This window comes from Danio rerio, chromosome 24 (genome assembly GCF_049306965.1).
Source record: "Danio rerio strain Tuebingen ecotype United States chromosome 24, GRCz12tu, whole genome shotgun sequence".
Taxonomy (NCBI): domain Eukaryota; kingdom Metazoa; phylum Chordata; class Actinopteri; order Cypriniformes; family Danionidae; genus Danio; species Danio rerio.
Window position 1 is genome coordinate 25,513,276 of NC_133199.1, and position 576,716 is coordinate 26,089,991.

At 35.1% G+C, this 576,716-nt stretch overlaps 25 protein-coding genes and 6 long non-coding RNA genes across 87 annotated transcripts in view; 10 read left to right on the top strand and 21 right to left on the bottom strand.

The window, feature by feature from the left end:
• Positions 1–7,948: 7,948 nt before the first annotated feature.
• On the top strand, positions 7,949–10,172 carry gtf3ab (general transcription factor IIIA, b). Its single transcript, NM_001089544.2, has 9 exons — positions 7,949–8,194; positions 8,341–8,435; positions 8,777–8,873; positions 8,957–9,045; positions 9,176–9,249; positions 9,319–9,402; positions 9,481–9,713; positions 9,805–9,858; positions 9,930–10,172. Exons 1-9 carry the CDS (start codon positions 8,078–8,080, stop codon positions 10,041–10,043), a joined length of 957 nt encoding a protein of 318 aa, NP_001083013.2. The 5' UTR covers positions 7,949–8,077; the 3' UTR covers positions 10,044–10,172.
• Positions 10,173–13,627: 3,455 nt separating this feature from the next.
• lnx2a (ligand of numb-protein X 2a) lies at positions 13,628–42,310 on the bottom strand. Of its 5 annotated transcripts, none has more exons than NM_001113225.2 (11): positions 42,173–42,310; positions 38,402–38,910; positions 29,602–29,825; positions 27,054–27,191; positions 26,769–26,968; positions 24,818–25,186; positions 22,642–22,821; positions 22,132–22,309; positions 17,322–17,547; positions 15,839–15,997; positions 13,628–14,179 (listed from the first exon to the last, which is right to left on the bottom strand). In NM_001113225.2, exons 2-11 carry the CDS (start codon positions 38,803–38,805, stop codon positions 14,044–14,046), a joined length of 2,214 nt encoding a protein of 737 aa, NP_001106696.2. In that variant the 5' UTR covers positions 38,806–38,910; positions 42,173–42,310; the 3' UTR covers positions 13,628–14,043. The 5 variants fall into 5 exon arrangements, with proteins under 5 accessions (NP_001106696.2, XP_073796486.1, XP_021325844.1 ...); XM_073940385.1 differs by lacking the exons at positions 38,402–38,910; positions 42,173–42,310 and adding exons at positions 29,960–30,004; positions 32,715–32,844; XM_021470169.3 differs by lacking the exons at positions 38,402–38,910; positions 42,173–42,310 and adding an exon at positions 32,715–32,844.
• On the top strand, positions 15,844–17,966 carry LOC141380678 (uncharacterized). Its single transcript, XR_012399318.1, has 2 exons — positions 15,844–16,020; positions 16,170–17,966. It is a non-coding gene; the product is annotated as an uncharacterized lncRNA (long non-coding RNA).
• A 2,102-nt stretch (positions 42,311–44,412) lies between the features above and the next one.
• si:ch211-140b10.6 lies at positions 44,413–48,739 on the top strand. The gene is made up of 3 exons (NM_001386556.1): positions 44,413–44,522; positions 44,816–44,890; positions 47,179–48,739. Exons 1-3 carry the CDS (start codon positions 44,500–44,502, stop codon positions 47,552–47,554), a joined length of 474 nt encoding a protein of 157 aa, NP_001373485.1. The 5' UTR covers positions 44,413–44,499; the 3' UTR covers positions 47,555–48,739.
• Positions 48,740–51,509: 2,770 nt separating this feature from the next.
• Positions 51,510–54,018, top strand: pdx1 (pancreatic and duodenal homeobox 1). Its single transcript, NM_131443.3, is given in 2 exon segments — positions 51,510–51,981; positions 53,383–54,018. Coding segments are annotated over 2 exon segments (741 nt in total). The 5' UTR covers positions 51,510–51,599; the 3' UTR covers positions 53,742–54,018.
• A 572-nt stretch (positions 54,019–54,590) lies between these two features.
• On the bottom strand, positions 54,591–56,497 carry urad (ureidoimidazoline (2-oxo-4-hydroxy-4-carboxy-5-) decarboxylase). The gene is made up of 2 exons (NM_001080172.1): positions 56,269–56,497; positions 54,591–55,120 (listed from the first exon to the last, which is right to left on the bottom strand). Exons 1-2 carry the CDS (start codon positions 56,441–56,443, stop codon positions 54,771–54,773), a joined length of 525 nt encoding a protein of 174 aa, NP_001073641.1. The 5' UTR covers positions 56,444–56,497; the 3' UTR covers positions 54,591–54,770.
• Positions 56,498–57,141: 644 nt separating this feature from the next.
• Positions 57,142–59,053, bottom strand: LOC141380679 (uncharacterized). Its single transcript, XR_012399319.1, has 2 exons — positions 58,151–59,053; positions 57,142–57,795 (listed from the first exon to the last, which is right to left on the bottom strand). It is a non-coding gene; the product is annotated as an uncharacterized lncRNA (long non-coding RNA).
• Positions 59,054–82,077: 23,024 nt separating this feature from the next.
• On the bottom strand, positions 82,078–88,448 carry LOC141380680 (uncharacterized). Its single transcript, XR_012399320.1, has 3 exons — positions 87,639–88,448; positions 82,890–83,035; positions 82,078–82,715 (listed from the first exon to the last, which is right to left on the bottom strand). It is a non-coding gene; the product is annotated as an uncharacterized lncRNA (long non-coding RNA).
• pan3 (poly(A) specific ribonuclease subunit PAN3) lies at positions 87,767–116,192 on the top strand. Of its 2 annotated transcripts, XR_012399053.1 has the most exons (19): positions 87,773–88,391; positions 91,473–91,594; positions 91,710–91,782; positions 91,869–91,939; positions 94,306–94,450; positions 96,617–96,852; positions 96,932–97,036; positions 97,126–97,183; positions 97,489–97,650; positions 97,881–97,997; positions 100,390–100,491; positions 102,827–102,992; positions 103,387–103,474; positions 105,878–106,017; positions 106,170–106,299; positions 111,463–111,527; positions 111,629–111,767; positions 114,333–115,182; positions 115,332–116,186. XR_012399053.1 is itself a non-coding variant. In NM_001105692.2 (18 exons), exons 1-18 carry the CDS (start codon positions 88,052–88,054, stop codon positions 114,471–114,473), a joined length of 2,400 nt encoding a protein of 799 aa, NP_001099162.2. In that variant the 5' UTR covers positions 87,767–88,051; the 3' UTR covers positions 114,474–116,192. The 2 variants fall into 2 exon arrangements, 1 of the variants encoding a protein (NP_001099162.2); NM_001105692.2 differs by having other exon boundaries at positions 87,767–88,391; positions 114,333–116,192.
• A 1,248-nt stretch (positions 116,193–117,440) lies between these two features.
• flt1 (fms related receptor tyrosine kinase 1) lies at positions 117,441–176,359 on the bottom strand. Of its 3 annotated transcripts, XM_073940364.1 has the most exons (31): positions 176,076–176,359; positions 172,144–172,240; positions 170,669–170,880; positions 167,134–167,258; positions 160,341–160,503; positions 160,114–160,250; positions 157,543–157,714; positions 156,384–156,501; positions 156,130–156,299; positions 155,584–155,731; positions 145,884–146,004; positions 142,975–143,083; positions 142,122–142,427; positions 136,510–136,656; positions 136,299–136,430; positions 133,488–133,594; positions 133,269–133,404; positions 133,079–133,183; positions 131,573–131,686; positions 130,943–131,031; positions 128,975–129,104; positions 127,118–127,215; positions 126,922–127,044; positions 126,726–126,837; positions 123,991–124,090; positions 123,644–123,749; positions 120,576–120,685; positions 120,405–120,471; positions 120,236–120,327; positions 118,520–118,678; positions 117,441–117,540 (listed from the first exon to the last, which is right to left on the bottom strand). In XM_073940364.1, the coding sequence occupies exons 1-30, from the start codon at positions 176,131–176,133 to the stop codon at positions 118,564–118,566; spliced, it is 3,819 nt and encodes a 1,272-aa protein (XP_073796465.1). In that variant the 5' UTR covers positions 176,134–176,359; the 3' UTR covers positions 117,441–117,540; positions 118,520–118,563. The 3 variants fall into 3 exon arrangements, with proteins under 3 accessions (XP_073796465.1, NP_001014829.3, NP_001244082.1); NM_001014829.3 differs by lacking the exon at positions 117,441–117,540 and having other exon boundaries at positions 118,342–118,678; positions 176,076–176,346; NM_001257153.1 differs by lacking the exons at positions 117,441–117,540; positions 118,520–118,678; positions 120,236–120,327; ... (16 more) ...; positions 142,975–143,083; positions 145,884–146,004 and adding an exon at positions 148,076–149,318 and having other exon boundaries at positions 176,076–176,346.
• Positions 176,360–179,861: 3,502 nt separating this feature from the next.
• Positions 179,862–209,803, bottom strand: LOC100331291 (suppressor of tumorigenicity 14 protein homolog). Of its 7 annotated transcripts, none has more exons than XR_012399324.1 (20): positions 209,039–209,803; positions 205,401–205,572; positions 201,711–201,838; positions 200,495–200,562; positions 195,322–195,512; positions 195,123–195,245; positions 194,555–194,774; positions 193,296–193,438; positions 193,102–193,199; positions 192,814–192,923; positions 191,819–191,952; positions 188,337–188,441; positions 188,161–188,259; positions 188,046–188,065; positions 187,849–187,962; positions 186,408–186,527; positions 186,140–186,323; positions 183,969–184,240; positions 180,914–181,050; positions 179,862–180,821 (listed from the first exon to the last, which is right to left on the bottom strand). XR_012399324.1 is itself a non-coding variant. In XM_073940672.1 (19 exons), exons 1-19 carry the CDS (start codon positions 209,246–209,248, stop codon positions 180,654–180,656), a joined length of 2,772 nt encoding a protein of 923 aa, XP_073796773.1. In that variant the 5' UTR covers positions 209,249–209,803; the 3' UTR covers positions 179,862–180,653. The 7 variants fall into 7 exon arrangements, 4 of the variants coding, with proteins under 4 accessions (XP_073796773.1, XP_068073301.1, XP_073796772.1 ...); XR_012399325.1 differs by having other exon boundaries at positions 195,147–195,245; positions 205,401–205,575; XR_012399323.1 differs by having other exon boundaries at positions 205,401–205,575.
• A 211-nt stretch (positions 209,804–210,014) lies between these two features.
• On the bottom strand, positions 210,015–232,942 carry tmprss7 (transmembrane serine protease 7). 4 transcript variants are annotated; one of them, XR_012399326.1, is made up of 19 exons: positions 231,997–232,942; positions 227,730–227,931; positions 226,022–226,152; positions 225,868–225,935; positions 223,751–223,944; positions 223,479–223,514; positions 221,920–222,148; positions 219,501–219,625; positions 219,310–219,422; positions 219,108–219,214; positions 216,360–216,496; positions 216,113–216,220; positions 215,304–215,411; positions 215,111–215,227; positions 213,292–213,395; positions 213,197–213,218; positions 212,829–213,097; positions 211,066–211,202; positions 210,015–210,911 (listed from the first exon to the last, which is right to left on the bottom strand). XR_012399326.1 is itself a non-coding variant. In XM_073940673.1 (18 exons), exons 1-18 carry the CDS (start codon positions 232,063–232,065, stop codon positions 210,738–210,740), a joined length of 2,286 nt encoding a protein of 761 aa, XP_073796774.1. In that variant the 5' UTR covers positions 232,066–232,942; the 3' UTR covers positions 210,015–210,737. The 4 variants fall into 4 exon arrangements, 2 of the variants coding, with proteins under 2 accessions (XP_073796774.1, XP_002666699.2); XM_073940673.1 differs by lacking the exon at positions 213,197–213,218 and having other exon boundaries at positions 212,829–212,955; XM_002666653.8 differs by having other exon boundaries at positions 213,197–213,395; positions 231,997–232,328.
• spata13 (spermatogenesis associated 13) lies at positions 232,371–271,035 on the bottom strand. Of its 5 annotated transcripts, none has more exons than XM_021473778.3 (14): positions 270,622–271,035; positions 255,442–256,887; positions 253,137–253,175; positions 251,112–251,570; positions 246,848–246,992; positions 246,624–246,742; positions 244,541–244,720; positions 242,121–242,306; positions 239,555–239,734; positions 239,241–239,473; positions 236,749–236,878; positions 234,812–235,184; positions 234,623–234,697; positions 232,371–232,942 (listed from the first exon to the last, which is right to left on the bottom strand). In XM_021473778.3, exons 1-14 carry the CDS (start codon positions 270,628–270,630, stop codon positions 232,761–232,763), a joined length of 3,756 nt encoding a protein of 1,251 aa, XP_021329453.1. In that variant the 5' UTR covers positions 270,631–271,035; the 3' UTR covers positions 232,371–232,760. The 5 variants fall into 5 exon arrangements, 3 of the variants coding, with proteins under 3 accessions (XP_021329453.1, XP_073796770.1, XP_021329454.1); XM_073940669.1 differs by having other exon boundaries at positions 246,848–249,132; positions 250,855–251,570; XM_021473779.2 differs by lacking the exon at positions 270,622–271,035 and adding an exon at positions 262,848–262,887.
• Positions 271,036–274,413: 3,378 nt separating this feature from the next.
• c1qtnf9 (C1q and TNF related 9) lies at positions 274,414–281,082 on the bottom strand. Of its 2 annotated transcripts, NM_001114462.1 has the most exon segments (5): positions 274,414–274,908; positions 274,967–276,062; positions 276,251–277,177; positions 280,329–280,382; positions 280,855–281,061. In NM_001114462.1, coding segments are annotated over 3 exon segments (1,011 nt in total). In that variant the 5' UTR covers positions 281,042–281,061; the 3' UTR covers positions 274,414–274,908; positions 274,967–276,062; positions 276,251–276,407.
• Positions 281,083–284,845: 3,763 nt separating this feature from the next.
• On the bottom strand, positions 284,846–291,508 carry tagln3b (transgelin 3b). The gene is given in 5 exon segments (NM_199720.1): positions 284,846–285,815; positions 285,929–286,031; positions 288,456–288,630; positions 288,718–288,924; positions 291,499–291,508. Coding segments are annotated over 4 exon segments (600 nt in total). The 5' UTR covers positions 288,898–288,924; positions 291,499–291,508; the 3' UTR covers positions 284,846–285,673.
• Positions 291,509–294,825: 3,317 nt separating this feature from the next.
• On the bottom strand, positions 294,826–301,859 carry abhd10b (abhydrolase domain containing 10, depalmitoylase b). Its single transcript, NM_001386473.1, has 5 exons — positions 301,725–301,859; positions 299,391–299,574; positions 296,682–296,793; positions 295,847–295,984; positions 294,826–295,431 (listed from the first exon to the last, which is right to left on the bottom strand). The coding sequence occupies exons 1-5, from the start codon at positions 301,816–301,818 to the stop codon at positions 295,090–295,092; spliced, it is 870 nt and encodes a 289-aa protein (NP_001373402.1). The 5' UTR covers positions 301,819–301,859; the 3' UTR covers positions 294,826–295,089.
• Positions 301,860–303,308: 1,449 nt separating this feature from the next.
• LOC137489237 (uncharacterized) lies at positions 303,309–306,124 on the top strand. The gene is made up of 6 exons (XR_011008631.2): positions 303,309–303,368; positions 303,689–303,801; positions 304,765–304,891; positions 305,068–305,153; positions 305,488–305,530; positions 305,628–306,124. It is a non-coding gene; the product is annotated as an uncharacterized lncRNA (long non-coding RNA).
• On the bottom strand, positions 305,534–321,445 carry acot9.2 (acyl-CoA thioesterase 9, tandem duplicate 2). 2 transcript variants are annotated; one of them, XM_073940574.1, is made up of 15 exons: positions 320,928–321,445; positions 319,278–319,366; positions 314,102–314,147; positions 313,835–314,005; positions 313,679–313,716; positions 312,052–312,135; positions 311,850–311,953; positions 311,687–311,760; positions 311,546–311,613; positions 310,378–310,489; positions 310,204–310,294; positions 310,036–310,121; positions 309,866–309,953; positions 306,834–306,984; positions 305,534–306,725 (listed from the first exon to the last, which is right to left on the bottom strand). In XM_073940574.1, the coding sequence occupies exons 2-15, from the start codon at positions 319,321–319,323 to the stop codon at positions 306,664–306,666; spliced, it is 1,221 nt and encodes a 406-aa protein (XP_073796675.1). In that variant the 5' UTR covers positions 319,324–319,366; positions 320,928–321,445; the 3' UTR covers positions 305,534–306,663. The 2 variants fall into 2 exon arrangements, with proteins under 2 accessions (XP_073796675.1, NP_001032476.2); NM_001037399.2 differs by lacking the exon at positions 320,928–321,445 and adding an exon at positions 319,495–319,817 and having other exon boundaries at positions 306,385–306,725.
• Positions 321,446–327,641: 6,196 nt separating this feature from the next.
• acot9.1 (acyl-CoA thioesterase 9, tandem duplicate 1) lies at positions 327,642–341,111 on the bottom strand. Of its 7 annotated transcripts, XR_012399231.1 has the most exons (18): positions 341,003–341,111; positions 340,726–340,814; positions 337,752–337,778; positions 337,415–337,460; positions 337,157–337,327; positions 336,983–337,020; positions 336,031–336,114; positions 335,842–335,945; positions 335,694–335,767; positions 335,547–335,614; positions 335,355–335,466; positions 335,184–335,274; positions 331,811–331,896; positions 331,639–331,726; positions 331,402–331,552; positions 328,574–328,709; positions 328,440–328,470; positions 327,642–328,330 (listed from the first exon to the last, which is right to left on the bottom strand). XR_012399231.1 is itself a non-coding variant. In XM_005162711.5 (16 exons), the coding sequence occupies exons 1-16, from the start codon at positions 341,014–341,016 to the stop codon at positions 328,648–328,650; spliced, it is 1,305 nt and encodes a 434-aa protein (XP_005162768.1). In that variant the 5' UTR covers positions 341,017–341,111; the 3' UTR covers positions 327,642–328,647.
• A 453-nt stretch (positions 341,112–341,564) lies between these two features.
• On the top strand, positions 341,565–346,091 carry sat1b (spermidine/spermine N1-acetyltransferase 1b). Its single transcript, NM_001093748.2, is given in 6 exon segments — positions 341,565–341,807; positions 342,085–342,136; positions 342,214–342,297; positions 344,583–344,684; positions 344,760–344,800; positions 345,663–346,091. Coding segments are annotated over 6 exon segments (516 nt in total). The 5' UTR covers positions 341,565–341,741; the 3' UTR covers positions 345,834–346,091.
• On the bottom strand, positions 345,881–357,022 carry apoob (apolipoprotein O, b). Of its 2 annotated transcripts, none has more exons than XR_012399107.1 (9): positions 356,959–357,022; positions 354,363–354,467; positions 354,155–354,274; positions 353,926–353,958; positions 353,744–353,798; positions 351,843–351,938; positions 351,616–351,744; positions 350,544–351,499; positions 345,881–346,667 (listed from the first exon to the last, which is right to left on the bottom strand). XR_012399107.1 is itself a non-coding variant. In NM_001005777.1 (9 exon segments), coding segments are annotated over 9 exon segments (660 nt in total). In that variant the 5' UTR covers positions 356,986–357,002; the 3' UTR covers positions 345,885–346,625.
• Positions 347,850–399,116, top strand: ropn1l (rhophilin associated tail protein 1-like). Of its 10 annotated transcripts, none has more exons than XM_073940579.1 (8): positions 384,136–384,415; positions 385,041–385,115; positions 387,466–387,651; positions 389,674–389,844; positions 389,963–390,086; positions 390,155–390,316; positions 392,171–392,346; positions 398,326–399,116. In XM_073940579.1, the coding sequence occupies exons 4-8, from the start codon at positions 389,714–389,716 to the stop codon at positions 398,387–398,389; spliced, it is 657 nt and encodes a 218-aa protein (XP_073796680.1). In that variant the 5' UTR covers positions 384,136–384,415; positions 385,041–385,115; positions 387,466–387,651; positions 389,674–389,713; the 3' UTR covers positions 398,390–399,116.
• si:rp71-1f1.4 lies at positions 358,602–359,408 on the bottom strand. The gene has a single exon (NM_001030221.1). The coding sequence runs from the start codon at positions 359,406–359,408 to the stop codon at positions 358,602–358,604; it is 807 nt and encodes a 268-aa protein (NP_001025392.1).
• si:rp71-1f1.5 lies at positions 366,750–372,970 on the bottom strand. Its single transcript, XM_073940686.1, has one exon. The coding sequence runs from the start codon at positions 370,544–370,546 to the stop codon at positions 369,713–369,715; it is 834 nt and encodes a 277-aa protein (XP_073796787.1). The 5' UTR covers positions 370,547–372,970; the 3' UTR covers positions 366,750–369,712.
• Positions 382,202–383,433, bottom strand: si:rp71-1f1.6. Its single transcript, NM_001245034.1, has one exon. The coding sequence runs from the start codon at positions 383,264–383,266 to the stop codon at positions 382,433–382,435; it is 834 nt and encodes a 277-aa protein (NP_001231963.1). The 5' UTR covers positions 383,267–383,433; the 3' UTR covers positions 382,202–382,432.
• Positions 399,117–407,066: 7,950 nt separating the features above from the next.
• ankrd33ba (ankyrin repeat domain 33ba) lies at positions 407,067–429,654 on the top strand. 2 transcript variants are annotated; one of them, XM_691590.9, is made up of 4 exons: positions 407,067–408,032; positions 424,035–424,164; positions 424,329–424,469; positions 426,152–429,654. In XM_691590.9, the coding sequence occupies exons 1-4, from the start codon at positions 407,613–407,615 to the stop codon at positions 426,991–426,993; spliced, it is 1,533 nt and encodes a 510-aa protein (XP_696682.1). In that variant the 5' UTR covers positions 407,067–407,612; the 3' UTR covers positions 426,994–429,654. The 2 variants fall into 2 exon arrangements, with proteins under 2 accessions (XP_696682.1, XP_073796781.1); XM_073940680.1 differs by having other exon boundaries at positions 424,035–424,160.
• LOC141380682 (uncharacterized) lies at positions 412,565–424,200 on the bottom strand. 2 transcript variants are annotated; one of them, XR_012399332.1, is made up of 5 exons: positions 424,028–424,200; positions 421,660–421,816; positions 420,732–420,787; positions 418,231–418,382; positions 412,565–413,626 (listed from the first exon to the last, which is right to left on the bottom strand). It is a non-coding gene; the product is annotated as an uncharacterized lncRNA (long non-coding RNA). The 2 variants fall into 2 exon arrangements; XR_012399331.1 differs by lacking the exons at positions 412,565–413,626; positions 420,732–420,787 and having other exon boundaries at positions 416,897–418,382.
• A 5,903-nt stretch (positions 429,655–435,557) lies between the features above and the next one.
• On the bottom strand, positions 435,558–449,570 carry LOC103911615 (uncharacterized). Of its 3 annotated transcripts, none has more exons than XR_012399328.1 (6): positions 449,480–449,570; positions 445,921–446,125; positions 442,860–443,042; positions 442,671–442,752; positions 435,963–437,289; positions 435,558–435,743 (listed from the first exon to the last, which is right to left on the bottom strand). It is a non-coding gene; the product is annotated as an uncharacterized lncRNA (long non-coding RNA). The 3 variants fall into 3 exon arrangements; XR_012399330.1 differs by lacking the exon at positions 435,558–435,743 and adding an exon at positions 441,329–441,393 and having other exon boundaries at positions 436,726–437,289; XR_012399329.1 differs by lacking the exon at positions 435,558–435,743 and having other exon boundaries at positions 436,726–437,286.
• On the top strand, positions 446,695–461,137 carry LOC141380681 (uncharacterized). 5 transcript variants are annotated; one of them, XM_073940681.1, is made up of 15 exons: positions 446,695–447,130; positions 447,862–447,882; positions 448,015–448,059; positions 450,221–450,241; positions 452,411–452,445; positions 455,209–455,406; positions 455,528–455,642; positions 455,717–455,817; positions 456,000–456,053; positions 457,286–457,350; positions 458,149–458,410; positions 458,565–458,618; positions 459,287–459,498; positions 460,543–460,702; positions 460,823–461,137. In XM_073940681.1, coding segments are annotated over exons 5-15 (1,338 nt in total). In that variant the 5' UTR covers positions 446,695–447,130; positions 447,862–447,882; positions 448,015–448,059; positions 450,221–450,241; positions 452,411–452,444; the 3' UTR covers positions 460,939–461,137. The 5 variants fall into 5 exon arrangements, with proteins under 5 accessions (XP_073796782.1, XP_073796784.1, XP_073796786.1 ...); XM_073940683.1 differs by having other exon boundaries at positions 446,915–447,130; positions 450,218–450,241; XM_073940685.1 differs by lacking the exons at positions 455,209–455,406; positions 455,528–455,642 and having other exon boundaries at positions 447,022–447,130.
• Positions 461,138–473,605: 12,468 nt separating this feature from the next.
• On the bottom strand, positions 473,606–505,942 carry dap (death-associated protein). The gene is given in 4 exon segments (NM_131572.2): positions 473,606–474,187; positions 479,551–479,593; positions 503,190–503,289; positions 505,765–505,942. Coding segments are annotated over 4 exon segments (318 nt in total). The 5' UTR covers positions 505,820–505,942; the 3' UTR covers positions 473,606–474,067.
• A 19,206-nt stretch (positions 505,943–525,148) lies between these two features.
• ctnnd2a (catenin (cadherin-associated protein), delta 2a) overlaps positions 525,149–576,716 on the bottom strand; it is a 579,694-nt gene continuing 528,126 nt past the window's right edge. For all 11 annotated transcript variants that reach the window (XM_073940674.1, XM_068217203.2, XM_073940678.1 and 8 more), the window contains 5 exons: positions 569,131–569,215; positions 552,519–552,645; positions 533,628–533,759; positions 530,854–530,930; positions 525,149–526,924 (listed from right to left, as the gene is read on the bottom strand). In XM_073940674.1, the coding sequence (XP_073796775.1) occupies positions 526,664–526,924; positions 530,854–530,930; positions 533,628–533,759; positions 552,519–552,645; positions 569,131–569,215 (682 nt within the window). In that variant the 3' untranslated portion in view covers positions 525,149–526,663. The remainder of the gene's footprint in view (positions 526,925–530,853; positions 530,931–533,627; positions 533,760–552,518; positions 552,646–569,130; positions 569,216–576,716) is intronic.

A 576,716-nucleotide genomic window follows, 5' to 3' on the forward strand; every position in this document is an offset into this window, starting at 1 on the left:
ATCATCAGATTAATTATGTAAAATCAAATGGTTCATATGTTCCTCACTTTCATATGCAATGCTAGCTCACATTCAAATGAGGACAATCACTGGACAGTTAAATTCCTTTAGACCGTCTTCTCGCATCTGCGACATTTGCACAGTCTAATAGATGGTCATCATTGTCATATTTAATGGTAGATAGTCTACTGATATAAGTGAATCAGTTTTAAACATTATTGTTTAGTATAGTTTGAACAGTTAATAAACAGCAATTCACCAGTTTGAATCTCTACAATACATAGTCTTGCTCACATAAGGCTCAGATAAAAATATAAATTGTGTAAATGGATACTGTTTTTTTTTTATTAATTTAATTTCCTAATCTATCTTTATGTAGCCTGTCATGTATATCGAGTAGCTTCCGCAACATTGCTGCAAGGCTCTGACTCACAGATTGAATTAACCAAAGCAAACAGAGGAGAGGTAAAAAGGAAAAAGGGATAGAGCAGAGTGGGCAGAGGCAAGTCCTGAGGTCCTTAATCATACCTGTTTGACACTCAGAGATTTAGGCCATCAAGCAGCACAGCAGCCGTATCGACTACCCGTGTTACACATTAACTTTCCTCTCTCAACCCGGGGGAGACGAGCAAACATGGCATTCTGAGATAGTACAACCAGACATCATGCTGTCTTCTCCCACCACAGTCTCAGACTCTTTCTAAAACCCCTCTGAATGTTGTGAAAGAACTGAGATTGGCTGAAATGGAGACTGAATGCATGACTATCCAATCGCCATCAACTCTGCGTCTTGGCTGTGAGCTGGTGTTTGACTTTTTTTACTTGCTACTGCTTATCAGGACAGATCATGGCCATTGAGATACAGAGAGGCAGCTTTATTGATCAGTCCCAAACACAGGAGGGTTGACCGGATGATGTGAGGACAGGAATGTCCGCTATAAGTCTGGATGAGATTGATAGAACTTCTATGCTGTTTTTAATGATCAGTTTCACATTTGATTGTTTACTTCTGAATTGTTGAAAAACAGGAACCATTGACTTTCATTGTAGCCCCTTTAGTATTTTGGATGTATTTTAGCTGTCAGTATGTTTCCAACAAAAGATGCAAATTAAACTTATATGCAAAACTGGAATATTGTATAAAACATTTGCGCATTAAGATATTTTTTTCATCCAGTGAGCCAAAGAGAACAAAATTGCCACTTCCTGATGAACTGCCATGAAATGTAAAATAAGGATGCATTTGGTGTAAAATGAGAGGTCACTTTGGGCCATTTTTCTTATATAATAAATTACCTGCACCTCAAAAGATGTAGACAAAACACAATGAACACAGTCGTAACTGGTTTTGGAGGCTCAAGACAGTTCTGGGAGGTAATAAAAACCGCTTTTATGACAGATTTTGGCTAATGGATTTTAGAATGACCAAAACAACATTTCTGAGGATGTTAAATATCTTAAAGGGCAACTATTTTACCCCCTTTTCAAGATTTAAGATAATTCTTTTATGTCTCCAGAATGTGTCTGCAAAGTTTCAGCTCAAAACACCCATCAGATTATTTATTATACCTTTCAGAAAACTGGAATGTTTTGCTTTGAACACAAGGTATCTGTTTTTGTGGCCTGTGCCTTTAATGCTAATTCTCCCTGCCCACTGTTCCCACGTGCTGGTCAGAGTGTGCCTCAATCTCTGCCTTGACTGGGTCAGATGAACAGCACAGTGACACACATTAAGAAAGCAGATCTCATGTAACGTTTGTGAGAAATACTACTGTAAGAACTTTCTCAATGATTATTTGATGTATTTGTTGTGGAGTTAATGAGTCGATGAGTCAACCACAACTTCATTACAAAGTTCACGCGCACACACACACACAGCGTGCGTGTTTAACTTTGCACTGTTTTTGCACGCAAATTTGACTGGATATGTGTTATTGTACACTGTATGGATATCCATTATGTTAATGTACAAAATAAACCTGATTTAACTGATTTAGGGATTGAAGCATCTTCTTTTATAATTGTATTGAAATGCGGCTGTGCTGATAAAGTAAAGATGGTAAAATTGCTGTAATTCATTACAAACATCCAAAATGTTTTAAACTTGTAAAACTCATTCTTGATCATATTTGATGATTATTGATGATCACAGTGAGCTGAAAAGATCTTTGATTCCAATTGCTTTGTGCACGTCCTGTCTTGTTGATATGACTATACGTGTTACTACAGAGACATGCTAGTAAGCGGCTGTCAATTAATTCAGTGGGCGGGGAAACCTCACTACTACGTCACGTTGTGGTGGGCCTCAAAATGGGAGGAATTTCGATCCTATTTTAACGTCAGGAAATTTTAAAAAAGATACTTTTTGTGTTTATATCACCCAGATATGACTGTGGACACACTATACACAGTTCTATCCAAACAGATGCCAAAAGATGATTTTCATTATAGGTACCCTTTAAAACATTGGTTTATCCATTAATGTCATCCCATTGCATTGATTTTTGTATTCACATGATCTGTTAAAACAAAATCACGTGTCTTTTTTGATGTGTATACACTCAAAATATATCACGATGACATTATCATAGATTTTTTTAATCATCAGTTTTTTTAAATGTTTGTTGTAAGATTCCTTAGAATCAATCTAAATCTGTTAAAATATTGAATCATTTAAAAGAAATGTATATGGTTTTAATAATGAAAGCGAGATCTAATTATTTAAATTCTATGAGATTGGTTTACTTAACATTTGGAGGCAAAATTGACGCAGCTTCATACTCCACACAATACCCAAATTAATGAAAAGCATTTAAAACACATTGGATTTATTGACATAATAAATCTTGTTCTTATGTGTTTCATCTATGTTTATATATCAAATATCAATTACAAAGTTTATTTGTTAAATTATGTTAAAAGAACGTAATTCAAATGAATAGAAATTTAAGATGCAATCAGAATACATAAGTCTTATCTTTTAATAGGCCTAAATATTTTTTGAGTGTAGAATTTATTTGATAAATGGGTTTCCAGTGTAATTTATCCACTATTGTTTCTTATTGGATATTTTTTTTACCCTACTCAGTTGTGTGCATGCTTTGTTATACCATATTCCAAATTGTGGATAAAAAATAGGTTTTCGGAAAGTTTCCAACTGCTTGAAATATCTTCTTTTGTGTTCTGTAGAAAAATAGAAACTAATTGTGGGCCAGTAAATAAGTGAATGGTCCCTTTAAATGTGAGGACCCTGTGAAAAATGTAAAAGCTCTGCATCAGGTAATTTCAAGATGCAGAAAAAAACAAAACCTGCTTTACCTCCAGGCAAAGTGCAGCAAGGAGGAAATGAGAAATAGTTTACAGTATGCAAGTTTTGAAATAAAGTATGATCACCTTAGGACACATATGAGCAATCATGACTGTAGTAAATCATACATATCAGAGGACTGTTCTCGGGGCTGATAAACTACAATTAGGGCAGTAATTTCCACGTACGTGTGTGTGTGTGTGTGTGTGTGTGTGTGTGTGTGATGGATGGAGCCAGGCGGTCTTTTAAACACCCTAGACAGACACATTCATACACAGACTTGAATGGAGCCACTTGACAGTTTAATATCCACATTAATCTCTGTCAGACAATTCCAAAGACCTTCAGTCTCGATCACAAGTCTGTGAAGGTGAACAGTTGCTTAGTGTTTATGAGGTGTTGTATCACTTATCAATCACCATGGAAAATAAACACAACTGGTATGATGGTTTGATTATTGAAACAATCAGATGGGATATATTGACCTAGTGTTTATTTATTCATTGTTAATTTACTTGTTTTCTATTGTCATGGTTGTTTTCTAAAAGAAAATTATGTATTTTAAAGTTTAACTATATTTAATTAATTCATTCTTTTTTTTGTCAGCTTAGTCCATTTATTAATCCGGGGTCAACACAGTGGAATGAACCGCCAACTTATCTAGCACGTTTTTATGCAGCGCATAAAATTTTATCCAGCCGCAACCATCTCTGGGAAACATCAACACACACATACACACACACACACACACACACACACACACACACACAAACACACACTCATACACTATGTACAATTTAGTCTACCAAATTCACCTGCACTGCATGTCTTTGGACTGTGGGAGAAACCGGAGCTACCGGAGGAAACCCACGCGAACACAGGGAGAACATGCAAACTCCACACAGAAACTGAGCCGAGGTTCAAACCAGCGACCCAGTGACCTTCTTGCTGTGAGGCGACAGGACTACCTACTATGCCATTGCATCGCCCCAGTTTAAATATTAAAAAAAAGAGTCTATATACAGTTGAAGTCAGAATTATTAGCCCCCCTGAATTATTAGCCCCTCTGTTTATTTTTTCCTTCAATTTCTGTTTAACGGAGAGAAGATTTTTTCAACACATTTCTAAACGTAATAGTTTTAATAACTCATCTTTAATAAGTGATTTATTTTATCTTTGCCATGATGACAGAATAATATTTGACTAGACATTTTTCAAGACACTTCTTTACAGCTTAAAGTGATATTTAAAGGCTCAACTAGTTTAATTATGGTAACTGTGCAGGTTAGGGTAATCAGGGAAGTAATTGTATAATGATGGTTTGTTCTGTATAAAGTGTATAATAATTTTGATCTTTAAAATGGTTTTTAAAACATTAAAATCTGCTTTCATTCTAGTCGAAATAAAACAAATAAGACAAATAAAAAATATTATCAGACATACTGTGAAAATTTCTTCTCTCTGTTAAACATAATTTGGGAAATATTTAAATAATAATAATAATTAAAAGGGGGGCTAATCTTTTTTAAATTCCCAAATAGTTTTACATTTACATCAGATACATGTCTGAGATGATACATCTGAATTCACTCACATGTTCAAGCACAAATTCTGTATATCCACTTTCTCTTTAAGCAATTTGCTCTTGTTTTTGTACACATGTAAACTAACAATATACATAATTAAAAAAATAAAAAATAATCGGTCAAACTTTACTTTGATGGTCCGTTTGTTGAATTTAAGTTGTATTGCATCTACATGCCAACTAATTCTTATTAGATTATACTGTTAGACTGGAGTTAGGGTTGGGGTTGGGGTTAATGTAAGTTGACATGTACTGCAAAGTTTCTTATTGATTAAATGTCTGCTGAAGGAGCAGTATCAACAGACATTAAGCAGACAGTCTACTAATACTCAAATGGACCATCAAAATAAAGTGTTACCAATTAATTAATAAAATAAAGTAAATTTCAGAGTTAAAGTTAATTTTCAAAAGTTCAGGTCTATGGGATGTTGCATAATTGGTCCATTTTTCTTGTAATGAAATAAATGTTTCAATTTTCTGATGTACAAATGCAGTAATTTGCTCCATTTTTATAAATTTCTATAGCAATTTTCAATAATGCATTTATAGGACTTTCTTGTGACAACCATTTTGACAGCCACCAACAGGATATTCATTAAATATTGATCTCTTTTTAACCATTCCTCAGATATATGTCTAAAAATTTAATTTTACAATTAAAGGGTATGGCAGATTTAAAAACATTTTGTAAAGCATTATGTATTTCTTTCCAATATTTCTTAATAACAGAGCAGTCCTAGAAAATGTGATAGTGATCGCCTTTTGATTTCCAGATTTTCTCCAGCATTTAGACACATTTCCAGCATGATGTGGCTTCTGGGAGGGTGTGATACAAAAAAAATCCTATTAAACTTTTCCCGCCAAATTCCCCTCATTTCTGTGATTTAGAACATTTCCATTATTGCCTCCATATTTTTGTCCATTCATCATCAGTTATAACAATTCCTCCCACTTCTAATGTAAGTAGGTCAATGTGTTTTAAGATTTAGCAAACATTTATATATATAGTTGAATTAAGAATTAATAAACCCTCTTTGATTTTTTTCTTTTTTTTTAATATTTCCCAAATGATGTTTAACAGAGCAAGGAAATGTTTAATTTTTTTTCTTCTGGAGAAAGTCTTATTTGTTTTATTTCGGCTAGAATAAAAGGAGTTTTTAATTTTTTAAACACAATTTTAAGGTCAGAATGATTAGCCCCTTTAAGCTATATAGTCTACAAAACAAACCATCATTATATAACAACTTGCCTAATTACCCTAACCTGCCTAGTTACCCTATTAACCTAGTTATGCTTTTAAATGTCACTTTATGCTGTATAGAAGTGTCTTGTAAAATATCTAGTCAAATATTATGTACTGTCATCATGGCAAAGATTAAATAAATCAGTTATTAGAAATGAGTTACTAAAACTATTATGTTTAGAAATGTGTTGAAAAAAATTTCTATATGTTAAACAGAAATTCGAAAAAAATAAAAAATAAACAGGGGGGCTAATAATTCAGGGGGGTTAATAATTTTGACTTCAACTGTATATTTGAGATCATTTTACTTTGAAAATCTGATTTATATGCTTTCCTAAACAGTTCCATTAAACCGGTGCTTTTCTCAGCCATTTTCCATCTTATTAACACAATGTTTCTCTTTAAGTCTCTGTCTTTAAGTCTTTAAGCTGTCTAGTATACCATCTTCCAATATGTCATCCCTTTACTCATCCAGTCTTTAAATCGAGTGTCTAATTTATTTGGTGTCAATTCTTAGTATGCAAACCATTAAAGTAATGCAATTTTGCAAAAATAGAGTTTGAATGTGTTTTTAAAATTTAGTTATAATTATTATTAACAAAACCAACAAAAAAGAATTATACAGTAATATACAAAAACATGCCAAAGTGCAAATAAAAAACATTCAGTCCTGAAGAATATTATAAGTCTTCTTTGGTTTATGCTTACGCTCTTCTGTTTTTTTTTATTAACAACAATTACAGAGTTATACAGTAATGTATAAAATTATTTGTCAGAGTGTGAATAAAAAACACATTCAGTATTTAAAGATCTTGAATTCCTTAAGAATTCTTTTAAAGGTAATGAACAAAATTTGTCTTTAATCCAGTCAATTTGTTTTTTATGTATATATGAAACAAAAATAATAAGTTCCCAAAATAATAAAAAGTTAGGCATGTAAATTTGTTGCGGGTATTGATATAATCAATGCATCAAAATTCTCTAACTTGAATACAATATTTGTTTTCCTTCTAGGACAGTTTTCCATATCCACCCAGAAAATCCATTATGGACAACATATTCCTTTTATATGCAACACAAATCACAGGAATAATCAATATCCAAATTAAAACCTCTTTATATATACAATGTAAAATTTAAAATGTAACTTATTTTACTTTGTTATTTATATGATATGATTAATAAGAATGCCAAGCTTTTTTCAGTTTCTATATATGAATACATTTGTCCATTTTTAAATGATTATATGTTACTGTATCACCTATTATAATATTTGTAATATATTAGTATAACTTTGTTTAATAATATCAATATCTCATAAAAAGGTTTTCTTTAACGTATTTTCCTTCTAAAGATTAATTTCCATACCCTGTTATAAAATGAAGAAGCTGTTGAGATATGGCATCAAATACAATAACATATTCAATAGCATATTCCTTTGGAGTAACTGGAAAACCAAATTTATCTAAAAATTCACTGTAAGATAATAAATTACTATTTAAATTCAGAAGTTGTTTAATTCATAAAATGTTATTTTCATACCAATTTAGAAGATTTTGAATGCGTTATGGTATGGCGATCAATAAATAAACCATCGACGCCATGCTTGACGTTCACAGGTAGTTCGATTCAAATCAGGAACACGCTATTTCTGCTGTGTGTGAGACTGTGATAACGTCTAAAACAAATAGTTAAAACAATAGACCAATTCGAGATGAATATTTCATTATGATCCTAATAAAAATACATCATGAAATGCCATGTAAGAAAATACATGATAACTCCACTGTGGCATTTTGTCGCGAATATGTAAAACACAAACTACCCGGCGCACTCAGATGGTACGGTCCAATCACAATAAAACGTAGCTCAAGTGAAAATCGTTTGTGGGCCAAAAAGCGACCTGCCACCCTCTGAAATCAGCAGTTTATGTTCAGTTAGAATGGGAGAAAGAATCCAAGACCCGAATAAACACTTCACTTGTACTTTCGCTGACTGTAAAGCCACGTTTTCAAAGCTGTGGAAGTTGGAGGTGCATTACTGCAGACACACGGGGCTGGTGAGTGACGTCAATCAATAACTTAATCTTGTGTGGATTTTAGGTGCTCATTTAGTGTCCAATATTAGCGTCTGAAGATTTGTGATGTTATTTACTTCGTGCTTCTATTCACAGCGTACTGTTTTATGTATTGTTGAATTAAATAGAAACCATTTGCATGTGGAGACTGTGAGAAGACATTTTGCACCCGTTATCAGCTCACCCGTCATCAGCTGAGCCACAGTGGAGAGAAGCCTTACCTGTGAGTCTGCACACTTCCATCACAAGTACTATATGTATAATTTTGGATTTATTTCTAATATTTTTATGTGTGTTTCTGTGATGTGGTTTACTGCGTTTTGCTGTTGCCCCAATAGGTGGCGACAAATTAGTTAAGAGATCCTAATCATAATTGAATCCTTAAGCAACCGATTCATTGACCAATTTCTCAGGTTGAATAACATTGCTCTTGACCAAACTTCTGAAGCTGCCAGTGTAGACCGCATTTATTTACAGGTTGTTTAGATAAGGCGCACTCTTGGTTTATATGGGAGTCACAAATTATGATATTTATGCCTCGTTTGTGCACCTTTGCTGATCAAGGTGTTCAGTCAGCGGGTGTTCAGCTGCGTTCTCCACTCCTGGTAGCTTGAGGAACCACATTGCTCAGGTTCACGACAACAAAGTCCGGCATTATGTAGTGAGTCTGGATTTGTTTTATTCGTTCAGTTATTTTTGTTTTTAATTCTACTTGGCAGAAATGTCTTTGTAATATTTTGTCAGTGCAACTATCAAGGATGTGCAAAGGAATTCCATAAAAAGAAGCAACTAAAGACTCACTTGTGTGAGCACACCAATGAGTTGTCTTTTAAGTGAGTATTTCTTTACTACTACTTATTATTATTATTATTATTATTATTATTATTATTATTATTATTATTATTATATTTTAAGTTTCCCCCTCCCTCTATATGACTGGTTACTCGTGCTTTATTCTGACAGATGTGACCATGAGAAATGCAACAACAAATTTGCTTCCCCTAAAGCTCTTAAACGGCATAGGAAGCTGCATGAAGGTAAAGATTGAAAAGCATTTTTGAAATGATTGTTTACCATTTATTTTATTTACTCATTCAAATTTTCAGGTTACCCATGTGGTGAGGAAAACTGTAACTTCAAAGGAAACACTTGGTCCGAGTATCTGAAGCATCGAAGGACTGCACACAGAGGTGCTTGGTCATTTTACTTATCTGTTTAAAAATGAGTTCCAACTTTCCCCCCATGCTAATATTTGCTTTTGTTTACAGTAAACCTTCCATGTAATCAATGCAAGAAGGTTTTCCACAAAGTCTGCTTTTTGCAAATGCATAAAAAGTTTGTTCACTCTGGAGAGCGGCGCATGTTTAAATGCACTCGAGAGGGTTGCCAAAAAAGTTACACAAGAAGATTTAACCTTGAGAATCACGTTCTAGACTTTCATGAAGGAAAGCGTGATTTCACCTGCCATTTTACAGGTTGTGATAAAGCCTTTGCTATGGAGGTCAGAATTTCACTTTTATTTGAAGCAGAATAATTAGAATTGTTTTAGTTGGGTTATTTATTACTGAACCACAAATTTTTCCTTCTGACAGGAAAGTTTAAAGAGGCATTTTGTGGTGCATATGCCACAGAAAACAAAACCACAGGTAAACTGAAGTGTTATGCATTTTGTGCACATCAATTGGAGACGCTGATCTAAATTTGATTTTTCTTGCAGAAGCCAAAAGTCAAGCCGAAACGCAAGAAGACCTCCAAAGCTAAAACGTCTGATGCAGCCAAACTGTCTGAGCATCTGCAAAAAGTCTCCTTGACCAAGACGCCATTGCCTTAATTTCCACAAGAAACCCTTTCATTTTTGTCCCATTATTTACGCAGTTTAATTTATTTTATTTTTTTAATTTAATTTTTATAAACCAATTTCAGTTCAGATCACTTTATGAAATAAACGATCACTGCTGCATCTCTTGTGGTTTCTCAATTTTCATGATTGTCTTTCTAAATGGTAGTTGGTTGGCATTTTATAATGCCTATTATTATTATTATTATTATTATTTTATTTATTTATTTATTTTTTTTAAATGGTCTCTCATCTGCGGAAGTATAAATCAGCCTTATTCCCACCTCGAAATTTGCATTACTTGGATTTCCTTGACAAACATTGTATGTTTTCGATTGGTGGTTTGCAAAAAGCATTCACCTTTTTAATATAATGGTTTAACTAATGAACATTCATTTCCTGAAAGTCTGTACTGGAATGTTAGCTGATAAGTAGGGCTGCATGATATAGAATTTCAGCATCGATATTGCTAGATATGCAATATTAAGTCAAGTTTATAGACCAGTTTGAGTGATTTATAAATGATAAAAAGGGTCAAAACATACTTCCTGTTTAACTTTTTTTTTTTTTTTTTTTTTTTTTAATTTTATAGCTTCTAAGAATCTGAAAAGAGCCACATTGATAACTAATATTATTTAATTTTGACAATTTATAATTGAGTTGCCTCCTTTATAATAGTTATGAAAATTGTCAAGCAGAAAATGTTAATGGGCCAATTATATGACCATATTAAAATGGTCTATAGTTGACGAGGGGACTGTTTCATAAAAGTGTTTAAGAAAAGTGGGGATTAAAGTCAAACCTGACTTCAATGAGCTGAACTAAATGTCCACACTTAAGTTGGTTTCATAAGTTAAAGATCATTTGATGCAACCAATCTGAGTTTAGTTTAAATAATCAAGATAAAGCTGCGGTCACACTTAACTTTTCTCGCCATAGATATCCATTCATACGCAATCGAATGCGTCAGACTGGAAATGCAGGGTGATGCGATAAGTTTTGCAGTTTGCTACAGATCAAAGTTTAAGCTTGGTGAACTCTGACCTGCGAAATCACATCACTTGACTGCGTGAATCCAATCGAGGATCAAAACATGACCTCTCTGTAAAGAAAATTAAAACATGGAGCAATCGCTCGCTTTTTTAATGTCTAATAATCTTGTTTAATCCCGCCCCTTTTACAGCGCTGTATGACAGAATTTCGCACACAAACTCGAGTGTGACCGCAGCTTAACAGCTCGTGTACGTTACTGTCGTGAAACCCTGAAGGTCGAGCATATTAATTATGTTTTGATGATTATGCCACATTCATTTACTGAAAGAGGTCTGAAATGAGACACAGCTGTTCATAGTGAGCTGCGTTTGTTTTAAACGTTATAATTCAAACATAATAAAATCTATGGCGTGCAACAAGGCTAAAGAGAATCTGACATGAAATTGCAGATCATCTCAATTAAAAAAAATACTTATCTAGGCTTATTTACCTTAAATTAAATATTTGTTGCAATACATTGAAATCGTGCTTGACTGCGCGCGAAAAAGCTAGAACACAGGTGTCAAACTCGGTTCCAAAAGTTCCAACCCTATTTAAACACACCTGTTCAAACTAATTGAGTCCTTCAGGCTTGTTTGAAACCTACAGATAAGTGTGTTGGAGCAGGGTTGGAACTAAACTGTGCAGGGCTTCGGCCCTCCAGGAATTGAGTTTGACACCCCTGAGCTAGAAGGAATACGCGCTTACTGCCAATTATTGCTTGCAAGGAAAAGTTTTAATGTATTACATACAAAATGTGCTTAACGTCAGCACATTAGATATAAAGTAATGGCAAGAAAGAGCCGTGCACGCACAAGTGGTGGGATTTTTTATTTGGTACCAAAACTGCTGCAGAATGCTGCTTTTCTTTTGACACGTGTGTTTCCCGTGGCCAGTGGGAAAATATATTTTTATTAAAGTGAGACTACTGCTCAGCCCGCATCCATCTTCCTATTATTCCACTAAGGGTTTGCAGCTTTAAAGTCATTCTTTAGGAAATGTAGCCTACTTCTTCATATCAGTCAGTGCTTTCTTAATATATTTTCTTTATTAAATTTTGTAATGCATACTAAATATATTTATATATATATATATAGCTAACTACACCCCTCACAGATCCATATTTTAAATTAATATGTTCTACAGAATGCTTTATAATAATATGTTTGTGCATATACATTGGATTATTCATCACTAAAGCAAAATTTACCAAAGTGATCCTGACTTTTTCTCTAAGCTTGGTTTATGAAACAACCCCCAAGAGCCACAGAATTGTATTTAATTTTTTTTCTTATGGAATTCTATATAATTTATGAAAAAAAAAAGTTTTTCGCACCTTAAACTTTGTCTTGATTTAAGTCCAAATATCTACATTTCAAAGTAAAAACTAAATTATTTTACTCCACTGGGAGATAAATTTGCATGTTTTAAGGGGGGAAAAAATCTTAATTTTGTCTTATTTTTTTATATTTTTACTTGATCTAAGATTTTTTTTTTAGTTATTTGGACTAGAGACAAGTCAAGGCAAAGTAAGAACTTTCTTTTAAATTGTGGTTATTTAATTTCTGTACCTGAATAGTGTTAGACTTCCAAGAAAACAGTAAAAAAGTGCTATTCCAACATCTTGTGAAACCATATATATCGCAATATTTATCGCAGAAAAATTCAATATTGCAATATCAGATTTTTCCATTATTATGCAGCCCTATTGACAACTTTGTGAATGAGTAGATGAGTTTTACCTGTTAGGTGAAATTATATTTAATATCTATGCTGACATGTTTTGCAATCTAAAATTGAAAAAAAGGGACCAAGATAATGCAAACTTTTAGCTTTACCCCCACCCCCTAGTACAAATAAAAAAATAAATAAAACATTGGATTTTGATATAAAACGACAACATTTTGAACATGTTTAAAGCACAGACCTTCTTTCAACTATACAGTGTGCAAAAATACCTCATTCTTTCAGCGCATATGGAAATGCTACATTTGATATGCTGTGGAAGTTTGTGTTATATAGATATATAGAATTTAGGATATGTTTTACATCTCACAATTTTCATGATCACATTTTTTAATAATTAACACAGGGAAGTTTTATTTTCAAACACTTGAGCTTTAAAAACAGTTTTAAATAGTCTGCGCTTTTATTACTAAAAGTGTCATGCAAAAGCCTTTATTCTATGTACTGACACCTTTTTTTTAGGTTACCTTCCTTTTTTCCAGCCAGATGGTGTAGCTATGGCATTTACCAGCAGGAGCTAACAGGGACACGCTTAATCAGCCAAACCCTGAACACTTGCCCAAAGATAGAGGCTAAAATCCTCTAAGAGAGCTTTCTGCTAATCGTTTCAAAGATTTTGAAAAAAGCTGATGTATCTATCCTATATTTCTATCTCTAGAGAGTTGAAATGTTTTAAAATCTGACTTGTCATTAGAGAGTAATCTACTAGTAGATTACTAAACGTATAGTAAAAAAGAGTCGGATCAAATCGGACTATAAGTGTATTTGGAATCATTTTTACACATCAACTGAGGCTTAACTCTGGTGTCCTCACTGGGAAAGATTTATTAAACAGCTGTGCACATTCATCCATTCATACTTGCACGCATACATACACTGTTTGTTCTGTCTCTCTTTTTCACAAACATTCACAAACGTAGATCACATTTAGAGATAACATGAATATAAAACCTCCGGTAGAGTGGACTGCTGATCGGCATGGTGAGGGGAGACCTTAAGGCTGCTCTCCAGAGGGGGAAAAGCCTCATGGGCGTGGCAGGTTTTCTAAGGCCTGGTTTGTTCAGCATCAAGTAAAAGCATTCGTTGTTGTTGTTTTTTTTTCGAGACTCTGGCTTTGACAGTATGGTGCCTCCGTGGCAGAGAGTAGAACACATAGGACCATTAGAAGACACAGATATGAGTGTTGTCTGGGGTGTGGCATGGTGTCCTGGTTGAGTTAGATCAGACTTCCTGGCCAGGACACAACCGTAAGCGCCACCCTGCTCCGCTGCTCCTTAAGCATGGGCACAAGCGCGGAATGACTCATGCCAGCTGTGGACAGACCGTTTACAGCAACTATCATGTCACCACACCTGGATGGAAAAAGAAATTGTTTGATTATGTGAACGGCACGCAGTATAAGTACAATGTCAGTGCTAGAGATGTGACGCCAAATTGATTGTTAACAAATTTAAGTGGCTTGGACATTAAACAATTAAGTTGTCCCCAAAAAAATCCCATGAATTGTGTTGTTTCAGCTCATTTAAAATAAGTAGTTTGAACAAGCACAAACATAATGTGAGTGTTGGCAGCTTGTACACGAATCCCTCAGAGGCATGAAACAGAACATTTCAAATTGTGAATCGATTGTACATAGCCTAGAAAGTGTGCTCCTTTATGATCACTAAAAAGCTGTCACTCATAGTTCATCTCAAGTTCAGTTAAAATCAGTGAATCTCAATGCTTAAATGATACATTTACATGAGAAGATTACATTGAGAGGATTTGAAAATGCACTGAACTCAGCATTGAGTATAAACTCTGACAGAACCTGGAGGACTAATTCGCTGTGTAATGGGGTACTATAGGGGTACAATTGGTTAGTAAAATAACATTCATAAACACAACTTGATGATTCTTTTGTGTTTAATTCTACAACATAGACACCCCAACCATTCTTGTCCAGTATTTTTTAAAATACATTTCTTTACATACAGCAGCTTAAAAAGATCCTGTTTTTAACATGTGTAAACATTGTAGAGCAAAATGTTCAAGTGTTGTCATGTTATGTTAAAGGGCTATTTTACCCAGAAATTAACGTTGTTTTCGTTCTCGTGGCGTGTGCACAAGCTAGTGATGTATCTCTGTAGAGCAAAAGCGTTCAGCTGCGTGTCTGGCTCTGTCTTTTGGTACCCTTTTGTTGTGCTAGGTACCCTTCGAAAGGGCACCCAAAAAGTGGTACTGTTTGCTTTTTGGTACCTTTTGACAGTAAAAATGGCCATAAAAGTGTACCGAACTGTACCCTTCCATACCACCAAGTGGAAACATCCTTAATGGTTTCAAACCTTGCAAACACTAAAGAAGATATTTTGAAGATAGAAAACCTGTAACCATTTACTTCCATAGTAGGTATGGAAAAACAAATAATATGAAACTATGGTTACAGGTTTCAAACATTCGTCAAAATATCTTCCTTTGGGTCAGAAGAAAGATCAAGTGAAGGGTAAGTAAATGATGACAGGATTTTTATTTTAAGGTTATCTATACCCTTAACCTCAGATGCTTTCTCATAAAACCCCATAGGAAAATCTAGGGTACAGTTGTCCAACTCAGTTCCTAGAGGGTCGCAGTTCTGCACAGTTTAGTTCAAACCCGAATTAAACAAACCTGATCAAGGCTTGTTTAAAACCTACAGGTAAGTGTGTTAAAGCAGGGTTGAAATTAAACTGTGCAGGGCTGCGGCCCTCCAGAAAGTGAGTTTGACAGCTTGGATCAAGGGAATTACCTTTCAAATTACTCTACTCAATGTGCCCAGGTCAAATCAACAGATATGACTGCGATTGGCTTTGCTCAGTGACTGTTGACATTCCACAAAGTGCTTTTGCCAAATCTGTTTTGCAGCTATCTATTGTTTTAGCTTAAACACTCTTTTGTTTTTTGACATTTTAATAGAGAGCATTTGAAAGCGCTGTTTCATCTAGCCATAAAACATTAGGTCATTGTTTATTGTTTGTTTTGTTGTGCTTGCTTACTTTAGACGACCATCGTAGTATGCGGGAGTTCCAAGGACGATAGTCTTGATAAAGAATGCCTGGTTGCTGTGGTTCTCCTCATAACCTCCAACAATGCTGAAGCCCCAGCTGCCAGGGTGACTCCTGCGGAGGACGATCTCATGACTGCTATGCAGGTAGCTGCGACAAAGAACCAATGAAATGTAAGTGAACATCGTTATCAAGTTTTATCACCAATGTGAAGAAAAAAAAAGTCAATTAGCTCTGAAAACTAGGAAAAACAATGAGATATTGAGATGGAGAAACACAGAAAAACTGATGCTTGTTGTTTGTCAATGTACTGGCCTGGCAGAAATGGAGAATTTGGCACAATGACGGGAAGGGAGAAGGAAACACAAGGGCGCCAAAACAAAGGGGATAGATTGTGAAGGGCAGACGTGAAGGCACACTAAAAAGCAAGGAATGAGATTGGACTGAATGACCTGCGACTGGACTGAAATGGGCTAGGAGCAAGTTATCTCCACATGTATGCTTCATCTGATAATCTGCAGCTGTTGATGTTTACATCACAACACAGCCATAATCCTCTCATGGGTTAGCGCTGCATAAAGCTGCTGATCCAAAACACATGAACACTACAGATATTTCTGTAAGTCACCAGAATAACAGTATTTCATCCTTCAAAAGCTGTTTCTGTTCAAGTTCGGATTGAAAACAGTAGGTGAACCGAAACTGAGCATGATGGTAAGTCCTGGCCAGATTGCATCGACTATTTTAGGGTTATTTGGATCAGTGCTCAGCAAAGTGAGGATGCTATTTTTAGCCTCCCAGTGGAGTTCAAAGAGAGTCTGGAAAACTAAAGGTACATCCACTATAAAGGCCGGGACACACCAAGCCGGCAGTCGACCGTTGGGCTCTCGCACAGCATTTTCTCAGCTAATTTGTTTGGTGTGTTTCATACATCGCCTCTTGTTGGGTCAAAGTGTAACTTTGCAAGTAAAGTCGGCATTGGCAAAAGAAAGTATTCTGATTGGTTGTTTAGCAGCAAATTAGAGATTGAGAACTAAAATGGAAGTGACAAAACCAAGCGAACGATTCAAGTCAAGAGGCAACACAAAAAAGTCAGCTGTAACTTTGTAGCACTTCCCAATTTTTTGCAAACTATGTGAACTATTAGGCTATCAGAAATATTTGAGCAATGAAATCCATCTGTCGTACTGTAAAAATGGTACTCAAATGCTGCTTTATTTATGGCGTGTCTGTGTGCCTCTCAAGTTCCGGTTTCTCTTAGTGGAATGAGAAAACAGACTACTGCCACATATGGATGTGCCACCATGCTTTTGTTTCAGTATGTTTTTAGTCCAGTTGGGAGCAGATTCAGCCGACGCAAAGGACAACACAGTTTATTTGGCGTAGGCTTGGTGTGTCCTGGGCTTAATAGTCCTGTGTCATTTGTTTCATTCATAAAATACGCTATGTGTATAGCTCTAAAAATCTGATTTACCTGGGAAGCCCAAGCCACAAGACCCATGATGGCGACCAGCTTGCATCGTAGTCATTTTCGTGTGGAGGGAGAAGCTCTTCGTCCAGGCCTGGCTCTTCCACCATGGTGACTTCTAGTGCTTTCAGCTGAACAGAGCAGGACGTGGCGCTGGACTTCAGGGTGCCAACTGCTTCGCTGTGGCTCAGGTAGGTCAAATCCTGACCGTTAATACTTAACAGTACATCCCCTAAGCAATTAGAGACCACAGAGACACTTCAAGCTTCTAAAGAGAGAGGATTGCAAAAGGGCTGAAGCCACATGGAGAGATATCGTTTCAGTGCACTTTCCTTTTTTCTTTTTGTCTGTTTATTATAGATAGGGGAGACAAAGTACAGAAAAGCCTTTCAGGCCTTTCTGTAGCTGAAATGGAGTAGAGCATTATGCTTGAAACAGCAAGGTTTTGGACTTATATCCCAAAAAAGCAAAAGCTGAACAAATTGCAATTTAAGTCACCTTTGGATAAAAAAAGTCAAATGCGTAAATATTAATTTTAAAGAAATTACCAAACTTTGTGATGTCATGTAACTCTACAGCATGAAAGACCAGTTTGTCCAATTACAGAACAAAATATTCTGTTTCTGTTCTATTTAATAAAACAAACATTTACAGCACAGCCAGTCTAATTCCCCCTAAAACAAGTTTTAAGAGTTCACACTTAGCTGATGATTGATAATAAAGCTTGTTTGGCATGCTGTCCCGGGAGAGAGCCCTGAGCTTATGAGTTCCTCAAGCCCTGGGCTCCCTCCCGTTTGCAGGGCGAGAGGGTTGTTTGAGCACAGGTAGATCTCGATGAACTCCCCCCGCTTAATTCTAGCTAAGTGATGCATATGGATGACTGAGGAGAGTTTTAAGAGCTTGACTATGGTATCAATTTTGTGTGTTCAATTTACTTGGGGTGCGTGTTATTTGGACTGTGGGAGGAAACCAGGGAACCCAGGGAAAACCCACGCGTGCATGGGAAGGACAAGCAAAACTCCGCACAGAAATGTTGGCTGGTTTAGTAGGGACTTAAACCAGAGGCATTCTTGCTGTGAGTCAACAGTGCTAATCACTGGGCCTTCGTGTCGCCCGTCTGGAAAGGAGGGAAAGTAAGGGTGGATGAGGGGGTTCTTCAAGACGAAGATAATGAGATAAGAAAACTCTGGTTATTTATAGTGAGTTAGGAATCATCTGATTGGATAATCGATCATGAGCTGCTGCTGGAACAGTTGAGAATAATCATAATCACGGGATCCTCTCGAAATTTATTTATAAAAAAACTTCACTTAATTTATACAAATACACACATACAGTACAACCAGTATAATCTGATTTCTGTACAAATTATTTTGAGTCAAGTGTTTTTTAGTGAATCAAACACATATTGCACAGTCAGTATATTTTGATTTGGAGTGAAAGATTCTAATTACCCCTTCAAGTACACACACAGTGCAGCCAGGATAGTCTTATTCATAAATAAATTACTTTAATAAGCGAGCGCACTTTGAAGTGGTCCTGGTATATTTTTTACAAGATGTAATATAAGCCCCAGGTGTTCCCAGTATGTGTCTATGACGTTTTATTTTAAAACACTTCATGGATCATTTATTATGCCTTGCTGTAAATGTCCCTTTTATTGGTCAAAGCAAAAACACTATTTTAGTGTACTGTATGTACCTTTTAAAAAGGTTTATTTTTGCCTTTATTATGATGGGACAGACTATAATGGCCCAGTTCCAATTCCATTTTATACATCTATGTCTACACCTACAGCATGCCTATGCCTTCCCATTGCCCCTTGAAACAGATTGTGAAGGGATAGAAATAAAAAAATATTGCCCTAAGATACGGGACATCACTTCTTCAACTAGCTGTCACTAGTTTATACGTCACACAAGCACAGTAACATTTAACAGATTACCTACTCCCAAAGTTGTTTTGCGCTGTATTTGGATTTGTTAAAAACTTTTTTTTAGAGATTATTTTAAACTTCAAAGCATATAAGCTTATGTGTTTACTCTGGTATCCTGGTAAAGGAAAGGGCTAAAGGCTTATTTATACTTCTGCGTTAAGCGTACGCGTATGCTCCGACGCTGACGTGCCCCTCTCAAAAAAATGTAACTACATGTCCTAATTTGCAACGATGCGTAACGCAAGCTTTTTGATAGGTCAGCTTGGTAGCTGTGCCGAGTGTGGTCGGTGCTGAGAGTCATGAGCCCGATGGAGCGAGTATTTACAAGTGGGGAGCCCCTTGAAGAAGCTCCTAATGGAAATTTTTGTTTTGTGTTTACCTTTATGATTAAAGTTGTTGCATGACCGCCAGTCCCCACCTCTAATTGAGTGAGTTTTAGCTACTTGTACATTAAGGTAGCGCAACAAACAGAGCAACAAAAACAAAGCTCTGAAGTATAAATGTATGAATATGCAAAGGTAGGCGCGGTGTATAAACCAGCTTTAGGGGCTGATCACACCAAACGCATTTTTTTGCTTTGAGAGGTGCCTTTTTTTAATAATTTACTAACGACTTTGATCGTTTTGTGCGCTGCTCATGCACCCTGCACGCCTCATGTTTTAACCGCCTGTTGCGCCTTGTGTTTTTGCCATTGCACGCTCTGTGCTAGCATTTGAAAAAAGTCAACTCTGCGAAAAAAATTGCATTATATCAGTCACATGTGTTTCATTCTACAATAAATTTCTTTGTCAAAAAAAAAAAGGCAGTGCGATGCACCTTGCGTTTTTAGAATGGAAAAGTGCGTTCAGTGTGGTCGGCCTTTTAAGGGGTAGAAATCGGATTATGTCTATATATTGAAAGGAAGCAAAGTTGCTGAGAAATAGAAGGGGACGGGATTGTGCAAGGTCCATATGCCAAGGCTCAAACTCAGGACGGCCACAGCACACTTGTGCTATATGTTAGTACACTACCCACTAGGCTAGTGTATGTGTTTTTAAATGTAATTGAGCCGTTTCTCCAGAAACAACAAAAACATCTGCATCTCTTTAAAAGGGCACCTAGTTTACCCCTTTTTTAAAGATTTATTATTAAAATAATGGTTTATATAATATGGTTATTATATAATATCATGGAGTGTGCCAGTTTAGGTTCAGTTCAAAACACAATTTAAATATTTTTATTATAATGTGTAAAGTTTCATTTTGGGCGTGTACACAAGTCATTGTTTTAGGGGTGTGTTGCTTCACATGAAAATTTGTTTCGACTTCCCGCCCAACTTAACAAGGGGGCAGAGCCAAGAGCTCCCCTGCTTCGTGTATGGCAACAGACAGGCAGACAGACAGAAGCAACATGAGTGAGAAGACCAGCATTCAGCCGTACATGTATGACCCAAACTCGGACACAGACCAAGCAGAGACTAAAAAATCATTTATGTCTTTGTATAGTTTTACAGTCAAATGTGTGTGCTAGTTTAAGGTTCCAAGCTTGTACACCGAGATTACCGAGATCACCGAGATTGTACAAGCGAGTACACACCGGATGCGCCGCTCAGAGCCGCAACACAGCACACCAGAAGCGTACATTTGCATGTTATTCGCGGCAAAAATATGAACAGTGTCCTGAGTTGTGGCTGGGCGCCGAAGACAGCTGCCGGCTTGCAGCGCCGGTGTGTGTACCCTGATTGAAACCTATGTTTAGAATTCTAAAATGCATGGCACTGCGTGGCGGACACTGCGCATCGCTGAGCGGAGCTTCTGGTTTGCGACCTGCTTAAGGCAAGTTCGTTATTTCCAATGGAGGGAGGTGCACGTGAGACAAAGTGCTTACACTTTACAGCCGCACCTAGTTGAGATGACAGGCAGCTTCTGTGTCCAAGGGAAATGCAAACGGCTGAAGTTTAGGGAGAACGTAATAAAAAGTACACGTTTGCAAAACCACCTAAGGTTTCAAACAATAGCTCCGATGAGAGCGATCATGTGGTAAATGTTGATCTTGTGTTGAGCCCAATGAGCCTTACATCTAAAAATAGAGCAAGCGTGTTCCTTTGGTGACATTACTTTAACTCACCTGCTGAAAAAGGCGGACGTGAAACAATAAACTGAGGATATGATAATGCGCGCATGTCAATCAATCAATATTGGCGGGCGGGGAAACTGCACTCCAACGTCATGTTGTGGTCGATCTCAAAACTGCTCCAATTGGTCCACCTTTTTATGTTGTTAAATTGAAAAAAAAGGACTGGGTGTGTTCATATCACCCCAATGTGACGGTCTATACACTATACTTACACATATGTCTGTCCAAACAGACATCCAAAGATTTTTCACCATTGGTGCCCTTTAAAGTCCAGGGCACTCGAAAAATGTGGATTTTTTTAACACACTGAAAATTGACAAGTTTTTTTAAGTGCCTTAGACTTACTTTTGCTGTTTATTCTAATAAATCCCTTACCCAAATAGCACTGACACATTAATTAAGCTACCCTCTGAGCACTTTTTGTTTTATTTTGGATCCAAATAAAGGGTTTTATGAGGTGACTGAAAGCTGGCTGTCAGATAATATTTAAAGTCCTCCTTTTAAGTTTGTCAGATCACACACACACACACACACACAAAAAAACAAGTTCACATTATTCGGTCATGTCTGTGAACATAAACAGTAGCATATGTATCAGTATTTTAGATCTTGTTTTTTTCAAAGTTTGAAACTCTTCATAACAACACAGAGCTAAAACAACTCAACAAGATCTTGCGGTTTTAATTGGAATTATTTAAATTAAGAAATTGTAACATGATCTCTTCAATAAGGTAAACAGGCTTGATGCCTATAAATGTCACTCACCACGTTTGATTCGTCCGTCACGTGACAGGCAGCCATGGGGCTGGACGCTCGTCACAAATATGGGCAGTTCCCCACTTTTGCTGCCCCGTCCTCCTGCCACAGTCATTCCCAGAGACTCATGAGGCTCCTTCTTCACAGTGATGTGTTTCTCTTTACAGTTCACACACTGGGAGAGATCCTGCAACACACACTCATATTAGAAAAGCATCAGAGCATCAAGTCTAAACGTGTCTCAAAGGTATGGATAAAGAAAAAGGAAGCCCGTTTCTAAACTGACACTCTGATCGGCTCTCTGTAGAGTGCTGTTCGTCATCCCAACGGGATCAGCTGTACTTCCGAATTGATCTCATAATAGATCCGACAAGGAGTAATTAAGGTTGTGGTCTGAACTCATGGAAAACTGGAGGCTACCCAGATGCTTCGTAAATAGGGCTCCCTAATTACGTCTCCACAATGCTAAAATAGATTCTGCAACACAAACAGACTTGGCCGCAAGGCGTGTGTACTCACTCTCTGGGTGGAAGACCTGGCAAGGTGCAGACTGGGGACGGGACTTGGGGTCGCAGTACTGGGAAGTGGCGGGATGTGATCATGGCTCCAAATGTCCCTGGTCAAGGTGGAGCCTGTGTGCACCGCCATAGTCTGCTTGCTGGACCGGCTAATCAGCAGATTGACTCTTTCTCCGCTAGCCTATAAAGATGACAGTAGGCGGTCGTATAAATACCTAATACTCTTATAGAGGTGGCACTGCATCCAACAAAGACGGTCTGCTATCTGCCAGTGCTATTCTTAATAACACTTTAGTTGCCCTTTCTCTGTGATCGGGGCAGCCAGATGGGGAAAAAGCAGCTCACGTAGACATAAAGATACTATCAATCACATTACCCTCTGAGCAGGGCAGCAGAGTGTGTCCTAATGTCCTAAACAGGCACTGAGATTTGACACCAGCTGTTTTATAAGAGGAATATTTAGTAGAAGGAAATATTTATCATTTTAAAAAGAAAATATGTGTTATGCTATTGGTGGGTAAAGTGGTTGCCCAAAAAAGATGCTGTGTGATCGCTAGGGAGTTGCTAGGTCGTTTATTGGTTTTCCAGGCTGTAGATATGGCCTTTAATTTAGATATATGGATGTTTTTTGTTTAAGATTTTGAATATATTGATAATCTTACTGTTAAATTGCTGATATTATTGATTTTTTAAAGTATATATTTTTATCTATTTTTGCCATCTCAAATTGTTAAAAATTATTTTTCATTAAAAAATATAAATAATCACTAACAGAATTTAGAAACATAGCCTTAAAAATTATCTGTAAAAGTGTATAAATTTCTAAAACAAAAACTGGAAAAAAAAAAAAATATATATATATATATATATTATAGGAAAATACACATATACACACCCGCACATATCAAAAACACACACACTTATTACTTTAGGTTACCTTTCCTACAATCTCTGCTCACTTGATATATAAAAATCCAAATATTTAACCAATTGCAAAATGAATATCCATTTTTTACGGTACATTATAAACTCACCGGTCCCTTTATTAGGTACATATTACTAGTACCGGGTTGGACCCCCTTTTGCCTTTAAAACTGCCTTAATTCATCATGGCATAGATTCAACAAGGTACTGGAAATATTTTGGTCCATATTGACATGATAGCCTCACACAGTACTGCAGATTTGTCGGCTGCACATCCATGATGCGAATCTCCCATTCCACCGCATCCCAAAGGTGCTTTATTCTATTGAAATCTGGTGACTGTGGAGGCCATTTGAGTACAGTGAATTCATTGTCATGTTTAAGAAACCAGTCTGAGATGATTCACATTTTATGACATGGCGCATTATCCTGCTGCAAGTAGCCATCAGAAGATGGGTACACTGTGGTCATAAAGGGATGGACATGGTCAGCAACAATACTCAGGTAGGCTGTGGTGTTGACACCATGGTCAAATGGTGCTAATGGGCCCAAAGTGTGCCAAGAAAATATCCCCCACACCATTACACCACCACAACGAGCCTGAATTGTTGATACAAGGCAGGATGGATCCATGCTTTCATGGTGTCGATGCCAAATTCTAACCCTACCATCCAAATGTCGCAGCAGAAATCGACTCATCAGACCAGTCAACGTTTTTCCAATCTTCTATTGTCCAATTTTGGTGAGCCTGTATGAATTGTAGCCTCAGTTTACATTTTTAGCTGACAAGAGTGGCACCCAGTGTTGTCTTCTGCTGCTCTAGTCCATCTGCTTCAATGTTGGATGTGTTGTGTGTTCAGAGATGCTCTTCTGCAGACCTCAGTTGTAACGAGTGATTATTTGAGTTACCGTTGCCTTTCTATCAGCTCGAAACCAGTCTGGCCATGCTCTTCTGACCTCTGGCATCAATAAAGGCATTTGAGCCCACAGAACTGCCGCTGGATATTTTCTCTTTTTCAGACCATTTTTTAGAGCCATGTGATTGGCTGATAAGAAATCTGTATACTTTATAAAGTGGCTGGTGAGTGTACATCTGTAATGTCTAAATTCACTTAGAGCACTTTAGCTTTTAGTATTCTTTTGACCTCAAAAACACAAACCTCTATACACATTTAATAATGGCTATTAAGAAGTTAGTTAAAAAGGTTTCTTTGACCTGACCTCTCCCCCACACACATGCTTTTTCTCTTTACCTGTATAATCTGAGCTGCCAGCTCTGGCGTGCCATGTCTCAGGTCATGCTCATTGACAGCCAGCACCCTGTCGTTGCTGCAGAGTCGCCCATCTTTCGCAGCTAAGCCTCCCTCCAGCAGATCCAGAATAAAAACGCCGGCTTCATCTGTACGCCGCACAAGCTTGATGCCCAGCTGCTCTGATGATTCCCTCTTGTGCAGGGTGATGCGTATGCTGGCAGGGCTGCCCTTGGGTGATGCAGTTGCTGCAGGTGGCCTGGCAGAGCAGCGGCGCTCTCTTAAAACCGTCAGCTGAAGGGTAGCACAGGGACGGGCCAGTGTAGAGCGAGCAAAGTTATGGGGCACGTTACTGATGTCTACATTGTTCACCTGCACACAGAAGAGTAACATTAGGCTAAGAGTAAATGAGTTTCATCTATGTGGAATGCTTAAACGGAAGTTTTGTTCATTTATTTTCTTTTTGGTTTAGTCCCTATATTAATCAAGGGTCACCACAGTGGAATTAATCACCAACTTATCCAGCATATGTTTAACGCAGCAAAAGCCCTTCCAGCCCCAACCCAGCACTGGGAAACACCCTTATACTCTTGCATTCACACACATATACTACGGAAAATTAGCGTATTCAATTCACCTATAGTGCACGTCTTTGACTGTGGGGGAAACCAGAGCACCTGGAGGAAACCAAGCTAACATGGGGAGAACATGCAAACTCCACACAGAAATGCCAACTGGTCCAGCCAGGACTCGAACCAGCGACCTTCTTGCTGTGAGGCAACAGTGCTAACCACTGAGCCATTGTGTCGCTCTTCGGCAGTTTTTAATCGCTTTTAATTTTATCTTTTAAAGTTTGAGCATTTATATTGAAATAGTGAACCAAAAATAGTGTAAAGAAATGTTAAATTTTTTTTATATATTATAAAATGTAATCCATTCCAGTTATATAATAATTTTTTCAGCTATTACAACAGTAGTAAATCATTCTAATAAGCAGAATCAAATTACTTATCGTAGTTGAAACCAGTTTCTTAATATTTTTGTGGACACTCATGATTCATCCCCCCTCGCCTGCCAAATAAATATAAATAAAAGAACATCAATTTGAAATACAACTCTGCTGAAAAAACTATTTATGTAACTTTAATTGAATTACTTTCATAAATTTTTACAGATTAGTATTTTCGAACAAATCTTCTAATTCTATTCAGTCAAAAAATGTCTTAAATGCATTTATTCTCTTTAGAAAACAAGACCCATCACTAGGCCCACACAGAATCTGCAGATTTCCAGCCCATCATTGAGTCCATTTATTTAGTTGTGTGTAAATTTATATTTAGTCAGTTTTTAAATTAATTTCAGCAATATTACTGACTAATATGAAAACATCCATATGATTTATTTACAATACAGTTTGTAAAGTAATAATTTCTGTTTTTAGTAGATATATGGTAGATGTATTATATGAGAGACTTGCTTTGTTTACTAAATAAATGGATCTAAAAAGATTTGCACTGTAAACATTAAATAAAAGTAAAAATGTATATTAAGTTTTTAGTTACGATACTCTGAAAATAATTCCACATAAATCCACAGATTTTTTTACTATATTCTGCCCAGAAATAGCAAAAAATGTCCACAGATTCTGTCTGGTCCTACCTATCACCACCAATCACCATTCAAAACAACATGCAACTTAAATTTACTGGTCAGACTGACTCAGACTGATGTGAGTAGGTCGCATATTTTAGTGAATGGCAGTTTAAAGAATGCTGTTTTGTATTTGAGGTAAAAAAAAAAAAAAAAGCTGCATCTATTCATGCAGATAGTGATCCTGCCATCAGTATTCATTAGAGCTTTTTAGAGATTGATTAAAGTATCAAGGCTGATCTGTAAATAGCAGTGAAAATGCCTGTTTTAATCAGACACTTCTTTTGGAGCATAGCGGCAGTACCTGAAGTATTTGGTCTCCGGCCAGCAGCCTTCCGTCTCGGGCTATAACACCGTCACGGTACACCTCCTGTATTACCACATTTATCAGGGGAGTCTCATTTCCACCCACAATACTTATGCCCATCTCCGAGTAGGGGTTTGTACGGTGAACCTCAATAGTAGTGATTTCTCCCTCAGGTAGAGAAGGAAGTTTTACACAACCTGAAGGAAAAGGCACATAGAAAAGATATAAAGGGCATTTCATCCTATAGAAAGAGGTGTAGTGTAGAGCAGGATGAAATGATACCTTCTTCAGCAGAAAGAGGAAGAGTTTCAACAAAGTCCCATCCTGAAGAAGCCGAACTGCCAGTGCGAAGAAGATGAATGCATGGGTTGCTGAGAGGACGCTTCACACGTGGAAGAGCACACTCAAGACCATGAACACCTTTGAGGAAAAAAATATAGGTCAATTTCATTCCCTCGCAAAAAAAGGAATTTTAGTGTATTGTGTTAGCTTAGCAACATGTCTATCATATACATTTCCACTGGAATCAACTCTTTAAATAATAATCATTTTGGGCATTTTTGTAATTTCTAACATCTAACACTATTGTTGCAGAAGAAAAATCCCATTTATTCTCTCCATAGGATTACTTATTTTTTATGCTGACTAATAAATCGTTAAAAAGATATTGAAAAGATATTGTTATTTGGTTTTTGCATATATTTTTTTTTATCTTTTGTGAATCTTCCAGAACATCCCAGTGGGATTCTGTTGGATTGAGTTCAAGTGATTCTGGAGGCCATTTTAGTTTAGTCAACTCAGTTTGCGGTTATTTGAGCTTGTCTTGCTGGGAGTAGCAATCACTAGATGGGTGCACTGTGGTCGTAAACGAATAGACATGGTCAGCAACAATACTCTGGGGGTCTGTGGCATTTAAAACTATGCTCAGCTGATAATAAGTGGCACAATGTGGCAAGAAATGATCCATCATACTGTTACAGCACCAACAGAAGCCTGCACTATTGTTAATACAGCACCAAGCGAGGATTTTCCCATCCATTCATGTTGTTTACACAAAATTCTGACCTTGCCGTGTGAATACTGCAGAAAAGATTGAGACTTGGCAACCCTTTTCAATCATCTATTGTCCAGTTTTTGCAAGCTCTTGTGAATTGTAGCATTGGTTTTCTTATCTGACAACAGTGGTATATGTGTGATTTTCTTCTGTTGTAGCTCATCTGCTTCAAGGTCAAGGTTTTGAGCACTCAGAGAATTCTCTTCTGTGAATCCTTGATTTTAAAGGGCTTTCTTATCTGACAACAGTGGTATATGTGTGATTTTCTTCTGTTGTAGCTCATCTGCTTCAAGGTCAAGGTTTTGAGCACTCAGAGAATTCTCTTCTGTGAATCCTTGATTTTAAAGGGCTTTGAACCCCCCCCACTTACTACTGACGATACTAACTAACTTTGCCATCTAAATAAACATAAACATAGCACATTGATCGCCCACTTACCAAATCTGTAGAGACAGGACAATCAACACGAACTGGACTGCGTCTTTTTTAAAAGAAGACGAGTGGCTAATCTGGATTTTGCCATTTCCAGATGCAAAAAGCTCTCAGGTAAAAAACGTTCCTTTCAAATGTATTTTGTCGCATGTTAGCAGACCACTGTAATCCACACGTGAGTCCAGCTGTGCTCTCATAGCAGGAAATAAAAAAAAAACATTGTTGCAGCACATTTGTAAACGCAACACTGACGACTCATGTCTCCAAATAATTCTTCTTCTTCCACTTTATTTTAATTCCGGTTGGCAACACTACGTGGTGTCTCTCTGCCGTCTTTGAAGCTACCATGCATATTAATGAAGTTGCACCTCATTCACAATAGAGCACGCTGATTGGTTCAAACCAAGTCTATCTCTTGAATTAATGATAAAAACTTAAAGACGTCATCTCAAAACATCAACAAGGCTTTTTACACACACAACTGATGCTCGCTGGATGTTTTCACTTTTCAATGCATTCTCTAAAAACTCTTCAGATAGTTATGCATATAAATCCCAACAGATTAGCAATTTCAGAATTACTCAAACCAGCATTTCTGACACCATCAATCATGCCACATTCAAACCCAATTAAACCACCTTCTTAACCATTCTGATGCCCGGTTTGAACTTAAACAGATCATCTTGAGCAAGTCTACATTTCTAAATGGTCTGAGCTGCAGCTATGTGACTTGCTGATTGGAAAAACACTTCCAGAAGGAATTGATTAGGTTCATCGGAGTAAAGTGTACTATTATATCGCCCTGCATTTGTTTGTATTTTTTGTTTTGTCAATTACAGTGGTGTAAAAAGAACACTCCACTGTTGAAAATAGGCTAATTTTACAAGTCATCTAGAGTTAAACAGTTGAGATTCTGGTGGAAGTTGAGTTCCAGGTCTAGTGGAAGTACTGTTAGCTTAGCTTAGCATAAATCAATAAATCGAATTAGACCATTAGCATCCTGCTAAAAAAAATCCAAAATTTGTTTTGAAAATTTTCCTATTTAAAGCTTGATTTTTCTGTAGCTGCATCATGTATGTACTAAGACTGAAGGAAAATGAAAGGTTTTTATTTTCCAGGCCGATATGGCTAGGAACTTTAGCCAAATCTCTTTGGCTAAAGAGATTTAACAATGATAAAACTCAACTTTTTACCTCTAGTTAGGGGTAAAGAATGAGCCTGTTTCATTAAAAAGCCTATTTAAAAAAAATTGAGTGTTTCTATAACTAACAACACATGCTAATGCAAGTCTATAAACAATAACTGTGGATTTCAAATGATGAAAGTTATACTTAGGCTACTAACTGTCTTCTTCTGTGCTTTCTTCAAAGGCAGGGTTGTCTATACCAGGCTCTTCTGTCCATGTAGGAACATTGTTGCATGCATTGGATCCAGCAGGTGGTGATGGCGTGTCTTCCTTTATCTCAGTCTGGGGGGATTTGGGGGGATTGGTCGCTGTGACCCTGTCCTCACTTCCCTCCATCTGCGTCCGCTCTAGCTTTGTTCGCTGACTCTGTGTTCCAGGACACCTAGACCCGCACAAATAGACACAAGTATATAAACACAGTAACTTTTAACCTAAAATATTCTGAAGGCTAGGTACACAGAGGTCTAGTTGACATGGAATGGAGGACAAGGGGAAGAAAAAAAGGAAGCAAATTACCGAAACCTTGCTCTACATCCTCTGGGCAGATGCTATTCCAGGAATCTACAGTATGGTAAAATGTTATATTGTCAAACCCAGTATACTGCAGTGTTATGTTACATATATTAGTGGAAACCAGGAGCAATTGCAATTGGGGAATTCACAATCAATTCCTCCTATCACAAACAAACAGAAATCTTTTTTTTTTTTTTTAATAATATTATATTGATCTAATTGGTTATTCTGTTATGTCTATTTGACACTATTTCAGTTCAGTGTGGTTAAAAACCTGTTTTAAACTTGATACTAATTGATCAGTTGATTAATGTATCAAGTTAAAAATATATTTAAATAACTAAAATGTATTTTACTGCCTAGCCAAAATATAAATAGACTTTTGCTGATTAAATGGATCTGATGCTGGAGATCTAAAGGAATATGAAACAAATACAAAAACAATCTTAAGTAACATTATTAGATACTACAGCAGTAAGGAGTTTACTTAGAGGTAAGTGTTTATTTGAAATACTGTGGGTTAATATTACTAATATTTAGTGTTGCAACTGACCCCTAAAGCCTCATTTACAGTGCACAGTTCGCCCCATAGACTTCAATTCATACGCATGCGATTGTGGCAAACCGGAAACGCAAACTTGTGCGGCCAGTTTTGCAATTCGCTGTGTTGCAAAGATCAAGCTTGGTGAACTCTGACCTGCAAAATCACATCATGTGATTGCATGAGATCAAAAGAAGATCAAAAGATGAGTCTCTGTATAGAAATTTTAAATATGGACCAATCGCTTGCTTATTTTAATGTCTAATCAACTTGCTTAATCCTGCCTGTTTTTGCTGGACCAGAATTTCGCATTCTCAAACTCTAGTGTGACTGCGGCATAACACTGCAATTTTAGCATTATGATTTCTTGCGTTCAGTTTAACTGCTTAATCTCTCCAGAACTTGAAGGAACACATTGACATGTTATTCCGGATATGTATCTGTGTCTGCAGAGTTTAATATTATAGTATTGTCCTTATATATAATGAAATGAAACAGTGGCTCAGTGGTTGGCATTGACGACTCACAGCAAGAGGGTAGCTGGTTTGAGTCTCGGCTGGGTAAGTTGGCTTTTCAGTGTGGAGTTTGAATGTTCTCCCAGTGTTTGTGTGGGTTTTCTCTGGGTTTCCCCCACAGTTCAAAGGCATGCGCTATACTGTACAGTAGGTGAATTAATTAAACTAAATTGGTCATAGTAATGTGTGTGAATGAGTGTGTATCGATGTTTCCCAGTACTGGGTTGCTGCTGTGAAGAGTGTCCACTGCGTAAAACATAAGTTGGCGGTTCATTCCGCGGAAGGAAAATTATTAAATGAATATAATACAAACTTGTATAGTATTATCAATGAATACACCTACTGTATATTTGTATAAAGATGACTGGTAAATTTCAAGTAGTCAGTCAGTTATGAAAGAATGTTAAAATAAATTGTAAAGTTGACCCTTGTTTTACTATTAAAGTGCTATGATTAGCATTAAGATTAATAAATAAAGAATTCAAATGCAAAAACCTCTTAAGTGCCGTCTGAAATTTCTGTTGAAAATGAATATTTTTCTCAGCCTCATGTTTATGTTGAGATGTTTCACTTTTAAGACCAGGAAATTAGCTTATTCTTTGCCATAAAAGTGATTACTGAACATACACACAGGAGCCTGGTAAAAACGCTCATTTTAGAGGACAATTTCAGACAGCATTTTAAGGGTTTTGCAATCAAACTCTTCAAATGTTATAGAAGTATTTATTGTAGTTCACTTGAACTTTACTGTACAGTCTGGCAATAATACATTTTGTAATTTTGTGATTCAACTGTATGTACATTCATTTACTCTTTTGAATTAGGTTATTGACCTTAATCTCTGCTCTGAATGTTTTTGTTGTTGATAAATTGTATTGTTCTTATAGTAGTTTGAAACTAAGTACACGTACAAAAACCTGGTAATGAGCTGCCAAAATGTTGTTTTCTACATTTTTTAACAAATGTATTTCTATTAATATTACTTGTACAATTTATTGTTCTAGCTACTACAAATGTTAGTAAACGTGACTTAGTTAAATTGTTCATTTTCAGGTCCCATAATCCAATCCGAAAGCAAACCCTTAACAGTCTTTGTTGTGAGATATCTCTTTGCCTTAGAGCTGGGAGCATTTCATCATCTCACTAACATGACTGTCACACAATTAGCAGCTCTAATTAATTACTCTACGCATCGGTGAGAACAAAGACTAGTAGCATGGCATTACATGCGGTCTCGGAGAATAACAAGAAAGCACCGGATTGTCAGCACAGCTAAGAAGACGGCTAATGCTGGCAATAACCCACAGTCTTCCCTTAGGAAGGTGTTAGCACCTTGTTAAGGTTAATCTCCTCGGGTGTTCTTCCATGGAGCTATAAATAAAACATTCCAGCAAAAAAGCAAATCATCTGTGGAGTAGAGATGGCCTGACAAACTTTGATAAGATCCACCTTTCTGTTGCTTTTTGACAAATATAGACAATTCTTTCAAGAATTTGTCCTGTAATTTTTTTACTAACTCAACCCTGAACTATTCAGACTCTCTAAACCAAACCCTTAGTAGGCCAAGACCTTCAGCTTCTCCAAAGGAACTGTCCAATTCAATCTTTTCCACCAGAACTAATCTCAAAATTTATACCACTCTCCCAAAGCAAACAGTTCTGCAAACTCCTAGTACAAAATGCCATGCTGGACTCTAACTCACCATAGCTCTGGGTTACCCTTGGCAGTTTCACAGAAGAAGTGGTTGAAAAGGTTTCTTGAGTTGAAGTTTCCCAGCATAGCTGAAGAGAATATGAAACTGCTGCTGTCCAGTGCATTGCACACGACAGACTAATCTCCCATCACATGACGAAGGGGCAAATAATCCCCAGATGGGAAGTCAGATCAAGCCCAGCAGGCTCCACTAACAAGAAAAGTGTCTGCAAAAGTCACTGGTCTGCGAAGCATCATTGTCTGACTCTAAAATACATGCGAATGATATTTATTCTGACTCAAGAGCCCCTGCAGACATGTGGTTATGCTCAAGTTGAACTATTTAGTTACATGTGTTCTGCATGTTGAGCAGGTTTACTTGGGATTTACTGGTCAGGGTACAACACAACAGTTTGTGGAATATTATGTCCAGCATTTAGATGTGAGCAGTACATCTCAGCTGGGAATTTAAAAACTTGTCTTGTAACACATGTAATATTTTGGTTTAATTGAATTTGAGATTATCAATCGGTAAAGGGGTTTTCTGTAAGAAACTAACAAAGACTTGTTATTAGCGATAGTGGTGGCCGTTACATGAACTGCAGTCAGCAACTTGTTGCACATAAATTAGAACAGCGGTTCCTAACAGGGGGGTTGCAGCCCACAAGGGGGACTCAGTAAGCTCTGTGGGGGGTTGCGTTATATTTTAAAAAATTTTTTAGCAGAGGACAATTAGGAGAACGATTATTTTATCCCCTGGCTGGCCAAAAACAGACACATTTGTAATTCGTCCTCCACATAAAAGATAGAGTCTCACTTATTCACCTTCAGCAGCTAATAGTAATGACCCAAGCATACTGGACCCAGGTGAAGTAGCTCCAAACATTTCGGGTCGCAGCGCTAGCAATATTGAAAACAAAAATTACAGGAAATACCGAGATACTTACCTAACCTATGGTTGTATTTCATTTTCTTGAATCAAAGAGTTTCGGACCCAATCATAGTGCATTATCTGTGCCAAAGTTCTTGCCAACGAGTGCACGAGGCCATCTAAATTGAGACATTTGCAGACGACTCATCCCTGATATCATGACAAGCCCAGAGCATTTTTTGATCACAAGGCAAAAGAATTGACACACACCCAAAATGAGATGAAGGACGTCACAGCTACTGACAAGAAACCTCTAAAAATATTGTACACAGTTGCTAATGTGCTACAGAGGAATTATTTGGAGAGGAAAAATTAAAACAACTAACCAAGATACCATTGTCAATTAATATGGTTAAATGTTGCATTGCAACAATGTCAGAAGACGTGAGGGATCAGCTTTGCGTGCGATTTAAGGATGATATGTGTCTTGCCCTGTAAAAGATCTTTTCACGTATTGACCAAATTATTACTCCCTGCCGGAATCAATCCTTACAATGACTGAAAAAGCATAACAAATAGCATGCAAGTATTAAATTGTAATGGTCTATATTATATTTTTCCTTTATACACCAGTGTGTATACTGATATTTTTGTCAATGAATTTCAAATAAAGCCAATTTAAAGGCCAAAGTTTTATGTTTTTTTCAGTTACAAATGGCCTACTGATGTTTGGCTTTTTAAAAAGTGGGTCTTAGGCAACAAAAAAAAAGTTGGGAACCTCTGACTTAGATGATAAGTGATTCAGTGCCGTTCTTTTTAAATTATTTTTTTTTAAGTAGAGGATTTAAAAGTATTGTTTCAATGACAAACATTCAGACATTGTCGACGCTGCATGAAATGTTTTGATGAGTATGTAAATTGGTGTGGTAAAGGCAATATGGCAGCGAAAACAGCAGTTAAGAAAGCATCTGATCATAGTAATAAGGATTATGCACAAGCTGCAATTTCATAGCATCATGTCGACAGATCTACTTGGATATTAAATCATATTTAAGACTGTTTTCAAACTATGTCAGACTAGTTTGAATAAATACCTTTTCTTCGCATGACACGTTGATGTAACTGTAAAAAATAGCTCCTTCTGCAATAACTTGAACTTTGTAAAAGCATTCATTTCACGTGTCATAAAACAGAAGAGAGACTGCCTGTAAATTTGACATCCTTTCAATCGTTTTTCACACGCTCAAAGTCTAGAGTGACCACCTCTTTAGCCGAGCAACAATATTTGATGTATAACTCACACAAAAATGTCAGAATATGATCTCCAGCCTAACTCAAATGCATTTCCCTGAGGTTGTGTTTTTTTATCAGTCTGCCTGAAAACTAATTTTGCTGCAGCCTGGTACAATGAAGGGTTCTGGTTTATGTCTGTCAGGGCACCTATATGTACTAGTATAATTCCAAACATTCACAGTATGTCAAGACAAGTAATAAAACGGCATCCAACGTGAAATTTCAGTGTCTTTAAAAAAAGATTATTGTACATGTGAAGGTGATTCCTTCATTTAACTGTGTGTTTCTAAGGCAACAAAAGCTTTTGTTTACAGTAACCATTATATATACACATTAGGTTACATTCAGGATATACATTTTTGAAGTTCTTGCATTCCCTGAGTATCAAACAGATGATTTATGCATTTTAGAGCAATGTTTTACTGTTTTGAGCTGCATAAATGCAGCCATAAAGTGAATCTTTCAACCAGAGACCTCACTGGATCTTTTTACAAGAGGATAAGCATACCACTGTGCTAAATATTACTGATGAAACCCAATGTTTCAGTGAGGATTATTGTGTACTGAGCTGAAAATCAGTTTCTTTGATAAGGTCATTCTAATTGTATGTTTTTGATCAGATGTTTATTATCAAAACAAGCATTGTCAGATTTGTAAATGTATTACTCTTTTGAATCAATCAGGTTTAACAGGTTAACAAAATGGTCTGATTTTATTCAATTATTTACTTTTTTATCCATTAGGACCCTTCACACACATGCACATGCAATTCGATTGAAACTGTTTCGAACACTGAAAGAGTAATGGAACATTTTACAAGACAAAAAAAAATGTATATATATATATATATATATATATATATATATATATATATATATATATATATATATATATATATATATATATATATATATATATATATATATCCAATGGACAAAATCCTGCCGCAATTTTTTTGTCTAATTTGAGAAACTATTTCACTTAAATAGGCCGGTCTTGGCATTGTTTTTAGACGTTGTGGGATCTCATTCCTGGCTTTTGTGACTACATAAAAGAAATATCTCTGTTCATAACAGTTTTTAAAATCTGGTAATGGAAAACATTCAATATGCATTGCAGTTTAGCAGAAAAGACTGATTTCGGCTTTTGTTTTATGCCAATTTTAAACATAGGAGTGAGCAATCCCAGCGTTATGGATGTGACATTTGCAGTAAAACTCAAAACATAAATTCACAGAAAGTATACGTCCACATTATATTGAAACATCTGTTTATATTTTCCAAAACAACTAACCACAGAGTTATGGGATCAGAAAAAATGTTATTCTGTAAACATTTTAATAGTTTAATTGAGGGAAATAAACATGCGTTATAAGTATGCAAGTTTACAGTACTGTACTTTGAATTAAACCGCACAACACAAAAGAAATATTGCTAATTAAAAGGATATGGAGTCAATCTTGGGCCATATTTACTTTAATAATAAAACAAAGCTTTGCAAACAGAAAATAAAATATTGGGCAAAAAATCACATGGCAAAAATTAATTTTTGAAAAATAAAAATTAACAAGAAAAAGAACTGCAAATAAAAATCAAGAAGTGAAAAAAACTGAAATATTTGCAGTTTTAAAAAAACTATATTAATTTACAAAAATTTAATAGCATTGCCTTATTTCCCTTTGCAGTTCTTTATTTTTGTTAGCAAAATTATTTTTTATTTCTCAAAAATGTATTTTTGCTTTGCGATTTTTGGAGATTTGCATTTATTTATTTTTTGGCTCAATACTTTTTTTTATTGTTTGCAAAACTTTATTTTATTTTGCAAGTATATATGGCTCTAGATTGACTCCACAAAAGGATATGCATTGGCTCTCTAAAGAATAAAAATTATTTATTTTATTTGACATTTTTGCATTTATTAGGAAAAAGCTTTTTTATGGATGTAACCGATGTCAAATTGCCACTTGTGTGACTTTGGTTAATCAAATGTAATACTTTGAAAACATTGACAGAGCCATTTTTGAGAATTTTTTTGACAGTTCTGTAAAATACAATCCTACACAAAGGGTTTCACTATTTTTGTAAAAGATTAATTCTTGTCATGGCAAGGTTGGCATTTGCATGGGATAGGTTGTTTTCAATTATGTGTTTCTGGTGAAACTCAAAATTCAGATGGAGTGCAGAAAGTAAAAAACTGAATGAGAGACATAGGGGAAGTCCATATTTTTTAGATTTATACCATATTTCGAGGGAGATATAAATAGAAAATTACCACATATGTTGGGCATGATTCTTACATAATGAAGAGAGCTGAGTTTTCTACTGAACTAAAAGATTTTTGCCTGTCATCGAGGCGGTATATACTGTATAAGCTATTACAATACATGAAAAAAAAATGCTATACTAAATACTAAAGTGTTTGGAAGCATACTATAGATAATTACTTGAATTAAACTGTTGTAGTAATTGTATTGTTGCTGTGGTACAACACAACTGTTGTAATAAACAAATTATTCAGCAGGCTTCAGTTTTCTACGCTATAATTATACACCATAACAATGCACCACAGTTTACACTAACGTTACAGTATTCATTACAGTTTATCGGTTTACTGTGCTACAGTATTCAGTAGCATTTATTAATAAAGAGTTGTTCACATTTTACTATCTGGTTTGATACTTTCTACTATCTGGTTCGAAAACATGCTTGTTATAAGTTACTATATTTTTCCCCATGCGGATATCTTTCAGACATCATTAAATAACAGATGAAAGCATCTAAAAGCGTGGACGCAAAGTTAACATTATTATTACTTATTCTTGTAAAAGGGAGTAATAAGAGCTCCACAATAATACAAGTCTAGTTTTTTGTCCCAAGGGTTGAATAATCTATTTTGTTCTGTCGATCTTACCATTCACTCCTGCACATATAGACGTTAATTTTACAGTGGTTTATTCTGTCGAAACGACAGTAAAGGCATGGATCATTGCAAAACAATACAGAGATTTCATTATAGCGGTTGCATGGCAAGGCTATTTATATTCTCCTGGATTTATTATAAATATGGAGGTGTTTGTATCTGAATTTTATTAAGCACACTTTATACACATAGCTAGGCCTGTATATAAGGTTTATTGGTGCTGTTAAATTAATTATCACGTTCAAAAAAAAAAGTTTGTACACATGGATGTATTGATTAAATGTTGATAACATGCCTCCTTTTCTTCTGCTTTTCAGACATTTTCATAAACTTTCCCCCCTTTTTGACTTTTTGAGCAAAAAATTTTGGCAGTCTATAAAAAGCTGTTCGCCATTTCTTATTTTGGCCAATCTAAACAATTATAAACAACATAAAATATACACATTTTGATGTTCTGATTGCAGTTCCTATGTAAAAGAACCACTTCCTGCCCTCTATCTGAATTTCATGCAACATCAATGGCATCAGATAAAAATAACCTAATGCTCGAGTACCAAAACATTGACATCAAATAGTGCTTATTTGAGTCTGAATATTTGTCTTGAGAACTTTACCTGTGTTTGAGATGTGCCTCCAGGTCGCAGCGAGGCATGCTGAGCGAGCAGGAGGGCGTGAGCGGACAGGTGACCGACAACTTGTCCAGCAGCTTGTGCACCAGAATGCTGGAGCGCCGGCAGACCTGCAGCTGCAGATGCGCACGGTCCAGTGGACAGAAGTCCCGTTCCTGCAGGAAGCTGCGCAGACAGCGGGCACAGAAGGTGTGGCCACATGGTGTATCCAGGGGCTGAACTAACGGCTGAAGGCAGATGTGGCACACCAAATCATCATCCACTTCCAAACGATAGTTATAAAGGTGGTTCTCCCAGGTGCGGTGAATCTGTCCACATTCAGAGCAAAGGGCCTCCAGAAGAGCTTCGCTCACCATGCCCGGGTCCACTCCCTCTCCCAGACTGCCCATTGCTCTCGGCTTTGGCTACACTCACTCAGTCCATCCCGCGGGCGTCAGAGGCTGTGCGACTCCGGCAGGGGACGACCACCCCCTGGCAGGCACAGTGACATCACTCTGAAGGGTGGCAGAGAAACAGTGAGGTAACTATTGTGAATGAGAGACAGTGTTTGTGTGTGCCAGGATGAGATTATGTTGCAGAGCAGTGTGGGTTTACTCCTGCACATTAATCTGGCAGTGTAATCTCATGCTCTCTCGCCTAGAGAAATCTTTCAATCCCGCAGAGAGAGAATTATCCAGGATTGAGGCAGGGAGCACCGAGTCAAGAGGTTTTCATGTGAAAGTGAGAAAAGGAGGGGCAAGAGAAGACGACGAAAAACAGATGCTGTGTAAGATTCCAATGGAGAGCACTTGTTCATAAAAACCAGAGCGGAAGCCCTCTGAGTCATTAAATATAAATATTAATCAAAAACCTACTATGTTATAATTAAAATCTTTCCTCCGAAGGCTGTTTCTGATTTTGATACTGTGTAGATTTAAAGGAATACGGCTTACATTATGTCTTTCTTTTCTTTTTCATTCTTTTAAGACCTGTTTTAACACATTTTAATCTGTTTTTAATCACTGTTATTGTTTGTTTATATTTTCTTATACTTGTCTCTTTTATTCCTGTTCATGTAAAGCACTTTGAGTTGCCACTGTGTAATAAATGTGCTTTATAAATAAACTTGCCTTGGCTTTGTGTTTACTCACCATCACCATTTATTCAGAACTTTTTTCTAAAAATGAACATTTGCTGTTAACTTACTCTAAGGCCATCTAAGATGTAGTTGGCTTTTTATTTAGTAGAATAGTAAAGAAGATTTATGTTGCGATTTATGCATTGAGTAAATTAATTCAGCATTTTTTCTAATATTTCACGATCTATTCCTTTAATATTTCCTTAGATCAAGGAAAAAAGTAATGGAAATATGAGGGAGATAAATTATGAGGCAATTGTAGTTTTGAGAGAACTTGAACTGGAGTTTTTAAACTTTGAGGGAATAATAAGTGAAAGAATTGTAAAATGACAGATATGATTTAGCAAATGCATACATTTCACAAAAAAATACATCTAAGAGTGCAGAACTATAGTAGTATACTCGAATATTTACATTTTAGAAATTGGCGTAGAAACTAATTTTACTCTGAAAATGAGTAATGTTAATATTGGATGTCATTTTCTTGCAAATTATACTGTAATAGTCTACTTACACAGTAAACGTTTTAAGATGGTGGTTCCTTTTCTCAGTAGTATTATGGTATAAATTCTGACGGTATGATAACCTTGGAAACAAATATCACGGTTTCACAGTATTGTGATTACTGCTCTAAAAAAAAACAATCATTTTTTCCCCTTTAAACAAAATATATTTTATTTTGAGAAACATGTAAAGTATTTTGGAGCAGTAAACATGTCAGGCTAAAGAATTTAAATGAATCATTGACTTCTGCTGTCTTTATCAGTTTCAAAAACACAGATTCCTTTACAATTTAAAATGGCATCTTTTGATATCTTCTCTGCTGGAGATACTGTTGTCCTAAAAAAATGTAAATAAAAAAATCTTACACACCTTAGGAATGATTATAACAGAAAATTTTGGCGGTTTTAAAACCTTGACTTTTCCAAACCGCGGTATACCTTGAAAACGGTTATCGCCCTATGCCTAATGGAGTCCATGCCCAGCAAACAATTTTGTGATTAATAGACGTCTAATAGACATCTAAACTAAGACAGTTTGGCTAAAACAAGGCTGAACTTGGGCTGTCAGTAAAAATCTAAAAGACATCTAAGAATAGCCCAAAACTAGACAGATTAGACAGACTTTACATCTGTAGTCAGTTATTTCTGTTAATTTGATTACTAGTTTTGGCTTGTTCTTAGACGCAAGGGCGTAGCGGACGTTTTAAAACTGGGGGGGACAGCTGTATGAGATCCAAAAGTTTACATTCATATAATTATTAATCACCTATTTCTAAATGGTCTGTCTCTAAAATAGCCTCTGCTAGACGGCTATTCGATTTATTACTAGACAGTCCAAATGTAGCCTTGTTTTAGCCAAGACGACTATGTTTAGACGTCTTTTAGACATCTTTTTAAAACAAAAAAATGCTTACTATGTGGCTTCTAGAAAGAGAAAACTCCTGAACTATTCCTTGATAATTGCCTATTTAATGCCACCAAACAGCAGGGGACAGTCTATTGGGCCAACAATAACGACACTTATCGTCTATATGCACGTTATCCGACAGCTGTGCGTCCATGACCGGCCTCACGCCTGCTCTGTGGACGGCATCTCCGTGACTACCTGCCTCTGTGTTTATCTCGCAGCTGGACATGAATAAAACATGAGGACACAAGGCTCCTCTGTTCCCACTACAAAGCCCTGTCAACGTCTCATCACACACACACATACCCATGCTCACACTGTAAATGTCTTAATGTGGACAGTCTGAACCAAAAGAAGCAGCTCGTGCCTTGATAGCGAAGATGTGGGACTTCATTACATAAAGGCTGGGATGCTTAATGGTCATTGGGCGGCTGCCATTAGTGTTTCCATCCTATGTTCATTCTCCTCAGACTTTTAATCACAAGGGAGTGTTTAGATATTGACCGCAAGTGCTGTTCAAGGCCACTCACTTGTTGTATCCTTGTATCTTTATCTGACTGTCACAGTTGTGTTCTCACTGGCAAAATGGCACATTCGCCTCTTATCTGGCTGCCTGGCGGATGAAGAATTAAATGTTTGTTCAGCTGAACTGACACGACAAAACAATACAACTAACGGCTGATCTGTAAACATCTCGGCTACAGGGAAAGCTTGCAACATCTGACATATTTCCATAGCTTTGAATTGATTGTGCACAGTCTGTATTTACTGAGCAAACGGCGTTCGGGAGCAGTGACATGTTTCCATTCTGCAGATCTATCCACAAACCACCATTTCTGACACCCATCACCTTTCCCCAATCAATACATTGACCTTAATGTTGTTCAGAGAGGTTGTACATCCACAAACAGGTAGGCAACAAAAAATAAATTAATGGAGGGAGGGGGGGGGGAGGAGAAATAACGGCGCTTTCTCTGTTGAATTAAAATGTCTGTGGAGGCCACCTGCATGAATTGTCTCGTTAATTAGGCGTATCCAATCCGGATCTATGACACGCACAAATATCGATACCTCATTATTCCTGGTTTAGAGCGGCTCGCTGTAAATTTTTCGTTTGCTGTCTGTCTCTCTCTCTGTGCCGTCGCCAGTACAATGGGCGACAATGACATCTAAGAAAATACGAAATAAAAGACCAGCGAGTGATTATATGAATATCTGAATAACATTACCTATTCGCGTTCTTCTCGGATGCTGTGAACTCTGGCCCCGAGAGGGGAGAATCATGGAGCTCAATCACATCCACCGCAGCTTCCCCGAGCCGCATCCGCACGTCAAAACACCCCCGTATCTTTCTTGGAGCGGTGTTTGATTCGTGAGCGGATGATTCATTTGAGTCGACTCTGTTGAACAAATCAGATGGATCGAATATTATAACTGGTCTGCACAATTCGGTCATGAGTCCGTCCGAGCGACTCTCGTAGCACAGACTGCCCGACTCACTGAACGGAGAACCGAGAGTCCTTGTCGGGATTTTTCCATTAGGATCCATTTAGAGGGAACATTTAATTTTAGCTCGTGAGTGTGCAAGTAATGTAACTTGACTAATGACTTTTGTCAACAACAGCAGCAGTGGTCACGTTTATTTTTAAAGCATGTGATTGTAAATAGTTATTTTATTCATTTATTTATTTAGTTTTTTATTGGTCTGTTTATTATAAATACAAATTATCTTTAGGGTACAATTATGGACCTTGAAATAAAAACTGTTTATTACAGCCAATAACAGCTAATAATACACTACTTATAATACATGAATTTATATATATATATACAGCGGAATGAACCACCAACTTCTCTAGCCACAACCCATCACTGAAAAACACACACCCTCATTCACTATGGTTAATTTTAGCATACCATTTCACCTGTACAGCATGCCTTTGGACTGTGGGGGAAGCCGGAGCACCCAGAGCAAACGCAACATGAAGAGAACATGCAAACTCCGCACAGAAATGCCATCTGACCCAGCTGAAGCTCGAACCAGCAAACTTCTTGCTGTGGGGTGAACGTGCAACCCACTGCGCCACCCAGTGACTTCTCAACAACAACCAAATATAAGTAACTTGGGAAAACAAATATAATTTTTTTCCTCTGAATGCATTTCTGTTTTTAGTGAATCTAAACTTATATTTAAATACATTTAATTTAAATAAATATCTAAAGAAAAAAAACATTAATTAAATAGTAATTATTGCTCACAAGTGACTTAGAATTAAGATATTTGATCAAGTTTTTTTTAATTATAAGCATTAAAACATAACACTATGTATTAATAAAAATTCAGACACAAACTATATCCAAGACCATTACAATAAGTGCAAAAAGCCACATCCAGAAATAATATTAAAACAAAAACATAACAAGTAAAAATATTAAATTAAATATAACTAGTAATAAAAAAAAAAGATTGGCACACAATCAGACTACAGTGAGGGATCAGTACCAGAAAAAAAAACTTCATGAAATCTAACATCAAGTCATTTTTTTGTTATTAATTTGCATTAGAAACTTTTTCAAAGTTTCCATTTCTAATAAAAATTAATAGCATTTTGGTATACACTTCGCAAACTTCTGTTTATGAATAAAATATTAACCTTGTAGCATGTAAAAATTAACAACATACCAACATACTCTAATGAGTGTGTGTGTGTGTGTGTGTGTGTGTGTGTGCGTGCGTGCGTGCGTGCGTGCGTGTGTGTGTGTGTAAAGAGCAAATACAATCTTTTAACATGTATTTGCCCAAATAACACGTCACTAACATCATACTAAAATGTAAGAGACATCACAGTTATAGAAAAGATGTGATAAGTGTGCAAGTATTGTCAACATTCATGTATTTAGATAAGATAAAAAGAGATTAATTGATTTATTTATTATTTTATTTATTATTTTTTTATTATTATTAAACAGCAGCAAATATACAATTTAAACATGACATCCAAAACTACAAATGTAACCTATAACATAAAATAAACTAAAATATAAATTACATAAGTTAAATAAATAAAAAGACTGTAAAGATATTATGTCATGTAATGCGCTTTGGGATCATGTAATGACGTAAAGAACCGTCGGAACATGTTGAACTGTTCCATTCAGAGCTGCTGTTCAAATGAACCATTTGATGAAATGACTCTGATTTTTTCACTACCGTTCGTTTGACAGGCTGCAGACGGCGCTGTTAGTCGAATATCAGTTGTGACCATCGAGATGCCTGATTAAAGTGCGATCGTAAAACCTATTATTAAGTCAAATAATAAACTAAAATAGACTGTTTAAATGTACGTACTTTTTGTTCCAAGTGCAGATAGTTTCTACATTTTTAGTTTGAATTTTACTGTCTGCTCACTTCCGCAAATTTAGTCAAAACTAAGATGGTCAAGCGGACCGGGGTCCTAAATTGGGTCCTCGAGAATAGTAAACACTAACGTTACTGGTTAGCAAGCTGGAACAAGCTATAAATTAACAGTGACTGCGGTTTAAGGTTAATTAGATCATGGAAGACAGTGAACTGGAAAGGTATGATATTTCTAAATGTCAATTTTCCCCCTTTTGACCAGTTTATTGGACTAGTTTACGATGCAGAATATGCTAACGCCCTCGGCTTCGTGCAAATTGGTCAGTAAATTTGTGTAAACCAAAACCTGAGACGAAGCACCATACTTTTGTTATATAGCAAACATTTCGGTATCCTAGAAAAGTCTATTTTGCACCGTCAGAGATTTAAACGTGCTATTTAATTTGGGGTCACGGTAATACATAAATTAACCCGTTTCTGTCGTCAAATGTCTCACTGTAAATAATTTCCCCAGAAAAGCAGTGGAGGAGCTCCTTAAAGAAGCGAACAGAGCAAAAGCCCGTGTCGAGACAATGGGTCCTGCTGGATGGTAAGTTTGGATCACTAAATTGATAAATTACAGATATTTAAAGTGACCAATTTGAAGTCTTTTTCTATTATTAGTAACCACTATTGCCCCCACTCTTTTACACACACGCGCACACACACAAGGGTGTAACTTTGGTTTTCGGATGTGAACTTAAACCTGTGTATGTATATATACAGTACTGAGTACACCCCTTAAAGATCTGTATTTTAAATTAATATGTAGTATAAAATGCTTTACAGTAATGCATTTTGCACAAACTCTTTAGATTTTAAGGTACAAAAGCCAAAACTGTGACTAATCAAATATGCTTTTCACAATAATCAATATATCGACTTATCGCACAACACATTGACATGACATCTATCATTTTTGGTGATGTAATATATATTGCCCATATATAAAAGTCAATTCTAGCAACATTTTAGCTGATGGTGCAACCTCTTTATGTTACTGTAGTATATTTTCATGCAGGTGTCTGACAACTGAAAATAGATCTGGTAGCAGATCTTGCAGCCTCTGTTACTTTTTACATTGCACTTTTTACTACTATTTATTCAGGATATGTGTTTTCACATGCTGATTCCCCTGCCTCATTATTAAAGTTAAAATGACTATAAATTAAATGAAACATCCTTAAGAATAAAATATTATGTGGTCTTTAGAAGAGTGTACTTGCATTTTGATGTTATTATATTGTCATTTTGGCATTATATAATAAGTGGCATAAAATGGTCTCAAAATGACAATATTGTTCATCATAATATATGTTGGTGCAATATATCATACAAGAAAAAATAGATATTATGACAAGCTTATAATTAAAAAAAACTATTTAAGATCACAGTGCAAAAATCAGTACACCTTAATTAATATACTGGGGGAAAATATTAAATAATATATTAATAAACGGGAAAAATACTTTTTTTTTTTTTTTTTTGCAAAAACTTGTTTGATTGTAAGTGTATTATTTTCTATCCTCGAAGGTGTTAAATGACTGAACCATATAACTGTTCTGTTTAAATAAACCAAAGATGATTGGCTGTATTCATTGGAAAATGGCTAGAAGAAATATTTATTTTTAATTGGGTGTAATCGTTTTTACTGGTGTTTTTACGGGAGAATCTTGTGGGAGTGCGGTAACAAAAGTGTCAAATGACTAATAATTGTAGAACATTTGAGCTGGCTTCAGTCCTTAGTTCTTTCATTTTCCTTTTCATTTTATTAAAATATATGTATTTAACTTGTTTGTTAATTAAATACAGTTCTGTCATTTAACCTATTATTTTTATGCAACAGTCAAGTTGCATGCTAATTTGCTCTGTGAAGGTTACGCGATTTATGTTTAAAATGTTGGTTATCGTCCTCCAAATCAAAAGATGTATGTACAGTATGTATGTATGTATAGACATTTACATTAGATGTTGCCTACGCTTTTTTCATCTATTGAAAGGAATTTGTCGATAGAGTCGCCATTTTAGTACAGGGTAGCGCTTCTTTAAAATGAATGTGGGTTCAAGGTGCAGCGGAGGACTGGCCATCCATATATACACATATACACATTTATTTACGATCGGGGGGTTTTCCATTGGTCAGTATGCAAATATTTTATGAAATTACAAAAATTATAAGTTTACATCACTTTTCTATATTGATGGATAAATGATTGCATGGGCATTCCTGGCAAAGAGTGTGTGATTGTGTGCATGGAAATGTATTATCTACCCTCCCTGTTTAATTTGATCTAATTCATGTCCTTAAACACACCCCCTCTCCTGCTTTCACTTTTCATTCCAACGGAGGGAGGGATTCGTTTGTGAATGAATCTCTGTTAAGAAGGACTTGATCACTTAGTTGACAATAATACAAGTTTTCACAGCAGCACCTTCTTGTTATATTTCATTTACATTGTTATCTCATTTTATTCAACAAAACTAGCATAAGTCTAGAATTGAGTGCCAGTTTGTAACATACAAAAACATAAAAAACGAAATCTTACCTATGAAATGTTCTGCCTTTGTGCTTGGTTTTCTTTGTTTGCTTGTTACTACACCCGTAAGCAGTGCTAAAGTCCAGCATCTTCACATTGGCTTTAGTCTTGATTAGTGCAGTTGAATGATGTCCTGGGAGCACTGTACAAATGTGGCGGCGCAATTGACGCATGCTCAGGAACCATATGCGATAGTGTATATATCTATGGAATGTATGTATGTATGTATGTATGTATGTATGTGTGTAATTAACTACTATATATGTCTCCTAAAGCTGCTTAAATTGCCGTTTTGTTTTAGGATGAAATGTCCACTGGGAAGCACAAACAAGCGCTTTCTCCTCAACACTCTTCGTTCCTCTGCCCTGACGCGCCAACCAACAAATCCACGCACATCTGAAAGAGGAGGAGATGAACATAGGTACAACAGAGCTTGTGAAAAACATCGTAACACAGACTGTGAAAAATGCAAACACAAAAAAGACAGCTCACACAGAAGACACTACTCTGATTCCCATTCTCACACTTCAAAACGCCACTCTTCCTCACGCAGTCATTCATCATCCCGAAGCCACTCCCCTTCCATCTCTCGGACGTCAAATAGGACTCGATCTCGCTCACCAGCGAGGGACAGTTCTCCAGATGTCAAAAAATACACTGACAAAAGAAAAAAATGAGGCACCTTTGGGGATTTTTATTTTTTTTATTTGTTAGCATATCAGTCTAAATAGTTTCATTATCTAAAATGAAGCCATTATTCTAATGTCAATTTTCTTTTATTTTGCTGAACAAGTCAAATTAAAACTGCTGTGTAAAATCGATATTTTATAAACCCGGTTACTGGAGCGTTTTCATACAATCAAAATAATAACTTAAACTTAATTTAATAGAGGGCACAATTTCCCTCCAATAAATTTGTTTAGCACCAACTAAAAATAAAACTTTTTACACAGTTTAATGTAGTTGAGTTGGTCCAATATGATTTGACCAAATAAAAGTTTAAATACATTTGTATTTTTATTTAATTTGAACTCAAAGGTCTAATAAGACTATGTATATCTTTTATGTGTCATACATTTTGAAGTCTCTTAGTTTTTTTTACAGTTATCCTAAATTAATTAAAAGAGCCATTTTAAGCACATTTCATGAGTTACATATACAGTTGATTGAGACTGATCTCAGAACTAATTTTAGGACAGTTATTACTCACTGAGCAAAGCAACAAACTGCATTTTTGATTATTAAGCTCCCAACACCCAAAGCATGGGTGCTTTTTGTGTTAATCTCAAACCTTAAAGCATTACATGAAAATCTTCTAAATCTTCAAACTAAAGTAAAGATTAAACTCTAAAAAGTATTTCTATTAACTTTAAACATCTACTTTTATTGTCAACATTTCCCACTCTTAATTCAATCCCATGCACGCAAAGCATGCTGGAAACTACAAATACCCTAACCATGTAGTTGGACCAACACAATTCCTTTATTTTGTCCCAAGGCAAAACGCTCAAGTTAACTTAATGGTTTACAAATTAAGTGCACTGAACATTAAACAAATAAATTGGCCAAAGAAATTACAGGAATTGTGTTGTTTCAGCTCATTTTAAACTGGTAGTTTGGACAAGCAGCAGTAATAATTTTTTGTGTACATTGTTTTGTGAATGGTGACATTTCTTTGTCTGTCGGTATAAATATGTAGATGGATGGATAAATCAATTTTAAACGTAATCAGCAATAAACGTAATTATCATACAGTAATTACTTCGGCATATGTGAGCAATATATTCTAGTTTGTCAGTCTTTATTATGGAATATCTGTTTCAAATTAACGTTTGTGCAATAAACACTAGTGTCTGTCTGTGGGCGATGTTTCTGTCATTTTCTTTCCAGTCTGTGGTGCCAAAATAGGCTACTTGATTTATTGCTTCTGAAGTTTTCCACAATGGCCGACTTTGCTTTAAGTTAAAAATCCATTATTAGTCTTTTGACGTGTTTGCCCAAGCTTTGCTGTCGCCACTAAGCAAGCACTTTTTATCATGCTTTGTTCTCTGTCATAACTCGTTTTTTACTGTAGAATCTGAAAGTAAAAAGCTATATGTTTCCAATTATACTTCTTAAAAAACTATTAAAACTCGTTTTTTAACGATGCATCTTGTGGGTGTATGCCACTGGGTTTATCAACAATCTGATTACGTGTGGTTTTACATAACGCAATTTTATGATTTATCTCCATTATCGAGACGCACTTGGACGTTTATAGCCACACATTACTCCTACTCAAACACACAAGTGGTTTCAGAACGCTTTTGCGTGTCTTTTAACTGGTTTATTGCATTTTATCTGAAGTCTCGAAATGCATTTTAATTGCCAGCCGATTTTATGTACCAGTGCTTTAAGTTGTGCATTTCCTCTATGCCATGGCAAATCTACATTACATATCACTTTACACCATTATTCCTCTCAAAACCTTCCATGGATATGCTTCTAAATTGCGTCGTCTCACTCATGCTTCATAAAACCTTTTGTGCTCTTTCAACATTGTAAAAATAGTCGCGGATAACGGTTTCCTTTTCTTTTCAAGCGAGGTCATATATAAACACCATTAACAGTCGTTACGAGGCTTGATTTGCGAGGAATGGATTTGCCTGAACTTTATGATGGCGCATGAGAGCCCCATTAAGATAGGAGAGAACGTGCTGTTATTGTCATTTGAAGAGGTTCGTGCAAACACAACGCTATGTCATAATCTGGATTACTTGAATTTGGCGTGAATGTATTGCATTTTTAAAAATATTTTGTAAAAAAAAAAAGAAGAAGAAGAAAACGCTAAGCTTTTTGGATTCGTTCCAAGCTCCAGATTCCATTTATTTTACATGTAAATGTGGATGACTGGAGAGTTGGGTCTAATGTTCAAAATATGTGTTTCCCGTTTTGAAGAAGCTAAATTCAACATTCTTAAGCTTGAGGAAAATATAAAAAGCTTTATTTTGAATATTTCTAAAATGAATGATTGTATTTTATAAGCATTTAATACTGAGGGAACTTTTCAAACTGACATTTTCACCCTGTCCTCTCGAGCTTGCATGGTGCCGCACACGTTGTACACACATCTCAAACTAATTGAGTTTTGTTGAACTCTCCATGTTAATTCGGTTACACCGAACAGCTTGTTTTTATTTAACCACGAGGACTTTAGTTTAATGGACCGTAGATGGGTGTGCTTAATGGCAAGTGAGCTTAGTTGAAGCAAAAGACGGACAACATGTTAGGTGTTCATAGATTTTACGTAACAGTGAGTTAATGGGAACTCTTAACAAGATAAATATCACAATTTTGGCGCCACGTGATGTTGGGTTAACGCAATTTGATAATATACTTTTTTTGACCAACAAAAACTGATTTGTGCATGTATAGTGTGAAAATTGGCTATATAATAAAGAGATAATACAAATTTTAAAAATCCCATTTTATTGCCACCTTCCCTTTCCTACGCAAAATGACGCAAATTGTGTGCGCACCTTCCGTTAAATTGCGTATTCAGTGAAATGTTTTTGAGACGAGGTGGCTTCATCCAGTTTTAAAATAAATGCATTAGAATCTATTACTTTCAGCAGCAATATTACAGACGTGGTAAATATCACCATGAAAGAATGATAATCTAAAGGAGCAGAACACTGAACTCGAAGAACTGTTGCTGCAGTTTTATGAAGTTTTACCATGACAGCAATGCCAAAAATACCAAGTTATTTATTTTTTTTTTTTTAAATTGGCGTTTCTCAAACTGAAAGTGCAACACATAATTCTAAAGCCAGTAGGCACTAAATATAACCTGTTGAATGAATTGGCTCGTATATTTTCTGATAAGTGCAAATACGCGATCAGAATGATTTTGCTATTTTTTCTTTTCTTTAGGGAAAAAACACTCAAACTGGACCGTGTATCTTGCTATCACTGGCTTTGTCTTAATCTGCTTTACCAATCAAAACTCAAATCGGTCTGAATAACGTTTTAAAATCCTCCAAATACAAAAGAAAAGTAATGCCAAAAATGTGTTTCCAAAGAACCTTCAACTGATCTATTCTTAATTCTAATAAAATATTGTTTCTTAGTGTAAACTTTTTTTGTTATTAAAACCTTATAATGAATCGTGTTTAACGAAACTGTTCCAATGTTAGTCTTCTTGAGCTATTTAATTCATTTATTTTTTAGGAGTCATGTTGAGAAGAAGACAATTTAAAACACTCACGTAAACCTTATTTTATTTGCTTTTTATATTTAATATGTCGAAGCACCTTGGTTTTTTCTTTTGTTTTGCCGTTTAAGTGGTCAATAGTGACAGCGTTTCCCCCGGAGAGTCAAGAGACTATTCCGATTCACCTGTCTTTGCAGTACCCAAGAACTGCAGGTGTAGCACATACAGTCGCAGGTAAACAGAACATGTTTGCCAAGGGCATTGATTTGAGCGTGGTCAGTTCTGTTCAATTATTGTCAAAGCGCGGAGCAGTCGAAAGGAAACATGAACAGAATCTACTGCCAGTTGACAGCTTTGTGTAAACAGTGAAACCAATGGTGCGGCAGGGTCACATGGTCACGATGGCACACCTATGAGGCCCCGAGCGGCGCCAGACGCTCAGACTGCAGGTAGAGCAGAGGTCCTGATCAGGGGCAGGGCGCTGGCTCATGTGCTCGTGTACGGCACGGTTTCCCCGGTCTATGGCAATCATGAATCGGGAAGAGCATTACTATCCGCCTAACCACCTGTACAAGGACTCTTGTGCCTTCCAGAGACACCCCAACGAAGACTACAGCCAAAACCCTCCACCGTGTCTTTATATGAGACAGGCACATTCAGTATACGCCTCACCATTGGGCGCACAGGACCAGCCAAATCTTACCGACATTACTTCTTATAACATGTCGAGCCGGTATGATCTGGCAGGGCCTCATCTTCACCTTCCCCAAACTTCACAGACATCTCTACAGTCGCTCGGGGGTTACGGAGACTCTCTGGACCTCTGCGGGGATCGGAACAGATACCATCTCCCATTTCCGTGGATGAAGTCAACCAAATCTCACACGCACGCATGGAAAGGACAGTGGACAGGTAACTCGTACTTTGGCCATTAATCTTTGTTCACCAAATAACTCCTGATTGCAGGCCATCAAGTCAAATTCATGCCTATGATGTTCCAAATCAATCTAAACATTTGTTCCGTTTCAAGAGGTACAGGTTAGTTGATTAAAGTTAAAAATGCCAGTCCACTGATGCTTAGTAAAAACTAAATCTTTGACTACCTGTTGTATTGCCTGTTGTATATGAACAGTTGTGTTGCCGTAAACATTATTGCAGCAGAAATTATGTCCCATTTTAGAGTTTGTTTGTACGGTCGTTTAGTGACTCTTATCCAGTTATGAAAATATAAATAGGGGTATGAATAGTTTCGGTCTTGAGTGTGTTGATATAGGCCTATATCAAAAATCTTCAAGCTCTACTTATCGAAAAATAAAGTTTTCTGATTATTTTTATTAGCCTACGATAAAATAAAAAATGTGTAGAGAGTAGTGTTATACTCATTGTAATTTTTTTTAATGAATAATTATGATTAGACTATAAGAAAACAAATACAATATTAATAATAACATAATTAACATCGTAAATTCATAACCTACACATTTTTCCTTATGAATATTGCAATTATGAGTATTTATAGAGTTTCGTAGCTTATAGCTAAAGTGTTTTTAAATGATATGGTTACCTGTTATTTAACATTAAATATAATTGCGAGAATTTTTTTTAGATAAATAAAAACGTACAACTTACTTTCGTATATTAATGTATTTAAATATAATAATGTGTATATAAAGGCTGGAAACAAAATAGAAAACGATTGCCATTGAGAATTTGGAATGTATTTTGATCAAAATTATTTAATTAATTAATATTAATTACGCTAATTATTTTCTACTGTCTCGAGACAGAATTACGTATGCTTTCTTTCCTCCTTTCTGTTTTCTTTTTCTTTTCTTTTCTTTTTTTTTTTTTTTTTTTTTTTAGAAAAATCACCAGACATGAGATAAAACAGTTACAAGCATTTTAGCGGTGAAATAAACGTCAAGTTTCACCAGAAAGCTCTATGTGATATAAAAAAATATCCAGGGAGACAGCCTATAAGGCCTATATAAAAACCTTTATTCGAGAAAGTGCTAGCTTTTTATTTCATATAGCCTAATTGAGTCTAACGACCTCAAACGCTGATTTTAAAATCAATCAGAACCTTCAATAATTTGATCAAAAGATACAAATTTCAGTTTTAAACATCTGGTTTCGGTGATAAATCTGGAATTTGCCCATAATTGGTGTAGCTCTACAAAATTAATTGAATAAGTGCTTGAGTTTAATTTTATGAAGAGATAATTTTGTGGTATCCTCAGAAATAGACTGTGTGCGATTGGGATGTCTAAAACACGACTTTACTGAAGTTTCACTCCTATAATTCTGTTTTAGGCCCTTATATGGTCGAGGCCGAGGAGAACAAGCGCACGCGCACAGCTTACACCAGAGCGCAGCTGCTCGAGCTCGAGAAAGAGTTTCTCTTCAACAAATACATCTCGCGCCCGCGCCGCGTTGAACTCGCACTCACCCTCAGCCTCACCGAGAGACACATCAAGATCTGGTTTCAGAACCGACGCATGAAGTGGAAAAAAGAGGAGGACAAGAGGAGAGCCAGGGGAGTGGATCCCGAACAGGACTCCTCCATCACGTCCGGGGATCTTAAGGATGAATCTTGCGTCGGCACGGCAACACTTGCGGGACCCCCTTCCCCCCTGCACCCGCATGCACCTTCAGTCCAACAAGACTCTTAAACATAAGACTGTGACACGAGTTGAACTATGTATGCAACGGCAACCAGTGGCAAAAGACTGACAGCAGTTGTAAAACTCCAATATGTACAGTGCTAGCAAACAGATTGGCAAAAGGGGGCGCTCTCGATTGCCGCATTTTGGACATTGTTTGAAGGTTATGAATTTTATAGATGAAGTATGAATAAATTCTTAATTTAAAAAAAGAAATGGGTAAATACAACAACATCTCAACATTTATCATATTTATATAGTTACCACGAACATTAAAGTGATGTGAGAAGTGTGGCGTCATGTCATTTGTTTCTACATGTGCTGCTGGTCAAAAATGGCTAGAGTTTGTATTTGAATAAAATTAACATTTTAGTCCACACGTTTTTTTATTTTATACTTGGTTTTATAATTTTCATTATGCTAAATGTATATTTATGTAGTAGTTTGCTTTATGCTTCTGAATTGTTATCCCGTTTAAGCACAGACCTGAAACATGTAGGCTACTATTCCAATTTAAACTGCTTCCATTATGCTTTGAAGCTCATACTTTGCTAATGAGCTATTATGGGTGGAGGTAGCATGCTTTTATTTTATTTTAATCCTACCCACAAAGGTTACAAAATGCTATAAAACTGCAACAGTAGCCATAGTCTTGCTGAAGTGTGTCTGTCTAATAGATACATTGTATCTCAATATGTGTTGGAATATTAGACATTCGGTTCATTAACCACTATCTGAAGAATAATAACAAAGTAGCAAACAGAAAATTAGAAACAGAAAACTATTGTGTTTAAAATGCTATAGCTGTTTGCAAACAAAAACAAAAATATATATTAGTTACACAATCAAGTGCTGCCGTTTGTTATCACTTCAACTTTATTGTAAATGTACAGAGAACGTATAGCCTACAGGCCCATATCACAAATATGCAATCAATTAATTTCTTGCATATAGCCTCGATTTTTGGGTTTGTTCCACACAAATTCTGGCGATCAAGAGTGTCAGTAAACACTTTAGCAATTAAGGCTATCTTTTAAGTTATAGTTTGGTTTGAATGTCAGATAGGACAATACTGTGTAACCTGAGGCTGCAGATTTTTTTAACCTCTTCGATCGCGCACTCGAGCTCCGCTGTTCTGCGGTTCTTCAGGCGCTCGGACAGTTGACGCACAATGTCCGCTTTGTTGTTGAGACGCGCGCAGATGACAAAAGGGAAGCCAAAGCGCTCTTTGTACTCCGAGTTTAGACGGTACATGTGCACAATCTCTGCGGAATCCAGCGTGGTCATACCGGCTTGACTCTGCTCTTCTTGGGACTCCGGTGTTAGAGTGCCGCTCTGGAGATCCCGGCCCGCCAAATCAGGATGACACCGCAAAATGCCCTCTTTACCTAAACACATAAATGCATACATTATATGGCAAGCCGTTCTTACTGTTCATCCTTAAAAGGTATACACACCTAATTTCATGCTACTAAAACACATTTTCTTTGGATGAGGTTGCTATTATATAATCTTATGCGTTTATAAATAGCATTCGTTATTTATTAGTTTTTTCAGTAGGCTAAATATTCCGTTAATAACACAAGAAAAATTAGGCCTAGCTTTTGACACATGGGGGTATATATATATATAAAGCAACGTGAATCGTGAAAGACAGGCAACTATATACATATATATATATATATATATATATATATATATATATATATATATATATATATATATATATATATATATATATATAGTTGCCTGTCTTTCATGATTCAAGTTGCTTTCTATTTATCTACCTTTCAAATTGCTTTATAGGACCTTAATCGCTGTGTAAAATAATAGGAAAAGTATTTCATTGACTCGGGGACATCCCAGACTTCAAACTATTATATCAATTAAAGTCACCTGGGACCATAATGCAATCAGAAAGAGCAATCAAATGGCAAAAAAAAAAGCTGAACTGTTCATTAACAGATTTTTTTCCAGCAAATCTCAATACTGATGTTTTTTTTTAAATTGCAACTATTTAAAAAAACTGTTACTTTGTTTGACAGGGAAGCTAGTGTTTGGAGTGTTTTGTTTTCTGACTGGAACTTGTGATCCCGCAGTATCCAGCCTGTATCTGCTGGCTGCAGAGCTCTCTCATGGTATGGCAGCAAGTTACTTGATTATTACGCCAAAATGAGACAGTTCCATATAAAAATATCAACTTTTCTGTTTGACTTAGTACAGAATGTAACTACAGAACAGTCGAGCTTTAAAATAAAGTAAAATTACTCTTAATGGGAAAAACGTGTTTAGAAAAATGGTAATGGTCTAATCCGATTTAATGATTTATGCTAGGCTAAGCTAAAAATGCTCAGGCCAGATGAATGCTAAAACTTGAAATCTTGACCTGTAAAAGGAGTCTATTTTCAAAACAAGTATTCATATACTTTTCTGTAAATAAACCAGCACATAACTTATCATATTTGAGAGATCATAAAAAATTGATTTATTTTGATTTATTTTTATAACAGGAAAAAAAATAACAGGAAAAAAATACCTGAGTCTGGTAGACTGTGAATAAATTCCGATATGCGAGCCTCGATGTCTGCTAGATCTTTAAATGGTCGATAGGACCATATAGCGGCTGAGATGAGGGGGCATTTCTCAACCACATTACCAAATAATTTCACAAAATCTTCATATGCTAGAGCATTTACAACATTTATATCCATGGTTCTGCAGTGTGTCTTCTACAAACTCTTCTGGAAATGGCAAAAGCCAATATTGAACGAGGTCAATGTCCGCTGGGGTGAGCATGTGTATTAGGGAGATTTTTAGCTATTCTGAATTTCACCATAATTTCATTTAAAGCAAAAAAATCAACACCTTACGCCAGTAAACAATCCCCAATGTGCTCTTATTAAATTATTATTTTCAGATGTAGCTTACACATTTATTAGTGTTTCTCTTGACAAAAAAATTTCTAAACAGTTTATTCTCAAATCAGGAGCACTATTTGTAGCTTATATCAAACTGAATCATCTCCCTTTTTTGACATAATCAGCCTTTTTGACAACAGGTTACCGGGCTGTGCAGCAAAAAAGCCCAAATGCCAATCAGAACTAACCCAAAATAAGCCAATGGCCTTACAGTATAGCTCAACATATGGCTATTCCATACATAAAATAAATATTTTACAGTCACTGGCATAACATTTCCATAAGGATCATCAAAAATAGACCGCAAAGGAGCTTAAAAAGTCCCTCCTTCAAAACTTATATGAGCTTATCATTGGTGGAACAACATTATAGCAGTTTCATCACTGGTAAAATATAGGTAAAAAAAACTGCAAACTTGGCAACACTATAGTGCCACTATCAGTTTGACTACTAATAAAACCAATTATGAGGAGAAAAAGTCACAAAATGAGTACAGAAATGAAAAATGTTTTATTAAACACACGTTACAGGGTAAACACGTTTTTACTGTTTGCTGTAGCCTACAGCTGCGGTTACTTTAGATTTCAGCTAAAAAAAAAAAGATTTTTTTGCGCTTTTGTAAATGTTTGCACTTCTGATGCACAATGGCGCCCCCGTATGTAGAAATACAATATATAAAAATACACATTCCATTTAAAATATTTAAGTTAGACAGAATTATAGGATAAAAATACAGTTTAGTTTTATTTGCTCAGTTGCACCTTACAAGAATTTTAACACATTTTTAACAATTTGTATCGCACATAAAAATAAACGTTCATATTATTCATTCATTTTTTTATGGCTTAGTCCCTTTATTAATCTGGAGTCTCCACAGCGGAATGAATCACCAACTTATCCAGCATTTGTTTTACATAGCGGATGCCCTTCCGGCTGCAACCCATCACTGGGAAACTCCCATACCCTTCCAATCACACACATACACTATAGATAATTTAGCTTACCCAATTCACCTGTACCTCATGTCTTTGGACTTGTGGGGGAAACCGGAGCACCCGGAGAAAACACACGCAAACACGGGGAGAACATGCAAACTCCACACAGAAATGCTAACTGACCCAGCCGGGCCTCAAACCAGTGACCTTCTTGCTGTGAGGCGAGAGCGCTACCCACTGCACCACTGTGCTGCCTGCCCCAGTTTACATTATATTATATTATATTATATTATATTATATTATATTATATTATATTATATTTTTATTATATTAAATCATGGGCGACGCAGTGGCACCCAAGATAGTGCTGTCACATCACAGCAAGAAGGTCGCTGGTTCGAGCATTGGCTGAGTCAGTTGGCATTTCTGTGTGGAGTTTGCATGTTCTCTCTGCATTCGCGTGAGTTTCCTCCAGGTGCTTCGGTTTCCCCCACAGTCCAAAGACATGCGGTACAGGTGAATTGAGTTAACTAAGATGTCCGAAGGGCATGCGCTGCGTAAAAACTTTGCTGGATAAATTGGCGGTCCATTCCGCTGTGGCGACCCTGGATTAATAAAGGGACTAAGCCGAAAAGAAAATGAATGAATGAATATTTTATCATGTACCTGCATTTACTCTCAAAACAAGAGCAATAAAAAAATCAACTATTTAAAAATATAATTGATAGTGTGCAAATTAAATTTCTTCAAAAAAATGCCAAGCGGACAGATTATTCCTGTTAGAACATTTAACATATTTAAAGAAATATGATTAAATATAAGTGCCCTAAAAACGAAAGACTTAATGCCTTAAACTGGAATAAATATAATGAAAAATTATAATAAAATAAAGAGTTTTTTTGTTTAAAAATAGAGCAATTTTATTGTAGAGTATTCGCAAAATAAATCAAAAGAAAAAAATTATCCCAACTGTAAAAAAACAAATACTTCTCAAATTTCATTAAGGAGAACAGAAGCAGGGTATTCAGTTTTTAAAGCTACAATTTCTAGATTTCTAAAAATTCTGTTTAAACATTAGTAAGGTTTGTTATTCTTGTATATATTTTTAAGAAGCTTGCAACACAAAATAATATTCAAAAATATATTATTAATTGGGTAAGGGTTAGAATTCTTCACAACATTTATTTAGCAATTGTTAGTTTACTCATTCTCAGGCCATCCAGAAAGACTTTTGTCTTTCTGCAGAACATTAGAAAATAGCTGGTGATTCATACAACATGAGTTATATCACCTGAATACTGTTCACTGAGGCAGTGGAGTGGCAGTAAAGGTAAAAATGTTGTAAATAATACTGACTTTCTTCCATATTTTGCTTCATAAGACGTCAATGAATCACCAGGAGGCACAAGTATTAAATATACATTCAATTCTTCCATCAAATGAAAGCATTTAATCGTCTGAAAATAACTATGCTAATAATAAGCTGCTCCATAGAGTGCTATACAGGCGTCCTAGTGGTTATCTCATGCCATTACACGTGTTTTTCTTTTCTTTACCAGCAGACGGCGTTAATCTGCCTCCTCAAATTTGGATATGAATTTATTTAACTAGAAATACTGCATTAATAATAATATAAAATATATATAAATACACACACATTACTGCATAAAATATTTTTTTTTTACCACAAAATCCTCTCAAAATACAAAATAAAAAGAGAAAGAAATATTATTAAACAAAAATAAATTAGAATGGCTTTCCTGAAAAAGAGTAATGATGAGTTTTATTTTTTTTAATAATATAAAAAAAAATCCCCCAGATTGCAATGTCACAAATTTTGATTGCCAATCTTAAGCCATTTGTAATAGTTTGTTTTTGGTTCAATTTGGAATTTCCCCAACTAGCGCAGAACCCGGGGGGCCAGAATGAGGGCTCCAACTTGCCCCCACCCCTGGTAATGATACCCTGCAGGCACAGGACGTCATATTGATGTTGTACCCTAACGTTGGGGGGACATTATATTTTGTTTGGAGACGAAAATCGGGGTTGATGTCAGAACCTGACCGACATTAATGTCCATCGTCCAACCTAAAATCAACCTAATATCAACATCTAATGTTACAGCTTGATGTGTTGTGGACATTACTACTTTGACGTTGAACAGACATCAGATTTTGGTTGCCATACCTGATTAAAAAATTCAGTATTTGACCTCAATATAACATACAAGATGATGATGGCTTGACGCTGGATTTTGGTCACAACCTTAAATAGACCAAATTTCAATGTCCTTAGACACACGCTAGACATTAAATTTTAGTCATCTAACGTCACAAAAGTAAATCTAACCTAATTTAAACATCTAATGACTTTGTGTGCCTGCTGGGTACAGTTGATTTCACTTTTCGACTGCAAAGGCTTGTGATTCTGAATTCTGTGTAACCAAAGCATTAGTTTAACCTGAGTATGATTTTAAGGTCACAACATATGTCTACTGGTAGCCATTGAGATGCATTTTATGAATCGCCAAGAACGAGTAAGCAGCAAATTTTCCCTTCAATATGTTTCCCTGCCAAAATACATTTCATACATTAATAATTAATGCATTAATGATTGAGACTTAAACTCAGCCTCAAACAGGAGGTTCTGTTCTTACTGCTCCAGAACCATGTGTATCCGTGACTATCGGTGTATCTTCAGGCATCACTGGTGCATTCTGGTATGTTATTTCATCGTGACTGTATCCTCCGACATTGTAATACAGCTGTAGACAGATATCATAGTCAGTGTGCATCCGCTGTGCGTTAATACATTTTGAAAATAACGTTCACATAAAAGTCACCCTCTCTTCTAAAGCTGCCAGCTCTTTTTCCATGAAAGCCACAATTTTGGAGAAACAAGGCCGATCTACAGGATTCAACGCCCAGCAGCGACACATAACCTTGTACCTGAAAAAACATGAACACATTTTAAAAATAGCTTCCAGAGATAAGTCCATTTAATTAAGATGTACAGATATGTGTTAACAGAACATTACTTTTGTTCACCTGTGTATCAGCTTAGGTGATTTATACAGGGTATTCGCAGGGTTTTAAAAAATCTTAAAATGTTTTCAATCTCAAAAACAGAATTTTAGGCCTTAAAAAGTCTTAAATTTACTGAAATATTGTGGTGTAGGTCTTAAATCTTAAATAAAAGCCCAAACTTTTTCTTATGTAGGGCCAAATACCAAACTTGATTGAGGCTTGTGGGCCGAAGGTAAATATAGTTGGCTAATTTATTTAATAATATAAAAAAAGACTAGAAAATAGTGCTTTATATTCACTAATACGGTATTTATTTATTTATTTATTTTTTTACATTTTATCATGAACTTGTTACAGTAAAAACAAAACAATCTCATTTATAACAGAATTACACTAGTTTTTGTCTTGATTTGTTTTTGACAGTACATTTAAATATAAAAACAGGGGTGCTAATAATTCAGGGGGGCTAATAATTCTAATAATTCTAATAATTATTAGCCCCCCTGAATTATGTGCACCCCTGTTTATTTTTTTCCTCAATTTCTGTTTAATGCAGGGAAGATTGTTTCAGCACATTTCTAAGCATAATAGTTTTAAAAACTTATTTCTAATAACTGATTTATTTTATCTTTGCCATGATGACATTAAATAATATTTACTTGATATTTTTCAAGACACTTCTATACAGCCTAAAGTGACATTTAAAGGCTTAACTAGGTTAATAAGGTTCACTAGGCAGGTTAGGGTAATTAGGCAAGTTATTGTATAATGATGGTTTGTTCTGTAGACTTTCTAAAAAAATTGCTTAAAGTGGCTAATAATTTTGTCCCAAAAATGTTTTTTGTTTTTTATTTAAAACTGCTTTTATTCTAGCCGAAATAAAACAAATGAGACTTTTTCCAGAAGAAAGAAAATTTTCAGACATACTGTGACAATTTCCTTGCTCTGTTGAACATCATTTGGGAAATATTTAAAATAGAAAAAAAAAATCAAAAGGGGGCTAATAATTCTGACTTCAACTGTATATATATATTACCCCTTTAGCCACCAAGAATTATTTTTTGGATTGGATTTCTTAACTCCGAATATTGCTAGTTAACACATTCAATGTATTTTTTTTTTAACACGTCCCATATTTTCTAAAATATCAGCCTCTAACATATGGTTGATATGTAAATTTATGGTAAAAATACCGAAATTAATCCATATTAATCCATACCCAAAAATCTGAATATATAAAGTGTAAGACCAATTTATTTAAAACTTAATCAAAACATTGTAGAACATTAAATCATCTATTTTTTGATGTATGCCATAAAATAATTCAGATTTTGAAATAATATGTTATATATATATATATATATATATATATATATATATATATATATATATATATATATATATATATATATATATATATATATATATATATATATTTTTTTTTTTTTACAATAAAACCATGATCAAGTGTAGTAGTACAACAGGATTATGTTTGTTTGATTTTTTTTGTAAACCAACAATGCTGTGTGTAAACCATTAATTAAAACAGTCATTATTTAAAACAGTCAAAATATGGTCAACCATTTGGTAGAGCAGGCAGTTAAAGGGTTTATAAATTATTATTGTATTATTAAATTTATTTAAAATTTATTTAAATTTCATTCATAATGGTCTTAAAAATGTTTTTAAAAGACTTAAACTTAACTTGGTGAAACCTGCAGAGACCCTGTTATATAAATTGGTGCCTTTTTAAAAAATAATTGATAATAGTTACTGCACTGTAAAAAGTATTTAGTTGACATTACTTAAGAAAATGATTAAATGTGTTGCCTTAAATTGAAGTAAACACACTACACTGTAAAAAGTGATTAGTTACTTAAAGCAAGTAAACAAATTGCTTTAAAAGCAACAAGTTGACTTTACAAAAATAAAGTAAACCTATTGTAACTTGAAACTGTTAAGTTATATGTAACACTTATATAGTATTATTATGATTATGCAAATTGTACTCACTTTTTAAAATAAAAGTAAATGAATCCCTTTTTTCCAATACACTACTACTATATTTGTTTTTTTCCCCCAGAATTTCTGCATCTAGCAAAATGACATACAGTAAAACAAATCTGCTCTTCTAGACTTCAGTGTGTCTCCTAAGTTAATACAGGCAATAATTGTAGATTTTATAGACTTAATGAAGCACCAAATATTTGAAAACAGACGTGCTAAAATAGTCTGACATTGTACAAACGCATTAGTTGACTTAAAAAAAGTAATTACAAGCATATATATAAAAATTAAGTCAACTTTACAGTTCCAAGTTACAATAGGTTAACTTTATTTTTGTAAAGTCAACTTGTTTCTTTTAAAGCAATCGGTTTACTTGCTTTAAGTAACTAATCACTTTTTACAGTGTAGGAGCATAATTATAAAATCGAAGTTAAGCCAATCTAACAGTTCTGAGTTACAAATGATTTACTCAATATTTTTAATGTAAAGTTACTAATAGTTTTTACAGTGTATTAGTATTTGATTATGGGCGACACCGTGGGTAGCACTACTACTCATTCATTTTTTAAAAATAAAAAAAAACTAGAGGCACTTACACAGATTCTGCTGCATAATAGGGCTGCTCCAAGTGATATCCACTTTCAATCATTCTGTAGAAAGTGTTGTTCACAGTCACACCAGGATATGGGGTGACTCCTGAAAGAGATGAATGTCTAATGAATACAAAATAATAATAAAAAAAAACATTCATAGTTGTCTGAAGGTTGGATCGGATCAGCAACAAAAATCTTGTTTAACTCTTTATTTTTTCAATATTAGATTCAATTGTTTTTACAGAGCAGATTTAGGGCATCTCTTTACATTTCCACAATCAATTTTGATATACAAGCTGCTGAAGAGGAGATTTACAGTTCAGTACAGGAGAAAACACGCATTGTGAAGACACAACCTTGAAAAATATATATTGTGTAATATACTGACTGAAATCAAGAATGAGTTACAAAATAGTACACAAAAAAGTGCATTCTGATGTTTTCTCTACATCAAACTGAAAAAAAACTTTTACTTCAAGAGTTCTCACTTAAATATAGCTTGATAATAACAGCAGGTTTGGCATGCTGTCCCGGGACAAAATCCTGAGCTTGGAGATAATTGAGCACTCGGCTCCCACCTGGTCAATAAACATGTAAAGGGGTGCAAGATCAGGTAATTTACGAGAGCTCCCCCTGGCAAAGAAGGAAAGGGGGAGAAGGGATGGATGGGGGGATTCTTTAAAAAATTAAGATAAAAGAGTAAAGCGAGACATGCTATAGTGAGTAGAATAATCCGATTGGCTTACTAATGATCACAGATGAGAGACCAAACGTGATCAATCATATCACATACTCCTCTTGAAATTAGTTTGTGAAAATTCACGTAAAGCCAAAACATTTTACAACTCTAACATTTAAAGCTGTCAAATGCATGAAAATACAGTGTTTTTTCCATCTAGGGTCTTGTCTTAAAAGAAGTGTTCAGAATGAAGGCAACCTGGAGTTAAGTACATTGTGAAAACGCCTATAAAGAGCTTTCATATATCTATACTGTAAAAAATATCTGTAAATAATCATTTTTTTGTATTTTCTGTTTTTATTTTTCCCCATTTGTTTATGCTTTTGAATTAATGGGACTTTGATCTTTCTTCCAATAACTTTTAACCCTGAAAAAGTGAATTCTATGAAAATGTTTAACAGTTTAAAGTGATATATTGTCTGAGTTGGTGTTGTACATTATGCTACAAAAACCTTGTAATAAACCGCCAGTGCATTTTCTGTTATTTTACAGACTTATTTCCTATTTAAAACTGCTAAAATGTCAATAAAAGTGACTTTGATAAACTGTAGAGTAAGATTTTCAACATCAAAAGTCGACAGAGCAGAGATAAACGTCCCATAACTGTAAAAAATCACTTGTGAATCTTGTTGATTGACAGATGTTTTTACAGTGTACTCAGTATTGATGCACTATAAAAGAAAGAGACACCTAGAGAAAAGATCTCCCAGAGCAGAATGCCATAGGCCCAGATGTCACTCTCCATTGTGTAGATGCCTTTAAAAATACTCTCAGGTGCCATCCATTTCACCGGCAAACGCACCTGCAGAAAGAGTTACATTTACATGACAACTAAATGAAGAGCAGTCACATCAAGACATCAAATAAAAATCAAGTTATACCTACATTTCCTCTTACAACGTAGTTGGAGTCATGCTCAATGTCTCTGGCAAGACCAAAGTCAGCGATTTTCACCTGTCTGCCGTGTGTCACCAAAACATTTCTGGCTGCCAAGTCCCTGTGGATGCACTGCAGGCACAAAACCATTCACTTTAAAGGACAGTTCACCCAAAAATCACAATTCTGTCATCATTTATTCAGTTTAAAGCTGTTGCAAGTCTGAAGAATGCTGGTAAACAAAAAGCAGTGAAAGAAATCTGCAAATCATTGGGGAGCAACAATGGGTGTTTGCTCTTGTTCTTCTATATCTTCTTTTATGTTTGGCAAAAGAAAGAAACTCTTAAAAACTTGAAGGTTATACATTGATTTATTAAACAGAGATTTAAATTTCATTACTGTATATCCAACGATACCTCACCAATTCCTAACTTTTTGATGTAGTGGCTAATTCATGTGAATTCATACAATCTCCTTCGTAGAATTTAGTATGATTTCCCCATCCCCTAATGACGGTTGGGTTTAGCTATGCCTCCTTTTTTAAAACCGTACATTTTCGTACAACTGAACTCATACGAATTAGCCACTAAACTTACAAAATGTAAAATAGTTACGTTTCCTTGTGAGATCAGGCTTGTATATCTAAAAAATGACTGTAATACACACTGACCGGCCAATTTATTAGGTACACATGTCCAACTACCCATTAATGCAAAACTCTAATCAGCCAACCACATGGCAGTAACTCAATGCATTTAGACATGTAGACATGGTCATGATGATCTGCTGCAGTTTAAACTGAGCATCAGAATGTGGAAGAAAGGTGATTTAATTGACTTTGAACGTGACATGGTTGTTGGTGCCAGACGGGCTGGTGTGAGTATTTCAGAAACTGCTAATTACAAGGATTTTAACGCACAACCAATCCTAGGGTTTACAGAGAATGGTCCGAAAAAAAGAAAATATTCATTAAGCAGCAGTTATGTGGGCGCAAACGCCTTGTTGATGCCAGAGGTCAGAGGAGAATGGCCAGACTGGTTACAGCTGATAGAAAAGGCTGATTGAACAGTAACTTAAATAACCAATTGTTAGTACTGAAGTATACAGAAGAGCATCTCTGAACGCAAACCTTGAGGCGGATGGGCTACAGAAGCAAAAGACCACAATGAGTGCCACTCCTGTCATTCCTGTCAGGAAACTGAGGCTACAATTTGCACAGGCTCACCAAAATTGGACAATAAAAGATTGGAAAAACATTATCTGGCCTGATGCGTTTCGATTTCTGTTGAGACGTTCAGATGGTAGGGTCAGAATTTTGGCATCAACAAAATGAAAGCATGGATCCATCTTGCGGAGTATCAATGGTTCAGGTTGGTGGTGGTGGTGTAATGGTGTGGGGGATATTTTTGGCACACTTTGGGCCCATTAGTACCAATTGAGCATCGTGTCAACACCACAGCTTACCTGAGTATTGTTGCTGACCATGTCCATCTCTTTATGACCCCAGTTTACCCATCTTCTGATGGCTACTTGCAGCAGGATAACACGCCGTGTCATAAAGCACAAATTATCTCAGATTTCTTGAACATGACAATGAGTTCACTGTACTCAAATGGCCTCCACAGTCACCAGATCTCAATCCCATAGAGCATCTTTGGGATGTGGTGGAACAGGAGATTCACATCATGTATGTGTAGCTGACAAATCTGCAGCAAGTGCGTGATGCTATAATTTCAATATGGACCAAATTATTTTCAGCATGGTCCAAAATCACCATGGATTAAGGCAGTTCTGAAGGCAAAAGGGGGTCTAACTCGGTAGTTGAAAGGTGTACTTAATAAAGTGGCCGGTGAGTTTAGGTTGTTGGAAACTCATGTAGTAAAACATACTTAAGAGTTAGCATTAGAAAAAGTGTCATAAGAACTTGTAAGTTTTATCTAAGTTTTATCTTTAGTGAAAAGCAGGAAGTTTCATGATCAGAAATCAGCTCACATTTTTAGCAGACAGGAACTGCATGCCCTTTGCAACTTGAAAAGAGAAACTCAGAAGGTCATCATAGGTGAGACTGTGAAGTTCCTCTTCTTGATGCTCGTCTTCACACTCAAGCATTTCTTCACAGAGTAAACATAAGATAGTTATGCTTTATATTATAGATAGATTCGATTTTTATTCATTCATACTTTTGGTTATTTATTTATGAAGTAAATGTTAAATTATATAAAGATACATTTGCTTAGTAAATGTTGATGTTTTAAGATCTGATGTGATTTAATGTGTGAAAAGTTAAGCAATAAAAATAATACAGGGTATATACAGGAATCAGAGGGTAAAATTCAATACCTTTTAAGACCTTTTAAAAAACTCTTTCGATACATTTTAATACCTCTTTGCCACTTTAGGTCTGAACAGGCAACATTGGCGACATTTTAAATATATTCACTAAATACTGATTGTAAGAAACTAATCCTAAACTAAAACATTATTTATATATTTTATAAAAATGATAATCTAGAAGGTTTCGCCTACAGAACAGCAGAAATAATAATGCAGTAAACAAAGCAGTGTGACATCAAATATAGCAGGATTTTAGCCATTTCATAAACTACACAGCATTCCAAAATCTCTAACTTTAGCAAACAACTATAATTATACAACTGTATAATCAAAAATGATGCAAAATCGAATACCTTGTAACAGCATTTAAGACCTTTTAAGGTCCTTAAATTTCTCTAAATTGATTTATCAACTTTTAATACTTTTTAAGACCCCGTGGACACCCTGTAATATTTCATATAGTTATATAAATAAATAAAAAATAAAAGTATAACAAGAAAAAGTAATACATAAATACATAACATACAATACCTACATTATTAAATTTTTTTTTTTGTGCTAACATTTTTTAATTCTGCTTTTTGAAATTAAATATAAAATGTATTTTCCTCCTATAATTATTTATGTAAATAGCCACTTAGGGTAAATTAAACGCATTTTACTTGGCCAGACTGATAATAACAAATGTTTCTTGTGCACCAATTCAATTTATTTAAGGGATAGTTCACGTAAAAATAAAAATTCTGTCATCATACGCTCATTGCCAATTGGTTTCAAAACTGTTTGAGTTCCTTTCCTCTGTTGAACACGAAAGAAGATATTTAGAAAAATGCTGGAAAGCAGGAGCCATCAACTTCTATAGTACCCATGGTTCCCATGGTTGTTGATGGTTGCTGCTTTCCAACATTTTTCAAAATATCTTCTTTTGTGTTCATTAATATTCATAAAATGTAGAACCAATTGGGTGTCAGTAAATGGTAAGGATATTTTCATTTTTGTGTGAATTATCCTGAAATAACATAACAATAAAATAACATGACATTTAATGAAAATCCTGTTTAAATCTGTTTATGCACCAATTTTTCTCTTTCTGCACATACCCTCAGCAGGAGACCCTGAGCTGATGCTGCTACTCAGAAGCGCATCGTTTTCTTTCTCCTGTTCTTTGCTAGCAGGAGTCACATTTAGGCATTGGCTGTTATCAGACAGAACATACTCACTGTGGAAAGAGAAGCACATGGTCTGTTAACTGCACGACAGGTTATTCATTTGTATACTCCTTTACATTTACACTTCCACTTCCACAGCTTTTTCTGTTTGCTTTGTCTAAAAGGGCACCAATGTAACTTGCTGCCAGGCACTTATGCAAACCTGGAGTTTCTGTTCTGCTGGAAGTTGTGGTAGAGGCCCCTGAATCTGTCCTTGTTGAAAGCGTCCGTCAGATATTTGTGAAAGCATTCTCTGTTGCTCTTCAGGTAATTCAGGAGATCTCCGTTACAGCAGTACTGGAAGATCAGGTAAACAGGACCTGCACAACAATGAAATCTATGCAATTTTGTGCTGAAACATCAAACATCTATTAGTTAGAATTGAATTAAGAGATACAATGATTATTATGGTTAAACAGCAAAAATCAGCCCAAGGCACTCGAAAAATGTGGAAAAAATATTAAAAAGCCTTTATTTACATGGCGAATCCTTTAAAAAACATACACGTTTTGGCAAAGAACTGCCTTCATCAGGGTAACAGAAACACTTTTGCTGAATCACACAGGTTTTTTTTAAAGCCTAGCCATGAGAATAATTATAATTATTATTATGATAACCTTTAGTTTACCAGGAAAGAGACATTGAGGTTAAAAATCTCTTTTTCAAGAGCTTTTAATATTTTTAATATTAAAAATAAAGGCTTTTAAATATTTTTTCCACATTTTTCCAGTGCCTTGGGTTCATTTTTGCTGTTTATTCTGATGAATCTCTTACCCAAAGAGCACCAACACATTATTTAAGCTACCCCTGAGCACTTTAGATCACTATTATTATTTTGCAGAGAAGGTGAGAGCTGTTTTTACAAAAATGTTAAAAATTAAATATTTTCAGGTAAAAGTTCTTAAAAGATATTTTTGTTAAAGTAAAGAAGTTAACATATTAATACATATTTGATAAAAAAATAATAGGAAAGGCTGCATGAATGTTAAAGGTGCTCAAGTGCTTCTTGTCACTTGTTTAAATAGCTGACTAGTTCTTATTAGCATATTTCAGAGTTAAATGAAACTTAAATGAGACACTGATATAAATAATATTTTCAGATTCCTCTCATTTATTGATGTTAATCTGCACCTGGTTTTAATTTCCCTTATTATCTGACAAACTATATTTAACTGGCAACAGGACGTACCAGTTTTGACTGATTTTATAAGATGGTGAGCCGTTCTTAAGTACTGAAAAGCAAGAGAAGTTAATCACTCAAATCTGTGATTTCTAAAAGTTTGCATCTTTACAATGTTTTTTTCACAATCATGCCAAAGCATATTAAGAACTGTCAAGTACAGTTCCAGTTATGTATCAACATTAGTCTAGAATGGCACCATTACAAACCTTTCTGGCCTTGTTAGACAACCATGCTGAACCATGGTGGACTGGTTTAACACATATATATGCGCATGACGTTGCCATTCTGTAGCCTGGCTGCCAGTTTTTCCATAGTTGACTATGCAGAAGCTTCCTTCCTTCCTTTCCTTCCTTTCCTTCCTTCTTTCCTTCCTTCCTTCCTTCCTTCCTTCCTTCCTTCCTTCCCTTTTCTTTCTTTCTTTCCTTCCTTCCTTCCTTCCTATTTATTTGTTTGTTTATTTATAGTTATTCAATGAAGTGAATATCAGAAAAAACGAGTCCCAAACACAAAAATATCACATCTTCCTCATCTGTGTATAGATTACACTAACATTACAAGGGCAATGACTGACAAATTTGTATTACATTAACAAAAGTTACATTATCAGCAACACCATGGAAAATAAAACCACTTTCATGCTGACTGGAGCGGATCAGCATCGAATTGAACGTTTAGGCAAACAGAACTGCTGGGTCCAATAGTGGAAAAGCGGCTAAAGTCGCTCACTCATTCAAGATCCACGAAACAAATGGTAAATCATTTCTTTAAAGCTGAAATAATTGAAAAGATAAAATAGCCAGCCCAGATTCCTGACCTAAACCTAAAGTGAAAATCCATTTCATCAAGGTTTGGCTAAGAAACTTGTCAGTCCGTGAACTGTGGAAAAGGCCAAGATCAAGATCACACCATTTAAAGTTGCTCACTTCCTATTCATTTAAAAAAAAAAAAAAAAAAAAAAAAAAAAAACTTAAATTTCTTCAAAACATTTATCTAAACTCTAAAATTGGAAGTCGATTGCACTACGTCTGAAAAAAAATAAGCCTTTATAAGTGGTTCTCTAATTTTTATCTACATCTGCATATAGGTGTGTGTCTCCAACTGATAATATAATTATCAAACCCAAGGCCTCTCCAAATCTTACCTGATCCCGTGCAAGCACCAAGCAGGTTGACAATGTTCTCATGGTGTCCAATATGAGTCAGCATTTTCAGTTCAGACATCAGAGCTTCCTTCTCCACTGCCTGGTGCTTCTCTGTTTAATCCGCCAAGCATACAAAGCACAGGTTGTTATTTATTTTATCTTATTTAAATATTCATAACAGATTTGTCATTACTTACCCTTTAACATTTTTACCGCTACCTGAACAGAAACACCCGGCTTGCTGATCCCATATGCTGTAGCCTGAACAACCATCCCAAAAGCACCAGATCCAAGTTCATTCCCTGTGGAAATTAGTATTGGGTAAGTTACTTCAAAATGGTAGTTAATGACTGATTACATTATAGTATCACTTTATTTTGATGGTCCCTTTAACGCATTTTGTTGACTTTAAGGTTTATTGCATCTACATGCCAACAAATTCTCATTAGATTATAAGTAGACTGTTAGGTTGGGTTTAAGGTTGTTGTAAGTTGACATGTACTTGCAAAGTTACTTATAGTCAGTTAAATATCTGTTGAAGGAGCATATCAACCTATATTAAGCAGACAGTCTACTAATACTCAAATGAGAAGTAATTGGCATTTGCAATGCAACTTTTTGCAAATAAAACATGCAATAGGAGCCATCAAAATAACGCATTACCCTTTATAAAAATGGTAATTTCTCATAGTAATGTCTTGTAATTTAACTAGTAAGAAATTTAATTACTTGACTCAATACTACTTAAAATACCTTCAAATCTCAATACATAGACAATAGAAATTAAATCCTTTTAATTATTTACATTTGAGTCCAGGCCTTGTTTTCAGCTGTTTGATACTGAATGTATTACGTTAAATAACACTCCACTTTTTTGGAAATACAGTAGGCTCATTTTAGCCTCCTAAACTGATAAACTATTGAGTTTTATAATTTTTGAATACATTCAGCTGATCTCTGGGTCTGGTCGGAGCACTTTTAGCTTTGCTTAGCATAAATCATTGAATCAGATCAGACCATTAGCATCTCACTCAAAAATGTAAAAAAGTTTTGATTAATTTCCTATTCAAAGCTTGACTGTTCTGTAGTTACATCTTGCACAAAGACAGATGGAAAATGAAAAGTATTTTCTTGTAACTACACTCTCATTCCAGCTTAAAGGCAAATTTATTTAAAGTAACTGTTATAAAATCCCCTAAAAATGAACAGTAATCCAATATCTACTGGTTTATTCACAGGTGTCAATTTCAGTTCCTGGAGGGCCGCAGGTCTGCACAGTTTACTTCCAACCCTGCTCCAACACACTTACCTGTAGGTTTCAAACAAGCCTGAAAGACTTAATTAGCCTGACCAGGTGTGTTTAATTAGGGTTGAAACTAAACTGTGGAGAACTGCTGCCCTCCAGGAACTGGAAATGACACCTGTGATTTAGTATTTCAGTAGATAAGTAATTTAATTAAAGCAACATCCAACGCTGCTAGAAACACATGAAAAACACTGAGGTGGTCTTACAAACCAGTAGGTCCAGGAATTGCAATTGACTGGACGGGTTTTGTGCTGACTGGAGCGGATCGGCACGGAATGGAATGTTTAAGCAAACAGAACTGTTCGGCTCAATAGTAAAAACATGCCTTAAGTCCCTCACTCATTCTAGTTCCCCCGAAAAGACTGGTAAATCTGTTCTTTAAAGCTGTAATCACTGAAAAGATTAAATGGCCAGACCAGAGTCCTGACCCAAACCTAATTGAGAAGTTCGGCTAAAATCTCACCACAGTCCTTACACTGTAGAAAAGACTGAACAAGAGCTGACCAAGATCACACCATTTAAAGTTGCTCAGTCCCTATTCATAGTTAAGTTTCCAAAAACAAACACAAAAACTTACATTTCTTCAAAAAATTTAAATAAAACTAAAATTCCATCAGAATTTAAACAACACAGATTGCATTACTTACAGTAACTACATTTTAGTACATTTAGGTACATCCGACTTTGCTAGAACCACATGAAAAACATTCATACTCCATTTATCATTTGTAGAAAGTAAAAACAATAACAATCCTTACCAAGTTCGAGATTTTCGCGAGGAAATTCCCATTTCAAGTCATATTTGAACTCTCTGAAGTCAATATAAATGTAATCATTGTCGTTGGGTCCGATCATCTGAATCATCTGGATCTGACTCTGGTACTTAGGTTTCTGTGATGAAAGAGTGTCAGTGTTAGTTTCAAAGTGTAATCAATGATTTTAGGTTATCATGACATTATTTTAGGTTTACCTTAACTCTGATGAAGATGATTAATGCAATGATAATCATGAAGAGTATAACGATGAGCAGGAAACAGATCACATAATAAGTGTGAGACTCTAAGGGGAAACAGTTGCATATGAAAAAGTCAACTAGATGAATTTTTTGTGAAATATATTTTAGTACTGCAATCCCAAAAAATAGTTCAAGTTGAAATACTGAGTTAAATTCCAGAGTTGGTTACTGAGCTAGTTTTCATAAAAATCAACCACTAAAAATACAAAGAATAACACCTGCTCAAAATTGCTATCAATAAAGACAGGAAAAAAATATTTGGTATTATGTTTCATTTAGATTCTGTTCCTCTCTGTGTGGTTTTAAAATATTCCACACATATTTACATACAAAATATGTAAATATCTCGGGTAATGTATCCACCATTAGTCTTTGAATACTGGTTCAATATTTGACTCCAGTTTGATTGTTTTAATGTTTTAAAAGAAGTCTGATGATGAAATTCAGCTTTGTCTTCATATGAATTTGAATAATACTGTATTTATGTGATGACAAAGCTGAATTTATAGCATGAATCCTATTTGTAATCTTCATAGTCACACAATCCTTGCGATGCTCACGATGTTCAAGACACATTTATTATAAAAACCAATATTAAAAATGGCTGACCTGCTTATTTTTTTGCTAAAATGATCATTTATGTTTGATAAACAAAGATCAAAAGAATGTTTTTTGCAATAGAATGATTTTGAAACATTTTTACTGTCACTTTTGATGAATTTAATGCATCCTTGTTGAATAAATCAAATTCTAAAACAACCCTTAGAATAACAAAATTACAAAAACCCTAGTAAAATCTAGTAAAAGTCAAAGTTACATCCCGCATTCAGTTTCAGAGATGTTCAATTTAGGTTTAGACTCACTGGTTTGCAGTAGTATTTTTTCACTGCAGCCAGTCCCTGCAACATTAGTGATGCAGCATTTGATAAGATGGTCCTCGCTTTTCAGGTGCCGTCTGGAAAAGCCAATTTTCTTCTGACAGAACTGATCTGAATCTGTAAACTCTGGCTGGTCAGCAGCTATCTCTTTCCAGTCTTCAGGATCACATCTGTGAAAATATTTAAATTGTTTTAGTGTTAGGGCTTAGGGATAAGTATTATGGCTGTTTATGCCATTAAATCGTTCCCACACACATTTTTTTTCAGGAAGTAAATTATTTCTCACTTTGAACATTACTTGTGCCACCTTAACCAGATAAATACAATAACTTTAAAAACAATCAGTTTGTTCATCAATTAGTTCTACATCATCGAAGCTTCTGATTGCTCTCTCTTTTGTAATACATGTAGTTTCACCAGATTATTACACAATAACCTAAATACAGTAGTTTAAGTGATTTATTGTCAAAATATGTCTTAATATTTACAATATTGCTATGGTCTTTGCCAGTTTTGCTTTAATGCATTTTTATTTGTAGATACCAGATGATTTTGTATTATTTCTGTGCTATTTCTATACTACATTTTCTACTATTTTCCTAACAATAATCATTGATTTATCTATATTTATGTCAATTGTTTGATTCGACTTAATGATTTCCATTGTGCTCACCTACAAGCAGAAAATATTTGTATAAAATATCTTTTGTTTGTATTATATATGCTAAACATATTTTTTTATATAGATAATAAAAAGTTTTGAACCTAAAACCTTTAGGTTCCTGCCGTACACTACAAGTTGTTCCCATATATGTAGATTTATTTTCACCAAATTGTGTCTTAAAAACATAGAGCACATCATACACCCAGCACAATGGTGCAAGACTTGGGCCATTTGTTTATATTTTCAGAGCAACGCCACCCTAATTTTCACCTTTTCCACCACATTGTTTAAATAGCAAATCCATTTCAACCACTTTGCAGACTAATGGGTGTGGGGGTGGTCTATAAAGGAGGTGTGTTGAGGCGAATTGTTGGCATGTTGCTATTTTGAAGAACTGATATAGATCACCCCATTGACCAAAAGCTGGTCTAAAATCCAGCGCAGTGTGCTAGTTATGCAGCTATGCACACTCAAAGGTTTAATACACACAGGATGTACAGTAAAACACAAATATCTTTACATATAAAAATAATAAAGGATTGAAATGTTACAAAAATTATTATTTACTACATAAATGCCTGCCTCCATGCCTCACCTTGGGGGGCTCTTTTCAGTTTATTCATAACAATTAACATTATTATTATAATGTCATCATTAGTATTATTTATTTTTATCCATATTTATATGTGTTTTAATGAAAACAAGCTTATTTGTCCACCTGTCAGGTTTTGTAGATGTATGCAACACAACAATAGGACGTGTGTTTGGATATAACTCAGTTTTGTTGACCACACTTCATTATTATTGTTCATTTATTTGTTTGCTGGTAATTAGAACTGAATTTAGAAATAGTTTTGAAACAAATTTTTGTGCTTAACAAACTAAATTAAATATAATGGATGTCTTCAGTGGAGTGTGTCAACACAGTTTCCTCATCCAGGAAAATAAAGGAGTAAAGTAAAGAGTAAAAGTAAAGTAAACGAGCTGAATAGAGGAGGCTTATTTTTTATCCTCGCTATCCTTTTACGTTATCCTTTTCTCGCTAATGAAGCATTCAGTTTGTCCATTCAGTTTTTCCACTTACAAAGTCTGCCTTGTAAATAACAAATGCCCCATAGCCCCATGCAACTGACTTTTAAAGGGAACTCTAATTGGTTTAATGCATGCTCAAAACACACCCATAACTCATTAACTGAATAAGCACAATCCTGTTAGACTATGTGCCAGAGCGCCGAGCATATTTTTCTGTCCTTAAAATAGCAAAAGTGGATCCGGACACGTCCTTAATGCTTTTGCGACATGCGTTTTAGACTTTGCGCCTAGATCAGTAAAATAGAGCCCATGGAATCTTTAAACAAACCATTTTAGACATTATGAGAAAAAAGGTGATGCTGCATTATTATATTAAAATTTAAGTGTTTTGTTTTTGTACCTTGGATCAATGGACAAAAACTGACATTTAAAATACCATAGTTGGTGCATTTTTATGGTTGATGACTTACTTAGCATGGGATGGGCAGGTCTTCCAGGATACAGTCACAGGTAAAGGGCTTTCAGTCTCACAAGTAGTGAAGCTTGAATTTTTGCGTATTGTAATTTTAGGAATATCTGTGAAATGCATCGCATATTAAATTATTTCTCAGTAATACTTTTTATAAATATGTCCTAACTTTTACGACTACTCACCTGAGATACACAGAGATACATTCCTCATGACACTGTATTCCTGAGTCTCGAGTTTCATTTGATACTGACCTGGTTCAGTGTTACACAGCTTAAACGTACTGAAGTGAAAATAAAGAGAATAAGCAAACCCAGCAACACAAAGCATCATCTGCTTTTAAATGGACAGCATGATTTAAATACCTGGTAAAATTTGATTGGGAAGTTTCGTCACACTGTATTTGTGTTTGATTTGGTGTGATCCAATAACACCGGGCTTTTGGGTAGGAGAAAACCTGAGACTGGAAGCAAAAGTCTGTCTTATTTTTTGCTAGTATGCTGTTGTTCTCGTTCAGATGCAATATGTCAATTTGATCATGTTCTGCAAGAAAGGATAGAAAAATGTCACAGTCATTTTTTTTTGCATGACAAATCAGCCTTCATTAGCATTAGATTGAAGCATTATGCAATTTTTGAACATGATATTTTTCATTGTTTTCTGAATACTGAATAAGAAAATATGGCATAACATGTTTTATACTGTGCTTAAAAGTCATTTTACTCCTGTTTAAAATAACTTAAACTTTTGATCTCCACTTTAAATAAATCAGAATATTAAAATATTTCTTTAATAATTATTTTTAAGAAACATTTGAATAAATAAGCGAATTGTTTTACTCACCAAAGACCTTGACATGGGTGCTGCAATTTCGGGGGGTTTTAGTATCTGATGTGCAGAGGTAAAGCCCACTGTGTGCCATATTAACTGATTCGATAAAGAGGTGCTCTGTCCAGTCATAATATTGTAATGAGGTGATTCCCTTGATCTAAATAAAGTGCAGAAACAAATAAGCTAAAACTTTAGGACATGTTCGGAGCAGTGAATGTATGATTTATTGTTTCTCCATCCACATCTTACCACTGTGTTATTAAAGTGCCATTTTATTCCTGGGTTTCTCAAATCTTTTTTGGCAGCTCTGAGCAGCAAAGATTGACCAGATTTAAGATAAATTATATTTTGAGACTTTTGCTTATCCTCCTCATTCAGATCTGTAAGAGAACAACACAGTTTTCAATGTTTTATTACTAAACTGAAAAGCCAACACTCCTATATTATCAAAATAATATTTGCTGTCAAACTGATGAAATTTAGCTTGAACACTCATTAAGTGAGTAATAAAGCTTGGCTTATATTGTGGTGGATGACTTACAGTATATACAGTTGAAGTCAGAATTACAGTATTAGCCCCTCTGAATAATTAGACCGCTTGTTTATTTTTTCCCCAATTTCTGTTTAATGGAGAGCATATTTCTTTAACACATTTCTAATTATAATAGTTTTAATAACTCATTTCTAATAACTGATTTATTTTATCTTTGCCCTGATGACAGTAAATAATATTTTACTTGATATTTTTCAAGACCCTTCTATACAGCTTAAAGTGACATTTAAAGGCTTAACTAGGTTAATTAGGTTAGCTAGGCAGGTTAGGGTAATTAGGCAAGTTATTGTATAATGATGGTTTCTTCTGTAGACTATCGAGAAAAAATATAGCTTAAAGAGGCTAATAATTTTGTCCCTAAAATGGTGTTTAAAAATTAAAAACTTCTTTTATTCTAGCCGAAATAAAACAAATAAGGCTTTCTCCAGAAGAAAAAATTTTATCAGACATACTGTGAAAATTTCCTTGCTCTGTTAAACATCATTTGGAAAATATTTTAAAAAGAAGAAAAAAAATTCATAGGGGGGCTAATAATTCTGACTGCAACTGTAGTATATCTCTATACTCTCTGACTTACTTCTAAAGTTATTGTTTGTACAGAAAATTCTGAACAGACACAAAGCAGCGTTAACTCACCTTAAAATGCATTAAATTAACTTTTGTGGCACATATTGCTATATTTAATTAACAAAACGATCATAGAAGCACTTTTAATTTGGGATTTAGACAGAAGGTTTAATACTGCTCAGCATAAAAACATTAATACAGTATGTAACACTATATATATATATATATATATATATATATATATATATATATATATATATATATATATATATATATATATATATATATATATATATATATATATATATATATAGTTGAAGTCAGAATTATTAGCCACTCTGAGTTATGAGACCTCTGTTTATTTTTTCCTCAATTTCAACCTATTTGATTTTTTCAACACATAATAGATAAACATAATAGTTTTAATAACTCATTTCAAATAACTTTGCAAATAAATTTATTTTATCTTTGCAATGATGACAGTAAATCATATTTTACTTGATCTTTTTCAAGACACTCCTATACAGCTTAAAGTGACATTTAAAAGCTTAACTAGGGTAATTAGGCAAGTTATTGTAAAATGATGGTTTGTTCTGCAGACTATCGAAAAAAATATAGCTTAAAGGGGCTAATAAGTTTGTCCTTAAAATGGCTTTTAAAAAATTAAAAAACTGCTTTTATTCTAGCCGAAATAAAACAAATAAGACTTTTTCCAAACAAACAAATATTATCCGACATAATGTGAAAATTTCCTTGTTCTGTTAAACATCATTTGGGAAATATTTATAAAAAAAAAAAATTCAAAGGGGGGCTAATATTTTTGACTTCAACTGTATATACAGTGAAATTTTCCAGCAGGGATGCATTGAGTTAATGAAAAGTAACAGTAAGGACATTCATAATATTTCAGAAGAAGTTGTGTTTTAATCAAATTATGCTCTTTGGAAGAAAAAATAAGAATTTTTTCCCAAGAAATTTTAAGCAGCACAACTGTTTTCAACACTGCTAATGACAATAAATAAATGTTTATTGAGCAACAAATCAGAATGATTTCTGAAGCATCATGTGACGCTGAAGACTGGATTAATGTGCCTGAAAATTCAGCTTTGCCATCATAGAAATAGCTTACATATTAACCCTTTAACAGGTAGTGTAACCACCTGGTTAATCTTTTATCCATAGGTTATCATCATAATAGGTTATCATGATATTTATCAGAGTTGTGTCAGTATATTATTCAATCCAAGATGTGGGCCAAACAATTATTTTTCAAGTAGAGCATGTTTAAGGGTCAATACCGTATATTAAACGGATCACAGTTAATTTGTGACAAAGTAATCTCAATTTTACTGTATTTCGATCAAATAAACGCAGTCTTGGAGAGAATAAGAACATTAAATATAACAATGAAATAAAGAAAAAAGCATACCATAATGATAGACCTCAGTGCATTCTTCTCCCAGAGCATTACTGGCACAGCATTTCTGATTTGGATTTTTAGAAAGATAACTATAATAACTTATCAAAGTGCTCTCTGTCTTACACGCACTACTTGTCATGCCCTCCTCTGCATCATCACTAAATAAACACAAAATCAAAACAGAGTGACAAACATAAACTTTCCAGAAACTGTATCGGCAACCATAACTTTCTTCTTACCTGTTCCCATACCACCTGAGAGTTGGTTTTGGGTACCCCTCAGAAGTGCACACTAACTGAGCTAGATTTGTAGACCCTGCCTTTAAAATAGCTTTGAGAACTGGAACCGATGGCCTTCCTAGAGACAACAAAAACACATCTGAAACGATTCATGCAGGATGAAGTCACTTTTTAAAGCGATGCTTTACGAGTGCTAGTCTTAATATAAATATATTTCCTCTATATGATAAGCGTTTGACTTACTTTGTGTTGCCCGAACAGCCGTAACAGTTTTATTGCCACAGATCACAGAATATTTTTCATTTCCCAATTTTTCAATGCATTGTAACAGATGGATAGAAGAATTTGTCCTAGGAGGAATTTTAATAATTGTATTTTATTTATTATTCAATCAGCGATATAGTCTGACCAGCAGCTTCACTACTATTAGCGGTTTATCACTAATATCACACATTGAATAAACAGTTTAAACTTGCATTAACAAATGAACCATCATCTATCCAAACCTTTGATAGCAGAGACATTTACGCTCATTGGAGCTATTTTGTTCACATGCACTGTAAATTTCCACCACTTGTCCTTCAGTGACATCCAGTTTGATTGGGTCAGAACTCATTAAGTCAGTCTCTTCCAGCGTGCATCTTACAGTCTAAAAAAAAACCATGTTCTTTAACACACAATCATCTTCACCATCAATGCTAAAAATAAACTTATTCTGACGGTAAAATACAAATCTCTGTGGTTATTATGGCAATTTCAGTAAAATCAACAGTTCTGCTTTTATTTTTACCTGATTTTAACTGGCTAAATGATGAGAAGTAAGTTTATTATTACATTCTTCAAAATATCTTCTTTTGTGTTTGACAGAAAAATTCATATCGACTTGAAGCATAAGTAGATTAAAAAATGAGTAATTTTATATTTTGCAGTGAACTATTCCTTGAAAGTGTGCTTTCTTAATAAGTTACATAAGTGACTTTTTGATGTTAAATTATGAGCTCTTCATTGACAAATGCTCACTACTTGCACTTTATAGCTTGTTAAATTATCAGCCATGATACCACATACAGTAAACAAATGGATATGTATTAGGTTTAGCATATTTTAAATAGGTGCTTTAGAAATCACGTTTTCAAACTGAGGCGGCACCAAACACCTTGTAACATTTAGTTTAATGTAACGAGGCATCTGTAATCTCAGTTTATTCCGTGGGTGACGCTAAACACCAGCTGTAAATGAGTCTCACAGTTCCAGACAGACAGTTGTACTGAGGGCTGATTAGAAAGAAGAAACTTTACCGATCCATCAGTGTCGCATCGCGGATGAGCTTCAGTTAAACCGTCCTTCAACGAGCTCCAGTGCAGCACGAGCAGCACTACGGTAAAAGAGAAAACAATACAAATGTGACAGAAAGAAATAAAACAAAAAACACTATTCAACAGACTAGACTTTCAGTCTTGAATATATTTATAACAAACAATATTCTGCATAAGACAAGCCATTAAAACGGACGAATTACTGCAGTTTTTGCCGCAAGTAAATAAACAGTTTTGCCTCACTTACCCAGCAAGAGCTTGATTCCAAGATGCATTGCGTGAATACATAACAGTTTGTTCCCCGACTCTTGTCAGACCGTGAAATAGGATGGACAGCGAACAGAGGCAAGAAGACTTTCACTTCAGCCTGTAAGTGACACACATACTCACACTCACACTCACACATATACACAAACACACACACACACACTTCTTTAAACGTTTCAGGTTCAGTATTAGTCGGCCAGCATCTGCAGAGGACATCTTTGTATTTTGGAAGATTAATTTGCATTAGCAGGCTAATGATTGTTAAAAGTAAATCAATAAAACAGTTTTCTTTAAGCTGTAAATAATTAGCCTACATAATATATAAAACACATAAACATAGACAGGTAGACAGACAACTACAGTAGATCCAATGTATTAGGCTACAGTCCAAAAGTAAAAACGCAAAAAAATTTATTAAAGGAGGTGTAATTTTCCCCTCAGTATTTAAGGAGTGAAAACTGTTTTATATTCTATATATAAATATTATAATATTCATACTTGAAATGTTCATTTGCAAGTTCAAATGTAGGTTCATTTTTCAGCTATTTTGTAAAACCAGTGGCTTTTAATGGCAAATCCAATAAGCTGAAAAATATTTGAAGTGGTGTCCTAATTTCACCAGAGCTAAAATATAATAATAATATATTGTGTTTTATTTGGACATCTTAAATTTTACTGGTAAAATATTACATGTAAAAAGGATATATTGAATTATATTGTTTTCTATCACGACATAAAAAATTCTGGCCCTTGTCAGGTCTAAATATTTGCCAAATAAAACCAACACAATATATCCCAGCTTCCTGTAATGATGACAAAATGAAAATTCCATGGGTGACAAACTTAATCAGAATCAGAAAGAGCTTTCATACGAGGAATTTGTTTTGATGACAGAAGCTTTTACAGTGCAACAGAATTACAGAGACAGGACAAAAACAAATAAGAAATATAAATTAAAAATAGAAATAAGTACTGAATGCAAATATACAAATTGACAATTGTGTGTACAGGTATTACTATAACGTTAAATGTTCAGCTGTTATGTGCAAATTGGCTTGTAACGTGTGTTGTTAAATAAGTGTGTTTAAAAAGTGTATATTAAGTAGTAATGTTGGTTCCACAGTTTTTATCATCAAGCGTTCATGACAAGGATCGCCTGTGGGAAGAAACCCTGTGGTAGCATCGACCAGAAGGTAGCAGTTCAAAGAGGCAGTGTACTGGGTGTGAGAGGTCCAGAGAGATTTTGGCTGCCCTTCTGCTCGCTCTGGATAAGTACAGTTCTTGGACAGTATGGGAGGGTTGTACCAGTGATTCGCTCAGCAGTCCAAACTATTCAAAGTAGTCTTCGAAGGTCAGATTTGGTAGCTGAGCTAAACCAGACAGTTATTGAAGCGCAGAGAGGACTGATTCAGTGATGGAGGTGTAGAACTGTTTCAGCAGGTCCTTGGAAGGTTGAACTTCCTCAGCTGACAAAGAAAGTACAGCCTTTGTTGAGCTTTTTTGACAATGGAGTCAATGTGAATCTTAAGTTACCCTTATAGTTAAAATGGGAATTAAAGTAATAGTTCACCCAAAATGTTTAATTTACTTACTATTTACTCACCCATAATGTATATATAAATACTTTTAGGTTTTTTCACCTTTTGGAAAGGACAATGGAGGTTACAGACAGGAAAGTATTGGGAGCAGAGAGAGGGGAAGGGTCGGCAAAGGACATTGAGCTGGGAATCAAACTCGGGTCGCCATGAGCAGCATGGTGCTATATGTCAGCACACTACTTAAAATCCTGTAACCAAAAAAACAAATATACCATGAATGTCAGATGAATTTTAGAAATACAGGTTTCCAGTTTTCTTCTTTGTGTTCGAACATCAGTGCATGTGAGTAGCTCTTGAAAAGCAGAAGATTTGGATGTTTGTTGGTCTGAAACCTTCAGGTGTGTGTGAACACAATGGCGATTAAGGAAAGACATCAGCAATGATCTTAGAGATTCTATTCCTTTCATAAGTCTGGGAAGGACAAAACAGCAAAACATCTATTTTTAAAACAATGTCAGTCTTTCAAGACATTTAAAGTAGTATTTAAAATATATTAATTATTTTAATCAAGACACCAGTATTCTCAGCAGTGGACATCCCAGCAAATTCATCTCAGATCAGGTTTGTAATGCCCAAAGAAGGAGCAGACAAACCAAGAATTTCACTGTTAAATCTTTTGTTTGTTAAAAAACAAAAGACTGGACAAGTATGGCATGTTTGGAAGGGTTGCCAGAAGGAGAAAAAACAGGTTTGTAAAGTTGCATCTAAACAAACCGTAACAGCTAATGTCCTTTGAACAGACTAGCCTAAAGCTAAAAAGCAGATCAGCACAAACAACCCATACCGAAATTCTAGCAAGCTGGTGCAAGCTGGATTTTGGTCTTTTTTTGTGGCCTCATGACCTGCACACTTAACAGTCACTGAGTCCAGCAGCACCTTCTCTATACTGTATATATCAAAGTCACCCAAGTTCAGTCAAAATTAGGTTATAGTAGGAAAAAGATCTCGATAAGATCAGAACAGCTTGAAAAACAAAAGATTCAATGTTTTGCACGGCCAGACCTTATCCTGATTGAAAAGCTGTGGCAAGAGCTGTGCAGCTATACAGTATATGCCCACCCTTATTATACTGAAACAACACTAATTGAGAAATCAAAGTGAGAATCTGATAAACCCATACAAAAAAGATGACTTTTAATAATTGCTGCTACAGTAGATACCGCCAATTGAGTCATAAGTTTGTCACACAGCTTTTTCACCCCGGCTTTGCTTTTGTTGAAGAAATAATCATAAGGTGTTATATCTTGTTCATTCAATTGGGTGGCACAATATATAATTTCAGCATCAATATCACAATATGCGCACATCCGCAATAGTCAAATTGAAAGTTATGCAATCAGGGGTGGATTTATTGATTTAGGGGTCCTAAACAATTCCAGCCATGGTGTCCAACGGTCCTAAAATGCACCCTTTGTATTATTAATATTTTCAATATATATATAAACAGTTTGAAGGCAAAAACCTCTAAATGCTATCTGAATTTTTTCTCTAAAATTAGCATTTTTACCTGGCTCCTGTGTGTAAGTTCAGCAATATCCCTATTATGGCAAAGAATACGTCCTTTTCCTGGTCTTTAAAGTGAAATATCTAAATATAAACAAAGGAGGCTGAGAAAAATATAGGTTTTCATTGGAAATTTCAGAAGGTACTTAGAGGTTTTTGCATCTGAACTCTTCATATTCATCACTCAATCTCATTTTCTACATTTTATCGTAAAGCAATCACTAAATATTTAAATGATTTGTTTTCTTAAAATAAATTCACAACTAAAGATAATAAGGAAAAAAAATAATTTTTAAAACAATATATTTACCTGATTTGACTGCTGGACTGCACGTTTGGGGTGGGGAACAAATTTGCGCAGATGTAATAATTATCTCAATATTTGATGTGATACATCCTCATCATACAAAATATTATAGAAAACAATGTTATATAATTTATGGGTATAATTTATATTTCTAGGTATTTATCAGGAGCCCCCAGATTTCCTGGGGCCCTATCTCACTTATTGGTAAAATCCGCCCCTGTATGTAATGTTGAGAGATTATAATTGATCAGGATCACAGTTCAGGATCTTTTAATGAAGTTTATAATTTGCATGTTTTTAAGGCCTGAGAGAGTTTAAAGCATTCGAGAACAAAACAGTAAAGTTATGTACAGTAAAGACTTTTGTGTTGTTTCATTGTTTCATTTACATTTTATTGTAAACTTTATGTACCTGAATACTATTTGACTATACCCTGAAAACCATAAAGCATGCTTATTTCACTTTATCTTTCCTCTGTTGTGTTTATCTATGTTTGAATTGTGTTTATTACATTTTATGCATGCTTTACTCCTTTACAGAATCATCCCAACCAATCAAACTTAATACATTCTTTCGAAATAGCACCATTTCACCCAGTCATCTGGTTAAACGGCATATATAGCACAATATAGCAGAAAAACAAAATATAGCAATATCGGATTGACCAATATTGTGCAGCTCTAGAATTTAAGAGGGTGTCCTTTTTTACATGTATGTGTAATGGTAAGGGAGTATAGAGTCAATCTAGGGCCATATACACTTGCAAAATAAAAGAAGTTTTGCAAACAAAAAGTAAAGTATTGAGCAAAAAAAATAAATAAATGCAAATCTCCAAATCACAATTTGAAAACTAATTTTTGAGAAATAAAAATTTATTTTGCTAACAAAAATAAAGAACTGCAAAGGGAAACGTTTTTTTGAGGGAGAAAAATGAAATTTGCTAACAAAAAAAGAACTGCAAATAAAAATGAAGCAGTGCAAAAAAACTAAAATATTTGCTATTAAAAAAACAAATATATATATATATATATATATATATATATATATATATATATATATATATATATATATATATATATATATATATATATATATATATATTTGCAAACTTTTTTATGGCATTGCCTCTACAAAACCTGTCCAGTCAATTGCAATTCCCTGACCTAAAGGGCTGTAAAGGCTGATTTATACTTCTGCATCAAACACATGCGTATGCTCTGGTGCAGCCTGCGCGTGGTTGCATAGCCCTCGCCGTGGCCGACACTGCTGCGCACCTCTCAAAAAATTTAACTACACGTTGCAAGGACGCGTAGCACAAACTCTGTGATTGGTGAGCTTTGTAGCGCTGACGAGTGTGGGCAGGACCGAGAGTCGCACGAACCTATTGGAGCCAGTGTTTACAAGTGTTGAGTCCTGTGAAAGAGCTTCATTTGGAAAGTTTTGTTTTGTGTTTACCTTATGATTAATATTGCATGTCCGCCGGTTTCCGTCTCAAAATGAGCGAGTTTGAGCCACTTGTACATTAAGGCGGCGTTCAGAAAAAAACAACACCAGCAAAGAATCTCAGCACAGAGGAACATAAAAACCTACTGCCAGCTAGTGTTTCGAAAGTGTAATTGCAAAGCAACATAAATAGCACGCATGCAGAAGTATAAATGCACAGCATCGCTCAAGGCATGCGCCGTGGGTCATGCGGATCACTCGATGCAGATGTATAAACCAAGCTTTAGACCACCTCAGTGATACTGTCTCCAGGGCCCGGTTTTTCAAAAGTAATCCACTAGGATTTTGGATAAGGGATTGGATCAAATCTTGAAAATGGGTTTTTCAAAAGAAAAAACAGATTACGTAATCGGATTAGATTAAACCTTTAGTTTGGGTTTTTCAGACCTTTTTTGTAGGATTTGGATCACTTTGATCCAAAAAACCTGGATTAAACTGATCCCATCAGAAGGGTGGATTTAGCGTGGATTTCATGCCTAAAATGTAATGAAAACTTAAAAATGTATTAAATAATACTATAATAATATCAATTTGATCCGGATTAAACCTTTTGAAAAACCAGGCCCAGATGATGACGAGATTTAAATGAAGGCTGGTCCTGCCGTAAATGCCCAAGTTCTCTTGACTCCGCCCCCTTGTGAAATCAGGACCACAAAATGAAGCTGCGGTCACACTAGAGTTTGAGCTTGCGAAAATCTGTCGTACGGCGCTGTGAAAAAGGGCGGGGTGAAACATAATGATTAGAAATTTAAAAAAGCGAGAGGTCGTGTTTTGATCCTTGATTGGTCTCACGCAATCATGTGATGCGATTTCGCAGGTCAGAGTTCACCAAGCTTGAACTTTCCAACGCAGCGAACTGTAAAACTTGCCGCATTACCTTTTGTTTCTAGTCTGACGCATTCACGTGTGTATAAATGGAAGTCTATGAGGAGAAAAGTGCAGTTAAACCGCAGCTTTTAACGCGAAGAAGTGAAAATTGAAAACAGCATCGCAAACACACGATTGACTAAAAAGCAAATTAAAATGATCCTTGCAATTGGCTGGACAGGATTTGTAAAGGCAATGCTATAAAAATGTTTTGCATATATATATATATATATATATATATATACATATATATTATTATTTTTTTTGGCAAATATTTATATTTTTTGCACGGCTTGGTTTTTATTTGCAACTTTTATCAGTCCTTGTTTTGTTTGCAAATTTAATTTTGATTTTTCTAAACTTCATTTTGCCTTTGTCCTCTGTTAGCAAAATTAATTTTTAAACTGTGGTTTTTGGAGATTTGCATTTATTTTTACATTTATATATTTTTTGCTCGATACTTTATTTTTTATTTGCAAGACTTTCTTTTATTTTGCAGTTATACATGGCCCTAGATTGAGTCCATAAGGGACAGTGATAGGAGAGTAAGAACAATCTAAATACAAAGATTGAAAAATAAAATAAAAAGTAAACTCACTAGATGCAAATACCTTATCAACGATTGTAATGTGTGCTTTATGATATAAATGAATCCCCTGTTGACTCTTAACGTGAACTGCAGTCCTGCTAGTCATACCCAGCATGCTCAGCTGAGCTATTAGCGTTTAGCCGAACAAGTGTAGACAGAAGACAACAACAACAGCATGATCCTAGCCAAACGCAAGGCTGATGGACTACTAGGCCAGCAATGGATCCCGAGAACGAGTATCAGCAGTGCATGGCGACAAAAGTGTGGCTCTTGCTGACTAGCGATCTGGCTCGATGAGGAGGCTGATTTTATTGCTAAACGTCCAATAAGGTGCTCATTCTTTCCGAAGTTTTTAAACATACTCTGCTGCTAAACATCGACTCGAGTCTCTATGTGCGAGTGTCTTCCGGCGGGAGCAGCAGCAGCAGCGGTGCCATGAACAGTGGACTCCCCGCTTCAGCTGCTCCGCTCGGGGGTGTCGGGATACCCGGTGTGAAAGTTAAATTCTGTCGCTATTATGCTAAAGACAAGACTTGTTTTTACGGAGATGAATGCCAGTTTCTGCACGAGGACCCGTCCATGGCGAGCCTTTCTCTGCACGGTGGTGGTACAGGTGCTGGCGGCGGAGGAGGAGGAAGCCCCGTGTCTTTATCTCTCGCCGGAGGAGCAGTGACCGCGGCGGGATACGTGCTCGGGGGTAGCGCGGCTAGCGGCGTACCTGCGAGCGTTTCCAAAAAGAACGATTCTCTCGGCCCCGAGGGACAGCTGTTGTCCAGTAAGTTTGCACTGAGGCCTAATGCATCCTGTCCTCTGTTGTTGTTGTTGTTTAGTTGTTGGGAGACACGGCGGCCTTTGTCTAAATCGAGGCCGTGGTTTAGCGGGGCCTACCTCTCGCCATCAAAACAACACTGGATATCAACATGTTCCTCCACAGCGCGCCAGCACTTTTAAATGACAAACTAAAATACTTCAACAGCTAATGTGGAAACGCTTTGTTAATAAACTGTGTTGTTTTAGCAGGGTTCAAACATGTTCTTCAAAAAACACATTTAGTTTTTGATAACTGGAAGATATGGCAAGCTATTAAACAAGACTGACTTAAATTCATGCAGTTTTTATTTTTATTCAGTGCTTCAGAAATGCAATATAAACTAGCAGGCTATCTTTTAAAATTTATCTTACAAATAATACTTATTTGACACCACTGGTGCTTTTATTGGTTACTAGTGTTTGTTCTGTAACGTTAGATGAGTAAGTTAGCTCTACTGTTGCACTTGTTACCTTCATAAATTGTAGCAATTAGAATGATGAATATGTTACCTATGCCTTTTAAAGTTGCTCTTTTGAGATGGTCTGCACATTAGACCAAGGGTAAAATGGGGTTCAATTGGGTTTCAAATAATACAAAACTGTTCTTTCTTTCAAATGCAATAATTGCCAGTTTTTAATTACTGGGAGATATGGCAAGCTGTTTTAACATACATTACTTAAAACAAGCTAATGTCTTTTTTAACAGTGAGTGCTTCAGTAATGCAGCACTGATTAGTATATTGTACCGTTTTAATTGTTAATATTTATAATTAGACAGTACTAGCTTAGTACTTGTATTAATTCATACTAGTATTTGTAATAGTAGATTTTCTAGCATTCAGTCTGATACTTTTGTGTTCAAGTTTTTACTAGTAACTTTTTATTTATTTTATTAAAATTTTTAAACAGGAAAGAATAAAAGATGATCCTGATTCAGCATAAATGCTGTTTTTAGCAGGTTCCTGCTCTGCAGAACACAGAAACATACAGGCACCCTTACCATCTCGTCCATCAACACAAGAACAGTACAAACAATCACCAAACATACAAAATGAAGAGAGACAGGCTATTATCTCGGTGGCTACAGCAATAGTTGACCTTCAGATGACGAATATGGGCTTTTTTAAGAAGTCTCAGTGTTGATATTGGTTATAGATGTTGTTGGATCTCATTCCAGGCCTTTGTGAATACCTAAAAAATATCTCTGTCCATGACTGTTTTTAAAAGCCGGTAACGGCAAACATTATTTGTCTGCACGTATTGCAGGTAAAAAGCTAAAGAGAAGCGGAAACAGGTGCAATTACAATTTAAAAGTAACAAATAATGCGAAAATGCTTTAGAAGCTCTTTCTAAAATATTGCCTAAGATGCATAATTGTGTATTCTTTGTTTAAAGATGAATATGACAATCTTTCAAAACATGCATTACATGTATTGTGTATCTGTTGTGTGTACAGGAGTAATCCAGTTTTGACTTGTCTTTTAGAATTTATTTTATTTTAATACCCATTATTAGACACAGTTTTCCTAGTTCTAGATGAGTAGACTAGTATTAATATATTAAATGGCTTGCCATAACAAGCGACATGCTTTTGTTTACAGGCCAGATGAAAGCATCTTTAGAAACCTTTAACATAATAACATGCATTTTGTGAGCTACTGTGTTTCAATGAAGCTTTGCTAAAAAAGCCTCGTTGTATTGTCATAATAAAGTGGGAAATGATGTCTAGCAACTTCTAAAACCTCGCTTTAGCATTCAGGAGAAACTCGATGACGCTTTCTTTTATGAAAGCACACTAATCTTTTAAAACACTGTAAATATATATATATATATGTATATATATATATATATATATATATATATATATATATATATATATATATGCATACATACAGTTGAAGTCAGAATTATTTGCACCCCTGTTTATTTTTTTCCCCAATTTCTGTTTACAGGAGGGAAGATTGTTTCAGCACATTTATAAGCATAATAGTTTTAAAAACTTATTTCTAATAACTGATTTATTTTATCTTTGCCATGATGACAGTAAATAATATTTTACTTGATATTTTTAAAGACGCTTCTATGCAGCTTAAAGTGACATTTAAAGGCTTAACTAGGTTAATTAGGTGAACTACGCAGGTTAGGGTAATTAGGCAAGTTATTGTATAATGCTGGTTTGTTCTGTAGACTATCGGAAAAAAAAAGCTTATAGGGGCTAATAATTTTGTCCCAAAAATGTTTTTTTTTTAAATTAATAACTGTTTTTATTCAAGCCGAAGTAAAACAAAAAAGACTTTTTCCAGAAGAAAAAATATTATCAGACATACTGTGAAAATTTCCTTGCTCTGTTAAAAATCATTAGGAAAATATTTTAAAAAGAATAAAAAAAATTAAAAAGGGGCTAATAATTCTGACTTCAACTGTATATATGTGAGCAATTTCAGGGTTATGAATGTGACATTTGCAGTAAAAACTTAAAACATAAATCCGAATAGAAGATATGTGTTAACATTAAATTGAAGCATCTGTTTATATTTTCCAGAACAGTTATGGAACCAGAAAAACATCAATCTGTAAACATGTTTTGAACTTTAAATGTGGAAAATAAACATGAAAAGTCTGCGGATTTACAGTATACAACATACTTTGTAAAAATTCTGTGAATTAAACTGCACAACCCAAAAGACATAATGATAATCAAAAGGATATAAGTTGGCTCTTTATAAAAACAAAAAATATTGGTTTTTATTTTATTTGAGGAAAAAAGTGTCGTTATGGATGTGACATCTCTCCGTTATGGATGTGACGGATGTGAAATTGCAACTTGTGTGACTTTGGTAAATCAAATAGAATAGTTTGAAAACATTGACAGATGCATTTTTGAGTATTTCTGAAGTACTGTAAAACACTTGCTTACATAAAAAAAAAAAACAGAAATGGTTTTCATATTTTGGTGAAAACTTATTTTTCATCGCAAGGTTGACATTTGCACGGAATTGCTCATCTATATACATATATAACACCAAGGTAACTGTTGTTTTTGCAGTCCCTGGGATGGAGGGAGGTGCTCTGAATGAAGCCAGTCTGACCAACTCGTACTTCAGCAGCACCTTTATTGGGGTCAACGGATTTGGAGGCCCAGCAGAATCCAAATATTCAATGATGCAGGTGATGATTTAAACCACAAGTTACTATGTTTGGTGATGTGCATGAAACCATTAGATACCAGATTGAACACACAGTGGCGATTAATACCTGGATACTTCACATGTTGGGTTTTCAGAGGATGACCAGCAGTAGCAGTTCTCCAAGTCTGCTGAATGATGGTGCCAAGAGCTATAGCCACAGCACACACGGTGAGAAAAATCAATAATTTTTTTGTTTTTGGTGGATAAAGCCATTGTGCAAAGATTCATTTTTTAATGTCTGCTCTTATTTTTAGATCCAGTAAATTCCCCAACATCATCTCTCTTCAGTGACTTTGGTGCTTTAAGCATATCGCAGAGGAGAAAGGTGAGTCTCAGTTATGCTGTTTGTATTGTATTGTAGTTGTTCAATTATTTTGTAAGTGGATGAAGCATCTGTATTAAAGACATCTTTCAAAAGGGCACAAGAAAAGGGACATATAAAATATAAAAATGTATACTTTATCAGCAATGCTTGAAGTTCTGTTTACACAGGGTTTAACTTTTAGACTAAATTCACTGGAATAAAGTAAACATTTGGATTCAAGTTCCTCAGTTTTACATTTCTGATGACCATACACATTTAGACCATCTCCATAGCATTTTTGGATGAGATGTCCAGACCAATGTGCTCTGTTCCCTTCTATTGTGCTCCATCTGGTTGTTTTGAATGCAAGAACATGTCTTATGTAAACACTCTCTAAGACGGGGGGTTTTCAATTTTTTAGAGTCAGCGGACCGCCAAAAATGATAATCCTTGCTTGGGACCCCCATTCTAAACTTTAAAAGGCCAACATTTATTTGTATGCTTAAAGACTCTATTGAAATTAAGAAAACATTATAATAAAAAAATGAAAAATATTATTTGGGAAAATAGTTAGTTTTTGATAATTAATATCCCCTTGTTCAGTCATGGCGTAAAGAATACTGTTTCCTGGTCCAAGCCGCTACTCGTTTGAAGTGAATTTTTATACTAAATTATGGTGTACACAACAGGCATGGAACGATAACCGTTTTCAAAGTATTCTGCGGTTAGGAAAATTCAAGGTTTCTGCAATACCGTTCCTAAGATATGTGTACGATTTTATATTTACTTGTTTTTGTTTTTTCAGACATCAGTATCTCCAGCAGAAAAGATGCCATTTTAAATTGTGAAAATATCTGTTTTTGAAACAAATGAAGACAGCAGAAGTCAATAATTTATTTAGCCTGACATGTTTACTGTTTCAAAATATTGTAAATGTTTCTCAAAATAAAATAAATTGTTCAAATTTTTTATTTTTTTTTACCCAGACATTAAAAAAGAATATATTTTAGAGCAGTAATCACAACACTGCAAAAGCGTGAAACCGTGATATTTTTATCCAAGGTAAACATACTGTCAGTATCTTATTCCGGCCCATGCCTACTCTGGACTTGCTGCATCACAGACACCAATATTTTAACAACTTGTAAAAAAGTAAGCACGTTTTGTGATTGTGATATTTGAAAGTATTACATCACCTTGTAAACGTTTATTATCACCATTTAATGAGTCTTGCCATATTGTTTGATAGAGCACTTGGACCCGGAAGCAGTTTCTCATGACGTCACACTTAACAAGCGGACATGTATATTTTCTGCTTTCTGTTACTGTGCTGTTGTTTATTTAAATATATTTCAAGGTGTTTTTTTACTCCTTTTAATAATTGTTGTTTTAATTTATTAATTATTTTTTTATTAACCATTGCCCTAAAACTCAAGCCTAATTAGAATCAAGTGTTTTTGAAAAGACCCTACATATGCAGGAGTTCTGTAAGTGTATGTTTACACAGTAACCATGTAATAAAAGCACAAAAGTGTTTCTTTTGTGTTTTTGAAAAGTTTAGAATTGACGCAACAAAGCAATTCCCGTTCACACCGATCTGCGAAAACCATTGTACAACAATAATGTTGCATTGTGCATGCCAGGCCACTGAGGCCAGTAGTTTTATTTGTTTCAGTTTATAAAAATACTCTCTGAATCTGCACATATATGGTTCTGTCGTCTTGTTGTTTAGGTTGTTAAGGAACTGCAGATGTCAATAATGCACATGCATAACGTCACCGTTTTCACAAAATCACTGTTCACACGGAAACAATAATTGACTTTTTTTTTCCTAGAAACCTGTTGAATCAGCACTGTACTTTTGTTATGTAATACTAGACAGAAAACTGTTCAAGGAATTGTTTTTATTTTTGTTTATTTTAAATTATTCACATAATTAACAGTGTAATGTAAGCTTTTAGAAGTCTACAGATATTTGACATTTATTGAATTGCATTTGAAGAGTTTAGGTGCAAAAACCCCCAAATGCCGTTTTATATTTTCTTCTAAATGTTTTTTTCAACTGCTGTGCAGGTGGAGTAATTTTACTGTTACAGTGAAGAATAAGTTCTTTTCATTGCCTTTTAAGAAAAATAACTGAACAAACATAGGAGGCTGAAAAAAATGCTCATTTTAGGAGAATATTTCAGATGGTACTTAGAGATTTTTGCATCTGAACTCTTCATTATAAAAACATAATATCAGCTCATTGAATTTAAAGAATTGTTTAAATTATAATTTTATTATTATTATTAGGACCTCACAACACCTCTTCATTAGTGGTTTAAAAAGGGACATCTTTAAGACATCTTGAAATATTGAGCTAGGCTCCTCCTTGTCTTTTGTAGGCTCCTAACCCTGCAGCCAGTGAGTTTGTCCCAAAAGGGGCTCCACGAATGGCCTCCATGTCTCAGACAACCGTGCCAGCATTCGCCTCTCCCATTTTTCCTCATCCTGGATTGAGCAGCTCCACAGCGTCCGCTCTTGCACCTGGTCAGTGACTCGATCTCAAAAATCTATACTTGTGTTTTGCTTGGCATGTCTGTCAGCCTTTAACCCTTGTGTACTTTTCTAATGGGGTAAATGTGGACTTTTTTTTAATTTCAGGCAGCCAGCCTCAGCACTTCTGGTGAACTGACTTTCTATTATTAAATTGCTACGCTTAAGATCTGAATCTTTAAAAAATAAGTGATCTTCACTGCCTGAGAGAGATACGTTATAAAGTGGGTCTCAGACCAGCTCTAAATTCAATTTAAGTCTCCCCCGCCATGTCTTTAAAATATGAGTTTATTTTACAACATTGGTGCTGTAAAAGCAACCTTGTGAAATTGAAAAAGTCACATTAAGCTTTCATAGGATGTTTATCATTGGCTGAAAAACACTAGCTGTGCATATACCGCATTGACTACCCTTTCGTTATGTTCGTGGCTGTTTTTGCCTCATTGACTTGTATTATAACCACTTTTTTATTGCAAAGCCATGACAAAATAATCATGTATTCTGTTCGGAGGAGGTAAAACTAATTTTTTATATATTTTTTTGTTCATCAATTAGCACGATTAACCCGCTAGGCTGCATTTACACTGCATGGTTTAAGCGACCCAATTACGACTTTTTTTTTTCCTCCCAAATGGCACTGATTGGATTCGGTGCATGTGAAAACAACGCATGGATTCTGATTTGCTCAAAGGGTTATATGTGTAAGCTTATTTGATATGAATCGGATCTGTGCCTTCCTGTCTGCAGTGTAAGCAGGTAGATTGGATTTTCACCTGCCAATGCGAGTCACGTATCATTAAAAAACCACAGCAAATGACATTAACTCTGATGCTTTCATTTCATTTTCAGTCCCAAACCTTACATTTCATATACTAGAGCAAGAATTATTTATATTGTCATATAGCAAAAGTATTCAAGCATGTGAGAGAGCGAGAGAGGGAGAGAGCAACATTCGCCACGTAAACGGTATATAAAACTGTTGCATACATCACGTGCATAAATCACGCCATGGACATTACATTAACATACCTACAGGTTAAAGATTAAAAGCAGCTTGTCAAATGAGCACTTTTCTGTCATTAACAATAGTAAAACAACTTGTTCAAAAGAATAAAAAAATGAATCTGCGAACAGATTAAATACAAGAATGGAGAAAAGTGCTCTCTTTTATTATCAAGTGTTTAATCAGCCCTACCCCTCCTTTTTTTGTGTGTGAATGCAGACGATTAGATATGAGTCACTTCTAAAAGATGATGTAAGCAGGTCATCAAAAAAATCTGATACAGTCACAAAACCGGAATTGACCATCAAGAACTGCAGTGTAAATGTGAACAAATGGTGTGGGACTGGTAGAGCACTAGTGCACTTGATGCCTTATATAGGCTAGTCCAAAAAACTTTCCATTTTTTTTTGGAGTTCTTTGGAGTAAAACAGCAGATTATAGTGTGTGCGCATAAATACATGTTAAATACACTTACTATGTTTATTATGCTCTGAGAACTAAGCTGCTGCTTTTTTTTTTTTTTTCAAACATATCAAAATAGTGCGCAAAGGTCTAACACTCCCACATATGCGGACACAAATACACCTAACTCCATATAATCATGTCATTTTAAACAAAAAATTTTGTCACGCAATGCTTCGACCTAGATGGTCTTCATCAGGTGACCTGATGAAGAACATATAGGTCAACATGTGACATTAAAAAAGTTTGAGAGTGGCAGTGTGCCGATTTTTATTTATTTATTTATTTATTTATTTATTTATTTTTGATCATTTGAAACACTAAAAAATAAACATTTTACCTTCTCCCAACAGTGAAAATCAGCAACAATCAAGAATGCTTGATTATTTGGTGTCAAAATAATGGTACAAAAACAGCCAATAACTTAACGAAAATGTAGTAAATTAGCCCAGAGTGTTTTGTTGAATTTCTTTTAATTTTCAAAGCATTTTCTTAAAATATGTGTCAAAATAAGATGTCACCAAAACGTCATTCCATTTGCTGAAACGCAGAGAAAGTTGTGGCCAAATTAAGACTCAAAATCACCCCAGATTTTATGAAAACATCCCGAAGTGCACACAAGGGTTAAACATATTACATTCTTTAGGTAGAGATTTTTTTTTAAATGAGGCTTAACTATGTGCTTTGCTTGACAGGTATGTCTCTCTCTGCCGGGTCATCTCCGCTTCACTCGCCCAAAATCACCCCTCACACCTCCCCAGCTCCTCGGCGGCGCAGCCACACACCCAACCCCAACCCTAACCCAGCCAATTACATGGTGCCCACCACTGCGCCTGACCAGGCAGGCGGAGCCCACATAATTCAAAAGGAGACTGTAGGCGGAACAACCTACTTCTATACCGATAACACCCCTGCTCCATTGGCTGGAATGGTATGTTCCATGTTAGTCAGAGTTTACTCTGTTAATGTTTGTACATGATTTACATAAATATTTCTATTCTTGTTTCCAGGTGTTCCCAACATATCACATGTATCCGCAAACGGCACCTCATGTGGCATACATGCAACCGAAAGCCAATGCGCCATCCTTTTTTATGGCTGATGAACTCCGACAGGTAACCTGGCTGCATCTGTTAGTCAGAAGTTGCTTATTTGTTGTTATTTATCCCTTATGTTTTGTTTTGTTTGTTTGTTTTATTTTTAGGAGCTGATTAACAGGCATTTAATAACGATGGCACAGATAGATCAGTCGGAGAACCCTGGTAAGGATGTGGTTTGTCTTGTGCTGGCATGATATGTCAGCTGTGTTTATCCTTTAATGGACAACGTGTCAACCGTTCAGTTAATATGTCTGTTTTGTGGTCAGTGCTCACCTGCTGTCTGAAAAAAACCACATCCTATGTCTGTCAGTCCTGCTTTTTATTTAAATTTTAAAGCCTCTGGACGGTTATCCATCTTAATGTCACCCAAACATTTACCTATATGCACAATTGTTTATTTTTTTTTGTGTGTGTATGTATATGTTGAATTGTAATGCCTGAAGTTGGCTGTGGCATGTTTCCTTTAGGAGTGCCATCTGAGGTTGACAGTTACCACAGCCTCTTTCCCCTGGAACCCCTTCCTCCCCCTAACCGTCTTCAGAAAACCAGCAATTTCAGTTACATCACTTCCTGTTACAAGGCAGTCAACAGCAAAGATGACCTGCCTTACTGCCTCAGGAGGATACATGGTGAGCTGTTCAATGTTTGTGTATACAGCTGTTCTTGTTGATTTTCATTTTGAAATCATTGCTTTTGAATATACTTTTCTGATGTCAATATTTAGGCATAACCTGTTTAATAATTTGAAGATCAGCCTGTTTTTTAAGGTCTCATGGACAAAAATTGGAAAACTAAAGCAATAAGCAAAGTTTTTTTTGGTTTGGTGTGCACGTGTCTAACTTTGTAAATGTGTTTACAGGCTTCAGGCTGGTCAACACCAAGTGTATGATGCTGGTAGACATGTGGAAGAAAATTCAGCACTCCAATACTGTGACCCTCCGAGAGGTCTTCACCACCAAAGCTTTTGGAGACCACTGTACGTCTGAATTATGAATATTTTTTTTTTTTTTTTTTAAGGGGTGTGTTACAGCATAGATTTATTGTTTAATGTTTCGGGGTGTCATAATGACAAAAATAGTATATTATTTAAAGTGCAATTAGTTTAGCACAATTTTGTAAGTATATTAAACATATTTTTATATATTATTTCATAGTAATAGTTTATTTCGTAAAAAAAAGTTTGGTAAAATTGTGTACGTTTTCTCATATTTTTCCCATAATGTTGTATGACTACAACTCGCACTTGATCAAAATAAGTTTGTTCTGAAGGCTCATTTATGCTCATTCACTTGAGTCGGTGTAGCGTATGTGACGTCATCACAAAGGTTCGCTTTGGGTGCACAAGACATAATTTCTGCTTGCGGAGTGCACAGTTTTTTGACTCGAGCCAATGGTACAGACATCTTTATGATCCGTCCATGCATGATCATAGGGCTAACCAGATGACCAATAATTATTGGTGAAAGAACTTTTTGTTAAAGTTTGGAAAAACTTGAGGTATAAGTTTGTTAAAACTAAAAAAAGAGGCTATGGCAGAAGTGGAGACCCAACTGGTTTTAAAACATAATCACAGAAATGTTTTTTTTTTTGACATTCAATTTACACTGATTTGTATATATTACAATTTTAAATAATTTAATAGTTACAAAACTATAATTAAAGAGCAAATTATTTCTTTGAAAACTGCAATGGAGTATTTTAACCTATTGGTTTGCAATATACTGATGCTGTTTTTCTAGGCTTTACTGGTGATAATGGTCAGGAATGCTGGACCATTATTGCCTATTTAGCATATAATACAGGACTCTAACTAGGCAGACAGTAATGTGTGAATTTTGAAATGCCAGTATGTCATTATGTCAGTATGCTTGTACTTGATTTTTCATTTTTATTGTTTAGCAAGGTAAAACATTGCTTTTTCTCCAATTTTTAATCACCAGACAGAAATGTTTGTATATTAGTATGTATTATGTAACACACATAGGCCTAGTAAATATAACACACTGTAGACTACTTTATATATATATATATTTGCTTTTTTATTGAAGCATGACTTGCAAGATTAAAATTTTTGTTTAACAATTAGTTTGTAGATAGATATAATAGCTAGGCTACAGTTATCGGCCACATGATAAACCTTTAGATGTTATTTACTTCATGTAATTTATGCATTCATGGTCGAAAATAAATGTATGTCACTTTAAGAAGACAAAAAATTATAATAAATAATAACCATAAGGTAACTTTTTAAAAAAAAATTATTTGGTTTTTATTATTTTTTTAAACAAAAATTTTTTTTTGTCGAGTAACCCATGTTCTGTTGTCATTAATATGTAAATAAACTTCAATAGGTTATCAGTGTCAATAGCATTGTGGTTAACTGCGCTGGCATATACCACCATGTTGCTTGCGGTGACCCGAGTTCGATTCCCGGTTCGAGATCCTATGACGATCCTTCCCATCTCTCGACTCCGAATGCTTTCCTGTCTGTCCTCCACTATCATATCCTATCCTATCCTATCCCAATAAAAGGTGAAAAAAACCCTAAAAAATAATTATATATATATATGTGTGTGTATATATGTAGAACTGTCCGAGATATGAACAAAAGCAAGTAATGCAAAAAAGTTTGATTAAAAAAAAAAAAAAAAAGACTTAAACTCTTAAAAGATATTAATATCTCAATGGCGAATGCATCAAATATAAAAGCCTCATCCCTTTGTGAAGATGCGCATGCGCCACGTCGCAAACCTCCGCTGAATGCCTTACGAAAGTATAAATCAGCCTTGAGAGATAGAGGGAGAGAAAATACAAATACACTGATAAGATAACTTGATGTGCATTTTACATGTTAAAGTTTAATTAACAACTAACAGAAAACATGCTACTGGTTGCCGTAAAATTAAATGTTTAAAAACATTATTAACAAGCATATTTGTTCCCCTGACTACACAACTTTATTGTTTTTAGATTTAACAATCAAAAGGGAACAAAAACATAAATATAAAACAAACAGAAATGACTGTGGCTTTCACTTTAAACCACACTTATTATAAATGTCAACTTTAATAACTTGCTGAAACCAAAACTAGCAGTGTGTGGGAAATGTGCTAATGTACAAATGCTCTCATGTCTTTTATTCATGAAATGCAAATGTGGGCATACTTTGTGTACATTTTGCTTTTTTGACATTAATTGCATTATAATAGTCACTGTCACGCTCCGTGTGGTAAAGAAACATAATTTATGTTCTGGGAATTATTTGATCTGAATACCAGCATGAACGCAAAGAGAATTTGGAGCCTTTTTTAAATCTTGAACACTTGTTTTTAACTGTTCTCATATTTAATATTGATTGTTTTCCACAGCACTAGTTTTCTCCTATGACTTCCATGCGGGAGCAGAGACTATGTTCAGCAGGCACTTCAATGATCCAGCAGCGGATTCTTACTTTACCAAGAGAAAGTGGGGTGAGTTGTTTGAGCTGTCTGTCTGTTTGTGTGAGGATACAGCCGTTAGTTGTAGAGTATGTTGAGTGTCTGGTGGCAGTTGCGTCTTTCTGAACATGTAGCGAGGAAAGAGGAAGAAGTGGTTGAAACCGATCCCATTTCAGGTGGGTTCAGTACCTGCAAGCTCAAGACTAACAGAGGAAGCAAAACTGAGGGATGACGTTTAACTATAAACAGCTGCAGCGCATACGGCTAGATTAACCACAGCGCAACCTCAAACCATAAAGTGCTTGCTCTCTACTGACAGCAGAGGAGTTCTAACACATCTGGAAATATACCCAAAGACTTTTCTTCACAGTTTTGGAAAATATCAATATCACTATCGATAGCACTTGTTAAATGTCGGTTTCGCTAGATTCATGATTAATAGTTATGTATTTGAGTAAAATATACTACTAAAATATTAAAATAAACTACTGATGAGGTTTCTTTAAATATTGCAATTTCATTTTTCCGATAATCTTTAGAGATGGTTAATGGAGAATGTAGAAATGGTTAAATCAACAAAAGAAACGCCATGTTTTCAGACAAGGTGTGAATCCTTAAAGTTTTAAATTCCATAGTATAATAATAAAACCTTAATTGGTCCTAATGTCTTAAATCCGCACTTCAAAGGTCTTAAAATGCAATCTAATTGAACCCGTAAGGATGATTTTTTTTAAAATTTTGAAATCTACTTAAATCTTTATGTCTATCATCACTAAGAACAACAAAGGTGGAACCAAAGTCCATTTATAATCTTTGGCGGAGCCCAATAAAATACACACTTTTAGATTTTATGTAAATAACAATCGCTTCGATTTTACTTGTGTAAACAGTTTGCAGGATTTTACACTATAGTAGCTTATAGCAGCTGCGTCAACCAGTACATTAACAAATGAAGAACTAGAGATGGACTGATCGACCAGCCAAGGACCGGAATCTGTTGAAGTTTTTATATATATATTCATTTAATTAAAAAAAAAAAAAAAAATATGTATGTATATATATATATATATATATATATATATATATATATATAGTACTCCGCATAATTGACTACCGCCCATTGTGAAAATGAATATTTGTATATAATATATCAATTTCTTAGTGAGTAAAGGCAATGTATTTTGGTGTATTTTTATTGGTGTTTAATCAGATTTATTAAACAGATATATTTATTAAAATAATATTTTAGCATCAAACATGTTTAGAAATTGAAATTGATAATACAATTAAATCCAAGCAAAATATTATAAAAAAAACATACAACCTACAAAATTTCAAAACATACAACCTACAAAATTAGTTTTTTTCCTCTTTTTTTATTATTTGTATTTAATATTTTTCCATAACATATAAATTTGGGTGTACTACTTTTTGGAACATTATTTTTTTTTAGATGAGCTCCAGATTTCAGTACTTTTCAGTTTCAGTACTCACTAATGTAAAGTATATGCTTCCTGTTCAAAATATGAATTTAAAAGGTAGATTTGTGTAGGATGTACTTTATATATGCTTAAATGTATCTTTATTTTTTTTCTTTTAAACAGTGGCCAGCGTGTAGTGTTGTCATAGAGATGCCCGCAGACACTCAATGCCGCATATAAATAAATATCTGTATTTAATAATAAAGGACTTTACATATGAAGTAGTTCTATTTAATAGGCGTAAGTTATTGACATTAGAAAATTATGTTAGTGTTGTTAATGCATTTTGGTGGAACTTATGTACAATATTTATTGTGGTTATTATTATTATTATTATTATTATTATTATTATTAATAATAAAATTGTTTTGAGGTTATTCACACTTTATATGCAGTGTTAAAATATTAATTTGTGTTGTGTTGCGAGCTTTTTTTGTGTGCAAATTTTGTACCATAAAATTGGTCTTAAATTTCATTCTGTGTGGTATTAAAGTCTTAATAATTACTCTTAGAAATCTGCAGATACCGTCAGATATATTTATACATTTTTAGACAACACAATACTTATGTTTTATGTTTAGACGTTAGAGAAAGTTAGAACTTTAAGAAGTCAATACTTGGTGTGATGAAACTGATTTTTACTCACAAGAAATGAAAACATTGCTTATTTTGACCAGTTATCATTAAATAAAGCTCCAAATTACTTTTCTATTGTTATTATTTATATACAAGTAAGTAGTGAACATTTAAAGTAGATCAAAACCTTTCATCAAAGTTGGCCAAAGACTATTTAATAACACTCTATTTTTTTCTCAGGACAGTTTTGAAAACCTTTTTTTCATTCACTTTTTTCGCTATGAGAAATAATACATTTCTTCTTCCATTAGGACAACATGAGCTCCCTCCTCCACGGCAGCATGCAGGCCTGTTACCAGAGTCTCTGATTTGGGCCTACATTGTCCAGCTGAGTTCAGCACTGCGCACCATTCACACAGCTGGACTAGCCTGCAGGGTTATGGACCCCAGTAAGATCCTCATCACTGGAAAAACACGGTATAGCCACATTCGATTTTACTGTTAAACCAAAACTGCATTCTGTGTTTGCAATTATTTAGAATAAGTGATGTTTTTGTGGATGGATATCCCCAAAATAAAAACTTGCTGTATATTTACTCACTCTCAGGCCATTCTAGATTTAAGTGAACAACACTTGTAGAATTGTCGTTAAGAGCCTTAGTTAATAAACTTCTGATCTGAATGACCGTAGATTAAATGCTCTTCAGTGAAGCCCATGTTTTGTTACTGTTATTAGTAAATGGAGAAGTTAACTTTATTTTTCTCCTTTATCACATACTACCTGTTTTTCTGCTTCTCTGTGAAGCATTTGCACAAATGGTTGAACGTGAAAATGCAATTGCAGGTTGTTGTTTTTTTTTATTCCCCATAGGTTACGGGTCAACTGTGTAGGAATGTTTGATGTCTTAACATTTGACAATAGTCAGACCAACCACTTGGCGCTGATGCCCCAGTACCAGGTATTAAACATCTCCTTAACCGCTAAACACTGTGTATTTTTCTCATCACAAACATAACTATACTGTGCAATTGTGTTTTACCATGTTACAATATATTGCTATAATTTATTTTAAGTAAGTAAGATATATGTGTAAACAATATTTGTAGCTTATAACTTGCAGTTATAACAATTATGTGAGCAATAAACACAAAACTGTGAGTTTTGACTTATTCCATGCATTTGCAATTTTTTATGTCAGTTTAAAGTTTAAAGGCTTTCTCTAAATTGTACTTCTTGTGATTCTAAGTTTATATTCTAAGATAAAGACTTTTTCTTAGAATTGAGATAATATCTTGCCAATGCAAGAAAGTGAGAAAGTATTGGAAAAATGCATAATGAGCTTAGCATGGCTGTATTTATTTGTTTAAAATACAATAGACAACATTAAATATTACCATTACACTGTTAAAAATACATTTTAATTTTTACTTTTAAAATGTAAACTAAATGAATAACTGTTTTGTTAACAGTTATACTTGTTTTAGTTCAACATATACAATTCAAGACAATAATATTAGCCCTCCTGTGTATTTTTTTTTTATTAAGTTGCTTAATGTTTAATAAACCATGAAAATGAAAACAGTATTTGCAGGAGCATTTGGGTGTTGCAGGAGCACATTTATCTTGGCTCAGGATAGATTATTGAATCTGATTAGATCATTTAATTATTATTATAATTTTTTTTAATGAGATTTTAATGGTCTAATCCGATTTAATAATCTATACTAAACTAAGCTATGGTATGGCAGCAAAATTGTTAGTCATTACCTCAGAATGAGAATATAGTATTGTTACAATCCTATGTTTGTCATTATAACTATATATATATATATATATATATATATATATATATATATATATATATATATATATATATATATATATATAGCCATATTGGCTTAGAATCAATCTTTAATTTTCCTTCTGTCTTAATGAGTGATGTAACTACAAAAAGGCAAGCTTTAAATAGATTTAATTTTTAAATCTATTTTAGATGTAAATTTTTTTTATTTTGTGAGATGCTAACGGTCTAATCTGATTTAGGCCGTACTCACACTAGGTACAGTTGCCTCGAACCGGGCCAAAGCACGCTTGTCCCCCCTCCCGTCTCCCCCGACGGCCCGCGCTCACACCACAAACGGGCTTCGGCATGCTTACGTCATCGCTGCTGGGCTGTTAAGTGAGAAGCGCTCTCTCACTCAGCAGCACAGTGGAGATTTCTCTAGTTATATCGTTTCAGTCGTTTGATATGCAGTCAAATATTTCGCCAAACAGTCCTTAGGGATGCGGGGACACACAGTCAGATATTTCGCCGAACAGATCCGCCACTTTTGGCGCTCATAAACAATCATAAAGCCCTCGTGCTGCAGGAATGAGGAGGTCTGCTGAAGGCGCGCAGCTGTCGTGAAGTGAGGAGTTTGCGTCTTTAATAAACGACGGCAGTTTGCGTTCACTGAATGGTAAGAATGATTAATAAATCCATATGAAACAGTCCCTTAAAAGTCACGTCTCGCTTTCAGTTTCGGGCTTTGGCGCGTTTTGCACTCACACACAAGCGTACTGCGCCAAAGCCCAAGTGAACTACGGATGGCATAGTGTGAGTAGGCCCTTAGTAATTTAAGCTATGCTAAGCTAAAAGTGGTACTGCCAGACCCAGAGATTGGCTGAATAAATAAAAAAATCTTGAACCATGAAAAATTTTCACAGTTTTTCCCATTATATTTTTATTTTGTATAAAGTTTTATTACTTTTAGTTTGATTTGAAATAAAAAATGAAAAATTTTAAGGTCAATATTATTCGCTTCTTAGAAATTATTATTCTTCAGTTGGCTGCAAAACAAACCACTGTCGTGGTTGTCTAGTTAGCTTAGTTAACATAGTTAAGCCTTTAAGTTGCACTTTAAGCTCAAATCTAGTATTTTGCAAAGTAACTAATAAAATGTTATGTACTGTCATCATGGAAAAGAGAAAAGAAGTTGGTTATTAGAAAATAGTTATTAAACCTATTATGTTTAAAAATGAATTGAAACAACGCTTCTCTCCGGTTAACAGCACTTGGAACCCCACAGGAGGGCTAATAATTTAGCCTTTAACTACATATTTCAGGGATGACATTTGATTTTTAGCAGCCTAACTTTTCAGTGTTGCATAATTTTCAGAAATCATTCTAGTATAGATAATAATCACTTTTGATTAAATTAATCTTCCATTCTCAAAAGTATTACAAATAATAATTATTAAATTATAATTATTGACGACAAATTTTTACATGTAATATTTTTCATTTGTTAAAAAAATATAATTTAATATTACTCGTTAAACTCCTGGTTTATCCATTTCTGTTTGTCTCTGTGTCCATCAGCAAGCAGATCTCATCTCCCTGGGGAAGGTGGTGTTGGCTCTGGCGTGTAACTCTTTAGCTGGCATTCAGAGAGAGAATCTGCAGAAGGCCATGGAGCTGGTGTCAATCAACTACTCGTCTGACCTCAAGAACCTTATTCTGTGGGCCTCTCTCTTTCTCACACTTTTATTTATAGCCTTTATTAAATACACTTTGACATTTTGCTCTTTGTGGTTCTGCCCTATCATCAAGTATTCACACTCTAGACCTCACATTCAGACTAATGCACATCTTTTTCTGGTATTTTAATCAGGTATCTGCTGTCAGAGCAAAGCCGTCTGCGCAGCGTCAATGACATTATGCCCATGATTGGAGCACGCTTTTACACTCAACTTGATGCCTCGCAAATGAGGAATGATGTCATTGAGGAAGACTTGGCCAAGGTACTCATTTGTAGTGTATAAACATCAGTGTTTACAACGGTATGCTCCATATTAAAGGAACACTCCTCGTTTTCCGCAGTGCATGGTCTAACAGGGTTGAGCTTATTTTCTTAATGAGTTATAGCTGTGTTTTGTGAATAAACCAATCAGTCCCATCTCATTCCCTTTTAAGAGTTAATTGTGTCGCGCCATAGTGCATTTGCTATTTGCATGGCAGACTTTGTAAGTGGAAAAACTGAGTGCTTCACTAGCAAGAAAGCAGTTAAACAGAGCATCTGCAGCGGGAGAATGAGAGATGAGCCTCCTCTTTACTTCCACTTTCACTCTTCCGTGGATAGGGAAATGTGTTGTAAGCATAGACATCCATTAGCCTACATAATTAATATATTTGTTGAGCGCAAAGATTTGTCTCAAAACTATTTCTAAATTCAGTTCTAATTTCTATCAAACGAATAAGTCAAAAATAATAACAAAGTGTGGTTAATTCCAAAGACACATGCTAACATAACGAAGTGTGTTATTTCCAAATACACATGCTATGCCCCATATGGTCTAAAACCTGACAGGTGGACAAATCTAAGCTTTTTAATAAAACAAATATAAATATACAAATAATAAATAATACTACTAATAAGATGATGGCATGGAGGCGGTGGTTTTTATATTTATGTAGAAAATACATAATACAATACAATTTACCATTTTAATTCTTTTTCATTTGTAAAGATGTTTGTGTATTGCTGTACATCCTGTGTGTATCAAGCAATGTTTAAGCGAGGCGCAAGCTAAACTATAGCGCTCTGCGCTGGACTTTAGACCCGCTCTCAGCTGGTCTATTGAGCAGTTTATTATAGTTCCTCAAAGTAGCAACGCACGAGCAATGCGCCTTAACACACCTTCTTTTTTAGACCAGAAAGCCTATGGGTGCACATTTGAGCGCAAATGCATTTGCTATTTAAACGGTGTGGTGCAAAACGTCAAAACGACAATTGTGTCAAGCTGAAACTAGCAAACAACAATTGCGTCACACCGAATATCGCCAAGTGTATGATATGGCCCCTAGAGTTTTATCGTTTTTGAATCAATTCACATGATATCTGGGTATGGCAGGAGCACTTTTAGCTTAGCATAGATTAAAAAAATTAAAACAAAAAAAGATAATTTTCCTATTTAAAGCTTGACTCCTCTATAGTCATGTACCAAGAACAATGGAAAATTAAAAGTTGGTATTTTCAAGACTGACATGGATAGGAACTCTACTCCAGGGGTGTTCTAACTCGGTCCTGGAGTGCCGCTTTCCAGCAAAGTTTAGTTCCAACCCCAATCAGACACACCTGGGCTAGTTAATCAAGCTCTTACTAGGCTTTTTAGAAACAACCATGCAGGTGTGTTGAGGCAAGTTGGGGCTAAAATCTGCAGCACACCTGCCCTCTAGGACTGAGTTTGGACACCCCTGCTCTACTCTCATTCTGCCATAATAATCAATAAATTTTGCTTCTGTACCATAGCTCAAGGTTCATTTATACTACTGTGCAGCCTTCATGCTATCGCTTAGCCCTTGCTGTGGACAACGCTGATTCGAACCTCTCAAAAAATGTAACTACACGTCTTAATGACACGTAGCGCAAACTCCGTGATTGGTCTGCTTGGTATCGCTGACTAGTGTGGGCAGTGCTAAGAGCGGCGAGCCTGATGAAGCAAGTGTTTACAAGTGTTGAGTCCCGTAAAGGAGATCTAGATGGAAACTTTTGCTAAAGTTGTTGGACGTCCGCTGGTTCCCGCCTCAAAATGAGCGAGTTTTAGCTACTTGAAGAACAAAACACCAGCGAAGAAACTCGACACAGAGGAACATAAAAACCTGCTGCCAGCTAGCATTTCAGAAGTGCTCGAGATCGAGATGTACACTTGTTTTCTTATTTAAATTGATTTTCAAACAGAAGCAAGCAGGACATTCAGTTTAAAAACTAGTTTACTTTTTGTTAAAACTACTTATCTAAAATTAGTTGACACGGCACAATTAATACGTTTTTTTTTTAGACAACATACTTTTTTATGTTCAATTCACTTCAATTTGTAAAAACGATTAAGTTAACATGATTGATTTGTGTTGAGACGGCATGAATTAATTGTGTGGAATCCAGCATTTTTTACAGTGTGCATAATCTCTTAAACAGAAGGAGATAAGAATAAAACAATAACTGTTAATTTGCATGCCATAAATCCTGGAAAAATTGTTGTCAGATCTTACATATGCTCTTTCAGTTTTTTTCCCTTTAATAAACTATATACAGAGGGACATGGGGTAACAAAACTCAAGATAAACCTGGGTGTACTGGTTTAATATTGTCTATTCATTTACTCCACATAAGAAAAAAAGTCTTATCTCTTTATTCTTAATGAAAAAGACAACTTCCATCACATGTACTGTGTGTACTGTAACAATCCATTTTTACAGGTGTATATTTATTGTTATTTACAAAACCAAGATCATCTAGATAATGAGAACAACCTTATCTTATACGGTACATTTTACTTCAGGTTTTAAATGGGCCTCTTGCCTCACTCTGTTATTCTGTAGCTATGCAGGAAGCTAAAGTAAACACCCTTGTGGACAGTGTTATTCACATTTAGTAAGTCATCTGCATGTGCTGAAGTCAGACCGGAGGGAGGAGGAGGTGTGATTTGCTGTAGATATTTCGGATAACTTCAACTGTTCTCTCTTTTGATTTCCTCCTTGTGATCACTTCTCCTCGGATGTGAGAAGATAATTGTGGACCACCCTATCAAAAACACCTATGAGCATGCATTGATGGCTTTTCCAATTATGTTGTTTTTTCCTCTTGTATTTATTTGATGCTGTGCCGTGTCTGATGCAGAGGTTAAAAGTAGCACATTTTGAATAACAGTAATTGAGTGTATTGTCTCAGGAATTGTACTTTGTTTTTTTTCTTGAGTACAGTTTTTGTCCTCTATTAGTACTTTAACTCTATTATTTTAGTTAAAATTGTTGTCCTTATTATTTTTTGGCCCATAATACCGTAGACCAATCAAATCACGTGTAGAAAAGATGAAATTTAAAGGTTCAAGACACCCTGGATTGCTTAAAATAAAATTAACAGATTTGTGTGTTCATCAGTTAAGATGACGTTAGCACCTGTCAGCTTTAATTGTGAAAAATGAATAATTTTGAGCTTTTGTCTGCTAATTTCAACTTCTGGTTTTAAAATAATTTTTGGGACGGGATCAAAATCGGCGACGTAGAATCTGCTAGTGGAGTTTTCTTATCCTATGACTGTTAATTTTGACAGCAAATTTTGCTTTACTTTTAGTCTTACTTTTTTGACTAGAATTTCAATTTAGTTTAGACATATTTTAGTTTTAGTCAACTAAATTTATTAAGATTTTAGTCGACTAAATCTACTCTAGCGAGGGGTTACACAAGTTAAACGAAAGCACAGACACTTGGGTAAATAAAAAAATAATAAGTTTACCTTTGTGTGAATTTCTGGATGACTCCTGATATGCTGATGGTCGTTTTAGTATTGTTTTTATCAGCTATTTCCTCCCCATACGGTTTGTGTTTTTTATTGTCTTGACATCTAAAGTAAATCTTCCCTTTCTCTCAGCCATTTTTTTTATAGTTTAATCTGACAATTTTTTCAATTTCAACAATTTTTCAATTAACACTGTCATATGAGAAGACCCTGCTTCTTAATTATTCATGAGAGCACTTTTGTTTTGCGTTTTAACTTTAAACTCTAAAATCATGGGTCTCTTCATGGTGTGTCTTTCATTTTGTGAGCTAATTGACAGCAGTTGTTCGCTCCCCTCTTTTTCCCCTGCTCTGCCAGCCTCACCCACTCCTTCTGCTCACAGAGCTCCACGCCCATCTTGGAGCATTTTTTTTTTAATTCTGAGGTAGACTTGAACTGAAAGAGCAGGGTTTCATGACCCTTGAAGACAGACACTTTATAAATACAGCACACATGTACAGTGTGGAAGCATTTTTGGAAGCAAAATAAATTAACAATTTAACAACTTTTCTCTTTGTGTCGTCCTTCGGAAGTCCAAATACAGAAACAGAACAAGTTTAGTGGAAATAGCAGCATTTGGACGACATTTTTGCTTTCTTTGCTGTAGCATTACAGCACCATGCCCCGTTGCTGCGTGGGGTGTATGCGCATGGTGAATGTGCTTAACCTGCAGCGTTTGTGATCTCACTAGCCCAGATGTATTTTTTGTAGTCCCCAAATTTGTTTGCTGTAGTCTTTGCTAAGCTAACTCTGTAAAAGCCAATGTCTCACTTTGCATTAAACTTTGAGCGTATTACATTCAGAGATGTTGTTTATGTTAACACAGCTACATTACACATCAACTAAAGTTTAAAATATGATATCCTCGTGGACCACCCCTTTAAGGTTAATATTATTAGCACCCTTAAGCAATATATATTTTTTCAATTGTCTACAGAACAAACTATTATTATACAATGGCTTGCCTAATTTGCCTAATTAACCTAGTTAAGCCTTTAAATATCACTTTAAGCTGAATACTAGTACCTTGAAAAATATATTAGTCAAATATTATTTACTGTCATCATAGCAAAGATAAAATATATCAGTTATTAGAAATGAGTTATTAAAACTATTACATCTTCTCCGTTAAACAGAAATTGTGGAAAAATATAAAGGGGAGCTAATAATTCAAGAGGGACTAATCATTCTGACTTTAACTGTATTTGCCTAAAAGCTTACACAGATTTCACTCCACATTAATCATAATTTTCAGGCGGCTTCCACATTAATTTACTTTTTTCACAGTGTAATTCTCGCTAGCTAGTAGCTACTCGCTACTCCTTGGTACTTTTAGAAGGGCTGCTTTTTTACTCATACTAGTGTTTAGAAGGGATGCTTTTACTATACTTGAACTACATATTTTGGCACTTTTACACGAGTATGATTTTTCAGTACTCTTTCCTCCAATGATCTTGCATGAGAGCAAATGTGACTCAAAAAGTGGTTTAAATTTGACCTGGTTTCCTCTTTTACTTCCCTTCTGACAATCTCCAAAGTCTCGCTTTGCATCCCCAAAATATCCTTTTTTCTGTTATTCAAAATGCTGGTCATAATACATCTCTATTTAACACCGTTTTCTGTTTTGCAGGAGGTTCAAAATGGACGATTGTTCCGCCTACTGGCAAAACTGGGAACCATCAATGAAAGACCAGAGTAAGTACATGGCACGTTTTCGAAACCTTTCAGAAATTAAACCTTTTTTAATGGACGCTTCCAGAATGGTTTGTTTCACTGTCGAATTTGAATTCTCATAGGTTCCAGAAGGATCCAACATGGTCTGAGACTGGAGATCGTTACCTGCTAAAGCTCTTCAGAGATCACCTGTTCCACCAGGTCACAGAGACTGGCACGCCTTGGGTTGACCTCAGCCACATTGTATCCTGTCTCAACAAGGTGAGCTATTGCAAGTTTGTGCTTCTCAGCGGATTAATGCAAAGGTACATTGAAATGCTGTTTACACACACAGTGGCTTTGAGACTCCCAGATTCCCACTATGCTTTTACATTGAAAAGATCTGAAGTGTTACAAAGCACAAAGTCAACTTCAAAGGTCATTGTCTATTTTTCTCCATTAGGATGTTTTTTGTACTTGCATGACATAGACGTCAAAATATCCTAAATATGAAACAATGCCATTTTTTTCCTTAACTGTTTACATTCAGAAACATGACCAACAATATGTTTGTTGGTCCATAAATATTTAATGACAGATATAATCGTTCTGTGAAGGTCACAGCTGTTCACGTATCTTCTCAATGAACTCCAGCTCTGTGTAGTTAATGCTGCATGTGAAATGACCACATATTATTCATAATTTACTTTACAACTGAGTCTTTAAAACTAATTTATCCTATGCGTGTACAGTCAAGCCTGAAATCTTCTGGAGTATTTACTGTACTATTTACATGTATAAATACACAAATGCTTCCATATATTTGAGGATGTTTATATTAGTGCTGAGCAAAAATTAATTGCAATTTAATCACTACCAAAATAAAAGTTTGTTTTGACATAACGTGTGTGTGCGCGTGTGTGTGCGCGTGTGTGTGCGCGTGTGTGTGTGTGTTTTATATATTTTATATGTGATACACACACATACATAGAAGCAAACTATACCAACAATTTTGTTACATAGATCTAAAATAAATGTTTGATACAAATCATATATAAATGTGTATATTTAAATAAACATTTTCTCAAGTATGTACATGCCTGTATGTATTTGTGTGTATTTACACTGTACACACACTTAATTGTCAAAACAAACTTTTTAATATGCATGTGATCTATTGTGACTCATTTTTCCCAGCACTAGATTTTATATAGAATTTACATCCAATACAAATGTAATTTTATATATTATATATTTTATGTTTGTATTTATAAAAACATAATAAATATACTCTATACACTCGCATGTATTACGTAAATACAAACCTTTATTAATCGTTTGATTATTGGTACCCTTGGGGCTGGAATAGTTTCAGGCTTGACTGTAGATGTTTTGTTTGTTGTTCCTGGAGCAACAGAGTCATGAAGCATGATGTCAAAATGGCTCATTTTTTACTTCATCAAAAAAAGGCCAATTGCTGAATTATACATTATTTTACATATTTTGGAGGTGGAGTAATTACAGACATCAGTGATCTCGTCCTTGTATTAAAATAGAAAAAACACATTATAATAACTAAAATATAATACAATAATAATATAAACAGTTGCAGACTTTCATGTGTTACTGCTGTTTTTACTATTTGTTATTACTGGTTGACAGTTAAAGCATGATAGTTTAGAGCTATTATATTGAAACTTTTCTTAAAGTGATGTTCTGTTTTGTTTGTAGAGGCAAAAATGTTGCATTGCTGTGTAAGCTACAAGTCATACACTCATTCAGAAATATAATCAGTAAACCTCTAAGCGTCTTGTGTCCACCACCATTCCAAAAAATACATATTTAAGTATTAACATATATACAGTATACAGTATACATATAACATATAAGTATTTAACATATATACAGTATTCATTTCACACTAAACTATTGAATGAAAAATCAAATGACAAATCAAAAAGAAATTAGTGCTATTTTCCATAAGTGAGGTTTATTTATAAACTAAGTTCAAGAGGATCACGTGTTTGTGATTGACCACGGCTGGTCCCACATTAGCTTTCAAATGATTTACTAATCAGACAAATTTAAAGGCACATAAATAACCAGATTTCCTCACCTTAGTCATCCTCGCCTTGAAGAATCACCCCATCCACCACTACACCCCCCCCTAGATTAATCCAGGACAGGGTGGCTCACTGGTTAGCACTGTTGCCTCACAGCAAGAAGGTCGCTAGTTCGAGTCCTGCTGGGCCAGTTTTGGTGTGGAGTTTACATGTTCTCCCTGTGCTAGCGTGGGTTTCCGGGTGCATTGTTTTTCTCCCACAGTCTAAAGACATGCAGGATAAGTGAATTGAATAAACCAAATTGGCACAGTGTTTAAGTGTTTCAGTACTAGGCATTCACCACATGGCCATATGCTGGTATAGTTGGCAGTTCATACCGTCTTGGCAACTCCTAATAATGAAGGAATAGGCTGAGCAAACAAATTCAGGGAGCTCTCGAGACCTACCTGAGCTTAGACTCCTCTTTCTCCTGATAAAACAGGAGGGTCTCAAGGATGGTCTGAGCTCAGGGCTCTCTCTCGGGACAGCATGCCAAACACACATTTACTTCTCAATTATCAGCTAAGTGTAACTCTTGAAATGTCATTGATTAGAAGTAACTAGCGTAAGCAAACTTATTTAAAGCAGGATCAAAGGTAGCACAGACATTCTGTATTGATGATGGCGACTATAAATGTTGCTTTTGGAAAGTCGTGCTAAAACGCTTGTATTCTCCAAAGTACAGCAGGTTTTTCAAAATGTATCTTGTACATTTCTAAGTATTTTTTTAAACTCGTAATTGCAGTTGGACGCTGGAGTGCCGGAGAAGATCAGTCTGGTGTCCCGGGATGAGAAGAGCGTGCTCGTGGTGACTTACTCAGACCTGAAGCGCTGCTTTGAGAGCACCTTCCAGGAACTGCTGGCCACGGCGAACGGCCCCCTGTAACCCCAGCCGTCCCCACAGGAGTGGGCTGGAACTGCCTGAAAACAGAGCACATTGCACTACAGCCTGGAATCATAGGTGCAGAACGATGATCTCACGACCAGGGCAGAGCCAGCTGGTTGCTCACCTCCAGTCAGATACACTGTTGTTCTTCTATCCAGAGAAACGTCTTTTTCTAAAGCTTATTTTTTTAGTTTTCACAACAAACAGCGCAGCTGCAGAATTATGAACTGAACTGAGAGCTGTGGCCAATGAGTTTTTTTAAGACTTGGGAACAATGTCCAAAAAAATGACTTCCTGCTCTTATTTTTAATTTGTATTTTTTTTTTTTTTTTTGGATTTTTTGGAGGATGCACTAAACATTTTAAGTTCCTTTTTTTAAGTGATTGTGCGCGCACGTCCCACAGGGTTCATACAGGGATCACACATGAAATAGACACAAAACGAAACAAAAAAACAGAGCGTTTTCCACATCATCTCCTCCTGTTTTTTTATGAGGTACTACAATTTGGGACAGACCACTGGTCATGTGTCCTGGACTCTGATGGGACGATGCGCCGGGTTGGGTTAATCAATGAGACTGACCACTGAATGAATGTGTGGCGATGGTTAACGTTTGTAACGACTCTTGATCATGTCAGCCGATTTACAGGCAGGAGGGACGTCACTGGGTTTGTGGGATTCCACGGCATTCGCTGGCGCTGACAAAGAGGTGCTCTCTCTATCTTTCTCTCTCTCTCTCCCCTCTTGCTGAGTAAAATTGTTTATTTGCGACCTTTTAATTTCACAGGCGCATTATCAGATTTTGAGAGGATGGATTTTTGTTGTTTATTTTTATTTTTTGTATGGCTCTCGTGATAGGAACCAAAGAACTGGACCACACTAGCAAGGGAAACCAGTTCGCTGTGATGGTGGAATGAATGTCCTCTTCTTAAGCGTCCACTTCTTCATTCTTTTCGTTTCTCACATCCGCTAGTATTGGTTTGGATCTAGTGAATCTCAGTAGAGCTCTCTTGTGTTGTTCCCTTTCCCTCACCAAGCTATTGTACAGAGATGCATGATGGGATGTTTCTCACCTCACTCTGTGGACCAATCCCAGCAAAGGACGCTTGGGATTGCATCAGTTTCTTTCTTTCTATGATTTGATCATGCGACAACATCCGTAAATCAGTTTGAAATTCGCTCAGGATAATGATGATATGCCAATGGCTGAATGTGTCTGACCTGTCATTGGTGACTGCCCGATCTGTGGGTCGAGGACCCGTGCAGGACTTGCAGCACAGATTGGGGTGTGCAGGATACAGCAGGCCAGAACTGCAGTGAGGATGCTGTGAGTTCAGTAATCTACCCTCTCCTCTACCCCCCCCCCCCCCTCTTCTTTATTTTCTTTTTAAAGTAAACCAATCAGTAATATAACTTGGTGAACATGGTGCCAAGCCCGTATCTCTTTCTTCATCACACACACAAACATTAACACACACCTTTTAGTGGCCGATCTGTCATATCATGTACTCCGATTCCAGTGGAGCGCACTCCAGACACACACACACACACACACACACACACACACACACACACACACACACACATACACTCACATACATGAAGTCCTCCTTCACAACCCCAGTATGTTTTATGCCCTTCTTGTGTTTGTCACATTTTTTTGCAATATTTGTGTGTACAGCAGTATTTTAATAAAGAGTAAATAAAAGTTAAGATTGATTTTGGGTGTTCATGATTGTTTGAGTAGAAAATGAGCTGCAAGAATAAAAAAGGAACTTGTTTATAATTTGGCTGCAAGTCTGAGAACATGGAAGGAGAATGAAATGCTTCCCAAAATAGATGCCACAAAAACATCATTAAAGCAGCAATGAGAGTAGGTCTCGGATATGGTGCAGATATTTTATTAAAGCATTTGTTTGTGGTAATCGTTAGGTGAGAGGATCAGTTACAATAGCAATAGCGTCACTACAACAAACATACAATACAGTTTGCGATTATTTAAAAATTCATCATAAGGTCTTGTCCATATATGACACAGGTTTTTGTTAAAACTCCAGCAAGTCAAGTTTTTGCCTCAGCGTCAATGTGCCAATGTCAACTATTATGATTGGCTAACACATTTTAGCATCGCCATGTGGAAGGAAACTTCTTTTAAAAATGAAGGTTAGGAAAAACTCAGTTTATAAAAAATGCCCATGTATGTGTGGACGTGGCTTTAGGCTTTAATGTTCACATTGAGGTCTTATGAAGTAAAACAGACAAGCAGCAACATTAACAACAACATTACACAGCTTCAGCAAGTGGTCCAACTGGATTCATAAGGCCTCAATGTATTGTCAAGAGATTTTTTTTTTTTAAGACTGACTAGGAAAAGAATAACCGTTATCAAGGTATACCGTGGTTTTGGAAAAGTCAAGGTTATAAAATTGCCAAAATGTTCTGCTATACCGTTACTAAGGTGTGTGTGAAAACATGTTTTTGTTTAAGGCAAACAGTATCTCCAGCAGAAAAGACGCCGTATTAAATTGTAATGAAATCTGTGTTTTTTTAAAACTAATGAAGACCGCAGAAGTCAATGATTAATTTAGATTATTTAGCCTGACATGTTTACTGCTCCAAAATATTTTAAATGTTTCTCAAAATAAAATCTTATTGCATTCAAAGGGGAAAATGCTGACTTTTTTATTTTTGTTATTAAAAACAAGCGTTTTAGAGCAGTAGTCACAATACTGTGAAACCGTGATTTTTTTATCCAGGGTTATCATAGGGTCAGAATCTTATACTGACACATGCCTAACTCTGGTTTCATTATGGTCCTTGTTTTTTCAGAAAATGCAGCCAGCAGTTTTAGCTAAAATGGGAGAATATATACCTTTATATTGGATGGCATCAGGTTAAATAAATCAAAAAGATCATTTATAGGTGAATAATATAATGCATATGTTAAAGGACAACATTTTCCAGAAAAAAAAAGGATTATTTTCATCATTTTAATCATTTATTCCAGTGATTTTAAAGATGCATTTTCAGCTTTATTACTGCAGTCTTCAGTCACATGATCCACCACCTTGATGAACAAAATAATTATCTTAAAAAAAAACTGAGCCAATACTTTTGACCAGCAGCGTGTGCATATATATATAAATATAATATATATAAGCAATTTTAAATTGTATGTTAACATTTCTATGTTTAAAAAAAATAATAATACTGACTCCTAACGTTTTGAACAGTGTCGTCTTCATGAATCTGACAGCATAGCTTAGTTGATCATGGGACATTAAAACACTGCCAAACAACACATTGTGCACATGTAAAAACAGCTTGCTTTGTACAGCTAATACCAGTAGCTTCAAATTTTCAGCATTAAATAAACCATATATATATATATATATATATATATATATATATATATATATATATATATATATATATATATATATATATATATATATATATATATACATATACACATATACTCTAATATGTTCTAATAACATGATGCAAATAAATATTCTATGGTGAACGTCCAGCATATGGCCTGCAGCACATGAACTGTGCTCTACAGTTTAACATTTGGTACCTACAAGCAGTAATTGTAATAAATGCTTTTCACTAGCTCATAAATAATATCAGCTGCTCTGTAACTAATAAAATGATCGGATATGTTAAGTTAGCAGTGCTTTCAAAATGAGAATACACACATCAGATAGAAGTTTAAAACAAAATCTCAAAATACGACACTCAAGAAAGTATCTTAGGAAATAAAAAGTTAAGGATTAATTAGTGACAGCAAATTATTTGGTTAAGGGTTAGTTCACAATGAAAATTCTCATTTCTTTTCCTGGTATTGCACATTTGTTTCTTGTTGTTCAAAATGAACACATTTGTGTTAAACCGAAGAAACGAGCATTTATTTGTAGCGACTGTCCCTTTAATATGGTGTGGTTATTGCTGATGTCTATTCAGAAAAGCTACTTTGTCGTGATAAATTGAGCCTAATGAGGAACCGAAAGCAGCAGAATTGAGATAAGAGGTGTTTTTACCAGTGCCAACGGATGTTTACATGCAGGTTTGTCATACGCAAATGTTAGAAACTGGGGTAAAGAAGATCGCCTTCATAATGTGGTGGAGGAAGCGCTGTTTGATCAGAACAACAGGGGGCGCTGCTCAGACGAGGCTGACTTTGACCTCTGGAGAAAAACCTGCAACACACAAAACACTGACACTTAAATGAAGTCAAAATATTTTCATATGGTCAGAACTGCTATGAAACTTAAAGGACTAAAAGCCCATAGCAGCACTCAAACGCTGTACGAGCAATGCACTTTTAATGAAGTGAAAAATGTACATATTTGTGTGAATGTGTGTCAATTTATATTTATTCGGTTTATTGGAATAATTTTAGTAATATTCTTGACATATGAAACTGTTCATATGATTTATTTAGAGTACAGTTTGTAAAGTAATATTTTCTGTCTTTTAGTAGATATATTAGAGACTTGCTTTGATTACCAAATAAGTGAATCTAATTGGATTTCCATTGTAAACATTGAATACAAGTTAATAAGGTATTTTTTTTATTTCATATATCAAGTTTTTTTTGTTTTAATACTCCCAAAATAATTCCGCAATAAATCCACTTTTTTTTTTTTTTTTTTTACAAGATTCTCAGCAGAAACATTAAAAAATGTCCAAAGATTCTGTGTGGCCCTACTAATGTCCACAAATTTTTAAAAAAAAATTTTTTTTTATTAATAGTTTATTTCTTATGTTGAACATAAAAGATATATCGAAGAATCTTGGAAAACTAGCCATTGACTTCCATAGTATATTATTTTTAAAAGTATGTAAGTTAAGGGCTACCAGTTTCCAACATTTTAAAAATTATCTTCTTTTGTGGTCAACAGATAAAAGAAACTCATAAATGTTTGGATAAAGCTGAGGATGAGTAAATTAAATTTTTGAGAGAACTATCCCTTTAACTCCTGGTTTTCAGCTGATAGATATGAGCCAGTAGGGGCCTTCTGCACCTACTGGAAGGCTCATCTACTGGTAGGCTCAGAAGGCTATCATCCACCAACATGGTTAATCAGCTATACTAATAGAGATGACTCCAGATCCAGATTTGTGACAGTTGTGTTTTGGGTTGGGCTAACATACAATTAACGAGAAACTTAATATAAATAATTCTTGTTAACTTTCAGATGCAGGCGTATGTGATCTGTAACTGATTAACCATTGTAGATGAATGATAACAGCCTTCTGAGCCAGAAGGCCCCTACTATCCCATATCTAGCTGCTGATAACCACTGATAATGCCCATAAAATCAAGTGAATATTTATACATTTTTTATTTTTTAAGAAATACACTGCCATTTAAAAGTTTGAGCTAAGTAAAAAGTTTAAAGTTTAAAGGTTACTGCTAAGTAAATTCCTACCTTTTTTAAAGTTACATGCTCACCATGTCTACATTTTTTCAGTATTATTGTCAAATATTGCAATTTAAAAGTAGCTCATTTCTATTTTAGTATATGTTTTCAAATTATTCCTGTAATGCAAAACAGCGTCACTAAAATAAAATCTAATTCTCTTATGTGCTGATGAAATCTGCAAGATCAAAATAATTAATAAAACCATCAACTAACGTAGTCATTTTTTATCAATAAAGAAATCAAAAAACAGAATAAAACGTTTGAATGGCAGATTTACATTTCAAAATGTTTAATAATCAACAATTCCTCCCATCTTATTGCACTTACTTAGTGATGTTCTTGGTTTTGAATCTGTCTGTCCACTTCACCTGAATGAGCTCTTCAGAGGGCAGAACCATTCCACTGTCAGACTGCTCGTCCTGTAGTAAAACACGCCATCGAAGTCAGACTCGACCCCTTTGCCCAGTCAAAAGCAACTGTACATTAAAACGCTTACATCAGGGATCTCTTTGTGCAAATCTTCAAAAGTGCTCATGGCTTTGATCTTCCCAGGGCTGATGTAGCTATTACAAAACAAAATAATAAACCAAAGTCAATAAACTAGTGCAGTTATTCACATTATAAATTAGATTTTGGCTGCTATTTTCTTATTCAAAGAGCTTTGTACCTTGAATTTCCCAGTGCTTTCTGGCTTATATCTCTCTGATTCAGATGAGTCGTAATGGTATGTCCTTCTCCAGATTTAAAAGCATTTAAGGGAATATAATCCTTTCCATCCTGTTTTGAAAAACAAAAACATAAAAAAAATTAATAGTCTTTACATACACTCAAAAAAATTGTTAAAACTACTTATTTAAAATAAGCTGAAACAATACAATTTCTGATTTTTTTTTGGGGGGGGGGCAACTTAATTTTTTATGTTTATGTACAGTGTAAACTGGGTAATTAATAACTAGATAGTATAAGCAAAGTAAAAAAATAATAATGTACACATTGAGCCATACAACCATTTTTTTACTTGTTCTGACTATTTTAAAGAAAAATGTAGTTATTTGTGTAGAGTTCAGAAATCCCCGTTATTAGTGACACTAGTGGCCATTACGTAAACTGCAGGTTTGTTTTTACACATCATGATACTCACGCATACATAATCGCTGTACCCTTTCCTCACAATAACCAAACGATCACTCAAGAAATATGACGGTGGTAAAAAAAAAAAAAAAAAAAAAAAACATATAAGAAAGCATCTCATCATAACAATGTAAATTTGTTTGCGTAAAACTTATTCTAAAATAGTGGGCGCATTTCAGGCATTTTCCATTTATTTATTATTTCCATTTATTTTATTATGTATTTAACAACCCCAACGAGAAAAAAGTGTGTGGATTGCATTTCTTAACTCTTAATGCCCTAAGCTAACACTCAAAGCATTTTTTTTCCAACACATCCTATAATTTTCTAAAACATGAGCCTCAAATTTGATATGTCAGTTTATGGTAAAAGTACCTAAATTAATACATATTCTATAAAAATCTGAGAATATGAAGACCAATTTATTTAAAAAATGTTAAAAATAAAACATCGTTGCCTAAAAAAATCACCTTTATTTTTAAAGTATGCCATTTCAGATTCTCATTTAACATGTTTTCTTGTTTGTTTGTTTTTTACAATAAAAACAAAATCAAGTGTAGTAGTGCAACAGAACATTGTTTTTTATTTCTATTTTTTTTTAAATATAAAAATTATTATTTAAATTACTTCAACAGTCATTATTTAAAACAATAAAAACATGATCAACCATTTGGTAAAGCGGCAGTCAAATTAAACAAGAATGATATACAATAAATGATCATTTACAATAAACTGAATAAATTATTAATGTGAAACAATTCAAATGTGTTTGATTCTGCGACTATTTGTTGTTTAATTTATTGTTAAAGATTTTAGACCACTAACAGAATTGACATTTAGAAAGGACGCTTAGCTTTGAATGCTAACCTCAACTAAACACCACATGGCATGTCTAAAACAGAATTATTTTCATATTATTTTACTGAATCCTATTAATTTACTTATAACATTACAGTAACAGTTGAAAATGGATCTACTATTAGTGTTGCCTAAACTTTTTGTACAAATTAATGAGAGATTAATGAATACCATGCCTCAGTGCCTAAAAAAAATTTCCTGCCAGAGCAAGTGACAACACTTGGTCGCATACTTTTGCTACCAGTGCTTAAAGGGCACCTATTTTACCCCTTTTACAAGATGTAAGACAAGTCTTGGTGTCTCCAGAATGTGTCTGTAAATTTTCAGCTCAAATACTCATCAGATTATTTATTATAGCTTCCAGAATTGGCCCATTTTTGTGTCTGAGTATACTGTAGCTTTTGTAGCCTGTGGCTTTAAATCCAAATGAGCTGCGTGCATGTCTGCTAATCATGTGTTACATCAGATAAACAGCACAGTGACAGAGACAGACTTGGATGAAGCTGAAATAAAGCTCATTAGTCAAAATACAGAGTAAGTTTATTTGATGTATTTGTGGTGGAGTTTAATTTAAGCCTTTCTGAAATGATGAGTCTCACACAAATGCACATTTACTGACACCATGTGGTTGTGGTGATTAAAGAATTACATAGCGATGTCTTTACATGGTCTAAAAAAAAACGTTTTAAACTTATAAAACGAATTGAGGAGCAGCTGATCACAGAGTGTTGTAACATGTTTAATCCCAGTTTTTTTTTCCAAAAAAAAAAAAAAAAGCTCTGTGGACATGTGTATTTATATATTATGGAGACATGGCACCTGTCAATCAATTCAGTGGGTGGGGAAAACTGCACTCCTACGTCACGTTGCAGTGGCCTCAAAATAACTGGGATGTGGGTCCTACTTTAATGTCAGGAAATTAAAAAAAAGAGAATTGTTTTGTTGATATTACTCCTATATGACTGTGGACACACTATACCTACACACAGTTCTGTACTAACAGCTTACAAAAGTTGATTTTCATCCTAGGTGTCCTTTAAGTGATTGTTAATGCCTTTTTTACACCAGAGTGGTCAACGTTGGGACAGAAAAAAATCTTTTTTTATTACTAAAATGACAAATAAAACAGAAAATAGATAGTATAATAAACACACAAAAAAACTTTAAAAACATGAAATATGAAAATTATGAAATATGAAAAAACTGAATTATTTCATAATAAATGAAGCTGAATGTGATTTAGGCCATGGAGACAGTAAAAAATAGGTATGTCAGGAGTTTTCAAGATAAAATGTCTCCACATAAAAGCATTAGTATTTTTTTAGAGATAACTTGAGTTGACAGTCTGTTCAATATTGTTTGATTCAAGATTTTTTTTAAATGATCCTGGATACGCAATTCTAGAATAATCCATAATTTCTACAGTTCACTTTCATCACATGAACAGATGAGGACAATAAAATCACACTATTATGACCGTTTGAAAACAAAGTAAATTTGACACTAGACTACAGATCTGACTATGAAGTCTACAGTTTGAATGAACGACTTTAAAGTAATTTTAAAGTAATTTTAAAGTAACTTTTGATTTTAAAGTAATAGCTCTTTCTGTGCATTATTTTGAAAGATTATAAACATTTGACTGAATTAAGAGGTTTTGGTGTGCGTAAACATTACATCCTTTTGATTTTAATGGCTTGAGGTTTTTATTTATGTTTTGTTTTAATTGTGTATATAATGTCTGACCTGTTGGACGCAGGTCTGCAGAAGGTCTCCCAGTATCTCCACTAGAGTAGTGAATGAAGGTCTGTCCTCGGGGTTGTTTTCCCAGCATGCACACATGATGCTGTAACTGTCGCACAAGTCAGACACACTCATTATTGTCATGTACTGGATGAATTAAATGAACACACACACGCACGTACGCACGCAAGCACACACACACACACACACACACACACACACACACACACACACACACACACACACACACACACACACACACACACACACACACACACACACACACACACACACACACACACACACACACACACACACACACACACACACACACACACACACACACTGACATCTCTGGTGTGCTGTATTGAGGAGAACACATCCGAGTGCCGTGCTTCAGTCTGCGGCAGAACTCCTCATCCATGTTGAGTCCTGGGTATGGGGACGCTCCTGTAGAGCACAAAACACCATATCATGTAAATATGACTGTTCTCAAAAGTATGATAATAATAAATATATAACCATATAAGCATCAATGATAATGTTATGTGAAATCTGATGCTTTAAATATGTATTTATTTGACATTTTGCCTTTATTGCTAGAACAGTATACTGCACAGGAAGTGAAGTGAACGGGAAAGGTCCTTGAAGTGAGATTGGAACTTGAGATGCCCAAAAGCACATTGAAGCCATCATATGTTGGCACACTAACCCCTAGGCTACTGGTGTCGTCTTTCTAAGATGTATTTAACTTGTATCTGTGGCTTTAAATGGCTTTTAAGAAGTTAACGGTCACCTCACATAAACAATAATTTATTGGCAACCTATTTATTTTTAAAAAGGCACTCAGTGGATTATTGCAGAAGTGAAAGCATTAAAAAAGGAAGCATGAAAAAGAAAAAAAAGTTAACTGTAAAGCAAAAGCATTATAAAGATGTTATATTTTATGTTCTTATATATTATACGTCATCATATATATTTGATTAAATAAAATATTCACTAAAATGATTAGAAAATCAAAGTGATATGTCTAAAAAAGTTATCTTCCAAATTTGAATTTGGTATTACAAAAGTGAGATTATGTGGGTGCTCGGGTTTTCCTCACAAGTCCAAAAACATGTGTTAGGTGATATCTAAAATAGGTGAATTTGGTAAGCTATATTGTCCATATGTGTGTGAATGAGCTGCATAAAAAATATGCTTGATAAATTGGCGGTTCATACCTCTGTGGCAACCTCAGATTAAAAAAGGGACTAAGCCGAAAAGAAAATGAATGTATGAAAGTGAGATTTTGTTTGGGTGCTTTATCAAAAATAGCCACCATGTGCCATCCTGTCCAGTCACAAATTGATAGTACATGATGTTACAATGTCACAAAACCATGACCAAACTTGGAGTCGTGAATTAAAACCTTTCCAAAGATAAATTTGTGACAAGATTTGGTTTTAAAAGTGTGTAAAGTAATAAATGCAACATTTTCCATCAGTGGGAGGAACTCGCTGCAGTTTCAAAAGGAATACTTCACCCAAACAAGAAGATTTTCATTTGGCACAATAAAAACTCAATGTATCACCAGTAGTGATGCACATTGATTTTGTTTCAACAGTATAATAAAGTGCTTGTAGCAGGTGCCTTGCATTTTATGCCTATTATATATTTTCATCAGGAGAAAGTCTTATTTTTTTAGTTTGGCAGGATTAAAATAACAATAATTTCAAAAAATGACTTGTCCAGTGACTTGTAATGTGTATTTATATAGTGCATTTATGGTGTATGACTTACACTGAAAGCACTTTACAATCATGAAAGGGTGGGGTCTCTACACCACCACCAGTGTGCTGCATCCACTTGAATGATGCGCCGGCAGCCACAGAACAACGGAGCCAGTGTGCTCACCACACACCAGCTATTGGTGGAGTGGAGAGACAGTGATAGAGCCAATTCAGTAGATGGGGATGTTTTGGAGACAAGATAGGTAAGGGTCAATGAAGGGATTTGGCCAGGACACCGGGGATACACCCCTACTCTTTACGAGAAGTGCCATGGGATTTTTAATGACCACAGAGAGTCAGGAACTCAGTTTATTGTCTCATTCGAAAAATGAATGTCCCATTCACTATTCTGAGGCATTACGGCTCACACAGACCGCCCCCTGCTGGCCCCACTAACACCACTTCCAACAGCAACCCAGTTTTCTCATTTGGTCTCCCATCCAGGTACTGGCCAGGCTCTGCCCTGCTTAGCTTTAGTGAGTCTTGGGCTGCAGGGTGATATGGTGTGTATTATTAACCTAATTAACTCAGTTAAGCCTTTAAATGGTAAAACGTACTGTCATAGATTATTGCAAAATTTGCATAATATTGCAAAGGCAAAACAAATGAGTTATTAGACATTAGTTCTTAAAGATGTTATGTTTAAAATGTGTTGAAAAAATTATTTCATGAATTATATTTTCATTAATTATAAATTATATTTGCACTTTTATCACAAATATTTGAAAAAGAAGTTAAAGAAAAAATGACATGAGGGCTTATCATTTTGTGTTTAAATGAATGCATGACCTGAGGGTGAGTAACTTAACAGCAAAGATTCATTTTTGGCTGAAGAACCGCATTAATAAGACAAAATGTCTCTAGATACACATAGAACCATATTTAACAGAGATCACCTAATATAGCGGTTTATACATTTTCAAGCGTTAATTCAATCAAATCTTCAAATGTTTCAGGTTTTTAATGACACTAGTGATGATATTAAAACTATATGACATTTAAATTGTGCCAAGGGCTCTGTAAAGCTGACCAATAAAGTAGATTCTGCTTTATCCTCAGTGTTTTTGTTGATCAGCAATACTGCTCCATTGTGTTATTTTTATTATATTTCTGATGTGTCGGTTCTTGTTTTCATCACTTTCATGCAGCTTCACTTTCATGTTTCCTAATGAGTTTTCCTCACTTTCATACTCTTGCAAAGACCTGCCAGAAGGACAAAGGTCAATTGTTCTATTGTGGCATATTTCAAAGGGATTGCGTATTGAAAAAAAAACAACTCTGACAGGAAAATGCTGATCGAGTATTGTCCTCACCGAGGGAGAAGATCTCCCAGAGCAGGACTCCATATGACCACACGTCACTCTGAGTGGTGAACACTTTATCGAAGATCGATTCTGGAGCCATCCACTTCAGCGGTAAGCGTGCCTGCATGCCGAATAAAAACAACTCAATTCATTTAGAGTTCTTTTATTTCATTACCTTTTGATTTATCTACAGCAGTTCACTCACATCTCCGTTCCGCACATAGTCAGGGTCTTTGTACAAGTCTCGGGCCAAGCCAAAATCGCAGATCTTCACCACGTTGTTGTTGGAGAGCAGGATGTTTCTGGCTGCAAGGTCACGATGGATGCACTGAAAAATCACCAAAAATCTTAAGATTCAAGTCATATTTACATAAACGTGCACAGAGAGGAAGATACTTTACCTTGCGAGAGGCGAGAAACTCCATACCTCTGGCCACCTGAAAGCTGTAAGAAATCAAATCTTCAAGAAGAAGAGGGTCGCTCAGTTCAGAAAGACAGTCTGGGGATAGAGAGGAGGTTTTTAGATTTTAAAAGGTCAGATCAGCTCATAATAAATAAACAACAAGTATTCATTTGTTGGTGGCACGGTGTCTCAGTGTTTAGCACAGCAAAAAGCTTGCTGGTTTGAGTCCTGGCTGGACCAGTTGGCAGTTCTGTGTAGAGTTTGCATGTTCTCCCCATGTTCGCAATGGTTTCCTCCGGGTGCTCTGGTTTCCCCCACAGTCCAAAGACATGCAGTACAGGTGAACTGAATAAACTAAATTGGCTGTAGAGTATGAGTGTGTGTGTGTGTGAATGTTAGAGTGTAAGGGTGTTTCTCTTCCGCTGTGTAAAACATATGCTGAAATAGTTGGGAGTTCATTCCGCTGTGGCGACCCCTGATAAATAAAGGACTATGTTGAAGGAAAATAAATTAATGTTAACCTTATTACATTCTTCATGCCAAAACTGAAGGTGATTTTTTTTTTTTTGCAATATTTTAATCATTTAGATAAACAGAAGAAATTATAAAAAGGTTTGAAATTTGGTTGTGATTTTAGAAAGATGTATTTAAAAATTACAAAAATTGCATTCAGTTGATCAAATCTACTTTAGACATATTTTATTTAAAACAATTAATATATTTTCCTAATTTTATTTATTCATGTGATTCATCATTGGCAATAATAATAGCCTTATTTAATACTATTTCTTTAAATATACTCTCAATACTTTTTAGTTTTATTCTAAACAATTTACTGGCTGTTGTTACCTATCTCTTCAGTGATCTCTTCTGGGCCTCCATACCAACAGATTACACAAAATGTTGCAATACCTTCAATAAAAGCACTATAACACATGATCAACAATGACTTGTCAACATTAATTCTCTGTTGAAGCTTTTTCCTTATACAATCAGTCCATACATCCCACTTAAGGTTATTGTCCAACATCACACCTAAATATTTATAATTAACTGAATTATATACCCATTAATTAATGTGGGATCTCCTCACTAATCTGCTGTGTTCTCTCTCTAAAATCAATAACCATCTCCTTAGGAGTGTTTAGGAGAAGGTTTGAATTTTCTAAAAAGTCAAGAGCAGGGTGTTCTTCCTCTTCATTTAAAAGGCTCACCAAAGCCAAGCGGTATCATCTGCATACTTCACAATATGTCTATTTTTAAATGAACTTATACAAGAATTTGAGTATAAAATAAATAATAACGGAGATAAAACACAATCCTGAGGATCTCCTAATGAACTCATTTTAACCTGTTGGATTCTAGAGCAAAGAAAATCGGCCAGCCTGGCAATCATTTTGTCGTGTGATAAAATTATTTTGCAAGTGTAGCAGCTAACATGCTAGGAGAACTACAATTAAAAGCAGATGAGAAATCAAGAAAAATGATTTTTACTCGACTTTTCGGTTTCTCTAAATGTGAGTGCAATAGGTGCAATCATTTTAGCCTCATTGCTCCAGTTTTGAATATCACATAGGAAAACATTTCATAAGGTATGTGGCTAATCAATTTTATAGATATTTTTGCAGAAATCATTGACTAACAGAATGAAATTTAAATAAATGCTTTTAATTATTGTCAATTTACATCCTTGCTTAATAAAACAATTTTAAAAAATACTGTCCCTAACTTTAAAACACTTAATAAGGATAATTATTATATTTTTCAATTATCAGATGAGTGAACTGGATGCTGTATTGACTCCTGAGCAATTTTTTAAATATATATATTATTTCTGTATGTGCTGTAAGCTCACCGCTGTCCTCCTCTGAGATTTCTCCTCTCTCCTCACTAAAGCCTGAACTGGCATTGCTCTGTCTGCTGGACACACTCGTCAACCGTCCTTTACATCCCTCCTTCATCACTCCTTCCTCTTCTTTGTTCACCTGAGTCAAACAAGACACAAGAAATGAGCATCCAGTCGACTGGAACATATCTAGTGACATTATACAAACATTATGGTCACACTTTACAACATGGTTTTACTAGTTGACATTAATTAATGTATTTACTACCATGAACAAAGTATATTGCATTATTATTATATTGCATTATCCAAATTCATGCTTGTTAACATTAGTTTATGCATCAGGAGTTAACTTGAACTAACAATGAAAACAATGAACAACTGTTTTTTTATTCACTAGTGATAGAAATAAAGAAATAAAACAGGGGGCTAATAATTCTGACTTCAATAAACTACACTTTATTACACTAGACATCTTTGGAGGCCATTAAAAGAGGAGAGCTATCGTAGAGACTTTCAAACAGTGTTGTCTTTGTAATCACAAGTCTCTTCATTAGAGAAGGAAATGAGACAAGACAATAAACTTGACAGCTGACATTTATAGAGAGGTTATAAAACTTCAAAATACCACAAACCAGCTTAAAATACTGTGACCTTTTAGAAGATGTGATGAGTGACATCCTGCCAAAAGTACAGTTTTTCTCAGTGGCTTTGGTGCATTTCTCACAACACTATTTACATTTGCACAACAGTTAATGCATTTCTCAAAACACTTAGTCATTTGTGGACATCATAGTAGCAGTTTCTCATTCCTTCCAACAAATTGCAAATGCTGTTGGACATGTATCAGTTGCTTTCATACAACTTGTGAATGCTGAATAGTCATTCCATATAAAACTAATAGTCCTCGTTTCATTACTCGAGTCATTACAAACAAAAATGTTGAATTAGTTGTCAAAATCTATCAAGCAAATTTTATAAAAAAAAAATTAAAATCTTTTTTTTTTCTCCAGAAAATGTCTTCTAAATTGAACATTTTCATAAATGATTTACAGACCTATAAATGTTGTTGGTTCAGTTCCAATATGTACTGCAATATTGTTACCAGTTGTGCACAGCTCTACCCAAAGGGCATTTATGTTTATTGTAAATGAGGGTGTACATATTCTTTTGTACACTGTTGTGAATAAATTAGAATGGCAAAGAGTATATGCAGTAAAAATGTGAAACATACATATTCAGTGTCTTGTACTTAGATACCACACTATGCAGTGATGTCTAACTTTACTGTAGTTTTCAAATGACTGTGCAAATAGTATATAGTGCTGTCTAGAGCATTTTCAGGAAGTGTCACCAAAATCTGACTTTTTTGCATTGAAAAAACGTCCAGAGTAAACTGTCATAATGAAAACATGACAAAGCCATTTGTCTATCTTGTTCATAAACAATGTTGACAGGATGTTTCATCTTAATGAAACTTACACTTTCATTGACATCAATACTTGCTTTTGAGGAATGAGCTATCCAATTTGAGCAAGTGACACGCAGTGACTTTTGCAGGTTATCAACTAGGTTTTGCAGTTTGTAATAACAGTGTTTTTAGAGTTTTGAGAAATGCATTAACTGTTGTGCAAATATAATAGTGTTGTGAGAAATGCACCAAAGCCACTGAGAAAAACTGTAATATAAATTCCTGCAAAAGTAATATTGTTTTAGAGAGACAGAGAGACAGACAGACAGACAGACAGACAGACAATCAAACAGACTGAGATAGATAGATAGATAGATATATAGATAGATAGATAGATAGATAGATAGATAGATAGATAGATAGATAGATAGATAGATAGATAGATAGATAGATAGATAGATAGATAGATAGATAGATAGATAGATAGATAGATAGATAGATAGATAGATAGATAGATAGAGAGATAGAGAGATAGATAGATATTACAGACAGAATAACAGTCTAACCCTATTCAACAGGAACACTTCTCGTTTACTCTTGAGGTATGCAGACAGGTTGCCAAACTGGCAGTATTCAACAATGACCATCAACGGCCCTGGAAACAACAACAAAAAAAATATATATTTTTTTCAATGAATAGGTTCATGTGTTTGTAGTGTGCCTTCAAATGTTTAAACAAGGATATTATTATTTATTTGAAGAAAAAACTGAAAAAATATAATTTGCACAAATTGAAAAATTAAATATGCTTAAAATATATGCAAGCTTTCTTCAAAATTTAAGGTCTAAAAACAAACAAATTTTTAATATAAAACTTTTTCATTTTATCCAAAGAAATGATTAAAATGATAATATTAAAATAAAATATGTTGATTTGATGATCAAGAAATGTTTGTTGATGTCAACTATGCCTATTTGCTTATTTTTTTTGTAATAGCATATTCTGATAAATAAAGATTAAAAGATATAATATAAATCTAACCAAACAACATAATTACATAATTGTCAAACTTACTAAATTAGCAAATAAAATTTAACATTTAAGTCTAAAATATATTTCAGTGAAAACTAAATTTTTATTGTATCTTTTATTTTTATATTTTACATTTTTTACAGAGGAATGGCAACATACAGACCTCCTGATTTGGTACATGCGCCGAGGAGATTGACCACATTGATGTGGTGACCTATATGATTGAGAATCTTCAGTTCTGTCATTAGAGCCTTGTGTTCACTGGGAGTAGCGCCATCTGCAGGTACAACACACACACACATAATCCTGACAGTAAAGAACAAAGTATATTTTAGTTTGCTCAGCTACCGCACAGTCTCTCAAAATATACTCCATTTGAGAGCATTTTTAAACAAAGACGATCCAAATGTGCACGACAAAAATTCAACTTCGCCCAGGTATAACCGATAAACTGTCTTTGTAATTACTCATTTAAAATAGAGCTTAAACATATTTTAACCACCTCATGAAAGCAATTGTTATAGCAGATCATTGTTTTCTTGTTCAGTAGCTTGTTTAATATTTTAAGGTGATTACATGGAGACTGCGTGTAGAAAAATTGCAAATAAGTCTATTGAGATGCAGTGCAATTTTTTATGCTTTACTGTAATATTCAGTAAAGAATATATAATTATTTATTTCATCTATATATAATAATTTTAAAAAGCATATTAAACAAAAAGGTAAAAAAAAATACGTGTATAACAAAAAAAAAAAAACACTGGACTCCCCACCTTCCCTACAACCATACACACATATACACAGACACATGGCTGGAAATGATGGCTATGCCCCTGCTGTCACCTCAATATAGTGTAAATTTGTGTTTGTGCCTCAACAGCCAACCTACGAGTGCTAAAAATACTAAAGAATCATATTAAAAATTGTCAGCTCAAAATAAGGAGTCTTCATTTAGATGTACTCTTTTTTTTTTAAATAAGTGCTTTAATGTAGTTTTTACTACACGTTCTAAATCAGACATGCCCAAAGTAGGACCCGCGGGCCAAAGTTGGTCCATGGTAATCTTTGATTTGGCCCACCATTCCATCTGAAAAGACAGTGAGAGTGATGGAGTGGGTTGAAGTGAATGCCTTTGACAGAGATCGCAACTTCGAATTGAACCTTTTCTTTCTTTTATTGCTGAACAACAAAATAAGCCAAGTGAAATTAAATGATTCAATTAAATGTTGTAAATGAATCAGACTTTTAAAATGTAAATACTGTCACTTGCCAGACAGAGGACAATGCACAAGTCATCTATGAGCAAAACAAGGTGAAGACAGGAGCAGCTTGACTAGTTTATTCAGCACTGAACTCCATTGTGTTACAAATGAAATTGTTCATGTTTTACTGTAATAAGTTATTAGGATTTAAAGCATCGTTTTCTAGTTAGGAAATTCCCCTTGGCAAATTTATTGTTATAAGTTTTGGTATATATTCAACCCACAACCCACAGCCCTCAATCAAGTTTAGGCAGTTTAGAAGTTTGGGCATCCCTGCTCTAAAGAAACACGTTTAAAGTCAGATTTTACATCAAAGACGTCTTCTTTGCATACTTCTAGCCAAACAGTAGGCTACCTGTATTTTCATCAGATTGTGTGAGCAGCTGTTTTCATGTCTTAGAATATACCTTTAAGCATTTTCACAGCTACTGTGGTGCAGCTGGCTGAATTGCCAATGCCAACAGCTGAGGCCTGCATCACTCGCCCAAATGCTCCGCGCCCCAGGGGCTTTTCTGGAAAACAGCATAATAAACTGCATATCAGTATACTGCACAAGAGCATCAAAACAACTTAAACACACACATACACACAATGTACCCAGTTTAAGGCGGTCCCGTGGAAACTCCCATTTTGCGGGGTCATATTGTAGCCTATCACAGTGCTCGACCAGAGGCTCCTCCCCTGGGTGCAAGATGATCGGCAGGTACTCTGCTTTGCCATTATCAGAGTTTGGCTGAGAATGAGCCAGACAATACAGTTATATATTACACAATACAGAAATATAGCCATACAATGTATGATTTTATTGGCCCTCACATGTTTGAGTTTCCGAATCAGCAGTGTGAGAAGCAGCCAGAAGAGTGTGGCCACAACACACGTACATGCTAGGGTCGGGATCTCCAGAGAAAGGGATTCAGACGAATCTATAGGACACATAAATAAGTGTTGTCACAAAAGAAAAAAGAGAGACTGGGACATGACCCAGATTAGATTTGTCCCCATGAGCTTGACAACTCCCTATAGAGGTTGTGAGTTATGCATCAGCCTCTATAGAAATAGCTAAACAAATGAACCCACATAGAAATAGGTAAACAGTTTAAGGGTTGAAAAGCCAAGGCCATCTGTGGGAAATGAAAATGGGAGACAGTTTCCTTCCTGACCCTTTCGGAAGAGAACAGCATGAACGTCTCCTCTCAGCACTCAGTTTAGAAGCATCTGACTAGACTAAATAGGGGAGTGTGAGAAAAAACACTAAAAATGGTGTAATTTAAAGAAGCTTTTGTATCAAACGATAACAAAAAAGGTGCCATGTTTTCTAACATGTTAATAATGATCTTTTCTAGACATATTTTTGGTGAAATAACATCTTGAAAACTTATGTGAATAAAAACATTTGCCATTCTTCTTACTTTCTGAAAGAAAACATGTATTTTCATTTTAAATTGGGAGGAAAAGTCAGACCTTCATATATTAAAATAAATACAAAATGTTTACTATATCTAACAAATCTAGTAAATCCAAAGAAATTATGATAAAAAAAAATCATATATCAGCACATGGTAAAGTTGTTTTTTTAATATTTACATGCTAACATTATAGCAATGGGTTACCAACTGAAGCATTCTATCCTTTTTATGGTCGCATCTTGTGACATCATGTGCTGTGTTTGGTTAACATTGTGTCGATATGTCAGATGAACAACACCATAGGGTGCGCCTCAATCAGTTCCCTTGTTCAGTAATCCAAGCACTGATCAGGGTGGAAGTTCTGAAGTGGGAGTTCAGGAGCGTAAAACATTAATCGTGTGAACCAAATCATAAAACATAACGACAAACGAAAGACGATTTTCTAAAACGAATCAGTTTATTTTAGTTTTTATTTTTTACATGAGTAAACATAGCTAGACAAGTTAGGAACAATCTAGCAAACATATATTTAACAATTGTTTAATGGTTGAAATGTTGCTGGTAAATGAAACAATCAAATTGTTTTAGCTATAGTGTACTTTTAAAATCTTTGTAAAATTAATATATATAAAAAATAGTTCTGCTGTTTATAAATTCCAGTTTTAATGTTCTAGATTGAAGACTTTCTCATGTGCCCCCCAATCTGTGATGAATCGAGCTAATCCCTGTCTTTAGCAGTGCCCTAATTCAGTGGTCTTCAACTACTGGGCTGCTGACTGGTACTGGTTTGTGGATCAATTGATACCGGCCGCACAAGAAATCATTAATTATTCCCGTTTTATTTATCATCTGAGTCTGAATGATCTTTTATTTTGAATCTCGGTCACTTTAGCACCCAAATTTAACCCACAATCAGCAAAATGAGTAAGAAACAGACGTCTTTGGAAAGTTTCTTTGCAAAGGGGAAAAGGCCCAGTGAAGGACCCACAAACTGCCAAGAAATGGATCCGCAACCCATTTGTGAACAAATCAGGTGAATCCACCATGTCTATGCAAGAAGATTAACTGCTGGAGATCGCAAATGACAGCGGCCTTTTATGGGCCATTCACATATCGGGTCGAGTTTGCGCAATTTTGCTATTTCCAGTGGATGTGTGCGAGTTGTAAGCACAAGAGGCGTGATGCGCACGCGCCTTCCAGATGCACACAGTTGAATAAATGCCGGGAGCGCACTGCGAAACTGACCGATCAGCTTCAGCTTGTATGGACTATACACATTTCAGTAGACAAATTATCTCAGACAAACACAGAACAGCCTAGTGCTTTGTAACTTTCTCCATAAGTAAAACTTGCATCAGAGTGACAGCAATGTTTTGTCAGCTTGTCATCCTCTGAGAAAATGGTTGATGGTCGCCTAGCAACCTTGGAACCACCACACCAACCACGACCCCCCCACACACACATTTAAAGGTGCCCCTCAAAGAAAATCAGAGTAGCAGAAATCAACCTAGGCATAATCGAAAAATAAAAGGTTAGTAATTGGAAATTGGAATACTGTGACCCTGAGACACAACTGTTTCCTCATTCTTACAGTAAGTAAAACCATGAGTGTAAATTCAACAAAAGGCCAATCAAAACACAAAGCAGAGTGTTGCGTGACTCACGGGGCATACCCTCATCATTGGTATGTACTTTAGGTCATTCATTCTGACCTGACAAGCAGGAGTCTTGATGTGTCATCAGGAGAACACAGACTTATATGTCTGGAATTATTACTATGCACACTTCTGAATGCATTTGATCAGCCACAGCATTTCCAGACAACAATGATCATTTTCCTCCCATAGTTATTTTTAAGTTCATATTGAAAATGGCAGACCCATATTGTTTGCTATGCATTATTGAGCAATGATTACATGAGACAACGTTAGAACTCCTTTCAGCATTCAAAATGCAAGATTTAAAGATTATACATTTATACAGAGGATCAATTATGGATCTTGTGATTCTATGGGTATTTTATGGAGTAATAAATGAAAACTTTTTTTTGCTTAGCTAAGCCATATGCATACTATTTAGATATCAGAGAACAATTTAACTTATTGAACCAATGCAGTGTATGGCACCTTTAATAAAATGAACTACACTAACAAAGCAATTTCCCCTGAGTTTTAATTCAACCAAACTTTCCAAGTGTGAACACACACTCAAGCCAACTTACTTTGAACCCAAATGTAGGCGGAGCTCTCCACAGACCCCCTCTGATTGGTGGCTTGACAGGTATAAAATCCCTGGTCTTCAACTGTAATTCGGTCAATGTGAAGAGTCCCTTCCTCTGGAAACAGCATGATTCCTGTCAATAACATGAACATGTATGCATTATATTTTTATACAGCAAATAAACATTTAAAAAGTACACTTCCTAGTCTCACCAGACACCTGCTGGAGCTTCCTTTGGTTCTTATACCATGTTATGTGTGGCTGTGGCACTCCCCGAGCAGGGCAGTGGAGAGTGATAGAGTTGCTTACATTAACAGTATGATCACTTAGATTTCCAAGCAGCACCGGCGCCTGCAGAACTGTACAGTGTGAGAGAGAGAGGGGTTATTATGCATGATCCTCTTAAACATCTGAACTCGTGAACACCTGAGCAAATGTGTGCACTTGTGCATACAAGTGTGTGCAGGTTTGTGTGGTTTATGAGGACACAAAATTGCATAATGACATGGGTATGTTTCCAAGTGATGGGTTGCAGATGGAAGGGCCTCCTCTGCATAAAACATTTGCTAGATAAGTTGGCGGTTCAATCCGCTGTGGCGACCCCAGATTAATAAAGGGACTAAGCTGAAAATAAAATGAATAAATGACATGCTTATGACCTAGTTGTACTATATTACGTTGCTTTATGCCTTGTGTCTGTGTAGTTAAAAATGCTTAAAAACATACTTAACGGGGACTTTTGACATGAGGCACTTTTTGTAGATTCATTTCGGACAAACAGTATTTTAAGTAAAATGCACACGAACTGAACCACAAAGTCGTTATTATGAGTGGGAAGCTCAATTTTCTTTAAGCCCTAATTTTCCAGGTTGGGGCATCAGTGGGAAACATGGTGAAATCACTGAACTATAATAGAAAGTGATATACAGTAGTCAACATTTGAAATGGTTTAAAACCAATCAGAGGAGTCCTAAAACTATTGAACATCCATTCTTTTCTAGGACCATTAAAATAAAATGTATTTGATCCAGTTCAAATATTGATTACTATATACACCATTATATATCTTAAAGATCATTGGGTGAAATTCAAGTCAACTCTTGTGGAATGCCCGTGACAAGACGTTGTTGCAAATTCTTTGCTCTTTATTTTCGAAAGACCTTTTTCTTCATTGCAACATGGCAGGCACCATTGTGAGCAGCGTCTTAAGATAGGATGCTTAGAACTTCTGATTACAGTGTTTACAACTGGTAAATCTTGATCCGAAAATATGTGCCAATACCGTTTTGAGTGACTTATGGAGTGTTTTTGTGATCCACAACTTTGATTTTGAAAGTCGTGTTAAAACCATTACGCTTCTGTCAGATGCAGTTTTAGCGCAGGAGAAAAACGTTCCTAATTCACTGTCTGCTGTTAGATAACATGCTGAAATACAGTGTGTGTTCCCGACCTGTCAGCTGTTATACTGTAATCAGGAGCTCTTCAATGCACACACACACACACATACACACACACACACACACACGCACGCACGCGCGCACACACACACACACACACACACACACACACACACACACACACACACACACACACACACACACACACACACACACAGACACACACACAATAGATCACTGCATTAAAGAGCAAACGATATTACTGGCAGGAAACTTAATAGGTGTGTAACAGTAAGCCATTCAAAAAATTAAGGTATGTTATGGATACTCTAATGGCTGATTTCCATGTTGATTCTGATCAGGAGCAGTTTATGTTTCATTTAGTTTGTTTAGGATTTATCATTGTATGTTTTTTCTTTTATTTCAAAATGCCACATTATTTTCACTGTTCCAGTCTTTCAGTTCAAAGATGCAGTGGGACAATAAGTGTGTGTGTGTCAAACATTTTGGCAAATTACATTTGTTTGAGTAGGTTATATTTTTGAAAATAAGAGAGAAAATGATCCCTTTTGCGATGATGAGGGTCCATTTTTAATGGCACAAGATGCCGTCTGAGGGTAAGGGTAAATGACTCACAAATGTTGTTTTTCAATCCTACACTGTAAAATCCAACAGCCCACTTTATCAAATGAAATGAGAGTAGTTAACTTATAATTGATTTTACATTGATTGTAAGTTAATTCTTCTCATTTAAAAAGAATTTTGAACTCTTAATTAATACCTCATTACTTCATCTCAAATGGAGTAAGTTCACAGTACTCATAAAGATTTAGTTTTTTTTAACTCAAATGGTTTGGTGCAATCGGTTTCCTCAAACGGTTTGAGTTGCCATAACGTATTTGGTTTTACAATACTCAGTTGGTTGGAGTTTTCTTCATTTATAAGGTTTTACTGTGCTCAAATTGCTTCGTTTACTCAAATGGATTAAGTTCACAGTACTCATTAGGATTAGTTTTTGAACTTAAATGGTTTGTTGCAGTCAGTTTATTATACTAAATGGTTTGAGTTACCCTAACTTTTTGGGTTTTACAGTGTATTAGATCACATTTTAAAATAATCAGTCCAGGAGGTGGCGCTGACCGACAGCATTATTAGTTCAAAGAAGTTAAAAGCAAGTAAGAAATATTTTACCTATCATTTTAAAACTGTCCGAATGTGACTGTGTATAGGCATCAAGCTGTTGACCGAAAGTTCGAAGCATCTTACTTACGCATACATTTTTGGGAAAATTCTGGGAAATTTTGCACTTGAAGTTAAAGGTCTATAAGCAGAGTTAACAAACCCTGCTTTTTGTATTTTTTGTAATTTATCAAAAGTCGGTACGCCATCTTGTATCAACGAAAGTGACTTGAACACATCTGACGTCATTATTATGACCTGTCAACTAGTGAGTAGAAATGTCCCAGAAGTATTTGCATTAGTATGACATATCCGCCTTATAAAGCAGCTGAATGATTTACAGGCGACGTGGTTTGCCATTGTTAGAAGTGTGAATAGACTGTGAGCTGTATTTCTTTCATTACAGATTGAGGCCTGGAATGTTTGAATTGCAGCCATTGGATTGGTGCCATTCAGCAAAATCCCTGTTTGTCTCAATGACACATTCAGCTTTTTGTGGACTCAATAGCAATATTTCCGGGTTAGTCGGCCAAGGATGCGTACTATTGCTTTGGTTTACACTGTTGTATGTAGTGTACATACTGTAGTGTCAATTTATATAGATGAATTTAAAAGAATAGCAATACACTTTACATGAAACTCGATTACATAAAGGAGAGGAATCATAATCTGACTTCTGTTTCAGATATTGTCCTCCAGGACACAATTGATTATTGTCTCTTTCCTCATTCTGTGACAGTGGCTGATTGGCTGATTGTTCTTCGGCCATGTGAAGCAGCCTGTAAATGTGGCATGGTGGGAAGTGCCATTGTGTGCTCTTCCTCCTAACTAGATCTCATTCCCACACCAAAGAGGTCCTGCTTTGCTCAGCCTTGGAGAGAAGGGCTACAGGAAGCTAAGGGACCCAGTTCCCAAGGACCCCTTTTGCTCTGTCTCTCTCCTTCTCTCTTTGTTTCTCTTTCCGCATCTGTTTTTAAATGTGTGGGTGTCTGCAAGCACATCCTTATGGGACTCAGAGTCACTATTTAAGAGATGAGTAACTTATGATTGGGAGAAGTGACTGTGGTTGATGTGTTCTTACCCTGAGTATCCCACGGTTTCTGATCTGCTTGCATATGATGTAACTATACTGATAATACTGGCATTTATTGAATAATTGTACTTCACAGAAATTATGGAAATGTGATTAATTTTTTTGATGATTACAAAAGTCCTAAATATTTACTACTATATATGCATTGAGCATTCTGTTGTTAATATTGTTAATGGGTAATAATAGTCTTAAAAGAGTTTGTCATTATTTCTCTAAACACAACAACGATAATACATATAGACTACAGTGCCATTTTTTGGCATTAGATAGTTTGGTTACAATGAAACATTTTCCAGGTCAGGAGCAACATGAAGGAGATTAAAAGAGGATTAGATCAGACAGAATGTTCATATTGAGATAATCTATTCTTTTAATGAGAGAATGTGTGTGTGAGTGTGTACCTGGTATCCCTTACTTTGTGAGGACCAAATGTCTCCACAAGTATTCTGTGTATAGAATACTTGTGTAGTCTCATTCTGAAAACGTACCTCTATATACATTTCTGGAGAGCACTAAATACATCCCAGGAGCTATAGTACTTTTTTTTTTTTTTTGCAGTTTTTGTTTTTCGGGAATTCAAAAGAGGCCACTGTGTACGCTTTTTGAGATCTCAAATTTCTCTCGCGAGTGCTATTTGTGCCTGCTGTTCTCTCGTAAATCCACCAGAGGCCGCTGTTGACTGACTGTTTGACTGACCGACTGACTGATCAACTGACCCATCCCCCCTACCCTAAACCCAACCAATAGTATTTTAAAAATTACAGACTGACTGACCCACCTGCTTTCCTAAACCCAACCAATTGTTTTTAAAAGAACAGACTGACCCACCCACACAATTCCCCACTGACAAATTTAAAAAGCAATTCAGACAAAGTAAAGCACTTCTTGTCTGATTTTTACCACATTTTACCACATTCTCACCCTGTTATTTACTTGTTTATTTAATTTTTTTGGCTTCTGTTTTTGTCTTACCTGTTTTCTGGAACTATTTTTCATCGGACTGTCACGGTGAAACCTGTTGTCACGGTCATCTCCTCTCTGCGTCTTAAGTCCACTGACGTACAGTACATGGTGAGCTAAACTGGTAACAGCCGGAAAGCCATCCATACAAAGCTAAGCGGTCAGCTGGTAAGCGCGAAAAGGAACGACGTCATACCGCCTGTAGCGTTCATTTGAAAATAATTAAATGCAGTCATACATCCTTCTGGCTACATGATTCACCAGAAATGTAAATAGGGCTACGTTTTCAGAATGAGCCGATGTTGTCAATACCAGCACAATTTGTACTTTTTTTTTGGCATTTTGAAAATGTAAAAATGCAGATTGTTTCCTGTGAGAGCTGGGGTTTACTGTGTGGTCAGTGTACAGTATACAAATCAACATATCTATGGGAAGTCTCTAAACAGCAGTACAAATGTGTATGTGTATGTCCAGGTTTATGTGGTCTATGAAGACACAAAATTCTATAATGACATGGGTATGACCTAGTTGTACTATATTAAGTAGGTTTATGAGGACATCACTTGCCCCCTTGTAATTTAAAATGCTTAAAAAACATACTTAATGGGGCCTTTTGACATTCAAAATCTTCTACAGGATTGCTGTGAGGGTTGGTTTTAGGGGTAGGGGTAGGGTTAGGTTAAGTACATTCATTCATTCTTTCATTCATTCATTTTTCTTTGGCTTAATCCCTTTATTCATCAAAGGTTACCACAGCAAAATGAACCGACAACTTATCCAGCATATGTTTTACACAGCATATGTCCTTGCAGCCTCAACCCTGTACTGGGAAACACCCATACACACTCATTCACACTCATACGCTACAGGCAATTTATTTTATTCAATTTACATATAGTGCATGTCTTTGGACTGTTTGGAAAACAGGAGCACCTGGAGGAAACCCACGCACAACAAGGAACACATGCAAACAACACAGAAATGCCAGCTGACCCTGCCAGGACTCGAACCAGTGACTTTCTTGCTGTGAAGCGACTAGTGAGTGCTAACCACTGAGCCACCATGTTACCCAGGTAAGGACACATAATAAGATTTTTTTTTTTTTTACATTTTTACAGAGAGTCCTTATAAATCATATAACCATATATACAAGCATGTGTGTGTATGCTGAGGTTAGGGATTTTTAAAGACACACCTGTGACCTCCACTGCTGTGTCTAGATGTATATGTTCTCCTGTCAGCAGGTGTGTGGCAGAGCAGCGGTACGTTCCTGAATCCCGAGCAGTCAAATTCTTCAGCCCAAAGTGCAGAGTGTGAGAGAACTGGCCCTCCGTGAGCTCCCCATCAAGACCCGAAGCTTCATCCCAAACTGTGATTTGACTGGTTATTCTGGACCATGACAGGTCTGAATAGAGATGCCTATTGGCTATACATAGCAGACGAAGGTCACCGCCCTCTCTAGGCTCTTCCACTAAAGATGCAACGAGGCCTTCTTTGACATCTGTGTAGGAGGACAAAAATTTGACAGGATTGATACAGTAGTACTAAACAGCACACGTAGTCCTTTTGGAAACAAAAAGTCTTGTAACAGCAGAGAGAGGCCATTTTGAAGTGTTGACCAAGCAGCATTTTTTGTAACCTTTGATGACAATGTTGAATAGCCATTGTCAGTGCAAGTAGCAATAAGACGCTAGTGCAAAGGCGCGCTATTTACTTTAGCTATTTGAAATTTCCCGTGGAAACTGCTCGAGGGTTTCCTGATGGAAGATAATGTTTATCTTTCCCGAACACCACCAGCGTTCTCCAAATAATGCGGTGCACGAGGAGGCAGTTTGATAAGAGCCACAGGTTCCTGTTCACTCCTCCACCCTGTCACTATGACAACAGTCAGGATGGGCTACATCCACTGTGGCCGAATTTAGCACAGCTTGAAAGCAAACCCTCGAAAACAAGGGGACGGAGGAGGGCGGGATGAGAGGAAGAATGGGAAGGGGATAGGGAGTAAGGGAGCATGGAGAACAAGGTAAAATGTTGACTTATATAAATACCTGTGACATAGAAAGGAATGTCTAGTTCATCTCTGCCTAATATGTTGGATGTGACACAGCGATAGATGCCAGAAACCAGTGCTTCGCCAACTGTCAGAACTCCAACAGTCTGTGGAAAAAGAAACAACTGTTGCATGCAAGCAAAGGTGCAAACAAAACACTGCTGGAAAGTTTCAGACCATGTGATTTCCTTAAGTAGGACATGTTCCTGGATCAACTTCTATTGTTGGTCCAGGAACTGCATTCATCAAACAATCAGAGCTATAATACAATCCCTACTCAAACCCTAATCTTGCTCAATCAGCGATAACTTTTCTTGATAATAACGTCAATCAAGGACCAACAGTGGCAAAGTTTTCACTAGGGAGATTTTTTCCCCTTCGATTTTCCTCCATTACTCATAGCCAAAAAATCGGAGCCAAGAATTAGGTTTTTATATTCATTCATTTGTTTTGTTTTCGGCTTAGTCTCTTTTTTTTTATTTGGGGTCACCACAGCAGAATAAACCGCCAACTTATCCTTCAAATGTTTTTACACAGCGGATACACTTCCAGCTGCAACCCAGCTCTGGGAAACATCAACACACACTCATTCATACCCAAACACTAGAGTCAATTTAGCATACCCATTTCACCTGTGCTACATGTCTTTGGATTGTGGTGTGAGCCGGAGCACCCGGAGAAAACCTACGCCAGCGCAGGGAGAACATGCAAACTTTACACAAAAACGCCAACTGACCCAGCTCGAACCATCGACCTTTTTGCTGTGAGGCGACAGCACTACCTACTGCGCCACTGCGTCGCCCTAGGTTTTTATATAGTGACCATAGTCTTGCCACAGACTGACTACTAAGCAGTTCTGATCTTATTCAGAAAATTTTTCGCTTGCTATCAGAACATGTTCTTGTTATGTCTGCTGTATGAAGTTTACTGTTTTTTTATCAAAGAATTACTAGTTGAGATACATCCTCATTTAGGACAGAATCAACAACTTTTAAGGGTTGATGATTTATCATGAATGATGGTTTGTTTCTTGTAATGGGAGGTTCTCCCCAATTCTCCCCATGTTTCTTATATACTACCTGACAAAAGTCTTGTCGTTGATTCCAGTTACAGTATAAGAGCAACAATTGACAAGACTTTTGTCTAAGCAAAGTCAGACCTTACTGTCCTAATGAAATAAATAAAAATCAAGACATGATCATATTTTATTTTGATGAAATAAGCGTAATCTAGAGGCATTTGCCTTTTATATAAGCCACTTTTGATACCAAATGATCAACTGGAAGTCAAGTTATTATTTGTTTCTAAAACTTGGTTAGGCTACAAGACTTTTGCCATGTAGTGTACAAGGGTGTTCTAATATTTTATCATACTTTTACTGTCTGAGATTCATCTTCATTCTCTCCTCATTCTTGTTTACGCCATAAAATCATCATGTATATTTATGGTAATGGGAAATGGATTTAGCCGAATTGCTTTCCATCGCATTCCGTTCCCTCACATTTCTTAGACAAGAAGGTTTTAATGTGTACTGTATCAATCAATACAATATAGAATAGAATTAACAGCAAATGTTTGTGTTCCCCCTGTGTATATATATATATATATATATATATATATATATATATATATATATATATATATATATATATATACATATACATATACAATGATTCTAAATTTTATCAAAATACCTACTCCCAGGGCCATTTATGGGCTAGTTTTTATGAGCCCAATTAGCCCAATGCTTAACCCTCAAGACACACACACGCCATTCACTATGGACAATTTAGCTTACCCAATTCACCTATAGTGCATGTCTTTAGACTGTAGGGCACTTGATGAAAACACAGGAAGAACATGCAAACTCCACACAGAAATGCCAACTGACCCAGCTGAGGCTCGAACCAGCAACCTTCTTGCTGTGAGGTGACAGTGCTACTCACTGAGCCACCATGTCACCCCACTAATTAATATTACTAATACTAATTAACTAGTACCAATCTGATTCCAACAGTTAGGTTTCTCAACAATGGATCCACAGGATCTTATTCAAGGTAGTTCAAAATGTTTCAGCCATGAGACCAATACGTTTTCCCATGGAAATATGTAAAAATGGATTCTGCCAGGCAGATTGCACCACATGAGATTATGTTTCCTATGTTTCTTATACAAGAAGGTTCTAATGTTTAACAAACAAATACTGGTTAACATACATCCCCATACAAGATTGAATTTAGGCCATAAAACCAACATTTTCCTTCATAGGAATGGGGGAACTTAATTCAGAGTCAGAGAATTGCATGCATGCTGTCATATTCTACTGTCTTTAAGTTTCTTATACAAGAAGATTCTAATATTTGCTGTATTTATCAAGATATTGGGAGAGGGGAATATCTTAAGATCTATAATACATACAAGGTTAAGATCTAAGGTTAAGATCCTTTACTAAACAGGATAAAACCAACGGCTTTTAAGCCATGAATTCAGTGTGTCTTTCTGTGGGCCTAAATTCGTGACATCAGTTTGTTTCCCCCATGCCTCTAACACAATGCTTTTCTAAAATTATTTGTTATTGTTGCATTTGTTTGTATTATTTTATTGCTGTTCCAACACCAACAAGGATGCAGATTTAGGAACAAGTGGGGAGAATGAAGATTAAATATTCTCCAAATAATAAATCATTTAATCTTGTTCCAGTAATCAGAGAGGAAGGACACCTGCCTATCCACCTCTAGAGCTAAACAACTGCAGCTTGATTGCAGTTATCTTGAGGCATTTGGCAGAACACATAATTCCACAAAACGGGAAGACCTGCTTTTGTGAATCCCGAGGGAGTTCTTGTGTGCCCTCTCGTGTATCATTTGGCATGTCCCCTATGATCAGTCCACCCACTGGAACACTCACCTTATTCTTCCCTTCTAACACTTCCTGTCTGTGGCTGATAGTCAAGATGGGATTGTGGGTGGACGTGACTCCGGTCTTCTTTCTGACTGCAGTCCAGGACGAAGGAGGAGGCTTCTCACATCTTAGAGAGAGAGAGGAAGACAGAGAACGAGAAAGAGGAAGAGAGAACGACAGCACTCTCAGTTCACAAGTGAAGTGATGTCACAAGACAGATGTGTGGTGCAGCTGCAGCCCGAAAGGGGAAACTTCCGATTTCAGGTCTCTTGGGAATTCATTTTTCACTCTAGTCATCTTATGGAATTTCTTTTGGAATTCTGAGTGTGTGTGTGTGTGTGTGTGTGTGTGTGTGTGTGTGTGTGTGTGTGTGTGTGTGTGTGTGTGTGTGTGTGTCTATCAGGATACAGTGACACTCGTTTGGAGTGTTCCATAATTAGCAGTGTGTAGGGTTTGGATGTGTTCCCTTTCCTGCCTGTAAACCATCCTAGGCCCTGCTTCCGAAGTTTCGAACTTTTGCCCACCAACTTCTAGGCATTTATATCTTATCCATGCCAATTCTGAAAGGTCTCTAATCTCTGGGGCAAGGTTCTGGTGGGTCGTGGTGATGGGTATTTGTCCGTGACTGTGTGCCCACCGCCCTGTTACCCCTCCCTGGCTTTGACGACTCTCTCTGATTGCTCTTCCTATTTGGCTGAGACAGTGAGTGTTCTGTCCTCGTATGTCCCACCCTGATCATGACACTTCTCAAACACACAGTCCACTCTCCCACGGCTCTTCGGGAACAGGCACTCAATCACTCTCTCATACACAAACGCACACACACATATTGGTTTTGGTGGTTTACAAGGACTCTCCATAGGCGTAAAGTATTTTATTTTGAAAAAACGCTTATTATTTGGCCTTACCCTGATTTTTAATTACAGGACACAGGTAATGTCCTCCTAAACCACCTCAACATTGTAATACTAGGCAAGGCAATTTATATAGCACATTTTACACACAATAATAATTCAAAGTGATTTTTCATAAACAGGAATGAAAGAAGCAAGAAAAAAAATTATTAAAATAGTTAAAAATTATTTAAAACAGATTAAAATGTGTTAAAACAGATTATAAAAGAATTAATAAAAAAGAAAGATGTTGTAAGTGCGATCTGTTGGATGAAGCACAATGCTCATTTCGTAAAGGCAGAGCTAAACAGATGGGTTTTCAGTCTTGATTAGAACGTGCCTAATGTTGGAGCACATCTGATCATTTCTGGAAGCTGTTCCCAGCAGGGGGCATAGTAGCTGATGCTTTGACTGAACCCTTGGAGTTTCTGATTTATTTGATCCTAAAGATCTGAGTAATCTGTTAGGTCTGTATAGGGATCATATCTGTAATGTATTGAGGTCCTACGCCATTTAGTGATTTATAGACAAGTAATAATACTTTAAAATCTATTCTGAGTGTAACTGGGAGCCAGTATAAAGACCTGAGGACAGATGTGATGTGCTCAGATTTTCTGATTCTGGCCAGAATCTTGGCAGCAGCATTCTTGATGAGCTGCAACTGTCTGACTGTCTTTTTGGGAAGGCCAGTGAGGAGTCTATTACAGTAATCCGCTCTGCTGCTGATAAAAGCATGAACAAGTTTCTCTGTCCTCACTGGAAACAAAGCATCTAATCCTTGCAGTGTTTTTGAGATGATTTACTTACTGCTTTGACATGACTATTAAAATTCAGATCTGACTCCAGAATCACACCAAGATTCTCCTTATTTTTTGTTGTTTGATCCTTAGAGCTAAGGCATGTGTTCTAATTGAGATCCTCTTATCCCCGTTCCCAAATGCTATGACTTCAGTTTTTTTTTGTTTACCTAAAAAAAGTTTAATACTAAGGTGATACTCGTGTCATTAAACAAATTTGTGTCCTCATAAACCACCAAAACCAGTACGTACACACAGAGCTAGAGAGACAGAGACTGCACATAAGTTTTACCACAATCATCCTCACCCATTCTGCATTCACACGTAACCTGTGTGCCTGCGTACAGTATTATGAACTGACTTGAGTGGGCCGTCATGAAATCTACTTGTTTTATTTTCTGTCTAGAAAAGCATCAAATCAAGAAACAGTGCATTAAAGTTTGCCAACATTTCAGCTACACCTTTAGCTATCAATAAAATCGTCACATATGCAACCAAACAGACCATATTTTACAAATAATTTCAAGCAAATTTAATGTAAAAACAAATACATTTGATATGAACACATACATTAGATATTAAAAATACATTTTTATCAGCGGTTTTGTCTTTACACATTTGGCAATTACTAGGATTTACAATAAGTAAGTTAGTTGTATAAAATTATTAAATATTAGAATCATATATTACTCATAAACAATCTGTATAAAAAGGGACGAATCACATTGGGAGAGACCCGTAGAGTAGAAACAAACACACTATTACTCACTCAACACACAAACACTTGCATGCATGCATTCAAACAGGCAGGATCCGTTTTTTGTTTTTTTTTTCAGCACAAAATAAAGCGATTGTAATACACAGCATCACCAGTGGAGGAGCGTTTATCAATCATTTCTGGCTCATCAGAACTCCTACACAGCAGGCATTCTGGGCCAGATCTAGTCTGGAGAAGAAAAAAAAACGAAACGAGAGAAATCCAAATAGTGAGCCTCGGTTTTGTCTGCCCTCCTCGGCTCACGTCAAGATAGAAGACACATGATATTTTCATCTGAACTCACAGCTTTTGTGGATGTTAGAACTATAACTGATGGTCTGGGCTTTAGAGATTGAGGCTTGGTTCATACATCCTTTATAGTACCACTCAAGAACACAAAAAGCAAAAGCAGCACCAGGCAGTGTATGGATTGAAGGATCAGAAAGTAGAAGAGCAGAAAAAAACTGTCTCTGAACAACAACAACAAAAAAAGAAGAATAAATTAAACTGTAGTTCCAGGGGTGCAGAGAAAAATCAACCTCTCCGTCCTGTGTGATCCTTGTAGGATGGCATGCTTTTAGTCACGTCTCTTGGGTGGCTGGATGAGGCGGTTGTTGGGTTATTTGACAGGTGAGAGAGGGGGAATGGTAAATTGGGACGGAGGGTGTGTGAGTGTGTGTGTGTGGGATCAGGGACTCTCAAGAATAGATCAAGCTCCTGAGGAAGCGGACTGTGCCACGTTTGAAGACGGAGGGACAATCACGCTGCTGGGAAGCTGTCTCGCGTCGGGGAGGAAGCCAAACAACGAGAGGAAAAGCGCTCTGATTTTTCGCACAGGAAGCCCGTCTGCGCCTCCTGCCTGGCTGAGATAAGAGTGCTGCTGTTCCCATGGCCGAGCTCAAGCCCATCCAGCCGCTATCAGGCCAGCCCGGCCCACAACTCCACTCTCCCTGGGCCTCCTCCACCGCAGCGTCAGGCCAGCCGCGCCGGGCCGCTATAAAGAATAAGGGCCTGAGTCAGGGTCCAGCCAGTCAAGACCTCTCAACAGAACGTACATACAATACCTTTCAATCATCAAGCTTTACACAGCTATCAATTAAGTGATGCATTGACCAGTAAAATCAACATGCAAATGTTGTCCCATATGGAATCTGCAGGCATTTTTTAGGATTTTCTGGAACAATTTAAACATGAATGAATTTAAAAATATTTCTAAATGTTATTAATGATGAATGTTCCAATTCTAAGGTCATTTATGGCAGCAGATTTCATGTGAGCCCCAAAAATGTTGTTGCAAACCTTATTGTGCAGGGCTATTGTCTTTAATTAAAAGGAGACCCAAAAAACATGTTTAAAATAAAAACAACCAACATTTAAATTGAGAAATTGATTTTGTTTTGTCTGAATTATTTTTTAACCATATGGAACACCACAGCATTTCAAAAGAAGCCAAAAGTGATAATTTACCCAAAATGTTGTAATAAAACTTTTTATAACTTTGTATATATGCAGGGACATTCCTTAACTGAAACTCAAACTATACAAAAAACTTTGTTTAGTAAATATAAATATAAAAACCTCACATTTTCTTTCTCTAAATTTTAACTAGAACAATTAAAATGTAATAAAAGCTATGTATACACACACACACACCAAAACATTTCTTAAAAATAATGTTTGCCCAAAATTGTTGTTCTAAGCCAGTATGGATTAATATCTAAACTAATATAATATAATAGAGAAATAATATAATATAAAAATAATTTTAAAATAAATATAAACTGAAATATTAATAAGTTTATAAAAAGGTTATAAAAGCCAAGCTGACAAGAGTTTATTTTGCCAACAAAACTAAAAAAGCAATTAATAAACATCATTATAGACGTGTGATTTAGTAATTAAATCTTTTTACTCAATTAAAAACCAAAAATAACAATAAAAATATTAAATAATAATAATTTAATATTATAAAATATTAAATAACAAACATATTAGTTTTATATAATGTTATTTAATATTAAAATATTTTTATTTAAAAAATATATAATAATTTTATCCATTAATAATATTACACAATAATATTAAAAATATTAAATAATAAACATTTTTAACAAAAAAGAATATTTGTACGAATTTACACTAAAACAGAAGCTTTCTTCAGCACAACAAATATATATATATATATATATATATATATATATATATATATATATATATATATATATATATATATATATTTTTTTTTTTTTTTTTTTACGTTAATTGAATAAAACAGAATTGTCATTTTTGGGTGTACTATCGCTTTAAGAGTGCAAGAGTGAAGGTCGGCTGGCACATACAGGGAGTCTTTTTCATTATTCCAGCCAACAAGACTTTTCCTCTCAGCGATATTTCATTTTTAGTTCTTTTAGGAAGCACTCAAAGAATAGGCCAAGAAAATATCACCAATCTAACATGTCACGGTCGGTGGCAGTACAATAAGGGGAAGCATGACCTAAAAATGGACAAATTTGGAGTAGTAACGGCAGTGTCACACTGTGGCGTCACACGTTGTGGATTTCATTAAGTCGAAACACTGCTGACAAAAAACCTTTCTCACTTTCGAGATTTTGGGCCATTTGGTGTGTTTTTTTGTTAAACTGATAAAAAAAATTAATAATATAATAAAATCTATAAAAATAAAACATGTATTCTACTGTATCTTTTGTTGCACTTTAAATCTTTTTTTATTTCAACCTTATATATATACAACTTATATATATAGCTGAAGTCAGAATTATTAGCCCCCTTTTGAATTTTTTTTTTTTTTTTAACATTTCCCAAATTATGTTTAACATGGAAAGGAAATTTCACAGTATGTCTGATAATAATATTTCTTCTGGAGAAAGTCTTATTTGTTTTTTTCGGCTAGAATTAAAACAATTATACATTTTTTTTTTTCACTAGGCAGGTTAGAGTAATTAGGGAAATTATTGTATAACAATGGTTTGTTTTGTAGACTACTGAAAAAAATTAGCTTTAAGGGGCTGATAATTTTGTCCTTAAAATGATTATTTAAAAAAATTAAAATTATTTTGTTCTAGCCAAAATAAAACAAATAAGACTTCCTCTAAAAGAAAAAAATATTTACTGTTAAAATTTCTTTGCTCTGTTAAACGTTTGCAAATATTTAAAAAAGAAAATAAATTTAAAGGAGGGTTAAAAAGTCTGATTTTAACTGTATGTACATATATATATACAACAGTTCTGTTTGGTTCTCAAATCTGATTGACTGATAGCCATGCAATATTCTGCAATATAAGCACTTGTAGAGCCTCTTCACCCTTGTATATTACTCTGCCCACAAAGAGTGACAGCAGATCAAAAAACTCACAACAGTTGGACAAATATTGCAGCTGTTAGACAACATAATGTACTTGTGAGGCTTTTTAAGGTGAGAATGTAGTTGTTTATTATGCTTTTTTTAAAAATATTTCTATTTTTGGAGATTCAGCACATCAGCTGGCATCAGCCTGTCATTGAGCAGAGCAAAGAGGGTTGACGTTCAGCCACAAGATGTCGACAAAGGCCACAGATCAAGTGATAGGAGAGGAAAAATTGAGCGTCGATTTAAAATTACAGCTGATGCAATCATTATAAAACTGGTAAGTGATACTCTCAGTCAATCTCTCTGTTTTGCGTGTTGTAGTGCTGTATTTAAACCATAGTAATCTGGCAGTGTTTGCACTGCTTTGGCTTTTTCAAGGTTAATAACTGTGATCTCCCGACTGCAACAGAGTAATACTTGGAAATCTTCTCACAATCTTTAAATGTGTAATTTAATATCTCTCTAAATTATAAGCATGAATAAAAACAGTAAAAGTAATACAATTCTAGCTTATCACAGCATTTTCTCTAATAAAGTGATTACCTTTGATTCTAATATAACCATAAAAGAAATTAAAATTGTGAACCTGACTTCAATTTTCAGCTTTTTGTGAAAGAAATCTACTCTAATTAGTGTGTAATATTTAAATAAATGTTTAAATAACTATGTCTCATTTGCATATTTAAACAAATTAAAAAAATGTAATTCTTATCATAATCAATCAAATGAGGAAGTATGACGATGACTAAAACTTATTACCCTGTTGACCTGCAGTGTCTATATGGGAGTGAAGCTTCTGTGAGTAAGGCTTGCTAAACATTTCTCATGAGAACGGTGGATATGTGGTGTGTCAGAGATTGAAGAAGGCATGGCAGGATGCGTCTGAGCAATCACAATAATAAACAGCCAGCATTCTGCACAGGAAGTTCATTAAATCATAGTGTTTGATTTAGAAAAATGAACAAATCGTGCTTGTAAGCACGGAACTGGCTTCTTTTGAAGTGCGTTTTCTTTTCTCTCTCTCTCTCGGCACTTTCAACTCGAGAGTTAAATTCAGTTCTGTGACTGTACCAGGCACACATTCACACAAATACAAACACATCCATACACACCAGTGTCTGCATCCACACAAAAAATGAATAGAGACGCACACATGAAAGGCCTTCTCAAGCATCTGTTCTACAGGCTAAGAGGAAACCCTGTCTGAACACATGCTGAATTAGACAAAACAGGTCTCTATTCACAAACACACACACACACACATAGTCGAGCATGCATATGTGTGTGAGTGTGTAAATATAGACATGTCTCCACTCATATGTGCATTCATTCTAAAAAAAACACACACATCAAACACACTGTGACCAGGTACAGTGTGAAATAACTGAGCGCTTTTAGGACATTACGTAATGGTGGAGAGGATATCTAACTTAGTCTGTTGTGGGAAATCCAAACCTAGCAAATTGACATTGTCTAGCGCTGTGTTTTTTCACCTGGATCAAATGCTAAATTAAAAAACGACTGGGTTTGTTTGGCGCTGGCCCAGTATTCTTGACTGTATCCCTTTCCTATGTGACTAAAGAGCAACGAGGACACGATTAGTCAGTCATTGGGGGGGAAATGTTTTCACATTTAGATGCTTGCTGTAATGCTTTCACTTTTATAAAAAAGTGCAGGGTTGTTTTTAAACGAGTTTGTGTCAAAGATGTAGTGACGGTTCTAGGAGGGGCAGGGGGCCGGTGTCCCCATGTCAAAAAGCTTGGTCGCATTATTTTTTTGGATGCATATTTTTGTGTCACAATTAAAACACTACGAAGAAGTGAGATCAGACTGTGGAGATATTACTAAGGCTTCTCTCGCGTGTTCTCAGTGTCATGCACACTTGCTCTCTGCTTTTCTTTGACTTCTATCAGTGACAGTGCTGCGTGTATCAGTTTCTTACATTTGTCAGAAGTTAAGTTCCAAAATGACACCCACTGTCAAAAAAATTATAATTTTAACGGCTGTTAAATTACAGAAATTTATTGTAAAAAAAAAAAACAGATGGTAAATTACAGAAATTTACCAGAACTTTAAATTCAAGGAAATTTCTGTAATTTACCGTCTGTTATTCTACAGTAAATTTCTTCAATTTAGAAGCTGTTATCCTATGGTAAATATCTGTAAATTAACGTCTGTTATTCTACGGTAAATTCCTGTTATTTAATGTCCGTTATTGAACAGTAAATTTTTGCAATTTAGCGGCTGTTATTCTACAGTTAATTTCTGTAATTTAACGCCCATTCTACGGTAATTATCTGTAATTTAACGGCTATAATTCCACTGTAAATTTCTGTAATTTAATGGCCATTCTATTGATTTTCTGTATTTTAACGGCCGTTATTCTGCAGTAAATTTCTGTAATTTAATGTCCGTTATTTTACGTTTTTTTCCGGCACCCCAGCTGCTGTTAAAAGTGCCGCGGATGGGATGATCACAAACTAAAGACCAGGGGACACTTTCGGCCATTTTAGAGGGGCACTTTTTATCCAAGAGAAAAAAGGGCATGTGCACTGCACAGGTTGAGCCCTATCTGTGCCGGTGCCTGTTTGACTTTGTTCGTTTTTGTTTTCAGTAGTGACATAAAGCACGAGTCTTCAAACACTTGATTGTTTCCAACATTTTTTTAAACATAATAGTTTAACTAATTTCCAATACTTTTTTTCTTTTTATTGGTGACAATGATGACATAATATTTCACTAGTCATTTGGCAAGATAGTTGTATTACAATTAAAGTGTAATTTAAAGACTTCATTAGGTTATGTTAACTAGAAAAGATAGAATAAATAGTCAAATTATTGTATAACTGCTTTGTAGACACTCAAAAATTATAAATATTTTTGGGAGGCTAATAATACATACCTTAAATGTTTTTTTTGTTTTTTAAACTGGTATTATTTAAGACAAACTATAAGAAATAATACTTATTATGCTGCAGACAAATTATTTTTGTTTTATAGGAAATACTGTGAAAATTTCCTTGGTTTGTTAAAGATCAGTTGGAAAACATTATTTTAAATTAACGGGGGGGGGGGGGGGGTGGAGAATGGTATCTGTATCTGTATTTAACAGATACAGTTGAACTCAACTGTATTTGTTAAAGTTTACTGGTGCAAAAGTGTGCCTTGATGTACTTGCATGTTAAAAATTGGTTATCCTACAATACAAAGGTACTAGTCAAATAAATTACCATGGAAGATTATTTTGAGCTTAAGCTATTTAATTAGATTGTTTATGTAGACTGCAGAGTGATGCATGAAACAAATGACCGAACAATCGTTTAAGTAGTTTGTGATGTACGTACAGTATGTTAAAGTGTGCCCCCTATAAGTACAAGTGGCCCTTGCCCGGCCCCTTCAGTTACTCTGGTCTAGAACCGCCACTGCAAATATGGACAAACCAACTGTTGGGTTCAGTTTTTTTAATGTTGTTTAAAAAGAGAGAGTTCCTAACAATGAAAATGTACTCAATTTTTACCCTCAATTGGTTGCAAACCTTTACAAGTTTTTTTTTTTTTTTGGAACACAAAAATGGACATTTTGAAAAATGTCGGAGACCTGTAACCATTGACTTCCATAGTAGGTAAAACAAATACTATGAAAGTCAGTGGTTACCGGTTTTCAACATTTTTCAAAATATCATATTTTGTGTTGAACAGAACTAAAAAAAAACTTTTTTGAGTATTTTGTAATTTGAGTATTCTGTAATTTGAGTAAATTATCAGTTTTGGGTGAACTATCCCTGTCCCTGAGTCAAAAACCTAGCATTTTTAGAGTATTATTTTGAAGTGAGTGCATGCTGAAAAATAACATGTGCATGGATTTTAGTGTCTGGTGTGGATGGTGAACTTACAGGCCTTTTGGAGGGCACGGATGCCACAGCCATTGGATTTGAGGTGGTGGGACGCCATGAGAGGTGCAGTGGAGGGCTTGTCTGCTGCCCCGCTGGACTGTTCCAGGCTGTTGGGAGGACACGCTCTTCTCTCCAATCTGGGGCTTCACTGTGAACGGATTCAGGGAGAAGAGAAATAACAATCAGATCACATAGTCATTGTAAAAAATAAATAAATAAATAAAACATTTAATAAAGTAGTGAGTTAGTTTAAAATTAGTCGTTAGTCTTGCCTAATATATGCAAAATATTAAAATAAATAAAATATCGAAATAAACACTTGATTTAATGGTCCTCTTTGAACAACCATCAGTTAAATGAATATTAATAAAATGTCTGAATATTATCTGCTTAATAGAAAATAGGTTAAACAAATAATTAATAATTATATACGTTTCTGCTTTAAAAAAACAACTAAATAATGATAATGTCTTTCCCTAAAAATAATCACATCCCTTTTTTTTCAACCAATCACAATCAAGTAGTTTAATGAAAGCAGACTCTCACCATTTACCACCAGTGTGATGGTGAGGTTCTGGAAAAGCCCGTACTGCTGGATCCCAGTAAGGATAGTATAGATTCCTGCATCCTCTTCTGCAACATCCCGAATAACCAGAGAAAACCCATCCACATGATAACGGGAGCATCGCTCGGCTGCCACCATCCCATCCTTCAGCCTAAAAACACATTCAGCTGTTGAGATCCCTTCCTTTTGAACAAAAACATCATTCTTGATCCCTTCAGATTACAGCTTTTTTTACCAGATGATTTCAGGTGCAGGGAAAGCCTTTAATTTCGGAGTGAGGCGGAAAGATTTCTGTCCTGCAAAAGCCTGAACGACGGGGCCATTTCTGTGCTTGAGTCGAATGAAAGGCTGGTCTGTAAAAATGAAAATAGGACGGTCAGAAATGCTGAATTAGAATCCATCTTTTGTTATTATGGTGTATGCACATTTTTCCACCCATGACTAAGTGTTTTAATGTATTGGTTGTGTTGTGTGATATCAGTTACAAAGTAACTAGTTACTGTAATTAGATTAAGCTTATCAAAAAAAGTGATGGATTACTTTTAATTTTTAGGTTATTTCATTACAGTTACTTATAATGTACTTGCCTATAATACTGTACATAAAATCAACAGTTCTAAAAAAAATGAGTTCATAGAAGCGTAATTAGTAGAGTATTAAAATACAAATATATTATGCAGAATAAATATATTTCTCATCGAAATAAGGTTATCAACAGGGTGTGAATTATTCATTGATGATCGGGGGGTGGTGGGTGGCGGTCAAGTTTTTCAGTTATGCTCGGTAATGTGCCTCAGTGAACCAAAATGATATATTTAACTCATTCATTTATTCATTCATTTTCTTTTCGGCTTAGTCCCTTTATTAATCTAGCATCGCCACAGCGGAATGAACTGCCAACTTATCCAGCATATGTTTTATGCAGAGGATGCCTTTCCAGACGCAACCCATCTCTGAGAAACATCCACACACACTCATTCACACACACACATAAATTAGTTATTTTTCAGACATATTAATTAAAAAATGAATTTAAATATAATTGAAATTATGATTTTTTATAAGTAACAACTCCTGTGCCCATCCAAAATTAAAAATAATTGTTTCATTTAATAAGGTTGTGCTACAAATGATCCTTACACATAGTGAAAAAATAATAGAGCGATTTCATTGATCCTAATAGTACACTAAAATTCAATATACATTGTAACATTGCTGTAAAAGGTTTGAGTTTATGGGGTTATTAATAGTCTGCTGAAAGTAATTGGTGAATTATTAAGTTGCTTTTTGATATTCAATGGTTAAACTGTGAGGGGAATCAGTGCCACTTTTAACAGTTTGAGAGAAGTTAAAAGTAAATATAATATTAATCTGCGACTGTTTCCAAAACTCACCATAGACAATAACTGTGGTGTTTGTCTCTCGTTTGGATGGACCACTGGTTACTTGACATTTGTAAAGTCCTTTGTCTGCTTTGCTCAGGCTGGGGATTGTAAGGACGCTGTAGAAAAGCATGTTACTTCGGCTTCTTGATATGCGTTTGCTGATAATGGCGGATCCATTAGCCTGAAGGAAAAACAAGCAGAGCAAATTGTCACAAACACTTATTTCAATCCAACATAAACAACATGGGTTCCAGAGGAAATAGGGGCTTAAATAACAGCTGTCCATTCATTGGCCAATTAACACACTTAATTATTCATTATTAAAGGTACTATGATTCTGTACTGCTAAAGCACAATATTTTACTCAGATTTGGGTTGAAATAAGCCAGCATTTTTAGACTAAAGTTAATACGTTAACTAAAATAACTGTTAAGAAATTACTTTACTACAGTACTGCATTTCGTAACTTGAACAATCTCACGAGGATATGCAACTACGTTTAAGTTTATACAATTTCATTAATTCATTCATTTTCTTTTTGACTTAGTACCTTTATTTATCTTAGGTCGCCACAGCGGACTGAACCGCCAACTTATCCAGCATATGTTTTACACAGTGGATGCCCTTCCAGCTGCAACTCATAACTGGGAAACATTCATACACACTAATTCTTACACATACACTAGGGCCAACTTAGCCTACCCAATTCACCTGTACCACATGTCAATCTCCACATAGAAATGCTGACCCAGCTGGGGCTCGAACCAGCAACCTTCTTGCTGTGAGGCGATTGTGCTACATACTGTGCCACCGTGATGCCCCATACAATTTCATCCTTACAAAAAATTATCATTTTTTCGATTGGGAGCAAGGACCTGCTTAATGGGTGTCAATGACTATATACGTTATAATCTTTGGAACAGAGACCTTCTACATATTTTGGTTTACATTGCTTGGAAATGTATCCTTGTAAAGTGGATTAATGAAGAACTCCCCCAGTTTAAATCAATGGCTGCTTGCAGTCTGCAACATAATCCCACTTGAGGCCTTCTCCACAGCAATGAAAAACAAACCTTTTCATTTTATCAGACCTGGGATCCTTTCTTTGATTATCCAGGAACCTCTTAGTCTCTAAGACTAAAAGCTTGTCTGTTAGACTCAGCCTGGACAAAAGAAACGTAATCTGCCTTTTTGTAAAATAATTTAAAAATGTCTGTCCTTATTTTTAATTTAATTTTATTTGTTTGTTTTATTTTATTTGTTTATTTTGTTTATTCATTCAATTACAATTAAATTTGATTTATTCTTGTTATTATTATTATATTTTTCATGTGGGGGTCAGGATTCAAATGACATGAATGATGTATTTCATTATTCAATGTAAATTTCTGACATGTTTTTGCACTAAAAACGTTCCATTAAAATATATTTATTACTTTTTAAAAAGAGGAATGTCCCTAATTCCCACCCCTTAACGGTCATTAGAAGATGAGTAAATTGCACTAAAATGAATAAGATTGTACAAATTCATACGAATGAACAAACCAAAAGCTATGATCTGCAGTGGGATTGAGTTTTAGCATTATTTTTCAATGTTGTTAAATGTTAAATAATACAATTAAAGTCAGTAACACTTTATTTTGATGGTCCATTTGAGTATTAGTAGACTGTCTGCATAATGACACAATTGCTTTCCAAAGGATGAAATTCTGCACCGCCCTACATTTTTTCATTTTTTCAAGTTCAGGAGCGTTTCATTTGGATGTACACAATGATAAAGGACAATATTAACTTCCATTTCATGATGATTTTAAGGAATGCTAAAAAATAGAAGCTCATTATAGAGTGTCACTAAATTTTCTATATGAAGACTGATTGTTGAGGATCTTATTAAACTTAATCAAAATCCCTTTAAGGCGAGTCATTTCACTCTGCGGCCTTCTTCGAAACGCCTCTCGGGCAGTATGCTCGGGCATTCTGTTTGTATAGGTGAACATCAAATTCTCCAAAACTGCTTGCCAAGCTTATGATTGAATTTCAAATGAGTAATTATCAATAAAATTAAACAACAAAAGACCCATTAATTTCATTTCTAAACACCCATATCACACAAAATCGGCAGAAGTTTATGTCTGGTCCGAGCCCCTCTCCCAGAGTATTGTTGATCTAAATCGACTGATTATTGGCTCCTGTACTAGAAGGCGGGTTTTATTCGCCATACAACAAGCAATGATTGGCTCCTGTACTTTTAGGCTGGGCTTTATTCGCCATATAAAGAACAATGATTGGCTCCTATACTTGTAGGCGGGGTTTTATTCGCCATATAAAGAACAATGATTAGCTCCTGTACTAGTAGGCGAGGCTTTATTCACCATATAAAGAACAATGATTGGCTCCGGTACTAGTAGGCGAGGCTTTATTCACCATATAAAGAACAACGATTGGCTCCAGTACTAGTAGGCAGGGCTTTATTCACCATATTGACCATTACAATTTTTCTAATTCAAAAAGATGCGAGTGACATGTCTTGTGTATTATATAGTCTTTGACTAAATTTAGTAGCAATGCATTAAGACCTACCTTCTGTGGGTATGTCCAGCTGATGGACACCCTGGAGTTCCACTCAGCAGTAACAGTGCAGTTCAGCGCCAGCATCTCGCCCTGTAACGTGTGCACTAAACCCGTGCTGTTCAAATACACGTCCAAGATCTTGTTCACTGCACAAATAAACAATTTCACATTAAGCTTCTAGTTTTTGAATCACCAGTTAGTCAATAATAATTTTGTAAAAATGTATATGTACTCACCTGGTCTGTGAGTTAAAAACTTGTTTGTGTATTTGACTCCATCAACGATGGTCTCACAAGAAAACAGACCAATATAGAAGAAAGTGGGACTACGAATAATGAATCCCTGCCTGCTGTTCCAGATGATATTCCTGTGATCAGGAGTTATCCGGTGGAGAGGAAACTGAAAATTCAAGAAATAATTTCATTAAAATATTGGATTTCACTTTGGAAAAGGAAAACAATTAGACTTGCACTTTCATTTGGCCAACGCACAACAAAGGCTCTAATGGGTTCAACAGTGCACCGTCCTTCAGAAATTCTTGGAGAGCGGTGCTATGATTTTGTTTACTTCCATGTTCAAAGGAGGAAATGTTTACAGACTTAGATGTGACACTGTGGAAGTGACCTGCCCTTTCTCAGGGGATCAGGTGAATGCTTTCCTCCCAGTGTGAGCTGCTCAAGATCTTTGGGTTTCTAGAAAGCACTACTGCATTAGGTAAGGCATTAGGTAAGCCCTTTATAGTGGGTTAGAGAAACAATCCTTTTAGAGCTATTTCAGCGTCATGTTAAACAAACACACAAAATTTCCACTAACAAAAACAGTAAAATCAAAAATTGAAATTTTTGCAATAGAGATGACATTTTGGACAAATTTTTAATGTATACACTATTTTTTACTCCTTTCCAAAGTATACATTTTACTCTCCAAAAAAGTCTTTGTACTTGTTTAAAATAGTTTTGAGAATATTATCCCTTCCACCAGTGCTCAAAAACACGGTTTGTCTATAGACGGTCATCTTTAGACATTTGGGGCTAGTTAAGTAAACTGTTTGCGAGAGGATAAAGAATCAGCGTCCTCCATGTGGCATCTTTACTTTCTTTTTCTCTTTATTTTTATTCTTTACAATTATACTTTCATGGATAGGAAAACAGTGTTGTGCACTGTAGTCTACATATTTAATTTTGTTTGTTAAGCACAAAGACTTGCTTTAAAACTATTTCTAAATTCATTTAGAATTTCCAGTAAACGAGTAAATGAACAGCAATAATAACAATGTGTGGTCAAAAAACTGAGTTATACCCAAACACACGTCCTATTTTTATGCCCCATATGGTGATGCATACGTCTCCAAAACCTGACAGATGGACAAATCGAAACTTGATTTAATAAAACAAATATAACTTTGCATATAATAAATAATACTGCTAATAATAATAACATTATAGAAATGCAAATTGTCATGAATAAACTAAAAAAAAAAAAAACCTGAGATGAGGCATGGAGGTAGTGGTTTTTATATTCATGTATAAAATAATAATTTTTGTAACATTTTAATCTTTTTTTATATGTTAAGATATTTGTGTATTGCTGTACATCCTGTGTGTATTAAGCAATGTGTAAGCATTTGAACCCACATTGGCACATAACTAATGCACTCTGCGCTAGATTTAGATTTCCTTTTAAATGGTCAATGTTGTGATCTATTTCAGTTCTTCAAAATAGAAATGCGCCAACAACGCACCTTAACACACCTCTATTTCAGACCAGCACGCACATGAGTCCACAAAAAGGCGCAACTAGATTTTCTTTTTAAACAACATGGAAAATTAGGTTTGTGCTGGTCTGAAAATAGCAACAAATCTTGTCAAACACATCTTGCGCCGGGTGTATAATGATAGGGCTCTTGTTGGTTTTATAGTTTTGTTTTCCCGATCTATGAAATAATTGACTGGTTCACTGACACCTTGTGGACAATTTAAGTGGTGCAAAAACATTTCAATGCGCATTTGCCAGCTGTGCATATTCATGGACTTCATAAGTCATGGCTTAATACAGTAGTGGGGTAGCCACTTATCCAGCATTTATTTTATGCAGTGGATGCAGTGGATGCCCGTCCAGCTGCAACCCATTTCTGGGAAACATCCATACACATTCATTCACACACATACACAACGGACAATTTAGCCTATCCAATTCACCTGTACCGCATGTCTTTGGACTGTGGAGGAAACCGGAGCACCTGGAGGAAATCCACACGAATGCAGGGAGAACATGCATACTCCACACAGAAATGCCAACTGACCCAGCCGAGGCTCAAACCAGCGACCTTCTTGCTGTGAGGTGACAGCACTACCTACTGTGCCACTGCATCGCCTAGCTATAAAATAATGTTCATTAAAAAAGCATTTTTTTTAGTTGCCAGAGCAACAATTTATTGATTAATTCAAAGGGCTCAAATCACTAAAACTATGTTTAAAAAGATGTACTTAAAGTCATTTTATTTATATATATTATTTATATTTATTCATATAGAAAATGTAGCATGCACCAAAATGACTACAAATGTAAATACCAAAATTAAAAATGAAATTGCTCAATAATAAATAAAAAATATTCTAAATGTTAGTAAATAGTTATATGATTAATAGACCATTTAAATATGAACTCACTTTCAAACACAACACTTTTAATCTTACATATGAAAATGTTCATTGAAACAAATAATTAAAAAACTTTAAAAAAATTAAATATAAAATGTTTTTTATTAAATTAATTTTATATTGGTGAAAGGAGGTTTAGTGGTTATCACTATGACTGTTGCAACACAGCAAGAAAGTCGCTGGTTCGGGTCCTAGCTGGGTCAGTTGGCATTTCTGTGTGGAGTTTGTATGTTCTCCCCGTGTTGGCATGGGTTTCCTCCGGGTGCTCTGGTTTCCCCCATAGTCCAAAGACATGTGCTATAGGGAAATTGAATAAACTAAATTCGCCATAGTGGGTTGCAGCTGGAAGGGCATGCGCTGTATGCTGGATTAGTTGGTGGTTCATTCCACTGTGGCAACCCCTGATGAATAAAGGGACAAAGCCGAAGGAAAATGAATGAATGAATGAATGAATGAATACTACCAAAATATATCGCCCTGCTTCGTAAAAAAACTATCTAGTGCCAATTTCTCCAAACAGTGATTAGTAAGCAAACATCCTGTCCCATAATTAATATTCATGAGCAAAGCTGTTAAGTGTTATATGGTTCCCTCCAGCTAGGCAGTGATGATCTGGCTAACACTCCTCCCTCCGGTTCAGTGCGTAAGAGTAAAGTGCGAGGATGTGGAAACGTGACTCCAGTCCATCTCCTCACATCCTGTTACTACAGGATATAGACATCGCGGCTGGGTCCTCAGGTCAGCCTCTGGAAGGGCCCTGCTGGCTACGTTCACAGCTCCAGCGAGAGCGTCCGTATTGTTCCCTTCGCGAGAGGTGCAAGATTAAAGATACACTGCCAAGTGCAAAATCCTCTCAGGAAAAAAACACTCTAGCAGTGTTTCAGAGAGCTCATATTTATAGCACCATTACCTTTTGTATATCTGTGCGCAGGGTCGGCAGGACATAAACAAAGCCAACCCAAATGAAATGTGGTGCTTTTTTGAGCATGGAGGGAGGATAGGGATGTCATATCGCTAGCGTTTCCTAAAAACAGTTTTCATCCTGCATGCGAGGAGCCAAAGGCAGCGCGAGGGGAACTGGTCAACTTGTTCTTTTCCGCTTCCCCTTCTCTTCTGAAACTCATCCTGAATGGCTGAAGTCCTTTTTTTAAACCAGTTGTTACCATATTTGGACTCATCGCATGTCCCTGGGGATCCAGTAGTATCTATTCACTTCATAAATGCACTGAGAGCCATTTTTTTTGAGGGGGGTGGGGGGGGTTATAGCTGGATTCCTTTAATCAGGCTGTGGAAGTCATCAGGGTGCTTGAGGTGGTTTCAGCGTCATCTTCTTGGCTTTGTGCTGTGCCAACAAGTAAAGGAAGCTGTGGGCGCCGCTCACTCTGAGCATCGGCTTTAAGTGTCCGTGTCACGCTGAGCCAAAAAGATTTCTGTACATCCCCGTACAAACACAGATACATCCGAACTGGCACAAATAGGATGCACACTTGCCCTTCTAACCTGGAGTGATTGTGAGGACTGGGAAAGGAGTTATTTATGAATGAGAACAAGAAGGTGCATGGAAGTGTATGGAAGTGGAAGCCATAGGCAAAAGCAGGATTGGCACGAAAATCTGAGCTCATCAATATTTGATGCCAACTGACTGATTTTCAAATCAGAACTGTAATTCAATACTTTCACAGCTTTAAGGCTAAATGAACCAAAACTGCTATTAAGTAAAAAAAATAGAATTTTTATTATTCATAATACTTCTATATAAATATTCTATAAATTATATTAATTGTATATTATAAAAATGTAAACTACGAAATATTGTATTAAAATACGTATTTGGTTGCCAATACAACATTTTTGATCAAATTTGAAGTGCTAAAATTAAAAGAAGTAATTAAAGTTTAAAAAGTCCTTTAATTTTTTCTTTTTTAAATATTTCCCAAATGATGTTTAACAGAGCAAGGACATTTTCACAGTATGTCTGATAATATTTTTTCTTCTGGAGAAAGTCTTATTTGTTTTATTTTGGCTGGAATAAAAGCAGTTTTTAAAACTATTTTAAGGTCAAAATTATTAGCTCCTTTGTTTGTGACACAGTTTGCAAATGCTCGTTGGAATGATGGATTTTGGAAATGCCAAAGTAATGAACTATGTTTGACGCAACTTGCAACCTTAGATGGCTAATGATGGTTTTCGGAAGCGTGCCCCAGTTTGATTTTCTTTTTTCTGTTGAACACTAAGGATGATATTTTAAAGAAAGCTAACAACTTGTAACCATTGACTTCCAAAGTATTTGTTTTTCCTACTATTCAAGTCATATTGTCATTAGTCATAAGGATTTCATGTTTTTTCAAAATATCTTTAGTATTCAACAGAAGAAAGAAACTCATAAAAGCCCGGAAACACTTGAGGGTGAGTAATAGTGTGTAAATTTTCATTTTTGGCTGAACTATATCTTTAAAATTTATGGATTTTGCAAACCAGGGTCAGCCCGTGGCATAGGCAGTATAGGCAAATGCTAAGGGTGCCATACATCCACACTGTAAAACCCAACAGTCAACTTTATCAAATGAAATGAGTGTTGTTAACTCAAAATTGACTGAAAGTTAATTCTACTCATTTGAAAAGAGTTTTGAACTCAGTGTTGAAGGTAATGAGTTAATTAAACACCTTATTACTTTAACTTAAATGGAGTAAGTTCACAGTACTCATATAAATTCGTTTTTTTAACTCAAATGGTTTGTAGCAATCGGTTTCCTTTAATGGTTTGAGTTGACTTAACTTATGAAGTTTTATAGTACTCATTTGGTTTGAGTTCTCTTCATTTATTGGGTTTTACTGTGCTCAAATTGCTTTGTTTACTCAAATGAGTTACGTTCACAGTACTCATTTGGATTAGTTTTTGTACTTAAATGGTTTGTTGCAATTGGTTTCCTCAAACGGTTTAAGTTACCTTAACTCTTTGGGTTTTACAGTGGGGAGGCACCAGATATGAAGGAAGAAAAAAGTATAACTTCCACTATTCTTAAATCTAGTTGGTATTATGACTTCAGAAAAGAATAAGCCCACATTAATTCAACTGCATAGCAAAGTCTACTAGTAGTAATAGTAATAATAAAATTATAGCTGCCTAAGATGTCCGCCCCTCTCCAAATAATTAGACTTTACCTGCTAAACGGTGGTTGTTTTTTGATGGGAGGACAAGCTCAACATATCAAAACTGGTGGCCAGGGTAGAAAAAAAGAAGAGGAAAAATGCAACAAAGTCGGAGGTAATGTTACGATAAAGATGAATATTTTGCTGTAATGTAATGTGTATCCGAACAATGACTGATAACGCGATTAACAATTAGCATGACACATAGCTGTCAACCGTCCCGTTTTTGCCTGGATTCTCCCGTATTTTACCATTCTATCCCACTATCATCCCATTTTCCTATATTACTCCCATATTTTTAATATTTTTTATGAAAAGTGAAAGTATCATTAACACAGAGCCAATCTAAAATGTGATATATTTGCAAGAGCTGTTCAAGAGAATTGTGCTTTCGCTTTATTTTGGCTTAAAAGCACATTGATATTAATATAAAAATGTCCAAAACAAAGCTATTACATTTCTTATGAGTACTCTAGCAGTGGCACGATGGGGTGCCACCTGAAATCTTGCCTAGGGTGCCAGATCAGTAAGGGCCGGGCAAGTTGCAGACACTTTTAAACTGCATTGAAATGTACACAAATTATGAGATCCTGCTTTGGTCACACTTTATTTTGATGGTTACATTGCATCAATGCCAAGTATTTCTCATTAGATTATAAGACTGTTTGGGTGGGGTTAGGGTTAGTGTAAGCTAACATGTACTGGCAAAGTTTCTTACAGTCAGTTAAATGTCTGCTGGAGCAGTATCAGCAGATATTAAACAGACAGTCTACTAATACTCAAATAAACCATCAAAATAATATGTTACTGAATAATGAGATGACAACTCATCAAAGTTTCTAGTTGTCTTTATGGCCCCGTCCACATCAAAATTTCATTGGTCTATAGCGCTGCATCAAATGTGTTCTGATTGGCTGAGACTGTATCACATGTTGTGTTCACTGCTGACAGTCTAGTTGAAGGATCCCCAAACTTGTTCCTGAAGGGCCGGTGCCCTACAGATTTTAGCTCCAACAATCAAACACACCTGAACAAGCTAATCAAGGTCATACTAGGTATACTTGAAACATCCAGGCAGGTGTGTTGAGGCAAGTTGGAGCTAAACCCAGCAGGGACACCGGCCCTCCAGGACCAAGATTGGTGACCCCTGGTCTAGTTGATAGAAAGAAGAAAAGTTGAAGGGTCGGATGAAATGATCTGACACAGTTGAGTCACTCACCTTAACCAACGAGACTTTGGCGTCTGGGTTAGTGACTCTGCATGGAAAGACCAAGGGCTCTCCCTCCTTCATGTACACCACATCTGGGATCTCCGACTGCACCTTCACAAAAGGCCGCTGGCTATCTGAAACGGCAATGCTGAGGTCAGGAACAAACACCCAAGAAATGCTGACAACAATCTAGAGTCAGCAGCAAGTACAGAAAGTTTGCTCGCTTGTTATCAAACGCTCTCTGTTGTTTTCTTGGTTGCACTTTCGCTCCAGTCTGCAATATTCTTGTGGCAATGAAAGGCTTTGGGTGTTGCTCGCCCCATTGTTCAGTGCTCTGGTGTTATTAAAGGAACGGGAAAAAAATCTCTGAACATTTTAACAAAAGTACCCCAAGGACTGCTGGATGTTTCCTTGTCGTGCTTTGATTCAATATAAAGGATGAAGGGTGAGGCTAAATGGACATGGCCGCAAGAGCGATTGATGGTCCTCAGGGGCCTTGTTGGCTAACCGGGGGCCGCACCTAGTGACCTGCGGCACCTCTTAGTCTTCCTTAATGCCTGACCGGGGAGGATCCGGGCCTCTCTTCTGCCCCGGGATGCCCTCAAGATGCCCACTCCCATGCGCAGACACGCATGCTAACAAACATACACAAGAAAACATCGCATCCTCTATCCTCGTCTCTGAGCTGTTCCTCCCCCCTTGACCAGCACAGGATACGGACGACCGGGCTGAGGGACACAGATAAGGCTGGGTACCCTGGGAAAGGCTGCCCAAGAGCTGAGTCTTTCAACAGCTGGGGCTATTTCTGTCCCCTCGAGGTAGCACGTAAATGAAAGTTATAGCTTTAAATATAGTGAGGGAGGACAGCTTACGGCGTGAGCGCAAATACACACAAAAAAATGTCAGCGCAAAATCATGCAATGCGCGCACTTAGTCGGATGTGTTGCCTCGAGAGAAAAATGGTGTTTAGGTATTATTTGCTTCCTGAGACTTCCTGTTTAGCCTTAAGCAACAGGAATGGTTAGTGAGATGGCCAAGCTATTGAACGATGGAAGGAGAGAAAGGATTACAATGAAATCAAAAACAAATACTGTAAGTGTTTATTAATCAAGGATTTATCAGTAAACGTCTTACGATACGCTCTTACGATAAGGGTGGAAATCCTGTCAGTCAGGGGGTCGCAGTAATTGCAAATCACAATGATCCTACAATCTAATACATTGTTGATGGCCAAAATACAGTTCCACCCTTGGTTTTCTGTCTGAGATGATATTTTACTTTAATATGTGGCACTTTAAAAGAAAGAAAATCCATTTCATGCACCAAAGTATTTTTTTTTATCAGTTTGGGGCATTACAATTTATTCTGGTCACTGAAATTAGACAAATCTTAAAATCTGCAAAAAAAGCAGTGATCATTAATATAATTTTTGGAGTCAGACGTCCAGTTTCAGTAGGAGGAATGAGGCAAATATCACACCAATCAACTGCCACAACAGGTGCATAAGTGCATCGATATTAACAATCACAGAAGAGAAGCAAATTGAGAAAAAAAAAACTTCTGATGATATTCTGTGATAACGGTGAACAAATTGTCCTAAAAAAAATAAAACGCTGCACTCTCAAGAGTCCACAGGCATTTACAGAAGAGCTGTAGTTTTTTTAATCAGCTTTAGTGGACACAGTCTAAAGCTTCATTCACACTACGAGCTACTCGACAAGCGACCATTCATTTCAATGAAGAGCGACCGCGGGCGTGCCGAGTGATGCGACAAAGTTGAGAATCCTTTAACTTTATGCAAATAAAGAGCGACTTTCTTGAGCAACAGCCAAAAAGAGCACCAGTGGAGCTCACGTGATCCTCTCTCAGCTCGCTCTGAGGTCGGTTGTATTCGTGCTGTATGTACCTCAGTGTTGCCAGATTGACCGGTTTCCCACACAATTGGGTGGTTTTGAATTTGAGTTTGTGTAAAAATGTCAAAAATGTAAAAATTGTAAAAATGGGATTGGCGGGTTGACAAAATTTTCTGACTAATGCAACAATTAAAAATGATACATGTCTTAAAGATTTACTGTCATGTCTTTGTGGATAATGTGAAGACGTATTCCCTTTTCAAGTTGATTAACTTGATCTCAACAAGTATGAAGGATGAAAAAACCTGCCATGTATGAAAAAACGCGCCAATCTTAATTTGGTTTGAACACGAAAAGAGGCCCATTACATCAGCACCGGACTTGGTTGGAATCTAAATAGGCAGTCAGGCAGCATAATACAGAGTGTGGACCAAAGCGCATCAAATGATCGGTAATTAAAAGGGGAAAAATAGAAAAATAGAATAAATATTTATATATTTTTTTATATTAGACACACATCTGATGCGTGTATTTGCTCCAAGCAAGTAATTCCGGGAGTTTTCCGAAAGACAGAACAATACGAGAGATAATATGGGAGACCCCTGGGAAAAAAGGAAGTATTGGCAAGTATGGTGTTCAGTCCTTTACTTCCACTCTTTACAGCTGAGGGAACGGAACCAACCCTGTTACGTCAGACACAGTGATATTCCAAGACAGCGGCGCCCTAGGTCTAAAATCTATAGTAAAACTTGCCGTTTTCTGCTAAATGGTTACATTAATCGAGTTTGTAATGTATATTTCCATTAAAGTGGAAACCAATTTACAAAATAATGTAAACTTGCTTGAGTGCTTCATTTCCCCTTTAAGTTAGTAGTGACCAGTGCATAGTGCAAACCGCGTGGGTGAAGGAAAGTTGTATCTAAATCTGACTCCCCAGAAAAATCTGATTCCCCTTCTTGAGCACACGCATCATGCACACTTTTATTGATAATTTTTTTTCCACAATTGACAGCAGGAACAAACATAGAAGAGTTATGTGATTGACAAGCAGTGCATACTTATGTTAAAAAAAATTTAAATGCTGAATGGGATGAATGTATACCATATTTCAAATGTGGTTACACAACATTAAGTGCAGTGTGTGGATGAGAGGAGGACAGTGTTTCGATGTGATCTGGTTATGTTGCGGTTAGTTGGCTGCTGGTGTTGGTTGCTGTATGGTTATAAATTATGACAGTTAAAGTAACTAGGTTAATTTATTTAATATTTAAATCAAATATTAATCTAATATTTTGGGTGTTTTTGTGCGTTTGGGCGGGTTTTGGACAGCTTTTGGACTGGAAAAAGTCTGGCAACACTGATATACCTACACAGACCTGCGTTTGCAGCAGGTCATCACCCAGTACTACAGGCAGCTACAAAGTCGCTGGTAGTGTCAATGAGGCATAAGGCTGCATCTGAAATTGCATACTTCCATACTATATAGTATAGTATAGTATAGTAGTCAGTCTGAATACAAACAATTGCGGATGTAGTATGTCCAAGTTCCATTTATACTACTCTCATTCATACTGTATAGAATGTACTTTCCAACAGCCGAGTAGTACATTTAAATTCAAATGCAGTACCTACTGAGTAGTAGGCAATTTTAGAGACAGCCTGTGTTTGAATATACACCTGAAGCATCTTACCTGTGATGTAGATGTAGACAGAAGTCTGTTTGCGCTCCTTTTGCCGATACCTGCAGCGGTAGGAGCCCGTGTGCTGAGTTAAAGCAGGACTGAGTGTCAGCCGGCTGCAATACTGGTTACTTTTCTTCCCGCACTGAGTGTTCACAATATGTGTGTCGGGGTAGAGTTTTGGTACGCCTGATGGCAAAACCCACTGGAGCTCCCACCGTCCCCTAAAACATCAAGTTTAGGGTAAACAAAGCGATTTGTACTTAACTGGTAAAAAAATATATGAGAGCACTAGTGAAAATGCTTCTATTTTACGAATTGGGGTGTTTGGGCTTATAGTTTGGGTCTCTTGATATGCTCAGTCCTAATGAAAAAGTGCTAGTTTGCTTTGCATTTTTTAAAGAAAAACAGGACTTGCAAAATATCTAAAACAATACTGTGTGTGTTGAGCTGAACAAGCTTTAAAGTTTATACATCTGATGGATTTTTTACAACTTCATAACAGGTAAAGTGCTTATAAAATGTGTAAATGGATTCTACTGCAAAATACTTATTTCTGACATGTATTAAACTGGCAATGTTGCATTTTTGACAAAAAAAAAACATCAGGAATGCTTGAGCATTCTGCCTTTTTTTTTGCATCCTGTGATATCATGTCATGTTTCTAATTTGTTTACATGTCTTTTATGTTCACATTTCAGTCAAACTGCACAGAAGTTTGTCTGGAAGCCAAATGAGGCTCATTTTCATTAGTATCGGTCTGCATCTTTGGTGTGCAACCAAGGTCCGAATGGCATTGACCACATTTTTTTTTTAAATGAGCTACTCAAATAGAGCTATTGTACTAGAGTTTGATTTCATTTAATAAAACCTGCCAGAACACCTTTTAAAACATTTAATGTAGCATAGAATTTAAGGTTAATGTTCAGTCATTGTCAGTTTATGATTGACTTATAATTTAATTTTTAGTATTTAGATTTGTAAAAGTTTTCTTTTTGCTTTAATGTCAGCATCAATGCAACAAACCATTCAAAGCATGATGATCATGTTCTCCAACATGATTTGAGTCAATCTGACTCATGCATAAGTAATGTTGACCTTTTGTAAAAAGGGTTAAAAATTAAGTTCACAAGTTCACAGTTGCATATAATTTAAACGGAGTATGGTAATGCATGTTGGGCATGTTTTCCGAGTGAAGTGCTCAGAGATCAGGAATGGCTAAAACCAAGAATTTTCATTTGTGATATAATAAACCAAAACATTCTAAATTAGGGCTTAATCCAATTCTGAATCCCAGATATGTTGTTTTGTATGCATTTTCTAATGTCTCATGCCAAACTTTTTTTTTTTTTTATGTTTCTACATTCCTCCTGACCAATCTGTATCACTTCTGTTAATCATGAAGCTATGTTACTCAAACATCACATCACGAGTTTACCACTTCCTCCTCCTCCTTTAACTGTGAGACAGTATGATGCTTCACTCACCTGCAGCTTAGCTGAAGTGTCTGATTTCTCTCTATAACAAGCTGCTTCTCAGTAACATCCAACACTGGAGAACTGAACCTCCCTTTTGTGTCTGTATCTGTAAGTGAAGACAGAAGCTGCTGGATCTTTATGTGACATTTTTTGTGCACAAAATGAGGGTAAAAGGAATAAAATTACATAAATGTGGTGCAAAAATAAATACACAGCTCTTTTGATGGCAGTCTTACATTGTGATTTTACTGTTTTGAAACAATTATAAAAGTTAAATTTCAGCTGTTAAAATATAATCAAAAACGTTTTACTCATTGTAGGCTAATAGATGCTATTTTATAGTGTTTACAAAGTAATTCATTAAAATAACTTTTCATCTTTGGATGTTTTTTGTATTTTTTTAAAGAATTAAACAAAATCTGTATGTGTATTTTTTTCTTCACAAATCAAAACATTTCTGCATAAAAACCTATAAAAAATGCATCTCACTTGATTAATAATACACGTAACGTCAATATAGCGCCTGGGGAACATAAAACGAGCGAAATGACTGAACTGTTGTGCGGTGAATAATTGCGTGCCTTTTTAAAATGATTTACCATATCTGCATGATGCTGTGACATTAACAGCCTATTTGTTATGCAAAGTAGCATGCAATGCAATAAAATAAGCATGCATGCTCTTTTTTTTTTTTTTTTTTTTTTTGTGGCACACAATTCAATGGGATTTTAAACCTCTTGTGTGAATGCAGACGTGCCCTGGACAATACTAACCGCTGTCGCCATTGTTTATTTCTTTAAAACGCATAGCATCATTTCCTTCTGTACATTAAACGATAGGTATTGTAGTAAGACCAATTGTAGAAGGAAACACGAGTCAAGCACTTTTTCCCATAGCAAGTCCCGCATGGGGTTGAAACAGGCTCGTTATCAGCCGGTCCACACGCTGAGGTTCCGTTTCAGAAACGCAGGTACTAATGACAGGACGAAAAGCTGCCAAGTTCAACAAACTTTACACGTCATGTTTGAATAAATGCAAATGAATGCAGTAAACAGGCTAAGTTTAACGTTTAATTAAACGACTAATAATAACCGTCATAGTCATAATGAATGTTGAATTGAATATATAGAGTGAGTTTCAATTATATTAATACATTTTATTATATCAAATAATTTTTAGTTGAATAGCAGGCTACATTATCGGAACGGTGTATTTCCTGCTTTCGTTATTATTATTATTTTTGTATTTAATTTGTGATAACTTAATAATTGAAAACAAAAATACATCTACACTCTTAGAATAAAGGTTAATTGGAAACGTTCATGAACCTTTAACATCCATGGGACATTTCATTCCACAACATGTTTTTTAATGGGTTTTATTTTTGCAAAATTGTTGTAAACAATTTATATTGGTTGAATTTAAACAAACAAATTAAATTAAGTAATTTTCAAATTAAGTTGTTTTATTTTAATTCAGCTCAAATAAATTGTTTACAACCACTGAACTTAAAAAACATTTAGTAAATCCAAGGAATCATCATTATTTTTATTTTTTTTCAGTGGATGATCTTTTAAAAACTTCTAGGAACTTTTTGGTTCTTCCTTATGATCCTGAGTGTACTGCTTTGTAAATGTGATGGAGAAATTGGCAGAAATAAATAAGAAATGTTTAAAAATGTCTTTGCCATTTTGGCTAATCCAAATCATAAAAAAGTTCCGGGGATGTTTTATTTTAGACCCTCAAAAGATTATTTTTATTTTAGATCCTTTTACTTTGTTGGTCCCCAAGAACCATTTATGAATTCTGTAACAATACCAACACCCAATAATGGCTATTAAAACAACCAGTTTGCTTAAAGGGCAGCTCTACTCAACCATCAATGACAAAGAACCCCATTTAGAACAATGAAGGAATTTTTCAGAGGTCTTTTTTTTAATTCACAAAGTCCTACAAATCAGAACCTTTTAATTAATAAGCTGAATGAGCTAGAAAATAAATTTAGCTAGCCCATAGCATATAATCAATATTTCAATTAGTATTGTTATTCGTCTATTTATTGACAAAATTAATATTGTTTAGGCTACTTATAGGCAATGCATTTATTAAAGTGAATTGGTCTTATTTAGTAATTTTAAACTTGTTTAAATGGTGCATTCAGTTTCTGACTTTTTATAGGCTACATCTTTATAAAATCAAATATTCTTCTTAATTTTGCTAAATATATTTTCTTCACCAGAGCTGTCTGCTTTCGTGCACGCAGGTATGCGGATGCATGCGTAAAACACGTTTTGCTATTAATCAAGTTCAGTTTTGCATCCTGTGATGTGAATGCTGAGCTGTTGACCAATAAAGCAGTAATCATCACGCAGTGCGGACAGTACATCGCTTCACCCCCTGCTTCCTCCCCGCGGGTCTGTTTAAGCTATAACACTCTGATTAGCGCTGGTTCCTGCCGCACGGTGGTCATGACCCCGAAGTCATTTATATTAGAACTTCCATTTCACAAGTCATCAGGCTCAGGAAATAACGCCCTCTCTGATTCAACCGGGGCCAAACATTGAAGACGGATGCCAAGTAAGAGCAGAGAGGTCCCTACTATCAAAACAACTTGTCCTGATATATGGCAGACAGTTTTAGCATTTAATAAAACTAACTTTTTTTTTTTTTTTTTTTGCAGGCTGTATTTTGTTGTTTAGAATTCACATGTGCATTGCTAGATCTCTTTTGTATAGCCTTCTGCCTTACATATTTTCATAGCTATTTTGAAGTTATATCTGATAAACATGAATTTACATGATCTCATTTTAATATTTGCTGTTGATATTATTATTGGTACAATATTGTATTTGTATGATTGTACACACAATTTGTCAACTGAACTCATGCATTTTAATAATAATTTTACTTAATTAATAATTTAGCATATATGATTTTTGTATTTTTTGTAAATTCAATGCGTTTGTAAAGCATGTCAAATATGCTATTTTTGATATACACTCCAAAAATGGCTTTTGTTGCTTGTTCAAACTACTCATTTAAAATGAGTTGAAACAACACAATGCTTACATTTTTTTGGAGGGATGACTTTTTATGTTCAATCCACTTAAATTTGTAAAAACGATTAAGTTAATAGATTTGTGTTGGGACAACATAAAGGAATTGTGTGCAACCCAGCATTTTTGTATATGCATATATATCCACAAAGTGACAAGCAGATAAACCAATTATTTTTTCTGATAAATTTGTTGCTTCTACCATAAAAACAGACATTTGTTTGTTTGATAATATTTGATATTTAGTGGTCTTAATTGCTTTGAGGCGGGGAAATTAGCCTAAACAATTAGCCTTTTATGCATGGTAATGTATCACATTTTAAGTGCTTGCATTAAAACAACATGTAGTTACACTAATAACACTCAGCCTTCTTATAAACCTATAACCTATAAACCTAACCATTTATCAAAACCATTTGCCGTAAATGTGAGAATTTTTCTAAATAATATCAAAGCGCAAACCAGTTAGTATTTGTACATAGTTGTGATAAATGTTAAATCGGCTTGCCATAGTAGTGGGAAAACTAAAATTTTAGTAAATAATTTTTTTTGCGCAAATTTCTTGCATAATTTTGCAATTATGTCATACTCTCAATTGCCATTGAATTGTTTATTAAAAATAAAGATATGCGAACAAGTTTATATATGCATCCAAAGTTTCTGGATGTTTTTTTCTAGGTATCAGATGCGCTGGAGCTGAGCAATGCCACACTCTCATCCGCGCGCATTCCAGACCTGTATTTCATCACTTTGATGAGTGTTAAACAAGAACTTATTTTGAATACAATGACAAGTAGCTAAAATTAATATATGGACTATACATAAATGTATTATTTGTAGGCTATATACGAACACAAATAAAACACTTAAAAATAAAGCACATACCTTTAGTCAGAACACGTCCTGACAGTCCAAATATCATCACAAATAATATATCGAACATTCTCTTGGTCTTGCTTGAGGGTGTTTGTTTGGAGATGAAGGAATACCTATGGAGGAATATAACACTGCGGATCCAATACTCCAGAGAATCAGTTCACCTCACAACGCCAAACTCCTGAAACCCTGCGTTCACGGGGACAACAGTCAATCTCGGTAGCTAGTTTCCGCAATGTGTATGAACTCTTGAAGCAGGAGGACCGCGCATGAATTCCAGTTACACTCTTTCCCATCATGACCGCGGGCTGGGATTTATTCATTTCCCACCGCCACCGGAGCTTCCGTGACGCTCATCGACACACCCATCCCGCAACTGACGTGACCTACACGAGCCCGATGTACTGTACAGATCCGCGGACGCTCCTTCAGGCAATGCATAAATAAACCTGTTTACTGGTGTACAGTTGACGTCAGAATTATTAGCCCCCTTTGATTTTTTTCTTTTTAAAAAAATGTTTCCCAAAAGATGTTTAACAGCAAGGAATTTTTTTTACAGTATTGATAATATGTTTCTTCTGGAGAAAGTCTTCGTTTTATTTCGGCTATAATAAAAGCAGTTATTTTTTGCATAAAACATTTTAAGGTCAAAATTATTAGCCCCTTTAAGCTATATAGTCTACAGAACAAACTGTCGTTATACACCTGTCTAGTTATATGGTGGTGAGAGAGACCCCCCCTCATGATTGTGAAGCGCTTTGGGTGTATGGCCATACACAATAAATGCGCTATATAAGTACACACATTACATTACATTACATTAGTTAACCTATAGTTAAGCCTTTAAATGTCACTTTGTATAGGCTCTTGAAAAATATCTTGAGAAATGAGAAATGAGTTATTAAAACTATTATGTTTACATGTGTTGAAAAAAATCTGTTAAACAGAAATTGTGAAAAAAATAAACAGGGGTGCTAATAATTTATAGGGGGGCTAATAGTTCTGACTTTACTTGTATATCTGTAACAATGGCGGAAATTAAACCACTATCCCGATTCTCAAAAGAGGAGAAAATGGTTTCTTTTCAGTGGCTTTGGTAATTAAATTAACATAAAATAATTGAAAGAAAAAAAGACAAGTTATGAAAATTCCTTTTTTATTACATGAAAATATCAACTTTTCCCAAGCTGATTCTCAAAATATTCATCAGGAGAAATAAAAATGGACACAATTGAGACAACTGTTGTCATACAGGACGAGTCAAATAAGAATTTAGTAAGAAATTAATGAGAAATATTAGAGATCAAAGAAATCTTATTTTGATTAGAAAAGAGTTTCTTGGAAAAAGCTGAGCACAGTTTGAGACATTAGTGAAATATGAAAAGCTGGAGAATTTAGAAAAAAAACTAATGTATGTTATTATGTCCAGGAAAGGGGGCTTCAATGCAAAAGGCATCTGTGTAGGTTCTTGTATATTTTGTATCTTGTATAATTTATTTTGAATGAATGAATATTCAAATGAATATTATTTCATAAGGTTTGTCATTTATTTATTTTGGGCAGCACGGTGGCTCAGTGGGTAGTGCTGTTGCCTCACAGCAAGAAGGTCACTGGTTTGAGCTTCATCTGGGTCAGTTGGCGTTTCTGTGTTGAGTTTGCATGTTCTCTCCGTATTCGTGTGGGTTTCCTCCTGGGGCTCCGGTTTCCCTCCCATGTCCAAAGAAATGAGGTACAGTTGAAGTGAATAAACTAAATTGTCCGTAGTGTATGAGCGTGAATGAGAGTGTATGGGTGTTTCCCAGTACTGGGTACCGGCTGAAAGAATGAATAAATTTATTTATTTTATAGCTAAATTTGAAAAAAAACATTTTAATCTTTGAAATAATTTTTTTGTTGGGGTATGGGTTATTTTATAATTATTGTAATTACTATTATTAATTGATAATATTATAGAGTTTAATCTAGATTGTATTCTTTTGACATTTTTTTACTTGATGAAATGTGTAGTTAATGAAGCTATTAATTAATTATTATTATTAATACTACTTTTATTATTAATAGTATTTAAACAGTTTCTTTTCCTAAACATTTACACAGACCCCCTAGCACTTCTTTGAAGGCCTCAGTTAGAAAACCCTTTGGTGTAGATAAAAGGACTCGTTTGTGAATTTACACATCTAAATCATGGGTATTTCATCATAGACACCCAAATATGTTCATTTAAAATGGAAAAATGTATTGTTTAATACAGGGTTTCTTAAACTTTTTTAGCCCGCGACACCCAAAATAACAACTCCAGTGACACACGACCCCTACTATACTCAGAGGTGGTAATAAACATACAAATATTGCACACAATGATGCACACACCAAAAGAAGCTATATAAACATGAGCATATTGACAACACAAAAAATGCAACAGTCTAACAATCATATCATTTGTTTAATTTAATATTAACCTCACTTAACGAGAATGGTGGGCACAATGTTAACAGCACAATCCTATTCTTGGTATAATTTTGAATACTGCCACTTTCAGTTGGGCCTTTATTTTTAATGTACATGAGTGCCAAAAAGGTGTCAAAGTTTAACATTGCGCTGTAAAATCAATTTGATGCAACTAACGCTATAGCTGGGATGTTACTCTAGCATCATAACCCCAGGGGTCCCAATCCAGTGGGGAAAAAATTGAAAGCCTGATTAGTTGAAGGCTTTTTACTTGCATGTTGTTGTTTTTTTATGTAACTAATAAATTTTAAGTACATATTAAATATATTATAAGTTAAAAACAAATGTGTATCTTCTGTAGGTTATGGATAAAATAAGGTAATTCTAATAGTTTAATAACATGTATGAGATTTTTGGAAATCACCAAGCGACCCCCCCCCCCCCCTTATTGTCTCGCGACCCCCACTTCGAGAACCACTGGTATAAAAGACATGGGCGATGCGGTGGTGCAGTAGGTACTGCTGTCGCCTCAGAGCAAGAAGGTCGCTGGTTTGAGCCTCGGCTGGGTCATTTGTTATTTCTGTGTGGAGTTTGCATGTTCTCCCCTTATTTGCATGGGTTTCCTCCGGGTGCTCCGGTTTCCCCCACAAGTCCATAGACATGAGCATAAGTGAATTGGGCAAGCTAAAATTGTCCGTAGTGTATTTATGTGAGCGAGTGTGTATGGGTGTTTCCCAGTGATGGGTCGCAGCTAGAAGGGCATCCGCTGTGTAAAACATATGCTGGATAAGTTGGCGGTTCATTCCGCTGTGACGACTGTGGCAATTATTTGGAAAAATTTGAGTTTCTATTAAGTTACATTCTATTAATAATAGCATTTTTTGTGATAACATATTAATTTAATCTTATTCAATTCTAAAATAATTCATAATAAAACAATCTTTTTTTCAAATTAAAGTAAAATAAAATATTAGATAATTTTAATCCAGTTTTTCTTATTTGTTTGTCTTTGTATTTATAAAGTCTTTATTTATAAATACATTTTATAAAATGTATTTATAAAGTCTTTATTTATTTCAATCTTGTTTTTTGTATACTTTTGTATAATTTCATATTTGTATACTTTTGTACAATTTTGTATAGTTTTCTTTCATATTTTAATTAAATCATTTTATTTACAGATTTATTTTTTCAAACATTTGCAACACTCTCTTGTGAAAAATCCCATATTAATTAATATAAATATAATTAATATAATATTATAATTAATATTAACACATATTAATGAACATATTCATTCCCATTAAATCACTTGCAAATGAATAATAAAAAAAAACACAGTTTAAGTAATGTAGCACCTCATTTTAATATAGTTCTAACTTTCAGATATCTAACATAAAGTATCAACATTTGCTCAGTGGTGACATTTACATCAGGTTGTTGTAGGGAGTACAGATCATGATAACAATATGTGCGTTAACTAAAGGAGTACTGAGTAAGATGTAATGTCAAATCATGACCAGCAGAGAGAGTCTTAGGGGGCTGCAACTGCTTTCTCACACTCTCAAAGACAAGCCAGCAAACATTCATAACAACAAAAACCTACATAAGAGCAATAACAAAAGCACTAAAAGTCATGCTGGTCATAATATCTGACATCCAATCAATTTCACAGTAGAAACGGACAACGAAGTGGAGGGTTTATCATCCTTAAACAATGAAAAACATGTGAAAATAATGCCATGAACACGAATAAATGAATGAAAACTAACATTTAGCCCAATAATACAAGTCTTCCCAAGAGAGCTCTCTCCGCTGCAAATAATGCACATCTCTTCAATCTCTACATTAGTAGTCCAGGTTTTAGAAAGTACAGCTGGTTTGTGTTGGCTGAGTTTGGGGCATAAAGACTGACAGACTGTGAGTGGAGATTTCAAACTCCGAGCAACATGGGAATTATGGGACATTGCTTTCTGATGCAGGGGTGTTGATGTTTGCCATGTCTGTGCACCATGAAAGCAGGGCCGGTGCACTTCCATCACATGCATCTGAGCATGGGTGATCACCCGTTCTCTGGTGTGTATATATTTATATATATATTTGTATATGCATGTGTGTGTGTGTGTGTTTTTGTGCGTGTCACACCTGGCCTTTCGTCTGCTGGTGAATCCAGTCTGTGAACTTAATGACACGCGTGTAAACTCCGGGCCGATTCTGTCGAGCGCAGCCCTCACCCCAACTCACGATGCCTGCTAGAAACCACCTGCGGCCCCGTTCCAGACACACTAAAGGCCCTCCGGAGTCTCCCTGTGTGAACATACTGTATACGTGAGTACTGTACTGCATGTGAACAGGGAAGGAACGATGATAAGAGGTGGAAAGGAAAAGCACACACTGACCTGACAAGCGTCCACTCCTCCCTGAATGTTTCCGGCGCAAAGCATTCTGGGAGTGACCGCATCATCGTACATTTTATTGCAAGTGTTGTGATTGATGATGTTAACCGTGGCTTCCTGCAGCAATGTGGCTAGTTCTCCTGGAATCAAGAGGGTTTCAACAGTTTAATGAGTAAATTAGAGTATTCAGATTTCTCCAAGTATACACTACCTGACAAAAGTCTTGTCACCTGTCCAAGTTTTAGGAACAACACATAATAACTTGACTTCTAGTTGATAATTTGGTATCAGAAGTGTCTTATATGAAAGGCTAAGGCCTCTAGATAACGCTTATTTTACCAAAATAAAATATGAGCATGCCTTAATTTTAATCAATTAAATGGGACAGTGAGGTTGGACTTAGACTTAAGTCTTGTCACTAAACAGAAATAATGTACAGTACAGAATATAAAGTCATGTTGCAGTGGAAAAAGAATATTGTGTATGACTCCCATAAGCCTGGACGACTGCATCCACACATCTCTGCAATGACTCAAATTACTTATTAATAAAATTAATCTGAAATGGCAAAGAACGTGTCTTGCAGGACTCCCAGAGTTCATCAAGATTCTTTGGATTCATCTTCAATGGCTCCTCCTTCAACTTAACCAAGACATGCTTAATAATGTTCATATCTTGTGACATATCTTGCCAACCCTGGAGAACCTTGATCTTCTTTGCTTTCAGGAACTTTGATGTGGAGGCTGATCCCTCTTCTGTGGTTTGTAATGTAATGGACAGCACAAAAGTCTTGATACCTCAGGCTGTTGAAGTTGCCATCCACTCTGCAGATCTCTTGCGCGCCCCCATACTAATGTAACCCCAAACCATGATTTTTACCTCACCAAACTTGACTGATTTCTATGAGAATCTTGGGTTCATGCGGGTTCCAGTAGGTCTTCTGCAGTATTTGAGATGATTGGGATGCAGTTCAACAGATAATTCCTCTGAAAAATTTACCTTCTGTCACTCTCCAAATGATTCACTAGAAGTCAAGTTATTATTTGTTTCTCTTACAACTGGGATCGTCGACAAGACTTTTGTCAGGGAGTATATACAAGAACAAGTTTTAATGTTTTCCGAGAAGTCTAACAGTATTCAGGTATCAAGTAATAAATGTAAATAAATATTAATGTAATATAATATTGCATAGTCTTCGATTCACAAATAGTTAAATTCAATTATTAGTTATTAAAGTGACAAATAGTACAATTTCTTAAGGCCGATTGCTTTTAAAATCCTCATACACTTACAGACCTCAAAAAACCCGTGCAAATAATAAACTATAATCCAGACTCAACATTGAATCCTGTGATGTGACTATTGTGGATGTTTACATTGCGATATCGATGATGAAACAATGTATTGTGCAGACCTATAGCAGAATGAAACAGAAAGTGAAATTTTGCGGCAGAAAAACAAGAAAAGAAACTTTGTAATATACTACTCTTGTACTGTAACTTTCCAGTTTTTCCCATCTATATCATGGTGGTTTAAAAAAGGGGTCTTTTAATATAAAATTAATATTAATAATTAATATGTTTTTTACTTTGTAATAATAAAATATTTTTGACTGTAAAACGTATTTTCCTATTTATGGTTAAAGAAATGTCTAAAATCCCCCCCATGATGTTAACAAAATGATACAAGCTTTTTCAATTCATAAATTCAGAATCTTGTATTGTATGCTAAATTAGTTTATTTGTTATTATACATTTGCATGTATGGAAATATGTAAACATGACATTAAAGAAAACAAAAAAAGTGTCAAAACACAAAATGTCTTAATGTACTATAATTAATCGACTAGAAAAAGTAAGGTGAACAACTAGTTAAAAAGTATGGCGAGTAAGGTGATTGTTATGTGTATATCAGTGCACATAGCTTCAGTGAATGTGCACCCTATACTCACACTGAGCAGAAGAAACTGTTGAATAAAGTTGTTATTTTAGTTTTATGTGCGCACAAAATAATTCTCGTGGCTTGATAATATTCCGATTGAACCAATGAAGGCATATTGTCTGTTTTGAGGAACTTTTCTTTGAATAAGATGAGACCATAAGTCGGGACCATTGCTGTCTATGGAAGATGAGAGTGCTCTCAGATTAGAGCTAAAATATAATCATTTGTGTTAAGATCTTAACATCCTAACAAACTTCTCAGGGGATTTAAACAACATAAAGGTAAGTAAATAATAGCGTAATTTTCATTTTTGAGTGAACTAAACCTTTTAAGCAGAGTATAGGGCTGCATGATTATTGGAGAAATCTGACAATGCGATATTTTGTTTTGCTGCGATATATATTGTAATATGAATGTAATTTCACAAATTTAAGTAGCGAGAAATATTTAATTAATATAGATCGACTGGGCAGATCAAGATTTTTTTCCATGCAGTGCATCTGCAAAAAATATAATAAATTACAAGCATATATAAATCAGAGAGAGCAAAAATAAAAGCTAAATAAACTTTATGCTTTATGTTTTCTGGGGTGTCTAATAGTATTCAAATATAGAACATGAACAATCAAACAAAAATAACATTAGTAATAGTCATAATTGTGTAGATAATTGTGTATAACTATGTTAATATAATATCTGTATCTTTTAATCTTTAATAAATAATCTAACCCTGATGTGATTATTGTGGATACACACATTGCAATATTGATGCTCAAACAATATATAGTTCAGCCCTGGTATCTATCAATCTGTATATAATAAACATGGTAAAAATGATGGCAAATTATATATTATTTCATACAATAAAAATTAAACCATGAGGTTAAAAATTATGCTGAGTACTGTGTGGTAAACCAGAATTTTAAAAACAATATTAGTCAAATTCAGCTAGCATCACAGGTTGAATATCTAATATGTGACTTTCCCATTTTCAGATTGTTTCCTCTTTAGTCATTATTTTAAATCATGTGTCCCAGTTTTCGTAATGTTGTCTTGCTTCAGCTGAACAAGAAACATCCTTTTTTTTTCTGAATGTATTTGCTCCACAGTGTCGTACCTTCTTCAGTCAGGACTCCCCATCCAGTGACGAAGCAGCTGGTTCCGGAGGTGAAGACGTGGGATGGGGCCGGTACACAGACCGGCTGGACCAGCTCATTGAAAAACACTGGAGCGCTCAGTTCCAGCAGGGCAATGTCATAGTCTGAGGTAAACTGATCGTATTGCGAATGCAGGACGATGCGGCGGATTTGTCTGGTCGCTGCTGCGTTACTGACTGAGTTCATCACTCGCATTCCCATGTAGGCCCTCCACGAGCGCGCATCAGAGTACCTGACAAAACATCAGCAAACACTTCATACATAGTTTGTGCAACAACAGATACGGTCAGAATTTGTATAATGTTTCTAGCATTAATTTCTCACAAGATTATGGGTTTATTGAGTAACTATAAGTTAATTTGTAACATATCCCTTTTATTGTGAATGTGTTTGAGGTATTTTATTAGTATTTAATTAGTATTTCAATTTAGCGTTCTGTTTTGCATATACATACTATATACTTAACAAATAAACTGGGTAATAATAACTAGGTACTATCCCTGAATCTTATTTTAGGGCATGTGGTTCCCTTGTATAATCCAGTACTTTCTTTCTTAAGTACATTTTAAATAAACACTGTAAAATGAAGTGCAACTGCTCAAGGTTTGGATAGGTTTAGGAGTAAGGTTAGGATGAAATTTAAATACAATGTATTATTGTGCATGTACATAATAAGTATATTGTATCCTAATGTATTAGATAATATAATAAATTGAACCAAATTATATAATGGATAATTAAATAGTAGTTAAGGCCAGCTAATTTAAAAACAGCTTGCAACTCTAAGAAAAAAATAAAAAATAAAATAAAATAATGGGCGGTAAGGTGGCGTAGTGGTTAGCACTGTCTCCTCACAGCAAGAAGTTCTGCCGAATATAACATATACCAGAGAAATCGGTAGTTCATTTTTCTGTGGCAATAAAATAATAAAGAATAAAATAAAATTAAAAAAATAAAATAAAAACAATAAATCCAATAAAAAATCTAATGAAATAAAATAAATAAATACACAAATAAATAAATAATAAAAGATAAAAATAAATTAAAATAAATAATAAAATAAAATTCTAAAACAATATAAAAAATAAATAATAAAATAAAATAAATAAAAACACAATCAAATAAAAACAATAAAATAAATAAATAAAAATAAAATAAAAACAATAAAGATAAAAATGATAAAAAAATTTATTTTAAATAAATAAATAAATAAAATTATAAATAAAAGTTAAATAATAAAATTTTATTCAATAACATAAATACTCACCAGCTTTTATGAACTACATCACCAATTTATAAGGTTAAAATTACTTATATTAAAATAAAATTATATTATTGATTATGTTAATATAATTTAATTGTTTTATATTTTCTTTTAAAGTCATTTATTTATGTGACGGTAAAGCTGAATTTTTTTATAATTACATTGCGTCTTTATTGTCAAATGATCCTTCAGAAATCATTATAATACTGTATGCGGATTTGATGCAAAAGAAACATTTATTATTATAACAATAAGAAAATATTTTTGCATTTGTTTGCAAAGACAATCAGTTTTCTGTCACTTTTGATCAACTTAATTCTCCTTACTGAATAAAATAATCTCAAAACTGTCATTTTTAATAGAATGTTTATTTTTTTGATGTATCATTTTAAAATTCATTTTAACAAAACAAAGATCCAATCCATTTTCCTTTTTATTTATTTATTTATTTATTTGTTTGTTTGTTTGTTTGTTTATTTATTTATTTATTTATTTATTTATTTATTTATTTATCTCTTTTTATTTCCAAAAAGAGAGTTACAAAATCCTGAATTTCTATTGCCAATCTTAAGCCAATTGTTATAATTTGTTTTGGTTCAATTTGAAATTTCTCCAACCAACGCAGAGCAAGGGGGTTCAGAGTAAGTGCTCAAACTTGGCACCCCTCTGATCCAGATCCAATCCATTTTTGATGAACAAACTCTTTCTTTCTACATGATTTATTGTTTGAGAAGTGTTTTCACTCAGATATGCCTCACATTACAAAAAAAATTAACTTCTATTTATTTGTATTTTCTTTTTTTAAAAAGGGCAAAGTGATGCCAAATATCTGAAGAGTTGTGCATGTGTGCCAGAATGAATCCTCACTTGATGGCATCAGAGTCCTGAAAGCAGTGAGCAGCAGACACGAGCCAGCGACTGGCCACCAGAGAAGCTCCACACACATGACCATACCGCTCCATCTGAAGGCTGACCTGCCACGGCCATGAGCCTGCCTGCGCATCTGTGCCACCCACAATCTTCGCCCGCTTCCTGGGCCTCGTGCCACAACCTGCATTTGGAGGATAAAAACTTTTATAATGCACGCAGTCTTGCTGTAATTGCATTTATTATGCATTTTTTCAAGCATGCTCACCACAACGTAACTCATCAGAACCGTCTTTGCAATCTTTGATGCCGTCACACTCTGGATTCATCTTATTTAAGCACTTTCCACTGGCACATTTGAAGGAGGAGGGGGAGCATCCTTTTGAAACTGCATATGATCAGACAACAGAATATTATAAGAAATTTTTGTAATACCATCAGGTGTGTTGTCACTTGTTTTATATTTTTTTTATCGATATATATTTTAAACATATACATTTGTATTAAATTATTAATTTACAGTAGTTAAGGCCACCTAATTTAAAAACAGCTTGCAACTCTAAGAAAAAAATGTATATCATAAATAAATAAATAAAATAAAATAATTGGCACAAGGTGGCTCAGTGGTTAGCACTGTCACCTCAAAGGTTCTGTCAAATATAACATATACCAGAAAAATTGGCATTTATTCCGGTGTGGAAATAAATAAATAAAAAATAGATAAAAATAAAAATAAATACATAAAATAAATAAAAAATAAAATAAAAACAATAAAATAAAATAAAGTAAAATGAAGAATAAATACAACAAAATAAATATAATAAAAAATTTAATAAAATATAAAAAATTAAATAAATAACAATTAAATAAAAGCAATTAAATACAGTTAAAAATAATTAATTAAAATAAAATAAAATGAAAAATAAATACATTAAATAAATAACAAAAAATAATAAATAAATAAATATTTAAAAAAATTATTAATTAATTAAAATAAAATAAATTTTAAATAAAAATTTAATAAAACAAAATAAATAAATTAAAATAATAAATAAATAATTTAAAATAAATACTCACCAGCTTTAATGAACTACATCACCAATTTATAAAGTAAAAATATAGTAAAAAAACAAAAATGAATATAAACCTTTTTAAAAGTATTATTAAAATTACTTAAATTAAAATAAAATGATATTATTATATATAAATATTTATAAAATTATTAATTTAAGCATTTTATAGTCTCGTTAGTTTAAAATAAAGCATGTGGTACTGCAGAAAATAAAGTTTAATGCTATTAACTTTTTATCTTATCTTTTAATTGTGTGGTAACCAAACTTAAATAAATCAGACATCATTCAAAGAAATAAAAAAAAACAAAACAAGTAAAATAAAATAAAAAAATTATTTAATAAATAAATAAGTAAATGAATAAATAAACTATTTATTAATAACAGATAATGTGAATAATTGTGATTAATGTTACTAGAGAAGTATGCTGTTTCTGCTTGATATTCTGCTTGATTTTTTTTATTTAGTGTAACTTTTCTGTTACCACAGCCTCATCCATTTATCCGAATAAACACCACAATACATTAACCAAACTCATCTTAGCAAATTATTTAAATTTATAATATATAAAAACCATACCATCATTACATTTCTTTGAATTTTTTTTTCCAAATATGACAAATCAGACCAAAACTCACATGCTCGTGTGCAGTTAAGTTCATCGCTGCGGTCTTTGCAGTCCACGATTCCATCACACACCGAGGCTTTCTGGAGGCAGATTTTGTTTGGGCACATATGGTAGCATTTACCTCCTAAAAAGTGAACACAACAAGATTCAAACTCATAATACACAAAAATGCACAATTGCACACACCAAAACACAGGCAGGTCTTACCACGAACGCTTTCCACACGTCTGTAGCAATGAAAATACACATCTCTGAGAATCAATGAACGCAGAGAAAAAACAACCATTAAATCTTCATGTGTAATAATAAAGGACACTCTTACCACAGTTAGTCTCTTCACTGCTGTCTCCACATGCGATGTTGCACTGATTGTGTGGTCTGCACTGACCATTACAGTAAACATCTCCTGGTTTACACGTGTCTAAGAGTACAGCAGAACCAACGATTAAGACGACAACAACGAATGGCAGAAGAAAATGTAAAGGTAATAAAGCTTACTGCATTTGGCCTCATCTCGTCCATCAGAACAGTCTTTATCTCCATCACACACTTTCCTCAGAGGGATACACTTGCCGTCGCCACATCGAAATTGCCTCGGACATGCTAATATTAGAAAATAAGCATGATCGTCACTTACTGGGATGTGTGTTTTCTGTTTTCTTCCTTTAATAATGTCTGATCCCTTAAGAATTTAAATAGGAAATGTGACTTTGGATCATAAATTTAGTCATAAATGTTCAGTTTTAGAAATTGAAGTTGATGTATAACCTGAAAGCTGAATAAATAATCTTTTTATTAATGTGTGATTTGTTTAGACAGAATATTATTTGGCCAAGACACAACTAAGGTAAATAAGGTAAATAATAGGGTCAAATAATCTAAATATTGAGAATTACCTAATTAAGTTGTTAGCAATGCATGTTTAAACAGAAATAGAGCTCTGTATATTTACAAAAAGGCATTTACAAAATGCCTGCATGGCACATGACCTTTACTTGATATTGATTTTTGGGATTAAAAAGAGTCTATAACATCATTCGGTATATCAATAATAATTTGGCTATGTCCAAAAATATACCTGAGCAACATAAGAATGATTTTGTGATCCAGGGTCACAAATGAACATGTAACTGTACATTCCAAAAGCATGATACTAAATTTGAACCCCCCTTGAGTTTAAAAATGATAAATTGATGACCATATAACATACTAAGGGGATAGTTCACCCAAAAATTTAAGTCTGTCATCATTTACTCAACCTTCTTTCTTCACAAACCTGCTTGAGTTTCTTCTGTTGAAAAGAAAATGTTGTACACCAGCAGCCACTGACTTCCATAGTATTTGTTTTACCTACTATGGATGTCAATAGTTACCAGTTTCCAGCACTCTTCAAACCATCTTCTTTTGTGATCAACAGAAAAAAGAAGATCATAAAAGTTTGGAATCACTTGAGGGTGGGTACACAAAAAGTGAGTACATTTTTATTATTGGGTGAACCAGGCCCGGATTGGCTAATCGGGAGAACCGGGAGAATTCCCGATGGCCCGGTCCGTTTTTTGCCCGCGAGGGCCGGTGTCCCTAGCTGCTTGCACTCTCAGCAGTTGCACTTTATTAATTTATTTGTTTATTTGACCATAACCTCACTCTTTTTAATTATTATTTTGCCGCAGCTCCGCTCTTTTTATTTATTTTCTCGCAGCCCGTGAGCTAAATGCAGCCTGCAGGTTAATGATAATCATCATTAACCTGCGGGCTGCACTCCATTCCACCCCAAACAGTGGCACCTTAGTGAATATTAATTAATAATAATGAATATTACACCTGCTCAATGAAAATCAGATGATTTACTACATTAATAAATCTTAACTTTTAATCTTACCATAACTTGATCAGAAATCTAAAATGGGGAGAAAGAGTAGGGTAAAAAAAGACACACTTTGCACTGCAGTGATTACAGCGCCATCGTGGTCTAGTGGTTAGCACGTTACGCATTGACACAGCCGACCAGAGTTCGAATCTCATCAATGTTTTTTTTTTCATTGTTAAGACATAAAATACTGTTTGGGTTATTTGTGTAGGAATACATATTTTTTCTGTGTGTCGTGTGTTTTCTGTGTTACAAAGGACTGGATATCTATAAAGAATTATTGTTCTCATATTTATGAAAAACATTTGAAGTTCTAAAGCAGCTGTGTGCTTGAAAAAGACATGTTAGTGTCATTTGAATCTGAATTGGAAATGACGTTATTTTAATATTGTCAGTCGTCGACTGAGGTGGGCCGGTCTAAGGCTTGAAACTCCAGAGCTAAAAAGGAGTCCCACTCCGACCTTGGGGTGAACTATCCCTTAAGGTTTAGAAAATTAATGCTGAATGACCACATTTCATCGCCTTTGAATTATAATGCTCTGTCTGCGTTCTAAATGATTTTGTGATATTGAGCTTCAAAGTTCTTGCAAATGTGTGTGTAAGTTTTCATTCATACATTAACATGACAGATGACTGCAAATTGAAGTAAAAAAAAAAACAGGGCAAATGCAGGTAGAAACTTCTAATTCAAAAAAGTCTTTTTCTGCTTTTAATTATAAAGTTCTATCTGACAGATAATTAATTGAAGTTCTTGTATAATTACAGTAATAACTTGTAATCTTAGAAAAGGAAATTAATTGTTTGTTTTTTTACATTACATGGAATATTTAAAGACTAATAATTGAAATAACTAGAGTAATAATCTGTATGACTACAGTAATAACCTGTATTACATTAATAACATGTATAACTTTAGTAATAGTCTGTGTAATTACAGTGATAACCTGTAAAAATGTTTTAATAACGTATATAACTACAGTAATAATGTGTATAATTATGTTAGTAATCTGTGTAATTATGTTAATAACATGTAGAATTACGTTAGTAACCTGTATAATTACAGTGATAGCATGTATAATTATGTTAATAACATGTATAACTACAGTAATAACCTATATAATTAAAGTAATAACATGTATAAGTATGGTAATAATCTGTATAACTACCTTAATAACGTGTATAATTACATAAATAACTTGTATAATTACAGTAATAACCTGTATAACTACCACAATAACGTGTATAATTACATAAATAACTTGTATAATTACAGTAATAACCTGTATAACTACCATAATAACTTGTATAATAACATAAATAACTTGTATAATTACATAAATAACTAGTATAATTAAAGTAATAACATGTATAATTACAGTAATAACCTGAATAACTACCATGATAACTTGTATAATTACATAAATAACTTGTATAATTACAGCAATAACATGTATAATTACAGTAATAACCTGTATAACTACCATAATAACTTGTATAATTACATAAATAACTTGTATAATTAAAGTAATAACATGTATAATTACAGTAATAACCTGAATAACTACCATGATAACTTGTATAATTAAATAAATAACTCGTATAATTACAGTTATAACATGTATAATCACAGTAATATCCTGTAACTGTAAAACAGAAAACTACTGTTTTTTAACAGTTTATCTACATCTTTAATTCTAACAGTTTTTTTCTGTATTTTTACGGTTATTTTCTGGCGCCCCTGCTGCCAGAAAAAAAACAACGTTTTTTTACGGGGATTTTTTTTTACAGTGTATATCAAATAATGAGAAATCTAATATTTCTGAAACACCATAAAATAAAGCAGTAACTAAAGCAAAACACACACCACAAAAACAGAACATTTAATATTGGCATATTACCTACCTATTATTAAGATATTAACTGTTTATTAACACTTATAAAGTATGACCTTTTTTCACCTCCCTAAACCTACCCAATACCTAAACCCAACTACCATATTAGCTTTTAACAATAATTAATTACTAGTTCCTTGAACTAAAAGTCTTAGTTCATGGTTTGGTAATAGTGTGAACTGTACACAAAGATAAAGTGTGTCCAAATATAAAATACTCACCACTTTCAGGAGAAAAGGCTCTGTAAATCAGGTAAAACCCTTTATGAGTCAAAGACTCGTCAGAGTGAAAGTGAAGCAGGACGGGTGAAGAATAGATCCTCTTTCTGCTGCTGTCCCCAATCGGGTTACAGAGTCTATGAAGATATAGTAGTAAAAAAGTGATGTCCAGTAGTGGCTTTACTCAAACACTGATGTTTAATAAAAAAACATATTTTTGCTTGCAGAGTGTAAAAAATACATTCAGTGTTTCAATTATTTCATAGTAAAGAAACCATGTTTACTGAAAAATACGTAGAAGAATGGCGGCTGATGGCTGGCTTTCACTGACTAAAAAGCAGAATTTTCTGACATCTAACAAATAAAAAAGGCTGCTGTTGTTTATATGTTGTTTATATATTCATAATATAATTTTCAAACAATATGTTAAAATAATGTAAACATATTATAACATGGTTTTAGCTTGAATGTCATTTTGCATGCCTTTATAAGCCACTATGGGGACTATAGATTATTTACCTCAAGTTCCAAGTACTTAATGGTACCTACTGTTTTACATGAGAAGTGCTTGATCTCCCATATTTGATAGCTTAGTAGTTTTACAAACTTTACATTTAGCTATTCTTTTATTTAACAGCCTAAGCATAACAACAAGGATGAAATAAGTGTGATAAAACAACAAACAAGTATCCCTGATAGTCCATGACAAAGTTCCTTGACTTTTAATATTTGAAATAGACCTTATAAAATTATTCCATGATATTTCAGAAATTCCATGACCAGGTGGAAGCCTGAATTAAATTTGATACGGACAAGGAACGTCTCATCTTTGACTCATATTCAGACAACAGACAGTTTCATGTCTGTTTAGCAAAGAAGAAAAAGGATGATTCTTAATAGCACACATTGTAAACAGAGGTCTATATTTTTAGATTTCCAGTTCAAACAAATAAGTCTTTAAAAAGTTTTTTAATTATTAGCACATGAAAGACACTCACTTGACGCCACCTATTTCCAGCCAGTCTTTTTCACAGGTGCTCGAGGCGGGTGAATCCTGAATGTCGAGCATCACAATGGTGATGGAGAGAAGGTATCCTGGCAACGGAGCCTAAAAGAGAAACCAGACTCTCAACAGACGCACTCTCACACAAAGCAGCAGCCACCCTGCGCTCCTCGTCTCAAAGAGGGAGCATCCCAGGCCTCTGAATGGGGATTATAGGGCATCCATGCTAACACTGGGGAAGAGACTCATGGGATGCATGGGAAAGCCTTTAGCCTTAGCTCACCCTGATTTTCCAGTTACAGTCCACATTCGGAGGGTAGTAGGCGGGGTAATAAGGGGACGTCACGGTGCCATTCCATGCCGTGAGGAAACCGCCACACTCTATAGAAAAAGCAATGGTGACAAGGCCAAAGAACATTCTGACATCTGAGTAAAAAACTTACTAAAATGATCAAATGCTGAAACAAAATCACACACCGGTTTTTGGTATAGCCTGGAAATAAGCTTTGAAGATGGCTCCTTGCCTCTGACGACTGAAAGAAAATGTTACAAGCATGACATTCCCAGAAGATGTGAGCTTCATTACAGGCGACGTTCCTGATAATGGCAGACCACACCATCTGGGAAGAAGAGAGACAATATTTAGGCCACTTTGATACAACAATGACACAGAAAGAATAAAAAGAATAAAAGAAAGAAAGAAAGAAAGAAAGAAGGAAAGAAGAAAAAAAAGCAGAAAAAAGAAGTAAAAAAAGAAAGAAAGAAAGAAAGAAATAAAGAGGAAAAAATAAAAAAGAAGAAAGAAAGAAAGAAAGATAGAAAATAAGAAAGTAGGGAAGAAAGAAAGAAAAGAAGAAAGAAAGAAAGAAAGGAAAAAAGAAAGAAACAAAGAAAGAAAGAAAAGAAGAAAGAAAGAAAGAAAGAAAGAAAGAAAGAAAGAAAGAAGAAAGAAAGAAAGAAAGAAAAAAAAGAAAGAAAGAAAGAAAGAAAGAAAGAAAGAAAAAAAGAAAGGAGAAAAAAGAAAGAAAGAAAGAAAGAAAGAAAGAAAGAAAGAAGAAAGGAGAAAAAAGAAAGAAAGAAAGAAAGAAAGGAAAAAGAGAGAAAGGAGAAAAAAGAAAGAAGAAAAAATAAGAAAGAAGAAAGAAAGAAAAACATTCCTAGTATGATCTATTACGTTGCTAACATGCTTCTATGAAGTTACTAACATGTTTAACATTTTACCACAGAAAGCACATTGGTAACAAAGTTAATATGTTGTTAACATGTTCCAGCATGTTTAACATGTTGTTAGCATTGTGTACATGTGAATGTTGTTGGGATGTTTCTATGATGTTTTAAAACACGACCAACATGAACCTTTATACTGGTAGACTATTTCTAACATTTTAACATAACTATGTAAGCGCAAATTAGCATACAGCTAGCATTTGAAGTATGTTGACATGTTATTAAAATGTTTGAATATATTGCTAGCATGAACACATTGCTACTATATTTAACGAAGCTAACATGAATCTGCTTGTTAACATTTTTTAGCATATTGATAGCACAACTGTATTCTTTTACTAAAATAGAGACATTTAATACACTGTTAACATTTTGTTAGCATGTTTTGGCATTTTGCTAATGTAGTCCATCTTGTTGTGCTATTCTATGCATTAGCTATAGGCATATAGCTTAATGGGCATTTTGTTTGTCTGTTGTTTTTTTCAGCTTGTTGCTTTGTCATCATTTACCTCGCGATGATCTTGTTCTGAAGTGGTAATAGGAAATCATAAGCAGACAGCTTGTTGGCAGAACAGCTTCCTGGTGTCGCCCCTTGAAGTGTGAGGATGTCAAGTCGCACAACGTGCCCGGATGGCACCCGAAGCCTCCACTGGTAATACGGCTTTTTCGGACTGACAAGACTGAGCGTGCGATTGTTTCCATACTTAGCGTACAGGTCAAAAGACATGGCTGTTAGGCAGAGGGGAGTTATATATTACCAGAACGACTGAAAAAAGCAAGAATGCAATCAAAACAATGAGACATTTGATGACAGAATGGTAGTGATAGTACACTGTGAAACCTGCCTGGTTGAGGGACTTGCATGCAGAGTTTACTCAGAGGATTAATGGGACATGGTTGCATTTGAATTGCCTTACCTACGTGTGGCCTATTTTAGTTTTTCTTCGCTCATGAGACGATGTATCATGGAAGATACAGAAGAACTTAGTTTAAACAACGTTTGGCAACTCAAATGAGTCAGTGTTCATAAATCAAGTGAGTAAACTCAACAGGCTTTACAGTGTATTATGGTTGTACCCTGAAGCCCCAACTGCCACTTGCCACTCTGCAAAGAGTTTGGGTTCTTTATTTTGTCCGCCTTGTCGTCAGAATCCTCATCATCTTCATCCTCAGCATCACCACTGTCATCTGGATTCAAACCTGCACACAGACGCACACACATTAAGGTGTTTTTACTTCGAAAATGACAAAAACAGAGAGTTGAAAAGCTCTTAACCCAGCAGACGCAGTGTGTCCTCGTCTCTCTCCATGTAGTAACGCTCCTCATTCTTGCTAAATAGGACCTTGTTGGTTCCAGGTAGACGCCGTTGCAACCGGGCTGGGTTCACTTTCCGGAGTTCCTCAGCAATAGCGGGAGGAGCAGAGAATTTACTCCAGTAGAACACACAAAGACCTTCCACTCCTTCACTGTCATCAGGACACATGACTTTTAACAGGATGACAACACCTAATACTGTTTTAGTTTGAGGTCTTCATCGCAAACTTCTAAAGGGCTGTGCACTTAAAGCTTATTAGGTGTACTGTGTACTTAATAGATGTAAAAGCGTAGAAAATAAAGTTTATTTAAATGAATTTAGAATCATTCAAAATATGAAAGCAAGTAATATTTCTACATGTTGGTCCCTAAATGGTCTTGCCCAATTGAGTCTGGTTTCTCTCAAGGTTTTTTTTCTTCACTCGCCTCGGTAAAGTTTTTTTCCCACTCAGCTGTCGCCACTACCTTGCATGGTTTTGGATTGGTAGAGCTACGCATCAATGAATTTGCTCTTAAGTGTTTGGACTCTCAGTAATGATTTTAAACCACAGTGAACTGAGCTAAACTGAACTGAACTTAAACACAAAAACTGAACTACTCTGTTCCAATTACGATGACCATTTATGTGAAGCTGCTTTGACACAATCTACATTGTAAAAGCACTATACAAATAAAGCTGAATTGAATTGAATGTTTTTTTTTTTTTTATGGTGGCTTGAGAAAGCTAATATACTGTTACACTGCATGAACTTATTCTTCTTCTTCCGTCTTCTTCTGAGACTAATTTCTATATACATCTTCTCCTAGACCATTCAAGCTACAAAAACTAAACTAACTCCAAACCTGACAAAACAGGTCTGACTCGGGTTGCTATATCTTTTCCAACTGAAACTCTTTCCAACCGACTTACGGTTTTCCGAAAACTGTCCAGGAAAATTCGAAAAAGTTCCATTGATTTAACATTGGACCAAACTTTGTGACCTCATAACTTTGCGCCAGACTGTCATACAGACTTAAGGCTGGTCTCATTTATCTCAGACTACTAATCTGCCAATCACTGATGACCTTTCAACTTACTAGCCACATCCTAGCAACCAATTACAGCACCCTAGCAACTGTCCCATAGGCTTTCACTGTAAAAAAAAAAAAACTGCCAATGACTTTACATTGGACATACCAGTTCATACTAGAAACAAACTAATTATACTAGAAACATAGTAACAATATATTAACCATACTAAAAACATACTAACAAACATACTAATTATACTAGAAACATAGTAACAACATACTAATCCATACTAGAAACATACTAACAAACACACTAATCATACTAGCAACATGCTAATTCATACTAAAATCATGTTACAAACATGCCAGTTTATACTAGAAACATGCTAGCAAAATGAGAACTCATACTAGAACCATGCCAATTTATGTTAGCAACCGCCTAGCAATCACAAATTACTCAAGCAACCACCTAGCAACACCTTAGCAATAACCTAAAACACCCCAGCAACTGCCTAGTAAAGCCCTAGCAATGACCTAGAGCATCCTAGCTACTGCCTAGCAACTCCTTAGCAACCACTCAGAACTCCCTAGCAACCCTCTAACAACACCATTGCAACTGCCTAGAACACTCTAGCTACCGCCTAGCAACACCTTAGCAATACAATACAATTAATGGGAAATTTATTAAATAATAGAAATAATTCTCGTTAACTTCCGGCCACAGCTGTATGTGCTCTATAGCTGATTAACCACATGGATGGATGATAACAGCCTTCTGAGCCTACTAATAGACGCAGAAGGCTCCTGCTGGCTCATAGCAGGCATAATGTCCATTCAGTAGTCTACTAGTACCCTAAACACAGATGTCATAGTAATGTAAAAGCAGATCTGGAGTCTTAACTGTTAGTATAGCTGATTAACCATGTGAATGGATGATAACAGTCTTCTGAGCCTACCAGTGGGCGCAGAAGGCCCTACTGGCCCATATCTATCAGCTGATAACTATTTCGAGAGATAACATTTGAAGCGGGTGACTTTTTATTGGAAAAAAAAACTTTAAAATAAAAATAACATTTTTGTTCATATCCCAGATCATTAGGTGGAACAATGCCAAAATAATTAATCCAAAAAACTACTTAATTCAAGGTTAAAACACTCAGTGTTCTATACATTTCTTTTAAGCTTAAATGATACTAAATGAGAAAAAAAGGCTATTGGCACTGCTGTGCCAGAGCAGACAGACTACAGAGAAAGCCAGTGCACTGAGTGCACTGAATACAGCAGATGACCTTAAATGACCAAAACAGAGCAGGACTGGCATATCAGAGTTAGTATTTAGTAAACTATGGAGCAATTTTAAATCTACCAGTTCTATAAACACACAAGAAAATGTGACATCACAGTTATATTTGTAATGGAAAGAAATTGTATCTCTAAGGAATTCCAGTCAGGGTTTTGCATGGCACTGAAACGGCTATTAAGGACTTGATCTTATCATCTGATTATGGTTTCTATTAGTGCTACTGATGCTCCTTTTGCATGATACTGACCACAACATTCTCTTGGATAGCTAGAAAATTATGCTGGTGTTAATTGGATTGCATTAACATGGATCAAAGAAATAGTTATCATATTGACCACAAAACCAATATGGTGTACCTCAAGGCTCAGTACTTAGGCCATTGCCTTACATGCTGCACACTAAGAAGATATCATTAAGGAACATGAAGTTAATAATGACTGTTTAGTGAACTAGCTCTACATTTGTTTTGAGGCAAGATTTTGTAGGAACACATAGCTGATATAAACAAATATATGGTAAGTAGTAACAACTTTTTCATTTCATATAATTTCTAATTGGTTAAAGGGGTGGTCCACACACTATGATATCATATTTTAAACTTTAGTTGGTGTGTAATGTAGCTGTGTGAACATAAACAACATATCTGAATGTAAGACTCTCAAAGTTCAATGCAAATAGAGACATTGGCTTTTACAGAGTTTTGGGAATACAAAAAAATACATCTGGATAAATGAGATTATAAGTCATTCAGGTTACACGCATTCACCCCTCGCAGCGAAAGGTGATAACATTTGAAGCGGGTGACTTTTTATTGGAAAAAAAACGTAAAAATAAAAATACAGTCCCAGAGGCACTGTAATGTTATAGCAGAGAAAGCTAACATGCCGTCCAAACGCTGCTATTTCCAAAGAGCTCATTCTGTTTCTGTATTTGGGCTTACAAAAGACAAAAGAAGTGCTTACAATTTAATTTCATAATTATTAAAATATATAGCTAACATTTGACAAAGGACAGCTTCCAGAATCTCTCCCAGTTCAGTGCTGGATTCGGCTAAAAACTCCTTAAAGAAGGAGCAGCTCCATCCATAATAGACCATACCTGTCAACACTGGGATGTGAACATAAGGCATAATAAGGGAAATAAGGGATATGCCCAGACTTTGGCTCCACTTTAAATCGCGTGTACAGAATCTGTTTGGGAATCAGCATCTATTTATCACTATGGAGCGCATCAGCTGACAGTTACGCACCGCTGTATGACTGTATGTTTTGAGGACTGCATGGGAGGGGCAACGGCACCTGTTATGAAAAGATAAGGGAATCCCGCCATATTTATAGATTATAGATGTTTTTAGGCCTAAATAAAATGAAAGCACAGAACAGATTCACATTTAAGTGCCCCTGGTGGTTCAGCGGTTGCGTATAGGGAGGCTCGGCTCTTTAATGTTTATTGCCACCCTTCAGAGAAAGACTGAAAATACGGGAAAAACGGGAGGGTTGACAGGTATGTAATAGACAAAGCTGTGGATTGTGAGCCACAACCTGTAAGTGTTTTTATTTGTTAAAATTAATTTATCACATGCATAGTTTCTAGCGTTAATGGTATGTTGTAGCGAGTAAATAAACAAAGATGTAAACAACAAGAAATGCTGTTTGACACTGCTAATAGTTTAGCTACAAATTCATATTCCTTCCTGGTGACGATCTGCTAATCACAGCACATTATGTTAGCTAACCAATCAGAGCCTCTTGAGAGCAGGCTTTCGGAAAAACTAGGAAATATAATTGTCATTTTTATGTTAGCTAGTAGCTATTTATAATCTGAGTAAGATATATGAAAAAATTATGTGAAGCATCAGCACACATTGCTTTGCACCCCATAAACACAACTAAGCCTTAAAAGTACACTCTGGATCACCCCTTAAAAATTTATTTTGTATTTGTACGTTATTAGAGACTGTTGTGATTTTTAGTACATAGCGAGATATCATAACTGTTGTTTTAGTGATGTGCATTGTTGAGTAGCATTAAGCCTACTACAATACAGTTAAAATGTCCTATAACTGATTAAGTTATGAGACAAGAAACGCAAATCAATTTTAAATGTTAAAATTCTGTGAATAATGTATATTTTCCCAACAGTCTCTAAATCAGGGTTTCTGCAGGTTTATTCAAATCAAATTGAAGACTTTTAAGACCACTATGAAAGAAATGTTAGACATACACAGTGCTAAACATTAAGGATTTTTTTTTTCTAATGGCCCGGTTACTTCTGTAAATAGTTTTAGTATTAATGGAAGATCATGTAAAGCAGGGGTGTCCAAACATGGTCCTGGAGGGTCGGTGTCCTGGAGAGTTTAGCTCCAACCCTAATCAAATACACTTGAATCAGCTAATCAAGTTCTGGCTGGTGTGTTGAAGCAAGTTACAGCTAAAGTTAGCAGGAAACCAGCCATTTCTTTTCCTGATTCAAGAATTTATTTTGGAGAATTTGCTGTAAAAATGACTAACAGCTGTAGATACTTTGAATTGTATCTCGTTGCAATAAAAAAGAAGTTTTGAAATGGATTATAGGTGATTGGGTGTTGGCCAGATTGAGACACAAGGACATTAAGACCTGTTTTTAAATATTTAGGACTTACAACACAATATTTCAGCGAATTTAAGACTTTTTAAGGCCTAAAATAATTTAGTTTTTGAAATTTAAGACATTTTAAGACTTTTTAAGACCCGACGGACGCCCAGCTAAATGCAAACCCATTTATTTAACACTTAAAGGCTTAAAAAATGAATATTGGCAATGTGTGGGTTTGTGACTCACCTAAACGCAATAATTCCTGAGTGCTGGTAATACGTGCTCCATGGTGAAGAATCATACAACTCTGAGAACTTAGATCCAGGGCACATCAACCGAAAGGAAGAGATGACAGAAACACCATGAAATAACAAATTACAACAACAGCATCTACTTCCATTCAGATCTATTTTTGCAAATTGTAAACAAACCACCGATAACATCTACGAAGGTTGTGAAGTTTCCATCTAGCCTATACAGTTTCATCACAGTGACATCAGAGTCACAGGAGGCGTGACATCACTGAAGAAGGTGAGACATCAGTGGCCCAGGCGAGACCTGCAGCCTTGGCACAAAAGCGCTGTTCTTGTGCGATTGGCTTTGAGCAACAAGAGCTTTGGGCAACAACTGCGCCATTGTCCGGAGCTCAATGTCACAGATGGAATGGGGCGGGCAGCGAGTTTACGGTAACTTCTATGAGCAAGGACACACACTTGTAGGCCAGTCACTTCTCACAGTTCAAATTCGCTTGCTATTAAACAAGATTACAACCAAAACATGGGTTACTTTTAGGCTAATTGGAGCATCGCGCAGAACGGAAAGCCACACTTGGCTGATTTCCTCGATTTATCTGTGGACACAAATGCCAACCATTCCCATGATACTGGCCGTTTTGGCCCAGACTTTCCTGAGTTCTCTTTCGGTGCCCTAAATCCTTACTTTCGCTCTCTCTCCTGGCCTGCTCTGTCCCCTGGTCTACCTTTCTTTTCACCGCTGGCTGCAGCCTCTCAGCAAAGAGGTACAGAGCATCTGATTGTGTGTGAGGAAGCCCGCAGACAATGTTTTTATTGAAGGACTGCTCTTCCTCTCACTCAGCCTGCCTGGGCCCTGTCCCTCTCACAAACACCGTTCTTGTCCTCGGCCCTGAAAAGCTGCAGTCCTCTGGGAGCCGGTCTCACCGCACCGCCTCACACCAAGCCGGGCTCCAGTTACAGCTGGCTTTACATTTAAGAGGGCCACGGAGCGGCCGAAGACTCGGCAGAGCCTGCTTTACATTTAAAAGGATGACAATGAGGGACGAGCGCACAACTGGACCTGCGGCTCTGGCGGACTTTGCGTTTGAAAGTGCCAGGGGCGAGCATCGTTCCTTGAGTGGTCTCTGGAGAGCGGCCGCATTCCGCAGAGATCACGGAGAAACCGGCTCTTGTCGCACAGAGAAACTGTTATGTATGTTTATGCTTACGTAATGGCTTAGCGCCTGAGACTGGAGGCGGAACTGTGCCGACGATGGGTCTGCCAGCTCTGGAGAGAAGCTGAAGTTGGAGAACTCTATGCTTCCCCCAAGGTAGAACACTGAGGGCGATGGAGATGCTGCGGGAAAGAGGAAGAGAAAATTAGGAGATCATACTGAACAATTTAAAAATTAGTTTAAAGTATATGCAATTACAGTGTGTTTACATTAGGGCTGGGCAATATGGCAAAAATGCAATCTTGATAATTATTTTCCATATTGAACGTTAACGATAGGGATGTCTCGTTCAGGTTTTTTTGCCCTCGAGTCCGAGTCATTTGATTTTGAGTATCAAAATACCAAAACCCGATTCGATACTTCTTTAATACATAAAGAAAGAATAAAGAAGAGCGAAGAAACAGATCCAGGATGTTACTTATTTTTTATTTAATTCACCTTATTTTGACACTCAACAACTTTGTTGACAAACAGAGCACTTCTGTAAGGTAGCTTGAACAATCAAGTAATAAATAACATAAACTTTTTACTTTTGGATTTTAGAACAACAGTAAATATAAAAATTCTAATATAAAAACTAATAGCACCTAAACCTAAAATACCGGGCAGGCAATCCCAAGTTTACATATCTCACTTTTTGCTATGGCAACGTCACCAACTTTATAATACCTCCAGACTGCAGACATGCTCGCGCTGTCTGCTTCAAGCTGCTTCCATGTTCTACTTTGATGGTATTTAACCAATAGCATCTCTGCAACACCCAGTGATGTCATGACGCGTTGCTGTTTCTGTGTGAAGTCAAGAAAGAGGTCTAACTCTGTGTCACTGCATAACTATAAAGTAGATGTGTGTAACAATGAGGAGAGTATATATAATATACATATATATATTTGAGTCTTGATCGAGAGGTAACTTCCGATTCCAATTGAGTCTGAAACTGTGTGATTGGGCACAATTTCCAATCCTTTGATCAGATCTGGACATCCCTGGTTAACAATATATATTTTGATATAAGTTGTTAACGCTGCCAGATTAAAAGAGTGCCCAAAAAATGACTGAAGCCAAAATTTTAGAGGTTCCATTAAACGCCATAACATATTTTAGGCTGGTAAGTTTCTGTGGTCGAAAATGTGGTACATCTCTAATATCAAAACACTTTTAGATTCCCGTTGTTGCACATTTCTTCTGTGTGATTGGCTCTTAGATCAACATAGAGTAAACCAGTACAGAGCTTATCATTGTTATTGACATAAATTTTATCACGTTTTGCTATAATACCATTTATCGGCCCAGCCCTAGTTTACATAGAACTTATTTAAGTAAGTACCAATTTATAATGTAACTAACTACAGTATTATAACCTAGTAAGTACCAAAGTTAATACATACACTGTAATTAAGATTCCTGGTTGTCCTGAATTTTTAAACTGAATCAAATTAACACTTAACTGATATTATGTTAAACTCACTTAAAACAGCTTCCACAACTTATACAATTAAGTTAGAACATGATTAACTAAGTTTAATAAGTTAATGAAATACAAACACATTCTGTCAGGACTAACTGATCTTGAATTTTTACAGTCGGAGGATTACATGACAAAGTGAATGAAAACAAATGTTATGATATAATTATGACTGTTTTAACAACATAATTATGTTGGACTAAATGTTTTATGAAATACAAAGTTTAACTTAATATTTTAGTCAGTTTGGCTGATGTAAACTGAGATGACTAGAAAATATAATTTACTCACTAATTTTCATTTGGAAAAAGTAATTGTAAAGTAATCAAAATCGATATTCAGAACTTATAATCAAGGTCAACTTTTTTAAAATACTTTCCCTACTGCATGTGGAGTCATGTGACCCTGCTCTGTAAAGGCAACTTTATACTTCTACATCAAACACACGAGTGCAACCTTTATGCGGTCGCATACGCTTGCACCTCTCAAAAAATTTAACTACAGGTTACACATTTGCACTACATTGACATTAATTGGAAGCTGTGCCACCCTTTATTCAAAAATCTCTCACTTGTAATATAACTAGTTTGTTAACTATGAGGGAAAAAAAAATATTATTCATTAACCGCAATCGAGTTAAATTAATCAACATTTAGATTTTTAGGCCAAATCGCCCTGCCCAAGGTCACAAGTGAATTTAAATCAACTAAATATTTAACAGCAAAAAATCATTAAGAATTCATTTAAAAGTCAACGCTCTGAATTAAATGTGAAATTTTGAAGTCTGAAATCTGAAGTATTTTGTTGTAAAACATCTTGTAGCAATCTATTTTTACAGTGCTGAAAAAAGCCAAGTGAAAACATTCATTTCAAATGAATGCTGTTTTTTTAATCATTTATCAGAAAAGGCCAAGAAATGTTGTCAGTTGCCACAAAAAATCTTTAGCAGCACAACTAAACATTAATTAACAAGTATCACAAACATTAAATCCACCATACATCTAACATGAATCGTTTCAGGATCAATCAGTTATCATCAGTAACTCCAAAATGACCAGCAGCAGAATTAGTGATTTGGGGGCCCTGACCAGTTTTAGGTATAGGGCCCTAGCACTGAAAGTCAAAATATTCTCTTTCTCTATAGATGCTTTTTTCTCTGTAGATTTTTTTTTTTTTTTAAATAAACTGCTTGTTAAAACGTATTTAAAGTTTATTTTATATATTTTAATATTTAGAGGAAACTTTATCTTCTTAATGTAAAAGTAAATACAATAAGTTCACAAATGAACTACAGTTAATTCTACATTTTTTGTAATGAAAAACACATTTAAACAACTTAAATTTACAATCAATCAAACTAATCTTATCCCCATTTTTCATATGACATAGTAAAAAAGTTCAATTGAATAATTGCTGTTTGTGAATCGGCGGCTCTTGATTTTCACTGGGAAATGTTATTTTATTTGAACAATCCCTCTCTCAACAAGCGGCTATCATCATCTGACATGTGTTTCGGCCAGAAAGCAGGATCGTTGAGGTAGCTGCATTTCATTGTCTTATTTTCCTAAATATTCTCAAAAATTCTAACTCTGACTTGTACACTATACCTCAGCTCTCTGATCACTGGCATATTGGCAGTGTATTTGATTGAAGCGCTCACACCTCGCGAATGTGCAGTACGGAAGGAACGGTCCACTATTCATATGGGGGCCCCAGGTTTTAAAAATAACAACTTTAAAACCTAACGATTATAGACTAATTTTACAACATATGATTGAAAATTTATAAAAGAGCTATATGATTAACAAAGGCTTCTTGGCATTGGTCGAGGGCCCCTATTTCCCTGGGGCCCTAAGCGGCTGCTTACTTCGCTTATTGGTTAAGTTCGCCCCTGAAAATGGCTCATGGTAGATTCTGAAGGTTTCTAAAGTTTATTTTGTTGTAACTTGATTTAACAGCTCATATCATATAACATGTTTACAAATTTTGTATACAAATATCCCTTCGGGGTCCCTCTATATTACTTTAATAAAAAGAAAATATCCTCATAAGCCCACTGTGTATGTGTAGCTCATCAAGCGAAACAAAACAAGAACATTTCACGCTCTCTTTGAAGAGCCTCTCTGGACGGCCAAAAGGATGAGAGGCTTGACTAGCTATACTGGAACGTAGCAGATCATAATCTCAGCATTCCTCTACAGCAGAGAGTCTTAACTTACATGCAAGGAAATGGAGAGTAAGTGCAATGGCAGCCGAGAGAGGCAGGAGGGGGGAAGCTCTCAGTGCCCACTTACTCCATGCCCCACAATCCACTCTCTTGCCCACCGGGCGCTTGACGGCAGACTCACTGCCGGATGGGCTTAACGTCTGGATGGGCTTCGTCACAAATTCCTGCTAAACACAAAAGGAGAAAAGTAGCCTTCATGTCAAACCACACTATATGAGCCGAAAGAAGTCATGATCACTATCGCGACCTTTCTGTCACCCTACAACAACCTATGTGTGGTATTTAATTGGCTTCCCCCCACATCATTCTAAACATCTTTTCATCAGGAGGAAGGGGTCGCGGAACTAGGATATCCTGGTGGGATTCCCCTGCGGAGTCGCACAAAGCGTAATTTGAGGGTCTGCTTTCCCACGGCCCCTCTCAGCGGTGTCAGCACTCCATTTTTGACAAGCACATTCATGAGGCTATCTGGACCAACGTTTAGACGCAGGCAACCTGGTGGTGAAACGAAAAGGTTTAAGCTCATTCCTGCAGCTGAAATGAGTTTAAAATAGCTTTAGTATTTTCGAATAGGGAGAGCGAGGAGTGTTGTAATACAGGGTAAATAACATGTCAGTTTAACCAATTAGAAACTGAAAGGTGTTATAGTCTTTAAAAATAATGAGTGCAAATGGGTGATTTTGCGGTGAGAAGCTTTCTTAATTGCCCAAAGAACTTTTCAAAGGACAACACTCTTTATTGGGGTTGATGGTTCCACAAAGAACCCTTCATCTTTCCATTTCACAAAAGGTGGAAAAAAGGTAACAGAAAAAATTATGATTTATAGAATACTTATATAAAGAATGGTTCATTAATCAGGGTATATACCGGCATCAATGAGTGAAATTCAATACCCTTTAAGACCTTTTGAAAGACTCTTTTCATACATGTTATTCTTATTGCCACGTTAACATTTGCGACATTTTGCCTTTCAGTATTTTGACTAAATACTTATGGTAAGAAACTAATCCTAAACTAGAAAAGTGAAGTTCGCAGGCAAACTTTATGATGTCTTGAGAAAGCCTAGTCTGAAAGTTTGAAGTAGCTTTCAAAATTAAATAATTCAAGTAGTTTTTAAGAAGTTTGAAACCGTTGGCAAAGATAGATAACTACTACATATAGGTTAGCATGTTTCTAGAATGGATTGGCAAGTTTCTTGCAAAGTGGTTGCTGAGTCCATGCTAAGGTGTTGCTAGGGTGTTCTGAGTGGTTGCTAGGCAGTTGCTAACATAAATTATCATGGTTCTAGTATAAATTAGCATGTTGTTAGCATGGTTCTAGAATGAATTAGCATGTCGCTACTATGTTTCTAGTATAAACTGGCATGTTGTTAACATGAGTTGGTATGCATGTTGCTGGTATGATTAGTAAGTTTGTTAGTATGTTTTTAGTATGGATTGGTATATTGTTACTATGCTTCTAGTATAATTAGTATGTTAGTATTTTTTAGGATGTTTCTAGTATGGATTATGTCATTAGTATGTTTCTAGTATGGATTAGTCTATTGCTAGTATGAATTGTATGCTTTTAGGATGTCCAATGTAAAGTCAATGCCAGGTTTTTACAATAGAAGCCTATGAGAAAGGTGTTGGGCTGCTGTAAGTGGTTGCTAGGGCGTGGCTAGTAAGTAAAAAGTTCATCAATGATTGGCAGACGGGCAGTCTAAGTTAAATGAGCCCAGCCTTATGTCTGTATGACTTATGACAATCTGGCACAAAGTTATGAGGTCACAGTTTGGTCCGTTCAGTCAATGGGACTTTTCTGAAATTTTCGGGTCAGTTTTCAGAAAACCGTAAGTCGGATCAGTTGGAAAAGATTTAGTAACCAGAGTCAGACCACTTAGGAGGTTTGGTTTCAGTTTAGTGGTTGTAGTATGTATGGTCCAGGAGATGCATATAGAAATTAATCTCAGAAGAAGAAGAAGAAGACAGAAGAATAATTTGTAGTATAGCAGGGGGTGCCAACAGAACAGAAACAATAACAGTGTTTCCTTGATTACTGCAGTATACAAAGCAGCAGAATGTCAAATCTAGCAGAATTGTATGGATTTCATGAACAGCACAGCATTTTAATATTCACATTAAACTCAGGCAAACTTTAGCATACAGCTATAGCTTGCATAATCTAAAATGAGATACAATTTAATACCTTTAGGACTATTTGACACTTTTTAAGGGCCTTAAATTTCTTTAAATTGATTTATAAACTTTTAATACTTTTTAAGACCCTGTGGACACTCTGGTAATGTCATTTAAAGTGTTCTCTGAATGTTTTGTAGAGAACCCAAATAGGTTCTTCTAGGTCACTTCTGCTAAAACTCATTTTTTCTATTCCAAAAAAATCTTTTAAAGAGCTATTTAGTTTATTTATAGTTTTACAAGGTTACATGATTATTAATGTTACCAAAGACGTCTTTAAGATCCAATATATAATTGGGTAAGAGTAAAGATTATATTCTGAAAAAGTGCAATTTCAGTACGTCCATGCAAAACACAAAATGAAATAATATTGCTAACAGGACAAAAAATTTTTCACAAAATGTATACAGTGCTCAGCATATATAAGTACACTCCTCACAAATCTATCTGTTAAATTCATGTTTTAATAGGAAGCTATACAATATTATATTTGTGCATATCCACTATAGATTAGTCAGTACTGCAGCCAAATCTGGAGTTAACTTAACAAAACAACTTACGATGACTCTTCAAAATGTTACAGAAAAATATTAAATACAAATTTAAAAAAATAATCAAGAAAAGGAAAAAATTGATAATTTGGTTGAAATTTTGTAGGTTGTAATTTTGTTTATTTTACTAAATGCTTAATAAATCAATTTTTATATTTAAATGCACCAAAATACCTTGCCTATATTCACTTAGAAATGGATGAAATATTAATTTTCAAAATGGCGTGTACTCAATTATGCTGAGCACTGTAAGCTATATATAATTTGCACCACCTAGGTGACTTACTTACAATTGTGTGTTTTATATAGTTTCCAATTAAGTACAAATAAGCACTAAAATGAGGTGGTGATGAAAATAATATTATTTTGAAAACCTTCATTTAAGCAGGACTAAATTTTTATTTAAAATTAAGTTATTTCAATAACCTTTAACAATTCTTTAGGATCTTAGAAAGACCACCTTTACACAATACAATAAATGTTCAAATGTCTTCCTAGAACATTCCATTCAATCAAACAACTTCTATTTTTGATGTAATTTAAAACATCCATGTTTTCTATTAGTAAAAAAGTAAGTTTAAACAGTAACACTTCGCACTTAACTATAACTTACTAATTGCAATTCTTATATTGTAATTAAAACGATGTAATTATGTGCGAGCACGATTACCGTGTGCGTGTACACTCCAAATTAAAATAGATTAATAAGGAATAATATCTCAAAATTTAAACCAAACCACTGATCTTTCTGTTTCGCCTTTAAAAAAGATACTTATTTGTAAGCAAATATAAAGACATCTGAATAAACTGAATAAAAATAAGAAGCCAGAGGTGCTAGAAAGCATCATGCGCGCGTTGATTCGCTGTAGTCGCGGTGCTGATGGAGGGTCTAGATCTCCTACCTGTGCAGGTGCCCCGGCGGGGGCGCAGGCTTCTGAACCAGACACGCTGTAAACTTCGCAGCTTCTATTTTTGGGAAAAGTCCTCATGGCCCGCTCTCTTATGGCTCCGATGCAGCGATACAGAACAATACCTCGGGCAGAGAAATCAGCCCGGAGACGTAGTGCGATCCCGGAGAAACCCGACCTGAGCGGGTCTGGCGCTGCGAGCATTCACTCTCCGTGTCCCTCCGTGAACAGGTGCTGCATGTACCCAGAATGCACCGCGGCACAAAGGGAGCACTATAAGCAGGTACAATCCACACAGCCATCCGTGCGACAGAAATTGTGGGCAAACTTCTCCCGTGGTGTGCGTGTGCCATGGCCACAATGGGCAGTCTGATGTTACATGATTAGAGCGCCATTAAATTAATCGCGGCGGAGAATGCGTCATTATAGCGGTCCGTCTGCTGGGGATGAAAAACAAAAGCGCATAGCTAAGATATTTGTTTAAGAAGAGTCCCCGAGGATTAAATATTTCCCCGTTGTTTCCCCCCGTGTCTCACGTTACGGGCCAGCGAGGCGTGCAGCCTGGGAACAAAGCGGACCCAATTCATCCCGTGTGCGGAACACTGTTGATTAGTCAACGATCCCTGGGTTTCACTGGGACGTTATCCGTATTTTAAAATCGCAGTATTACGTCAACTACGTAAAGAAAACCCGCGAATTTTCTAGCTTGTACAATATATGAACACGAATAATGGGCTTTATAATTATATAGAGTCTTTACCCTATCTAAATAAATAAAGAAAAAAATATAGGCATGACATATTACTTTGCAACAAGACATAGTATTAATAATCATAGTAGCTTGGCCTTTTCCTTCTTATTTCCTTCTCTTTCCATCTCTTTTTAGCAATTCCTTCATCAATGAGCCATACAGTATGTAAACATGCTAGCCACATGCAAATTCATACAAGAAATGTGTTAACAAAATGTCAGTGCATGCTAAAACATGCTAGCAACATATATTCATATATTCATTATGAAACATGCTAGCAATTATCACAAATATATGCAACCAGCATACTAATTCAAGTTCAAAACAAAGCGATATCACATGGGAAAGCACAGACTTAACAGGCTAACTCATGTAGCTTTATCAAACCAACATTAAACTTTACTCTTCTAGTTTGTATGTGCTGTTTACACAAGCATAACCAATGTCCATTATATGCAGCCTGACAAAATCTTCTTGCTACCAGTTTAAAATGAATTGGAATGGCAACAATACAAATACAAGGGCAGTTGATAACCTTAAAAGTTGATATCGCCATTAGTTCATGCAGCTGCCTCTAGCAAGGAGATACAAAACCAGTTTTAATGTTTGCTTATGTTCAGCAATGAACATTCAGCATGAAACCCAAAGATTTGGAATTGAAGTCTTGATGTCCAGTTTAGCGGCCATTTTACAAAACATCCTTGAAGTGGTGATTCACTATTATACAGTACTTTTTTGTGTTAACTTCAGAACATTTTCTTTCTTCTTTTTTAAATACACTGCATTCAGTTTCCTCAAGACAAATATATTCAGTCTAACATCACTGACAGTCCATAATGTAACACATTTGCTTGCTGTGGAACAGTTTTAGGTGAAAATGGCTAGTTTTGAGTGAGAATAATTACCAGAATTTATTATGAGGTGGATTTACTTGGCTGTTTTTCATGAGTTTTCATCATGAATATGTCTCTGTATCCAGTCTATGAACTTGGCTACTCTGGTGTAAACTCCGGGAAGGTATGGCCTGCCACAGCCAGAACCCCAACTCACAATGCCAGTCAGAAACCAGCGGCTGCCTGTCTGTGCTTGACAAGACAGAGGACCGCCCGAGTCCCCCTGCAAACACAAATGGGTTATGTGAAATTCCAGAGTCGGCTTACTTTGAACAATGAGGAAGGTTAGACTTTTAATAATGGTCTGAAATGAGATCCTAAGCTTATGTTTGGTTCATAAAGCAGGAGCCAGTCCAGTGCCCATTATCTCCCCTCACCCGGCAGGCATCCTGTTCTCCTGAGGGCACACCAGCGCACAGCATGCGGGGCGACACAGGGCCGTAACTTCTCTTGCATTCACTCTGACTTAAAACGTTAACTTCCGCCTTTTGCAAAACTGTGGGTAGTACCTTATCTGTATGAACAGAAGACAAATAAGCTATTTAATTGTAAAAATATTTGCTAAACATTTGAGCAAGAAAATACAGTCATTCAAAATTCTGGAGTAAGATTGAACAAAAAATAACGCTTTTATTTAGGGCTGGGCGATATGGCAAAAAAATTATCACGATACTTTTTTTCACATCAGTTGATAGTGATAATTATCGCGATAAATGTCAAATCTTTATATCTATCAATTTTAAAGGATTTTCAGCATGTCAATCCCTTTGTGCAGCTGATTTAACACATTTTGTGAAATCCTTTAACTGTCTGACATTTATAATAAAAAACAATCAACAAAAGAACAATCTTAATCATTTTTCAGCATTTACTGTTCAAGTTTTCAACAACCAAATACATTACCCTACAAGTTATTGTATGTTATTGTTTAGAAAAAATATTTTAAAAATGCCAACGCAGAATTTAACTGATTCATGAAATGTTTTTACTGTATCAAATGCTGAGCATGATATTTACTTAATAAATATTAAGAAATGTTATTAATTAATTAATAAATGTTATTAGTAAAATTATTTGAATTATATTTTTAAATGTTTTTTATTTTAATTTCACAATACTGCTTTTGTGTGTTTGATCATATGCATTAGTGTGCTGTAGTGAGCTTAAGAGACGGTACAAAACATTTAAAAATATAAAAATATATTTAAAACTTAATTATTTAATGTAGTTTAATATTATTCAGGCCCGTAGCCAGGAGGGGTTCAGGTGGTTCGAAAGACCCACCCCCACTGATAAAGGTCCAGAATTTGTCCCATATATGAGCTCATTTGTCCTATTTTGACTGCAATGCCATCATAAATTGTAAAAATAACCTTTCAGAGGTTTTAAGACCAAGCAGAATCTGACATAAGTGAAGTCATCTTTCACTACTGACCTACTATATTGTTGTTAAATAATGAAAACATTTTATATTGAACGTTTATATTAAATCTTAAATAAAAATGACCAAATTTTATTACTAATTAAGCTATTTCTGTACTTTTACAAGATACGATAGAAACTTTTTTAACAAGATAGGCTAGAAAATTCATTATTTCTACATTATTATTATTATTATTACTGTTTTAATTGTTCAACATTCAAATGGACAAATTCTGACTGAGGAAATTAAAATGTGCCGGCCAGTTTGTTGTTTGCCTATTAAATGACAATAGAGTACAGTTTTTAATTTAAACCTTTAACAGATTTCATGATTTCCCTAATGAAATATGCTGCAACACATTTTTATTTTAAAAATATTTTTTAAACATTTAAATATTTATTTTCTTTATTCTAAATCTTTAGGAAATATTTTGGTACAATGAAAAGTGTGGTTATGATCACCATCCGACAAGCTAATCCAGCTAAAAATAGTGCTTAAAATGTCACTAAATGCAGTAATTAAATCTTATAATTAAATAGAAAACCACCCATTTTACCAGGCTGGCTACGGCCTGTTATTACTGTACATAAAATGTTAAAAATGACACTTCTCAGTAGTACTGTTTAAACTGTATGTTTCACTAAATGCAGACGTATTTAAAATGTTTAAATTTAAACAGCGGAGCACATGGTTTCTCCTTGATTTTGAGATTGTTACCCTGTTCAGAACGATAACCCCAGCCAGTCACCCAGCAGCGGTGTCCCTCAGTAAAGGTTTGGGATGGGGCCGGCAGGCACACAGGCTGGATATATTGTTCCAGTCCGCTTGGCCAGACCTTCTTCAACTGCAGGAGGGCAATATCATAGTCAAAATTTCTTGCATTGTAGTACTCATGCACCACAATTCGACGGATCTCGGCCACATGCTTGGCACTGCCCTGGTTCAGCATTCCCAAATGAGCCATCCACATACGTGGATCTGCCAACCTGAAAGCATCAAAGATCACACATGCTGTATGAAAACACTAACAAAATGTATTAAATGTTGATTTTCAATGATTTATAGATGCATCTGATGTTTCTCACCTTTCTTTGCTGTAACAGTGTGCTGCGGAAATAAGCCACACATCAGAGAGGACTGAAGCTCCACAATACAGCTGACCAGAAAAATGCATGCTGACCTGCCATGGCCACTCCCCCTCCACAGCATTGACTCCACCCACAATACGCTGCTGAGGGCTGGTGCCATCTAATACACGTTTTACATGGGTGGGTTTGCCACAGGCTACAAATCATACGGAAATGTAAGACAAAAGCATGTGTGTGTGACAAAGGTGAGATTAAGTGTGAGATTGAGACTGTTTTGTCTGTATGTCTGTCTGTCTGTATGCCTGTCTGTCTGTCTCTGTCTGTCTATCTTTCAATCTGTCTGTCTGTCCATCTGTCCGTCTCTATCTATCAATCCATCCATCCATCCATCTATCCATCCATTCATTCAACTATTTGTCTGTCTGGTAGTCCGTCTGTCTGTCTATCCATCCATCTATCCAACTATTTGTCTGTCTGGTAGTCCGTCTGTCTGTCTATCCATCCATCTATCCAACCACCTACCCGTCTGTTCGTCCATCCATCCATCCATCCATCCATCCATCCATCCATCCATCCTTCTGTCTGTCTGTCTGTCTGTCTATCTATCTAGCTATCTACTGTATCTATCTATCCATCCATCCATCCAATCATCCAACTATCTGTCTAGTTGTCCGTCCGTCCATCCATCCATCCATCCATCCATCCATCCATCCATCCGTGTCTGTTCGTCCGTCTATCCATTCATACATCCACCTACCTACCCGTCCGTCCGTCTATCCATCCTTTTGTCTGTACATCTGTCCGTCCGTCCGTCCATCCATCTATCCATCCATCCATCCATCCATCCACCCGTCTGTCTGTCTGTCTGTCTGTCTGTCTGTCTATCCATCAGTCTATCCGTCCATCCATTCATCTATCTGTCCATCCATCCATCCATCCATCCGTCTGTTCATCCGTCTATCCATCCATCCATACATCCACCTACCTTGTCCGTCTGTCCATCTATCCATTATTTTGTCTGTCTGTCAGTCTGTCTGTCTGTTTATCCGTCCGTCCATCTATCTGTCCATCCATTGGTCTATCGGTCCATCCATCCATACGCCCGTCTGTCTGTCCGTTCATCGATCCATCTGTCTGTCTGTCTATCTATTTATCCATCCTTCCATCTATCTATCTGAGCGTTAAATCAGTACAGTATGTGGTCACTAAATAAACAGAGATATTGTAAATTGCAATATTTCACCATATTACCATCACTGTAAGTTTGGTCAAATAAATGCACCTAACCCTTGGTGAGCATAAGAGACTTCCAACATACAATAAAAATCATTATTATTCCAGATTTGTGACAGATACTGTGTACAGTACATTTGTGTATTTGAGTGTACAAGAGAATGAATCATGATCAAATGATCAAGTCAACAATTATACAAAGTTCAAGAAACCTTAAAAAGCAAAAGATAAAAGCAGCAATATCATCATCATGGGACCATGAAGGCTATTTTGGGTTGAGTGGTTAGTCAGTCATTCATGAAACACTGGTTCCCTTAATTAAACTTTTGGACACTCTTTAAAGGATGTGCAGCAATATGACATTAGGATGCAATTTGTTTACAAAGTAAGAATAATAAATGTGAACCATGAAACAGATTTTACATTTATATATATAAAAATAAGTGAACGATTTCTCCAAGTGTCTTTAATTTTATGATTTACATCTGATTTAAAGCTACTTTAATGCTCATTGTTTGGTTCCTATGACATTTTTTTAGTTTAAATGGAATTTAATTAATTATAAAATACCTCTAAAACAAACATAAAACTATGAAAAATCAGTTCTCTTTCATTTTATGTCTGCAAACCAGTATCAAGAGTGATTATCTGAATGGATGTTACCACAGTAAAACTTACCACAGTTCTTTTCATCGCTCTGGTCAAAGCAGTCAGGAAAGCCATCACATTTTGCATTTTTCTTAAGAATGCAGGCTCCATTGTCACACTGATAACTGACTCCAGAACAGCTAGTCTCTGCACATCAAACATATTAATTACAGAACATACAACTGACACATCTTAAAGTCAGATTTTTTAGCTTTCACATTACCCTGAGTACAGTTTGTCTCATCTTTACCACTGGAACAGTCCATCTCTCCATTACAAATGTATAATGGGTGCAAAGGGGATGTACCACCACAGAATTTAGGAGGTTTAGCTGTGGAACAGAGATAACGTAACGTATGATAAAACGCTGAATATTCATAGAAATACTCATTTGATATTATAAAAATGCATTGTTCTCAATCATTGAAGACTTCTTTTTCTTTATTTCTTCCTGCTTTACTTGGTGTACAAGCCTACATAGTTTTTCTAACAGATATTTATTGCCAAATTTGCAAAAACAAATCTCTTTGAACGCACTTCCTAATGATGAATTCACATTTAAATTAAAATGGTAAAAGTGACACCATTTTTACTGTTCATATTTTGTCTAAGTATTAAGGAAGTGCTAAAATTTAAATGTGTAATGTTTGTTTTATTTCTAGCTGCAAATGGCAGACAAATCACAACAAACTATGTCTGACATACTGTATGACCAATCAGAGCAGAGCAGATTTATAGAGACAAGAAATAGAGAGAATAATTCATTTAACAAACCATTTCAGACACAGAGAGAAGAGATTATGCTACATGTTTTTTTGACCTTGTATGGATGGATATGAGCCTATAGGATAACCTCTAAAACAAGATTAGGAACTATCTTAAACAGCATAAAATGTATATTTTGAGGTTGTGTTACTATAACTAACTGATTTTTATGGGGGCAACCCTAGAAGTTAGTCGAGGCCCCCTAGTGGCCTACTAAGTTGACTTGTTTTACTATATTAGAACTACACGATTTCGTGGTCAACATACAACAGAAAATCTCATCGCTTTCATCCTGACAGTCATCCAGTCCATCACAGCGCTTGGATTTCTCCACACACAGACCCGTGGAGCACAGGAAGTGGGTGTCTGGACATGCTGGGAGACACGAACAAGACCAGAGTAAGTACATTCGGAGTCATTTTTCCGACAAATAACTATTCTCTTTCTCGTAAGTCTGAATGTTCTACTGATGAATGATAATGATTTGAAACTGCATTTCCTCCATTGTTCTTACGCTGGCTGGTGTTGTAGCTGCTGTAAGTGGCACTGAAGGGCTGGTCAGCGTTTCGTGAGCTGCAGCGGAAAACCACTTCAGGGTTTTGCGCAGGAATACGGAAGACGGTTGAGTGGTCAACGTAATTTCCACAGTATCTGTAAATCAAATTACAGTGATTTCTACACAAGTTCATAATGTTGAAAGTCAGTGTGTAATCTGAAGAATATCACTTACTGGAAACATGAATATTTACTGATCATAATGTAATATATGTTTGGCCTTCTGTGCTACAAAATGTGTTCTGTGGATTGTTTTTATGGGGTATTTTTTGGGGTTTGTATGGGAAAATGCATAAAGTGTTGTCAACATTTTTGTTTCACAGAAGGAAACATAAATTGTGTGAGTAAAAGAAAGCGTGAATTATTTTTTTAAAGCATTAATGGCAAATTTCAACAATGTGCTTTAAAGGATCACTCCACTTTTTTGGAAATAATCTCATTTTATAAGTCACTTAATGGTAATGGTAAAAAAGTTGTAATATTTTTTAACCCATTCAGCCAATCTCCAGGTCTGGTGGGAGCACTTTTAGCTTAGCTTAGTTTAGCTATATGCAGTGCCATAGTATGGCAGCAAAGTTCCTTGATCATTACACCAGAATGAGAGTATAGTTCCTAGACATTCCTAAAACTTTTCATTTTCTGTCAGTCTTAGTCCACATGAACACTGATATTTTCAAAACCACACTTTTTATTTATGCATTTTCCTATATGCATTTATATATATATATATATGGGTCAATGACGTGACGCTCATTTTTTTGTGTCCATGTCTTTTAAATAAATTCAAGTAGGTTACAGTTTAAAAAAAAATAAGCAAATTACTTGCATACATTCTCTATTTTGAGGACCAAGTCTAATTTTTTGGTTTTAATCCATTTTTAGATAATTTCTAGGTGATTATTGCAAGAATGTCAATGTGGTGTAACCAAAAAAAATTGGTACAAAATAGTTTACCTTGTTAAAAAAATGTGAAAGCCTCAATGAAACATTGTATCGGCTAGTTTGGCATAATTTTACATTAGACATATTTCATAGTAAATAAAGGTAAATATAGCACAATTGTTTTAAATATTATAATTCACTTGGGGAATTTTGTATGTATATATATATATATATATATACACAGTATATATATACAGTATATATATATATATATATATATATATATATATATATATATATATATATATATATATATATATATATATATATATATATATATATATATATATATATATATATATATATATATATATATATATATATATATATATATATATATTAGGGATGTGTGGAGCAGCCGGTATTTGTATCTGTATTTGTTGAGGGGGGAAAAGTATTTGTATTTGTATTCGAGTAAAATTCAAAATGGCGTCAAAATATATATTTTTTCTATTACACTTCTAATCTACGTTATAGTGTAAGTATTGTTTAATTATACCCATTATATAAATTATAGATATGCAATATTGGTTGTTGTTTTTGAACATGTGACAAGAAACGTCATTGAAAAGAAAATAACATAGCAGCCATTACCTCATCCATGGTTAAACCAACAACTAATAAAATACCATTGTGAAAATTATGAACCCCACCACCACCATTCTTGACACTGAATAGACAGAATAAAAACAAATAATTAATTTGTGGTCACCACAGCTAAATGAACCGCCAACTTATCCAGGATATGTTTTACGCAGCAGATGTTCTTTCAGCTGCAACGCATCACTGGGAAACACCCATACACTCTCATTCACACACATACGCTACAGACAATTTTAGCTTACCCAATTCACCTACACAGCATTTCTTTGGACTTGTGTGGAAACCTGAGCACCCGGAGGAAACCCACGCGGATGCGGGGAGACTATGCAAACTCCACACAGAAATGCCAACTGACAATGGCAACTGTGCAATATATATATATTTAGGAAATCTGGCACAACTAATCAAACTGTGGCTGGAACCAAAGTATACAGTAACTGTGTTATTTGGAATTCTCTCAAGCGGTGGACTTCTACATTTCGATTGCGTGCCACCATGACTTCCAGCTACAGCGAGTTTTCACCTCACTGCGTCAACATGCGCAATGTTTTCTATTTCCTAATTGTCCAACACACCTGGGTTTACCCCCAACACGGAAGATGCGAATGAGTCAAATCCAATACATTTGCAGCAAACATTTTACGTATTTTACATGGTTCGATCCTTTGGCTGTGATCCGCCTTTGTTCACACGTTTGCATTGACTTGTGTGCAATTTACTCAAACAAATACTTAATTCCCTGTTTGGTGTGAACTCATCATAAGTATCATTATCTCCACTTGTTGGTTCGGAATGCTCTTAACATGCATCACAGTGCATTTTTGCGTTTTCACATGGACAGATATTTTTTTTATTAAAGTTGGGAAAACTTTGGTTATACATAAAAAAAAAACATGTACGTGTGGAGACGGCTTTAGTACAGAAGAGTCAAGCTTTAAATAGGAAAATCATCTAAACTTTGAGTGAGATTCTATTACAATTAATTAAGGTCTAATACGATTTAATGATTTTAGATAAGCTAAGCTAAAAGTGCTCCCGCCAGACCCTGCGATTAGCTAAATGAATAAAAAAATGTTAAAACCCAACCGTTTATGATAATATTTTCAAAAAAGTGTTCCTTCAACACAAAAATCTAAGGATAATTTGGTGAAATAGCACTCACATAATCTCATTGACTTTCCACCAGCCGTGTTCACAATTCTGTGAGTCTTTTAGCTTTAGCATGTAATTCTGGAACCTGAGAGCCACACCCAGAGAACCACTGACCGCCTGACACATCAAAACCAACAAAAACCATCTTGTCACATGGATTCTGGTCACATTATTGCTGCACATTGAAAAAAGCTTTTGTCCGCATGCAGTACCTGAAACATCCAGGTGCAGGAGCACAGACGGGGCAACAGACTGGGGTAAAATGGACTGGTTATTGTTCCAGCATCGCCTAGGCCATCAGGCAATGCTATCATATTAATACACTCTGCATGGGAAAGATAAAAAGGGCTCAGGACTGCAATCAGACACATAAATATGGGTGTAATTTAACTAATGGACTCACGCTCTTCCATAAGAGCTTGGAAAAATCCTCGGAAGACCTTGCTGCCTTGTGTAAGTCTGAAGGAGAGCAGCATGACATTGGAGGTGGAGACCAATGAGATTGGGGCTGACACTGATTCACAAAACCTTTCAAAAAAACAAAATCATAATATCATTGTTTGATAATTATTTTGTTCTTTATTAAAGGGACTCGAATACTTGAGACTTGATTTGAATACTTGTGCATTTTCTAGCAAAACTGGCAATTTTGTTTGGTTCAAAATAATAGGCATTGAAAGAAAAATAAATATTTCAATGCATTTGTGAAGAAATGCCATTAGTTCTCAATAGAGTGCACAATTTGTGAGCAATAATTTGTGAGAGAATGTGAGAACCCAATACTTTCCAAGAAAATGCACATTAAAAATACACATCGTTAGAAATAAATGTTTATTTTAGGAGAATGCAACAGCTTTGCCAATTTTCTTGGTCATTTTGTCAATCATATATTTCTAGAAAGATCTCTAACATTTTCAGAATTAAAGACAATGTTTCTTGGTGGAATTTTTTTTTTTTGTTTGTTTTTAGAAAAAGGTTTGGTCATACTTTATTTTGATGGTCCGTTGAATTTAAGTTACATTGCATTTACATGTCAACAAATTCTTATTAGATTATAATTAAACTGTTAGTTTGGTGCTTAGGGTTGGTGTAAGTTGACATGTACTTGACGTACTTCTTTTGGCCCGTTTCCACTGAGTGGTACGCTTTTTTATGGCTGTTTCCACTGTCAAAAATCAGAGCCTAATTTGTGAATTGTGAGGTACCGGAACAGATCGGGATAACTGATCCAGCATGATACCCGAGGATGGAGAGGCGTTGTGCACGAAAGACGAAAGTGAAGAGCAGGGGGTTGTACCTAGGATCCAAGAACAATGCGGTCTTGTCCAGGCCGTGGTACACTGGACCAGCTCTATACCCTCATCAGGGTGTTTGAGGGTTCATGAGAGTATGCCCAAACAGTTCACATGTGTTTTGTGGACTTGGAGAAGGCATTCGACTGTGTTCCTCGTAGCATTCTGTGGAGGGTGTTGTGGGAGTATGGGTTCAGAGGCGGCCTGTTAAGGGCTGTCTCATCCCTGTATGAACAGAGTAGGAGTTTGGCTCGTATAGCTGGCAATAAGTCAGACTTGTTTTAAGTGCATGTTGGACTCTGACACGGCTGCCCTTTGTCACCAATTCTGTTCATAATTTTTATTGACAAAATTTCAAAGTGCAGCCTTGGGCTGAAGTGGGTCCGGTTCAGCGACCACAGGATTTCATCTGTGTTATTTGCAGACGATGTTGTTCTGTTGGCTTCATTGAACATGGACCTTCAGCATGCACTGGGGCAGTTTGTTGCTAAGTGTGACGTGACAGGGATGAGAATCACCTCAAGTCCGAAGCCAGGGTGCTCCATCGGAAAAAGGTGGTTTGCCATCTCTAGGTTGCAGTCCTTACCCCAGGTGGAGGAGTTCAAGTACCTTGATGTTTTGTTCACGGGTGAGGGAAGGATGGAACGTGAGATTGACTGGCAGATTGGTGCAGCAGCGGCAGTAATGCAGTTGGTGTATCAGTCCGTTGTGGTAAAGAAGGAGCTGAGCCGAAAGGCAAAGCTCTCGATTTACCAGTCTATCTACGTTTCTACTCTCACCTATGGTCATGAGCTTTGGGTCATGACAGAAAGGACAAGATCTTGGTGGCCATGTCCTTATAGATAGGGTGAGGAGCTCTGTCACCCGGGCGCTCGGGCATCTGTTTCAGATACCTCCTGGACGCCTACCAAGGGAGGTATTCCAGGCGTGTCCCACCAGGAGGAGGCCTCGGAGAAGGCCCAGGACATTGTGGAGGGACTATGTCTCTTGGCTGGCCTGGAAACACCTTGGGACCCCCCTGGAGGAGCTGGAAAAGTGTCTGGAAAGAAGGAAGTCTGGGGTTCTCTCCTGAGACTGCTGCCCCCATGACCCGGCCCCGGAAAAGTGGACGAAAATGAGATCAGATGAGACATTTATTTAGCAGACACTTCTAATCAAAGCGACTTACAAGTGAGGATAAAAGAAGCACTTCAAATTGTCAGAGAGTTGCCGTATAAATCCTATAACATGTACAAGTTATTTTATAAATTCCTAAAAGCATACGGAGAGAAGAGTGTGTCCTAAGGTTGGTGTGTCAAGCCCACTCAGAACTGCACAATATTTTTTTTGAGTGTTGATAATAAAGTGTATGGTGTATATGGAGAGTAGAGAGTGTGTCCTACAGGTGGTTTGTCAAGCCCACTCATTTCCTAAGAAACGTTTTTCACACCCCACTCTAGGAACATCTTTAAAAGGAGAAATGTTTTAAAATAAATACATTTCAGTCAGGCTGATAAGAAAGTAAATATTCCACTCCTTTCTGTTACTAACCTGTACAGAATCATGCCTCTCATGGGAAGCAGAGCATCATATACAATGAGGGCATCATAAATGCAGTCACTCGGATCAAGGCGCAAACTCTTCACAGTGAGCTGGATGACAGAACCTGGGACACTTGTCAGTTTGATGTAGCAGCTCAAGCCTCCCCATGAGGAAAACACATTGAGGGGAACATTCACACCAGGAACACCTGCGTACAGCTTATCCACACACTGAGATCCTGTGTATACAGAGAGACGATTACAGGTCCCATCATATGCATTTGATTGGGTCCATTTTTATTGAATGAACCACATTACCAACAATCAGTTTGACTTTCATTGGTTGAACACTACACTACCCGACAAAAGTCTTGTCATTGTAAGAGCAACAAATAATAACTTGTCTTTTAGTTGATCATTTGGAAAAGGGGCAGAAGGTAGATTTTTCAGATAAATCATCTGTAGAACTGCATCCCAATCATCACAAATACTGCAGAAGACCTACTGGAACCCGCATGGATCCAAGATTCTCACTGAAATCAGTCAAGTTTGGTGAAGGAGAAATGGTTTAGGGTTACTTTCAATATTGGGGCATGCAAAAGATCTGCAGAGTGGATGGCAACATCAACAGCATGAGGTATCAAGACATTTGTGCTGCCCATTACATAGTCATAGGCAGAGATGTATGGATGCAGTCCTCCAAGCTCATGAGAGTTATACACAATATTACTTCTTTCCACTGCACCAAGACTTTATATTCTATACTGTACATTATTTATGTTAGGTGACAACACTTTAGTCAAATAATAAAGTTAGACCATACTGTCCTAATTAAATAATTATAAATCAAGCATGAATACCAAATGAATATCAAATGATCAACTAGAAGTCAAGTTATTATTTGTTGTTCCTAAAGCTTGGATAGGCGAAAAGACTTTTGTCAGGTAGTGTAGTTTTGAAGCAAATCCATTAAAAGAATGCAATAGTAATAAAACTATTAACACATAATTATTTGCTGAAATGAAATATATTTATGTGCACTGGTACAACTTACAACACGTTTCCATTAGATAATCGCATTAGTTAACAAAATGAACAATGAAAAATACTTTACTATAACCTTAGTTTGTTAATTTCAGCATTTACTACAATGAAAACAAACTATTGACATTCTGAAGTTTTCTGCATGTCAAATGAACAGATATGTACTGTTTGATAGTTTGGGGTCGCTTACTTTTTTACATGTACGTTTACTCAGCGAAGATGCATTCAACTGATAAAAAGTGACAGTGAAGACTTTTATGTTACCAAAGGTTTCAATTATTTAACTATTAAAAAAATATATTGTTTAAAAAAATATTAAGCAGCAAAGCGGTTTTCCATATTGACTAAACTAAAATTTGACATCACAGGAATAATTTAATGTTCAAAATATATTGAAACAGAAAAACTATTTTTGCTCTGTATGAGCATAAGAGAAAAGAATTTTAATCCTACAAAAAATCCTACCAACCACCAAACCTTTTAACAGTAGTGTGCATTTCCCTGTTTGTATTCATTTTGACTTACCCACAGCTGTTGATGTATAATCTGACCGTAAAGCAACTGGGAAAAAAGAAAAACAGAAATTGACCATGGAAATATATTTTTAAATGAATAATTCACCCAAAATATTCAGCAAAATCGTTTGTGTTCAACAGAAGAAAGAAACTCAAACAGGTTTGGAACAAGTGAAGGATGAGTAAATGATGAGAAAACTTTCAATTTAAGGCAAATTTTAAGATTTCTCAAAAAAGTGCAAGTTGACTTTATACACAGCATTGAACAGTGAAAGAGGTTACCATTGACGAGAATGGAGTCAATGTCGACAGGAAGACCCTGTAGAAATCCCACTGTAGACCTGTTCTTCATACTCATAAGCACAGAGTCCCTCAGGATGGCACTGACACACTCCTCACACACCACTGGTGTCTTCAATTGTGGAACCAAAAACACCATCCAGAAGTGCACCAGCACACCACCTTGATTATTGTTACTGATGGGGTGACATGTTAACATGCAGTTAGCAACACTAAGAACCAAAAAACAATATGACAGTGAAAAGTTATTTAACATATTTAGATGACTTAAATGCATGTTAAAGGGATAGTTCATCAATTTGGTCATTTTTTACATAACTTCCTACTGTTCTTAACATACTGTAAAAAAATATCTGGGTTCCACACAATTTCTTCATGTTGTCCTGATTCAAATCAATAAAGTCAATTTAACTGTTATTACAAATGTTTGTGTACTGAATATAAAACAATTAGGTTGTCCAAAAAAATATAATTGTGTTGTTTTACCATACTTGTGTAAATAAGTAGTTTGAACAAGCAGCAAAAGTCATTTTATTGAGTACATAGGACTGTTCTTCATCTATGTGCAAAGTCAAAGACTTCAGCAAAGTCGTTTCACCCAAAACTGAACTATAATTATGAAAACTGTAAAAATATATATTAATAATTTCTTTAGAAGACTTGGATTAAACTGCTTGATTCAAATGAATTTGAGTTTTGGGTAAGTAAACTTTAAATGGAGGTACAGAGCTATCTCAGATTTCATCAATCCTCTGGTGTGATTCAGGCAGCCGAAATCGGCTTTTTCCATGAAACCAATGTACAATTTAGCTTAGAAACATTTTTATTTTATACATTAAAAAAAATATTTTGTATTTTTATTGAATATTTTGGTAGTACATTACAATTATATATTAGTTATAATAAATATATTGCCACTTTTTACATTTAAAAAATAAAGGGCAAGTCTTTTTTGAAATTTCCTAAATTAAACCAAGATTAAAAAAAGGAGGCTAACTGCATGTGACGTAGAGTGTGGTTTTCCCCACCCTCTGATATTGACTGACATGCAATTACTATCTTGTCTCTGCATTAACCAAAATATAATCAGTTCCACAAGACAGGATTTGCAAAGAAACTTGGATTAAAAACTGTTCCAACTGGTCTCATTTATTTCTCTAGAGAAGTTTAAATATTCCATTCAGGGCTCTACTGACAAATTCTATAAAACTTGGACTTGGACCCATTCTAACTTTTCTTTAATTCTTTGAATAAATTCTGACTGAGATTTTCAGGGGTAAACTTGTCTTCATGTTGTACTGTGCCATCTGGCTGAGTGATCTTTCTTTCTGAACTGTATTTATGCTATTTCCTTTCCCTTTCTGACCTTTTTGGACCATATACTTTAATATATAGTCTCATTGTTTATTTTGTGTACATTTAAAAGAGTCTGTATAGTTTTCTTATTTGATTCTCTCTACTCCTGAGGGGTTTGTGGGTGGGTATGGGTACATAACGTTGGATAGTTCTAGTTTAAACTTAAAAAAACAAAAAAAATGAAAAATGCAGACAATGTGTTGTTCTCTGTTGTGTTTTACTGTATTTTACCTGTCTGTGCAATAAAGTATATATTTGAAAAACAGTACCTCAAGAAGCAGTAGGTGTTACACTTTGTATTTGTTTTTGTATCTTTGTAATATACAGCATATCGAACTAACTAATGTCCTGTAAATCAATGAAGACATGCCCGAACAATAGGCGGGGAGAGCCAGCTCATTTGCATTTAAAATCACAAGCACAAAACAGATAAAATTCAGACACATTCTGGAGACACCAAAATCTACACTATTCTGATCAAGTCCAAATTTCTAAAAATCCAACACAAAATCTGTCAGTTAAAAATAATCCAAGAGCACTTGAGGGTTTAAAATATCTTAATTTATCTTAAAAATAAGAATGAAAAATCGATGAGTTTGGAACAACATGTGGTTTGAAAATAGTGATGACTTAAAATAGACTTCTAAATAAAAGCGGATTGGTAAAATGAGACTTACAATTGATTAATTATCAACATTACAAACTTCCTCCATTTTGTACAGTAAAAACTAAAGCAACTGTACCTCAGATCAGAGATCACGGTTTGTTTGTAGAGTCTGCCCACTGATGAGGTTCGGTATACGCTGGTTATCTTAATGAAACAAAATTATGCAGATGAGGGTGATGATGATGGCTCTGACAGATATTTTATTTTTATATTTACACTGGTTCACTCACCACATGCTGTACGCGGTTTGCCATGGACATAAACTCACTGGAGTCTGCATGCCGATACTCTGGTATAAACTCCACGTTGGCAACACGAAACATACCAGCAAAATACACACCACTGTTGCTCTCTCTGCGAACTACAAAACACAGAGTGCACAGTTCAGAGATGTATATTTTAATCCTTGTGAAAAATAAGTAACCTGTAAAGAGGTCACGTGTACACACAAAAACAGTCATGAGGGTAATTTTTGGTAAACTGAGATTTATATATACAGTACAGTGAGGTTATGCATTTCTCAGGTGTGATATTTCCACAGACTTCAACAGAGTAAAAAGATTGTGATTGTTCTGTGGGTTTTGTCTGTCTAAACTGATGTTTATTTTGTATTTTCTGTTGGATTCACTTCAGGTGATTGGCCGGGCCATTCTAAAGCCTGATTTTCTTTTTCTGAAACCATTTGAGTTTACTTGGCTGTGTTTTGAATCATTGTCTTGCTAAAATGTCCACTTTAGTTTCACCTTGCATCCTGATAATGTAGATGTTGGACTGAAGCAGCAAATATTAATTTACAGTGACGAAGGGCAGAGGGTTGCTAAATAACTTTTAAAAGAGATTTCAGCTGCTGTCTGGGCTTTCACTGCCTTTTACACCTTCCTTTCTTCATGTGTTCAATTCTTTTTTTTCTGGGTCATTTCATTTTATTACCCATAACTTAGATTGAAAACTAATTAGATTTCTTTTGTATTTCTTTGATTCCTGATAACAATTGGTGAAAATTTCAGTTCAACACCTCCTTTAGAAATATGTTTTCTGAGAAAAATGGTGATGTGAATACTTATTTCCCCCATATTCCTCTCTCTCTCTCTCTCTCTCTCTCTCTCTCTCTCTCTCTCTCTCTCTCTATATATATATATATATATATATATATATATATATATATATATATATTCAGAAAGCTTAATAAGTTACATTTACATTGATGTATAGCTTGTTAGGATTAAAAAAAATCTAAATATTGGGAATATCACCTTAAATTTGTCCAAATCCAATTTCTTAGCAATGCTTTGTACTAATAATTTCTATCTATTTATGATACGAATGTAAGATAAAATGCATTTATGATGGAACATTCATTAAATGTCTTTACAGAACATTATATTCTAATGATATTTGGCATAAAAAACTGTACATTTTGACTCTTACAATGTATTACTGACTATTACTACAAATATATCCATGCAACTTAAGATTTTGTGGTTCAGGGTCAGCTATTATGAAAATAATAGAATTATAATATCAATAAATCATAAAAGAATTATTACATAAAGTAATTACAAACTATATGAATAAAACCTCAATATTTTATACTTAAATTTTTAGAAATAGCTTAGAAATGCTGAAAAATCAGTAAATGATTGAAATGCTGATTAATAAGAAATACATAAACATTTTATAAGGAAACATTTATTATTTCATTACTTTAACTCAAAACTAAAACAACAAAAGACATTTAAATAAATAAAGTAAGGATAAACATTTAAAATTATGATCATGCACTTTATAGTTTTATATTTAAAACAGATTTAAAAGTGTCATTTTTAAGTACTTATATGGCCTTTTATTTTTTCATTTTTCATTGTTTATTTTTCATTGTTTAAGTTACAATAATATTTACCTACTTGCACAAGTGTATTCATGAATGTGTTTTCTTACATATAAACACCCACAGAAGTGACCACATTATCACCACGACAACAAACACCACCACTGTGATGAGGATGGCCAGATTCTGCAGCTCAAACAGCGGGTTCCTCTTCTTTTTTTTTTTTGGTCTTCTTCTGCGTCTGTTGTATCTTCTGCATAGTTTATGAAGAGTCGCGTCCACTGTAGCCACTTCCACGGACACGTCAGTTACCTGAAACCACAGATATAGATCACATTCTGACGCGATGCTACAAACGCACTGAAACACACCAACAAAATACACACAAAAAGTTGATCACTGAGAATGAGGAATGAAATATGTGATGACCTGGATTTTAGTAATCATAACTTTATTATATATTTTATTGCACAATTCTACACTGAAAAATGTCCATTTATTAGCAGTTTTCCGTATTTTGTGAGTCATGTTTTTTTTTACTTAGTTTCATTCCCATTTATTTTTGCTTTTGAATTGAACTTAATCTTTCTTCCAACTATTTTTAACCTTTAAATGTTCAAAAAAGTGACTTTTAATGACATGTTTAAAAGTTTAAACACTTATTCATTAATAACACATTCACTAATCAGAGCAGCACAGAAGGCTTTGTTGTGTGAGCGGTGATAGCCATCACATGTCTATCACATGTGAATAAAATTTTACATCAACAACACATGGCAAGCAACGCATTGATAAGAACAAATAATCATACTAACTTGCACACAACCCAACAAGTTGTTTAGCACGTCTGCATCATTGTATGTTTACACATCGAATATTATTCACATTTTCTAGGGCAATTTAAATAAAAATACACAATGACACTATCAAAAATATCTACAATGATAAGGAATATGGCTACCTACTGAGTTATTAACGCACAGCAATATCACAAAAAGAAAGAACGTAGCTTTTCTAGTCTTTTCTGGTCTAGCTGCAACCCAGTACTGGGTAGGCCTGTCACAATGCCATTTTTTTGTCGTACGATATATTGCACCAAAATATATCACGATAAACAATATTATTGTCATTTTAAGATCATTTTATGCCACTCAATATATAATACCAGATTGACAATATACTGTACAGTAATAGCATCAAAATCCAAGTACACTCTTTCAAAGAACACAATATTTTATCATTAAGATTTAATTTTGTTTAATTTCATTTGATTGTAGTCATTTTAACAATTTAATAATGAGGCAGTGGAATCAGAATGTAAACATGCATATTCTGAATAAATATAATAAATGTTAACAAAAAGTGCAAAGTAAAAGGTAACAGAGCTAAAATGTCAGCTACATCAGCTAAAATGTTGCTAAAATTGTATTTTAGTACGAGTGATTTATATTGCGTCACCAAAAATGATTGATTTCATGTCCATGTTTTTGTGCAATTATTCGATATATTGATACTGTGACAGGCCTCGAATTGAATCAGCGACCTTCTTGCTGTGAGGCGACAGTACTAACCATTAAGCCACCGTGTCACCAAGGAATTTAATATTTTGTTATGAGGTTGCAATATTTAATATTGTTCTTGAAAACAAAACAATAAGTCTAGAAAAATGCTTCTTTATTTAAGAAACAAGACAAACTAGGTATGAAAGAAAAGCTTTTTGCAGTGTGAAGTCTCACAAGATATCACCCACTTTATGCCAACAAAGGGCTGAAGTCATTTCAGGACCCTGTGATAGTGATGTCTTTTACTCTTCTTTTAAGTCCAAAATTAAATTTACATATTGGAAAACAGTGGTTTGGGTTTTGGTTTTAAGGTGTGTGTCACCGCATTAACACAAAGAGATATTATTGCAATGAGCGGTTAGAGTTACATGGTAAAGCCACTCAGTAATTCTTAAGAGACACAACTGGGTTACAAAATCCACTACGCTCCAGCTCACAATGACCTCATGGACAAGCGACTCGGTTATTTCCAACACAATAAATTATTACGAACTGTTACCACAATCTCTAACTGTTGTCTATCAGCATGATAGACGCATTGAGGCCTGGGTTTCCTTGAGCATAGATCATATGAACAACATTTTATCTAGTCTATTCTATTCTGTAAGGGCCGTAACCACGCATGACATGGGGGTCATCCTTTGGTCAGCTTTCAATATTTGGTTACAGACATGGAAACATTAAACAGTTACCTCATACAACAAATTAAATGAAAAATTACATTAAACAATTACATCCTTATATGGATTTTGGCCATTATCATTAATTTTTGGGGGTAAAACTTTAGGTTGTAATTTTTTATGTATTTGCTTACATGAACAAACAATATAATATTATTGTGGTATTTATGAATCTTTGTTAACCCAAGTTTATTGAAATACAGAGTTGTTCATTGTTAGTAGGGCTGGGCGATTAATCAAAAAGTTGTCGAAATCGACATTCACAACCTACAATCGCTACAATTTTTCTAGGTCAATTTTTTTTAATTACTTTCCCTATCAACTCATAAGTCACGTGACCACACTGAACTGAAAAAAAGTCCAGCACTTTGCAGCCATATCTGATCTCTATGGTGTTATTTCAGTGACACATGTTGTGAGAGAATGTATTACAAGTTGAGAGCGCATTCATGTATTACGAGCGTGCAAATCGGTTTGTTTGTGCGCCAATTTCCTCTGTTTATCCACAAAATGTATTGTGCACTCTCAAATATCTACGCTGCTGTTGGTTTTAGGCAATTTGTGTTTTAATTTCAGTTGTTCAACGTTAATGTTCAATAAATAACCATAGATAGTAGATAGTGTGTGTTTCCTTCAATTAACTTAAAATATGTCTGCATAACTTGTCAGTAAACTATGAGGATAAAAATAAATAAATTAATAATAATAATCGTTTATTAAATCATAATTGAGTTAGTGTTCAATTCTCAGATTTTTTCACATTCAGTTTAGATTTTTGGCCAAATCGCCCAGCCCTAATTGTTAGCTCATGATGTTAACTCACTGTGCATTTAATAATATTAACAAGCATGAATTTAGATTTTTAGAATGGATTAGTAAATGTTGAACTATGGTTAATAAATTTTGTACAAGTATTAATCGTAATTAGTTCATGCGAGTAAATACATTCACTAATAAAACTTTGTTGTCAAAAATAATATGAAAAATGGTCACTTTACCATAGAGTGTTAAAAACATTAATATTTTGTCCTCTTGTGCTTATGTAAATAAATTCGACACTACAGTAAAAAAATAGTTATAAAAGACATAATCCCAGAGGCATTTAAGCAAAAAGACTTACTTTTTTTTTTTTTTTGACGAGGCTTCAAAATGTAACTTTTTCCCATTATTTTTTAATGTATTTTGACAAATAGTTAAGTTTGGCATGTGGTGCAAATAATTTTGGTCTGCTTATGAGGGCTCCAGGCCACATTAATAATGGAATTATATTTTATTATGTGTATGTTGGTGTGCAAAGATTGCACTGCAGTCTATATACAGAGAAATGTATTTTGATTCTGAACATTAGCAAAGATTTAGATCCAAGATTTAAAATGTAAAATGGTTACTGACAGTTAACCTAAAAATGGTAACCACTGTTCAACTGTGGTTTTTGTGCCATCACCATGAGGCCATTGTGTTTCTCCAGTCATGCATTATTAACACAATGTCATCCCATCTCATTACCTTTATTTAATTTACAGAGATATCATAGGGTAGAAGTCTTAATGAAGAAAAGCGTAAACCCTTTTCAAACTATTATGCAAATGATAAAAACTTCATGGTGAAACGATTCCGAGGAATTTTAGACTGGAAACATTAGGGAGCGTCTATAAAGTGTTAACACAAACAAAGAACGGTGCAATGGATCGAACTAATGCAGATGTACATAGATACATAGAGAAATGTTTTTTCTATTATTATTATATATTTTTTTTTACATATTTCACTCCATATTTCCACTCTTTTTGAAAATTACTTGCGTACACTGTTGATGACAAATCTATATTTGTGTCATTTGGAAAACACTTTACAGACAACCCCTATCTTCCAGGACAGCAGTTACTTTTTGGAAAATGTAGAAAGTTAAAGCCAATCATATAACGTTAGTGACTTCGTATTATCAACAGAGGTCAAAAGTTTTACCCATCACAGAAATTACACTGCGGCTTTACAGTTACTATACTATTGTGGTTATTAATAAATCACTTTGGCCACCACAAGGGTCATTAAGTGAGAGTAAAAATATCTTCACTGAAATACACGCATAACGTCGTAAGGAATCTATCAGCATTTGTTTCAGCATTCTTACTCACACTTCTGGCGTCTTCTTTGGCCTCCTCTTCTTCGCCGCCCTGTCCGCCTTCTTCTCTCGCTGTTTCCATGGCTTACAGTCATTCATTTGGATCGTTTATCACGTCCAAACCGGCATACTACCAACCGGTTTCCACAGAAAATACCTGCCTGAGAGCCCGACGTGAAGGTGAGCAGCGAAATAAAGGTAAACGACACGAGGCTCTCCGTTTCCACCTGACAGAGTGTAACTGTATCCATGGCAGTGCAGACAGTGAGCCTTGTGTTCACTTATATCCTATACATACACCCATTCTCTTTGAACAATACAAAATATTGTAACACACTTAAAAACTTCACATTTTATGTATTTAAACACTTGCAGGCACAAAAAGTGTACATTTGGTTCAAGTTTATTTACAATGACATGATAGATGTTAGTGTTTTATTGAGGCTCCAGCCTCATGTAAAGCAATAAAATTATAGACATCATGTTGCTAAAAAGCTGAATACAACTCTTTGTCATAAAAGACACACACATTTGTTGCACATCACGGATAAGAAGCAGCTTCTTCAACAAACAAATAAAATGACACAACAAAAAGATAACTAACACTTTCCACACTAACTTAAGGCTAAATAATGAGCCTTTATACTGAGGCACATATGTCATTCACACACACATCTACGTGTATGTATATAAATATATACATATCGTGTGTATGCACGAGTTTGACATAATACAGATGTGTAGTCCAGTGACATTGCATTATTTTGGATCTTCTTGTCATTTCCTGAAGAGGGCACTGCGGGCGAGAGAATACAGCAGGTGTGAAGGCTTCTTTTTGGGCTCTGCTAAAGTAAAGACCTGCTGCTGAGGGACGCTGGTTGGCACAGTCACATGTCTCTGATGAAGAGGATGAAGAGGCTGATGGTGGGGAGGCGCAGGATGGCCAGAATAATTCATATCTGGTAACACACAGGCACAACAGGTGAGGATGACTTACTTGGTGATTTGACTTAGTACTGAAATGATTTGAATGTGATAGTTCACCCAAAAAATAACCTTTGCTTTTAATTCTCAGTAATCACAGTACTACCTAAATATAAATATAAAAGTAAATGTCACCTGCATTGTGGATGGCTTAAAACTGAGGTAAATGTTAATATTTTTATGTAATTTGGCAGCCCTCAAATATAAAAAAAAAATTATTCTGAAACTAGAAATATCTTTAAAGACTTTTCTAAAAACTAATGAAAACTACATTTAAAATAATTTATACAATAAAATGCAAGTCCAGTAAAATCACTTAAAAACCTACAATTGAATGAAAACCATAACGAATAATCAAAAAAGTAAATCCAATAAATATTGTTAAATGCCACTGATAACAGATATTCACGGTGTCCGAGAGAGCTAAACGTGCTGCAATTTAAGAAAAGATCTTCATCCGTTTGACAGCACATGTGCTGCAAATCCTCACAAAGCAAACCCATTTTTAAAATACAGTTGAAGTCAGAATTATTAACCCCCATTTGATTTTGTTTTCTATTTAAATATTTCCCAAATGATGTCTAACAGAGCAAGGAAATTTTCACAGTTTGTCTGATAATATTTTTCCTTCTGGAGAAAGTCTAATTAGTTTTATTTTGTCTAGAATAAAAGCAGTTTTAAATTTTTTAAACACCATTTTAAGGACAAAATTATTAGCCCCTTTAAGCTATATATTTTTGATAGTCTACAGAACTAACTATCAATATGCAATGACTTGCCTAATTACCCTAACCTGCCTAGTTACCCTAACTAACCTAGTTAAGCCTTTAAATGTCACTTTAAGCTGTATAGAAGTGTCTTGAAAAATATCTAGTCAAATATTATTTACGGTCATCATGGCAAAGATAAAATAAATTCTGACTTTAAATGTATGTGATGCATTTTCACACAATGCAAACAATTAATGAAACATGCTGCAATTTCTCAATGCAAAAAACTAATAAAACGTACTGCATTTTCACACAACACAAACAAATGAATGAAATGCGCTGCATTTTCTCACAACACAACAGAAATGTTTCAAGGAGACCCAAAAACGTGACGGACCAGCTAGTTTAGTTATTTATTAGATAGTTATTTAGGCTAATAAATACTAAAGACATGGGAATCGGGATGTTAAAATAAACAAACAAAAAAGTCACCTTTTAAAGATCTCCTAAAACTTCACTGAGGAATAGTCATGTCACAGTGACACCCATAACGTTTTTTGGGTCCCCTTGAAACATGAATTGCAGCGCATTTCATAATTTTGTTTACATTGTGGGAAAATGCAGCACTTTTTTGTAATTGTATGTGTTTCTTAAATTGCAGCAATGTTAAGCTCTCTCAGCCACCATTCATATTCCCTCAGTCTATAATTTAGTTTCATTAGTAACGAAAATAAAACTAAATGAAACCATTTTCATAATTCTATTCCAACAGAGACATGTCTTTAAATAAACATTTGAAAATTAATTAATAATTAACCCTAAAATGCAAAAAATGAATAAATAATAATAAAAGTATTATATATATATATATATATATATATATTTTTTTTTTTTTTATTATTATTTTGATTTGACCGCAGATATGATAATAGTATCTGGACATACTTTTCATTTTGCCGTGTTTAGATTTCCTGGCATTATGAACTGCTTGCTTCCTCTGGGCTTCAGTAATCTCCATCCCTTAAAAGAGCACAAAAAATGAATATGTTTTTTTAAAATGCATAGCTTGTACATTTCATATCAGAACATTAGCATACTCCTACTCAAATTGATGGCTTCAGCTGTGAGACTCACCCATCTCTTGGTCTTCCTGTACACGTTTACGCTCCCGGGCAAAAGCCTGTAGCCATCGCTGCTTATCCTGGCTCTTCTTGCAGCACAGCACACACAGCACGTTCAGGTTCTCCGCATGGCGCAGGAGAAAGGCGTTCTTCAGCAGGCCCAGCTCTGTGTGCCGTCCATCAGGCAGGTCACTCGGCTCCAGCAGATCTGTGTCCATACGGCCGCGGTAGTGCAGCAGGTCTCTGCGCAGGACGTCTTTCTTACAGAACACCAGCTGATGGTCAAACAGAAAGTAGCTGCGCTGCTGGGTTTTTCCAGGCCGTACTATCCGAGTTAACTCGCCAGAGTGGATGAGCTCTGAGCTTCTTGCTAACACATCCTCACCCTGATGGAAATAGAGATAAAAAAGGTGTATTAAATAAATATATATTATTTTCCTTTTTAAACATCCATACAAGCTTTGAAACCTAAAAAAGTTGCTGCATACTGAAGTACAAAATGCCCTGTTTACACCTGTGAATGAGCCAACAAATTAACCAGCCAGTAATCTAATAAACAGACCAACATGATATCCAATTAATCTTTATTGCATTAGACCAGGGGTTTTCAAAGTGTGAGGCGCGCCTCCCCAGGGGGGCGCCAGAGCATGTCAGGGGAGGCGCGGGAAAAAATATTATATAATAAAAATATAATTATTAAGTTTAATTATTATATGTATTTTTATAACTTTTAAACGTTTTAATTAAACAAAGCTAAAAAAATAATACATCAAAAATAAGAAAACCTTTTTTTACCCAGAAGGCCATAGCTGTGAATTCGCTTCTGTTTGGCAAGCCCGCCAATACAGGTATATGCCTGCTAATTATGCTGCTAATAAAACGGATCGGTTTCTGAGACCCCCCGATTCAAAGCCTTCAAGTTCAGGGCTTAAACCCAAAAGACGATGATATGATGGTCAGTATTTGAGTTTAGGATTTACGTGGACAGGACCAGCTGATGAACCACGACCTTTATGTGTGGTTTGTCAAGATATTTAGACTAATGACAGCATGAGACTCGCTAAACTTCGGCGACACCTGGAAACCAAGCATGATGAGGTAGCAGAAAAACCTCCAAAATTTTTTTTTGTGTGTGTGTGTGTGTGTGTGTGTGCGTGCGTGTTTGGGAGGAGGGGGGCGCCAATGGATAAGTTGTGTCAAAAGGGAGGCCCACTGTCTTAGACTTTGAAAAACCCTGCATTAGACAATCATCGTCAAATCTACTGTCCTGCCCAATTACTCTGTATCTCATGTGCCTTGCACAAGTGGTAATTCATTTTTTTGTAATTTGATGTAAAGATGATACAATATATACATAAATAAATGTATGTACACCTTTTTAAAAATCCAAATATTAAAAACTTTCAAGGATTTAAGATGATGTCGAACAGTCTTGTGAAAAGGGTCCATACACCAATTCAGTCAAAACTTCATACTTATATTTCTTGCGTTTCTTACTATTTAATCACTAAAACATGCAAACAATAACACTGTCTTTGGCAGTTACTCCAGCTTATAAGCCTTCATTAAAAAGAAAAATGTCTTAAGTAAAGATTTTTGATTGTTAATTAAAAAAAAGTACATCTTGATCCCAACTCCAGCTCCTTTTACACTTAACTCAAGCTTCTGTCAAATGTGCACTTCTAAGAGACAAAACTTGACATTTCGTTATTACATGTGCAGCAGTACTACATGATGGTAGGTGTTACTTCTACACTCTGGAAAACATTTTAGTGCTTTTCATGCTCTCAAAAGGGAGTCTGGAGCCCTGATAATAAATAATCTGTGAGGTTTTTTTAAGCTGATCTTCACAGACAAGTTAAGAGGGCATCTGAAACGTATTTTACATCCACTAAAAAGGGCATAACTGGACGCCTTTATGTAATGCTTTAAATATTTGTTGTTACTGACCGCCCAGTGCAGGATGGCCACCTGCCAGTGAGCGATGGTGTCAATGCTCTCAAGACGCCTTTTCCTCTCATTTATCAGACTTGCCACATTCTTCATCGCTTTATGTGCCGCACACACCCCTGCAAAGTCACTGAGGAGAAAAATAACTATTATTTTATTGTCATGGTAAAAATGCTTTTGATACAAGAAATAAAAAACAAAACAATATATTTCCCATATCATATACACTCACCGGCCACTTTATTAGCTACCCCCTGTCCAACTGCTCGTTTATGCAAATTTCTAATCACCCAATCATATGGCAGCAACTCAATGCATTTAGGCATGTTTACATGGTCAAGACGATCTGCTACTGTTCAAACTGAGCATCAGAATGGGGAACAAATGTTATTCAAGTGACTTTGACTTTGGCACAGTTGTTGGTGCCAGACGGGCTGGTCTGAGTATTTCAGAAACTGTTGATCTACTCTGATTTTCATGCACAACAATCTCTGGGGTTTACAAAGAATGGTCAGAAAAAGAGAAAATATCCAGTGAGTGGCAGTTCTGTGGGCGCAAATGCCTTGTTGATGCCAGAGGTCAGAGGAGAATGGCCAGACTGGTTTGAGCTGATAGAATGGCAACAGTAACTCAAATAACCACTCGTTACAACCTAGTTATGCAGAAGAGCATTTCTGAACACACAACACTTCCAACCTTGAGGCAGATGAGCTATAGCAGCAGAAGACCACACTGGGTACCACTCCTGTCAGCTAAGAACAGGAAACTGAGACTACAATTCACAGAGGCTCACCAAAAATGCACAACAGAAACTTGAAAAAACGTTAGCTGATCTGAAGAGTCTCGATTTCTGCAGATGGTAGGGTCAGAATTTAGCATCAACAATATTAAAATGGATCCATCCTGTCTTGTATCAACATCTCAGGCTGTTGGGGGTGGTGGTATGGTGTGGGGGATATTTCTTGGCACACTTTGGACCCATTAGTACAAATTGAGCATCATGTCAATGCCACAGCCTACCCGAGTATTGTTGCTGACCATGTCCATCCCTTTATGATTACAGTGTACCCATCTTCTGATGGCTACTTCCAGCAGGATAACGTGCGATGTCCTAAAGCGTGAATCATATCAGACTGGTTTCTTGATCATGACAATGAGTTCACTGTACTCAAATGGCCTCCACAGTCACCAGATCTCAATCCAATAGAGACATTTGGCATGCGGTGGAACAGAAGATTCGCATCATGGATGTGCAGCTGACAAATCTTAAAGATTAAAAGCAATTGCATGATGCAATCATGTTAATATAGACCAAAATCTTTAAGATTTTTTCCCAGTACCTTGTTGAATCTATGCCACGGAGGATTAAGGCAGTTTTGAAGCCAAAAGGGGGTCTAACCCGGTACTAGTAAAGCCTGGTTTATACTTCTGCGTCAAGTGACCAGCGTAACCCACGGCGCATGCAACGCGCGTAGCTGTGCATTTACTGTATACTTCTGCGCGCTGCCTCTGTTGGTCTGCATTAACACTTCCGAAACGCTAGTGGGCAGTGAGGTGTTAATGCTCCTCTGTGTCGGGTTTCTTCGGTGCTGTTTTGCTTTTCCTGAACACTTCCGGGATGTACAAGTGGCTCAAACTCGCTCATTTTGAGGCAGGAACCGGCGGACATGCAACAACTTTAACTATGAGGTAAACACAAAACAAAACTTTCCATCCGGAGCTCCTTCACGGGACTCCACACTTGTAAACAATCGCTCCATCAGGCTTGCACCATTCACGCGGCTCTCAGTCCCACCCAGACTCGTCAGCGCTACCAAGCCGACCAATCACAGAGTTTGTGCTACGCGTCGTTGTGACGTGTAGTTACATTTTTTTTGAGAGGTGCACGTCAGCGACGCCGAAGTATAAGTATTTGACGCAGAAGTATAAATCAGCCTTAAGGTGTACCTAATAAAGTGGCTGTTGAGTGTACTCATATATAGAAGTTATATCAAAAACTTTGGGGTCAGTAAAATAAAATAAAATAAAATAAAAATGGCATTATATTAGTAAAAAAAAAAAAAAAAATGTCCTGAGGTTTTTTTTCCATTTTCACAAAAATATCGATCAGCACATCATTTTTTGACATTAATAATAATAATAATAATAATAATAATAATAATAATAATGACTATTAAGCATTAAATGAGCTCATTAGAATGATATATATATATATATATATATATATATATATATATATATATATATATATATATATATATATATATATATATATAAATATACATATATACATATTTATTACAACTGTTATTTTAAATCATAATTTTGATTTACAGTTTATTAAATTTAGCATCAAATTAAAATATGCACAAGGCAATAACATTAAACACATCTTTGAAAACATTAAAACAGTTACCAACCCCAAAATTGTTAAATATTAATAGCACGTATACACAGACAGACAGACACACACACACCACACAATGTGCTACCTGTGTTCTTTGGGTGTGTATTTCAAAAGCTCTCCTAGCTGAAGAGGGTATTTACAAATCTTCTGCACTGGTGTGAGCAAGAATCCAGCAATGGAAATGTCAATCATCTGCTGCAGGAGACGACAGGCTTCAAAGAAGTGTTTATATCGGCTCTGTTTCATCAGTCGCTGCAGTTCAGCACACGCTACTGGATGTGTGTTACAGTACTCAGAGTATATGGAGAAACCTTCCTCCTGAGAGAGAGAAAAACATGGGATATCAGCAATTTGTGAGGAAAACATTAATTTCCATTGTTCTTGTGAATCCAGTGGTACCTGTTGAAGGAAGCAGGAGCCTATCTCACTTAGATGAGGATTTTCAGGGTTGTATTTCCTTTCCAAATCCTTCAGAAACTTCCTCTGGAACCTGTAGATGTCCTCGATGTTGCTGAAGATTGTCTTTAGCTGTGTGTCTGTGAACATGCCAGGGTGCTTTCTACATTGACGAATATATCCCTGCAACAACAAATGATTAAATATTGATTAAATATTGCAAATACATCAGTATATTCAAACTGATCGATTTGCGCATCGTTTGCAAAGTTCCTTCAAAGATCCAAAAATTTTAAGCATTTGACCAGCAGAGGTCAGCGATGAGAAAGCTTCCCTAAAATACAAAATACAAATGTAACATATAGTAATTGAATTTCAGTTTGATAGATGAACCCAGGGGTGGATGTAACCAATAAGTAAGATAAGTGGCCACTTAGGGCCCTCAGGACATCTGGGGGCCCTCAATAAATATCTAGAAGTATAAATTATACCTATAAACTATATATAACATAATTTTCTATCATATTTTGAGTCAAACAAATAAATGTTTTACATAAACAAACATTATTTAAAATACAATAAAATATAATATTATTATAATGACATAATGTTATGAAAATATATATATATATATCCACCTCGCTCAATCATGAAGCAGTCAAATTAAAAAATATATATTATTTTTAGCTCTAAATTAATTTTAAGAACTACCCTAACTAATTTGAACTATGATATATGTACTATGTGCTTCTAGATTTTTTTTAAAGAAGAAATTTCACAAACACAACTAATTTACATTGGACTACAAATAACCGAAAAGCAGTATAATCACATGACCATACTTTAGCATACTGCCATTTTAGATATTCACAATCACATATTACTGCATGTAGTTTCAATGAATTAGTATCTAAATAATAATTAATAATCTCTGATTTGAGTTTTAACTGTTTCAATGTGTGGAACCAGTTATTTAAAATGTGTTGAGTTTGTAACTTATCAAGATTGCATTTCTTTGCAATAAATATTTCTGAAATAGTATTGCAATGTAGAATAATACATACAAAAATAATTATATACACTTTTCTATTTTAATATACAGTTTTATAATTTGTAATTCTTTTTCAAATATGTGATGTTTAACACAGCAAGGACATTTTTTCACAATATTTCCTATTATACTTTTCTTTTGGAGAAAGATTTTTTTCTTTAATGTATGGCTGGAATCAATAATAATAATTAAAACAGCTAAACTACCTTTTTTCTTTTATTAAATGACTTGCCCAATGACATCATAGCTTGCCCAGTTATTTAACCTAGTTACACCTTTAAATAGGAATTTAAGCTAAATACTGGTATCTTGCAAAACAACTAATAAAGAGAAATTAGTTACTACAATTATTACATTTAAAGGGCACCTATGATGAAAATCAACGTTTGTAAGCTGCTTGGACAAAACTGTGTGTAGGTATAGTGTGTCAACAGTCATACTGGAGTGATATAAACACAAGTCTCTTTTTAAAAATTTCCTGATGTTAAAATAGGAGCCAAAATCCAGTGATTTTGAGGCCCACCGCAACATGGCGTAGGAGTGCGGTTTCCCTGCCCACCGAATTGATTTACAGACGCCATGTCTAAGAAAATTCACACACGTCCACAGAACATTTTTTGCAAATAACTGGGATTAAAATATTTGTTCCAATTATCTTTTTTTTTTAATAAGTTTAAAATGTTTTTACAACAACATGTTTGTAATAAAGACAGTAAAATCGCTATGTACTTCTTAACCGCTTAACATTTGTGTGAGACTTATCATTTGAGAAAGGCTTGAATAAACTCTAGTACAAATGAATCAAATAAACTTACTCTGTATTTTTGACTAATGAGCTTTATTTCAGCTTCATTCAAGTCATCACTGTGCTGTTTATCTGTTGTAGGACATGAGGAGAAGCCCACATGCATGTGGGAATGGTGGGCTGGGAGAAGCAGCTCATTTGCATTTAAAACCACAGGCTACAAAAACAGCTACCGTAAACTCAGACACTAAAATGGGCAGATTGTGGAGGCTATAATAAATAATCTGATGGGTATTTTTGAGCTGAAACTTAACAGACACATTCTGGAGACACCAAAGGCTTATTTTACATCTTGCAAAGGGTAAAATAGGTGCCCTTTAATTTTTTTTAATTCACTTCATTAACAGTTTAAAAGAATAACAATTTCACAAGTGGGCATATAATTTTGTGATCAACATTACATGACATATTTTTAAAAAGTTGATATGACACCAAGTATGCTAATATCCTTATGTTTCTCTAAGGGTGGTGTTTAATATCATTAAAAGTCCCTGAGCGCTACACCTATTTTCTGAAATAATGCTGTTAACTTATCTTGAAAGTAGGCAAATGTGTTTTAATCTTAATCTGCCATTTTAAATGATAGGAGTAGGAGAATGATTGCCGCTCTAAATGGAAGATAAGGGTTTCTTGATAATAAACAGTGTACACCGACCACAAAACAAGGCAAACAAACACAAGGTGAACGTGAAGTGGTAGGGACAGACGCTCACCTCACAGATATCTTTGAGATGTTTGATGTAAACTCGCTCCGTGTCCATAATCTCTTTGACCACATTGGCTCTCATCTGCTTTCGGTGCTCAGGGTTTTGTTTGTGCGAGTCTGATGGGATGGGCTCCTCTGTATCTGGCGTGCTTTCTACACTCTCACTGCTCGAATCCTCTTGATTCACCCGAACCTTGACAACAACATATCATTAAAGTCAATCACGGAGGATCAAACAGAGGGCAACTATGAAGAAGCACAATTTTTACACAACAATCAATTGTTTCTGAGGCATCTGGTTAATCCACTTGTACAGGAAGTCATGATCAAATCACCCAAAAGCCTCTTTGTTTTAGATTGACTCATCTTGTTGGATCTTGACACAGTCATAGATTTACAATGTGATGCATTAATCTGGAGCTGAAAACAATAAAACCTGCTTCCGTACACCCTTACTTCTTGCAAACCAGTAGGCCGGCACACGCTGCTTCGATGACACATCAAGCATTTCCGCTTGGTTTACCCAGAGCAAACATCTCGGCTGGGTTACTATGTTTAGAGGCCTAAATATAAGAGAAGAGTGTTCCTGCACAACCTGGAGTGTCTGCAGTTTCAGGACTGCATTTCTAGGACCCCATGTTATATGGCCCTACCTCACTCCTACCCCTAAACCCTTGGATGTCAAAACACACAGTTAAGTTTGAATGTGAAGGTGAGCATAAACTTTAAAAATATTATTGGGTTAAATATCTCACCCCTAACTGGATACAACAGGAACAACAAGGTCCTAGTAATGCAGATGGTCCTAGAAACATGTTCCAGCCTCTATGGTTGTGCAGGAGCAAACTATTGAAATATACTAATGCTGTCACACTAATAATGACTTTTTAAATTTACAAATGAGTTAATCTATCACCTCATTTACAGATTAATCACTTCATCTAAACCTGTGTTTCTCAACCATGTTCCTGGAGGACTACCAGCTCTACATATTGCTATATCTCTAACTAAACACACTTGATTTAGATCATCAGCTCATTAGCAGAGACTGAAAGGCCTGTAATGGGTGTGACAGAAAAAAAAGAGACATCCAAAACATGCAGTGTTGGTGGTCCTCCAGAAACGTGGTTGAGAAACACTGATCTAAACTGTTAATTTTCCACCAAAAACCCCTCTGAAATTTGTCATTCATTAGTACACCATATATAAGTATAAATGTAAACAAGTCCTTCTTTTGTAGGCATTGATTTACACTCGGGAGTGGAGAAAACATCCCTATTGTTCTCTTTTATATGTTATATTAAAAGTGCCATAGAATGAAAATCTGAATATACATAGGCATAGCTGAATATTTAGTTCAGTACATGGCTATGACACAAAATGAGTCTCGAACTCCATTCCTCATTATCATTTAAACCCTGTGAGTGTCAGTGAAAAACTGGCCAATCAGAGCAAAATCAGAACACTCAGATTCACTCAGGTTTATTATTATGCACGCCTCAGGCAGCGTTTGATTAACCTAGTGAGTTTACAGCAATATTTTCTCCCCCTTTTTTTATTTATCTAAGGTTGTAATAAACATACGATGTATGTGGGACTCTTATTTTGAAAACAGGAGAGGCATTGAGACTAAAAAAGGAGCAGATCTGTGAAACAGGCATCGAGTTTTCATAGCTCATCAGAACACAAAATGCAGGATATACGGATTCTAAATGCATCCTCCCTGAAGAGGCATAAGGTATGTTTATGGGTGTACTCACACTAGGTTATCCCAGCCGTGCACAGGTATGTTTGACTCCCGTTTCCCAGTTCATTTGACAAGTGCGAGTGCTCCGAATCAGTTCAGTTGGCTGGCCCTGGCCCGGTTGAAAGAGCTGAGCCAGAGCGTGGTTTGGTTGGCACAATACACTTGTAGTGTGAGCGTGAAACTGAAGACCTGACATCACTTTTAAGAGACTGTTTCGTATGGTTTTTTTAATCTTTCTTACTTCTCAATGAACGCGAACTGTCATAGTTTATTAAAGACGCAAACTCCTCGCTGCACGTCAGCTGCTACCTTCTAGTACATGCAGCATGATAACTTTCATGAATATTTATGAGCATCAGAAGTGGTGGATCTGTTCAGCAAAAGATTTGATGACTTAAAATAATACAAAACAATATAACTAAAGCATTCTCTATTAAACTGAGTGAGAGCGCTTCTGTTAAACTGAACAGTTGCATCAATGACTTAAGTGTGCTCAGGCTCGTAAGGCAAAAAAAATGCAATGTGAGTGCAGGCCTAGGGTAAGAGGGGAGGTGGGACAATTGCACCTGGGCATTATTCAAGTCAACCGTGCCTAGTCTGAGTACACCCTAAATGTATCTTTATACTTTAATATGTATATTGTGAAATTTGCCATGGATGCTTTGTAGTGTTTAACTCACCCGCACAAAGCTAGAGGGAAACCAAGCCTCCCGATCGCCCACCATCCCCCACCACCAGTCCTGCTCCTGAACATCCAGAACTCGGATCACCTCCCCGGCTTTAAAGGCCAGCTCCTGCTCCTCCATTGTGACATGGTCCCACAGAGCCTCTGCATACACGGCCCGACCCGACTCTATGTGCTGGAGAACGAGAGAGAGAGAGAGATTACACTCAGGCTAAAGGTCAGATAAAATGACATGATAAGAACAGTGCAGAATGACATCATGCACTGGAAGAGAGTGACGATCCCACACAACAAGTAAAACAACTATGCACACAAACACTACTGAACAGGTAAGAAGAGATACACAGTGAAATATGACCTGGGCTGTATTGTGCAACCTTTAAGTGGAAACAGCAGTAAATAGTTTTAAACACTTGCATAAATATGCTAAAAGTAGACTTAACATAGCACTGTGCAACTTAAAAATAACTTTTACTACAGTCAAAAGAGATTTTTAGAAAATTAACAGTACATATGACACATATACTTAAAGAAATATAGATTTTTATATTTTCCAGCCCCATAGATATAAACATATATACAGTACTGTGCAAAAGTCTTAGGCCACTAGTTTTTTCACCCCCCAAAAAAGGTTTAAAGTAGGTTATTTCTATTTTTCTGTAGCATGTCAGTTTGAAATATCAATTTACATTTTCAAAAATTATTTTTGTCATCAATTGTAATTATACAGTGTGATTATTGTCTGCACAAGGAGTCTGACAATGCCAGTGCTCCACACAGAGATTTAATCTGATCATCATCCAGTCTATCTGGAATGATATGAAGAAAAAGAACAAACTGAGACAAACTAAATCCAGAAGAACTTTGGCAACGTCTCTAAGATGCTTAAAAAATGCTGTAAAATGAGGATGCTTTAAAAAAAGATACAATTTATTTATCAATTAACCTATCTAAATTAAATCAATTCATTATTTTATTGGTTCCTTTTTGGCTCTCAGTGAAGGCGGTCACACTTTTTTCTTCTCCCTTTCATATCTTTCTGGGCTGGCTTCTCTTGTCTCGTCTTATTCAATCTCTGAGGCTCTCCTTGCCCTGGTCTCCAAACAAATAGAGAATTATGAATTTGATCAACTAGTCTCTGAACGCAATTGACACCATCTTCTCGATGAGAAGTCTGGGTTCGGGAGAACCCAACTGTCCTGCTTAGACGTTTATAACTGGATTCATGACCGGCGGGTGGGAGAAGTGGGTTATCGTGTCCCTGGCCCTCTGTCCCTGGAGGATATTGAAGATTCAGAACTTTGATAACTGGGAAATTGACGATTGATGAAAGCGGTCAGTGTGACCTGGAGACCAGTGACTGACATTAGATATCTGCGAAATTGGCAGATATTGACCCAAAATTGAAAAACCTTTTCTACTCTTTCGGCTTCCCTGTGACTCTCCTGTCAGACGGCCTCGGCTTAAGACAAACAACTTCCCCTGGAGAACAAGCAAATGAGACGCTTTCCACGCCTTTGTGTGCTTTCACCCACCAGTGTGGTCAGGCGGGTCTGTGACCAGCACCGATTGGCTGCAGGACCACTTGGCTGCCGCCTTCATCGGATTATATCCATATCCCCTATTCCCATGCCCTGTTGCGATGTTATGTCTATGTTTTTATGTGCTTGGTTGCTGGGGCTTTTTTAACCCCCTGATCTCACACTGCCCTACTTGAAGGACAGTCTGGGAGAGGACTTTTTTTTCACCTCCCTCTTCCCAAATGCATCTTATTTCCTCTTTCTACCTCTCGTCTGACCTGTCTTACCCTGAAATGTGTGATGTTTGTGTATGGTCAGGGGGGTCCAATTTCGCTACATGTAAAAATGTATGTGACAAATAAAAGCTTCATAATCATCATCATTTGGTATGACCACATGTTGCATTTAAAACAATAAGTTGGTACACTTGCCCATAGTTTTTCAGGTAGCCTTGCAGGTAGGTAATTTGAAGCATCTTAGAGGTGTTGCCAAAGTATATAAATAAACAATATATCATCAACAGTAACCAAAATATGTCAAGCATTCAAAAAAGCCAACCTGATTGAGAGTAAAAAGATCGACTTCTGGTTGAAGATATGGTGTTCCTTCAGTCAGTTCTTCAAAGCTGCCATCCTCCTCACTCACACTGTCCTCAAGCATTGGATCAGAGCTGCCGTCTAAAACATTAAAAAAACTTAACCTTCCCTTTCCATTAAAATAATCTCACTTCACATTTGCAAGTCAACTACATGTTCATGTTTATAAATAAAAATCACACTCACCACTGAGCACTCTGCGCCCTTTGCGACGCCCCATCCGATCCAGGCCAATCGGTGTGCTTTGGGAGAAGACGCAGGGTCTCAGACGGGCAGAAACTGCTCGGTATGGAGGCACCCTGTGAGAGGGCACTGGAGGACGACAAACCGGCTGAAACAAAGCAGAATAGATTAGACTTTCAATCTGCAGCCTTAAATGGAGCCCACCATTCAACAGACTTCATGTTCAGAGTTCATTGACTGTTCAGAGCAGGACAATGACCTGTGACATAATAAACACTGACACTTCAGCTCAAAACATTAACAAGCATAACATTAAACTGTAAGCTGAAATTTCTTTCAATATAGCACATGAATCACATTGCTGCTATAGAACTAACAAAAGGGCCTGGAAAGATCTTTTAAACCTCCTCATAAACTGCTACACCCGAAGGGAGACACCTAATGCGACCTTATTACTCTTTAGATCACCAAACATGTGTTTCTTATTATTGAATTTCTGAAATGCCTCTAAAAAAGCTTTACAATTTATTTTTATTAACCAACATATTTTGAGCACTGTACAAAATACACTGATGGCATTGTCGAATTGTGTAGTCATCTGCTTATAATGATAAAGCATAAAACAAAGTTAGCATGTTTCAAAGTCCATCAAAGGCATGGTACAGTGAGCAAGACACATGATGGTGACGCATAAGTAGATCTACTTAAATGCACACGGGACTTGAAAGGATTGTTTTAAACACCACACATAAATGATCACTGAAATTGGCTCTTTGATAGACTTATGTATCGATGCATGAAGATTTGGAAATGTGCATGGATGCATGTGTATTTGCATGGAAGTGTGTATGAACTTAATTACAGATGGACATGAAAGAACAGACATGATGCACACATTTAGAGATAAAGGTACGGATGTATAGATGGATAAACATGAATGTATGAAGACAATTGTCTCATGATGTTTGAAACATAATAAGTGGGTCACTAACTGTATTAATTGGTTTGCATTTTTAAAGCATTTTAACTGAATTGTACCTTAAATACATCCTGTAGTTTGACAGTGGTACCAAAAAGGCTATCGCAGGGGATTCAGTCATATGATATTGAATATGGTCCTACGAGTTTTAAAGTTTTCAGTGCAATTGCCTGATTTAAAATCAGCAAATAGCATCACACCAGAATACACAGTTTTCAGTGACAAAACTTAAGTTCCTATGTTTTTAGAAATATATGGATGAAAAAAATGTTTGCCATTTACTAAACTAGCCACTAGTAAAATCATGAACAAAACAAAAACGAAACATCATGTCAACAACCCCTTGTGCTAAATGGATAGATGGACATGCATATCTTAAGGATTGATGTATGGATGCAAAAATGGATTTACATATTTGACTGATAGCTAGTCCAAAAAATTGTGCAGTATGTAAGTTTGACACCCAGTGGTTGAACTACGTATTCACTTGTGGATCAAAACACATTTTCACTCAGCTCCTCCTCTGACGTGTTCATTCAAGTGCAGGTTTTCAGATTGACGTGAGTGTGCCTGACTATCGTGTTTAAAGGCTGACTTAAGACTGATCTGAACCGTTTTATAACTAAAAGCAACGGCACGGGATTGAAGGAATATTTTCCATAATAAAATTTGTTTTTGTCCTAACAACACCTGAAATTTATAATTTTAGAAACTGCTTCTATTTCTTACAAGTGAACAACAATCACCTCAGGTACACCTCATGTGTTTTAATCCATTTTTAAATATTAATATTGTCAGTTTGAATGATAATTTACATGACGTTTATTGCTATACTCCTGAAAGCAGCAACAGATAGTCCACCTCAAATCTTGAAAATAAAATAAACCATTTGAAACTGAACTTCAGAACTGTGACTCAGTGAATGCCAACAAATATTAATCATTTAGCATGTACATTTAATAATGTTAAAGAGGTATAATGAGCATTAATTAGATTGTAAACCTTACCATTTCACCAGAGTGCAGCGAGTGCACTATTCTGCGCTTCTGAATGGCCATATTTAAATTTCTTCATGTTGGTTCTAGTGCAAACAGCCAAATTGCTTATCACTTCTAATCTTCTCATGTAGTATGTTGTTAAAATGTGGGGTTAAAGTAACCTTCAAACCTAATGTTTACATTTGTAATGTTTATATTATTTGCTAATTAATAACCCCCTCATGTGGAACTCTGAATCTGCATCTCATTTCAAAGGCTGCTACTGTCCACCGGAGGTCGCATTTTTGGTCAAGGGCACATGCTTTAGGAGCCTTGCCAGGGCCGGATTAACCAATGGGCATTATGGGCACAGGCCCAGGGGCCCGTGCGCACTAGGGGCCCCTGCGAGGGGGGAGAAAAAAAAGGACAATTTCGGAGTGTCTTTTTTTCGCTAACGTTAATTGCAAATAGCGCATCTAGTTGGAATAAGCTTTTCAGGGTTTACGCCCATCGATGCCTGATTGATAGAGACAAGATGGGTGGCGCACTTGTATAGCGCACAGATTTATCTTTTGGCGCGATAAATTATAAACTCGGTTCGAATCCACCATCAGCTGAACTCGTGCTACTTTTTTTCTCCCCATTACATATCAGATTGGAAATATATTTATTTTTATCAGGAAGGAAACATTTTTGAAAAATAATGTAAATGTGATATAAAGTCACAAGTGTCTCGTGGGTATTAAATAATGTTTAGCCTTATTGTAGGTGCCTCCCTCTCTGCAAAAACTCTATTGCTCAGACAACTGTATTTCCTCTGAGCAAAAAAAAAATCGCGATCACACATTAATATTATTATTATATTTAAACTGCCTTTTTTTCGTTAACTAAACAGAATGCTGTATTTGGTCAAGCGCTGAAACGTCAGTTTTGTAATAAACCGCACTAAACTGAGCGGACTGTAGTGTAACGTTATATCTGTCAAAAATGAGTGGACAAGTGGATTTAGCAAACGCGAGAGAAAGAGGAGAGGAGGCATTTCATTGAGGCATTTTCCATACACACCATCTTTAAACAGACCTATGATCAGGAGAATGAGGGTACAGAAGAAGACATTATGGTAACTTTAAATGATGAGTAGCTAGCATTAACCAGGCGGAGGAGGTTAACGGCAGCGCGGACTGGATTCATCGTGTGAGAGACAGACAGAAAAGGAGAGAGAGAGAGGGAGAGAGAGAGAGAGAGAGAGAGAGAGAGAGAGAGAGAGAGAAAGGCCCAGAAGAGGAGAGAAGAGGTATTGTGTCTGTGATTTCGGATACTTTTAGGTTTATAATCAAGTCTTCATCACGAGAAGAGTAGAGAAAATACAGGGAGAGGAGGAGAGAGACAGTAAACCAGTGTTTGTATTATGAATGACTCAGATTGATAGAACTCAGATTGATAGAACTGGATTGGAGAAGCATTGTGCGTTATAAGCCATGGCAATAATATGCTTTATAAGTTTGTAAAAGCAATACATTAAAATACCATATACATACATATATAATTTGCCCACAAATTTAAATAAATGCTATATAGTACATATGTATTTATAGTCTACAAAGATTTAACTTATTTTTCAAAGCATTGAATAAAAATATTAATAAAACTATATATATATATTATATTATTTGCTAATTAATAACCCCCTCATGTGGAACTCTGAATCTGCATCTCATTTCAAAGGCTGCTACTGTCCACCGGAGGTCGCATTTTTGGTCAAGGGCACATGCTTTAGGAGCCTTGCCAGGGCCGGATTAACCAATGGGCATAAAATATATAGTTTTATTAATATTTTTATTCAATGCTTTGAAAAATAAGTTAAATCTTTGTAGACTATAAATACATATGTACTATATAGCATTTATTTAAATTTGTAGGCAACAAATTATAGATTAATTTTATTTAAAAATTATTATATTATTCTTATTTTTTAAATTCAACTATAGGGGTGGTAGGGGGCCTTACGAGACAATGTGCCCAGGGGCCCCTGAGTTCTTAATCCGGGCCTGAGCCTTGCTGACCGAATTAATCAAATACAGTGTTTTCCATCAAGTCAAGTGGCATTGGGCAGGTTAAAATAATCAAAACAAAAACAGCTGTAACACACATATTCAAAGCATAATATCTGACTTCAGTTTGACTGTTTTTCAGACAAACAAGAATGTTCACGTAGCATGTTTCTTAAATATTATGGTATTTTTATGCTTTAGAAGAATCAAAAACTTACATACAGCACCTTAAAAAAATCTAATAATGCAAAAGGTCTTACAGAGGGCAAACTCTCAGTGTCATCCTTCTGCTCGGCAGGTTGAGATGAATACAGATCCACTCCTCCAATAACGGAGATTGGACGTCTTTTTCTGCTTTCTTTCTGAGTGCACACATGACCGTTCTCAGGTCTGCTGCTCTCTATGTAGCTGCCATTGCTAATGTAGTCCTTTTGGGAAGTATAGTCCATATTCTCCAACTCCCTGTCCTCCTCGAGGATGCAGAACTTTGAGCTGGCCAACTGGCCATAGTCGGACACTGGACGGGGTTTGGAGCGACCTGCTCTCTTCCTGGGCACTACAGAGGTGGGGGAGGCACTGACAAAAGCTGGAGAGTTTGGTGTTGTTGGAGTTCCCAATGGAGATTCTGAGCAGCAGCTGTTTGTGATGGGTGAAGCAGCAGGGGTCGAGGCCTCATCACTTTTAAGAAACGCTCTGGTGATGCGGTTATCTGATGAAGCCTAGAGGAGATGGCCAATATCAGCAGTTAGTTTACTCTTTAATACCTACAACATCAGACAAATGATGTAAATATGTTAAAAACAATATACAGCTATGGAACAACATAGGAAACCTTTAGGGAGTTCTCACTTTCCCTTGGTTTACAATTTATAGTAAGATTAAAAAACATGTTGCTGTCTTCTAAATTTAAAACAACTTTCACATTTAGAGCATAAAATGACAAATTGTCAAGATAATAAAAAGCCATGTTTTCAGATACGTTTATATATTCATTTTTAGATCATCCTTTAGGTTTAGAGGATTTAAGAAACTAATATTAGGTGAAATGACTGTAAAAAAAGCTCTTAATGAAAATATTTTTGTTTGAAACATTTGTTTTTGCCATGAATGACAGTAAAAATAAACATTATGTCAACAGCTCTATGCACTGTATGGATGGATGGACATATGGATTTATGCATGATGTAAGGATAGATGGATGGATGGATGGATATATTTGACTGATAGCCAGTCAGAAAAAGGTCTCCCAAAAATTGTGCAGATCTTGACAGAATAAAGCAATTATGACAATATGGACTCAAATAGCCACATATACACTACCGGTCAAAAGTTTGGGGTCAGTAAGATTTTTAAATGTTTTAAAATAAGCTTCTCCTGCTCACCAAGGCTGCATTTATCATCAAAAATACAGCACAAATTGTAAAATTGTGAAATGTTATTGCACTATAACATAACTGTTCAAAAGTAGTTTTTAATATAATTTAATCATTTATTTCAGTGATTCCAGATATTCTTCAGAGTCACATGATCCTTCAGAAATTACTCTAATATTAATTGTTATTATTATTATTGTTGCTATTATTAATATTATTGTCATTACTTGTAATAGTAATAAAAGCAATAATGACTGGAGTAATAATTTCATTTCAAACTACACACAACAAGTAATAAATAAATAATTAATAAATAAACATTTAACATTTTTTTACGTTTAATAAATACCTCCTTGATGAACAGAATCATTTTCTTTAAAAAACAAAAACTGACCCCAAACTTTTGACCGGAACTGTATATAGGAAAAAAATCAAATATAAAATTATAGCAAACCATAGCACGATTACGCATGAAACACTTACAAATATTAATTAATTAAAAGAATAATGTAAAAGCATGATACTATTTTATATCATGATGGTTGCAAGTATCAATTAGTACATTTACAGCAATATTTACTGAGTGTTACATTTTTGTAGACTTTTTTTTTTTCAAATTCACATCTGTTTCCATTTATTGTTTACAATAAAGCAGTTCATAATAACAACATACTCATACTTTAATTCACAGTTATTTATCAAATTATATTAAATTAAACTAAAATATACTTTTTTAGTTTTATATCTGCAATACTAACAAATAGAGCAAGTTATAGTGACAGAATGAATTCAAAAAGCCAGATTTAAACTTTAGCATTAGCAAAAAAAAAAAAAGCAGTAAAGGTCTATTTGTATAGCATGGCAAATAATCAATAAATGCAAAACATACATATATATTTTAAAAAATCTTACCTCAAGATCATCAGTTTCTCTCTCTTCAGTCCATAAACACTGAAAAGGCACACAATAAATCAGCACCATGTTAACAGTTCACAATGCATAGCACATCTGTGAACTCATACACAAAAAAAAAAAAAAAAAAAAAAAAACACAAGCAAATAAAGTCTGTTCGGGCTTGGCTCACTTTAGTTTGTCTAATTCTTTCCCTGACCTATTGGAGACCATTTGTCCAAGCTAACTTGGTCTGATAAATGGACTTTGGCCTTTGGGTTGTTCTTCTGGGGAGGAGACACTGTCCTTGCGGATACGTGTTCAGATTCAGGTCCAGGAGCTGTGTTGAAGCAATCCCGCTAATCATAAACATAAACTAATCATTAACTCCACCTGCAGATCGCCGCACAGCTGAGCGGCCCATGTGACACTACAGCAACGCACCACTTCAGATCAAACGTCATCCAATAAAATATATTCTTGATCTGGCTAGATCGACCAATCAAACCAGAGCTATGAAATGTATTATTAAGCTGGCTTTCTTCCACCACAAAGCCATATTTGATGCTGTGGTTGCGTCGTCAGATACAAGGGTCACCCCTGTGAGGAACAAATGACGCAAAGCACAAAAGTTCACGCTTCAACAAAAATCTCTCTCTGTTGTGATTTATGACTTCCGGATATAAGGTCAAGGACATTCAATTAACTGGTCTGATCCAGTTATGAAGTGTTTGGAATAAGATTAGAGTCATTTTTTGATCTTTATGGCTGCCATTGATTTGACATCCACAATCTGATGTCTGCCTCGTACATTTGGAAATATCATAATTGATCTGAAAAAAGTGCATGTCCAGTCTTGCTGCTTATTATCAGTCAGACTCAATCAAACAACAACAAGAACAGCTGATCAATAATGTCTTGAGGAAAAGACAAACAAGTTACGCATAATAGCGCTGAGCAAATTTTGGAAAGCAGATATACAGTACACTCACCGCCAGACACTTAATAGGTACACCTGTCCAACTGCTCGTTAATGCAATTTTTAATTAGCCAATTGCAGTTCAAACTGAGCATCAGAATGAGAAAGAAAGGTGATTTTAGTGACTTTAAACGTGTCATGGTTGTTGGTGCCAGACGAGCTGGTCTGAGAATTTTCAGAAACTGCTGATCTACTGGGATTTTCATGCACAACCATCTCTAGGGTTTACAGAGAATGATCCGAAAAAGTGAAAATGTCCAGTGAGTGGCAGTTCTGTGGGCACAAATGCCTTGTTGGTGCCAGAAGTCAAGAGGAGAATGGCCAGACTGGTTTGAGATGATAGAAAGGCAACAGTAACTCAATTAACCACTGGTTACAACCGAGGTATGAAAAAGATCATCTCTGAACGCACAACATGAAGACCATACCTGTCAACTCCTGTCACTCCTGTCAGCTTAGAGCAGGAAACTGAGGCTAAAATTCTATCAGAGTATTGTTGGTGACCATGTCCATCCCTTTATAACAACAGTGTACCCATCTTCTGATGGCTACTTCCAGCAGGATAACGTGCGATGTCAAAGTGTGAATCATCTCAGACTGGTTTCTTGAACATGACAATGAGTTCACAGGACTCAAATGGCCTCCACAGTCACCAGATCTCAATCCAGTAGAGCACCTTTGGTATGTGGTTGAACAAGATATTTACATCATGGATGTGCAGCCAACAAATCTGCAGCAACTGCGTGATGCTATCATGTCAATATGGACCAAAATGTCAGAGGAATATTTCCAGTACCTTGTTGAGTCTATGCCACAAGGGGTTAAGTTCTGAAGGGAAAAACCCAGTACTAGTAAGTTGTACCTAATAAAATGACTGATGAGTACACAAAGAGTAGCATTTACTTTAAACTTACAGTCTAAATGGAATAGTTTGTTGTTCATGAAGCAATTGTCTGGAACTAGGAACTAGTCTGGAATAATAGACTTAAACAACACAATTGAAACTTAGCTTGCGCACCATGTATATTGGCATTAATCAGTTTACAATTAGCCTTGATTATTTGACAAACAATGTGTATTTAGTTATTCAAACATTTGTACATTCAAACATTGTTTACTTTAGCAAAAAGATTGAAAATGTCACTTGATTGAGCTAAAAGTGATCCCGCCAGACCCAGAGATCAGCTGAATGGATCCAATAATGGTAAAAAGTTGGGGTGTTCATTTAAAGCCTGAAGTATACTTACAGTATGCACATAATACTATTCTGTTTACAAAATCTTTGTCGATAGCACTGTACACTCACCCTTCTGTATACATATAGGAATGTGCTTAGGAATGTCTTACCTGCAAGTTAACATCATTGCCATTGACTGTTGGCTTCAGACAAGGGCTTGAGCACTGCTGGGGAATTTGAGAGTAGTGATCATTTAATCCATTTTGATGGCACTCCATAGGTTCACAGTATTTTTCCGGTGGACAAGCCGAGTCACCAATATGCAGCTCAGATGAGGACACGGCCATCTGTACATAGTCACTTATAAGGGCTGTGGTTTTGCTAGGAGGCTCCAGAGAGTCATCCAGGTCAGAGATAAAGACTGCAGGACAAGAGGGAGCAGGGTGTAAAATTGGAATGGTTTGGCAAGTACTGTCCTGCTGGGTTTTGGTGGGTACAGGCGAAGGCCTACGTTGGCGCCCGCTAGTGGGGACACAAGGAGTTCTGCGCGAGTAGTCGTCATGTAGCTGACTAAGGGGTGACACTGGCACTCTTGGAGAAGGGCTTGCAATGTTTTTGCGCTTGACTGTGAGGTCAGTTAAACTACCGACAAGCTTTTGCAAATGTCCTCGTGTTCTCATGGGGCTTTGATGGCTACCTAAAACATGTTCCTGCAAGTCAACCGATGAGGAGCTGGAGGTCCTCTGAAGCATTACAGTGCTGGAACATTCTGGGTTTTGTGGCTCAGCTGTGGCAACTTTGCGTCTAAAATGAGTCTTAAAAACGTGGAGATTATCTGCGCTTTTGCTTAGTCTTTTGAGAACCTTGACATTTCCTTGAGTGTCTTGGTTATTGCAAGGTTCTGTGGATTCCACAGTGTTGACGGGGTCTGGCTCAGCAGTAGACAGGCTCTGTTTGTTGACCATGTCAAGCATTGATATCCGTCCTGCCCCATAAGCCTTGCGGATACTCTGAGAAAAGTGTGAATTCCTCTGAAACCCACACACCTCCTCACAATCATCCTCATCTGAAACCGAAGATGTCTTTCTGGTTCGAGATGTCCCATTTAACACTTTTTCAGTTTCGTGGGTTTGACTGATGGAAATCTCTCGTTTGGTTACCAAAAAACTACTACTATCTTCAATCACCGAGGATAAGTTTCTCTCCTGACTGGCTCCCATGGCATTGCTCCTGTTCTGAATTCCTTGGAGAACTGAAGTCCGCAGTTTTTTAAAAGAACCCATGACACGAAAGCCAGCCAATCCAGACCAAGCCTGTGGTGTGACAGGTGGACCTCTTTGTGAAGCACCATCCTCAGATTTTGCCTGTGTGGGAAACAGACGAACTGTCCTGGATGGGTATAGCTTGGCCTGGCCATCGGCAATCACAGGAACAGACTGGGCATGAGATTTTAGTCGGTTTAGCCGGTTTTCTTCATAGCAAGGCTCGGATAAAACCGGTTGCACCTGGACTCTACAACCAGACCTCAGACTTGGATTCATCAGTTGGTCCTCAGTGAAAGGGTCACTTTGTGGGTCATTGCTATGAGAGGAACCCTGCAGGTCTGACGAAGTTGCCTGTAGAACAAGATTAAATAAGGTTATTAATGATTGAGCTGATAAAATCAGGTTTTGGAACAAAGAACACCAGAGCATGTGATGTGAAGGTAGACAATAAATGACTCACAGAAACTGTCACAGGAAAGATTTTAACTTCACACTTCAATGAAACAATACAGCACCAATGTGATAACCATAACCTTGATCAGATACATTTTGAAATCATTTCCTTATATTACCTGTCTGATGACTTGACCTATGATATACTAAAAATCAGCACAGGTAATTCAGTGTACTTGTTCACCCACAGGTGTAAATTAAGCTTCAGCCCTCCTGCCAAAAATGAGTAATGTCTTTATCTAGTAAATTGGACAGTGTCTGTGAGCAGCATGACAGCTTTGTTCACAAGTAGGTTACACAAAGTGCTGTAAAATTTCCTGTAAATGATTTAGGCTAAACTTTTTTTTAATTCCTGAGAAAGAGAGGCCCCTCCACCACCGGGTGGACGTTGTTGCCTGGTGCGATGTTTGCCATCATGAAAGGCTTTTATGAGCATGACTGAGCAATGAAAACCTCTAATCCATTGTGATTAATGCAATAAATTGCCCAGGGTTTTCTACCAATTTTCTGAGTGAGGAGGTAGCGGTCCACCTTTAGATGTTGAGATGTTAAACCCATTTTTTGCAGAGTAGGAACATATGCCAGACTCAGCAAAGTTCCACGTACACATTAACAAGATATTTCCACACAACATACAATACATTATTTTTTAGGTGCATCTCCCTCCCTGCTGGACTTATTTTTAATGACCTAATGGCCACCATTATAAAATAATTTCTAATTCTATGTGTCCTGCAAATGGAAACACTAAAACAACATCCTGATGGCAGCAGCTGAAACACAGAGTACAATGGGTGATCCAGGGTGCAAAGGATACCCTGAGCTCTCTTTAAAACATAATTATGGTAAATTACAATTAGACCAGTTTGGTTAAAACTGATGATTTTGCCTGCCATTTTCACAAGGCTACTCAACCCGTTGACAAACTTAGATTACCGTACCAAACTACAATGCAGAAAGACAAAACAAATTCAATAAATTGTTTATAGGTATAAACCTGAAACGATCTAAGTTTCCTCAGAAAAATACAAACTTTGTTGAACTTTTTTTAATGACAGCCCGGGTGTTTGGTTGAAATGTCAACATTTTGTTGATATCGACCCCTATAAATTTATGTGTGTCAACAATTTCAGTGTCGAAACCTTTAATAGTTTTTATACTGGGGGTAGGAGAAGCCTTCCTGTAATCCATCACCATTTGTTTGTTTTATTTACATTTAACTGGAGAGAAAAAATATATATATCACACCAGGAGGTAAATTCTTCCACAACAGGGCCATTCCCCAAAATCCTCATCGTGGAGGAGACTCACAATCACCAAATCATCAACATATTTATCATATTTTGTTATCAGTTATCACAAATAAATTGACCAATTTAATACCAATATTAGCAAAGATTAAATGCAATCTGGTTTAACCTCTCTCAACTGATTCTCAAATCTCCAATCATTTGTTTTGGACCTTTGACGTTATATAGTTTATGACCTCTTTTCTGTTTTGAGTGTACTAGTTATACACAAGTACAGTTACACAGTGTTCAGGACATAAAACAGAAATAAAAACTTAAATGTTATGTGTCTTTTAAGTAAAATAGAAAATTTAATCAGAGCTTGAACTGATACTTGTTTAACCAGCAGGATGAACTTTTGATTATCGTTTTCAGCCTTATACATTTGTTCTATTATTTAAAACCCATTGCTGTGATATTTTGAAAATAAATGACACTCGGCTAGAAATGTTGTTATCTAATTCAAATATTCATACATTAACTGACTGAACTTCAATTATTTCCTTTGACCACCGTTCCCGCTTTTTAAGTCGTGATGTATTGGTGATGTATGGAATACTGTTTCCAGGTCCAAACCGCTACTTATTTGAATTAAGAAAATATTCGTTTAAAGCCCCCTTTTTAGTCCGGTCACACATTAAAATAAATTTTATATAAAACTATAGTGTACACAACAGTCTCTGGACTTTCTACATTGCAAATACCAACATTTTAACAATTTATAAAAAATGTATCACTTTCTGACCATCAGATATTAGGGATGGATATTGCAACCGTAATTTTAGAAAGTATTACAGCGCTTTGTAAATGTTTATTATTACCATTTGATGAGTCTCCTCATACAGTTTGATATAGCGCTTGGACCCGGAAGCTGCTTTGCGTGAAGTCAAACTTAACAATCGGATACAGATTAGCCACATGTACCTTTAGACCAGAGGTGCCCAACGTAGGGCCCGCGGGCCAAAGTTGGCCCATGGTAACCTTTGGTTTGACCCGCCATCCCATCTGGAGGGAGAGGAAAAATGATGGGGAGTTGGCTGGGGGCGAATGCCTTCGACAGAGACCACATTTTGAATTGAATGTGTGTTTTTATTTCTTTCTCTAACTGTTGAGCTACAAAAGAGCCAACTAAAATTAAATGTTGTAAATGAATCAGACTTTTAACATGTAAATACTGTCACTTGACAGATGCACAAGACATCGGCGAACAAATCGAGGCAAAGGCAGGAGCAGCACGACTAGTGTATTCAGCAATGAACTCCATTGTGTTATAAATGGGATTGTTTATGTTTTTAATATAATAAGTTCATTATAAAAAAATTTAAAATTATACTGCCTCATTATTTAATGTTTTAAAGCAACGTTTTCTAGTCATTATTTAATATTAGACAAATAAATGAGGATTTACCTATGGTAAATTTAACGTAATACGATTTGGCATATTTAACTTCAGCCCACAGCCCTCAATCAAGTTTGGTTTTGGCGCTTTAGAAAAAAAGTTTGGGCGCCCCTGCTTTGGACCTTTAGTCACTTTAACTCCAGCTTCCCATAAACATTCAGCGCCATCCAGGCATGAGGAAGAAGCTGCCACCTGACCTTTTTGTTTACTAGAGCTTTAAAAGAATGTAATTAACTCAACTTTCAAGTCACTCCTCAGTCTACTCACACGTCCAGTGTCTCCGAGTTTAAAACAAGAGCTTCTCTCCAACTCCTCTTCCTCTGTGTTATCGCTGTTGCAGAAGGAGAATTAATTAAGAGCCCAAACAGCCCCTGTGCAGTTACCATCTGGAGTCAGGCTCAAACTGAACTCCCTAAACAAAAGCTCATAAACATAAACAGCAGCATGCCTACAGAAGCCGCTAATACACCCGAACACACCTTAGACTAATATGCACTGATGCACGGATACTAAACTTTGACTCAACATTCTTGAAGCCATGCACGCCTTTATGAAAACTTTACTTTACTTGAAAACTCATTCTTATTTTCAGGCAGACGATGGAGAATTCATGCTAGATAAACAACTTCCCTCTGCCAGAACCTGTATATAAATTGGTTTTAACAGAAAGAAGAATGTTTTATACATTAAGGCAAGATCTACTCTACTGAAAATAAAACAGGGAAAAATAATTCTCTTAAAATACTCAATAATTGATTAAAAAAAAAGGATCTTTACAGGCTGCTAGTGGTTTTCCACCAAATTAATGAGAAGATTAGACAAAGAAATGATTATATTATATTATATTATATTATATTATATTATATTATATTATATTATATTATATTATATTATATATTTATTGCCATTTAAATTTGAGCAATTTATGGCTATTTCCTAGCAAGATCAATATAGACTAAAACGTATTACATAATGATAACAAATTCATAAATCAACAAGAGGTCAAATTTTACATTAAAACCATTACATATGGTTTTTCACTTTGATAAATGATGAATAGGGCAGCGTAGCTGGTTTCCCCCACAAGTCCAAAGACATGCGCTATACTGTAGTTGAATTGGGTAAGCTAAATTGTCCATAGTGTTTGTGTGTGAATGGGAGTGTATGGGTATTTCCCAGTGAAACGTAAAACATATGCAGGATAAGTTGGCGGTTCATTCCGCTGTGGTGACCCACCAAACCCAACTGTGGTTTTCCACCAAATTAACGAGGAGATTCAACGAACAAATGTTTGCTTATTTATGAGCAACTTATATATTTCCTAGAAATATCAATATAGCTATATCAATAAGAGGCAAAACTTTTAAATTTTACATTAAAAGCATTAAATATTACTTTTTTTTTACTTCAATATATAATAAATGGCTTAAATGTCTTCATGTAGAGACATATAATAATATCCTTGTCTAGTAATCTTAAATATTTTACATTCTAACAAAATGTGTTTTACGTGAGGAAGGCTTGACAGCAGGTTAGGGTTATTAGGCAAGTTATTGTATAACGATGGTTTGTTCTGTAGACTATCGAAAAAATATATAGCTTAAAGGCGTTATCGGCGCAATAGCCTAGTGGTTAGCGCGCCGATATATGGTGCAATAGCACGTCAGGGCGTCGCGAGTTCGAATCTCGGCTCGACGACATTTACCTACCCTACCCTCTCTCTCTCCCACTTCACTTCCTGTCTCAATACCGTCCTATCTAATAAAGGCAAAAAGGCCAAAAATAATTCTTAAAAAAAAAAGGGGGGCTAATAATTTTGTCCTTAAAATATTTTTTTAAAAATTCAAAACTGCTTTTATTCTAGCCGAAATAAATCAAATAAGACTTTCTCTAGAAGAAAAAAATATCAGACATACTGTGAAAATGTCCTTGCTCTGGTAAACATTATTTGAGAAATATTTAAAAAAGAAAAAAGGAAAAAAAAATCAAGAAAATCAAAGGGGGGCTAATAATTCTGACTTCAACTATACATTTCTAGGCCAATGGGCCCAGGCAATAAAGTGATTTTGCAAACAATGACAGGGTCATACTTTTAAACTGTTATCCTTGACATTTGACAGATAAAAAAAAAGGGTTTGACAGATTAAAAAAGGGTTTCCAGGTGACTTCAAAGCCAGCAATGCTATTAGCAAGACTGTGTCCAAGTCTCTCTAGTTGTAAAGTGCTAGAGAATTCTGAAAACTAGGATTTAAAAAGTGGTCCTAATGTCTTTTTCTAGACAAAGAATAATTTATGCTATCACCATTCCATTTTGGACAGCTTTTTAATTTGATGACTGAACCCACGAAGTGAGTCAAATAAAGCAAAAACAGTGGATCAGGATCAGGGGCGAGGTCACAAGAATAAGCCGTAGGGTAGAATCTAAAAATTTCACTCTAAAACTCAAAATGTTTTAGGCATGACCAAAAACGATGCCCTAAGGAGCCTTCCGCAAATTCACATTTGTTACAGTTAGAGGAGAGGAAGGGGTAGAATTTGTTAAGCTTAACCCAAGAATAATTAAGTCGATGTACTATTTTATATTCGTTGGTGTTTGCAGTCATGTTTTAATGAAATGAATTGTAAATAACCTCCCCCAAATTTAAAGTTATCATTTACTCATCCTCATTCTCTACCACGAAACCAAATTGGTTTTGAAACCAAACTCCTTTCATGAACAAAATCTGAAACATTCATCAAAATATCTTCAACACTTCTGTTTTCCTCAAAAAAATGAAGTCATACGGGTTTGAAACATCATGATGGTGAGTATTAACAATGACTTTTTAGCGGTCCCATTCAATGAAGGCGTTATCTGTGAAAGATGACATTGTACTGCACAAATAAATCCACATAAGCTCAAAATGATGCTTTCTGACTAAGGACATTCCTAAGAATAACCGACCACACCAGTTTTTACAATCTGTCCATCAAGCCAAGCAAGTCTTACCATGCTGTCACTTCACTGTGGAATGAAGCCTACGCTTTCTTTATTTAACTACTTAGAAGACTGACTCCAACAATCTGCTTTCATTTTGGCAGCACCACCCTTCAGCAATCCAGACTTTCTGCTTTATTTATATCCTTATAAGAATAATACACTAAGTTTACAGAGATCTCAGTTCACTCACCCATTGACGATCCCGCCACTGGCTGAGAAGGACTTGAATGGACAAAATGTTCACGGGTACAATCTTTCCTCATCCCTCTGAACAAGACTGCACTTGCTCAAACCCACATATGTTATCAGCAGCACCCCTCTCTCCCAGTCCTAATCTGATTATGAGGCTTTATCAGTCTGGACTAGCATCAATATATCTGCATACTGTCAAACACACACACACAAAGACACATGCTCTGCGTGTGTAGAGAGAAAAACCTGTTGACTGCAGCAATAACCTCTTAAATCAATCTAGTAGGGCTGGCGTATGGATGAAAGCACACTGGAGACTGAAGAGATTTATTATTTTTGTTTGGTTACTGATACCACCGACCATATTACGACCCAGTTCTCCTTTTTTTGTCAGTGAGAACAAGAAGCCCAGTTTGGAGGCAGACACACCCTGCCGCCTTTAAGGGACGCATCAAGTAATGCTACATTTGACACCCTATTCATCTCAGCTGTCTCATGACCTGCATTTGTTTGCTCCAAGTCCACTGGTGAGAACGTATAAAGGAAGAGAGTATGTCCAAAAAAACCTGCTAAGCTTTAGGGAAAGGTCAGAACTTTCACTGTGCATGTGAAACTTGAATGGGCTTATGTAAACCGCATTTGAAGAGACAGAACACTAATAAAAAGTGTGAGATTAATAAACTATATTATGCTTTATTATTTATACTTTTCAAAATCTCATGGATGAAGATATCATGTATAAATATGACATTTTAGTAAATATTAAAAAGTTTAGTTATTTAATATGGAGCTAGATCAGTCTAAATAATAATACATTTACAAAATAGAATTCCTACATCCACAACACAATTCACATTTACAAGATGCAATTTGTAAATTCAAAACATGATTAAAAAATACACAAGTCTAACCAGTAAATACAAAATACGATTTAAAAATACACAAATCCGATTCGTAAGTTCAAACATGATTCATAAATACAAAAATCTAATTTTTGTAAATTTAAAACAGGATTCATAAATAAACTAATCCATTTCCTAAATTCAAAGCACGATTCATAAACAGACAAATCTAATACATTAATTTAAAACAAGATTCATAAAAACAAAAATCCAATTTGTGAATTCAAAACACAATTCATAGGTACACAAATCCAATTCGTAAACTCAAAACACAATTCAAAAATACACAAAACCAATTAGTGAGTTCAAAACACGATTCAAAATTACAAAAATCCAATTTGTAAATTCAAAACACGGTTTAAAAATACCCAAATCCAGTTCATGAGTTCAAAACACGATTCATAAATCCCGTTCGTAAGATCAAAACATGATTAAAAAATTCACAAATCCAGTTGGTAAGTTTAAAACGATTCAAAAATTCACAAATTCAATTGGTAAAATTAAAGAAGGATTCATAAATACAAAAATCTAATTTATGAATTCAAAACACGATTCATAAATACACAAATCCAATTAATCTGGGGAAAATATTTATGATTTATACTTGTGAATTCACAAATTATGTTGCATTTATGAATCGTGTTTTGAATTTATAAAATGGATTTGGTAAACATGAACTATGCTGTGCTTGTATGAACTTTTTTTTGTAAATGTTTTATTTTTGAGCCTGATCTGGCTCTATAATCCAATAATTAGAAAAAAATCTAATGTCAGCCTTTCATGCAATATTTAAAGGTTTGTTTATCTTATATTCTCTGCATTCCTCTCTGTCTAACACATGGACATGTCTGCACAACTTAAAAAGTATACTTGGCTATGGATGAACAAGTTAGACCTTGTTTCTATGCCAAATGATTACCGGAAAAGCATTAAAATTTCCATATCCGTATTCTCATGCTTTCAAATGTCTTGTGACCACTTGTGTTCATATTTCTTTAGAGACCCTTCCGTCTTATTTAGTCACATGCTCACTGGAGCGTTCGGTGAAATGCACACGTACTGAATAGAGAGGGGAGCTAAGTTGAATATTTGCTAAAAATATTTAGACAGGTTCTAAAAAATTCTAACTTGTCCACTTTTAGTTGTTTCTACAGTAGTCAACAAATGTCATTTGATCGCACTGCTTTTGAAGCACAAACAATCATGTGGTTGAAAGTGTTTAAATGGGCAGCTTATTAACTATATTATGATTATGGGATGTGATAGAGTGCCAAAACAGGGTATTGATGCTTCACTGCTTTCTGCCAAAACTGGCTCATTATCGATGCAACTATTGTTTGCTTTTCTGTTTGTATATATTTTAACTCAAATGGTATGCAATGTCGTTCAATTTGATTGGAGCACATCTGAAAGTAGTGAAGGACACAGAGTGAGCAGCTGCGGGGAAACTGCATAATCCAGTTGATAATATAGCAGGTGTAATATAAAACATATAGTTTGAAGCAGTTTGCACCATCAGATGCTCTGACAGACACGGATATGCTACTGCATTTCCATTTTGCTGTAAGGGTTATTTTCTGTATTTTGCTATCACAACTTTGCTAAAATATATATTTTTTGACATTTTTGATGATGCACTTATTTATTAGCAATAGCTATGTGTTGTAATGGGGCATTTTTTGTGAATTCAACTTCCATTTTAAAAAGCATTATTTTGGTTTTTAGATAAGTAAGCAAGGTAAGGGGCCATTCACACTGAATCTAAAAACAAAAGATGTAGCACTCGGGAATGATTTTTGCAAAACTGCCTTCCCTACATTGCCATTAAATAAAAAAGCCATCATATCAACTTGCTATTGTAAATAGCAATAGCTTGTAATGTTTGACCCTCAGAGATCTTCTGATTGGTCAACTGATTTGGAACTGACATTGATGAGTGGCACTGGGTCTAAAAGCTGAAATTTTCCTTTGCAAGGTGCTGTAAAAGTGTGAAATGTAAAACATAAACGTTCACATCAAGAGCATTTACATAGAAAATGTACAGCACATTGGAATAGAAAAATGTGTTCTGTGTGAATGTTAGAATGCAGGGCTCAACAAAAAGGACTGCCCGATGGCCCAGGGCCAGTGTGTGAGATGCTCGAGACAGTAGACAGGATCGTTACTGGCCTGATGCCCTGTCCCTAAAGTTTAATTTGCCTGTGACTATTTGTAAATTGGGTGCAAATACAGTCAGAATTGAGAAACAGTCTGTGTTTTGAAGCCTTCAAATGCTACCTTCTCGGTTCCTCTTATCTGACTGGATGTTGTGAGCATGTAATTTTTTCCGTAAAAACCAGTAAAGCAAAGAGACAGCAACATGGCGGCAACATCAAGTGATGATGCAAAAGTTAAACATTTGTTTCGAACATTTACAAGGGTACGCCATGACTAAAAAAAAAAAAAGATGTTTTGTACAGTTTGCCGTCAATTTGGCAGGTCAGCCATCTTTTGTTTGCAATAAAATACCTGCACATTTTGCTACTTTTGTTTGCAAAACACTTTGAATTTTGCTCATTATACATTTATTAACTTTTTTTTAAATATTGAAATTCAAGATTTACAAACATTTTGACACTTTTTTTTTTATTTGTGGCTGAGAAATATCTATTAACTTTTTTTTTTGGAAGGACAAGTGAAAGTATTGGCAGAGCAAGTAAAAATCTGATCCACTGGTCATTACAACTAAATAGAAAAGCAAAGTTACATCAATCATAATCCTTATCCATGTGTTTTGGGAGAAAACAGTGAAGTTTTATCGCTTAACAACATATCCATTACAATCCTATATTATGACAGTATAGTATTTGTTTCAACACTTTCAACAACATGATTGCTTGTGCTTAAAAATGAGTCCAATCAAATGCATTTTTGTCTACTCTAGAACCAACTGAAAGTGGATACATTCAGTGCAAACATCTACAGACCCTTGTGATGATGACATAAGGACTGTGAGTGGACCGTTGTGTAATATGGATGACTGAAGTATAGCTTAGTGTTATTTGCTGCTTAAGATTATTTGTGACATCTCTAAGCAATTTATGAGTGAAAAGAGGCTGATGTTTTAAAGCTTAAATATGATGCAAAATTCTTTAGAAAAGTAGTTGTCCACATTTTTTACAAGTCTGAAGGCTCTGTAAAAGAAACAAGTTTAAAGACGTTATTCACTGATGATTTTCATTGCCAATGGTCTGTAAACAGTTGTTGAATCAGTAAGCTGAACCCAAGAATGGGATCAGTCTGGTTTGCTAACAGACCATTCAGACATGTTTTTTTTTTAAGTTGTATCAACTGCGATTCACTAAAAAGCTCAGACTCAAAAGATTTTGTTTGTTTGTCATCCCTGCGTCATTTGAACTGCCATGAACCCAGAGAGAAGAGCTAGTGCTGAAGTCGAAATGTACTCATATTTTTACCTCACACAACGCTTGTAATATAGCAAAGAAATTCACATCAACAACTTTTGTTTATAGAAATTGTTTGATCATTTTGAAGCCAATTCTCATTTACCTTTATTGCAATTTATAAGGAAACACCTAGAATATGTCAAAAATCTGTTGTTTTCAGGGAACAAATTCAGTCATTCAAATCAATGAAAGATTTTTCTTTTATTTTGGCGTGAGCTATTCCTATATCCATGCACTGAATTCATAGAGTTGTTTATAGCATAACAAGTATTTCAAACAAAAAGCCCACACCAACAGACACTTTCTACTGACAAAACATCATTAAACACTTAACGCATCAATGCATTTTTGCACTATCAGGATGTAAGATCGTAAGAAAGAGGGTGGGAAGTGAGATTTAGCCTAAATTTACGGCGACCGTGGATTAGGAGGCACCCAGTGAGGCATTAAATTCCTTGTGCGTGTCTTGTGATAACGCAAACACCCTCATTATGTGTGGAGGAGTGCATTCCAGCGCTTGAGTGTGTTGACGTTTTAAAGCAAAGCATTTGTTTAGAGAAGCGAAAGTGCTGGACACTGTACTTTTAACCAATTGTTATCGCATATTACGAACTAAGATTGCATTGACATTCTCATTCTGGCATGCTTCATTTATCTGCCATAAATTATGGTGTCGACAGATGCACATGGTGTGCGCATGACAAACATCTAGTGGACTTTAGACATTAAATAATGAGAAATAAGGCACTTACAAACTGAAATGAAAATCTACACTGTAAAAAAAAGTTGAAACTTAAAATGAAGCCAACAAACTTCAGGACATTTGTCAAGTAAAATAAATGGGTTGAAAGTTGAGTCAACTCAAAAATGTCCTGATGTTTGTAGCCTTAAAATTTCAAGTTCAGTTTTTTAAACAGTGTTGTTTTATTAAAATCCTGAATGCATTTATAACAGCACTTCTCACGGTAGACTTCAAAAACTCTCCTGCTGTCCAAGACAATGTGTGGAGGCCCCCCGTGTCGGCTGAGATACTTTAATTCTGGGACTTTGGTTGTAATGATGACAAAGCTGCTTGTTTTCAAACGGCATGTAGATTAACGTAATTAACCTTGATTATTTCCGTAATTTCCAGAAGTACGTTCCCACACTTTTTGATTGATGAATTTCCACGAGTTTCTCAGTTGGTGATTAGTGGATAAGCTTTTGAATCATTTAAACATAATATAATTAATTGTATTTTGATATAATCTTAACAGACATGGTGTTATTTATACATGACAAATTAGATTATATATGTCCATTCATTCTTTAATGCAATTTTAATTTATTCATATCTTTCTACCAGAAACATACATTTTCACTTATGAAAAATGTGACAGGGCCCGACTTAAGCTTGTCATCCTCAAAAAAAAAAAATCATACAATGATAGAACTCATTGATCAATGTCAGCTTCTCCTCCATCATATGATGTCATAGTCTTAAAGGTGCATTCCACGCATTTTATGTTCAATTTAATCCAAATGTGACAGACTGACAGAAACATGGGGACAACAGTAAAATAGTATTTATTTGTGGAGTTTATTTATAATTTCATGTTTTTAATCAATTAATGTGAACGATACCAACTTAAACTTGCTATTTCTAAAGTTTATTTTTCTAAATAACAGTTTTCAGCATAACAAAACTATTAAGAGCTGCAGGTTCATTTGGGCTGAGGACAATGATAAAAACAGGGTTTGTAAATTTGTAAAGTGTTTTTAATGAGGAAAAAAATCATAGAAATAACCGAATGACATACTCCTTAACAGAACAACTCAAATAAATCAACCATCAGTCCATTTTAGGACTTTTTGGAATATATATATAAAAAAAGAAACTATTTATTTACTGTATTTATGTTTTACTTAAGGGACAGATAATGTCTGGAAGAAAATTCCACACAGATATGAATAAATGCATTAGATAAAATCTAAATATATAAAAACATTTTTGTTTTAATTAGAAAGTTAAGTAATACAGCAATTGAACATCCTATCTGGAGTTTTTTGCCAATATGTATGCATACGTTTTTCTAAACAGAGCTGTAAAGGAGATTTTCAGCAGGAACTGCAGCTACTGGCATCTTTAGAGTCAAAAAGCACAGGTAAGGAAAACTAATACCTGTGGCTTCCTACAGTACATTGAAGTTACAGTGCTAAGCATGAGTATACACGCCACTTTGAAAATATATGTTTTAATATATTTCTCAGTGAATATGGGCAATTTATTTGTGTGCATTTAAACAAAACAGATTTATTAAGCAGATATATTTATTAAAATAATATTTTTGTCACCAAACATATTTAGAAATTGAAAGATAATAAATTAAATTCAAGCAAAATATTCTTTTTTTCGCTTCTCTTGATTGTTCCTTTTTTGTTCATTTGTATTTAATATTTTTCTAACATGCATTTGGGTGTACTAGTTTTAGAACCGTTATTGTAAGTGTAAATGTAAGTGTAATTATTTTGTTAGATAAGCTCCAGATTTGGCTTTAGTACTGACTAATCTAATGTATGCACAAATATAATATTGTAATGATAGACGTAACAATAGCTTCTTCTATAAAATATGAATTTAAAAGATAGATTTGTAAGGGGTCTATATGCTGAGCACTGTATATGAAGCAAAACAATCATTCTGTGCAGTAACCTACATTTTGGATGGCCTGAGGATATGTAAATAAACTGAAAAATAAATATTTGGGGGAACCAACCCTTTAGGCTAAGTCCTACTTAACCAACCAGTTAAGCATCAGCTTTGTCAGTTAAGAACAGCATGCCATTTTAACCCAGTTAAAGCCATATCGATCAAACCTGATCCAGGGACCCCTGGTTTAAAACCAGTTATCTATGAAACACTGCATGACATGTTTGTGTCCTTACATAGCTGAAAACAAAAATCCCCTTCTTCTGTTCCACCACAATAAAAAGCTTTCAAGCAGGACAAATCAAGACAACTATTTCAGGTTTAAGAGCGAGCTGGTATGAATGAAGGCGATTACACAAAGTTGGGCTTTTTCCCCAGAAGAGAGAGAAGAAAAAACTCTGGTTTATTTGTGAGTTTAATGAACTCAGTCTCTCTATAAAGCTCTTTAAGAAGCACCTCCACCCCAACCAACCCCCTCCTTCACTTCTCCGATATCCCTACAAGCTTTGCGCGAAAACACCCCCCACATCCCTATGGTAACTAGTGGGATAGTAACGCATACACAATACCCTCCTCCTCCCCTCAGCCTCTTTTGAACCCAACGGAACTGGCAAGATGATAAACCCGCAGTCAAACTTTTCTCCGCACATGTTCACGCATACGTTGTGATTTTAAAACATACAAAACCCACATATGAACCCGAAAAGCAGATATTATTTAGACGCAGAGTCTTACCTTTATCATACTTCTTGAGCGGTGTCTTGGCCCGGTGTCACAATAGTTGCTCGGCTTCGATCGACCCGACTAACTCCTCCGACAGTCCAATGTCCGACAAATTACGCATAGTAACCTAGCGGAAATCGTTATACAAACCAATGGTGAATCTTAAAGTACACGATGAGCAGACAGACGCCAATATTTCGTCTCGTGCGTGAACAAACACTCCGTAGTCACACAACTAACGTTAGCAGAAGCAGAAAACTTTCCGTAAAAAAGTGCGACTGTCCGTGGCTCGCCAACTCCTTCAGGCTATGTAATTTAACGAAATAAATCAACCTGATTTCGAGGGTCAACCCGTATCGGTTAAAAAGTTTGGATAGGTTCGGTGGAAGGGCTCAGCCAGAGAGCCATGACTGCAGGCAGCGTCGCGACGGTATTGGCCAGCATCAGTGCACTTGTTGCGCTGATTGCTGCGGGGCGGAGAAAAAAGGTCGGCTGTGATACGCGGTTCATAGTCTGCGCACGGGACGCCTGCCAAAACCACCAGCACCACGACTGTGATATCATTTGTTTGATGTTACAGTGCCCTTTAATTATTTTTGTTTTGTTTTAACATTCTTCTCGATATGCAGAAGGGTAACAAGTAGGCTACTTTTAGCTTTTATGTTCTGCTCTGCTTAGCATGTTTTTACATCTTCTAAACAAACAGGTAAAGGAATAGTTTACCCAAAAATTAACATTTAGGCACTATTTACTTATCCTCAAGTGGTTCTAAACCTTTATGAGCTTCTTTATTCTGTTGAACACGAAAGAAGATATTTTAAAGAATGTTAGAAACCTGTAATCATTGACATCAATAGGAAAAAACAAATAGGCCTACTATAGAACAAACACTAGAGATGGTGTTTGACCCTAGAGGAATTGGCGATCATAGTGACCATCAATACTCAATCCATCACCCAGGTCAGCTCATAAATATCTTGGTGTCTTTTTGATCACTGAAATGGAATATAGCCTACATGTTGACAATCTCTGCATAAGCTTCAGCAACAACTACTTTTTACAACATCTAAGAATTCATGGAGTGGATCAAAAATGTATGATCATGTTTTATCAGGCTGTTTTTGAGAGCTTAATAAGGTACGGCATCACAGCCTGGTTTGGCAACTTGTCTGTGCAGCTGAGATCTAAAGTAGACCGTTTGATTCACACTGCATGAAAAAAAAATTGGTGTATCAGATCAGATGTCACTGCAGCATATGTATGAACAGGACACATTAAGACATGCTAAACAAATAGTTTGTGACGTATCACATGATGCACAAGGAGTATGAGTTGTTAACTTCTGGGAAAAGGTTCACAGTATCTTGCAGTAGATTAAATCAATAAAAAAAATTCCTTTTTTCCAGTAAGCATTAAACTATTAAATAATAGTGGTGGCTCAGACTGAGAGTATCTGTTTTGCTCATTTATGGGGGTAGGCATGTTACTTTTTGGGGGGTGGAGGGTAGATTTATTTATTTATTTATGAGCTCTTTTTTTTTTTTTTTTTTTTGTATGTTGTATTGTTTTAGCATGTTTGTGATGACTGCAGCTGAGTGCAAAAGCCCAAGACAAATTTCCCTTACTGGCACAGTAAAGTTTTTCCTTACCTTACCTCACCTCACCTCACCTATGATAGTCAGTGTTTAAATGTTTATATTCTCAACAGAAGAAAGAAATTCAAACAGGTTTGGAACAAGTGAGGGGTGAGTAAATGGGGGAGAGCGGGGCACAAAGTAAGACTTTTGGTTTTGGCCAAATAATGAACAAAGTAATAAGGTTAAACATACATTATTTTTTACCACACAAGTATAATTTTAACACATTAGCCTTCTACAAAAGAGCACTGGTGGTAGATCGCCGGACCTATGATTTCTGTGCAGTATTACCAAAAGTGCCAGGAGTAAAAATGTTGCTATTTACCCCACCTGCGGGGCAAGTTGTAACAGACAGAGGATTAGCTGTACCATGTGCTTTAAAAAGGCAGATTTCTCACAATTAATTTCAATTCAGTTTACTTTAAATAGTACATTTCCTCAGTACTTAATAAAAAATGTTATTCTACATAGCACAGCATGTTTATTTATTTATCTATTGGATAAACATATTTGGATGTATTTGCATTATTAACCATGAATATACAATTAATTTATTTGCATTATTAGCAATAATATTCTAGTAAAATATTTTTTTAATAAAAAAACGTTTTCTATTTAGAAATATTCCAACTATATACTCAACATTCCAAAATTATTTTGTTTAATTGGTGTTCAACAGTGTGGGGCTTACTTGTAACACCCTGTTACAACTAACCCCGCTGTGTCATGTTTTCCTCAAAACTGGCTTGCAGTCACTGTGTGTTTTTTACATCTTTCAAAATGGTTCCATCTATAAGCCCATACCATTATAAGATTTTACATACATGCTTTCACAAGTTAAAAAAAAAAAAAAAAAAAAAAAAAAAAAAAATATATATATATATATATATATATATATATATATATAATATATATATATATATATATATATATATATATATATATATATATATATATATATATATATATATATTTATTTATTTATATATATATAGAGAGAGTATAATTAAATTACTTTAATGCTGCAAAAATGGTCTCTCATCCATATTTTGCTGATTAAAATAAAATAAAAAAAATTGTTAGGAAGACATCTGCTGTAACCCTGAGAAAATTCATTAAAACTACATTTTACTCCATGTTACTTTATGCCCTGTGCTCCCCTGATGGTGAACTATCCCTTTAACTGTAATTTAGTTAAGTGCTAGGAATTTGCACGTTCTAGCTGGCTACTACTGGCCACATGATAATAGTGTAGCATTTAATAAATATATGACCAAGATTATGAGAATAATAAATGTAATTATTAAATAATTCAAGAGTACAGATTTGAGCATACATTCAAATCCTCCAAATACAGTCGAAGTCAGAATTATTAGCCCCCCTGTTTATTTTTTTTTTACAATTTCTGTTTAACAGAGAGCAGATTTTTTTTTTTAAACACATTTCTATAAAATAGCTTTAATAACTCATTTCTAATAATTGATTTATTTTGTCTTTGCCATGATGACAGTAAATAATATTTGACTAGATATTTTTCGAGACTCTTCTATACAGCTTAAAGTGACATTAAAGGCTTAGCTAGGTTAATAAGGCTAACTAGGCAGGGTAATTAGGCAAGTTATTGTATAACGATAGTTTGTTCTATCAAAAATATATATAGTTTTAAGGGGCTGATAATTTTGGGAAATATTTAAGAAAAAAAAATCAAAGGTGGGCTAATAATTCTGACTTCAACTGAAATCTTTTTTTTTTTTTTTTGGCTTTTGTAGGTTATCTATAAGCTAGCTAGCTTTTCCCTGTTCACTTGCAGTGTTTTGCCTTAAAGTCATATCCATCAATATGATCAACAGTTTTAATCAATTGTACTTCATGCCTTATGAGAATTTCTGTCCTAACAAATGATCATTGCTGATACATGTGAACAGGGTCTATCTGACAATGCTGTCTGTATGCAAACCTTTTCAAAACAACAAAGGTAAAACTTCTATTATTTCCTTTTTTAGTGCACTGTTGTCATCATGGAACCCCAATTGAGCAGAATAATGACACCATTGTTTCCTATTGAGTCTTTTCAACTTAAATTGTATTCAATTACATAACTGATATATACATTTTGACTGAATATAATAGTGATGCTTTAATTAGCAAAAACACTCTCTCAATCTCATTTACAACAGAAGATTTCATTTATTTTTCATTACAACTCTAAATTTATGCTTTGTTCTTGATTTTGAACATTTTCTGGTAACACTTTACAATAATGGTACATGAATAATGATGTATTAATATGTAAACTGAAGACTTTATCATAAACTAATGATAAGTTAATACGTGCGCTAATCATGAACTAACTTTAACAACAACATGAGTCACAAAAGTTTTTGCGTGAATAACGGCTACTTTACATGCTTGTTTGTTAATTAATGTATTGATTACCACCTTAGTTTATGCTTAATTTAACCATCATGAACTCATGATATGATAATGTAGATTGATGTCATGACTTTACTTGGAGGGGCACATCATCATTAACCCATTATTAACTACTCATGAACTCTTTATGCATGTCCAACTAGTGCGTTTATACTAAATAACTAGGGCTGTCACTATACTGGAAGTTGATACCAATCGGTAACGAAATTTTAAAATATCCATTTTCAGCTAAAGTTTTATTGCTGTAGAGCACGTTTGTAAACAGCACTGATTTGCCATTTAGTTCACATGCTCAACAAAAAACACTGTGATTGGGCTTGAAGGTCATCAGTTCACTAAACCTACCACTGTTTACTGAGTGTAATCACAGATACAGGGACACTGGAGTGTTTTAAAGCCGCGATTTATCAGCAGATCACTCGTTTGTCAACTTATACACAAACCAGCTGATCGACATTTAAAACGCTGCAGTGTCCCTGTTCCAGTGGTTAAACTCAGTAAACAGTGGTGAGTTCAGAGAACTGATGATCTTCGCGGCCAATCACAGTCATTTCTGTTGAGCACGTGAATACAATGGCAAATACGCATGGGACGATAACCGTTTTCAAGGTATACCCCGGTCTGGAAAAGTTAGGGTTTTAAAACAACCAAGATTTTCTCTAATACCATTCCTAAGGTATGTGTAAAAGTTTTTTTTAGTCCAACAGTATCTCCAGCAGAAAATATATCCGAAGATGCTGTTTTAAATTGTAAAGAAATCTGTGTTTTTGAAACTAATGAAGACAGCAGAAGTCACTAATTCATTTGTATTATTTAGCCTGTCATGTTTACTGCTCCAAAATATTATAAATCTTTTAAAAATAAAATATATTGTTTTCAAAGAGGATTTTTTTGTTTTGTTTAGTACCCAGACATTTAAAAAGAATATATATTAGAGCAGTAATCACAACACCGTGATACCGTGAAACCATCATTATTTTATCCAAGGATATCATACCCTTATAATCTTATACCAGCCCATGCCTAATGGCAATTCAGCACTGTTTAAGAATGCGCTCAAATGTTCACAGGAAATTGACGATTGAAAAATAAAAGTACCAATTGGTATCGAATTCCAGTATCGTGACAACCCTATAAATAACAATAGTTAAGAATGAGTTAATGATGATGTGCCCTTTAAGTAATGTCATGACATAATTATACATTAACAGCTCATGAGTTCATACATTTAGCTTAAACTTTAATGTTAATTAATACATTACTTAAAAACAAAAGTTAAAAGTTAGTTCATGATTCGCGCATACATTAACGCATCATTATTTCATAATATTTTTTATTTTGCATATTAACAAAGTGGCTAAAGATCTGAAGAAAATCAGTACACTGCCACTTTAGCTCTCAAAACATTTTTAATGTAACAACGTTTCGACCTACATGGTCTTCATCAGGTTAACCTTCATCAGGTTGACTTAGCTTCTCCTGATGAAGCCCATGTAGGTCGAAATGTTGTTAAGGTATATATTTTAGAAGAGCTAAAGTGGCAGTGTGCTGATTTTCTTTTGAACTTTTGCCACTGTGTTTTTGATTGAGCACATGCCTTTGAGAATCCTAGATGTGCGCACATTTCTGTTTCTTAGATTGCATATTAGTACATCATTACTCATGTACTGTTATTGTAAAGTGTTATCCATTTTCTTCCTGTTATTTGCACGACTTCAGGCAGGATCTTTAGCTTGCGAAAAGAAGAAATCCAGAAAAAACTGTATCATCATCATCGTCTGCATACAACCCATTGTATAGCTGTCTATCAGCCACTTGCAACCACACTTTGTCGCCTACTTCCAGTTCCAGGACGGTCCCACCAGAAGCCTGGTCCTCACCACCTTGGTAGCTGTCCATAGTGTAGATGACTCGCTGACCGTTCTTCATCAGCACCACTTTCACGTTGCGAGAGAAGACAGTGATATGGTAGGTGAAAAAATACGCTCCCCTGATGGCACACGTGAAGCGTCCCGTTTCAGGATCATAGTGACCTTGACTGTTATAGAGGACTCTATCAAATCGAATTGGAGCATTAGCGGCTGGTAATTTGGTGCTGTCGCTTAATCTGGCTGAGAAGGCACTTTTTGGTATCTCTGGCATGTCCCCCTTTGGACCTTGCTCTCCCATGTCTCCTTTTGACCCCCTTTCACCACGAACACCAATGCTGCCTTTATTACCTGGTTGTCCGATCTCACCTTTTGGGCCTGGTCGTCCGGGAGGCCCCAATGGACCCTGTATGCCCTTGTCTCCTTTATTGCCGATGTCTCCTTGTGGTCCTTCAGGGCCTACTGGACCGACATCTCCTTTTATGCCTTGTGGTCCTGGAATACCAAGTTCTCCCTTCTGACCTTTTAATCCCAGTGGCCCTGCAAAGCCTTGGGGTCCCATTTTGCCAGGTGGGCCCCGTTCCCCAGTATCTCCACGTTTGCCCTTTGGACCAGTTATGCCTGCAATACCTGAAAAAGGAGTAGCCTAATGATAATAGCATTAGACATATGCTGTTACAAAGCAAACGCACAGTAATTCATAACTTTTGATTTAGTGGCTAATTTGTGTGTAATCGTATGATCTCATTCATACAATTTACTAGGATATGCTTATCCCCCAATGACAATTAGGTTTAGGGGTGGAGTTGGGTGCCATGCCTCCTTTTAAAGAGCCCCTATTATGAATTAAAAAAAGGTCATATTTGTTTTATAATATGCATTTATTTTTACCTAATTAATTCCCATATGATTCGTTTAGTGATTCATTTGTTCCTAAACCCCTCCTTAGCATGATCTTAATCTGCACTGATTAGTCAATGACCCAGTCTGTTGTGAATGGTCGACTGCGTTCAGCGTGAGACAGAAAGAAATGCCTACCTAGGCTTATCAACAATTTTGAAGTAGTTGGAGTGCAGAGTGTATGTGTGAGCCCAATGCAGGAGAGAATTAAAGCAATGCAGTTTAACACCAGCATATATAGGGGCTCTTTAAAAATCATACATTTTCGTACATTAGACACTAAACTGACAAAACATAAAATAGTTACATTTCCTCATAAGATCAGGCTGTTAATGACTATCCAAGAAACACAAGAAATCTTAAAATGAACATTGTAAAATAAATTATAATATACTGTATAATATAATGAAGAAAACATGATGATAAATTATGTAAGTGCTAGTGCTGGGCAAAGATTAATCGCAATTAATCACATTAAAAATAAAAGTTGGTTTTGACAATATATATGTGTGTGAATCATATATATTTTTCATGTATATGTAGTTCAGATGTGATACACTTTCATTTAAATATAATTTCTATTATATAAATATATATTTTAAATCAAAATATAAATAAACAATTTCTCAAATATATGCAAGCATTTGTGTATTTGTAATTTTGTATATACATAATAAATATACATAGCACACACACACATATATGATGTCAAAACAAACTTTTTATTTGGAATGCAATTCATAATGATTAATCTTTGTCCAGCACATGTAAATATTTAAAATTATTAGCATTTTTGTTTTATTCATTTCAAATATAAAAACATTCATAATGTAATACAGGTGTCCTGCAGAGTTTAGTTCCAACCATAATCAAACACACCTGAACAAGGTAACCAGGATCTTACGAGGTATACTAGAAATTTCCAGGCAGGTGTGTTGAGGAGAGTTGAATCTAAACTCTGCAGGGACACCGGCCCTCCAGGACAGAGATTTCCTGTATTCAGATATGTTCACATTAAACAACAAATGTGTTTCTTCAGTTTCATGAAGTGTAAAAGGCATATTCGATTGTCAAAATGATCCAAACTTGACAAATATGGTCTAGTCATTGGTATACATCAGCCCAGCAGGCACACATCATAAGACGTTAATATTAGGTTAGATTTAGGCCATGACATCAGGTGATCAAAATTCAATGTCTAGCCAGCGTCTAAGGACGTTATTTTGACATCCAAAAATGACGTCAAATTACGTTGATATTTGGTTGATTTTAGGTTGGACATTGACGTCAGCCTGAAAAAATCCAACTTCCCCATGACATTGGGGTACAACGTCAATATGATGTCATGCTGATGTCCTGTGCCTGCAGGGAGGGTCACCAATCTCATTCCTGGAAGGCCAGATTTCCTGCAGAGTTTAGCTACAACCACAATCAAACACCTGGAACAAGCAAACCAGCATCTAGAAAATTCCAGGCAGGTGTGTTAAGGAGAGTTGGAGCTAAACTCTGCAGGGACATTAAATTTCCAGTCTTTAGATATGTTCACACTAAACAACAAACATGTTTTTTCATTTTCATTAAGTCTAAGGGTGCTTTCACACCTACACTTTTGTTTCGGAACGTATCTCGTTTGCCCAGTTAGCGCGGTTCGATTGGCATATGTGAACAGGGCAATCGCGCTCTGTTCCGCGCCAAAGTAATCGCTCCGAGATCGCTTGAGTGAGGTGGTCTCGGCTCGATTGAAACGAACCCTGGAGCGGTTCGATTGCAGTGAGAAAGCAATCAGATCCGAGCGCGCTTATATCACAGTGTTTTATGGATATGTAATAGGCATACGGCTATATGAAGAGAGAATTATAAATAGGACGGGAAGTTTCGCGAGTCTCCGGATGCCCGCAAACGAGTGATGATCTCCCGGTAATCCTGCGTCTCTCTCCCAGTCCTCAAATAGGCATCGTCGCGCACCCTTCTCACCCCTCCCCACCGCATCTCTCCTCAGACACGTCACGCGCGCGCACCCTGTCAATCACCACCAAACCACATCCTCTCCTGACAGCTGAGCGGGACGCTGCAAAATAAACCCTGACACTCTGACCAATGTAAGGAGAGTTTACTCGCACGTGACTTGTTTTAGCTCTTTTGGTCCGATTAGAAACTTTGCAGTGTGAAAGCGAACCGCTCCAAGAGCAAAGAGCAACAATGTAACAATTTTAATCTCTGTTTCGGAACAACTGAATCGATTCACAGGTGTGAAAGCACCCTAAAAGGCATATTTGATTGTCAAAATGATCCAATATAGTTTAGCCCTTGGTATACATCAGCCCAGCAGGCACACATCAAAAGACGTTAATATTAGGTTAGATTTAGGTCATGACGTCAGGTGACCAAAAATCAATGTCTAGCCAGCATCTAAGGACAACATCCAAAAATGACGTCAAATTATGTTAATTTTTTATTTTAGGTTGGACATTAGACATTGACGTCAACCCGATTTTCATTTACAAACAAAATTCAATTTCCCCATGACATTGGGGCTACGTTGGGGTACAACGTCAATATGACTTCATGTTGACGTCCTGTGCCTGCAGGGAGGGGTCTCCAAACTCATCCCTGGAGGGCTGGTGTCCTGCAGAGTTTAGCTACAACACTAATCAAACACACCTGGAACAAGCTAACCAGGATCTTACAAGGTATACTAGAAACTTCCAGGCAGGTGTGTTGAGGAGAGTTGGAGCTAAACTCTGCAGAGACACCGGCCCTCCAGGGCCAAGATTGGTGACCCCTGGTATACATTAAGAAATGACTTTTTAAAATGTATTTCTTGATGTACAGTATAAGAATTTGAAAATTTATAAATGCGCACAACGAAAGTAATATTTACCAGAATCTCCTTTATCTCCTTTCAGCCCCGGTTTACCAACATCACCGCATGTTCCTATATCACCTTCAGAAAGCACCAAAAGTTACATACTTTACTATGAAACATTTGCACAATGAATATACACTATTAAAAATTATTATGGAAGTTAAGGTTCCATAACAGCCTTTAACATTTATGAAACATTCCATTAATACAAACATGTCTTTAAGTCATTCAACTGTTCTTCTCAGTAAAAAAAACATGGTTCTTTTAAGAACTGTTCACTGAAAGACATTTTAAGAAACGGTAGCTCTTTTGTGGTCTCACTGTAAAAATCCTCTCCAAAAGTATTTTTCTTAAGAGTGAATAGAGGTCAAATTACCACCAGTTTGAGAAACCATGCCAATGTCTTGCACTTTACGTTCAAAATAGTACCAAAGTATTTATTTTACAACTTTGTTCAACTTGTGTACCTATCTTGCCTTATAACTTAGCTCAAAGGTGACTGATTAACATGGAGTCAAGGAAGTTTTGCTTTCATTCTTACCTCTATCTCCTTTGTCACCTCTGGCCCCATCTCTGCCATCACGACCTGGCATTCCATTGTGTCCCGGGTCTCCAGGAATGCCGGGGTGACCACAAACACAACCGGGACTTTTGTCAGAAGCACTCTGTTCTGCAGCATTGACCAACACAACTAGAAAAAGCGTACAGATGAGTCTGGGACAGAGCATGGTTTTCCTAAGCACCTTCACCACTAGAGTCCAAAAATGGTGTTCAGGGACGCATAATGTGCATATTTGAAGATTTGTCAGACTCCAAACCTGTTATTTCATTGGTCAGAAAGTCATTGTTAAGATTACTTATTGTACCCAAATGCGTTACACATCACCTGTGTCCTCTATTTATATTCCTTTTTGTATTTCAGTTTAGATAATAATCAACCTAAAACATGCTACTGCACAACCCATATTAGCATGCTCTTGCAAACAAAAGCCATTTACATTCATTCCACTGCGGAGTAAAGCTTAATGTTAAACTGAAAGCCAGTCTGTTGCATTCGGCCCATTGCATCTTTTGATTTAATTTGTCAATATTGATTTGGTCGCTTTAGAAATGTTACCGAACATCCATAAAGTCGGTCTAAAGAGCATCGCTGCTTAGTCCATATGGTCCCATGCAGCTCCTCTTGATTAAATTTCCACTTCAGTGACACTGCAAATGCAATCCAACGCATCCCAGCGCTTGACCTTACGAGTGCTGTTCCATTTGGCTTTAAGCGTTTGAAATATGTCTTGTCTGCCTCCCACACTGAAACATAAAGATTTCAATTAAAGTTAAAAGGTTTCTATGCCTATATAAGAGTGCATATGACAGAGCTGTACAACACCATACAGTATAAAGCAGCTTTAGAATATATAGGTCATTTTAAAGGGAGAGTTTGCACCCAAAATTTGGATTTAAATGTTTGTGAGTTTTATGTTTTCTGATGTTATTTTGAATAATGTGGAAACACATTGGTATCCCTGATAGGAAAAAAAATACTATGGAAATCACTTGACACTGGTTTCCTTTCTAACATTTTTCAAAAGATCTACTTTTGTGTTCAAAGGAGGAAAGAAATGGGTAAAATGGGGGGGGGGGGGGGGGTGAGGGGGATGTTAAACAAATCTTTTTAAGACATAATTATTTGACATAGGCTGTTTTATCCTGAATGTCTTCAGTGTAAAGTATGACTACTTAACTGGGGTTAAAGGCAAAATCTGCCTGACTGTTTTTACATTTTTAAAGCATTATTCTTTATGGGCACTCATGTTGACATGAAAGCGTGTTTCTGCCTTGGTTAAAAAACAAATAAAAAATTTGTTAATAATCAATCAAACTTTAGTTAATACAGTTAATGTGTCCGTTTTTTTTTTATCTCCAAAGTTGTTAGTTTAAATCTTGTAGGGAGGAAAATCTATGGATGAAAAAAAAAGATTCAAGATCATTTGTGTAATTCTGAGTTTAAATAGCATTTCTATTTTTTCCCCCCTCAATGTCCGCATAAGATATACTGTACAACACCTGGCAAGAAGTATGGAATCACCACTCTTGGAAGGTGCTCATTCAAATGTTTAATTGTGTAGAAAACAACCAAACCCACATGCCACAAAACTGTTTTCATTCAATAATCCAACCTTCTGGCTGTATGAAACACTAAGAAAAGAAAGGAAAGAACATTGTAGTCAATTACAACTGTTTTTACAGATCAAACAGGGGGAAATTATATGGAATCACCAAATAAAAACACCACTAGTACTTTGTTTGTACTACTTTTGCACCATTTCTGACTTTTATAACAGCTTGAATTATCTGAGGCATGTATTTAACAGTATTCTTCATCAAGCTGAGTTCAACTTTATCTTATTGCAGTTGCCAGATCAGCTTTGCAGGTTGGAGCTTTGTTGTGGACCATTTTCTTTCATTTCCACCACTGATTTTCAATTGGATTGAGGTCTGGACTGTTTCCAGGCCATTCCATTTACATTACACATCTTTCCGGTAAGTTATCGCAGATTTTGCATTATCGTCTAGAACAATTGAGTCATCATCGCCAAACATTCTTTCAATTGATAGAATGAGAAAACTGTCCCAAATCTCAATCTAAACTAGTGCATTTATCAAGGATGTATTAACTGTCATCTCCCCATACCTTTACCTGACATACAACCTCATACAATGAATAAATTTCATTGAAACGGCACCAAACATTGCAGATTCGTGATTTATTTATCACTGAATATCACTCATTTCCAGTCGTCCACAGTACAAGATTGTCTTTCTTTAGCCCACTGAAACCTTAATTTTTTTTGTTTACATGTTGATGTTGGTTTACGCTTGGCTTTTCTGTAAATAAATCCAATTAATTTTAGCCGATTTCTTACAGTCCAGTCACAGACATTGACTTCACTTTCTGCCTATTTATTCCTCATTTGCTTTGTTGTGCATTTTCTGTCTTGAAAGCATGCTGCTTTAAGTTTTCTGTCTTGACGATGTGATGTCTCCCTATAGGTCTACCAGTACACTTCACTTTTACAACCTTTCCATTTGATTTGCACTTGATTCAGATTTTAGACACAGCTGACTGGGAACAACCAACATCTTTTGCAACATTCTGTGAAGATTTACCTTCTTTGAGAAGTTTGATAATCCTCTCCTCATCCCTCATGTTGGAGCCATGAGATACAATATGTCAATCAGCTTGGTTCAAGACCTCTTTTTTTTTAACTGCAGACTAATTAGCGGTTGTAATCAGATAAAGTTGTGTGTTTTAAAAACAGTTCCAGTACATGGTGATCCCATACAATTTTCCTCAGATTTGTGTGGTTCCATATTTATTTCCTCAGTTTGACCTGTAAAAACAGTTGTAAATGACTACAGTGTTTTCTCTTTTCTTTTCTTAGTGTTTCATACAGCCAGAAGGTTGGATTATTGAATGAAAACTGTTTTGTGGCATGTATGTGTTTGGTTTTGTTTTCTACACAATTAAACATTTGAATGAGCATCTTCCAAGAGTGGTGATTCCATACTGTTTTCCAGGGGTTGTATATCTTTGCTATTGTGAGTTTAGAAGTCAAATTGTGTTATACAAAATCATAAGTCTGATTTGCAAGGTATAAACTGACTACTTTTCTCACAATTTCAATGTTATATCTAGCAATTCTGCTAATATTATTAGAATAGCAAGATACAGATTTACAACTTTAAGTTCATACATCAAAAATGAAAGATGCAAAACCTCAAGTCTAAGAAAAAAAACGTTTTATTAGTCATAAACTATGAGACTTATTTTTCAAAATTCCATGTTTATATGTTGCAATTCCAAGTTCAAATCTTGGAATTCCATGTTTAAATTGAACAATTCTGACTTAATTTCGCAGAATTTTTCAATATTCGAAGATACAAAAATCATTGTTTTGAGAAAGAGTTGTGAGAAATAAACTCATAAACATTGAGAAAGTCTGACAAATAAGTTTAATTAACTATAAACTGAAGAAAAAGAACTCAAACACTTAAGATATTGTACAATATTTGATTAAACTTTCTTGTACTGTGTCCTTGTTACAGTGAAATCGTTCATTTAACTACAGAGTATTATTAATTAATTATAAGTACTTAATAATATTAGGGTTAGGATGAGAGTTTAGGTCCAGTTACATGCTATCATGCATAATTGTAATTCACCTTATTCTTCGTGTAGAAGTGGGTGCAACTGATATTGTCTTATTGTATAACTGCTTTGTCTGTATAATCATGCAAACACTTGTTTGTAAATTAGTTTAATCGTTTTCTGTGATTTATTATTCCTATTCTCCCATAGGCAACTTAATCTAAAGCTCTAAAACAATCTCAAACTTGAGCGCACTTCCGTATTTTAGAATAAGGTCAATCGTAAGTACATAGAACATGTAACACCTTGAAATAAAGTCCTATATATTCTTTAAGTTAAGAACTTGAAGTTTAGACCGCTATTTTATAAGAAAGAACAACACATCTTTCAATTTAAGATACCAATTTATTAAACATTTTCAAACATGGTCACCAAAACCAAGCTTATTGAAACCCACATGGAATGTTAACACACAACAACACTGATGGACAACACAAACAAATATATCTTTACTATTGATGACTATTATTAATCTGCATACAGTACTTCCTGCTAATATGTGCATTGACATCCATTTAGCTAAAACCCAGCAATAACAACAGTACACATCCTTTACTGTACATTCAAACACTATAGTAAACAGCTGCGGTCTGTTATTTGGTGTATCAACACACACTTCGCTCTTAAAGAAGGCAGATTGCTTAGATAAATCTTTAATAATGACTATCTGCATACATATACAAATAAATAAAGTGATTCTTCTCACAAGCTTAGCAATCCCAACTTATATTAAACATACTGTATCTGGCATGCTTTAACTTCTTAAAGCGATAGTTCAACCCCCCCAAAATATCAAATGTCATGGTGTAATCTCCATCGACTTTGATTTTCTCCTTTTGTCCACAAAAGGAGATACTTTTAAGAATGTTGCATACCAGTAACCATTGAATTCCATAGTATTTTTTTTTCTACTATGGAAGTTAATGGTTTCAAACATCCAACTGCTCAATAAAAGTAACTCATTAATGTTTGAAACATTCTGATGGTTACCAACTGTTTTATTTTTGGGTGAACTATCGCTTTAAAACTTCAGTTTCATCATATCTTCATCAAATAGACACACCATCAAGAAACACTGCTTGGTAAAGGACTGTGTGAGGGGGTTTAAGGTCTTCTAGGTGTTTTAGGCAGGTTGCCGGGCACTGGTATAGCTTTACATAATCTGCCGATGCATCCCATAACCAGTCATGCCAGATTGAGATGCCCCACGGTTACTGCCCATCTGTAAACCAATCAGGTTCTGACCCTGGCGCAGTTGCTCCTCAGAAAACTCTCTCCGGTTGCCTTGAGACTTTCTGCCGCAGACAGGATCAAAGGGAGTTTACATGTCACTGAGACGCAGCAAAGTCCATTCACAAGACCTAACACACTGCTGTCAATACGTCTGCATAGGAAATGCCTTGCTCACCTGTGAAACCATTCTCTGTTTCCTCTGTATTGTCCATCGTCTTTTGTTATAGCCACGCTACCCAGCGCCATTAGCGTTCTCTGGACGGCTGCCATGTCTTTTCCTTTAACCAAGGGAAGTAAGAAGCACTGAAGTGACTCTGGCTATGAACCAAGAATGCAACTCACATGCTACAATACATCATTCCAGAAAGGCTTGGCTGATTAAAAGTAATGGCTTTGAAATAAATTGAACTCCTGTGTAAAATAAAGGGGCTACTCGGGGGTTTTAGACAACAGTGGCTGCTAAGTGAATTACAAACAGCAACTTAAAGAGTTAATTCACCTAAATTTCTTTTTAAATTTTGTTAATAATTCATTAATTCATTATACACCCTTGTGACATTCCAAAACCCTGAGACCTTTTATCTTCGGAATGCAAATTAAAATATTTTCGATGAAATCAGAGAGCTCCCTCATCCTCCATAGACAGCAATGGTCCAATTTATAAATTCAGAACACATTCACACAATTCATAAATGCAGCAACACACAATTTTGAATTCACAAGTTAAAATCATAAATATTTTTTTCGTCAAATTAATTGTATTTTTGACAGTTTAGATTTGTGTATTTATGAATTGTGTTTTAAACTTGGGAATTGGATGTGAATTTTTCAATCGTGTTTTGAATTTACGGATTGGATTTGTGCATATTTAAATCGTGTTTTAAATTTACGAATTGGATTTGTGTATATTTGAATCGTGTTTTAAATTTACGAATTGGATTTGTGTATATTTGAATCGTGTTTTGAATTTACGAATTGATTTGTGTATTTAAGAATTGTGCTTTGGAATTTACGATTGGATTTGGTTATTTTTAAAAAGTGTTTTGAATTTACGAATTGGATTTGTGTAGTTTTGAATTGTAGTTTTGAAGCTAGTTTTGAAACTTACAAGTTGTGTCTCATTTCCGAAGTTGCATCTTGCGCAGGATGCCAACTTCAAAGGTGAGTCCTTCGAAGTCCACACAGGCTAAACCGGGCGCTTTGAAATGAGACGATCTAGCCTACAGAGGACGGATCTTGTCACCAGACAATCGTAACAGCTGCTGTTAATAAGCGCTGATAAAATCTTAATTAATTGTTTTCAAAGTGATTTTAAAACTTATTTAAAATAATCTGAAGGCAAAACAAGGTATAAAGAAGCTAGAAATATATTTCCTTTGATCCATACATGTACACATAACATGTAACTGTCTATTAAATCACTCTTTAGAAAGACATGACATACACATTTTTTTCTTAGATAGTAAAATAAACCTAATTCATACATTTAAACTGGAGTTTTTTTTTTTTAAACATCCTATTGTTATCAGTGCGCAATGAATCTTGGGACGTTTGAGGCAGCAAAGGATCCACCAGTTGTGTCTTATATTACCTTGGAAACGAAGGACGCAATTGGAGGCTGCGTTTAAAGGAGCCTTTAAGTTTTTTTCAAATGAGACAGCCTTTGTCGCACCGCTATGACACAGCGCACTTCGAATGCTTCCTTCAGAGGATGCAGTCTCTGAAATGAGACACAGCTACAAACTTTTGTTTGCATTTGTTTTGAATCATGTTTTGTTCTTACGAATTGGATCTTGTAAATGTGAATTGTGTTGTGGATGTATGAATTTAATTCTGTAAATGTACTATTTATGAGACTGATCTGGCTCCATTGTATGATGTATCGTCATTAGAGTCAGTCAGCAGCGCAACATGCACTTGTCGTATTGTCCTTAGTAAACACGCACCCTGTGCTGTTAGGAGATACAATAGTAAACAAAGTGTTTATTACAGTTTTTTGCTGCACAAAAGTGTTCTTAGAGCTTCATATGAATACAGTTGAGCCACTGAAGTCACATGTAAATGACTTGACCGTGTTTTTTATCCTTTTCTGAACTTTGTCGCTGGACTGTTGCTGGCTATGGAGGGTCAAAGAGCTGTCAGATTTCATATAAAATATCTTAATTTGTGTTCAGAAGATGAACGAATGTCACAGGGGGTTTGAAACAAAGTAAAAGTGTGTAATTAATAACAGAAAAAAAATTAATTTTTGTGTGGACTAAACGCAAATAAGCAAGAATAAAGTAAACACACTAGAAAAATGACAGCAGTGGGAAAACAGCAGTAAAAGGGAAAGTTTTATTCTGTCATCTTTACACATCACAAACAGGAGTTTATTTCTTCTGTTTAACACACTGGTAACCATTGCCTTCCATGATAGGCGTTTACAACATTCTTCAAAACACCTTCATTTGTGTTTAATAGAAGAAAGAAACTCAAAGGTTTGGAACCACTTGGTTTGAGTATATTTTTAAATGTGGGTATTTATGATCATAGCAACAACCTAGGAAGTTTTTTTTGGTACAATCTGTTCAGAGAATAGAACTTTTAAACAGAAATTCAGACATTAACATTCGTACACATAGCCCCTTTCATTTTTTTATAGCTGTCGCCAAGCTAATTCCTAAATTCAAGAAATGCTCATAAAAGAAATTTTACTGTACCTTCCCACAAGTCCACTGTCTGAAAAATGTCTGTGGTTATTACTCCATAAGCTTCAGCTGCCTGAAGGAACTGCGAGATCTTTTCCATCTGCTTAAATGCCATCTGAGTCTCTGAGATCTTCTTTATAGGCTCCTTACCTCGTGGATACAAACTGTTGATGAGTCTACAGAGGATCTGAGAATTAAGGAACGGGGAGACAGAGATAAATGAAAGATGAACACAGTCGTGTTGATGTTCTACACTGATCGGGGTTTTACTCACAGTGCCATCCATTAACCAGTTTTGAAAGTTTTGTTTTCCTGGTTGTGGTTTTTCCACGTTTCCTCCACACTGAGCAACAATCCAGTCCTCCAGTCGAGACTCCAGCTCAGGGTCATATTTCTGCTCAATCTTCTCCTGCACCTCACGACTCAGTCCATAACTAGGGCCTCGGTTTGCCATGGTCAGTTACTTTATTAAGCTGTAGATCTTTGGACAGACACCAAAAATAATTCATTTAAAACTTGAAGTCATGACTGTATAGAAATAGTCTGAAACTTGGAAAAGGGTTAGGGATTTGGTAAGTGTAAAGTTTGAACACACACTCACACACTCCCACAAACTTGAAATGGTCCTAAAAAATAGACACAACTGACAACAACTGTATTATTCATAGTCAAAAATAACTATTTTGTGAAAAAATGCAGCCGATTTCATTAAGTGTAAACATTTTGTAAAGTGACAAGACAAAATCTTAATTTGAGATATTAACTTAAATCTTGAAAAACCACATACTCCTAAACAGCGTTGGAAAAGTTACTTTTGAAAGTAATCCATTACAACATTTTGTTACTCTCCAAAAAAGTAACTAGTTGTGTTATGAAAATAATGGTTTACGTTACTTTTGAGTTACTTTTTCCACACCTGCCTGAGCCTTGATCTCTTTCAGAACTTACAGGCTATTTTTCTTTTTATAATAGAGGAGCTCTGCATTTTAACGACACACTGTATAACCTACACCTTCATTTACCGTTCAAAAAATAAAAAAATAAAAGTTAAAAAAAATTAGAACAATGTTACCTTATGAGAACTTCCTGACGCTACACATGCCGTACATACAAATTAGTAAAGTTGAAAGCAACGTGTTTGCTACTTAAAATCACTCTTCATTGAGACTATAATCCCCTTTTCTTCCATCTGTTAACAGTAATGAGAATATTTTCATCACAGAAATGTATGGCTTAGTTTCTGTCTGTCCATCTTAGTTTCTGTCTGTTCCCGTGAGGGTCTTATTCTCTCATTGAGTGTGATTCAATGCGATTACACTAATGTAAATTCAGCAAATTATTAATTAAATGCAAATTAACTAATCTAAAACAGTAACTCAAAAATTATTACTAAAGTAATGCACTACTTTTTCGTTACTTAGACAAGTCATATTATTACGTAACTCGCATTACTTGTATAGTGTTACCCCATCACTCCTCTTAAATTTCTAACAGGTTTAGAAAGATGCAGAGTTTGCGAAATGTGTAAATCTTTTTATATTATAAAATGTATATTTTTGTGCATTAGACGTTTAAGCTGTTCTTCTTTTTAAACTTAACTGTAAAGAAATATTTGACCAAGTATTTTGTTTAAAAATAGACAAAATATAAGTCTGAGCTCCAAATCTCAACAGTTTAAGACACATTTCGTTTTGAAGTTTGTAATGCTCAAAAAGTGGTAATAAATGGATTATATCTACATCATGAATAAACTCCTTTCAACTCCTCCAAATCCTTGGTGATGCATAATACAGGATTAGAAAAAAAAAATTCTTGTGTAATTCTGGATTTGTATGTTAATGTTAGTTGCCCTTTACAGGCCCGTAGCCAGGAGGGGTTCGGGTGGTTCGGAAGACCCACCCCTCACTGACAAGGGTCCAGAATTTGTCCATACATATGCTCATTTGTCCTATTTTAACTGCTATGTCATCATAAATAGTGAAAATAACCCATCAAAAAAGCTTTAAGACTAAGTAGAATCCTCTGTTCTCTGTCACTTCAGTGACTTCAACTAATCAGTTTTATCAAATGCAAACGATTTTTTCATGAGTCCAACATCCAGCTGTGCAAGAAAACATACAATCTGACATGAGAGAAATCATCTTTTGCTACTGTATTGTTTTTAAATAGAGAAAATATGTTACAAGTAACTTTTATTCTAAATCTTGGACCTTTTTCTTGAAAGAAAAAAATGACCAATAAAAAGGTGTGAAGCACTAAAAGTGGACACTATTAGATTTAAAATTGATTTGATTACTATTTTAGCTATTGTTGAATTTTCAAATGTACTTTTTTTTTCAAGAGAGGCTGGAAAAAATGAAGAGCTTACATAAGATATATAAGAAAAGCTTTTTATAAGATAAAAAATTATCGTTTTATTTTTTATTATTGAAATGGCCAGAATATGCTACTTTTTTCTAATGACACATTATGTAATTTGTCATTTAAAAATCAATATTTTTTTCATATTTATTTACTCTGAATATGGTACATCAAAAAGTGTGGCTATAATGACCTTCCGACAAACTAATTTAGCTATAGTGTTTAAAATGTGACTAAAATGCAGTATTTAAATCTCTTAACTAAATAGAAAATAACTGCAAAAAGATCCACTTTTTGAGAAAAAGAACCACCCCTTTCACCAGGCTGGCTACAGGCCTGCTTTATCACACAATAGCATATGTTATATCGATATGAACTATTACTTTACATTTAAACACGGACTGACAAGGATCAATATTGACCTGGGTGTGGCCCATATGCTTCGGTTCCCACGTGTGACTTTCAATAAAAAGAATCTAAATATGCCTCCATCTAAACACATTTCAAATATTTGACTCAACCAGAAGAGCACTGCCAATATTCCTCAGTAGTTTATATTCAGACACAACGTGCAAACGCAAACTCCCTGCGCAGATTTTGCCCAAATTAGTTTTAAACTGTCACATTTAAACAATTAGAGCTAATTATGTCGTCACCACTAAAATAGCTTGATATTGTGTAAAGATTTACTTACTGTAAAGCGATGTGGGTGTCGTCCTCCTGAAAGCGAGGTCAAATCCGTCCTGCGGTCACTGATCATCAGGGATGCTGGACTGGAACATCCGAGCAGCGGCGAAAGGGGCGTGGATTCACTGTCCGGTTTGCGGAGGAGACTGGACTTATGAATATTAATTAGCATACGTAGCCTCGGCCTCGTGGAAATTTACCAAGCAGCGTCGGCGTGACTTGATTAACATTCATGAGCTGAGCTGAACAGTTTGGTCAGTATAATTGGTAAACGCACGTGTGGAATAGCAAGAAGGACAGACGACTGACCAAACAAATTCGACAATACGGTACACTTTTTATCAAGTGCTATACGTTATTTTGAAAACAAGACACTAGTTTGCATGTTTATCTGACTACGTTAAATGAGCTTCTTAATGGGAGAGAAAGACATGGGTTCAGAGTTAAAGAAGAAGAAAAACAACAGGTGGGAAATAACACACGGAGACTCTGCTGAGGAAAATAAATTAAGTATAATTAGGATAAACAAGTAATATCTAGGGTGGCTCAGTGGTTAGCACTGTCGCCTCACAGCAAGAAGGTCACTGGTTCGAGCCTCGGCTGGGTCAGTTGGCATTTCTGTGTGGAGTTTGCATGTTCTCCCCGTGTCCTCCGGGTGCTCCGGTTTCCTTCACAGTCAAAAGGCATGCGGTACATGTGCATTAAATTAATTTAATTGTACGTAATGTATGTGTGTGATTGAGTGTATGCGTGTTTCCCTGTACTGGGTTGCAGCTGGAAGGGTTTTCTGTGTAAAACATGCTAAATAAGCTGGCGGGTCATTCCACTGTGGCGACTCCAATCAAAGGACTAATGAAGGAATTGATAAAGGGACTAAGTAGAAGGAAAATGATTGAAATAATATCTAAACAAGGGTTAAAGCTTAGGGCCATGTTTTGTTATTTGTGCAGAATTATTTTGGGAGTATTATAACTAAAACCCTAATATGTGAAATAAAAAAATAATATCTTTTAACTTTTGTTTAATGTTTACAATGCAAATCCAATTAGATTTACTTTATTTAGTAAACAAAGAAAGTCTCTCATTTAATACATCTACTAAAAACACTACTTTACAAACTGCATTGTACATAAATCAGATGAACACTTTCATTTTAGTCAATATTATTACTGTAATTAATTTAAAAACTGAATATAGAATTACACACATTTACTCAAGTAAATAAACAGAATGATGGGCCTAAAATCTACGAAATTCTGCACGTGCTACTGTGTGGGCCTAGTTAAAGCTACTTATTTTAAAAGTTCATCTTAAATAGACATACAAGTGACTAAACAGATTAACTTTAACAAGGCAAGATTAAATTAAGGGTTAGTTCACCCAAAAATGTCAATTCTGTCATCATTTACTCACCTATGACTTGTTCCAAACCAGTTTGAGTTGTTTGTTCTGTTGAACAAAAAAGATGATATTTTGAGGAATATTGGAAACCTGTAATCATTGACAATAGGAAAAACAAATACAATTGATGTCAATGGTTACAGGTTTCAACATTCTTTCAAATTTCTTTGTGTTGTGTTCAACATAAATAACTAAACAAACTGGTTTGGAACAAATCAATTTAAGTGATGAAAGAATGTATATTTCGAGTAAACAATCTCTTTAAATCTAAAAAAAATATATATCCATAAGACTACGAATTGAAAGTCTGAACATCTAAGTGGTGCAAACACATATTTAGGAATTGTCATTTTAACGACACCTCTGGGTGACACATAACATTGTTATTCACATGTTTCATTTTGTGTATGTAAACTGCATGTTGCCATTTCAATTTCAGCTCTAACCAACTGATATAGAAAGGTCAGTCAGGTTGTTAAAAACAAGCTCATCGGTTAGGCAAGGGGGTAAAAAGCCCCCGGCCCATTGAACACAGCTCAACACTAATCACGCATGTTAATAAACAACCAAGCAGTTCCTGGAGCAGTGGCCCTGTGCGTCCTCCAAACAAACAGCAAGAGCAGGGGCCAGGAGAGAACTGAAAGGTCAGCTTTGATATAATGTGCTGGATGGGATCTTCACACACCACTAATTCATTAAAGTCATCTTAAATTTAAAGTTAAGGAAATATGCACTCATGTCCTCTCCTCTCCTATCCTATGTCCTCTACAGTGTCTGGGGTTCTTTCCTAAGACTGCTGCCCCCAGGACCGGCCCCAGAAAAATCGGTAGAAAAAGAATGAATGAATGAATATTGAATAAGCCATTAAACTGTTGTATAAATGCAATATCCCACTGCGATATGGTTGTATATCTGCACTGCACTGTGGCCTCACAGTATACACACTAATCACAGCATTGCTGATTTATTACAGTGCTATGAGTGTGATATTGCGCATATACATACTTTCCAATGTATATTCTAAAGATAAATTATTATGCCAAAGGTTGAAATATACATTTAAAAGTTTTTCATTGAAAAAAAAAAAAAAAACAGAAAATTTCGTATTACCTTCAAAGTACTGTCAACTTAGAATAATTATTTTCATTTCCATGACGTCATAAACACCAAAATTCACTCACAGTTCATATTAAGGGGACCTATTGTGCAAAATCATTTGTACAATGAGTTTAAACACAGTTGTGTGGCTACAGCCTGTGAATATAACCAGCTTCTAATGTTAAAAATGTATTCATTATTTTAGAATCACACTTCATAAAAACATTCAGAAGAAACACTTTGATTGACATGTGAGAGGGAAAGCCTCTCCCATTAATGACAATCTCTCGCTCATTAGCATAGGACATGTCTTGTTTATGAACCTACCACTATGCTGACACATAGGCATTATTCAGCTCCGCCCTCTTTTGAAATGAGGGCTGGAAGCACAGTCTTACTTAAATTTAAAGCAACAGTCGCTAAAATGACACAATTAAGATCAAGTCCTAAAAGGGGCAGTTTCAAAGAGCTACAAAACCTTATTTGTGAGGTATTTTGAACTAAAACTTCAAATACACAGTTTAGAAACATCGGAGACGTATTATATTGTAAAAAGGGGCATAATAGGCTCCCTTAAATTATGTTATAGAAATATAAATATATTTTCCCAGAGATGGGGAAAAAAAACGTGCTTGATAAGTTGGCGGTTCATTCCGCAGTGGTGACCCCGGATTAATGAAGGGACTAAGCCGACAAGAAAATGAATGAATGAATGAAGTATAAATATATGCAACAGATAAAGTTTTTTGTAGTAATTAGAATCATCTAAACACTGTTAACTGTTAACTTAGCTTACGTTTGAATCTAGAATATTGATATTCCCATCAAAACACAGTTTGCTGGTATACAGAGGCTTTATTAATCTAAAACAGTTTGAAATATGCTTTTAAAAAAAGGCACAGGAGATCTAGACAATTGTTTTACTCGACAAACAGCAGCTTTATCTAAAAGGTCAAATGGCACAGCGTTGTGGTAAACATGTAAAAGAAAATATTTTGTCCTCTCACAATATTGTCCACCATTTCCATAATTCTCGTCTCACAAGACCAAACCATAAGAGAGTGTTTGGCAAAAGAAAGCAGGAGAGGGTGGTGGGGTCTCACACCATGGTGGTGAGTTTGTCTATGAGGTCATCGATGGTGTAGACAATAAGTTTGATGTCATCTTTTTCGGTCATGTGGTGTTGGCCGTGGCGTCGCAGGATGATGTCCACGTCAGGGCTCAGTACTCGCTCAGCCACTTGCATAGAGATGTGCCAGGGCACGTCCTCATCCTTCAGACCGTGAATGAGGCGCACAGGACAGGTGATGGGGATCGGGCTTTGTAGGATGCAGTGGTTTTCCGCTTCTTGCAGGAAGTCCATATTGACAGTATAAATGCCCTCCTGGTTACTTTTCGTAGGGATAGTCCAAATTCCCTTGTCCTCGCACTCTTTTCTCACCTGTATGAAAGATTTCAACTTGCTGACTGATTTCTGAATTTTAATATTCGAACATGCAAGACAAGTTATGAAGCATTTATAGCATCAATATTTTTATGTTTATTTTATGTGAATTTTTTATTAAATAGGACACATTCTACTATACAGAAAAGGTTTAAAGCAACAATATTAGTATTATTTTTTAAGAAATATATTATTCTGTAATCATATGTATATTAAGTTTAAATATACATGTTTAAAACAATAGAAACATGTCAATTGAATTTATAAAAACTAACATTTGATAAAATTCAAAATTGCAGTTTAAATAGTTATAAACTGAATAATATACGCACACTTTAATTTCTGATTATCAAAAATATCATACTAACATGAAAATTAATGTAATAAGTTTGAGCATGTCAGATTATCTCACCTCTATAGGAAGTGCCTTAAATGCTGTAACAAAATGATCTGCTGCTGTGGAAATGCCCACTAAGGCTTTTGTCTTCTCTGGGCGAGCAATGGCAGCCAAAAGCATCAGCCAGCCACCCATACTGGAGCCCACCAGGATCTAGGAGACAATCAACTACAGTACATAAAGGGACAGCTCACCTGAACACAGCACTGAAAAAGATTGTTAGTTGTAACTGCGGTCTTTGGTGAGTCATAAAATATCAGTCAGTGGCAAACATTATACTTTGAGAGTCAAAAACAGCCTAAACAGGCAAAACTTAATTAATACCCTTGGCTTCGGATGTACATTGAGAATTTGTGAAGCAAAATTTGTATTAAAAGGTAATAATTATGTATATAATGTTCAGTTTCCTGCACAGACTGACACATGTTTTTTTTTTGTACTTTTAGAGTACTGGTTGTAAAGGTCATTTATTTGAATCACCAAAGACCATGGTATCAGTTTCAAATAGTCATTAGTTTTCCACTTATGAAATAAGCAGCCTACCTCATGAATGACCTAAGGGTTAGTACTTTAAAAGCTAATTGTAATTTCTAGATGAACTGCCACTTTTAACTAACAACAGCGTTCAATGCCATAATCAAAAATGTTAGTGACATCTAGTGGTCATTCTTTAAAATTAATCAAGAATAGAGGATCAACATTAAACAGGATTATTTCAAATTAAGTACATAAACATATAACAACACAAAATCTTTCAAAAATTCAAAAGCTGTCCATTTTTCGCCTGGTTCTTCTTTTTATTTGGTGTCTGTGCTGTTTAGTAGGTAACGAAAAGTCTTTGTAACTTTACCTGAGGACCTTCAGCAAGTTCATCTAACATAAACAGAACGTCTTTCTTCCAAGTTCCAATTGTGCCTTCAGAAAATACACCCTCTGAAGCACCATGCCCAGAGTAATCGAACCTGTGAATGCACATAAAATGAACTGAGATTGGTGTGAACTTTCACATTGAGAATTTCAGCACTATTTAAATGCATACCGATGAGTTACTTAAGTTGTAAAAATTTCATTATAATAGCTAATTTAATCTATTACAAATTACTACATATTATGGGCATCATTAAACATCAAAAATGCAACTGCTAAAAAAATTAAATATTTAAAGCCAACATAAAATGTAAATCAACTTTTTTCCCCACCGGATTCAGCTCCATACCTAAATGTATGTTTTTTATTATTGTATAAGTTTTGTTTACTAATAGAAATGAATTTTGAATGAATAACTTAGTAATGTTTTAAGCCAAATATATGTAACGTTAAATCAAAATATTAATCAAAATATTAAATCATCATTATTGGACCTTCCAATGAAAAAGTTTCTTTATTAAATGATGCCCACTAGTGGTCAAAAGTTTGGAATAATTAAGTATGTTTTATGTTTTTAAAAGCCTCTAATGGTCACCAAAGTGCCATGTTTTTGTTAAAAACAGAATCCTAAACGTTATCAATACAGATTATTAGTATGATTTCTGAAATATCAGTAGACTAGAATAATAATGCTGAAATTTTGCCTTTGCCCTTATAAAAAATAAACAATAAAAATAAACTACAACACTAGAAGAATATCTTATAACAGCATAATTTAACAATTCGTCGCCCTGGAATTATAATTTTCTATCTGCATTCTAAATGATTTTGAGATATTGAGCTTCAAAGTTTTTGCATTCCATATAGCAAGCAATATGTGTGTAACAGTTCTCTTGACATGACAGAGACCCTCTTTGATTTGCAAATTTGGATTAAAAAAATAAAATAAGTAAATAAATAAAAATCGGCAAATGCAGATAGAATATTCTAATTCTAAAAACTAATTTTCTGCTTGGAATTATAAGGTTCTATCTGGCAGATCAATATTTTGAGCATTCATTTTCAAGTAATACAACCAGTCTGCTTATTAATTTAGTTAAAAAAAATAAATAAAATTGGTGTACCAATATGCTGATGATCAAGAAAGTTAAATCTTTGCTTTCTTTAACATTTAATGTTTTAAGATGAATATTTTTTTCTAGTTCAAAATAAGCAAACTTATTAAGCAATAAGGCTGTGCTAAATATTTTGTCCGATGCAGATGTTATTTTTATGGAATTAATATGGTTATATTTATTGAATTATATGCTTTACACGAATTATTCAAATATATTCCCCATGAATTAAATTAGGTGTTTGCCCTTCATGGCTTAATATCAAATTTAAAGACTTAAAAAGAAAAGAATGAGCAAATGAGTTTAATAGCCTATATATACACACAAATAAAAAAAAATTTAACATTTAATACATTACATTTTTTAATAACTGTTTCTTTTTCAACAATGTAAAATTTTATATTTCATCTCAATAATAAAAAAATGCTCCTAAATCAACTCATTTGCACATCTTTTCAGTATCAGGTTTCTTCTAAATTTTTTGTGGTGCAGCATTATTTAGTCAAATCTGATTTTGTGTTTCCTTCTGGTCCTTCCCGCGGTCAACAGAACAGTCTGGAAAAATGACAAAGTAAGCTGATTCTGATTGCTCCTCGTGCCTTCATTTGAAATGCAGATTGGCTTACAGAAAAAAAACTTATAGAGCCAAGCTTGAGTTTGACTTTGTAGATGAAACCTTTTTTGTTTTTTAAATAAAGTCTTAAAATGTAAACAACTTATAAAAAGCATCACATAATGTAAAGTAGTCTTTTAATAAGAATATGTCAATAACTGAATTTTGACAAAAAATGTCAGATAAAAAATATATATAATTCAAAGATGACGAATTGTCAATTATTTAGCAACTGACTTGATTTAACAATAAAAGATTAAAGACTTGTGCTTGATATGCATTGTACAATTCCAGATTGTTCCAAAAGAAAGACGATGGTGAAACAACTGTAGCCATTTGGTTGTAGCTCCTGGATGCTCCTTGCATCACATGGTGAGAAAGCTTAAAAAAAAGCTGTAATTACAGTTTTGCGACCAAAGACGCCAAAGCCTATAAAATGTTCTAGCCATGTCAAATTACTGCCTTTTTTCTCTACTGACTACCTAATGAAAAGCAACATAAATTGTCACGCTGATGAATGTCACATGCTGCTAGAATGTAAATACCACAAAGCCAAATGAAGGTCTGTAACCAAGGCCTACCATAACCAGTCAATTCATTTAAATAGAAATTCGTCTCGCTCTATTAGTTTAGCACTAGCACGTGCCGATGATAACATTTGATTCCTTCCAGCTAACTTATGTTGAAGCCTAAAACTCAATGGGTGCCATTATCATAGTCCAGAGTGTGATTAGTAATGATCTTGTAAGATTAAGTAAATTAAAAAAGAAAATCAGATTTTCTGTACAAAAAGTTCATGATTACTTTAACAAATTTGCTCAATTATTTAGTGGCATAGAAATAGCCCAGATTCTGGAATCATTTAACGTAAGATCGGATCATTCTAAAGCAGTGATTTTTGTTTATTTACTCTCAGATTTTTAAACCTCGTCGTTGCACATAGATACATGAATATGACACAAACCTCAGGTAGGCATGACCCAATGACTTGCAGAACTCCTCCAGGGCTTCTGCCTTCGGGCCGCTCATGTTGGATCCATAACCAGGAAGGAACACAACACCAGGACTCTTTCCCTTCACTCTGCGGTACGCCAGCTTTGGAAGATCTGGCCGTGATATGTACTGTACTGTAGATTTTTGTCTAACTCCTGGAGATAAACATAACAGCATGTCAGCTGGGCTTTCCCCCTGCATTTTGTTTTAAACTTGTGGTATTATTCAAAAATCTGTAAGTTTTTCCTACACTCTCAAAAATAAAGGTACGAGAGCTGTCACTGGGTTGGTACCTTTTCAAAGGGTAGGCACTTGAAGCTAAAGTGTCCTTCTTAATACCTCAAGGGTACATATTAGTACATAAAAAGTGTAAATATGTACCATTTAATTTTTTTGGTACTAATATATACCTTTGAGGTACCGTTATGGACCTTTTAAGTACAAATGTGTACCGTTTGAAAAGGGACCACCCCAGTGACAGCAATCATACCTTTATTTTTGAGAGTGTAGAACTACAGTAAAAAAGTAACATTGTACAATACTAGATAGCTGTACTGACATGAACTATTTTTCGTTGTAAAATGCAACAACCTACGATAGCAAAAATAAAGCTGTAAAAATTAAAGCAAAAAAATTAACAGAACAATCCTAAAAATGATCAAAAATCATGTTAATATGCTGATTTATGCAATAAATAAAACAGTTGTGACACTTCAAATTCAGTATAAAATAAAGACAGAGTCTATATTTGTTTAGAACAGGGGTGCCCAAACTTTTTTTGTGGTAACGGGGCAAAAACCAAACTTGATTGAGAGCTGTGGGCCAAAAGTAAACATACCAAACTGTATTACATAAAGTTTTCATGAGTGATTTCCTCATTTATTTGCTAAGTTTAAATTACATTAGCTAATGCAGAATATTTATAAAAATTATAATAAACTTATAACAGTAAAAACATTAACAACCAACACAATGGAGTTAAATGCTGAATACACTAAGCTGCACCTGCCTTTAACTTGATTTGCCCACCGATGTCTTGTGCATTGCCTGATATCGGTCTAGTGACAGTATTTACATTTTAAACAGTCAGATTAATTTACAAAACAAACAAATGTTACATAAAATTTTGAAATGACGATTTCTGTCAAAGATAATCATCCATTTTCCCTCTGTTCTCAAATGGGATGGTGAGCCAAATCAAATAGCAAAAGCCAACTTTGGACCGAAGGCCCTAGTTTCATTTCAACCACATTTTACGTTTAATTTATTGTGTTTGAATAAAAGAAGTGCTCACTGAGGTACAGTTTGCAGAGACGGACTTGACCAATAAGCAAGGCAAGCAGCTGCTTAGGGCCCCGAGTTTGACCAATGCCAAGCAGCTCATATTAACCATCCTATAGCTCTTATATCATTTGTAGTAAAATATGTCTATAACTCTTTAAGATTTTAGTGTTATAACTTCTTTTCTAAACCGTGGGCCCCCATGAATAGTGGTACGTTCCTTCTCTTACTGCACATGCAAATATTAAAATCTAATCACAAGTATGGCTACATGTGAGCTTGTTTTTTCTTTGCGAATTTACTGTATTTAATTTTACATTAAGAAGGTTTCACTTAAAATATATTTTTAACATGTAGTTCATACAAAGTAAAATCATGAATCTATAAAGAAAAAAATATCTGTAGAGAAAGAGAGTGTGTTTTGAGAATGCTAGGGCCCCCAAATCACTAAGTCCACCCCTGGTTGTTTGTATATTCCCATATAATTGGACATTTTCCTTAATAATAAAATCTCAGAAAAGCCGTCTTTGACAATTCTAAATAGGGAAATCATATTAGCAGCCAAAGATTGTTCACAGTCGATTAAATTATGTAATGTTGTTTTGAAGTTATCATAGTCATCATTTCAGCCTCAACATTCAAAGTAGCGTGGTAAACTATATAAATACCGTGTTACAAGTTGTCACTGCTCAAAAAATAAACGAATGTGCTCATATAAAACCAACTTTAACGTTTCCTCAATGTTGTGCTTTGGTTTCTTGACTTTTTAACTTTAAACAGCAACATGTGTCGACACAATTTTACTCATAACTGAGTCGAAAACATTACATGACATAAAAAGGACTTAAAACACGTGTAAACAATTATAAAAACTATCTTTTCCGCAATTATATCTAGTTTTAAGCAAAACTGTGCAATGTTAATCAGTCCCCTCAGGCGTCTTCATGCCACACCCCCTTATTTTGGCTAGTTTTAATTAATGGTGGCTTCCTCAATAGTTGGCCACAAGTATACATGGACTGACCCTGAAAAGCCTTGAACCCGACAGTGCCAACAGCTCCATTGCCCGAGTTGTGTAAAAGTCCTCTCCAGCAATGCTTGAGCACCACCGCTGCCATGCTGTTTCACCACCCACCTCAGAAATAACGCGAGAGTACGCGGGGTTGCCAAGTTATGAAACGCTTATGAAATCCCCCATTGAGGGAGTTTTGTCATGTTGCCAAATACTTGCCATTTACTATTTTTAACCCTCATTTTCTTTGCGTAACACAGAGATAAGAGATAAGAGAAGACAAGACGTAGAAAAGTTATTCTAAAAGAGTAATATTAAATTCTAAAGTATAATATAAGGATAATAATTTAGCAGCTACAAAACTCATCAGAAGAGTCTGGCTGAAAGATGTCAGTTAATCGGTTTTTAGTGATAAAATTGAGTTACAACCCTGTTTAAAAGAGATTCTGAAATTGTTATAATGGTTACCACTATAAATGACATTTTAAAACGTGTCCTGGATGCCTTATTTAATACCTTAATTAAATAAAGAAACCAGAATTCGCCCCCATTGGCTATATATTTGTAATGTAGAGTTTTGTTCAGGACCTTTTTTATTTGTCCAAAGAATGATTAGATTAACACATTGCCACACAAGGTCTCTTGATGGGTTCTGCAAATGTCCATTTCAGTGAAGAAAATTAATGAAATGCAGTTTTATTAATAAAATAAATCCCGGAAAAAAAGAACAATTACAACAAAACAAAATCCTTCAACATTAAACACTACAATTTAATGAGGGGGTTATTTCTCATTTCATCAGTCAAAACTTTGAGTTTTTTTTTAAGGTCACCATATTGCATTGTAGCTAAAATGTTATGAATTTCATTTTTCTTTTTAGGCCTGGAAATCAAAAACTTGAGGACACATTTATGTTTCTGAAAATTACTGAAGTACATTTATAAAAAAAACATTAATTTATTTCATTTCGGCTTAGTCCCTTTATTCATCAGGGGTCGCCACAGCTGAATGAACCACACACTTATCTAGAATATGTTTTACACAGTGAATGCCTTTCCAGCTGCCACCAAGTATTGGGAAACACCCATACACTCTTACATGCACATACATACACTACGGCCAATTTAGTTTATTCAATTCACCTGCACCGCATGTCTTTGGACAATGAGGAAAACCGGAGCACCCAGAGGAAACTTATGCGAACACAGGGAGAATATGCAAACTCCACATAGAAATGCCAACTGACCAGTCAGGACTCAAACCAGCGACCTTCTTGCTGTGAGGCAACAGTGCTAACCACTGAGCCACCGTGTCGCCCCACATCTTTCAAGACAACAAGTTTTTATTTTTTTCTGTTGAAAATGTAAAGAGCTAAAGGAAAAAAGGAATTGAGCAATATAAAGAGTACACAGCAAATTCATCAGAGTTAAAGTCTCGGTGTTGAAGCATTTGAGAGTAAAGTGTTGACGTTAAAGAGTTAGATTTTAATAAATGAATATAATAAGAGTTAGAATTGTTTTTATTCAGTGCGAAATCAAGGAGTTATCTTTTCCACACTTGGTGGTGTTATTTCCAACATCCGGGAATTCATGCAGCCCCAGTCACTGAAGAATTTTCCAGACGCCATTTTCCATCTGAGATTTAGAACAGCAACTGGTGAGTCAAACTACCTAAATGTTGGTATTTTACTGACTTTCTTTAAGGAAATACAGTTGTAAACATGTTGTTAAGTTAATAACTTTAGAATGGAGTTACAATTTTAAACTTCTGCGGTTCATTCATGGTCGTTTGTGTATCTAGCTTAACTGCATTGCTATTGACTTCTTTTCAAGAATGTTTTTATATATGCTCACGCATACATAGTGCGTAAAAACATCAAATGTACATGTTCAACACATTTCTGTCACGCTTAATGCCATTTTGTGCGTTGTTACCCATCTGTAAAATAAAATCGACACTTCTCCTTTAATTCCAAGCAAACTAGCGAGGGAATCCCCGGAGCCGCCTAACCTTAGCCTACTCTGCCCGGATGCTAACGGCAACACAGGACGGTTTCCATAAGCTCTGGAGAGTTTCTAAAACATATCTGGTGAGTAAATGAACATATGCTTACTTGTAAAAGGCTTCCTGACTGAAACAAATGATTGTTTGTTATTCGTGTACGTTAATTTGGTTATTTTAAACACCGCGGCCCTTTTAAACTGGTTCATTCGTGGCCGTCCATATACCGTTAACGTTAGTCCATAACTTAGACTCGTGTGATAACGTACGCTTGAATTATATTAAGTGTTGACAACCATTAAAGTCGGAATGTTAACATTAATGTCTTTAAATGACCGCGTTTGCACTTTATCAGACATTTAACGTTACAGAAGTCTCCCGGAAGTTGCGGGACTATCGTTAACGTTATCCCGCAAATGCACAGAGACTCCCAGATGCCCAAGTAGATGCCCGCAAATGAATGATCATCTCCCGGAAATCGCGCGTCTCCCGCCCGGTCATTAAACACTTTGCACGCCCTTCTCCACCGCATCCCTCCCAGCTCTTCAGGTACGTCGCGCGCAAGTCACCCCCACCGCTCTTCAGGTACGTCGCGCGCAACTCATCCCATTGCTCTTTAGGTACTCATCTCTCCCGCTACCTCCCGCAAATCAACTCTGTATCCCCCGAAAATGACTTTTCCCAACTCGGGATGTCTGACGTTAGTAAGTTAGGCTATTTCTGTTGTCAGGAACATCTTAGTCAAGCTTTTTCTCCCGCATGATATTGTGCTTAAAACTATAGGCTAAACTTAGCATGCACTGTACACAACATTTCTGTTTTATTAGTGCGTTGTAAACAGCCACCTGTCTGTAAAATTAATCAACTGATTCATATTTGAGCAGCCTAATGATGATACAGGTTTGATTTGTAGATTTATTATCAATAATCAACATCTGAATCAAAAGATATGTGAAAAAGTGTGAGGCATACTTTGTGATGTTCATCTCTCCTTTTTATCTGAAGGTTATGCATATGTGTTAGATACTAATGTGTTGTTGTTTTTTAACAGCCACAGTTCTCTGTACAATAACACAAGACCCTGTGACGGTGGCTGATTAGAGACGGATGGTGTATTTCCAGAGTTGGTGAAATGACCAAGCACACCTTCTTGGTCGTATGTGGTGATAATAATGAAGGTATGTTTGATAAAGTTCTGTATTTGTTTCACAATAAGCTGAGAGGGTATTAGAGCATTAGAGAATAACAAATGACATGAAGGTGATAAGTTTTGTATTGTGGGTGAACTGTTACTTAAATAATGTTTTGCTGTTTGCTTTGCACTTTTTCTCTTCTGCTTATCCTAATATTTTAGATTATATTTGGACCTGAAACATCTGCTAGACTCCAGGAAAGGTGGCGTCAATACTGGACCTGAAAGGGCCTAACAAGTTGAATCTGGTAAAGAAACACGCACACACACACACACACACACACACACACACACACACGCACGCACGCACGCACGCACGCACACGCTTACAGAAAACTGTAAGTTTATGAATATTTTTTACACTGTGGCCAATATTTTGGGGAAGTCAGCATCACTAAATGATATAAAATATTTTAAGCTCCTCTGAATTTTGCTCCAAGTGTTGTGTTAAATTCAGGATTGTGGACAGACAGCTGCCTGTTTTTCCAGTTCTAGTCATAGTTGTTAACCTAATTGTTTTTGGAGATCCAACAGTGATATATGTGTTTTTTCTACTTTTCCATAACCTGTCACCTCAACCAGCTGGGAGAGTCAAGTTGTGGATCATCATGAAGACTTTCAAAAGGTGAGTTTAGATTTCTTGAATGTTTTATTTACTTTAAATGTTCTTTTAAATATATCATAGAATTTGATTGCAATTTGTTTTCAAACATTTTTCTTAGTCATGCTGGAGTCTTGAAGAGTTCTTAGATGAGCATCACCCTACAGTATATCCGTGCTTCAGGAACCACCAGACGAGCGATCAGCAGCTACTACTGTACATCGTCATGGATAAAAAGGTCATCCTGTGGCTGGGAAGCACATCTTTCACAGGACATGCTTGATGAGATTTCCTAGCTCCAGTTTGTTTTCACACAAGTTTACAGCATTTATACCTTTATTTAAACTGCTGTGTTTGATATGGAGGACCAAGGAAACACCAGAAGTGAAAGATTTGCACGCCAAGTTGTTTAAAATGTAATTTCAGAAGAAAACTATTAGTGACGATATATTGAATTTTCAAATTGCTCTGATGAAACATCAAGTTTGGACATCATATTTTGTTGATACTGTCTTTACTAATAAAACATTTAAAGCAAATTTGACATTGTTGCATTTTAAAAACTGAATGAATTGTTGAAGTTGTGAATGTTTTCAAATAAAATGTTTTTTATTTTGTAATTTACAGTCTATTTGACCTTTTTACCATATTTACACTCAAGAGAGTTGAATAAAATAATATATTACACCAGGTGGTGTTAAATATAGTTACATTTTTTAACTCTGCCCTGAGTTAAAATTAACCCTTACTTCGGTGTCAATGTGCCAACCCTTTTGAAAGTGTTGATTTAAGTCTGTTTTGAGTGGACCCCATGAGACACTTTCAAAGGGTTGAAATTAACACCCATAGAGTTGTTTTGGGTCCCCATATTTTGCTGTGTATTGTGTGTATTGGTCAATTTAGTACATCACAGTCTAGCATTGTGTTTCTCAACATTTTAACAATATCACAGAAAGTGTTTCATACAAACCTTTACATTTCCAAACTTATGAAATACAAGACATAACTGCAGTAAGGGGGACATTTAGAAAATAAAAATTCAATTTTCATGTGTACACACACACACACACACACACACACACACTCCTGTAACTGGAGCTATCAATGTCTGCAAAACCGTATCAGGTATCTTCTGATCATATCAGCACAACCCATGCTCAGCTATGGTTCCTCATTGCCCCATCAAAGTGCCTCTTTCCATCCAGGTACAGCATTGACTCTGAGGATGATCAAATGATTTGAGTTACAGAAAACATTTTAAATAGAAATATAAAAATTTGTATTTTCAAACAGGATATATTTGTATTGTCATATAGTATCTTTTAACCTCCATAGCTCTGTGGAACAACAGCTGGGACTTCCTTTTCAAGACGGAAAGTGAAGTGAAACACATTGGTGGTGCTGTGCTGTCTGGTTAAAGGATCGAGCACTTCTGAATGAACCCTGACCTGGACATACATTCCTTCAGTGTAGCAAACCTGATCAAGACATCATAAATCTATTAGGAAGAATAAAATTGAAATAGGCGGAAATTGCAAAATGCACAAGAACTAGATGCTGCACAATGTGGGAAAACATGTGATGTTTGAGACTGCTGTTGAGCATTGCAATAACAATATTTTTTTTCTTGCACTATTTTTTTGCCGGCAGCTAGCTCTCTGCAACTCTCACATGGTCGCCCACTGAAGCTAAGCAGGGCTGTGCCCGGTCAATACCTTGATAGGAGACCATATGAGAAAGCTAGGATGCTGCCGGAAGTGGTGTTAGTGTGGCCCCCTGCACTCTGTGTGGGTCCTAATGCCCCAGGATAGTGGACACTATATTGCTCAGTGAGCGGCATCTTTCGGATAAGACGTTAAACTGAGGTCCCGACAATCCCAGGATATCCTTCAAAAAGAGTATGGGTTTAACTCTCCACCAATCAGCTTCCCCGCAACAATGTGTAAAGCGCTTTGAGTGTCCAGAAAAGGGCTATATAAATTATTATTATTATTTGCGATATGAGAAACGTTCTTTTTGCAAATTTTTATATGTACTTTTTACATAGATTTTTCTATTCAAATTACATCTAATTTAAGATATAATTATGTAAATTTCAATAAAGCTTTTCAGGCGACGCAGTGGCGAGCACGTTCGCCTCACAGCAAGAAGGTCGCTGGTTCGATCCTCGGCTCAGTTGGCGTTTTTGTGTGGAGTTTGCATGTTCTCCCTGCATTCGCGTGGGTTTCCTCCGGGTGCTCCGGTTTCCCCCACAGTCCAAAGACATGCGGTACAGGTGAATTGGGTAGGCTAAATTGTCTGTAGTGTATGACTGTGTGTGGATGTGTGGATGTTTCCCAGAGATGGGTTGCAGCTGGAAGGGCATCCGCTGTGTAAAAACTTGCTGGATAAGTTGGCGGTTCATTCTGCTGTGGCGACCCCGGATTAATAAAGGGACTAAGCCGACAAGAAAAGAATAGGAATAAGTTATTGTTTATCAAGAAAATGATGTGTCTGCCACCTTTCACCTATTAATTCAGTTTATTTCCTCAACAATGGATTTATTTTTAGTTTGATGCTGCTATGAATATGAATGTATATTATTTGTTATGTGAATGTTCCAGCATGAGTAAAACTCTTTCATCTCGGCAAGTATTTCATCTATAAATGCAAAAAGTTACATCAATTACAGATCCATTATTGGTTTTCTCAGTTTCTTCATTTAAATGAATTAAAAGCTTTAGACAGTGTCCTGCTGCCATACATTTTACCCTAATTAATAATAAGTTACAAATAATTGGATAATGTAATAACACTGCATTATAATCCTGTTGTTAAAAAACAGCCGTAGTCATCATCTAACCGTATCTGTAGTAAATACAGCTGACTGAGGAGTTCTGTGTATTCGGAAGTAAAGAGACACTGTTTGGAGTGAAACCAGACATCGCGTGATGCCATGCGAAAAGGGTCTATTTACACAATATTTAACTGTGATACAAACTGATTTTTATTGTAGGAGAGTTATGCAGTAATTTACTGTGTTTTAAAGTTCATGGTTTCCGCTACATTCATTCTCCCATGGCACCACGTCGAAATTTATCCCACCACGGCTACATTACAGCTTCTCATTCAAAACATTTTTTTTTAAATAGCAGGTAATAATCGCACCAAAACGTATTAAAGGATAAGTGAATTATAACAGCGCAAACTTTTCTGTAACTGTAGTAGTGCTGTGCGTCATTTGTTTAACCCTTTAAGGTTACGTGCTGACTGACTGACAGGTGCATGATGCGTGAGGCCAGCAAACACGACGTATAGCCGTTTCACTTTACTTCAGGACGCATTAATATCGCTCTGTAGGTTTATTAGGGAAACATTCATAAATATTAATAGCAAATCTAATAAATGCTGGAGACATACTCATTACATAATCGCACTAAATCGCACTTCAGCAGCATTTATTTGAGAGCGCACAAGATCTGCGCGCTCTTGAAGCGGCTTATATTTGAGGGGGTGTGCAAAAAGTTTTGTGCACGTGCAGAGGAAATCGGCGCGCAAGCAAAGAGATGCTTGCTGTAGGCTATAACATAAATGCGATCTTGACTTCTAATACTGCGCTCACGACATTTGTCATTGAAATAACGCCACAGGTAGGTCTGTGAAAAAAAAGCCTGCCGCCACAGCTGGAAAAAATCCTACAGGAAACACTGAAGTTGCATTGTGAACTGTATATTTTAAAGTAAAGAGATACAATACTGTATACAGCAAGATAAATAGTTCTGTAAATGTAAATACAGTATTTTTCCTGTAATTGATTTACAGTAAGTTACTGTAGATTCTACGGGAAATTGTTGTAATGGTTTCCACAACAAATAACATTTTAAAATGTAAAAGCCGAACATTTTAACATTATCTGGAGTGTTTCGTGACATTCTGTGTTGTGTTTTTAGTACAACACAACAAGTAGTATAAATACAACTCTTGTTACCATAAAAACATTACAATTTAATGAGGGGGTTATTTCTTTTTCATAAATGAATACTGTTTTACTCTAAGGATTTTGTAAAGATTACCTGCAAACTAATTTGAAGACAATGAGTTACTGTAGATTCTAAAAGAAATTGTTACCCGTGTTTGATTTTCAGCACTATGCACTAGGTTCAGCTTCGGGCTAGGTCTAGTCAATGGCGCCTACACGGGAGGGGGATATATAAATAGTAAGGCCAAATCTGATTGGCATAAGCAAATTTGTGCATTCAACTCACAAGTGAATGGCACATAAAATAAATGTAATTAATCACACCACTTTGCGATAGGGATATTGCATACTATCATCGCAATGACAACAGGTTTTCGATATATTGCAGCTCTGGTACTAACCTGAGAAGACAGCAAGAGCAAAGAACCAATTTCTACTGGCTTCCGAAATAAAATATCATCAACTGCCACAACAGTTGGTCTACATCCACTGAAAGACACAAATACGGCCATGAGAGGAAAGAACAGCATTGTTTAAAAGAACATTTTTTAATGATTAATTTTCCTCTTACGCAAATGCACAGGCATTAGCTCGACCAAGCTCATAAGCCTTTCTCATCAGAAAACCACCAAATATCCGATTGAAGATATTTCTTTCCTGTACAAAGCCCACATTACATTAATATATATAAAAAGAAAATATTTATTTATTAAAATGATTGAACTTCTTTTCCTCTTACCTGTGGATGGCAAATCTCAAGCCCTTTCAATTTGGCATCTTCCATCCACACTGAATTTGGAGGTAAAATCCGACTGCGAAAGCTGACAGTCCTATCAGGTAAAAATAACTATTCTTTAAAAATGGTTTTTAAAAGGTGCAGGTATTTCTATCTGTGTAATGCTCATAAATGGACCGTGTGTCAAGAGTGTTGAGGAACTGGTTGTGAATGAGTGTCCTCTCCTCTGCTGTAGGAGCCACTTTCAGAAGAGACGCCGTGCTCAGCTCCACACGCCTCTTCTTGTTTACTGACCAATGTAAATTTCATAATTAATAATAAAGCAATACAAACACAGACTTTTATTTTTTAATGTATTTTTTAATATAATTCTTATTCATCTATTCATTTTCTTTTTAGCTTAGTCCCTTTATTAATCCGGGGTCACCACAGCGGAATGAACCGCCAACTTATCCAGCACATGTTTTACGCAGCGGATGCCCTTCCAGCTGCAACCCATCCCTGGGAAATATAATTTTCATTTAAAACAAAAACTATCAGTGTGCAAACATCTAAGAAAATATTGAAGGCAGGTGCTTGATCAAGCCAAATACAATAGAAAAGGTCAAAATGGCACACTGCCACTTTAGCTCTGAAAACACAATTGAATTGGACAACAGTTTGACCAACAAGGCCTTCATCTGGTGACCTGATAAAGACCTTGTTGATCAAACTGTTGTCCAATTCAATTGTCTTTTAAGAACCAAAGTGGCAGTGTGCCGATTCTTTTTTTTTCCTATAATTTGCATTTACAAATATTTTGAATGGAATAGTCAATTAAAAATTTCAATTTACAGTTAGAATACTCACACTCATGCTATTGAAAATATAGGTCACTTTTTTCTTCAGTAGAACATTTCTATTAACTGTATCCATGTTACTTTGTCATTAGTATATCATATATGTACAGTATATCAGTTCTTGGCTTCCAGTTGCTTGATAATATATGTGTGAGTTCTCAGACTCGAGTCATGCTTGCAAAATTTGAAGCAGTTGCCACATCTTTGACAATCACAGGTAAGAACCAAAAAATCACTACACTTGTGCACGTAGTAAGAAATGTTTGCTGTGGATTAAAGCTAATAAAATTGTAAATGATGTTCAATTTCTTACATAGACTGATCATTTAGCTTAATACGACCTCAGTGTATCATCAGTGTAACCCTCAGCAATGTCATCTCTTTTCTTTGTTAATGAAGAGTTCACTTTACTAATGTGAAGGTGAGACAACATATACTTGGATAAATGTCATCATATGAACACTTTACCAACTTCAAATTCATAGACTTCAAAAAACAAAACTCACTTTCACCCTGAAGAAAAATCGCCTCTTCTTCTTGACCCACCGGTTTGAGTGGGTTTACGAAAGCTGCCCTGACAAAAAAAAAAAATGGAATTAATTCATATTACAGTATATCAATTAGATCACATCAGTGAGCTATGATACCTTTTGTTATCAGGATCTCGAGCCACCATTACAAAAGTAGCATCTAATAAGTCTGCATATGTGCCATTTTGGTACTGAGAAAACAAATTTTTTTTTTTGTTTAATGATAATCTGAAGAGAACAAATAAAATATGCACTACTAAAAAAATGGAAAAGAAATTACCTGAGACATGTGCATTTTAGCTTCGATTGAGGTCTTTCCAACCCATGTCACATGACCAGTGAACTTGATGTCACAGTCTGGGTAGATGACGTTTTGTCTCATGTCTGAGATACAATAACAATAGCATATGAATCAATGATTAATAAAAATAAATATTTTAATACATATATTATTATCGATGCAAAACATTGAGATGGAATACCGATCTTGTCCACTAGGGCGGTGACAATAGACAGCGGAGAACTTTGCAGCTCCTCGTTCCAGGTGTGAGAGTAACAGATGAGCACTAAAGAGACCAACATGAGATGGTGTGTGATGCTCTCTGTGAATGTGACTAAACTAAACCACTATGAGGTGAATCACATTATAAACTTTGGTTTGAAGCAAAACCAGTCAAAATAAGTATACACTAACAGTGCTTAATGGCTTTACTAAAGCAAATGTTTACAATCCCATGATCGTATTATTAAATATATTAAATATGTTTAATATATGTTGGTATAAGAATGAAGGGAGATGAACTTGATGTCATTTGCAGTGCTTAATGATAGTGGGCGGAGCTTAAGACCTCTTTTTGATCTGCTTGCTGCTACTCTCTGATTGGCTGTTTTTTTTTGTTGTTGTTATAATGTAGTTTTCCTGGATAGATTTTGCTAAACACAAATGCTTTGTTAAAAATGTAATCGATGTGAACAGCTGGCATATAAAGTTGGTTAAAGCGAGATAGTTCACACAAAAAAATTTTAAGTACTTTTAAATTCCTTTCTTCTGTTGAACACAAAACAAAATATTCTGATAAATGTTGAAAAAAATCATCCGTTGACAAGACAAAAATACTACGCAACTCAAAGGCTGTTTTTCCAAACATTCTTCAGTATATCTTCCTTTGTTTTCATCTAAAATAAGAAAATCAAATGGGTTTGGAACCAGTGGAGGGTGAGTAGATAATGGCTGATTGTTCATTTTTGGGCGAACTAAAGGCTCTATTTTAACGATCTTGGTGCAAAGTCCAAAGCGCATGGCGCAAAAGCATTAAGGGCATGTCCGAATCCACTTTTGCTATTTTAAGGACAGAAAAATCCACTTTGCGCCGTAGTGCATGGTCTAACAGGGTTGAGCTTATTCTCTTAATGAGTTATGGGTGTGTTTTGAGAAAAAAATAATCAGAGTCTCATCTCACATTAGCACATTTGTTATTTACATGACGGACTTTGTAAGTGGAAAAACTGACTAACATTTTACATTACATTTGATTATTTCATCAAAGAACAAAATAGAGCTATGCATGAGGTGGTGCTTGTTGTAATAGCGGATTAAACATATGTCAATGTTGTAATTTTAAGAAATATATGTGCTGTTAATGAAAAAAATACATCTTATAACTTTATGATGCATTTTTCCCTCTTAATTTACAAATATCATGATATATTGTGGAAGGTTTTCTTGTGATACAGTATATCGTTGATATTGTGATCTATCAATATTGGGGGCAAAATATCATGATAATATCGTATATCGTATTACTGTACCTGAATCTGACTACTTATTTCACTTTTATCTTTGCTCTATCTTATTTATTTATACTTGCAATTTCTTTGATTCACTCCTCAAAGTTAATGAATTTATTTTAAATAGAGTTTTTCAGGTCGTCTGCCGAAATTGTATTCTTATCGCGATATAAACCGCAGCAAAATAAAATATCGCAATATCAGATTTTTTCAATATCGGGCAGCCCAAGTTATTTTTGAAAATCTACTTCCTTGTGGAAAAAGCTAACAGAGCTTTTACTTCTGGAGCAGAATACATTATTGGAGAAACATCTGTAGTACCTCCTAAGCAGTCCAAGTCCTCCAAAATCCGTCCAAACCTTTGAAGAAAACAAATTTTGGAACAACAAAAGATCATAAATGTCACTGTTTTTGTATATATAAGGAACCAGCAATTAATAACCATGCTGTATGAGCATAATAATGTTTTTTTAGTACCTGACGCTGTTGTGAGAGTTGAGATATTTCTCTCTCAAAGCAGGCTGGGAACCCAGAGGAAGATGCGCCTCAATTAAACTGTCCTTCATTCGTTTTGCTGGAAGGTCATCTTGACTGCGAGCGAGATACTGGCATAGTGATGAACGTTCAGACAACACTTGCTGCTGATCTCTGTAAGTTATGGAGAAAGTTTAACCGATAAGACAATAAGTGTTTTGCTTATTTTGATAATGTGATAATTGTAAAAATGTTATATCAGTGACATACTGCCAGTTGGTAGATGCACCGACTACCTCCCTCAATCTGTTGCGAACTGTGAAAATCCAAAAATTTGAAATATATTTCATTAAGAGCCACTGGTAAACATTTACAACATTGTATAAGAAATGCACAATGTTAATGGGGCTATATTTGTTAATCTCACAATCTCAGCAATCTTCTTAAATTATATTAAAGGTGATGCTATCATAATAATCTGAATTTAATGTATATTAAAGACTACATAATAGGGATGTGACAAGATTTCATATGACGAGATATCACAAGGTTAAATCGCACTGAGATTTTTCATCGAGGTGAAAAGCTGTCTCATGAGTTGTGATGTTGTAATGGAGCGTGAGGGTGAATTTAACCCTGAAGATTAAACCGTTTTTGTTTTACCGGAGTTCAGCTACTGCCGCGTCCAACAGAGGCTACAACTGCAGCCACACACACATTACCTATGCTTTATATCCATGCGACAGAAAAGCACTTCATATGCTTAAAGTCATAATCGTCGTAAACAACTGGAATTAAGAAGTGGAGTATTCATACTTCAGTCGTAATCAAACTATTACCGCTGTGTAGGTCTTTTTAGACAGGATAAGACATACACACACGACTGTTTGACACTATTGAAACACTATTTAAAAGACCACAGACACATCTCTAAACTTGCACTCACACACACACACACACACACAGTGAACTTCTGGAGATTCGAGATACACGCCTTCATCATCACCGAACACAAGTTTATACTGTTGATGTGCGATATCAAATTACATTAAAACAACTCTCTCCTATCAGTCCATATTTGCATTCAGTTGCTCAGAGTTTGTGACGAGGGCATGAATGAAATCTTGCTGAATGAAATAAAAACTGCTAAAAAATTAAAAGGGAAATACCAAAAATCACATGAATTTGAAGATTTTAGGAGTTTGATTTCTTGTGTGAAATTGTACTGGGGAGAAGCTAGTCAGTAGAGTCTATAACTAAATATTTACAGTGTTTGCATGTCATTTACTGCATAGAATTCATTAAAAAATAGAAACAAAGAAATAAAACAAAATAGAAATAAAACACCATTCATTACATTTTTTTTTAAAAAAGCACCAAAATTCTTTTGCAGTTTGTGATTTTTTTCAGTTGAATAAAAGATTATTTTCCATTCATGTAGCTATTTTTCATTGAAGATATCTTAAAAATAGTGCAAAAATCTCATCTTGTCTCGTGAACCCAATCTCGTGTCTCGTCTCATGGCGTCTCGTCACACCCTTACTACATCTATCTTTGATACTTCAGTATTTTAACCATTTTCTCTGCATAACGTATTCACATGTCCCTCCAAAAACATTATTCACATAATAATCAGTGTACATGTTTAGACAACGATGTCACAAAAGGTCTATTAAAAAAGTCATCCCAAACTGGGTTGTGTTTCCCAAACAACGACGCAACTCGCAGCTGAACTATCATGGTACAATGCATCCTTTGGGAACAGAACGATGTAGTGACGAGTGTTTCCCAAAACGCATAGTTTCTCTGTCGCAGATCCATCGCTTGAACCATGTTAGTTATAACGTAAAACGCTCATAATGACGCTCTAAACTGGGTGAGGTGACAACTTCTTTAGAGAAGAGCCCCATCATTTATTTGTGCAAATTATATTGTTTTACACAAACATGCATTTAAAATAAAATCTAATAATAGATTTGGTAAAAACATGCACTCGCTTTCCATATTAATTGAAATATATGGCACATAAAGGGCCTATGTTTGCTTTACAAATATTATTGAGAATGACATATCATATTCTAAAACATGAAATCACTTACAAAAGCTAACATGTATTCTAATAGCATATATACAACATATAAATAAATAAATAAATAAATAAATAAATAATGAAGCTATTTATCAAAAAATGACATTTAATATTTATTATGTATTAAAACAAAAAAAGCATACTTTAATAATATTAATAATTATGATGATGATGATTATTATTATTATTATTATTATTAAGTAGGATATTGTTTGTTTATCCATTTATTTATTTTTTAAAGTCTACTTTTATAATTTGACACTTGTAAACCACAGCAGAAGATTCTAACCAGCAGGCCCATGTCATACACAGTACAGATACTCAATAAATACCCTACTATAAGTGAAAAGAATTAATATCTGCTTTTTGTTTTCACAAGCTTTGGAGACGTAACATAAATTCCGCTTTTAAGTAATAGGTCACCTATAGCTTTTGCCATGAGGCTGTGTTCAAAATGACATCAATGTTTTCAAAGTGCACTGCGAAGGGAGCACAATTGTAAACATGAAGATCGCTAAAATTGAACTGTAAAAATAGTGAGAAAGCAAATTACACCTAAGAGAGATGACCTTTATGCTTTTTCAGTTTTCATAAATCCAACTTTGAATGTTAGAGTGTTCTAAATTAATAGGGCATAGGAGGGATAAGTGGGAACAGAAGTCAGCCAGGATCTATGTTTCGAACTACAGCTCCAGAGGTGTAGTTGCAAGTGCTCAAGTTTGTGACGCAGTTTGCGAATGTTTGTTGGATCGACGGATTTGGAAAATGCTAAATCAACAAACTGTTTGTAACGACGGAACTTCCGACCTTAGTTGGCTAACGATGGTTTTGGGAAAAGCACCCCTGTTTAGCACACAAAAGTCTTACATTACTGTCCCTTTAAGGATTACACAACAAGTTAAATTTAAGCTCAATTGTGTACTAACCGCATTATGTTTTTTTTTAGTCAAAACAGCTCTTAAGAAAATAAAGCTAAAGGGAAAAATGCAGTTAATGGACACGCATGGAACAAAACAGGAAGACAAAGAAGACAGGAATCAAAACATGGCTACTCCAACAGGCTGCTAATTAGAGGCAAGGTATAAGGTCAGGAACGACAAAGGCATTTAAAAAATGAAAAACATCAAGGAACTATGCGAGTATACGGTCATAAAAATAAACAGAAAATGCAGATAAAAGAGAGAGAGATTTCTGACTTAACAGTAACACATTTAAACGGCAAAGCAAGGAAAATATGAAATAATATGAAGGGAACCTTTTTATGTTCCCTAAATGTAAGTTTACAGTAAGCACACAATGAGTTGTATTAGCAACACTTCAATGTTTGAAAATACAACATCATAACCGACTCATTGCACACAAATACAGGTTTAGGTTTAATAACATACATTACAATATAAAACACTTCATAGTAGCTTCTGATCACACTGCAAAAAAAAATTTCTTTTGTTTGTTTTTTCATTGTAAATGTTTAATGAAATGTCATTTATTTACTATAAGAAGTCTTGTTGTCAATGAAACTGATCAAAATAAGACTAACTATCTGCCTACAGAATACAGAATTTAATAGACAATGAAAGTAAGTTTTCACATTTCAATTAAAGATATCTGCTCTTCAATCATTAAACTTGCTTAATTTGTTCAATATGGCAGAAAATAAGATAATTATTAAGTTGGAATCTTAAGTTAATGCATCTTGATTTAAAAAAAAAAACACTGAAGAACACGTTTAAAGATTTGCTAAAATATAAGAATGTCACGTGTACGTAAGTATGTATGTATGTATGTATGTATGTGTGTAAGTGTTAGTTAGTTAACTTTATTTGTCCCCGTAGAGAAATTTCATTTGCAACATATATATATATATATATATATATATATATATATATATATATATATATATATATATATATATATATATATATATATATAATTTAAAACAGGGTATCCCTGCTCTAAATAAAAAACCAGTCTAGCCATCAACTGCAACTAATAAAGAGGACTTCAAAAAACGTAATTGAGTGGGGAATAAATTATTATTTTTTTCTTATTTCTTACGCATTTGGGAACAATTGGAAGGTGTTTGATAAAGGATGTTTCTCATCATTGATAATCATGATAGCCTTTCTTTGTATATACTCTCAATAATTTTTAGTTTTATTATTCAAAACAACTTACTGGCTGTTGTTACCACCCTCCCCAGTGACCTCTTCTGGACCCAAGAAGCATTTCCATACCAACAGATCACACAAAATGTTGCAATACCTTCAATAAAAGCACTATAAAACATGATCAACAATGTGTTGTCAACATTAAAACACAATAGTTTCTTTAAGAAGTACATTCTCTGTTGAAGCTTTTTCCTTATACAATCAGTCCATACATCCCACTTAAGTTTATTGTCCAACATCACACCCAAATATGTATAATTAGTTAATAACTGAATTTGCTCCCCATTAATTAATGTGGGATCAGTTTTGCTCTGTGTTCTCTCTCTATAATCAATAACCATCTCCTTAGTTTTAGAAGTGTCTAGGAGAAGGTTGAATTTTCTAAAAAAAAAGTCAAGAACAGGGCTGTGTTCCTCTTTTTCATTAAAAAGGTTCACCAAAGCGGTATAAAACACAGCCCTGAGGAGCTCCAACTGAAGTACACATTTTATCTGAAACAAACCTCCTATTTTAACCTGTTAGATTCTAGAGCTAGAAAATCGGTGACTTAGACAATCATTTTGTTGTCTAATAAAAATTATTTTGCAGCTAATAAGCTAAAAGAAATAGAATTAAAAGCAGAAGACAGATACAGAAAACTGATTGTTGCATGAGTTTTGTAGCACTTAAAAATAATGTAAGTGCTATTGTACAAAAATCATTTAATCCTGGGGGCTTAGGAACTTTTGGTACTGGAATTATTATAGATGTTTTCAATAAAGCAGGAATAATACTGGAGTGATAAGACACTTGTGTGTGTGTGTGTGTGTGTGTGTGTGTGTGTAATTTTTTTTTTACCTCCAATAAATTGGATGAAGTGATGTTTAGTTGTATTATTTGATTTATACTTTAAAAAGTTCCTTCCTTTTGGATAAAATTACAGAAATATTGTTTTAACAATAAATTTCGAAAGATGCAAGTGATCAGGTTGATAATGTCAACTTACACCCCCAACCCTTCACAGAGGAATGTCTAACTTTAGTTCATTATGTCCATCCTGTTAGACATCCTGTTCATTTTCTTGCCATTGTGTATAAAAAGGTAAGCGCCCGAGCCTGACCCGCATATAGGGTTATTTCTACTGTACTTTTTATGAAACATAATCACTATTGCATAACAGGAATGATTAGCGTATTCCTGTATTTACCTTCAGCCATATCAAGAGTCTTTCCTTGTCGAGATATTTGACCCATGGAAAACTTCCTGCACGTGAAGGACACGGCAGCCTTCAGGAACCTGTGCGAAATGAGGGAGCTGATATGAGGGAGCCGTTCATTAGCAAATAAATAAACATTTAGCAAACCGGTTGAACTAGTAGCCTTACAGATTAAAACAAAATCGGAAAATGTCTATTTAACACTCACCGTGGACAAAACATCTTTTTATTCTTCCCTTGCCGCTTGGGGAACTGCAGAAACTTTCTTCAAACCAACAGCTTGCAGTTATTAGTTGTGTTTTCAGTTTCCGATCATCCGCGCACCGTGTAAACTACTATAAACGCGCTTTTAACCGTAATAAACGAACCTTTAGATATCGTTAGAATGTTTCCAAAGCAATAAATGATCGATGGAGAAAATACTTAAACTTGGGACGGCATGTTGTTACATTGTAGTTTAAGCCATTTAGGTAAATTTAGCAGCAAAAAAATCTATTAACATTTACTCACAGTCTCAACGTGACCAAATATAACAGTGTGATGACGTACATGTCTATTTATTACACTGCAGTTTCACGAGTGTGTCACTCGGTGGCGCAACAGAGCTTGACAATGAAAAAGATAAACGAAATCATAGGTCCAAGCCATTCGAAAAGTAAGTGTTTTACATTTTTTTTTAATTTACTTTTAGAGTGCCCTGGACTTATGGTTTCGTTGTTTATCTATTTAAAGCGCCCTTATCCAAAGAGCACTGACACATTAACTACCCCTGAAGCAATGGACGAAACCTGCAAAAACAATCAATAAATACGCAAATAAATATTAAATAAAAGGCAGGCCCGTAGCCAGCCTGCTGAAAGAGGTGGTTCTTTTTTTCTCAAAAAGTGGACCTTTTTGCAGTCATACGCCTCAGTTTCTAGTTAACTATGATATTTAAATACTGCATTTTAGTGTTTTTTTTATTTTTTTTATTTTATTGTTTATTTTTGCTGGATTAGTTAGTCAGATGCCATCATAACCACACTTTTTGATGTACTAAAATATTTCCTGAAAAATTGCAATAAAAAATTTAAACAAGACTAATTAAATAAAAAATATGACATCATATATCATTAGGAGAAAATAGGAATCTGTTAAAGTTTTACAGTAAAAAAAACTGTAGTCCACTATCATTTATTAAACAAAAAACAAACTGGCCAGCACATGCAACTGTCCTTAGTCACAATTTGGCCATTTCAATAAAAATATAATAATTAAAACATAATAATAATAATAATAATAATAATAATAATAAAACAATAATAATGAATTCTTCCGAATTTTTCTATTCTTTTTGGTAAAAAAACAGTACATTTGAAAATTCCTGGATATCAACAACAGCCAAAATATATTCAAATTAATTTTATATGGTCAGCTCGGATCGGATATCTGATCAGAATAAAACTAAGTGAGCAAACAGCCTTATAAACACAGATGTGATGGGAATATATATTGAATATAAATATATTATATTATTTGTATAATACATATATTATAGAATATTAAATTACATAAAATAATTAAAAGGACAAATGCTGGACATGGACAGTCACATGCTATTGGGTTAGGCTAGATGGCGATCTTGGATATTAAGAAGCTTACCACCACTAGAAGTCAGAGCAGTCTGTCCTAGCCGGGTTCCCTTTCTGTTCTAATATCCCGCAGCTGTCTTTAATTTTATTCATCTGTCTCCGTCTTCTACTGCATCCCAGAATATTACACAGCACCAAAAATGTAAAAATATATATTCAATATATTTAATATGCTTTTGTCCACAGCCGACCGCAACTCGCTGTGACGAAATTCCCGAGCCCGTGTGCTCCAATGAGATGTGCTCTCTTCAGCGCTCACCATGACAACGAGACTCACAGCAGTGACGTCGCATTGTAAACATTTGCATCTGCATTCCTATAAAGCTCGTCGGTTCTCTCTCACTCTTGTCAGGTCGTTCGGTGTTGCTGATTGTACTTGGTCAAGGTAAGTGAGCTCGTGCAGTCCCTGGGGCCAGGCGGCTTGTGAATCCAAGGGACCACGCTGCGAGGGTTATGGTGGGTGGGAGCAGCGAGGCCCACTCATAGTCCATTTTAAACTAACGTGATAGTTTTAAACTTTAGTTTACTATAGTTTAAAATAGAAACCATGGTAACTGTAATGATTCAACCATATGTCTGGCTGTTGTAATGATTTGCTTTGTTTTTCAGCAGAGTTGTTGAGCAAAGAAGGACTATTGAAGACAACCGCGGGTTATATTCATGAGCGCGCACATTATAATGTTTCTGTGCTGTTTTCTTAAAGTTTATCTTGTTTAGATAAGTTTGCAGGTCAAACAAAATAAACTATACTCTTTCTAAACACCTGTCTCATGCTTCATTTGTCCTCTACAGCAATGCACTGACATAACAGTCTGTTAATTGCATTTGTATGCAACATGATTTGACAATAAAGTAGTCTAACAAATAAATAGTTGTTATAAATGTACTCCATTAGTCAACATTTGGTGTAGGTAATAAAAAGTTAATCAAAGTTGTCCCAAGACCTAATGGTAATGTTATGGTTGTTACATAACTATTTATTATTATTCTGTATGTTTAAAAGCAGCAGAATATAATATTTATGTCATGAACTATTCAAATATTTGCTTAATAAAAATGTCCTAAGACAAGAATGGGTTTTGTTTTGGTTTTATGTCAAACTACTGTAGGTTTTAGGTTGACATAGTTATTTTAATGACCCAAATCAAGTAAATTGTCTCCTACTCAAGTTCTTTTAGCATGTAAAAGTCAAATTTAAGTATACATTTTCAAACAACACAATTTGTCTTGTGATAATGACCAGTAGGTGGTGAGAAAAAAAAGTTAATGTCAAGTTATATATATAAAAGAAGTTGAACTAGTTGTCAAAATATTTAGTCATAACTCATTTTTCTATACATTTCTATTAGACTTTTTTTTTCTAAATCTATAATTGGTAAATTGCTCCCAGGTCAATCTTGACTTTGTCTAGTAAAGGTGAGGTGTATCTGAGGGCATATTGTCCTATGTTCACATTTCTACTTTTGTACTAAATTCCTTATTGAGTGTTAAACAGAGGTATTGATGTGCGCTCGCTCTAGATGGGCGTGTTCAGAACACTGACGGCAGTCTGTCAGTGATGGTCTAGTTTGGTTTCATTTTTCCTTCTCTCCTCATATTGATGAGTGGTAAACGTGCGTGCATGACTGTAAGTTGATTTATGTTCCGTTGTTAGTAATTCTGTTTATCATGTTATAGTAATCCTGCTGCGGCACGGCAGACTGATATTACTATTAGTTCATATTGGAGTTTATAGAATGTGAAAGGATGACTCGCGGCTATTTCCCGCGTCTATTTTTAGCGCCTATCGCGTCATATTTTATATGCACGTTATGTTGAACTGTATGCTGAAATGAACATTTGTGTTACTGTATACAGATAGATCTTGATATTTATTTGTTTATTTCAGATAAAACCACACCTGTTACCACATCTGTTCATTTGAGAACTGTGAAATACTAGAGGATGTAAAGTGCCACATTCTGAAGAGATAAAACATAATAATCATCATCTGTCTCCTGTCACGCTTCTTACTGGGGCTCCGTAGTGGACTAGCAGTCCACCTAGAGAAAAGAACATTACAATCCTTTACAACTTTTGTTTTGTTTTGTTCTTTGTCCTATGTAGTGCTGTCTTTTCCTTGCTGTATCACAATGACATGATCTGGCAACAAATTACAGTACAAACAGCAAAGAAATAAATAAATTAGCCACAGTTTACATCAGAACATCCCTCCAGAGTACACTGTTATACTGACAACATGACTAGGCCCACACATAAAATACGTGCGCAGAATTCCACAGATTTTTAGCCCATCATTGATTCTGTTTATTTACTTATGTAAATGTTTGTAAATCTATATTTATTCAGTTTTTAATTATTTACAATAATATTATTGACTAATACGAAAATATTCATATGAATTATTCACAATACAGTTTGTACAGTAATATTTTCTGTCTTTTAGTAGATATATTATATGAGAGACTTGCTTTCTTTACCAAATAAAGATGATCTAATTGGATTTGCATTGTAAACACTAAATACAAGTTTAAAAGGTATTACTTTTTAATTAACATAATAAGGTTTTAGTTATGATACTCCCAAAATAATTCTGCATAAATCCGCAGATTTTTAACGCAATTCTGTGCAGAAACAGCAAAAAATGTCCACAGATTCAGTCCTTCATTAAACATGACGGACTGTCTTATCCGTACACAATGACACATTGAGAAATGAACTAAAGATTTTAAGCAAGAGACTGGCTTTTGCAGGTAATCCATGCTGTTTTGCTATTTGTATGTGCTGTTTTGACAAATGCACTTATTGTTTTGTAAATTTCAAATCTGAGAAATGTATCAAAGCGACTGAAGAAAAAAAAAAAGTATTTAATTTTATTAACATTCAATTTAATATTAACCTCACCTCAATGAGCCAGGTGGACACCATGTTTTCAGCACAAGTCTACTGGTTATTTTTGGAGATCATCCTCAATGTTTAGTTGTGACCTGTATTTATTTTCAATGTATTCGATTAGCATAAAGGAGTCAGAAAGTTTAACCTGGTGCATTAAAATCAGTCTGTGTTGTAATCTAACGTACTAATCTAATACACCATAATTTGAAAAAAAAAAATTAAAGGCTGAGGTCTTTTTATTTGCATGTTGTTGCTTTTTATGCAACTATTAACTACTATTTTTTATTTACTGTGGGTTATAGATAAAATATTAAGTAATTAATACTTAATTAAAGATTTAAATACTGCATTTTAGTGATTTTTTTTTTGCTGGATTAACTAGTCAAATGTCATCATAACCACACTTGTGTACTAAATGTACTTGAAATAATTCCTAAAAATTGAATAAAAAAATTTAAACAAGACTAATTTTTAAAACACAAATTTATGACATCATATATTCATTCATTCATTTTCTTGTCGGCTTAGTCCCTTTATTATTCCAGGGTCGCCACAGCGGAATGAACCGCCAACTTATCCAACAAGTTTTTACGCAGCGGATGCCCTTCCAGCCACAACCCATCTCTGGGAAACATCCACACAAATATTCACACACACACACACACACACATACACTACGAACAATTTTAGCCTACCCAATTCACCTGTACCGCATGTCTTTGGACTGTGGGGGAAACCGGAGCACCCGGAGGAAACCCACGTGAAGGCAGGGAGAACACGCAAACTCCACACAGAAACGCCAACTGAGCCGAGGTTCGAACCAGCTACCCAGCGACCTTCTTGCTGTGAAGCGACAGCACTACCTACTGCTCCACTGCCTCCCCCTGACATCATATATCATTAGGAAAAAATATTTGTTAAAGTTTTAAAGTAAAAAACTGTAGCCCACTATCATTTATTAGACAAATAGTAATTATAATAATAATAATAAAAACAATTATAATGAATTCTTCAGAATTTCTCTTTGGTTAAAAAAAAAAGTACATTTGAAACTTCCTGAATATCAACAACAACCAATATATATTCAAATTAATTTAATATGGTCAGCTTCTGGTGCTTCACACCTTTTTATTGCTCATTTTTATTTCGGAAATAAGATTCAAGATTTAGAATTGAGTTTCCTGTAAAATGTTTTCTCTGTTTAAAAACAATACAGTAGTTAAAGAAGACTTCTCTTACATCAGATTATGGTCCCACCGAAGCAACAGTCGACAGAGGATTCCGTCTGGTCTTAAAGCCTTTTTCAACGGATTATTTGCATTACTTATGCTGGCATAGCAGTCAAAATAAGACAAGTGAGCTCATGTATGGGACAAATTCTGGTTTCATCCGGAATGCACCCAAGATCACCTTCTGAAGTGGTTTGAGCCAGGGCCGGAGTGGGACTCCTTTTCAGCCCTGGAGTTTCAAGCATTAGACCGGCCCACCTCAGTTCACGACTGGACTGACTATATTAAAATAAGGTCATTTCCAATTCAGTTTCTAATTACACTATCACGTCTTTTTCAAGAAAACAGCTGCTTTAGAACTTCAAATGTTTAACAACCTTACAGTTTTATATGTCTTAACAATAAAAATGAAAAAAAAAAAAAATTACTCAGGTAATGCCTAGTTCAGACTGCGTGATTTTAGCCCCGATTTTGGCTCGCCGACAGGTTTTGAGAAATCGCCGACAAATGCCTGAAATCACAAGCAAATCGCTGCTCGTGCACATGAGTGACAATCACACAGTATGAACAATCAAAGACGCGATCTGAGAGAATCGCCGATGAGTTGCCGATGCCTGTGAGATATTTGGCGTGCTGAATATCTGGAGCTGTCGGCGATTCAAATCATGCCGTGTGAATTGAGTTTTGACTGAAAATAACATCAGCGATCGCCTACAGCCAATGAGAGAGCAGCTTTCACTTGTGTGTGTGTGTGTATACCTGCTGCAGGACAGCAGGATGCTGGGGGAGAAGTTAAAAGCGCTCTTTTTCGGTTTATTTGGACCCACGAAATGGAGGAAAAACTAGTGGAGGTTTGACAGGACTCAGGAGCAACTGTGTCTGTTTGACGTTTCATACAGAAAGAAATTAGTTTATTATCAACTTAAGTTGAGGAGAAATGGCTAATTCCCTTTAAACCCAGGTGAGCAAACATGTACATGTTCAACCCCATTAAAGGCTTCTTTCTCATTATGTAGTTAATAACAAAAGATATACTACGTGTTTTTGGCTGTGAGACGTAGTTTGGACGAAGTTGTCGGCGATTCTCCCTATAGTAAAGTCATGCAATGTGAATGTCCATGTCGCCGATCCATCTTGCAGTGTGAACTAAGCAGCGACGAAACGCTAGCCCAGAGAGTCATGCAGTGTGAAAACATCTGTGACACGACTACTTTGAAAATCATGCAGTCTGAACTCGGCATAAGGATCGTACACGGATCGTCGACGTCGTCACACAATGTGCTGACCACTGGACCACGATGGCGCTGTTACGCTTGTGAGGCCGGAATGATATACATCATCATTACCCTGCAGGCTGCATTTTGATCATGGGGCTGCGAGACAATAAATAAGAAGAGCAGAGCTGCGGCAAAATAATGAATAAAAAGAGTGAGGCTATGGTCAAATAAATAAATAAATGAAAAAAAAAGTGTGACCGCTGTGAGTGCAAGCAGCTAGAAATACCGGCCCTCCGTGACTCTCCCGGTCCTCCCGGATGGCCAACCCGGGCCTGGTTTGAGCGATCGGGTATTTGATCATAATTAAACAAATGAAGTGAGCAAACAGCCTCATAAACACAGACGTGACAGGATTAAGTTAGCTCCTTTTGCTGTGAAGTGACATCTGACGGTTGAGGACTCCGCTTGCAATTAAAGCCTTGGTCGGACAGTTACTTAAAAAAAAAAAAAAAAAAAAGTCAAAAATAGGGAATGGCAGGTCATGTACTGGACAAGTCAATAAACACACAGGACGTCCCGGCTAATGCGAACAGTTAGCAGAGAACCTCATGGATAAGGACAGATTTTTATCTGTTATGAAGTACGTATCTTCAGCCTTACCCTGTTCGGCAGTCTTTTTGAACATTTGTTCAAAAGATTCAAATATGTGACCACTCAGAGGATTATGTCACATGACTCGCGGCTTTAAGGCTCCATGGGCCATAGTTATTTAAAATTACACTTTATTACAATATATATTCAATATAAATATAATTATGTGAATTATATATTAAATATATTATATAATATTAAATTACATAAATCAATTAAAAGCACAAATTCTGGACCTTTTGGCCGTATATTTATTTATTTATTTTGCATATTTATTATATATTTTTGGTTTTATTTATGCAGAAAATTGTGGATTAATTAATTTGCATATTTATTTATTTAAAATTTTGCTGGTTTCATCCTCCATATGAAGCATATGTTTTGTTTGATTTTGGATTAAAAAAAATTTTTTTACACTCAAACTGAGATAAAAAAACGAGTCCTTAGTAGGCTACTCTGATAAAACAGTTTTTTATTTTAGATGGAGTGAGGTTGTTTACCGAATTCTTTTTCAGCAGGTGATTTTTATGAATGTAAAGGTTAAGACTTTTTTTAACACACATAATACCTCGATATGTTCTCTAAAAGTACATTTATAAAAAAAATATTTGTTTTATTTTCAACACTTTCATTATGAGTGCAAATGTCTAAATATTGTTTTTGAGCAAATAGCAATGAGCAGCAATGCAAATGGTAAAGAAAATACTTTCATAAACCCACAGAAACCATGAGTATCGGTAATACTGGACACTTTTACTTGTGGAAATAAGAAACCAATATAGAATCCATCTCTGAGATATGTATTGCAATAAGGCAATGCAGATGAAGATATTTAGGATTCTGTGTTGACAACAGCACATTAAGAAACAAACAAAAATATAACTGCTATACAAATGCAGAAAATAATATAAATGTTTTATTATCATTCAATCAATATTTATGAGGCTAACTATATTTTGTGAAAAAAGGCATGCATTCATTTGTCAGTTTTTGGTCAATCTGGCACAGGTAGTGTGTACAAAAAAACCCATCCTCTTCCAGTATCTACTTGTATAAGTGTAAACCTGAACTTTTACAGTCTGTAAAACCATACTACCGCCTTTTATAAAGACTTAGAACAAAGTAAAAAGAATGTTACATATAAAAGTGACTTATCAGCACAGTAAATATATGCAGATTTGACTGCAAAACCATAGTCACATGTATACTTTTCTCTCAGTTACACAAAGTTTTTAGAGTGTACTCACAAATCAAGAAAGGAAGACTGCATTTAATCTCAAAATTTGTCCACATATCGTCTTTTCATAAAATGCTCTGGCTAAATTCAGATCTGTAACACTACGAAACAGGTCAATTCCATCACTTTAAAGACTCTTAAATGACATGATTTTGGTTAAAGTACTCTCTCATTCTGAATGTCGCTGAAAAGCAAACAAAACATGGTCAATTATAAGTTATAACAACTAAACATGTTGCAAAAGCACCACATTTGACATATGTCTGCAAAAACACCTTAAACAGCCAATTTACCTAAATTTTTCTCTCTCCTTACAAGCGTCAACTGAGAAAAATAATATATAACATTAATATAAAAATGCTATAAAATATAATAGTGCATATGAATTGAATGGAGCAAGAGTAATAATAGTTGAATCCACACATACACATTCTCATGAAACTACAGTGCTGACCATCACTACAGCTTTTTCAGGAATCTCATCAGCAAATCCCAGGATGCTCAACTTTGGCCCCTCATGGTCTCATCAAAGTGCCTCTTTCCGTCCAGGTAAAGCATTGATTCTGTAAATGAAAACAATGTTAAGTTAGAGATTGTAATGTGCACAGTGCAACTAGATTTGGTTGCCAGTTCACCTGTTGGTGCATAATCATGTTATTTACACTTATGTCAATACGTTACAAGTTTTTTTTTTTTACTAAATGTAGGTAGTGGCAACCACATTTACAGACATATTTTGCATTGTGTACAAAACCAAAGTAAACAACTAGTGGAAATGTTAAAGACTTGTTAAAGAAGGATTGATCTCTTATGCATGCACAGTACAAGAAATCAAAGGGAATGAAGTTTTGTCTCTAGTGTTGCCAGGTTGCCACAAAATAGCAACAAAAAAAAAAAAGAGCAAACTGAAAATTCTCATCATTTACTCATCCTACACTTGTTTCAAACAGTTTATTTCTGTTGACCATAAAAGTAGATATTTTGAAGAAAGCTGGAAATGTGTAACCACTGACTTCCATTGTATTCAAGTCAAGTTTTATTTGTCACATACATAGTTATACAAAGTATGACCAGCAGTGAAATGTAGGTCAGGTCCGCTCCAGAGAGAGCAAGTATAGATAAACAAAAATTTAAATATTAAGGAAAAGGAAGAAAAAGAAAAAAACGTGCAAAAAAAAGATGTGCAAAAAATTATACAAGGTAATAAGAATAGCAGCAATATGATGTACTTATGAATATGACTACTACAATGATAAATATGAAAAAATCACGTAATGTGTAACACCCGGTTAGAATTTAGTAGCCTGATGGCCTGGGGAAAGAAACTCCTCCTAAGTCTCTCAGTTTTTGCCATCAAGCCACGAAATCGTTTTCTAGATGGAAGCAAAGTGAATAGATAATTGTCAGGATGGTTTAAGTCCTTACAGATTTTAACAGCTCTGTTCTTACAGCGTTTAATATAGATGTCCTGCAAGGAGGGGAAAGCAGACCCTGAGATGCGCTCAGCTAAACGCACAACTCTTTGAAGTGCTTTGCGGTCTTGGTTTGAGCTGTTTCCATACCACACCGAGATACCTTCATTTTTCCTACTATGGAAGTTGATGGTTTTCAGCTTTCTCCAAAATGTCTTCTTTTGTGTTCAGCAGAATAAAGAAACTCATAAAGGTTAGGAGCCCATTGAGGGTGAGTAATAATTATGACAGAACTAAAAAATTTAGGTGAACTACCCTTTTAAAGTCAAAAGCTGTACATTAGAAATAAATAAGTCACACTGTAAAATTAAAAACAAAAAAGTCTCTTTTACTAGTCTAAATTGCCATCTATATTGAGTATTTAGTCACTGTAATGTTAATTTTGCGCCAACATAGTGGATACCAAATACTAAATAAAACAGGAAGTTCTTTGGTTACAGTGATTACAGAGTATCTATTCCATTAACTACTGAGCAATATTGGTTATTGTATGTACTTTAGGTTTAGGGTTAATTGAGTGTAATTATGCATAACTAATGGTAATTACTATCGTGAGAACATAGAACATGTAATAGACACAAAATTAAGTGCTACCCTATAGTTCTATATTGATAAATTAATCAATAACTCCCTGAATGTAATGTAATGTGTATTTATATAGTGTATTTATCATGTACGGTCATACACCCAAAAGTGCTTCACAATCATGAGAGGGGTCTCTCCACACCACCAGTGTGCGGTATCCACTTGGATTATGTTACGGCAGCCACAGGAAAACATCACCTTTGTGCTCACCACACACCAGCTATTGGTGGAGTGGAGTCACAGTGATTGAGCCAATTCGGTGGATGGGGATGATTGGGAGGCCATGACAGTAAGGGTTGATGGAGGGAATTTGGCCAGGACACCGGGGTTACACCTCTACTCTTGACGAGAAGTGCCACAGGATTTTTTTTAATGACCACAGATACTCATCCGAAAGATGGTGCTCACTGACAGTATAGTGTCCCCTTCACTATACTGGGGCATTAGGACTCACACAGAACGCAGGTTAAGTGCCCCCTGCTGGCCTCACCTACACCACCTCCAACAGTAACCTGGTTATCCCATGTGATCTCCCATCCAGATACTGACCAGCCTCAGCCTTGCTTAGCTTCAGTGAGTAACTGGTCGTGGGTTGCAGGGCGATATGGCTGTGGCAAATTAAATGGATAGTTCGCCCAAAAAAAAAAAAAAAATGTCTCATTATTTACTGACACTTCTCTCGTTACAAACATGTTTGACTTTAAACACTTAAACATAGTTAAACACTAAAAACTGAACTACCCTGATCCAGTTACTATGACCATTAATGTGAAGCTGCTTTGACACAATCAACATTGTAAAAGCGCTATACAAATAAAGCTGAATTGAATTGAATTGAATACTTTTGTTGAACATAAAAGAAGATATTCCTAAGAAAGCTGGAAACCTATAACTATTGACTTCCACAGTATTTGTTATTCTTACTATGAAAGTCAATGGTCACAGGTTTTCAGATTTCTTCAAACTATCTTCTTTTGAGTTCAACAAAATAAAAGGAAGTTATAAAGGTTTGGAAACACTTGAGGGTAAATAGTGAGTACATTTTCATTTTTGGGTGACCTAAACTATCCCTTACTATATTTTATAACTATATTTTAAACTATACTAACTTATAAACTATATTTTACACATGTTGCCAATATGGAAATATGTGTAAAACAAAAGGCACTATATAATCATTAAAATATAAAAGTCTGACCTCCGTAGCTCTGTGGCACAACAGCTGGAACATCTTTATCAACCCGAAAAGTGAAGTGAAACACATTGGTGGTGCTGTGCTGTCGGGTCAGTGGGTCGAGCACCTCTGTGTGAACGCGAACCTGGACGTGCATTCCTTCTGTGTAACAAACCTGACAGTACAGAGTTATCAACAATATTATTCTGAAGGACAGATGGAAATATTTGTACAAAAGTTAATTATTAAGAAGTCTGAAACCTGTGAGGACAGCAACAGCAAAGAGCCGATTTCTACTGGCCTCCTGAATAAGATATCATCTACAGCCACCAGCGTAGGTCTACATCCACTGGAAGACACAAATACAGTCATGTGGAGAAATCAAGACTTCTTTACAGTAAATATTCAAAAGACCGTAACAGAAATCTCTTACGCAAATGCACAAGCATTGGCCCAACCAAGCTCATAAGCCTTTCTCATCAGAAAACCACCAAATATCCGGTTAAAGATATTTCTTTCCTGTTTAAATGGAAAAAAAGCAAATAAAAATAAGAAGAAAAATAATAGTTAACAGTGTCAATGAGTATCGAACAGTTCCATTGAGAATGGGATGTGTTCACACATGTTCTTTACTTTTCTTGGTTCGTTTTGTTTACTAACTAACTAGCCAACTAATACATTTAGTTCTGGTTCACTTCAGATTCAGACTGTTATTTTGAAGATGAAATAATATTGGTACTGTTTGGTCTCCAAGATAAATCTACAATTTGTTTGGAAAAAAATTAAAACTTAATTTGTTTTGAATAACAACACACATTACAGTGGGGGAAAATAAGTATTCAACATTTCATGTTTTTTTTCTGGGAATAATATTTCTATAGAATAGAAATATAGGCTGTTGACATTTGACATTGAATCAGATTTGGGTAAAAACCAAAACAATGCTAAGAACAAAATAAAATAAAACAAAAAATCTGAAAAAATAGCTGTGGAATAACAATGAAATGACACAAGAGAAAGTACTGAACTACTGAAATGCATTTAATACTTTATATAAAAGCCTTTTGGTGATGGCAGTTGGATTCAAGTCAGGTGATTGGCTAAGTGATTCTACAGCTTGATTTTCTTTCCCTGAAACTATTTGCTCGTTTCCTTGGCTGTGTTTTGGGTCATTGTTTTGCTGAAATGTCCACTTTGGTTTCACCATCATCCTGATGATATAGATCATGTAGATCATCATTTACAATGATGAAGGGTTGAGGGTTGCTGAATAAATTCTGAGAGATTTCAGCTGCTGTCTGGGTTGACTGCCTTTCTACACCTCTCTTTCTTCATGTGTCCAATACTTTTTCCCAGTTCCATTTCATTTTATTACACATACGGAAATTTGTAAATTAATTCGTTTTGTTTTCTTTGCATATGTGGATTTCTATAGTTGTTACCAGCATATGGTGAAAATTCAAGTCAACAGCACCTTTAGAAATATGCTTTCTGAGAAAAATGGTGACGGGTTCCTACTTATTTTCCCTGCTGTATATCAAGTTATTGTTAAAAGAAATGTTTGCATTGGTATTTAGGAGACATTTTTCTTGAAAATATTAACTTGAAAACTTTGTTCTGGTCAACTGTTACACTGATCATGAAATATAATAAAAATGTTTCAATCAATCATAAAAAGCATGCGATTTCACATCCTGTGGCAGAAAATTGAGGTACGCCCTTATTCCTCTCTCATTAATTTATTAAAAATGTTTAGGATACACCAATGGTAGATTTATAAGTAGTCAACTCTGTTATTGTGATACATCACTGAATTTTTCATTCACTTTTTAAAAACACTAATAATATGATGAAATGGACTATAAGCAGCTAGTGTTTATCAGCCAATGATGAACTTCTGGTGAAAGGTTTATATGACTATTTTCAATTTCATAATGTTCCTAACAGCATTGATGTTGTAATGCAATTCAAATATAATCAGTTAAATAGACTTAAACATTCAGTTGGCTGTTAAAGCATAAAAAGAGATGAAAGACCATTTAAACGCAGGTGGCGTCATTAGCAGCAGGTTAGAGCATTGAAAATACTGGGGTAAAATGAATTTCCATATTTTCAAGACATGGTGCGGAAAAATTATTGCAATGCTCCTTGTTTGGTCTGATAACCACTTTATATTGTATCTCAGCCAGGCAGTGAAGATCACTGTTTTCATTTAAAGAAACGCCGTGATTTTGTATGGGATGACAATTAACCAGAATCCCTGGGGCTGGTGGACTGAAATTAAAAGTCTGTGTGCATATACAGTATACAGTACCCCATTGCACTAAATTCAGCTGTAGACATGCCATTTGGTATCTCGGTTGAAGTTAGCATGTTGAGGGTAAAGTCTAGATAGGATACAGCTGCAGACACACGCAATAATATACAGTAGCATCATTTATGTAACACTGTATAACAATAATTAATATTTTTGCAGTACTGTGGGGGTTGGGTTTAGGGTTGGGATGGGGGTAGGTGTAAATAAAATACAATTTATTGGGTAATTTAATAAATAACATGAATAATACTCAGTGCAACTACTGTTTTTACATTATTGTGACGGTTGTGGTAGAAGTAGATGTTAATAAGTTACAATTAATGAGAAATGTAATAAATAATATAAATAATTATCCTTAACTATGCCGCAACCAAATCTGATCTAGCAACAACCCATGTTGAACTAAAGCGTGTTAGAGGTTCTCAAAGTTAAGCGACAATTTAAATGACAGTTTGTAACAATCAACATTAATGTTAGTAATGGATTTAATTAACTTTAACACAAAGGTTATATATCATTCCAGCTTTAGGAAAAACAATGGGAAATGCCTAAAAAGTACCCACAATTCTAGCATGAGTCACATATTGAAAAGGAACTACAGAACATCTAAACATTGCTGTGTGCTGTATTAAGTGAAGTTTTACAAACTAATTTCGAGAGGAACGCGTGATATGATTGACTGCAGCTGGACCCTATCGTTTATTGTTAGCTAGCCAATCGGATTATCCTAAATTTAGCATAAATATCCAGCCTAACTTTATTCCCTATTTTCATTTTGGAAGACATTTGGTTGGCGGACATTTCCTATAAAGCCATCTTATTATTCAAGCTATAGGCCAAATGAATTGGGGGGAGCTCTCGAGAACTACCTGATCTCGTATCCCTCTTACAGCTCATCGACCAGGCGGAAACGTTGGGCTCGTCTATGTTCGAGTTCAGGGTTTTCTCCCGAGACAGCATGCCAAACCTGCTAAAATCATCAAGCATTATCTAAGTGTTCATTCATTTTCTTGTTGGCGTAGCCCCTTTATTAATCCGGGGTCACCACAGCAGAATGAACCGCCAACTTATCCAGCACATTTTTATGCAGCGGATGCCCTTCCAGCCGCAACCCATTTCTGGGAAACATCCACACACACATTCACAAACAAACTCATACACTACGGACAATTTAGCCTACCCAATTCACCTGTACCGCATGTCTTTGGACTGTGGGGAAAACCGGAGCACCTGGAGAAAACCCACGCGAAACTCTACACAGAAACGCCAACTGAGCCGAGCATGAACCAGCGACCTTCTTGCTGTGAGGCGGCAACACTACTTACTGCGCCACTGCATCGCCATTTTCTAAGTGTGAAATCTTGAAATGTGCTCAGCAGTCTCGATTTTTCAGAGGTCTCATCAACCTTGTTTTCAATCTTCAAATAGCAGCTTTCAATGGAGTTTGTTTAACTCTAACCAAGTATAAACACACTCTATAAAATCTTACCTGTGGATGGCAAATCTCAAGCCCTTTCATTTTGGCATCTTCCATCCACACTGAATTTGGTGGTAAAATCCGACTGCGAAAGCTGACAGTCCTATCAGGTAAAAATAACTATTTTTAAAAAAAAGACTCTTAAAAATGGAATTTCTATCTGTGTAATGCAGATAAACTCACCGTGTGTCAAGAGTGTTGAGGAACTGGTTGTGAATGAGTGTCCTCTCCTCCGCTGTAGGAGCCACTTTCAGAAGAGACGCCGTGCTCAGCTCCACACGTCTCTTCTTGTTTACTGACAAATGTAAAGACCACTAGTATTACTTTAAATGCTTCAAATGAAAGTGACTTCAAACAAACCAAATTGCTGCTCACTTTCCCCCTGCTGAAAGATGGCCTCTTCTTCTGGTCCTTCTGGTTTCAAAGGGTTTATAAAAGCTGCCCTGGATAAACAGTAGACGCTCCTTGCATTCGTTTACATACACAAATCATACACATATTGATCATATCAACAGGCTTTACCTTTTGTTTTCAGGATCTCGAGCCACCATTACAAACGTAGCATCTAATACATCAGAGTACACCCCATCATGAAACTGTGGCAAAAAAGTTTGTTTAAATTTTTATGATCAATATATAACATTTATGCTTTAGGAAAAAGACTAAATACCTGAGACATGTGCATTTTGGCCTCTATTGAGGTTTTGCCAACCCATGTCACATGACCTGTGAACTTGATGTCACAGTCTGGGTAGATGATGTTTTTTCGCATGTCTGTAAAACAACAAAAATTAAATGAACATACTTTATCATTTGTGGGAATTTATAAATTATAACTATTCTATACAAGAGGCAATACCGATCTTGTCCACTAGGGCGGTGACAATAGACAGTGGAGATCTTTGCAGCTCCTTATTCCACGTGTGAGAGTAACAGATGAGCACTAAAGAGACAAACATGAATCATCTGTTATACTAATAACTAGGACCAGACAGAATCTGTGAACATTTTTTGCTATTTCAGCGCAGAATTTTGTAAACAATCTGTCTATTTATGCTGAATTATTTTGGGAGTGTTGTAACTAAAAACTTAATAGATTGATATAAAAATAATACCTTTTTAACATGTATTTAATGTTTACAATGCAAATCCAATTAGATTTACTTATTTAGTAAACAAGGCAAGTCTCTCCTATATCTACTAAAGACAGAAAATATTATTTTACAAACGTTATTGTAAATAAATTAACAATTTCATATTCGTCAATAGGATTTACTGAAGGTAATGTAAAAACTGGATAAATATAAATTTACACACATTTACAAAAGTAAATAAATGGACTCAGTGATGGGCTAAAAATCTGTGAATTCTATGTGGGCCTACTCATAACAGCCAACAATCCTGTTTTTGCTAGGAGTCTCCCATATTTCACACTCATCTCCCGCAACCCTCCTATTTTGTTATTTCTCTCTTGAAAATTTGCATAATTTGTATGGGTCATCTGGTTATAAAGAAACACTTTCTGTCCATGTTCATCAAGTTGCCAGAATCTTGTATGAAGCTCATCACCTCAGACAACTGACGAAATATTAAAATCTCCTCAATCTGGCAACATGCATTACAACACAGTTGTGCTGTTGATTTCTACACAGGTGGTGGAAGCAAGATTTGAAAGGCTGCGTTAGTAACGTCAGTAGTAGCAGACAACACCATGGTCACCAGGGTGTCCACCCCCTCATTTGTTGCCAGCCATGGTTGTACTGATACTGTCAACTGTACACAATAAAAAAATCCTATATTTTTTGTGTTACCTGCTAAACTGTCCAAATCCTCCAATATTCTTCCAAATCTGTTGAGAAAAACGTATAAGCAAAAGCTTATGTATTCTTATTAGAACACAACTTGAAAAATTGCTGTTTCTGAATATTACTAATTTTAACAGGCAAGTTACTGGGTACATGTGAATATGAATGGTCTTTTAATACCTGACACTGTTATGATAGTTGAGATATTTCTCTCTTAAAGCAGGCTGGGTACCCAGAGGAAGATGTGCCTCAATTGCACTGTCCTTCATTGTCTTTGTAGGCAGTTCATCCTGACTATTTGCAAGATACTGGGTTAGTGATGCACGCTCAGCTAATGCTTGCTGATGATCTCTGTAAAGAAATGGAGAACATTATAAAGATCACAATAAAAATAAAGAAATAAATGTGTAACATAAGAATGTAAACTCTGCAATCTACCTCCAGTTGGTAGAGGCACCGACTATTTCCCTCAGCCTGTTGCGAACTGTGAAAATAAACAGGAGCAAAATTAAGCTTTAAAAATGTGCTGAGAATGTATATTTATTAAAGTGTAGTGCTAAAATAGCGAAATCTTTATCATTACAGAACATATTATTGAGAAAAGTCAACAGAAACAATGTACTGAAGAGGAACCAAGATTAAGAAGTTTGAAAATGGAAAATTAGCAGATGACAAAGTGCAAGAAAACTCATGCACATGTAGCAAAGACAACAGCAAGACAACAGCAAGATTGTGTCATAGCAAATCGCAAATATTAAATGTTATTTCATTTTACCATTGCTCACAAGTAAAAATGTGTTTCCTGTGGGAACATAAAAACTGGTCAGAACTTGAAACTGATTGTTTAAATGATTATTTAACCCCTTAACCCATTTAAGCCCAGCGGCAACTATAGTGATTCATAGTTGCCATTTTCCTTTTATAAGTCATTTTCTACACATTATACATGTTTACTTTCTCAATGACATGCAAGCAAACAACAAAATAAAAGATTTCAAGAAAAAAAAGAGAATTGATTTACTTTGTCACATGAGGTCTTCAACTTCCTACCCCTAATTCTAAAATGCAAAATGGAGACAAACCCTCCTAAATAAAGGCTATTTTCATGTTACTAAAACTTTTTTGTTCACAAATGTATATCAACCTAATCATGAAGGTCTATACACTCATCCAAATAAAACTAATCTTTTAGTCTTTTTTTATAAACTTTGTTAAATTTAAAGATTTTTGCTTTCATAATACCCCATCTAAACATAACTTCACAATTTAACTGATATCTTTACTTTACCATTTTTGATACACAGTTTAATCCTCAGAGTAAAACAAAGAGTTCTACAAAGAGTTCAAAAAACACTGGAGCAGAGTTAAAGTGCTGATTGAAGAGAGAATAATGAACTCCTGCAGTTAAAAAGCAGAATCACTTAAGAAAAACACAAAACTACAACAGAATTCATCCACAACCTTAGTCCCTGCTGTTCACACAAACATGGGTTAAGTCTAAATTGCAGCTTTTTTTCTACACAAAAACACAGTATCAGGTCACTGGCACCCAAATTTTTGAATACTATTGTCAGGATGAAGATTTTAAAAAGCACCAGTGTCTGTGTTTTTTAGAAAACTGAAAAAAAAAAACATTTTTGTTTACAAAATACCTGTGTGCAACGGAAACTCAAATGTCTCAAAATCTCAGTTCATCAGGATCATTAAACAACTCCGCAAACAAAATCAGCAGCTTTACTTATTACTAAGCTGTTTGACTATTTCTGTCAATGTCTATAAAAGTCTGTAGTGAGATTTACTGAAAATGTTTTGGTTATTTGTTACCATTGTGGTATGTATTTACTTGTGTGTATTTACACCAGTTTTTATTTAACTTTTTGACTTTTTAATGTTATTTTTCTTTGACTGCTGTAACTCTGCAGTGTGGGACCAAAAACTCTCTACTCTTGGAATTTTGCTGTGAAAGGAATATATAAATATGTGTATTATTAATAATTATAATTAATTTTTTCAATATTTGTAATATTGTCTAACAATTTTTAATTTATCTTTTTGACACACAGTAGTCTGTTGGGAAAACTAGTGTTTGTTTCATTACTTTAAGACACATAGATTAGTTTTTTTGTGTTTTCATTTCATGAAATTATGTGATAGATAATTTTCAGGGGCTTCATATCAAATGATTTTCTAATTTTAAACATGATAAATGCATTTATTGGTATGAATTGATCTGTTAAAAGCAGTTGTTTTGAGATAAAATGCCAAATGTTCTCCTTTTATTCAAATTTTACATTTTACATTAGGGTTCTTACAACATATTTGCCCACATATTAAAATATGATTTTCTTTAAAAAATCTAAAATCCTAGGGAAAAATAAATTCAAAGCAGGATCATATAGGACACCATGGACAACATGCCTGGAACAATTTTTTAAAAATTTGGCACAAATGGGTTTTAATTGTTGGGTTCACACTTGATTTTGATAAATGCCATAAGCATGTTACATATAGCTTGTCAGAATATCTTCAGGTTTAAGCAAACGTCCCATCTGTGGGAATTAAAAAAAAACTGTATGTTTTTAGCTCAAAGACAAAAATGTGGTTTCAAGCATCAAAACATGTTTTTATTGATTGCTTTCAAACATCTCAATGTGTCTGGTCTAATTTATTTTAAATAGTAGCGGTTTATGTAAAGTCACAAATAATTTTACTTTTCACAATTTTAGTATTTCACACTACCTTTTACCCAGGCATCACTATTTTTCTGATTGTCTCTGTCAGTCTTATACTTAATAAATCATCAATCACGTGCGTAAAAATTTCAAATTGTAAGATAAAAACATTGTCATTTAGAGCATGTTTTAGCATAACATAACAAAATGATGCCATTTTACATTTACATACATTTTTGGAAAAGACCAAGTTAATACACCTGAAGAGTTAAGAATCAATAAAGGAGAAAAAACCCTAATTTCATTTGTTTATTTTCCTACGGCTTAGTGCCTTTATTCATCAGTGGTCGCATAATGAACCGCCAACTTATCCAGCATATGTTTTACACAACAGATGCCCTTCCAGTTCTAACTCAGTACTGGAAAACACCCATACACACACATTTACACACATACACTACGGCCAATTTAGTTTATCCAATTCACCTTCACCTACATGCCTTTGGGGTGCAAGAGTATGGATGTTTCCCAGTGTTTGGTTGCAGCTAGAAGGGCATCTGAATGAATGAATGAACATTTTACTCTAGCCCACAATAATTCTAAAGAAACTTTTTCAATAGCTGTGTATTAATGCATGTATATGTATTTATATATGCGTATGTGTAAAACTTGTTCAGGCAACGCAGTGGCGCAGTAGGTAGTGCTGTCGCCTCACAGCAAGCAAGCTTGCTGGTTCGAGCCTCGGCTGGGTCAGTTGGCGTTTCTGTGTGGAGTTTGCATGTTCTCCCTGCGTTCGCATGGGTTTCCTCCGGGTGCTCCGATTTCCCCCACAGTCCACAGATATGCGGTACAGGTGAATTGGGTAGGCTAAATTGTCTGTAGTGTATGAGTGTGAATGAGTGTGTGTGGATGTTTCCCAAAGATGGGTTGCGGCTGGAAGGGCATCCGCTGCGTAAAAACATGCTGCATAAGTTGGTGGTTCATTCCACTGTGGCGACCTCAGATCAATAAAGGGACTAAGCCGAAAAGAAAATGAATGAATGAATGACTTATTCATTTTTATATATATAAAAATACCATCTGCCATATCAGGTGCTTTCCCTTGTCTACACATTTGCCCCATAGAAAATCCTCTACACATCAGGGACGATGCAGACTTCAGGACCCTATAAAGAATAAAAAACGTGTAAATTCGTGTCTATGGGGACATTACAAAACTACTGATAGCCACGTAATAAAATTACAATAAAAAGATGAACAAAATGAGACAGAACTAGTCTGTAACTCTTCATTCATGACTCACAAATGATGTACACAACAAAAGCGGGACGCAAGACATAATTGTGAAACTCACCGCGGAGAAAGCATCTTCCTTGTTCTTGGCTCACCACTTTATTGTATAATAACACGGATTTTTGCTGATATAAACAACCGCACGCTTCTAGCAGAGATGTCAGCCTTCTGGGCAGTGATTCGCATTTCCTGAAACGTATAGTGGTGGGTGCGGCTTAACTACCGCATTAACCATAACAAAAGCGCATCTTTAAGGAATTTTCCTTCACTTAACGGTTCAACCTTTACCGTAAATACGACATAGTTTTGAATGTTTTCAGTGTGATAAGCGGGACATATAAAGTTTTGAGAAACGCTCTTCAAACAACGTTTGACATGAACTTTAATCTTTTCTGCATCATTATGAAGGAAATGTCGTTCAAACTAACGTATATTCACCAAGAGCAACAACATTCCTACAGTATTTTGATCTTACTTATACATATTCATCAACAAGGGCTGTGCGTCATGACGAACCTCAAATGGACACCTCCTATTGGTTCGCGAAAGGAAAAAAACGTTATTATGGTGATTAAACCCCTCCCCGCCGGCAAATATATGCTCGACATTGATAAACAAAGGACATTTACTGAAGCCAGGTGAAATCCGCCGGGTCAGTTGCTGCATGCGAGTCCCACACAGGAGAAGCCCAAACTTGACAGCGCAGGGTAAAACCCGGGACAGCGAATGAAGAAACACCTTTTGCTTCACTTCACATATAGAGGACTAGTGAGAAAAGGGAAAAAGAGTAAAAGAAGAAAATGGCCAATTTTAATTTGCGTAAAGCGGAGCCCAAAGACGTGCCTGACATATTGCGACTCATAAAGGTAGAATTGTACAATTTATATATATATATATTCGGACTACAGAATATTCTGTCGAAACTTCTTTAACAAGTGCATAAATATTCCCGTTTTGATGTCCTCTCCTAAGTACTAATTTAAAAAGTTATTGTCACACTTATTTTGATTTATTATGTTCAAATGGTTACAAAATATCCAAATATGCCCTTCTATGACAACAACCCCTATAGGCCAACCGCCTACAGGACTTGGTGTTCGTCCAACTGTTCTGAAAGCATCTTTTCTTTACTAACTTCTGCAGGAACTCGCGAAGTATGAAGAAATGGAAGACCAAGTTCTTATAACTGAGAAAGGTGAGGTCCGTCAACGTGTCTGATGTGAGATCTGATCAATATTTTGCCCACAGTTACAACAATAGTTTTGTGTTTAGATCTGCTCGAGGACGGTTTCGGAGAGCACCCGTTTTACCACTGTGTGGTCGCAGACGTGTCAGCCGAGCATCAGAAAGTCGAAGGTAAAACACTGACTTTAACCTGTTGAATATCCAAATAGTTCGTTTTTTGGGGGGTTCACTAGAAGAAGTTTGTTATATATAACTTATATTTTAGCTAAATGTTTTAAAATACGTATTTTACTAAAATACTTATTTTTACTTACAGTACTTTAAAAAATTTGTATGCATGTGAATGTCTTTTTTTTTTTTGCCAAAATAATTAATAAAAACTGTAATCCACTAGCTTAAAGTGGTAGTTAACCCAAAACAGAAAGGTCTGTCATTATTTACTCACCTTTCACTTGTAAAAAAAAAAATATTTACAAACAAATAAAAAAATAAATACATTTGAATAACCTGGCTTTAAGGGATAGTTCACCCAAAACATAAACTTGTCAATATTTACTAACCCTTGTTAAAAACTTGTTTCAGTTTCTTTCTGCTGAACACAAAAGGTGAAACAACCAGAAAAGCTGTAACCATTGACCTCCATAGTATTTGTTTGTTCTACAATATAAGTCAGACGGTTACCAGTTTCCAGCTTTCTTTAAAATGTCTTTTTAACTTAGCAGGAGAAAAAAAGTGTATGCAACTTGGTGTGTAAATTTAAATGTTTGGTTACACAATCCCTTTAATAGGACTACCAAATATAATACGTGTCAGATGCACATTAACCCATGTGTGCTGTTGGGGATGTTTTCATTCACTCTGGGGTGATTTTGAGTCTTAATTTAGCCACAATTTTCTCTGCGTTTCAGCAAATGGAATGATTTTTGGTGACATCTTATTTAGACACATATTTTGGGAAAATGCTTTAAAATATTTTCAAAAATTCAATAATACACTCTGGCCAAATGTACTACCCTTTTGTTATGTTCTTGGCTGTTTTTGCCGAATTGACTCTCATTATAAGTACATTTTGTAATCATGCTTTTTGATTGTTGGTGGTTTTCCCTGTTGGAAAGAGGTAAATGTACAAATTTTTACTGTTGATCATCAGTTGCAGAGCAAAAAAAACTTATTTTCTGGACAAAAGTTATATCGTTGTATGAAGTATAGTGTGTGTGTGTGTGTGTGTGTGTGTGTGAAAGAGACCTTTGCGCACTTACCTTTATGTTTGAGAAAATACAAAAATAAGCAGCTGAGTTCTCAGAACATATACTAGTACTTATATCAAGTGTATTTATGCACGCACACTATAATCTGCTGTTTTCCTCCATAGAAAAGTCAGAAACTTTTTTGCACAGGTCTATCTAAAGAGTTTATGCTTTTAACTGATGATCAACAGTAAAAATATAAAGATTTATCTCATCCAAACAGGGGAAAACACCAACGATCAAGAATGCACGATTATTTGGTGCCATGGCTTTGCAATAAAAAAATGTCGTTATAATGGAAGTCAGTGGAGCAAAAACAGCCACCAACATAACCAAAGGGTAGTCAATTTGAACAGTACACAAGTGTAATTACACTTAATATGTGTAGTTTTAGAACTTTTCTCTTATTTAAAAAAACGCACTTTACACCTGAAACATCCGTGTTGTTTTCTGCAAGTCCAAATTAATCAAATGACACAACTTTTTAAATAATAAAACTTCAGTCACATTGTTCTGCATTTTAAACATATTGGATAAATATTTGTCACACTTTATTTTGCAGTGTAACTATACATTTAAAGTCCCCAAGAAATCAAAACTAATCATAGGATTTTGTTAGCTCACATTGCCAGTTTTGTGGTGAACAATTTATCTGTGCATGTCATTAAGAAAAAAATGTTTGCCCTTCTGATCTTTAATGAAAATCTGAAAATGCACTTCCTGTTTGTTTACAGTTAAATTATCATATTACATTACTTAGAGGTAATGGGCGTGGCTAACATATTTAATCAGGCTGGTTCAACTGTCAGTTTTGACAACAAACAAATGGTGAGGAGGAGTCTGTTAAGTTGTAATAACTCTTCTAAAAACCCTTTACTACATCCATTTAGCCTGCGATAAAAACAAAACAAAACAAGCAATGCCCACTGTTTGCTCATTTAAAATTCGGTTTCTCTAGGAACTGTGTCACAATACTTAAAATAATGATCACAGCTTCCGGTATATTGGGACTAAGTACCAAGTAATATTAATTAACTAATCAATGTACTTTCTAGATGGTTAGCGTTAGGTATAGTGTTTTCATGCATATAATTATGTATAATTTATTGTTATTACTATAGCAAGTACATAGTGTAAAAGGTGTTAACCAAATATTTGTATCATGAATATTTGTGCATGATCAAGTAATACAACTGTGTTCACCTATAGGTTATTCTGTGATTGGATTTGCAATGTATTACTTCACCTATGACCCGTGGATTGGCAAGTTACTGTACCTTGAAGACTTTTACGTCATGAAAGAGTACAGAGGTGAGGGTTGTGTTCAAATACATCCCTTACAATACTGTAGCAATTTCCTGAAGTCTCTAATATCATGCTTCACAGGTTTTGGAATTGGATCTGAAATCCTGAAACACCTTAGTGATGTGAGTTCTCTTTCACTTATAGTTTTAAGACAATAATCTATACCAAACCTGTTAACCGCAAACATAGTATAGGGGTCAAAAAAAGAGACGTCAGCTTAGTTTCTGCAGCAAATAACATCTATACTTCTTTCATAAACAGTTGAGGTCAGAAATATTAGAGAATTCTGAGAGAAATGTGTTTAAAAAAACTCTTCTAAACATAATAGTTTTAATAAATCATTTTAAATAACTGATTTATTTTATCTTTGCCATGATGACAGTAGATCAGTAAATAATATTTTACTAGATATTTTTCAAGACACTTCTATACAGCTTAAAGTGACATTTAAAGGCTTAACTAGGTTAACTTGACGGGATAGGGTAATTAGGCAAGTTATTTCATGATGTTTTTTTCTGAAGACAATGGAAAAAGGGGCTAATAATTTTGACCCTAAAATGGTTTTCAAAAAATTAAAAAACTGCTTTTCTTTTAGCCGAAATAAAACAAATAAGACTTTCTCCAGAAGAAATAATATTATCAGACATGCTGTGAAAATTTCCTTGCTCTATTAAACATAATTTGGGAAATATTTAAAAATATTTAAGAATTCTGACTTCAACTGTAGATAGAGTATTATATACGTGCAATAGGTATTTTGTTGCATAAACAAAAATGTCTTTTGATTCTTATTAATAAGCTACTGTTACACCAAATGACATTTTAGTGCACATTAATCATAGTTTGCTATTAAAAGTGGACTATTATAGTGAATACTAGTTTGATGGATTTCTTATATATTTCTTATATGACCCAATTAATTTTGTATTGTCTTTAGATGTATTATTACCTCTCATTATCTTGAACAGCCGTTTTCTTTTGCAGACGGCAGTGAAGAATCGTTGCAGCAGCATGCATTTCATCGTGGCTGAATCCAACAAGACGTCCATCGACTTTTACAAGCGTCGCGGGGCTTCAGACCTCTCGCTGCAGGAGGGTTGGCGACTTTTCAGGATCGATAAAGAGAATCTTCTGAAAATGTCTGCTGAAGAGTGAGCTGGCCGACGGTCCAGTGTTCAGGGAGAACTAAAGACAGCTCACAATTTCTCAGTTTGTAGATCTTTAATTCAATATTTTAGATACTCTGTGTTATTGATTATATTAACAAACAGTAATGTACTCTAGAAGAAGTTACTGTAGTACTTGTGTCATATTCTGTAGTGTATATGTAAGATTAGCTTATCAATCAGCTTTTTTGTATCCAATTTAATGTATTAAAAATCTAAACAAATAAATATTAAGAATTATATTTAAGTAATACCTTCAGGCTTTCCTTCTAATACAAATGTGAAATTCACAGTGGTAAAATTGGGACTGCTGAATGCACAGAATGGATCCTGGACGATGCTGTAATTTGCAAAATGTCTCTTTGTTTATGCACAGACCAAATTCATGGTTTGTGAAATTGTAAGTTACTATAAAACTTATAAATTGGATCTTTGTTTAGTGACATTGAAAACCCTGGAGAAAGTGAAGCGAGCACCCATCTAGAAAGCTCTGGAAATGGATGTATAAGTAAATAAATATTCAGCAACATTCAGATTCGCACAGTACAAGTCATGCAGGTGATTCTGTCTTTCAGCTTGGTCCAAATGGTTGCTATTATAATGTGCATTTATATATAAAAGTACATTTATATAATTCACAAAACATCGCTGAATACAATTACAGTGAACACTGCCAACATTGTAATAGAGTAATAAATACCACCATACTGATCAGTACACCGATAAGAGAAGAGAATCCAGGTGCGAAGCAGGAACTCTTCATAAAATGAGCTGCTTTGTCTCAACTTGATTTTTGGCTGTCTGATTTCTGTGTCTTGTCAGCCTGTGAAGAAAACAGATAAAAGGTTATGAAGTGTTTATATCACAACTTCTATGATGCTATTATGAGACAACTATTAGGTTACTCATTCTCAAATCAACCAAGATGTATTTGTACAGTATGTGACTTTTTTTTTTCAGTAGAACGTTTTCAGCTAATACTGTTGTCCTTTAGGATTTATTAAATGCAAAACTATTTGTTTATTGACTCTCCAAGTGTTGACTCTTTTAGCTAAAATCTTCTTTGATTTACTACTGTAGGAAAAAGTTAACCTACATCTCAGATGGCCTGAGGAAACTTCATATTTTATTTCAGTTTTGGGTGAGCTATTCCTTTAATGTTAAATATATGTGCTGTCAAAATGATCTGACAGTTTTGGATTTTGGATAGTCTGTTTTATTTATTTCAAAAAGTCTTTTTCTTTAGAACTTTCTATTAATCAAAACAGTATTAATCAAGCAATCAGCGGTGACAAGAAAAGCTTCTCACCAAAGTGCATATTTTTGAACATTAAAGCATTTTGTGTTTTACTATATTGTTTATCTTCTAAGTACTCACTTTATTCATTCATTTTCTTTTTGGCTTATTCTGGGGTCACCACAGTGGAATGAACCATCAACTTATCTAACATATTTTATGCAGCTGATGCCCTTCCAGCTGCAACCCATCACTGGGAAACACCCTCATTTACACACATACACTAAAGACCAATTTAGCATACCCAATTCACCTATACAGCATGTCTTTGGACTTGAGAAAACCCACGTGATCACGAAGAGAACATGCAAACTCCACACAGAAACGCCAACTGACCCAGGCGAGGCTTGAACCAGCGACCTTCTTGTTGCAGGGCAACAGCACTACCCACTATGCCACCGCGTCACCCAGTACTCACTTTATAATAAAGCTAAAATGTCCTATTTGACCCTGAATGTAAAGGATTAAAGGGGTGGTCCACTACGATCTCATATTTTAAACTTTAGTTGATGTGTAATGTAGCTGTGTGAAAATAAACAGCATCTCTGAATGTAAAAAGTTCTAAATTCAATGCTAAGGGAGACCTTGGTTTTTACAGAGTTAGCTTAGCAAAGCCTACAATGAACGAATTTTGGGGACTACAAAAAAATACTTCCGCCCCCTGTGACATCACAAGTTCGTTTACTGCGCATCCCACACTGCGCATGCAGGTAAGGTCCGTGGCCAGAGGTGCTGTAACGTTATAGCAGAGATGAAGCTAAAAATGCATCTAAACACGGCTGTTTCCACAGAGCTTCATCTGTTTCTGTATTTGGGCTTCCAAAGGACACGACACAAAGACAGAAGTGCCTTTAGTTCAATATTAATTAACTTCCAGAGAATTATAAAATACTCAGCAAGCATGATTTGACAAAACAGCTCCTGAATCTCTCCAAGTTCAGTGCTGGATTCGGCTAAAATCTCCTCAAAGCAGAAGTTGTGATCTACAAGTAAGTGTTTTTATTTTTTTAAAATTGATCATGACATGTTCAGTGTCTAGCGTTAACTGTATGCTGTAGCAATGATGTAAACAATGCGAAATGCTGCTTTGCGGGCAAACGATTTAGCTACAAACTCACATTTATCAGCCAAACTCCTGTAAACACACACTCACTCCACCAGCACGATCTCTTATGTGTGTGCACGACTGCACTGATTGTCTTGGCTTTTTCATGTGTTTCACATCTCAGATAATGAAGTCGCAAAAGATATGTGGATGATTTATATTACTTACACCTGCATATTCCGGATACTCGTGAAAGACGTCATGACGCATAGAGTTAAAAAAACACAGATTAGCTTACCTGACTAGTGGTCGCAGCAGAATAATAAATCAAGGCTCAACAGGTAGCATCTCACATCTTGTGCTTTATTCTTCTGTCACGATATATTACAGAAAATAACTTAATCCGAGCATCAGAGAAAAAGAAAGTCCCGCGCTCTTGCGCTTGTTACAGAAAGTTCACACCACACAAACACACACATAGACGCACACACAGACGCTGTTAAAGGAGCCGCACCCCTTTTTCACTCGTTAGTTACAGACACTTGTCAGATGTTATTTTAGAGAGCGGGCGCGAGGTTGACTTCATGTTTACACAGCAGAAAAGCGTGTGCTTTTACGGGCGTGACGTGGAGCCGATCCGCCAATAGCAGCACATTATGTCGATGACCAATCAGAGTCACTTAAGGGCGGGCCTTTTAGAGGAACTAGGAAATATGACAGTCGTTTTCATGTTAGCTGAGTAGCTGTGTATAATCAAAGTGAGATATATGAAAAAATTACGCGATTTCCGTCAAGTGAAACATAAGCACACATTGCTTTGCATCTTATAAACACAACCAAGCCTTAAAATTACATTCTGGACCACCCCTTTAAAAGAGTTTTATATCTGTTGTCTAGGAGTTGAGATTTATAGTGAATGCAAGTAGTATTTTTGTTACGTAATTAACTTACTAAGGAATAAAATTACTTTTTAGACTAAATAATTTAAAAAGTAACTAAAATACAATTGCACATCTATGATGCCAGTCTCCCGTTCCACCAAATCCCAAAGATGCTCTTCTGGATTGAGCTCTGTTGACTGAAGGCCATTTGAGTACTGTGAACTCATTGTCATGTTCAAGAAACCAGTCTGAGATGATTATCGCTTTATGACAGGGTGTGTTATCCTGCTGGAAGTAGGATCAGAAAATGGGTGCACTGTGGTCATAAAGGGATGGACATGGTCAGTAACAATACTCAGGTAGGCTGTGCCATTGACACAATGCTCAACTGGTACTAATGGGTCCAAGTGTGGCAAAAAAATATCCCCTCCACATTACACCAGCCTGAACCAACAGATAGGATACAAGATAGGATGGATCCATGCTTTCATGTTGTTGACGCCAAATTTTGACCCTACCATCAGAATGTTGCAGCAGAAATCAAGACTCATCAGACCAGGCAACATTTTTCCAATCTTCTATTGTCCAACTTTGGTGAGCCTGTGCAAATTGTAGCCTCAGTTCCTGTTCTTAGCTGACAGGAGTGGCACCTGATGTGGTTTTCTAATGCTGTGGCCCATCTACCTCAAGGTTGGAAGTGTTGTGTGTTCAGAGATGCTCTTCTGCAGACCTCGGTTGTAACGAGTTGTTTGAGTTACTGTTGCCTTTCTATCAGCTCAAACCAGTCTGGCCATTCTCCTCTGGCATCAACAAAGCATTTGCGTCCACATAACTGCAGCTCACTGAATATTTTCTCTTTTTTGGACCATTCTCTGTAAACCCTAGAGATGGTTGTGGGTGAAAATCCCAGTAGATCAGCAGTTTCTGAAATCCTCAGACCAGCCCATCTGGCATAAACAATCATGCCATTAAAGTCTCGGTTTGAACTGCAGCAGATCATCTTGACCATGTCTACATTGGTTTACATTGTGTTAACGAGCAGTTGGGACAGATATATCTGATAAAGTATCTGTGTGTGTGTGTGTGTGTGTTTATGTATATACATATATTAAAAATGTACGATCATCCTTGGTGAACATACAACACTAAACACATACAAACGCACAAAAAAATTATAAAATAAAACTAATTTAGAAGAAACTCTTGAATACTGCTGTATATCTGAGAAGTTTTCTATGGGGTTTGTTATAATAAATTAGGCTTTAATTCCTTATTAGCCATATTACAGGAAAAATGATGTATTTCATTCTTTAATATCCCGTTTTTATATTTTATATCTATCTTCAAAAAAGACCAAACCTTTTTGATTTAAACCTTATTTTAAACCTACATTAGCATTGTATTCACTCTGCCTCAGAACATATAAAAAAAGAAATCTAGTACAAAACTGTGCCAAAATATCAGATTTCTCCTCACTTTGTCCTTGGAAGAAGATTTTCCTCTCAGCAGCTCCTCCAAAACAGCTCGCCCCTCTGAACCCCACGAGTACATGTAGTCCTTTGTGGTCTATTTAAAAAACAATCAATTCAAATGACAAATAATTAGTGGCATATATCAATCGTGTGCTTTTTTAATAAGTTTAAAACAATAAAGCACATTAATGTTCGTTTCCAGTGCTTTTGGAGCGAGGCAGGGAGTAGTCTATTATTCACTTTAATTGAGTGAGCTTATCCGTGGAAAAATTCTGAAAATATCTCTGCACTTTGTACTTTTCCATTAATGGATGGTCACACAGGAAGAAAAGAGGAAGGAACAGTGACTATCTGAACACACAATTCACAGGCTGAATTTCCTGCAGATTAGCGCAGTTCAAATCCCAGCAACACTCATTTATTTAACAGCAACTATAAATAACTATATCTCAATTAAATACAATTCGGAGATGCATATGTTACACAAAACAGAACTTGAAACATAATTACCTTCATAAATGACAATTAAAAAGCATCCAAAAAACTAGTCATTATTAAATTACCAACAGCCACTATAACTCAGCAACACAGTCTTAAACAGCAGAACGTCTGACTATTTGTATTTTAGTGTATATACAAATTTAAATATGCAAATTGGCTGTAGGATGACATATAGATATAAATCACTGAGCAGCTGCATACGGGACAAAAGAATGCTACAATGTTCATCAAGCCAATTGCAATTGTTATAGAAGATCAACTATTTACAAAAGTGTATAGTGCACTTCAACAGTAATAAGGATGAGGTTTGGAATAGTTTATTTATTTCAATCATTTTTTAAAGTGTTTTGCTGTTCTGTTAATAATAAACTTCTATATTTCCTTAGTCTTATATATTGTGTTTTAATAAATGGCTTTTTCCCCCAGGAAATAAAAAAGGTGTCACTCTATGATAATCCCCTTTTCCATATTTTCTTGGGAGCCCCAGACATGAGTAAAATAGTTGATGCTGCATCACTGAAAACATCAAGTACTGCTGTCTGTGCTGGACGTCCTGCTGAGAGACAACAACATACTTTGTCCATCTGAAGAGCAGAAGAAGAATAAACTTGCCCTGGCAGCAGAGGCGGCGTGTTGTGGGTAAAACACAGAGGCACAGAGAGCCATCAGCCCAGTGGGAAATATCAGCCTTTTGACCGTGCTGCCTGTCCAGATAAAACACCACAATAAGAAGCAAAACTCTTGTTAATAACACAGAAAAGGCATTAGATTAAAGACCTCTGGCGATTAGTAAGAATCATACCTTTTGCAAAAAAAAGGCCCAGGATTCCAGAAAACCCAATGACGCCTACACTGGGGTAAAACTCCGATGGAGGGTCTTTCAAAAATGTAAATATATCTGGAGGATATAAGAAAAGCAACAAGGCTTTATGTTAGCACATAAACAGCAGTATTTGGTCAAAAAAATAAAATAAGATTGTTGCATTAACATGAATACAATACTATTAAAATAAGACATTTACCGTATGAGAGAAAGTGTAAACATTAATAAGAATAAATATATTAAAATTTTACATTCATTAGAAAAATGGGTATAATTAGTTAAAATAAATAAATTGAATTAAAGAGATATAGACAAATAAATTGTTTTATTACAACTATAGAACACAAGGTAGTTTGTGGAGAGGAAATTTGTTTGTATATATATATATATATATATATATATACACACACACACACACCGGCCACTTTATTAGGTACACCTGCCCAACTACTCGTTTATCAGCAAATCACAGATTCACATGGCAGCAACTCAATGCACTTAGGTATGTAGACATGGTCAAGACGATCTGCAGCAGTTCAAACTGAGCATCAGAAATGAGATTTAAGTGACTTTGTACATCACATAGTTGTTGGTGCCAGATGGGCTGATCTGAATCAAAGTTGGACAATAGAAGATTGGAAAACTTTGCCTAGTCTGATGAGTCTCGATTTCTGCTGCAACATTCAGATAGTAGGGACAGAATTTGGCGTCAACAACATGAAAGCATGAATCCATCCTGCCTTGTATCATTTGTTCAGGCTATTGGTGGTGGTGTAATGGTCTGGGGGGTACTTTCTTGGCGCCCTTTGGGTCCATTAGTACCAATTGAGCATCTTGTCAATGACACAGCCTACCTGAGTGCTGAGCTGTTGATGACCATGTCCATTTCTTTGTGACCACAGTGTACCCATCTTCTGATGACTACTTCCAGCAGAATAACACGCAATGTCATTAAGCACGAATCCTCTCAGACTGTTTTCTTGAACATAATATAACATGCCGGCAGCTAGCTCTCTGCAACTCTCATATGGTCGCCCGCTGAAGCTAAGCAGGGTTGCGCCCGATCAGTACCTGGATGGGAGACCACATGGGAAAGCAAGGTTGCCGGAAGTGGTGTTAGTGAGACCAACAGGGGGAGCCCAACCTGTGGTCTGTGTGGGTCCTAATGCCACAGTATAGTGAAGGGAACTCTATACTGCTCAGTGAGTGCCGTTTTTCGGATGAGATGTTAAACCGAGGTCCTGACTCCCTATGGCCTATTTATATATAGCCTATTTCCATCATGGCCTACTAACCATCCCCAAATCATAATTGGCTTCATCATTTTGTCTCCTCTCCACCTATCAGCTGGTGTGTGCTGGTGGCCCTATGTGTAAAGCGCTTTGAGTGCCCAATGGCCTCCACAGTCACCAGAACTCAATTCAATAGAGCACCTTTCGGATGCAGTGGAACTAGAGATTCGCATCATGGATGTGCAGCCAACAAATCTGCAGCAACTGCGTGGTGCTATCATTTGTGAACCAAAATCTCAGAGGAATATTTCCAGTATCTTGTTGAATCTACGGTACGCAGGACTAAAACAGTTCTGACGTCAAAAGTAAATTCAACCTAGTTAGGTGTACATAATAAAGTGGCCTGTGACCGTATAAATATATAATGACTTATCCAATGATAATAAGTTTCAATTTTGGGAAAACAAGTAATAATACAATAAACAAAATTGTGTTCAAATAAATAAATTTTTAGATTGTTGATTAAAATAAACATCTTATGAAACACTGAAAGTAGATTTAAATGAATTATAAATGTTGCAATTAAAATAAATATATACTACAAATCTCGTATAACAAACAAGCAAATAATGCACAGTACATTCATACCCTGTACGATATTTTGAGTGGTATCCACACCAGGCTCAACTGTTTTATAGTAAGACTAGAATAAAAGAAAAAAAGAAAAAAAAGTTACAGGAGATATTACAGGTTAATTCAATAAGATATCGCAACCAAACAATTTAAGTTTTATAATTGGGAAGCATCAAAAGATAAACAACATAACTTGCCTGTATTTTATCCACAGCAAACTGTGTCCTTTCCTGGAGGTTAATGAATTATGAGAAATCATGAAAACTATGAACTTAACAATATGAAATTTCAATAATGAATGAATTATTATATATATATATATATATATATATATATATATATATATATATATATATATATATATATATATATATATATATATAAAAGTTATTATACTTATATTATATTATACTTTTTAAAGCATACCTGACACCATGAACAATAAGGTTCAACAGTCTTTCTCAGAGACGCCACACCCTGTTCAACAGGCCCGACATCAGGCTCCTCGTACCTCAGCCGCGGCTCAGGTGTGTCATACAGTGAGAGCTGAAAAATATAGGATTTTGTACAACACTGTCAAATTCAGGAAAATCAGCTTCTTGTTCTTCCCCAAAACAAAGCGTGCAGGAAGTACCTCATCAGTCATCAAGATGGCGCTGTTTTCTTTGGCATTGCTTGCAGCAAAAACAGTGGTAGACATCAGACCAAGGGCTCCGGGCACTGCCATGGGCAGAACCACCTAAATAAAGAAGGCCAGAGAAAATAAATATGAAACAAAGAAAAATAATAATCTCTTGTATCCATATTATTTAAATACTGGACCACACACACGCACAAAAACTTTTATTTTAACATATGATACTCTGCAAATTAGTTTGATAATTAGGCAAAACATATATAACTGAAGTACACCACTCTCTAAAGAAACCTTGTTAAAGTTAAACCAAACGTTTACTATTATTTATAAGAGCATGACAATATTGTAGAATCCTATAAAACCAGGGCTTGACAGTAACACCCGCCAAATGTGGCTAGATTTGAGAGACTCCCACAAGCCACTCTGGCAGGTGGAATATAATTCAAAAGTATAGAATCAGAAAGTGGATCTCAATACCCTTTACCTTTTTAAGTCTCTTTCCTCACATTTTGAGACCTCATAACCACTTAAGGTGTCAACTGCAAACACTGGAAAGATTTTAACTTGCGGTATATTTATTAAATATTACTGTAAGAAACTAATCCAAAACTTAAACATTATTCATAAATAAAAATCTATTAAAACAGCTAATTCAGCAGGTTGGTGCCTATAGAATGCAGAAATAATGGTGTTGCAGCATGACGTCTAATCTAGCAGGGTTTTATTGATTTCTTAAACTACACAGCATCCTGATATTTGCAGATTTAATTCAGGCAAATTAAATTTTGCAGTCTTTAGTATTAAAGACTTTAATACTTTTTAAGGGCCTTAAATTTCACTACATTTATTTATCAACTTTTAATACTTTTTAAGACCCCGCGGACACCCTGTAATTTTAAAAATTGTGGGTCCTAACTTTGAAGTGTGCATTTTTAAAGTGACACCTTTGTTATGTAATGTATTCAAACAGGAAATCTAAATGAGAGACTCATTCGCTGCTTTTTAATCAGACTATTTAAATTATACAGTGAGGAAAAGGTTAATGAGATTTAATAACTTAATTCAACTTCAATAACCGCTATTAATCTCAAAAGGCTAAACTGTTTACTTATTTTGCAGCTTTTTCTAAAGTACACTATTCTATGCTTTGTAGATAATAATAATAACAATAACACATTACTGACCGTTTCAACTGTTTATTTACAATGAAACAGCTTTAGATGAACATATTTAGTTATTTGGGGTGATTTCTTATTTTTTTCTTCCTTTTTTCTCAATTATGACAATAACAGGTATGAAACATGTCCTGTCCAGCCCAGTAAAACACCTTGCGAGGGTCGTGCGCACAAGAGATGTGTTGTGATGTGATGCGCTGCGCTAATGTTTGAAAAGCTTGCGTAGTCATGTAAGCAGCATCAGTAGCCGTTTCCCTTTTACCATTCTTTGAACACATGATGAGCACGCATGATCATACCTTCATTCTCGAGTCACACTCTGTGTGTTTTCAGCATATTTTACAGTCTATGGTTTTCACCTACTTTCTTTTGCATGCACCTAATTTTTGTTTTTATAGTGTCATTTTCGGCCTATACAATAGCATTGCTTTTATAGAAAATTAACTCTTCATCTATGTATAGCCTAGTTAACCGCTGATCTGGCACCTTTAACCTGGACTGCACATAATTTTATATATGACAACTGATTTAAAAAATATTTTGTTCAATAAAAAGTGCATGAATGTAGTTTTGTATGCTTTTTGTAGGCAAGTATGCTTGTTTTGATGCATTATTAAAAATACCCCTGCAGAAAAATCCAGCTTAAACCAGCCTAAGCTGGTTGGTTGGTTTTAGCTGGTTGACCAGCCTGGTTTAAGATGGACACAGCTGGTTTTGGCTGGGCTCCTAGCCTGGTTAGGCTGGTTTAAGCTGGTCAACTCCCAGCCTGACCAGCAGGCTGGAAATAGTTGGAAATCAGCCTGAGAAGGCCAAAATCCCTCTAAAACCAGGCTGGTCAACCAGCTAATGCTGGTTTAAGCTGTTTTTTCAGCAGGGACTTGGCTTAGAAATATTTTTTTTTTGGCAGGGCAAGTAAACTGAGACCTGAAATGTTACATAAAAACTAATTGCAATGCAAGACAACCATGCTCATAATGCTCACGCGCATTGAGCAAATTCATACACAGCTAACGTTAGCTCACAAGAAAGTGAAATGATTTTGTAACGTGGGATATAACAAAACATTTGAATCAAGCTATTTTAGCACGCCAAAGTCAAATTTATATAACATATATTTTCGTAAACACTTAATGTTATGTTATGTCAAGCCCTGTGTCGAACGTATTTTAAGCATAAAATGTAATAAAAAAATATATATTGTGAGACATAAGTTAGTTTCAGATCAATAAGCTACAGTTAGCATAGCTTCATCACTGATGTAACTAAGATGTATGAACTGAGATGTAGCGCATCTTTTCAATAAACGCTTAAATATATTATCAGCATGCTTATAATGCACAACTATAGAAATCATTTGCAAACAAATGCACCACAGTACGCCAATTGACTGAATTAATATAATAAAAATGTGTGTTTACCTTTGCTATTTTCCCAAGATTTGACATCTTTCAGCAGCGCATCTGTCTGCTACGGCGTGTCTGTGAGGACAAAAGCCTCAATGCGTGTAAATATCTAAAAGCTTGTTTCTTAAAAGTTTGTTTTACACTGTAAAAATGCAGGGTTCCACACAATTCATTCAATTAAGTTGTCCCACTGAAATCTCAAGAATTCTGTTGTTTCATTTTAAATAAGTATGAACGAGCAAAATAAATATTTTCGAGTTAATGTTATTATTCACTTTAATGATAAAGCGCTTATCAAAATAAAGTGGATATAAAAAAAGATATAAATATGTAATTACAAACATCATAAATAAAAATAAAAACATGTCCTTGGCAACTTTATCTAAAATTACTAACAATAAAAAATGTAAATAGGGCGACGCGTTGGCGCAGTGGGTAGTGCTGTCACCTTACAGCAAGAAGGTTGCTGGTTCGAGCCTCGCTGGGTCAGTTGGCGTTTCTGTGTGGAGTTTGCATTGTACCCTGCATTCGTGTGGGTTTCCTATGGGTGCTCCAGTTTCCTGGTTTGCCCCACAGGGTGCTCCGGTTTACCCCACAGTCCAAAGACATGCGGTACAAGTGAATTGGGGAAGCTAAATTGGTCGTAGTGTATGAGTGTGTATGGATGTTTCCCAGAAATGGGTTGCAGCTGGAAGGCCATCCGCTGTGTAAAACATATGCTGGATAAGTTGGCGGTTCATTTAGCTGTGGTGACCCCAGATTAATAAAGGGACTAAGCTGAAAAGAAAATGAATGAATGAAAAATTTAAATAAATAAAATGTTGCATTTAAACAAACTAAAAATACCAAAAGCACATGAAAAGATTACTGTAACTTCATCTAAAATTAAAAAGCTGAATCAGAATATTGATGTAGATTATAATAAAACAACAATTTAAAAGAGAAATTCAGTTTAGTTCAGGGCTTTAATAGAATACTTTTAGCAGAAGAAATCATGTGCATTTTTACCTTGACAAAAATGCAATTTTAGTCTATTTATTTTAAACAGCCCCATGTTAACACCAAAATACATCAGTTTTACTAAAAAAAGAAGGAACTTAATGAAATAATCCTAAACAGATTCATTTATTACAGTTAGCCAATATTCATTATATAGACTGTAATATATTCTTGGCGTTACAGTGGCGCAGTGGGTACTAGCACAATCACTTCACAGAGAGAAGGTCGCTGGTTCGAGCCTCGGCTGGGTCAGTTGGCATTTCTGTGTGGAGTTTGCATATGTTCTCCCTGTGTTCATGTGGGTTTCCTCTGGGTGCTCTGGTTTCCCCCACAAGTCCAAACACATGCACTAAAGGTTGGGTAAGCTAAATTTTACCCAACCTTTTTAATACTATTTTTAATACATTTGCTGGATAAGTTGGCAGTTCATTCTGCTGTGGCGATCCCAAATTAATGAGGGGACTAAGCTGACAAGAAAAAAAAATAAATGAATCAATGTAATATGGGCTATACTAGTGACTAATAACTAGAAGTTTTTCTCTGATTAAGGTCTTTTGCATTTAACAGAAAAAATGGATTTGGAGTTGCTTGAAGTGAGAAGCCTGTAAATGTTAAATCTCTTTAAAATGCAAGAGAGACCCACCATAAAAAACAAACACCTAATTGTTTGGTGGTACAATCTCAATATCTTTAGGAATGAGTGGAGCTTGAAGAACAATTCCAAACTTCTCCCTCAACAACTCTGTGATTTCTTCATCTGAAAGATCTGTTATGGTTCTTGATGCATGTTCTCCATCATCTGAGCCCAAACTGCTTATAATCAGTCTGCGGCCCATGATGGTGATTCTCCCGGTGGGCAACAACAGTGAACAGAGAGACTTGCAGAAAAAAAGTGAGCTAACAGAACTCTGATGGTAGTCACACATGGCTCTGAAATCAGCTCTGTCTCGAGGCTCCAGAGTGAACTTATACTGTTCTGTCCAACATTCCCCACCAATCTCTGACTTACTTTCCATGAAAATCAAGTTTCCTTCAGATCTGAGGCGATAAACGCCGTGGCTCTGAATCTGAGGACTGTCAGTCTCAAGAGAAAGAGGAAGCTGGAATCCAGACCCAAACCCAACATCACAGAGCCACCTGTGTTCATCCACCATCACCATCATGAGGAAGTGGTCAAATGGAGGTCCGTAAACTCCGGTAAACCGATTTCTGACCTGTGCCGAGAGCAAAGTGACATCATAACCCATCTGAGACAGCAGCCAGGAGAAGAGTCCGTTAATCTCAAAGCAGAATCCTCCACGATAATTCACCACGATTTTTTCATACAGAAGTGGCAGCTCCAGCCTGACCCGACCCAGGGTGTGAATGGTGAGGTTTTCAAAGGGAACCGTCAGTAAGTGGTTCAGGTGTAGATATCGCAGAGTCTCCAGTGTCGGGGGACATGGACCAGAACGGTCCGTGTACATTTTGTTAATTTGTTTTCCATTTTCAAACGGAATAAAGGAAATGGAGAAAACGGCCGTTTTTCCGTTTTTCTTTTGCTCACGAGAAAACGAAAAAACGAGATTTTGGCTGGATTTTCGTTTTTTGGTTTAGGGTAGGAAAACGGATAAACGACTTTAAAATTCATTTTACACATGTAGGCGGTGCTGAAACGCCCACTTTCCTCTAATTGGTCAACCAAATTTGCGCTCGTGACGTCACCCTCAAAATAAAAGCCTTAAGCCTGATTTATACTTCTGCGTCAGGTGACCGGCGTAACCCACGGCGCAGGCAACGCGCGTGGCTGTGCATTTATACTTCTGCGCGCTGTCTCTGTCGGTCTGCATTTACACTTCCGAAACGCTAGTTGGCAGTGAGGTGTAAATGTTCCTCTGTGTCGAGTTTCTTCTCTGCTTTTTTGCATTTCCTGAACACTTCCGGGATGTACAAGTGGCTCAAACTCGCTCATTTTGAGGCAGGAACCGGCGGACGTGCAACAACTTTAACTATGAGGTAAACACAAAACAAAACTTTCCATCCGGAGCTCCTTCACGGGACTCCATACTTGTAAACAATCGCTCGCGCGGCGTCGCGCCATTCGCGCGGCTCTCGGTCCCGCCCAAACTCGTCAGCACTACCAAGCCGACCAATCACAGAGCTTATGCTACGCGTCGTTGCGACGTGTAGTTACAATTTTTGAGAGGTGCACGTCAGCGACGGCGATGGCCACGGCGAAGGGCTATGCGTCAGCGCCGTAGCATACGCCGGTGTTTGACGCAGAAGTATAAATCAGGCTTTACACGCAGGCTTTTAATTATTATTATTTAATTATATATATTAACTAAGTTTACATATTCTATCATTTGAACCACACACATTTAGCAGGCTTACATTCATTGCGTATGTATAAATTAAATAAAAACGTAAAGCAGTATTCTTAGACATTTGTCATTAAAATAAGGTCATAGTTTACTGCCAAGCTTCTTGCTGCTGTGCACCTGATGCAGAGCAAAGATAGCCATTTCCGAGCAGCACCTGGTTTGCATGATTGTTTCAGAGCAAGGGCTTTATAATAATAATAATAATAATAATAATAATAATAATAATAATTATAATAATAATAATAATAATAATAATAATAATAATTATTATTATTATTATTATTATTATTATTATTATTATCAGTTACTAGTGTTTTTATTGTTTGGTGTGTTTTTTTTTTCTTTTTAATAGTTGTTACCAGAACCAGAATAAGAACACTTTGGGCCCTGCTATAAAAACAAAGGGTACCATTTGTTTTCATTTATTTCTTCCTATTTTAATTATATATTGTAATTATTTATTTGATAATTAATACTATTTTATTGCAACGCCAAAGTAGGCCTGTCTTATTATTTTTTTTTATTAAATTTGCTGTTATTGTAGGCTAGATGGCAGGCTTTAAATATTTTAAATAACATTTACTCATAACCTTACTAATTCGAGAGCCGAACCTAAAAAAGTTTACGTGCAATAAGCCTGTACAATAAAGGGAGCCGCAATGCATATTTCTAGCGCATTCTTTCACTCAACAATTATTGCTGGAATAATGACATAAATTTCAAATTAACTAATTAAACACATTATAGTTGATAAAAAAAAATTGTGTCTAGTTCCGACAAACAGATGAGCTCGCTACATGTGCGTTGCGCTAATAATTTGACATTTGCTCTTCTTGAGAAAGTGCTGCAGCGGGCCCTGCTATTTCACATATAAGGTTAGTGATACGTATTTTAAATTAGTATTGCACATTATTCATTCATTTTCTTGTCGGCTTAGTCCCTTTATTAATCCGGGGTCGCCACAGTGGAATGAACCGCCAACTTATTTAGCAAGTTTTTATGCAGCGGATGCCCTTCCAGCCACAACCCATCTCTGGGAAACATCCACACATACACACACACTTATACAGTACGGACAATTTAGCCTACCCAATTCACCTGTACCGCATGTCTTTTTACTGTGGGGAAAACCGGAGCACCCGGAGGAAACCCACGCTAACGCACCACACTACTGAATTAGACACACAATCTCAAAAAAAAACTTGATGCTTATTTACATTATCTAAAGTCATTTCTTACGAGGTAGGATCTGTTGTTGTATTATATATTTTCGTTTTAATATGCAAATAATTTTCTTTAATTTGTAATAGGTCCCTCATTGCATAAAATAACCAGCCTTTGTATTCAATATGTTTGTAAATTGTCCATCCAGTTTGACGCAAGCTAAACAACATTTTGGCCTGTTTTGCTTATTAAATGAGTGATTTTCACGGAGAAACAAATCATCCATCCACACAGTTTTGTATAGGACCTGTGTGATCAAAAATATACACTTCATCATAGCCTATAGGAAAATGTATCTGTTTAGAACCAATTTTGTGTTGTATAATTAAAAATATTAAAAATACAATAATAAAAAAAAGGAATAACATTTGAAGTGCAATGCTTCAAAGATCCAATACGCTGCATGCAGAGCCAAAACAAAAACTGGTTTGTTTGTTTAATAAAATAATAATATGAAATTAAAGTGAAATAGTTCCATAACCTGTATTATAACTGTAGTCACCCTACATGACAAATCATCCGTTGCGCCGGTCAGTTTCACCTTTAATCAAGAATGTGCCAGAACCAAATGAGAATATTTACAGATTACCTCAGAATGAGACCTCGGTCTGTGAAGGATGCAGAACACAGAAACTCGTTGAGAATGGAGATGCATGTTAGATGTTTTATATCCCTTTAGATATTGTAAATAAACAACTAGTTTTTATAGAGATTGTGTCATGTCTTTTCTTTGACGCACGCGCTGAATAATAGTTTAGATTTTATAACATATAATGTTCCATTACTTTAAATGTATAATGTTTTTTAATATTTATGGATTATATAAAATATATAGTTTATATAAATGCGCTCTGATCATTCAAGGATCATAATGCGTTGCATATTCTTCTTATTCTTCATTAGGCTTGATCCGTAAATTGTGTATTTTATAAACTGATCGTTTATAAGGACTAAGCTATTAATAACTGTAATTCCTCGAATGGAAAAGTCTTGATTAAAGAAAAAGAGAACTTAATTCGACATATGCATATAGTGCGCTTATTTCTGCGCGCATCGCGCGCTTTACCGAATTACCTTTTTTATTTTTTATGCACTATAAATGCATCTGGCAGCACCGAAAAGTGCAAATGCCAAGTTATTAGCGCAGCGCACAGACAGCTAGCTCGTCTAGTCTGAACCAGGGGTTTTCAAACTATTCATTGCACACCGATCCCATTGCATTTTATTTAGGATAAACCACTTATTTAAAATTAATTAATTAAAAGGTGCGTACTCTCCAATACACCACTGTAGTGTCATAATATTTAATAATTATAATTAAGATAGACACCTGACCTCCATTTAATAAACAATTTATTTGCCATACTCTGTTAATTTGAAGTTTAAAGTTTAAATCATTTATGTTAAACTTAAATTATTTAAAAACTTAAAAAGACTTAAATTTAGTCATTTAAGACATTTTAGGTCATAAGTTTACATACATTGACCGTTGCATTTAGTATAGGCCTATTCTGGTCTAAATAAGCTTTTTGCATCTTAGGTGTTTACACACACAAATTAAGCAGTTTATACGTACATTTAATGTTACTTTGAAATTACTTTTGATGCAATAAATAATCCTAAATAGTTGAAAGTGTTAACATATTCTTGAAATGTAGTTATTTTATAACTATGAAAATTATTACTAAACAAAGTGAATCATTATGAATTTGCCAAGAAATAATCCACTTTACCACCGTAAAGCAATGCCCCACACTCATAAGAACGGTAGAACCTGGACTGTATGATATGTTCTGTATGTAAAATAGAGAAAATAAGCAAGATGCGCAGTCTCATGCAGCCTTAGTGAAATATAGCCAGTCACAGCAATGAACTAAAAATAAAACCACCCTTGAAATGCTGGCGATCTTAATTTTTTCAGCCTACACTGACTGAGAATAATGTTGCACTATTTAATTAACAAATAATTAGAATGTTTTTTTTCCTTCAACACATTCATCATTACTTTTGCCTGTGCAAGTTTTTTTGTGCGCGCTTGAGCGCGAAGGCATCTATTTTCAGGTGCAAGATGCCACTTTGGGTGGCACCAGCACACTCTGCCACACCTGTGGCTATGTCCCTGCTACAATAATAATAACAACAACAACGACAAAATAATAACAAAAAATAATAATAATAAGACAGGCCTACTTTGACGTTGCAATAAAAAAGTATTAATTATCAAGTAAATATTTACAATAGGCTAAAGGCATATATTAAATTAAAATAGGAGAAAATCCAATAGAAACAAATGGTACCATTTATTATAGCCCCATGCAGGGTCCAATGTGTTCTTACAACCATTGAATAACTAAGTAAATAATAATAATAACAATACTAATAATAATAGGCCTAATAATAATAATAATAATAATAATAATAATAAATTATTATTTTTTACAGAGTAGGCTATTATTTAGGCCTACAATAGCTCTGAAACAATCATGTAAACCAGGTGCAGCTCGGAAATGGCTATCTTTGCTCAGCATCAGGTGCACAGCAGCAAGAAGCTTGGCAGTGAACTATGACCTTATTTTAATGACAAATGTCTAAGAATACTGCTGATTTACGTTTTTATTTAATTTATACATACGCAATGAATGTAAGCCTGCTAACTGTGTGTGGTTCAAATGATAGAATATGTAAACTTTGTTTATATATATAATTAAATAATAATAATTAAAAGCCTGCGTGTAAGGCTTTTATTTTGAGGGTGACGTCACGAGCGCAGATTTGGTTGACCAATTAGAGGAAAGTGGGCGTTTCAGCACCGCCTACATGTGTAAAATGAATTTTAAAGTCGTTTATCCGTTTTCCTACCCTAAACCAAAAAACGAAAATCCAGCCAAAATCTCGTTTTTTCGTTTTCTCGTGAGCAAAAGAAAAACGGAAAAACGGCCGTTTTCTCCATTTCCTTTATTCCGTTTGAAAATGGAAAACAAATGAACAAAATGTACACGGACCCAGAACAGCCGATACGAGCCAAATACCTTTGAACATCCATTATTTAGCAGTGTAGCTATTGTTTAGCTCAATTATTTCAAATCCAAATACAGTCGAAACAGCAGCACAAACACTTTAGACAACCTCTCAAGCTAGCTTGCACAGGCTGTAAACTCGGATTGTACTTTCTCGGAAGTCCACGTCTCATGCACACGACACGAAACATGTCATCGATCCTCCCTTAAAATGTATAGCAAATAGCCCTAAAACCAGACTGAATACTGAAACTATGCTGAATGGAAAAAAACGAAAGTGGCAAATACAGATACTAAAACAGACGCGAAAGAAATGTTGCCAGATATTACGAAAAAAGTAAGTTTTTCAAAAAAATCAAGATAAGCAAAATGAGCATGGCTGTAAATTAACTGAATGTTTTTTTTTTTTTTTGACAATGTTTTACTGATGATTTTCTGATATTTACTTATATATTTCAGGCTTTTCAACATTTTCGTTTTAAAATGTCAATAGTTTTTAAATATATATATATATATATATATATATATATATATATATATATATATATATATATATAGTTGAAGTGTATATACAGCTACACCTTGCTTGTTTTGACACATTTTTTTTAAAAAACGTGGCTAAGAAATACTGTTGTGTTTTTGTTTTGTTTACAATAGATTCCTATAGTCTGAGATTATATACTTTGGCTACAGTCAGCATAGCTTCATCACTGATGTAAATGTATGAACTAAGATGTAGCGCATCCTTTCAAAAAAGCCTAAAAATAATATCAGAATGCCTAAAATGCATGACTACAGAAATCAATTGCAAAGTAAAACCTAACAGCATGTCCATTAACTAAATTCATGAAGCACATAGATCTCAAACTTAATTCCTGGAGGGCCGCAGCTCTGCACAGTTTTGCTCCATCCCTAATTAAACACAGCTGATCCAACTAATCAAGGTGTTACTAGAGGCCCCGTTTACACTAGTACGTTTTTGTTTTAAAACGCATTAGGTATGCTACGGTTACGCCATTTGTCCACAATCTCCCAGAGTTTTCGAGCGCCAAAAACAGAGGTTGTTGAAAACGCTGAAGAGGCCATTTTCATTTTAAAACACTGCTGCTCAGTGTTAGTGTGGATAGGGGAAAATGGAGACATCTGAAAATGGATGCGTCTGATTGGGGCTTTTTCCTCCATATTAAGTAGCCTGCACAAAGTTCAGTCTTGTCCTCATAAGTTCAGACGTTGCAAGTTTGATATGGAAAACAGACTCCCGACAACACGTCGGGTGAATCTTCAAAGAGAACAGTGTACTTCACAACCTCATTCACGTCACCCTGGCTATGTTGGTTCACTTTCTTAACAATAAAAAAAACATGATATCAGGAATGGCCTATTTTTATTCTGATAATAACAACTTAACAGACACCAAAGATGTTGAGGAGTCGTGTAGCTGCATATATAAGTTCAAGTTCAAGTTTAAGTAGCTTTATTGGCATGACATTCAGTACAGTATGCAAATATGAAATTTATTAAAACCATTGAAAAAATAATAATACAGATAAGATATAATGACAAAAACAGTACATTTGATAAATATAACAATATATTTAATATTTAATAAGATATTTAATATAATAATAATAATAAAAAGTAAAAAATTATTTAAATAAGATACATGAAATTACATTAACCATTTCTTATGGTGTGTAGGGTGTATACATATTTTGCAGCTAGTCTAGATGTCAATTCGTCCTCTCCGAGTACATGGTAAAGTTTTTCTGAGTCATTTAAATAAAAAAAATGAATTGATCAATGTTTCAAACTGGGTGAAAAATATTTCTCTAGTCGTGGTGTTTTTTGGGGCAAAACAGAAGGAAGTGTGTTTCATCCTCTATTTGGTTTGTGTCACACTGTTTACATAATCTCTGTTCTTTAGGAGTCCAGGATTTTTTATGTGTGCCTTTTTCTATTTCTAAGTCATGATCACAGAGGCGATATTTAGAAAGAATGTGCTTTTCTTTTAATTGTTTTAATGATAAATAATTTGCCAACTGTGTGGTTCTGTTTAGGGCCGAATAACATTGAAGTTTAGTCTGGAGGTTGAATTCAGTTTTTAGTTTTCCATCATAATTATATTTTAATGTTTTGTCAATTTGTTTGTGAAGGTTTTGTTTGGGGAGGGGTTCGGTTTGTGTTTTTTTTTTTTTTTGTCAGTAGTTCAGATACCAGTGTGTTTAGAGGATGAGACACTGTAGGTTTTTCATTAGCCAGAAGGGCTTTATATTGGACAGACTGGGGGTCCGACTGATGCAGGTGCAGCCAGAACTGAACAGCTTGTTTCTGAATCTCCAAGTTTAGCAGGTATAAACCCAGTTCTGCCCTGCAGGCAATATTAGAGTTTGTTGTGTTATATTTACATTACATATTTGGTATGTAATGTTATATTTATATGAGCGTCATCTTCACTATATGCATATTTCTAACAAAACAGAGCCTATAACGTTTTTGCCTCCGTCATTTTCAGTAAAAAATGAAACACACCCTCTCTTTTGCTGAATGTCAGTTTTTATATCTAATAATGGCCATTATAGAAGTATAACGTACAACAAGTTTATACAATATAAGAAATAAAGGCAAGAAATCAGTCAATGGTACAAAATCAGTGTATGTGGTTACATAAATTAATATATTAACTTATCTTTGCACTCAGACAAAACACATTACCTGAGAACAAGTAATAGATTCAAAACACCAAAGTTGGGGAATATGTCGTAGATGGGGACAAGACTAATTAAATATCATGTTTAACAAATACAGTAAGATTAGATCCAGCGGTAAATCCCTGATGAACAGTACGACTTGCACGTGATGTGCGTTTTCAGCGGTGTAGTGCAGACTGAGAGTTCAGAAACGCTGGGTGAAATGCCAGTCGGGCCGGGTCGTTTACATTTTAAAATGCCGTTTTAAAACTAAACCGTATTAGTGTAAACAGGCCAGAGACTAATAAGCAGGTGTGAGTTGGAGGTGGTTGGAGCCAAACTATGCAGAGCTGTGGAGGTTAAGACCACTAAGCCTAATGAATATTTGTGTTTACACCTTTGCTATTTTTTTTAGATTTTACATCTTTTACAAGCGTATATGTCTACACCGAGTCTACAAAGACAAAAGGCTCAATGCATGTAAATCTTTTACAGTCTTATGTTGCAAATATCCCAAAACGTGTATCATCTCATGGCAATTTGTACCTTTTTGATTTATTGGCTAATTCGTACGATCTATTTCGTACAATTTAGTACAATTTGCTCTCATCACACAATGACAGTTGGGGTTAGGGATGGGGGTGGGTGCCACGCCTCCTTTTAAAAATCATAAATTTTTGTACGACTGAACTCGTATGAATAAGCCACTAAACTGACAAAACGTAAAATACTTATGTTTCCTTGAGAGATCAGGCTGGAGTTATAGTGACTTATCAAGCTCACGTTATTTAATTTGTTGAGGTAATCATTATTAGCTATATTACAATGAAAAAAATATTTTGTATCTTTTGTATCCCTCTTGTGTAAAAAGTGACTTCAAAAACACAATGTTATTATTCACTGTAATGATTAAGTGCTGTCATTAATTCAAATAGAATAAATACAAACGTATCCTTGGCAACTTTATCTAAAATGATTAACAAGAAAAATGTAAATAAAAAAATTATTGTAATAAAACAAAATAAAAAATGACAAAGCACATTACAAAATTACTGTAATTTCATCTAACATTAAAAAGCAGAATCAAAATGTTGATGTACAGTAGATATTAAAGGGCACCTAGTTTACCCCTTTTTTCAGATTAAATATAAGTCTTTTGCGTCTCTAAAATGTGTATGTAAAGTTTCAGCTCAAAACACCCATCAGATTTTACATTATACCATTTACTAGAGCCTGTTTTATACATTTTTTCACCAGGGGGTTGTTTTGTCGTACTGCGCCTTTAAGGCGAGTCCTCCCCGCCTACCATTTCAACATGCCTTTCTGCGTGCTTTAATCTCCTCCCTTGGCTGCGTCAGACAACAGAGAGACTTGAAGGAAGGAGACCTCAAGTAGTGTTTGTGAGAAATACTACAGTAAGAACTTTACCAATGAGTATTTGTTGTGCAGTTGCAATGATTAGTCACACACAATATCGTTCCCGCGCACACACACAGATACACACGCACACACACACACCACAGCAGACACACACACAGAGACTGACAGACAGACAGAGCAAGCTTAGCTTTGCACTGTTTTTGCACGCATATGTGACAGGATACAGGTTAATCTCCACTGCTGTGTGGATATTTGTTATGTTTATGTAATAAACCTGATTAAACGTCTACAAACCGGGATTGAGGCGTCTTCCTTTATAATTGTTCTGTCACGCGGCTGTGCTGATGAAGTAAAGCTGAAGTAAATCGCTGTACTTCATTACACACATGCACTGTTTTACACATTTTAAACATGTGAAACTTACTCTTGATCAGATTTGATGATGATTGATGATCCTAGCGAACTGAACAGAGCTTTTATTCCCGGTTGCTCTGCGCACGTCTGGTCGTGTCGACATGATTATACACGTGACTATTAATCAATTTGGTTTGTGGGGGGACTGCACTCCTGCGTCAAGTTGCGGTCAATCTAAAAAACGCTCCAATTGGTCCACCGTTTTTATGTTGTTAAACTGAAAAAAAAAGGACTGGGTGTGTTTATATACCCCCAATATGATGGTCTATACACTATAGCTACACATATGTCTGTCCAAACAGCTTGAAAAGTAGATTTTTCACCATAGGTGCCCTTTAATAACACAACAATTTAATAGAACAATTCAGTTTAATTCAGTTGTATAATAGAACAGTTTTATCATAATGATGTGAATATTTACAGTGAAAAAATGCCATTTTAGTCTATTTATTTTGAACTCATTACTTATTAACACCAAAATACATTCACTTTTATTAATGAAGAAAGACCACCATTAAATAATCCTAAACAGATTTATTTGTTTTATTTTTCTGTTTTTTTTTTTTTTTTTTTTTTAGAAAAAACTGGCTTTGGAACTTGAAGTAACCTAAGTGTTGCATAAATGATATTTTTATTAGGTGAACAATCTATTAAAGTGCAAGAGACCCACCAAATAAACAAACACTTAATACTTGATTGGTGGTAAAACCACGTTATCTTTAGGAATGAGTGGAGCTTGAAGAACAATTCCAAACTTCTCCCTCAACAACTCTGTGATTTCTTCATCTGAAAGATCTGTTATGGTTCTTGATGCATGTTCTCCATCACCTGAGCCCAAACTGCTTATAATCAGTCTGCGGCCCATGATGGTGATTCTCCCGGTGGGCAACAACAGTGAACAGAGAGACTTGCAGAACATAAGTGAGCTAACAGAACTCTGATGGTAGTCACACATGGCTCTGAAATCAGCTCTGTCTCGAGGCTCAAGAGTGAACTTATACTGTTCTGTCCAACATTCCCCACCAATCTCTGACTTACTTTCCATGAAAATCAAGTTTCCTTCAGATCTGAGGCGATAAACGCCGTGGCTCTGGATCTGAGGACTGTCAGTCTCAAGAGAAAGAGGAAGCTGGAATCCAGACCCAAACCCAACATCGCAGAGCCACCTGTGTTCATCCACCTTCACCATCAAGAACAAGTGGTCGAATGGAGGTCCGTAAGCTCCGGTGAACCGACTCCTTACCTGTGCCGAGAGCAAAGTGACATCATAACCCATCTGAGACAGCAGCCAGGAGAAGAGTCCGTTAATCTCAAAGCAGAATCCTCCACGATGATTCACCACGATTTTTTCATACAGAAGTGGCAGCTCCAGCCTGACCCGACCCCGGGTGTGAATGGTGAGGTTTTCAAAGGGAACCGTCAGTAAGTGGTTCAGGTGTAGATATCGCAGAGTCTCCAGTGTCGGGGGACATGGACCAGAACAGCCGATACGAGCCAAATACCTTTGAACATCCATCATTTAGCAGTGTAGCTATTGTTTAGCTCAATTACTTTAAATCCAAACTCAGCCAAAACAGGAGCACAAACATTAAACAAACAAGCAAGCAAGCACAGGCTGTAAGCTCTGATTGTACTTTCACAGTAGTCCAAGTGTCATGCCCATGATATTTAAGGAGGACAGAAAGCATTGTCATCAATCCTTCCTTAACCCCTTCAGACCTGAATGTTCCAACTTTCAGAAAAATGTCAAAGTACATTTCCCCATGGTCATTAGACCAAATGAAAAGAATAAAAAATAAAACAATACATATTGTGGATCTTTGCTTCTCAATTAAAAAAAAATAATAATTATATACCATACATTTATTTTTCCTTCGGCTTAGCCTTTTTATTAATCTGGGGTCACCATAGCGGAATGAACCGCCAATTTATCCAACGTATGTTTTACAAAGCAGATACCCTTCCAGCCATAACCCAGTACTCGAAAACACCTATACACACTTATTCACAAACAGACACTATGGCCAATTTAGCTTATTCAAATCGCCTATAGCGCATGTCTTTGGACTATATAGGGGTAACCTACCCGAACAGGGAGAGAACATGCAAACTCCACACAAAAACGTTAACTGACCCAGCCAGGGCTTAAACCAGTGACCTTCTTGCTGTGAGGTGACAGTGCAAACCACTGAGCCACCATGCCGTTGAATTCTATATTACTTTAACATTAATTTTGCGATTTTTGTTTTATAGACTGCACATTATTAAAAGCCACTTTATATTATAATGGATAGATAAAAAAAAATAGTTGACTAAACAAAAATTTCTGTTATCATTTACTCAACCTTTATTTGTTTAGAACCCTGCAAGAACAGGACGTCAACATGACGTCATTATAACGCTGTACGCCAACATACCCCTAAGTCCTGGGGCTGTTAAATTTTGTTTGGAAATGAAAATCGAGTTGACGTCACAACCCAATGCACCCCCTGGAAATGGCAATGTGGCTATTACCTATGACTTGGTCAACTAAAACCAACAAAGTTTGTTTTTAACAATATTCAAACGTATCAGACAAATTATGCAGGATGTTGTTTGAGTTCACGTCAGTGGGCATTGTTTTTCTGTCCACTTTATCCAAGTTTTAGCATTTTAAGTCAATTAAAAAATGTTAAAGTCTGACAGAGTGAACTGGTTTAGTTACATTTTATATTTAATTTGCAAATCATTTGTTGTGAAATTTACATTTTACATTTCTGAGTGACCTCAATTCAGCATAGGCATGAAAATAGAAGAATAAAAAAACTGTATAGCAAATAAAATACTTCAGATGCTGAATAAAAAGTAGATGCTTTTACCTAAAGGCACTAATATTATGTTAGTTACAATTATTAGTATGGTTCCAGTTGGTTCAGCTGCAGATCCCTCTATTGTCTGTACTCTGGAAAAAGGTGTGCTTTATTCGGTTTTTGACTAAAAGGGCACCTACAGTATTTTACTTTTTCAAGATTTAAAGGGCACCTAATTTACCCCTTTTTAAGATTTAATATTAATATGGTTGTTCTGAGTGTGCCAGTTTAGGTTCAGTTCAAAACACAATTCAGATTTTTTTTATTATAATGTGTTAAAAGTGTCATTTTCAGGGTGTGTCCACAGGTCATTGTTTTAGGGTTGTGTTGGTTCACATGAAAATTACTTTTGACTCCCCGCCCACTGTAAGAAGGGGGCGGAGCCAAGAGCTCCCCCACTTTGTGTTTGGCAACAGACAGGCTGTACATGCACGACCTGGACAGACCAAACAGGGAGTACAGAATCATTTGTGTCTTTGTATAGTTTTACAGCCAACTGTGTGCTGGTTTAAAGTTCCGAGCTTGTACACGAGGCTAATAAACACGCACACTGAATTTGACTGAGTTTAAATGAGGCACCAGATGTGCCGCTCAGAGACCGCAACACGGCACAAAAGACGTGTACATTCGCAAGCTATTTAAAATGAAACTATTCAGATGGTGCTCTGTGGCTCGGCAGAAATATGAAATGTCTTGAGCCGTGGCTAGGCGCCGCAGACAACCGCTGACTTGCAGCACAGTTGTGTGTACCCTGATAGATGTTTAGAATTCTAAAATGCATAGTGCTGCATGGCGTGACACTGCGCGTCGCCAAGCGGTGCTTGTGGTGTGCGACCTGTAGGCAAGTTCGTTACTTTATTTACAATCAAGGGATGCACACGTGGGGCAACACACTTGCACTTTCCAGCTGCACCTCAAGCTGCAAACGAATGAATTTTAAGGTAGACGCAATGAAAAGTACATGTTTACAAATCCACTTTTTTTATTAGCTTCAAGAAACTGTATAATACAACTTAGAATACAGTAAAAGATAACAGTTCTTTTACACAAAAATCACATTACATAAACAAGAAAAAGGGCAAAACCAAAACACAAACCATAAAAAATAAATATAAAAAATATAATAATAATAATAAAAATAAAAGGTAAAAAGCTTAAAGACTAAAAAAGGAGATAAATATTCAAGTAGCATGAAAGATATCATATTTGCTCAATAAAAAAGCCCATTTCTTATTTTCAATAAATCTAGGAGATTTAATTAAATGTTCTACTTCACACAGGAAGTCTATAAAGATTGGATTTTTTTAAGGAACCTCTGTTTGTGAAAGTAAAATTTCCCAGCAAGTATAAAAAAAGTTTACAGTGGCTTCTAACGACTTGTTTTGGTTTTCAAAATAAAAAATAACATCCTTAAGGTACAAATTACCACTCATGTTAACCTTGGAAAAACAATATGAACTTAAATCATCCCAAAACAGTGATGATACAACGCAAGAAAAAAATAAGTGACAAATGTCTTCACACTCATTCTTACAAAATGTGCAAATATCAGTAACATCACAATATTTGGATAAAATTGTGCAAAATTTTAAAGTGCACCTCTGTAAATTTATTAGGAATACTGAATTTATACGGTAATAACCATATTTTCCTCCATTGAATATTAACAATTATGGAACCCCAAAAAAACTTTTCTCTAGGAGTGATTACATTATGTGACTGGGACACTTGACGTACTGTATAAACTTATTATTGCATTCTTTACTAAGAATAAATTTTCCTCCTAGGTGTAATTGTAACAATTGTTTGGAACCTGCCTCATAACTAAGAGCTGCTTTCATCAGACATATTAATCCACTAGGTATAGCCTTTATAATTGATTTAAATTCCATATAGCGACAAGGGAATTGATAAATGTTTATAAAACTCTCATAAGTTAAAAGATCCCCATTACTGTTAAAAAGATCAGAAACCAAAATAATGTTTTTGTTAAACCATTAATCCCAGAAAAAATATTTATTTATCTTAATGTCGGCATTATTCCAAAAAATGGTTTTGTGGGGTGAGAAGTTGTGGCTGTAAGTCAGTTTCCAGGCTAAAAGAGCTTGTTGATGGAATTGAGCTAATTTAATAGGTAATTTACCAACAGAGTAATTGCACTTCATTTAAAAAGAAAGGCCACCAATCTTTTTAAATATATTGTTTGGAATAAAATACCACATAGAGTCTGAAAGCAAACATCTCTTTAGCCAATTGATTTTAAAAGTATTATTGGTGTCATCAAAATTTAGGACTTCAAAACCCCCCTCACTCCTTTTATTTGATAACACGTTTCTTCAATTTGTGAGGCTTATTATTCCAAATAAAATCAAGAGGTGTGACTTTTTTAGAGGTGTGGTTATCTACTGCTAAAGATAATGAGGGGTATACACAAATCTAGATAATCCATCTGTTTTGGTTAAGTAGACTCAGAATTGATCAATCTCTTTGGAGCCAACTGTTAAAAATATATTTTACTTAGATAATCTTGATGAAAAATTTAAAAACTGTCTGCTAATTAGATTTGTTATTATATTAATTCCTAAGTATTTTACTTCATTTTTGATTGGTATATTTTCAATTTTTGCAACTAAGGTGTCATACAAGCAAATAATTTCACATTTTAATAAATTTAGTTTGAGTCCAGAAGCCTCTGAGAATGCATTAATAATGGTTAAAACAGGAGACACTTGATCATTATTCTTTAAAAATAGTGTAGTGTCATCTGCTAATTGTGATATGCGAATCTCTCTGTTAAAGATAATAATACCAACCAAATTATTAGTGTGTAGATTATCTATAGATAGTTTCTACAACAAATAAAAATAAGAATGGGCTTAAGGGACAGCCCTGTAGTATACCACGGAGCACAGGAAATCTTGGTGAAGTACATACATTTAGAATTACACAGCTATGAATATCTTTGTACAACATTTGTACCACATTAAGAAATTTTAAGGGGAATCCAAAGGATTTAAAGTGTCTAAAAGGAATTTGTGCTTTACGGTGTCTAAAGCCTTGTAAAAATCAAGGAATAAAAGCATCAGAATCAATTTCATTTTTATAATCAATTAAATCCAGCACAAGTCGGGTATTACAACCAATATGACGCCCTTTTATAAATCCAGTCTGCGTTATTTATAATGTAATGGAAATGTTGTTTTAATCTTTTGGCAAAAATGGAAGCAAGTAATTTATAATCAAAATTTAGAAGCGTAATAGGACGCCAATTGTCAATAATAGTTGGATCTTTGTCTTGTTTGGGAATAAGAGATATCACACCTTTTTTCATAGTAGGGATCATTGTTCCATTTTCTAAACACTCTTGAAGCATTAAAAGAAAGGGTTGCTCTTAGAATTCACAAAAATGTATAAAAAATTCTAATGTTAGGCCATCAGGGCCAGGCAACTTCCCTTTTTTCATTAATTTCATTGCATCCCTAATGTCTTTCAAAGAAATTGGAGCTTCACATAATACTTTAACCTCATTACTTACTACTTTAACCTCATTACATTACTAGTTTTCTGTTTGTTGTAGGTAAGATCCGTTTTGGCTTGCCTGTGAGTCAAGGGAATATAGGTTTCTATAAAATTTTGAAATAAAATTTCCAATTTCTTCCTGATTTTTAGATGAGGAATTATTTATTTGTAGAGCAGAAATAGTCTTTCTTTTACAATTTCTTTTCTCAAGTGAGAAAAAGAAGCTTGTATTTTTCTCTCCTTGCTCAGTCCACTTTGCTCTGGATCTAACAAAGGCACCTTTAACAATTTACAACTGGTCTAATTCTAATTGACAGGATTTTAACTGAGTAGTTTCTTAAACAGAGATTTTCTTTTTTAATCAAGGCATTTATATTATTTAATAAATTAGCTTCTTTACTGGCATTAACCACTCTTAAGGCTTTAGATCTGTTTATAGCTATAGCTCTAGCTTTAAATTTAAAATAATCCCAATCAGCAGCATGTGACTTACTCACACAATTTGAGAATATTTCATTAGCTAAATGTTTAATCTGATTATTAAAAATTTTATTGTTTAATAAATTATTATTCAATTTCCAGTAACCACGTAAGGTATTCTCCTTATGATTCGTTTGCAGAACTAGTCTAATTGCTAAGTGATCAGAAAATGGAGCATACTGGTGACTTACATCAAATACAAATTGTAACAGCTGTTGAGAAATAAGGAAAAAATCTATTCTAGATTTAAAAGTTTGAAGATTATTACTCCACGTATATTTCTTTACATCAGGATAAAAAATGTTGCCAAGCATCTGTTATTTAAAGATAATCACACAAAGTATAAATGATGTCATTACTGCGACTCATTTTTGGGGGATATTGGTCAGATGAATTATCTAAAACCTCATTAAAGTCTCCAGCAAATATAACAAAGGCCTGTTGATGTTTATTCTTTAAAGCTTCAATTTTTTATCTGTAGTAGTGAAATAAGAGCTTTATTGACGGAAGTGAAATTGTGGCCATATACAGTATATTAGCTATTATAAAGACTGCATTGTCAAGTTTAGTGACAAGAATAACCCATCTACCCTCTGTAGAGGCCAGAGATTCAACAATATCTCCTTTGAATTTATTGATGAGAGTGATAACACCCGCTGAATGATCAGACCCATGACTAAAATAGGCCTTATCACCCCACTGTGATTTCCAAAAATGAACATCATTCTCACAAGAATAGGTTTCTTGTAGAAGTATTAAGTCAACATTAATTTTCCTACAATATCCAAATAAAGCGGGCAAGGCAGTGGCGCAGTAGGTAGTGCTGTCGCCTCACAGCAAGAAGGTCGCTGGGTCGCTGGTTCGAACTTCGGCTCAGTTGGTGTTTCTGTGTGGAGTTTGCATGTTCTCCCTGTCTTCGCGTGGGTTTCCTCCAGGTGCTCCGGTTTCCCCCACCGTCCAAAGACATGTGGTACAGGTGAATTGGGTTAGCTAAATTGTCTGTAGTGTATGAGTGTGTTTGTGAATGTGTATGTGGATGTTTCCCAGAGATGGGTTGCGGCTGGAAGGGCATCCGCTGCGTAAAAACCTGCTGAATAAGTTGGCGGTTCATTCCGCTGTGGCGACCCCGGATTAATAAAAGGACTAAGCCGACAAGAAAATGAATGAATCAATCAAAATAAAGTTTTTCTTTTTGTAAGATCTCTCAAGCCATGGGTATTTAACGAGACAATACTCAAAGAGTTAAACTCAAAGTTTTGTACTTTCATATAAAAAAATAAACAAATAACTAGAAACAGAGATAAAAGAGAAAACTAGAATACAGTTTAATGCAAATAGAACAAAATTAACAATGCACACTTCTTGAACTTACCGCTGTAAACGGGTAACGGCAAAGAGGAGAATAAAGCTAACATGAACCTTAGCCAGTAGTGCAATTACTTATGTAGGAACAAATTACATATAAAATATAGTCATAACAGTCAATATGGAAAAAGAAAAGTCTCAGATATACCGTTCGTTATTCTTTAATTGGAGATTGCTTAGATAACTGAAAAGTTTTGTTCGGCTACATATGCTCCGTGAAGTTTTTCAAGAGTTCACACTTAGCTCATGATTTATACATAGCTTGTTTGGCATGCTGTCCCGGGAGAGAGCCCTGAGCTCAAGGGATCCTCGAGCCCAGGGCTCCCCCCCTTTTGCAGGGCGAGTGGAGATTGAGCTCAGGTCTATCTCAAACTCCCCCGCTGCTGAGGCCAAGGCGAACTTCCTGAGAGTAAGACATTATAAAAAAGGTTTAGGCTTGTTTTATCTGTAATATAGAGCACATTTGGATGGTGGGAGGAAACCGGGGAACCCGGGGGAAACCCACGCGGACACGGGGAGAACATGCAAACTCCACACAGAAATACCAGATGGCTCAGCGAGGACCCAACACCATTGGTATTCTTGCTGTGAGGCAACAGTGCTAGTCACTGGGCCACCGTGCCGCCCATTCTGGATAAAGGAGGAAGAAGGGGAGGAGGGGGGTTTCTTCCAGACGAAGATAGTTGTAGAAAGGAAATGAGGATATATATAGTGGTTTGGGATCCTTTGATTGGAGGATCATAATTAGTTAATGTGGACCAGCTGGGTAAATCATGAGCACATGCTCCTCTCGAAATTAGTTTAAAACTAAACTTCACTTAGGGAATAAGTTCAAGGTTTTTTTCCAGCAACAAAAGCATAAGGGCCATTCCACAAAACCTTTTTGCCTTCCTCGCGAGCCTTCTTGACTAAAGGCCATAACTTGGCTCTAGCATCCACATCCTGTTTGATTAACGCCTCCTTGATGCGAATTCTGTTTTCCGCTAGATAGCGAGAGTCTTTTGCAGCTCGCCATACAATGTCCCTGTATGTACGCATAGTGAAACACATCACGATGTTACGAGTTGCTCCGTCAGACCTCCTTAGCCCCAGCCGGTGAGCAACATCAATTACATCTTTCATCTTGTCTTGTATACTAGGGAACACCTGTTTCAGGATGCTGATTGTCACACTTCTCGTGTCTTCTCCGTCGCGCTCTGGAACCCCTTGTAACTTAAGATTCCATCGCCGTTAGTAGCGCTGCATTTCGTCAAAGTTCTCTTTTAGACGTAGGTTTTTTGCCAGCAATTCTTTATTCTCCTTCTCAATTTGAGCTATTCTTACGCCATGTGTCTTGATCTCTTCACTCATGTGGGAGACTTTTTCAGACAATTTATCTAGTTTTTCATAGGAGAATGCGACCATATTGTCAATGGAAATCACTTTGTCGTGCGTTTCATCCATTTTAGCGGTTAGCTTCTGAATCGTGTCAAGTAGTGTAGATAAGGATATTTCATCCGTACCTTTTGACCTCGTTGGATTCTTGGATGGAGTAGAACAAATAGGCTTTGCAAAAACCTCTTCATTGGCACCAATTTCTGTCTCAAGATCGATATTCTCCATGTTTGCAGACTCCATACCCCCTTCTTCCACGAGGTATCCAGCCAATATAGCACTTTCCTGAAGGGACTGATTCTTTCTTTTTTTCCCCATTGTCACGTCAGAGATTAAATAATAAACGTTAAAAATATTCAGGAACACATACGCTTTCAAAATTTAAGATTTTATTTGCAAAATAACCGCTTTGTTAACTTTAAAACTCCCCGTAGTACCTAAGCACTAAAAAAACGTGACCATTCACTCTGCTGCCATCTTTGCTCCCCCTCCGGTGAACCGATTTCTGACCTGTGCCGAGAGCAAAGTGACATCATAACCCATCTGAGACAGCAGCCAGGAGAAGAGTCCATTAATCTCAAAGCAGAATCCTCCACGACGATTCACCACGATTTTTTCATACAGAAGTGGCAGCTCCAGCCAGACCCGACCCAGGGTGTGAATGGTGAGGTTTTCAAAGGGAACCGTCAGTAAGTGGTTCAGGTGTAGATATCGCAGAGTCTCCAGTGTCGAGGGACACAGACCAGAAAAGCCGATACGACCCAAATACCTTTGAACATCCATTATTTAGCAGTGTAGCTATTGTTTAGCTCAATTACTTTAAATCCAAATACAGTCGAAACAGCAGCACAAATATTAAACTTTAGACAACCTCTCAAGCTAGCTTGCACAGGCTGTAAACTCGGGTTGTACTTTCTTGGAAGTCCACGTCTCATGCACACGACACGAAACATGTCATCGATCCTCCCTTAAAATGTATTGCAAATAGCCTTAAAACCAGACTGAATACTGAAACTATGCTGAATGGAAAACCGAAAGTGGTAAATACAGATACTAAAACAGACGCTAAAGAAATGTTGCCAGATATTACGAAAAAAGTAATTTGTTCAAAAAATTCAAGATAAGCTAAATGAGTACAGCTGTAAATGAACTGAATGTTTTTTTGACAATGTTTTACTGATGATTTTCTGATTTTTACTTATATATTTCAGGCATTTTAACGTTTTAGTTTTAAAATGTCAATAGTTTTGTTTAAAGAAAAAACATTGTTTAAGTGTATATACTACTACTTTTTGACACATTATTAAAAAAAACCTGGCTAAGAAATACTGTTATGTTTTTGTTTTGTTTGCAATTGATTCATATAGTCATGCATTTTAAGCATCCTGAGATTATATTTAACACTTTGGCTACAGTTAGCATAGCTTCATCACTGCTGTAACTGTATGAACGAAGATGTAGCGCATCCTTTCAAAAAAGCTTAAATATAATCTCAGAATCCCTAAAATGTATGAATGCTAAAATGCATGACACAACAGCACGTTTATTAACCGAATTCATGTAGCACATAGGTCTCAAACTTAATTCCTGGAGGACCGCAGCTCTGCAGTTTTGCTCCAACCCTAATAAAACAAAGCTTATCTAACTAATCAAGGTGTTACTAGAGGCCCCATTTACACGTTTTAGTTTTAAAATGCATACATTTTGCTATGGTTTGGCAATCTGTCTACGCCAGAGTTTTCGAGCACCGAAAAGGTAGGTTTTTGCAAAACGCTGGAGAGGCCATTTTAATTTTAAAACACTGTTGCTCCGTGTTAGTGTGGATGGGGAAAAGCGAAGACATCTGAAAACAGAGGCGGGGCTGCAGACATTCTCTTATTTGATTGGAGCTTTTTCCTCAATATTAAGTACCCTACACACAGTTCAGTCTTGCATCTACTTGCATCTCTGCAAGTTTGATATGGAAAACAGACTCCCAAGGACACGTCGGGTAAATCTTCAAAGGGAACAGTTTACTTTATAACCTTATTTACATTACCCTGGCTACGTTGTTTCCCTTCCTAACAATAAAATGAAAACATGATATCAGGATCTACCTGTTTTAATTTTCATCTTAGCATCTTAACAGACACCAAAAATGCTGAGGCGTTGTGCTACATATTTATATGAAGGTCATCTTTACTGTTTACATGTTAACAAAACGGAGCCTATAACATTACTGCCTTCCTTCATTGTCAGTAAAAAATACGAAACATACCCTCTCTTTTGCTGAATATTAGTTTTAATAATTAATAATGGCCATTATAAAAGTATAACGCACAGCAGTAAGTTTATATAATATAGGAAATAAAGACAAACAGTCAAATGTGCAGAATCAGTGTACGTGGTTACATAAATTAACATATTAACTTATCTTTGCGCTCAGCCACAACATGTTACCTGAGAACAAGCAATAGATTCAAAAGTCGGGGAATATGTCATAGATGGAGACAAGACTAATTACTGTAAATATCACGTTTAACAAATACAGTAAGATTAGATCCAGCGGTAGATCCCTGATGAACCGTCCGATGTGCACAGGTCTCATCGCTGCAGTGCATGCCAGAGAGTGTGGGGTCACGTGATGTGCGTTTCATCAGTATAGTGTAGACAGAGAGTTCAGAGACGCTGGGTGAAATGCCAGTGTGGACGCGGGTCGTTCTCATTCTAAAACACCCTTTTAAAACTAAAACGTATTAGTGTAAAAAGGGGCCAGAGACTAATACAGTAAGCAGGTGTGACTTGGAGGTGGTTGGAGATAAACTATAAAGTTGTGGCCCTCCAGGAACTGAGGTTAAGACCACTAAGTCTAATGATTATTTGTTTTTACACTTTTGCTTAGATTTGACATCTTTTACAAGCGTATTTGTCTGCTACGTCGAGTCTTTGAGAACAAAAGGCTCAATACGTGTAAATCTTTTACAGTCTATGGTGTAAATATCCCAAAACGTGTTCATGTAGAGTTTTGTGAGTTATGGTGATTGATCAAGCTCACGCTATTCAATTTATTGAGGTAATCATTATTAGCTGTATTAGGGAAAAATGGATTTCGTATCTTTTGTATCCCTCTTGTGTAAACAGTGACTTCAAAAACACAAGGTTATTATTCATTGTAATGATTAAGTGCTGTCATTTATTGAAATAAAAGTAAATACAAACATGTCCATGGCAACTTACCTAAAATTATTAACAATAAAAATGTAAATAAACAAATTATTGTATTAAAATAAAATAAAAAATGACAAAGGGCATAACAAAATTACTGTAATTTCATCTAACATTAAAAAGCTGAATTAAAATGTTGATGTAGATTATAATAAAACAACAGTTTAATAGAATAATTCAGTTTAATTCAGTTGTATAATAGAACAGTGTTATCATGATGAAGTTAATATTTACATTGACAAAAATGCAATTTTAGTCTATTTATTTTAAACTGTCATAATTTATTAACACTAAAATACATTCACTTTTATTAATGAAGAAAGACCACCATTAAAATTAAAAAAATTTAATTAAAATTAATTAATCTTAATCACATTTATTTATTAGCTACAATTAGCCAACATTCATTATATAGATTAAATGTAATATTCTAAAAACAATCAAACAAAAAACTGATAGCTAATGATTGCTTAGTAGTTTTTTCACTGTCACTTGTATTAAATAGAAAAAACTGGCTTTGGAACTTGAAGTGAGTAACCTAAATGTTGTATAAATGTTATATTTATTAACAATCTCTTTAAAGTGCAAGAAAGACCCACCAAATAAACAAACACTTAATACTTGATTGGTGGTAAAACCACGTTATCTTTAGGAATGAGTGGAGCTTGAAGAACAATTCCAAACTTCTCCCTCAACAGCTCTGTGATTTCTTCATCTGAAAGATCTGTTATGGTTCTTGATGCATGTTCTCCATCACCTGAGCCCAAACTGCTTATAATCAGTCTGCGGCCCATGATGGTGATTCTCCCGGTGGGCAACAACAGTGAACAGAGAGACTTACAGAACATAAGTGAGCTAACAGAACTCTGATGGTAGTCACACATGGCTCTGAAATCAGCTCTGTCTCGAGGCTCAAGAGTGAACTTATACTGTTCTGTCCAACATTCCCCACCAATCTCTGACTTACTTTCCATGAAAATCAAGTTTCCTTCAGATCTGAGGCGATAAACGCCGTGGCTCTGGATCTGAGGACTGTCAGTCTCAAGAGAAAGAGGAAGCTGGAATCCAGACCCAAACCCAACATCGCAGAGCCACCTGTGTTCATCCACCTTCACCATCAAGAACAAGTGGTCGAATGGAGGTCCGTAAGCTCCGGTGAACCGACTCCTGATCTGTGCCGAGAGCAAAGTGACATCATAACCCATCTGAGACAGCAGCCAGGAGAAGAGTCCGTTAATCTCAAAGCAGAATCCTCCACGATGATTCACCACGATTTTTTCATACAGAAGTGGCAGCTCCAGCCTGACCCGACCCCGGGTGTGAATGGTGAGGTTTTCAAAGGGAACCGTCAGTAAGTGGTTCAGGTGTAGATATCGCAGAGTCTCCAGTGTCGGGGGACATGGACCAGAACAGCCGATACGAGCCAAATACCTTTGAACATCCATCATTTAGCAGTGTAGCTATTGTTTAGCTCAATTACTTTAAATCCAAACTCAGCCAAAACAGGATCACAAACATTAAACATACAAGCAAGCAAGCACACACTGTAAGCTCTGATTGTACTTTCACAGTAGTCCAAGTGTCATGCCCATGATATTTAAGGAGGACAGAAAGCATTGTCATCAATCCTTCCTTAACCCCTTCAGACCTGAATGTTCCAACTTTCAGAAAAATGTCAAAGTACATTTCCCCTGTTCAAACGAGTTTCATAAATTAGACCACATGAAAAGAATAAAAAATAATTAAAAATAAAATAAAACAATACAAATTGTGGATCTTTACTTCTCAATGCAAAAAAAAAAAAAAGAATAATTATATATCATTCATTTATTTTTACTTCAGCTTAGTCCTTTTATTAATCTGGGGTCACCACAGCGGAATGAACCACCAATTTATCCAGCATATGTTTTATGCAGCGGATGCCTTTCCAGGGCGTGATAGCCCCTGGAGGAAAACATGCAAACTTCACACAAAAACGTTAACTGACCCAGCCAGGGCTTAAACCAGTGACCTTCTTGCTGTGAGGTGACAGTGCTAACCCAAGAGCCACCATGCCGCTGAATTTTATATTACTTTAAAAATAATTTTCAGATTTTGGTTTTATAGACTGCACATTATTAGAAGCCACTTTATATTATAATGGACAGACTTTCAAAAAAAAAAAAAAAATCTGTCATCATTTACTTACCCTTTATTTGTTTCAAATCCTGAGGGCACAGGCCGTCAACATGACATCATATTGACCTTGTAAACTACCCCGACGTCATTTGGCGTTGGATTTTGTTTGGAAATGAAAATCGGGTTGACATCAAAACGCAATGTAAGGCGGACATCAATGTCTAATGTCCAACCTAATATCAACGTCAACTCACGTTACACCTTGGCGTTGTATGGACGTTACCACTATGACATCTAGCAGACGTTGGATTTTGGTCACTTTCCAGCACAACCTAAAATCAACCAAATATCAACATCTACTCATGTTACACCTTAACATTGTGTGGACGTTACCACTATGTCATCTATCAGATGTTGGATTTTAGGGTCACGTGTTGGGATCAAAGCAAGGAACAACAGAGACGAGGATCCAAGTGCAGGTAAAATAAGATTATATTTAAGCAAAACAGGGACAAACAGAAGTGGCTGATACAAAAAAGGGCAATACAAAAACGTAGACAATAAGGTCAAAAATAGGTGTCACAAACAAGGCTAAAGTATAAAAAAAAAAAAAAAAACAGACAAAACAACAAGATGCTAGGACATGCATGGTACATACATCAAAGACTCTGTGATAACCTGGAGTGTGTGGTGTATATATACTCTGAATGACCAGTCTCAGCTGTGTGTGTGTCATCAACCATGATTAACATCTGGTTTGTTTGAGACATGGCAATCTGTCAGGAATGATCACTGGTGATCATGACATTTGGTCACTTTCCCACACAACCTAAAACCAACCAAATATCAACAAAATTTAAAGTTGTTAATGGACATCAAAATAACGTTGTCCTTAGACGCTGACTAGACATTGAATTTTGGTCACCTGACGTCATGACCTAAATCTAACCTAATATGTCTTATGATGTTGTGTGCCTGCTGGGAACCTTTAAGTGTTTTTTTTCTGTTGAACACAAAAGATGTTATTTTGAAGAAAGCTGGAAATCTGTAACCTTTGAATTCCACAGTATTTGCTGTTTCATCTTTAGAATTCAACGATTGCAGGTTTTTAGCTCTTCTTTTGTTTTCAACAAAACTTGAAAAGGAGAAAAGAAATAAGAAGTTTGGAACCACTTGAGGGTGAGTAAATTGTGATTTTTTTTTTGTGAACCGTTTTACTTCTAAACTATATTCATTATAAGGTATAGACAATTTTTTTTTTAAATCCTGATTTAAAGGATACATGTGTTTGAATGCAAATGTGTGGAGATTTGTTTGTGATGTGGGTAAATTTATATTTAAATTTAGCTTTAAAAATATTTAAATGCATCATACAAATTATGCAGGGTGTACTTTGACATTTGACTTTGACGCAGAATCCACTTCAAAGGTCATGGTTTTCTGTCCACTTTATAGAACACCTAGTCTTATATTAGGTAGAGAAGCATTTTAGAACAAGCTGTAAAAGAACAAGAAGTTTTTGCATGCACACTTTTTGCAAGTCAATTAAAACATTGAGGTAGCAGAGGAAATTGGTTTAGTCGTTTACAATAATTTTTATTGATCAAATACTTGCTTATCCACAGATAGATGCAAAGGGTGATCAGAAGAAAAATTTTTATTAAAAGTGAGGGATAGTAGGTTTGGTCTACAGAGAGAAGAAAATGTTTACTTTAAGCTTTGATTCTAAGGAATTTATTTTTGAACAACATCCCTCCTCACTTCAGAAAACAGCCTTTTAGAGCTTTTAGACAGACCACAACAAAATTGAAATGCAAAAAAAATAGTAATATGTTTTTTTTGCTGTAATTTTACAGTAGTTTGTTTAAAAAAAAAATAATATATATATATATATATATGGATTCCGTTAGTAGTCTCATACTAATATCCCCCTCCCAAATGCAAATAAAACTGTATTTGTTGTGCTTTTCCATTCACTGATGTTTACCCAAATGATGACTTTACTGCTAAGAAACCCAAAAATGTGAAAAGGGCCAATATACAATAAAAGAAATTGTTCAAAACTGTAACAATACAGCAGTTTTGTAAACAAAACAGTCAAATTACCAATCTGAGTTCTGAGTTCATGCGCACATTCGTCTGTTCATGAGTGTGTTGCATTACCTGTTTTCCTCGTCGGTAAAGGGCTGGAACTTCAAGTGTATCTGCATCTCTCAGCATACTATGACATCATTTAACTCGTACTGTTCATCCAGCTCTCTGATACCAATTTTCTCTCTGAGTCTGTGAGTACAGTTTTTTACATTTGCACAGACTCTAGCTTTAAAAATTTTGATATATGAAAAGTTGAAGCTGTAATTTGAGGCAAACATCGCTGGGGATGGTGATGTGGCTGTTACCCGACTTGGTCAGCAAAAAAAAATAAAGTAATCTGTGGGCAGTGGACAAAATGAAACCTCCTAAAAAATTTAAATATTTTTATTTTACCAAATATTCAAATGGAGAACACAAATTATGCAAGGTGTACCTTGACGTTTGGCAGAGTCCACATCAGAGGGCATTGTTTTTCTATTCACTTTATGGAACATCTGGTCCTATATTTCACTAAAGTATTTGGGAACAAGCTGTTTAGGGTGTACTCACACTATGTACAGTTGCCTTGAACATGGCCAAAGCACGCTTGTCCCCCCTCCCACCTAATCCGACGGCCTGCACTCACATTACATTCAGTCCTGGGCACGCTTACGTCATCAATGATGTGCTGTTCAGTAAGTGCTCTCGCTCAGCACAGTGGAGATTTCTTTAGTTATATTGTTTTAGTTGTTTTGGATGCAGCGACACGCAGCCAAATATTTCGCCAAACAGATCAGCCACTTTTGACTCTCATAAACAATCATCAAGTCCTCATGCTGCAGGAATTAGGAGGTTTGCTGAAAGTGCAGCTGTCATGCAGTGGTGGGATTTTGTCTTTAATAAACTACAACGGTTTGCATTTAACAATAAGAATGATTAATTAATCCATATGAAACACTCACTTAAAGGGTCATGAAACACCAAAATATGTTCTTTGAGCTGTTGACAGTCTGTTGTCTCACACTGCTAAAAAAACTATTAGGACACATATATTTCACTAAAAAGTGAAAACTGGTTGTTTTTGCATTATTTCAAGCAAATTCCTACATCCGGTTTAAAACTAATTTTTGAAGCTGCATCACAGCCATGAGATCTTAGCGTGTATTCTAGCCTTTAGACTGGACGTCTGTACCTGGGAGTGCCTTATTACGTCTCTGAGTGTGCTGCATTCATTCATGAATAAGATTTGTTTTCACTCTATTGTGTTTGCGGTTCAACTTTATTAATATGCATGATAGCTTCCAAGACTGTTTTTACCTGTTACAGTGTTTAGACGGCAGAGAGACGCCACGTTGTGCTGCAAAGCGGGAGAAAAATTGTTTGGAGTTACAGGTCGTCAGTATGGCTTTTATAATTTGCTGCAGTGAAGGTTTTGTTTTCATTTTCCCTCTATAAGAGCGCAGCTGGACTCACATGTGGATTACAGTGCACGCCACGTGTGACAGAAATATGTGTCTAAGGAACATTTTTTACCCGAGAGCTTTTCTCATCTGGAAATGGTGAAATCCGGATTTGCCGCTCGTCTCCTTTACATAAAGACGCGGATCCAGTTGGTGTTGATTGTCCTGTCTCTACAGATTTGGTAAGTGAGCGACTAGTGGTCTTTGTTTGTTTATTCAGAGGCCTAACCTAGTTATCCTAATTAACCTAGTTAAGCTTTTAAATGTCACTTTAAGCTGCATAAAAGTGTCATTAAAAATATCTAGTAAAATATTATTTACTGTCATCATGGCAAAGATAAAATAAATCAGTTATTAGAAATGAGTTATTAAAACTATTGTGTTTAGAAATGTCTTCTCTCCCTTAACCAAAAATTGGGGAAAAAATAAACGGGTTTATGGAATAAAATCACTGTCATAAATATTTTGTGCGTAAATAAATATTCCATAGGGGTTCTAATAATTCAGGGGGGCTAATAATTCTGACTTCAACTCTATGCACAGTATAAATATGATCCATTCTTCAACTACGGGCACTTTTAGCCTTGTGAAGTTGAGTAAAAAAAAAACCTGTTCAAAATTAACGTAATAGCCTCAAAAGTTTAAACAATTTGTCTAGTTTTAAGATCTGTAAGAGTACAAAATTGGATAAGAAGAGAAACATTTTTCTCATCGTGAACTGAAAATGTCATTTCCACCACATCTTAGTATACAGCTTTTATTTCAAAATTTAATAAACTTTTCCACAATATGTATACAATGGGGTATATGCCAAAGCATGCAAATAGGACTTTTAATTTGCCAGTAACCTGGGTTAAGCGCTTCCGGCGAATTGAATGCCAATGCAAAATCCGTGCGTTTAAGGTATGTTTTCTTTAAAGATGAGCGATCTCCACTAGCTGAGTGATGTCCGATTTAAAGTGGGTCTCAGATTGTACAAGAAGCACTGCATTAAATTACATTTCCCCTGCCATGTCTTTATAATATGAGCATTTATTTTACCCCAGTATATTCAATGGAGCTTCTGTGTTAGCCTGCCGATTCTGACAGGCGCGTGCGAGTAAACAGCTTTTTGTCTCGTTTTACGCTTGAGCAACCAAATAAATGCTAACGTTTATTTAACTGAATGTATTTTAATGACATTACAACATCGATGCTGTATAAGGAACCGTATAAAATGGAAAAAAGTTCACAATAACAGGTCACCAGAAGTGTATCAGCATGGATACAGCACTAGCTCGGCTTATACCCTATTATACATTTGTTAATAAAATAAATTAGTTGTATGCTGAATTTTTCACCTGTCACCCTCTACAATTTAATATTATTTTGGTTAAGAGCTTATGAGAAAATAAAATAAACTGAATTTGTATAATAAATAAAGCATGAACTTATACATTGTGAATACACTTTTAATGTGTGAAGAGAGCTTTTTAAAAAAAATTAAAAATGAGAGTGGTGATGGAAATGACAGTGGTGGAAATGGCATTTCAACAGTTTATTGTGAAAAAATGAAAAATATCTTCACCGATTAGGTTTGAATTGATTCTAGCCTTTCATGTATACAAAACACTCTTATTTATCTTCATTTTGCTTGGTTTTTAAAAACAACTTTAAAGGGATCTCCACAGGATACGCAATGCTACAATAAATACGCAACCTTTTATAAGCGGAAACCTACATATATTCGGAGGACATGGCAACAACAGCTGTAGTTAACGCCCTTTATTTGACATTGACCAATCAGATCACAAAGAGCTCTTTCGGCGTCTAGGTGACGCTTCCAAACAACACGTTGCTATGAAAAACAGAACAAGTCGCTGCTGCATTTTAGGATGCCAAAAAACTATATATAATACTATTAATAGTATATTTTCTATAAAGTACTAACTATTATATTAATAAAACGACATAATCGCATCTCTTTATTTAAAATAACATAACGGTAAGTCTGGATAATAGATAGAGTTAACTTTAGCACGTACGTTTTTGTATAACGTTAATGTACTGTATGTAACGTATTTTCTTTAATCATGTTTTAGTGTTATGTGACATGAAATATGCTGATATGGCCTTTCCCGTTTTGCATGTATTGAATTCATGCTATTTCACTTTTTATATATATTGTAACATATATTGTATTAATATACTTTTTGTGTGTGCAGTTTCTCTTTCTTATCCTAAAACACAGCTCAAAGTGAAGTGATGCCTCTTTCAGAAACCATGTACTGCGCTCAGCAGATCAACATCCCTCCAGCTCTGCCCAATATGTTAAAGCAGTTCACTAAAGCAGCAATAAGGACACAGCCTCGTGATGTGCTGCAGTGGGCAGCTGAGTAAGCCAAACATTTTGTACTGTGTATTATGCATCCAAATTGCCATTATATGTAATATATGCTTTAAAACTGAATATAAACATGATAAATGACAAGAATTAAACTGTTTCTCCATCAGCTATTTTTCAGCATTATCCAAAGGTCAGGACCTGCCAGTCAAGAAGAGGCTGGAATTGCCAGTGGCGACTCAAAAGACAGACACAGGACTTACACCAGGCCTTCTGAAGATCCTTCATCAACAGGTGTGATCCACAGCACCGTCTTTCTATTTCATATCTGTGAATACTGATGAGATTTGTCTTGCCTGCAGCTTACATCTAAAGAAACAGTTACAAAAGATGAGCTTCTTCCCAAGTGGAAAGCCCTACACTTGCCTGTGGAACAGCTTGACACTATCCTCGCACTTGGAAACTTCAGCGAAAACATTAACTGGATGCAGTTTTTTGCTTTGGCATGCAGCGCTTTGGGTGGGGTAAGTACCTATAAAAAGCGTGCAAATTATACATTGACAATTGGGGGATGTATAATTGTCAATTTATATAAAATGTATAATCAACTTTTTTTGGTACCAGTTTGGTAATGCATGCTTCAGTCAATCAATTAATGTATTTAAATTACATCTCATTTATAAATGTATACGTTTTTAGTGTTTTTGGAACCTATTTTGGAAGTTACTATACAAATTATGTCTATTTTTTATTTATTTAGGCTACATGCAGATAAAAACACCTATTTTACAAGAAGCATTTTGTGAATACTTAAGATGTGCTTTGGTGCACTAGTACTGCCAGTTTTAGACTGTTAAATCATATTTTTTCTTTCTAATAGCATGAACCATTTAAGAATTAAACTAGAGATTAGAGAGAGCTATTTCTTACTAAGGGCTGAGGGCTGAACCCCCATACATCTTGTTTTGATGTCCTTCAAGGGGGGATCAAGTATTAATTTGGGGGTTCAATCCCCCTCATACAAATTAGGGATTATATTCAGTATTTTATTGTATTTTGTATTATTAAAATCTAGTGATAAAGTATAAAGAATTAAAATGACAGTTACTGAGAAATAACTATACATTGTAATGTTTTAATAAGAGTTTTTAATAAACCACATGTTTGTTTTTTGTACCGAAGTAACACAGTAAATAGACTATGTTATACTAAATGAGATTCAGTGGGTTCATTCTGTAAATCATGTATTATAGTTAGGGCTATGATTAAAACCTAGTGTTAAAGTATAAAAAATTAAAATGACAATTAATGAGCATTATAAGGATCAGATTGTAATTTTTTAAATAATTTATAAAATGACGATTAAATTTCTGTACCTGGATACTGTTATGGTTCCAGAAAACCATGAAGTACTGTTTATTTCACTTTAATCTTTGCGCTGTTGTATTTATGCTTGTAATTTATTATGATTTATGCAAATGCACTGCATATAAAAAATAAACTTGATCATTCCAATTTATCTAAATGAATGAATTCTTTTTAAATAGAGCTATTCAATTCATCTGGTGGTATATCGCAATATTTTAAGCAGAAAAAAAATATTGCAATGTCTGATTTTTCCAGTATCATGCAGTCCTAATTACACTCTCAGAAATAAAGGTACAGGAGCTGTCACTGAGACAGTACCTTTTCAAAAGATACATATTTGTACCCAAAGAGTGCACAGTGGCCAAATAAGTGGCCAAATGTTGCTAAAATGTACCTCTGGTGTACCATTATGAACCCTTCAGGTACAAATGTGTACCTTTTGAAAAGGTACTGCCCCAGTGACAGCTCCTGTACCTTTATTTCTGAGGGTGTATAGTCATTATTTTTTTCTCTCTCTCAAAAAATACAAATAAAAATAATATAATAAAAATAAAACTGTAAACATTCTAAAGTACACAAAGTTATAAATAAATATGAATACATTTGAAAAATAACAATGTTTTACACTTTAAGGAAAATGTTTCTTTGGTCCAAGAACTTTGTTTTCAATTCAATTCTATTAATTGACTCTAGATGGCAGTGTTGGATTTTTAAATGGCTTTAACTTTCACAGAGTTGAACGAGAAATATTGAGTGCAGTGATGGTCATAATTTAAAGTGTGCAAAGAAATGTCAAAAAGCCCACTATATTCAATTAAAATACAACTAAAATTAAAGTTAAATCACACTGAACTGAACGAAACTAAAAGTCAACTGGACTGGATTGGACTAAAACGGACTGACACATTACTAATTTACTAGAACTTCTATGTTAAACTCCTTTGACACCGTTTACATTGTAAAAGCACTATAGAAATAAACATGAATTGAATTGAATATTGTTCCCACAGAGCATCACGAGTGCTTTGAAACATGCATGTGAAATACTCACAGAGGACCCTGAGGGTGGTCCAGCACAGATTCCTTTCCACATGTTTCGCAGTCTGTACACATACTTGGCCCATCTGGATGGAGAAATTCCTGAAGAACAGATCGACAGTTTCTTGCACAGTTTAGAAGGGCAAGCGTGAGTACACACACACATAAAGCTGTAAATATTCTTTATGAGGACTTCCCATAGCCATAATGTATTTTTTTACACTAAATAATGCTTATTTGATGACCTTACCCCACACCTACACATAAACACAACCCTCACAGTAAATCTGTTGCAGATTCTGAATGACAAAAGACACTTAAGTATGATTTTTAAGCATTTTAAATTATGAGGACACAAGTCATGTCCTTAATAAACAACATTAATGTAATACCTAAGTCATACCCATGTCATTATAAAAGTGTATATCCTCATAAACCATATAAGCAAGTGCACACAACACACATGTACAGCTATCTGGCATAGGTTAAGTTTCATAGGCATCAGTTTCCACAGGTATGAGAACCTTGGATAAAAATATCACAGCTTCATGGTATTGTCATTACCGCCCTTTCTTTTTAAATGTGTGGGTATAAAAACGACCTTTTCCCCCCACTGAACACAATATATTTTATTTTAGGAAACATTTCAGATATTTTCAGGGTGTCCGCAGAGTCTTAAAAGGTCTTTAATTTCAAAAACTAAATTTTAGGCCTTAAGTCTTAAATCATTGTAAATAAGTCTTAATTTTGCTTTGTCCAACAAAAGCTGCTCAGTTGTGCTGACAACCATCCAATCACCAACAATACATCTCAATAAAACCTTATTTTTTATATTTAAGTTTTTTATTGCAGAGATACAGTTCACAACAGCTGTTAGACATTTTTATCAGCAAATTCTTCAAATTAAATTCCTTAATCTGGAAAAAAAGAAAAACTATTATACGATTCCTCATGATAATGCTAGAAAAAATCTCAACATAAAGTCTAAAATTTCATTCTTAATGGTCGTAAAAGTCTTAAATTGGACTTGAATCCTGCAGAAACCCTGATTTTAGAACAGTAAACATGTCAGGCTCACTTACTTACTCCCAGGGTTGTTTATATCGAAGTTAATATTTAAACATGTTTGGCTAAATAATTCAAATTAATCAATGATTTCTTCATTAGTTTCAAAAACACTGATTTTTTTTACAACACACACACACACACACACACACACACGCACACACACACACACACACACACACACACACACACACTCACACACACAAAAAAAAAAACCCGCAATAAACCTTAAAACCGGTTATCGTCCCATGCCTACAGCTATCTTTATGGGGACTTCCCATAGATGTAATGAAGTTTATACTGTACAAACTGTATATTCTATACTCTTACCTCATATAAACAACACCTCACTCGAAACAATCCGCATTTTTAAATGTTAAAAATACTTCATTCTGATATTTATAAACCTTTTCCCTCATAAGGACCAACAAAATGTGCCCACATGTTCAAAATGTACTGATATTGCTGTAATTGTATGGCAATTTGGTACCCACAACGTTCAGAATACAAGGTATACACACACATACACCAATGTAGTATTCATTCATTTTCCTTAGTCTCTATTTCAGAGGTCACAACAGCGGAATGAACCACCAGCTATTCCAGCATATATTTTATGCAGCAGATGTGGCCCTTCAAGCCACAACCCAGTACTGGGAAACACCCATACGCACTCATTCACACACACACACACACACACACACACAAACACACACTCACTCATACGGCCAATAGTTCACCCAATTCATCTGTAGTGCATGGGGAAAACCGGAGCACCCAAAGAAACATGCAAACTCCACACAGAAATGCCAACTGGTTCAGCTGGGTCTCTAACCAGTGACCTTCTTGCTGTAAGGTGACAGTGCTAACCGCTGAGCCACCGTGCCACCACTTCCAGTTCAGTATTTTACATATTAAAATGGGATACATATTACAACCCATAGTTTAATGATATGACTAATAGAAAAACAAAAAAAGGAAAACACTTTAGCATTATTTTCGTGAGTTGTTTCCAGTTTTATTTTTATTTACCAAAAGAGGACACAAGTTATAAGGAATCAATGAATTGCTTTGACATGGTAGCCCGATTTCCAGTCTTTTTTTTTAGTTTTTTTCTTATACCAGAAACTGCTGTATATTTACCAGTAATCTAAAAGCTACACAATACTTGCATCTTGAAACATCTCATCATGGCGCAGAGTTTAATAGTTTATCAATTGCATAACAAAAGCCGAGACTCTAAACCACAGGTGTCAAACTCAGTTCCAAAAGAGCCGCAGCTCTGCACAGTTTAGTTCCAACCTTAATTAAACACACCTGATCAAACTAATTGAGTCCCTCAGGCCTGTTTGAAACCTACAGGTAAGTGTGTTGGTGCAGGGTTGAAACTAAACTGTGCAGGGCTTCGGCCCTCCAGGAATTGAGTTTGACACCCCTGCTCTAAACCATCGCTGCCTTTACTTATGAGAAAGTTCAATCAATAAACTGCAGCAATAATAGTAAGACTTTACAAACATGGCTGGCTTTATTACGCTGTGTTGTCATACTTCACCAGAACACCAACAGTCTTTTTCTACTGCATTCAAAGAAACATGATTTTTAAGGCACTTCGAAGTGTGGAAGCCCAACACAATATCCATGTTACTTTGAAAGCAGGGGATTTATTGACTAACTTTTAAATAATTACTTGCACAACATTCTTCATAGTTCATTTCCATGGTCAAAAGCCTGTCATGCTGAATATTCGGCCTTCTCTACACACCTTTTCAGATTATTTAAATGCTATTTCTGCTGTATGACATGTTGCAAATCAGCCTTGTTTGTAAGTATTCACGGTAAAATATTAATTTGGTCTGTTTAATTACAATTCACACAATGCATCAGAAGTGCTTTGTACTTACTAGTCTGACTTTGAAGGCCAATTAAAATGTTTCCTCATGGGCTTTATAGGCTCAAATGAAAGACTAATTGACACTTGTAGTTGAAGTTGTTACATAAATTACGAATTTAACAAAATTAAAATAAAGTAGAGCATGTAAATATTAAAAAGTGTAAATATGAAAAATGTTATAATTTACTCAGATTTATGTTTCTTCTTTTATCATTTTTTTCTGTGTACAAGAAATTTAATTTATTACTTTTTTTTTTTACTAATTTTACAGCTGTCAGAATTATTAGTCCCCTGTAGATGTTTTCCACAAAGATTTGTTTAACAGAAAGTAGATTTTTTTTCAACACATTTCTAAACATAATAGTTTTAATAACTTATTTTTAATAACTGATTTTTTTTATCTTTGCCATGATGACAGTACATAATATTTTTCAAGATACTAGTATTCAACTTAAAGTGCAATTTAAAGGCTTAACTTGGTTAATTAGACAATTAGGCCGATCATTGTAAAACGATGGTTTGTTTCGTAGACAAGAAAAAAATGCTTAAGTAAAAATGTAACAACTGCTGTTATTCTAGCCTAAATAAAATAAACAAGACTTTCTCCTGAAGAAAAAATATTATAGGAAATACTGTGTAAAAATTCCTTGCTGTGTTAAACATCATTTGGGAAATATTTGATAAAGAAAAAAATTCACAGGAGGGCTAATCATTCTGACTTTCACTGTATACATTTCAATTATGGCTGTAGTTTTATGCATCCTCAGATAGTGCAGATTGGTATCAGATTTTTCCTTTTTAGAAGTTTAAAATTAAAACCTCCTTTGCTATATGAAGGATCTGAATACAGGTAACCTGTTAAAACTGCATCTGTACTCGAGTCAACAGCTCAATGATTCAAATAAGCAGTTCAAAGTGTGTCTACGGTTAATGATTCACTGATTCAAATGATCCGTTCTGCGTCAGTCTCCAGTTAACGATTCACTGAAAGTACAAACTCATTCATCCATTTTCCTTCAGCTTAGTCTCTTATTTATCAGTGGTCGCCACAGTGGAATGAACTGCCAACTTACCTCGCATATGTTTTACACAGAGGATACACTTCCAGTAGTGGGAAACCCATACAGTCTCATTCACACACATACACTACGGCCAGTTTAGTTTATTCAGTTCACCTATGCCACGTCTTTGGACTTGTGTGGGAAACCAGAGCACCTGGAGAAAACACAAACACGGTGAGAACAAACAAACTCCACATAGAAATGCCAACTGGCCCAGCTGGGACTCGAACCAGCGACCTTCTTGCTGTGAGGTGATAGTGCTAACCACTAAGCCACGTGCCGACCCATGTACATTTTATGTGTATTTAATTTTATGTACTATGTGATATACTTTATTATTTTTATTTGTTTACAAGTTTAAAATGTCATTCATTTGACTGTATGGCTATGCAATGTAAAAAAATCAACCTACAAAACAGCACATATTCACACCCTTCTTATATATGTATACACATATACAGTTGAAGTCAGAATTATTAGCCCCTCTGATTTATTAGAGCCCCGGTTTATTTTTCCCCCTATTTCTGTTTAATAGAGAGAACATTTCTTCAACACATTTCTAAACATAATAGTTTTAATAACTCATTTCTAATAACTGATTTATTTAATCTTTGTCATGATGACAGTAAATAATATTTTACCAGATATTTTTCAAGACACTTCTATATATTTTAAAGTAAAATTTAAAGGCTTAACTAGGTTAATTAGGTTAACTAGGCAGGTTAGGGTAATTAGGCAAGGTATTGTATAACGATGGTTTGTTCTGTAGACTATCAAAAAATATATAGTTTAAAGGGGCTAATAATTTTGTCCTTAAAATGGTGTTTAAAAAATTGAAAACTGCTTTTATTCTAGCTGAAATAAATCAAATAAGACTTTCTCCTGAAGAAAAAAATATTATCCTACATGCTCTGAAAATGTCCTTGCCCTGTTTAACATAATTCGGGAAATTATATATATATATATATATATATATATATATATATATATATATATATATATATATATATATATATATATATATATATATATATATATATAAATAAATTAAAGGGGGGCTAATAACTTCAACTCTACATACACACATATACACATTCAAATAAAATAACATAACATACCAAAAAACCAGAAATAAAATAATTAAATAAAAATAACAAAATAATAAAAATAATGAATTGAAACATTGAAAAATAAATAATGGCAAAATAAGAAAAAAAAAACAATAATACAATAAAAAATAGTAAAAATATGTTTACAAACACGCAATTTACATAATACTGATATAAGGTCCCCAAAGATAGTCAAAGTTCCTGCCTATGATGATATAAATTCTTGCTGTCTCCCAAGTCGTTTTTTTCTACTTTGAAAAAAGTAAAAATTTAAAAGGAGAACTAAATACATTTACTTAATACATTTACTTTAAATAACATTTTATTTAATTTTAATTAGTATCTAATTGTAACTAAACTTCATCATAAATAATGCATAATGGTCATTTTTACAGCAATATGATAGAAGAACATTTTTTTCTTATAAAGATAGTCTAATGAAATCGAAAGAACAGTTTTGTGGAAAGAAACTTCTCAATGGGTGATAAAGCTTCTTCATGGCACCACAGAACAGGCCTTCTTCAGGCCATAAAATAACCTGTATTTTAAAAAGGGTATTTGAGAAAAACTTAAAACTGTCTGAAAGACAATAGGAAAACAGATACAAAGTTGCCTGCTGTTTTGCATGTCTGTGCATCCACTAAAGCAAACCAACATCACCACAGTTTGCCCTTTCTTAACAGAGTCATGTGCATTCTGACACACAGGCTGGCATTTGATAGAAACAGAAACAGGATCCTAGAAACAGGATATCCTAGAATGAATGCAGTAATACACAAATGTTGGGAATCATGTTTGTGAGTCAATATCACACACACAGAAGTGAGAAATGCAAGTGAACCAGCCTGTTTTGGAATAATCACTTTAATAAATGAAAGTGAAACGGAATAAAAAGGTTGTTATTTTCAATTAATAAGCAGGAATGTTTTCTGGTTTCTGGATGACGTCAAACCTGTTTACATTTATAGATGTTAAAATGGAAACTTTTTTTCTGTTTTCAGACAAAGCCAAGGAGGAATGGTGCAACCTTCAAACTTTACAAGCCTCCATACTGCTGAGAAGTAAAATCCAGATGGCCTTCAAGCACTCAAAAATATTGATTCTAGTTACTGTGTTCTGTTTTTGCCCTCTTTATCCGGTATAATGTGGTGTGATTGTATTATTTAACCCCAAATAAATTCTCGTATCTTAAATATAGGTTGCATGGAGCAACACAAAAGTGAAAGAAAGGTCACTGGAAAATTAGGTGCTTGTTTAAGCATGTGTAAGATTTTAGTTTTGATAACGACTTACAGATTTGCTATTCATACTATACACTGGGGTTTTCAAAAAAAAAAGTGTATCAGTTTGGTTATAATGTGGTTCTATTTTAACAACAATTACAACTAAAATCTCATACTTGACACAAACATAATTGTATCTTTATGGGGACTTAATGATAATGTTTTTTTATACTGTACAAACTCTATATACTATCACCCCACCCAAACCTTAACACAAACCTCACAGGAAACATTAAGCATTTTTACATGTTGATTCTTGACATGATTCTGTGTGATTTATGAGCCATTTTTGTCATGTGGACCAAAAAAAATCTCCACAAATCTTGCTATACTTGTGGAGACATTCAATATTTCCACTGTCAGAAATACAAGTTACACAGACTGTTTAGACTGAAAACAAAATCACGTTTCTATCCTTGTAATGCTGTGCACATTTGTTTTTTGGAGAAGCTGGAGTACAGTAATAGTCACCCTGTTCGTCCAATTAAACACCTTTTCGAAGATGAAAAGAGGCTGTGCACTAATTTGGAACAAAAATAAGGTACTAAGCCTTCATAGAGCTGTTAATGAAGACCATTTTCTCTTAAATTAGCTGATTGGTCCCTCAATAATCAAGCCAGTTTTTCCAGGCTCATTCTGAAACTGTACAGTACCACTATAAATTCTGGAGAGTGCCAAATACGTCCCAAGAGCTACATTGTTTTGCAGTTTTTGTTTTCGCAAATCCACCAGAGGCCGCTGTGTATTTTTTTTTCAGATCTAAAATATCTTTCGCGAGTGCCATTTGCGCTGGCTGTTCTCATGTAAATCTACCAGAGGCCGATGTCAACTGACTGACTGACTCCTTCCATAAACCCAACCAATAGTGTTTTCAAAAGAACAGATTTACCCACCCACTTCCCTAAACCAAACCGGCAGTTTTAAAAAGCATTCCAGAAAAAAAAAGCTCTTGCCTGATTTTTACCACATTTTCATATTTTACCACGTTCCCACCCTTTTATTTAATTAGGGTGCTTTCACACTTAGATTTTTGTTTCGGGACCTGTCTCGTTTGCCCAGTTAGCGCAGTTCATTTGGCATATTTGAAACCACCAATCGCGCTCGGATCCGTGCCAAAACAATCGCTCCGAGAATGCTTGAATGAGGTGAAACGAACTCTGGAATAGATCGATTGTAGTGACAAAGCAAACGATCCGAGCCCCGCTATAACACAGTGTATTATGGATATGTAATAGGAATGAAGAGAGTTATGAGTAGAGCGGGAGGTCATTCCAGACTTTTCAAGTCTCCCTGAAGTTTTGTGAGTCTCCCGCAAATGCACAGAGATTCCCGGATGCCCGCAAACGAGTGATAATTTCCCGAAAATCTCGCGTCTCCTTCCCGGTCCTCAAAATCCCCTTCTCACCCCTTCCCACCGCATCCCTCCTCGCTCTTCAGACAAGTCACACGCACCCTGTCAAACACCACCAAACCCCCCTACAGCTGAGCGGGACTATGCAAAATAAACTGTAAAACTCTGACCAATGTGAGGAGAGTTTACTCACACGTGACTTGTTTTAGCTATTTTTGTCTGTTTAGAAACATTGCCGTGTGAAAGCGAACCACGCAAAGAGCAACAATATAACAATTTTAATCCCTGTTTCGGAACAACTGAATCGATTCACAGGTGTGAAAGCACCCTTAGTTTGTTTATTTTTTGGCTTCAGTTTTTGTCTTACACACTTTCTGGAAATGTTCTTTACTGGACTCAAACCCCATCATCGTGGTCAACTCCTCTCTGCATCTCAAGTCCACCAATGTACATGGCGAGCTACTGAGCAAACTGGGTAAGTGGTCAGCTGGTGAGCGCGAAAGAAGTCATACCGCCTCGTAGCAATTGTTTTAAAAATGAAATGCAGTCATATGTACTTCTGGCTACATTATTTAAGATCTCCAGAAATGTATATAGAGCTACGTTTTCAGAATTAGCCTATGTTGGTATTTGCAGATTAACCCTCCCCCCCAAAAAAATGCAAAAAAAAAAGAAAATTTACTTACTATATTTTCACTCTCAAGTGGTTCTAGATCTAGGAAAGTTCTGTAGAACACAAAAGAATATGTTTTGCAAAAAGCTAAATGGCATAGTGGTTAGCACTATTGCCTCCCAGCAAGAAAGTAGCTGGTTCGAGTTCTGGCTGGGCCAGTAGGCATTTCTGTGTGGTGTACATGTTCTCCCTGTGTTCGTGTAGGTTTTCTCTGGGTGTTCCAGTTTCTTCCACAGTCAAAAGACATGCAGTGGATGAACTAAATTAGCTGTTGTGTATGAGTGTGTGTTGTGAATGTGAGAGTGTATGGGTGTTTCCCACTACTGGGTGGTGGCTGAAAGGGTCGCTTTGTAAAACATATGTAAAACAGAATAGTTTGCGGTTCATTCCGCTATGGAGACCCCTGATAAATAAGGGCCTTAGTCGAAGAAAACTGAATGAATGGATAAACCAGCAGACATTAATATCCATAGTTGGAAAAACAAATACTATGGAAGTCAACGGTTATCAGTTTGTAACATTCTTCAAAATATCTTCTTCTGGGTTCAACAAGAAGTTCAAATTATGAAAGAATTGTACATTTTAGGTGAAATGTCCCTTTAACAAGGTTGTTTATATTTTGCAACCATTTTAAATAAGCAACAGCCTCAGCAATCGTTGTTTGATAGGGACACATTAACCTTTAAAAAGTTAATATCAAAGCTTGTTGGTCAAGGATCCTACATTAACTTTTACTCAGCATGAAGTTCTTCTCTGTTGATCGGCTCCTGGGGATTTATTAACCTAAGCAGGCCAGAGTGCTGAGCTAATGTAATTGCTTAAGCTGAAGCAGCCAAGGAGCGGCATGGGTTTAGTTTATTCTAAAGGATGCTTCAGTTTTAATAATTATACAGCATACAACACATTTCATCATCGCCTTTGGTAATGTCCAATTGTACTCCTCTTTTTTTATAAATATATATGTTTAGATGAAAAGTTACTGCAGGGAACTAATTGCGACTTTCAGAAGATTGTTTCACATTACAAGGACTGGCAAATACAGTTTTTTGGATTTGTTTTAGGTTTCCACACATCCTTTCTACAGTCGAAGTCAGAATTATTAGCCTTCCTGAAATATTAGCCGTCCTGTATAAATATATTTTTCCTGATTTCTGTTTAATTTAAAGGAGATGTTAAAACATTTCTAAACTAACAGTTTTAATAACTAATGTCTAATAACTGATTTATTTTATCTTTGCCATATTGACAGTACATAATATTTGACTAGATATTTTTCAAGATACTAGTATTCAGCTTAAAGTGACATTTAAAGTCCTAACTAGGTTAATTAGACAAACTAAAAAGAATTGGGCGTCATTGCATAACAGTGGTTTGTTCTGTAGACAATCGAGAAAAAAATATTGCTAAAGGGAGCTAATAATATTGACCTTAAAATGTTTTTTTTTTTAATGTTTTTTTTTTAAATGTTTTTTCTTTATGTACAACTGCTTTTGTTTAAGCCAAAATAAAAACAAATAAGACTTTCTCCAGAAAAAAAAAAAATATTATTGAAAATACCGTGAAAAAATTCCATGCTTTCTTAAACATCATTTGGGAAATATTTAAAAAAGAAAAACAATTCACAGGAGGGCTAGTAATTTTGACTTTACTGTGCACATAAGTTTGCAAACGCACACACTAGTAAGCGCAATAGTGAGTGGGGCTTGAAAAACCACCTGTCATAGGCACATTTTTTTCTCTCTCCAAATGCACCTGATACTTTCTTGTAAATACTTTCTGGAAAAACTTTGTAAACATTTAAAGTATGCGTAATTATAAAAATAGAAGAAAATACAAAACACAATAATTTAGCATTTTAAAAAAATCACAATAAAAACTAAGCCATTTAATCCAACTAAAATAATTTTCTATTAATTCAATTTTTCAGCAATTACATCACCAGATCTGCCCTTAAAATGCAACATAGGCTTATTTTGAAAATGTAGCCCTATATACATTTCTGGAGATCGTGAAATATGTAGGCAAAAGTACATATGGCTGCATTTCGTATTAAGAACAAACGTTACAGGAGGTATGACGCCATTCCTTTTTGTGCTTACCAACTGACCGCTTACCTCGGCATCGACAGCTTTCCCATCATTACCAGTTTGTCCAATAGCTCACCATGCATGTTGGCAGACTTGAGACGCAGAGAGGAATTAACTACGACGACGGGGTCCGAGTCCGGAGTTTCTCACTTATTGTATGTCCTGTCCTGTCACGATTTTGGATTCGAGTACACAATACTTTTTCACACAATAAATATTAGCAGACTATAAATATAACATATTGACTGAATAGTTGTAAGCACATACCTACATTTAAGTCGTAACTTTTAAGTCACAATCTATCATGCAATAGGTTGATGATGTGCTTTTTGCGAATGTTTGATGAAAATGTCTTATTTAAAGTACAGTAGCTGACATCCATTATTGTTTTTGCACATATGCTTGTCAATTCATCACGTCTATTGCTGTATTTAACGCTACTGTTTTTACTCCATCTGTCCAAAGAAGGTTAATTTATTCTTTTAAACCTGACAGTGTGTAAAATGTTTTGGGTGAAAAATAAACTAATTTATTTCCACAATAATCACGATAACTCTAGTATCATGGTATGATTAAAATTTGAAATGACTATGTTGCACAATAGCGTGCTTATATTTTACAAGAAAAAAAATCCCACAATGTAACAGAAGAATGATTGTTTCAACCCAGGCTCATTCTGAATATGTACAGCTATATACATTTCTGGAGAGTGCCAAATATGTCCCAAGAGGTACGTTTTTTTTGCAGTTTTTGTTTTCACTAGTCCGCCAGAAGCCACTGTGTACGCTTTTTAAGATCTCAAATTTCTCTCCCGAGTGCCATTAGTGCCTGCTGTTCTCACAGAAATCCACCAGAGGCTGCTGTTGACTGACTGACAGAATGACCGACTGACTCACTCTCCTCCTTCGCTAAACCCAACCGATAGTGTTTTCAAAATCACAGACTGACCCGTCCCCCCACTTCCCTAAACCCAAATGACAGTGTTTTCAAAAGCAATCCAGAAAAAGAAAAGTCCTCACCTGATTGTTTACCAAATTTTCAGATTTAACCACGTTCTCACCCTGTTATTTACTTGTTTATTTTTTTGCTTCTGTTTTTGTCTTATGTGCTCAATGGAACCATTCTTTGCCATGCCTGTCGTCGTTGTCAACTTCTCTCTGCATCTCAAGTCCGGCGACGTACGTGTCAAGCTAACGTCAAACTGGTAACAGCGGGAAAGCCGTCCATATGGAGGCAGGCGGTCAGCTAGTAAGCACGAAAAAAAAAACGATGTCATACCGCTCCCTAGAGTTTGCTTTAAATATTAAATGAAGCCATACATACTTCTGGCTACATAACTCACGATCACTAAAAATGTATATAGGGCTACATTTCAGAATGAGCCAATGTTGAATTGTTTGGTTCTTTTCACGGTGTCACTTCTTTAGCCACGCATTCAGTGTACAGTTGCACAAGTGATCATTACAAGATCATGATCTCATTTCAAACACTCACGCAACCTTGTAAATGATCATGACTTGCATATGTTTATTAATCCTTCAATTGCACTGCATTCAAATCTGTGTTGGACAGAGAAAGAGATTTAGTCTTTCGTCTTTTCAGCCAGTATAATTTACAATAGGGATGTGCACATCGATGCTCAAGTATCGATATATCGATTCTTAGAAGCTTCTAATTTGGTATCAATATATATTTTTTAAAGCATCGATATTTCAACTAGATTTGAATAATTTCTGCATAACTAAATGTTTTAGTGCTGTGACGCATTGTGTACAAGACGTTACACCAATCAATTTGCGTTGGAACGTCACGTGAGCAATCATGTGCCTTTTAGATAACTTACATACTCAACACACGCAAGTCACACGCATCTGCATTATGGAATGACACGATGGCAGAGAGGTAACGCAGCATGTTGTCGTGCTCATTAGCTGAAAAAGCGTTGCACTAGCAATATTTGCGATAAGAAAGTCATCCACAGCAACAATACAAGCAGCCTTTATAAACACTTACTGACAACACACCCTGAAACTTATAAAGAAGCGGAACAAAAACAAGATGCCCAGTGTTCCTCTGCTCGATCTCCCTCTGTCTGACAAAAGACATTATAGAAGAGTTTTTATAAACATAGAAAACACAGCAAATAATAGTATAGTATTATAATATATAGTATAATATTTACATAAAAATAAATAAATAAAATAATAAATTAGAATAATAAATCAGCTCTCTCTCATTACCATTAGGTGATTAAATATGTGTGTGTGTGTGTATCTGTGCAGTGTGTATATACAGTATGAATGTGTATGAAGTGTGTATATGCAATATGGTCGTGTGTGCGTGTATGTATATTTACATGTAATGATTTTTTTTTAATTAACATTATTTAGAAAAATTACATTAACATTTTAAATAATAAGTGGTATCGATATCGGTATTGGTAACAAAAAAGTATCGGTATCTTATTGAATTAAAAACATTGTGGTATCGCCCATCCCTAATTTACAAGCAATCAAACAACACTAGAAGTACTTCAATAAATGTTTACAGTTCTTTACAGTTTATATAAGTTTTTTTTAAATAATAATAATAAGAACTTTTTTTTCACAAAATCAACATGAAATGAAAACTTTCCATATTTGTTACGTTTAATGGTTAAAGAAATCAATAAATAACCTTTTTTTTTTTAAAAGAGTGGAGCGTAATATTCTTTGTGATTACCAGTCTGTCACTGACCGTAAAAGCAACAGTCATACTGTATGGCAGTTAAATAATGACTCTTTTTGGCTGAACACTTTGGTTGTTTACAAAAACTACAGTACTTCCCCTTTCACAGATGTTTAACGGTCGAACGCAAGCACACAAAGCAGTGTGGACTGCTGTGCTGTACGTATGTTTGACTGATAAAATCACAGCTGCAAGTGAAGGAGACGAAGCCCGCGCTCCCAGCTGTTCAGGGCTAAACGGCTCACTAATTAGTCACAGCAATTATGCCACTTATCTTAGAACTCGAGGAAATGGGAGTGTAGGCTTGAGCTTGTAATAGATCACACTTATTAGCAAAAATGCATGGCTTAGAGGTGTTTGTGGTGGGACTTTCCTAAAAATAGGTGAGAAGAGATGAATCTTTCATTTGAAAGTACTGAGCTTGTTTTCAAGCCATGGTTTTCCGAACTATCTGAAGGCCACTGTTTCTGATGATGTCATGCCTAACAGAAGTGAAAGAGAGAAAAAAAGAAACATGCAGGTGTCGGAAAAATGATTAATGAGTGTGGTATTGTCACAGGGGCTTCCCCACTTTACTCATTGGATGAAAAAAAACTAAAATAAAAAAATAAAAAACCTTGATGATTGTGAACTAAACTTTGTACTTTCCTGAAATGACAACTAGTTTACATAAGGTCAAAAACCAAAAGCAAAGCGCACACACACACACACACACACTAAACATTATTTTAACAAAACATTATTTTAAACATTATTTTAACATTATCAGCGTATTGAAAGGGCTGTTTTTTTAAAACAACAGAACCTTTTTTTGCAGTTATTTACCTCTTTTTAATTTAATTATGAGGTATAAATATTGCATTTTAGTGTCATCTTAATTTTTTGCTGGATTAGCTTGTTGGATGGTTATCATGACCACACTTTTTGATGTAAAGATTTCTACCATTTTGTCAAATTGCTTACCATAGTATTTTACGGTTTTAAGTGCTTATTTAGACATGTGCCTTTAAAATGTTTTATATTACAGTTTTGTAAATTTAGAATAAGGAAAATTAAAAATATATTTATAATTACTGATTTATTATCATCTACCATTATAATTATATTTTTTTAGAAATCTGTTAAAACTTGTTTTAAATTAAAAACGAAGATTTCTGCAGATTTTTGGCCCATCACTGAGTCTATTTATGTTATTGTGTAAATTTATATTTAATCTGTTTTTAAATACATTTCAATAATATTATTGACTGATATGAAAATGTTCATATGATTTATTTTCAATAGTTTGTAAAGTAAAAGTTTAAAAGGGTATTATTTTTTATTTCATATATTAAGTTTTTAGTTTTGACACTCCAAAAATCATTCTGCATAAATCTGCAGATGTTTTACAAAATTCTTAACTAACCAGTTTATTTAATTTTGGTTAGGTTATGTGAAATGAAATAGAAAATGATTTGGTTATTTTAAATAGTAGTATTAAATGTGCTTTACATGTTTATTTATGAAGCTAGCTACGATGACCCACATTGACACATAAAGCAAAACTAGAGAGAGAGAGAGAGAGAGAGAGAGAGAGAGAGAGAGAGAGAGAGAGAGAGAGAGAGAGAGAGAGCATCTAATCGGATTATGGAGGCTGAGTTTTGAAGCGCACGCGTCTGCTTCTCTGCTCATCTTCCGCAGGGCATGTCCAGCGCCTCACTATCAAAACTGTTTGCTGGAAACCCCAGAATATTTGAAAAGTTTGTGTGAGGAACGAATTGCGACATTCGGAAGACTGTTTCAAATTACAGGGACCGGCAAATATAGTCTTTTGGATTTGTTTTCGGTTTCTACACGTGTTTTCGATCGTCTGCTGGTGTTGTGAGGAACTCTACATTGACAACCGCGCTTTTGAGACAGAAAAAGACATTAAAATGAGCTGATATAAACTATGGTAAGTTATTTTAACTTACATGGACACCAGCGCACTACATGAGAGCAGCAAAATGACGTCGAAGACACCTAAGAGAAGATTTGAACCTCAGTTTGGAGTTTGAAAATGTACATTTTTAAAGAATAGTGTCATTGCTCGTTTGGATCTATGCTTTTAACGCACGTAAATGCAGATGAAGGAGACCGGGAGGTGCTTGATCCGCATGACCTGAGGATTGTGTCCTATAGGGGTTAAATGGTTCTGATAACGGACAGCAGGGATGGCGGAGGATCATCTCCAGGAAAAGTTAAACCACTTAAACATGCTAAAGGCGCCCAGATCTGTCCCACCATCGTGGAGGAATCACCTGACCATACGGGCAATGACGATTATGATGAATTCCTCGGTACCTGTGAGTTTGACGGTAACAATGAGGACTTCGAGGAGTTGGATGACTTCTCGGAGCTGCCGGACACAAGGAGCATCGCCTCAGACGACTCGTTTTATCCACCGGACGATGACTTTGCTGACTCTGAGAGAACCCCTTCACCGGAGAGTCCCGCGCCGCTGTCCTTTTTCCAAGCGTGCTGCGGCAACAACGCGCTGATAGTGAAACTCATGATTAGACAAGGTGTCACAGAGGAGGACGTTCGGGAGACGGACAAAAACAAAAGAGTAAGTGTCTTACCATCATCAAACACACATCGAATAAATCGTTACGTTGTCGCAATAAACATAGGCTATGCCACACTTAGCAAACAAAACATGTAGCATTTAAAGTATGTGTGTTGAAACTATGCCGTTCTTGAATGAATATCTTTCTGGCATCTTAAATGGACAGTTCATACCAAAATGTTAATTTCCTCACCATTTACTCACAGTCAGGTGTACAAAACTTTTATGAATGTCTTCAGTGAACACAAAACAAGATATTCTGAAGAAACCAGCAGCCATTAACATACATATAGAAAAAAAGTAAGCCAATGGCTGTTTTTTCTAACATTCTTCAGAATTTCTTCCTTTGTGTTTAACAGAAGAAAGAAACTCATAAAGGTTTGTAATATGTTAAGGATGTGTAAGTGATTTCAGAATTATTGTTTATTTGAACTATTCATTTAAACACTTCTGTAAAATTGATTTTTATCAACTTGACTGAATCATAGGTCTTTTGAGTCAGATTGAATCTTTTAGGACTCAATAAAAAGTCAAACGTGCAAATTGATTAATGAATAAAGTACTTAGAACCAATGAATAGTTATAGTAAAAGATTATATACCATTTAAATGTGGTCATGTCATTGAACATCTCCTGCTTGTTATCAAACTATTTCATTAATGTATTGATGCAATTCAATCAAATCTTAATGTTAAAAGCTACACTGTAAAGCCCAACAGTCAGCGTTTATCAAATGAAATGTGTAGTTAACTAAAAATTTACTGAAAGTTAATTCTACTAATTTAAAAAGTTTTGAACTCAGTGTTGAAGGTAATGAGTTAATTAAACACCTCATTACTTCAACTTAAATGGAGTAAGTTCACAGTACTCATATATATATATATATATATATATATATATATATATATATATATATATATATATATGTTGTATATATATGTTGTATATATATGTTGTATATATATATGTTGTATATATATATATATATGTTGTATATATATATGTTGTATATATATATATATATATATATATATATATATATATATATATATATATATATATGTATATATATATATATATATTGTATATATATATATATATATATATATATATATATATATATATATAATATACTGTTTATACTATTATATATATTATATACTATTATATATATTATATACTGTTTATACTATTATATATATTATATACTATTTATACTGTTGTATAAATATATATATATATATTTATACAACAGTTCTGTCTGGTTCTCAAATCTGATTGGCTGATAGCCGTGCGATATTCTGCAATATCAGAACTCCTACAGCATTCCTCATACAAAAGGGTTTTTGAGACTCTCCATGTTTGATTTTGTTTTTATATACACAATTATGCCATCAAACTGTTGTATAAATGCAATATCACACTCGTAGCAGTACGATATGGCTGTATATCGGCACTGGTGGGAGGCGTGCGTTGGCACGAGGCCGCAGGCCGAGTATCGCACTGGTACTCGTGTGATATTGCTCATATATATATATATATATATATATATATATATATATATATATATATATATATATATATATATATATATAGTTTTTGAACTCAAATGGTTTGTATCAATCGGTTTCCTCAAACGGTTTGAGTTGCCATAACTTATTGGGTTTTACAATCTTCGGTTGGTTTGAGTTCTCTTCATTTATTAGCTTTTACTGTGCTCAAATTGCTTCATTTACTCAAATGGATTAAGTCCACAGTACTCATTAGGATTAGTTCATTCATTCATTCATTTTCTTGTCGGCTTAGTCCCTTTATTAATCCGGGGTCACCACAGCGGAAGGAACCGCCAACTTATCCAGCAAGTTTTTAAACAGCGGATGCCCTTCCAGCCGCAACCCATCTCTGGGAAACATCCACACACACATTCACACACACACTCATACACTACGAACAATTTATGCCTAGTTCAGACTGCGTGATTTTAGCCCCGATTTTGGTTCGCCGACAGGTTTTGAGAAATCGCCGACAAAAGCCTGAAATCACAGGCAAATCGCTGCTCGTGCACATGAGTGACAATCACACAGTATGAACAATCAAAGACGTGATCTGAGAGAATCGCAGATGAGTTGCCGATGCCTGTAAGGGATTTGGCGTGCTGAATATCTGGAGCTGTCGGCGATTCAAATCATGCCGTGTGAATTGAGTTTTGACTGAAAATAATATCAGCCATCGCCTACAGCCAATGAGAGAGCAGCTTTCACTTGTGTGTGTGTGTGTGTATACCTGCTGCAGGCTAGCGGGAGGCTGGGGGAGAAGTTAAAAGCGCTTTTTTTCGGTTTATTTGGACCCACAAAATGGAGGAAAAACTAGTGGAGGTTTGACAGGACTCAGGAGCAACCGTGTCTGTTTGACGTTTCATACAGAAAGAAATTAGTTTATTATCAACTTAAGTTGAGGAGAAATGGCTAATTCCCTTTAAACCCAGGTGAGCAAACATGTACATGTTCTACCCCATTAAAAGCTTCTTTCTCATTATGTGGTTAATAACAAAAGATATACTACGTGTTTTTGGCTGTGAGACGTAGTTTGGACGAAGTTGTCGGCGATTCTCCCTATAGTAAAGTCATGCAATGTGAATGTCCATGTCGCCGAATCATCCTACTGCGCCACTGCTTTTACAGTTTATCATAACATTATTTGTCAATATGTGGCTCTTTTTAGATTCTCAGAAGCTTTAGAAATTAAAAATGTAAAACAGGAAATACGCTGGGACCATTGTTTTTGTTTGCATTCCCTAAAATGGTCTATAGGTATGATAACCTTGGAATATCACGGTTTCACAATATCCCAGTATTGTGATTACTACTCTAAAATTATTCTTTTTAAATGTCTCGGTAAAAAACGTAAGCTTTTTTTGTGCCTTTAAACACAATATATTTTATTTTGAGAAACATTTAAGATATTTTGGATATAGTCATTCATTGACTTCTGCTGTCTTCATTAGTTTCAAAAACTAGAGCTGCTGGAGATGCTGTTGTAGGGGCGATGCGGTGGCGCAGTAGGTAGTGATGTCACCTCACAGCAAGTAGGTTGCTGGTTTGAGCTTCGGCTGGGTCATTTCTGTGTGGAGTTTGCATGTTCTACCTGTGTTCACGTGGGTTTCCTCAGGGTGCTCCGGTTTCCCCCACAGTCCAAAGACATGCGGTATAGATGCATTGGGTAAACTAAATTGGCTGTAGTGTCTCTGTGTGAATGCAAGAGTTTCCCAGTACTAGTTTGCAGCTGAAAGGGCTTCCACTGCATAAAACATATGCTGGATAAGTTGGCGGTTCATTCCACTGTGGCGACCCCTGATTAATAAAGCGACTAAGCCGAAGGAAAATGAATGAATAAATAAACCTTGTTAAATGTTTGGATTTCTTGTATTCACTTTTTTAAAACAAGTTGTTTTTCAGTCTTAGAGTATGGGCAATTAATTAACTGTTTATATGTTATTGGTAAAAATCTGAGGTACTCAAAAAAAAAAGCTGACCACGCTGTTTATTTGGATTTTATTTGAGCTTTGCTGTCTGCCAAAACTGTATAAAGCTCAAGATACTAATTTAAAGTACTTCATACTCACCTAGTTTAAATGTGATTGTCACAAGATCTTGTATTAAGGATAAATCAGACTGATTAAATCAAACTCAACACATTATAAATGTATAGTGGTGTGAAGGTGTTTATAATCAAGAACTAAAAATGTCTGCAAGTGTGAGAAGTTCAGTTAGTTTAGTTCAGGTTTACCTCTGGCAAACTGTAAAGCATGTGTTGTGGGATAATTACATTATATAAAACTGAATGCAAAACACATGTTGTGCAAAGTGGATATGACGAGTTATGTGTAAAAAATGGCCATGAGGGTTTAATAATGGAGTTGCGCTGTAACAAGAAAAAGCCTTTGCTAATTTTTTTTTATAATACAAACCTAGTCCATTCCTCTCAAAAATTAGTCCCCGAGTGACATCACCGCCCAACGCTTAAGGCCTGGATGTTTCAGAATGTATCACATTACAACTTAAAAAGTTTGGATATTAGAGTATGTGTGAAGTCAACACACTCCAGCTGATACGAAGGCATAGCTTATCCATTCCTCATAGTCTTACTGACAGGGCTCAAGGTGAACGAGCCCTGAGGAACTTAAGAGTTTCACTTCTTATGGGCTCTTCTCTTATCTGAGCTCTCATCACTCTTCAATACAGGACAGTTCAGAGTAACAGGCGCAGGATTTCCCCCACTAATAGTTCCAGCATGTGCTCTGTTCATCTGAGACCATCTCTGCATGGAGTCATGCTGTAAATAAGGTCATTAGTCAGTGTGCATTGCATTCCTCCCTTCCTGCACTGAATGACTTGGCAAAAAAGAGAGGTGTATATGTTTTTTAAAATTCATAATGGTGTGGGGGTTTAACAATGTGTTGGTGCCTATACCATTGAGTAGGGCTGCACAATTCTGGCTAAAATAAGAATCACGATTTATTTATTTATTTTTTTGCTTTAAATCTAGATCACGATTTAGTCATGATTCTGTCGAAGTAAAATAAGGATTAATATGATAATTTAGGCTATTATTAATTTATGATTAATTTATTATTTTTTATTTATTATTGTTAATTCTCAAACATATGGTAAAATAACACTAATAATATTAGGTCTATGTGTAGATCTAATGTTGGTTAAAATGCAAAATTTTGTTTAGACATGGAATGGTGGACTTGGAATAGACTTTAAGGCCCAATTCCAATTTTATTTACCCCTACCTCTTCCCCTTCTCCCTTTCCCTTGGCCCTTAAAACCAAGTGTGAAGGGGAGGGGCTTCAAAATGTACTCCTAAAAATTGGGACAGCACTAGAACACCTGCACACGTCATCATATGTCATCGCGATCTCTTGCTTTATATGAGATCAGACGATCGCAGCTGCTATAGTTATTCCAGTTATGTTATTTTTGGTATTTATCTTCAGGAGATCACTGAAGACATATATTATGTTATCATAACAATCTAATGTGACAATAATATCCTAATACTGTGCATTTAACACAGTGGCCATATTCATCTATGTAAACACACCAAAAACAACATTAACATTATAGCAGACACAGTAAAAAGCTCATTCCCAGGCACTAGACTTTTCTGACAGGGTACTTCAGTTTCATCGAGAGTCAGAATGTTGTGGAACTGCTGTACAGGATTTATGATTGTGAATTACAGAAATTTACATCAGAATATAACTGTTTATAATTCTCAAGTTGAATTATTTTGCTTGAGACATGCTTGTCATTTGTCAAAACATATCAAATGCTTGTTGTAATCATAACTCTAAAATGCGATATGATCATTAAAATGATGTGCGCGCTTTTGGTTTCACTTTCACTGCGCTCATGTCATGGCTGCCATTACTTTGAGAAAAAAACATACATGCACATCATACTTCCCGGCTCCCAAACGATCACTCTGTGCAACAAACTGAATATTACTTACAAGTTTATTACCTGTTATTCACAGCCTATGGAGGTTCTGTTTACTAAGGTTGACATCATTAGTGGGCGTCCTCTCTGTAATAAACAAAGTGCGTCAGCTCATGCGTGATTTTGCAGCCGCAAATACATCATTACATGAAGACAGAAATGGCATTTTGGGGTGAATTATACCTTATAAATACAGTATGTGACTCTTTTAACACTACTTGGGAGTGTCCATGTTGCTTATTAATGTATATAAAACAATGTGAAGACTTTAAACTTCTCTACCATTGTTGCTCGATCGGTTGCGGCCGGATGTTATGGGAATTATTTATATTATTTATTAAATTTCCCATTTATTGTATTTTAATGAAGTCTACCCCACCCCAACCCTTAATCCAACCATCACAGTAATGTAAAAACAGTAGTTGTACTGAGTATTATTTGTTATCTATTAAATTACCCAATAAATAGTATTTTTTAACGCCTACCCCCACCCCAACTCTAAACCCAACCATCACAGTACTGTAAAAATATTAATTATTGTTATACAGTGTCATAAAAAAATGCTGCTATATTGATGTGCATATCACACTTCCGGCCAAGCACGTATACAATCTAGTCTTTATCCTTCTATTGACCTTATTCTAAAATGCCGAAGTGCGCCTGTTTTCGCGATTGTCTTAGAACTTCCGATTCAGTCGCCTATGGGAAAAATGACTAGGAATAATAAACGGCAAAAAATGGTCAAACTAATTGCGCTACAAACAAATGTTTGCATGACTATACAGACCAAGTAGAATAATACAACAAGGAAATATCGGTTTGCAACATCAAACAGCGAAACGAGCATTTTTATGTCTAAAAATGAATGGAAGTGAATGAGACCGGAAGTCTCATGCCAAAAAGATTCAAATGGCTGTGCTCGCTCGTCGGCGAAGAATAAGGTGAATACTGACCTTGAAAATAGAATTAGCAGAATTGAAAAGTAGAATTAAGATTGTGTGTAGGGTCGAATCGAGATTGCAATTTTTCAAATAATGAGGCAGCCCAACCATGAAGCCAGTTTAGTTGGTTAGCCAGTTAATTTTCAGTTTACTATGAAGGCAGCTTGACTTTAATCACATCAAGCTTGTCTTTGTTGCTGTGGTTTCTTAAGATGCAGAGCTTTCAACTAATCAACTGAGCAAAGTGATCTCTGATGCAATATAGACACTCCTCCCGTTTTTCATTCATTTTATTGAGGATCATTTATCACAACTATTTTAGATGATTAATATAATTATTATAACCGTAATTCATTACACATGAGTAATTTAATTTAATAACAATTTTTAAATTACGAGACAACGTTTTTAAAAAAAAATTACAAATGAGCTTAGATTTTTTAGTATTTCTACTTATATAGTATATATTATCAACTTACTTTACAACTTACATTAAAAAAACCTCTAAATGTCTTTCATGAACATCTCTTTCATTTTGTAACCTAATTATGTTCATGTTTTGAGATGATTTGAACTTGTTTTGCTTGTTCTACGGGAAGAAGCCAGCATTAGATGTGTACACAGTGGTCATAAAGGCATAGACAGTAAACAACAATAACAATGTTAAAGTGGTACTATTGGGCACAAGGTGTGTTAAGAAAATGTCCCCCACAACAAATACACCTCCAATGGGCTGAACTATTGATACTAAGCTGCACCTTTATACAATGCTCAACATAAGTGAGTACACCCCATTTTGAAAATGAATATTTTTACCTATTTCTCAGTGAACATAGGTAATGTATTTTGGTAAACAGATATATTGATGAAAATAATACTTTAGTCACCAAGCATCTTTGGAAATAGAAAGCTAATACATTTAAATTCATGAAAAATAAAAATAAATAAAATAATGAATAAAATGTCAACAAACATTTATACATTTATTGTTTCTCCTGAATATTTAAAATATTAAAATATTTCATATTTTTCCCAACATATGCATTTACTAATTTACCAAAGTCACTAATTGTGGATGGTTATTATGTTATTTTGTTAGATTAGCAAATATATCATTGTTCAGCAAATGTAACATTGTAGCAAATATAACACGGATTGCTCACTTAACAGCTTCCTATAGAAAATATTTATTTAAATGGGAGATTTGTGAGGGGTGTACTCAAATTGAGCACTGTATATGCTTTCATCCTCTGTATACTAAATTCTAAATGATAAGAATAAAAAAAAATCAGTAAAATAATTATAGTTAAGATCACAAATGGTTCAATTTCTTATACCTGATTGCTTTTAAATTTATTATACAATTACAGGCATTAAAAACGCATGAAAATAATGAATTATAATACAAACTCAACATTGCGATCACATCGCAATATTGATGCTGAAGCGATATATTGTGCAGCCCTACCTCCAACTGCCTGATACTAAGCCGTACATTTGGATTCTGTACATATGGTTTCATTTCATGCTCTTTATACTAAATTCTGACACTACCATCAGGCCCAATCCCAATACTATTTTGTACCCCTACCCCTTGGCCTTTAAAACAGAGTGTGAAGGGGAAGGGCTTTAAAATTTATCCCCTTAGAAATGGGACAGCAGCGACGCAGTGGAGCAGTAGGTAGTGCTGTCACCTTACAGCAAGAAGGTCGCTGGTTCGATCCACGGCTCAGTTGGCATTTCTGTGTGGAGTTTGCATGTTCCCCCTGCGTTTGCATGGGTTTCCTTCGGGTGCTCAGGTTTCCCTCACAGTCCAAAGACATGCGGTACAGGTGAATTGGGTTGGCTAAATTGTCTGTAGTGTATGAGTTTGTGTATGTGAGTGAATGTGTGTGGATGTTTCCCAGAAATGGGTTGTGGCTGGAAGGGCATCCGCTACGTAAAAATGTGCTGGATAAGTTGGCGGTTCATTCCGCTGTGGCGACCCCGGATTGATAGAGGGACTAAGCTGACAAGAAAATGAATGAATGAATGAAATGGGACAGCACTACAGCGCCTGCACACATCTCTTGCTCCATATGAGAGTGACGATCATGACTGCTGTAATTATTCCAGTTGCATTATTTTTTTATTTATCTTCAGGAAATCACTGAAGGCATATATTATGTATATTATTATTATAACGATATAATGTGGCAATAAGATTTTAACTGTACTGTGCATTTACACAGTGGCCATATTCATCTGTGTAAACACACCAAAAACAACATTAAAATCATAGCAGACACTGTAAAAAGATAATTCCCAGAGACTAGACATGATTGACAGGGTATTCGAGTGTCATCGAGTGACAGAATGTTGTGGGACTGATTTACAGAAGTTATTATTATAAATTATAGAAAGCTAATTTTTTTTTCAAAGCATGCCGGTAAAATAGGAACGCAGTTATGAATGTATTTAAATATGTGCTTGTTTGTTGTAAAAATCTGTAATAATGACAAAAAAAATTCTAATTTGTGGATCTCCTTACTTCCGGGTGCAGCTATACAGCCATCGTGGCTGTTGTATTCTGGGAAATTTTCTTACCCCTTGGTTTCGAGTGTGGTCCTGAAAAATCTCTATGCAAAGAGGTATCTACCCCTACCCCTTAGCCCTACGCCTTCAAGCTAAAGAGAATTGGGACACCCCTTATCCCAAAAGAGGGGTAAGGGGAAGGGCTTAGAGGTAGAACTGGTATTGGACTTAAATTTTACTGCAAAAATTGAGAAATCATTTGACCGGGCAACCTTTATTAATCTTTTGTTGTCTAATTCATTTTCCTATTTTCAGATGACAGAAGCGGCACAGGTGTGCTCTACTGCTGCTGTAGCTCAGCTGTTTCTAGGTTTTTAGTGTTATGCATTCAGTGATGCTCATATATTTCTTCTGATTTCTGGCTTTTACAAGACATTTTGCTGCTCACTTCAGACTGTTTTGTAAGTCTTAAAGATATTTGAGCATGAAAATCCCAGTAGATCAGCAGTTTCTGAAATACTGTACTTAGACCAGTCCACCTGGTAATAACAACCATACCATAACAGCGTTGCACTATTCAGAGATTTCAGTCTCTTGCTCTAGGCAAAATGTCAACCGGAATGCCTTATAGACACATTGTTCTGGTATGAAACGCTGCAAACACAAGCAAAGCAATACAAATTTAAACCACAAAATTGCAAACAGAATGAACTGTTGCATGACATGCTATGCATTTTAATGGAATAATAAGGACAAGCCTACATTTTAAAGCAAAATAAAATATCTAGTCAGTGCTGGTGTTTTAAAGGCGTCTTGTGAGTGAAATGTTAATATCATTACAGGATGCATAACATCTGTATTTTGAAGTGCATCTGTATTTTCCATTACTCCCATACATGCACATGACCCCTAACTTCCTGTTTACCATGCAACTGATATTGCTATAGGAGATGAGTCGAGCTTAGAGCAAATATGTGTGTCAGGAGAAAAGAAAAAGGCTGATTTTACTTTTGTATCTATATCAAACTGCAATAACTGATCAAACTATTTGGGAAATAAATTTAGCCAGCATAACTGACAACTCTCTGGCAGAATCAAGGCATTTAATTTAGACACCGCTGTGCAGGTAGGGCTTTCCAGTTGATGAATGCGTCAGAATCACTTTGAGCTCGCCGTTGATGTAATATCTAGTCATTGACTAAACTGAACATCTGTGGATGAGTGTTACCCACTGACCTGCTTTCAGGGACTCCAGTGTTTCACAGCCAGACTGACATGATATTATCAAATCCAGGCCAGCTTGATCCAGTCACAGCTTTTTAGGCCAGCTTCTGTTTCAGTATTTCTTTTTTTGTGTGTGTCTCTCATACAGCATATTACTCATCATCCTGAAAAGAGAACTCTCTAAGTATTCAAAAGACTAAACGATCATTTAATATGCATTGGGAGTAGAATATACTTTGCATTCCACACCCACAAATATGATATGAAAAGCTTTAATTAGAGGCATCACAGATACCATATTTTGTCTTCATTGTCAAAGCTGAACTGGAGGACAAATCCTGTAACCCCTCTTTCATTCAGTGGCTCACAAGACTAATCCTTTCTATTTTAAGAATCAACCAGGCCACAGATTACCCCAACACATGTCTACATTTGTATTAAAACCAAGTTGACACTGTTTGACATAAAATGCAGACTAAGAAAAATGAGTAGTGTACAAATTACACTATAGTTAAGCTAATTTGTAAAATATTTGCTAATAAATCATCATCACTTCATGGGAAACTGGTGGACTATTAATAAAATAATCAAATGTTTTGCAATGCACATTGCTTCACATTTTCCCTCAAGTGAGAAAACTATTGTAGCTCTTTGTTTACATTTTAAAATTGTTGTATATTGCTACACAAAAAAACAATGAATGTCATGTTTAAAAAAAGAATATATTAGTAGATCATTTAAGACAATGTTACTGTGACCTGTGCGCTAATTAGTCCAGTTATCCAATCACTTTATGTGCTGAGGTAAAACCACACAACTTACTACAAGTGCATCTAGGATTTATTCTGTGAAAGTGTTTTTCTAGTGCATTTGTTTATTTATCCTCATGTTGGCATTTCTATTCAGCACTTTTTTTATACAATATCCTAAAATGCACATTAAAGTTTAAATGAAAAAAGTTACTAAATGGCAGATTTTTTGTCTGTTGTTCACTTTGGCAAGTCATTTCAGATTCTTTGTAGTTGCTGTATGTAAGTTTTGACTTTTCTAAGGCATATTTTACAGAAACATGCCAAGTGAGCAGTGATGTTTATCTGAAAAATAATGCTGAAGTCAGATATTCTGCTTTGAACATGTGCGTTCCATGCAGGACTTTCTCTTTGTTTTGGTCCCTTTAACCCGCCCAATGCCAGTTTAGCCAATTATATTTTAGGACCCCAGGTTGCCTAGGTGTAAAACATTGTATTTCATGCATTCATTCAGTCAGGAAGGCTCTCAAAGTATGTGCCAAGGACCGAAGCGTGATCTCCAGTGGATCTCGAAAAAAAGATGCAGATTCAGAGTTAATAATAGCAAATAATATAAATCTTATTTTTAAAATATAAATTTCAGGTGTTGACTAGGACAAGAATATGGAATATATTTCTATTAATTTGGAAAACATTCTCTCAATCGTGTGCCGTTGCTTTCATTTTGAACAAGACTTAAATCAGCCTTTAGGCTTGATAGTTAGGCACGCTCCTAATGATGTTGTCAATCTGGCAACCTGCACTTGCTGTTTTGATCCAGGACTGCAACACCTAGTTTAACCCCTGGGTGTCAAACTTACATACTGCAACTTTAATTTAATTTGCTATTAAATTTAGTTTTGGCCTGACTTTGTTTTAAATGACTAGCTCATTCTGTAATTTTTCAGCCAACAGTACAACAAACTATCATTTTCATATTGTTCATTTGTGTGTGTATCTAGTACTGTACCTCGGTGACAAGCAGGACTGACCCAGTGCAAACACAGTGATGTCTGCTTGTCTTCTCCAAAAACAACTTCTGTGTACATCGAGTTAAGTTCTGAACGTTTATATTATTTTTGCAGCAGATGGATGCGAGTAGGCATGGACCAGTATAAGATTTTGATGGTATAATAACCTTGGATAAAAATATCACGGTTTCTCTGTTTGACGGTATTGTGATTGCTGCTGTAAAATATATTGTTTTTAAAAGTTTGGGTAAAAAACTCAAATTTTTTCCATTTATTTATTTTTATTTATTTATTTAAAAAGTGCTTCAAAGCAGAAATACAACCTAATAGACGACAATACAACACTTACAATCATAGACTGGTGATTATCAGCACTTTTAATAGTTTATTTTACAGACTTAATGTTTAATATTTTAACCATACTTGTTTTCTTGAAACTGTCACTTTTAGGTGAAATTACTTTAAATTACTTTAATTGAATAGTTTACACACTGGGATAAGACATATTAATACAGACATGTTAAATTAAATTAACATGACTTTCAAAATGAAATGTTAATAACAGATTAACAGTACTTTTTAATATAGTATTATATTATAATAGTACATAGTATTTTTTCCAGCGTTTGTTAAAAAGACTAATAAAGTTTTTATTTAAAAAGCTACTTTCCCCAAATTTATTTATTTATTAATTATTATATGTATTTTTATTCATGATATTAATGCTGTCACCCAATGAGGCCATACAACCTACCAGATAATGTAGTTTTTGTTGTGTAGTCATTTTGTGTTTCCTCATTTTGCTTCACCCTAATTTGAGTAAAACAAAACAAAACAAAAAATTGTAATTAAGTTATTTTGTTAACCCCACTTTTATGTCATATGTAAAACAGATTTTTTAAATAACAGATGTATAAAACTTAGTCTTGTCAACATTTTGGAAGTTGTTTGTTTTCATTGGGATGATGTTTTAAGATGTTTTAAAATGTTACTTTTAAATGCGATGTACTCATTTTAACTCATATTTAACTCAATATTTTAATGGATTCTGTCTAAAGTTAGTTATCTGTGCTGTTTTCCTATTGAAATTTTCATTCCAAAATGGCCAACACGTGACACTATCAGCATCTAGTGGCTGTTTCTTAAATAGCAACAGAGTGTAGCCTTTTGGTGATACTATGCTCTTTGATGATGCAAGCCTATCAGGGTTCAGAAGGAAAAAAGTCAAGTGGGGACAAATGAACTTGGGTACGGTTCAGGCAATTGAACCAAGTGTGAAAGCACCCTTAAACTGAAAAACATATATTAAACTGCTAATTTGATACAGTGGCAAAGTTATTTGACTAACAGCAATATTATTATTACAAAATAGTTAGAACATGATAGACGAAAGCGAGAAGTTCCCCAATCCATATGAACGCAAACAATCCCTGGAAATACCGGTGAACCAGACCCAAAGAATTTTTCAAAAGAGCTTTTCCTCGTATCTGGTTTATTCCTTAACAATCTTGTCCCAAGATCACACCACTGGTTCAATGTTAGGTGTTAAGATTCTCAAACAGAGACATGTTTGATAAGCACCACAAAGCCACAGTGTTTACACTTTTCAGAGGAATTAACCTAATGGATTGCTTACATACAGTTGTTTGTGTACATTTAACTAGAGACATCATGACACACACCTGGCTGATGTGCATCAACTGGAAGCATCTCTTCCTATTGTCATAGCCGTGTAAAATGAGCTTGTCCAGGGTTTATTTATAGTCCTAAACCTCCAGCTGTGCTTCAGTGTGAAGAGGCTGCTGACACTCCCCTCCACACTGACACTGCTCACACTGCCTGTGAAAAGAGAAACAGGTCTGCCAACGGCCTTCAGTAACCCCCCCCCACCTTCCCCTAAAGAAAAAAAAAAGAAACATTCTGCCAGTAACACTGTGAAATCACCTAAATCACCTAATTGTTACCTAGTTACTTTAGGTCAGATTAAAGTACTAAATTCACCCCAGCTCAGACATAAAGCAGAAACTTTACTATTGTCTAAATCAGTGATTGTGGTGCTTTATTTCATCAGTTATCAAGTTAATAAAGTTTGTATTCATTTGGTCAGTATGGATATTGAAATCTAAAATCGTTCCTTTAACCCCTTAACCACTTACTTTTTGAACACAAACATGAACCACATGATCACCTTAAATGATTGCCAATATTCAACAATTTGGTGCAAAGTTTTAAGCTTTAAAAGTCTAATTTCAAAGAAGACAAGTCAGAAAAAAGTTCAAAAACTTAAATCATACAAAAGTTATGTGCCTTTATGTTTATGAATTTTATAAAATGATGAGTGTACATGAATATATAATGCATGAAATATGTATATCACAAACATGTTTTAGCTTAAAATGGACAGAAACTCAAAGCTAAATATCTAACCAAATTATATTCCAAATTTAAAGTTGATATCTTAAAAAAAAAAGAGCTTTTTGTAAGATTTTGTTTGGTTGCAGTACCAGACATGACAACAAGATGACCTCCAGTTTCCATTGGTAAACATACATGGGCACCCCCTATGTTTTGAGTAATACCCCTATGTTTTGAGTAAAACTGTATTATTTAATCCTTTTGACAATATTTGTAAAGTAGACATGACATTCTGAAGTAGTATGGGCCATTTGGTGTCATTGAGTTAAATTTAGTCTCTAAAAAATATCTAGACCAAATTTTACATGTGGATTGCTGTAGCAAAGTAATGCTTTACAACACTGACCAGTATCCTTGTTGCAAATTAATAAATAGCTGTTGCTCAGTAATTTCTATCAAAAATCAGTTCAGATATGTCCAAATGTTAAGTTTTCAAATAATATATAGTTTGTCATGATTGATTTATGTTTAGATTAAAATATTATGGTTTAAAAATCCAACCGTAAATAGTTCCACAGGTTGATGGGACCTAGCCTACAGACGGTAAATGTTTTTCAATCTATTACTCTTCGTAATTTACTAAAAAACAAAAAACTGCTGTAAAATATGTATTCAGAAGTCTTGGACCTGTCCAACAACATGTAATTAATCATGACTGGAATAAAATTTATTTGCAGAAAAGTAAAGTAAATTACTTTACTTAAATTAAATTTACATAAATTAAAAGAGTTCAGCTTTTATCTTCTCTTTCAAAATCACCGCATTAAAAATAATTAAGTTAATTAACACTTGCTTATGATTCATATGTTTTCTGTTTATTTCAATTATCAGCATCATAAAATAAGACATGACAGATGGCCAAACATGTGAAATGTTTAACTCTTCCTCTTCAAATAATGTCTTTTAACTTTACCTCCAAGCCAGTCAATTTCCATCAGTTGATTGTTTCCATGAACATATTATAACTATATTACATATAATAAATAAATAAGTTGAATAAATTGATTGTTAATGAAAGAAAATTAATTTCTTAAAACTGTTGTAATTTTAATCTAAAGTATACCTTGATATGATTAAATTAATGAACACCCACAATTTAACATATATTTTCTCAAATGATGTATGCATGTACGCATTTAAGATCAAAAATTATTTAAAAGATGGTTCACCTATCAATTTGGTCATGATTTAATCACCCTGCACTTGTTCCAAACCTGTTTTAAATTTCTTTCTTCTGTTAAATACAAAATAAGTTCTAGTGAAAATTGTAGCTGTGGACTTTCATAGTATTTTTCTCCTAAAATGGATGTCAATGGCTTCCATGTTTCCAAGATTCTTTAAAATATCCTCTCTTGTGTTAAACAGAAAACAAAGAAACTCATAAAGGTTTGAAACCAAATGAAGATAAATAAATTGTGAGTAAACGTTTATTTTTGGATGAACTATCCCTTTAAGAGAGACGTATAAGAGAAATTAGGTTGTACTGTACCGGATATATTTACAAATCAAAGTCAAATTGAATAGTGAAATCTGTGTACTTTTTGGTTCAGATTTACCGAGTTGTAGTTCCACGTAATTTTCCTGTCTAGGTTGGAAACTTCTTGACAGTAAGGCCTTGTGTGTGTGTGTGTTTACCCTGCAGACTGGACTAATAGTGGCGTGCTACCAAGGCTATGTGGATGTAGTGATGGCTCTCTCCCAGTGTCCTCATCTGGATGTGAACTGGTCAGACAACGAGGGCAACACAGCCCTCATCACTGCTTCCCAGGCAGGTAAGAACACTCAATCATCTTTAATTCAATCCAAACCTGCACATATTTACATTTAGATTACTTAAAGTATCAGTTTCAGCGTAAAAAAAATACTGGAGCTGAATTGCGAAGTGCCCTAGAAAAGTTGATGAACAAATTTCCATTATTCGCCAAAACAATTTCAGGTCACATCACAATCTGTAACTACCTACTCAACTATTTTCCTGGGCTTGACATCGAGAAGAGGAACTGCCATGGTTTCAGCGCTCTGATGAAAGCTGCTATGCAGGGTCGAGTGGAGTGTGTCAAAGCACTGATGATGGCAGGTACTCCAGACTCTGATCACCACTGCTCAACACTGCTGGGAAACAATAGAAACAGCTGTTATTCCTTTAAGTGGAAGATATGGGTATAAAACAATGATTGTCATATCGTAGATTTACTGTTTTAATGTTTCGTAATTCTTTGTTGATTAATAGTTTTAATAATTATCTCTAACAACTGATTTATTTTAGCTTTGTCAGGATGACAGTACATAATACTTTACTAGAAATTTGTTAAGAAACTAGTAATCAGCTTAAAGTGCAAATTGAAATATGCAAATTGTTTATAATATTAACCTTAAAATTGTTAAAAAAAAAACAAGTAAGACTTTCTCCAGAAGAAAAAATATTATAGGAAATACTGTAAATATTTCCGGGCTCCATTAAATATCACTTGAGAAACATTTGAAAAATAATAAATATTTTGTGAGGGCTAATAATTTTGCCCTCAACAGTAAATATTTATGTATATTTGCAATAGTTTTTTCCTTTATTTATTGTTTCTTTTATTCGATTTTTTTTAGCAATCTGTGAGTACTGCTTTTAGTGCAATGAACTAATAAACTTTATATAGTGAGAGCTGTTTAATTTATACTGCTAATAATAATAATTATAATAATTTATTTTCTGGTATTATTGTTGTTATAATAATAATAATAATAATTATTATTATTATTTTTTATTAATATTATGCGAATAACAACTTGCAGCAATGCAATAATTTACTTCTATATTTAGTCAGTTTTTTTTGTTTTCATTGTAAACTCGCTAAATGGAAAGGGGTGCATAGACGGACGGACGGACGGACGGACGGACGGACGGACGGACGGACAGACAGACAGACAGACAGACAGACAGACAGACAGACAGACAGACAGACAGACAGACAGACAGATAGATAGATAGATAGATAGATAGGTAGATAGACAGAAGGAATGATAGATAGAAGGAATGATAGAATGACAGACAGACAGAAGGAATGATAGACAGACGGACAGACAGACAGACAGATAGATAGATAGACAGACAGACAGACAGACAGACAGACAGACAGACAGACAGACAGACAGACAGACAGACAGACAGACAGACAGACAGACAGATAGATAGATAGATAGATAGATAGATAGATAGATAGATAGATAGATAGATAGATAGATAGATAGATAGATAGATAGATAGAGACAGACAGACAGACAGACGAATAGATAGAATGATGGATGGATGATTAGATAGATAGATAGATAGATAGATAGATAGATAGATAGATAGATAGATAGATAGATAGATAGATAGATAGATAGATAGATAGATAGATAGATAGAAAGACAGACAGACAGACAGACAGACAGATGGACGAATAGATAGAATGATGGATGGATGGATAGATAGATAGATAGATAGATAGATAGATAGATAGACAGACAGACAGACGGACGGACGGACGGACGAATAGATAGAATGATGGATGGATGGATGATTAGATAGATAGATAGATAGACAGACAGACAGACAGACAGACAGACGAATAGATAGAATGATAGATAGATAGATAGATAGATAGATAGATAGATAGATAGATAGATAGATAGATAGATAGATAGATAGATAGATAGATAGATAGATAGATAGATAGATAGATAGATAGTCTTGTCTCACTATTTGCCATTTACTTTCTTTATCAGGGGCTGATTTGGAAGCAAGGGACAACGGGCGGAAGTTCACAGCTCGAGAGTGGGCCATCTTCACCAGCCGACACGAGACCGTCTTAACCATTATGCGGCTCATGCATCAGCCATGTGCAGATCAGTTCTGTGACAGCTATCGACCCGAATGGCCCCTTCTACCCGCACTGGTGGCCAAAGCACAGGCTCCCAAAGGCTGCATCCAAAAAATCTCAGAGACACTACGCGACTTCTTTGACATCAGCAACGTCACGGAGGCTTCAGAGGACGGTGTTCTCGATCACATGGTACGCATGACCACAGCGCTAGGCAGTCCATTCATTGCGACGTCATGTCGAACGGTGTGTCCTGGCAGCCCACCATGTGTGGGCAAACGTCGTTATGCTGTTCAGGAGATATTAAAAAAGCGACGCATTGAGCAGCTTAAAATACTCGGACCTGAACGCATCGAGAACTATAAACGTCTTTTTCAGAACTCCCGCGTCCTGCTGGTGCCCAAACCGAAAGATCGGCGAGCGAGTTTACAGCCTAATGCTCAAGCAGAGGATTCATCCACACTGACCATCCGCAGGACCAGTCTACTGCCATTACACCTGCTGAGGAGGAGCAGCGTCAGACCAGGTCTGGTGGTGCCCAAAGTGAGGATCACCAAGGCTCCGACTCCAACCTATGTGCCGGAGAGAGTGCGGCGGAAAAGCAGCTGTGTAGAAGAACAGTTCCTTCAGATCCCCAAGTGGAGATACAAAGAACTGAAAGAAGAGCGAAAGAAAGCAGAAGAGGCGGAAAGGAAAAGACTGGAGGCCATAACGAAAAGACAGCTCACCACTGGCAAGAGGAAATAAGTGTTTGCAAATATACTACTCACCATTTGATACTTGAAATGCTTATGTTAGATTGCGATTTATTTTTATTACCTATTTATTATATTTTTGATAGTTAAAGGCTTCTAAGCTCCTTTTTAAAATGGGGTTAATTGAATGGTTTAAAGGGAGCTGCTCTTTTAAGGGCCCTGACACACCAGAAAACTAGCGACGTCACTTGTTTTCAGTTGCAAACTGGGTGAAACTTTACACTAAAAAGAGGAGTCATTTGGCTCCACTTCCTTCCATTGTAGAAAAGTGAAACCAAAATAGTTGTTTTGCATGTTGATCACACCAATGATGTCATTTGGAGCCTGAATCTTTGATGTAATGAACATAAAGTGGAGCAGTGGTCATAGCCCAGCCCAAGCCAAATCGCAATCGCATGAAATAAGTAACTATAAAAATAGACATTAAAAAACAATGGACTATACATTAGCAAGAAAAAAATGATAGATACAAGCTGTGTCTCATTTCAGAGGCTGCATCCTCTGCAGAATGCAGACTTCAAAGGTGAGTCCTTCGAAGTCCACACAAGCTGAACTGATCTAGCCTACAGAGGACGGATCTCATCACCTAGCAACCATAACAGCTGCTGTTAATAAGCTGTAATAAAATGTGTAATGACTTTTTTCCAAAGTGATCGGAAGTAGGCAGGGGATGATAACCGTTGAAAAGTCAAGGTTTTTAAACCACAAAGATTTTCTGTTATACCGTTCCAGCATCAGTATTGTGGAAAGTTACTTTTGCAGAACTTTCATTCTGCATTACAATATTGAGTTTCTCCCCCAAAAAGTAACTAATTGCATTACTTAGTTACTTTTTGTGCAAAAGAATTACTTTTGAGTTATTTTTCCTTACTTTTTTTGGATCTCTTTCAGAACTTGCAATTGTTTTTCACCTCTTTTATCGAGAAGTTCTGCATTTAACAACCACCTACATCCCCTACACCTTCATTTCCTTTTAAAAATGTAGGACAATAATACATTTTAAGAACTTTCTGAACCCAGAGCAGCGACGCGTTGGCGCAGTAGGTAGTGCTGTCACCTCACAGCAAGAAGGTCGCTGGTTCGAGCCTCGGCTGGGTCAGTTGGCGTTTCTGTGTGGAGTTGGAACATTTTCCCTGTGTTCGCATGGGTTTCCTCTGGGTGTTCCCGTTTCCCCCACAGCCCAAAGACATGCGGTTTAGATGAATTGGGTAGGCTAAATTGTCCGTAGTGTATGAGTGTGTATGGATGTTTCCCAGAGATGGGTTGCAGCTGGAAGGGCATCCGCTGTGTAAAACATATACCACCCCATGCCTAATCTGGAGGCAAAGCAAGGTTTACATAAGCTGGGAATATATTTTATTTTATTCGTACATATACACATAAAAATGTTTTTAAATCACTTTATGATGCAGCACCCTTTGAATGCATCCTTCGAAGGATACATCATTTGGAATGAGACACAGCTACAGTCTTTGGAAAGATCATATTTGAAAACTATTTTGATTTAGAGAAGGGGCGAGGTTTATGACTTACTGCAGCCAGACACTGGGGGGGCGATTCAAATTTTTGGCTTCACTCTTCATAACGTGTACTTTTTTGTGCACATAAATGTTTGAAAATATACTGTGAATGGACATATGGCTGCAAACCGTGTGCATGAATGTCAACAGGTACTACTAATGAAAAATGCATTATGAAGACAGTGTGCAGACCATCATGGAAAGCTGCTATTAATAGTCTATATTCATTACTAAAAAGAGAAATTGAAAACTGAACTGCATGTTTATGAACAGCGGTTCCTTAAAAATTTGCAAATAATGTTGATGATCACTTTTTTCTTCATTCCAGACATGTTATTATAATATATTTGCATACTGAAAGGCTTAGTAAGATGACCTGACATGACATTAGATCTTCAATTTTTATCTTTTATCCATTTCACTTTTATTTCGATAATGTGAGCAAGCACAAGTTGCTTCTTTCATTTTGAAAGCACTTGACACGCACATCTGTTGTTGTCTTCCTCTTATGAGTCCACTCTTTTGTGACGTAATCCTATTATGACTGTTGTCTGTTTGGCTTAGGGGAATAACAAGCAGGTTACAGAAAACTCAAATGGTGACAGCCTATGGCCTTGTGGACTTAATCTACTCATGTACATGGTGCCCATTATAAGTCTACCCTAAGTGCACATGAAGTGTGCTATTAGTGACGGGGCTTTGGTGTGTCAGGGCTTCAATCCCTTTGCAGGTGTTTGAACATCAGGAATATCGCCAACAAGATCAGCTAACATGGGTACACTACTAAAATGAGACGCTACTGTATGCTTTCACCCTTAAAATAGGATTTGTAGAAATGTCAAAATACTAGCGTTGTTTCAGATTTAACAGTAGCAAGATGAATGTATTTAAGAAAGATTTGTATTACCTCATTTTTAAACTATTTTTCTAAAGATTATAGGACTTGATGGTATTTTGGGCAGTAGCCAAACCTGTATTTCAGAGACAAATGCTAAGGACAAATCACCAGCAAGTAGTGAAAGAGGGAGTAATGAAGAAGAGGTAGTGTTATCAAAGATCAGTGTTCTATTTGCTATTTTCCACAAATGTATTTAAGTATTATTATTTATACAATTAAAGCACTAAGTTCATCACTTCTTTGTTGTATAATAATTACTATTCAGGAAAAAAGAAAGTCCAAACGGTATTTCCAACTACTGTATATAGGGAGAGTGGGGTAAATAGCACACATAAACTTGCACACTAATTGATTGGTCCTAAGTATATATATGGCTGTGATGGAGATATGCACTTTAAAATAAGGCTAAACTTTACTTTTACTTTACATTTAAAGTAAATGGCAGGCAAAATAAATACCAAAGCAGATTTATTGACATTTAAAAATAGACTATACAAAAACTATCAAAGTTTGGGGTCAATAAAATGTGCAAAGGTGTAGATTTGCTCTTGACATTGGTGGGGACATACATCCATAGCACATGCATAGAACACACACTCTCTTTTTCATGCTTTTAAAAACATGAATAAAGGATTTAAACACTTAATAATACAAATAACAGTTAATGAAACACGTCCTATGCTGCAAAAGTCAATTTACAGTTGAAGTCAGAATTATTAGCCCCCCTGAATTATTGTTTTTCCCCAATTTCTGTTTAACGAAGAGCAGATTGTCTCAACACATTTCTAAACATAATAGTTTTAATAACTCATTTCTAATAACTGATTTATTTTATCTTTGTTATAATGACAGTAAATAACATTTTATTAGATATTTTTCAAGACACTTCTATACAGCTTAAAGTGACATTTAAAGGCTTGATTAGATTAATTAGGTTAACTTGGCAGGTTTGGGTAATTAGGCAAGTTATTGTAAAATGATGATTTTTTCTGTAGATTAGACATATTGTGAAAATTTCCTTGCTCTGAAAAATATTATTTGGGAAATATTTAATAAAGAAAACAAAATCATAACAATTCTAATAATTCTGACTTTAACCGTACATGATTGTACTGCAACCTGGCTTTGAGAATGTATGAATGTAGATGCAATTCAAACGTTTTATCCCGATTTTAACTTTTGTTTTATAATCATGAAAAATCGTCAAAAAATTTAAATTGAATTTCGTATAATTGCACAGCCTTGGTTAATATTATTACGGTGGACTCCAACTGAACTTGACTTTAAAAACTGGACTCTTTGAAGTGAAGGAGGACTGGGAAAATTCCTAGTTTTGGCTCTTCCCACATTCAAATGTAATTACAGCTGTCATTAACAGCATAAATAGCCCCCAGACAATCACACGGTCCTTCTGTGTTTTGATTGAGCCCTTTCTGCATGTCTAGGTTACTAAGGTTGACGGAGCATTATTTTATTTTGAAGTTGATTAAATTATTGCTGGGGACATTTCAGTAATTGCTGGATATTGGTGGGGACACATCCCCTCCATCCATGCCAAATCTACGCCCTTGAAAATATTTAAACAAGCCATAAATTAGGTATAGTTATCAAAAGTGACAATAAGGACATATATAAGGGCAGATATAATATAACAAAATATTGGGCGACAGGGTGGCTCAGTGGTTAGTACTGTCACCTCACAGCAAGAAGGTCGCTGATTCAATTCCCGGCCAGGACAGTTGGCATTTCTGTGTGGAGTTTGCAAGTTCTCTTCGTGTTCACGTGGGTTTCCTCTGGGTGCTCCAGTTTCCCCCACAGTCCAAAGAAAGACATGCGCGCTTGTAGGTGAATTGAATAAGCTAAATTGGTCATATTGTATGTGTGTGAAGGAGTGTGTTTGGATGTTTACCAGTACTGGGTTGCAGCTGAAACGGTATTCTCAATGTTAAATATGCTGGATAAGTTGGCGGTTCATTGTGCTGTGGTGACCACTGATGAATAAAGGGACGAAGCCAAAGGAGAATGAATTATAATTTTAAAATATTATGTAATATACATATAGATACACATTATAAATAAATGCTATTCTTTGGAAATAAAACAAAATGATGTAAAGTATTAACTTCCAAAGATCACGTTACACTAAAGAACAAACATATTATATTACAAACATCACAGGAATTAAATATTAATATACAGAAAACATTGTTTTAAAGTGTAATAATTATTATTCAACTATAGCTTTGACAAGAGATTAAATGAATCTTACTGACCTACACTTTTATAAGGTACTGTATGTCTGTGAATTACCAGCAGGGAAAAAAAACCCCCAATAATTTTGCTGAAGTTTAGCTATGAATTATTTTAGCTATGAATTATTAAATGAAGCAAACATAATAGCTGTGGGGTAAAAGTGCCTCAACTAATGGTTCAGAATATTTAACCTCATCCTGGCTCATTTAGACAAATGTGAAGCAATGGATTGTACATTAGTTCCCCTCAATTATGTTTTTATTCTAATTTCTAATTAACTTTTCCGTAATAACTCAATTTGACCTTCACATGGTATGTTATGGGGGTTATATATGTTTTGAAAACACTATTAAAAACCCTCTTATGATTTAAGTTTGTAGGTGACATGCTGAAATATTAGGGACAATACTTTTACCTCCATCTCATTCCTCCTCCACAGAGTTCAGCTTTAATAAACACAGCTTACCCTGCTCTCCCTTATGGTTCCTTCTGAGCTGCAAACAATAAAACCAAATTCAAACATATCCCAACAAATCTCAGGTATTTACGGTTCTGTATGCAGAATAATGTTTTTATTAATAAATGTTTGAAATGTCTGTATGAATTGTCTTCTCACCTACCAGCGTACAACAGCAGCGCTGAGCCTTTGTGTATGGCAAGCCATTATAACATTTAATATATAAACCATATGAATACTACTACTGTTTTAGGTACGCGTATCTTTTGCAGTACTACAACTTATTCATTATCTACCCGTGCTTTTTTTGAGTACCATTTTAAAATATACAAGTAATGACACTAAAAAGGGGAGTTTCCTATTTTACTTTTACATCTTTTAAAATAAAATAGGTGCCCTTTAAATCAATACATACTGTTGTCTATTTAACAGGTAGTAGTATCTTATAACTAGGGCCAGACAAACTCTGCAGACATTTTTTTGCTATTTCTACGGAGAATTTTGGTAAAAATCTGCGGATTTCTGCGGAATTATTTTGGGAGTATCAAAACTAAAACCTTAATATGTGAAATAAAAATATATATATATATATCTTTTTAACTGGTATTTAATGTTTCAAATGCAAGTTCAATTAGACTCACTATATTTGCTAAATAAAGCAAGTCTCTCATATAATATCTACTAAAAGACAGAAAATATTATTGTACAAACTGCATTGTACATAAATCAGGTGAACATTTTCATATTAGTCAATAATTATACTGTAATTAATTTAAAAACTGAATAAATATAGATTTACACACATTTACTCAAGTAAATAAACAGAATTAATGATGGGCTAAAAATCTGTGGAAATCTGTCGAAAATCTTGCGGAAATCTTCGCGCAGAGATTCCCTGTGGGCCTACTTATAATCCCAAAACCCTTGTGATTTATAGTAAACACTATACTTTTTTTCAACCAAACTATAGTAAAGTACTTGAACTATTCTATTGTCATTCTACATTTGCTATAGTAACACAACTGTAATATATAATATATAAAAAAGGACCCATTACTGTAGTCGTGTAAGTACTGTTAAATGCATTTTATGTAACTGTAGTTTTCTAAAACTGTATATATGTTTCCATCCATCTATTTTTAAGCACATTTTGTATATGCGCATAAAAATAAATCGGTTGATGGAAAAGCCAAGAATGCGCATAAGTTTCAAGAAAAGCGCATAAAAATTTATATGCAAAACTAAGTAGGATAAACTTTTTTCGATAAGAAAAAATGTGCATGAACTGTAATAGAAACACTTTTACCAAACAAATTCCAGTATGCGCATTAAGAAAAGTCATGTAATTTTGTGATAAGAGATCGTGTGATGAAAACAATGTGTATGAATAAACAAACCAGCCAGCTGACCACATTGTAAAACATCTGAAATGTTGTTTTAGTCATTCTAAAATGCCTTAACGGTTTCAGTATTAGTGCTATTATATTTGTAATTACCTCCAGAATAGTCAAGAGTGTCTGTACTCTGTCTCACGCCTTCAAATGCCACCGAGCATTCCTTGTCCGTGTCTTTGAGGAACAAGTCATTTATTAAATAATAAAGCTATATATTCTTCAGCTGCAGCTTCTCCTACCACGGCAAATTCACTTTTACAGGCACCAGTTAATCAGGAAGAGACGATTTTGTTCTCTTTGACTCGTTAAATGAAAACCCTCCATTATGCGAATGTCTTGTATGCGATATTCCAGTTTTGCGCTGCTTGCGCATATATTTAATTCACACTTTCAGATGGAAACATAACTTGTAAGGGTACATTATACAACAATAGCTACACACTATCTATTAGTTTATCAGTTAGTAAATAATACGATATGTTGAAGCATTCATTAACAAAGTGTAGTAAATACTATACAGTATACTTTACCATAGTAGGATTCACAAAGTGAGTATATTTTCATGTGGGAAAAGTACCTTAAGAATAAGCACGAGTAGCTAAAGAATTAAAGTACAAGTACTTGATGGAAAAGTTACCAGCTATGAATCAATACTGGGATGTAAATACGTTATCTTATTAAATGCTAAAACAGCTTGCCATATCTGACTGCACAAAACACACAATCGATATAGATGTCAAAACCAGTGCTAAATTAAAGTGTCTAAGTGACATCTTTAAAAAATACTGTGACCAACAACTGCAATACGAATCTCATTGTAACTTTGAAACAACAATGGCCATTTGCTGAACCCTGAGCAGTAAGTGGTGGAGTAAAGGTGAGGCACGTACCTTATTAAGCTATTGAGGTCACTGGCACGAGCTAACAGACGCTGAAGGATTTATCAGTATTGCAAGGTCAGCAACTTGCCTCAGGATAACACCGCCAGAACTGACTGAAGAACAATAAAGCGCCCTCTGCTGGAGGCACCACGCGTGTGGAACGACGACCTGGTTACCTGTTTTTATTGTACATTTTGCAGGTCAGTAGACACGGTCTCGCGGATACGCGGTTGAGCGATAAAGTAGGCTATTATAACCAGGCTAAATATTGATTTGTGTTAGATGGAAAGACTGTTTGGAGATACTCTGGATGATATTATTGTGCTCCAGATAGTCAATAAGCTCTATGACAGGCTCTGTGACTGGCACACATTTGGCCTCAGGATCCAGTGATATAACAGACAACCCTTTCAGTTCATTAAATAAAATGAACTGAATAAGTATAGTGACCAGGTTACGTTGTTTTATTTAATTTTACAACTCAATTTTGCTAGATTATCTACAAAAGCTTAGTCTTGTTTTGGGCTTCTCAATGGTGTCTCTAGAAGTCCTGATGCAATAATAGACTATGTAACACATCATGGCTGAAAATCTTGGCTTTTTCAAAAAACAAAAAAAAAAAACAAAAAAAAAAACAATTCTCCCATCACTTCGGTTGCAGCGAATGGGACAACAGACAATGTTAAATTGTCAGAGATTGTAAAGTACTACATTTGATATGAATGGTACAGCTAAAGTATCCCAGATAGCAAACCGATGTTGATTCAACGTCGAATATTGGTTATAATAGTCAGTATCAGTCGGCGATCAAATTTCAACATTGAACCAACGTTCATTATTTGGTCGGTACATCGGAAGGATTTTACGTTGAAAAAAAGATATTGATTCAACGTCGAAATTTCGACATTGAATCAACGTTCATTATTTCAATATTTAAATATGAATCAATATTCATTATTTGGTCGGTAAAATGCCGTTTGCATCAGTGTAAGTAGAGAAATACAACAGCGAGTGCCCTTAATCTTGCCTTATACTATGTATTTTAAGCTGTTTTGGGAAGACAAATATGCAAGTTAGTTATTTGCACAGGCTAGTATGTCAAGAATTTGATTTCACTTTTATTTTGTTTTACTTTAATTATCTTGTTTTCCTTCGGAATATTATTCAAGTTTCTTAATCCCGTGATATATGGCAGTAGGACTGTTTACATTTATTTTGCAATAAAAATGCATTTTGATATTTCATAAGTACATCAGTGGTGTAGGCTAAACTGGATATTTGAAATTCATTTTATTCAGTTAATGTGATCTCTTCCCCTATATAACCATATGGTTTAGGCCTAATAAATAGATGTTCACCAGTAATCTGTTTTACCACGACAATCACTATATTATTACAAAAATAACTGCACACACAAACTGAATAGATTTCTACTCATTAATACCGGCACATATTTATCAGCGAACATATAAAACATGCAAGATGATTAATTAGATTTTTAAGTAGTTCTAAATAATTTAGTTCTGAATTTAAACTATTTAAGTTGAAAATAGGCTACATTTAATTTGTTTTAATTCAACCCATATAAATTGTTTGTAACAACTTTGTAGAAACATTTTTTTAGTATACATTTTATCAGATATAGGCCAGCATTTGTAACTAAAAACTAGTATAAGCTAAATTAAATTACAACCAATTAATTTTATGTGTGAACGGTTACAATTTTTTTCGGTGACATCTTTTTCTTTCATATTAGGCTATTTCTCGAACCAGAAATTATTTAAAGAGCTTATTTTTATCCTGCGTGTCTAAAACGTGACAATTTTTATTAGAAAATAATTAACACTTTAAGTTTATTTGTTTGGTAAATCAAATTTGCCATATTTAAAACGGCTTGTATTATACATTTAAAAGGTGTACATTAAAATTTTTATTGTTTATTTATAGCTTTCTGTTGAAAAATATAATTGCTTTAGCAGCAATTTTTATCGTGCCAAAATATGGATAATTGCAACATGTTCCCACATCATGACATTAATTTAAATGTTTGTCAACATTACATGAAATTACATGAAAATGTAATACTTTATGGTTTGGGTAAATAAAGAATTCATTTCAGTATTTCTTCGAGAAATAGCGTTTAGGCTACTTTTGTCACACCTTAGACACATACACAGCATGCGAAAGACAATATATTTCAACATTCAATTAGACACATTAACAGACATAGTCAAAAAAAAAAAAAAAAACATTTTATAGAATAACCCAATAAACACCTTCTCTCTCTCTCACACACACACAAACATAATTCAACAAAACAGTTTAATAGATTTAAGCATGTTTTAATAAGTGTTATGACTCTCCTGTTGCGGAGTCAGATGCATAAAAAGCATTGTGCTCAGTTAAACAGACAAAATGTTGCCATCCATTAACAATTTGACTTATTTATTTGGCATCTTTATATTCTTGTTTGTTACATGTTGTTGTTCAACAAATGACATTTGATTATAAATTGTAGTAATATTTAATGGAAATTCTTTGGCAGTTTGGCGTTACATTGTTCCGCCATAAGATAGCAACAGAGATCAATATGATCAGTTCTTAATGGTGCAAATATTTTTCCTCAATGGATATTTAAATCTACAGCTAAACAAAATCATCACAAAACAGGTAAATCTCACCAAGTCCATCTATCTCTTTTATATTTTTATTGTTTTAATAATAATATAGTAATGTAGTGGTGTTTGCTTTGATTTTTGCCAACTCTGTTTGTCCAGTTCTAGTTATCTAAACTCATTAGCTTTGATGTCTTCTGTGGTGTTCACCAGGTAGGCTGGATCCAGACTGGAATTGGTACAATTTCTAGAATCCTTTGAATGGACCTTCTAGGACAGAAACAGGAAAGCATAAGTACACAAATTAACATAGATTCCATTTATATATTTTTTCAGACAAAAGATGAGTTTTTTTATTATTTATTAGTTATAACTGTAGAATAAAAGTAAGGACAAAAATGTATAACTTAAGAGTCTCAAATATTATATATAGTACAATGTCTTTGATACATTCATTTTGACATTGCAACTGTATATATTCCCAAATCATGTTTAACAATACTGTATATTTTTCCAAAGTATTTTCTATAATATTCTTTCTTCAGGAAAAAGTCTTTTGTTTAATTTCAGCTAGAATAAAAACAGTTAATTTTTTTTAACCATTTCAAGGTCAACATTATTTAATAATAATATTTTTATTAAGTAATATTTTTGATTGTCTACAAAACAATCCATCATTATACAATAATTTGCCTAATTACCCTCAATGTCACTTTAAGCAGAATACTAGTATCTTGAAAAATATATAGTCAAATTTTTACTATTTACTGTCATCATGGCAAAGATAATATAAATCAGTTAGGGATAAGTAAACAGAAATGGAGGAAAAAATTAAACAGGGTGGCAAATAATTCAGGGGGCTAATAATTCTGACTTCAACTGTATATGTATGTACAGTATGTATGTATGTATGTATGTATGTATGCATATATAAAATCCATCATTCCAAGGAACATTCAAACAGGGTCGCAAACTTGTATGCTTGCAACTATACCTCTAGAGCTGTAGTCAAAAACAAAGTTCCTAACTGTGCTCTATTCCCACTTATTCCCCCTATGCCCTATTAATTTTCATTTAGAACATTCTAACATTTAAACTTGGAATGATTTTTAAAAAAGCATTAAGGTCATCTCTCTTAGGTGTAATTTGCTTTCAAAGTATTCGTACAGTTCAGTTTTACCGATCTTCATGTTTATAATTGTGCTCCCTTCACAGTGCATTTTACAGTTATGCCTCATGACGAAAGCTATAGGGGACCTATTATTTAAAAAGCTGAATTTACGTTACGTCTCCAAAGCTTGTGAAACCAAAAAAAAAAAACAGAAAACACATAGCATACGTTAATTATTTTCATTTATAGTGGGTTATTTATTAAGTATCTGTACTGTATAACACATGTGCCTGTGGGTCAGAACATTTCTGCAGTGGTTTGCATGTCAAATTATAAAAGTAGACTTTTCCAAAAAATTTAAATTTATAAGCAATATCCTAAATAATCATCATCATCATTATTATTATTAATATTAATGTAGGATTTTTTCAAATTTCCTAATAATCCTATATGTTCCATTTACATACATTTCAATTAATATGGAAAGCGAGTGGATGTTTTTACCATAACTAAAATTGAATTTTTAACAGGTTTTGTGTAAAACAATATAATTTGCACAAAGAAATTATGGGGTTCTTCTCTGAAGAAGTTGATTATGGCTGTTTAGAGCGTCATAATGGACGTTTTACGCTATAACTGACATGGTTTAGACGATGGATCTGTGACTGAGAAACTGCGGGTTTTGGGAAAACACTCGTGACTACATCGTTTTTTTCCCAAACAATGCATCGTACTATGATTGTGCAGCTGCAAGTTATGTCATTGTTTGTTTTTTCCTTGTTTGTCGTTGCACCCCAGATCTGTTAATGAAATGTTATTTGAAATGTTAAAAAAAAATACAAATAAAAAAACATTTTAAAACTTATTTTAATAGTTTTAATATTTTGGTGCTTTTTTATTTCATTACAAAAGCTCTAAGAGAAAAGATTTTCAAGAACCTTGTTCACATGTTTCTGCATTATTACAGATGTACTATGTTATTAGTCACTTATTCACTTATCTACAATTAAAAATAGTGACAATGTGGCATAACTCTGTTAAATGCTTAGTTTCTGTTACTGGTAAATATAAATATTTAGATGATCAATACTACCTTTGCTACTGCCTGATACGATTTCGTTATCTAACATATCTGTCTGTAAGGTAACATTGGTCTCACACTGCTCTGTTCTCCTCACATTACAACACAATTACTCTTCTCTAACTGCTGTTATGTCTGTTGGTCTGTCCACAGGCTCATAATTGTATGGCTGTGATGCATCGTTTGTGTGAATGTCTCAGAATATCTTATTTTGGCATCCAAACGTGCACCGCGATCAGTTGTCTTCATACTGTTTATATGTGCGATCTTCCTAGTTCAACGTCACTTACAATCTGGTGATTTTTCACATGCGGAAGAACATTTATGTGACTAAAACGACTACAGATGGCTTAAAAATAAACTTTATGGTGTATTTTAAAGAAAATGTAGTTCCTACTTTACTCTCATGCACATTGACTCACTGGGGTGTCTAACCTACAATATGCTCTTTAAGGCATGTGCTGTTTATGAACTAGCTTTAAAAACAACATACGAGTCACATGAGTTCATATGTGAATATCACTACCTTAGTTAGTTGTTAGTTCATTGTTTGCTAATGTAATACAATTTTCAACTACTCTTGAACTCCTGTTTAAACTGTTTATTTTGATGGAAACGGAACACATTTCTACTGCTTTTCAGTGTAAACACGTATTAGATCAACCATTACATTTAAACACAGGAGTTCCAGAATAATTAGAAATGAGTTAAGGATAATGTGCCCCAAGTAAAATCATCCTGACAAAGAAAACAAGTTTATGTTAGTCACATTTAGCTTATGTAAAAACAAACATGAACTAACAAGTAATTAAACTAGATTCATTGTATTTAGATCTATTGGCATTTACTGTTAATAGATCATGGTAAGAAAATATGCTATTTGCACTTAATGTAAATAGCCATTGCCATTTTCTTATTCTGTTGGCTAATATTTTCCAAATAAACGTTTTTCCCATGGCATACTATAAAAATAAATAGCCTATTAGTTCATTAACATACCATTCTGCTTTCTCCTGCTATATTATAAAAGTGATAAGTATTAAACGTTTATTGTCTCAATTGCAGGTGTCTTTTTGTTGGGTTGCTTTTTTCAAAATGAATCGTAATATTGGTGCCCCATTCAGGGTATATATAGGCAGAACTGTATAAACCCAGATTTTAAAAAAAACAAGGATTTTTAAACACTTTTTCCAGTACTTATTTTTTTTATTCAAGACTGACATGCAGCGTACTGAACACCTGAAATGTATTCTCAGCAATGCACTTTAAATTCAATAAGAACTCTCCAATTTATTCAAATAAAATACATTAGTAATGTAGTAATTAATAATATATTCATAAATAAAAATATAATAAACCTACAATAAATGTGCTTGTAAAATAAAAAATAAAGTAATGTATTTGTTTATGTTCTCTCAAAGATGGAAAGAGAACTGAAAATTTGTACCCAAGTAAAAATACTACTACATTGGTAAAGTAATACTACTAGTAACTAATACTAATATTAAGTGTACAAGTAAAAGTAAAAAAAGTACTCTTTTTTTAAAAAAATACTTAAAATAAGCAATTAGTTAGTTTAATAAAAAAACTGATTTTCATTAAGGCCCTTTTCAAGTGTAAACTTGATAGAATGGTTCAAGTGTTTAATCACAAGGCTATATATATGGGAATTTGCACTACCAAAGGAAGTGTGGTTGCTTTTTCCTTCACCATAATGAATTTTTCAATACCACTGGCAGAACTATAAGGCCATAGATATATTTGATGTCCATTTTATTAAACAATATTTTCTACTTTGAAATGTTTAATTAAAGTATATGAAGAAAAGATTGAAATAGTCTTTTATTTACACATTTTACACTATTTTACTTATTTGCTCACTGCTTTGCAATATGGCAAATTTGTTGAATATATAGCTTTACAGCACATGAAAATTGTTTTACACTTGATTTTAAACTAAAATGATTTTACAAATAAGTACACTGTCAGTAATGAAATAAAAAAAAACAAATGACTTCTGTATTTGAAATATGACAACACTAAAATTTTTGAAGCAGTGTTTTAAGAGCCTTGTTGTTTACTTGCAACATTTGCAGAAATGATTGAATGCACAATACCTGCATTCCCTCGTCAAAATTCAAATTGTATTTAGAAGAGTGACTGACAGGAGGAGAGTCAGTTGCTGTTAGACAAAAAAAGTCTGAAATGTGATTCGGTCAGAATGGCCGGAATAAGAAAACAATAACAGACATCTCTATGGTAAAAACATTTGAAAAGCATTATGCCAATTAATCATTTGTTTTTTAAAAATCATTTTTTTAAGTCCTTACAACAGAGAAAGGCATTTGCCCGTCCTTACATTTCACATAAAACTACACAAGACTGTGATAAACTAACACTATTCAGTTGATCTGAAACCCCAAATACGTTTCCCTTCTGAGTTCAAGATTAAACTCAGAGTTGGTTGAACCACCTTTCTGAAACAGACCCCAGTTTGAGCATCAATGTGCTGCAGCTCTTTTTAGAAATAAGGGGCAGAGACGAGCAACGGTTTATGTTTGAACTTTAAACACAAACACATTGGGCTCTATTTTAACGATCTAGGCGTAAAGTTCAAAGCACAGGGCACAAAAGCATTAAGGGCGTGTCTGAATCCACTTTTGCTATTTTAAGGACGAAAAAATCCACTCTGCCTCATAGCGCATGATCTAACAGGGTTGAGCTTATTCTCTTAATGAGTTATAGGTGTGTTTTAAGAATAAACCAATCAGAGTTTCATCTCCTATTCACTTTAAGAGACTGTTGTGTCGCGCCTTGGCGCATTAGCTATTTACATGGCGGACTTTAAAGGTGAAAAACTAAACGCTTCATTACCAAGAAAACAGTTAAATATCTGCAGTGTGAAAATGAGAGAATGAGCCTCCTCATTTTTTACTTTCACTATCTTTTGTAGATAAGAAAACATGTTGTACACACAAATCAATTAGCCTATACCGAACTAATTTAGTTTGATTGCAAAGATTTGTTCTCTATCTATTTCTAAATCTATTTCTAAATTCAAAATCTATTTCTAAATTCAATTCTAATTTCCAGCAAACGAATAAGTGAACAATTATAAGGAAGTGTGCTCAAACAACTGAGTTATTTCCAAACACGTATGCTATGCCCCATATGGTCCAAAACCTGACAAGTGGACAAATCTAAGCTTGTTTAAAAAAAAAAACAAATATACACATGCAAATGGATTTACTATTTAAACAACATGGTGGAAACGGCAAAACTAGTGTTGCACTGGTCTAAAAATAGAAACGCGTCTTGAGCCTTATTGGGCTGAGTGTATGATAGGGCCCATTGTATTACATATAATAAAACAAAACTGTTTGTTGTGTTTTTCAATTTTCATTATGTAAATGTAATAAGCTCATTCTGTTATTATGAACATATGGTTGACAGACCTACCTAGTGGTTAATCCCCCATTCATGCAGAATCAAGGCATCTAGTGTATATAATCATCCAACTGACTACAGGCATCAGGCCATCCTGGAAAACAAGAAAAATATCTTCACTAACATTGTAAAAGCTGCACATATACTTTAATTTTATAGATTTAAAAAGTGATTGTTCACCAAAAAGTGAAATTTACTCACTATTTACTCTCCCTCTAATGCAGGGGTGTCCAAACTCGGGTCACCCTAATCAAACACACCTGAAGCAGCTAATCAAGTTCTTACTAGATATACTAGAAACCCCAGGGCAGGTGTGTTGAAGCAAGTTAGAGCTAAACTCAGCACCACAGCGGCCCTCAAGAAACCTTCAAGGGTTTCGTTAATCTGTTGGACAAAAAAAATAACAGTAACCACTTATCATTTATGGAAGTCAATGGGTAAAGGTTTTTAACATTTTTCTAAATAAATTTATTTGTTTGGAACAAAAACAAACTTAAACAGGTTTGTAACCATTTAAGGATGAGTAAATGAAGGCAGAATTTAAGATTTTGGTAAAAAAAAAAAAAAAGCCAAATATAAAACAAGCATCTTATTAAACGTATGGAACAGGCAATAAATATGCTGATGATTCAGTCTTTATGAGCCTCTTTTATGGCAGAAAAGAGAAACATGGCCATTCTTGGATTTTTTTCATAAAGTGATGTAATGATTCTAAACGTGTTGAATAAAAAAACATAAAGAAATGTGTATAGACTTGAGAAAAAAATAAAATATAATATAATATAATATATTGCACCTACATTCATTAATGGAGAGCATACAGAAAAGTTTTTTGACCTGGTTTTAGAGATAGGACTCGTGGGTTAAGTGTATTAACACTCAAGCTAAGCAGAGACATTGTTTTTTGATGTCCTTTTGAATCAGCAATAAAATGCTTAAGATATTTTACTCTGCTTTTATTAAAAGTATATTGACTTGTTTGCAGTATTTGCTGGTATGGCAATGCTACTGAGAGTCAAGAAAAGTGTTTAAGGAAAATAGTCACCACTTCTAGTAAACTGGAATACATTTACAAAGATGGAGTGGTCATAAAGGCAATCAGTATTGTGGCTGATTCAATGCACCCATTTAGTTCCTCATCTGACTATTTGCCATCTGAGCAGAGATACTAGCCGCGTTTCCACTATCGCGCCTAAAGCGAGCGAGCCAGGGCGAGCCAAGGCCAGTGGCGTTTCCACTGTCACTTCCGGGGCCTAATCGGGCCAAAGCGGGGCTTTCTCGGGGCCAACGGCCAGCCTTTTTCGGCCCGCCGAATACCTTGGGCCAAGGAGGGCCAGCCGGGGCTTCGGGGCGGAGTGAAAGGAGAGGCGGGCACAGTTTTCCGATCGCACTCGAGTACATGTGCCAAACAAATAAATAAATAAGGGAAAGAAAACATCTGGAACAAATTATAGGCTGGGTCTTTTTTGCATATGATCGCCCTTAATTTCTCTTTTAAATGTAAGGCTGTTGCATAAAATGATAGTTTTAATAAGTCACTTTTCTTTGCTGCATCTTTGATGTTTCAATAACGCATAATAATCTTTACACCATATTAAAGACACAGCAGACAGTAAAGGTTTTCAAGAGGTTTTGTCAAGTTTAATACTGTAAGTGTGTTTTTGCGCGTTTAGATGCCTGTGTGTGTGTGTGAGACCGAAAAAAAGAGCGCTCCATTCATAGCTCTGTTGATGCCGCGAGCGGCTTTTTTCTTTTATTTTTATTGTTTTAATTTATTTCGGGGATAATACACTATATATAGAACAGTAGGACATTAAACTTTACAAATTTCATGTCCACTTTTGTAGGCTCAAAACAATAGTGTCATATCTAGATAAAATAGCCCTATATTGAAATAATTTAAAGAATTACAAATATTAGATAGGCCTATAATAAAATCACATTAAATAAATAAACCAATATAAAACTAACAAAAGCTATAGCTATAACAATTAGGTACTATATCAAACTGTTTCAAATTTATATTAAACTTTCATTTTTCAAAAGCCTCTTTGAAAAAAAGATTTTAGATATTTTCTAAAAAAATAAAAATAAATAAACACCGGAAAATGTTTTAAATATTATTTATAAAGTATTTGGATACGATGAAATTAATCAAATCATGCAAACAGAGCATTTTCGGGGTGAGTGAAAGCAGAAATAGGCGAACTTTTTTTCTGTCTGCAGTTGCGCAGCACTTTTTTGACGGGGAAAACTGCAAGTTCAAAATGTGTTCTGTGTCCTCAAACAAGTGTGTATGTTTTTATATGACGTGGTAAAATTAAAAAAGGGAATTTTAAATACATAAAGAGCTTTGTTAGTGCATAGCTGCTGAGCGCAACGAAATATAGGCAATATTTTATTACGTGCTGTGCTGAAACACTGAACACTTTCCTTTACTTAAGATATAATAAGCAACATCTTTAAATAAAGGGTAAATCACCTAACCTAGTGTCATAAAGCCTATAGGGGGAAAATAATCATGTTTCAGTTCTCTCCGGAGCATTTGGGATGAATGTTGGACAGATTCTGTCTAGAAGATGTTATAAAATACATTTTATATCGAGTTATTAACTGAGAATTTTATATATGTGGTGTTATATTATGGATGTGTGCGCTCCCTGCGCTCCGGGTCCCTCCGTTGGTGGCAAGACCACTGGATTTCGATGCCAGTCGGTCGGCGAGTAAATGAATGAAAACACACAGGCATGTGCGTATAGACATGCGTTGTACTGCTGTACAGTAACGTGTCATTTGTTTGTTTTGGTTGTCCTAATTTTAATAGTTTCGTGATGATGTGATGGTGGGCTTTATCTGCATGATTCTCGCTGAAGTGGGCGGTTTGAGTGACGTTCGATTCGGGGGATGTTCTGGAGGCGGGGTTTGCGTGACGCGCTGCGAGCTACTAGCCCCACAGTGGAAACGCGACATGATTTCGGCCTCACTGCTCAACCTCCCGGGCGATTGGCCCGGCCTGGCCCGATATAAGCCCTGGCTCGCACTGGCCTGATAGTGGAAATGCGGCTACTGTCTCCCTGTGGTGTCAAAAACAGACTAGTCAGCTGGACTGCTTATTGTGTTTTATTCTATTTATTTATTTTATATACTGTTGAATGTGAACATGTTGTCTTTGGCATGTTGTTTGGTGTGATGCCTGCTAAATAATTCTGCAAATCAATAACAACTAAACAAATATACAAACTAGACAAATAACCCTACCTACCTACTATCTAACAGCATAAGCGATGATTTTCGCCTGCACCTTGTAGTACACTCCTTTTTGAGAGCCATCTTGAAACCCTGAGTGAATCCAAGTAGACAGACAAACAGCTTATGGAAAATTCAAATTCTACATAAGCTCATATGCGAGGGCCACAAAGATGAAACACTGCCTTCATTCTGGTTGAAGATAACGGATGTACCTCAAACTACAAAACAAAATGATGAAACAGGTAAGATATTACATATTAATAATAAAAATGCCAGTTATCATCATCATCACCATCAGTATTATACATTTAAAAAACAAAAAGAACATATTTACATGAAATCACACATTTTCGAAGGTCAATCATCATTAATTAATCCATCATAATCTGTTCTTTCCTTTCCCAATGTATGATCTCTTAAAATATAAAGACGTTTCCTGGATACACATTTATTAATACTAGCATAAAATGTTTAGATGTAATTTATGTGAGGCCTAAAAGAAAAGACTTAAGCAAATTTAAATAAAATTACATAAGATGAATAAATACAGGACCTATGCTACTTGGTAAAAATAGGTATTGGCAATGAAAATATATATTTTTTATAATAATTACAACATTTTAGAGTTGGCTAGTTTTTAAAAGAAAAGTTTTAAAAGATTTGTTTGACCTTTGAGTTTCTAAAATTCACTCTATGGGGAAAATATTAACTTGAGAGCATTTTAAAAGATATAGGCACCATTAAATCAAAGAACATAATTGAATATATAAATATAATCAATATACATGTATATTATTTTAACTGTAATATTCACATTAATTTATTAATTACTTAACAATTATAATACAGTTATTATTTTTTTTAAACATCATTGTTTTAATTATTTATTAGGAATTGAATATAGGAATTGAGTGAATAGGCCTATATATGAATAATTTAGACAAATACAAAAATGCGATTAAATAATAAAATCAATAATAATTTAATAACCCTACACAGCACTTTTTATTCATATCTAATGACGATTATAACACAAACAATAACACATTTTAATCTTCAATTATTCATTAATAAACCTTTTAATTTGTCACTTTTTACTCCGTGACTAGCCCGCGAAACCAGGCGGTGGGCATTATATAAGTTGAGGTCTGTGCCCATCGCGGACACAGCCTGGGTCATTTAAGTGGACATTCCTAACGAACATAACTGCCAGTTTTCCTGAGGTAAACGTCTTTTTTAACTTTATCGTTATATTTTATTATAAATTGGTTATAACTTGTTCATACAAGTACCTACGAATAAAATGGTGTTTTAAATATCAAGAATAATGGTTATTATATCGAGTACGTTATTCATTAATAAAGATGAGGGGTATTTGGCGCTTGTTTTCGTGTTAATAACAATAACGTTATATACAATGTCAGAAAAATGTCGCTTCTAGTAAATGTACTACATTTACTATTCAAAAACAGTATTCTCGTATTTTTTCCGTGTTTTCTCTACAATCGCTATATGTAGGCTATCTTACGCCGCTAACGGTTTAAACGGTAAAAGCCGTTTAGCAAGTATGAAGCATTTTACGGTAACTAACGTTAGTGGTAACACAAATCCGACTGAGACTTTAATTTAGAGTCCGTCATATTATTTGTTAGATTAAAAAAGCAAAACAATACTACAAACAAACAGCAGGTTGTCCCACATTTGGTTTGACTGAATCAATGTGCGTGTATTACAGTGCCTGTGCGTCTGTGTGTGTAAAAAGAGCGCCAGCTCATTCATTCATTACAGCCAGGCTATGAGACCAAGAAACGCTAACGTTACACTTTTAAATTAATATAATAAGCTGTAAGGTCTCAGTCGGATAGAGTGCACTCTGCGTTTTGCTTATCTTATAAGTGCAATTTTAGGCTATGTTTTCAGTCTTTATTAACTGTGTAATCTGTTTTCTTTTCAGTGCCGACTGCCCCTGCTTCTTGTAAGTACCATTGATTTTATACACTTTAATCAATTAAAAAAAAAACATTTAAAACTACAAATACTTTAAATTTAGACATTTGCAATAAAACCTAATTTTGTCTTGTTTTTTCCCTTATTTTGTTAACATCAGCTACCCCAAAGGCTCTTTTAAGGGCCGAAAAATATCTTTGGAAATGTAAGTTTTAACTGACAATATTTACACGTCTCAATATTTAGGTTTAGACAATTTAGACCCGTTTTGACCCGGGACCTTTAATTATTATTATCATCAAATTAAAATTATAATCTTATATATTTTTATAATTTTTAAAACGTTTATCATTATTATAAATTATAAATTGAACTGATTATGAATTGAAATCGTTTTTTAAATCAAGATAAGTAGGCAAAACCCGGGAAGGACATTGAAAGGTTTGTGGTGAGACACTGTTTAGTTGCTTGGTATCATTTTGAAATAATTAGTTGTCAAGTGAATTTGTTGATTCATCCAGTATTTATCCGACAGGCTTAGTAGCAGCAAAGTTGGACTATGTGTTTTTCACATTTTTATAACATTTTAAGTTAACACATCTTTGTATATTTTTAATAGTCTGTCTCTAAATGTAATGTATCTCTGCGTAGAACCTAGCCTGGGATCACTTTTGCATATGCAGAAAACATTTATTTAAATTAAAAACCGAAAATATCCTTAACTGTTTAATTAATGCATTAACCCAGTAAGTGTTTTACAATGTCATGCAGTTATGACACCTGTCGAAGTTTAATGTAGCTTGAACACACGAAGAACATTATGTGACATAAGTGACGCATCGCGACATAGTCAGTGACACTGAACCGTGGGGTGTGCAGGTTACCATCAGGTTACCAAAGCTTAAACCATCTCCTTCATGTAAATATCATTTATATAATATGCACTAAAGTCTGGCCTATATTTGACGCTTCAGTCGACGTTATCAAGTTAATTTTAAGTTGAAAACCGTTTAGCGGAAATGAATTATGTGATCACGTGTAAAAAGAAGGTTTTCACAAATCAGAGAACTATTTGATGAGAGAAAACGCAGAAAGTTTGACAAATGTGGGTTTTCTAAGTTTATGTATAGTTAACGTTACATGAAGCCATGTAAAGCATTTTTTCCCACTTTTATAGAATGTCCCTAAATAAAACTTTCACCTGTCCGCTAATGCGAGCGCAATTTGCGTCAGGCTGATTATTTGTCACCATTTACACACCAAACAATGCAATATTTATTTATCACCTTATGATTTATTTCTCTTTTAATCTATAATGGCAAGCGCATGACCGACGCCTCACGGAAGCCACAGTTCAGTGTCCCACCTAACGTTACTTCATCATCTGACAAACTACAACGCAACGCTAAATTTATTTACTAACGTTAACGTTTCCTTACGTTTTATCACTCGCTTTTAACCCTAATACCCAGCGCATGGACATGTAGAAACTGACATTGCTAATTCCTATGCAAGAATGAAGTAAAATATTTTCGCCAACGTTAGCCTACACAGACTTCATATGATGTCCATATTTTCTTGATTTGTAACACATTAGAATATAGTAATGACAATAAAATACTTACCTAGTCAGCCTTTAGGTGTTTGAAAACATTAACAATGCCCACAACAAATGCAACTACGATACTGCGAATCCCCGAAGCATGCGAGAATCTCGGCGGGAATTTTTTCTTTAGCACGTTTTTGGCGAACGACACACTGCTAGTTTATACCGCCGCCTAACGGAAAAATGGTAATTTACTCCAAGACCAAAAGTGTCCCTAGGAAATAACTAAATAAACACTTCCTAATAATGATAATCCAATAAAATTTTATTTGTATAGCACTTTTCATAATTACTCCAAAACAACTTCACAAAAGGTGCAAATATTAGTTTTCACATCTTAACCAGGATTGTTAATAATTATGGAGGGCACTGCAAATGTCGATGATGCTGTTGGCCCGCTAAAAATCAGCATACAAGAAAAAAGTCATAGGTGAAATTAAACATCTTTAAGAATAAAAATGTAAAGTCTACTCATGGCTTCTTGTTTGTTACTGGATTGGAAGGTCTTATCACTGGCATTGTGTTTCACATTCTTTGCTAATATCTTTATGCAATTTCAGATGTTATTTTACATATTAACATATAACACAAAAGATTTGTTTAAGAACTGTGTTTAATTGTTAAATGCCTATTTTCGCAGTCATCCTGCATCTCTGACTTGTCATAAATATTAATTATATTAAAATTAAATAAATATATTTTTAATTTGCAGACATGTAATATCTAGTGCATTCAGTGATGTTTTTCTTTTTTTCAGCAGAACACAGAACATCTGAGCTTTGTAAGTATGTTTTAACTGTATAATACTGTTAGATTAATTAAAGCTACATAATGTTGTATGTACAAAAAACCGGCAACCATCATCCCAGTCTCATGTTCTGACTTTAACAACGCATTTAACAAATGCCTGGCTGGTCCATGATGGTCTTATATATATATATATATATATATATATATATATATATATATATATATATATATAACTTTTGGTAGTTAAACACGTCACACAGTTTTAAATACATGGTACATAAAGGCAATGATAAAAGCTTAAAAGTTAAACTGATTGAAAGATGTTTGCATCAAGTCTTCTATCACTTTATGTTGAACATAAAATGTAAAAATTCTTAGATGACATAAAAGTAGTGTTGGATAGAGTACACTTTAGGAAACACAGATATAATCAAAATATCACTCTAGCTAAATTAAATATAACTTTTGTACCTTCAGGAAAATACTCATGTGCACCTATAAGCTTTGGCAAAACATGCCTTTATCAGTATCAATGTCATAATGCATACACATGCACATGCACATGAGTTTGCTTTTTAATATATTAGCCATGTGTTAGCCATATATTAGTTAATAAATATTATTAACTGTCATCACGGCAAAGATAAAATAAATCAGTTATTAAAAAAGAGTTATGTCTTGAAAAATATCTATTAGAATATTATGTGCTGTCATCATGACAAAATAAATCAGTTATAAAATAAATCAGTTATTAGAAAATAGATATTACAACTATTATGTTTAGAAATGTGTTGAAAATGTTCTTATACACACACACACACACACACACACACACACACACACACACACACACACACACACACACACACACACAGTTGAAGTCAGAATTATTAGCCCCCCTAAATTATTTGCCGCCTGTTCATTTCTTCCCCAATTTCTGGTTAACGGAGAAAATATTTTTTCAGCACATTTGTTATCATAATAGTTTTAATACCTCATTTAACTGATTTATTTTATCTTTGTCATGATGAGAGTAAAAAATATTAGACTAGATATTCTTCAAGACACTTCTATACAGCTTAAAGTTACATATAAAGGCTTAACTAGGTAATTACGTTAACAGGTTAGGGTAATTAGGCAAGCTATTGTATAACGATGATTATAATGATGTATAACGACGAACTGTAGAATATCGAAAAAAAAAAAGATATATATATAGCTTAAAGAAGCTAATAATTTTGTCCTTAAAATGTTTTTTTTAATAGAAATGTCTTTTATTCTAGCCAAAATAAAACAAATAAGACTTTCTCCAGAAGAAAAAGAAAACATTATCAGACATACAGTAAAAATTCCCTTGCTTTGTTAAACAACGCTGGTAAATATTTAAAAAATAATAAAAATAATTCTGACATCTACTATATATTTTTAAATAAAATTATTAGCCATCATTATACAATGACTTGTCTAATTACCCTAACCTGCATATAGTTAACCTAATTAACCTAGTTAATCCTGTAAATGTCACTTTAAGCTGTATAGAAGTGTCTTAAAATATATCTAGTCTAATATTATTTACTGTCATCATAGCAAAGATAAAATAAATCAGTTATTAGAAATGAGTTATTAACACTATTATGATTAGAAATGTGTTAGAAAATTCTTCTCTCTGTTAAACAGAAATTGGGGGGAAAAATAAACTGGGGGTTACACTGTGTGTGTGTGTGTGTGTGTGTGTGTGTGTGTGTGTGTGTGTGTGTGTGTGTGTGTGTGTGTGTGTGTGTGTTTTAGTATGTATGTATGTGGTTGTCCTATTGAACATAAAATAAGATAATTTTAGGAGATTGTCCCCAAAAATTTGTTTCTTTTGCTAAACACAAAAGAAGATATTTTGAAAATTTGAAAATCCAGAAGCCATTGACTTCTATAGGACTTTAAGTTTCAACTGGATATCAATGGCTACTGGTTTAAATTTTTTAAAAATATTTTCATTTGTGAAAAAAAAATACAAAGGGGTGTGGAACCCCTTTAGGGTGTGTAAATGAAGAGGTTTTTGTTGTTGTTGAATTCTGAAATAAAGTAAAAAAGGTTGCATGCGATTAGTAAACTAATTATTCAGGGAGATAATAGATTAAAGGCAATTACATATATTTTCTATGTGGTTTTAATTCTTCTTTTATTCATACATTTTTTTGTCTTTCAGGAGAATTTCCAAAGCAACAACATCACAAGATCCAAGTAATAATACATACACAATACATTAGAACCTAAACATGTATAGACCTAGCTCGTATAGAAATACAAATATAGCTTAATACATGTGCAGTACATGTACAAAATATTGACAATAGCACACATTTACACACATCACAATGTCCTACTGGACAAAAAGAAGAAAGACTTTGGCCACTGTGCAAGAGATAGAACAGGAGATTTTGAATGAATACAAAATACAAACAGAAAACAATCCCGAATCTACTGCACAAGTTAACGCATCTCAAAACTTTGAAAATAGAGATGAATTGCCTTCTTGCAATATAGTTTCCTCTCTTGCGACCGACCACGATAACCCATGTTGGCTTGATTCTGATTCTGAATCTCTTTCTGACAGTGGTAGTATCTCTGATACAGACCAACCAAATGCAGAATCTGACAGCAGTAGCAACGATTCAGTTAATCAGTTGCAAAAAAAACTGCAAACATGGGCAGCATCTTTTTGCATACCTCTCATAGCTCTAACAGCACTACTGGCAATCTTGAGGTCCGAATTTCCTGATTTGCCCAAGGATGCAAGGACTCTTCTTGGCACACAGACAAAGGTACCTGTAACTAAGATATGTAATGGGGAATATTACCATTTTGGCCTGGTCAGTTGTCTACTGAAGACATTGGACCATATTGCCAGTTTGCCAAAAATAACAACTCTTGCTTTGCAATTTAACATTGATGGAATTCCCCTTTTCAAAAGCTCCAAAACTCAATTTTGGCCAATTCTCGGAACGATTGACTGTGACAAAACACGATCGCCATTTATAATTGGTTTATTTTGTGGCAATAGCAAACCAAGCTCAGTCTGGGAATACTTGAGAGACTTCATTGCAGAACTGAGGATAGTTCTGCGTGAAGGTATTGTGAGGAATGGAACTCGGTTTAAGGTTGTAGTCTCCTCCTTCATATGTGATGCCCCTGCAAGGGCATTTGTCAAACATGTCAAGTCTCACAATGGCTACTATGGCTGTGACAAGTGTTCCCAGACTGGAGTTTGGTCCAATAAAATGACGTATCCTGAAACTGACGCACCTTTACGTACGGACGATGACTTTGAAAAAATGAAAAATGAAGAACACCATTTGGGTAACAGTTTAGGCCCCTTGACTGGAGTAGTAAAAATGATAACCCAGTTTCCAATTGATTACATGCACACCTGCTGTCTCGGAGTGACAAGAAGACTGATTCAAATGTGGATGAAAGGCAAACAGCTCAGAACAAGGTTGTCTTCACAGCAAATTCAAAAGATCTCAGACAGGCTTGTTGCTCTCCGTCCTTTTATGCCTAAAGAATTTGCCAGAAAGCCTCGTTCGTTGAGAGATGTGGATAGATGGAAGGCCACAGAGTTCCGTCAATTTATGATCTATACTGGGCCGATTGTTTTAAAAGGATTTGTCGAAAATGAAATTTACGACAATTTTATGCTCTTTTCTGCTGGCATGTTTCTGCTCCTCAGCCCTGGCCTTCCTGGTTCAATGATAGAAATTGCCAACAAGATTCTGTCATCATTTGTAAAACATTACAGCCAGCTTTACGGCACAGATGAAGTTGTTTACAATGTTCACCAAGTGATTCATCTTGCAGAAGAGTATAAAGCATTTGGCCCTCTTGACAACATATCTGCATTTCCATATGAGAACTACTTAGGAACACTGAAACGGTTGGTTAGAAAACCAGATCAACCTTTGCAGCAGGTTGTCAGAAGACTATCAGAAATGCCCACAAAACAATCTCACAAATCAAATCAAGAATCACATCTCTCTTCAAGTACAAAAGACCCAAAGCTGGTGCATTTCTCTGATTGTGTTTTATCACCAAACCAAGGAGACAACTGCATTCAAATTGACACAGGCATTGCTGTAATTAAGAACATAATGAAACAGGGTGAAACTGTCCATTTAGTGTGTCAGACGTTCAAGAAAATGGAATCTTTTTACACTTACCCGTGCGACTCCTCTGCAAATGGCTGTCACAGAGTCTCTGTCTTGCAAGAAAAGACTGATTTGGTACCTTTGTCTAGTGTAAAACAAAAATATGTCCTTCTTCCAGAAAATGAAAACAGTTTTTTTGCGCTACCCCTCATCCATTGTAGATAAAGTTCCCTAAGCATAGAAAACACAGTAAATACTTACATGTAGTGTCAGCTTCTTTTGGGATTTTTTTAATAATGCTAACCACAGACTAATTGCATCAAAAGTAACAGTCTGTATTGCGTAATTTATGTGTGTGCACATTATAATACACATATCATACATGTGCCTATATATATATATATATATATATACACACACCTGTATGTATGTCTGTATGTATATTTTGCACTATTACAATATTTTTTATCAATTGAATTTATTACAATACTAAACATACAATACATATTTTATATATAAATAGTTATGTTTATTATACTAAATATATACACATACACAGATCTTATATAATATTTATACCCTCAGACCTTAAAAGGTACTGCCCCAGTGACAGCTTTCATACCTTTATTTCTAAAAGTGTATGTATGTAAACAGTTTTTTTTCTATTCCTGTTATTTTCCCATACTGACATTACATAAAGATAAATGCATTTACACATCCCTTTTACATATCACACATCACAGGTTTGTAATGGGTATGGGAGCTGAACACGCAGCAACCCATAACAAACCACACATATTGATTCACACTGAGATCTAGAGATAAGAGATCTTTTAGTTACTTTTTTTCCTGTCCTAAACAGTGATGGATAACCAGTGTTATGCACTGGTAGAATTCCCTGACAAGGGAACAGATGTTGTCCCTGAAAATTGGCTTTTGGGTCAAAAATGTTATTGGCCAAATTACAATCCTACAAAAATAAAGACAGCTGTGAAGAAAAAAGAAGCTGTCAAAGACGGATGGAAACTATTTGAGCCTGTTCGTCTACTTAAAAAGTGTGGTAAGAGTTGTATGCAAATATTAAATTATTTATTATCTCCATGAACTTGTTACTATTCAAGATTCACTGAAGATTTTTATTTATTTTAAATAAATATTATTTATTGTCTATATATTATTAGATACCTTAGAGAAAGCACAGAAGATGCTAAAAATGTATGTGGAGTCCAATCTCCCTACATCTGAATTAACTTCTGATGAAGAGGGAAGTGGAAACAAAATAAAAAGAAAGAAAAGGTTAACTTTATATACTAAAAAAACTATTAAAGTGATGTCTTATTGATAACTAATTTGAGTGTTTCACTTCACAGGCCTAATCCACGATTTATTGACTTCTCAGAAAACGATTCTGATCAGGACATAACATCACATAAATTGAGGCTTGCTGCAGCACCCCCAATAGATTTTACAGGTAATGAACTTTTTTATTGTAACTATTAATTGTTACTTTTTTCAGAAGTAACAATATCTTGTTAAGGGTGATAAAGTAATTATAATAGAAAAAGTTACATTAAAGTTACATTGCTAGTAATAATATAGTAGCATTTCTGTTTTAGTCTTTTTAACATCCTGCTCATTCTGACATTTTTGTAGCTATGAATGCTTCAGCAAATCTGGCTTCAGGACAGACTGATTCAGGCTGCCATGGTAAAAATGCACATTCCCCCCAGTAAATTCACTAATTTTCTGAATACTCCACAAGTTATTCCCCAGTTTAGGCATCTTTTCCTCTTTAAGCTGCAGTCACATTGGGCTTTTCCTCGCATAGACTCCCATTCATACGCACGCGAATGCGTCAGACCGGAAACGCAGGGTCATGCGTTAAGTTTCGCAGGTTGCTGCGGTGCAAAGTTCAAGCTTGGTGAACTCTGACCTGCGAAATCGCATCACTTGACTGCGTGAGACCAATCGAGGATTAAAGCTACGGTCACATTAGAGATTGAGCATGCCAAATTCTGTCGTGCGGCACTGCGAAAAGGGACGGGATTAAACAAGTTTATTAGACATTTTAAAAAAAAGCGAGCGATTGCTTCATGTTTTAAAATTCTGTCCAGGGATGTCATGCTTTGATCTTTTGATTGTTTTTCTCTAAACATAAATTTTAAACATTGACCAATGGCTTGCTTTTTTAAATGTCTAATCATCTAGTTTAATAGCTACTGCCCCTTTTCACAGCGCCGTACGACAACATTTTGCATGCTCAAACTCTAGTGTGACCACAGCAAGGCTTTCTAAAAATATCAGTGCAGGTGTGTTGAGGCAAGTTGGAGCTACAATCTGCAGAACACCGGCCCTTTAGGGGTTTGGGCACCCCTACCATAAGTTAAAACATGAGCGCATGCATTGAACACCACAAGTTCTCTTTCGTGATATTTAAAACCATCAATAAACCTTAAACACTCTTTTTTTTTACCTTTTAACCTATTTTCTCTATTAGCCTATTGATTTTTCATAATCATTGGAGGCCGAAATTGAAAATTACTTTTGATTAATTGCACAGTCCTGTAATATTAGCTATTATGGCGAAGTCGTAACTAACTTAACTTTAAATGACTTACACTTTGAAACGTTTCTCCCTACATCCAAGTCTTGCACAAGTAGCTCTAATGAATGTCCTGGAAGTTTTGGCGTCAGTCACTTGAGGCAGGTAAAAGCAACCAATCGCATTGTCTCAGTGTTTGGGAAGGGGAGTACTCCCGTCGGTTAACCCTTTTGGAACCTTTTTATCTTAATTGTTAACAGAGTATTATTTTATTTTGAATGCGATTAAATTATTGGGTGGAACATATCAATGATTGGTTAATATTTGTGGGATCTTGTCCAGAAAAAAACATGCATTTTTATTTTTTAGAACTAAAAAAACTTTCATTTGTTTTTAGTCAATCCAAAAAGAGGACATATTGAGCACCATGGGACAAGCCATGTACAACACCAAGAGTGTTGGGTAAGTAAGTTACTTAAAATGTATATATTTTTTATTACTAATTGCATTATTAAAATTGGTTTCACATTATTTTCGTTGTTATTTTGATTAATTTTCTATGAATTAATTAGAAATTAATTGTATTATTCAGTCAAACATAGTCTTATATCTTTAAAAATTAAGTTTTTTTAATAGCACACATAACAATATTTAGCTAGCAAACAGAATTACTATGCAAAAAAGTAATGTATGTATATATATATATATATATATATATATATATATATATATATATATATATATATATATATATAATGTATGTATATATATATATATATATATATATATATATATATATATATATATATATATATATATATATATACATACATAGGGTATATATATATATTTTTTTTTTATATATAAATATATCAAAACAACAAATTTTTTCGAAACAATGACTTCATATTCCATACTTAAAATGTGTGTTCATTCTTAAATTTCTAAATCAAATTAATTTATTTAAAATAATAAAAAAGAAAATTATTTAGTTTTTACTCTGCTATATTTCCAATATCAAATTTGTAACTTTTTATGTTTTTCATATAAAAATGTTTTTTCATATGAAAATAAGATAATTCTGTGAAGCATACTTATATAAAAAACTACTGTCAAATTTATTTGCAATATTTTAGGCAGGTATATTATAAGTAACTGCAATAAAATTTCTACAAAATTAATAGTAATCTTCATTTTCTCAGCCTTTAAATGAAATAATTATAGTCACTAATTACTTTGCAATTGCACCAAACTCACCAGGACCCAGCCTACCTTGCACACCAGAACACACAATATAATGAAACACACCAGGTCACAGCCTACCGAGCACATGAAGACACTCACGAAGGACACCAGGACAGACACCATCAAGCACACCAGGACAGACACCACCAATCCCACCAGGACACATATAGAGCTCAGCTGGACACAAGATATAGTCCTCACTTGGACCCACAGTACAGAGCTCACCAAAGTACATACTACAGAGATCACCAGGGAACACTGAGTGAACTGGTTAATGGTAATGATTTAAGCAAATACATCTACACTACACCTTTATGTTAATTTCATGCTCATTCCTCACTTTGTAATGCATTTTATTTAGTTTGGACTTAAACAGGCTAAACTGTATCCACTAATACATCTTGACATCCATGTTCCTTGCATTTTTAAAGAGCGATACATGGACCAAACCTCAAGTCAGACTGCCTCCGCCCTTGTTCCCAGTGGTATGTTTTTCTAAGTGTAACCCCTCAAAGTTTATTAGAGATTGTTTCACCACATTTCTAATCATAATAGTTTTAATAACTCATTTCTAATAACTGATTTATTTTATCTTTATCATGATGACAGTTCATCATTTTTCATTAGATATTTTTCAAGACACTTCTATACAGCTTAAAGTGACATTTACTAGCTTAACTAGGTTAATTAGGTTAACTAGGCAGGTTAGGGTAATTAGGCAAGTTAATGTGTGATGGTTTGTTCAGTAGACTATCAAAAATTAGCTTAAAGGGGCTAATAATATTGACCTTAAAATGTTTTTTTTTTAAACTGCTTTTATTCTAGCCAAATAAAACAAATAAGACTTTTTCCAGAATAAAAAAAATATTATTTTATACTGTTTATATATTATACTGTGAAAATATCCTGAATCTGTAAAACATAATTTGGGAAATATTTAAAAAAAGAAAAAAAAATCAAAGGGCCTAAAAATTCTGTCTTTAACTGTATGTATATATATATATATATATATGTGTGTGTATATGTGTGTATGTATGTAGTGTTTTGGTTTGTTTGTTTAATCTTAGTCTTTCAATTACTAATGACAGAAATTAGCTTGAGTTTCTCCCTCTACAATATTTATTAACTAATTGATTAATTGTTTTCTTTGCAGAGTTGTCTCCTTTTAAAAGGAACGTTTTGAAAATTTTATTGGAAATAAAAAATGAGCAACGAGAACAGAGGGCAATGATACAGCAATTACAGGGAGCGCCAATACCCATTCCACTTCAAGCCGAAAGCAGCTTTGCTTTCCCAGCACAGTCACTGGATGACTTTGATGCCCTTGAGAAGATGCTGCAAAATGATGCTGAGACAAACAGATTGGTATGTCTAGTAATGTAGTTACAATTATGTTTCACTTTTTTTAGGTCTAGGACACACTAGATCAGGGATAACCAAACTTGTTCCTGGAGGTCCGGTGTCCAGCAGATTTGAACTCCAACCCTATAATTAAACACACCTGAACAAGCAAATCAAGGTCTTACTAGGTATACTTGAAACATCCAGGCAGGTGTGTTGAGGCAAGTTGGAGCTAAACCTTGCACAATAGTATCTGGATGCAGCTTTTTATGATGTAAGTTGAGATTGCATCACTTAGCGATGCAATGTCAGACACAATGCACTCAATGGAGTGAGTGACGTCACTGTGACAGGTAGGGTTAAGAGTGGGGTTAGGTGAGCACATTAAAAAGCATTGATGCAGCTCAGATTGCACTGCACCAGTTCTGCATTCAGACCCCTCTCACCCTGCAGGGCACCGGATCTTCAGTAACGAGATTGGTAATCCTTGCACATGATGTTCATATCTTTAAATATTATTTGAAAATGTTAATACATTTTTAAATAATAGTTTAAGATTTGAACATATAATAACATTAGTAAATGTTACATTAGTAAAAACAAAAGTTTACTAATCCCATTAGCCTATTAGTTCCTCATCACTACAGCAAGAGTGCTCTTAGGATTTTGTTAATGTGGTGGCATGGGACAGAGGAACTAATAGGCTCATGGGATTAGTAAACATTTTATATTTAATAGCCATTTGATCCTTAATCAAATGCTAAGTTTTATCTTCATCATAATCTACACTACTACACCATAAAGCATCTAAGAAACCTGTTTTGATATATTTGCATTAAAATTATGGTTTGTTTATCTAGATTCTTTTGGTAAATTTGTGAACAAAAGTTATTGATGATTGAAGTCAACAGATAATGCCAAAAATAAAAAATAAAAATGTCAAGCAACCTCTCAGATATCAATCAAAATTTGCAATATTCCATCTAGATAACTTAACTGAATGTTTTGTCTGGTTTTGTGTGGATTTAGATGAACATTTATGTTAATGCTGATGTTGATTCTCATTAGATTTGCCAGCTGTCACTACTTGGTGGACTCAACTTGCAGGACACTGTGAGACGCATGTTAAGCCATGTTTTAACAAACAGGTTGGCATCCCATTTTAATTGGGCTGGACGTGGAAAGAAAAGGAGCTTTGAAGCCTCAAATTTGCAAAAGACAATGTTCCGTAAGTAATAGTTGGTTTTCTATACAAACAATCTCTAAAAAATGTAGACATGATTAAATATATTAGATAAATGTGAAAAAAATAACACAATGTTAGTTTTTGTTCTTTTTTTACTTTCAGGTGCATTAAGAAATACTTCCCAGGGGAAAGAAGCATCAAAAACAGACTTTAGCGAAGTAGTAAAAAAATGGTTACGTTACGCTCCAGACAGAGATGGTGGCAGTGGACGACAATAAGTTCCAAAATGAGATCTTGCTAATCAGTTTGTTTTGTTTTGTTGTGTTGACTGTTGACAGTTTCATCTAATTTTCAAAATTTTTAAATGACATTAAATTTAAGAAAATTTTTAAATAAAAAAGTGTATTAGCATCTTATTGTCAATAAAGGTGTAAGTCTTTTAGGTGTTCAGTTTTAAACATAATAAAATTAATAATATTAGATTGTTTTGGTGAGATTTCCATTAAAATTCCTGTAGGCCTGTAACATTCAGCTATATGAGGTAGGCTACAATTATATTGTTTTAATGCTTGTAATTAGAATGATTAATTGAGTAGTAATATTGTAGTAATTAATATATATATTTTATTTTATATGTAGGTCAGTATGTGGCGTGTTTGCCGTCAAGACCATACAGTACGTGCATTCCACTGAAATGTAAGTTTGTGCATTTTTACCGCTACATATGTTTATTATAAACACTGAACATGGGAGTTTGTGTGTGCTATTATTTTTTACAGACTCTTAGCTTCTACAATGTTTAAATGTATATCCCCAGAACAATATCTAATAGATATTGTAAAAGTATCTTTAATGTTTTTACATTTATCATTGGTGTTTTTACATGCTCCTTTTCACAGAAGCATTGTGTTTGTTGCTGCATGCGATTCAACCAACAGGAGAAGATCTTAACGCTATCCACACTTGTACGATGAGAATGTGAGTTTCACAACTTCTGCCAGTCACAAATCCAGAGACCAAGATCCTCTGTCTTAGTTAAAAAAAATCATATTAGGGTTTAGTTAGCCTACATTTTCTTGTTTTCTATTCTCAAAGTTAATTTACATGCCAGCTAAGGATCTGTTATTTTACAATAAGTTTAGTAAAATCATGGCAAGCAGTAAAATTGTGAACAAAGTAATTTTTTTTTTAAATAAACTTTTACAACATTTTTTGTAATATTGTCCTTATACTCTGTGCTCGTTTTTGTGATTGTTTTAGAACTTCCGATTCAGTTAGTTCATTCAGAAATGACTAGAAATAACAAATTGCAGAGAACATTTTATTTTTAATATTATCACTATTGAGTGAAATTTTCCTATGCATGTATGTTTTGATCATTTGTACCATTAATCTTTTTGGAAAATTACATATATATATATATATATATATATATATATATATATATATATATATATATATATATATATATATATATATATATATATATATATATATATATATATATGGTTTATATATATATATTGTTTAAACTTGTTAACCTTCAGTAAATATGGAATGATACTTTATAAAACAATGCACTAGATGTAACGAGCATGTAATTATTGCATTTTAACTGTGTTTAATGCAGGATTTCTGTGATCTCCAGTTGAAGACATCAGATTTTTGACTGGACAGATGTACCAACACCAAACTGAACTATGCTTTTTCATGTCCTATGAAGGTATTAATATGGCAAAAACGAGCACCCATAATAGTGGAATATGTAGTAGCAACAAATAGTCAGTAACACTTTCCATGAAAATCTATATTTGTAATGCATTATGCATATATTTAAAAAAATATGAATATAGGTATTTTATGCTAAACACATAACCTTCTAATTATAAAACTTTCATATTTGTTCTTACTACTTTTTCAATATTTATGGTCTGCATGTTTTTTTTTTTTTTCTTTTCTTTTGTGGACTTTTCCATTCAAAACGTCTTTTACTTTACCTTATGCAGACAAAAAAAAAGACTTTATATTTCTTCAATTGATGAATAGGATTAACCTATAATAAAAAATAAAACCATATCAAAACCAAAACTAGTTAAATCTTATTATAATAATACATTAAAGAAGAATAAACTGAAATTTAAGAATAAACAAATAAAAAACTTCAAATAAGAAACCGTTTTTTATTTATTTTTGTTTTTGCTAATACTTCACATTTTAAGCCTTCCACATACAGTAGGCTACTTGTCTGTCCTGTGTGGTTTAACAGGGATCATATACCTCTTTGAAACGTAGCCACGGCCGGAGCAAGCTGCATTGGCGCTCCAGGCAAACGACTTGTTGCGGACGCCGCCCTCACTATTTTGCCTATTCTGCCAAGGTCACCTCTATGGACGTGCCAGCACTGAACGTGCCTTATTGTAAAACTGTAGATAATTAAATGCACAATAATATATTTACTTTCGTGTAGCTATGGTAGTGGATTTGTTAAATTTTCTATACTGGCTGCAGAAAAAAAAGAATATTAGTTTACTTATTCAAAGTGTCTAAAAAATTGCTTTGCAGTCAGCCTGGGCTACAGTGCCCTAAATATATTCATACCCCTTGAACCTTTCCACATGTTGTCATATTAACAGTTAAATAAACCATCTGAACCATCTGATAAAGAACAAGCTTCCTCCATTTAGGCTTTTTACTTTACTTTAACTCTTTCCTTTACTCCTTTTTTTCGTGGATAAGGAGCGGTGTTGTACGCACTCAATTGAAGACATCCATTATAGCTTACATAATTCGTTTTGTTTGTTAAGCTCTAATATTTGTTTCAAAACTATTTCTAAATTCAATTCTAATTTCCAGCAAACGAACAAGTGAACAATTATAAGGAAGTGTGCTCAAAAAATGAGTTTTATCCAAACACACGTCCTATGGTCCAAAACCCGACAGGTGGACAAATCTAAGCTTTGTTTTAATAAAACGTATATGAATATGCATATAAATAATACTACTACTACTAATAATAACATTATACAAAAGCAAGTAAATAAACTGAAAAAAGACCCAGAAATGAAAGCATGGTGACAGTGTTTTTTATGTAATAGTTGTAATATTTTATTCCTTTAATTGTTTTCATATAAAGATATTTGCATAGTGCTCTAAATCCTATAAAACAATGTGTATGCAATTAAGGCGCACAACAAACAGACTTTGCTGGACTTTAGATCTGCTCTCAGCTGGTCTATTGAAAAGTCTTTTTTTAGTTCCTCAAAATAGCAGGGCGTTAACAACACCTTAACACGCTACCTTTTTAGAATGGCACACCTATGAGTCCACAAAGCAGTGTAAATGGATTTGCTATTTAAACAACATGGCACAAATCTTGAAAATTACTGTTGAGCTTGGGTGCATTTCCCAAATAACATCATAACTCGCGGCTGAACTATCATAGTATGCATAGTTTAGAAAAAGAATAATGTAACAACGAGTGTTTCCCAAAACGCATAGTTTCTCTGTTGCAGATCCATGGCTTGAACCATGTTAGTTATAACGTAAAACCCCCATAATGATGCTCTAAACTGGGTGAAGTAACTGCTTCTTTAGAGAAGAACCCATAACTTCTTTGTGAAAATTATTGTTTTACACGCACACACATTTAAAATACAATCTAATATTAGATTTGGTAAAAACATGCACTAGCTTTCCATATTAACTGAAATATATGTAAATGGCACATACACATATAGGGTTTGCTTTACTAATATTATTGAGAAGTTGAACATTAGTTATATTCTATTCCAAAACATATCACGCACAAAAGCTAACACGTTTTCTAATATCATATAAATCATAAAAACAAATAATGAGTCTATTTATTATGAAATGAAATGTAATATTTATTATTTATTAGAAATGACAAAAATCAGACTTTAATAATTTTATTGATGATGATGACGATGATGATTATGATTATGATGATAATTCTTATTAATATTAATAAGTAGGATTTTGTTTATTTATTTTTTTGAAAAGTCTACTTTTACAATTTAACACGTTAACCACTGCAGAAATTTCTAACCAGCAGGCTCATGTCATCTAGAAACTCAATAAACAACCTACTATAAATGAAAATAATTAACTTATGCTTTTTGTTTTCACAAGCTTTGAAAACGTAACATAAATTCCGCTTTTAAATAGGTCACCTTTAGCTTTCGCCATGAGGCTGTGTTCAAAATGACATCAATGTTTTCAAAGTGCACAGCGAAGACAGCACAAATGTAAACATGAAGATCGCTAAAACTGAACTGTAAGAATAGGTTGAAAGCAAATTACACCTTAGAGAGATGCCCTTAATGCTTTTTTACTTTTCATAATGGCAACTTTGAATGTTAGAGTGTTCTAAATAAATAGGACATATGGCGGAAAAGTGGCAATAGAACACAGCCAGTAACTGTGTCGCGAACTAGCTCCAGAGCTGTAGTTGCGTGTCCTCAAGTTTGCGACGCTGTTTGCGAGTGTTCGTTGGAGCGGCGGATTTGGGAAACGGCTAATAAACAAACTATGGTTGTAACGACGGAACTTGAGTCTAGTTGGCTTACGATGGTTTTGGGAAACGCACCCCAGGTTTGTTCAATAAAATATAATCTAGCCTAAATAAAATTAAGTGAAATATTTAGTTTCAAAGAAGCCTATATTCAACTGTTTGTTACTGTTTGTGACAAAACCATCCGTTGCACATGTCAATTACAATTTAATTCGTTTAATCAAGTATGTTTTTTACATCTCCCACCATGCAAGTACATACACACTTTAAAACACACAAACACACACTATTTATTCTCATTCTTTCTTGCTTTATTAATATATCGTAGTGTATACCGTTTAATAATCAATTTACATTATTTATAAATAAATAAATAAATAAATAAATAAATAAATAAATAAATAAATAAATAAATAAATAAATAAGCGGTGTTAATTTGCGCCCTGTCATGGTTGGTATGCACATGTGCAATGTACAGTCGTAAGGCTGCAGGCGACACTGCTCTCATCTTTCCAACAGAGTTTGTTCTAATAAAAGCCTGTTCTGCTTATTTAAATGTGTCATTAATAGTAACAGTTTAATATGGCTTCTCTGAAACTGTAAATATGTAACTTTAATTTAGGCTAGATTATTATTTAATTTACCAAACCAACATAATCTTACGGCAACTAGTGTTTTGGCGCTGAAGCATAGGACTATAGCAGACTTGTTTTGAAGCACTTCACTTCAAAGGTTATACGTTATTCTTTTTTATCTAGTAGTTAACTGACCAATGGAAAATACATAAAAATTAAGATACAAATTTTAGCTAACGAAATTTATTTAAAAAATATATATTTTTCCAAGAAACATATGAATTATATTTTCTAGCTAAATTATTAACTGTGCGGGGATGATTTGTTCTGTTCTGTGGAAAATAAGGATTTAATTAATTATTCTGCTTCACACTGCTTCACAGTTGCTGATGTTCTTTCATTTCATGTTCAGGCAAGGGAATAGCAACATTAGCAGAAAAGTATACATTTAGATTTCAAAGAAAATATATTAATTTTAAAAAGGAAACATAAAAGTTTATCAGAAAACTTTAAAGACACCATGACTCTTCATTTAATAAACACTTCGACACTCACTCTGACAATTTTAAGTTAAGTCATTTTAAGTTATAAGTTTACATACAACTTGCAGGAATTTTTTTTTTGTAAAAATCTATTTCAAATTGCATGTTGCATTTAGTAGGCCTACTGGCCTAAATAAACTTTTACATCACAAACAAATATATAATCATTACTTTTGCTGGTGCAAATTTTGTGCACGCGCTTGAGTGCGGAAAAGGCTATACACATATAATTCTGCATCTTTTTTTAGGTGTGGCTACGCCCCAGTTAAAAAGGAATCATAAGTTTGATCCTATTCTAACGAATGCCTTTAAATAATGTAGTAAGTTGTCTGCAAGCATCAGTGTTAATTGAAATTAAAATAAGATAAAAAAAAAACAACAAATTTAATTTGAGATAAAAATACTGTTATAGTAATATTTGTGACTGCTTTGAAATAATGCTCGTTGTAGACGTCACAGGATGACAGATCGTGTAGTCTGGCACATTTATGACAAATAAAGGTTTTTATCAAGAAAAAAATTGCATGTTCTCGTGTGATCTGACTGTGGGTTAATAATTGGCATAGTTCATGACAATCAATATCTGTTACACCTCACTGCACCATTGCAAATGTATGTTTAATTTTCCCCCATCTTAATGACCAATTCCCCTCAAGTGGATGCACTGTGTAATATGAGCTCATCATTTCTAGGTTATATCAGTGGCTGCTGTTAATGCACAGGCCAGGTAATAAAAAAATAGGCTTCATATTTAATTATGGGTGGGTCACAGACGGATAAGATCAATCATTGGTTCTGCAAATTTTAACTACCTTTTCTAGAATATTAAAGGGCTTTAAGCTATTTATTTATATCTCCATTCTCACACAGAGTTTCTAAGTTTTCTGTTCTTTCAACAGAGTTTGTTTTGCCAACACATTCTGCCGAGGTAATGGGCTCAGTGCTGCAAATACATTGCAAAGCATCTCCTGCTTATTCAGATTTGTCATTAATAGTGAAAACTATTATAGGCTTTATTATAGGCTTCTCTGAAACAGTGAATGTTTCACTTTCATTTTATTCAGGCTAGTTCAATAATTTATTTAACAAACCAACACAATCTCACTGCAATTCTTGTTTTGGCACATATATAGCAGACTTGTTTTTAAGCACATCATCTCAAGTGTTATTAATTATCCTTGTTTATTGATAACTGATCAACGAAAGATACATTAAAAATAAATAAAAAATTATAGCAAACGAAGTTAGTTTCAAAAATATATTTTTTCCAAGAAAAAATTCACAAATTATATTTTTGTTTGTACCCCTCCACTAATTATACTTATAATTTAGAAAAATAAGGATTTAATGAATGCTCCACTGTAATTGTATCACAAATCTCAGTTTTATATTTGTAAACAATTTAATAAGTTATTATTTTTAAGATTATGTCTTTAGCATCTGATTTTTCCTTGCTGCTGCATGCTTTCATTTCTCAGTCTCTCGATCACAGCAAGTTCAGGCGAGGGAGTGTTTATGAAGAAACCCATGGCAGGAAAATATACATTTAGAGTTCAAAGAAAATATCTTAGTATTAAAAAGCAGTAGGCAGAAAAGAGACTCTGCCTGCATCAGAAAAACTGGGTGAGCCACGTGTATCGTGAAAATATTATGAAGTAAAACGTGCCCCTCGATCATTCACAGGATACTTATTTTCAGATAGCACACACAATCTAAAATCTTTCTCTGTATCCCGGACGTTTTTAACTTAACTGAATGCATTCGTTTACTGGATCCTTAGACTGAAAGGTTTACAGGGGTTCACTGGTTTGAAAATATGTCTGATCGTAAAACCTGCTTCTTTTTATTTCTAAGGTATTTTAGGTATTTGTTATACACTAATTCAAATTACTTGGTTGTGGGAGACGGAGCGGGCGCAGACACTAATAGAAAGTGTCAAATTATTCTTTAAATGTATTTTATAACTGAAATTTAATTACTAAACAAATTGAAGCATTACGAATTTGCCAAGAAATGTCCCACTTTACCACGGTAAAATAATGCTATATATATACTTCCTCTTCGATTCCCGGAGGTATAAATCGGGCTAAAACTCCAGTATTTGAGCCCGGCTTTAAATACAAGATAAAAAAAGCTATTCTCCCTCGTTAGATAAGCGGTTGAAAGTGGATAAAAGAAACACATTTAGATGCAAGGTGTAAACGAAAATTGTTGAAGGAAATGTAAAAATAAATAAATAGTGTTTTTTTTATTAATGTAACGAGCTTATTTTCAACATTTTATTTCGTATGACATTTTCAGGCAATATGCAACTATTGCATATTTTGTTTGCACAACAATAATATACATGTCAACAAGGTTACTGATCTTCTGTACAATAAATAAAATGAAACTTTGAGTTTATTTCTTATTTTTTGATTTGTGCAATTGTATTCATGGAAGGTGTGACTTATTACTTATTATTGTGACTTATTACTTATTATTGAGAGAAAGAATCAAGTAAAAGTTTGCAACTTTAAAAATATTTTCTTCATGACTTTACTGAAATATTGTACACAAATTTCATTGTCACTGGTGCTCAGTTTTGCTACAATAATGCTAAATACAATTGATGTACTTTACACACACACACACACACACACACACACACACACACACACACACACACACACACATATATACACGCACGCACGCACGCACACACACACACACACACACACACACATAGTACATTTTATTATGCACATCTTAAAAATATGTTTTTCTTGAGAAAATTGTTTGTCTATATATCGAATTCAACCTATAATTCAAATGTTCTCTCTGTGTATGTTTGAGTGTACTGCGTGTACAGAACTAATATATGTAAAATGAAGAAATTATGACAGATTGTGGTGTTTAATTTGTCATATATACTGCAATACCTAAATTATCTTAAAATACATGTTGAATTAGAACACAAATAGACAAATGTATTTAATATTCTACAGTTTGAGTAAATGGTTTTGACTTTGTACTGCGTGCATAGAAGTTTTGAATGAATGTATGCTCTCAACGAATGATTACTGCTGTATATTTGTTTAAATAAAAAAAATGATGACAGATTGTGGTGTGTTTTGTCATATATGCAGATTAAATTATAATATGTATCCTTTAAAACTGTATTATGTATTTATTCACGTTGAAAATGTTGTTTAAGCATTCATTTCGACGTTAAATCATTTGGATAGATTGTATGTTGAATATGTGTGGATTCTATGCTGTTCCAATCGACTTAAAATCAACATCATTTCAACGTTAGATAGACAAACCAATTAAGTCGATTATCTGTTGAAAATGTGTGGATTCTATAACGTCGTTTCGATCGACTGAAAGTCAACATCGATTCAACGTTGGGTAAGTAACCAATTGCGTCGATTTCAGGTTAGATTTGAATGGAGTGCCTGACGTCGTTTCAACATTACCCCGATGAGCAAAACGATGCTGAATCAACGTCGGTGATCAACGTGGATTCGATATCAAAACAAAACGTTGATTTTAGGTTGAAATTATGTCATTTTGCTATCTGGGTATGTTATATATAGGCTAGTATGAATGAAGTTTGGACGTACTAAGTCATGTTGTCACATGATGACAACATTAGTGTTCTTACATAGTGTCATTCCCAAATCATCTCCTGTGGCCAAACTGCCAGTTTGAAGAGCACCCTACATTTCGCATCCCTTATTTTCTACATACAACATACTAAGGATGTTTTGAATATTATGGAAGTATAGGCACATTCAGACACAGGACCAGTGTCTAGAGAGGTGTTCTTTGGATAATTTGGGGCAAAAGGGCCCAAAAGGAACTCTGAGACATGGAGAGCCTCACATTGAAGTTTTGGTGCTAAAAGTTGAAAGGGGGAAGCCTCTAATTAAATGTTTTAAACAAGGATAAACTGCTCATTGAACTAATTTTACTGAGGGGGCACACCCAAATGAATGAGATTTTGAATGAGGTGATAAGATTTGGCGCTAAATTCTACAGGACATATGCCCTCAAAGTATTCCCATCCCTGCATTAGCATAGAGTTCATATCAGGGTTGGTATCATATTATAGCAGGGGTGCCTTGTAAAGTTTAGTTCCAACCCTAATTAAATACACCTGAATCAGCTAATCAAGCTCTTATGCCACAGGTGTCAAACTCAGTTCCAAAAGGGCCGCAGCTCTGCACAGTTTAGTTTCAACCCTAATTAAACACACCTGATCAAACTAATTGAGTCCTTCAGGCTTGTTTGAAACCTACAGGTAAGTGTGTTGGAGCAGGGTTGGAACTAAACTGTGCAGGGCTTCGGCCCTCCAGGAATTGAGTTTGACACCCCTGTCTTATGCCATGGTCACACTAGAGCAGGGGTGCTCAATCCTGTTCCTGGAGATCTACCTTCCTGTAGATTTCAGTTGCTACCCATATCAAACACACCTGCCTGTAATTATCAAGTGGTGTTCAGGTCCTAATTAATTGGTTCAGGTGTGTTTAATATGGGTAGCAACTGAAATCTGCAGGAGGGTGGCTCTCCAGGAACAGGATTGAGCACCCCTGCACTAGAGTTTGAGCATGCAATATTCTGTTGTACGGCGCTGCAAAAAGGGGCAGAATTAAACTAGATCATTAAACATTTAAAAAGTGAGCGATCGTTCCATATTTTACATTTCTGTTCTGAGAGGTCATGTTTTGATCTTCGATTGGTCTAATGCAGCCATGTGATGCGATTTCGCAGGTCAGTTCACCAAGCATGAACTTTGCAACGCAGCGAACTGCGAAATGGAAGTCTATCGAGTGAAAAGTTCAGTGTGATCGTGGCTTTACTAGAAACTTTCTGGCAGGTTTGTTGAGAAGTTAAAGCTAAAAATTGGCAGGACACCTGCCCTCCAGGACCGAGTTTGGGCACCCCTGTATTTTTGGTTTGATATCAATACTTGGATTCCCCGCTTCAACTGCTAGAGACGTAAAAAATAAGTCAGCAAAGTGAACTACTGTCTTGTTTCTACTGAGTTACTACTAAGTAGTTCAGTATGATTTTGACACAGGCCAACTTGAACGATCTGCAAAGTTCAGCAAGGAGTCTAGCTAAGGGATAGGCAAACTTGATCCTCAATGGGTCAGTGTCCCTGCTGACTTTTGCTCCAATACTAATCAAACACACCTAATCACACCAAACAGTGTCTTAAAGATCACTGGAAAGCTACAAGCAGGTGTGTTTGATTAGGGTTGGAGCAAGTCTATGCAGGACACCGGCCCTCCAGGATCAAGTTTGCCCATCCCTGGTCTTGTTCCACCATTTTGGTATCATAATGTTGTGTTATACCCTTTTAAAAGGGTCCCAAAACTGGTACAGTTTGCCATTGTCCTACTTTTAACAGTGGAAATGGAAACAAATGCATACAGTGCTGTAAAGTTCTGCATACCAAATCAAATCACTGGATCATATCAAATCACATATATACAAGTGTAAATGAGCCATAACTTTACTTGAATGAAAATTTAACTTCACCATTCATTTCTACATTGGCTCAGTTATGTTGTTCAATGGCTGCAGTGAAAACATCCTATTTGAATGCCTAAATTGTATATCTAAACAAAAATACACAACAGTGAAATGTAAGATGCTGCTTTTGATTTAAAAGGCAAGACAAAGCTTTCAGATTCGGGCTTTTGCCGCAATATGCTGTTCGGTCGGTCACCCAACACGTGGGATCTGTGGCAGTGCTGATAACCTATCAAAGACAAATACACTGTAAAGTCCCGAATGTCAGATAGACCTCAGGGTTTGGGTCGCTTTGAACTGCCTTCAAAGCCAGTGCTCAATTTCCAGATAGCACGCTGTGGAAAAGAGCAACCTTGACCTGAAACGTGACATTTCGTAAGGGTTTAGCTGCCACTCAAGCTTTTGAGGTTCACCTTGGCCGAGGGGGAACAGCAGGTTTGGCCAGCTGGTGTGCTAATGGCAAGCACCGTAGAAGTCTTGCTGTTTTAGGCCCAAAACATGCAGTGGGAACAACCGGAGGCCTGCGGCAGCTGCTGGCTCTTATCAACACCTGAGCTTAACACAAAGTGAACGGGTAGGGACAAAAATGGACAGGGGGAGAGCTTGAGAACATGAGATAATGAAGAGAGGAAGAAAACGGGGCAAATCCTGAGTGGCATTAGGTTGGGTGGCTCAGAGGGTTGTGGAGAACAGGAAGCTGACGGCTTTGCCACCCTCCACTCGTCTATAGAGCATGAAAACTAGGCCATGGGATTACACATGAACTTTCCCTGCTGTGCTGAGAGCACAGTTCTACACTACCTTCATTAATAACATTTAAAAGGACAAAACAGACATGGCAGTTGTTTTAACTTTTTATTACAGTGCTCGCAATGAGAGTATTTAAAGTCCCCTGCTTTTTATTCGCCACAAATTTCTACAATTATTCCTGGTTGAATGGCTGTCATGAACAGCTCAAAACAGCATGAAAACAAACTACCTTTTAAGTTAATTTTCATTTTGTTTCAGTGTACTTTATGTATATTTAATAAAGAGGGATACTTTACACATACAGTTGAAGTCAGAATTATTAGCCCCCCTTCGGATTTTTTTCTTTTTTTAAATATTTGCCAAATAATGTTTAACAGAGTAAGGACATTTTCACAGTATGTCTGATAATATGCATATATATTTTTCTGGAGAAAGTCTTATTCGTTTTATTTCGGCTAGAATAAAAGCAGTTTTTAATTTTTTAAATCCCATTTTAAGGTCAAAATTATTAGCTCCTTTAAGCTATATTTTTTCAATAGTCTACAGAACAAATCATTGTTATACAATAACCTTCGTAATTACCCTAACCTGCCCAGATAACCGTATTAACCTAGATAAGCCTTTAAATGTCACTTTAAGCTGTATAGAAGTGTCTTGAAAAATATCTATTCAAAAAAAAGAAAAAAAAAATCAAATATTATTTACTAATAATTCTGATAATAATTACTAATAATTCTGACTTTAAATGTATATTAAGATCAATTATGCATTGTATGTGCTTTATTTTTAGCACTTATTTTCTTTGTGAAGTGCAATTCAATAATATGAATGCTTTGAAGAAAACTATTGAAATTGTTTTATTCAGTCTATAGGCAAATTTCTGAAATAAATTCAACCTGGACCACTAAACACAGACCGCATTTCAGCTCAGCATTTTAACACTAATCTGCCAAAGCACCGATATTTTCATGTAATGCAATTCTGGCTCAAAAAAAAAGTGTCTTTAAGAGCAAAGGCGTGCGTGGTTTTATATTAACTCTTTATTCAGATATCAGATAGCCACACCTAGTACCTAATGCCTAATATACAACATTCACCAACTTCAAAAAAACAAAACAAAACTGATTTATACAATTTACATCTCTCTGGAACGATTCATGTAAAATTAAAAAAGAAAATAAAACATCCACAAATCCCTCATGAAATGAACCCATGGAATTAGAATGTTTCTGATTGGCGATCTGCAATGAAGCCTTCGATTTTTAGTGTTGCGATGATTTACAGATACGAAACAAGAAAATGAATGTTTGTCATGATACTGGTCGAAAATGGACACTTGCAGGCACAGACGGAGGGAGGGGGAGGGGGCGTAAGGAATGTTTGACGGCAAGAGAACCCTGGCAACCTGAGCAGGTGTTTGGGGTGGTGTGGTCCTGGCCCCATGTGGGGGGGCCCGTGATGTTCTGGAGCGGCTGAAGGCTCATTTCCTGGGCTGGTGGATGTGCTGGTTAAGGTGCTGGCCAGCAGGCAGCTTCTGTGCTGAAGGCACAGGTTTCTGATGGGCCACCTGGGCAGCAGCAGGGGTGAAGTCTTTATCTCCCTGAAAACAACCAATGGCAATGCAGGATTATCATTTGTGCATAAAAAAGGGAAATGGTAAATGATTTGTCAGCAGTTAAGTACATTAATACCAATAATTGATGCAATTTTTAGTCCAAGGCAACTTTAGTTTTCACATTTTGCACCACATTGTTTAAATAGCAAATCCTTTTGTGCCATTTTGTGAACTCATGGGTGTGCTGGTCTAAAATAGAGGTGTGTTAAGGCGCATTGTTGGCACTTTGCTTTTTAAAAAAAAAAACTGAAATACACTGCATCATTGACCAACTAAAAGCAGGTCTAAAGTCCAGTGCAGAGTGCATTAGTTATGTGCCTGTGAGGGTCCAAATGCTTACACATTACTTAATACACACAAGATGTACAGCAATACACAAATATTTTACATGAAAAAAAAACAAAAACTGAAGGATTAAAACGTTACAAAAATTATTTTTTTCTACATATAAAAACCACTGCCTCCATCATTTTTTCAGATCATTCATGCCTATTTGCATTTGTATAATATTATTATTAATATTATTTTTTATTATATGCATATTTATATTTATTTGGATAAAATCAAATTTAGATTTCTCCACCTGTCAGGTTTTAGATATGTCACCATATGGGGGATAAGGTTAAGACATGTGTTTGGATACAACTCTTGGTTTTTTGATCACAGATCTTTATTATTTTTCATTTATTCATTTGCTGAAAATTAGAAATGAATTTAGAAATAGTTTTAAAAATAAATCTTTGCGCTTAACAAATGAAACTAAATATGTAAGCTAATGAATGTCTTCAGTGGAGTGGGCACAACACCGTTTCCTTATCCACGTAAGGAGTAAAGAGTAAAGACAAAGTAAAGAGGCCAAATGGAGGAGGTCCATTCTTTATCCTCGTGCAGATTGTTTGTTTGTTTAAATGTATTCTCACTAGAGAAGTGTTCAGTTTTTCCGTTTAAAAACTCTGCCATGTAAATAGTAACAGTAATAGAAAATAGTTATGTCCTTAATGCTTTTGCGCCATGTGCTTTTGATGTTGGACTTAGATCGTTAAAATAGAGCCAATATACTTCCAAAATGCTGGTAACCATTGAATTACAGTTTATGAATAACCGATGACCACACTTTCAGTTAAAAATCTAGCAAATAAGTTCTAGTAACAAATTATAAAAAGTTACATCAGATTATTTTTCATTCAAAATCAAACCATCCAAGGGAAACATTTATTTGAGTGTATACAAATACAGTTGAAGTCAGAATACAAGCAATTTTTAATTTTTAAAAACAATTTTACGGTCAATATTATCAGCCCCTATAAGCTATTTTTTTTTGATAGGTAAGTTATTGTATAACAATGGTCTGTAGACTAATTACCCTACCTGCCTAGTTAACCTAATTAACCTAGTAAAGCCTTTAAATGTGACTTTAAGCTGTATAGAAGTGTGTTGAAAAATATCCAGCTAAATATTTTTTAATGTCATCTTGGCAAAGATAAAAGAAATCAGTTATTAGAGATGAGTTATTAAAACTATTAGGTTTAGAAATGTGTAGAAAAAAAAAAAATCTCTTCTACGTTTAAAAGTAATTGAAAAATAAAATAAAGAGGGGGTTAAAATTCAGGGGGGCTAATAATTCTGACATCAACTAAGTCAGGGCTGTCCAAACTCGGTCCTGGAGGGCCAGGAAGTTTTTAGTATATCTAGTAAGAGCTTGATTAGCTGGTTCAGGTGTGTCTGATTAGGGTTGGACTTAAACTCTCCTGGACACCGGCCCTCCAGGACTGAGTTCGGACAACCTTGAACTAAGTTTATACACCCAATATAAAAAGATCTGACTAACTTTTTCATTTAATGACGCAGCCTAAGAATGATATTTAGTACTGAATTATGAAGAAAAAATGCACAATACATTTAGATTTTTTTAGGTGGAGTAGAATGTTGATGGTGAATGAAGTCATTAAAAAACGATGTATTTGAAATTGACCACACTGCTTGTTGTAAGCTATCAAAATCAACAGAGCAATAATAAACAAGCAGACAGAAAGCTGAGCATAAGCATTACAGAAAAGATCAGAAAAAAAAGAGCATTAAACATTTAAGCGTTGATTAAAAAGATGCGTCTAAAAACAACGATTAATATCAACTACATGTTTTGCAGTGTAGTTAAAAGCCCCTTTTCTGCCTTAGTTTCAAGTTTATTAAGATGAAAAGAAAACGGCACGCAAAAGCATCTGAATGCAGTCAACTGATGCCCAAATAACAAGAAAGCAGCGGTCACAGACATTCTTCAACACCGCTTTAATCTGTATGAGTGAGTCTTTCAGAGCAAATATGCGGAGCTTTTGAAGTAGATTATGGGATGGACAGTCCAAGATGTGCCACATGCCAACACTGAACAAAAGCGAGCCATTTCTCAGCTTTCTGTCTGCTTACCAGCTCGCCGGAGGACAAAAAGAGCCTCAGATGTGACTATTTAGAGAACAAATATTGCATAAATTGTGTCACTAGAAGCAGTTTGGATCACTTGGAAAGGAAAAAGAGAGCAACGCCAGAGTAAAAGACTCCATGTGCATCGTCCTGCAAAGTCACTTGTAATAGCAGTGAAATGCAATCAAACCCTTGCACATTTGACATTCACATTTAATAATAAAATGTCCCTCTCATGATGTTGCACGCGCAGATTGATGCATTTAGTCATAGTATCTATCAAAACATAATAAATCCTGAGACGTGGCCAATCGTGTGGCGGCGGAGAGGATTAAGGTCAGTTCAGGCTGGAAATGGACTCAATGTGATGAGACATTCAGGAAACCTCATCATTCATATCATCATCTCAATATGTGACGCAAGACGGAAACGCTTTTATCTGAGAAACCATCTATCTGTGTCTGAACATCAGATGAGCATGAGGGATTTTAGATATAAGCAGGTTTAGCACCGCTTTGGATTTTATTATTAACTATAATCAATCTTAATACTATTATTAATATTATTAATACCTGAATGTTATTAAGAAATTAACTGTTTATTAGCACTTATAAAGTATCTTATTTTAGATCCCTAATCCTCCCAATATTTAAACCAGGGGCGCCCAAACTTTTTGTAATAGAAAACATAACTTTAAGCCATCTTGCTAATGCAGTATAACATTTAAAATGAAAACTTACTGCAATAAAAACATAAACAATCACATGTATAACACTGTGGAGTTCAATGATGAATACACTAGTCAAGCAGAATCTGCCTTTGCATTGACTTGTCCTCCATGTGTCGGGTGTACAGTCAGAATTACAGTGTACACATTCAAATTGAGACTGCATCTGAAATTACCTACTGAAATGTACTACTCGACCATTAGAGGAGTATGTTCTATACAGTATGAATGCGAGTAGTATGAATGGAGACGTACTACATCTGCCTATTGTCATCATTAAGTGACATACCTGCGTCAGTTGCTTTGTTTTACTCCCATTTCATGAATTCTCTCACGGTGTATCATGGAATGCATACAATATGCAGCTTAAATAGGATTCATTTACTCCATTTAATTTCAGTTAATAAAGGAAGGAAACAAAAGGTTACATTAGATTTGAAATGACAATCTCTAAACCATGCCCATCATTCTTCCTCTATTCTTAGATGGCGGGCAAAATCAAAGGTTACTACAGGCCAACTTTGGCCCTTGGACCCTAGTTGGGCATCCCTGGCTTAAATAGTCTACTACCTTACCAACTATTTAGAAGCAGCTAATTAGTAGTTTATTGAGCTAAAGGTCGTAGTTAACGGTTTGTTAATAGAGTGAATTATACATTAAAATAAATGTTGAACAAAAACTTTTGTTTGCAGAGAACAAGTTTACAAGTTTGAATATTTTTGGTTCTATATTGTATGTGCTCTGAAACTTTGACTTGAAATTCCTTAAAGGTTCAAGACACCCTCAAGTACTTTTAATTGAGATTTTAACAGATTTGTGTGTGTTTAGCATCAGTAAGGACACTGTCAGCACCTGTCAGCTTTAATTGTGGGGAAAACTGGATAATTTTGAGCTTTTGTCAGCTAATTTAATCTTTAAAATGATTTTTGGGGCGGGATCATAGCGACTGCTTATGAAGTAATGACTTGTCGGTTTCTCATTATTATTCATAGCAAAGTTTTCTTATCCTATGAAAAAACCCAGCTTTTTATTTATGAGAGCATGTGCTTTCTGAAGTTAAGGTAGACCTGCCAAGCTGTGAGATGCAATGACTGGGTAAGACCACTTCCACGCACGGCAAGCAGTATTTAACCGTTCATGAAGGGTTGTAAAGTTATGCGTTGTTTCCATAATCCACAGGGTTTTTTGCATGTTTTTTCCCCCTGTCTGTTAACAGTTGAGTTCATTACAATTCAGACACATTGCCTATATCCGTGCAGCTGTTTTTGCACATGTTTAAAAATGTATAAAAAAAAAATCTGAGACGGACATTAACTAAAAGAGGCGGGTTTCATGGCCCTTTAAGTGTGCTTCTAAAAATGAGTGACAACAGTGATAATTTTAGTCAATTCAATTCAATTCAGCTTTATTTGTATAGCGCTTTTACAATGTAGATTGTGTCAAAGCAGCTTCACATAAATGGTCATAGTAATTGGAACAGTGTGGTTCAGTAACTGGAACAGTGTGGTTCAGGTTTTAGTGTTTAAGTTCAGTTCAGTTCAGTTTAGCTCAGTTCAGTGTGATTTAATCATTACTGAGAGTTCAAACACTGAAGAGCCAATTCATCGATGCGTAGCTCTACCAATCCTGAACCATGCGAGGCAGTGGCAACAGCGGAGAGGGAAAAAAAACTTCACCTGATGGGAGTGAAGAAAAAAAACCTTGAGAACCAGACTCAGTTGGGCACGACCATTTTAATTTCTCCGCTGGCCAAAAGTCTTGAAAAGTCTCACTTAAATCATAATATGACATTTTTCATATTGTAATAAGATGAATGTATGAGTGTAATATATACACAATTAAGATCCTTTTAAATTGATTTGTGTTGAGCAAACATGAAGGAATTTTGTGGAACCCAGCATTTGTTATTTTTCAAGTGTACACTTATACATACATATATACATACATGCATTTTTTGTTAGACCATTAAATTAGTTACATTTTATTAAATACTATAAAGAAATATTTAGCCTGATTAATTATTCAGGTATCAGAATTATATTAGACCTTTTAAAAACAAACAACAATTTAAATACATTAGTTGCTCTAAGCTAGTTTGAGAAAGTTAAACACACTGGTGTAGATCAGCAAAGCTCTAACTGTTGAACGAGGGATGACCTGACCTCTCCATTTTATGACGCAGTAATGAACGGACATTCACACCTACCTTAGTGACAACTCCAGAGACCACAACAGGCAGCTTTGGTGGTCTGAAGATTAGGAAAAAAAAAGAAAACAAGTTAGAAACAGAAATCTATGAATTTGAAATCAACAAAACAAAAGTTTCTAATGTATGTGCTAGTTAATGAAGCATTAGCAAAGCAGATGACAAAGTGTTTGCGAAAGCACTCTCATTTCATGGCAGCAACAGAGTGTAAATAAGCTTGTATATTAATCAGTCTCCGCATTTTGAGGATCATTAATTCTTCCATAGGGAATATGTGGAAAGGAACATAAACAGCTGCGTAGTGTGGTAATGAATAACACCACTCATATTTCAGAGGAATGTGGGTTTCAGCCAGACTGGGCTCAATAGTGCAGCCTTGTGTCCGCATCCAAAGACACATTGACACTGGATTTATTCAGAGGTGAAGGACAGAATTTGACCTAACAAATGTTTTCTGTTTGCTAGTACAAGTAGCAGTGAAATGAGGTGAAGTTTACTAGCATAAAAACCAATTAAAAGAATACAGATGTGAATTTAGACAGCAGCTTGAGAGATGTGCATCTGAATCAACAGAAGGAATTCCTAATGGTCCATCTATATTCTAATTACATAAATAACTTATGCTAATTCATTTGAAATCATTTAGCTTAAATGCCTTTTAAAATGGTGTTTCAGCAAAATAAAAGTCTCCATGTCATTCCTTATATTAAATTTAAATAATAAAAACCATGATAATTTATTTTCTCAAAGACTGATGATAGATATTCTTATATAAAGTATAAGTATGTTCTTTTTCAATTTATTAAATACATAAAATAGTTTGTTTCTTATGAATTGTCTTAATTTCTGAATGCAGTATTAGAATAAATATAAATCTCAGTATTTCCATGATAATTTATTATTATTATTATTATTATAACCTTTATTTTCTCAAAAGACATGTTGAGATTAACATTTTTTAAACACTTTTTCAAGAGTGTCCTGGCCAAGATTAGGAAGTACATGTCACATGGGTCTAACAGACAACAAAAAAAAAAAAAAAAAAAAAAAAAAAAACAATTGACAGTTAACCTGAATAATTAACATCTACAAGCTACAATCAATTTGTAAATCCTTTAAACTCTTTTTAAAAGCATTTAGTGAAATCAATTCTTCAAACAGCAACTTTGTTTGTAGATTATTTTATGCAAAAAGTGCTGCGTATTTAAAAGCCTTTTTTCCCCATCTCAGTCTGCACTTGAGGAACAGACAGTAAATAAATATCCAGTGACCGAAGGCCATAGCTAAGGATAGGTTTTTTACAAATGTAATTTTGTAGATATGGGAGTTAACCCAACGTAGATTTGTAAACAAAGATATGCCAATGCTTGAGCCTGAATGGACAAAGCAGACCAAACGTGTACAACAAAATAATTACCATTATATTAATTTATATTAAGTACGATTATAATCAAATTATTATATAGTGTGTATTCTAAAATATTTTTATAATATATTAACCTAATAACATCATCTATTAATCCAAAATACCATCTAAATATAATGATATGATTTCACGATCAATAACATTTAACTTTAGTTTTCAAATTTTGGCATTCATATTTAATATTTAGTATCAATAGCTTACATATACTATAGATTAATAATGATTTGATCAAATGCTTAATGAAAACATTTAAATTTACATAAAAATACTAAATATGAATTATTATTCATCAGAAAATAAATGAATAATTACAAATTCTTTATTATTAATTTATGAATTATAAAAAAAAATTAAAAAGTATTTTAAAGCAAAATGCACATTATGCTATTACAACAGAGCTATCTGTATACTGCAACAACAACAAAAAATTATGTAATTATACAATAAATTACAATATTGGACGCACTATGCATCATAGACAATCATTTCAATTAACTTTTAACAAATGCATTGCATTTATTTTCTGAAGCCCTACAGACACAGCAAGTCCTGTGGCAAATAACCAGAGTTATCCATCACCGTCAACAAAAGTGTAAATTATAATTGTATTAATGTCAATCTGCTGTATGAAATACACCGTTGAGCTGAAGGTCAACAGGAAGAATGATTATGAAGGCAAGAGCTCAATCAGAAATAAAGCCTCATCTTCATCTTAGCACATCGGATGCATGGACTGAATGCTAATGCTTCAAATTAGCCACAGAAGCATCGTCATATAGATTTCAGCATGTGTGATTGACGTTCACCAAAATCACCAATTACAGCAGGATAATTCCTCTAATTGTGCTCGAACATGCTATGCAATATCATGGACAGGAGATTGCCTACAGTCTGCAGTGATGTTGTCAAGTGAAAAGTTATCCAGCCATCCATTTATCTGACCCTGGACCATGTCTTATATTGTACTGGTATATTTTGAACATAGCCAAAAAAAACATTGTATGGGTCAAAAGGATAGATTTTTCTTTTATGCCAAAAATAAATTGAATATTAAATGTAAAAAATATTCCATGAAGATAAATTTTATATTTAAAGCAGATCAAAACTTGTACAATTCTCTTTGAACTTAATTTAGACAACTTTAAAAAGACAAAAATCCCAATAGTTGGATTTTTTGAAGTAACTTATTTTTTCAGGTTTAGATAATGCATAAATGAAAATTTACATAAACTTACACTAATGACTTTTTTGTGGTCAAGGGTAACATACAGTATTCGTTTTATTGCATAAATTAAAATATATAACACAAAAATAGCTATTATTATTATTATTATTATTATTGTTGTGGTTGGATGTTGCTTTATTAGATACAAATTAAAAATATAAAATATAAAAATATAAAAATAGTCTAATTATTATTATTATTATTATTATTATTATAGCAGGGAAAATAAAGTATTGAACGTCACCATTTTTTCTCAGAAAGCATACTACTAAAGGTGCCGTTGACTTGAATTTTCCCCCAATAAAAAACAAACAACCCCACCCCCCCAATCTAATTGCTTTACAAATTAAGTTATGCATAATAAAATGAAATGACACAGGTAAAAAAGTATTGAACACATGAAGAAATAGAGGTGTAGAAAAGCAGTGAAAGCCCAGAGAGCTGCTGAAATCTCTTAGTAGTTCTTCAGCAACCCTCTGCCCTTCCTCATAGTAAATAAATATTAGCTACTTCAGTCCGACAACTACATTATCTGGATGCTGAAAATAAAACCAGAGTGGACATTTCTGCAAAACAATTATCCAAAACAGCCAAGCAAACTCTTAAATGGTTTCAGAGAAAGAAAATCAAGCTGTAGAATGGCCCACCCAATGACCTTACCTGAATCCAATAGAAAATACAAATTAAAGATCAGATTTGATTGACGAGACCCATAGAACCAAACGATAACAGATTTATATATAAAAAAAAAAAATTGAATGACCTTTATTATATGAAACTGTAACACCAACAACTCTTGCAGCAACAACATCAAACATGACGACAACAACAAAGAAAGTAAATGATGACAAATATCTATTATTTTGGGCGAACTATCCCTCTAAACCTCGGCCAGTTTTCAAGGCCTCTGTGAACATGCACATGTAGCAACCATTGGAGTCTGATGTAAAACCAGGTGCTCCAGGCTGCAAGTAAGGTACAAAATGGCCTATAAACATTCCCGAGGGACAGGGAATTTACCGGCACCATCTGAGCACAGAGCAGAAACATGGCTTCAGGCCTGTGCTAGCCGTCAGCCGCAGAAATGACTCTCATTCATTTTCCACAGCCAAGCATTTCCCTTAAAGCACAGAGTCAAAAGAGAAGGTCAAGAGTGATAGTCGACCTTGAAGAGAAAAATGGTCCAATCGAAGAAAAAAAAGAATCGTAAAGTCAAAGCAAAAGTTTTGTATTGTGTACTCAGGGAACAAAGCTAGAGACCAATTGTTGATCACAGGGCAGAACACATCCAGATGTCTCTACATACCTGAAGTGACATGAAATGCAAAACTGAGACATAATTTTAACTGAAACATGAAGACTGTGAGAGACATATCGCACATGATGTCTCTAGACCAGAGCAGTTAATAAACATGAAACCAGTCCTCATTCAGCTCAATTGATAGTTTTTTATGTGCTGTCACAAGGTTGAATGATTACACTTTTTTTTTTGACAAAAAGCTGGATATTTGTTGTGCAATGAAATATAGCATTAAGGCTTGGTACAGCCTTCTGTACCTCTCACTATGGCTGATGCGCAACTTTAAAAAAACGGCACATTCGATGCAGAAGTATAAACCAGCCTTTACTAAACGACAAGGAGACATGCCTGGGTTGTGCTTCGACAGAAATTACTTCAAAGACCAGTCAGAAAGGAAAATGTATCGATTTGTGCTGGTAGCATAATGGTACCATCAATGATACCATCATGACCCATAACATGGTACCTACAAGTAAAGTTTGTGATCATATCTCTGTTTTGTTCTGTTGATATGTGATGCAAATAGACGTAGCTTGAAACAGATGGAAATATGACTGGTTTGTGTTTAGTTTCTATTGAGATCCTACTGTGGCTGCCATTATGACCCTTGGTTTTTGAGCACAGAGTGAGTATACTACAATAGATGCAAACACAAGAGGAAATTATGATTCACAGATGTTTTTGACACTACATATGAATGGCCTCGTAAACAACAATGGAGGACATACTGCAGATGATGTTCTTGCTTCTTAGCATGTCAAAATGACAACAAGCTTTGTTTAAGATTGTGTTATTATGTTGTCTTAGACAACATATATATATATAACAAATAGATGGCTGTGAATTTAAAAATGGCAATTCCTGAGTTGTCGTTTCTCTGGCTTGTTGCACACACAAGTGACAATTCTCTGTAAACCAATCAGTGTTCTGCGGTGAGCCTAACTTAATGCATTATAGTTTGCTGTTATGGAATGGAAACAACGGAAACAAATTCATACTGTATTGTGCTGCTTCTATCATTCTATCAGAAACGTACATTTTTACATCTAAAAATGAGCCTTAAAGGTGTATTGCACGCATTTTATGTTAAATTTAATGAAAATGTGACAGGACAGACAGACAAACATGGGGACAATAGTAAAATAGTATTTATTTGTGGAATTTATCTATAATTTCATGTTTTTAATCAATTAATTTGAATTATAACAACTTAACATGGCCATTTCTGACGTTTTTTCCCCCCTAAATAACAGTGTTTATCATAACAAAAACTATTAAAGCCGTAGGTTAATTTGGGCTGAGGACATGGTCAATAACAGGGTTTGAACATTTATAAAGTGTTTTTAATAAAGAAAAGAAATCTGGGAAACAAATGAATGACATATTCCCTTACAGAACAGCTCACAGAAATCAACTATCAGTCCAATTTAGACATCTTTTGGGGATCAAATACTTGTTAATCATCGTATACATGGTTTTTATTTCAAGGACAGATAATGTATGTTTCTGTAAAACATTTCTGAAGAGCGGGATGCTTCACATACAAGAACACATTTGATTGGTCAGAAGATCTGATAAGAAGCTAGGTGATGTCTTAAAAACGATTTATTCTTATTATTTTCATAAGTGAGACACGAAAGATTGAATGCTTATATCTACTAAATGTGAATTGTGTTGCAGTTTTAAAACACACTAGCTTATAAATCACTTTAAGACTAACATATTGACATTAACAGCCCAAAAAACATTAATGTTGATTTCAGGGGGACTTTAAGACTGAACATAAATGAAGGCATTGTGAGAAGCTTTGGCTGTAAAATGCTGTGAAATGAGGAAGATGTCAGACGTTTGTGGCTTTCATCTTCCTGTGCGGAGGCAAAAAAAACTCCAAAGACAGTTGAAGACAGTGAAGAAGGGAGAGAGTCTTGCTGAAGGGATAATCTTCCTTTGAGGCATAACAGTTCTGCACAAGCTGCTTCATCACTTCCTATCGTTTAAAAGAAAGCTCTGTATAAACTCAGATTAAACAGACACTCTTCATTTAAAAACTCATGAATCTTATAAAACCCCCTTTCAAGAAAATCTGAGACTTTGGGATCAAGCGCAGAGTTATTAAACGTTATAATCCAAATTATTATTTTAAGAAAGGAGCAAACAGGATTCTTTCTTCTGAAGAGTTTTAGTTTGTTTACAGTATGATGAACGGAAGATAACAGATGCCATCTATCGTTTTCTCTTCAATAAAGTCAGTCAGGTCAAATGTTTAAATGCTGGCATGTGATTATTAAGTGGTACACTTTGAGCATTGTGCACCAATTAAGAGTTATGGTATATAAAGATGTTAACGAGCATGTTAAACGCATAGCGCTTTCTTAGCGATGCCAATCCACACCTGAGGGTGGCAGCAGTGAGCTAGAGTTAAAATGATCAAACCAGGCCAGAGATAGAGGAAGCACTGAAGTCAGAACAAAAGAGCCTTATTCAGTTTAAAATCATTGATGAAAAATCACATACTGAAACACATCTCAGGGCAAATAGAGATCAATAGCCCTTTGAAATATTTAATTGTTCATCTTGAAAAGCTGAGCTCCTCCTGGTATGAATGAGAGTGAAAAGTGAACAAGAATGTTCTTGATACAAATAGATTCAATTAAATCGTCCCTCTTTTTACATTACTATTCAGAAAAAATAAATGTTATATACATATATAGGTAGATTACTAGAGAATACAGCAAAATAAGACATCAACTAAGCTTTAGCAATTAAAAATCCATTAAAACTGCAAGCTGATAGTGTCAATGTTGCAAATTGGTTTCAGTTTTTTTTCAACAGTATTAATATTTTATTATAACAACAACAAATAGTACATACACTACTGGTCAAAGTTTTAAACAATTAATAGAAATAAAGTGAATAATTCATAGAAATCTAATTATTATTATTTTTTTATTTTAACTAATTCAGGGTTTCTGCTGGTTTCACAAAGTCAAATTGAAGACTTTAAGACATTTTTAAGACCATTATCAATGAAATTTCAGACTTATGCAGGGCTAATGATTAAGGATTTTTTCTAATGGAAAAGATGTTTGCTTGGCCAATGAAAAAAATTATAATTAGTCATTAATTATACTAACTTACCCACATATTTTAAATAATGTGTAAAACAAGCAAACCCTAGTTGTATACATACATAAAAAAAAACTAAAGAAAACTTAAATAAACTTAGAAAACTATAATAATCTAAATGTATTTACAACAGTCTGTCCAGGTTTGTGTCCTCCTCACCATATATGGTCTATAAATATGGTCTATATATGGTCTATAAATAAGAACTTAAATATGGTCACATATGGTCTATAAATATGGTCACATATGGTCTATAAATAAGAACTTTTAATCCAATGTTTTTGTCAGGAAGATACCATATTGGTAAATAAAAGTAATAAATGGAGTTTTGTTAAAAGTTTTACTGGATGGGTGTCGGCCTGATTGGATAGCTGCACATGGACAAAGGAAAATGAAGACCTGATTAAAATGCTTTATGACCTACAAGGCAAAATTTCAGTGAAGTCAAGACTTTTTAAAGCCTAAAATTAAGTTTTGGACATTTAAGACATTGTAAGACTTTTTAAATGCCTGCAGACACCCTGTGAATGCTTCTTCAAATCTTATGCTTAGAAAAACTGTTTACAAAAATATAGCATCATCTCAAATGTGGTGAAATAATTAATCGTTTAATAAATGTGCTTTTACTCTATAAAGTTAAATAAAAATTTGCAGGAAATATCTATTTTTTGTATTATTTTTAATAATTTAGTAATTAAAAAAAACACATTATTGCCTGTCCATATGTTCTGATCAAATGTAGCATCAGTTATTAAAAAAGCACAACAATCTTTAAAGCACTGATAGAATGAAAACACGAGTGATTCAGTTCTTGTTCAATTAAAAGTAATAGATTATAATCTTGCATTGCTTTTTAAAAAAGTAACTAAATGTAGACTTTACTTTTTTGGAAAATGTGTTGTGCTACTCTTTTATCCACCTGGGCTGGGCTTGCTTTTTTAATAATAAATATATAAAAATTTACATTTTTGAAAAATGTAAAGCTCTTTTTCATCAAAAGTGAAATGTGAAGTGAATAAAACTACAGCACAGAGGAGATGTCAGTCTATAAATAAAAAAAACTAATAAAATGGTGTTACTTTTTAGAAAAAGTCACTCAGATATTTTCTAGGAAATAAGAATGCATTAATGTGATTATGTAATGCAGAACCTCCAACTCCTGCATATATAATGTGTGACAGCGGTTTGTCAGAAGGAAGCCCTCTGGTAGAAAGTGACAGTGAATCTGTAAGTTATTTTACAAGCGCAGCTTCACAAGCCTATAGACAACTGCTGCAATTAACAAGTTGGCACAGACGTGCAAAACCACCTGTTGTCATGGCAACCACATGGCATAGCTTTTATTTACCGATGAGCTAAATCAGGAAAAACCAGCAGAAATCTCTTGTCTGGAGCTGAACACTACAAACGAAGCAAAATCAGACTGGACCAGAAGCTTTCTGCTCTCCGACATTAACAGAATAAAAACTACTTACAAAAACATAGCAATTGATTATTTTTCCTTATAAATATTTCAAAAACTGCTTATGTATTACCTTTATTTTAAAGAATAATGAATAAAATAAAAAAATTAAATAATAAAAAAAAGTAATATATTATTGTAAAAATTATAATAAAATTCTAGTAATAATCTAATCTAAATCTAATAATAATTATTATAAAAATACTACTATTTATGTAGATACTGCATGAAGCGACATTTCTAATTACATTTAGAAAAATGTATAGAATTTTAATATAATAACAATAATAATGTTTATAAAGTATAAAAGTAACTACAGATATTGTAGAATATTGTACGGTATTATTATTGTTATTATTATTATTTGAGTAATAGAATAAAACACATTATAAATATATATCTCATGGTACAGCATTACCAATAATAATGTTTCTATTAATTTTGTTGTAATAATAAACACTTACATGTAATTCACATTCAGTTTATTTATAACATTTATAACAATTACCTATAATAAACATTCACATAAATGTGTTGAATATACTTTTATACAACAGTTCTGTCTGGTTCTCGAATCTGATTGTCTGATAGCAGTGATATATTTAAGTAATATCAGCACCCGTACAGCCTCTTTACCCTGTGTATTACTCCGCCCACATGCAGCCAGCAACAAGCAGACTACAGATCTAAAGTTTAAAAGATGCTTGCTCAGCTTGCTCAACAGTCAGCTTATGATTTGAATCCAATGCGGAAAGTGGTTCCTCATACAAAAGGGTTTTTGAGACTCTCCATGTTTGATTTTGTTTTTATATACACAATCATACCGTCAAACTGTTGTATAAACGCAATACCACACTCGTAGCAGTGCGATATGGCTGTATATCGGCACTGGTGGGGGCACTAAGGCAACGCATGCCTCCCACCAGTGCCGATATACAGCCATATCGCACTGCTACTCGTGTGATGTTGTTTATTTATATGCTAATGTAAAAATAAGAATAATAATAAGAATGATTGAATATTCTTTTATATATTTGTTATTTTATTTATTAGCCTTCAACAATAACAATACATTAAATATTACTATTATTGGTCTACAAATATTGCTATATAATACTATTACTGCTATTATTTGCCAATTATTTATTATTATTATTATTATTTATTATTTATAAGTGGGTAAAACAACCATATAAACCATATAATTTTATGTAATCAGGTAAATATATTTATAGATAATTATAATTAGCTAGATTTGACAAAGTAGTATAGCACAATGTATAAAAAACCTTTTAGAGTCATATACTCCTACTGGTAGCTGAAACTATAATCAAATGAACCAAAATATTTAACAAACGAACACATGAGGTGGATCTGAGCAGGGGTTTGTTAATTTGAGGTGTTTCTGTTCTGCTGAGCTTTCAGTGTGGCCTGATGAGGGGTTCGAGAAACCACACACACACACACACACACACAGGTGGTCATGATATGACAATACAGCTCTGATGAATGGCTTGCTATAATTACTATTATCTGATTAAACAGCCCTTCCCCTCTAAAATTAACAGATGTATGGGTAAAACGGTGTCAGTATCTATTCATTAAATTCATACAAGACCGCTTTTGTAATGAGAACAACCCCTGAGGTTTTTCTTATAGTATAAATTTACATTCTTGTAATACTGCATTTAAGAAGACATGTGTGAACATAATAAGTACCCGAGGGCCCCAAAAAAGCTTCAAATTTAGTTAAGTATCTTGAATGGTATAACAAAAGTTGTAATTATCATTTTTACAAGGTCTTGATTTTAGGGTTGGAAAACAGAAATTGTTACATGTGATGTAATGTGACTATTAAACATTACAGAAGATGACTATATTAAATAAATGTGACACGAACGAACATTTTGTTTTTCTGTATTATGTATTGCTTTACACAAACATGTGACACAACAAGACTTACAGTATACTCTTATAAAACTATTGTACTGTAAATTGAAAATACAATTAATTATTATTATTTAATTAATGATATTAATATCTTGATTTAAAACTGTAGAACTTCAAGCTTTTATTTAATTTTACTTTAACATATTATAAAATCCAAATGAAGACAGCATGTAAAGTAAAAATAAACTAAACATTGGCCCTGTTGCAATGTCGTTGAATAAAAATGATTACCTGTTGATGAGGTATGGCAATGTTTACTTTGTTGCTTTATAATGTTTTAATATTGTGATTTGTTATGGTGAAATAATGTTGGAAAAAATATATAAATAACAATTAAAAAAAAAAAAAAAAAAAAAAAAAAAATATATATATATATATATATATATATATATATATATATATATATATATATATATAAATAATGTATAAAAATAAAACAAAATATATAAAATAAAAATAGGTATACAAGTCAAAATAAAATAAATAAATAAAACAAAATTTGTGCTGATTGTACAACATTTCTATCTCTATTGAAGGTATCAATGTCAGTATAGTTAATAAAACACTATAGTATTTACTATAAATACAATCAAAGGAACAAATGACATTTTCAAATATAATAAAACAGAAAACAGTCAGTTTAAACTAATAATACTTTACTATTTTAATTAATTGATGATCAAACACAATCTATATACATAATAGACTTCTTTCAAAAACATGAATCTTTTGCATCTAAACTTTTACTGTACTTGCATTGTAAGCATTTTATGGTGTCATTCCAGCATTATATAATAATGAGTGGCATAAAAATAACAATAATATCTTTTACCGCAATATTTTAGTGCAATAGATTGTACAACATATAGATATCGTGATAGACCTATCTGTTATTGTATTTTCCTTTATTTTATTCATTCATATCATACTCTAAATAATTAAGTAGGGTTGTCCCGATCAGGTTTTTTTGCCCTCAAGTCAGAGTCCGAGTCATTTGATTTTAAGTATCTACCGGTACCGAAACAGGATCCGATACTTCTATATTACATAAAGGCTTAGTTGAGACATGGGAGATAAGGATGAACTCCATATGTCTGTGGTGAACGAAACATCTTATAACAGGACAAGTAATTTATCAGAAATCTTGTTATAAAGGGCTGGTGGTGAGAATAGTGGTGAGACGGCATTTTAAATCGAGGATCTACGTTTGTTTTTGAGGCGTCTTATTCGGTTTGTTGTGTTGAATGTAGCTTTTTCCTTTCCACCTCTTGCAATACCAAGTTTACATCTCACAACGTTGGCAATGGGATGTTGTCGTCATCAACTTAATAATACCTCCAGACCGCAAACATACTCACGCTTTCCACTTCAAGCTGCTTCCGTGTTCTACTTTGCCAGCATTTAACCAATAGCGTCTCTGCAACAAAGTGATGTCATGCCACACATGTTGCTGCTTCTGCGTGAAGTCAGAAAGTGTCACCACAGAACTAGGTGTTAAAAAAATAATGAGATATATTATTTTTCCCAGTGATGTGTTGCAGCTGGAAGGGCATCCGCTGAGTAAAACATATGCTGGGTAAGTGGGCAGTTCACTCCGCTGAACCTGTGGCAACCCCTGAATAATAAAGGAACTAAGCCGAAAAGAAAATGAATGAATGAATATATATATATTATATATTTTTTCATATATTGTAATCAAGTCCTGATCAGGAGGTAACATAAGATTCCAATCGAGTCTGAAACCATGTAATCGGATCTGGACATCCCTAAATAGGGGTAACAAATAATTTATTACTTTAGCTTTTTTTTATTAAAGAATAGATGCAACTTGAAGAAAAAAAAATTAAAAATTGCCATAAATGTGTGTGGCGACCTAAAATATTGCTTACAATCGTAATCCTTTAGTTTCTAGCAGAAATTTAGATAACGCACAATCTTTTTCTCAAAACCACTGGCAAAGTCAGATTTGGACTTGATTTGTGCAGCTTCATGTGCATTTGAATGGCAGGCGGAACATTTGAAAAGTAACTTCTGTGGTAATGAGATAACATATAGCTATAGAGAAATCTTTCCGACAACAGCAGTGAGGCAAATTTAAGCAGATTAACTGAAACAACACACCAAGACCCCATTATTCCAATAGCGTCAGCACACTTGGCTAAACAGAGGAGAGAGGGAGACGAGCGTGGAAATAATTGTCATCAAACTGTCAATTTCTATTTTCCTTCTATTGTGTTGGTTTATTAAAAGTCAGCATCTCGTGCCCATATTCAGCAGTGCTTCATCCGCAGCTGAACGCGCTTTAGCAGGGCCTGAAAGGTGATGTGGTCTCCCCCTCTAAGCGCAGAGGATGAAGTTACTGTAAAGTGGGCAGAAATTGACTGCAGTATGTGAAAATAGTCGCGAGTCGGCCTGTGAGCTTCTGCTCCTGGGCTCAGCTAATGGCCTGAATCTGCCTGCCAGCTACTAGCAGTCACACTGCATGTTTTACAAACACTATATTACTGCCTCGTGCAAACCGTTCACAAAATCTCAAGTGTCAACATACTGAGATTGCCTAATGCTCTGGTTAATTGGGTCAATGAAAACAAACAAAAAATAAAACAGTAAATGTCACAAATATTACATGTGCAAAAAAGTGTTTCAACAGATTGATGACTGCATTATTTACACTACTGCTTAAAAATTGGGGTTCTGTTAATACTTCTATTCAGCAATGATGAATTTAAATGCTCAAAATGCATTCAAATGCTCAATAATACATTAAAATAAATCACAAGTAATAGTAAAGACTTTTATTTTAATTCATATTATATCATATATAATTATATGGGGAGAAAGAGGGGAAGGATCAGCAAAGGACCTTGAGCTGGGAAACAAACTCAGGTCCCTTTAGTGCTATGTCGATGCACTAACCACAATTAGGTACTGGAATATTATAATATAACACATTAGTTTGAAAAAAATATATATACATAGTCAAGTTTTGCAAGATATTACGCAGCACAAATGTTTTCAACAATAATGATATACATGAACTAATACTTAAAAATCTAAATATTAGGAAACAATTAAAGTCTATTCAGACTTAGTTACTTAAAGAAATATGTTTTACTTAATGAACTTTTTTCCACAATAATGCCTCTAGTACATCATCTTATTATCTTTTGTGATAAGCCCGTTTTATTTTTGGTAAAAAAAAAAAAAGTTTTTTAAATTAAATAAAAAAAACTTGCTGGTTGAATAGAACTTTAATTAACTTTAACTTTAATCTATAACTTTAATTCAGAATTTGCAAGGTATGAATACTGTTGGGCTTGATTGTAAATACATGCAATGCTATGGATTATGATTCTTGAGCTTACATAAGGAAGGCGACACAGTGGCTCAGTGGTTAGCACTGTTGCCTCACAGCAAGAGGGTCGCTGGTTCGAGTCCCGGCTGGGTCAGTTGGCATTTCTGTGTGGAGTTTGAATGTTCTCCTTGTTTGCATGGGTTTTCATTGGGGTGCTTCGGTTTCTCCCACAGTTCAAAGACATGCGCTACAGGTGAATTAAATAAGCTAAATTGGCCATAGTGTATGTGTGTGAATGAGTGTGTATGGATGTTTTCCAATACTGGGTTGCAGCTAGAAGGGCATCCACTGTGTAAAACATATGCTGGATAAGTTTGAGGTTCATTTCGCTGTGGCGAACTCTGATGAATAAAGGAACTAACCTGAAGGAAAATGAAACAACACAGAAACGCCAACTGACCCAGCCGAGGCTAGAACTAGCGTCCTTCTTGCTGTGAGGTGGACATGCTACCCACTGTGTCACCGTGCAGCCCAACTGCAATAATACTTTACTATTTTAATCAATTTATGATCAAATACAGCATCTAAACATAATAGACTTCTTTCAAAAACATGAATCTTTCCTATCTAAACTTTCGAACAGTACTACATCTCTTTTTATTTCATTATCTATATTTTAATTAAAATACACTACCAGTCAAGAAGGATTTTTTTAATGTTTTAAAATAAGCTTCTCCTGCTCACCAATGCTGCATTTATTTAATCAAAATACAGTAAAAATTGTAAAATTGTCGAATGTTATTGCACTATTAAATAACTGTTCAAAAGTACTTTATAGTTTAATTTAATTATTTATTCCAGTGATTTTAAAGATGAATTTTCAGCTTCATTACTGCAGTCTTCAGAGTCACATAATCCTTTAGAAATCACTCTAATATTAATTATTATTATTATTATTATTATTATTATTATTATTATTAAATGGTAATAGTAATAAAAGCTGATATTTTGGGGCCACGTTAGCTGATTGCCCTTTAATTGCGATCTTTGGTGCGATCTTTCAACCTTTTAACTGGAGACACGCTGACATTTTAGCTTTTGCATCTATTCTTGCTAGGCGCAGAATACTGTTGTCTTAGACCTCCCCACAACCCCCCTCTATTTCGTTGTGGCTCAAAGATTTGGTCTTCTTTTTAAAATTGGAGAAAACTAAATCCAACATCAGAGGTTGAGGAGAACAGTTTTTTTGAAAAATTTATTGCATTCTTTAATGACGTAAAAACCTTAGATGTGGATTTATTATTATTATTTATTTTATTTAAAAACTAAATTCAGATGTTGACACTTTTATTTAGAGATTTTTTTTGTGGCTTGTTGTAAAATGCAATATCTGCAAGAATTAAAATGCCATGTCAAAAAAATATATAGTAATAAAAGCAATAATGACTGGAGTAATAATTTCATTTGAAACTACATTCAATAAGAAAGCAGTTATTTAAAATTTTTATAAATATTTTTACATTTTTTTTACGTTTAATGAACAGACTAATTTTCATGAAAAACATGAAGAAAAGAAAACCTTATCCCAATTTTGTGAACAAAAAGTTTCTGAAGGCAGTAAAAGCATAACACATTATAAAGTTCTAATTTATATAAACGAATAATAAGAAAAGAACCTGCAATAACACTACATAGTTTAGAATAAATTTATATTAAAAAGCACAAACAAGTGCTCTTGAGAAAGTAAAGAGTGTCAATCTATAAAAGAAAGCTTTTGATTAAATCTGTACATGTGGTCATTTGAACACTTTTATAACAGATGGAAAACTTGATGCATCTCATTTGACCAGTGATATGATCAAGGAAAATGCATGTTAATAGCAGGTTGAAATGGGGTTCTGGGTAAAGACAGGGACGATGGTGGAGGCTCCTGCATCATGAGTGAGCTCACCAGCATAGCACATCACATTAGTGTCTTAGAGCCATTCCATTTTGGCCTCCGATCCATCTGAGAAGACCAAATTACATTTGACAGGTGGTCCCCAGACAGTGCCACTTGACTTGCTGCGACAAATGTGCAATTTTTTCATCAGAAGCCACCTGCTTACAGGCCATCTCTCTGCTGGCAAAGTGAAGAGGGAGGGAGAGAGCGAGCAAGACATGGCGTGCATGTCTGGAACATTCAGCACCCAGACACACTTAAAAAGCCATTAATTTCTATGATAAAAAAATAAAATACAGAGAAGGAACGTTGCAATCATCGACACTCAATTTAGAGATGGAAGTTCTCACTCCAGAACTGACCAGAAAGATTTGATGATCTGATCTGTGGCTATGGAAAGCATGAGATTTCATCTTCATCTAATTGAAAACTTTTTGTTTACAGGTGTGTATGAGAGCTTTGTGAATGAATTATGTTGGTTGAGAACTAGTTTTAACCAACCCACATCTAAGAAATATAGTGTAAGGACATGTCTACACTTTATTTTAAAAGAAAGAGAAGGCAATTTCAGAAAGGCTAGCTAAAGGCTAGCAGGTGCTAAAGCTAAATATCTTGCCTGGATATTCACTGCCCAAAGCAGACCTTAGGCCAGTAGGGTTTTAACCAAACCTTGAGGTTTCGGGCTTAATAAGTATTTTTGGCTTTAATTGGGTTTTGTCACCACAATAACTTGTCAACCAGCTAAATTGCTCTGGGTTAGAAATCACAAACCCTAACTGGACCAATCAGCTGTGAGTATATGGATATTTTATCTGATGCAATTAAAGAACTTTCAGTCTTTTTTAAAACTCCAAATAAAGTCCTTTTACACAAACTATTGAGTCAAAATTGTATTTTGTAGGTAATCACTTATTTATATTATATTAATTACAATTATTACTACTTGTGCTAATATTCAAATAGTTTTGCATTGTCAACTGGCATCAATAATAACTGACATAATAATGTGCCTTTATATATTAAAGAACATTTATGTATGACTGTTTAAATTTAAAGCTTTTAAAATGACCGTCGTTTGAGCCGTTTACAAACTTACATCGTAAGTTAAAATCAGTGGATTGATTTACTCTGCTATAACGATATTTTCTTCAAGCTGATGTCTTAATAGGATTTTGCTGCATCTGCAGTGTTAATTACTGCCTTGTAAAGGCATTTAAATAAATTGTATTTCTTAAATAACATCACTTCATTTTTAAATCTCTCATATGATTGGCTGTTTAGCTGCACATCACTCTTTTAGCTGCATATGGTCAAGAGTTATTCACTAATGGTGTGGGTCAAATCTCAAGTTAACAGAGTGTGTTCTGAAACCACTTAATCAGGTTGGATTTGTTTATTTTGGTCAACCTGAAACTTATTCTGCAACCCAGTTTGTTCAACTCGTTTTTGTGCAGCAGGCCTCAGAGATCAGAAGTAACAAAACAAGGGAGAGATTACTTCATGTCCCATTCACCAGTGAGAAAACAGAGTTTTATTCTGAGGCACAAGCATTTTTTGATTACAAAGTATAGGCATAAATAGGATTTAACGTGTTTTAAGCTTGTTAACTCTCAACCACTTCCAGTTGATAAAAAAAAATAAAATAAAAAAACAGATTGCACTGCTTTCATAGTGTACATAATTATGTAGTCAAATGCGTTCAAAATAGCACCTACTCCCCACCTACACTCCAAATTTGACTTGTGCTGCTTGTTTAATCTACTTATTTAAAAATGAGCTGAAAGCACTCGATTCTTAAGTTTTTTTTAGGACATCTTAATTGTTTTATGCTCAATCCACTCAAATTAGTCATAATTATTAAGTTAACTTAATCGATTTGTGTTGGAACCCAGTATTATTTTACAGTGTAGTCTTAAAACAAAACTTCTCTGCATTCTATCAATGCACAAATTATAGAATAGAAAAATCACAACTACTAACCATAGCCTATTACACTCCTTTATTATCACCAATGTAATGAGGTTTTGTTCACTCAGCAATACTTCTATGCCACACTGAGTTCTCCTGCAAAAGTGATGTAGAGCAGGATGAAATAAGTGGGAAGAGTCTCGAATAAACCTGAGCACAAGTTGTCATAAGAGATAGATTTTAATGCACATACCAAAGCCATAATGTGGCTTGGCTGACCACTGAAAATGAATGTTACCACCTGGTGGAAAAATCCCTCAGATGACCATTACTTCTGTCTATTGTTCAGTTTTGGCTCCTTACACCAGATCTTGTTTCACTGGACGTGTACAGCTATTCCCATTTCTCTCATTCTGGCTTTCTGAAACTAAAATCAGTTGAGACAGGGTCACAGAGGTCTACATTCAATTCAATAGCACTTTCTGAGGATTAATCTTAAAGGATTTTGTTTCAGCCTCTCTCTGTTGTTCAGCTTCTTTTTGCCACCATTGTATTTCGTCCGTGTCTGGCACATGATTTTTTTCTTTTCTTTTGACCAACTAAACGCTTGTCAGATGGATTTTATGGCAGCGCTTTGGGTAATGACTCACTTTTGCTGATTATTATTTTGATCATTATGTATGTGCATCGCCCACATGCATACACAAGTAATAAGGTGGATCAGACAGGATATCTAAGATGGCAAATGTAATTTGAATACCTTCTAAAATTAGGGTATAATAATTTTATATTTCTACTTTAATTAGGCTGGTAATATTACTCTAATACTGAGCAGTTGGTGTTCTCAGAATTATGTAATTCTCTAATAATACCAAAATAAATCTGTGTAATTTGATTTAATCAATACAAAAAAAAAACACAGTATAATAAGCACCAGCCTTTTTGTGAAATGTCATATTAATATACTTGCAGTTTACTTTCCAAGAAATAATTTAGTTTCGAATTCTGTGCTGGCCACATAATACTGGCTTGTGGCTTTTAGTAGATTTCTGGCAGAATGTTCTTGCATTATTAAGACACTAGTCTTAATGTGTGTTTAGTTACAGGATTGCCAAGGGGTTAACCAGAGGTAACTATTCATGTTATTAAATTTGATGACAAAAAGTTTATTGCCTACTATTCTAAGTGTTTCCACTTCATGCTGCTGTACTCAGTTGGTACAAGTCTGAGCAGATTTCTAAATCACAGATTATAATTTTGAGGTCAAGGAAAAATGAAAGCTTTCTAAAGGTTGTAAAAATTGTTTAGTGTAATGGTAGTGAATTTACAAACAGTAATCTAAATCAAACTGATGCTTTCAGTCATCATACAGTCGACATTCTTCATTTTCTCATCAGTGACATGCCGTCTATAAAAAGTCTCTGGGTCATAGCATGTACAGATTTTGGACATCCTCTTGGACATTTTTACAGCTTCCAAAAGGTTTGCTGCATTTATCAAGTACTTATGTTTTAAGGTGGTTCATTATGATGCAATTTACTTCTTTTATGTGTGATTTGACTGGACAGGAAACACAGGACAGATTTTTCAACTTTAGCAATTCACCATGGACAAAAAAGAAATAAAGTAGACACTGCAGGTAGAAGGAAAACAGTGAAGTAAAAGTACCGATACTCCACTAAAAAACTGTACTCAAGGGAAAGTTAAAGTAAACATTTATAAAACTACTTAGCAAATTACAATTCCTGAGAAAAACTGCTCAATTACAGTCATTGGAGTATTTGTAATTTGTTACTTTACACTTCTGCAAACAAACTCTATTCAATTGGAAACATTTAATGTAAGTTGTTGTCTTTGTATTACATTTAAATATATTTACAATTATTACAAATAAATCAAATGGCTACAAAAAGTACATATACATGGAAGATGACATTTTAATTCCCTCTGATTAGTTTTCATCTTAAAAAAAATTAAGAGTTAAGAGTTAATTCTATTATATTGTCTATTATAGTGGTAACATTTCTTCAAAATAAAAAATAATTTTAAAAATGTATATTGAATTTGCTCCCTGTAAACTGCAACTGATTGGTCTAAACTAAAAAAGATTGAATTATCAAATACTAAACAGCCAAAAAAAATACCCTCATTCATGCCAACAACTGAAACAACCTTTGAACTTCTAAACACAATGCAACTACACAGGAAAATGGCGTGTTTCCTCGTGGCTTGCCAGCGGTAAAGGAAAAAGTGAAACCTAATAATGTGAGTGGAGGGATCACATTCTAACATCACAGTGAGCTTCTTGGCCACTAAAACCACAGTTCGACCTCTTCTCTGAAATGACCACTCACAGACGTGTGCCATGTTTATGAAGGAATGCCAACGAGATATAAAAAGCAGCCTTAGATATAATACAGCCTGTAAGATTTCCTGCAGCAGGTTGAGTGAGCTGATAAGAGCTGAATGTTGACGAAGTAAAACGGGTCGGCTGATCAGTCATCAGGTACTGTGGTGAACGGGGATTGCTAACAAAGCCAAAAAGCCAGAATTGGCAACTAAATCCTCAGCGGTGCTGAAAACAGGTCAGCTTGAACACAAGTGAGAAAGACATACTTTTTCACTGCACTTAAGCACTTAGCTTAGAACTAACAAAAACAGCTACTTAGCTTAAACAAACTTGACCACGATGAAAAAAGAAACATGAAGTAATATCCGTATGTTGCAACATCTTCCTTACTGACACACCCAAGACTGCTACGCTTAGCTTGCCACCAAAAATGACCACTATGTGCTGCTTACCAATCCAGAAAGTTGTGCCGAGATGTCAGTGTGCTGCTATATTCACCTTCGCTCTTACTCATTAGGAGACAGATGGCCACTAAGAGAGACTGCATCATCATGTTAAATATTCTGGATTAGTGTGGGATGTCTAAGCAACACAGAGAGTACAAGCTAGGAAAAACATTTCTCATTTTAGCAGAAAGCTCTCTGTGTGCCCACAGTCATATGGGAATTTGGACACCTGTGTCAATGATCAAGCGTTTTGCAACTCTGACTCAATTTCGAAATAAGACTTTACTGTTTCAAATGGTGTTACTAAAGCCTGCAGTTGGTGTATTTGGTTACTTAGAAGAACGACTGTATCATACATTTTAAATTAGCTGACTTGGAGAACATCGTTCAAATGTGTTTGTGTACATTTTTAGTTTAATTATAATTTAGCAAATTAAACATAGGAAATGCTTAAAAAGACAAAGGTTTCCATGACAAAATAATAAGTCGCTGATTGTACACCAAGGTTGCTATAATTTAAAGTTTTCTCAATTTATTTTCATTTTGATAGTATTTTAAATTAGCTGTAAATTTCTGATAATTTTTAGTATGCTTCATTAATGGTTTTAGTTTTGTTGCTCTTTAGTGAACATGTCTCTTTAGCTTTAATATATTTAGTTTCAGTTTTAGTTTGAATAGTTATTGTTTAGCAGAGTAAACTGAACACATCCAGTGTTGACCAGAGCAAAGTTTAAAGGGCACCTATTTTACCATTATTTTAAGATTAAGATAAGTATTTTGTGTCTCCAGAATGTGTCTGTAAAGCAAATGTGACAAAAAACATGCTAATGTCCACTGCAGTATCGATATCTGTTATGTTAATGTGCAAAATAAACCCGATTTAACGTCCACAATACAGGATTGAATAGTCTTCTTTTATAATTGTACTGACACGTGGCTGTGGTGATAAAGACGGTAAACATCGCTGTAATTCATTACAATAATGCACTGTTTTAAAAAAACGTTTTAAACTTGTGAAATTCATTCTTGATTACATTTGATGATGATTGATGATCACAGAGAGCTGAACAGGTCTTTTAATCCCAGTTGCTTTCTGCAATCCTGTCTTGTTTATATGATTATACGCAGTAGTACAGAGACATGTTAATACGCGGTTGTCAATTAATTCGGTGGGAGGGGAAACTGCACTCCTACGTCATGTTGTAGTGGGCCTCAAAATGGAAGGGATTTAGATCCTATATTGAAAAAAAGAGACTTATTGTTTTTCTATCACCTCAATAAAACTGGACACACTTTACCCACCCACAGCTCTGTCCAAACAGTTAAAAAAGATGATTTTATAGGTGCCTTTTAATGTTTCCCTAGCTTACATGAACCATAAACAAAACAATTGTTTGAAATGATACTGAACTGAAAACCATACAAATGCAGTTTAAATGAATAAAAGTAAAACTTTTGAAGAATTCAGACAAACCTTTTTATTTTAAAGATCACATGCAGTCAATCCTGAAAAAAGTCATATGCCAGGGCTATAAATAATTTCAGGCTTCATTGTATGTTGCTAAACATGCCTTATTTGCATGTTTTTTGTTTATACGGAAAATGTGTTTTTGTGCTTAACTGGTGTGTTTAGTTGTAAAACCATCATCACAGGTTTTTCACCAAACACATACATATGTTGTTATTTCAATGACAAATGACTTAAGGGCAGTATTACAAGGCGGGAGGGCATTCATGCAATACGTGCATGTGATTTCCTCTGTTTGTGCACAAACCTTCCCACATTCTCAAATTTGCACTACTCACATGTGAACTGTCTGCTCTCGCTCAGTGAGATGAGGCGCACTCACAATTTGTCGTGTGTTCTCTCATCCTCTTGAGCATTTGCTCTCAAGATCCTCCTGTTACATTATTTATCCCAAAGAATGTTGATATAATTTATATATTGGTACACTAGTCATTGAAATAACGCCATAACCACAGGTCAGATATTCTGGAACAAAACGAGTGCTTCATTCATTCATTCATTTTCTTGTCGGCTTAGTCCCTTTATTAATCTGGGGTCGCCACAGTGGAATGAACCGCCAACTTATCTAGCAAGTTTTTACGTAGCGGATACCCTTCCAGCCACAACCCATCTCTGGGAAACATCCACACACACACACTCATATACTATGGACAATTTAGCCTACCCAATTCACCTGTACCACATGTCTTTGGACTGTGGGGGAAACCGGAGAACCCGGAGAAAACCCACGCGAACGCAGGGAGAACATGCAAACTCCACACAGAAACGTCAATTAAGCAGAGGCTGGAACCAGCGACCTTCTTTCTGTGAGGTGACAGCACTACCTACTGTGCCACTGCTTCATCAAAACGAGTGCTTATTAATTCTAAAAACGATTATTTTTGCCAATTATTATTTCAGTTCATTTTCATTAACGGTTACTAGTTTTTTTTATTTTTGTTCTCCATTTATTGTTCAGTTTTAAATGTATTTTAGTTAACAAAAATGTTTTTTTTTACCAATACTTTTAGTCTTTTATTTACTACAAATAACCTTGCTGTACACAATGCTGCTTAAATGTTTTGATTATGTGAGAAGACTGTAGAGCAATGCAACACATAAAACTAACACAGCTAAACTAGGCTACCGTTAATAATAGTTCAGTGTTGTTATGCAAAGTATCCAACTGCACTATTCAGTAAACCAATCTGAAAACAAAACAAAAAGCTTCTACAGAGCCATGCTATAAACAATCGTTCATTTAAAATAAGACTCGTTATGGTCAGAAAACATTTATCCAAATAGATCTGAACAGGCTGGTTGAGTGCAAAAAAAAAAAACTAAACAATCACAAAAGTGTAAACCTGCAAACAGTCACTAAAAATGTATAATTTGATTAATGAAAAGGAAATGGATCATTTCTCAGGCTACAAACTCAAGCATTATAGAATGTAGTTCCTATTTTAGCATAATTTTAGGTCTAGATAATCTTCATATATTCTTCAGAAAAAGAAAAAAAAAAAATCAATAAAGAGCGCAATCATGACTCTGATAAGTCTGTGCTGAAAATACAGTCCACCATGTGCTTTACTAGAAGAAACAGCAATGTGTCAATGTGGAGGCGTAAGTTAGAGATGAGCTCTTTATTTTAGAGTTGGAAGTGAAATGCATACTGCAGAAAAGTGAAGGTCAGCACACTTACATCACAGTCTCATATTCTGTACTGTCTTTGTCATCCTTCTTGTCTGGCACCTCAATTGGAGACTGGTGCTTCTGAACTATCCTCATGCCTCCTGCTTTCACTGCCAAAAAACAACAACAAAAACAACAGTTTATCTTCTGACACTGGTGGTAAATGAGATTGCTTTCATTATATACTGACATATAAATCACAAGCGGCCGTTTAGTGCGCAATCTTATGCTATCTTTTGTCCCTTGGCCTACTTTTAGGGAGATTACACACAGGTCGTTATCTGATTTCTTGTGAACTTTACACTGCACTGACATATGCTGACAAAGTGAAATACAACATGAAGAACAAAATAAGTGGATAAAAAAAATATATAGCGTGTCACATAATCTTCAACATATATTGTCTGCTGGAAACAAATGACTAGTGCAACATGCAACATTTTCCATTAGTTGAATCCTGCTCAAGTAGGGACATTCCCTTTGCCTTTCACATCCCTCGTGAATGTGTACACAACAAAATCCAGTCAACAACTTTTATTATATGCATTTTTCTTGACACGTTAGCCACAAAATCAGTGGCTTTATTCTATTTTTGTTAAATGTAATTGTTGGAGAACCTCAATCCATGTTTCCAAACTTTACTTTACTCTTAACTTTTAATTCTTCCATCCACAGTGTTTTTCAGCCAATGACAAACTTCAATTAAAGATTAATGTGACTATTTTCATTTACATAAGGTTTCTTTTACAGCCTCGATGCTGTAATGCAATTAAAATACATTCAGTTAAACAGACTTAAGCATTCATTTAGTTGTTCAAGCGTAAAACAAGAAAGACGGTGTAACTGCTAGCGCCGTCAGGATCAGCAGGTGAGCACAGAAACTCCATTGAATATACTAGGGGTAAAATAAAAGTTCATATTTAAAAGACATGGTGGGGGAAAGGGAATTTAATGCAGTGCTTCTTGTCCCGTCTCAGACCCATTTTATATCATATTGCTCTCTCAGGCAGTGAAGATAATTGATTTTTAAAGGAATCAGACCTTAAACGTGGCATTTTTTTCATGGAAAGACTGTTCACCGGAAGCGCTGAGGTTGGCTGGACAAAATTAAAAGTCTGTGTGCATATACCCCAGTGGAAATGATGCACATTTAAACAAAATTTATAAACATACAGGACTGCATACCATACATAAAAATTATATGTTTATGTGATAATACTTTGCCAGTACATATTTGCCCACAGCAAAAATAAAAAAGCTAAAAAATTCCATAACACTTCAGTGTTTGCATCAAATTAAACTAACAAAGGTGATTGTATGCACACAGAGTTCATACTAAATGCAAGTGCCTGCTCTAAAATTAAAAAAAACGTGTAATTATTTTTTATTATCATTCAGATCAACATTTACATTTATTTGAAAAATTAATGAAGATACTGACATGAACTTATTAAGATACATTTAAGATATAGGAATCACTATAAGCTTATATTATATTTGAAATGATTTAAACATTTTGATGACAAATCTGCTAAATTTATTATTAAATGACTATATTAGTACTTTATTAGTGATTAGTACTTGGGTAATATCATTAAAGCTCTGCGTAGACAACATATACAATTATTTTAATCACTTTGAACAGTGTTTTATGAAAATTCAAAGGGGTTTCTTTAAAATGATACCAGACTTTTGCATTTATACCTCTGCATGTGGATTTGGGAAGCTTTTAAATTTGGGTAGGCAAAATCCTGGCGAAAACCACAAAATAGCACTTGACTTTAAGAGGTTTTAATATGATTAATAACCAATTATAATTAAAAGAATTAGTAATTCAGCAATTGGGGCTGCACAATTATCTTTTTTAAAAGTCATTTAATAATTTTCGTTATAAATTTGCCTGACAATTTTGACATTGTTATTTTAAATGACCTTTTAGTTGGCATCTTCTATAAATCTTGGTAAACAATTATAATTGTTACTCTTTGCTCATTAAAACCCAGAAAACTAAATATATACATATACAAAAGACACTGGAATAATTCAAAATAAAAGTACTTCCTTAATTTTAAATTAGTATTCGTTTTGAAATCTTGAAAACAACATTAGCACTATTTATTTGACTGTGAACAATGTTGTACTTTCATAGTCATTGGCTGCTAATATGATTTCATTTTAGAGTTAAGCAAAGAATATCTTCCTGAAATTATAATATCAAAGAGCACGTCAGAATGTGTGAATATAACACCAACTTTACCTCAATCTCTTTCCAGAGTAAAAACTGCATTAAAAACATTTGGAATGCGTCTTCATAACCCTGAGCACGAGACTAAATAACCCCTTAACCATGTGACTTTTGCCCAGCAAATGTCTCATAATAATTTGCTTACATACAAGCATATATGGCACAATACACGTTAATAACAAATTTTAAACAATGCATACAATCTGTACAAATTTTATTTTTTAAAAGTAATATTTTCCGAATCAAAAAGGTGCCATTTAGTGTAATGATTGACTAACGTTAGGCTTTCCTACAGAAAACAACAACAGAAGCAGCAGATGCAGTAGCTCATGGGCATTACCAGCAGGAAGGTGACCAGCTCTGGTCTCGGTTTTCTCTTTGGGCGGCGATGACATGGCTGCTGTCAAGCGCTTCTTCCAAAGAGTCGCGTCGTTGTCTTCTAAATAAAAAAACAATCCTTCAGTTTCCTGGCAGAAAAATAACGCAGACTACCGTCGACTTCGTCAACGTGGCTTTTTCCTGCCCATTGTTTGGCAACGGTGCGTGATGACGCTAGGATTCGACTGCAGCCAATAAGAGCGTGTGTCCAGGAAGGATGTTCCTCCTCCTTCCTATGGGAAGTCAAATGGAACACACAAGGAGAAAGAAATAATAAAAAGCCTGCCTGCGTTTCTTCGAAAGAAAAGATTGCCTAATAAATTATGAACAGCTGATGGAGAAAGCTAAGTATTTCGAAAGATATCCAGATACTATTGTTACTCTTTTGTTCATTTAAAAGTTGAAATGACAAAAAGTGAAATAAAGCTGTTAAATTGTTAGTAGTGAATCACCCCTAAAGAAAGAAAGAAAGTACTTTTAACGTTTAATATTTTCAATTTGTCATGCAAAATATTACTAGCATTGAAGAATGTCAATGCTCTCTTGGTTAAAAGTCAAAAAGGCTAAAAATGTCAGTTAAAAAAAGTTGTTTCCAGTTTTTTTTCCTATGTCGAACACAAAAAAAAATTTTTAGAAATACTGGTACCCAAAAGCCTCCATGGTTTGGGAAAATATAGAAGTCAGTGGTTGCCATTTAACTACCATTTTTCAAAATATCATCTTTTGTGTTCAATAGAAGAAACTCAAACAGGTATTAACAAATGAAGGGTGAGTAAATTATGGCAGAATTTTCATTTTTGGGTGAATGTCCCTTTAAATCACATCTGACAGCTTCACCTAGTGATTTTCTTTATCAATAGGAATCTTTAGTGTCCTTCATTAAAAATCAATATAGTTAAAATTCAATTACTTGTTTATATTTGTTTAAGTAAATCAACAGCTCATTTTATTGACAAAGTGTGACCCTGTGTTTGTTAACGAGGGCACTACCTTTGACCCAATCTAAAAATCAATTTAGTGTTACACCTCAAAATCCTGCGTTTTCAAATGAGATTAGCAGATGTTTCAGAATAATGACATATTGTGTTAGGACAGTGCATGTAGAGATATTTGGTTAAATTTAATGGATGGATTGCATTAAATCCATTTGCAAATCACTACACATGCTAGACAATTTGTGGTGGTACTAAAACATACTGTTCTCATCAAAAAGACTTCAAAAGCAGGATATTCTGAAGAAAAAAATATTAATTGTAAAAGTCAGTGATAATATTTACACATTGTGGTAGATAAAATCATGCCAGTCTTGCACAAGCACGTGTCACAACATGATGCTTACCCAGTAAACGTTTAGAAACTCAGAAATGAGGTAACCCTCACATATTTAATATTATTTATGTCATTTACTCTACCTCCATTTGTTTCAAACCTGAGATTTTGAAAAATGTTGGAAAGCAGCAGCCACTACTATGGATTCATGTCAATGGCTGCTGGTTTTCAATATTCTTCTTAACATCTTGTTTTGTGTAAAGAAAAATTAAACATTCATAAAAGTGTAGAACCACTTAAGTGTAGGTAAATGGTAAGGAATATATATATATATATATATATATATATATATATATATATATATATATATATATATATATATATATATATATATTATGTAAACTATCTCTTTAAGGGCCAAGGTTTGGCATGATGCTTTTTAAATCAGATGCTGCAACAGAAATTCTTAGCATGGTTTCTGTCAGTAAATGAAGTCCTGTTTTTTCACAAAGTTCATCCATTTTTCTTAAAAAAGAAATCAGATGTGTGTCCTATTGCACTCTCAGTGCTGTTGAATTGTTTTGATGAATTTACTCTGAGGTGAATCATGACCACTAGAGGGGAGACTAATACTTTAATAAATGACAGGAGTCTTCATTTTGAAAAAGCCATTCAGCGGCATGGAATGGCACTTTTTAGCAGGCCAATAAAATAAAATAAAAATTATAAACATAATTGTATTAATAATAATCATAAACAAATAATAAATGCAAGAACAATCATAAATATAATTGTATTAATAATAATAATAATAATAATATTTTTCAAATGTTGCTTAACAGAGTTCAACACATTTTAAACATACTGATTTTAATAACTAATTTCTTATAAATAATTCCTTTTGACTTTGGAATGGTGACAGTGCAAAATATTTTTCTTGCATTTATATCTTATTTTGCAAGATACTAGTATTCAGATTACAGTCTTATTTAAACAGGAAGGTATTAGGTGAACTAAACAAGTTAATTAGTCAAGTTATTGGATAACAGTAGTTTGTTCTGTAGACAAATGAATTAAAAACGTGAAAACTGCTTTTAATCTAGCCAAATTAAAAGAAATAAGACTTTCTCCAGATGAAAACAAGATTTATAGAAAAAACTGTGAAAATGTCCTTGGTCTGTCAAACATCAATTGGAAAATATTTGAAAAAGAATAAGGAGGAACAATAATTTTGACAATTAAAGTAGATATAAAATCCATAGGTTGATGAGCAGCAGTTTTCAAAGAAACCAGTGCTGATAATGTGTGACCGTGTCAATAATCTTTGTGATGTTCACAGTGGGCTTCATGTGCATCATGGTAAAACGGATTATGTAAACATTAGCTTGCATGCTCTAATAATCAGACCTTTAATGATTATGCCTACTTTACATTTCAAACCTCCCCCCACTTCTACAATTTCACATATTATCAGGACAACTATGTCCATTTTATCACCCTTTTCTAATTACAATAATGACTTTGGTAAGTCCTTCATTAGGCTGTTTAAATGATTCTCATTAATGAAATAAAATTAATATTTAGCATTTTTATGTATAAAACAGAGCATTTGTAATTTATTAATTCATTCACTAATTTTTTTTTGGGTTAGTCCCTCTATTAATCTGGAGTCACCACAGCAGAATGAACCACCAACTGACCCAGCTGAGGCTCGAGCCAGTGACCTTCTTGCTGTGAGGTGATTGTTTTACCCACTGTACCGCCATGCAGCCACGACTTATTGATGTAAAATAAAATAAAACAGTTTAACATAGTATATAATAAATTATTTAATTTATACATTACCATTTTTTGTGCAGGGGCGGCGCGGTGGGTAATGCTGTCACCTCACAGCAAGAGGGTTGCTGGTTCAAACCACGGCTGGGTCAGTTGGTATTTCTGTGTGGAGTTTGCATGTTCTCCCACTGTTTGCATGGATTTCCTCTGGGTGTTCCGGTTTCCCCCACAGTCCAAAGACATTCGCTATAGGTGAATTGGATAAGCTAAATTAGCAGTAGTGTATGTGTGTGAATGAGTGTGTGGGTGTTTCCCAGTGATGGGTTGCAGCTGGAAGGGCATCCGCTGCGTAAAACATATGCTGGAGAAGTTGGTGGTTCATTCTGCTGTGGTTACCCTTGATTAATAAAGGGACTAAGCTGAAAATTAATGAATGAAGGATTTTTTGTGCATTTGAATACATTCATTTATTCATTCAGCTCAGTCTCTTATTTATCAGGGGTCGCCAAAGCAGAATGAACTATTCCAGCATATATCATAAGGACATCCACTACATAAAACGTAGTGGATGTCCTTCCAGCTGTAACCCAGTCCTGGAAAACACCCATACACTCACAATTCCAATTCACCTATAGCGCATGTCAGAACCGGAGCACCACGTGAACATGGGGAGAACATGCAAACTCCACACTGAAATGCTAACTGACCCACCCAGGGCTCGAACCAGTGACCTTCTTGCAGTGAGGCAACAGTGCTAAGCACTGAGCCATCGTGCCGCACCCTTAAATAAATACAAATATTATAAATGTAGCTTTACTGTAGCTTTTGTTAAACGACTTTTACTTTTTTCAACATAACATTTTCAATTTTGAGACTTTTTATCCAGTAATTATTTGTGGAGAAAGAAAAACCTAATTAAAATAATTATGCCTCATGTGTTATAATATATAATTCCAACACAAGAAAGTTACACAAGCTACAGAATTGTTTAAATATGACTTAAATTGACATAAAGGTTTGTCATTCATATGCTTATTGTCAGACTGCACAGGGAAGATAAATATTGGATTTAAGTATTATTTGGTGTGTTTATGCACAAGATGAACAGAGCATCATAAATTATTATTTAATGTTTTGGTATGTTGATATTTACAGGAGTTTCTTTTGATGGTTTTGTAGAGTAACTATTGTGGTAGAGCATGTGGTTAGGTTGAGAATGCAGGGCTGCAAAACTTTAAGACTACACATTTAAAAAATCTGAAATAATATGACGTTTATGTAAATAAACTGTATATAATTAACATGACTGAGGCAGAGTTAACTTAAAATTGTACTAAATTCAACAATAGTATCTGGATGCAGCCTTGATGCAAGCTGTGATTGCATATATCAGATATGCTATGTTAGACACAATGAACTCAATGAAGCTAGTGAAATCCCTGTGAGGGGTAGGGTTAAGGTGTGTGTGGGCATTAAAATGCATTGCATGCAGATTAGAATGCCCTGCACCAGATCCACAGCCAGACCCCTCACACATTAAAAGCTAGTTTACGTATAAAGGTCCCCTGAAGTGTCTTGAAACATTAATTGTTTTGGCATAATTTGAAACAGGATGACAAGAGCGGGACAAGTTGACTAGCTCCTCCTCTTTTAAAAGCAGCCAATACCATTTCCTTTGTATCATAGAGCCTTTGAGGCTTGCAAAGATGCACATGACAACTTATTATGATGGAAAGTATATCTACACAGACTAAAAAGTTTATCGCCTACATAGTATATTCTATACAGTGTAAATACATACTACTAAGAGAGCTTTTGAGGTTATTTAAAGTGTTAAGCGTGATACTTCAGATTATAGAGCATTTGATTGGACAGAAAATCAAAAATTAAAATCACAGAAAGAGTGTACGTTTTACATATATTTTCTTGATGTGCCACAGCCATGTCACCCTGCAGCCCAAGACCTGTTACTCACTGAAGCTAAACAGAGCTGAGCCTAGTCAGTGCCTGGATGGGAGGCCACATGGGAAAACTAGGTTGCTGTTGGCAGTGGTGCTAGAGTGGCCAGCAGGGGGCGCTCAACCTGTGGTCTGTGTGAGTCCTAATGCCCCAGTATAGTGAAGGGGACACTATACTGTCAGTGAGCGCTGTCTTTCTGATGAGACATTAAACATTAAATATATGTAAAACGTACACTCTTTCTGTGATTTTGATGACATCACTCTGCACTTTAGTTACTCATCAGATTTTCTGTCCAATCAAATGCTCTATAATCTGAAGTATCACGCTTAACACTTTAAATAACCTCAAAAGCTCTATTAGTAGTATGTATTTATACTGTATAGTATATACAATGTAGGCGATAAACTTTTTAGTCTGTGTAGATTGTCAGTGTAGAGTCAGGTCCTGACTCTCTGTGGTCATTAAAACTTATTGTAAAGAGTAGGGGTGTATCCCCGGTGTCCTGGCCAAATTCCCCCGTTCAGCCCTTACTCATCATGCCCTCACAAGCATCCCCATCCACTGAATTGGCTCTATTACTGTCTCTCTACTCCACAAATGGGTGCTGTTTGGTGAGCGAACTGGCGCCTTTGTCCTGTGGCTGCCGTCATATCAACCTAGTGGAGGCTGCACTGGTGGTGGTGTGGAGAGACCCTTCTGATGATTGTGAAGCGCTTTGGGTGTATGGTCATACATGATAAATGCGCTATATAAATACACATTACATTACATGTGAATGTTGCCATTGTTTTGGAGCACACTAGCTTATAAATAAGCATTTGGCTCACAAATTCATAAAAGCCAACAAATGTCAGGTTTGATTTCATGGGGATTTTAAATATTAATATGTTTCAGTGAAATGTTATTATAGGTTTTATAATATCGGCTCTTCATATTTTCCTCTACATGAAAATTAAACCATTGGTGGTTTTGGAGGGAAAAATACGAATGTAATCAGGTCTGGCACAAATGCGTAGAGTCTGACATTCACAGATGCCTATTAAACTAACAAGCAGTTCAGTCCAAAATGAATCCTGGCGAAAGTTAATTTTCTCTTCATGAATAATTTCATCTGCAGTGCAATGATGATTCTTTTGTTTAACTTTTGTCTACACCGAAATTGATTCTGCACCAAATCTGCATTTTGAAGCTCTAATTCATGTATATGTCAACAGTACGAAAGAGAGATGACTTTCCAGTTCTTTGCTCTGGCGTAAAATGAATCACATTGTTGAATTGAAGACCTATTTTCATGCCACATTAGATTATAATCCCACAGTGTGAGGCGGCACACGCTGAAAATGAAACTTTGCTTCGTATTGAACACTTAATCATGGCAAGGGTTGGGGGAACTAGAGCTATTCTGCACAACCTCTGAATTTAATTTTACAACTTCACAGAGCCGAAGGGGAAAGACAGCCAGTGTCTGCCATTGAAATATTTCAACCCGTGAGTCAGAAACATTTACAGCCTGCTATAACTGAGACTTGTACTCTGCAATTGTCAACATTCAGACTGTATATTCAAGAATTCAAGGCTCCAAACTGCTGTTAGTGACTTAGAATATCAAAACCAGTGCGGAAATGGACTCAAAGATGAGGAGATTTTGGTTAATGATTTGCAAGTGCTTGTTCAGGAGGATCCTGAAAATAAAATATATATTGCAATATACAAAATTATAAACTTCTGCCATTAGACTACGCTATTCAAATGTCTAGGACCATTTAATCTTTCAAATAAAAAAAATATATATAATAAACCGAGGTTCTGGCAAGCCAAAGACAAGGAAAAAAGATGGAGCTACAAGGCCTGGGTAATCATCAACAAGCAAAATACTGCATTCTGACAGCGAAATACTCCTGTACGGCAGGATATGTGAACTTACTCATAGAGGTAAAAGTTGGTTTTATATTTGCACATTTGGACTTTCTGCATAATCATATATTTTCATAAAAGTATTATTTGCAAAATCTAAATAGCGAACTCATATAGGCAGTCAATGACTATCAAAATACAACCTTGTTCACAGTCAAATAAACAGTGTTAAAGTTTTTTTTTGAAGTCACAATTGCAGGTTATATCCGACCGAATAATCAAAGTGCCGTGGTAAACAATATAGGGAGTCTGTCACAAGTTGTCACTGAATAAATGTGTGAATATAAAACCAACTTTACCTTAATAACTTACACTTTCACGTTTCATTCTTAGCATTCAGTGTCCGCAGTACGGAATTAGCTTTTAAAATAAATTAGCTGTAGATTTATAATTCTAATAACATTTTAAAATGTTACTATTTTTAATGTATGTTTAGCAGGGTTAGTTACTAGTGCTTAAAAAATTTTGTACATTTTAAATTATGTATTTACAGTTTCTATTTCAGGCAGGCGTCACGGTGGTGCAGTGGGTAGCACAATTGCTTCACAGCAAGAAGGTTGCTGGTACCAGCCTCGGCTGGGTCAATTGGCATTTCTATGTGGAGTTTGCATGTTCTCCCCGTGTTCACGTGGATTTCTTCTGGGGGCTCTGGTTTCTCCCACAGTCCAATGACATGCGCTATAGGTGAATTGAATGAACTAAATTGCCCATAGTGTATGAGTGTGTGTGTGAATGAGTGTGTATGGGTGCTTCCTAATACTGGGTTGCGGCTGGAAGGGCATCCGCTATGTCAAACATTTGCTGCAATAGTTGGCAGCTAATTCCACTGTTGCGACCTTTGAAATAGAGTCTAAGACAAAGGAAAATAAATGAATAAATGTTTCTATTTTATTTGTAATCAAAGTTGTAGTAATTTAACTGTGTTTTTGTAATATATTTATGTATTGAATGTAATTTTGTTATATATATATATAATCCTAATTATATAAATGTAAAATTATATTTATTTTATATTTATATAAAATATTAAGTTAAGTAACACAATAGTTTTAGTTTTTATTATAATAACTGATTATGTCAAATAAATTCAGCCAGGTGAGCATAAGAGACTTTTCAAAACATTCACTTAAATAAAAAACAAACAAGTAAACAAATCTTAATGACCTCAAACTTAAGAAACAAATTATACAAAAACACTATCAATATTTAATGACCAATACATTTTAACGACTTCTCTGGTCAATTTATGAATAATCATTGCTCTGTAAGATTTTCAGTGCCAAAACAACTTAAAATATTATTTAAACAAGGTCGCTTCTCCAATAAGACCCTCTGCAAATGGACCGGTGTTATCATGATGGCTTGAGGGCAGGTTTTACCCCAGCTACATCCAGCTGATGCAATATTATGATGGAACCCAGAATCCGGAAAAATGTGAGCTTTTTTTCTCTGAATCAGCTTTTAAATGACCTGATATAATCATCAGTACACTCATTCCTGCGACACATACACTGGAAAAATGGTTCCACACAATTGATTTGTGTTGGGATAACGAAGAAATTAAGATAACTTGTTTTACAAATTGAATGGATTGAAAATAAAATTATTAAGATAACCCTCAAAAAACTGAAGAATTGTGTTTTTTTTCAGCTTAATTTTAACAATTAGCTTAAAAAAACAGCAAATGTTTTTTTTTTTCTAAGTGTACCAAAACACAGATAAAGTAATGTCAACCTAATTTAATGTTAGTAAATCTCAAAGTTATACTGTAACAGACTCTAGGTTTTGGTTCTGATATGATATGCAGGAGTAAAGTAAAAAACAATATCCATTATTTTGTTCCTTTGCTTGTTAAAAATAAAGACAAGTTTTGCAGTACACTACATGACTTCTTCCATTCTTAATTATGGATTGCACTTCTAGTTCGGTTAACTTCTATTCAAAAAAACTGAAACAAATAACTTCAAATAAAAAAGTTTGAACAAATAGTCCATATATAAACTGAAATCCTACATTGTGTGTTGTACTTTTATTTTTATCCATAAGAAAAAATAATGTAACACTTGTTATTTTAATATGAGATGTAACTTCACATGCATAGCTGAAGCTCTTTTGACTTCACTGTCCCTTTGAATTCAGTACAGTAATATGTACAGTACATCAGTAACATTGCTGCGGAAAGACTTGTCTTGAGTTTTTGTGGTTATTCTTGGTCTGTTGAATGTAATTTGATAATTCTATGAAGTTTCCTTTTAATATTCGATGGATGAACTGGAGGACAATAATTACACCAAACACTTTTTAAAGTGGACGTATTATGACACTTTTTACAAGATGTACAACAATCTCCAAAGTACTGACATCTCCAAAGTGTGTATGTGAAGTTTCAGTTCATTATAACCCACAAATAATTTTTAAAAAACTTTTTGAAACAAGCCTCTTTCAGGCTTTGATCCAAATTGAGCTATTTTGATAAATGTCGCTTTAAATTTAAATGAGGTTGTGCTTTTTTTTTCAAAAGAGCAGACAGGGCAGAGCTACAAAAGTCTATGTGTCAGCAGAGTGGTTGCTGCCAAAGTCGCTTTAAGGAACTTTGCGGCCATCTTTGAAACACCTCTCGGGCAGTGTGCTCGGGCATTCTGTCTGAATGGGGAAACATCAAATTCAATTAAAATGTTAACCAAGTTTACGAAAACATTAAATATTTGGAACCACCAATAAAATTAACAATAACTGTCTCATATTTCATTTCTAAAGTCTGAATCAAACAAAATCTGCATATTTTACTGTTGCCTAAGCTAATGCATGTGCACACTCGAAAGAAACACGCTCACAACACCGACCTCAATTTTGGCCATTCTACACATTATCATCCTCTGGATAATGCTTTGTGCTGCTCTTCTGAAGTAATCCACAACTTGGTCTTGATGGTGAATCTCCTTCAGAAATGACAGTGACTCTTCGCTTACAAGTTTGTGGTTGTTTGAGTATTTGCTGTCATGATGTGCATTTGACAGGACGGATTGTATCTCATGTTCATTTCATACAGATTACAAAATCAGAAAAGTTTTGTTTTCAAGTGTAGTGAGTTTGTTTAAAAGCACATGTTTCAAGCTTTATTTGGATATATTTCTTAGGTCTTTGAAGCAAAATTTGCTGAGATTCCAGTGTGTTGACCACACGGAGAACAACAGTCTACAGTGATCAATGAATGGCTCCTGTAAAAGTAGATGGGGCTTCATTTCCTATACAGACTGTTACACTTTCCCTCATTCAAAACTATACGAGTGACGCATCGTGTGTATTCTATAGTCTTTGCTTCTGCTCACACAGGGCATTAGTCTATCCCAGGGGTGTCCAAACTTGGTCCTGGGGGGCCGGTGTCCTGCAGATTTTAGCTCCAACTTGCCTCAACACACCTGCAAGGATGTTTCTAGAGAGTCTAGTAAAAGGTTGATTAGGTAGCTCAGGTGTTTACTGATTGGCTTTGGATCAAAACTTAGCAGGACACCAGCCCTCCAGGACCGAGCTTGGATATGCTTGGTCTATGCTGAGGGAGACACTGTCACTAGTGGGCGGGGCTTTTCCCCTTTGATAACATGTACAAAGCATAATGTGAATCAGTTGTCAAGTGTTCAATCAAGTGTTTCTGCAGACTGTTTTTATGAAGTGTGGTTATAAAATATTAAATTAATAAGTGTGTACTATTAGAGGCTAGATATAGTCACACACTGTTGACACAACTGTCTTAACCCCTTATAAAAATTATTTTTGCATAATAAGTCCCCTTTAAAACCCCCTTTTCTGTAAACAACACATTGTTAACAGTTTAACAGATTTACTCCTATCCATTAGGGTCTTGGAGAAAGGAATATATATATATATATATATATATATATATATATATATATATATATATATATATATATATATATATATATATATACATATATATATACATATATATATATATATATATATATATATATATATATATATATACATATATATATACATATATATATATATATATATATATATATATATATATATATATACATATATATATACATATATATATATATATATATATATATATATATATATATACATATACATATATATATATATATATATATATATATATATATATATATATATATATATATATATATATATATATATATAYATATATATATATATATATATATATATATATATACATATATATATATATATATACATATATATATATATATATATATATATATACATATATATATATATATATACATATATATATATATATATATATACAYATATATATATATATATATATATATATATATATATATATATATATATATATATATATATATATATATATGTGTGTGTGTGTGTGTGTGTGTGTGTGTGTGTGTGTATAATTATTTTTGTCTCTTTTTCTTTTCATTAAACAATTGTATTTGGATTGCTTATGGTGAAATATTAATCAAACTTCTTCTCAAGTGTAATATGCCTTACATACTAATGAAGCATTTTTGGAAAAGTAAATAAAGCTAATTGAAAAGCAAAGACCTAATTGTCTACAATTAAACTGCAAGCAGAGCAGAAATAGGCTGAAAACGAACAGAATATGAAGTTGAGAAGTCTTGTGCTTTTGACATTGTGCAGAGAATTAGTATAAAATGAGGACGTATGTATGGGTTCGGCCAATGGAGGACTGGAGAATGATTGAAGTTGTTGCGCACCTCCTTAATGTAATTTTTGCATTGCATTGGGGATATGAGAATTCTGTGAATCGAACTATTCATTTGTACTTAATAAATTACAAATACTTTAGACATTGATCTCACCTTCTAGGTTTGTACTGAATACACATGGAATTATAGAGCCATCTTCAGACAAGGGCTAAAAATGAAGCATGTCACCAAACACCTCTTACTCAGTTTTCATTATATGCATATGGATTTTTTATAGCACAACCTCATAATTTAAAATGACTCATTTCAGTTCTGTTGAAAGACAGTTCTTCAAAACAAAAGTGCGACCCGTAATTTGAAACCCAGTACGTGTGGAATAGGTTGTCTCAAATCCTAAAAGCTGAGAAGTAACGAGAACACTCTGACAGGAAACGAGCAGATAGAGTCCGTCTCGAAGGGCTAAATTTAAGGTGCCTGTTACTTAATCCCTATAATGCCTCACCGAGCATGAGCCGCCACAACCTCCTCCTCCTCCTTCTTTAAGAAGAGCAACCAACCTGTGTGCTTATTTATTTCACCTCCTGCTACAGGTAACATGTGCGAATTGTTAGGTCTCCTAAATCGGCACAAGAGACCCCTGTTGTACATCATGCAAAGCCTGCTGGGGATGTAATGCTCTGAAACTGTGCTCTCCGCTGAGCTATGGATTATGGGAGGGATTCAAAGACGGCATCTTTTGCTTCTGTTTTCCTGTTTCCTAGGGAACACTCCGTGGTGGCTTTCATCACGCTGATGGAACATTCGGATGGATGCGGATCTGACAATACCAGACCCGGCAGGAAGTGCTGGAGGAGCCGGTCAATAACAGGAATTATTCTGGATCTAGACAGAGCCTTCTAGTTGTCCTATTTGGTCAGCCTGTGGATGCTTAGAAGACATACATTTATGGGTGGGAAATGAGACCGCTTAAAAATTCTATGGGTTTGATGATTCATATTTGTTATATTCAATGAACTACCAATGATAAATCCAGATTTAAATTTTTTTTTGAAACATAAAGTAACAAAAAGCTTTTCAGACATTCATTTTCCTTTTTAAACAACAAACCGCCAATGTTTCAAAGGGCCATGAAACCCTCCTGTCTCAACAGGGTGTTTTCACACCTCTAGTTTGAAGTAAAAAGTAAAGAAAATTGGGTTTGTCCAGCTTTGTTTAGGTGGTGAGTGTCCAGTGGTGAAAGAGGGAAGGGTTTGCATGAAAAGGGGAGTTTCATTACATGCATAAATGAGCTGTATGGAAGTGGAGGATTTCTCTCCACCAGATTCCCCCTAGTCTCATTATCTGGCTGATGACAGTGCAGGTCCACTACCTTATCAATGACTATGTTTACATGGACATCCGTAATGGAATTATTTGCCTTAATCTTATAAGACAATAATGAGATTAAGGTGTTTACAAGAGTTGCTTTTTGAATTTTTCTTTCATGATCCCGTTTTACATGTTATAACATATAATTCAATTAACATCATTGCGTCACCACGCTATCCACATTTCCTCTGGAGTTTCATGTAATTTTGAGTGTTTTATTTTTAATTTGTCAACTTTAACTTTAACCCCCGGTGACAAATGAGATATTGGATGCAACCATACCTTCCAACATTTGTTTCTGAAAATCCAAGAGACCAGGGATGTTAAGTTCCAGGGTGAGGTGCCTGAATAACAGTGTTGAGAACCAGGTACTGTGGTGTTAGTAACTACTATAAAAAGTGTTTTGGGCCACCACTGCGATCAGATCCTATACCACTTTTGGCAATCCAAGGGTTTCACAGACTGTACCAAAATGCTGAGGATGGGGGTGGTTGAAATAACGGAAGTTTTCAGTAGAAATAACAAAACGGGAGGTGGTGGGAGCAATAGGATCTGGGTACAGCCTTTATGATGCAAGCTAAGATTGCATCGCTCAGAAATGCAATGTCAGACACAATGCACTGAATGGAGCTAGTGACGTCACTGTGAGGGGTAGGGTTAGGGGTGGGGTTAGGTGAGCCCAGTAAAAAGCGTTGGATGCAGCTCAGCATCTGCACCAAGTTTCTCGGTGGGAGAGGGGTCTGAAAGACGGGAGACTCCTGGGAAAAAAGGGAGTGTTGGCAGGTATGGATACAACTATGAACTGCTGGAAGAGCATTGTTGTAATTGAAGTTCATATCGCACGCAAAATGGGAGAAAAAAAACTCTGCATTTCACGATGCAGGTATCTGTGGTCTTCACTTAGTAGGTGCAACGAATAGTCAAACATCTGTGTGTGTGGACTATCCTGTCGCAAAATGCAGCAAAAAGTCCTACATGACAGTAATAGTTTGATTGCGGTGTTTACGGAAGTCTGTACTGCACTTCAGTAATGCGACTAAAATCGGCCTACTCCACATCTCAATTCGATCTGTTGTGAAAACATCAGTCTGGTATCCCACCTCACTTTGGGTTCAGAGGATGGATGTAACTGTTGTACAACCACTTAACTAAACAAAGCATTTTTAGTCCATAATGTTGTAGTAATATTACTGTAAAATACTTAGTACGTCAGTCATTACACCAAGTAATGTCCTCACAAACTGAGAGTACTGTTGTCGATACAACCTAATTTTGATATCTGAATATAGTAGTGACATTACTGTAAACCTATTAAGTAAATTTATTTTGATCAAGGTATGTCTTTAAAAACTGAAAGAGTGCTGCTGACAATACTAACTAACTTTGCCATCTGGACAAACATAACAAACATTGATCACACACTTACCAAATCCGTAGAGACAGGGCAATCAACACCAACTGGAACCGCATCTTTTTTTTTTTTAAAGACGACGAGAAGCAAATCACTTTCACCATTTTCAGATTCAAAAAGCTCTTAGGTAAAAACTGTTCTATACAAACATATTTTTGTCACAAGTTAGCAGACCACTGTAATACAACTGCTTGGGTCCACACGTGAGCTGTGCTCTCAGGGAAATGGAAACAAAAACTTTTTTGTGGCACATTTATAAACACAACACTGATGACCCACATCTCCGAACAATTCTTCTTCTTCTTCTTCTTCTTCTTCTTCTTCAACTTGCTTGAATTACCCTTGGCAATACAACATAGCGTCTCTCTTCAACATTGTAACAGGTAAAAAGAGTCTTTGAAATTATATTATGCATATTAATGAAGTTGCATCTCATTCACAATAGAGCATGCTGATTGGTTCAAACCAAGTCTTTCTCATAAATTAATGCTGAAAACTCAATGATGTTGTTTTGTACAGGCCGCGTTTACACAATGATCTCATGGCCGTGACCTTGCTTTAAATTTTCTTTTCAAACCGGAAGAACAATTTGCTTAAAACAAAGCAAAAACAATCAGTTTTTCACTTTTTAGTGAAATATATGTGTCCTAATGGTGTTTTTAAGAATGTGGGACATATTTATGACTGCCAACATCTCAAAAATGTCTTCTGGTGTTTCATGACCCTTTAACTTAAGAAGAGTCAAGAAATCCCAGATTTTCAATCACAACAAAGAAATTATTATTCTGAACCGATTTTATGTGGACAAAACTCTAAACGACAATATTATTTAAAAAATTGGTAGACTTGTTATTTATAGAATAAAACCCATGTATATAAAAATCCAGCTATCCAGAGACATAGCTGTATAAGACGCGTACAGATATAAAACCTCATTAAATTTGGATGATGTTTAGGGTTCCCATGCTAAATTCAAAAACATTATTATAAATAAAGGACAATTATTTCAGTACAAATAAAACTTACCTGACATTTGCTCCTATGTAAATATTCTAAACAACAATAGCTAAGATAAATTATTCACAGTCCCTTCCAAAGCATCCTTCATGACATGTCGGAATCTTTAGACCTTTAATCAACCTTATTTTGCAAGTAATTTTTTGAGGCTTTTGATATATTAGAGTGCATTAGTCCACTTCCTAAGTGCTGGACCATTTTTAAAGCTTTATAAACATGAACCAAAACAACCACATATGAGGAGAATAATAATAAATAAAGCAAACTTTCATTTGAAGCAAAGTATGTGAAAAAAGGTACAAGAGTGTGCTGAAAGGCATTAATGATGGAAAGAGTTATGAAGCATTGCGTAAAAACTGAAAAACAACAAAAAATATAAAACTTGTTAGTTTAGAAACTACTGTAATAAGTAGCTACATTGACTTCTTGCACTCAGTGTACTTGATTGTGAGAGTGGGCGGAGCTAAATATCTATTTTGGCAATCTGTTAATTTCAGCTTTCGGATTGGTGAAATGATCTGTACAGCATCATGGGGAATGCGGTTTTCTGAATTAAATTAAATAAGTTGAATTAATGTAAACCGTTGGGTTCAATAAAAGCAAATACAATCAACAAGCTTAGAACAGGTCTGTCTTAAAGGGTTGTAAAAATGTTTATTTTACTTGCAGAAACACAACAAAAAATGTGTTTTAGCAGCAATATACTCTAAAAGAACAAAGTAAAAATCATTGTGGTTTACAAGATTTTGTGCAGCCTGAGATTCGTATTTAAAAAAAGAACCCATTAAGAATGTGTTAGCAGTTTTAAAAAAGTATGAACTCAATAGAGCGCAACAGTTTTTGTTCTGGAAGTAAAAATCTTTATTCATTTTCTCTACATGGAAATAGATTTTTAACAATAACTAATAAACTGAAAAAAACAGTCCTGTTATTTGAGCTTAAAGCTATCTATTGACATAATTTCTGTGTATTTTGTTGCAATACCATTCATTTAATGGTAGAATTGCAGAAATAGTTTCCCTACCAAATTGTAGTGCCACTACTGATTTGCCAAACCAATAAGCGTTTTGTTGCAGAAAATAAATTAAAACGCACCAAAAGTGGATCAGTGGTACTTGATCAAACCCCACGCTGAATGGATCATTTATCAATATTTAATGCATTGTCAGCCACGCCTGACAGATGCATACATATACTGTACATGACCACCACACATGGCTGTCAAATCCAGGTCATTACAGATCTCTCTGATACAAACCACAAATGAAACTAGTTTTACTCCAAATTAAATAGTGCTGTCATTCTCCATAACATGCAGAAAACTCCACCAATCACATTGAGGAAAGGGTGGCAAAACAGTGATGCCATAGAAGAATATTGATTTTCCTTAAGAACCGTTTTGTTAAAAAAAAATCTTCAAAGAACATAATAAAATAATATAAATAATTAATAGAAGAACCGTCTGTATTAGAAAGTTTCCAAAAGGTGCATAAACCATTTTAGAAAAACACTTCTGATCCCAGTGTATGGCTGAAAGCTGATGTACAGATGTCTATAGTAATTCTAACAGAGATGGTTTTGTTGTGTTATGGGTGGGTATATTTTGATCCTTTCAAATAACAACCTTGACAAAAAATTGCATCGCTTTTAATGCACCTTTTAAAGGGCGCCTGTTATGCATTAAAAAGGGTCATATTTTGGTTTTGGGGGTCTCCAACAACAGTCTGATATGCATGCAAGGTCAAAAAACACTTTCATCGTCTTATAATATACATTTATTTTTATCTAATTATCACAACGACTCCCACATGATTGTTCAGCAATTCATTTGTTCCCAAGCCCCACCTTAGCGTGATGCTAATCTGCGCTGATTGGTCAGTGACCCAGTCTATTGTGATTGGTTGACTGTGTTCAACGTGAGACAGAGGCTGTGCGTCCTCGTGTTCTCATGCAACGTCATCATCAGCTACCTAAGTTTAGTACCAATACTCAAGACCGCAAGTACGGAGGACGCGTGAAACTTCCCGGATGTGTTCTTGATATCGAGGACGCACTGATGCAGACTTAAGCACCGAACTCGCTCTGGAAGTCCCAGAAGTCATTGCGACTGGAGGTGGGAAGCGCAGCATTTTATTTAGATTTATTATTAAAGTTCAGAGATATCACTTATTTACCTCAGGAGTTTCCCTAAATGAAACGTTGAAAGTAAACATTACCATGGACATCTTAATAAAGGAATAAACACATTAAGGGTTGTTTGTTTGCTGAAATTCATATTAAAATCTGTTTTATTTACATTGTGCAGAGTATATTTATAATGTTTTTATGCAAAGTATATATTTTGAAGAGGGGGGAAACAATAAATCGTTGTATGAGTGCTGTAATGTTTAAATAATTTACTATTTAAAACGCGTGAAGGTCACATGACCATCAGAAAGAACGCAGCATCCCATTTCTCAAAGGACGCATTCTCTGCCCTCGCGCTCTCCTGAGTTCGTTCTTCCGAGGACACCTGGCAAGACCGGTCTCCACAAGAAAGCAAATCCATTCTCTGCGTTCTTGGAATTGAGAAACAGCCAGAGAGAAATGCCCAGCATGGCTTATCAACATTGTTGAAGTAGTCAGAGTGCAGAGTATATATGTGAGCCCAATGCAGGAGTGCATTGAAGCAAGGCAGTTTAACTTTACTCTTAACCATGACACAAACTCAGTATTAGACAACACAGCAGCAAAAGTGAAACTGTTTTAAAACTTGACTGCTGCACGTGTGTAAGAACAGCTGACGGTGGCCATAGCAACGACAAACAGAAGTGGATCGTGAGCTCACAAATGCATTTAAATCCATAAACAAAGCAACATGTGTCATGTTTTAACGTAGTTTTAGAATTAATATGCGAATATAAAGAGTTAGCAGATACAGTACAAGCAGTTACAAGGAACAACACAATTAATTAAATAATTGCAAGCTAGAGAAAACAAGGCAACGATTTTAATAGCACTTACTTACACTTGTGAAAAGGAGGAAGAAACTGATCCATGAACTATGTACGGATAAAGTTCCTGTCAAGCTCTAACAAAGTCCCATGCATTAATAGACTTTCTGATACTTTCTTTAACAAATGGCTGGCGAACCCCCCGTTGAAAGCATGTAGATTGCTGAAGCACTCGTCAGAAAAATGACGGGAACACAACACAAGTCTAGGGTTATAATGCTGAGGTATTTTTACAAAAACAAACTTCAACTACTAACTCTTCACAGCCTCATCCATGGCTAGGGAAATCAACACTAACTTTCCCTCACTTTTCAGAGCAAAGCGTCTATGCAACTTGATTCAACCAGGATCCGCTACAGTGTTCTTCTTTTGCTAGTGTTTTGTGGGCAGGGTTAGGGGTTTCAATTTTCCCAGGTCTGCGCGTGCAACAAATAGGTTCGGCTAAAGACTCGTTACCCCCACGATTCCTTTGGACCACTATGAGTCAACTCTTTTATAGATGAATCAATAGTTTTAAACACGGTGCACTTGAAGATTTAAGCCTTAGCTGGATATTTCACTTTACTTAGAGCTGTGACACACTACATGGAAGGTCATTTTCAAAAACCCATAATAGGGGCTCTTTAAGTTCTTCGTTGAACCAATGCTGCCAATACAGAACTATTTATAAAGTGTTTCTATCTATTAAATATACCAAGGGTACAAAGGAAATTAGCAATTGTGTACAAGTAATTGAATACCAATAGCAGTGAGTGAAAATATTCTGCATCTGTTACTAATTTTATGTTTAGTTTTAGTTCAAATAAAATGTTAACCATCATACCTTGTGACTTATAGCACCACCTAGTGCCCAGCGTGCAGTAATACCAGTGTAACAGGTTTGAATGTGCATTCCCTCTGCTGTGGTAACAGTGGAAATAAGAAAAACATCTCCAAATCGCAAAGAGTAATTTATTGTCCTGACATCAGAACATCATCCAAATCCAGCGTGATTATTCATGTAGCTTGGTAAGAACACAACTGGGACCAGGTCAACATTTCAAGTTTCATTTTCTTTTTTCTCAGTCGGACATGAAGGTAAACAGAATTGTTTTGCTTTTTCTTTTTTTTGTACAAGTCTTTTCTGGTTTGTTGCTTTCAGTGACACTGACATCTGCACATAAAAATTATATAGATCTATATTTATATTCATATTTATATATTTATCATTCTCTATTAACATCTCAGTGTTCATTATCATCATGTCGTCGAGTCAAACAGCAGAAGCCAAACCGTCAGAAACAAAGCCTCTCATATTAAACACTGATCGACATACAGCACACACTCAACTAAACATTGAGAGACAGGGCTTTTTTTTGTACATCTTTGGAGGGAATTAAGCTTGCAAAGTTGTTTTGCCCTCCTGGTAGTACTCCAGTGTTTTCTAGACGTCGCTTAATTCCAGTTAAATACACTTATTTAAACCGAAGAAGAAAAACCAAAAAAAAAAAAAAAAACGCAGGTACAAATCGAACAGAACAACTTATAAATGTCTCCAGTGCTGATCGAAGAGATTTGGCACAATCAGTTCGCACAGAAAACCGAGATCGAGGTCTAAAACGGACAGTTTTCCTGCAAACGTGGATGATAAAGCAGCCGCATTTATTTTTATTCCACACTTGAGTCAAGAAAGAAAAAAAAAGTGAATTTGAAAAAATGTCAAAAATCTACATCTATTTCTGTAGGCAGTGAGAAAGCACTTTGTCGACGAGGAGAGGAGAGTGAAATGACGCTCCGGTCTTCATCTGCTTTTGTTTTAGTTGCCACAAACATGTTCACATTTTCAGAATCAACAATACTGGCACGTACATCCTTTCTCTTCGCATGTCATTTTGGGAGATGAACACTCAACGTTGATGCATTTTGCTCGTTTTTTTTTTTTTTTTTTGTCTTTTCCTTGTACTGTAAAAGCCACGGGAAGAACTGCGTGGTCTTGTGTAAATTTACACAATGCACTTGTGTAATGCATCTTTTAAATGTACACCAAATACTTTACATCAACTTAAAAAAATAGATGGGAATAATGTGGAAAAAAATAATCCACTGACTGAAAAGAACATTTGGGGAAAAAAAAGGGTGAAAAGCTGCTCCCGTAGCTCGTTTCTACAAGCTTGGTTTTCTTGTGCTCACATTCCTCACCTTCCTACTTCTTTTTCTCTTCCACACTTTTCAAATAGCTTTCAATACAAACCTACTTTCTACTCCAAAGGTTAGGCTTTTGCTTCTCTTTAAAGCGTGTGCTCTCTCTCATCTCTCACGCATTCTTTCTGTCTCTGTCAAGGCCTTCTTTTCTCCCTCTCGCTTTCTCTTTTCTTTTTTTTAACGCTCACGGAACCAGCTTAGACTAACAAAACTTGCTGAAAAATGTTTTGTGATACTCATGCACATGCAGTTTTGCGGCCTCTACGTTTAAACCCAAGAGTCGGGGGACGCGGGGTAGTGGCTGGTTTCGTAGTTGAGTTCGCTGTAGGGCCGAGCGGCCGAGTAAAAATCCACGTAATTTCCGGTGGATTTAAGTCCCAGGTGCATATTGAGATCGGTGGCGGGAGGGGGGCGATGGACCTGATCCTCAAAAAATGGCTCCTCAAAGTTCCTAGTGGAGTTTTGATAGATGGGGTACGGCTCGTAGTCCTTGAGCGGGGGCTCCTGCGGGATGGGTGGCACTGGGACCTGAGGGGAAACAAATAATATAGATTTGTATCTTACGTTTGGGAGGAAACAGCAGCTTATGTTATTCCAAATGGACTGATTTAGAGGTTGTTATGTTGAAAAGGGCTCATTAATAGGGATGGTCTATTACTACAGGTACATTTAAAGTGTACTGATCATTGCGTTGTCCCCTTCCAACTGGTTGTTATCTTTAAAATGTCAAACATTTTATATGCATAGAATAATAAATGTAAGTTAAGCGTCTAATGCAGTGGTCGCAGACCGGGGGTGGGGGATGTCAGGCGATCGTAGGTTGATGTGTGACCATCGCCCATTTTCTCAGAGGATGACAAGCTGTCACTCTGATACAAGTTTTAGACATGGAGACATTTACAAAGCACTGCAGTGTTTGGGTGTTCTGTGTTTGTCTAAGATAATTACTCTACCGAAATGTGATATTCCATACAAACTGATTGGTCAGTTCTTGACAAATGACTCGCAGTGCGCTCATTCATTTAACCGAGTGCATCTAGAAGGCAGGAGCACATCATGTTGCATGTGCGTGCCAGCCACGCACCTCCATTGAAAATGACAATATGCGTGAACTCTACAGAAGATGCGATATGTAAACGGCCCCTAAAAGGCCGCTGTCATTTTTCAATCTCCAGCAGTTTATCTTCTTGCACAGACATGGTGGATTGACCTCATGTGTTGACAAATGAGTTGCGGATCCATTCCCTAGCAGTTTGTGGATCTGCAGATTACGCAAGGCCCTGCATCAACATCTTTGCATAGGGCCACGTAGAGCCTCTGCTTGTAGTAGTCTTGTTAATATTAATTTCAACTAATAAAGCTATTTATACAGATTATACAGTACGTCTATGTATTTATGAATTTACTGCTGTCTTGAAGGCATCTTAAATATACAGTTGAAGTCAGAATTATTAGCCCCAGAATTATTATTTTTTGATAGTCTACAGAACAAACTATGATGTTTAGAAATGTGTTGAAAAAGTCTTCTCTCCATTAAACAGAAATTGGGGAAAAATAAACAGAGGGGCTAATAATTCTGACTTCAACTGTACTTTAATAGCTTCAATTTCCTTATATAATAACAAAATGTCTCATTTAAGAAAACACATAAAAACTTTTTTTGCTCTGTGTAAAAATATGTGCATGACCAATTCAAAGACATTATTGGCCTTACCCAAAGTCACTTTAAGGCAAGTCATTTTACTCAGCGGCCATCTTTGAAATGCCTCTCAGGCATTATGCTCAGGCATTCTGTTTAAATGGGGAAACATCAAATTCTCCAAAACTGCTTGCCAAGCTTACAATTGAATTTCATATTAGGAATCACCAAAAATTAAACAATAACTGTCTCTTTAGTTTCATTTCTAAACATCCAAATCGCATAACATTTGCAGAAACTTACGTCTGGACCGAGCCCCTCCACTGGAGTATCATCAGTCTATAGTGATTGATGATTGGCTCTTGTACTAGAAGGCAGGATTTATTCACCATATAGTGATCGATGATTGGCTCCTGTACTTGTAGGCAGGGCTTTATTCACCATATTGACCATTACACTTTTCACCATTCAAAAAGAAATGAGTGACATGCCTTGTGTATTCTATAGTCTTTGCCTGACCATAGAAACCTCTTTATTTTTGAGCCCTGTTGTCTTTATAAATCTTGCGCTTGTGAATGTGAATGTTTAGGCTAATAGTTTTCATACAGTTTGTAGATGTACAAATATAAAACAATAGCTCAATGCATTCTGCCTAACATCTTTGGAGCTCCATGGAACAAAATGAGGAGATTATGTGTGTGATTATGGATGGTTTTGTTCAATTAAAACAAGCTCTGGTGCAATTTCTCTGTTGGGGGCCATTTACATAGAACACGCTTTTCCATTCCAATAAACTTTCATTTCCAATCCATTCCATTCCAACTGTCTAAACATGTGCTTGAGGATGTGCGTGACCACTGCAAGCTTCTTCTTGCTTCTAGTATTTGCATGTGCTTTATGGGCATAGAATTAAATAAAATAGAAATAAAACACCATTCATTCATTCATTCATTCATTCATTCATTCATTCATTCATTCATTCATTCATTCATTCATTCATTCATTTAAAAAAGTGCCTAAATTGTTTTGCTGTTTGTGATTTTTTTTTCAGTTGAATAAAAATCTACAGTATTTTCCATTTATATATTAGCAAATATTTTGTTAATATTTAAAATTATAAAAAAATATTTTCCATTACCATAGCCTATAAGCAAAACACAGAATTCACTAAAATAAAAGTAAAATAACATTCATCACAAGTTGATTTAAAAAAAGCACCTAAATAGTTTTGCAATTTGTGATTTTTTTAGTTGAATTAAAGACGATTTCTTAAAAAAAGTGTAAAAATCTCGTCTCGTTCTCATGAACCCAATCTCGTGTCTCGTCTCGTCTTGTCAAGTGAGCATCTTGACACACCCCTAATATATATACACACACACACACACACACACGCACACACACTTGAAGTCAGAAATATTAGCCCCCCTTAATTGTTAGCCCCCCTGTTTATTTTTTCCCAATTTCTGTTTAACGCGGAGCAGATTTTTTCAACATATTTCTAAACATAATAGTTTTAATAACTCATTTCTAATAACTGATATTTTATCTTTATCATGATGATAGTACATAATATTTTACCTGATTTTTTTCAAGACACTTCTATACTGCTTAATGTGACATTTAAAGGCTTAACTAGGTTAATAAGGTGAACTAGGCAGGTTAGGGTAATTAGAAAAGTTATTGTATAATGATGGTTTATTCTGTAGATTATCAAAAAAAAAAAAAAATAGCTTGAAGGGGCTAATAATTTTTTCCTTAAAATGTTGTTTATAAAATTATAAACTGCTTTTCTTCTAGTTGAAATAAAACAAGTAAGATGTTCTTCAGAAGAAAAAATATTATCAGACATACTGTGAAAATGTCCTTGCTCTGTTAAACATAAATTGGGAAATATTTTTTAAAATTTTATAAAATATTTTTATCGCAAAGAAATCACAAAAAAAAAGTGAAAAACTAGGGGGTCTGATGAATTAATTTTACCCATTAGAGGCTGTTTTTTTCCCTCACTGTTGCCACACAACTGTGTATAAACCCCTATGAAAGATTTTTAATAGGTCCCCTTAAAGTTTGATTTTAACTTTGATTATATCATGCTTTGTTTTTGGGTGAGGACTAATAAAAGCAAATCCACAAACTACAAGTGTGAGCGCACCCTAAACAACCACACAATGTTCATTTCTGAGTAAACTAACCCTTTAAATTCCTGTTACTTTGCTTCGGATGAGAGAGAGATTGGAAGCAGAAAATGAGATGTTACTAATTGAAAACGATGCAGAGCTGACTGCTCTCCAGCTACAGAAAGGCAAGATCCATGAGGAAGCCAGTCTTATCAGCACAGCCTCCTCGCAGCTGCTCGTCTGGCAAAGGATTTCTGTCAACATACGCCACAATTCGGAAGTGTGCCAGGGACAGCTGGCAAAAACTTGATCCATATGAAATCGCAAAATTTACCATTATAGACCACGTCAAGGAGAAGTAATAGATCTTCTATATGGTCAAAGTGCCAAAAATACTGGGAGCGTATAGTTGCTGTTCATTAGCATAGCATGCAGGCGCACAAAGTCAAATAAACAACATCTGACAGGTCTATTGGAGAATGGATGGATCTTTAGGCTTTTGTTTGCCAACACAGATCTGGATTGGTGGATAGACAGCTGCCTCGCGCTGAAAACACACGCTAATGACTTCTCCTCAAATAGCGGCGGTTGTAGTGAACGTAAATGTAGAATTCTGAAATGCATTTGATGTACAGTCTGGGATCTGCAGTCCCTGTTTGACCCTGGTTAGTTGAGTCGTCTCCGGCTGATTCAACACTCACCTGGTTGTGTTTGATCTCGTCATTTGAAGTCTCATACGAATTCCGGAACAATGTGGATGTTCCACAGGAGGTTTGAACTGCGGGATGAAAGCCAGAGTGAGAATGTGTGAGAACACTTTTTTTTTTTAATAAAGTGTTAAAATACTTGGAAAAATTGCATTCGTTGATGGTGAAACAAATCCAGGCTTTAATAAGATACTGTGTTAGGGCTGTAGCAAGAAATTCTAATGACTGTTTCCCGCAAATGCACTTCCCGTGGCCAACTGTGACTTCAAATAAATTTTTTTTTCAATGCCACATATATTTAAACAGTAATAACATCTAATATTGGAAAGTCAGGTAGCACTTTACAATAATGTTATATGGTCACACTTTACAATAAGGCTTCATTAGATAATATTAGTTTATGTATTTACTAACATTCACTAATAATGAACAATACATGTACAGGATTTATGAATCGTAATTCAGCATTTACTAATGCATTAACACCATTCAGATGCATGCTTGTAAATATGGGTTGAAGCACCATGAGCTAACATGAACAAACAATGAACAGCTGCATTTTCATTAACTAACATGAACAAATACTGTAATAAATGTATTGTTCATTGTTTGTTCATGCTGATGAATGTATTAACTAACATAAATACAACCTTATTGTATAGTGTTGTTAACAATGAACAACACATCTGTGATTTTGTCAATCTTATAGTAACTAATGTATATTGACATGTTAGTTAATACATTAGGGAACATGAACATGGATATAAACTATTAATATATATATATATATATATATATATATATATATATATATATATATATATATATATATATATATATATATATATATATATAAAACTAACTATAACTATAACTATATAAACTATTATTATATGAACTATTATTATATTAAGTGTATATATATATATATATATATATATATATATATATATATATATATATATATATATATATATATATATATATATATATATATATATATATATGAGCAATATCACACGAGTAGCAGTGCGATATGGCTGTATATCGGCAATGGTGGGAGGCGTGCGTTGGCACGAGGCCGCAGGCCGAGTGCCTTAGTGCCCCCACCAGTGTTCAGATAGGAGTTCAGATATTGCAGAATATCACACAGCTATCAGCCAATCAGATTTGAGAACCAGACAGAACTGTTGTATATATATATTCATGTATGTATATATATATACATTACTTCACCCACATAAGTCATGACAAGCAGAGTTTGACAAATATTGCAGCTATTGGACAACATAATGTACTTTTGAGGCTTTTTTTAAGCGAGGAGTTGTTTAGATTGCAACTATGCAGTTTATTTATAAGTATAGTGCTATTTTTTTAAATATTTATATTTTTGGAGATTCAGCACATTGGCAGCCCTCCACAGAGAAAAGAAATTGATGGTTGACAGCTACAAGATGGCAACAAAGACCGCATAATAAGTCCTCAGGGAGAAAAACTCGACATAAATTTTCAAATTACAGCTGATCAAATCATTATAAAACTGGTAAGTGACATTCTAAGTCGATCTCTCTCTTTTGTATGTTGTAGTGCTGTATTTATACTATAGTAATCTTGTGCCGTTTGATTTGCTTTGGCTTTTTTCGGGATTAATTACTGTGATATTCCGGTTGCAACAGAGAAATATTGGGAAATCTCTTTAGACTGATGGCATTTTATTCCATTCAGCCATATAATCTTAAAATGTGAGCAAAATCACCTGTTTTTGTCATCATTTTAAACATCAAGCTGGAGAATCATTTAAATATAGCTGTAAAATGACAATTTTGAAGTTGCAACAGTTCCTGCTGTTCTGATGTCAGCTACAGATGGTAAGGAATGGTGGAAGATAGTTCCTCATACAAAAGAGTTTTTAAACTCTCGAGTATGATTTTCTTTTTTATATACATGATTATACCATCGAACTGTTGTATAAACGCAATATCACACTCGTAACGGCTGTGATACGGCTGTATATCATCCCTGGTGGCACACTAAGACACTCGGCCTGCAGCCTCAAACCAACGCACACCTCCCACCAGTGTGCATGTATATACTTTATATGTACATATTTGTAAATCTAATGGTTGTAAAATATACTTGCGTAGCAATTTCTGCAAGATTTTTAAATATATGTGCATATGTGAAATTCAAATATGGACCTATCTCATATGTAATTTGCATATACTGACATTTCAAAATGCTATAAGGTTTTGTCTTCTGAAAATCATGGTCAAATATATGATTGAGTTTTAAATTGATCCATTCATTGATATCAAATAACATTTATTAATAGTAGACAACCATGCTCTTATGTTGCATAGGTGCATTTGAAAGGAATATCCAAAAAATACACTGTATGAGTAAAATTATAGATATTTATTTTATGTCAGAAATTACTGGAATATTTAGTAAATACCATCTTGCATTAAGATATTTCGTCAATTTCTTATACTTATTCAAAACATATATTTTCAATTGCCAAAAACACAATTTGGATTAAATAAACAGTTAATTTAATTAAAATAAAATTAAGCAAAACTATAATAAATGACATTAATATTTAAAATAGTTGTCTTGTGTTTATTTTGAAACAGTCATCAGACATTTTTGCCACTCTTGAATTACTTTATGTTTTACTCTGATTTGGGGCTTTGTGTGTGTTAATTTTCTTCCTTATGTTAAGTTCTTCAACATGGCTGTGGACATCTTCCTCCTATAGTTAAACATACCTGCCATTGTGTCCTTTCTGGCAGTGTGTTCTCCTTTATTTGCATGATAAGTAGCATTGGTTCCAGTGGAGTCGAATTCGCTCTTCCTGTCCTTGAGACTGATCATCTCTCTGGGTGAAGCAGGAGCGCTGGCTGCAAATCAAACCATCACAAAAAAAAAAAAAAACTGTTTACCAACATACTGTACACTGGTCCCATTTTAAACTCAATAGCCCATTCTCTCTCTCTCTCTCTCTCTCTCTCTCTCTCTCTCTCTCTCTCTCTCTCTCTCTCTCTCTCTCTCTCTCTCTTTTAATGTCTATCCTCATTTTAGCCTTCCCTTCCCTTCTTCTAGTTACTGTTCAGTCCGGACGTCTATCTCGCTCTCTTTTGTCTTTGTTCCTAGTTTGCTGTCTGTATGAGGCTGGACATGCAGAGATGTGCATCATTATTCATCATTAGTGCTGTTTAGCATGACAGCATGAAGGATGTTTCCAACAGGTCCTGTAACAGCCAGCTCCAATCTTACCCAGCTTCCCTGACTCATGACAAACAAGAAACTGTACAAAAATACCACATTTGTCCTTGAAGTGCCATACTTAAAAAAAAAAGTCACGACAGAAATTGTGAAGTTGCCAAATGACAAACACAATTCACATGGAAGTAAAGTGCACTTTTACATTTTCCTGAGTAAATATTATGTGGAGTTTTATTATTGTTTTATTGCAGTTGCTGTATGTGTTTTGAATGGTTGTTGGAGTGTTGCTATACAGTTGCTAGAATGTTCTGATTGGTTTTTAGATTGTTTGCTAAACTTTTTCAGTAAAGTATTTTGATTGGTTGAAAGTTGTTGTGAAGTTGCAAGGGTTTCCTGGGTGTCTGTTGGAGTGTTGCTATGCAGTTGCAATAGACCCTTTTCACATTTCCGGGTTTCTCAGTAGCAGATGGCGTCATAGTTGGGTAAACTTAGAGCGCAGTGGATAGGAGAGTACAACACATCATTTTTTACAATCCTATTTGCTGAAATAATAAAAGAAAAATGCCATGATGGTGTTATCAAGACTTTCAGAAAAAGGAAAAAAAACACAGTGTGAGACTGATGGCGGCAGCCAGAGGAGCGAATAACAGCAGATTCACTCTCAGCCCCACAGATGCAGCATTAGAAACACCTCACATAAGCGATAATTCGTTTTTTGTAATTTAACGCAAAAGTGATATAATACATACATAAATGCATAAAAATGTTCATACGTTTAAAAACAATCTATCAAAATATTAAACATTTTTAAGGATTTAAGATTATGATGACCATTAAACGCATCATAACAGTCTTGTGAAAAGGGTCCATATGTTCTGACTGCTTTGTTAGGGTGTTGACATGCTGCTGCTAAGGCAACTACCTAGAGTGTTGGGTATCCTGAATGGTTTTAAGTAGTAATGAAGTTGCAAGGGTTTCCTGGGTGGCTGTTGGAGCGTTGCTATGCAGTTGCAGTTATATTATGATTGCGTGTTAGGGTGTTGCTTGGTGCTGCTAAGACAACATATTAAGTCTACATAGTTAAGAGCGTGGCCAATTAAGTGACAGCTAGGTCTCGCTGGTAGCCGTCACTTCACCTCAGCTGATTCCAGCTGATTAGCTGCTGAACTCTGCATATGCATCATATTTTTATTTTGGTTTATGTGGTTTTACACAGTCAGTTGCCTTTTGGTATTATTTCTTACAATGATCAGATGATATGGCATGCTGTGTGCACTTAATTGTGCTCACAAACTATTAATGTGGCCTGTTTCCCAGGTGAGTGAAATTATATAGTTATACCATCTCAAAAATGTATTTGTTTTATTTAAGATTATTCATCATTTATAATTTTCTTTAGACCTATAATGCACTCCAGAATCTAACAGATTAATTAGCTGCAGGCTATAGAACAGTCATCTGAAACGCTGTCATACAGTGTTATGCCTGGATTTAATACTGTATATAGCCTTGCATTTACTAACACAGACTACATTTTTAGTGTTTGAAAGTAATTTGCATATTCCTTCTGTAGAAAAACGTCATAAGAACAATTATTAGTGGCTCAATTTTTACAAGTGTTTTAAAAGAATAAACACTATTGATATAGTGTACAACCAAGCACATGTGGTCAGAACACAAACAAATCACAAGTAATGAAGTATTGAGAGTTTCTCCCATTGAAAAGCCAGTTTAAGCAAAATGCTAGCAGGCATCGGTAGCTCCACCCACGCTCTGCCTGATGATGCTCGAACAAAATGGTGACAGTTGGCCACGCCTACTGGTAGCTTCTTGTGGGTTTTTCAGAAAGCAATAGGTGACATCACGGGTACTATTTCCATAACTTTTACAGTCTATGGTATTCAGAAGCTAAGGCGGGGATCTCAAACTCAAATTGGCAGGGGCCTATTTCAGTGACTGACAGTTCATGAGAGGCCCAGTTTAACATTCAAGCACAAGAAAAAGTGGAAACCTGACATTGTTGATGAATCTTAGGACAACATACATGACATATTTTAAGCATTACCTGACACCAGTGATAATGCAAATCAGCACGTTTAATCTACAATTGTTGTGTGTAGTATAGCCGAGTGTTAGACACAGTCATTCTTCCACAGACTATATGCAGTCAAAACTCTAAATTAGCATCATTTTTTCTTGTTGTACATATTGAAGGGGTGGTTTAAATTGAAATTAAAATACTACAAATAACAGGCATAATAATTATTCTGTCCCATCAAATTGTATTGTCCCAATAGCGTAAGAACAGCAGAAAGCAGTTTGGGTAACTTAAATGACTTTACTGGCAATTGTTCTTCTCAATATCTTTCCTTTTTTTTTTTTTTTGTAAATCAAAAAGGGGAGAAGTATGTACATATTCACATTTACTTTAACAAGTTCAATTCAACTAGCAGTACTATTTTTCTAATGTACACAGTTTTTATGCAAATTTTAATATGCGTGAGGAAACTAATAAATAACACCGATTGAATCGAATATTAGCAACATGTAAGCAATGAAGACGTGTTTGTACAACAAATACAGGTGGTATAAACGACCCTTGAATATTAACAAAAATAGAGCTTTAGTAAAAATAGAGCACTCACGGACATTTATTTCAACGTTTGAATCAGCCACAGAATTAAAACACACATGTGTTACTCTTCACCCTACACTGGGAGAAAATAAAAGTAAAACGAATCTGAATTCAGTACTTTAAATGTCGACAAGGAAGCGGGTCAAAACCACAAGTGGCTAGACGCAACAGCACAACAATAATAGTGGCAAAAAACATGTTTTGGCGGGTTGAATCGTATTATATTTTTCACGCCAGTTGCGGACTGGAGGTAGAAGGAGCTACCCTGAGCTAGGGTATTCTGAATGGTTCCCAGCAATAGTGAAGTTGCAAGGGTTTCCTGAGTGGCTGATGGAGGGTTTCTGTTCAGTTGCTAAGATGTTCTGATTGGTTGTTGGGGTGTTATAGAATAATATAATATAATATTATAGTAATATATATTATATAGTATATATATTATAATGCTAAAATTATATGGTAATACTATTCAGTAGCTGTAGGGGATTTTGAATGCTTGTTATTTGCTTTGCAGCAGCTGGTGTTTCCAGTGTTGTTATGTATGTTCTAGATTGTTTGGAGTGGTTGTTCGTGTCTTGCTATGTGGTTACTAGAGTGCAATGAATGGTTGTCAGAATGTTGCTCTGTGGTTGCTAGAGTTTTCTGACTGGTTATAGAATGTTGGGATGTAGTTGTGATATTGTTCTTTGATGTTTTTAGAGTTATGCAGTTGCTGAAGTGTTTTGAATAGGTGTGTGATATTTATTGTCTATAATAAATAGTGCATATATTGTGGGAGCTGAGAATATTTAGTATGCCACATGCTCTGTACAAAACACAGAATCACTATATAAAATTCTCTACTCCACATAAATCAAACATGCTTGATCCAGCCAGGAGCATGTGTAAAAACTAGTTTGGCAGAATCTCCACAAGAGAGTTTTCAGCAGTCTGCTTTTTATTTTGTTTAATCCATTAAAAGTATGTTTTTGTTATGCATATGAAAGTAATTAACAATATTTACCAATCTTCTAAATATGTTTTGCAAGGTGTCCAAGTTTTATATAAATCAATCAGACATCAGACATCTGAATATAAATTATTATACAGTCACTGCAGAACTAGACAAATCAACAAAGCTGCTTTCAAAAGTGTTGATTTATTTTTATAATTCTAACTTTTGCTTGTCATATATATATATATATTTTTGTTAAAGAAAATAGTCAGCCTGTGCGTGATCTACACATAAGGAACCCTAATAAAGAGTGCTCAGCTGCTCTAAATCCAGCACACGCACACACATATGTACTTGACATTGATTATCAATAGCAGCAGCCGTTTGCATTAAAGCTATTTTCAGCACTGGCAGTTTGCACTAATTAGTCTTGCATTTTTCAAGTTTAAACTGATTAATTTATTTAAAGAACGCAATTAAGAATGTTTATTCTTGCCATGCTAATTTACTATTGGTGTATATAGCTTTTTCATCACATACAAGTTCTATGACCAGAAACCACACAGACTTGAGACTTGGAGTAGCTGCAGCTCTTTCTGAAAGGTGAATTAGCATTTGTTTGTCTCAGAGCAACACTGTGTAATCTGTTAATCTGTTTTCGAACAAATCATACGAGTCAGTGGTCCATTCATAAGCTACAGTACTCTCTTTGTTTCTAAAAGAATCTTTCGTGCAGTTTGTGTAAATCATTTGGTTAAATGACACAATCATTCGTTAAGACAGGGGCTTGCTGCCATCTATTGATGGCTTTAACATCATGCCTATTTAACAATAAATGGCCTACAAAAACACGTAAGACACCAGCCCCAAAAACCAACATAGACTCATTCTGAAAACGTAGCCCTATATAAACTTCAGAAGATTGCAAATTATGTAATCAGAGCTGCAGAACAAAAAACAAAAATGACGTAAACAAGTAACAGGGTGAGAAAGTGGGAAAATCTGAAAACGTGGTAAAAATCAGGCTGCTGTAAGGGTTTTTCTTTTTCTGGACTGCTTCTTAAATCACTGTGGTTTGGTTTAGGGAAGGTGTACACAAAAAAAAAGAAAAAGAAAAAAAAAGGATTTTGCTCTCTTCAGAAATGTATATAGGGGTACATAATCAGAATAAACCTGGGTTGCCAAAAACATACTCGGCAAAATATTATTTATGGTTCATAATAATAAAAACAAAATCATAAAAATATTTAAATATTTTTATTTTGTCAATATTGCATACCATGAGTACTGAGTGGTTCTGACTGTGTTGCTATGTGATGTCTCGAATATGTTCTGCTGTGGGTTGTTAAGTGGTTTGGGAGGCTTTATACTGTAAGTGGTTGTTAGATTGTTTTATAGTGGTTGTTAGATAGTCAGATAGATCAGCTTCCTGAAAAATCTCATTGGTCTATAACATTCTGCTGCTTATACGCACAATATATTTAACATAAATTTTTCAGGTTTTAAAATACATACATTAAAAAAATTGCTTTTTATTATTATGAAATCTCTGTGTGTTATTTTGTGTTCAGCGTAATGGATTCTGTTACAAGAATAACCCCAACTTTCACTTGAAGCCACTTTTGTTCCACATTAGTAGGCCACACTAAATCTGCGCGTGCAGAATTACGCACATTTTCCGCATATTTTCTGTAGAATTCAACAGATTTTTGCAGATTTTTAGCCCATCATTAAGTCTGTTTATTTACTTGAGTAATTGTGTAAACCTAAATTTATTCAGTTTTTTTAAATTAAGTACAGCAATATTATTGACTAATATGAAAATGTTCATCTGATTTATGTACAACACAATTTGTACAGTAATATTATCTGTCTTTTAGTAGAGATATTATGTGAGAGACTTGCTTTGTTCACCAAATGAAGTGAATCTAATTGGATTTGCATTTTAAACATTAAATAAAAGTTAAAAAGGTATTTTTATTTCATATATTAAGGTTTTAGTTATGATACTCCCAAAATAATTCAGCAGAAATCCGCAGATTTTTACCACAATTCTCAGCAGAAATAGCAAAAAACGTCCGAAGTTTCCGTCTGGCGCTGCATATTACCTTTGCATTAGTTGAATCATTTGTAATTCATACTCTTGTTGGTCATACGTCGTCACCTACAGTGCATGTCTTTGGACTGTGGGGGAAACAGGAGCACCCGGAGGAAACCAACGCCAACATGGGGCATTGCAATTTGCAAACTCCACACAGAAATGCCAACTTGCCCAGCCGGGCTACGAACTAACCTCTTGCTACCGATTCGTGAAATAAAATCAATAAATCACTTTCCTTTGACATCTCCCTAGTTTGATATATTATTCTTCATATTATTATTTTCATTAATTTCCCATACTATTACGGAATACCACTAGAGGTCGTAAATGAAGTCTGTCTTGATTTCTGCTGCTGTAATGAGCTCTGTGTGTTTTGTCCTAGTCACTTCAGAACATCTGTATGAAGGTCACAGAGATCAGGAATGAGTCTCCCCTCTGTGCCTAAAAATCCCTTCCAGCCTCAATGCTCTAACCGGATCAGCGTCACACCCCCTCCGGCCCTCCTACAGCCCGGTCTGATAGAGCCCGGATCCCTGGATAGTGGGCAGCGGCACTATCTCTAAAGCACACAGCTACCCGAGGGCTCACGGCATGGAAGACCTCTTTGGCCAGCACAGAAGGATTTAGACACACACGCACACACATACACACCTTTTACTGATCAGGCCAGACTGCGAAACACAAACTCGTTCATAAACACACACACACGCAGGCTTTACTGAAACAAACTCATTCATAAACAAACACACAAATACACAAGCACGCGCGCACACACACACACACAGACACACACGCCTTTTAGTTTAGACTGCATGATTTTAGCCCCGATTTTGGTTCGCCGACAGGTTTTGAGAAATCGCAGGCAAATGCCTGAAATCACAGGCAAATCGCTGCTCGTGCACGTGAGTGACAATCACACAGTATGAATTATCAAAGACGCGATCTGAGAGAGTCGTCGATGCCTGTGAGATATTTGGCATGCTAAATATCTGGAGCTGTCGGCGATTCAAATCATGTCCTGTGAATTGAGTTTTGACTGAAAATAACATCGGCGATCGCCTACAGCCAATGAGAGAGCGGCATTCACTTGTGTGTGCGTGTGTGTATACCTGCTGCAGGCCAGCGGGAGGCTGGGGGAGAAGTTAAAAGCGCTCTTTTTCGGTTTATTTGGACCCACAAAATGGAGGAAAACTAGTGGAGTTTTGACAGGACTCAGGAGCAACCGTGTCTGTTTGACGAATTATACAGAAAGAAATTAGTTTATTATCAACGTTGAGGAGAAATGGCTAATTCCCTTTAAACCCGGGTGAGCAAACATGTAAATGTTCAACCCCATTAAAGGCTTCTTTCTCATTATGTAGTAAATAACAAAAGATATACTACGTGTTTTTGGCTGTGAGACGTAGTTTGGACGAAGTTGTCGGTGATTCTTCCTATAGTAAAGTCATGCAATGTGAATGTCCCTGTCGCCGATCCATCTTGCAGTGTGAACAAAGCAGCGACGAAACGCTAGCCCAGAGAGTCATGCAGTGTGAAAACATCTGTGACACGACTACTTTGAAAATCATGCAGTCTGAACTTGGCATAATCAATCCAGACCGCAAAAAACAGACTTGCTCAAACAAACACACTACCACACACACAAACACACACTCTCCAGCTTCCTCCAATAAAACACATAATAGCTCCGAGCACCACTCTACCCACAATGGCCAAGAGAAACATTAGCATGCTAATTATTTCAAACCCATAATCAGATTATAACTGCAAGTGCTTTACTCTCTTCTAAACTGCCTTAATATGACTCCTAATCTAATCAGCACTCCTCCACAATGCATCATTTCACAAAAAAATATGCACATAACTGATCTTCCCTCTTAAATATCAAGCATCTCTGGTGCAGCGTCTGTTAAAACATGTACATTTCCATAAGACCTCAACAGTCATGACTCTCAGAAACACATGACGCAGTTTGAAAGAAAATCAGTACTGATGCGTTTAACTCTGAGTTCTGATTTGATTTTCTTCAGGCAAAGCTGTGACTCTGGTAAACAGCTGATGATCTTAATGGTAGAAAATGAAAACAATATGTCTCAATGGATGTGACGGAAAAATTGATATGTGCTACACAGCAGATCTCCGTGATTTCTGCGGGAGAAAGGCTTTTGTGTCAGAGCTCCGTTGGCATCAGGAGAGAAACTATCGACTATTTCAACACTTGTGTCACGTATATCTCCTTGCCTACAGCTTTGAGATGTGATTCTGTGAGAAATGTGTCTTGATAGACCAGCCAATGCGCACAACAGTCAACTATTTTTGTCAGTGCATCTTTTGAATGAAAGTTACTTCCTATGAAACCATGCAAAAACACTCTAAACATTAAACATTAACCGTTATCGTTGTATAACTATGTTATGTAAGCTGCAGAAAGCAAAAGTAGTCTGTCTGTACTGTATGTCTATGAAAGTCAGGTCTGAAGGCCATCAAGTTTCAATTAGAAATTGAATGAGTAAAATAAAGAGAGAAAAAACTAAAGCATATCATTTACAGTTTTTTTTATTCCTAAAGATCCTACGCTTTTGTTTTGAAACGTGGGTTAAAACTGCTACAAGTTTCACACATTTCTAAACAGTTTGCAAACTAATTGTGGCTTTCTTTGTAGCTGCCATTAAATACGTTTCTTTTTAAGCAAACTTTAAGGCTTTGTCTGTTAATATGTGTTTTGTATTGAAGTTCTGAAATACGTTCATCTGACCAGATTTTACTTTGCCTTTGCCCCTGGAAGTAATTGTTTTTTTAATTGAATCAAATTAACTTTATATCACTTCAACTTACATCAGTTAAACAGATTTGCATAACTTAAAAACTGAAGTTGATTAGCTTATTAAAATAAGTTCAAGTAGCCTTTAAAACATATGTTGTCATTGGTTTTTAATCATATCAAAAATCGTTTCATGTAGTTTTTTTACAGTGTAGTTAACCCATGAGTCATTTTGAGATTCATTAGAATGTCTGTGAACATGTCAAACCAACAATCAAAGATCACCAATTTAATCCTAGGATTTCAGGAATCTTTTAGGATTTCCCAAATTTGTCTTAGATGACAAAATTGTGGGTGACGCAGTGGCGCAGTGGGTAGCACGTTCGCCTCACAGCAAGAAGGTCACTGGGTCGCTGGTTTGAGCCTCGGCTCAGTTGGCGTTTCTGTGTGGAGTTTGCATGTTCTCCCTGCATTCGCGTGGGTTTCCTCCAGGTGCTCCGGTTTCCCCCACAGTCCAAAGACATGCAGTACAGGTGAATTGGGCAGGCTAAATTGTCTGTAGTGTATGAGTGTGTGTGCGAATGTTTCCCAGAAATGGGTTGCGGCTGGAAGGGCATCCGCTGCGTAAAAACTTGCTGGATAAGTTGGCTATTCATTCCGCTGTGGCGACCCCGGACTAAGCCGACAAGAAAATGAATGAATGACAAAATCGTGGCTGAAATCTCACAGTGTGACCATGGCTGTAGTGCCCATTGATGTCAGATTTTTCCTCCGATGAAGTTCTGGCAATGTCAGAAGACTTTAGACACTTTCCTGCAGTGTGACAACAGCTACGATAAGTGTCAATCTAAGAACCATTAGGAGCTTAGAATTTGATGATGCGATCCTTGAGACAATTCAAATAACTGCAGGGAAATGTCAAAAAGGTTTTCTAATCCTGGTTTTATTATTGAGACATGCCGTTTGCAAAATTGCCGCTACAGATTGTTTACTTTTTCTGTGAGGAATCATTTCAGAATGCGGGCTAGTGAAAGTGTCACAGGTGGATCATGTCAAACTCAGGGGCATTTTCTATTGTGTTTGGTGTGTCTTTATTGCCGTTCAGTCTGACTTTATGACGGCTGAGGTCTTACAGTGTGACATAAGAGCCATGTTCGTGCAGTCTGACATGCTACAATAATTCAGGATTATAAAAAAATATAAAATAAATAAAATTTTTAAAACGCAGTGTGAGCCTTAGATGTATCTTAAATACAAGATTGCTAGGCGAGTTCTTCTGTGTTCAACAGAAAAAAAGGTTTGAGTAAATGATGAGTATTTTCATTTTTTATCCAAGTGTTTCTTATTTATTTTCACACCTGTGCCATCGATCTGTTGTTTAAACACAATATCACTCTCATAATTGCACGATATGGCTCTTTATGAGTGCAATATTGCTCATTTAAACACCCTTAATGGATTCAATTGTACTTATAATAACATTTAAAAAGCTGCTGCCCTCAATCTGTCTCTGTAATACAGCAAAATCTGGCAACTCAACATCATAACTGTTGTGTTCTTAGGGTCTGGCATTCCATTAAAGTATATTTGAAGACCTCGACTGGTGGCATCGGAAGCACTACCTTCATGCTTCATGATTAAATTATAAAAGTCAACAAAGTGGCATTGAAGTTCATGCCAAAAACCTTGATGTGGATTTACTGACCAGGCAGAGCTCCAATTTGACTGAGCAACAGCTTCAGAAACACATCAAAATGTGTGTATCATTATAATGTGAGGTCAGTTGACAATAAAAATGTAATGGAAAAAACAAAAGAGAAAAAAAGACAAACACTGTAAGCCATGAAATAAAAAAGACGATTTGCAGGAGATTTTCAGTGAAATTGATCTACTACATACAGTTGAATTACAACTACAGAGTTGTTAGCCCTCCTGAATTATTAGCTCCCCTGTATATATATTTCCCCCCAATTTCTATTTAATGGAAAGATTTTCTAAACACACATTTCTAAACATAATAATTTTAATAACTAATTTCTAATAACTGATTTGTTCCATCTTTGCCATTATGACAGTATACATAATATTTGACAAGCTATTTTTCATCATGGTGTTTAGCCCAAAGTGACATTTAAAGGCCTGACTTAGTTACTTGGGCAAATTAGGGTAATTAGACCAATTATTGTATAACAATGATTTGTTCAGTAGACAATCAAAAAAAAAAAAAATAATTTAATTATTATGGACCCTTTTCACATTTTTGGGTTTCTCAGTAGCAGAAGGCTTCATAGTTGGGTAAATTAAGAGTGCAGTGAATGGGAGATTACAACAAATCATTTTTTTACAATCCTAGTTACTGAAATAATAAAAGAAAATCTCCCCTTTGTTGTTATCAATACTTTCAGAAAAAGGAAATAAATAGTGTGAGACTGATGATGGCAGCCAGAGGAGAGAATACCGTCAGATTTACTTTCAGCCCCATAGATGCTGTTTTTTTTTTTTTTTTTGTAATTTGAAACAAGGATGGTACAATACATTCATAAATGCGTATAAATGTTCATACGTTAAAAAAAATCTAAATATTAAAAACTTTCAAGGATTTAAGATTACGATAAGGATAAGGATTTTTTCCAGAAGAAAAAAAATATATTAGGAAATACTGTAAAATGTTCCTTGCTTTGTTAAGCATCTTTTGGGAAATATTTGATAAACAAAAACAAATTCATAGGAGGGCTAATAATTTTGACTTCAGCTGTATATACAGTTATGGAAAAATTAAGAAAACATTTCCCCAGTTTTATTAGATTTATTATGTATGGATTTGAGTAAAATTTATATTTTTTTATTCTACTTACAAAACATTTATTTCAGATTCCAAATAACAGTTTATTGTCATTTCAAGCATTTTATTTATTTGTTTTCATAAAATGACAACTGGTCAAAATCACAAATGTTTCCGAATACTGTGACTAAAAAGGATTATTCCACCAAATATGGATTTCTTATCTTTTATGATGTTCAAACAGTGGTATTTTACTATAGGGATGTCCCGACCAGTCATTTGAGTTTGAGTATCCACCAATACGGAAACCCGATTCGATACTTCTATAATACATACATAAATAAAAAGAAGAGCAAAGAAACAGATCTAGGATGTTCTTTATTTGTTATTTTATTCACCTTATGTTAACATTTAACAACTATATTCACAAACAGAGCACTTCTGTGAGGTAACTTGAACAATCAAGTAATAAATAACATAAATTCTTTATTTTGGACTTCAGTGCAACAGTAAATATAAAAATAATCTAAATTAAAAACTAATAGCACCTCAACTTAAAATATCCAGCAGGCAATTTTAAAATTAAGTTTTTAATTTTAAAAGTTTAGTTGACAACAACATTGCCATAGCCAACTGTGAGTTATCAACTTTATAATACCTCCAGACCGCAGCCATACTCGTGCTTTTTGCTTCAAGCTGCTTCCATGTTGTACTTTGCATTTAACCAATTGCATCTCTGAAACAAAGTGACGCCATGCCACACGTGTTGCTGTTTCTGTGCAATTCCTGATCGGGAGGTAATGTCCGAAAGTTTTAAAACGCGTAATCAGATCTGGACATCCTTATATTTTACATTCTAAAATTAATATAGCCATTCATTTAAAAAAAAAAATGCATTAATAGTTAATAGAATAATACCAAAATAGATATTTTACTCAAACATAACTATAGACTATGTCAGTGTGGTAATGTCATCGGAAGCTATGGAAATTAAAAATGTAACACAGTAAATACATTAAGACCACTGTTATTGTCTACATTCCTCAAAATGGTCTATAAATCCTAAATTCAGATATATTTTACAGAATTTCCAAGTAGTAATTTGTTTCATAGCAAATAATCATGCCTGACACATGCACCAAAGACCAAAAAACCCAATAACAACCTGCCCTGCATACTGTGTGATGAATGCTTTTGTGAAACAGATTTGAAGATGAGCGCTCAGTAAATTTGTTGATTATGAAGAGAGTGAATCAGTTTCTATGAGTCACGTTGCTCGTGTTTATAGTTGCTAAGCAACTTTGCAGCTGGGAGCGTTAAAAGAGAATTAGACTATGTTCAGGTGCAACAGGTTATATGAGCTAATTTTAAAGCAGCATCAAATTTGGCACATTCAGTTAAATTAATATCCTTATTGCTGCTTTTTTAAAACTCAAGTGGTACATAAAGCGAGGCAGTTTTTGTACTTATTTAGTTATCAGAAATCAAAGTTGTATCTGTTGATTTGCATCCACTGAGTATATATTCATATATAAAAAACAGACAACCCTTCATCTGTACATTTACATTTAGTCATTTAGTTTTTGTCCTAAGCGACTTACAATTGAGGACGCATTCTGCGGTTCAGGTACACTCAGAATTAATAATGTTTTGGGAATGGAATGTGATGAGGTGGGGGATAGAAGAAAGGGTCTTGGTTTTATGATGATCTCAGAAAAGATGGGTTTTAAGTTGTCATTTTAATGATACCTGTGAATCTGTAGAGTGTTGAATTTACTAAATGATATTAAAATCATAATTTAAACATGTAGATCGTTGAAAATATCAACATTTTTTTTTTAGTCTAGTAAAAAGTAAAAGGTGATAATAGAGGGAAAAAGGAAACAAAAAAACATTTATCTCAGTAAAAGCATTTAATTTGACCTCAGCCATGTATTGAACTCAACTGCTATGCTTGTTAAATGATAATTTTGAACTTACTAATAATGAGCATACACGAAAATATTTTTACTACTTTTACAGCTCTACTGTCGATTGCAAGGTCATAGTATTACATATACTGTAAACGGGAGTTGTGAAGTTATTGAATTCCAAATGTTCACTACCGTCCTCTAATAGTAGCTAAATAAGAGAAAAGAAGTCTATGAAAAAATKTATTTATTGTTTAGGCTTTTGACATTTAATTGACAAAATTCACAAAAACAAATCAGATTTTGTTAAAACACTAACACATATTATAACTGCAAACACAGCAAAAGTTTTAATCAACAAATGATGAGTGTCACAATGATTGGCTATGATCTTCATTGGCTTATTCACATGAGCAATTTTTAGTAGTATAGCTGGGTGACCAGGAACAAAACATTTTTCTACCATGACCTCCTGTTTTTTCACTGGGCTATATATACACTACCTGACAAAAGTCTTGTCGTTGATCCCAGTTGTAAGATCAAAAAATAGTAACTTGACTTCTAGTTAATCATTTAGAAAAGTGGCAAAGGGTAGATTTTTGTTGAACTGCATTCCAAATCATCACAAATACTGTAGAAGACCTACTGGAACCCACATGGATCCAAGATTCTCAAAGAAATAAGTCAAGTTTGGTAAAGGAAAAACCATAGTTTGGGGTCACATTCAGTATGGGGAGATCTGCAAAGACATTTGCGCTGCCCATTACATTACAAACCACAGGAAAGGGCAAAATCTTCAGCAGGATAGCGCTTACTCTCATACTTCAGCCACCACATCAAAGTTCCTGAAAGCAAAGAAGGTCAAGGTGCTCCAGGATTAGCCAGCCCAGTCACAAGATATGAACATTATTGAGCATGTCTGAGGTAAGATAAAGCAGGAGGCATTGAAGATGATTCCGAAGAATCTTGACGAACTCTGGGTCTCCTGCAAGAACGCGTTCTTTGCCATTCCAGATGACTTTATTAACAAGTTATTTGATTCATTGCAGAGATGTATGGATGGAATTGTTCAAGCTCATAGGAGTCATCCACAATATTAATTATTTTTCAATTGCACCATGACTTTATGTTCTATACTGTACATTATTCCTGTTAAGTGACAAGACTTTTGTCAAATCTTACGGTCCTAATTAAATAAATTAAAATCAAGGCATGATCATATTTTATTTTGGTCAATTAAGCGTAATCTTGAGGCCTTTGCCTTTAAGCCACTTCTGATACCACATGATCAACTAGAAGTCAAGTTATTATTTGTTTTTCCTAAAACTTGGATAGGCGACAAGACTTTCGTCAGGTAGTGTACATGAGGTAACATATCATAAAAGGCATTTTCAGAAATTGCTCATTTCCATAATCAGGCCAATTATTAAAAAACTCCAGTGAAGTGAAAGTGTAAGGAATCATCCTGAAATTAAAATACCGCATTTTAGAATGAAAACAGTCCTCTTTCATTATGTCGTTTTTACTGTATTTCAGAAAAAAACCCTGTTCACACTATACAGCCTACAATACATGATACATGACCCTTCATACTCACTAAACGTGCATATTTTCCCGCCACTTGCCACCTACTGGTAATAATGGTCATATTAGAGGAGATTGACCAATCAGGGAATTATATGTGATAATACAAAAGACCAATCACAGAGCGTTTGTGGATAGCCACGCCTCTGTTTTCAAAAGTCATGTAGACTGAAATGAAACACCAGTGTTTCAAAACTACAACCATTACAATCGGGGAGGTCAGCATTTTCAGATGCTTTATCGTTGTGGCACAAAGATGTTGGAGCCACTTGGATTCCAGGTGTAACCATAACAAAACCTATATATTTTCAAATAAAAAAGCACTAGTGTTAACAGAACCTGAAAGAGGATGTGTTTATCTTTATTACTGTTAGGAGGATGTTTCGAGTGGCCGAAAAGTCACTATGAAAATGTTTGAAAGAGCAACAAGAAGCATCTCCAAAAACAAACTCAACTATCTAAATTTTTTGTTAATATATTCAGAAAAAAGATTAAAAGGTTAAATCATGAAGAGAACAGCCTTTTTTACTTGAATTTACAAATAGCACTGGTGTTAGTGGACTGTAGTGTTGTTGTTTTTCTGTCCTTATCTCTATCTTAAATCTACATCAAAAAAACATCTTTCGCCATTTTCATGACCCATACTGAAACTCAGGCCATAGAAGACAACAAACTTACAAGAAACCAGCTGCGAGCCACTGGATGAACATCAGAGATTCAGCTGAGAAAATCAAGCAGACAATAAATCAATTTATCTTCAAAAGCTGCAGCGAGCGTGTAGAAACCATATGAGCACTGCTTTATGTTTTATTTCCTACACGCTAGTCAACTGCATCACAGCTGATTGAATGGCATTTTATATGAGATGTGAGCTCACAGCAGGAACCCAATGCAAAGACAATATGCATTCATGCTTGAATGAAAACAAATTTCATTTAGTTAATGACTATGGCCTGGATCTTTTAGGGAGAAACTCAAAAAATAGATGGTCCAATCTGTGACTTCACATCTGATTTAATGGACACCAAATTTTGACTTTGCATCAGAGCGGGAGCAGCTCTGAATAACGTCAAATAAAACAAGTTTGAAACAATAAGCTACATTTTTTAAAAATAAAATTATTTATAAAAATACTACACAGCATTAGATAATTGCACAAAATGATGGTTACAAATAGAAATATCAAAATAATGTTTATAAATCAGATAAAATACTGCTACTTATGCTGTATACGTATACTACCATTGGTGATTTTGACTAGAAGCCTTGAAATATAAACATTTCTAAAGGACAATTTTTGATAATAATAACCATAAATCAATGTTTTTGTGTGTATTTATTTATAATATGATGTTACTTTTATAATATTTAATTTCTGATATCAACATCTAACAGCGTAACAGTATTTCTGATATATAGTAAAAAGTAGCATATTATATTATAATATATTACATTATTATATTATAATATATTACATTATTATATTATATTATATTATATTATATTATATTATATTATATTATATTATATTATATTATATTATATTATATTATAACTGCAAAAAATAAATACAATTAATTGATTTCGTCACCATCCTACCATTTAAATTGGTACTAGAATTCCCCCTTGTACTTTTCAGCGTCCTCCGCCGATGGCCCTCTCAGAAGCTGAATTCAGGAAAAGTACTTTTCTGCTTCAGCAAGACGCTAAGTCCACTGGAAAAGGTATTAGAGCCATAGCCAGCCGGCCATGAATTCACTAACCCCAATAGCAGAGCGGATCATTAACCTTGAGTCTCCAGATGCACCAAGAAATCCCCATCAGTTTAATAGGCCTGTATCAGGGTTAAAGAGAGAATCAGGCTGCTGTTTGTAATTGTTTAAAATCCAGACTGAGGATCCTGGACTTCAGCACCAAGGACAGCACTGTCAACTGTATTTGTTGTTTTCACTGAGAAAGAGTGTAGAATAATATCCAACATACTCTTCCTCATTATGTGAAAATACGCCACAAAAAAAAGTTATTTTATACTCTTGCTTGACATTATAAAGCAAGTTTGAAGTAAAAGCTTGAACTCTGATGCTAAGCTAACAGTTAGCATTTTTGTGTCCTCTATCAAGTCTAGTTGTCCATTTGTATGCAATGATGTCAATCGGTTGCCAAATACATAAATAAATAATAAAGTATTAAGAACTATTATTATTATTATTATTATTATTATTATTATTATTATTGTTGAATTCCTTTAACCAAAAAACTGACCCAGTCGAGGCTCGTACCAGCAACCTTCTTGCTGTGAGGCGACAGCACTTTCTGCTGTGCCACTGCGTCGCCTATAATGTTTTTAATAATGCTTAAATAAGAGTGCTACATGTTGACTCTTATTATTTGTTGACTTGATTTTATTACTGATATTTTACATCAGAACATTAAAAAGCTTTTGAAGATTCATTTTATATGTATTTATATAATGTATTTATATATTTTATATGCCACATTTAAAGAAATATAACAGTGTTTTAATCAAACCATTTTATAATCTTATCAGTTTAGTAGGCTTAATAAAGTGTCAATAAAGAGAGAATCCGGCTGCTGTGTGTAATAGATTTAAATCCAGTCTGAAGATCTTGGACTTCAGCACCAAGGACAGCACCTCTCAACTGTATTTGCGGTTTTTACTGTGAAACAGTACGGAATAATATGAAACACATTCTCAGCCTACGGCGAGGCAGTGGCGCAGTAGGTAGTGCTGTCGCCTCACAGCAAAGAAGGCTGCTTGGTCGCTGGTTCGAACCTCGGCTCAGTTGGCACTTCTGTGTGGAGTTTGCATGTTCTCCCTGCCTTCGCATGGGTTTCCTCAGGGTGCTTCGGTTTCCCCCACAGTCCAAAGACATGCAGTACAGGTGAATTGGGTAGGCTAAATTGTCCGTAGTGTATGAGTGTGTGTGTGTGGATGCTCCCCCAGAGATGGGTTGCGGCTATAAGGGCATCCGCTGTGTAAAAACGTGCTGGATAATTTGGTGGTTCATTCTGCTGTGGCGACTCCGGATTAATAAAGGGACTAAGCTGACAAGAAAATTAATGAATGATTGATAGCATAACTATTATTATTGTAGAATATTTGGCACTAAAATTGTAGTAAAAAAAATCTTATTTTACAAAACAAACAAAAAAAATAAAATGGTTTATTCTTCCAAATGTTACATTTATTTAAGTGTGCTACATGTTGACTCTTTGGTTATGGTATATCATGGTTATTTGTAAAATTTAAAATAAGAATATTGAGAAGTTTTTGAACTTTATTTTGATATGTACCATATTACCCAAAGTGTATTTGCCATATTTTAAGAAATATAGCACTGTTTTAATCAAAACATTTTACAAAATTAAGTTTTATGGAGTCAGTCCTATCTATCTATCTATCTATCTATCTATCTATCTATCTATCTATCTATCTATCTATCTATCTATCTATCTATCTATCTATCTATCTATCTATCTATCTATCTATCTATCTATCTATCTATCTATCTATCTATCTATCTATCTATCTATCTATCTATCTATCCCATCAGTTTAATAGTTTTACTAAAGTGTCAATAAAGAGAGAATCAGGCTTCTGTGTGTAATAGCTTTAAATCCAGACTGAAGATCTGAACTTCTGTCTATTTCTGTCACAATACTGTCTATGAGCTATTTTTTTTATGAAAGGTCACAAATGTACACTCACCCGATCGGTTGTTAGGGGACGTCCGGACCGGTGATACTGACGGGGTGCGTGAGGATGAGTACGGCCTCTGCCTGTCTCTCTCTATTGTTGAGGCAGAGCCAACAAAGTGATACTGCGAGTAGCCGTCCTAGAAAAATAAAGAGCGAGACAGAGAAAAGTCTATAATACCATGCGTTAATTCATTTATTTGGTCTACTAGATACACAACACAATATGCTTTCCTCAGGATCTATGTACGCTACATTAGCCCACTGTTATTCTGTCAGCGTGGTTTAAAGCCTCCTGGTGTGGAATCATTACAGAAATCAATGAGCGGATGGAGGTACAGAGATCAATGGGGGAATGATCTGGAGTTCAGCAGCTGTGGAGAAAACCTGTGTGATGTGTGACTGGAGCAGAAGATAAACGGATGCCACTGAAAAGGACAGCTGAGATCTAAGTGTCTGATCACCTCATTTTATTTAAGAAAAATGTCAAATTACAAAAAAGGTAGGTCAAATGATAATGACAAATAGAGGATGTAGTGAATCCGATTTCTATTCATATTACGTGTATTAATACTATATAGAACATACATTTATAGTGTTTGTGAAGTAATTTTTAATTCAAATGTAGTACGCAGCTAAAGGTCCCGTAAAGTTCTGTGAAATTTTTATTCTATGTTTGAAGAAATCTCAGCTGAAATATAAAGACAATGTGGGACATCTAATGGCTTCACCCCTTTAAAAAAGACAAGTGTCTTGTTTTTATCACAGTTTAGCCAGTGAGAGTGGTTGAGCTCTAAATCCTTTTTACAATTTTTTTTTTTAATTATTGTGTTATCATGGAAAAAAAATCTCTTACATGTAATTAGTTTCATTCGCACTAGACACCAGGGGTTGCCCTTGCCCAAGTCCACAAAGGAGTAATACATTTGCATACTACCTTACTATAGACCTTTTTCTTAGAATGCAAAATAACCCATTGTGCTTTGCTTGTATACCTAGAGGTCTGAAAGAGCTTTGAAAGAAATCTGCCACTAGGGGGTGATTTTGTGTTTTTTGAGGTTGTAATTGATTGGTTATTACACACAGTTTTGCACAGCCACACAAAATACATATCATATGATAGGCCTGCCCATACTGAACACTTTGAAACAAACAACATTAATACTGTTAATTAAATATTAATTAATATATAAAAACCTACTTTTGCAAACTAGTCCCTGGTTTTTAGCACTTGCTTTTAACATATTTGAACTAATAATGCTGTCGATCAGCGCCACCTCCTAGACTGATTGTTTAAAAAATGTGATCTAATAGAAATGTAAAACAACATTTGCATTTGCAAATGGCATCTTGTGCCATTTAGATTAGATTCAACTTTATTGTCATTACACATATGCAAGTACAATGCAACGAAATGCAGTGAACATTGTCTAAGGTTTTGTTTCCCCTTGTGTGGCAGAAAATGTTTTGATGGAATTTGGGGAGCACTATCTTTAAGTTTGAGTGATTCAAATCCCCCGCAACAATAAAAGCAGCCTCTGGGGGAGCAGTCTGAATCTAATCCATTTTGTTCACCAGTGACCGTACACTGGCGAGAAAGATGCTGGTTGAAGAGAGCCGGTGTGGTGCTAGCTTTAGCTTAGCTCTTAGCCCGCCACAAAGAGCTAAATGAAGCCTTGTCATCACTAAAGTGATCATTTTCTGTTTTGTTTTCAAATAACCAACTTGTAACACATGTAACAAATGTAATTTACTAAAATATTTGACACACACACAGCCTGTACTGTCCCACTGGCACATTGATTGAATAAGTAGCACAAAGTGAAAGTAAAGTGGCATTTTTAAAATGACAGAAAAACACATACCATGGCAAATCCCACACAATCCTACAAACTAACTAGATGAAACATAAACGGCTCCCGATTAGAATCAACATGCAAATCAGCCAGCAGAGTATCAGTCATGTACGATTCTTTTTTTTTGGAAATTGCATGGCTTACATACCTGTTAAGTTTCATGCCAGTAATATGCTCTAAAGTATAATGCAGTGATCTATTGTGTGTGTGTGTGTGTGTGCATTGAAGAGCTCCTGCAGTACAGTATAACAGCTGACAGGTCGGGAATGCCAACGCTTTATTTCAGCATCTTATCTGACAGCAAACACTGAATTAGGAATGTTTTTTTCTTGCGCTAGAACTACATCTGACAGAAGTGTAACAGCTTTAACACACAAAGTTGTGGATCACAAAAACACTCCCTATAAGCTACTCAAAATGGTATTGACAACCATTTTTTGATTAAGATTAACCAGTTGTAAACGCTGTAAACGTAAGTTCTAAGCATCCTACTGGAAGAAACTGGTCGCGAGGCCACCTCCACGCAGCAACAAAGCAAAAGGTCTGTATAGTATGTGAAAAACAGTATGTGAGCTGAGTAGTATGTCTGAATTTATCGAATTAAAAAAAAAGTCGATTTTACTTAAAAAGCAGTAGTGAGACTCTGAAGTGTACATTCAACAAACACTTTAAAATAAGGCCATGTGAACAAATTTAAGCAGGTAGGTAATGACAAGTTGAGGATGTAGTGCATCTGATTTCCATTCATACTACTCATATTAATACCATATAGAACATTAATTTCTAACATTTATAAAGTAAACTCGAATGAAGAGTTAGTACACAGTTAAATGTCCCACAAAGTGTTTTTTTTTTTTTTTTTTTTAAAGAAAAGTAGGTTATGACAAGCGGGTATTGAACCCGTGTCTCTGGTGGGGAGACATTCAAAAAGGTTTTAACAGTATTATAAACATACAAAGAAAACTCCCTGATGGGAGAAAACAAACAAACAATAAGGGTGCAAGCAACAGGGTCTTACTATGCATAGATCAGGAGGTCAAGGAACTCTAGGCAAGTTCACAGGGTACTGACTCAAAAACATAAGAACATTGAAAAAGTGACAACTGAAAAACACAGGCTGAAACAAGTCACAGGTGATCGAAATTAAGTAAACAACAAAACACAAGTAAGAGCTAAGGCAGAAGGCAACATGGGGACCTCTAGGGGAATGTAGACAGAGTGCTGGACAAGTGAAGGTTGAGTTTCTTTGTTCTGTTGAACACAAAAGACATTTACAAAATTGTTGTTACCTGGCACCCATTGAAACAAACAGCATTCTTCAAAGTATCTTCTTTTATGTTCAACATCAGAAATAAACTCATAAAGGTTTAAAACGACATGAGGGAGAGTAAATTATGTGGTAATATTCCTTTTAGGCTGAAGTAGACCTTTATATAATTCAATAATTTTTGATCAAATAATTGATTTTGTTATCATGAGGCCCGTTGCTGATAAATAAATCTCTGTTAGTGATTTTTTTAAAAATTATGATTAGTTTTATGATAGCTTCTAATGTTTACATTTTTGTCCTCTATGGAACTGTATGATTTTTCAAAACCCAAGAACAAGTAAAAAAAAAATCAGTACAACTGATCACTATAACAGAAAAATCTTATGAGGTTTCAGAACATGGTGCAGTTTTGCTAACTGAATCAGAGGCAAAAGATATACAGCAAGAAAACAATGAGAATGGCTGAAAACTAGTCTGACCTATATACTTTTTTTTTTTTAAACAGAGACAGAGAACACCACCCTTGACATCCCATTTTGCCCCTCCATGACATTCCTTTTGTTGGAAAGGTGAGGAGCAGATCAAAGGGTCGGTCCTTGTGACTCAGTGCAGTTCAAAGCTGCCCCACTTTCCCAACACGGCAGAAACTCAGGCAGGAGAAACCACCACTCTCCACCTAATGTGCTTGTTGCAAATAATGACATTGGACAGGTATTTGAAGGCTCCAAAGGGCGTGAAGAGAAGCACAGGACGGTGAAAAAACTGCAATTGTCGCCTGTCGACTATAAAGACCTCTTCAGTAGAAGACTTTGTCATTTCTTTTTGCTCACGCTGTTTTAAGTGTTACTTGAACTTTTAGGTTACCAAAAGATGAATAAATAATTTTAATTTTTTTTGCTTTATGATGATGGGCAGTTAGGTATGGAGGACCAGAAATGCCGGTTAGAAATAAAATAGGCTATAATAAAAAAAAAAAAAAAAAAAAAAAAAAATATATATATATATATATATATATACACACATCACTCCTCAACTGTACATTTTGTTTTATACAGACTTTGATAATCCAGATGAGAATTTCTTTAACAGAAATCATTTGAGTTGCTTCGCTGATCTTTAAACTCCCACTTAAATGAGCAGTGGTTTTGTCTCTGTCCAATGACAGTGCGTGTTTCATTTACATGTGAAAGAGGGTTTAGCTTGACTTGAGGCGAAAGTTGATTGGTTGCCCTTATATGTGGACTGTCCAATGGCATTTCAAACTTAATTTATTTTCATCTCAGGAAAAGCGTGTAGCAAAATTAAATGAAAAGCAAGTTGCAAATAAAGAGAGAAAAGCATTTGCCAAATGCATTTTTAAAAAGCTATTTTAAGTGTGCATTTAAAAGCATTTTAAATGATTAATTAAAACACTTTATATTGTTTGATTAATCAATGTTTTAAAACATGATTTAAATTAACTTATTATAAAATGTTTTATTTATTTGTTAACTTAAAAATTATGTGTAAATGCATTGTTTTATTGCTTTATTAAATGACATTTAAAATCAGTTTTAATAAAAACAATTTAAATATGTCTATTTACTAGTCCATTAATTGTCTATTTAAATTGTGATTCATTTATACACATTTTAATACCTTAATTATTAAACTGATAATTTGATTCATTATTTTATTTCTAACTGGCACTTCTGGTCCTCTATAGTTAGCATGGCCGTGCAATAAAAGACACTTGAAAGCTACAGTATGCATAAAAATACTGTTAGACTGACAAAATTAATATATAATTGCAAATATGTGCTTTGCTTTGATGTCATTTTGAGTAATTTCACAATTAGAAAGTATAATGTAATGGTAGTCGACAAAGTATTTATCACTGTATAGAAGAGGGGTGCCAAAACTTCTTTCTTAAAAACTTTCTTAAAAAGGGCCAAAAATCAAACTTAATTGAGGCTAGTGTGCCGAAGGTAATTATAGTTGTTATGGGTAATTTCCTAATCTATTTAGAATGTTTAAAAATAACTAGAAAACATTGCTTTATATTACCTAATACAGTTTTTATTTATTATAGTAAAAACAATCTCATTTATAACAGAATGGAGTTACACTAGTTGTTGTCTTTATTTGCTCGCAGATGCTGCAGTCCGCTATTCGTCAAATGACAGTATTTACATTTTAAAAAATCAGATTCATTTAATTGAAGCATTTAATTTCAGTTTGCTTTTTTTGTATCTAAGCAATAAAACAAACCATCAAAAAAGGTTATGTCAAATTAGACACAATGAAAGGCGATCTCCCCAACCGTCTCCATCATTCTCACTCTTTTCTTAGATGGGATGGTGGGCCAAATCAAAGGTAACAATGGGCCAACTTTGGACATAAAAGAAGACATTTAGAGAAATTTTGTTAAATAGCTCTTCAGTATAGGAGACTGATTTCTTTTTCCTGACACGGTTTAAAGTGTTACTTTTAGGTTACCACATGAATAAATAAAACTTTTAGCTTTACGATGATGCGTGGTTGGGCTGGCTGTGTAATAAAAGACACCTGAAAGGATGGATACAGCCTTTGAAGCCATTTGAAAACAATACATTCAAGGAAGACTGAGTTTGAATGTGATTACTGCGCTCCCTTCATCAGTCCCAAGAGCACTGGATTGATGCTTTCGAGGTGTAAAATGGTAAATGCACATCATTTAAGGCCCAAAAACTCTATTAATTCCATTAATTCCATATGAACGCATGAAGCGCTGATTCTGACTCAGACTAAGACTGAAAAGACCAAGCAGACCATGCAAAGGATGAGTCATTAATGGCAACCTGCCTACTCGTGATTTCTCAATAATGCTGCTTAAGAGTCAGATTGAAAAAAAAAAAACTTCTGGTGTGGAAATGTGCACTGAAGCAAGCCAATGGCAAGCGCTCATTATTATACTCCCAGAGGCGGATGGAGCCAGGAGCGTTGCTCTTGCTGCGTTGGCTCCCTTGGGTTGCTGAGGCAATTGACTAGCCTGATACTTCCTTGCGCAGAGCGTTGAGGAGGGATGACTGTGGGATTGCATCTCAGGAGGCTGCCAGGCTGAATGTAACACCTCTCAGCACAACATGAGTGAGGCTTCAGGCTCCAGATCAATGGCATAAGCAACTTCTCTCTTCTTTCAGGCTAGAACTTCACTTCATCTTAGTCCGGCTCTACGTCATACTGAGTAAATCAAGCCAAGAGCTTCTGGGCTTTTTTCTCACAAACACATGCACCTTATTAGTAGATACAGTTGGGAGGCGTCTGCACTTTCATCAAAGACTTCTGTCTAACTAGATCAGTTTCTGTAACTTTGTAGGAATTAAATGGAGTTTATTGTTGTAAAGCATTGATATGTATGCTTTCATTCATTCATTCATTCATTCATTTTTGGCTTAGTCCCTTTAGTAATCTGGGGTCGCCGCAGCGGAATGAACCACCAATTTATCCAGCATATGTTTTACACAGCGGATGCTTACAGCTGCAACCCAAAACTGAGAAACAACCATACACACTCTTTTACACACACTATGGCCAGTTTTAGTTTATTCAATTCATCTATACTGCATGTCTTTAGACTGTGAGGGAAACCGGAGCACCCAGATGACACCCACGTGAACACAGGGAGAACATGCAAACTCCACACAGAAATGAGGCATAAACCAGTAACCTTCTTGCTGTGAGGCGATCGTGCTACCCACTGACGGCCATACTTATGCTTTGCAATTTTTAAATGTTGTTTGAAAATCAATTTACTGAAGGCATACATATGATCCATCTTAGATCATAAATGCAATGCATTAACCTTCTAGGGCTTGAGTGTCCACATACGTGGACAGCACATTTCAGCTCTTTAGTGGGTATCCGCTTGTTAAGTGGTGACGTGTTTGTGACGTATGTAATACTGTTTACGGGTCCAAGCTGCCATTCATCTGAGTGGAGAAATCATTCATTTATGATCATGTTTTATTCTTATCACACATTAAAGTTAATTTTATATAAAATCATAGTGTACACAACAATCTCTGGGCTTGCTGCATAACAAATACAAAAAATGTAACAATTTATAAAAAAATTAATCACTTTCTGGCCATCGGATATTAGGCATGGACATATATACTGCGATCGTGATTTTCGAAAGCATTAAATAGCTTTGTAAACGTTTATTATTACCATTTCACGAGTCTCCCCATTCAGATGAATAGGGCGCTTGGACTCGGAAGCCGCTTCGCGTGACACCACACTTAACAAGCGGATTTAAAATGCTTTGAATGTTTATATTTTGTTACAGACATACAGTGTCATCTTGCAACTGTTTTGCAGCAAATGAAATGTCCTAAACACTATTTTTAGCTGTCCAAAATTGGAAAAAGTGTTGTTTTTACTCTCTGATAGTCAAAGTAAAAAAAAATCTATATGTTATATATGCATTGAAAACAGTGAGGAAAAAGTGTTTGATTTAAATTAGGACCATAAGTCCACATTTATGGACATAATTTTTCTCTAAAAGTACATCCTATCAAAAGATGATACTTCTAATTAGGTTCCAATAAGCCCAAATAGCAAAGGGAAATAAAAAAAATGCATGTAAAAAACAGCTTGGGCCTTAAGAGGTTAACTCAAATAATTTATTTATGGAGTATAAATTCAACCTTTACCCAGCCGGCACATTAATGTCAAAACATCATGTTGATCCTGGAACGTCATTTTTGTTGGAAAATGTAATCTATACCTAATCCCTACCCCCTAAACCCAACCATAACTGTAAATTCTTCCCCAAATCAAAGTTAGACAACTATTATGTAGAAGTGCATAAACCTAACCGTAAGCCTAAACTTAACATAAACTGTAAACATATGCCTTAACTATGATTGGCTGATCAGAACGTTATTCCAGGATCAACATAGATGTTAATCCAGGAACATGTTTTACACTGTGAAGTTAGGTTGACGGTCAAATCTACATCTAAAAACGCATCAAAATGCAAAATGATTTGATGTCAGTCGACTACCTTGATGTCTTGATATGATCTAACAAAGCACACCAAAAATTGATCACAGAACAGTTTTAGAATCAATCAAGGTGCCTGTTGGGTAATCTATATTTAATGGCCATATTGATATTAATTAAAACATCAAGAGACTACTTGAAAACTGCCTGGGTTCTCTGGATTTACAGTATACATTTATATGTTTGAGTAAGATTTTATTTTTTCCTGTAAACTACTCAAGACATTATTTCTGAATTTAAAATAAAAAAGTAATTTGGAGCAGAAATAACATAAAATAAAAAGGTTTTTTTTAGACATTTGATTAAATGTATTAGAACACATGGTAGCAGTTTTAAAGTCAGAAGAGTAAAGAAAGAGAATCAATATTTGGTGATGATTGCATTCATTATTCTGAGGGTAGAAATAAAGTGACAATATTTTATTAAACATTTAGAAAAAGTTTGATTGTTCATACTAGGGCTGGATGATATTGGAAAATCTGATATTGCAATATTTTGTTTTTCTGTGATAAGTACTGTGATATGGAATACTTTCATAAGATAATTTAAATAGCACTATTTGATGGTTTTCTGTGAAGTCTAACAGTATTTAGTTACAGAAATTGCTGAAAATAAAGTAAATGCTGAAGTAATTTTCCTAATCTGAACTATCCCTTTAAAATCTAATAACTTTTATGCGTTCACATCAGGCCTGATGCTGATAATTAAGTCTTCTCTGTGAACATTTTTTTTATATGACAGTTGTATAATAGCTTCTGACATTTGCATTTTTTGTCCTCCAAAAATCCACACACAAGAGTTAAAAAAAAAAATCAAAACAAAAAACAAACAAACCCCAAAATCACTACAACTGATCACTATTGTAAAAAAAATATTATGAGGTTTCAGAAATGCTGAAGTTTTGCTAAGAAACAATGTACAGTATCCATTGTACAGAAATTGAATAATTACAATGTAAAAAAAATATTTTCTTACTTTGCCTCATAATTTCTAAAAAATCTTAGCTCAAGTTAAAATATTGTTTGTTTTAAACTTTTCTAAAAAAGTTTTTCCTTAAAACAAACAAATCTGTGAGTGGGGCAAGAAAATTAATATTGTTTTCACTTTGAAATGTAGATATTTGGACTAGAAACAAGACAAACGTTCTAAGTGAGAAAAAAACTTTTTTTTTTTGCATAAAATTCCATATAAACACTGTAATTACTGTAAATAAAATTCTGTAGATCCTGATCAACAATAATTCAGACTCAACATTGCATATCTTATGATGTGAAAATTGCAGATAACACATTGCGATATCGATGCTTAAACTCATATTGTGCAGCCCTAGTTCAAATGTTTGAAAAAAAAATTTATTAATTCAACCTGACAATCTATAATAAGCAACCAAAGTATAATACAGCATTCTGGACACAAATCACTAAATACATTATTTAATACTGAGTATATTATTAAACACTGTTTAACTCCATAACACAGAACTTCCTCTCATACTAGCTAGAAGCATCGAAAGCAAAAAGCCGAAAAAAAATCACAGATGCTTCCTGGGCACAAGGCCATTGTTCACAGCCTTGGGAGGTGTCTGGCTTCCGAAACCTCTTGTTTTCGCCTTTCTCCTCTCTTGTGTTCCTTTCCTCTCTCAGCTTCATCCATCACACCACCCGAAAACATGAAGAATCGCGCCTCAGGTGGCCCCGACTCATCCAATTGACACCTTTCATTTCAACGGAGGGAGCGAAACACACATCTACTGGAAAAACTGTCATTATGCACTGATGAGATGAGAGACGGGGCTCTGCAAATGTTAATAATAGCAATCTCTTTCTTGCTGCCCTTTGCTTAATACCATCCCCGGTGACATTTCCAGGGCTCAGCTGGGTTGAAGAGAACAGGTTAGGTTTTTAAAAATCCTCACTAACCCTGCCCGGAGGGGTCTAAATAGACTGTGAGCTCTGTATCTCAAAAAAAAAAAAATAAAATAAAATAAAAAAATAAATAAATAAAATAAAATAATCAATGTGGGATCTGTATATAATAAGCAATACTTCAGATTTTACAATGCATCTATATCGCTGGCTGTCCTTCACGGCCTTGACTTTGTCACTTTATCTGCATCAGCTGAAGCAGCAGTTCGATAACCTGCCTCAAGGCGGCATGCAGACACAAATATGAAGGCATGGTCTATTGTTCGATATTATTTACAGATATTTAGTCAGCTAGCATAATGGGAATCGCGTACTATCTAATTACTTTCTTTCATTATAATCCATGCATGTTACCTTTTCGTCGAACCCTCTAAATATATTAAAAAGACATGTGAGAGGGTAATTATTAGTATGTGCAGACAAAATTAAAGCTCGTAATTCGAAATCCGCTTTGACGCCGGCGAGCTTGACTCAAAAACAAACATAATTACATATCATTAAAGACATTTGCAAAACAGGCTTTGTGTATTGGCCATGCTCTCTGGGTTTGGCTCCATTTCCGCAGACACACTTCTAAAGTAATCTTGGTGCAGGCAGTGAGCTCGTGGCCTTTTCTCATCTTTAAAGGTCAGCATGGCATCCGTCGCCGTCTCCGTGGGCTGTAATTCTTCAGCGCCTTTTCCACAGAGCTGAGTGGGCAAAGCGACACATTACAGAGCTCAGTCCGGGATGTTCCTCAGCACCCATCGATGTGTCTGTCAGGATAAGAGATTGCTCAGCGAAGGGGAACGGTGTGTTCTCGAAGCCTGTAGGTTTCATGTGTTTGTGGCGGGACGGTGGTCTGTCAGAACTCGAGTTCATTTAGGGGCATTTTGGTTTGGTTTGACCTTGGATATTTTTATCGTAGGTCTTCTGCAGGTTTACATCCAACTTGAAATGGCTTTCTTTTTTTTTTCTTTAGGTTAATTGCAGCATTAGCTCTTTTCTCACATTTTCTGAAAGGACTCATTCAATAATTTGGCCTCTCTAAATCTCTTGTTCTTTCACAAACAAATAAATGCGCTCTTGCATTGAGAAAACACAGGCAATACTTGCTTCAGCCTACATTTTTGTTAAACTGCAAAGACTTCGACATGCAGTACACTTGACTGCAGATTCTAGTCAAAATGAATGCTATGTGGCAGCATGACCCTATCAACTTTTTTGAATATTTTTTATATTATAGTTTTTGCAGACAGAAAAACAAAAGAACAGACAGACAAACCCATCAAGTAGCAATTATCTGTGCAATATGTAAAATAAAGCATGAAACTAGGGAAAATGCCAACACAAGACATATATGACCTACAAAAAGAGAAAAAAGCTTGACCCTATCCATGTTTGTTCCTATTTTTACACTAATGGTAGTTACAAGGACATTATCAATGAATTAAGGAATGTTTTAATGGAATTCTATGCACAAACCCAATTAAATACCACAACACAACTTTGCATCACCTGCCCATCTTCATATGGACAACTTTTTGCCATATTCGGTTTGCTCGGGAGATCATTTGTGTGTTGTACTTTGGATGCAGAGAACTTAGGATCAAGTCCTGTGAAACACGGTTCCACAATGAGATAAAAGCAATGTAAAATCAAGGTAAAACTACACTTTTCTCTAACGTTTGCTTTTGAAAGCATTGTTGTCTGGGTTTAAGAGTTTACTTGTTCAGCCTATAGAAATGATCTGATGTGCTCCAACATTAGGCACATTCAAATCTAGTTAAAAACACATCAGTTTAGCTGTGCCTTTACGGAATGAGCACTGTGCTACGTCCGACAGATCGCACTATTATGTCTTTCTTTTCTTTTTTATTCTTTTAAAACCCGTTTAACACATTTTAATCTGTTTTTAAACATTTTTATTCTTTGTTATTTTCCCATACTTGTCTCTTTTATTCTTGTATATGTAAAGCACTTTGAATTAGCATTGTATATAAAACGTGCTATTTAAATAATTGCCTAGTCAGTGAACCACTAGGTAATATAAAAATAGACTTGTATTTAAATTGTACAGAAAAATGTGTCTTAAGGAATGCATTTCAGATTCGAAAAAATTTAGACATCACCATCTAATCTTTTTTTTTTTATCTGAAAAGTACCTTGAGAAATGTATATTGTGTCTAACAAAAATGTAGGCTGAAGCGCGTATTTCCAATGAGCATGGGTTGAATTAAGATACGCTGACTGTGTAGAGAATTTCCGTTTAGTGAATTAATTATCAGGTTCAAAAATTATTTGAGCTGATTCAATCTTGTCCTTTTCAAAGTAGCCATCATAACGTGTGGTCATAAAAGAATAGAGGTGGTCAGCAATAACACCAATAGGCTATGGCATTTAAACAATGCTCAGTTGGTACAAAGGAGCCCAAAATGACAAAAAAATATGAATCAGAACAATACACAACAGCAGTCTTATGTTTATACAAGGCAGGATAGGTCCATGGGTTTATGTTGTTTGTGGCAAATTCTGACCTTCTAATCTGAATGCTGCAGCAGCAATATTCAATATTCAATATTCAAGTTAGTTAACTCGAAAATCGGTTTGCTGAGCTTGCAAATAAATTATATATTTCAAATTAGCAACAAAATCTGAAGTGAGCTGTTCCATTACTGTTGTATCTTAATATCTAATAACATTTCATACGCATAATTTCCAGTTCTCTCCAGCTATACTGTGCAAATGTGCAAATATTGGCACAACATCAATTTTCTTTATGGCTGTTTTAATGGTAACCAGAAAATGCAGTTCTAAACAATGAAAACAAAAGCTGAGCAAATACTGGAGGACAACACTGGAAGGACACAAAAACTGGTGGGAGGTGATAAGATGTTTGTCACAAAGTAGTCGATAGGTCTTGCTGTAACAAACAAGCGAATCTGTACAGACCCCTCCCCCACAAAACTGCTATAGATGATGATTGGCTGTTTTGATCTTGAGGCGGGACTTCCTTTGCTGTGGTGGCCATACTGAGCATTACACTTTCCCTATTCATAGTAATGCTAGAAAACTGTCTTTGAATAGATTCTTTTGAGTGATGTAAACAATAACAATGATTTTAACATATTTTCCAATTTACATTTTTTTTAATTTTCATGGCTTTAGAGATTTGAAAAATGTTTACACAATAGCCCCTTTCACACAGTGATACCTGTAAATATCTGGAAAATTTCCGGAACGACTTTACTGGTAAATACAAAAAAGCACTGTTCAAACAGGCGAGGACGTTACGGAATTTTTCCGGAAAAGAGCATTCACACATCCATTCCAAAATACCGGTAAATTCTGACATCATTAACCAGAAATGACCTCTAAACGGCTGGCTTGTGTTTGTAAACATTTGATTACACCATAAACTCTGTGGATGGATCAGTATAGTGAACAACTTCGATGAAAACATAGAGAAACACTTTTGCATATCGAGATGTACATGATGTGTGTGTGCCCATGAGCTGTTTCATGGGCACACGCAAAGCTTGAAGGTAAACAAACAATGGCTTATCATAAGCATCTTATCGATAATTAATTACACGGTTGGCATTAAGATGAACATATAAACGTTATCTGACTAATTTCTAGCAGCTAAATGTGTCTGGAAAAATATTCAAAAGCTTTTATTCTCATAAACCACGCGGACGTGAATGCATCTGACTGTTCTGATTGGTTAAAGCAGATGTCTCACGTCAGCACGTTCTAGACGTGCAAGCGCTCTTTCCGGCAATCTTCCTTTTGCGTTCACACAAATTGCCAGTAATGCTACAACTTCTCTTTCCGGAAAATAGCCAGAACGAATTTACCGGTATTTTCAAAAAGGACCTGTTCACACATACAACCTTTCCGGAAAATTGCCGGCAATTTTCCGGAAAGGTCTGTATGTGTGAAAGGGGCTATTGATAAACAATGACATCACCACATTGAAAAGATCTACATCCATAGTCTTTGTTGAAACTCATCAGATCAGGAAACGTGGACAGAGATTTCTATGACAATGAGTAACTGTTAATGTGCTAAATAACAGGCAACTACAGCAAAGTCTATCACTGTCACCTCTGACTTTTATCTATTAGACAAATACTTTCAAATGAAAAAACCATGAACTTTAAACTACCGGATACTGACGTTACCTTTCTATCAGATGAACTGGTCATTCACCCTTCACCTCTGGTATAAACAAGGCATTTTCACAAACAGAGCAGCTGCTCCTTTTTTCCTTTTTTGACAACTATCTTTAAACCCTACACTGCAAGCAATATAAATTAATTAACAGTTTCTGTATTTAGTAATTCACAAGTGTTTTCCGTTTATTTACAGTTGTGAATTGCATTATCGGACCTTGATCTCTGCTCTGTCGACTTTTGATGTTAAAAATTTAACTCTACAGTTTAACAAAGTGACTTTTATTGACATTTTAGTAGTTTTAAATAATATAATGCATAAGAAATTATATAGAGAGAAATAAGTCTGTAAAATAGCAGAAAATGTACTGGCAGTTCTTGTATTGTAATATACAGCACCAACCCAGACAATATATCACTTTAAACTATAATAAAAATGTTGATAAAAGTAACCTTTTTGACCTTTTCAAGGGTTAAAAGTGGTTTTAAGAAAGATCAATGTCCCGTAATTCAGTTCAAAAGCATAAATAAAAGGATAAAATTGTAATAAACACATGAATCAGAAATTATGTAAAACTCTTAGTTTATAGATATTTTTACAGAGTAGAGGTGGTTGTGCATGAAAATAGTTTCTGGAATTTTCAGACCAGCCCATCTCAACAACCATATAAAGTCCTCATGAAATCAATATTTTTAATGCTTATTTTGCTGGCACACATTGCTATGCATAAACAAAAAACAACTTTGGCAGTTTTTAATCAAAATATATCTATTTGCTTCTGTTCTGGATTGGCAGTCTTTCTCTAATGCTGAGTTAAAACTGCATGATTTTAGCTTAGATTTTGACTCACCGAAAAGTTTTGAGAAGTGGCCGACAAATGCCTGAAATCACAGTCAAATAAGTGCTCTTTCACGTGAGTAACAATCACATAGTGTGACCTATTATAGACGCGATCTAAGTATCTGGACCTGTCGACAATTCAAAATCATGCCGTGTGAAATGTGTACTGATTGAAAATAACATCGGCGATTACCTTCAGCCAATGAGAGCGCAGCATCCAGTAGTATGAGTATCTGAATGACAGCAGGAGGTTGGGGGAGAATTTAAAAAGGCTTCTTTTCAGTCTATTTGGACCCAAGAAATGGAGGGAAAACTAGTGGAAATTTGGCAGGAGCACACGTGTCTGTTTGATATGTTTGATATGAGCAATACCGCAACCGGGTCAACAAAGAAACAAGTTTGAAAGAAATTGCTAATTCCCTTCAAAGGCCAGGTGAGCAAAATACATACATTTTCAAATGCAATAAAGGCGTCTTTCTCATTATGTAGTTAATAACAAAAGATATGCTATGTGACTTTGCTTTGTTTCCATCCTACTTCTCACATGTATTGGGTTTTGAGAGATGTCCAGTAGTTTGTGGACCGAGACTAAGTTGTCAGCGATTCTTCCTATTTTAAAGTTATGCAGTGTGAAACGCTCTGACGCCGATCTGTCTTGCAGTGTAGACAAAGCAGCGACGGAACGCTACCCCAGAGAGTCATGCAGTGTAAAAACATCAGTGACATGACTACTTTGAAAATTGTGCACTGTAAACGCAGCATGATGTTGTCAGTTTGGGTGAAATATACTTAGCTATGCCCCTCCAACCAGTAGTTTGCTGCGAGTGAAAGATGAGAGCAGTCACACAAAAAGAAACCCAGCCCCTACTCAATATTCCATTTCAGTTGGAAGCACATCATCATGCTGAAATAAAAGTCAGCAGCAACTTCCGGTCCACACAGACTTTAAATCACCTTTCTAAGGCTTGAGATGAACTCCTTTTGACCACATCTCCATGCCATATATGAGTTGCTGCAGTGTGATTATGTAAGCTAATAAGCTTTAGTTTGGTAATTAAAAAAGAAGACAGTTTGAAAGTCTGCTTCTAATTGCTGTTGCATTGAAATATGGAAACATTCGTCCAAGGTCTCTTCACGTCAGTCTGTTCGCAATGCCTTTCAGACAGCACAATACACTCTGAATACAGTAAGCGTGATCCAAGGCCAAAGTTTGCCTCAATAATCTGAGAGGGAGTCGTCTGAACAGATTCACACAATAGGAGCTGCAACAAGCATTTATTGAATGGAAGTAACTCTTCAGCCTGGCCGCTACACTGCTCAATAGAGCATTCTTTGCTAGTCATCGTGGATTAATGTTTGCAGGCAGATACAAAGTGTTGTGCTGAATAAATAGTAGATTGCACATGTTTATCTGGGAGGAGGGATGTAAAAGTGTGCTGTTTTGTTTTTTGATTTTCTGGCGAGATCAGTTAGCATGTTAAATGAATTCCTCAGGTTGGGACGGATGAAGCGGGACACAGCTGTCGTGGTTGGAAGCAAATCTCCTACCTTCTTATAAAGGCTCCGGAGATCTCTGTACTGCCACATGCTACTGAGGACCTGAGATGCTGCCTTCACCACTTTAGGTGAGTGTCTGTAAAACAGAGGGAGAAGAAAACAGTCAAGAAGACATTCAGCTGCAATAAATGGACATGTTTTCAATGATGTCAACAGTCATTTATCATTTTCAAAGAATGTACAATTGTCAGGATACAGATCATAAAAAGCATACTATGAAAACAAGGGCATCTGATGACAAAAGTGGAAGATTTATGTTTGAAAATTAAATATAAAAATAGATCAAATTAAATATATAAAAAATATATCATATTAAATAGGCTCAATAGCTATTTAATTGCTATATATATTTTTTTTACCAACAACATTGGTCTATCAAAATCAGCTGTTATTTTGTATCAGCGTAGAACAACTCCAATATAACTTCACAAAAGTTGCACATTGTTACTTTTGACCCCATCAGCAGGGACGAAAGTAACACAACAATATTTGCTAGATTTACTGGCCTAATCTTGTTCATTTTAAATATATCTAACTGTGACCTTCTTAATGTTAACTGCAAACATATTTGTCCTTTAATTTTTGATTAAACAGCAAGTTCATTTTTAAATTCACTTCCATCAAATGTTACAATGTAAAGTAATGCACCATTTCAAAATATTAACATTTTTTTTGTAATTTTTTAATATATATTTTTTTTATTTTTGTCAACATACATTCATTTTTAAAATGTCTAAATCCAAACACTGCAAACTCTAATAAGGAAGTAAAAAATATGGTTTATTAGCAGTGGGAAATAAGTAACAGTATTACTTTTCTGTCTCATTCTTGTGTACAATGAGAGTGTATGGGTGTTCCCCAGTTATGGGTTGCAGCTGGAAGGGCATCTGCTGCACAAAACATATGCTGGATAAATTGGTGGTTTATTCCGATGTGGCGACCCCGTATTAATAAAGGGACTAAGCTGAAATAAATGAGGGAATTTAATATGTTTGATAATATAAATTGTAGTATTATTAACTCGGAAGGAGAAGAAAAGAAGTATCAAAAACTATTTAGTTAAGATTAACAATGTAAAATAGCATTTGTTCAAGTTTCTAAGTGTCAACATTTTCATAAAAAATACCCACAACAATGGTTTTCAATATCAGTGTTATGATCAGTGTTGCCCATGCAGACTGCTGGTGAACACTCCCCTACCATTCACTCAACTACACACCTGCCACTGAACTGAACTACAAATCCCATCCATTCCTGCACTTTAACACCAGTTCCAGATCACCATTGATTGCAATCACACAGCTAAAGCTGTTCAGGACTAATCAGATGGACTATAAACACAGCGCACGCACGCATGCACACACACACACACACACACACGCACACGCACACACGCTCACACACACACAAACACACACACACACACACACACACACACACACACACACACACACACACACACACACACACACACACACACACACACATCGTTGCTAAGTTTTGTTAACTGTAAGTGAGCAATTCTAACCATTTTCCCTGCCTTGTCTAGCTTGTTTTGACCTTTGTTTCATTGTTTATGTTGCTTTTCTGCCTGTTCTGACCATTCGCCTGTGACTTCGACTTAGTGATGGGCAAAATGAGGCTTCATGAAACATTAAAACAGTTAAAGCAAATGTGTCGAAGCTTTGAAACGTTTCAAAACCTCTCTACAGTGTCTCTACAGTGAAACCTAGTGGCCATCTTTTTAATTTATTGCTCTGGAACAGCTTCAGCAAAGAGAAGTTAAGGTAATTGAATGTTAAATCCCATGTTGTAGAGTTGAGATTTCATATGATTAAGTGCAGTGGTGAGATTTCAAGACTAGCATGCAGAGGTTCAAATACAAGGAAATGCAGCTATAGATGTTAGTTTTTAAATAATCTATTCTTGTAACATGTTTTTTTTTAACATTGGTCTGACATCTAAATGAAACTAAAACACTTTGTGAATAAATATGTCTTGTTTTGATCATAAAAAGTAACATTATTAAAATGCAGAGTGATAATTTAAGAGCATTTGTACAAGTTGAGATTTGAACTCGCAGCGCAGTTTGTCACGGTTCATATTTCTGCGTTTTCTTTTTCTTGTTATGTCTGTCGCATGGCTGTGTTTGTTTACCTTTCCTTTATAGTGGGCGTTCTAGTTAGCTGACTAATCAGTGAGGCCATCTTTAACCAAATATTGAGATCTACTTAAGGACACTGTTTCTCACCTTTTGGCATTCAGTCGTTCATGTTTGTTCCTGTCTTGTTTGTTCAGGTCTTGTTTTGCTGTTCCCCAGCACTTGTGATTTTTTTTCCGTCCCTTTCTACCAGAGTTGCTGTCAGCCTTTTGCTTGTATATTGTACTGAGCAATTTAGCTAATAAACTTACTTGCAATTGGATTAGATTAAATTTCATCCTTGTAACAGAAACACTGAATCCCTAAAGGTGAGAAACAGAGGTCTCAATAATAGGTTGCAGGTGGCCCCACTGATTAGTCAGCTGACTGGAATGTGCACTGTCAAGGAAAGGTAAACAAACACAACCATGCGACAGACATAACAACAAAAGGAGAACACAGAAATATGAACTGTGACACAGTTACTTTGTGTACACGCACAGTCCACTAGGCTACATTTTTTTCCAACCCTATCAGTCAACCGCAGAGTTGCAGATCATGGAACGCTTCTGAAATTATCAATGCTTTGAATCGCTTTAGTCATGTGATCTGGTGTTTTAAATCAAATTAGTCAAGTGACACTGTTTCAAAATGTCAGTTTCATGTCAGCCATCCTTAATTCAACTACTCTTTGGATTAACATGCTGTATCACAAATATGTATGTATCACAAATACACATTAGACTGAGTTTTGAAGCATTGTGTGATCATGAAATGATGGTGAAAATTTAGCTGTCATAACAAGAATAAATTATAACATAAAATGAAGGATAAAATTCTTAAATAAATTACAATATACCTTAAAATAAATCATTTTATTCAGCATAAAGCATTCAAATTGACATTCAAAACTATGGGAATATCTCATCAGCCCTGGTGTTTTGAACCGTAGTGTACCTTTGATGCTTTGATGAATGACATCATAAAACAACAATCAAACCCAAATCTCCTGTACATCTAGACAGCAGTGACACATCTAAAACAAAAGCTTTTAAAAAAATCATTTCCAAAACGTAAAGATTTCACACAAGATCAAAACGCAAATACCAAAGCCTAATACAAGGAAATGAAAATCCAATCTCGGTACATTATTGCTCAGATGACTGTTCCTAAGGAAGCATTTGATGCAGCCAACGTGTTTTCTCAGCTTTCCATGCAAACATCTTACAGCTTTTGTTATGATTAACAATGTGCCGCAAACAAAAGAAACAATCCTTTGGTTCTCTGAAATGACACAAATTGTTTGACTTCAGCTGATTTGATAGAACAGCTGTGTCTTTTGTCTTGCGCAGAGCCGAGTCAATCCATTTCAGCTCAAAGGACACAATGGAACAATTTACAATTGCCACTTGAAATGAAGTTAGAGGAAAATCTTTGCCGTCCTTGAGTGAACATGGCTTTAATAGAGGAAATGAATGTCGCTCATCCTTCATCATTTCTCCTCATAAGTGACAGCGTGGATTCTTAGAGGTGGAGCTGTGTTTGATTTGTCCCTCCCCTCAGCTTTTAGCATTGATCATTTTATAATGCGCTCAAATCTGCAGCGGAGCCAGGCTCTGTCTCAAATTATATCCCTCATTTTAGCATTTCGGTCATGACATGCCGTTGGTATTGCTCGGAAGCGTTCTGAAGCAGATTTCACAATTTCAACTGAAAAGTAGTATGTACAAAAAGTCTGGAAATATAAAGAACACAGTTTGAATAAAATCTAAAGTGATTAAATTTGATGTCTCTTCATGAGATCTGCTATTGACTCTACATTACAAAAATCGCTGGTTATTTCAACCCACATTTTGGAATGATACCATACATTTACTTCCATCCAATAATTAAATGTATGGTTACACTTTCTACAAAGCTCATGCTCATAATGAATTATTGCTTAGTTGATGATTATTTATAATCATGCATAACAATTCCATGAATATATCTAATATTTATAGCTTATTAATACTTATTAGTGATGTATTTTTCAATAATATATTTGTTCATAACACATTATACATGGATTTCTAAGTATTAATTAGTCATATATGTATTTATAAGTATTAATTTGTTAGTCATGACAACTGTATTTATAAAAATGTAACTATTTTGTGTTTTTATTGCAAAGACTAGTAGTAAGTTGACATAGATTTTGTCCTGTCAAATAAGTGAATGGTTTTATATTGTTGATAAGAGCCTAGCTGCCTTATGCATTCTTATTATGAGTCATAATACAGTTATTAAACTGTAAAAATGCATAATTTATGTCACTAAGTAAAGTGAAATTGGGATAAAAGCATTTTATAGAGCACATAAAAGATATACAATGTGCTAGAAATGTAGACGTACTAAAAAAAATTGTATAGTGACAAGACCTTTGTCCAAGCAAATTACTGGATTACCTAACGTAAATAATTAAAAATGAAGTCATGATTTATTTTGGTAAAACAGCGCAATCTAGAGGATTCTGATACCAAATGATTATCTAGAAAACAAGGCTTTGTCAGGTAGTGTAGAAATTTTAATAAAAAATTAATTTTTTTGCAACTGATAAAAAATGAACAGAAAAATACTAATGAAACGTTTATAATGACCTTGTGACAATCATGTACATTGTTTTGGTAATGTCAAGTTGCCATAAAAAATGACACTGACAGGTTTTGTTGTCTTGGTAATGTCAAGTTATCATTTCAAAGAAAAAAATACATGTAGTGATGTATTTGGTTATTTCAATTTATCATCTCAAACAATGTCATCTTTGCAATTAAAATGGCATAACTAAGCTAAGGAAATTCATGACATGTCTTTTTAAAACCGCCTTCAAGTAATGTGTTACCTAGAGGGAAAATTGGCCAAGGTTTTCAGTAAATTATTCATCCCAGTGTTTGGATTTACAACACAAGTTCTCTCATATTTTACAGTTTTTTTTTATAAATACAGAAAATCAGCCTTTTTCTACTAAAGTTTTATTGGATTAACGTAATCAAGGTAAAATTAACTGCTCTGAGTCATACAGTAAGCTTGAATGTCTGTTTTTATTGATGCTCTCTAGATGCTCTAACCACAAATTAAATCTATTTTTAATGTTTTATTTCTGTCATCCAGCCACAAGCTGAGTGTATTCTCTCCCTCTGCCATGCATATTGTGTTGATTACAATCTGCACCGAATCAAACTGCTCCTAATCAAATCTGATGCATATCGGAACAAGCATGCCGTTGCTGCCACTTGCTGCTACTAAATCAACTGGTTGCATTTGTGCTATATCTAGACAAACAAGCACCCGAGTGGCTTGTCCCTTTGATAACCTCTCAGCAGGAAACCAGAAGCAGCTGTCACCGCCATATTGGCTCAAACGGGGTGGACACAGAGTATGAATAGCTGATGGAGGATATGAAGCAGTCGCATGAAGTGTCAGCTTGATGAGGGTCAGACTAATGTCTTTGACAGTGTGCATTCGTCACTCACTCACTAACTGTCAGTCTGGCTATGCTGGCTTTTTCTGAGAGAGTAAAGCAAGCAGCATGTAGAAAGATCAATACATGATTATTATGAAATAGATCAGACGGATGAGTGGATGTTGACATCAAATTGGATTGAATGACGCACGTTTGAAGCTGATATACCTGTTGCATGCATATTAGATGAATGTGTCTAGAATGAAATGGCAAAGCAATATACAGGGGATCTAAAAACTAACATTATAATGGTTTACGTTTACTCTTTCTTGAAAGGGAGCTTTGAAAATCAGTTTAACACATATAAGACAAAACATTTATGTGTTTTAAAATGGATAAAACAAAACAAAACAAAATGGATAAACGAAATAAAATGGATAAAACAAAGCAATTAGGATAAAACAAAACAAAATGGTTAAAACAAAACAAAATGGATAAAAAAACAAAACAAAATGGATAAAACAAAATAAAATGGACAAAACAAAAGAATTAGGATAAAACAGAACAAATAGGATAAAACAAAACAATCTGGATAAAACAAAACAAAATGGATAAACCAAAACAAAAGTGATAAAAAACAAAAGAGATCAAACAAAACAATACAAAATGCATAAACCAAAACAAAATGAATAAACCAAAACAAAACGCATAAAACAAAACAAAATGGACAAAACAAAACAGAAAAAAATTATATAAAATGAAATATTTTAATGTTTTCAATAGGAAGTTTGAAAATCAGTTCAACACACATAAGACATTTCGTCACCTTTATAATTTATAAGGTTTTATCTGACATTTTTGTCAAAGTTGAGTTATTGACATATTCTTATTAAATGACAACTTATAAAATTAAATTAAAACTTACATTATGTGATTTTTTTTCTAAGTAGCTTATAAGCTGCGATTTGAGACTTTTTATATAAAAAAACAATGTTACACACATACTGTTAGCTGTATGGAATGCAAAAACTTAAGTTCAATATCTCAAAATCATTCAAAATGCACCTTATAATTCCAAGGTGATGATTTGTAAATAGAATTTTCAATGATATAATTTTCTCTATATCCTCTATATCACCTGCATTTTATTTTATTTTATTTTATTTTATTTTATTTTACCATCAGCTTTGCCACATGCTTCTAAAACTTCTTTCGAATATATTTAAAACAAAACAAAAACTAAGGATAAAATATAACAAAACATTTTGTTTTTGTTTTTTGATATATCCTTATTTTTTTGTTTTATCCTTATTTTATTTTATTTTACCACACCACAAGATTTACCACATGCTTTCAAAACTCCTTTCATAAACAAACGAAACGAAAAGAAATTAAACGAAACGAAAACAAAACAGGTTCTGCTGCGTTCACACCAGATGCAGAGGAAGCATCAAGTGCGAGTAATTTACATGTTAAGTCAATGCAAAGACGTGAATAGACATCCTGCGGCATGATTTGCATGAATGAGGCTCGTCTCGGCTCAGTCAGAAGCACCGCTGAAAACTTCCATCATCCAGGTATGGTTTCTTGAGGAGTTAACAAACTCACAGAGCTGGGTGCACCTCTGAATGGATCTGGTAGACTTGGCGCCGAACGAATATACGCTGTTTATCAGCCTTCCTAAAGCACATAAACACAGCTATTCTTTCAATAAAATCCATGCTAGCCATTTAGCAACGAAGCTAGAGTCACCGGGGAGACAGAAGCCCTGCCCATGACATGAATCCGCGTCTATTGTGAAGTGAATTTCACAACATCGCGTGAATGAAGCAATTTGACAAACAAATGAATCAAGAAATCTAAAAATATTCACGTGTCTATTTACGTGCGAATAGCGTGATTTATCCATGTGTTTACTCCTATTACTCCTTGTCATATAAGATAACATAAGTGCTTTTTAATTCAGCTAAAATGTACATACAGTCTCTGGGGACT

Excerpts from the sequence above, each read along its gene's own strand:
- gtf3ab (NM_001089544.2), top strand. The coding sequence starts at position 8,078 with ATGGGAGAAAGAATCCAAGACCCGAATAAACACTTCACTTGTACTTTC. Across the intron at positions 9,046-9,175 it reads ACCAATGAGTTGTCTTTTAA|ATGTGACCATGAGAAATGCA; the intron begins GTGAGTATTTCT and ends TTATTCTGACAG. Across the intron at positions 9,403-9,480 it reads TCGAAGGACTGCACACAGAG|TAAACCTTCCATGTAATCAA; the intron begins GTGCTTGGTCAT and ends TTTTGTTTACAG.
- lnx2a (NM_001113225.2), bottom strand. The coding sequence starts at position 38,805 with ATGGGCAGTCTGGGAGAGGGAGTGGACCCGGGCATGGTGAGCGAAGCT. Across the intron at positions 26,969-27,053 it reads TCCTCTTTCTGCTGAAGAAG|GTTGTGTAAAACTTCCTTCT; the intron begins GTATCATTTCAT and ends CTTTTCCTTCAG. Across the intron at positions 22,822-24,817 it reads TGGCAGCTCAGATTATACAG|GCTAGCGGAGAAAGAGTCAA; the intron begins GTAAAGAGAAAA and ends TCATCTTTATAG.
- si:ch211-140b10.6 (NM_001386556.1), top strand. The coding sequence starts at position 44,500 with ATGGAAGACAGTGAACTGGAAAG. Across the intron at positions 44,523-44,815 it reads GAAGACAGTGAACTGGAAAG|AAAAGCAGTGGAGGAGCTCC; the intron begins GTATGATATTTC and ends TAATTTCCCCAG. Across the intron at positions 44,891-47,178 it reads ACAATGGGTCCTGCTGGATG|GATGAAATGTCCACTGGGAA; the intron begins GTAAGTTTGGAT and ends GTTTTGTTTTAG.
- urad (NM_001080172.1), bottom strand. The coding sequence starts at position 56,443 with ATGGATATAAATGTTGTAAATGCTCTAGCATATGAAGATTTTGTGAAA. Across the intron at positions 55,121-56,268 it reads TCACAGTCTACCAGACTCAG|GTAAAGAGGGCATTTTGCGG; the intron begins GTATTTTTTTCC and ends TTATGTGTTTAG.
- pan3 (NM_001105692.2), top strand. The coding sequence starts at position 88,052 with ATGAACAGTGGACTCCCCGCTTCAGCTGCTCCGCTCGGGGGTGTCGGG. Across the intron at positions 97,184-97,488 it reads AGATCAGTCGGAGAACCCTG|GAGTGCCATCTGAGGTTGAC; the intron begins GTAAGGATGTGG and ends TGTTTCCTTTAG. Across the intron at positions 106,018-106,169 it reads GACCTCAAGAACCTTATTCT|GTATCTGCTGTCAGAGCAAA; the intron begins GTGGGCCTCTCT and ends TATTTTAATCAG.
- flt1 (XM_073940364.1), bottom strand. The coding sequence starts at position 176,133 with ATGTTCGATATATTATTTGTGATGATATTTGGACTGTCAGGACGTGTT. Across the intron at positions 143,084-145,883 it reads TGTTAGAAGGGAAGAATAAG|ACTGTTGGAGTTCTGACAGT; the intron begins GTGAGTGTTCCA and ends CTTTTTCCACAG. Across the intron at positions 127,045-127,117 it reads AGTTTCTCGCCTCTCGCAAG|TGCATCCATCGTGACCTTGC; the intron begins GTAAAGTATCTT and ends GTGATTTTTCAG.
- LOC100331291 (XM_009297417.5), bottom strand. The coding sequence starts at position 209,248 with ATGCTCGCAGCGCCAGACCCGCTCAGGTCGGGTTTCTCCGGGATCGCA. Across the intron at positions 201,839-205,400 it reads TACTCTCCATTTCCTTGCAT|CATCTCCATCGCCCTCAGTG; the intron begins GTAAGTTAAGAC and ends TCTTTCCCGCAG. Across the intron at positions 195,246-195,321 it reads GGACACACTGCGTCTGCTGG|GTTTGAATCCAGATGACAGT; the intron begins GTTAAGAGCTTT and ends GTCTGTGTGCAG.
- tmprss7 (XM_002666653.8), bottom strand. The coding sequence starts at position 232,065 with ATGGAAACAGCGAGAGAAGAAGGCGGACAGGGCGGCGAAGAAGAGGAG. Across the intron at positions 225,936-226,021 it reads CAAACCGCGTACAGCATGTG|ATAACCAGCGTATACCGAAC; the intron begins GTGAGTGAACCA and ends TGTTTCATTAAG. Across the intron at positions 219,215-219,309 it reads CCTGCACCTGGATGTTTCAG|GCGGTCAGTGGTTCTCTGGG; the intron begins GTACTGCATGCG and ends TTGATGTGTCAG.
- spata13 (XM_021473778.3), bottom strand. Across the intron at positions 244,721-246,623 it reads ATCTTTTTACTCTCAATCAG|CACATAGAGTCGGGTCGGGC; the intron begins GTTGGCTTTTTT and ends CTCGTTCTCCAG. Across the intron at positions 235,185-236,748 it reads TGGCCATCCTGCACTGGGCG|GGTGAGGATGTGTTAGCAAG; the intron begins GTCAGTAACAAC and ends TATTTCCATCAG.
- c1qtnf9 (XM_005162713.5), bottom strand. The coding sequence starts at position 281,041 with ATGCTCTGTCCCAGACTCATCTGTACGCTTTTTCTAGTTGTGTTGGTC. Across the intron at positions 280,392-280,854 it reads AGGTGACAAAGGAGATAGAG|GTGATATAGGAACATGCGGT; the intron begins GTAAGAATGAAA and ends TGCTTTCTGAAG. Across the intron at positions 277,178-280,328 it reads AGGAGATAAAGGAGATTCTG|GTATTGCAGGCATAACTGGT; the intron begins GTAAATATTACT and ends CTCCTTTTTCAG.
- abhd10b (NM_001386473.1), bottom strand. The coding sequence starts at position 301,818 with ATGGCAGCGGTGGTGCTCAAGCATTGCTGGAGAGGACTTTTACACAAC. Across the intron at positions 295,985-296,681 it reads AACTTGCTGAAGGTCCTCAG|ATCCTGGTGGGCTCCAGTAT; the intron begins GTAAAGTTACAA and ends ATTGTCTCCTAG. Across the intron at positions 295,432-295,846 it reads TTAAGGCACTTCCTATAGAG|GTGAGAAAAGAGTGCGAGGA; the intron begins GTGAGATAATCT and ends TCTTTCATACAG.
- acot9.2 (NM_001037399.2), bottom strand. Across the intron at positions 313,717-313,834 it reads AACTCTCACAACAGCGTCAG|GTTTGGACGGATTTTGGAGG; the intron begins GTACTAAAAAAA and ends TTTTCTTCAAAG. Across the intron at positions 309,954-310,035 it reads GCTAATGCCTGTGCATTTGC|TGGATGTAGACCAACTGTTG; the intron begins GTAAGAGGAAAA and ends TGTGTCTTTCAG.
- acot9.1 (XM_005162711.5), bottom strand. Across the intron at positions 335,275-335,354 it reads CTCAACACTCTTGACACACG|GACTGTCAGCTTTCGCAGTC; the intron begins GTGAGTTTATCT and ends TTTACCTGATAG. Across the intron at positions 331,727-331,810 it reads GCCAATGCTTGTGCATTTGC|TGGATGTAGACCTACGCTGG; the intron begins GTAAGAGATTTC and ends TGTGTCTTCCAG.
- si:rp71-1f1.4 (NM_001030221.1), bottom strand. The coding sequence starts at position 359,408 with ATGTACACGGACCGTTCTGGTCCATGTCCCCCGACACTGGAGACTCTG.
- si:rp71-1f1.5 (XM_073940686.1), bottom strand. The coding sequence starts at position 370,546 with ATGATGGATGTTCAAAGGTATTTGGCTCGTATCGGCTGTTCTGGTCCA.
- si:rp71-1f1.6 (NM_001245034.1), bottom strand. The coding sequence starts at position 383,266 with ATGATGGATGTTCAAAGGTATTTGGCTCGTATCGGCTGTTCTGGTCCA.
- ropn1l (XM_073940578.1), top strand. The coding sequence starts at position 389,714 with ATGCCTCTTTCAGAAACCATGTACTGCGCTCAGCAGATCAACATCCCT. Across the intron at positions 389,845-389,962 it reads GTGCTGCAGTGGGCAGCTGA|CTATTTTTCAGCATTATCCA; the intron begins GTAAGCCAAACA and ends TTTCTCCATCAG. Across the intron at positions 390,087-390,154 it reads TGAAGATCCTTCATCAACAG|CTTACATCTAAAGAAACAGT; the intron begins GTGTGATCCACA and ends TCTTGCCTGCAG.
- ankrd33ba (XM_691590.9), top strand. The coding sequence starts at position 407,613 with ATGGTTCTGATAACGGACAGCAGGGATGGCGGAGGATCATCTCCAGGA. Across the intron at positions 408,033-424,034 it reads AGACGGACAAAAACAAAAGA|ACTGGACTAATAGTGGCGTG; the intron begins GTAAGTGTCTTA and ends TTTACCCTGCAG. Across the intron at positions 424,470-426,151 it reads CAAAGCACTGATGATGGCAG|GGGCTGATTTGGAAGCAAGG; the intron begins GTACTCCAGACT and ends TTTCTTTATCAG.
- LOC141380681 (XM_073940681.1), top strand. Across the intron at positions 458,411-458,564 it reads ACTGAGTGAACTGGTTAATG|AGCGATACATGGACCAAACC; the intron begins GTAATGATTTAA and ends GCATTTTTAAAG. Across the intron at positions 460,703-460,822 it reads TTTGCAAAAGACAATGTTCC|GTGCATTAAGAAATACTTCC; the intron begins GTAAGTAATAGT and ends TTTTACTTTCAG.